Genomic DNA, 576716 nt, shown 5'->3' with positions numbered 1-576716 from the left:
ACTCATTGCAATGAATGGGAGGCAGTTTTCAAGTGCTTTACAGGCACTATTTCTAGCGCTAAAATGTCTGAAAACTGCCTCAGTGTGAAAGGGGTCTTAGGAGCTCTATGTACTCCTCATAAACAGAGCACAGCTCTCATATGTCATGATAATCTGATAATTACACAGGGAGAGCTGTGTTCTCTCTGTGTGATCTGCAGGACTGAGCTATCAATTTGACAGCTGGAGTTCTGCTTTATATGTATGTATAAATGAAAGCTACAATTATTATCAAAGTATATGTGAACCCCAACCTTGTTAAACAACCCATTTGGTTTAAAATAGAAATGAAAGGCAAAACATTTGTGTATACATATAAAATACATTTTGAATACTTTTCTTTCCTTCTTTTTCATAAGTGATCATAGACCATCTGTTCTCAGCTGCATAAGGATCTTAGAGAGCTGGGGGGAGGAGAAACAGTAGCACACTTATCATCCCAGTAAATAAAAAATAATGTCTGCATAGCTGCATATATTTCTATGAACTGGCTGAATACTAGTCACTGTCCATAAAAGTCCATGCAACTCAATTGCATTATTATGCTCAACAAAAACAGCCAAAATGCCATTGCACTGTAATTATGGCAACTGAAATGACATGTCTGGTCTGAAGTCTGTATTCTGTCTATATTGTAAGTGTTGGGGAGAACAAGATCATTTTTCTTTATAATCTCAGTTTCATGTAACACAGAATAATATTTAAACAACATTTTAACAAACAATTATGATTGCTTCTATACATAGTACAGATAACGGACGTGCTAACATGGCCACAGTTTCATGGTTTCAGCTATAGAAATCATTTCGCTTTATCTGAGTTTGACAAATCTGTGAATTATCAGCAATCTTGTGTCTCTTGAAGTCAGGCAGTTGCAGATATGCTGCCTTATAAACTGCTTGATCTCAAATACAGCCAAACTCCTGATTTCAATGTCATGTAATTGTCTACATTTTTTTAAAGTGTTTGTAAAGGAATATATATATATATATATATATATATATATATATATATATATATATATATATATATATATATATATATATATATATATATAAACCACTTTAACCACTTGACAACTGGGCACTTAAACCCCTTTCCTAACCAGACCAATTTTCAGCTTTCGGTGCTCTCACATTTTGAATGACAATTACTCAGTCGTGCAACACTGTACCTATATGAAATTGTTGTCCTTTTTTCACACAAATAGAGCTTTCTTTTGGTGGTATTTAATCACCACTGGGTTCTTTATTTTTTGCGCTATAAAAGAAAAAAGACAGAAAATTCTGTTAAAAAATGCATTTTTCTTCGTTTCTGTTATAAAATTTTGCTAATTAGTAATTTTTCTTCATAAATTTTGGCCAAAATTTATACTGCTACATTTCTTTGGTAAAAATAACCCAAATTGATGTATATTATTTGGTCTTTGTGAAAGTTATAGAATCCACAAGCTATGATGCCAATCTCTAAAAATTGACCACACCTGATGTACTGATGGACTATCTCATTTCTTGAGACCCTAACAAGCCAGGAAAGTACAAATACCCCCCAAATGACCCCTTTTGGGAAAGTAGACATTCCAAGGTATTTAGTAAGAAGCATGGTGAGTTTTTTGAAGTTGTAATTTTTCCCACAATTCTTTGCAAAGTTAAGATTTTTTTTTTCTTTTTTTTCACAAAATTGCTATATTAGCAGATTATTTCTCACACACAGCATATGCATAGCACAGATTACAGCCCAAAACACATTCTACTACTCCTCCTGAGTATGGTGATACCACATGTGTGAGACTTTTACACAGCGTTGCTACATACAGAGGCCCAACATGCAGGGAGCACCATCAGGCAATCTTGGAGCATAAATTACACATATTATTTCTTGACTACCTCTTCCAGCATTAGGACAATGGAAACGCCCCAAAGATGACCCCATTTTGGAAAGAAAACAACCCAATGTATAATCTATGAGGCATAATGAGTCTTTTGAACATGTCACTTTTTTCTACAAGTTTCTGGAAAATGTGTAAAGAAAATAAAAACATTTTTTTTTTTACACAAAGTTGTCCATTTATACAATATTTCTAACACATAGTATGTACATACCAAAAATTACACCCCAAAATAGATTCTCCTACTTTTCCTGAGTATGGCCATATCACATGTGGGAGACTTTTACACAGCCTGGCCACATAAATAGGCCCAACATGCAGGGAGCGCCATCAGGCGTTCTAGGGGTATAAATGTCATATCTAATTTGACTACCTATTACACTTTTGTGAGGCACTCTAGTGGCATGGATGTGGCATGGATGAGAACTGATGTGGCATGGATGAGCATGAATGGGAATGGATGAGCCGTGGATGGGGATGGCTGAGTATGGGTGGGATGACTGAGCATGAATGAGTATGGCTGAGTACGGCTGGGTACGGCTTAGTACTGCAGGGTACAGCTGAGTACTGCAGGGTACGGCTGAGTACGGCCGGGTACAGCTGGGTACGGCTGAGTATGGCCGGGTACGGCTGGATACGGCTGAGTACGGCTGGGTACGGCTGAGTATGGATGGGATGGCTGGGTACGGCTGAGTACGGCTGAGTACGGATGGGATGGCTGGGTACGGCTGGGTACGGATGGGATGGCTGAGTATGGCTGGCTATGGATGGGATGGCTGGGTACGGCTGAGTATGGCTGGGTATTGCTGGATATGGCTGAGTATGGGTGGGGGTGGATGGGATGGCTGAGCATGGATGGATGGATGAGTATTGCTGAGTATGGATGGATGGATGAGCATGGATGAGTATTGCTGATTAGGGATGGGTGGCTGAGCATGGATGAGTATTGCTGAGTATGGATGGCTGGCTGAGTATGGATGGATGGATGAGTATAGCTGAGTATGGATGGATGGCTGAGCATGGATGGATGGATGAGTATTGCTGAGTATGGATGGATGGCTGAACATGGATGAGTATTGCTGAGTATGGATGGCTGGCTGAGTATGTATGGCTGGCTGAGCATGGATGGATGGATGTCTGGCTGAGCATGGATGGATGGATGTCTGGCTGAGCATGGATGGATGGATGGATGGCTGGCTGAGTATGGATGGATGGATGGCTGGCTGAATGGCTGGAGTGAGCACAAATCAGCGCTGTGGGCACTACACATCCAGCCCACAGCGCTGCAGCAGCATCTGATCTCTCCCCTCTCTGTACCAATCTGTACAGACAGGGGAGAGAGGAACCGGACGTGAGACCTGGTTTGTTTACAAGTGATTGCTCCGTCATTTGACGGAGCGATCATGTGGTAAATGGCCGCTGTCAGCAGCCATTTACTGTGATCCATGATCCGGCGGTTGCGGACGTTCCTAGGTGCACGCCCAAGGGGGGCACGCGGGAGCAAGATTCTGCCACACTGTAGCCGTCGTTCAGCTATAGCACGATCATTAAGTAGTTAATATCAGGCACTTTCACTCCCTTCCTGCCCAGGCCAATTTTCAGCTTTCAGTGCTATCACACTTTGAATGACAATTGCGCGATCATACAACACTGTACCCATATGAAATTTTTATAATTTTTTATGAGACAGATAGAGCTTTCTTTTGGTGGTATTTAATCACCACTGTTTTTTTTTGCTAAATAAACGAAAAAAGACCAAAAATTATGAATTTTTTTTTCTTAATTTGGGTACTGATAGGTGGCACTGATGGACACTAATAGGTGGCACTGATGGTCACTGATAGGCAGGGCCGCTGTTAGGAATCAGGGGGCCCAGTACAGCCTACCTGATGGAACCCCCCCTTTCTATCCTAGCACAAATCTTCTCCCCCCAAATCCACCCTGCCAGCAAAAATCCCCCCTAATCCCTCCTTTTAGCTCTGAATTCTCTCACCCGCTCCTGGCACAAAATCCCCCCATTTCCCCTCCCAGCACAAATCTTCCTTCTACAACCCCCCTCCTAAGACAAATTCCTACAAATCCCTCCTCCTAACACAACCCCCTCTAAGTTACTCTTCCCAGCACAAATTCTTCCTCCCTACGGAAATCCACCCAGCACTAATTCCCCCTAGGACAAGCATCCCCTCTCCTGGTTCAACCCTCCACCCCCTACCTCCCCCCTCCTAGAACATATCCACCCTCCCTAAATCCCCATCACTTTTCCCAACATAGCTAGCCACCCATCCCCCTCCCCCAACTTACAGGGGGAAGCCACTAATAGTCAGCAGGAGGTGTGCTGTGTTCTGTCCTGTCCTGTCAGAAGAGCATTCACCTACTATATACAGGACATGGGACCGGATCTTACTGTAGATCGCATTGCACTGTATACACAGTGCCCCCTATCTCCTCCAAGGGCTGCTTTTCTCTCGGCAGCAGGAAATGTGGATAGGGGGCACTGTGTGTGTGTATACAGTGCAATGCAATCTACAGTAACAGCAATCCGCTGTCTCATGTGCTGTTTAGTGGAATGCTCTTCTGACAGGAAGGAGAGCACAATACAGCGCACCTCCTCCTGGATGTCTCCTCTCTGCTCCAGCCTCCCATCTCCTTGTCCCAGCTGTGAGTGCAGTCAGGGGAAAGAGCTCAGCGGTGGCCAGCCAGGCTCATCATCCCTCCTTGTCACCTAGAAGCTAAAAGCTAGCGGCAGGGAGAGGGGGAGAAACCTGGGTGAGAGACACGTAGGGCATTGTTCTCCACCAATCCTCCTACTGTCAGGGCCCCACTGTGTGCCAGGGCCCCCTACAGGAGGGCCGGTGGCCCCCCTATCAGCGGCCCTACTGATAGGCGGCACTGATGAAAAGGCCCTGATGGGCAGCAATGATGGGCACTGATAGGCTGCACCGATGGGCACTGACAGGCCTTGATAGTCACTGATGGGGCTGCACTGATAATCAGGGTACTAATGAACAGTGCCCTGATTATCTGTGTAAATGTCCCCTGTTACACTTGCCGGTTACTGGCTCTTCTCTCCTCATGCTGTGACAGTGTGTGAGAAAAGGAATGTCGATAACCGGCAAGTTTGTTTACATGTGATCAGCTCTGATTGGACACAGCTGATCACATGGTAAAGGGCTGCTGTGATTGGACCTTTACCATGATCTGTGATACAATGCATGAAGGTAAAACAAACTTCAGCCTTTAGAAACACTTTAAAGTGGAACTTCACTCAAAAGGGGAAGTTCTGCTTCCTTTTCAAACAAAAATTTGACTCTGGACTACATCATGACTGGCCCACTTTAATTTTGAGTGTCCCTAACAGCGTTCCCCTTACATCAGATTGTCCCCATCAGCACCCCCCTTCACATCAGAGTGTCCTCATCAGCAGCCCCTTATATCAGAGTGTCCCCCTTCTCCTCCCCCTGCCATGTGTACTCACAGTTTTGAAGGCAGCATCTTGTTCCTCTCTCCAGTCATGTGACAAGTGACAAGTGATAAGGAGAGAGAGGAAGGAATGTCTGCTGGCTGTCTATCTCCCTCTGCAGGCTGGAGGGAGCAGAAAGCCTAATCCTCACTCCAGCAAGTGTCAGCAGCTTCTCCTTGGTGACAGGAGTGAAATTGCGATCACTCACTGTCAGAGAGGAGCAGCTCCAGGACTGCGCCTGACCAGCCCACTGAGCCATCTACCCACCAGGAAACTCCCGGTAGTCCCAATGGCCAGTACATGTCTAGTGGTCAGGCAGATGACAGAGCAACAATTGACATGGTTCAAGTAACCTCTGTTCCACCAAGGTATTAGGCCTCACGCACACTGGACGTTTTTAGCATTTTTTTCCTTCCTCTTAACTCCCCTGCATGTTAGCCTATGTGTCCATGCACACATAAGCTTCTAGCAGCATTAATGGCAGGGGCTTTTAGAGGCAGAAAAAAACCCACTGCCAGTGTGTTCAGGAGCAGCAGAGTTTTGGCAGAAAAAACACTTCAGGCTTGTAAACGCATCTAAATGTGTCTAAATGCGTGTTAACACTAGTGTTCATTTATTTCAATGGCCAGAATAAATTATTATTCTGGCCAAAAGAAATGAATTTATGACCAAGTGTTTGACACCTGTTAACACTCCTAAATGCTTGTAAAAGTGTTATGCCCCGTACACAAGATCAGAAATTCCGCCAGAAAAGTCGGATGTGAGCTTTTGGTCAGAAATTCTGACCGTGTGTATGCTCCATCAGACTTTTGCTGGCAGAATTCCAGCCAGCAAAAGATTGAGAGCAGGTTCTCTATTTTTCCTATCCAAAAATGCGTTCATCTGTATGCAATTTGGATGCGCAAAACATCATGCATGCTCGGAAACAATTCGATGCATGCTCAGAAGCATTGAACTTCATTTTCTTGGTTCGTTGTAGTGTTGTACGTCACCGCGTTCTTGACGGTCGAAAGTTCAGAGAACTTTTGTGTGACCGTGTGTATGCAAGGCAAGCTTGAGCGGAATTCCGTCGGAAAAACCATCCAAGTTTTTTCTGACGGAATTTCCGATTGTGTGTATGGGGCATTAGACTCTTTTACAAGCATCAGGCATTTTTTTTGCCAAAACACTGCTGTAGGGAGGAAAGGCTTCTAGGAGAGCTTCCAAAATGTTCTCTGTGCATTAGGACTTATCTTCACACAAAGTAAGCAAAGCTAAATAAGGAGAAGAAAATACAAATATTTGAGGGCAGGAGGCGGAGCCTAGCAGAGCAGACATGCATTGTTAGAGCTCCACACCGCTGAGGAGAGAAGAGAAGGACAAAGCGGAGCCTGCAGGCTCAAAAGGTATCCATTTGAACCTTTTTGCCCCAGGGAACAAACTGTGAAAGTTTGGGCAGGAAATATGGTACTGGGAGGAAACCGTGGCAGAAATAAAAATCACCTCACAAAGAGCTCACAGGCACTCACTGCAGCTGAAGCAGCTCCAGTCACCTCACAAGATACAGCATCAGGGCGCTCTCACAGACAGAAAATGTCACAGCAAGACTCTCCATTTGAGTCAGATACGGAACAAATCCTCTCACAAACTTCTCCACAAGCCTCCTCAGTATCCCCAGTAATATTATTACAATTTGAAAAGATGCTTCATAAGGCTTTAAAACAAACCTCAGACCAAATAACAAAAAGCCTAACCAAAGAAATAAGAGAGCTGGGAAACCGCACCGCAGCCTTAGAAATAAAAATGGATGAAATTGAAATTACAACCCAAGAAAATATAACAGAATTGGAACAATTAAAAAAGGAGAATTTAATACTTCAAACTAAGCTCGAAGATTACGAAAATAGAGCCAGACGTTCAAACTTACGCATAAGGGGAATACCTGAAACTGTGACAGACCTGCAATCTACTATTACTGCTCTATTACAAGAACTAAAGCCAGATATCCCTATTGAACGTTTAGAACTGGACAGAGTACACAGAGCCCTCACAGCCAAAAAGAAAGATGGACCCCCACGTGATATAATCACAAAATTTCATTATTACAGAACGAAAGAACAAATACTAATTGCTGCAAGAGAAAAAAAGGAACTTAATTTTCAAGGACACAATTATCAAATTTTTGCTGACGTATCCCAACTTACTATTACTAAAAGACGATCCATGAAACCCCAACTAATGGAACTGCAACGCCACAACATTATGTATCAATGGGGCTTCCCCTTTTCAGTCAGATTTAACTACCAAGGTACAATTTACAGAAGCAGATCAGCAGATGAACTACAACAAACCCTTTTAAAATTAAATCTGACAGAACCCACAAGCAGCAACACTCCCACACGCAGAAGAATGGCATCATCTTCACCTTCAGGCAGCACCCAGAAAATTTCAGAACAAAATGGGAATCATCATTCTCACAAAAGAGGCCGTTATGCCACATCATCCATGGACCAAGAAGATTCAATGGACTGACATCCTAATTCCTGATATCTCTTCATTTATTATACTAAGAGATGGTTCTCTATAAAAAAACCTATATTTATAACTGAATGTAACTGCATTCTGATAGTCACACACTGTGTGGGATCATGTTACATTCCAGTTATATTTCTTATTACTTCTGATTCATATAGCCTTAGAATATATAAGTGAAATAAGGAAATTCTTGTTCAGTTATATATTATCAGGTAATAACAATAGATTTATTACTTTTTAGGACAAATATATTCAATAATCCAGAAGTAATGGAAGCTTTTTCTTTCTTTTCTTAAAACAAATATATTATTACCTAACTAGTTCCTAGAATTATGTTTTTGTTTATTCTAATCTAAAGCAATACAACCTCAATTTTATGAGTTAACATATCTAAACAGTTACGTATGAATAAAATATGTAATTGTTTACTCTAAAAGGGTTAAAATCCCAAAATAATTCAAACTATTTTCATCAATACCAAAATTATTAACAGTACCTTTCTAACTGAATTATTTAGCCTAGGGCAAGACTAACCATATACAACCACCCTGGAATAAATAATTTCAACAAAAACTATATTCTGCACTCCAATTAATGAAACATCATTTTGATGTCTTTTGACATAGCACTTCTCTCCTGTAAGCGGAAGATCCGTGTACCCCCATTAGCCCTCCTCATTCTCCCAACCATATTATGTGGGAGTGTGACGAAGGCACTTATTCCCCTGAGAGAGATATTTATTCTCTTTCACGGGTAAATTGTGATTACTTGCAAAAAATAATTTATACAATGTATCATCTAATCTCATATGTTTTTTGTTTACTCTTTACTCCAGAATTCACTGGTTTCTTTTCTATCTATTCATCTCTTCAGTCCACACAGGTTGATCTGCGCAGTCAGCTCTGCATAACAAAAAGTAAGTCAAAACTATTTGATCTATTGCCATGGCACCACTGAATATACTTTCCCTGAATGTTCAGGGAATAAATGTCCCTCAAAAAAGGACCAAAGCCTTCCGTACTTTCCATAACAAGAAGGCTCACATGGTATGCCTCCAAGAAACACACTTCACCAAAGAATCTACTCCAAAATATATTTCTCCTTTTTATCAACAAATTTACACGGCTTCTGCCTGTACCAAGCAAAGGGGAACTCTAATTGTATTTCACCGATCCACACCATTCACCTTATCATCAGAAATTAAAGACCCAGAAGGTAGATACCTGATACTCATGGGTTATATAATGGATACAGCAATCACTGTGATTTCCTACTACGCTCCTAACAAACAACCTACACCATTCCTCTCACATATATTACAAGTGATTAATACACACAAAATAGGAACAGTGATAATGTGTGGGGATTCGAACCAGGTCCTCCTCCCATTTCTAGATAAATCACCTTTTACACCATCCAAAATAACCTCTAGATTACCTTTTTCTCAACTTCTTTCCAAATACAATCTGGTAGATTCATGGAGAGAAAGTAACCCAATGAAAAAGAAATTCACTTATTTCTCGCACCCTCATCAAACCTTCACCAGAATAGATCATATTTTTCTAACAATAGGAATGATACCAGAAATTATTGCATCAGATATAATTCCGATTCCGTGGTCTGACCATAATGCAGTATACACTACTATAGCCTCAGCCATACCAAAAGCGCATGACCCAACGTGGTACTTACCGGACATAATGCTCAAACACCCACTACATCAGATGGCCATTGAACAAGCTTTAAAGGAATACATATCAATTAATAATACAACAGACATCTCCCCAATAACACTGTGGGAAGCTCATAAGCCTGTCTTGCGTGGTACAATACAAAGACAAATGGCACTATTTAAACGGGAACGCAAAAATCTAGCAAAAAAACTAGAACTCAATTTTAATGCAGCCTACATATCATTTTAAGATAATCCATCTCAGAGTACAAAATCTCATCTGGAAAAATCTAGATTGGAATACGATCTATTTCTCACTGAGTCAGTTGATAAATCCCTCAAACGCTCCAAACACAATTTCTACATGAATACAAACAAACCAGGTACATATTTGGCTCGGGCATTAAATTCAACTAACAAATCTTTCCTTGTCAAAAGAAGTTTATTGAGTATACAATGTTATAAAGATACATAAAGATACATAAAGTAAGTTTACAAGGATCTATAAAGTAAGCTCATTGTTTTACAGTAGGGTTTATATAGGTAAATATCATGAAATTTCAAATATTAAACATTGGGTTCACGTAAACCTAAATTAAAGATATATATCATTTCCTTAGTTACTTTTGTAGGTATTTAAATGATTTATACCTACTATACATATTGTTTACAAGTAGAGTGTATATAGGTCAAATAAATTCTGATAATGAGCTTTAATCGTAAGGTAGAGAAAAGGAAAGAGAAAGAAGAAAAAGGGTTGAAAGGTAGAGGTATGGTCCACAAGGTTGTCCCGCTCGTCAGTTTATTATTCTTTTTAGTTCTCTTTGAAGCCTTAGAATGGGTGTCTCTGTAAGTCATTTAATCTGTTACCATGGCAACAGGACAGAGTCATTGAAATTTGACAGGAACTGTTGTTTTATCCAAGGATGCCAAAGTTTTTCAAATTTTGGAATTTGATTTTGATCGATGGCTACCATCTTAGCATGGGACATTGTATTATTCATTCTGTGAATTGTTTCTGCTAGTACCAATGTAGGAGATTTCCATGCCTTGGCCACTGTTTGTTTTGCAGCCGTTATTAGTTGGATCATAAGTTTGAATTGAGAGAGTGTTAACCATTCCGGTTTTAGATTAAGTAAAGTTAAATATGGATCTGGTTGTATTATTTTTTTAAATATTTTAGATGCAATCATGAAGACTTCCTTCCAGAAGGTTTGGATTACTGGGCACGTCCACCATATGTGTAAATATGTGCCTATTTCTGGGCATCCTCGAAAACAAAGAGTTGAGGTATTAGGTGAATATTTTACCACTCTAGCGGGTACAAGGTACCAGCGAGTTAGGACTTTATAATTTGTCTCCAGTGCCAAGATGTTGGGTGAAGATGACTTAGATGTGAGCCATATATTAGACCAGTCCGTGTCTTCTAAAGTTCGTCCCAGGTCCTCCTCCCACCTCTGAACGTAAGAGGGTCTATTAAGATTTGCTACTCCATATAATTGATTATAAAGTGATGAAATTGTACCTTTAGCAAATGGATCTTTTGTACAGATTGATTCAAAAATGGATAATTGGGATAATGGTGTATCCCCTTTTAGGAATGGTGTATAGAAATTTTTGATTTGGAGATATCTAAATATCTCAGAGTTTGGTAGATCATATTTTTCTCTAAGCGATGGGAATGAAAGGAATGATTTAGATGCTATGAAGTTATTTAGTGTCTGAATGCCTGATGTTGTCCAAGCTTTAAAAGAATTTGGGTAGATCCATGCCGGATAAAAGGCCGGATTTCTGATAAAAGAAAGGAGAGGATTGTGTGGAGATTGTAACTGATATTTGGTTTTTAGTTTATCCCAGAGAGATAAGAAGTGTTTAGTTATGGGATTATGAATTTTAAAGCAGTCTTTAGGATCAAGCCATAATAAATTTGATATTAATAGAGGGTCATTTTCTGAAGCCTCTATAAATACCCATAATGGGATTTCCTGTTTTGCATGGTATTTGGACAGACTGGCCAAATGTGCTGCTCTGTAGTAGTTAGTAAAATTAGGGTATCCCAGGCCTCCTTTATTTTTGGGAAGATGTAGTGTGTGTATAGGTATACGTGGTTTAGAAGAGCCCCATATAAACGAAGTTGCTCTTTTTTGTACTATTCTCAAAAAATAGGAAGGAATTGGAATAGGGAGGACTCTGAATAGATAAAGCAATTTGGGTAGAATAGTCATTTTGATTGCATTAATCTTCCCTATCCAGGATAAAGGAAGTTGCAACCATTGTTTTATTAGATTTGTGATCTGTCTTAATACAGGAGGATAATTGGTTGAGAATAAGTCAGAATGAGATGCTGTTAAATGAATTCCAAGATATGGGATTGATTTTTCTGCCCATGTGAATGGGAGTGCAGCCCTAGCCGGGATCAATTCCATGTTTGTGAGTGAAATATTAAGCACTAGGCATTTCTTAGGATTAATCATAAGGCCGGATAGGGCTGCAAATCCATCAAGAGCTGGTATTAAGTTAGGACCAGAGACCTGTGGTGATGATAGAAAAAGTAATATATCGTCTGCAAATATACATAATTTGTGTGTAATACCTCCTACTTCAATGCCAGTTATAGTTTGGTTTGTTCTGATGTATTGGGCCATGGGTTCGAGTATAAGGGCAAATAATAAGGGAGATAATGGGCAACCCTGTCGGGTACCTCTTTCGATATTAAAGGCTTCAGATTTGTATCCAGCATATTTTATATAGGCTTTGGGTTTATTATATAATGCTTTGATCCATGTTAAAAAGTGGGGTCCAAAACCCCATTTTTGTAATGAATATTGCATATATTGCCAGGATACTGTGTCAAATGCCCTCTTAATATCGAGAGATAGAAAACATAAAGGGATTTTCCGTTTTTTAGCAATATGTGCCAATAACACTGCCCTGCGTATATTATCGCCTGCCTGTCTATTTGGCATGAAGCCTACTTGATCTCTATGTATTAATTTTCCTATAATGCTATTGAGGCGTTTTGCTATTATTTTTGCTAATAATTTAATATCGAGGTTTAACAGAGAGATAGGCCGATAATTCACACAGGAAGTATCATCAGAAAGGGGTTTTGGGATCATACAGACAATTGCCATTAGTGTTTCTTGCCGAAAAGAATGTCCATCTAGAAGTTTGTTAAAAGTTTCAGTGAGAATGGGAGAGAGTATTTCTGAGAATGTTTTATAGTATAAAGCCGAGTAGCCGTCTGGGCCTGGTCTTTTGTTAAGTTTTAGGTCTTTTATGGCGTTAGCAACTTCATCTATAGTTATAGGCTCATCCAAACTGCTTTTTTGATTCTGAGATAACTCAGGTAAGGTTATTTTTGAGAAGAAGGATTCAGCTTCTGTAGGATTAAATTCATTGTTTGTCTTGTATAAAGTTGCGAGATGTGAGTGAAATTTATGGACTATTTTAACTGGATTACAAGTGTAAACATTTTTTGATAATTTCAAACGTATTGGTTTGAAAGATTTGTTAGTTGAATTTAATGTCCGAGCCAAATATGTACCTGGTTTGTTTGTATTCATGTAGAAATTGTGTTTGGAGCGTTTGAGGGATTTATCAACTGACTCAGTGAGAAATAGATCGTATTCCAATCTAGATTTTTCCAGATGAGATTTTGTACTCTGAGATGGATTATCTTGAAATGATATGTAGGCTGCATTAAAATTGAGTTCTAGTTTTTTTGCTAGATTTTTGCGTTCCCGTTTAAATAGTGCCATTTGTCTTTGTATTGTACCACGCAAGACAGGCTTATGAGCTTCCCACAGTGTTATTGGGGAGATGTCTGTTGTATTATTAATTGATATGTATTCCTTTAAAGCTTGTTCAATAGCCATCTGATGTAGTGGGTGTTTGAGCATTATGTCTGGTAAGTACCACGTTGGGTCATGCGCTTTTGGTATGGCTGAGGCTATAGTAGTGTATACTGCATTATGGTCAGACCACGGAATCGGAATTATATCTGATGCAATAATTTCTGGTATCATTCCTATTGTTAGAAAAATATGATCTATTCTGGTGAAGGTTTGATGAGGGTGCGAGAAATAAGTGAATTTCTTTTTCATTGGGTTACTTTCTCTCCATGAATCTACCAGATTGTATTTGGAAAGAAGTTGAGAAAAAGGTAATCTAGAGGTTATTTTGGATGGTGTAAAAGGTGATTTATCTAGAAATGGGAGGAGGACCTGGTTCGAATCCCCACACATTATCACTGTTCCTATTTTGTGTGTATTAATCACTTGTAATATATGTGAGAGGAATGGTGTAGGTTGTTTGTTAGGAGCGTAGTAGGAAATCACCGTGATTGCTGTATCCATTATATAACCCATGAGTATCAGGTATCTACCTTCTGGGTCTTTAATTTCTGATGATAAGGTGAATGGTGTGGATCGGTGAAATGCAATTAGAGTTCCCCTTTGCTTGGTACAGGCAGAAGCCGTGTAAATTTGTTGATAAAAAGGAGAAATATATTTTGGAGTAGAATCTTTGGTGAAGTGTGTTTCTTGGAGGCATACTATGTGAGCCTTCTTGTTATGGAAAGTACGGAAGGCTTTGGTCCTTTTTTGAGGGACATTTATTCCCTGAACATTCAGGGAAAGTATATTCAGTGGTGCCATGGCAATAGATCAAATAGTTTTGACTTACTTTTTGTTATGCAGAGCTGACTGCGCAGATCAACCTGTGTGGACTGAAGAGATGAATAGATAGAAAAGAAACCAGTGAATTCTGGAGTAAAGAGTAAACAAAAAACATATGAGATTAGATGATACATTGTATAAATTATTTTTTGCAAGTAATCACAATTTACCCGTGAAAGAGAATAAATATCTCTCTCAGGGGAATAAGTGCCTTCGTCACACTCCCACATAATATGGTTGGGAGAATGAGGAGGGCTAATGGGGGTACACGGATCTTCCGCTTACAGGAGAGAAGTGCTATGTCAAAAGACATCAAAATGATGTTTCATTAATTGGAGTGCAGAATATAGTTTTTGTTGAAATTATTTATTCCAGGGTGGTTGTATATGGTTAGTCTTGCCCTAGGCTAAATAATTCAGTTAGAAAGGTACTGTTAATAACTTTGGTATTGATGAAGATAGTTTGAATTATTTTGGGATTTTAACCCTTTTAGAGTAAACAATTACATATTTTATTCATATGTAACTGTTTAGATATGTTAACTCATAAAATTGAGGTTGTATTGCTTCAGATTAGAATAAACAAAAACATAATTCTAGGAACTAGTTAGGTAATAATATATTTGTTTTAAGAAAAGAAAGAAAAAGCTTCCATTACTTCTGGATTATTGAACATATTTGTCCTAAAAAGTAATAAATCTATTGTTATTACCTGATAATATATAACTGAACAAGAATTTCCTTATTTCACTTATATATTCTAAGGCTATATGAATCAGAAGTAATAAGAAATATAACTGGAATGTAACATGATCCCACACAGTGTGTGACTATCAGAATGCAGTTACATTCAGTTATAAATATAGGTTTTTTATAGAGAACCATCTCTTAGTATAATAAATGAAGAGATATCAGGAATTAGGATGTCAGTCCATTGAATCTTCTTGGTCCATGGATGATGTGGCATAACGGCCTCTTTTGTGAGAATGATGATTCCCATTTTGTTCTGAAATTTTCTGGGTGCTGCCTGAAGGTGAAGATGACGCCATTCTTCTGAGTGTGGGAGTGTTGCTGCTTGTGGGTTCTGTCAGATTTAATTTTAAAAGGGTTTGTTGTAGTTCATCTGCTGATCTGCTTCTGTAAATTGTACCTTGGTAGTTAAATCTGACTGAAAAGGGGAAGCCCCATTGATACATAATGTTGTGGCGTTGCAGTTCCATTAGTTGGGGTTTCATGGATCGTCTTTTAGTAATAGTAAGTTGGGATAGGTCAGCAAAAATTTGATAATTGTGTCCTTGAAAATTAAGTTCCTTTTTTTCTCTTGCAGCAATTAGAATTTGTTCTTTCGTTCTGTAATAATGAAATTTTGTGATTATATCACGTGGGGGTCCATCTTTCTTTTTGGCAGTGAGGGCTCTGTGTACTCTGTCCAGTTCTAAACGTTCAATAGGGATATCTGGCTTTAGTTCTTGTAATAGAGCAGTAATAGTAGATTGCAGGTCTGTCACAGTTTCAGGTATTCCCCTTATGCGCAAGTTTGAACGTCTGGCTCTATTTTCGTAATCTTCGAGCTTAGTTTGAAGTATTAAATTCTCTTTTTTTAATTGTTCCAATTCTGTTATATTTTCTTGGGTTGTAATTTCAATTTCATCCATTTTTATTTCTAAGGCTGCGGTGCGGTTTCCCAGCTCTCTTATTTCTTTGGTTAGGCTTTTTGTTATTTGGTCTGAGGTTTGTTTTAAAGCCTTATGAAGCATCTTTTCAAATTGTAATAATATTACTGGGGATACTGAGGAGGCTTGTGGAGAAGTTTGTGAGAGGATTTGTTCTGTATCTGACTCAAATGGAGAGTCTTGCTGTGACATTTTCTGTCTGTGAGAGCGCCCTGATGCTGTATATTGTGAGGTGACTGGAGCTGCTTCAGCTGCAGTGAGTGCCTGTGAGCTCTTTGTGAGGTGATTTTTATTTCTGCCACGGTTTCCTCCCAGTACCATATTTCCTGCCCAAACTTTCACAGTTTGTTCCCTGGGGCAAAAAGGTTCAAATGGATACCTTTTGAGCCTGCAGGCTCCGCTTTGTCCTTCTCTTCTCTCCTCAGCGGTGTGGAGCTCTAACAATGCATGTCTGCTCTGACTAACAAATCTTTCAAACCAATACGTTTGAAATTATCAAAAAATGTTTACACTTGTAATCCAGTTAAAACAGTCCATAAATTTCACTCACATCTCGCAACTTTATACAAGACAAACAATGAATTTAATCCTACAGAGGCTGAATCCTTCTTCTCAAAAATAACCTTACCTGAGTTATCTCAGAATCAAAAAAGCAGTTTGGATGAGCCTATAACTATAGATGAAGTTGCTAACGCCATAAAAGACCTAAAACTTAACAAAAGACCAGGCCCAGATGGCTACTCGGCTTTATACTATAAAACATTCTCAGAAATACTCTCTCCCATTCTCACTGAAACTTTTAACAAACTTCTAGATGGACATTCTTTTCGGCAAGAAACACTAATGGCAATTGTTTGTATGATCCCAAAACCCCTTTCTGATGATACTTCCTGTGTGAATTATCGGCCTATCTCTCTGTTAAACCTCGATATTAAATTATTAGCAAAAATAATAGCAAAACGCCTCAATAGCATTATAGGAAAATTAATACATAGAGATCAAGTAGGCTTCATGCCAAATAGACAGGCAGGCGATAATATACGCAGGGCAGTGTTATTGGCACATATTGCTAAAAAACGGAAAATCCCTTTATGTTTTCTATCTCTCGATATTAAGAGGGCATTTGACACAGTATCCTGGCAATATATGCAATATTCATTACAAAAATGGGGTTTTGGACCCCACTTTTTAACATGGATCAAAGCATTATATAATAAACCCAAAGCCTATATAAAATATGCTGGATACAAATCTGAAGCCTTTAATATCGAAAGAGGTACCCGACAGGGTTGCCCATTATCTCCCTTATTATTTGCCCTTATACTCGAACCCATGGCCCAATACATCAGAACAAACCAAACTATAACTGGCATTGAAGTAGGAGGTATTACACACAAATTATGTATATTTGCAGACGATATATTACTTTTTCTATCATCACCACAGGTCTCTGGTCCTAACTTAATACCAGCTCTTGATGGGTTTGCAGCCCTATCCGGCCTTATGATTAATCCTAAGAAATGCCTAGTGCTTAATATTTCACTCACAAACATGGAATTGATCCCGGCTAGGGCTGCACTCCCATTCACATGGGCAGAAAAATCAATCCCATATCTTGGAATTCATTTAACAGCATCTCATTCTGACTTATTCTCAACCAATTATCCTCCTGTATTAAGACAGATCACAAATCTAATAAAACAATGGTCGCAACTTCCTTTATCCTGGATAGGGAAGATTAATGCAATCAAAATGACTATTCTACCCAAATTGCTTTATCTATTCAGAGTCCTCCCTATTCCAATTCCTTCCTATTTTTTGAGAATAGTACAAAAAAGAGCAACTTCGTTTATATGGGGCTCTTCTAAACCACGTATACCTATACACACACTACATCTTCCCAAAAATAAAGGAGGCCTGGGATACCCTAATTTTACTAACTACTACAGAGCAGCACATTTGGCCAGTCTGTCCAAATACCATGCAAAACAGGAAATCCCATTATGGGTATTTATAGAGGCTTCAGAAAATGACCCTCTATTAATATCAAATTTATTATGGCTTGATCCTAAAGACCGCTTTAAAATTCATAATCCCATAACTAAACACTTCTTATCTCTCTGGGATAAACTAAAAACCAAATATCAGTTACAATCTCCACACAATCCTCTCCTTTCTTTTATCAGAAATCCGGCCTTTTATCCGGCATGGATCTACCCAAATTCTTTTAAAGCTTGGACAACATCAGGCATTCAGACACTAAATGACTTCATAGCATCTAAATCATTCCTTTCATTCCCATCGCTTAGAGAAAAATATGATCTACCAAACTCTGAGATATTTAGATATCTCCAAATCAAAAATTTCTATACACCATTCCTAAAGGGGGATACACCATTATCCCAATTATCCATTTTTGAATCAATCTGTACAAAAGATCCATTTGCTAAAGGTACAATTTCATCACTTTATAATCAATTATATGGAGTAGCAAATCTTAATAGACCCTCTTACGTTCAGAGGTGGGAGGAGGACCTGGGACGAACTTTAGAAGACACGGACTGGTCTAACATATGGCTCACATCTAAGTCATCTTCACCCAACATCTTAGCACTGGAGACAAATTATAAAGTCCTAACTCGCTGGTACCTTGTACCCGCTAGAGTGGCAAAATATTCACCTAATACCTCAGCTCTTTGTTTTCGAGGATGCCCAGAAATAGGCACATATTTACACATATGGTGGACATGCCCAGTAATCCAAACCTTCTGGAAGGAAGTCTTCGTGATTGTATCTAAAATATTTAAAAAAATAATACAACCAGATCCATATTTAACTTTACTTAATCTAAAACCGGAATGGTTAACACTCTCTCAATTCAAACTTATGATCCAACTAATAACGGCTGCAAAACAAACAGTGGCCAAGGCATGGAAATCTCCTACATTGGTACTAGCAGAAACAATTCACAGAATGAATAATACAATGTCCCATGCTAAGATGGTAGCCATCGATCAAAATCAAATTCCAAAATTTGAAAAACTTTGGCATCCTTGGATAAAACAACAGTTCCTGTCAAATTTCAATGACTCTGCCCTGTTGCCATGGTAACAGATTAAATGACTTACAGAGACACCCATTCTAAGGCTTCAAAGAGAACTAAAAAGAATAATAAACTGACGAGCGGGACAACCTTGTGGACCATACCTCTACCTTTCAACCCTTTTTCTTCTTTCTCTTTCCTTTTCTCCACCTTACGATTAAAGCTCATTATCAGAATTTATTTGACCTATATACACTCTACTTGTAAACAATATGTATAGTAGGTATAAATCATTTAAATACCTACAAAAGTAACTAAGGAAATGATATATATCTTTAATTTAGGTTTACGTGAACCCAATGTTTAATATTTGAAATTTCATGATATTTACCTATATAAACCCTACTGTAAAACAATGAGCTTACTTTATAGATCCTTGTAAACTTACTTTATGTATCTTTATAACATTGTATACTCAATAAACTTCTTTTGACAAGGAAAATACAAATATTTTGTAATGAAGCCTGCACATTTATAATAATTTAAGACAGAACACTATCTAGATGTGAATGGTTCCCTTGAGGACTTTGGGTGTACGATAAACCCCCCTAAAAACATTAACAAACTAATTTAGGTGTATGTGCCACTATTGTCAGCAAATCCCGACTGTCAAAATGACACGTGGCACTTGCTCTATATCACATGCTGTAGCATCTGCTGTGTAAAACAAGGCTTCTGAACAGCATTCAACAGCTTGTCTGTCAACAACCTAAGTAAAAAAATGTTTTTTTTTGCTTTTAACCTTTCTTTTAATCCTTTTCTTTTAATCCTTGTATTAACCAAAATCAGTAATAATTAAAGTATTACACCCAAAAAACTACAATTTCATATATTGCAGCTGACAAAGTTCACCTTTTCCAAAAAATAACTTATGCCGTCAATGGGACACAGGAGTAATAAAAAACTAAGCAACTTTGTAAAATATTCAATAATTTTATTTTCATACCTGTAGGCCCTTCCCTAAGAAGCCTGGCTGAAAAACTCCCAGTTAGTAATTCCATTTCCTTCCTTGTTGCTAGGACATGAAAACCATTAGGCCAGTGGCTCTCCATTCCTGTCCTCAGGACCCACTAACAGGCCAGGAAGTATTACCTTGGGGAGATGCAGACTAGAATACTGCAATCGCTGAGCAGCAAATTATATAACTTGTGATGTATTTCAGTTAGCTTGCAAACCTGTTAATGGGTCCTGAGGACAGGTGTTGAGAAACACTGTGTTAGGCGGTCAACCTTACAGAAGCCAAAACCAATGGTTTTCATGTCTCAGCAAAAAGGCAGGATGTGGAGACTGTTAATTGCGAGTTTTTCGGTCAGGTTTACAAGATAGCATACAGGTAAAAAAATAAGGGTAATGGACATTTTACAAAGCTACACAGTTTTTAATACTTACTGGAGACCCTTGAATGCATAGGCTATTTTTTTTGGAAAAGGTGACCTTAGGCTTTGGGGCACAGCCCCCATCAATTTATTTAGGCTTATAGCAGAAATGTTAAAATGTGAAAATGTTAAAATTGCCCTGTTCAATAAGTTGTATACACGTTTGAAAGCTGAACTAGTTAAAATTATACCATTTGTTCGTTAACTTGATAGATTGAAAAGGCAAACATTTCTTCATCAGACATATTATAGAATATGGAATCTGGAAATCACGCATTTATACACAAGGAATGAACAAATACAAATATTATCTTACTGAGATACAGTAGCTGACAGTAGCTGTCGTAAAATTTGGGAAACAGAGCTATTATCAGGAGCATTAATGAGGAATTGACATGTGATCTGGAGTTAAGGAGTTCGGATACACTTCACACCTAAGTATAAGGTGACAGCAGTGAAAATCTTTTGAAATATCTATACAACTTTGATCATGGTCTTGAAAGGGAATAGACTTTCTTAGCAGCAGTAACAATTCAATGTAATTAAAATCATAGTGGCACATAACGTTTTCATATTTGTTTAGACCACGGTCCAGAGTTTTGAAATTCTGTATTGGACCCATTACCACTACAATCTCTTTTTTTTTTTTATTTGAATTTATTTATTTATTTGAATTTTCTTAACATTGTGACTTTGAAATCATTAGTGTAATGCTGTTTTTTTTTTATTTTCCCTGCACCTGATTGGGTATTCTTTCCAAAATGAAGCTTCACCACATTACATTTACAAAGGAAAACACTTTCAATGTGCACAGTCTATTTCCTTTGGTAAATTTATCTCTTAACACATCACAGGAAGCACCCTCATGGCTAACAGAGGATAGAATTAGAAATACACTTCAAAAACATGACATTAATAAGTCACAGAGACGAGATGGCTTGCACCTGAGGGTACTTAGGGAACTCAGTCAAGTAATTGCCAGACCATTGTTCCTAATTTTTACGAACAGTCTACTGACCGGAATGGTACCAGCAGATTGCAGAAGAGCCAATGTAGTACCAATATAAAAAAAAAATGGCCAAGATACATCCCTGGGAATTACAGACCAGTTAGCCTAACATCAATAGTATGCAAGCTCTTGGAGGGGATGATAAGGGACTATATACAACATTTTAGCAATAAAAATTGTATCATTAGCAGTATTCAGCATGGATCCATGAAGAATCATTCTTGCCAAACCAATCTATTAACCTTCTATGAGGAGGTGAGCTGTCATCTAGATAAAGGAAGGCCCGTAGACGTGGTGTATCTGTATTTTTCAAAGGCATTAGATACAGTTCCCCCATAAACATTTACTGTACAAACTAAGGTCTGTCAGCATGGACCAAAGGGTGAGTACATGGATTGAAAACTGGCTACAGGGGCGAGTTCAGAGGGTGGTGATAAATGGGAAGTACTCAGAATGGTCCGGTGTGGAAAGTGGGATCCCCCAGGGTCCTGTCTTGGGACCAATCCTATTTAATTTATTCATAAATGACCTGGAGGATGGGATAAACAGCTCAATCTCAGTATTTGCAGACAATACTAAGCTAAGCAGGGCAATAATTTCTCCACAGGATGTGGAAACCTTTCAAGAAGATCTGAAAAAATGAATGTGTAGGACAACTACATGGCAAATGAGGTGTAATGTAGAAAAATGTAAAAAAAATGCATTTGGGTGGCAAAAATATGAATGCAATCTACTCACTAGGGGGAGAACCTCTGAGGGAATCTAGGATGGAAAAGGACCTGGGGGTCCCAGTAGATGACAGGCTCAGCAATATCATGAAATGCCAAGCTGCTGCAAGCAAAGTCAACATAATATTGGCATGCATTAAAAAGGGGAATAATTCCAGAGACAAAGTGATAATTCTCCCGCTCTACAAGACTCTGGTTCGGCTGCACCTGATTATGCCATCCAGTTCTGGGCACCAGTCCTCAGGAAGGATGTGCTGGAACTGGAGAGAGATCAGAGAAGGGCAACAAAGCTAATAAAGGGACTGGAGGACCTTAGTTATGAGGAAAGATTATGAGCACTGAACTTATTCTCTCTGGAGAAGAGACGCTTGAGAGGGGATATGATTTCATCATACAAACACCGTACTGGTGACCCCACAATAGGGATAAAACTTTTCTGCAAAAGGGAATTTAAAAAGACACAGGACCATTCACTAAAATTAGAAGAGAAGCAGTTTAACCTTAAACTGTATAGAGGGTTCTTTACTGTAAGGATGTGGAATTCTCTTCCACAGGCAGTGGTTTCAGCGGGGAGCATCGATAAATTCAATAAACTATTAGATAGGCACCTGAACAACCACAACATACAGGGATATACAATGTAAAACTGACATAAAAGCACACACACAGGTAAGACTTGATGGACTTGTGTCTTTTTTCAACCTCACCAACTATGTAACTATGTAACTATGTAACCCCACTGAATATACCTTGTATAACACATCACTTAAAAAAACAGAGGAAATTGACATGCTAAGGAATCATGGTTTGCCAAATTTTGATACTATGAAGCAGTGGCAGCCTGTAATGCCACCCCCCTAATCCATGCGTCCGGCCCCCTAATGTACATGCAGGGCACCAGATGCATGGATTTCAATGGGGTTTTTTTTTTGAAGCACAGGATTAGAGTCTGAGGCTTCAAAAAAGGATGGGCTCAGGGGGAAAGAGCACTGTGCCCTGAACCCACCCAGTTGTGTGACAATAGTGAATTAATATTCACTTTTGTCTTCCTGATTCTGCTCATGGGCCAATCAGGAAGCGGGTTCTGAGACCTGATTGGTCTTAAGACTCCTGACCAATCGGGTCTCAGGACCCACTTCCTGTTCCTGTTCAGCCTGTCCGGCTGGGAGGAGAAGCCCCAGCCCTACCCCTCAATCTCGATCCTCGTACGTAAGGTTTGCCACCCCCCCCCCAAATTCTGAGCACCAGTTATCACTGCTATGAAGCGGATTTACTAAAGGATTTCAGAAAATTGGCACAATAAATTGTTTGAATATTCGTCAAAAACAACCAGTCATATGCAGGTGGATAATTAAAGCGTATCTTCATGCATTTTATTGTGTAAAGATTCACACATCTTTTAGTGAATATGTAATTTTGACTCTCCTTGCCCTATATTCTGGAAGCTTCTTCCAGATGCAGGTGAGAGAAATATCCGGTAAGAAGTATCCATCCATTACCCTTTATTTGATGAATGTACATCTGTTACCTGATACCTGTTGGGTTACACAGTCATAATTACATTTTCTTCACTTCCACTTTGAGCCACAGAGGACATCAGCTCAGTCATTTGAGTGGGATTTCCATCCATGAACTTACTTAATTTTTGTTTGTGTTTCATAGGATTTGGACTTTATATGTCACAGACACTATTTATTATGGTTCCTTCACAGTTTATTTTCCTTTATATTAGTTAATATAACAATACAATAACAATATAACAATTTATTATAGTTCACTGTCACAGCGATCTACATTCTCTAGCGCTACACTTATTTTTATTTTTAATTGTTAGAGAATGAATGTTAAGGAAGAATGAGAGTTCAATCCAGGATACTAAGAACAAGTACTAAGAGTAAAAAGTTGGTAGAACTGACATTTTGTCAGTAGTAATTGTTATGTTAGGCAAAACTGGGTTGGAGGGAGGAAAGAGCAACAAAAGGTTTTATCCACTTTAACCACTTAAGGACCGCCTCATGCCGATTTACGTCGGCAGAATGGCACGGGCAGGCAGAATCACGTACATATACGTGATCTGCCTCCCGCAGGCAGGGGGTCCGATCGGATCCCCCCCGGTGCCCGAGGCGGTCCGCTTCTGACCAGCGGCGATCAGAGATGAGGGGGAGACCATCCGTTCGTGGCCCCCCCTCGCGATCGCCGCCGGCCAATCAAATCATTCCTTTGCTGCTGTATGCTAAACAGCAGCAAAGGAAATGATGTCATCTCTCCTCGGCTCGGTATTTTCCGTTCCGGCGCCGAGGAGAGAAGACTTCAATGTGAGTGCACAAACACAGACACATACAGTAGAACATGCTAGGCACACAAAACACCCCCCTTTACCCCCCGATCCCCCCCCCGATCACCCCCTAATCACCCCTCCCCCCCTGTCACACTGACACCAAGCAGTTTTTTTATTTATTAAATTTTTTTTTCTGATTACTGCATGGTGTCAGTTTGTGACAGTTACTGTGTTAGGGAAGTTACTGTTAGCCCCCTTTAGGTCTAGGATACCCCCCTAACCCACCCTAATAAAGTTTTAACCCCTTGATCACCCCCCGTCACCAGTGTCGCTAAGCGATCATTTTTCTGATCGCTGTATTAGTGTCGCTGGTGACGCTAGTTAGGGATGTAAATATTTAGGTTCGCCATCAGCGTTTTATAGCGACAGGGACCCCCATATACTACCTAATAAATGTTTTAACCCCTTGATTGCCCCTAGTTTACCCTTTCACCACTGATCACCGTATAACCGTTACGGGTGACGCTGGTTAGTTCATTTATTTTTTATAGTGTCAGGGCACCCGCCGTTTATTACCGAATAAAGGTTTAGCCCCCTGATCGCCCGGCGGTGATATGCGTCGCCCCAGGCAGCGTCAGATTAGTGCCAGTACCGCTAACACCCACGCACGCAGCATACGCCTCCCTTAGTGGTATAGTATCTGAACGGACAAAAATCTGATCTGATCAGATCTATACTAGCGTCCCCAGCAGTTTAGGGTTCCCAAAAACGCAGTGTTAGCGGGATCAGCCCAGATACCTGCTAGCACCTGCGTTTTGCCCCTCCGCCCGGCCCAGCTCAGCCCACTCAAGTGCAGTATCGATCGATCACTGTCACTTACAAAACACTAAACCCATAACTGCAGCGTTCGCAGAGTCAGGCCTGATCCCTGCGATCGCTAACAGTTTTTTTTTGTAGCATTTTGGTGAACTGGCAAGCACCAGCCCCAGGCAGCGTCAGGTTAGCGCCAGTACCGCTAACACCCATGCACGCACCGTACACCTCCCTTAGTGGTATAGTATCTGATTGGATCAATATTTGATCTGATCAGATCTATACTAGCGTCCCCAGCAGTTTAGGGTTCCCAAAAACGCAGTGTTAGTGGGATCAGCCCAGATACCTGCTAGCACCTGCGTTTTGCCCCTCCGCCCAGCCCACCCAAGTGCAGTATCGATCGATCACTGTCACTTACAAAACACTAAACACATAACTGCAGCGTTCGCAGAGTCAGGCCTGATCCCTGCGATCGCTAACAGTTTTTTTGGTAGCGTTTTGGTGAACTGGCAAGCACCAGCCCCAGGCAGCGTCAGGTTAGCGCCAGTACCGCTAACACCCACTCACGCACCGTACGCCTCCCTTAGTGGTATAGTATCTGAACGGATCAATATCTGATCCGATCAGATCTATACTAGTGTCCCCAGCAGTTTAGGGTTCCCAAAAACGCAGTGTTAGCGGGATCAGCCCAGATACCTGCTAGCACCTGCGTTTTGCCCCTCCGCCCGGCCCAGCCCAGCCCAGCCCACCCAAATGCAGTATCGATCGATCACTGTCACTTACAAAACACTAAACGCATAACTGCAGCGTTCGCAGAGTCAGGCCTGATCCCTGCGATCGCTAACAGTTTTTTTGGTAGCGTTTTGGTGAACTGGCAAGCACCAGTGGCCTAGTACACCCCGGTCATAGTCAAACCAGCACTGCAGTAATACTTGGTGACATGGCGAGTCCCATAAGTGCAGTTCAAGCTGGTGAGGTGGCAAGGATAAGTAGTGTCCCGCTGCCACCAAGAAGACAAACACAGGCCCGTCGTGCCTATAATGCCCTTCCTGCTGCATTCGCCAATCCTAATTGGGAACCCAACACTTCTGCAGCGCCCGTACTTCTCCCATTCACATCCCCAACCAAATGCAGTTGGCTGCATGAGAGGCATTTTCTCTAGGTCCTCCCGAGTACCCCTACCCAACGAACCCCCCAAAAAAGATGTTGTGTCTGCAGCAAGCGCGGATATAAGCGTGACACCCGCTATTATTGTCCCTCCTGTCCTGACAATCCTGGTCTTTGCATTGGTGAATGTTTTGAACGCTACTATTCACTAGTTGAGTATTAGCGTAGGGTACAGAATTGCACAGACTAGGACACACTTTCACAGGGTCTCCCAAGATGCCATCGCATTTTGAGAGACCCGAACCTGGAACCGGTTACAGTTATAAAAGTTAGTTACAAAAAAAAGTGTAAAAAAAAAAATATATATATATATATATATATATATATACAATAAAAAAAAATAGTTGTTTTATTGTTCTCTCTCTCTATTCTCTCTCTATTGTTCTGCTCTTTTTTACTGTATTCTATTCTGCAATGTTTTGTTGTTATTATGTTTTATCATGTTTGCTTTTCAGGTATGCAATTTTTTATACTTTACCGTTTACTGTGTTTTATTATTAACCATTTTTTTTGTCTTCAGGTACGCCATTCACGATTTTGAGTGGTTATACCAGAATGATGCCTGCAGATTTAGGTATCATCTTGGTATCATTCTTTTCAGCCAGCGGTCGGCTTTCATGTAAATGCAATCCTAGCAGCTAATTAGCCTCTAGACTGCTTTTACAAGCCGTGGGAGGGAATGCCCCCCCCACCGTCTTCCGTGTTTTTCTCTGGCCCTCCTGTCTCAACAGGGAACCTGAGAATGCAGCCGGTGATTCAGCCAGCTGACCATAGAGCTGATCAGAGACCAGAGTGGTTCCAAACATCTCTATGGCCTAAGAAACCGGAAGCTACGAGCATTTCATGACTTCGCCGGATGTAAACAGCGCCATTAGGAAATTGGGAAAACATTACATCACACCGATCTTGGTGTGGTCAGATGCTTTGGGGGCAGGGGAGAGATCTAGGGTCTAATAGACCCCAATTTTTTCAAAAAAGAGTACCTGTCACTACCTATTGCTATCATAGGGGATATTTACATTCCCTGAGATAACAATAAAAATGATTTAAAAAAAAATGAAAGGAACAGTTTAAAAATAAGATAAAAAAGCAAAAAAATAATAAAAAAAAAAAAAAGCCCCCCTGTCGCCCCCTGCTCTCGCGCTAAGGCGAACGCAAGCGGCGGTCTGTCGTCAAACGTAAACAGCAATTGCACCATGCATGTGAGGTATCACCGCGAAGGTCAGATCAAGGGCAGTAATTTTAGCAGTAGACCTCCTCTGTAAATCTAAAGTGGTAACCTGTAAAGGCTTTTAAAGGCTTTTAAAAATGTATTTATTTTGTTGCCACTGCACGTTTGTGCGCAATTGTAAAGCATGTCATGTTTGGTATCCATGTACTCGGCCTAAGATCATCTTTTTTATTTCATAAAACATTTGGGCAATATAGTGTGTTTTAATGCATTAAAATTTAAAAAAGTGTGTTTTTTCCCAAAAAAATGCGTTTGAAAAATCGCTGCGCAAATACTGTGTGGGGAAAAAAAAATGAAACACCCACCATTTTAATCTGTAGGGCATTTGCTTTAAAAAAATATATAATGTTTGGGGGTTCAAAGTAATTTTCTTGCAAAAAAAAAATAATTTTTTCATGTAAACAAAAAGTGTCAGAAAGGGCTTTGTCTTCAAGTGGTTAGAAGAGTGGGTGATGTGTGACAGTTCAAACCCCCCCCAAATGACCCCATTTTGGAAATTAGACACCCCAAAGCTATTTGCTGAGAGTCATGTCAAGTCCATGGAATATTTTATATTGTGACACAAGTTGCGGGAAAGAGACAAATTTTTTTTTTTTTTTCACAAAGTTGTCACTAAATGATATATTGCTCAAACATGCCATGGGAATATGTGAAATTACACCCCAAAATACATTCTGCTACTTCTCCTGAGTACGGGGATACCACATGTGTGAGACTTTTTGGGAGCCTAGCCGCGTACGGGACCCCGAAAACCAAGCACTGCCTTCAGGCTTTCTAAGGGCGTAAATTTTTGATTTCACTCTTCACTGCCTATCACAGTTTCGGAGGCCATGGAATGCCCATTTTGGAAAGTAGACACCCCAAGCTATTTGCTGAGAGGTATAGCGAGTATTTTGCAGACCTCACTTTTTGTCACAAAGTTTTGAAAATTGAAAAAAGACAAAAAAAAAAGAGTTTTCTTGTCTTTCTTCATTTTCAAAAACAAATGAGAGCTGCAAAATACTCACCATGCCTCTCAGCAAATAGCTTGGGGTGTCTACTTTCCAAAATGGGGTCATTTGGGGGGGTTTGTGCCACCTGGGCATTCCATGGCCTCCGAAACTGTGATAGGCAGTGAAGAGTGAAATCAAAAATTTACACCCTTAGAAATCCTGAAAACGGTGATTGGTTTTCGGGGCCCCGTACGCAGCTAGGCTCCCAAAAAGTCCCACACATGTGGTATCCCCATACTCAGGAGAAGCAGCTAAATGTATTTTGGGGTGCAATTCCACATATGCCCATGGCCTGTGTGAGCAATATATCATTTAGTGACAACTTTGTGCAAAAAAAAAAAAAAATGTGTCACTTTTCCGCAACTTGTGTCAAAATATAAAATATTCCATGGACTCAACATGCCTCTCAGCAAATAGCTTGGGGTGTCTACTTTCCAAAATTGGGTCATTTGGGGGGGTTTTGTGCCATCTGGGCATTTTATGGCCTTCAAAACTGTGATAGGTAGTGAGGAGTGAAATCAAAAATTTACGCCCTTAGAAATCCTGAAGGCGGTGATTGGTTTTCGGGGCCCCGTATGTGGCTAGGCTCCCAAAAAGTCCCACACATGTGGTATCCCCGTACTCAGGAGAAGCAGCTGAATGTATTTTGGGGTGCAATTCCACATAGGCCCATGGTCTGTGTGAGCAATATATCATTTAGTGACAACTTTTTGTAATTTTTTTTTTTGTCATTATTCAATCACTTGGACAAAAAAAAAAAAAATATTCAATGGGTTCAACATGCCTCTCAGCAATTTCCTTGGGGTGTCTACTTTCCAAAATGGGTTTATTTGGGGGGGTTTTGTACTGCCCTGCCATTTTAGCACCTCAAGAAATGACATAGGCATTCATAAACTAAAAGCTGTGTAAATTCCAGAAAATGTACCCTAGTTTGTAGACGCTATAACTTTTGCGCAAACCAATAAATATACGCTTATTGACATTTTTTTTACCAAAGACATGTGGCTGAATACATTTTGGCCTAAATGTATGACTAAAATTGAGTTTATTGGATTTTTTTTAGAACAAAAAGTAGAAAATATAATTTTTTTTCAAAATTTTCAGTCTTTTTCCGTTTATAGCGCAAAAAATAAAAATGGCAGAGGTGATCAAATACCATCAAAAGAAAACTCTATTTTTGGGAAGAAAAGGACGCAAATTTCGTTTGGGTACAGCATTGCATGACCGTGCAATTAGCAGTTAAAGCGACGCAGTGCCAAATTGGAAAAAGTCCTCTGGTCCTTATGCAGCATAATGCTCTGGGGCTAAAGTGGTTAAAGCAAAACTGTCTGCTTTGCCAAGTAACTAAAGCAATAGTGCTATCTAATAGCTAATACCATAAGCTGCTAGTGGATACCATTCCATCCTGTACAGCCTGTGGATGCTCAGAGATCTCTCCTCTTCTGTGTGTCCTGGAAATAAGAAATGCCCCTGCCCCATACCACAATACAGTGCCCTGGGGCAGATTGACTTGTTGGCAGGCCCACACATTGTCAGGTAAAGATTAGGAAGAGGTGTAAGGCGCCAGTGCATAGGCAAATAGTGACCTTCAAAAGTCACAATTTAGATTATGGATTTGTTAGGACTCTGGACAGTGTTGGGAAGAAAAGCCAGATGAAAAGGTGCCTGATAGCTTATTCTAATAAAGTATATAACATGAAATCTGGTGTATTTTGTTTTTAATCCAGATGTGATTTTTCACAAGAGTAAGGATATAGGAAAACATGGAATGCTGCAAGCAAAATAGTTTACAGTTTAGTAATAACTCCACCTAGTGATCTAACCCAAATTCCAAGGCACTAAGCAGGTGTAACGACCATTCTATACCAATGGTGTGAGGCAAATGATGAAATTGCCTCTTAACTGTAATGGTAAAACTATTCTCTTTATATCTTATTCAAAGCCCCAGCTGGGATGTGTTGGGTGTGAGTCTGAACATATTATTTTACAGGTGCTTTATACCCAGTAGCCTTCCAAAGAATCGTTCAAGGCATTTATATGGAGCTGATTTAACTTAAATCATTAGTGATCTTTCACTCTCATCATGATGCGGTAGTTGCCATTCAAATAAGACAATAGGATCTCAGATGCTTCAAGACATCTCCATTGTGAAGAGTCTATTAAGACAGGGAATTGCTCAGTACCCAGCTGCCTTGTCCCTCTCTCATTCCACTTGAATTGCTAAGTGTTTTATTTTTTTAATTTACTTTTTTTTTCTATCATTCATTATGTTTTGTACATTTGATCTGTGCTGTAAAAGAAAGAAATATCTATACTGTTGACTTTTTAACAACAAAAAAGAGGGGAAAATCATTACAATAAATAAATAAAGGTAATATGACTGTACTTGAAAGAAAAAGAGTCAAGTGATCCATTAAAAATGGAATTAAACAGGAAATTAACTGGTATCTTAAATTCAGTATGTAACAAAGAAGTCAACGCACAGGTTGAAATTGGTCGTAAAATTCTGAATTGCCATAAAAATGTACAATAACATGGCTTCTAGTTTAGTAAAATTTACCATACAAATAGCCATTGAATACAAAAAAACATCAAATACATGAATTTAATCTGCAATGTGAAGAATATAATAACAGATTTGACATTTTAGTTTTTTCCTGATACTATTATTTTATTAATGATATCTGATAGTGTTAGTTGAACACTGAGCTAAAATATTACCTATTTGGAACCAATGTAACAATTGTACATAATTCGGTACAATAAAGAGACACTGAAACCTTTTCTATTCAGGACAGAGTAACACTGTCTTTTTTTTTAATCAGAAAGGTTTTTATTGTTCAAAAAAAAACAAAAAACAGACAGTACATTCAAACATGAAACACAGTACACTTTGTCCAAATCTTGGATTATCCGACCTACAATCCATGGTTACATTTGTCAATATTTTAAGTCAGCTTCTGTTCATAGTACCCTCTTGTATGAACCTTTAAGTTTATTACAATCTATGCCACACTGCTACCCTCTGCCTTCTACTCCATGCCACCTATACCCCTGTCCTTATCCCAGAATGTAGTTAATCGTCCATCTGAATGTCTCGCTCATTATTCTTTGTACCTATACACCTCTCATCAGTCTCATCTGTACCAACTCCATGGGGCTTATTTCTGGTGTGTCAAGCCAAGCGTCCCATAGTTTGTCAAAATTTTCAGGGTTTCCCCTGTGCTGGTATATATATTTCTCCATTATGAGTGTTTTACCCATATGTTATATCCATGTTTTAGTCTTTGGCGGTACAGCTGATTTCCAGCTCATAAGGATTGTTTTCCTAGCCTGGAACAGTGCTCTGGTGAAGGCAACTCTTGTCACCTCCTCTGCTATCGCCCCCCAGAACTCCCAGCAGGCAGCTTAATGGGCCAAGGGGAACATTGGTCTGGAACACCTGATTCAGTGTAGCCAGGACCTCCGTCCAGTATCTATGGAGCTTTGGACAACACCAGAGGAGGTGAATCAAATCCCCAGGCACCGGTCTGCACCTACCGCATAGTGGGTCAGGTATTTTGCCCATTCTGTATAGCTTTACAGGGGTATAGTGTACTCTCAGTAGTATGTATATATTATCTATTGGGACACTTCCTGTAGCATATGAAAGACCATAGTGGAGGACTGAATCCATTCCATAGCTTCCCCCTGTGCCCTAACAGCATGTTGTAATTGTAAATAGTAAAATAGCATGTTGGGAGGTAGTGCGTATTTAGATTGTAGGTCCTTGAAAGAGAGCAAGGTCCCATTATGAAAAATATGTCTCAGGTGCGCTATACCCATGGGGCGCCACTTGGGTCCCTGTTGAAACTTGGCTAATTACTACATACGTTTTATTTCCCCATATTGGGCCGTAAGCTGTGAACCCCGTTACGTTTTGTAATTGTTTAGTCTTGTTCCACACCTTCTGAAGGAGTGTATACTTGGGCATTAGTTTGTTGGGCCTTTGAAATTGCTGGGCTTCTAGTCCCTCGGGTATAGATTCCACCCCCGAGCCAATCAGCATGAGTCCAATGAGCCCGCCGGTGAGGGGGCCATGGCCCCTATCAGGTGCTGTAGCTGTGCAGCCAGGTAGTATATCCAAGGGCTGGGTATTTCAGTTGCTCTAATTTAATTCTAGGGGGTTTGGTGTGCCATAGTAGCAGCCTGAATAGGGAGTTAACCACTCTGAATATCTTCAGTGTGATGACTACCGGTGTGTTGAGTAGTATATATAGGAACTGCGGCATCAGAATCATCTTGATAAGATTTCTCTTTCCTGCCAGTGACATTTTAAGTTTGTTCCATATGTTTATTTTATCTCTAAAACGAGTTAGCAGGGGGTATATGTTTAATTTACAAAATTCCATTGGTTTAGGGGAAATGTGTATACCTAGGTATTTGAAGGTGGTCACTATGGGTACAGGCCAAGAGGGCCCCCTGCCAGGCTCGGGTGTCCCATCTATAAACATTAAGGCTGATTTGGACCAGTTGATGGTAAGGCCGGAAAAATGGCCGAACTCTGTGATAAGGGACACCTTACCTTACTCAGTGAGTCATCTACATCTTCCATGAAAAGAAGCATGTCGTCAGCGTAAAGCATGATTTTTTCATGCAGTTCGCCATAGCGGAATCCCTTGATCTGTGGACAATTCCTCACCTGAGCTGCGAGGGGCTCGATGGCCAGAGCAAAGAGCAGGGGGGACAGGGGGCATCGCTGCCTGGTCCCCCTGCCTAGTGCAAAAGCATGTGACAACAATCTGACATGCGTATGGCAGCCTGTGGTGTGTCATAAAGCAGTCTCACCCATCTGATAAACCTGGGTCCAAACCCGAACTTGGCCAATACAGCCCACAGACTGTCGACACTGTCAAATGCCTTGTTGGCATCAAGAGACAACAGTGCTCTGTGGCCGGCTGAATCCGAGGGAGTCTGCATGTTCAAGTACAGTCCTCTGAGACTGGTTGCAGTAGACGTTCGTGGCATGAACCCTGCCTGGTTCGAGTGGACAATGGATCAGATTATCTTATTGACCCTCATGGCTAGCACCTTGGCTAGTATTTTTACGTCGCTCTTTAGCAATGATATATGCATGTAAGAGCTAGGATCCAACGGTCTTTACCTGCTTTGAGTAGTAGTATAATGTTAACCCTTGTCATGGTAGTAGGTAGCTTTCCTGATTTAAATGAAGAGTTAAAGACCTCAAGTAGTTTGGGTAGAATCACTTCTCCATATTGGGTATAGACCTCCATTGGGATCCAGTCATCCCCCGGGGCCTTGCAGGTAGGGAAGGAGGCAGCCGCCTCCTTCAGCTCATCCAGTGTAAATGGTACCTCCATCTCCACCCGTTCTAGGCGGGTCAGAGTTGGAAGAGTCATTTCTCCCATATAGTTTTGCAGTTCCTTGTCAGTGTAATTGTCACATGGTTTGTATAAATTGACATGAAAAGATGTTAGTTCAGCTATTATTTGCTCAGGGTCATTCACCACCCGTTCCAGAGAGCTGCGTATCACTCCTATTGCAGGGGATGACTGCTGAGATCTGGCAATTCTAGCTAATAATCTGCCAGTTTTTTCCCCTTCCTCATAAAATGCTTGTTTAGTAAAGAACCTTTTACGTTCCACTGCTGAAGATCTCACCCGGGCCAGGGAGTCCTGAGCCGAGATCCATGCCTCCCTCGCGGAATCTGATGGATCTAAAACATATGCAAGCTCCAGCTGTCTCACCTGGTCTTCCACCCTCTCCAGTAAGGCAGATGAGTTACGTTTGATGACTGCAATTTCAGCTATGAACGTACCCCTCAAACATGCTTAGATTGCTGTGTAATCGGTTGTCAAAAAAGTATTGTTCTATCTGTTTCACCGCATGCTCATGTGAGGTGAAAAATTTTAGCCAAAAGGCGTTCAGCTTCCACGGTGCCCTGGGCAAGGTGGCCGATGGCCGGGTTGCAAGGTGTGTGGCCAGTGGGGAGTGGTCAGATACCCCCCTAGGGAGATACTCTACCCTGGTGATCATGGTCACAAGTTGCGAGGACCCCACGCAGAGGTCAATGCGAGATTGTGACCTATGCCTTTTGGAGAAGCATAAAAACTGTTTGGTTGTTGGGTGTTTTGCCCTTCATACATCTGTCCAGCCCACCTCCAGCAACAGTCGGCTCAAAATGGTGCCTCTGCCCCATGATGGAGGCTGGGCTGGAGGATGCCTATCCAGTCTAAGATCCAGGTACCTGTTAAAGTCACCCATGATCAGCGTAGGGACATCAGGCTTATCGACCAAGTAAGACAGGAGAAGCTGCAGTATTTCTCTAGAGAATGGGGGGGGGGGTATGTACTCAAAGGCAAATATCACAGTTACGGTAAACACTTTACAATACAAAGATACATATCTACCCAGAGGGTCTGTAATTACGTCCAGTTCCTGGTAGGCCAAGGATTTGTGTGCCAGTACACTCACTCCGCGTGAATATGCAGTGTGGGTGGAGTGGTATGCCGGGTATGACGGGTATGCCAGGAATGTTGCAAGAAGCCAACCGTGTCTTTTGTGAGGTGAGTCTCCTGGAGGCTCACTATGGCAGGATGGAACTTTTTCAAACGTGTGCTTATCATAGTGCGTTTCAGTGGGTCATGAACGCCACTGACGTTCCAGGTCACAATCGGGGTGGTAGCCATGTTGGGTGTGGTAAAGTATTGTATCCAGGGTCTAGGGGCCCTATCACCCCAGTCCTGGGCAACAGTATGGCAGCAATCATGCTATGGGTACACAGTTCTGTCAAGCGGTGGTTGGCTTTGATTTGACATGGTAATATGTTTCGTCGGCAGTCGCAGAGGGATGAGAGATTCAGAGCACAGTGTGTCTGTGTGACCAGTAGGAGTACAAAGAACAGTTCTGAACTGGTCTGTCGGGTACAGTCAGCATACCCGCATGAGGCAAGGGCAAACTCCCTCTTTTCAACCTCACGCCAAGAGTCGTTCAGTTAACTTGTGCCAACAGGGCACCAAATAACCCGCCCCCTTAACTGGGGCACAGTGTAATTTCGTGAGTCTCCGTGGGCATATCCTCCCAGCATTGACTCAGGTTTTGGCTTGGTAAACGCTAGCTTTGAAAAAGTGAACATTGTCCCGCACTATGAGTGGTAGACTTGAAAATGTCTGCATGTTACATACTGACCCTGTAACTTTACATGACGGACATCAGTCTCCTCTGTTGGCCTCTCGTGTCTCCTGAGGTCCTGTTCATTGCGGTCCAGCCATGCGGATGCATTTGAGGCAGATTCAAGGAAAGTGGACTGCCCTCTAGCAGTAATGCGTAGTTTGGCCGGGTACAGCATTGCATATGTAACTTGGATCCTCTGCAGGCGTTTCTTCACCTCAGCAAACACCTCCGCAAGCCTTTTTGCGTTGCACCTCTGCTGAGAAGTCAGGGTAGAATGATACTTTAGTACCATTGTAGTGTACTGCACTTCTCTCTCTTTCCAATCTGAGTATGATCTTTCTATCTTTAGTTCAAGAGCCTGGCCAGCATGGATCTTGGTGGGTTCCCAGGGGGAAGGGGTCACGGCGGCGTGCAGTGTGCCCTTTCCACCGCAAACAGTGTGGTGAAAGCTTCTTTTCCAAATATGTCCTGGAGCCATGCTTCTCTAAAGGCTGTGGGATCCCTGCCGAGTGACACTGTCTGAGTACAGCCTATCCCCTGACCAGTCACCAGTCTATAGCACTGTTCCACCATTTCTTCCTCTGTTGCAGCCTCTTCCAATACCCACTGTCAGCTGGTGTCATAGCCATCATGTGACAGTGCTTGGGCTTAGATGTTGGCTAATAGGTCATATTACTATTGATAGGGAGCTGGTCACATACTCTTCCATACCTGGAAGCACTAGGTATTGTGCACTGGCTGCCACAGATGAACTGCCAAGAGAGGGCTGAAAAGGTGTACAAAGTGGTCAAGGGGTGGGCTTTACAGAGACACTGTATTCCCTTCATCAGAGGACATAATCCCTGAATTCATCTAGTAAGTTGCACAGTGATGTTTAATTCATTGCAGTATGGTCTTTGTTTCTATGCTTGTTGAACATCCAGATAACGCTGCTTTTGTGACTTCTGTTCTGAGGTGATGTACCAAGGAATGCACACGGCAATAATTTACTTAATAATAGAAAACTAGCACTAGCAGTGAGCAGCTCAATAAGCAAGGAAATGTGTTGGTCCCAAAAATACTCATATGCTTTGCTTTTGGATAACAAAATGAAGGCTTTTAACACTGGAAACATGTTTAGAGGCACCAACATTATGTACATGCAATGGTTGTGACCACAGCAGACATATACCTGCTGCCTATGGTGGATAAATAAGCAGGTAACCCCTCCCTAGTGAATTGGTTTTAGCAAACCGTCTAACCAATTCACTGTTGTGTGTAGGTATGCATGTTAAATATCATTTAACATATCATAGCTGTTTAAAAAATCTTTTCATAAATCAAATTTAACTAATATAATAGCAAATGTTACCTTGTCCTTGCTGCTCAAAATCTGGGGAAGGAGTTCCCTGTGAAGTCATTATCTATGTTTGGTAGGACAACCCCAACACCCCCCCTCCCCCACCCAGAAAATATACCAAAATGGTTGTCACCAAAACAGGAGGTGGAAGGAAATCTTCCAATGGGAACAAGTGTTCCAGTGACAGCTAGGGCAGATTTCCGTTCTTTTTGTAGAGATGACCTGTTTCTTACTGTTCTATCTCTCAGATCGGGAGTGAAGAGAAGCCCCTTTAACAGCAAATAAAAAAGAAACTATCATGGGTTCCAACTCTCTGATACCTTGGCTACACAAAAACTCACATCCATACATACTTATACTAGGGCCAGTTTAGACAGGAGCCAGGTAACTTAAATTGGCCCTAGTATATAAATGAATGTGAGTTAGGGACCTTAGTATTTAAGCTACTTGAGAGTGGGGACTGGTCTGAATGTACAATATATATGTAAAGCGATGCGTAAATTGATTGCGCTATATAAGTACCTGTGATAAATAAGCAAATAAATACATTCTCCTAGTTCAATAAAATATAAATAATTTTGTCATACCCAGTTACAAAAGGCATTACTATTACAGGAAGTGATGAAAAATCTCTGCCCAGAGGGGACATAAATAGCTCCTAGAGGGGTTCTAACCCCTCATCATGCTTTACGAAGCTAAAAAAAAATTGACTGGTATTGTAGTTATTATTATTATTATTACTATTAATATCAAAGATGCCTATGCCAGAGTTATTTAGAGTTTTAATATGTGTACTGTACATTATGCAAAGTGAAACCTTTCCAAGTGTTGAATGAATGATTCAGTGAAAAGAAGCTGTTGAAGGGTTGACAATGTATGGGTGAGAAAAAACAAACAAAAAGAAAACCAAACAAATGCAGTACATTTCTGAATTACATGCACATTTCCCCATGTTTTATCCCTTAAGAAATGCTGCGGTTGGAGAAAAATACCCCGTGTTCCTGCCAGCAGTCCAATGTGCTTCCAACTTCCTATTTGAACTGACAACACAATGATTAAGCTCTATTGAAATCCCAATGACTGCTAGACTACAGAACCCCCCCCCCCCACCAAGTACTCCACTTCATATGCATATATTGATTAATTTTCCAGCAAAACAATGCTGTTGCTTTAAGTCTTGAGGGCCTTCCCATATACTTTCTGTAGTGATACCCTGAATACCCCTGCAGGAATTTTAAAAGCTTTACAATGATGTCAAAGGGAGTAATACCTATTTTTTTTATTGCTGCAGTTAATAAGGTAAGATAAAAAAAGAATGCTTGGACATGTTCTAGAGTCATGTACCCAGTGTCTTTCATCCCAGGAGGCTGAGGACATATTATGGATGCAGGGCACCATGGCCCTACCCTCTGAGGGACGTCACTGTATCATCCTTAATTCATAATCTATTGATGCAGACTGATTCATTGACCTGCTCCCTGCCTCTCAGGGAAGTGTCCACCGCTGGAGTAGAACTAGAGGGGAAAAGATACTGGCCTGTCATGTAAACAGTCAGAAGATATAAAAAAAATTGTACATAATAAAAAAAAGCAAACAATACACTCTGGAAAAAACTTTCAGAGGAGGGGGGAGGGGGGAGGGGGGAACATGGAGCCCAGAGTTGGTCTTTAAAGGCTAAGTTCACCTTTTTTTTTCTTTAAATGTTAGCCCGCCATGTACCAATATAGCATCAATGTACTTATTTTGCAAAAATAAAACAGCTTTCCATTTATTCTATACACACTTACCTCACTCTCTTCATAGCTGTTTAAAAACACTGTTCGATTACTTCTGCCTTATTTCCCGAATGGACTTTAGGTCATGACACAGGAAGGAGTTGTCCGGCTAGGGGTAGATGATGCAGGGTATGTGTGCTAATTAGATCAGCTGGTCAACTCCTTCCTGTGTCATGACCTAAAGTAGGTTCAGGAAGTAAGGCAGAAGTAATGGAGCAGTGTTTTTAAACAGCTATGAAGAGAGTGAGGTAAGCGTGTGTAGAATAAATGGAAAGTTGTTTAATTTTTGCAAAAGAAGTACACTATTGCTATATTGGTACATAGGGGGCTTGGAATTTAGAAAAAAAAAAGTGAACTTAGCCTTTAAGTATCAGCAAGAATATACTTCAAAAGGCATATATACTAATTAGCTGTTAAAAAACTCACTGGATATCTACATTTGTGTGACTCATCTCTGCTAATGCTTTATGAAGAAATAGGTCTCATTTGATTTTATACCTGTTTTAGAGTAGGGGAAGGTGAAAGTTGCCAGAGTGTGAACAATGAGTTTCATAATAGCCACCCTAAAATGGGGCTATAAAGTTCCTTTCTTGGGTAAGATATATTGATGCTATAATGCCATTATTCCACTCCATCACTTTTAAACATTACTCCAATTATGTGCAAGTTAAATATAGCCCTGTGTAAAAACAGGAAGGACAGCACGAAGTTGTCCAATTTAACAACTCACACTTAAAGCATAATAAAACACTTGTTACTGTATTTTATGGTACGGAAATTCCAAATGTAAAGATATATTAAAGGAATATCTCAGAGTTATTAGAGAAGGGTATTTACATTTACAGATTGCTCTATATTATGCCTTTATGAACAGCTCAAGACGTAAAATAGCCCTCACCTGCAAGGATTGAAGAGGAAGGTAATTTTGCTTAATACGGGTGATAAAATTAATCTGATTGAAATCGCCTGCGATTATTCTGTAGAATATTCAGTGCCGGTACAATCATTTACACTTTTTTTTTATATTTTTAGTCAAGCCTCGTGCAGATGAAAGCTAATTACAAAGTAGTGATGTGAAACGTTAAGGAAATAGTTTGTATAGCACAGAGCAGGCTCGGCTAATTGGGATTTGTGATTACACGGATTGTTGTTAGGAGAATTAACTATCAGCAACCTCTCCAGCAAAGCCCCTTCATCAAGAGAAAAGCAAAAATAGACGCCAGGCCTGTTATTTATCTAATTACACTGGGAACATTTTTTTCCGAGTAGGTTAAAAAATAAGCTTTCATAGCTTTTATAATACACACTTTCTTTTATTTATTTTTTTCATTCTCTCAGGAGACAGAGGGCTAGATAAAATATGCTTGTTGTTGTCATTTTGTAATCAGTGGAGTGAACTTGTAGAAAGAGGGGGTAGTGTATAATCTAGAAAGTGAATGTCATTAGAACAGAATTATTCAATTCACAGTAGACAACTATCATAAACTAATGGAGTAGAACATGTAACTAGTGTACCCATTTAGCACTGCCAATATATGGCATATGACAAGTGACACTGTGCCATGTGAATCTCTCTAACAACCTGTGTTTTAACTTAGTTAGTCATGTTAAAGAAATCAACAAGAAGCTTGATGCCTATAGGCCAAAACTTGACTTCAATTATAATATATTTTCTTTCTAGGGGAACAGCTTAGGTTTACCAACCACTATTTTATTACTGTGCAATAAATGATTTGATAAGAAACATGTGCAGAGACCTACCAATCATAAAGTCAGTCACAGATTCCACACCCTGATGAAGTAAAGGATGAAACGCGTTGCACACAAGCAAACACTGCAGTGTATGAGCTGTATTCATAATTCAGAATGAAAGAGAGGCTTACTTAAAAGCTTATGGGTCATTAAGACATAGCAGAAATGCAGGGCTTCTTATTTAATTAGACCATGTTGATATCAAAATAATAAACACAGTGCCATGCTGGAAACTAACATATTTAATACTGCCAATTCATGGCTTGGGCTGCAATCAAGTGAAATTATGTTTCAAAGACAGGCTTTATAGCAGTAATGATTTAAACAGAAGATTGACATTCCACAATGTATTTATGAGGGGATGTGTAATGAGACAACATTGTTTTTTTTAAGATGGTGGTGTGTATAATTTGGCTTTGTAGGAAGAATATTTATTAAAAATAAAATAGTTTGTCACTTTATATTCCAGAGGTCCAGTTATACCAATCTTGTAATTTTTCTGATTAAGTTAGTAGTTTTGTGGTCTGCACTATTAATAGGTAGCAGATGCAGATAACATAGTATAGTAAGTGTTAATTTGTTTTTTAAGGGCTCTTTAAAAGTATTTTGGAACAAAGTCTTCACTAAAACAACATGCATTGAGAATGTACAGTACACCCTATTAAAGCTATATCAGGCAAGTCTATCTTTTTAAACAGTGTCGGACAAGTTACTTGTGAATGCTAAAGCGTTGCCAGTAAGCAATCTGCAGCTGCAGTTTGCCCTGTCCCACTTTTTCATCCATTGCACAGTTTCTCTGAGGAACATCTCTTCCTGTTCCTGAATTCACCCCTATCAATGAAATCAGGTAATCAAAAGCTGGAGTAAGTGAGGTATGCCTAGCAACCGCCTGACATGCTTTTGGGAGTTAAAAATATTTAAGGGTGTACAGGCACTGTCACATGTGAGAAGGTTCTCTGCTGCTTCTGTTCAGGAATGATGCACAAAAATGTTTAAATGTACAAAAGTGTGCAAAGCGCAAAGTGCTAAGTAATAAAATGTATGTAAACCTAAGAATAATAATGTAATATACTGCAGGTTGCCAGGCCTTCGATGTAGTGGCATGCCTTTTTTCCCTTTACTTTTACCTGGGGATCCAACTAAAAACACACTTCCTGCTAAAGGGTGTATGGAGAACCACCATTGTCTCCCCAAGACAGGACTACAGAAACCTTCTTTTCTCCTCCTGTGTTGGGATTTGTTTGCCTAATAACCAGTTCCTACTCTTTCTTGACATAGCAATTTTCACTTGCCAATTGCTTTCTTTTTTTCAAACAAAAAGTTATTTTTACTTTTTACATTTACTTTTTAGTTTATTTTTTACAAAGCATACAAAATTGAAAATACTTTTATTTAATTTGTAACATTCCATGCATTTTACTAGCAACATACTAATAGAGTTGTAATAAATGGGACATGTCCAAAAAAGTTTTACATGGTATCTACAGTACTAGCTATTTAAAATGTTAACACTAGAAAAAAGCATGCATTTTCTCCTTAAATTTCATATAAATTTAGGAGGTCAATAACAGCTATTATTGAAAAACTCAAATTCTATAAAAGGTACACAACAACCAGTCCTGAAATTGTTTATATTATTAATATAGAGTAAGCTGAATATACCTTGCCCTAGTACTAGCAGGTAAGAAGCTAGTAAAATTATGGGAATAATTTAAAGAGTTATAGAAGTATTCGGTGTCGGCACAATGTCAAATTAATTCCCAATTAATTGAATGTTGTTGCATCCTTTTCAGCAAGAGGAAGACAAGGGGGCATGAGAGAGGCCACACGCACTTTAAAAAGGCATAAAACCAAAGGAATTAAGAGTTATGCTGCGTACACACGATCAGACATTCCGACAACAAAATCCTGGATTTATTTCCGATGGATGTTGGCTCAAACTTGTCTTGCATACACACGGTCGCACAAATGTTGTCGGAAATTCCGAACGTTAAGAACGCGGTGACGTATAACACATACAACGAGCCGAGAAAAATGAAGTTCAATAGCCAGTGCGGCTCTTCTGCTTGATTCCGAGCATGCGTGGAATTTTGTGCATTGGAATTCTGTACAAACTTTTGGAATTTCCAACAACGGATTTTGTTGCAAAGAACAAAGAGAAGCACACCGTTCCAGCCAAAATCAGGTGCAGGATGGATCACAGCTGCAGACCTCGGCTCACCACCATGGAAGATGAACAAAACAAGGAATTGGTCGCACACTGGATCTCCAAATTATCTCAATGTCATCTTTATTGTCAAAAGGGTCAGACAGATACAGGCAATGGTAAACGTTTCACAAGCAATAGCTTGCTTGTTCACAACCCAACCCTTGTGAAAAATGTAGCAACAGAACCTGATACTGCAAAAAAAAAAAAGTATAATTAAAAAAAAAGATGGGATCAGTGGTGACACACCTACACTTCAGTAGCACCACAACACTGTATTATTCACACTGCACTGTATTATACACACTTAACTACACTGTGTTATTCACACCACACTACACTGTAGTGTCTACTGTATTATATACTCTGCACTGCACTATATACTCTGCACTGCACTATATTCTCTGCACTGCACTGCACTGTAATATATACTCGGCACTGCTCTATATACATGCTACATTATTAGTACCCCTCTTCTGTGTCACAGGTGTTATTCCTTCTGCGTCGGCACAGCAGTGGTATACTTTTGATTTTTGAATGTTTTTTTTTTCGGTGGCACAGCAGCTCTAAGAATATTTTGGGCATAATAGCTGTTACCCCTTCTGCGTCACAGGTGTTTCTCTTTCTGCGTCAGCAGTGGTTCCCTTTTTTTTTGAGCTTTTTGAATTTGCAGAATGAGCTATACCACAGTGGTAGGTTCCAAAAAGAAATGTATTTTCACGTAAGGCCATTCCAGCTCTGTACCGCCATGTGGAAGGTAATGTTGTGGCCTCGTTGGAAAGGGCAGTCAGCAGCATGGTTCACCTTGCTGCTGACTCATGGACCAGCAGGTATGGTCAGGGACATTACATTTCCTTCACGGCACACTGGGTAACGGTTGGCAGCTGGGAAGAATGCAGGCCAGGGTTCAGTGCTGGAGCTTGTTCTGCCACCATGCCTCCAAAAAGCTGGTGGTGATTCTGCCACATCCCTCTGCTCCACCCCCTCCTCTTCTTCCTCTATGGCCTCTTCTGCTGATTTGGCCTCTGAACCAGCAGTGCTCCCTAAGCGTTCAAGGGGCTACGCGAACACACAGGCTAAAAGATGCATGCCGTGATTCAGATGGTCTGTCTAGGGGACAGGAGTCACACTGGGGCAGAGATTCTATCAGCTCTGCAGGGGCAGGCTCAAAGGTGGTTGATGCCATGGCAGCTTGAGCCAGGAATGGTTGTATGCGGCAATGGCACCAACCTTCTCTCCTCCCTCCGACAGGGACACTTGACACATGTTCCATGCTTGGCACACATCCTGAATTTGGTGGTGCAGCATTTCTTGAACAAGTACCCAGGCTTATAAGATCTTCTGAGGCAGGTCATAAATGTCTGTGGCCATTTCCAGCGGCCATACAATACCAGTGCTCGGCTGGCTGACATTCAGCAAGAATTTAACCTGCCCATCAACCGCCTCATTTGTGACATGCCCAACAGGTGAAACTCAACATTGGCAATGCTGTAGCAGCTGCACACGCAGCAGAGGGCCATGCCAGGTGGCTACTGATAAATGATGAATGCACTGTCCTGTCACCATTTAAGGAGGTCACAAGGATGGTGAGCCGCGACAATGCATGCATCAGTGACACTGCCCCTCTAGTCTTTCTGCTAGAGCACACGCTTCTTGAAATTACTGTCCCAGTCATCCACATGCTCAGCATCTAAATGATAGCTTGGCCAAATTGCTAGCACTACAACTGCTGTCTTTTCATCTGGTAGACTCTGCCCCCTTTCGTGAAATTTGCAGAATGTGCTATACCACAGTGGCAGGTTCCAAAAAGAAATTCATGGTCCAGCAGGCATGGTCAGGGATATTACATTTCCTTCAGGGTGCACTGGGTAACTCTGCTGGCAGATGGGAAGGATGCAGGACAGGGTTCTGTGCTAGAGCCAGTTTTTGACAATTCCTTTATTAACCACTTCCAGCCAAATGACATTATATGACATCCTTGACTTTCAGTGTAAATATCCTCTTTTTCAGCTGGTGATTCTGCGCACCGTAAGAATGATCATAGCGGCAGTTCAGACGCTAGATCGTCCTTACAGGTGATGGGAGGGGACGTTATGAGGTCACGTCCATGGTCGCGCTTGTAAACAAAGCAGCGACCGCGGCCAGAAAGCATGGGATTGTGAATTTTTTTATCTCATGCTTTCCAGCCTGGAGGAGAGATGTGGGGTCCTATTGACCCCTTAACTCTCCATAAAGAGGACCTGTCACACACCATTCCTATTACAAGGGACGTTTACATTCCTTGTAAAAATGTAAAATTGTAAAAATGTAAAAAATGTAAAATTATATATTCATCTCTATGTTGTATTTCAATTATTTCTAGCCTAATTTTATTAATCTGGATCATCTTGATGTTGGTAAACTTACTTCATGAAGATCCCCACACATTTACTTTCTTGAATTCTGTGACCTGTATTCACTACGTCCTGTGAATAGGCACTGCAGTGAATTTACTGAGCCTGACTTCAAAATGTTAGAGGTGCTGAGAGGAAGAGTTTCAGGAGGCAGAGTCAGTACAAGAATCACTGCTTACAGGCAAGGTACCATGGGATATGTAGTTCTTAGAAATTGAAAGTAAACAGCAGAGGAGAAGCTGCAATACATGCAGCAAATTCAGGAAAGAGTTGGACAAATTTTTTTTTTTTTTTTTGAGGGGAGAGGGGGGTGACCGTCGAAAACATTTAATGTATATATATATTTTTTGGAAGGTACTATGAGATTGATTCATGAATTATGTTGAATATATATATATATATATATATATATATATATATATATATATATATATATATATATATATATATATATATATATATATATATATATATATATATATATATGTATGTTAAGCATGTTTATATATAAGGTTGTGAAATGAAATGATATGAAATTTTTTTTGTGAAAAATATCTTAGTAAAAATAATTGAAAACAATACTCTAAAACTCATCTCCTTTTTGATATTTATTGGATGTGGTGCCACATCAATGGTTTATGCTCCACTTTGTACTGCTGGTATTACAATGCTAATGTTATAAAATGAAAATGAAAATGTATACTGTAGGCATAGATTTCTTTTGAGCATAGTGATCCTTACTGAACTCTGCCTGTCTTTGCTAATGGACCTCCTGATATGAACTTTGTCTCTGAATATGCTGCTGTTCAACCCTTCTGACTGACAAGTAGGTTTAAACTTTGGCCTTCTTTTTCTGACCCCTCTTGCTTAGTCTGAATTTCCATTACTGTCTTTGGTCTTTTCAGACGTTCTCTGTCTAGTCTGTGTTTGGATACCCAGATATGGTGACACTGTGTTGGTACTTCAGGTGGTAAGTGCTGAAGCATCATTATTCCTAAACAGGTAGCTGACCTTTATATTATCAACAATATAATTTAAGAAAAAACTGTCAATGAAATACATTTTTTATTATTTTCATGTGTCCCACATTTTCAGAAACATTTGAAGAGTTGATCCTGTAGGTACTACTACCTCCTCATCAATGTGTCATGGTAAAGGTCTAAACCATGAAAGAAAACTTTTCTGCCAGAAAACTATACAAGCTTTTAGCACTTTTCCATGCAGAAACTATACTGTCAGCATGTCGTAGTGAAGGGGGTAGGAACAGACATATAATTATCAAGTGTATCAGGGGCTAAGCTGCAAATTAGCTAATCTTTAATTGTATGAAAAAAGGCATCAATATGATTTATACTTACCAATTTTCAACAGTTTCTCATTTTAATCCAGTATTCTGCTCTTTAATTAGCCTGCATTTTTTTTAACTGTGATAATTGATCAATGTTAATTCTAAAGCTTAAAATTAATAGGTTATTTATGTATATAAATCACCTTACTTTATACAACAAATCTAGTCTTTTTAGAAATGGAAAGTATTTCCAAGTTCCATTTCTGCTGCAATAACTGTCACAGCCACTAATCCCTCATCTATCTGTTATCATTCATAGTTCACCTTGGCATAGCTTTTCCAAAAAAAGAATAAATCCCAGCGTCTATGTAAAGACAGTCACCTAATTGTACAGCCAAGCAGAAGAAAGCCTTGCAAATGGTATACAATTTTCAAAGTGTTCCAAGCCTTAGGCAAAAGTCTTTCAACTGTGTCTAAAACTGAATGATAAAATATGTTGTACAAATTATCTGTGAACAGGAAACATGTGGAAATGGCAGGGGACTGAAATGTAACACTTGTAAAGAAATGGGAACTGCCAGTCATAGAAACCCCTCATACTTTTGTCTCTCTTGCAAGCTCCTTTTTTTCCCCCTCCATTCTCCCCAGAGTCTGATAACCAGATTTATCAGGCTGCTTTCTGCGGCCTTTCATTTCCAATTACATCTAAATGCGGTTACAAAATAAATAAATAATCCATGCAAATCAAATATATATTCGTCTTTGGGAGTTTGTTTAGTGTTTTGTATTGTTGGCAATAATTACAAATATTGTTTACCGTAGGGTGGCAATAGTAACATGTGATGACCGCAATATATATTGAAGATAATGTGGTGGTCCTAGTCGAAGAACAAAGATTATAAAAGACAACAAAGCAATAAATATATTACTTTCAAAAGTTAGGCAATTATTTATTCTTTTGCAAAGAAAAGGAAAAAGTGTTCTTAAACTAATTATGCAGAATGAACAACTTGCTTAATGTCATCAATACTTTTGTATGCTTCTTTGCTCATCTTTCATTATTCTTTTTAATGCTATAAAGACTTTGTTTACACGAGTAGGGATTCAGCTGCCTGTGAGACTTCTAATCACTTAGTTGTATGAAATAAATCCTTTGCTGCTAACAGCGCCTTGTTGCAAACATTGCCAACAAGGAGTAATGTCAGGCAACGATTCAGTTAAAAATCTCACATGTAGTTGATTACTGCACATATGAGATTTAGAACAAAATGAGTAGGCTTTTTCAGAGTGATGGTGCACAAGAGTAAAGCTGGCCATACATTGTACGATTTTCTTATTCACTTTCCTTTAGATTTATCTTCAACTATTTAGTGCAAGGGTCCTGACTGATTACATACAAATTGAAAATGTTTGGGTCTGACCTTGTAATATATGGTTTTGGTTAATCTAAAGGAAAGTTGTACAATAATATTGTATAATGTATGGCCAGCCTTAAACTGAAATAAAGTAACGTGCAGTAACCCATGGCAATCATTTTCACCTTCAGCAGTTGTCTTTCTTGTTTTCTGTCTGATCTTTTCAGTCCCTTTTATAACTGTCTTATTTTTATAGGCTCAAATCACAAGGCTTCAGCACCAGCCAAAGCAACGTGATTGTAATTTTCTCATTAAATTGGACTCAACTGACAATCACTTTTTTTTTTTTTTAAATAAGGATACTTATTCTTGTGTGATAAGTGTGAGGACTGAGCTCACATGGCTTTCCTCACCTAATTTGATTGCCATATATTACTTCCTAATCTATATGTAAAGACATACAGGGGGAGATTTAACAACTGGAGCATGCACAATCTAGTGCAGTTCTGCATAGAAACCAACCAGCTTCCAGGATGTGTTGTCAAAGCCAAATTAAACAAGTTGAAGTTACAAGCTGATTGGAGAACATGCACAGATAAACCGGATTGCACCAGTTTTAGTAACCCCCCAGAGCATATTATCATAACTTTAGCTGCAAGCCCATAGATCGAGTATACCATATGGCCTCTTTAACATGACCATTCTGATCAGTCCTGTCTTTTTCAGAGGGACCTGATAGGTCAATCCATTCATCCTTATGGACCGGTGGGTGTGAAACAGACTTGTGTCTGTTTACACCCACCTACCTTCAATATGATTCGGTCTGATTTAAAAAAAAAAATGGAAGGGGGTCTGTCCTCCTCCGCCTAAGCAGATCAGTAGGAGGGCAGTTGGGTGTAAATGGACAGTGGAGTCCATTTACTTCCGGCCTCTCATAGGGCAAAGCGGGCTCTGTCTTTGTCCGCTCTGCAGAAACTGAGCAGACATGGGAAACAAAAAAAATCAGGCGCCTGCTAAGGAAACCTATACAAGGGGATTAGTGTCAATCCTGTAGTTCTTAGCTGCTGGGAATAACTCCTGGAAAGGAGAATCATGAGAGAGCTGCAACAGAAAAATCTATAAAGCGCTTGAACTCAGGTGTATTTTCCGATGTAGATATAGCGGAAAGCAAAAAATTCTCTCATATTACATGTAGATGACAGCCTCTAAGAATTCAGTAGTTAAAAATTGTTTATTGAAAACATAATTTTTTAAACTTACATGAAATCTGCCAACCTGGACAACCAGTACCTGTCCACAAGTACCAATGGCTAAGAAACCATGCCTGTTCTCAGATGGAAGTGTCCTGGGTGTGTCTTTTCACTTGCCAATGGTGCCGTTGGTTGGTATTGGTGGCTTGTTGGATCCCGAGGCAGTGTCTAATGACTTTACACAAAAGACTATGCAGGCTTCATATGCAATAACTTTTAATAATGTTGTGAAATGATGTTCCCATTTTAAGACCTGCATGTATTTAATGAACAAACAATGGTAGTTCTTCCTTGTTCAGAACATTAGAAATTGAATTATTAAATTAATTATTAGCTAAAGTAAAAAACCCTACAGCTTTAGTCACATCACTTACCTGTAATGAAGTCCCTTGTTGTGCAGGCAGCTGGATCCTGGTGAAAACCACAGAGATGACCGTCCTCTTTTTGTCTCTGAACGTCCAGTGCGGCAATAGTTAATAGTTTTGGGTCTTCAGGCAGAACAGTAGTACAGATGGTCCAACAGGGACATGCCACAATTTTCCTTCTTCTCCATTGAGAACATTCCAATCATTGATTACACTGCATGTAACAAGATCTGTGAATTGGGGAGTCTGATCACTCACATGATCAGTAATATCTGGAGACATAACAGGAAGTGAGTGGAAATACTCTCTTTGACAGTTTTCAATGGAGCAGGTGTCCCCATTGAAAGATTTACTCCCACCTTCTGCTCCAGAAGCAATTTCAAAATGTATGATTTACCATCAATATTTGCCCGGGTAACAATGAGGACAGGGTAAAAAGAGAGGGTAATTATTCTTTGCAGGAACACAAACAATAAAAACCTGGCAGATGTTTTAAACCTTCTTTACTTTCTTGAAAACAATTTTTTTTTTATTCACCAAAATTTAAACATTAAAAAGGCAAAGAGAGCAGCGCCATCTAAGTGCAATATGAAGTAAAAAAACTGCCCATTAATAAAATGACGTACTCAGCAATGCAGACAGTGCGGTCATATTGATGCTTCCTCAAGCCTCAGAAAAACTGCTGTCCTCCTGTCCTCCTGGTGATGCTTGGCTTGTCCTCCTGCCCATTGTCCCGGAGCTCCAGACACCACTGGCGCGGCTGGCAATGTGGGACGCTGCAGACACAGCATAGCTGATCATTACATGCTGTTTACCTTTTATATCTTGTGAGTACATCATTGTATTAAACATGACTCTTTTACTTCATACTGCACTTAGATTGGCGCTGCTCTCTTTGCCTTTTCTATACCTATAGAGCCGCTTCTAACTCTGACAGCCGGTTGCCTATCTGTTAAAGTGCCCCATCTTTGGATTATCCATATCAAATGGACTCTATTGCAGACTGATTACCTTGTATCTATATCTATCTATCTATCTATCTATCTATCTATCTATCTATCTATCTATCTATCTATCTATATATATATATATATATATATATATATATATATATATATATAGAGATATCTCTATATATAGAGATATCTCTATATCTATCTATCTATCTATCTATCTATCTATCTATCTATCTATCTATCTATCTATCTATCTATCTATCTATCTATCTATCTATCTATCTATCTATATATATCTATATATAGATATATATATAGGTATATATATATACCTATATACAGTATCTCACAAACGTGAGTAGTACACCCCTCACATTTTAGTAAATATTTTATTATAGCTTTTCATGTGACAACTGAAGAAATGACACTTTGCTATAATGTAAAGTAGTGAGTGTACAGCTTGTATAACAGTGTACATTTTCTGTCCCCTCAAAATAACTCAACACACAGTTATTAATGTCTAAACCGCTGGCAACAAAAGTGAGTACACCCCTAAGTTAAAATGTCCAAATTGGGCCCAAAGTGTCAATATTTTGTGTGGCCACCATTATTTTCTAGCACTGCCTTAACCCTCTTGGGCATGGAGTTCCCCAGAGCTTCACAGGTTACCACTGGAGTCCTTTTCCACTCCTCCATGACAACATCACGGAGCTGTTGGATGTTAGAGACCTTGCACTCCTCCACCGTCTGTTTGAGGATGCACCACAGATGCTCAATAGGGTTTAGGTCTGGAGACATGCTTGGCCAGTCCATCACATTTACCCTCAGCTTTTTTAGCAAGGCAGTGGTCATCTTGGAGGTCTGTTTAGGGTCGTTATCATGTTGGAATACTGCCCTGCGGCCCAGTCTCTGGAGGGAGGGGATCATGCTCTGCTTCAGTATGTCACAGTACATGTTGGCATTCATGGCTCCCTCAATGAAATGTAGTTCCTCAGTGCCGGCAGCACTCATGCAGCCCCAGATCATGAAACTCCCACCACCATGCTTGACTGTAGGCAAGACACACTTGTCTTTGTACTCCTCATCTGGTTTCTGCCACACACGCTTGACACCATCTGAACCAAATAAGTTTACCTTGGTCTCATCAGACCACAGGACATGGTTCCAGTAATCCATGTCCTTAGTCTGCTTGTCTTCAGCAAACTGTTTGCGGTCTTTCTTCTGCATCATCTTTAGAAGAGGCTTCCTTCTGGGATGACAGCCGTTTGATGCAGTGTGTGGCGTATGGTCTGAGCACTGACAGGCTGACCCCCCACCCCTTCAACCTCTGCAGCAATGCTGGCAGCACTCATACGTCTATTTTCCAAAGACATCCTCTGGATATGACGCTGAGCACGTGCACTCAACTTCTTTGGTGGACCATGGCGAGGCCTGTTCTGAGTGGAACCTGTCCTGTTAAACCGCTGTATGGTCTTGACCACCGTGCTGCAGCTCAGTTTCAGGATCTTGGCAATCTTCTTATAGTCTAGGCCATCTTTATGTAGAGCAACAATTCTTTTTTTCAGATCCTCAGGGAGTTCTTTGCCATGAGGTGCCATGTTGAACTTCCAGTAACCAGTATGAAAGAGTGAGAGTGATAACACCAAATTTAACATACCTGCTCCCCATTCACACCGGAGACCTTGTAACACTAACAAGTCACATGACACCGGGGAGGGAAAATGGCTAATTGGGCCCAATTTGGACATTTTCACTTAGGGGTGTACTCAATTTTGTTGCCAGCAGTTTAGACATCAATGGCTGTTTGTTGAGTTATTTTGAGGGGACAGCAAATTTACACTGTTATACAAGCTGTACACTCACTACTTTACATTGTAGCAAAGTGTCATTTCTTCAGTGTTGTCACATGAAAAGATATAATAAAATATTTACAAAAATGTGAGGGGGTGTACTCACTTTTGTGAGTTACTGTATATACATCTAATTATTTATTTACAGCCTTGTGTCACCCACTTGCAGCTTACCCTCTACAGCACTCATCATATCCACTACCTAAATTTAAACATTAGTTCTGATCTTTGTGAAAATTAAAACACAGGGTCTTTTCCATCCATTTCCATCTTTCTAGAAATGAAAAACAGAAATTTAGAATTCCTCTGTGTTGGTTTTTATTTTTATTGTGATATTGTAGCTCTAATATTAAAACATTAAAATAGGCTAGATGAATGAAATTATAGCTACATAAATCTAAACAACAGTAAGGGTCCAGCGGAACAACCTAGAGATGCAGAATGAGTTCCCACTGTGTCACTAAAGGAGGAGACCTAGATATTGTGAAATTCTTTTAACCAATAATGCTAAACCCTTTGCCAGTGCTATTAAATATTTAATTGAATAAATTACAAGAAATTGTGGAAAATATAATGCCAATGCACTGTGCTTTACAGCACATTATAATCTGACAGTTCAAGCTAATATTACTCTAAAGAATACATTCTTCATGTACAGCACTACAGCCACAAACTTAATCAAAGCTAAAACAATAGACATTTTAGGCAGAACCTGAAGCAGTATTTCAATTACATTTATTTTGTTAATAAAGGGTACATTGTTGTAACCTCAGAAAGTTGGTTCTTTACAGAAATAAAAGACTAGTTAATAGAAACACGAATATAAAAAGGCACTTTTATGCACACATTATTTTTGTCCTTTTTTTGTAAGGATATTTGAGCTGTATAGAGTCTCCCTTAGAAGATTACTTATGACTACATTTCAAAGCTACAGGTGGTCTTCAAGTGGTTTACTTCAAAGGCAGTTTTGATTAAATGAAACACAATGTTTGTGTAATTTTGATCTCAAATCTTTGAAACATTTTTTTCAGCACAATTCATTCTGCAAAGGTTCAATTAGAGGTGATCAGGAGACTTGATGTGAGGTTTCTAGTCATCTATAACTGTGTGCCATTCTTTTATATAAAACAAAGGAGACTGATAGGGAATACACAAAATAAATGAGTCTTTATTTGCAGTTATTAAAAAGCCATACGTTTTCTTCTGCCTTTCAGTAGATCTGTCATGTAAAACATGAAATAAATATTTAGTCTGTCACGCTATTAAAAAGCTAACTCAACCAATTGTACATAAGATCAGTGTATAGCTCATACACTATTTATACCTGCTGCCCGATTGATCACTTAACTGTTTGGTTGCTGATTATTTGGTTGTCATTTACTAAGTATTTGCCAGGCCAGCCAACCCGTGTTTGCACATTAAGGCATTTGTACATCAGAAGAAGGCACTTGGTGCACTTTGCTCACTTCACATACCTATCCACTCTAGTGATCTCTGAAGGCTTCTGTTACAAACCTAGTGAAAAAAATTGTGCTATCTATCTATCTATCTATCTATCTATCTATCTATCTATCTATCTATCTATCTAGTATAGCTATCGCTGATAGATGATTGAAAAATGGGAAGATAAGTTCACATAGTTATAAACCCAATCAATAAAATCTCATAGAACCTATCATATGGTAGTGCAGTTTCAAAAGTTATGTTCAACCTTTTTAAAACTACAGATTTCATTAAATATTGCCTGGTAATGCTACCATTAAGTTCCTTTTTCTGGCACATAACATTATGGGGTAATGATGCTTTGTCCCTCTCTTCCAACTACTCCCAGGTAGACACACTGTTAAATTAATTTCTGGTGGGGACTATAGGTGGCTGTGCTGTGTGGTCACCATGATAAAACCCACCCCACAGATAATAAGCAGCACTGAATTGTAAAACAGGATAAAAAATTACACAAACAGTATTTTCTAACAAAATAAAAAAATGACAGTCGGTTATCATATAGTACACTAGCAAACCAACCGTCATCCAGTTAAAAGTTATATTTGTTTTAAGAGAAAAAAAAAATTCTATCCTGATTAAATATTTCAAATAATCAGATAGTTTACTTCAAACCTGTTTACACATTTTAGCAAATAAGCCTCAAAAAAGACCCCTTAGAGGTTTCAATAGTATTTAAAGTGGGGTAAAAATGAATGGGCACATTTTTGAATAAATATCAGTAAATTTAGTGTGGCGTTTGAACAAAAGGATGAAGGATTTAGCTACCTGAGTTTATGTGGTTTATTTCCATACATTTAAGATTAAGATTTTATGATTGAACTGTACAAATCAAGGTTCACCCTTATTGGATCAACAGAGAGCTAAAGTCAAATATGTTAGTTTTAATACATTTTGAATGCACATTTTTCCGTGAAGCACTGATGATTATAAGTCAGATTGCTGAATGCAATTCTGCTTCGTTATTAAAACCTAACACTATTCTGTAGACATGCTTAGATTTTTCATGGAACTGAACCTCACCTTAGTGTATCTTGTGGCTTTCGCCTTTTGTGAAATAAAAACTGATCATAACAGCTTTTTAAACTTGTTAATTCAAACCATATGTTAGCAAACCAGGCTCCATATGGTGTGACACCAGCTCTTATTCATACAGTGCTGATTTCCTAAACATTCTTCTGAAGGCTATATTTGCCCTTTGCTTAAAATGCGGGATACTCCTCTTTCAACAGTGTCAACAATCTGGCACTTGTGCTGGTGCAGGAAAACGACACTGATTACCAGGAAACAATTATAGCCTTTTTTGCTGCACTGGATGTGCAAATCTAGCAGAGAAAATGATGAGAATACCTTGCAGACATGATCGTATCCACAGCTCTGAGGAGCAAAATAAGGATACTTAGGCTCAGGAAACAGAACCTGGAATAAAAACTTGAGATTATTATAATGCAATATGGTTACATTACTATTTGTTGTGGCAATGTGTGCAAAAAGAGCAATCACACAGCACAAAGGGATGAAAAAATAAGATATGTTGATATATGACAAGTATAATAAACTTTAATTTGACAAGTAATGTGTAATATATTAGGGGCCAGATGTTGTAATTTTTTAAAAAAACTTAAATTTTTTTTTTTTTTGTGTATTATAAACATGCAGTGTTGGATTAACATATCAGCATGGAAATAAAGACTTGCCATGTGTTGTGCAATCATGTTTAGTAAAGTTAGTGTACAATGTATACATTGAATATATAACAAGCAGGATGATACAAAATATGTAATTCAAATAATCATGTGGCTATTCTTATCTGGATAAACAATGAGGAGATTGTAAGAAGAGTAGCACCGGGTTTATATCTATTGTGATATTTGCAAATAGTTGATTGGTACACATCTGTAGTTTAATTGAAATTGAGGAAGAAGTTTATTAAAAGAATGCACAATTCCAGAGCAGACCAGCCATGAAAATCTCATAACATGACAGTTCACAGTGCTTGACAATCATACTTTGAAGCATACAGACACTAAGTGGCACAGTGACACAGTGGTAAACAAACATATGGTTTGCAGTACATCAAAGTAGCCTTTGCAACACTAGATCGATATGGGAAAAACCCAGGTTGTTTATCCATCCCTCCCATACCTTTTCAAATTTGGTATGGCAGCCCATGTGGGTTTAATTGACATGGAGTTAGGTGTGGGTAATTACTGAACAAGAACGCATTTAGAATCTGTGAGCTAACAGTACCATTTTTCTAGAATGCTTCCCATTTACCACTAAGGGCTGCAAAAAAGGGCACATGGAAGCCTGTTCTTTAATAAGGCAAACATGATTGCTGAGAGTAGGGCTTCCTTGTTGTTTCTATTCTTTGGAGCCTGTTTGATGTAATAACAGTATAGGACAAGGAAGCCCCGTGGTCAGTGATCACTTCCTATATGAAAAAGTCCAAGTATTGTTTGTGTCTCTGTGTTGATAGATGTTAATGTGGAGATGAAATGGAACACTTGTTCTGGAAGAAAGTGATTTTGTGACATTTCCAAAAAAGATGGTATAAGCTACCTGTATGGCCACATTCCTTCTAGGGGGAATGAGTAGGGATGACACTAGAGAGCTTTTGGGGAGTGTAATACCATCCATGCAAAAGTTTCAATAATGATTCCCAGTGGCTAATACAGTTCAATAGGTACTGAGCCCAGTAGTAGGTCTTCTTCCAATAAAAGTAGTTGCAAAAAGAATCTTATTCCCATTGCATTATACCTGTTGATTTTTGAGTTGCTGAGGAAGATGTAAGAAGAGGATTAAAAGTTGCAATGCCATAAATGGTATTGTAAAGTCTTGTTCTTTTTAATTAAAAATAAAAAATATGTCATACTTACCTCCTCTGTTGCAGTGGATTTGCACAGAGCAGCCCGGATCCTCCTCATCTTGGGTCCCTCTTCAGCTCACCTGTTGGGTGCCCCCACAGCAAGCAGCTTGCTATGGGGGCACCCAAGCCGAGTCACGGCTCCCTGTGTTCATTCAGACAAGGCTCTGCGGCCAGGCCCCGCCCCCTCTCTATTCTCATTGACTCACTGACTTTGATTGACAGCAGTGGGAGCCAATGGCGCCGCGTTGCTGTCTCAGCCAATGAGGAGGGGAGACCTGGACGGCCTAGACATTCCTACAACATTGCTGGAGCTAGAGGGACTTCAGGTAAGTATTGGGGGGGCTGAGGGGGGCTGCTACACACAGAAGGCTTTTTATCTTAATGCATAGAATGAAGACGTCTACTAAGAAAAGAGGATGCAGAGCAGGGAAGAGAAAACAAATGCAAAAGAGAATAGTGCACCACTGACACAGGATGAGTTATTGGTACTCGATAAGGATTTAAAATATGCACCAGTAAAAAATCTAGACAAGTTTCAAACTTACATTAGAGTCCAAAAATATGTAAGAAAATAAAACATTAAGAAGTATCTGTTAGGCAACCCAATAAATGTTAGATTACAGCAGGACGATGGAGAAGTGGTACATAGCAACTTGAGAAATAAATCCATCTTCAACCCCAAATCAAACGATAATAGATTGTAGATTGTAGATCTTCTAGATTGTAAGCTCTAAGGAGCAGGGCCTTCTGATCCCTTCTGTATTGATTTGTATTGTAAGTGTACTGTCTACCCTCATGTTGTAAAGCGCTGCACAAACTGTTGGCGCTATATACATCCTGAATAATAATAATAATAAAAATAATAAACACATTGAAGTATTTAGAAGTTTGGTAACGGAATACATCAAGAACCTGAAAGAAAAGGAAAGAGCCAAAATCAATAAAAATTGGGATACAAAAATTAATTAAAAGAAAAAAATCTCGTTATTAGACCTTCAGACAAAGGAGGGGGTATTGTTGTTCAGTCAGTGGAGCAATATCATAATGGCATGCTAAAATTGTTGGAAGATACAGACACGTAGTGCACCCTACCAAGCAATCCCATATTTAAATGGAGAAAAGAATTAGAAAACGTTGTCCATTTAGGACTAAAGAAAAGCATTCTTAATAAAAAAAGAAGCAAAATATCTGATACCCGAAGCATTCAGGATCCCTATTATCTATGCATTGCCAAAAATACACAAAGACAAATCTCTAACAGCCAGAATAGGCCAGTATATAGATCGATACTTTCAACCAGCAGTACAGAAGACCAGAGCGTACCTCAAAGATACCAAACAAATACTATTGGAAGAAAGAACAGATACTGGACCCTTGCTGATGGTGGCAGCAGACGTTTCGTCTTTGTACACCATTATTCTTCACTATCAGGCATGCAAAGCCACTAAATGAGGGCTTAGGAAATTTACAAAACTCCCCTGTATGCAAAGAAAATTCCTTGTCAAATGTCTTGATTTCTGCCTTAAACATAGTTATTTCTGGTACCGTCACCAATACTACCAACAAAAAACCGTTGCAGGATTATTCATGGCCCAATGGGAAGAAGAAAGTATTTTTACTGATCCACCTGAAGAACTAATTTTCTACAGAAGATATATCGACGACGTGTTTGGACAGATTGTGTGACTTAGATGCAATTGTATTGAAGTAGGGGACTTCCTTATACAGGCCAATAAGATTGGTGATAGATTTATACAAAAAGGCTATGACAAGGAATTTATTAAAGGGAAAATCCTGGAAGTAACACACATACATAGGGGAGATTTAATTAAAGACAAAATACTTGATTGCCAACAAAGTGAAGGGGGTTTGGGGGTAGGGACTTTCAGGAAGCTATGGCCTGGTAAGGTCAAGTTTTTCCATCCCTAGGGACTTTAAATGACATCATGGCCTGGTAAGGTCATAGATATCCATCCCATTAACATATAGAGGAAGGGGTTAATTAACAAGAAGTTAATTAACAAGGAGTATGGGACTTTGTATGAAGCATGTAGCTGCAAGGAAGGTAAGTGAGTGAACATAGGAAGATCATTTGTTAATAATAGTTTATTAAAGGCTGAATAACCATACATGATTAAGGTCATAAAAATATAAGATAACATACATGATGCATCTTGGCACATAGCACAATACATATATACATACATGTGACACTAGTAACAATGGTAACAGTAGGTAAGGTGATAGCAATAAAAATTGGTTTCTCATGGAATAACCACACAAAATATCTTAGTTCACCACATGGGAAATTGATAAAAAATGATTTGTATATATTGCCTGCAGGACCTACGGTCTCACTAGACCTGTGGGGGTTCATAATATATAAGCTTAGATAATCTGGTAAATTGAATAAGGACACGGCAACCAGTAGCTCTACGCGTTTCGTGGCTTAAAGTGCCACTCGTCAGGAGCAGGCACGTGTTGGATCTGTAAATATATGGTAATGGAAGTGAGCAAAAAGGTAAAAAAAGGGTAAAAAAAAGTAAAACTTTTTTTAGGATTGGAGGTAAAATGTAGGACCTCCTAAACCAAGGCTTACTTGTGGAGGTTAATTGTGTCAATGGTGTAGTGGCAATGCACCACAAGCGGTCCAGGCGGTTCTCCAGCTGGGAGTTGAGGCAGACAGCCCCGCGGGGATACAAGAGGCGATATCCAGGGCGGGCACGGCAGTGGGGACCTTCGAATTGATGAGTGAACAGTTAGTGAGTGAAAAAGGTGGAGGGAAGGAGAAAGAAGAAAAGAGGAAGGGAGAAAGGGTAAGGAAATAGAAAGAAAGGGGGAGAGGATAGAAACGGAAGGGGAGGGGAAGGGAGAAAAGGGAAAAAAAAAAGGGGGGGGGAAAGTGAATGGGAGAGAGATGACGGGGACAGTGGGGAAAAATAAAGAGGGAAATAGAAGAAAGGAAGGGGGAGGAAAGAGAAAGGGGGGAAGAGAAAGGGGTGGAGAGCAGAGGGTCTGTGAAGATGAAAATACAAAAACCAGGCAGCAAGCCAGAGAGTAGCCTGAGTTAAGGTGGAAAGAGAGAGTGAAAATAGTGGGAATGGTGGAAAGCATAGTGACAGGAGTGAGAGTGGAGGGAAAGTGAAGTAGGAAGTGAAACCGTGAGTGGTGGGAGTGATAAAACAAATTGGGGGTGAATTACAAATAACTATACCTCGTGAGATTGAAAAACCCAAACATGGGTAGCAAGTGGTGAAATCCGTGGTGAGCTATGTGTAAAGAGTCCCGAATGTCGGACCCCCCGTGGGCACCCCCTATATAGGCCAAACGAGGGAAGGTCCACAAATGGCATGCCGTAAGACAAAGGGAGGGACGCTGCGTGCTGGACAGCCGAAGCTCCGGCCATCAGACAAACAGCTGATCCCCTGTTGTCTACGAGTGTGGAGTACACAGCTTGTGCGTGATGGCGTCAGGATGACGCTGCATGCACAGCATGATGTACATGACATTGACGTGTGTTGACGGCGCCTCCATCCTCCCAGGCAACAGAGGAGGCGGGGGAGGCCCGCAAGGCACGTCACAGCTCCCGGAGTGAGAGAAGCAGCCAGAAGTTAATTAACTTCTTGTTAATTAACCCCTTCCTCTTGATTGCCAACAAGACAGTACCCATAGTGTTGGACTACAATGTCCAACACATGAAAATAGAAAAAAAATAACACAACGCCATTAGCATATCTTAAAGTCGGACAGACTCCTTCAAGACTTATTACCCAAGAGACCTAGGTTCATACATAGGAGAGCCCCCACACTTCATGATCAATTAGTTAAGAGTGTGATTGACCCTCCAAAAAAGAGTTTCACATTCTTCACTGGCAAAGGTTTCTATCCTTATAAAAGGTGTTATGCATGCACCCGAAGGAAATGTCCCAACAAAAAAGAAATTACAGTTCCAATCCACCAGCAATAGTACCTCTTACGATATTAAGGAATTAATCGGGTGCAATACCGTAGGAACTGTGTACACTTTAGAATGTAGTTGCGGCCTACAGTATATTGGCCGCACTAAAAGACTGTTGAGAATCCGTTTGAAGCAACACGTACAAAATATTGTAAATGGCTATGACAAACATAGTGTGTCTAGACATTTTGCTAAATGTCACAATAAAAATCCCGCCCATTTAAAATTTTGGGGGATTGTACCTTATACACGACCATAGCGAGGGGGTCACAAGGTGAGAACCCTCAGCCAACTCGAATCTAAATGGATCTTCCAGATGGATACTTTTGCACCTAATGGGCTTAACATCGAATTAGATTTAAACTGTTTTATCAGTGATTTTTAGTTGCTCATTACATATCTCTCCTTTCTACTACTTTATATACTCTTGCATTTCCTACTCCTAGACCTGATATTTTCCATTTCCTTTGTTCTGTGTGTTAGGACTGGTACATTTTTTTTATACCCAGTCTGTAATTGGTATTTTTATTTATTGTATCATTTATTTCTATGTCATTCCTGGTATCCCTGTGGCTCCTTATATTAATATTTTCATGTTATCTTTATTTACATATTAAATATTTTTATTTTTATTTAAATGTTTTACCTCAGACTATTATAGCATGTCTCCATTGTTAGTCTATTTGATGTCCGTTCCAGACATTTTATATGTTCTTTCCTTATCCTCGTTTTTTGGGGATTTTTAAATTATTTAACATACTATTTAGCTGTTTGACTACACTGGCCTATGCTATTCCACCTGTTCCGTCTGGTGTGAGTCTACATTGTGTTCAGTGCTGTTAATGTTAATACTTGCAGAAACCAATGGAAAATGGTCGCCATAATGTTTTCTATGGGAGACTAAGGCAAAATGGCCAACACCATTTATTTCAATGGTGAGCTTCGCGAAAATGGCCACTGGCCATCCAATTTAATACACTATTTAAAGACAGAACACACAGCCTATTGTTAACCGCTGATGAAGTCACGTGATGTAATAATACGCGGATTGGAGCAATAGGCATTACCAGGACCTGACGGAAACACACGAGCTTGGTGCTCGTGGATTGCCGCTGTTTTTTTTTAAAAATTTTTTTTAAAAATCACTAGTGAAGGGATCTGAACATCATACACCACCAGGATTGGGCAGAAACATACAAGCTTGGGGCTCGTGGATTGTTACCATTTGTTACTTTTAAAAAAGTGAGTTTGTTTATCTTTGTTTGTTGCAACAAATCCTACTATATGGGATCCTGCTATGGGCTGTTTTCTCTCTTATATATAAACCCCGCATATTGAGACCACGATTGAAAGAAGGTTCATTCATTTGACCAAGAGGGAACATTTGAAGACTGCTACCTGTGATTTAATTCATACTGTATACCTTACGCCAGTAAGGTGAGGGGCTTGCACACACAGAGGTGCCACTAATTGAAGATTGGACAGGCACTGGTTGTTTGGCTGTATCATGGTGGAGGGATTTATTATCTGTGTGGAAAATCGTTTAGACTGTCATAATATAATATTTTTTGGATCACATCGTTCAATCCTTGGATTATTATCATTTATGTCGCTTGCAGCCTTTTCACTGTTTATTTGGTTGTGCACACTGGACTTTCATCACTTTGTTTCACCTGCTTTATATTGGCTTGATTTATAGTATATTTTTTTATAATCAGTCATTATTTTAATCACTTTCTTCAATCGTTTGTTCTGAGCAAGTTTTGCCTATGTTATTTTCACTTGTTATTTTAATTAGTTCTCTGGCACACATTTGTACTTACACAGTGCAACACTATCATTTATATATTTTTAGTCTATAATTTATGCATGATCTGTAAGGTAGAGAAATAAATAATGTTGTCATTTTATATACATAAGGCTAATTAAGGCTTAGCAACACAAAAGAGATAGAGCTAACACTAACATACTCTAAAATAAGTCATTCTTTTTAGAAAATACCAGAATTGCCAGTTTTCCAGTTCAGGTCTGGAGAGGAGGGACCTGGTGGCATGTCATCAGGGAGACGGCTGTAGGAACCAGAAAGAGACAACTGGCTCCTGATAACTTAAAACATAATTAGGGTCAGAGTATAAAATCATATATTACTTTCCACATTGTATTTCAATTATTTATAGCCTACTCCAATTAATTTTACATTTGGAAACTTACTTTATAGAGATCTCCATACATTTAATTCCTTGAATTACCGTATGTGACATATACTCACCATGACATGTGAGTAGGCATTGCTATGTCACAGAATTCACAGAGCCTGCCTTCTGATGTAATCCTTAGAAATTTGAAGTAAATAGCAAAAGAGAAGCTGCAAAAGTATGCACGGAATCCAGGAAATTGTAGAAAGAGATGGCCAGCAGACAGGCAACACTCGCAACATGAAAGGAGGTTTTTTAGGTAAACCTATATTGGATTGTCAAAAATAATCAATTATGTATTGTTATTATAAGGCTAATGTTATAGAATGAAATTGTATGCTATGACACAGATTTTTCCTTTAACCGCTTCCCGACGAGCCGCCACAGTTATACTCTGGCAGGTTGGCTCCCCTGGGCGAGTTGTCGTAGCTGTACGTCAGCTCATTAAGACGCTGTAGCAGGCGTTTGCAGTGTGTTCCCAGGGCCGATGCGTGTGCCTGGCAGGCGCGATGACCACCGGGCACCCGCGATTGCTTGTGACAGAGCGAGAACCGGGATCTGTGTGTGTAAACACACAAATCCCGGTTCTGTCAGGGAAGAGGAGACAGGTCGTGTGTTCCTACTAAGTAGGAACAACCATCTCTCTCCTACTCTAGTCAGCCATATTCCCCCACAGTTAGAAACACACATAGGGAACACAGTTAACCCCTTGATCACCCTCTAGTGTTAACCCCTTCCCTGCCAGTGAAATGTATACAGTAATCAGTAGCTATTTTTAGCTCTGATCGCTGTATAAATGTCACTGGTCCCAAAAAGGTGTCAAAAGTGTCTGATGCGTTCGTTGCAATGTTGCAGTCCTGATAAAAATTGCAGATCACCGCTATTACTAGTAAAAAAAAAAAAAAAAGTAAGAATAAAAATGCCATAAATCTATCCCCTATTTTGTAGATGCTATAACTTTTGCACAAACCAATCAATAAACGCTTATTGCGATTTTTTTTGCACCATAAATATGTAGAAGAATACATATCGGCCTAAACTGATGAAGAAATTCATTTTTTTTTAGCTTTTTTGGATATTTATTATAGCAAAAACTATAAAATATTGTGTTTTTTTTCAAAATTGTCACACTTTTTTTGTTTATAGCGCAAAAAATAAAAATCTCAAAGGTGATCAAATACCACCAAAAGAAAGCTCTATTTGTGGGGAAAAAAAGAACATAAATTTTGTTTAGGGTACAACATCGCACGACCGCTCAATTGTCAGTTAAAGCGACGCAGTGCCGTATCGCAAAAAATGGTCTGGTCAGGAAGGGAGAAAATCCTTCTGGGGCTGAAGTGGTTTAGTAAGAATAATGGTGGCGTGGAACCCTGTGTTTGGCAAGTGGTGGATTACAGCAGGACAACACTGGATTTGCTAGGCACGTGAGTATGTATGTTGTGGAGAACCCCTGCACAAAAAGGTAGGGAATAAAAATAATAAAACACAAATGGGCAAATTTCCTCTTCAATGATGCCTTGGGTGAATTACAGCAAACCACTAAATAAACAGTTGAATCACATATATTGAAACTATTTTACTTGCCAAAAGATTTGTAATTTAGTCTAGCAAGTCTTAGTTAAGGCACTCTGGCCGTTCAGCACAACCAAGTGACGCAGTCCCTGAGATATTTCTTCAGACTGCATTTTTGGTTTTTCTCTAGGAACTGCCCTAGACTGGGATTGGACAGTGAAAGGTCAGCAGCACACTGATAAAATAATCTCTCTGTTCCCTTCTTCCCTCAAACGTATGCAGACTATACAAGTAACAACACAAGCATACTATAGACATGTCATTACATTACATTACAAGTATCATATCTTTCAAAAAGCAATTGCAGCAGACAAGAGATTGGCCAAATATAAGGCAGTTTCATTGAAAATGAAGCTATTGGCCTTGCCACACTCTGCTAGAATAAAACCTTTTTGCATATTGAATGAAAATTTACAGGTAAAAGACTGAATGGTAAAATTTAGAATCAGCTATGTAGTTAAGTATTGTAGTAGAGACTAGGGATGGGCCGAACACCCCCCAGGTTCGGTTATTATCCAGAACATGTGAACAGGCAAAAAATTTGTTTGAACACGCGAACATCATTAAAATCTATGTGACTTGAACGTGAAAAATCAAATGTGCTAATTTTAAAGGCTAATATGCAAGTTATTGTCATAAAAAGTGTTTGGGGACCTGGATCCTGCCCCAGGGGACATGTATCAATGCAAAAAAAAGGTTTAAAAACAGCCATTTTTTCAGGAGCAGTGATTTTAATAATGCTTAAAGTGAAACAATAAAAGTGAAATATTCCTTTAAATTTCGTACCTGGGGGGTGTCTATAGTATGCCTGTAAAGTAGCGAATGTTTCCCGTGTTTAGAAAAGTCCCTGCACAAAATGTCATTTCTAAAGGAAAAAGTCATTTAAAACTACTCGCGGCTATTAATGAATTGTCAGGTCCCGCAATACAGATGAAAGTCATTGAATAAAACGGCATGGGATTGCTCCCAGTCCATTACCAGGCCCTTTGGGTCTGGTATGAATATTAAGGGGAACCCTGAACCAAAAAAAAAAAAAAATTGCATGGGGTCCCCCCAAATTCCATTACCAGGCCCTTCAGGTCTGGTATGGATATTAAGGAGAACCCTGCACCATTTTTTTTTTTTAAATGGCGTAGGGGTCCCCCTCAAAATCCATACCAGACCCTTATCCGAGCATGCAACCTGGCAGGCCGCAGAAAAAGAGGGGGAGAACAAGAAAGCCCCCCCCCTCCTGAACCGTACCAGGCCACATGGGTGACCCCGCCCCCCTCTGACACAAGGGGAAATGCCGGGGTTACCCAGTGACATGTACAGCTGACCCCGCCCCCTCTGATGCAACGGTGGTTTCTCATGATGCGTTAGAGGGGGCGGGGTCACCCGTACATGTCACTGGTTAACCCCGGCATTTCCCCTTCCGTCAGAGGGGGGCGGGGTCACCCATCCACATCACGGGTGGCCCCGCTTTCGGTTATTTAAGAACTGTCTTTCAAGTCGTGCACTATTCTGCCAGGCGCCTCCTATGGAGGAGGCTGTATCGTTCGTGGATCGTAGAAGGATTACATCACTGGAATTTTTTTTTTTTATTAAAGGACTTGTGCCAAGCTGTGTGTATTTTTTTTACCTTTTTTGTCACTTTTTTGGGTGAAATGGTAGGAGTACAATTACCATTTCACATGGGGGGCCGGCATCTTGGAATCCCTTTTGTTAAAGGGGGCTTCCAGATTCCGATAAGCCCCCCACTCACAGACCCCCACAACCACCGGGCAAGGGTTGTGGGGATGAGGCCCATCTCCCCATCAACATGGGGACAAGGTGCTATGGGGGGCTACCCCAAAGCACCCTCCCAATGTTGAGGGCATGTGGCCTGGTACGGTTCAGAAGGGGGGGCGCTCTCTCGTCCCCCCTCTTTTCCTGCAGCCTGCCAGATTGCGTGCTCGGATAAGGGTCTGGTATGAATTTTTGGGGGGAACCCCACGCCATTCTTTTAAATTGTGGTGCGCGGTTCCCCTTAAAACCATACCAGACCTGAATGGTCTGGTATGGATTTTGAGGGGGACCCCTACGTCATTTAAAAAAAAAATATTGGCGCAGGGTTCCCCTTAATATCCATACCAGACCTGAAGGGCCTGGTAATTGAATTTGGGGGAACCCCACGCAAATTTTTTTTAAATTTTGGTTCAGGGTTCCCCTTAATATTCATACCAGACCCAAAGGGCTTGGTAATGGACTGGGAGGAATCCCATGCCGTTTTTTTCAATGACTTTCATCTGTATTGCGGGACCCGACAATTCATTAATAGCCACGAGTAGATTTAAATAATTTTTTTCCTTTAGAAATGACATTTTGTGCAGGGACTTATCTAAACACGGGAAACATGCGCTACTTTACAGGCATACTATAGACACCCCCCAGGTATGACATTTAAAGGAATATTTCACTTTTATTGTTTCACTTTATGCATTATTAAAATCACTGCTCCCGAAAAAATGGCAGTTTTTAAACCTTTTGTTTGCATTGATACATGTCCCCTGGGGCAGGACCCGGGTCCCCAAATACTTTTTATGACAATAACTTGCATATTAGCCTTTAAAATTAGCACTTTTGATTTCTCCCATAGACTTTTAAAGGGTGTTCCGCGGCTTTCGAATTTGCAGCAAACACCCCAAATTGTTCGCTATTCGGCGAACGAGCGAACAGCCAATGTTCAAGTCAAACTCATGTTCGACTCAAACAGACAGCCCATCCCTAGTAGAGACTGATTTGCTTATGCTGCTGTTCCTCCCTTTCCTAGTTTTGCCCTGCAGAGGGTTACAGTTGACTGATATTTAGGTAGTATTATCATCTGTATAGCAAAATACATGAATAACTTAATGCGTGAGTAACATGGATGCTTTTATATCTACCAGAGATCAGCTTTAAGAAATAAGTGAATCATTCACAGTACACTTTTTCTGGAGTCAAATTTAAATGGACGTACCTTTCCTGTAATACTTTTTCTATCAGCATTTACGGTTACAGGTATTCCATGGAGGGGTGCCTGACTGGAATATAAGTATCTTTTTCCGCTTCACATTTAAGATTAAGCATGCAGGAAAGGTAGGAGTCAAATGGATTAAATAAGAGGGATTGAAGATGATTTGTGGTAAAAAAACAGAATCCTGTGAATGCCGTTCAAGAGATCGAAGGTAAGTTAAAGACACAGCATATTGGATTTCCTATCACTCCTTGTCCTGCTGAAAGAGGTCACCTAGAACAAACAAAGTGGGTGAATCTCCCCACTGAGAAAACAAAAATCTGACAGGGGTCTAACCTGACCCCTCTCTATCCAAAATACTTAGTGAGGCATAGGGTCATTATCAGCACCTATGGGAAACTGCAAAAAGTTGGAGTCTGGAATAAGTGCACTAAAGTCCAAGGTAAGTGATACTTTTAGGATGGTGACTTGCAGTAGAAAATGGATGTACATCTTACTGCTGGTGCCTCGGTAGTAAGTGAGCTGTTGGTAGCATAAACACATCAGCACTGATTATAAATGTCCTTTAATTAGTATTTAAACCCAAGAACAAAAAAACTTTAATATATTGCAGCTTACCAGAGCTTAGATGTGGTAGCTGCATTTTTTTCCCCTTTCCTTTATTTTCCCCAGGTGATCCTGCATGTAACACATTTCTTGCCCTAGGGTTACAATGCTCACCTTTTGTACTGCACTTTTTTTACCCCAGGCTGCTTCCTCCTGATTTAGACTACAGAGCACCTCCCTTTCACCTCATTTCCATACACAAGAATAGGGATGTTCTCTAGTTCAAAGAGATAAACTGGGCAGTGCTGATAGAACTTAGAAGTTATTTTTGTTTACATTTATCAAGCGGATAAAACAATACTCAAATCAGATCAAATAAGAGATGTTCTACGTTTGGATTTACATATATTTTAATACGTCAATGTAGGGAGTGCAGTTGGCCCCAAATCTATTTCAACTGTAAATTTTCCATTAAAGTTCAGCTATGGGCAAAATCTATTTTTTCACTCTTCCATTCTGCCCCCTTTAACCCATCCTGACAGGTGTTGAAGTGATATATACAGTATCTCACAAAAGTGAGCACACCCCTCACATTTTTGTAAATATTTTATTATATCTTTTCATGTGACGACACTGAAGAAATGACACTTTGCTACAATGTAATGTAGTGAGTGTACAGCTCACGTGAAAAGTGAAAATGTCCAAATTGGGCCCAATTAGCCATTTTCGCTCCCTGGTGTCATGTGACTTGTTAGTGTTACAAGGTCTCAGGTGTGAATGGGGAGCAGGTGTGTTAAATTTGGTGTTATCGCTCTCACTCGCTCATACCGGTCACTGGAAGTTCAACATGGCACCTCATGGCAAAGAACTCTCTGAGGATCTGAAAAAAATAATTTTTGCTGTACATAAAGATGGCCTAGGCTATAAAAAGATTGCCAAGACCCTGAAACTGAGCTGCAGCACAGTGGCCAAGACCATAAAGAGGTTTAACAGGACAGGTTCCATTTAGAACAGGCCTCGCCATGGTCCACCAAAGAAGTTGAGTGTACATGCTCAGTGTCATATCTAGAGGTCGTCTTTGGGAAATAGAGGTATGAGTGCTGCCAGCATTGCTGCAGAGGTTGAAGGGGTGGGGGGGTTAGCCTGTCAGTGCTTAGACCATATGCTGCACACTGCATCTAATTGGTCTGCATGGCTGTCATCCCAGAAGGTAGCCTCTTCTAAAGATGATGCACAAGAAGCCTGCAAACAGTTTGCTGAAGACAAGCAGACTAAGGATATAGATTATTGGAACCATGTCCTGTGGTCTGATGAGACCAAGATAAACTTATTTGGTTCAGATGGTGTCAAGCGTATGTGGCGGCAACCAGGTGAGGAGTACAAAGACAAGTGTGTCTTGCCTACAGTCTAGCATGGTGGTGGGAGTGTCATGGCCTGGGGCTGCATGAGTGCTGCCGGCACTGGGGAGGTACAGTTTATTGAGGGAACCATGAATGACAACATATACTGTGACATTTTGAAGCAGGGCATGATCCCCTCCCTTTGGAGACTGGGCCGCAGGGCAGTATACCAGCATGATAACGACCCCAAACACACCTCCAAGACGACCACTGCCTTGCTAAAGAAGCTGAGGGTAAAGGTGAAGGACTGGCCAGACCTAATCCCTATTGAGCATCTGTGGGGCATCCTCAAACAGAAGGTGGAGAAGCGCAAAGTCTCTAATATCCACCAGCTCCGTGATGTAGTCATGGAGGAGTGGAAGAGGACTCCAGTGGCAACATTTGCAGCTCTGGCCCAAGAGGGTTAAGGCAGTGCTGGAAAATAATTGTGGCCACACAAAATATTGACACTTTGGGCCCACTTTGGACATTTTCACTTAGGGGTGTACTCACTTTTGTTGCCAGCAGTTTAGACAATAATGGCTGTGTGTTGAGTTATTTTGAGGGTACAGCAAATTTACACTGTTATACAAGCTGTACACTCACTAATTCACATTATAGCAAAGTGTCATTTCTCCAGTGTTGTCACATGAAAAGCTATAATAAAATATTTACAAAAATATGAGGGGTGTACTCACTTTTGTGAGATACTGTATATACCGTATTTATAGGTGTATAACAAACACTTTTTTCCCCTTAAAATCAGGGGAAAATCGTGGGTGCGTGTTATATGCCGATCCCCGCTGTCTCTGAGGGGAAGAGGAGCGCCGCCGAAATAGACCGAGCCGAGTGTACTGTGTACTCGTCTAGGCTTGGCTCCGCTCGCAGTCATGCCCAGTCCCGCCTCCTAGCCTTTACGTCCCGCCAATGGACCGGTGTTATGTCCATCATAGGAACTGGGCCAAGGGGCTGGATGGGGCAGGACTGCGAGAGGAGCCGAGAAGAGCCAAATACACAGGACATCCGGCTATGTGTATCTCGGCGGAGCTAAATTTAAAAACCCATCATGCTGCAATTTTGGGCAAGGCTGCAGATGGACACTGGGGAAGGCTGCAGATGGACACTAGGCAAGGCTGCAGATGTACACTGTGCAAGGCTGCAGATGGACACTTGGCAAGGCTGCAGATGGACACTAATAAGGCTGCATTGATGGGCATTTAAAATGTGTTATACGTGATGAATACGGTATATATATATATATATATATATATATTTATTTATGTATTTATTTTTTCTAAATGAGCTGCTAATAGCAGAATTTACATGCTCTTGCTGTTGTTTTTATCATTTTTCCGTCAGAGCTTCCTCTTGCCTACCTCCTGGTTGCACTGCCCGGCTCTGAGTTTGTGCCTGCTGCTAGCTATGTCATTCCGCTGGAGTCCCCACTGCATGCCCACTACTGTTTAGAACTACAACCCTACATGCAGCCATTCCCAAGAGGGTCCCAGAGCCACACTGACTCAGGAGCTGCTGTCAATCACAAATGTGGAGGAAGAGAAATGTGGCTTTGGCTCTTTGGCCCTGTCGTTCTGTACGTGTGTTCGGTGCTGGGAACAGCTGCAGGTAAGATTGTAGTTCTAAAATAGACTGAGTACATATTAGGGACTTCAATGAGACTCCAAAGGTCCTGGCAGCCAGGCATTTTTTCCAACTGTGGGGACTGCTAGTCCAGTATCACATGTTAACCCTCACAGCTGGAACCCTTCACTCCCATGATCCCATGTTGGTCCTCTGAGATCCTGAAAGGACTCCTCGACTGGCCAGTCAATTGGTGTAGTCCACATTACACAGGCAGTGACATGGACACCAGGAAGAAGGTTCCATAAGGGAAATAAACAGAGAAAAGAAGGACCCAATGCTGGATGACCAGCTGATTGTGGCTTAAGGTAAAGGAAGACAGGGATTTGAAACCTTTTTTTTTTTATTATTAACACCACAGCTATTAGAAAGGAGGGTGAGAGGGAGTCTTTGGAGGAGGGTTACATTTACACTGTAGATGGGCTTTAATGTATTTCATTGCTACAATATAAGTCATTCTATCATGAACTGAGGGTTTCTTTGTTCTACTCTCTGTTTATGATTTTCCTTAATAGAAATAGTGATATTTCTAACTGCTAAATAACAAGGTTGAAGTCAGCAACTCTTCCATTGAAGTAACAATAATTGCTGCTGAAATGCAGACTGCACTTCTTCTCAGTCAAATGCTTAAGACAATCCCTTTGGTTTTAATTACAATTTTAATCCTCTCAATTGAAGCTTAAGATTAATCATTTGCAATGTGTTCAGATATATACGTTTTTATTTCTGCCTCTTTCATTTTCCTTGTATTTTAAAAGTAGAAATGGAGAAATGCATCTGAAATGGATATAATGAGACTTTACAACCTGTCCAAAGTAGCAGTGTATGTTTGCTTAACTTACCTCAGCTATTGTATTTAGAGCTGTATGTAGAAATCACATTAACATGTGCATGTATAAATATTGCCTGATTTTTCATGGGTATACCTTAAAAGAGAAGTGTGAGTTTTAAAAAATAAAGATTTAAACTCACCTCTGATGCTTCATCTGCCCCCCACAGGCTCTAAGACCAAAAATGGAATTCTTGGTCTACAGGTTGTAGGGAGCTGGTGAATGTCAGTCAATGACTCTCTACTCTGCCCCTCTAGTGCTCTCTAGAGTGCTGGGCTACAGAGGGGGCGGGAGAAGCTGGCTCGGGCTCTCGGTGGCTCACTGAGAGGCTGAGCCAGCTGCTGCTCTAGGTACCTGGGTACATTCTGACCATATAGTAGCCTAGCTCTGAGGAAGGGGATGTGCCCCCAAAACGCGTCAGCTGTACACCCTGTGTTGATATATGGAACATCTATGTCCCTTCTGTTTAGCACTCTGTTTTTATGGCCCATGTCTATTTGCCATCTTATTAGTAGTCATTTTTATCGATTTTATTTTTTGATTAAAAATTTTTTGTAATGCACTAGGTGTGTGCGCTTTCTGTTTTTTTCTGTTTTCGTAAGATCTTTTCAGAGCCTGGACCATCTTTGTGAAGTTACAGATTCACTGGCTGCCCCCACTTCTATCTGCATTATTTTTGAGGCTGCAACTATAGGGCCCAATACTGCTGCAAAAAGGATTTTTGAGGAAGATCCAAGATATGAAATTGCCTTTGTTTATCCAAGATCTGAAATTGCCTTGTGTATCCTGCAACCTTATTCCTCCTTCCTGCACTTTTCTCAAGCTACAATAAAAGGTAAACTGACCCCTAGACTGAGCCTGAATTTGGCAAAAAATATGAAAATGGCAGAAAATATGACAGGGGCTTTAACCATTCTTTACTTTATCCAAAACTGAAAAAAGCTTTTGACTTTAGATATACTTTAATTATTTTGCCCACATATGGATATTCACATATGTGAAAGATGTTTTTTGATTATAACAATAGGTTGCTTTACTTTGAAAAACTGCTTTATCAACAAGCTTATTAAAAATGCTTGATGGTGTATTGATAACCTAAAAGAAACATGGAATAACATCACTTGTATCTGGATCTACTCCAGACGCTGCGGATTGCCAGCTGATAAAGGGCCATATGGATATCAGTGGACTGTATCTCTGCAGTTTGGCTCCACAAATGCATGTTTGTTTCATTATGCGTAACATGCTCATAACGCTTGAAAAGTAAAAAGTAAAAAAGTAAAAGTCATTTGTTTCAGTGATTGTCACAAATTTCATAATCCAGTTAAAGAACACCCACCAAACACTCATAAAATAATATAATTTAACACTCATTTGTAATTAAATTCATGCAATGACCCAGATGACCAAGATCCAAACAACCACCAGGGAATGCTGAAGATTACCAGACTGGGGATATGAGGAACAAATTTTTTGCATAAACAACAGTATTGAAAAATCTCCTGGCTTGGTGACTACATTACACATCTAAAATACTAGTTGAAAACATATTTAAAATATCACCATATTGCCATATTGTATAGCATCAAACAAAATGATGAAGACTTAATGGACCATTGGGTCTTTTTTCTACCGTCACTTTTCTATGTTTCTAGAGGCATATCCATATATGTAAAATCAAAACCTTCATTACACCAAACAGGTCACTAAAACACAAAAAAAAAAAACTCTAACTCCCCTATCCCAGCACATACAGTACCTGACTAATATACAATATAACATATACATAACATCATGTTTTTAAATTAAATTTACTTTAAACTTGAAATTTAGTTTAGAGGAACCAAGTATAGACAATCAGACCTTTCATTAGGTGGCTCTCTGTCTAATTGATGGGATTTCATTCAGAAGGATTAAATGGTCTTTATAATGGTAGTGAACCACCAGAAAAATAAATAGCAATGCCCCCCCTGCAGGTTTAAGTCATAATGTACTAGTATGCGCCGCATACTTACTTGCACACAAAGCCCTCCAGCGCAAAGCTGTCACTGCTCAGCGACGCTGCCATCTTCACCCGGGTTCGTGGACCCCAGCTGTATGAGTGACCAGAGCCATGATGACGTCACTTCCACGCATTCACATGGGAGTCCTCGGCTCCAGCACAGAGCTCTACAGGTCGAGCACAGCATGCCATCCCTTGCGCTTGTGACGTCACTGGCTGCATGTTGTGTGACTATCTAATCAGTGCAAGTTTAGGAGATATTTACTGTAGCTACAGGTAAGCCTTATTATAGGTTTACCTGTAGGTAAAAGTTCAAAAGTAAAGATTAATTCCACTTTAAGATGCTCACTTGAATTATTCAATGAAAGAAAAATGAACAAAGGAAATGAGGAATCCCCAGAGTTAATGGGAGCAACATATTAAACAGGCTTTTCCTAAAGAATACAGAAAAAAATTGAAAAAATTCCCAACATAGACACACCCCAGAGTGGAATTATTTATCAATCTGGTGTCCAAACAAATAGAATCCTTTACATCAGGACTGAAACAGAATAAACTATCCCAAAAACAACTAGCAGGCCTTGAATCTTTACAGACACAAACAAATGTAGTTATCGAACCGTCTGGTAAAGGCAGGTATATTGTCATTATGATTGATGAGTAATACAGTACCATGTGCAATAAAATTTTAAAAAAATCAAACATGATACCGTAAAGATTCATCCTCAGTGATAACAGATTTTCAGAAACAGTTGTTTGATTTGATAGACTGGGCCTGTTGTAAACAGGTAATTACAAAAACACTAGGAAGTCCAGATAGACCTATCATATCAGGAATAAATAGTCTCATACAAAATGCTAGTGGGCTTATTAACCGCTTACCGACCAGCCGTCGCAGTTTTACTGCAGCAGAATGGCACGGCTGGGCGAAACGACGTTACCTTATGTCGCTTCGCCTCTTGACCACTCGGAGGGCATGCGCGCGCACCCGCAGCGTGTGCACGGAGCCGATGCAAGTGCCCGGCGGGTGTGATGACCGTTGGGCTCCCGCAATTGCTTGTGACAGAGCAAGAACCGGGATCTGTGTGTGTAAACACACAGATCCCGGTTCTTTCAGAGGAGAGGAGACAGATCGTGTGTTCATACAATGTATGAACACCGATCTCTCTCTCCTCCTAGACAGCCCCATTCCCCCACAGTTAGAAACACACATAGGGAACACAGTTAACCCCTTGATCGCCCCCTAGTGTTAACCCCTTCCCTGCCAGTAACATTTACACAGTAATCAGTGCATTTTTCTAGCACTGATCGCTGTATAATTGTCAGTGGTTACAAAAATGTGTCAAAAGTGTCCTATGTGTCCGCCATAATGTTGCAGTCCTGATGAAAATCGTAGATCGCCGCCATTACTATTAAAAAAAAAAAATAATAATAAAAATGCCATAAATCTACCCCTATTTTGTAGACAATATATTTTTAGCGCAAACCAATCAATATACGCTTATTGCGATTTTTTTTTTACCAAAAATATGTAGAAGAATACATATCGGCCTAAACTGAGGAAAAACGTGTTTTTTTTATAAAAAAATGTGGAATATTTATTATAGCAAAAAGCAAAAGATATTGTGTTATTTTTCAAAATTGTCGCTCTTCTTTTGTTTATAGCGCAAACCGCAGAGGTGATAAAATACCACCAAAAGAAAGCTCTATTTGTGGGAAAAAAAGGACGTCAATTTTGTTTGGGTACAGCATCGCAAGCCACGCAATTGTCAGTTAAATTGCCGAATCGCAAAAAATGGCCTGGTCATTAAGCAGGCAAATCTTTCGGGGCTGAAGCGGTTAATGACTACCTTCGGGGTCACATTAAAGGGTTACCATCATATCTTAAAGACAAAATTCACTTACTTACGATTTTAGACAATCTATTTGTGAAATCCAGTACAATCCTAGTATCCATCAATACTCATATACACAAGTATACCACATGAGAAGGTTTTGAATAATATTGCTGGATTTTTAAGTGAAAAAAGTTTGCTATTTGAAGAATATAATCATTTATATTTTATGTTTTATTTTGACACGCAATGTTTTTCTCTTTGATGGTTCCAATGACCTCCAGGTAGCGGGGTGGCAATGGGGATGACATGTGCCCCATCGTATGCCAACCTGTACCTAGGGAGTTGGGAGTGTACTATTTTCACCTCCGAGGGGTGGTCCAATACCTGCAGTATGTAGATATGTGGTGCAGGTATATTGAGGATAATTTAAATTTTTTGGACTGATACCAGAGAGCTGTTGTGTGAATTAATTGAAGTGCGTAACCACAATTACTTCAACTTAACTTTGACTTTAAATTTTCATGAGACCTTGTTTGGATTTATATAATAATAAGGAGAAGGATGGTAGGATTAAAACTCAGTTATTTCGGAAACCCAAAGCAGGAAATGCGTTGCTTCATAATAATGTGAAGAACAGCGGCGCTCATCTGAGTGCAGTATATTAAAACGATTAATGATGAGTTTAATAAAATACAAATTAAAATAAGAATTAACTCACAGGGTAAGGGTTTAAAAGGCTAGTCACAAGGGGGGGCTCTCTGTGTAGTCCTGATCCAGATAGCTGGTGGTGTTGGGTGCTGCTGGTGTCTCGCTAGCTGCAGGGGTTTCCAAGGCTCTGAGTCAAGCTGGCAGTCATCTCCCCGTCGGCTGTGACGTCACTAGATGTGGGACACAGGGCCGGCAGGCTGCTTCATAATAACAGCACGCATCTGCATTACATTAAAAAAGCCATGATTGCCCCAGTGGCAGGCCTATTGGTCGAAATGCGTCGGGCGCTTTCAGCATCCTCCTTGTTGCCCACTTGTTTTTTAAAAAATATTTTTGTGATCACAGTTTTATTGTAATCAGGCTTTTTAGCAATAAAAAACCCACCGTTTTCATCTACACTATGTGGAGGCTTCTCATTTTTTCTCCACATAACATCTGAGAGAAAACCCACTTCAAGTTCATGTGAGAGGCCTCATGTAATGTACCTGGTAGTTGAGCCTGACTGGTAGAAGGAGACCTCTCTTAAGCGCTGGTTCAGGAGCCGCTGGAAGTGGGAACAGTGGTCTCCTGAGCACAGTGGGTAGGAGGGCCTGATGCAGGTTCCAGCAGAAGCAGACACCAGAACTGGAAGGATGTCCCTCAGGGATGGCTGAGCTGCGGATGCAGGTAACTGGTGCAGACCGGTAGGCAGGCAGACAGAGGCAGGCAGGCAGATTCGAAGACAGCAGCTGGATGCAAAACAAGCAGGCTGGGAGCAGCGTCACAGGACACAGGCAAACAGGGTTAGACAGTCCGTTTTGGCAGGAGATCAGGCAGGTATAAACAGGAGGGATGATCCAAGGGTAGTCAGACAGGCAGGAGTTCGGCAACAGGTAGCAGAGTAAGCAAGGTCAGGCAAGCCGGGTCGGATTGGAGACTGGAGAGTGGTCAGACGTAGCCGGGTCAATAGCAAACAACAGACAGGCAGATACAGGAACTTTCAGGTGCAGAGCTGCAGACGAACAGCACCTGACATGAGCACCTGTCACTCTTTTAAAGGGCCCTTGGTGCCAAACAGCGCTAGTGCGAACGGGCGCGCGCACCCGCGAACGCGCGAACGCGCGTACGGGCACACGCGGGAGCGCGCCGGCACCCCCTGGTGGGGAATTTAGCTGAATTCGCCTAGAAACATTCCTTGTGGACCTACGTGCACGCAGATTCACCCGACGACTGCTGACATGCCCCTGACACCTCACTTCCTCCGATCCTGCTCCTTGGCTATCCTCCGTGAGGATCCCCCCGGTGAATCCAGGACATCCATGCAGAGTTGGACCCAGAAGGTTCCAGAGTTGGGATATCCGTTCCACAGCCCCAAGGGGCACCCTGCTTTAGTGATTTCCTGTCACTGACAATGGAATCCAATCCATCCGGTAAGAGTTTTCTACACACTATTTCTATCAGGATTCATACAGCTGACGGATGTGTCTTCGCTGGGAGATTTAAAGAGTTGCCCATGTTTGAACATCTGCTGTTTGATATATTCACTCACGTTTATCAGTGGGACACTTTATAATCACATTTGTTCACTTATTTTGGACTTTATTTGTTTGTGTTGAGAGACTTACGTTTATTTATTGCATTGATGGTGTCATTATTCATTAATACACCCCCCCTTCATTTGTGGTTTTTCCACAGTTTATGCGCTACATTTCTTTCTTTTTACAGTATTTTATGGTTTTTGTCACTCCGTATGTAGCTGCTTTATTTCCTTTTAGTATTTATTGTCCAGCGCAGCGTATACCCACTTTAACCACTATTTGCTCAGTTCGCACCTGCCCTGGTGTGGTGGCCAGGCACTATAGCATTGTGTATAAGTCCTGGGGGCAACCAAGTACCGGTAGGCTGCTTGCTTTAAGGGAAAGAGGGCTGTAGGGGCAGCATACAGTAGCTAGCTATAGTGTCTGACCACGTGCGTTGGGGCAGATGTGACACTCTAATGCAGGAGATAGGGCCTGATGCATTCCTTGCCAGGAATGCGGATCCTTGATGCAGACTTGATGTCAGGTAGTCCTGGTGCATCACTACGCTTGAGTTTAGGTGCACAGTGGCATTTCGTGGATGGCTTATGGGAGGTTTGGGTGCGACCCCCCCTCCTATTTTGGATGATGCCTCACCTATGGTGGTTGTGCTCATTCTTGGGGAAGGGGGCAGATCTTTGGGATACTGGCAGAGAACCATTACAAACGCTCGTTTCCGTGCGCCAGCCAGACGTGCGGCACGAACGTGTGAACCCCGGACCAGGCACGCACGTTAGTACTCTCATACGAATGAGTGCACGTTGGCGTGGGCACGTCCGCACGCCAACGAATCACAGCACAGGGCGCCCTATTTAAAGGATCAGCATACTAGTATCAGTGATGGATTGTCTCAGCTAGTTCCTGTATCCTTGATTGCTGTTTGATTGAACCTTGATCCTGAAACCTTGGCCTTCCTGACTACTCTTTCGGATTATCCCTGCAACTCTGCTTACTTCTGCTTCCTGTATCGAACCCGGCTTGAACTTCTGACCACGGCTCTGTCTTCCGATCTTGTACCTCTCTGCCAGCCCATTGCCAACCTCCGCTAGCCCCTGACTATGAACCTGCCTATCGATTGTGTACCTTCCTGCCAGCACGTTGCCGACTCCTGCTTGTTCCCGACCTTGCAAGTTCTCCTGTTAGGCTTTCCTGAACCAATCTAGGATCAACATCTCACCAGCACCTCTAAGGCTCCGGTGTTCCTGATCCTGCCAACAGGCACCTGCACCCTTCCGTTGCCCTAGCAGCCCTGTCTCCACCTCCAGGGGTGTTAGGACCGGAACCGTGCAAGAGGCCACCCTTGTCATATCAGACTCCACAGTAAGGTACGTGACAGTACAATCCAGCCAAATGGAGCTATGGATGCTATGTGCCAGCAGATTGCAAACCTCACTTCAAGCAGTCCAGGGCCTGCAGGATGGCTATCAGCGACTTGAGCAACGAGTGGAGTCTCTCTCTCCAAGCACCTCGGCACGCCAGACAGCCGCAGCACCTGCATCGTCGATCTCAACTTCTACTCCCACAGTAGTGGTGCCACCCCCAGAGCCATGAGTTCCTGCTCCAGAAAGATTCATGGGAGACCGCAGTAAATTCCGCGCTTTCAGAAACGCTTGCCATCTGTATTTCCTACTTCAGCCTCGCACCTTCTCTTTGGAAAGTACCAAGGTGGGATTCATCATCTCATTGCTACAGGGAGAACCCCAGACCTGGGCTCACCATCTATTAGAACAAGCTAGTCCCTTGCTAGGCACCATGGACTCTTTTTTGGATGAAATGGCTAAGCTTTATGATGACCCTCAGCGCACCACTACAGCTGAGGCCAGTCTCTATGCCCTCCAGCAAGGCCGTAGGCCTGTGGAGGACTATGTCACAGACTTTAGACGGTGGAGTTCCAACAAACAGTGGAACGACGCCGCTCTCCGTTTTCAGTTCCACTCAGGACTGTCAGAGGCATTGAAAGATGAACTAGCTCAGGCGGGGGTCCCCAATTCTCTTGAAGAACTGATTCAGCTATCTATTCAGATCGATCGCCGGCTGAGGGAGCGAAGATCTGAAAGAACCAGCCAATACCGGCCCATGTGGATGTTACCTAGGGTACCCAGCCACCCACCTACTCCTGCAACCCCACTATCTGCTCCAGTCACTGAAGCTCCCGAGCCAATGCAATTAGGCCTGCTTCATGCCCCATTGACACCAGAAGAGAAGCAGCGCCGTCGTATGAATAATCTCTGCCTTTACTATGGAGGAGCCGGTCATTACACCAACATGTGTCCTAACAAGACTCGTAAGTGTGTCTCTCCTTCTCTTAAACCTTGTGCTTTGGCTCTATCAAGATCAACTCACATTGCTGTTCCTGTCTCCCTACAGCTTCCGGAAGGGGCACTCCAGGTCCAGGCCATCGTTGACTCAGGCGCCTGTAGTTGCTTCGTCGACCATGCCTTCGCCCTGCAACACAAGATTCCTCTACGTCCCAAGCAACACAAATTGTCCATACGACTAGCTGATGGGTCCAACATCAAATCTGGGCCCATCATTCAAGAAACTCAACCTCTGCCCGCTGATATCTCACCCAACCACCAAGAACTGTTGTGCCTAGACGTGATATCCTCACCGCTCTTCCCAATCATCCTGGGAATGCCATGGTTGCAAGCACACAACCCACAGATCGATTGGACAACCGGCAAGGTGGTCTTTCAGTCTGCCTATTGCCTCCATAACTGCTTCCAAACCCTCCACCACTCGGTACCAGTTGTTGGCTGTCTCAAACCCACATCCGAATCTCAAGATCTTGTTCCACCCATATACCACGATTTCCTGGATGTCTTTGATAAACAAAAAGCAGACACCCTTCCTCCCCACCGGGCCTACGATTGCCCGATTGAACTTTTACCAGGGGCAGAAATCCCCTTTGGCCGAATTTTCCCCCTCTCGGAACCTGAACTCTTGGACTACGTCAACGAGAACCTCAATAAGGGGTTCATCCGACACTCTACTTCTCCAGCCGGAGCAGGAATATTCTTTGTTGAAAAGAAGGACCACTCACTCCGGCCATGTGTGGATTACAGGGAACTAAATAGGATTACCGTTAAAAATCGCTACCCCCCTGCCTCTAATTCCAGAATTGCTCCAGAGACTCCGCTCTGCGACGATTTTCACCAAGTTGGATTTACGAGGTGCTTACAACTTGATCAGGATCAGAAAGGGTGATGAGTGGAAAACGGCATTCTGGATGCGGTTTAGCCATTTTGAGTACCTCGTTATGCCCTTTGGGTTATGTAACGCACCAGCAACCTTCCAGCATTTCGTAAATAATATTTTCAGAGACTTCCTAGACCTATTCATGATCGTTTATCTAGACGACATTCTGATTTTCTCGGTTTCCCTGGAACTACATCGTGACCATGTAAAACAGGTCCTTCTTAGGTTTAGACAAAATGGACTCTATGCCAAGGCCGAGAAATGTGAATTCGAACGGCAGACCATTCACTTTCTCGGACTAATAATCTCTACAGGAGGGATGGCAATGGATCCTCAAAAGGTCGCAGCCATAATGTCCTGGCCGCCTCCCGTTGACAAGAAAGGGGTACAACGGTTTATTGGTTTCTCCAATTTTTACAGGAAATTTATTAAAAACTTTTTGGGTATCATCATGCCCATCACTCAGCTCACCAAAAAACAGAACCGCTTTCAGTGGACAGAGGTAGCTCAAGCTGCTTTTGACGAATTAAAGAGACTATTCACCTCTGCCCCGGTATTGAAGCACCCTGATCCTGCCCTTCCATACATACTGGAAGTAGATGCTTCAGAGAGCGCTGTAGGGGCCATCCTGTCTCAGCGCCAAGGACCTAAAGCTTTAATGAACCCTGTGGCCTTTTCTTGAAGAAATTATGACCTTCAGAAAGGAACTACAATGTGGGGGACCGGGAACTGTTGGCAATCAAATCGGCTCTGGAAGAGTGGCGGTACCTCTTGGAGGGAGCAACACACCCAATACTGATCTTCACAGATCACAAAAATTTAGAGTATCTCAGGACTGCTAAACGTCTCAGACCCAGACAAGCAAGATGGGCTCTTTTTTTTTCTCGCTTCAGTTTCCATATAACCTACCGGCCCGGATCCAAGAATGTGAAACCAGACGCGTTGTTGCGTATGTTCACGGAAATCGAGGTTCCACCTCAAACGGATACCATATTACAGGCTGGGAATTTTTTGCTCACACAAAACGATGTAATGACACAGATACATCAAGCATCCAGGGGAATCTCTCTGCCTCCAGATATGAACCTTCAAGAAGACGATGGGCTCTATTGGCAGGGGAATAAAATTTTCGTACCACAGAATCTGCATACTACTATTTTACAAGTGTGCCATGACTACCCGCTGGCCGGCCATTTCGGGGGACACAAGACCATAGATTTGGTCCAGAGACATTTTTGGTGGCCCAGCTTAGCAAGGGACTGCAGGAAATATGTTGGCTCGTGCTCAATTTGTCTCAGAAACAAGAACAGCAAAAGCAAAGCATGGGGATTATTAAGACCACTACCCATTCCTGAAAGACCCTGGGATAAGATTGCGATGGATTTTATTGTAGAGCTCCCTCCATCGGAAGGATTTTCATCCATCTTTATAGTGGTGGACCGCCTCTCCAGGATGTCACATTTTGTCCCCATGAAAGGGACCCCATCAGCAACAGAAACTGCTGAAGTTTTTATTAAAGAAGTGGTGAGATTGCATGGAATCCCCAAGTGACATTGTTTTAGATCGTGGAGTGCACTTTACTTCAAGATTTTGGAAAACACTGTGCGAAGCACTGGGCATCAAACTAAATTTCTCCTCAGCTTACCATCCCCAGTCCAATGGGCAGACTGAGCGTACCAACCAAACGCTAGAACAATACCTGCGATGCTTTACCTCTTTTTTCCCAGGAAGATTGGGCCTCACTACTGCCCTTGGCGGAATTCACATTTAACAACTCTGCCCATACAGCTACCAACCAATCTCCCTTCTTCTCTAATTATGGGTTTCATCCCTCTTTCTTGCCAACGCTAATTCCAGACTCTCCGTTACCAGCTGTTCAGGACAGACTAAATTTCCTTGCTACTAATAACCAGGTGCTGAGAGAGACCATTGCCAGGACACAGGAGGTTAATAAAAGATTCTTTGACAGAAAGAGGAGAGGAGAACTGGATTTGAAAGTTGGTGACCGTGTGTGGCTTTCGACAAACAATCTGAAACTGGCCTGCCCGTCCAGGAAATTGGGATCTAAATATCTGGGACCTTTCCCAGTCAAGAGAAAGATCAATCCAGTGGCGTATGAACTTGAACTTTCCAACACATTCAAGATACATCCTGTGTTTCATACTTCCTTGTTGAAATATGACGTGGTTAATCCCTTTCCAGGACGTGAAGTGGGGCCCCCAGAGGCCATAATGGTGGATGGAGAGGAGGAGTTTGAGATCGAGACCATTGTGGACTGCAGAAAAAGGCAAGGACATAATCAATATTTAATTAAATTGAAAGGTTTTGGCCCAGAAGAAAACTCCTGGGAACCGGAAGCAAACCTTCATGCTCCGAGGCTTATACAAGCCTTGCATCGCTCTCATCCAGAAAGAAGGATCCAGAGGGGCATCCGGAGGCTACCCGTAAGGAGGGGGCAATGTCAGAGGACCATTACAAATGTTCGTTTCCGTGCGCCAGCCAGACGTGCAGCATGAACGTGTGAACCCTGGACCAGGCACGCACGTTAGTACTCTCATACGAACGAGTGCACGTCGGCGTGGGCATGTCCGCACACCAACGAATCACAGCACAGGGCGCCCTATTTAAAGGATCAACATACTAGTATCAGTGCTGGATTGTCTCAGCTAGTTCCTGTATCCTTGATTGCTGTTTGAGTGAACCTTGATCCTGAAACCTTGGCCTTCCTGACTACTCTTTCGGATTATCCCTGCAACTCTGCTTACTTCTGCTTCCTGTACCGAACCAGGCTTGAACTTCTGACCACGGCTCTGTCTTCCGATCTTGTACCTCTCTGCCAGCCCATTGCCAACATCCGCTAGCCCCTGACTATGAACCTTCCTATCGATTGTGTACCTTCCTGCCAGCACGTTGCTGACTCCTGCTTGTTCCCGACCTTGCAAGTTCTCCTGTTGGACTTTCCTGAACCAATCCAGGATCAACATCTCACCAGCACCTCTAAGGCTCCGGTGTTCCTGATCCTGCCAACAGGCACCTGCACCCTTCCGTTGCCCTAGCAGCCCTGTCTCCACCTCCAGGTTGTTAGGACCGGAACCGTGCAAGAGGCCACCCTCGTCATTTCAGACTCCCCAGTAAGGTACGTGACAGATACACAGGGGCATATATAGGCAGAACAATGGCAGGGGATTATGTGAACCTCTGGCTGGACAGCACCCATGGGAAGCATATGCATGAATCAAAATATATTTCTTCTACTTTGCACATATGCCTCTGACTTGGTTGTGAGGGGTTTCCCTATACAGGACAATTTATTATTTGAATATATTTTTGTATTTTTTATTTATAGCACCTGATTACACATAACATCGGGACCATCTTTGCCCTGGGTGATACCCACCTATATGGATTCATGTTATCTTGCTGGATTGTTTGGGATCTTTTCCAATCTTCTGTGAGTTTTACTTTAATAGTTTTCGCTAATAACCCCTTTTCTTTTGGGTATTATTAAGTTATTATTAAGGATGTAATGTTACACAAAATTGTCTATGTTTTTCTACCCTACGGGCCTTTTTGGGGTCTGCTTGCCTCCTCCTTCCCCCTTTTGGCATTTGTCAGGGGGCCATTTTAAGTGGGAATACTTCACCCAAGTTGTATTCTCGCATGGACTTGAACAACCTGTCATAGTAACCTCCACATGGTAATTAGGGTTGAGCTTCGAGTTCGAGTTGAACCCATGTTCGACTCGAACATCGCATGTTCGATCGTTCGTCGAATTTCGAATGTTATGGGCTGTTCGCGCCAAATTCGAGTGGCGCGTCATGGCCCATAATTCACTGTGGTATCGCAGTGCATTGCTGGCTGAGGATTGGCCAAGCATGCACTATGACCTGCATGCTTGGCCAATCACAGCGCCGTCTGTACAGAGAGCTGTAATTGGCCAAAGCCAGGGTGGCTTTGGACAATTATGGCTCAGGGGGTTTAGTACATGCCCCACACTATATAAGGTGGCCTTGTGTAGTGTGTTGTGGCGGCGGCGGAGAGATAGACAGAGAGACAGTGTCATTTGATTTAAGTTAGATAGAGTAGGCAGGCGAGTCAGTTAGCTGCACTTCTGCACTTACAGTGTATTGTGTATATATATGCATCCTAGGTGTTGTATATAGCTACAGCTACCTGAAGAAAGCTAAAGCTACCTGAAGAAAATTGGTAGTGTTCTTCTGATTCTATTAGTACCGCAGGCAGCTGCAGTATTTACAGTTAGTGTAGTGCGTCTTCTGCACAGTGTGCACCTAAAGCTACCTGAAGAAAATTGGTGGTGTTCTGATCCTATTAGTACCGCAGGCAGCTGCAGTATTTACAGTTAGTGTAGTGCATCCTCTGCACAGTGTGCACCTAAAGCTACATGAAGAAAATTGGTGTTGTTCTTCTGATCCTATTAGTACCGCAGGCAGCTGCAGTATTTACAGTTAGTGTAGTGCGTCCTCTGCACAGTGTGCACCTAAAGCTACCTGAAGAAAATTGGTGGTGTTCTTCTAATCCTATTAGTACCACAGGCAGCTGCAGTATTTACAGTTAGTGTAGTGCGTCCTCTGCACAGTGTGCACCTAAAGCTACCTGAAGAAAATTGGTGGTGTTCTTCTGATCCTATTAGTACCGCAGGCAGCTGCAGTATTTACAGTTAGTGTAGTGCGTCCTCTGCACAATGTGCACCTAAATCTACCTGAAGAAAATTGGTGGTGTTCTTCTGATCCTTTTAGTACCGCAGGCAGCTGCAGTATTTACAGTTAGTGTAGTGCGTCCTCTGCACAGTGTGCACCTAAAGCTACTTGAAGAAAATTGGTGGTGTTCTTCTGATCTTATTAGTGCCGCAGGCAGCTGCAGTATTTACAGTTAGTGTAGTGCGTCCTCTGCAAAGTGTGCACCTAAAGCTACCTGAAGAAAATTGGTGGTGTTCTTCTGATTCTATTAGTACTGCAGGCAGCTGCAGAATTTAAAGTTAGTGTAGTGCGTCCTCTGCACAATGTGCACCTAAAGCTACCTGAAGAAAATTGGTGGTGTTCTTCTGATTCTATTAGTACCGCAGGCAGCTGCAGTATTTACAGTTAGTGTAGTGCGTCTTCTGCACAGTGTGCACCTAAAGCTACCTGAAGAAAATTGGTGGTGTTCTGATCCTATTAGTACTGCAGGCAGCTGCAGTATTTACAGTTAGTGTACTGCTTGTTTTGCACAGTGTGCACCTAAAGCTACCTGAAGAAAATTGGTGGTGTTCTTCTGATCCTATTAGTACCGCAGGCAGCTGCAGTATTTACAGTTAGTGTAGTGCATCCTCTGCAGAGTGTGCACCTAAAGCTACTTGAAGAAAATTGGTGGTGTTCTTCTGATCCTATTAGTACTGCAGGCAGCTGCAGTATTTAAAGTTAGTGTAGTGCGTCCTCTGCACAGTGTGCACCTAAAGCTACCTGAAGAAAATTGGTGGTGTTCTTCTGATTCTATTAGTACCACAGGCAGCTGCAGTATTTACAGTTAGTGTACTGTGTCCTCTGCACAGTGTGCACCTAAAGCTACCTGAAGAAAATTGGTGGTGTACTTCTGATCCTATTAGTACCGCAGGCAGCTGCAGTATTTACAGTTAGTGTAGTGCGTCCTCTGCACAGTGTGCACCTAAAGATACTTGAAGAAAATTGGTGGTGTTCTTCTGATCCTATTAGTACCGCAGGCAGCTGCAGTATTTACAGTTAGTGTAGTGCGTCCTCTGCACAGTGTGCACCTAAAGCTACCTGAAGAAAATTGGTGGTGTTCTTCTGATCCTATTAGTACCACAGGCAGCTGCAGTATTTACAGTTAGTGTAGTGCGTCCTCTGCACAGTGTGCACCTAAAGCTACCTGAAGAAAATTGGTGGTGTTCTTCTGATCCTATTAGTACCGCAGGCAGCTGCAGTATTTACAGTTAGTGTACTGCGTCCTCTGCACAGTGTGCACCTAAAGCTACCTGAAGAAAATTGGTGGTGTTCTTCTGATCCTATTAGTACCACAGGCAGCTGCAGTATTTACAGTTAGTGTAGTGCATCCTCTGCACAGTGTGCACCTAAAGCTACTTGAAGAAAATTGGTGGTGTTCTTCTGATCCTATTAGTACCGCAGGCAGCTGCAGTATTTAAAGTTAGTGTACTGCGTCCTCTGCACAGTGTGCACCTAAAGCTACCTGAAGAAAATTGGTGGTGTTCTACTGATTCTATTAGTACCGCAGGCAGCTGCAGTATTTACAGTTAGTGTACTGCGTGTTCTGCACAGTGTGCCCCTAAAGCTACCTGAAGAAAATTGGTGGTGTTCTTCTGATCCTATTAGTACCGCAGGCAGCTGCAGTATTTACAGTTAGTGTAGTGCATCCTCTGCACAGTGTGCACCTAAAGCTACTTTAAGAAAATTGGTGGTGTTCTTCTGATCCTATTAGTACCGCAGGCAGCTGCAGTATTTAAAGTTAGTGTAGTGCCTCCTCTGCACAGTGTGCACCTAAAGGTACCTGAGGAAAATTGGTGGTGTTCTTCTGATTCTATTAGTACCACAGGCAGCTGCAGTATTTACAGTTAGTGTACTGTGTCCTCTGCACAGTGTGCACCTAAAGCTACCTGAAGAAAATTGGTGGTGTTCTTCTGATCCTATTAGTACCACAGGCAGCTGCAGTATTTACAGTTAGTGTAGTGCATCCTCTGCACAGTGTGCACCTAAAGCTACCTGAAGAAAATTGGTGGTGTTCTTCTGATCCTATTAGTACCGCAGGCAGCTGCAGTATTTACAGTTAGTGTACTGCGTCCTCTGCACAGTGTGCACCTAAAGCTACCTGAAGAAAATTGGTGGTGTTCTTCTGATCCTATTAGTACCACAGGCAGCTGCAGTATTTACAGTTAGTGTAGTGCGTCCTCTGCACAGTGTGAACCTAAAGCTACATGAAGAAAATTGGTGGTGTTCTTCTGATCCTATTAGTACTGCAGGCAGCTGCAGTATTTACAGTTAGAGTTGTGCGTCCTCTGCACAGTGTGCACCTAAAGCTACCTGAAGAAAATTGGTGGTGTTCTTCTGATCCTATTAGTATCACAGGCAGGCAACTGCAGTATTTACAGTTAGTGTACTGCATCCTCTGCACAGTGTGCATCTAAAGCTACCTGAAAAAAAATGCTGGTGTTCTTCTGATCCTATTAGTACCACAGGCAGGCAGCTGCAGTATTTACAGTTAGTGTAGTGCGTCCTCTGCACAGTGTGCACCTAAAGCTACCTGAAGAAAATTGGTGGTGTTCTTCTGATCCTATTAGTATGGCAAGCAGCTGCAGTATTTAAAGTTAGTGTAGTGCGTCCTCTGCACAGTGTGCACCTAAAGCTACCTGAAGAAAATTGGTGGTGTTCTTCTGATTCTATTAGTACCACAGGCAGCTGCAGTATTTACAGTTAGTGTAGTGCGTCCCCTGCACAGTGTGCACCTAAAGCTACCTGAAGAAAATTGGTGGTGTTCTTCTGATCCTATTAGTACCGCAGGCAGCTGCAGTATTTACAGTTAGTGTAGTGCGTCCTCTGCACTGTGTGCACCTAAAGCTACTTGAAGAAAATTGGTGGTGTTCTTCTGATCCTATTAGTACCGCAGGCAGCTGCAGTATTTACAGTTAGTGTAGTGTTTCCTCTGCACAATGTGCACCTAAAGCTACCTGAAGAAAATTGGTGGTGTTGTTCTGGTCTTATTAGTACCGCAGGCAGCTGCAGTATTTACAGTTAGTGTAGTGCGTCCTCTGCACAGTGTGCACCTAAAGCTACCTGAAGAAAATTGGTGGTGTTCTTCTGATCCTATTAGTACTGCAGGCAGCTGCAGTATTTACAGTTAGTGTAGTGCATCCTCTGCACAGTGTGCACCTAAAGCTACCTGAAGAAAATTGGTGGTGTTCTTCTGATCCTATTAGTACCGCAGGCAGCTGCAGTATTTAGAGTTAGAGTCGTGCATCCTCTGCACAGTGTGCACCTAAAGCTACCTGAATTAAATTGGTGATGTTCTTCTGATCCTACTAGTATCACAGGCAGGCAGCTGCAGTATTTACAGTTAGTGTACTGTGTCCTCTGCACAGTGTGCACCTAAAGCTACCTGAAAAAAATTGCTGGTGTTCTTCTGATCCTATTAGTACCACAGGCAGGCAGCTGCAGTATTTACAGTTAGTGTACTGCGTCCTCTGCACAGTGTGCACCTAAAGCTACCTGAAGACAATTGCTGTTGTTCTGATCCTATTAATACCACAGGCAGGCAGCTACAGTATTTACAGTTAGTGTACTGTGTCCTCTGCACAGTGTGCACCTAAAGCTACCTGAAGACAATTGCTGGTGTTCTCATACTAATAATACTACAGGCAGGCAGTTGATTCTGCTAGCTGCAGTATCAGTATATATATATATATATATATATATATATATATATATATATATATATATACATCCCAGCTTTGTGCAGCTACATCTCACTGTAGGCCATTAGTATGTCTGGAAAGCCAACAAGGAGAGGCAGACAGTCACAAGCCAATAAAAGAGGGCAAGCAGACTCTGTGTCTAGAGGCAACAGTGCTGGTTGTGGAGATGGTGCATCCTCATTAGCACGTGGCCGTGGGACATGCTTGTCCTTTTTTTCGGCAGCTGGCCGTGTTGAGCCGCAACATGCGGAATACTTGGTAGAGTGGATGACCAAGCCGTCCTCATCCTACTCATCCTCTCTCACCCAGGCTCAGGGTAGTTTGTCTGGCAAAGCAGCTGCCAATGCGGCCTCTTCCCTCGGCTCAATGGCATCAGTCACTCCTTCCCTAGCCCCACCATGTCCTCCTGAGGAGTCCCCCGAACTGTTTGACCACAGTGTTGGGTACATGCTCCAGGAGGATTCCCAGCATTTTGAAGGCTCCGATGATAGTACCCAGCTAGAGGAAGGCAGTAACGCGAGCCCAGAGAGAGGGGGTGCCCAAGAAGGACAGCAGTCTGGCAGTCATGTTCCCCCAGCTGCAGCATACTGCCAGCTTTGCTCCAGTGATGAGGAGGGAGGGGATGATGAGGTCACTGACTCCACGTGGGTGCCTGATAGGAGAGAGGAGGAGGAGGCACATCTCCAACGAGGCAGGATGCCCTCCAGGGCCAGCTTAAGGGCAGCACACCAACTGCATCACATCGCAGAGTTCCGCATGTGCACGGCGCTGCTGTCTCTGAGCGTTATTCCAAAAGTTCTTTGGTGTGTGCTTTTTTGAGATGATCCCACAACTGCTATTTGCAACATATGTCTCAAGTGTATCTCGCGTGGCCAAAACATCACTCGCTTGGGCACCACAAGCTTGACCAGACATATGTCGACCTGCCATGCAGTTCGTTGGCAAGCGTACCTAAAAGACCCACACCAAAGAACAAAGCAGACCTCTCCTTGCTCCTCATCAGCTGGGATCTCCAACCCCACTATACCTTCAGTCCTCTCTGAAACCTGCACTGAGAGGAATGAAGGTGTAGAATTAGGTGTGTCACAGCCAAGTACTTGTGGGCAATCTGCTATCGGTACACCGACGTCAGATTGTACCAGGCAAATCTCCCTGCCCCAGCTGCTGCACCGCCGAAAGAAGTTCGCTCCCAGCCATCCACATGCCCAGCGGTTGAATGCTAGCTTGGCTAAATTGCTAGCACTTCAACTGCTGCCTTTTCAGTTGGGAGACTCTGCCCCTTCCGTGAGTTTGTGGCATGTGCGGTTCCTCAGTGGCAGGTTCTCAAACACCACTTTTTCTCACTGAAGGCTATTCTGGCTCTCTACTGGCATGTGGAAGGCAATGTCTTGGCCTCGCTAGACAGGGCGGTCAGTGGTAAGGTGCATATTACCACTGCCTCATGGTCCAGCAGGCATGGACAGGGACGTTAGCTATCTTTCACTGCGCACTGGGTGACTCTTCTGGCAGCTGGGAAGGATGCAGGACAGGGTGCAGTAGTTTTGGAGGTTGTTCCGCCACCACACCTCCAAAATTCTACTAGTGGTGATTCTGCCACACCTCTCTCCTCCCCTCCACCCCTCCTCTTCTTCTTCCTCCATTGCCTCTTCCTATGCTGATTTGTCCTCGCAACCAGCGGTGCTCCATAGGCGTTCAAGGGGCTTCGCAAGCACGCAGGCAAAAAGATGCCATGTGGTGCTTGAGCTGGTGTGCTTGGGGGACAGGAGCCACACTGGGGCAGAGATTCTGTCAGCTTTGCAGGGGCAGGTTCAGAGGTGGTTGACGCCATGCCCGGTAGGTATGGTGGTTTGCGACAATGGCACTAACCTCCTCTCCGCCCTCTGACAGGGACAACTGACCCATGTGCCCTGTTTGGCTCACATACTTAACTTGGTGGTGCAGCGGTTCTTGGGCAGGTACCCGGGCTTACAGGATGTCCTGAGGCAGGCCAGGAAAGTCTGTGTGCATTTCTGCAGGTCATATAATGCCAGTGTTCGGCTGGCTGACCTCCAAAAGGAATTTAACCTGCCCAAGAACCGCCTAATCTGTGACATGCCCACCAGGTGGAACTCAACGTTGGCCATGCTGCAGCGGCTGCACTCGTAGAAGAGGGCCTTCAATGAGTACCTATGCGACTATGGCACCAGGACAGGGTCAGGGGACCTTGTTTTTTTTTCCCACGGCAGTGGGCTATGATCAGGGATGCATGCACTGTCCTGTCACCATTTGAGGAGGCCACGAGGATGGTGAGCAGTGACAGTGCATGCATCAGTGACACTGTCCTTGTCTACCTGTTGGAGCACACGTTGCGTGGAATAATGGACAGGGCACTTGAGGCAGAACAGAGGGAGGAAGAGGAGGACTTCCTTACCTCTCAAGGCCCCCTTTATCCAGACAGTGTTCCTGCGTGCCCGCCGATCACACGGGAAGAGGAGGAGGAGGAGGAGGAGGAGGATTGTGTCAGCATGGAGGTGGAGCCTGGCACTCAGCATTAGCAGCAGTCTTCAAGGGATCATTTACAGTCCGAAAAAACCCATGGACTTGTACATGGCTGGGAGGAGGTGGCTGCAGATCATGTCATTCTTAGTGACCCAGAGGACTCTGGACTGAATGCCTCAGCAAACCTATGCTGCATGGCCTCCCTTATCCTGCAAAGCCTGCGGAAGGATCCTCGTGGTATCAAGGGGAGGGATGATTACTGGCTGGCAATCCTCCTTGATCCACGTTACAAGGGTAAGGTTGCGGACCTTATCTTGCCGTCGCAGAGGATGAAACATCTTCGGGAGGCCTTGCAGAAAGGTTTGTGCAACACGTTTCCAGAGCCTGGGAGGTCACAATTTCCTGGTCCTCCTGGACAACGTGTTGCTGAGGCTTTGGTCAGTCACAGAAGGAGCGGTGGAGAAGGTGGCTGTCTGACCGATGCGTTCAGACAATTTTTTAGTCCGCAGCCCCAAGGTCTGATCGGTTCCAGCAACCATTGCCAGCGTCTGATTCACATGGTGCAGGATTACCCAGGGGCAAGATCAGACTTGCACACCTTTCCCACCGAAAATCCTCTGGGTTACTGGGTCTTGAGGATGGATCACTGGCTAGAGCTTGCACAGTATGCAATTGAGCTACTGGCCTGTCTTGCATCCAGCGTTCTTTCAGAATGCACATTCAGTGCTGCTGGAGGCTTTGTAACCGATCACAGGGTGCGCCTGTCCACCGAATCGGTCGATCGGCTGTCCTTCATAAAAATGAATCAGTCTTGGATCACCAGCTACCAAGCACCTGATGCTGATGTAACTGATTGATTTTTTTTTTTAATGTGAGATCCCTTCAAGACTGCCTATGCTGATGCTGAGTGACTATCTTGTTATGCTGAGTCACAATCCTCTTCCTCCTCAATTTTCATGCTGATAGCTTGTAAGAACATTTTTGGTTCTGGGCACCGCCACCAGTAGCCAAGGCCCAATTTTTCTGCCCCTGTTTACCAGGGGCGTATAATTACAATTTTTGATGCAATACTTTGCAGCAGGGCTCATTCCTGCGCTCCAACTATAGTATCTGTGAGGGGTTGCAGTGTTGTGGCCCCAGCACCAGTGCCCAAGACCCAATTTTTCAGCCCCTGTTTAACAGGGGGGTATAATTACAATTTTTGATGCAATACTTTGCAGCAGGGCTCATTCCTGCACTCCAACTATAGCATCTGTGAGGGGTTGCAGTGTTGTGGCACCAGTGCCTAAGGCCCAATTTTTCTGCCCCTGTTCAACAGGGACATGTAATTACAATTCTTGTTCTTGTTCTTCTTCTAATATTTCACAGCAGGGCCCATTCCTCATTGGCTTATCCCCTCTTCAGTCTATCATGAATGCTGCTGCCAGACTTATCCACCTTTCCAACTGCTCAGTGTCTGCCAACCCTCTACTCCAATCCCTACACTGGCTCCCAATCACCCAGCGAATTAAATTCAAAATACTAACCACAACATACAAAGCCATTCACAACTCTGCCCCGAGCTACATCACTAATCTTGTCTCCAAATATCACCCAAATCGACCTTTCCGCTCTTCTCAAGACCTCCTGCTTTCAAGCTCTCTCATCTCCTCCTCCCATGCTCGTCTCCAGGATTTCTCCAGAGCCTCTCCCATACTCTGGAACTCGCTACCTCCACCTATCCGGCTATCCCCTACTCTTGCTACCTTCAGGCGATCCCTGAAAACTCATCTCTTCAGGAAAGCCTATTATGTCTCCAACTAATCTCCTACCACTTCCACCAGCTCATTCCCCACAGTTACAACCTTTTGTACCACCTACCCCACCCTATTAGATTGTAAGCTCTTCTGAGCAGGGCCCTCTTAATCCTCTTGTATTTTATTGTATTATAACTGTATTGTCTCCCTTTTATTTTGTAAAGCGCTGCGTACACTGTTGGCGCTATATAAATCCTGTATAATAATAATAATAATAATTTCTGCGCCCACCAAGACTAACTGTGAGGGCTTACAGTGTTGTGGCAACACCACCACTACCACTACCACCAAAGGCCCAATTTTTCTGCCCCTGTTCAACAGGTGCATGTAACTACAATTCTTGATATAATATTTCACAGCAGGGCCCGTTCCAGCGCCCACCAGGAGTAACTGTGAGGACTTACAGTGTTGTGGCACCAGCACCACCACCACCACCAAAGGCCCAATTTTTCTACCACTGTTCAACAATGGCATGTAATTACAATTCTTGATCTAATATTTCACAGCAGGGCCCGTTCTTGCGCCCACCAAGAGTAACTGTGAGGGCTTACAGTGTTGTGGCAACACCAACACCTAAGGCCCCAATTTCTACAGAGTATTTAGGGCAGGCTCCTACTTTCAAACATCCAACTTACAAACGACTCCTACTTGCAAACGGAAGGAGACAACAGGAAGTGGATGAAATCTACCCCTAGGAAGGGAAATTCTCTCCTGTAAGAGTTAATATGGGAAAAACGTGTCTCCTGATGCTTTATCACCAATCCTTGTTTCACTAAAACCCCCAAATTTTCAAAAAACATTTGTCATTGGGACAGAAAGTGAGGTGAAATCTTCTGAAGAGGTGCACAGACAACAAAACAAATGTTACATGTGATAACCCTTCCCTATGTTTTCCAAAAAGCTTAAAAATAGATTTTTTGGCTGGAGCTACACTTTAAAAATGTACCAGTTCAAAATTACAAACAAACCTACAGTCCCTGTCTTGTTTGCACCACCTGTATACTGCTGTTCAGAGTATCTAGACCCAAAGGGACTGGTAATGGACTGTGGGGGGGGGGGTACCCATGCCGCTTGTCTCACTGATTTTCATCCATATTGCCGGGACCCAACATTACATTAATGCCGCAAGCAGTTTTAAATTACTTTTATTCCTTTAAAAATGTCATTTTATGCAGGGACTGTTCTAAGCACGGGAAACACACACCACTTTACAGGCATACTATAGACACCCCCCAGGTACGATATTTAAAGGAATATTCACTTTTTTTCACTTTAAGCATCATTAAAATCACTGCTCCCGAAAAAACGGCCGTTTTTAAAACGTTTTTTCGCATGGGGCAGGACCCAAACCCTTTTTAGGACAATAACTTGCATATTAGCCTTTAAAATTAGCACTTTTGATTTTGACCGTTCGAGTCCCATAGACTTTAATGAAGTTTGTGCAAATTTTCGGTCCGTTCGCAGGTTCTGGTGCGAACCGAACCGGGGGGTGTTCGGCTCATCCCTAATGGTAATACAATACTTGAGATTACTTGATAGATATTACTAAAAGTTGTATGATTATATCATGATATCTGTAACAAGTAATCGTGTTGGTTTTACCTGATGTGTACTCAATTTGAAATGATGTTATGCTCAAATGTGTTATATATTTTTGTAAGCCGATACAATCTGGTTACAATTAAAAACATTTGTTTCTGTACCCTGGCCCAGAAGAAGTGGGATATCCACAAATATATACCTTATTTATCAGTAAATAACATGCACCCTAATTTTAAGAGGAAAATTTCAGTAAAAAAAACTTCCCACAGCCCCTTTTACGTTCCAAAGCCCCCCCCCTGCACATTACACAGACCAAAGCCCCCCCCCTGCTCATTACACAGACAAAATCCCTCCTGCACATTGCACGGACCCCTTTACATTACACAGATGCCCCTGCACGTTACACAGACCCTCCCGCACAATACGTAGCCCCCTATACTTTGCACAGCTTCTTTACATTGCACAGCCTCCTCCCCTGCACAGTACACAGCTCCTTTACATTTCACAGCCCCCTTGCATTCCCAGGAGACCCCTCCAGTCTCCTGGGACAGCACTGCCAGCGTACTCTAAAGTTTAAAGAAAAATCACTGCCAGTCCCTGCTGCTCAAAGATTCTTCCTAAACTGTGTCACTGTCATTGTAAACCAAAGCCTGCAAATACCTCATTAGCTGCATTCTTTTTGGCTGGTCACATGATCGCTCTCCTCTGATGTTTCACATGACCGCTCTCCTCCAATCTTAAGCTACACTCGGAGGAGGAGCGGAAGGAGGAAGGAGGAGCGGAAGGAGAATAGTGGCCAGAAAGAATGGGGAGAATGAGGTATTTGCGAGCTTCGGTTTACTAAGATACTTACACAGTGTTCAAAGGATCTATGTGAAGGGACTGGCAGTGATTTTTTTTTGTCCCAGGGCCAGGAGAAGCGGGCTGCAGACACTGTTTGTCCTCTATTTTCAGGGGAAAAAAGTGCGTATTATACACCGATAAATACGGTATATATTGTCAAATATAGGACTTTTTAAATGTATGTGCTTATCAAGGCTCAAAATTTGAGCTACTAGCCAGGCCTTAAGGGTTACTCACCACCAGTTGCCCCACCCAACCCCTACCCTGCAATGCCCCTAATTCCGACCCTAAACACGCCCTCACAAATGATCTCATGAAATTAAACCTAAATGTTTCATGCAGCATTAAGTTACAAAAATAAATATTAACAACAACTTTATCAGTACCCATCAGTGCAACCTCACCTGTGCTCATCAATGCAGCCTTACCTGTGCCCAACAATGCAGCCTACCTGTGTCCATCAATGCTGCAGCGGCGCTTTCCCGGCGGTATAGCAGCGCTGCCCCATTGTTTCCAGTGGGGAGGAGCGGTGTATTTACCGCTCCTACACCGCTGCAAAGAAGCTGCTGGCAGGACTTTTTGTGACGCCCTGCCAGCACAGCGCCCCACTCGTGCTTTCACACTGGGTTTGCAGCTGAGGCTTTTTTCCAGGGCTTTACAGGTGCTATTTTTAGTGCTGTAGCACCTGAAAAACACCTCAGCATGAAAGGGGTCTTAGAGAAATGATTTCTATTTGCGAGCCCAAAATAAATGTTCAGTAATATGAACTATAGTGAAGTGCAGGTCCTTTGTGTGACCACATCAAAAAAGAGACTACAAAACAACAGAGCGGAAAAAAGGACTTTAAAGATGGCCACGTTTTAACCCCAGGTAAGAGAAGTGAGTACACAAAATATTAGTACAAAATTACAAAGGTTTATTCATAATATATTTCCATAAAATGGTATAAAACCGTAGTAATGTGTATGACCTGTAATCCTCAATAGGACTAAAGCTTGGTTAACCCATCATAATCCAGCCCATGTACATCACGCATGTATCCAGATAAAGTAATTATAAACATCAATAAACATAGATGTATCTGGCTGGTATATTGAATGTATTGATCTTGATATCTACACGTTTCACCAGTTATCAGCTTCTTTAGGAGCTCATACAAACAATCAGATGCACTGAGCTTGAAGTCCAAATAGTCAGATTCAGGTCCACCTAGCAACTAGGGGCAACACACCGGGGGCACTATAGTGGTTAGAAAGGCCCAGAAGGGCAGTCTGTCACTTGAATAGATAAAGTTGGTTGAATATGGCTGATACAGAAAAGGTAACCAGATAAGATGTTTCACATCTGTAAAATATGAAAAAATTCAGCCTGGATGGATCACATCAAGCCTGCCTTACCAGTTCTGGTATAAATCTTCATGGCCCCCACAAGAAAAGATTGCTGCCCAATGTTCAGTCATGTATCACATTAATGTGATAAAAGCACTGTGCCTGGTTAATACCCAAAATCAGGAATAAAGCTAGATTTGTAATGCTTTTTACAGACCCAAGCAGCCTAAATTTTTTTAGGTTGTCTGTAAATTTCTTGTTGGCAACCTTGCTGCTAAACTTCCCTATTAATTCCTAGCATTAATTTCTTTCATGTTACAGACCATTTCATACTGCTGTTCCTCCACATTCGATATGAGAAAATGTTGGAAAACGAATCAATACACAATACACAATACAAAATACATATGCATAAATCTGGAGAGAAACAAGACTTTCCAAATTCTCTGTAACACGGTATAATGGAATACTCACCAAATGGCAAGATGGCAAACAGGGCATTCCGCTTGCCTAAATCAAGCTGTGACTTTTTTACAGCATAAAGGTTTTCCAAATATAATTTTTATTATCAACTTCCAAGAAAGGGCAATGCCCAGATATTACAACGGCAACATTCAGTTAATGAGGTCGCAGCCTCAGAACATAATAACATATTAAACAAAACAACACATTGGTTAGGGGGTGCACAATATTGCAGATGTTACATATGTGTGGGATTCCTCAAATAAATTCTCGGTCATCCCATATTTGTTTTGTTTCCCCTTTATTTTAGGTAACTCATGTAGGTAACTTATGTATGATTGTTATCAAATAAGAGAGATAGGGCTGCCCATTCCTGGTTTCCATTTTTTCAAGGCTTACATTTAAATATGAACGGGGTGAGGTAAAGTGGGTTATCCAGAAAAGAGATAAAGGAGGAGGGGGATCGGAGAGGGGGAGGGTAGGTGGGCGGAGGGGGAAGGGTAGTTAATGGTGCAGGTGTTATTGATGTTATTCAGGGATTCAGGTCACAAGGAGGGTTTTCCCTTCATCCGAGAATATGAATATATTCCAGAGACTCCAGGTTTTTGTGTAGGTCTCTCGTCTGTCTTGTGCTGTCAGAATCAGATCCTCCATTTTATTTATATATTCTTCTTTTTTTAGCCAAGTCGAAGTGGTCGGTGTGTGTTGTTTCCAGAGCATAGTAATGCAGGATTTATCAGCGTTTAGCAGATGGGGGGGCAGAGAGGGGGAGGGTAGGTGGGCGGAGGGGGAAGGGTAGTTAATGGTGGGGGTATAGGTCCAGCTTTGGCTCTGGTCAGCATCATTTAAATACTTAATGTTATTCAGGGATTCAGGTCACAAGGAGGGCTTTCCCTTCATCCGAGAATATGAATATATTCCAGAAACTCCAGGTTTTTGTGTAGGTCTCTCGTCTGTCTTGTGCTGTCAGAATCAGATCCTCCATTTTATTTATATCTTCTACTTTTTTTAGCCAAGGCGAAGTGGTCGGTGGGTGTTGTTGTTTCCAGAGCATAGGAATGCAGGATTTTGCACTGTTTAGCAGATGACATAAGATAGATTTTTTATAAATTCTAGTGGGGATAGCTGAGAAATGTAACAAGAAAAATGCTGGGTCATGGGGGATTTGGAAGTCAGTAAATTTTTGAGAGATAGATCGGACAGTTGTCCAGAATTCGGTCAATTTAGGGCAAGTCCAGAAAATGTGTAAGATTGTCCCGATGTCCCTTTGACATCACCAGCATTGCTCTGGGGTGTCGGGGAAAATGACATGTAATCGACTGGGTGTTAGGTACCATCTTCTTAATATTTTGAAGTTAGTCTCCTGTATTTTAGTGCATAGCGAAGATTTAAGTGAAAATCTGATCATATTTTGCTTTTGGGATGCAGTAAAGGTATGGTGTAGGTCTGTTTCCCATTTCATTAGGTAAGGTAGTTGTGGTTGTTCCGAGGGTGTATTCAGAAGTGCATATGTTTTGGAGAGGACTTGGGGTAGCGGATCGTCTCTCGAGCAGTATTCCTTAAAAAGTGGTCAACTGACGAATGAAGTTGGTAGGGTTGGGAATAGAATGGATGAAGTGGTGTATCTGCTCTGCGTTCCAGAATTTAAGTTGTAAGGGGCCGACTGGGTCCATCAGTTCTGGTATAGTAGGCCATTTTCCCTTAACTACAAATTTGCATGCGTGCTTACAATTGGAATCTCGTAGTGAGAGCCCCAGGGAGAATGTCTGTGGCCTATGATCGGGGTCAGTGGTTAAAAGACATCCGTCTCTGCTCTTCAGTTTTATATAATTTGAAGGTATCCCTTGCGGAGTGGATATGTAAAAAAAAAAAAAAAAACAATATATTACGGCACCATGGATATGCATTTTTCTTTAAAGACATGAGATTGAAGTGACATTTGCGTTTCCCCCCCAACCTCATGCAACCGTCCACTCCTCCGTCAGTCCGACAATCCGTCAGGCCCCCTCCGGAGAGACACGGATGGCTGTGGTTACCGAAAAGAGATTCCTAGCTCCAGTCCTCTCTAGGTGTAATATCTATATCCCTTAGGCACATCAGCTCCCTGGTAGCCCCCTCCATACTATAGAAGACCTTAGTCCCATCTCCTCCGGCATATCGCTGGATGAGAGGGGGATTCGCGCTCCCCCACCAGAAAAGCCACCAGACCCAGCACACCCCAATACATAGAACTGAGCACATTACTGGATACACTAAAAGTGACTCCTTGAGGTGTTTAACCTACTGGGCTTCTTGTCGGTTTTGAGGATCCTCGGGGAAGATAGGAGGGGGAGAAGGGGGGCAAGGCACACCAGGATCGCAGAGATTCCAAGGTGGAATTATGGAGTAGGGGGGTGAATACAGTATGGATTCCAGGGATTGCTGCAAATGTCAGGATTGGAGAAGGCTCCTCTGTTGTCTCAGTGGATAATTTTCTCTGCACGTGGATGTGTTCATACGTCCAGACAGTTTCGGCAGGAGGGCGAGCCAATTTGGGACCGCGATCGGTTCCGCTTCTAGGAAGGCAAAGAGGGCTGGTAGGGAGTCTGGGCACATAGGGTGAAGGACCTCTGGTTCCTGCGAAAGGTGACCGATAGGGGTATCCCCATCAGTATGTAGCAACCCTCCTTCTAGCGAGCTCCAGAAGCGGCCTGAGTATGGCCCGGCGGTGCAGAGTGGCTCGAGTTAGATCCGGGAGATCTTGATGGCAGCTCCATCGAATTCCGATTCCCCTGCTTCCCAGGCCTTGCGTACAATGTGCTCCTTATGCATATAGTGATGCAGCCAGCAGATCACATTGTGGGGTCACGAGGGGTCACTCGGTCTGGGGCCCAGTGCCTGTGGATCCAGTCCAAATCCACTCGTTCAGGTAAGTCAGTGCCTGCCACATTATGAAATATGGCAATCGCTGTGGCAGCCAGGTCTTCTGTTCCAGTGGCTCCTGGAAGGCCCCAGAGCCGCAGACTATTTCTGTGACTCTGGACCTCCATATCTTCAAGGTGCAGCTGTTCGGATACTAGCGTCTCTGTATGTGAGGATTGAGTGTCTTCTAACGTGGACACCCGGTCTTCCAAGGTAGTCAGCATCGATTCTCCTTTGGTTAATCTCGTGGAAAGCGCTAACACGTCTAATTTCAATGCCCGTTCTTTTCTGTGAGCCTCCTGTACTCTCCCAATGAGGGCCTCAATGTCAGCCTTAGTAAGTAGTGCTTGCAGGAGGGATCGCAGTGTCGGCCCGGTATATAAGGGACGGGGATTGGGACGGTCCCCCCGAGCCTGAGTGGAAGGCTGGTGGGATGCCAAGGCAGGTTTTGGAACCTGAGGACGCTGCAGGCGAAGCTGGTAAGTTGTGGATAGTCTGGGTTCTCATCTGGTCCACACGTGCATCCGCCATCTCGAGCTCCGGGGAGTTCAGTTGTGATAGCTGAAATAAAGACTGGATTTCCCTCGCTGGTGGAGCTGTAGGTGAGGATTTGGTAGGCTTATTATTTTTCTTTGTCATCCTCTTTCTTGAAGAGTGCATAATTTGTGATTTCTAGCCGAAAATGCCGGGGTGGAGGAGAGATGGTCTGGAGCCCAGCAAAACACGTATCCAGCCATGTCCAGGCCACGCCCCCGCATAAAGGTTTTCAAATTATATTTTCTAAATATATTTTTTTTATTTTAATAGAGTGGGGAAGGTCAGAACCCCTGTCATAGGTTTGCTATGTCCCTGGTAGTGATATTCACCTTCTCCATTTGCCCTGTGACCACTTGAGAGGTTCCAAATTATACAATTATTCTTAGGGCAGAACGTACTGGGAAAATATTCCAATTAGGAACAAAACTATTTCCCTTTGGGATTAATAAAGTATTCTGAGGTTACCTGTTTCCCTCATTTTGGAGAAATGTTCTGTCTGTTATCTTGTATCTCTAGGAAATGAATGAATAAAGAAAGAAAATCTCCCCAATGGGATGCAGAAAGCAACCAAAAATGCTCACATAGGTTTTAAAACTTCCCACCTCTATTTAAGATAAACAAATGTTTTGGCTATACATAACCCTAAAAACAAATGTGTTTTGAATTTTTAAGAGAGGTACAGGACATCAGTTTGTCCTGACATCTTCCTTTGCTGTGACTTCCCTGAAACTATCTGACTTCCTTATCTCATAGTGTTGGATCATTGGATTCCAAGAGGAAAGATGCTGAACAAGTTCAGTAAAGTTGCAGCTAAAGTTACTAATCAGGACAATCCACTATCATAATCTGCTTTCACTGGCTGTTAGCGGTCTTGATATTTAGCGAGTTAGTACTTCATGAACATTTTGTTTGTGAGGATTTGACAGAACTTTTTGATCAGCTTTATTTGTTTGCTGGATCTTCTGGTGAAATAAACATTAACTCCTTCAATACTTCAACTTCTGTTGTACCAAATTTACTGCAATTTATTGATATACATAAAGAAAACTGCACGAAAAAAACATTTTAATGAAAATGTATATGTTACTTTAACTATTTTTAACAAGCAGCAGAAAAGAAAATCACTTATACTTCTTTAATAGGCAACCTTTTACATGCATTGGCACATTATAAAACATAATTCAGATTAACAAATGAGATAATTCAGTTAATTTCTATTGCTATTCATAAAAAATATGGCAATGCAAAAGTCCACCTGGTTTATTATTACATTACATTATTCTCATCATAGGTTTGTCTAGCCTATAGCATCAGGGTGTGCACCCCAAAGCTCAAACACACATGTGTGTGCGTCTATATATATGGCTCTGGCACATTGATCTCCCTGCCGACACAGTAAAAGAAAAGTGCGTAAGCACTTCTCTTACGGCAGAGACGGTAAGAGGTAGATTTTTCCCATCTCCCCACTGCTACACAGAGCGATAATGTTAATGAACACTAGGTGATTAGGATATGCCCAGGCACATCTGGGACACCCTGTGCGCACGCCTATGATTCTCATATTTACATAAATGTATCTCTCTGTGGTGTCTGGTGTTTCCAGACAGCTGCTTCGTGGCTTCTTAGACATAACTCGAAGAATACTAGTTGTCTTTCTATCTCTGAATTCAATTGTTTCTCAGTTAGTAGTTAGGATGAGCAAATGTGTAGTGTTGTTAAATCTCATGTGAAGTATAAAGCATTTGCACCTAAAATCAAACCCCTGGAAGTCTATTGGGTGAGGGCAATTTTGATAATCAACTCTGGCCTCTTTCAAGGCTGACATGCAAGGGATTGTCAAAAAAGGGCATGGGACTACCTGTCCTGGGTTTATAGAAAATCTATACTTTGCATGTGGCAGTGTTTCCCACTTTCACCAATTTCGTTTAGCCTGACCCTGGAGTCCCAAGTTACTGTCATTCAGAATTGCTGGGACATCTCAAAAGTCTCTTATGTTGGCCATGATTTCAAAATTAGCCTTTTTACTGATAAAGCTCTGATAACCCTCACCAAGGCTCAAACATCTCTTGCTAATTTTCGTTGCATTCTCAACATGTTTTCCAAATTCTCTGGTCTCCTATTAGCCACACCAAGTCTACAGCACTCAACGTTAACTTGTCTCCAGGTGAGATATCTCACATTTATTTGACTTTGCACTTAAGGAGAGAAGAGGGCATAATCTAAATATAGTAAATAACATATTTATTATGGGCAAAGGCAATTGGCAACTCCCATGTAACAGTTTAAAACACTTACTCATCAAAATGGCAGGGCCTCTGGTGCAGAATCTCAGCAGTGTGAGTGCACTCCTAAGTGAAAATGTCCAAATTGGGCCCAAAGTGTCAAAATTTTGTGTGGCCACCATTATTTTCCAGCACTGCCTTAACCCTCTTGGCCATGGAGTTCACCAGAGCGTCACAGGTTGCCACTGGAGTCCTCCTCCACTTCTCCATGACAGAGCTGGTGGATGTTAGAGACCTTGTGCTCCTCCACCTTCCTTTAATGTGGCAGCGCACTGCGTCTGACACGCGGGGTGTTGCCATGGAGAGGCAAATGCTTCGAGCCATTTACATATCCCAACGTGAGGGGCGGGATACCACTCTCACGATACGGCTCTCCCAATACCAATACAGAATCCAAGCTAAGCGTTGCTACGGTGACACAAAGCTAATTAATTCCTAGCCACGCCCATATCCCTTTATTAGGACGCCAGGGACGGCTCATGGCAGCATTCTCAACTTGGCTTTGTACTGAGAGGTACTCTCCAGCTGGGGCTCACCACTACAGACGCTTGTGAACTTTTCTAAAGACCCTTACTCAACTACATCATCTGAAGGTAACCCTGCTAAGCTTATCACCTAAGTTCCTGAGAATAATTTTTTCTCTGAAAAACATGGAATACTCTTCAATCACTATTTAAAAATCCTCTCTATTTTGTTTTCCATAGCAAACTTCACTGGCTGCCTACTATTGGTTTTCTTACAAAATATACCATGCCATCCTGTAGAGGATACTGGAATGTGTGGGCAATGATTATCAAAACCCCCCTATAGTACTGGGAATGCAATTTTCTGCATCTACACAGAAAACGTAAGTCGCTCAACCCAAGCGATTAATAAAACACATGCAATACATATATTGTAAATAACACTGTTATTCTCAAAACTTTAGAACGTGATGCAATCTTTCCTTGAGGAAGACTTTTTGCTATAAAGTTGAAACGCATTGGAAAATTGCTACTTGACGCCATTGCATCATCATAGGCGGTCTTCGTATCTTGTAACAAGATGCATCACGATGCAGGAGCTTTGACTCTTTGGTCACTTTACTCCATTTTCTGATGGTTTTCTAACTGTGCTATCATGGATTATGTCCTTTGTATTTTTTGTATTTTTGTATATTGTTTAAATATCAATTTTTGTGTATCAATAAATTATTTTATATTTTAATACAATCCTCTGTCTACTGCATTGCCCTTAAAATCCCATATTGAGGTATACATCTGTTTTCAGTCTACAAAGGAATGATGGCAATGACACATCCAACCCTCTGAGTCACCCCCTGTTTCATGGAGTTCACCAGAGCTTCCCAGATTGCCACTGCAGTCCTCTTCCACTCCTCCATGATGACATCATGGAGCTGGTGGATATTAGAGACCTTGCGCTCCTCCACCTTCCGTTTGAGGATGCCCCACAGATGCTCAATAGGGTTTAGGTCTGGAGACATGCCTGGCCAGTCTATCACCTTTACCCTCAGCTTCTTTAGCAAGGCAGCAAGGCAGTGGTCATCTTGGAGGTGTGTTTGGGGTTGTTATCATGTTGGAATACTGCCCTGCAGCCCAGTCTACAAATGGAGAGGATCATGCTGTTCTTTAGTATGCCACCAGTACATGTTGGCATTCAGGGTTCCCTCAATGAACTGTAGCTCCCCAGTGACGGCAGCACTCATGCACCTCATGCCATGGCCCTTTTTTTCAGATCCTCAGAGAGTTCTTTGCCATGAAGTGCCATGTTGAACTTCCAGTGCCCAGCGTGAGAGAGTGAGAGCAATAACACCAAATCTAACCCACCTGCTTCCCATTCACACCTGAGACCTTGTAACACTAACGAGTCACATGACACCGGGGAAGGAAAATGGCTAATTGGGCCCAATTTGAACATTTTCACTTATGGGTATACTCACTTTTGTTGCCAGCGGTTTAGACAATAATGGCTATATGCTAAGTTATTTTGAGGGGACAACAAATGTATACTGTTATACAAGCTGTACACTCACTACATTGTAGAAAAGTGCAATTTCTTCAGTGTTGTCACATGAAATATTTACAAAAAGGGAGAAGTGTACTCACTTTTGTGAGATACTGTATGTTGGCATATGGGATCAAAACTTCAAGCACCCAATTCCCCTTGAGGATTGGAGCAAATCTTGGTCTAGCATAGCCAACATACATCTATACTGGGATCAGCTTACATGGTACTCTTCAGGTGGTACTAGGTACCCATGCAGATTGTAAGGCTTCCCCACCCCATAGAGATAGATGTTTCAGAGACTGTGGTCATAGGGGTGATGTAGTTTATACTTGGTGGTCCTGCCTGAAAGTAACCTCTTTTTTGGTCTACAATTTTTGCCCTTTCAACCATTCAGTTCCAGCAGTTCCAGGCCTCACTAATTCCCAACAAGACCTTGCTACTTTTTCCTTTTATAGCAGCTAAACAAGCCATAGTCAAAGCTTGGATGAATACAAAGTCGACGTGCTGGAAGTTAAACACAAATGAAGTCCTTGCTTGTTAAAGCGGAGTTTCACCCAAAAATGGAACTTCCGCTTTAAGTGAAGGCGACCCCCTGACATGCCACATTTGGCATGTCATTTTCTTGGGGGCGGAGCGGATACCTTATTTTTAGGGGCATCCAGCTCCCACTTCTTCCTCTGGCTCCGCAGAGCCGTAAGGAAGTTCACCTCTCCCCCCTCCCTCAGTGCAGTCTTCTGGGACACGTCCCAGAAGATTGCCCGGCCAATCACAGCACGCGGCACGGCTCACACATGCGCAATGTGTACCCAGCTGTGAAGCCACAGCCGGGCGCCCACAGTCACAATGCCGGCACCGAGGAGAGGATGGGGAGAGGAGCAGGGCTTCGTTCGCCTGCATCGCTGGACCGTGGGACAGGTGAGTGTCTAATTATTAACCTCCCTGCGGTTTTCCCGAGTGTGGCTGGGGGTTAAAATTCAGGACCATTAGCAGTAACCCCGAGCCACACTCGGGATTACATCGCAGGATCCTGGTGTGGCTTTACTTACCCTGTCCCCGGGATCCTGCGATGTCCCCCGCTTTGTCTGCGGGCTCTGTCTCCTCCTTAGCCTCTCCGTGCCAGGCTCCGTTTCCTGCGAGTGGCGCGACGCACGGGGGCGGAGCCTGCTGGCAAATTCAAAAAAATTGTAAAAACATAACACATACAGTACTGTAATTTTACAGATTACAGTACTGTATGAAATTATTTCACATCCCTTTTGTCCCCAGTGCTTTGTCCAATGCCCTGCATGCAGTTTTATATGATATATACTGTTCTTTCTGCCTGGAAACTGGAGATTGTCCATAGCAACCAAAAAGTGTCCCTTTATGTCAAAAGTGGCTTTAGATCAGCTAGAAAACAGCGATAGTAAATTAGAACACTTGCAGAATTGAGCGATAGTGAATCGTGGGGAAATTTATTTTATTTTTATTATTATTTTTTTTATTATTATTTATTTTTATTTATTATATTATAATTTATGTTTTTGTGTTTCAAACTTTATCATACCCGGGATATCTAATAGACTCTTGTTTGGACAGATTTAAGTGTGTTATTGTTAAGAATTACAGACCTGCAATATAAAACGTCAAATTTCCATGCAAAATAATTGTACCGCTTTCAGCACCTAAAATCCTAAATAATCATACCGCCAGGGAGGTTAAAAGTCAGCAGCAACACTTTTTGTAGCTGCTGACTTTTATGTAGGTGGAACTCATTTGTGGCTTTTTAAATCAGAATTGGTGTTTGTGTATAAATAGTCAATGAGTTTGTTAGCTCTCACATGGATACACTAAGCAGGCCAGACACTGAGCCATGAGGAGGTATAAAAGAACAGTCAAAAGACCTGGGTAACAAGATAATGAAACTTTACAAAGATGGAAAAGGATATAAAAAGATATTCAAAGCCTTGAATATACCAGTCAGTACTGTTCAATCACTTAACCTCCCTGGCGGTATGATTATTTCAGATTTTAGGTGCTGAAAGCGGTACCATTATTTTGCACAGAAATTTGGCGTTTTATATTGTAGGCCTGTAATTCTTAGGAATAGTTCACTTAAATGTGTCCAAACAAGAGTCTAGTAGACATCCCGGGTATGATAAAGTTTGAAAAACGAAATAAAAAATTATAATATAATAAATAACTATAAATAATTAAAACACATAATAATATAATAATAATAAAAATTATCTAATAATGTAATCAAATCAAAAACACTGAAATTTGCTCAGTTCCAGAATTTTAGCTTTTATTACTTTTAGTGTTTGATGACGGATCTCCCCACAAATCACTATCGCTCAATTCTGCAAGTGATTATAATTTATTATCGCTTTTTTCTAGCTGGTCTAAAACCACTTTTGATGTAAAGGGACGGTTTTGGTTGCTATGGACAATCTCCAGTTTCCAGGCAGAAAGAACAGTTTTATATATATAAAACTGCATGCAGGACACTGGGCAGACCACTAGGGACAAAGGGGATTTGTAATTATTTGATACAGTACTGTAATCTGTAAGATTACAGTATGCTGTATCTATACTGTGTGTTTCACTTTTGAATTTACCGCCAAACTCCGTCCCCGTGCGTCGCAACGCTCGCAGGGAACGGAGCTCGGCACTGTGAATCGAGCGAGACACAGCGGCTCGCCGATCACAGCGGGGAGACATCGCAGGAACCAGGGGACAAGGTAAGTAATCTCTTCCTGGATCCTGCGATGCAAGCCCGAGTCTGGCTCGGGGATACCGCTTTTGGTATGTAAAATCCACCCCGAGCCAGACTCGGGAATACCGCCAGGGTGGTTAATAAGGAGTGGAAAATTTGGGGATCTCTTGATACTAAGCCAAGGTCAGCTAGATCAAGAAAGATTTCAACCACAACTGCCACAGGAACTGTTCGGGATACAAAGAAAAACCCACAGGTAACCTCAGGAGAAATACAGGCTGCTCTGGAAAAGATGGTATACAGTAACCGAAGGAGAAATACAGGCTGCTCTCCACAAAGATGGTGTGGTTGTTTTTAAGGAGCACAATACGATGATACTTGAACAAAAAGGAGCTGCATGGTCAAGTTGCCAGAAAGAAGCCTTTAATGTATAAGTTCCACAAAAAAGTTCCACAATGTGCCCAACAACACCTTAACATGCTTATTGGCTTTTTTTCTGGCATTGGTGCAGTAAAGGCTTCCTTGAGACAGCTCAACCATGCAGCTCTTTTTTGTTCAAGTATCATTGAATTGTGCTCCTTAAAAACAACCACACCGTCTTTGTGGAGAGCAGCCTGTATTTCTCCTTCGGTTACCTGTGGGTTTTTCTTTGTATCCTGAGCAATTCTACCGCAAGTTGTGGCTGCAATCTTTCTTGGTCTACCTGACCTTGGCTTGGTATCAAAAGAGCCCCTAATTTTCCACTTCTTAATAAATTATTAAACAGTACTGACTGGCATATTCAAGGCTTTGGATATCTTTTTATATCCTTTTCCATCTTTGTAAAGTTTCATTACCTTGTTATGCAGGTCTTTTGACTGTTCTTTTCTACCTCCTCATGACTCAGTGTCTAGCCTGCTTAGTGCATCCATGTGAGAGCTAACAAACTCATTGACTATTTATATACAGACTAATTGTGATTTAAAAAGCCACAAATGTGGAAAATTAACTTTTAATTGCCATTTTAACCTGTGTGTGCCACCTTCTGTGTCTGTACCAAGGCCAAACATTCCAGGGTATGTAAACTTTTTATCAAGGCCATTTGGGTGATTTCTGTTATCATTATGATTTAAAAATGATCCAAAAAATATGTGATAATAAATGGCTTCATATGATTGCTATCCTTAAATAATAGTTTTTTGGCATGATCAGTCATATTTTAAATATTAATGCCAAAATCTCACAATTTCTGTCAGGGTATGTAAACTTTTGAGCATGACTGTATATAAAAAAACCCTCACACAATGCATTTAATATGTTTCTAAAACAGAGGGTATACAAGTAATTAATATGTTACTTTCCAGCCACAAGGGGATAGATGCAGGAGGGAGGGGGGAGAGGCAGAGAGGAGAAGAGATCGGCTCTGAGCACAGACTACAGAAATGACAGAGGGAGGGGGAGAAGGGGTGATGTAGAGACTCTGAACACACAGCGGGGCAATGGAGGGACTTAAACTGACCGTGCTATCATAGATCAGCAGCCATGATAAGCATGGTCAGATTACAGAGTGGAACACAGGAACAGGCAGGATCAACCAGGTATTGTAGAACATGTATTGAGACAAATGACACAGAAAAAGCACTATGCTATATAAAGCATTCTTTAATGGAACAGGAGTATTACAACCACTTTAAGGGCTAGTTCACACTAGTGGTTTGGGGGAGGGGAGTAAAGCCTTCTGGTTGAGTCACCTTTTTACTGCCCCAACTGCTACCCCCTTTAAATGCAGAGGCAGCACAAGGCAATGTGCACTTTGGCAAAGCATTGTGTGTTTATCCACTAAACACAACTGTAGCACCCCCTAGCGTGGCTACAGTGCTAATGTTAGGATTTTTGTTAGTATAGGTAAATTCAGGCTTGGCTGGCAGCCAAGCCTGTGTTTTTTTCTGGGTCAGGGTTGAGTAACTCAGGCACTCTGGATGACTCGGCAGCAGCATCTCTGATGACTCCCCCTGCTTGCTGGAAACTTGGAGAAGATTCCAGAAGTAGTTGGGAGGAGTCTAGGAGGAGCTTCCTGGATTGTTCTGAGGGCTCTTACCAATCCCCAACAGATGGGTTGGCAGGGGGCAGGCCCCCTCAAATACTCAGGGTCAGCCCAGCTGGGGCAGTGGAGTTCGGGGTGGAAGATGGAGTGTTAGGCTGTCGGAGGCCTTTGGGAGTAGACCCCAGTCGAGGGGGTGAACTCAGGCCTGGGCTTGGGTGTGGAAGGGACCCTTTCTCATGACACATGGAGGGATCCTGACCAGGAGGCACTGAAGCAAGTAGAGGATAGCAAGAGGACACTGCCGGGCAAATCTCCAGGGAGGAAGACAGCCATGTGGGCTGGTGGGTGTTGTAGTCAGACGACTGAGAGGCATGCCTGAAGGGACTGGGTGCAAGCAATCTGGTATGGATGCAGAGTCAGTGTGGGAGGACCGTGGTGAAGTAGCCAGGAGGGCTCGTAAAAGGGGCAGCTGCAGCCAGGCGGGCGGGCAGTGCCTGAAGAGGTGGTACTGGGAGCAGTAGCCACAGGAATAGGACAGCTAAGCACTAAAGACCTCTCTTTTTGCTACACTACCAAAGGAACCCACGGTCCCTGCCTGCAAAGGGCATTTACTCTGGATCTGACTGAGTCAGTGTTGGATCAACTTGTCAGTGCTAACTGGTCCTGGGAGATGTAGTTCTACAAGCAAGTTTGTGCTGGAGGTAGAAGAGAAATGTGTATACACTGGATGTATATAGTTTGTGTCCCTGAAGACTTCTTTGCTGATCAAGTGGGCATTCCATAAGAACCCTTACCCCATCCAAGTTTAATCCCCCTGATAAATAAAAAAAAACAAAACAAAGCTGCAAGGATTCTTGTCTCAAGAGTGAGTGGAAAATTCATGTGCCTGACTGTGCAGGGTGGGAGATACCCAAATTCACCAGTGGCTCCTGTGGAAGTAGCACTACACAACCTACTCAAGTTAATAGGGCTGCTCTGGAAGTGCCCCACAACCATGTGCAACGCATGCAGTTTTGGTGCACTAGTGGGGAGATCATGGGGTTAAAGCAGGTTGTGAGAAGGAAACTCAACGCCTTCTCAATGCTGGTCAAATGCTGTCTGAACAGTGATCAGAATACATATCACTCTTCAGAGACCAAAGCACATGTGAAGAAGCCCTAAGAACTATTAAAAAGGTCCATTAATACATATGAGCAATCACATCCACAGTGCTCAAAGCCTCAGCTGAGTACAGTAGCATATAATTGCACTGTACCTGTACTCTAAAAACACTTCAGTATTCTTAGATCTGTCCTGGTCTAGTTCTGGCATCTTCTACAAGTTTCTGTCCCAGCCCACTGACTACCAGACCTGCACCACAGAGCCAAGGGAAGTGTTCCAACACCCCCCTCAGCTCTGTGCTACAGGTGGTGCACAGGCTGGTGGACACAGATGCCAGAAGAAGGTGGCAGCATCAGGGCAAAGTCTATGCCTGTCAATAAAGTGCAGAAGAAGCCCAAAGCACCCAGTGTGCCCTCCGTCAATGCTGCGCCCAGGGCACGTGGCCTTTCTGCCCCCCGCTTCCTTGCCCCAACCCAAAAACCACATATGACAAAGCAGCGTAAAACTGGCTCTACTACAAGAATTTAGATACTGCAGAGGAAATGGCAATGTAAAAGTTGTCAGCAGCAAGACATTTTTAATGGGGGATAATAGACCTAACTGTTTTATGCCAATATTTTATTTTATCCTACTGAACCATTTTGGTCCTTTTAGGCCATGTGACCAAAGTTTAAAGGCCATGAACCGTAATTGTAGTTGATTGCAAAGGCCATGAAGTTACGCTAAAGTTTGCAAGCCTAATGCTTGACCCAAACCTGAACCCAGTTCCTAGGGGGTTATTTACTAAAGGCAAATACACTTTGCACTACAAGTGCACTTCAAGTCTTTTTAGCTTGTACATGATTGGATGATAAAATCAGCAGAGCTTCCCCTCATTTCAGATCTTCCACTCAGATCTAAAGTGACTGCACTTCCAAGTGCACTTGAAGTGCACTTGTATTGCAAGGTGGATTTGCCTTTAGTAAATCAACCCCCTAGTTAGTAACACAAACCAAACATGCAGATTAGAAGGTCACTATACCTCTTTCAGGCCAGTATTTTAGAAAGAATTAAAACTATTAGATCAGCATAATATCCAAGCTATTGCCATTTTAGAAGATGTCAAAAATGACAGCCCCCATATTCTCTCAGGAAATGTTTCCTTTAACCACTTGCCGACCGCCACACGCCAATGTATGTCCAAAGTTTGGTGGCGGATATCGTTGTTATGGCAGCAGCTAGCTGTCATAACCCCGGTATCCTCGTTTTCGTGCGGCGGTCGGCTTTCAGATAAAAGTGGTCTCTGCGGCGGATTCACCGCAAGATCACTTTTATCAGTGGCGGGAGAGGGCCCCCCTCCTGCCGCGATCTGGTGCCCTCCACCGCTTACCGGAGCCGTCGGTAGCGGCGGAGGCGATTGCGTCTGTCTACGGTGCCTGGAGACAAGTGAGGCTAAGATGGCACCCACTCGTCTCCATGACACTGCTGGGCGGAAGCGACGTCAAAACGTCACTTCCGCCCATACGTCTTAAAGGCACATTTTTTTCAATGTCATTTTTTAAAATTACTTTTTTTTTTTTTTATTGCATTTTAGTGTAAATATGAGATCTGAGGTCTTTTTGACCCCAGATTTCATATTTAAGAGGTCCCGTCATGCTTTTTTTCTATTACAAGGGATTTTTACATTCCTTGTAATAGGAATAAAAGTGACACATTTTTTTTTTTTAAAAACAGTGTGTAAATAAATAAAATCATGTAAAATAAATAATAAAAATAAACAATTTTTTTCTTTAAAAAACCCCCATCCCGATGAGCTCGCGCACAGAAGTGAACGCATACGTGAGTAGCGTCCGCATATGAAAACAGTGGTCAAACCACACATGTGAGGTATTGCCGCGACCAGTAGAGCGAGAGCAATAATTCTAGCCTTAGACCTCCTCTGTAACGTAAAACATGCAACCTGTAGAATTTTTTAAACATCGCCTATGGAGATTTTTGAGGGTAAAAGTTTGACGCCATTCCACGAGCGAGCGCAATTTTGAAGCGTGACATGTTGGGTATCAATTTACTTGGCGTAACATTATATTTCAAAATATAAAAAAAATTGGGCTAACTTTACTGTTTTTTTATTCAAAAAAGTGATTTTTTTCCAAAAAAGTGCGCTTATAAGACTGCTGCGCAAATACGGTGCAAAAAAAATTATTGTATTGACTGCCATTTTATTCTCTAGGGTGTTAGAAAAAAAGCAATATATAATGTTTGGGGGTTCTAAGTAATTTTCTAGCCAAAAAACCTATTTTAAACATGTAAACACCTACAATCCAAAACGAGGCTGGTCCTTGAGGCTGGATTCACATCTATGCATTTTTAGTGCTTTTTGCATTTTGCAGATTTGCACTACAGTCCATTTAACATGGTTTCCTATGGAACACGTTCTGTAGAGCAAATCTGAAAAATGCAAAAAGCACTAAAAATGCATAGGTGTGAATCAAGCCTCAGTGGTTAAACAGAGTACTACAGCTCTACCTACAATAAAAAAGCAGAAGTGTTGAGCTGGTAGGCTGTGTCCCTCTGTACATTCCCAGGCTTAATTTTCAATTTAGTCTGCAGTGAAAAATTAAAGGCAATCTGTAACCAAGAAAGAGCTATTTGTGTCAGTTCACTAATTAGATCAAGCAACATGTTTTGTCTGAGTTTTCAGGAGTATAGGTTAATATTACCATATGCTAATCAATTCATTGTGGCCTCAACAATCGTAACTAATTATCTGCAATGTCCAGTATGTCAAGAGCTTAACCACTTGCTTACTGGGCACTTAAACCCCCTTCCTATCCAGACCAATTTTCAGCTTTCAGCGCTGACGCACTTTGAATGATAATTGCGCGGTCATACAACACTGTACCCAAATGAAATTTTTATCATTTTTTCCCCACAAATAGAGCTTTCTTTTGGTGGTATTTGATCATCTCTGCCGTTTTTATTTTTTGTTAAAAAAAATGTAAAAAGACTGAATTAAAAAAAAAAAAAAAGTTTAATATTTTGTTATAAAATATTTAAAACAGGTAATTTTTCCCCTTCATTGATGTACGCTGATGAGGCAGCACTGATGGGCACTGATAGGAGGCAGTGATGGGCACTGATGGGTGGCAGTGATGGGCACTGATGGGTGGCAATAATGGGCACTGATCAGTTACACTGATAGGCAGCACTGCTAGGTGGCACTGATTGGCACTACTGGTGGGCATTGATAGCTGGCACTTGTGGGCATTGATAGGTGGCACTCGTGGGCACTGTTAGGTGGCACTGTAGGCACTGTTAGGTGGCACTTGTGGGCACTGTTAGGTGGCACTGTTAGGAAGCACAGATGAGGCAGATGTGCCTCTTCCACTTCAGGACCTTTGTCCCTTGCATCTGAGCCGGCGATCGGCTTCTTTTTCTACTCACGCTATTAGCATGAGCAGAAAAAAAAACGATTACCAATCTTTTGTTTACATCATGTGATCAGATGTCATTGGCTGACAGCTGATCACATGATAAGGGGCCGGGACCGTCAGTGACTCGGTGATCACAGCGTGCTTGGCGCGCTCCCTGCAGGGCGCGTGCATAGGGGAGGCCATCATGTGACAGCCTCCTGGGAATTCAGGTCCGCACTGTGGCTGTCATTCGGCCATAGCACAGATGTCAAGTGGTTAAAGCCTCGTACACACGATCAAATTTTCAGACGGGAAATGTGTGATGACAGGCTGTTGGCAGAAAATCCCACCGTTTGTACAATCCATCAGACAATTGTTGTTGGATTTTCCGCGGACAAATGTTGAATGGCAGGCCTTTGTTGTCGGATTTTCCGAGCGTGTGTACACAAGTCCGTCGGACAAAAGTCCAAAGTACAAACACGCATGCTCAGAAGCAAGGACGAGCCAGAAGCAGTCGGTCTTGTAAACTAGCATTAGTAATGGAGAATTAACATTCGTGATGCGGCAAATTATGAAATCTCGAAATGCATAGCATATTCTCATCTTCTTTAATCGGATAATAATAAAGCTGCTTTGCTGATGATACTGATGGAGTTATTGAAAACTAATTTTCAAAGGCCTTTTTTTTCTAGTGATATCAAGAATAATAATATAATGAAAAGCGGGAATCAACACTCACAAAACTTCTACTAACACGAAATTAACAGAAGGATCCCAAAGGGTGGCGCTAAAGAACTGAAAAACCACGTAGTATGTCACTACGTTCGTGTTTGTTCGCCGTCAATTCCTTGCCGTTACGAGGCTTTACACTACACACATCTACAGAGGAGAAATTTTAATAAGAGTCTTAAAATCTGCTAATTTCCTGCTGCTGATTACGCTGCACTGACAATATGAATGTAAAAGGTAAAGGAGGTTTCTATATGGTTTTATATTAGGCAGGTCATACATTACACATTTTTTTAGTTCAACAATTTAATGAAAAAAAATGTGCCTATTCCTCCATTCACACATTCAATGTGGATGGGGGAAACCCTCCTGCTGTGGTATTGTGTGCTCCCCGTAGTGAGAACACAATGATTAGTGTTGCCAGCTATAGCTGGCAGCACTGATCAAGCAAAAAAAAAAATGTAAAAAATCGATTGAGAGATCAACTTCTGTACAACCAGCCTACGCTTAGATGGATTGAAATCCAGCCCTGCTGTACCAAACACATTTCTATCCATCTATGGCCAGCTGTAGTATACAATTCAATTATCTAATCTTAACACTATACAGGTTGTCTTTATGGCTAGAATTTAAGTAAAGGGACTATTACTTTGGATACATTTGACATGAATAATTTGCCAAAGTTGGTATAACCTTGCCATTATAGGTATTAATTAAACTTATAAAAAACAGTTTTTAGAGTGCTGTTCATGTATATGAAATATCACAAGGAAAGCTAATAACACAATATTTGATTTGTCAATTATGCAGCTGGCTATGAACACACACATTTTGAGCCACATCTCTGGCACAATCATACTAGTGGCATTATAGTAACCTGTCATGAGAAAAACATAGAGGGTGCCATTGCTGACCCCTTTCTGAAAATACCGGTTGATAGGCTGTCAATCCTGTGTCCTAGCTTTGACACTTAGATAAGTTACTGACTTGTAACTAGTATGCAGATCAGGATGATTTAGAATAAGAACTTCCCTGTCTGCATACTTGTTCAGGATCAGTGATTTTAACATGAACTCAAGGCTGATTTAAAATACACAAATAAATGCAACTCTGTATTTGTAAGAAACGATTTAAAAGTGTTTTTGTAATTCTTGTAATTATCAAAATTATCAAAATTTGACTTGATATCAGCCAGGGGTAAGGCTGGTAGACAGTCGGGTATGTTGCATGCAAATGAGGTGACAAGGAATATGCTAATATTGGGGGAGAGCAGAGGGAGCAGAGGAATAGGTTTTCAGCCTGCTACTGTTTTTTCACTGTTCAGCCCACCAGCTGCAATTGTGGAGATGACACCACTGTGTTTATAAAAGTATATGTAAAGGCAAAACTGTTATTGCAGTTTTGGATAGAGTGTGAAAGGGCTTATCCCTGTTCCAATTTTACATTGCAATCTGTGTACCTTCTGGGCAGGTTTACCACTCTATTGGTCCTGGTCACCAGTTTCATCAGGCAGTGGTGTATCACCAATCAAGCAGCCAGCCATCACAAGGGATGAGAAGACTGATGTGGGGATAAGCTCAGACCTGCTGTATGGAGGTATATAACCTCCGGCATCTTCAGCTCTCACACCCGCTCTCACAGAGCTAGCAAGAGACCGAAATCAGGATGGGGTGGACCCCAACACGTTTCTGAGACCCCGCCTCTTTCTTATTTGCCTGAAGAAAAAGGAGGCGCCTCGGAAATGCGTTGCAGCCCGCCCTGTTCTTGTTTTGGTCTCTTGCTAGCTCTGTGAGAGTGGGTGTGAGAGCTGAAGATGGCACCAGTTATATACCTCCATACAGCGGGTCCGAACTTATCCCCACATTGGTCTTCTCATCCCTCGTGATGGCTGTCTGTTTCATTGGTGATATACCACTGCCTGATGAAACTGATGAAATGATTTAAAAGACTTTACAGGTTACCTCTTTACATTTACAGAGGAGGGCTGGTGTTAGAATTACTGCCCATGATCTGACATTTGCGGTAATACCTCACATGTGTGGGATGATCACTGTTTGTGTGTGAGTACGAGGGGGGGGCACTTACATTTTTTTAAATTATTATTAATTTATTGATTTTTTTTTTTTTTTTTACACTGTTGCTTTCATTTTTTTTTATCACTTTTATTGCTGACACAATTAATGTTAACATCATTGTGACAGCAATAGGCATGTGACAGGTGCTTTTAATGGAGAGATCTGTGGTCTAAAAGACTCCTCTGCACTCAAAAGCATTCAAAACACCAAGATCAGTGTTTTGAATGCTGTAGATTTTTTAAAACTGGCACCGATGGAAGTCATGTCATGTAAAATCTGATCTTGGCTTTTCTTGGCTGTCCGACCAGCTAGCGGACACACTAACTGGTCGCTCGGTCCTCACGGTGGGATGGGAGAGCTCAAAAGAGCAGCGGAAGGCTGCAGGAGGGGGGGAATCCCTTCCCACTGCTTGTAATAGCAATCAAGCCGCCCTGATTGCTATTACAAGAGAGCCGACTGCAGGCATCATCCCGTACAAGCGCCGCCACCCTGAAAAATGTGTGTTGTGTTGACACCCCTGTCATGAGGACAGAAATTGAGGGAGAAACCAAAATATTAGCGCTACCACCAGAGTAGTTTTTTTTTAATGACAGGTTTCTTTACCATATAAAGTCCACATTTTTTTTCATGCTACACTAACCACTAGGTTATAATAGATTTTATACAGTGTGTTTTATGGCATGAAAATGTCAATTGGAAAAGCATAATCAATATTTTATTGTACTAAAAGGAAAATGTTCGTAGGAAATATTCCTCGTAGACCAGTTCTTTCAGGAGATCTGAACACCCTGTTGGATTTTGAGAGTAGGCAACGTCATCAGTTCAATTTTGTCACATAATCTTAATATAGCACATTTATCCTTTAATAATGTGACACTAACCTTCTTCTAATGTGCCAGTTATGACTGTTAATTTGCATATGATTAACTTATTCAATAATCTGCTACTGTTTTAGGTAACATCTTGCAGTTTTCTGTGATTTTTATGATGTTTAATAAAAATGATCCTGTTGCAATTAAATGCAATTTGGACCTAAATTACCCTTTCTTGTCTCTATTGTAAAGTTTGTAATAATGCCATCTAGTGGCAAAAAAAGAATAAAATAGTCATAAATAGTCATAACTTGTTCTAGCAGTCAGGATAAAAGGAATCAAGATATTTCTTTTTTGCCAAAGCTAATAATGACCAAAAACTACAATATTTTCAGAGAATAATATGGTACGCATATTGTCTTCTAGTACATAGCAGGAAACAAAAATAGTTATTGATAATCCTAGCACCAGGCCAACTTGGTAAACTAATTGACAGAGGTGCAATAGAAAAAAAATCTGGGAAACTCATCTGTGTAAAACCAAAACATTAAACTAATTTTTTTTGAGTGGAGATTTTGCATAATATATTACTTAAAATACAGTGAAATGGTGTACACCATGAAGCACACTAATAACGCACCTTGGACACCATAGATAATGGGATAAATCTAAACACCCAACCTGCATGGTTTGGCAAAATCAATACTAGCAATTCTTTGACCACTGTATAGAGATATTGTATTTGTCAACTTGCAAGCATGCCCCAGTTTTCTTTTTACTATGTTACTCTAGTTTTCCCTCAACTTTCTGTTTGAAGAGTTCTGTGACTGGGCTGATCCTTTGTAGGACCAATATGGTTCCATAGTTGGTAAAGCGGTTATTATCCCTTGCTTGTTGACATGCATGCTCATTCTCTGGCTCTGTTGCCTAAATACATGCTCATATAATCAGTCTACTTATGCTTATTCGTACATGTATTCCCCATGTTCTAGTGTTTATATACATATACTACTTGGGGTCTGCTTTAGTCAATATAGCACCTAGGTTCTAATGCTCATTCGCCTTGAGCATTATAGGTTATCTAAATAGATAGGACAGCAATAGCTGTTTGCTTCTAGCCATCTGCATCTAATTTATAGTCTGTGTAGAGCTGCTGAGAGAAATGGAGAAGTGTCACTCTAACTAATTTAGTTGTGTGTTTGTAATTTGAGCTTGAGCTACTGATCTCTGTAAACATTTTTTTTATAAGGTTCAGTCTAGCATGGTAAACAGCTTAGAGCTCAAACTGCTGGCTGGAATAATAAGTGTACTGTAAACTATTCAAATGCAATGTTTTATTTTTATATTTACCTGAGTAAAAATGTTAAAGTAATTTAAACAAATATTTTTTAGCCCTAAGTGTAATAAATTAAAGAAGTTGTAAAGTAGGGATGAGCCGAACACCCCCCTGTTCGGTTCGCACCAGAACATGCGAACAGGAAAAAAGTTTGTTCGAACACGCGAACACCGTTAAAGTCTATGGGACACGAACTTGAATAATCAAAAGTGCTAATTTTAAAGGCTTATATGCATGGTATTGTCATAAAAAGTGTTTGGGGACCTGGGTCCTGCCCCAGGGGACATGGATCAATGCAAAAAAAAGTTTTAAAAATGGCTGTTTTTTCAGGCAGTGATTTTAATAATGCTTAAAGTCAAACAATAAAAGTGTAATATCCCTTTAAATTTCGTAGCTGTTGGGTGTCTATAGTATGCCTGTAAAGGGGCGCATATTTCCTGTGTTTAGAACAGTCTGACAGCAAAATTACATTTCGAAGGAAAAAAGCCATTTAAAACTACTTGCGGCTATTGCATTGCCGGTCTGACAATACACATAGAAGTTCATTGATAAAAACGGCATGGGAATTCCCCACAGGGGAACCCCGAACCAAAATTTAAAAAAAAAATGACGTGGAGGTCCCCCTAAATTCCATACCAGGCCCTTCGGGTCTGGTATGGATATTAAGGGGAACCCCGGCCAAATTTTTTTAAAAAAGTAACGTGGGGGTCCCCCTAAATTCCATACCAGACCCTTCTGGTCTGGTACGGATTTTAAGGGGAACCCCGCGCCAAAAAAAAAAAAAAAAAAGCGTGGGGTCCGCCCAAAAATCCATACCAGACCCTTATCCGAGCACGCAACCTGGCAGGCCGCAGGAAAAGAGGGGGGGACGAGAGAGCGACCCCCCCCTCCTGAACCGTACCAGGCCACATGCCATCAACATTGGGAGGGTGCTTTGGGGTAGCCCCCCAAAACACCTTGTCCCCATGTTGATAAGGACAAGGGCCTCATCCCCACAACCCTGGCTGGTGGTTGTGGGGGTCTGCGGGCGGGGGGCTTATCGGAATCTGGAAGCCCCCTTTAACAAGTGGACCCCCAGATCCCGCCCCCCCCTGTGAAATGGTAAGGGGGTACAAAAGTACCCCTACCATTTCACTAAAAAACTGTCAAAAATGTTAAAAATGACAAGAGACAGTTTTTGACAATTCCTTTATTTAAATGCTTCTTCTTTCTTCTATCTTCCTTCAACTTCTTCTTCTTCTGGTTCTTCTGGTTCTTCCTCCGGCGTTCTTGTCCAGCATCTCCTCCACGGCGTCTTCTATCTTCTTCTCCTCGGGCCGCTCCGCACCCATGGCATGGGGGGAGGCTCCCGCTCTTCTCTTCATCTTCTTCTCTTCTTCATCTTCTTCTTCATCTTCTTCTTTTCTTCTTCTCTTCTTCTCTTCTTCATTTTCTTCTCCGGGCCGCTCCGCATCCATGCTGGCATGGAGGGAGGCTCCCGCTGTGTGACGGCGTCTCCTCGTCTGACGGTTCTTAAATAACGGGGGGCGGGGCCACCCGGTGACTTGACGGGACTTCCCTGTGACATCACGGGGAATGCCACAGGGAAGTCCCGTCATGTCCCATGCGTCAGAGGGGGCGGGGTCAGCGGGTGGCCCCGCCCCCCGTTATTTAAGAACCGTCAGACGAGGAGACACCTTCACACAGCAGGAGCCTCCCTCCATGCCAGCATGAGTGCGGAGTGGCCCGGAGAAGAAAATGAAGAAGAGAAGAAGAGAAGAAAAGAAGAAGAAAAAGATGAAGAAGAGAACCAGAAGAGCCAGAAGAACCAGAAGAAGAAGAAGATGAAGGAAGATAGAAAAAAGAAGAAAGAAGAAGCATTTAAATAAAGGAATTGTCAAAAACTGTCTCTTGTCATTTTTAACATTTTTGACAGTTTTTTAGTGAAATGGTAGGGGTACTACCCCCTTACCATTTCACACAGGGGGGGGAGGGATCTGGGGGTCCCCTTGTTAAAGGGGGCTTCCAGATTCCGATAAGCCCCCCGCCCGCAGACCCCCACAACCACCGGCCAGGGTTGTGGGGATGAGGCCCTTGTCCTCATCAACATGGGGACAAGGTGTTTTGGGGGGCTACCCTAAAGCACCCTCCCAATGTTGAGGGCATGTGGCCTGGTACGGTTCAGGAGGGGGGGGCACTCTCTCGTCTCCCCCTCTTTTGCTGCGGCCTGCCAGGTTGCGTGCTCGGATAAGGGGGCTGGTATGGATTTTTGGGGGGACCCCACGCCATTTTTTTTTTTGAATTTTGGCAGGGGTTCCCCTTAATATCCATACCAGACCTGAAGGGCCTGGTATGGAATTTAGGGGGACCCCCACGTCATTTTTTTTTTATTTTGGTTCGGGGTTTCCCTGTGGGGAATTCCCATGCCGTTTTTATCAATGAACTTCTATGTGTTTTGTCGGACCGGCAATGCAATAGCCGCGAGTAGTTTTAAATGGCTTTTTTCCTTCGAAATGTCATTTTGCTGTCAGACTGTTCTAAACACGGGAAACATGCGCCCCTTTACAGGCATACTATAGACACCCCCCAGCTACAAAATTTAAAGGGATATTACACTTTTATTGTTCGACTTTAAGCATTATTAAAATCACTGCTCCTGAAAAAATGGCCGTTTTTAAAACTTTTTTTGCATTGATCCATGTCCCCTGGGGCAGGACCCAGGTCCCCAAACACTTTTTATGACAATAACTTGCATATAAGCCTTTAAAATTAGCACTTTTGATTTCTCCCATAGACTTTTAAAGGGTGTTCCGCGGCATTCGAATTTGCCGCGAACACCCCAAATTGTTCGCTTTTCGGCGAACTTGCGAACAGCCAATGTTCGAGTCGAACATGAGTTCGACTCGAACTCGAAGCTCATCCCTATTGTAAAGTCTCAAGGTCTTTCACCTTAATGCATTCTATGCATTAAGGTGAAAAACCTTCTGTGCTGCAGCTGCCCCCCAGAGCCCCTCTTTTTCTTACCTGAACCCAATCGTTCCAGCGATGGGAACAAGCCCAGCAGCACCAGCCGCTGTCTCGGGTCCTCATTGGATAGATTGATAGCAGCGGTCAATCAAATCCAGTGACACGGGAGCCAGGGGGCAGGGCAAAGTCCCGTTGTCTGTGTCAATGGACTCAGCAGCTGGACTTGGTAGCGTGCCCGCACCAGTGCCCCCATTGAAAGCGGCTCTCCGTGGGGGCACTCGATGAAGAGGAGGACCCCAGAAAAGGAGGATTGGGGCCGCTCTGTGCAAAACCCTTGCACAGAGCAGATAAGTATGACATGTTTGTTATTTAAAAAACAAAAAGAAAAAACCTTTACAATCACTTTAAGAAAATAGTTACAATAAACTTGCACACTAACTTTTCCAGTTGTTGGAGAAAATTAGAAGGGGGGAGGCTAAAATGGACTTTAATGGTACTGTAGAAAATTGAGATAAACAGTCTCAATATAGTAAAATATTTATAAATTTTATTACAAAAAAGTTAAAATACACAGTATTAAAACAGGCTATGACAATCCCCTTGTTGCTGGCTCCTGCTGACCCATTCAGGGGCTCTGGAAGACTAGAGGCAGTGATGGAGTTCCCAATTATATGATCACTGTGATTAGCACTTATAACTGTCACATGATTAGGAGCCTGCCCACCGCTATCGATTGTAAACTGTGATTTGGAGTTGTTGTTGACAGTTCAGTCACTGTGCTGAGAGTATGCAGTGAGCACTCTCTCAGCATGAAATAGTGGAGGTGGGTGATGCAAATATGTGTACAGCCAGTCTTAAGTCCCACCTGCTGTGTCGACGCACATGTATGTTAGCTGGTCATAAGAAGTTAAGTACACTCAAAGTTAATGTACTTCTATGCACTACTGTAATATGCATATTGTTAGTGTTATGTTTTAAAGTTTTAAAGTGTAGATATAGCTAAAACTTTTTAATATTTAAATAGAGTACAAGAGGGTTCCAACCCCTGTCAAGTTTTTATTACATCTGTGACCTTGTTGGGGTCTGTTTGTCCTAGTGATCATTGTCACTGAATGAGAAGATGAGATGAAACTCAATATTTAAAAGTTGTTACCAGAAGAAAAGGTCAGATTATATTATCCAGTGGGAATAATACCTGTTGCAGTGATAACCGCCTAAGATGAGAATACTTGTTTTGTAGAGACCTCCTATCATTTTCTGTTGTGTCTTCAGGAAACTTCCCTGCTGGAACATAGAGAACAAAAACTCAAAGACAGCAAAAATTTAAAGAAAAGTTTCAAAGTAAAGTTTTGGCTATACAGACTCAAAAAAACTTAACTCAGATATTGCATGTCTCTTCTGCAATAAAGAGCCTGCCTGTTGGCAAAAAAACAAAACATTATTCTAAGTAGGGTGCTATTGACATTGATCAGGTACCCCCTGTGGCATTTTCAACCAGGAAAAACTGACATCAGGTGTATAGGAGGAGACTTCAGAATCATTGTTGCTAGTCACAGATCTCCTTTGCAAACTGTGCAGTAAGGAGATTTTTTTTAGTTATCAGAGTAGTGTTGGTTTATTGCCTCTAGTCATCCTTGTCAGCAATGAAATAATCCTGTATCCCTAATACAGTCTTCCTCAGGCTGTAAAATAGCAGATTGTCTTCTCAGCTAAAAACTGAAAGTAGTTTGTAGTTCTGCAAATAACCCACGGTGTAAAGTTAAGGCTTGTATTATGGTTATATAGGTTATAGGGTCACAGATTAATTGTATGCAACACTAACAATTATGTCATAATATAAAATAATATGTTGGTTATTATTATTGCTACTACTGCACCTCCTGCAGCACTTGTTTGCTACTGCAGTAGAAGGGGCAGCAGGACATTTGCACTGAAGCCCTGAGATTTCAGATGCTGAAAAGGCTGTTTAGCTACAAAGTACAAAGTGGTATGCTGAAAATTAATGTTAAAAGGTAATACTCTTAACTGAGGTTCACCTCTTCCCTAAGAAATTCTGTCCACAGCATTGATCCCTAGGGACCATGGGGTCCCATCAAAATTTGCTATAGGGCCCAAAGCTCTGTAGTTATGTTCCTGGCTATGTGTACCATAAGACACGAATGGACCTTAGCAGTAGTCCGAGAGGGAGAAGCAAAATACAATAATTTTAGATTGTACATTTTCAACTTTCAGTTTTGGCTTCTCTGTACACCTTTTCCTACAGTTCCAAGTAAATCCAGCAGCAAGACTGGAATAGAAGGTCATTTAGCAAAGCCCTACCTCTTTTTTGCAGCTTAATTGATGCAACATTTGTACAATAAGCCTAATATGTTTTTATCCGCTTTTTATATCTGCAGCTTCCACTTTTTATTCTGTGCATACTATATAGTCTATCTGGAGCTCAGTATATACAGTAAGACAATATTCTGTTTTAATTATACATTCTAGTTTATTATTCAAATAATAAATACATAACATGGATGGTGACAAAGGGGTAGGAACATAAACAGTTTTCATCTTTCATATAGCACAAGAGGACTCTGCAAAAATAACCTTATATGTCTTATGCCCCGTACACACGGTTGGATTTTCCAATGGAAAATGTCCGATCGGAGCGTGTTGTCGGAAATTCCGACCGTGTGTGGGCTCCATCGGACATTTTCCATCGGATTTTCCAACACACAAAGTTGGAGAGCAGGAGATAAAATTTTCCGACAACAAAATCCGATCGCATCAATTCCGACCGCGTGTGGCCTGTTCTGACGCACAAAGTGCCACGCATGCTCAGAAGAAATTCCGACACGGAACAGCTCGGTCTGGTAAACTTAGCGTTCGCAATGGATACAGCACTTTCGTCATGTTAAAAATGGTTTAATACAGCGCACTCTCTTCTTCTTTATAATGTGACAAGAATGAAGTCGTTTTGCTGCTCATATTCACACAGACTTCTCACAAACTTATTTCGTTACTATTTATCGGGATTCCCTCAATATATTTTGATTTCTCACATCTGACAACATTATTTTGGTGTATTTTTTTTTTTTTTTTTTGTCTTTAATGTAGATTTTTTTTTGTGTTTGTATTTTTTTGAAGGGTGTTTTTTTTTTTTATTGGATTTTTATTTGTACTCCCGAAAATGTTTGTGTGTTTTTTGTGTCAAGTTACCACAACACCATTGATATGTTGTTCTATTTAATCTGTAGGAGATTGTTTGGTGTTGTTGTCCCTTGTTAATTTCACATTTTATGTTAGAAATGTACCTGAATCGTCACCAACAAACTGTCCTTTTTTTGATTAAAACACACAGGAGAATATAATTTCCCTAAAAAATGTTTTATTAAGGGCTCACAACTAAACAAAGAGGGAGGCAACGCTGGAGAAACTGCAGAAATTGGCGAAGCCTTGGACCCCCAGGGCAGACATCAATTATTTTAAAGCAAAATTGGTGGCCTGAGGAGTCCTTATCTAAGGGAGTGCAGTCTGGTCCAGAAGTCCCAGAGATCCGGAAAGCAGCAGATGACATCTATGTCCCCAGGCTGTGGTCATACGAGAGACTGCAGCTTTTGTCAGACCAGACTGAACCCAGGTCATTACTCTCTGGTCTTCCTTCCACACTTCCTTCCATGCTGTGGCTGTGGTGGTGGAGTTGTGGCAGTAGGAGGAGGAGGAGGATGGTCCAACTCAATCACGTCGGTCTTGGGTGTTAGTTCCCCACTCACCCCCTTACTTAGGACTTTATAAAGCAGGTCCTCACATAGTTTGCGTTGACCCTCCTGCATGCCCTGCAGTTTGGTGGCAGCCATGCAGGCAAAGGCCTCTTCAGGTGTGGGGAAGGCTCGGAGGGACGCAGAAGCCTCCTGAATGAGCCTGAGCACAGAATCCTGCACGGGAGTCGTCTTCCTCGCTCTTTTATTATATGGAAGGCGGAGGGGAGGAACCTGCGATTCAGTCAGGCTGTGACTGGTCCCAGGCTTCTCTTGGCTGACACTTAGCCCTGCCTCCTCCTGGCTGCAACTTAGCCCCTCCTCCTCCTGACTGCCACATTCCACAACCTCCTCCTGGCTGAGGTCTTCCTGTGTATGAAAAAGGGACATAGTTTTAGTTTTTTATTCATCAATCACACACAATTTTCACCTCAATGTTGCAAATTGAATGTTAACAAATATAACAGACTAACATTCTGAGCCCAGCATTTTTGTTTCTTTTACCAATTTTGGGTGCCCACTACTGTCTATTAATATGTAAAAAACTTTTTTTCAATCACCAATTAGTGATCAATAATAACATCTATAGTAAACATCATTTATTTATTGACCAGAAATCTGTAGAAGAATGCTATACCTGACTCCAGCTGGGCTCCTCCACTTCTTCCTGGCTGGAAGGCCCAGGGTGGACATCGGAAGCTTCAGCAGGAAGAGTGGAAGGAAGAGTAGAGAGGGATTCCCTGACTTCAGTGTGGTCTGACAGAAATCGCAGTCTCTCATAGTACCACAGCCTGGGGACATAAACGTCATCTGCTGCAGCTCCGGATCTCTGGGAATCCGTGACCTTCTTGCGCTCCCTAAGATAAGTGCTCCTCAGGCCACCAATTTCGGTTTTTAAATAAGGGATGGTTGCTGTGGGGACCACCGGCTTCACCAACTCCAGCAGTTTCTCCAGCGCTGTCTGCCTCTTTTGTTTATTGTTGTAATGAGGATGTCTTACTTGCCACAGACAGGGCAGCTCCCTGTACTTGTCTATGAACAGGGGGAGGAAATTGTGGTCGTTGAACCCATCCATTTTCTCTGCAAGACACAACACAAGACAAACCCTAAGGTCAGGCCAAACTCCCCTAATCTTGTTAAAATATAGGCTTCCATTTCGAAGCAGTATAGGCGCAAGTTTAGATCTTACCTTCGTTATCACGATCGGCGCCTCCGATGCTCCTTCCTCCGCTCACAGATCGTACGTAAGACGCACGCGTGTTACGCTTTATACACACTGCGCATGCGCGTAACTCCGCCTGCCCCTGACGTTCTTTCTAGTCTATTCCCCGCCCCTTTTCGTTCTGCGCAGTGGGGGGAAGAGCACATGATGGATACACAGCAGGATCGTGATAATTAGCAGCAACGAGGAGGAGGAGGAGGAGGAGGAGGAAAGCCCGGATCCTGAAACGTCCCAATCCAGAAGGAGATTTAAGGCCGCAAATATGTCCTTTGGGGAGATGTTGGAGATGGTGGACATCCTGAAGAGGGCCGACTATGATGGAAAGTATGGACCTTACCCCAACCCCAATGTCAGAAAGGCCAAGATCAGTGCAAAAGTAGTCAAGAGTCTGCACCGGAAATTCGGGGAACGACGATCGAAAGATCAGCTCGGGAAGCGGTGGTCGGACCTCAAATTCAGAGAACATGAGCAGTACAGAAAGATCTGGAGAGTGCTGCAAAAAAGTAAGTAGTTGTGCTGTGTTCCTATTCTTTTGATGTTTATTACGTTCGTGCTGCTCCATGTGCTTTTAGAAACTGTTGTACAGTTTAAAATAGCAATTTTCATGTTCATGGGCACATTATTCGTTCGTATCAAACATTTTTCTTTCGGACTATAAAATACCATTGTTTAGGCCATGTGCATTTGGCCACATTTTTTAGGGCCTACTTGTATGAAACTAATTTGGTTGTGTAGATGGCTTTGTTACTAGAATGAAATGCAAACTAGATTCTGTGTAAGGAGAGGACACTCAGCAGCTGTTTTCACATCTGGACACTGGAGCACTAGTGTGGGACACAAGAACACCATTTTTATTAGGGTGCCACACAGATGCTCCAGTGTATACTATAGGGGGGGCTACATTTGTGAAGCTTGTACCAAACAGGTAAAGTATTGAAGCTTGACAAAGGACACTGAAAATGCTACATTTTGGAACTCTGCTAAAATTGCCAATTGTACCCCACTTCCAAGCAATGTTTACTATTTCTAGTTCTGCCATCAAATATCTGTGTGCTAAGTATACCTTTTTTTTTTTACATAGGGGAGAAAGGACTCGGAGGACACCCCTCATCCGAGGAGACCAGAGCCCACCCCCCTCTGGAAGAAGGGAAAATCCCCCCAACACAAGCTGAGCAGGAGGAAGAAGACGTGGTGGAACTAGTCACCACAACAGGTGAGTGTCTGCAACCACAGGCTTATGTAAGAGATGGATGGCGGCATATTTTTAAGACCTAATTTTTTGGGGGGTTCCTCTCTTTTTAGGTGATCGTGATGTTGTGGATCCAGATCCTTTCACATCTGAAGGTGCCCAGATCCTGATTGGGAAGATCATGGGGTGTAATTTACAATTGGAAAACCTCAAGAAAAACATCAATGATGTTATTCAAAAACAAAAAAACATCATTGATGTTTTGGGGCGAGTTTAAAGCCCCTCCAAAACCATTTGTTTTTTGGTGTGCTACAATGTGCAAAATGTTTTTGAGATTTTTCACAAAGCCAAAATTTGGAGGATGCACACAGTGTGTCAACATGTGCTATCTGCCATCACGGGAGATCAATGGACGCGTTTTGGGGGTGCAACACCTTCCTCAATAATAAAGTAGCGGTGAGGAAGGTGTTTCTCATCCCAAACACGTCCCTTGATCCCCCGTGATGGCAGGTTGCACATGTTGACATTCGTAAATTGGTGTGCATGTTCCAAATTTGGCTTTTCCTGGGGTGACTTCTTCCCATCTAAACGCAATATCAAACACAGTTCATAAATACTCATGTCTGATATTGCCTTCAAATTCTAGCAAATGTGAACTTTGTAAGTTCAAGATTTGTGTTTTTCTTGTTGGTTTTACACAGGCCTGTTTTATCTTAAATGGACATTTCTATTTTTGATAATGCTACCCCAAAAATTGTTATACACCAAACATGTTGGTTTGTTTGAAAAACCTTTGGTAAATGCACATGTGATTGTGCAGGTATAAAAAAGTTTGTTAATCAAGAATGTGTGGATTATTGTCTCAACGCTCCTTTTGGGGTGATGTCATTGCTGTTTTCAGAAAAAATGGGGGTTATTTCCTAAGGGCAAATCCTCTTGGCACTACAAGTGCAGTTTCAGTGCAGTTGCAAGTGCACTTGTAGTGAAAAGTGTCTTTGCATTTAGTCAATAACACCCAACAGTGCTTTGTATAAGGTTACACAATCACGCCATTTTCAGGACTCCCCACATTTCTGTCAGGGTCAGCTAAAACAAACACAAGCAGTAAATGTCCACAAAGATTTTCTTTTGTTTGCTTTTTTATTATAAAAAGGCTTCACATATTTGCTGGCATATTGATGGCCCCCCTACCCGCAAAGAACTCCAGGTATCGTAACCGGACATCACGGGCACTCAGGGAGGGCAAGCCAGGACGTCCGCTTTCAAGCACCGTCAGTGTTGTTTCAGGTATCACTCCGGCCTCAGGCCCAACAGAGCCAGCATAGTTGGCCAAATGTTTCCTTAAAAAGTTATGGAGAATACAGCACGCCATGATGATATGATTAAGTTTATACTTCGCCATATGGATAGGTGTCAGAAATAGGCGGAACCAGCTGGCCAGGATTCCAAATGTGTTCTCCACCACTCTTCAGGCTCTGGCCAGCCGGTAATTAAAAACCCTCTGTTCCGGGGTGAGGGTCCTCATAGGAAATGGCCGCAAAAGATGGTCCCCCAGCGCAAACGCTTCATCAGCAACGAACACAAATGGGAGTCCTTCCACATTGACCTCTGGAGCTGGCAAGTCCAAGCTGCCATTCTGGAGACGCCTGTAGAACTCTGTCTGGGCGATGACTCCACCATCGGACATCCGGCCATTCTTCCCCACGTCCACATACAAGAAGTCGTAATTAGCCGACACCACCGCCAACATCACCATACTATTGAACCCCTTATAGTTGAAATAGTACGACCCCGAGTTGGGTGGTGGGATGATGTGGACTTGTTGCCCATCAATTGCCCCTCCGCAGTTAGGAAAGTCCCACCGCTGGGCAAAGTGGGAGGCCACAGTCTGCCATTCCTGTGGCGTGGAAAGAAACTGTAGAGGAAAAAAAAAATTACTATTTTGGCACATAAACATGGCAAGCAGATTAGACACAAACATTCTTGGCCAACCTCCAGATAGCATTTAGTAAGGGGAATTTAACAACGCCAAAGTATAAGGTACACCTATCATATCCCCCCCCCCATGGGCCATTTCTAACATTATGGGGTGTGTGGAAATCTTGGACAGGTAACCCTCTTCACTTCATTGAGAGATGAATGCCTAAATACAGGGTATTACTTGGAACAGGCCCTCCTTAGTTACACTATTGGCAGCCCACTGGACAGGTAAGAAGTGTCCGAATACAAAGATAGAAATACACACTGTACACATTTGGACATTCTGCTATTACCTGTCAAGATAATAATAGGATACAAAAACTTTTAACAGTACCTTTTGAAAGTATTCAGGCAGGCCCTTGCACTACATGCTTTGGGGAATTCATCCATAAATCAGAGCACAAAAGAGATGGGTATAGTGTGTATGGGTTTGGCAAAGTCAGCAGATAGATGATTGAGGATAGAGAATTGGGATCAGCTGACTTAGCAGTTGGGGGAGGGAGGGTTACTAAAAATGATTTGGGGACACCACAAAAAATAAGCCTCTGCCACTCTGCCAGAATTTAAAGGTAAAATAACATTTCAAAACATTTTAGGGGGTGTTTGGGGTAAAGCACTACTATGGAGCTGATAAAATACATTGTTAAGTGACTACATGAAGTGAATATAGGGCCAGGAGAGACCATGCTGGGGAGGTTAGTGAAGGACAATCTGTATGAAGGCCCTAAAAAATTAATTACATAAAAATCCAGCATGCATGAGGACAAAGGGGACATTCACAGCATATTACAATCATGGTAATTAGGGAATGAGGAAAGAAATACAATATATTATCACACATTAAATACAATGAAATGTGATATTAAAGGATAAAAATCTTACCTTCATATACTCCTTCTGCAGGACCTGGATGATGGCAAAACAGGTCTCTGGGATGAAGATACCCAGAGCCTGGGGGGAGATGCCTGTCGAGAACTTCAAGTCCTGCAGGCTTCTCCCTGTCGCCAAATACCGCAGGGTAGCGACCAACCTCTGCTCCGGAGTGATGGCTTGCCTCATGCAGGTATCCTGCCTGCTGATATAGGGGGTCAGCGAAGCCAACAAACGGTGAAACACGGGGTCCGTCATCCTGAGAAAGTTCCTGAAATCATCAGGATTATTCTCACGGATCTCACGGAGCAAAGGCATATGAGAGAACTGGTCACGCTGAAGCAACCAATTCTTGGTCCATGAACTCCTCCCCACCCTGTTCATGGACTGGACTTGTGTCAAGGTCAGGACCCCAACACCAAGCCCCCGCACAGCATGAACTCTACGAGGAGTACGCATACGCAACATGGCTAGAAAGCGGTCGGCTGCTCAGAACGAAGTAACAGAACGCACTGAAGAACAGCAAGGCCTGTGAAGAGCGACCTGAAAAACAGTAACGAACGAACAAGAATACAATGACTAAAAGTCACGCGGAACTTGCTTGCACGCACTGAAGAGCAGATACAAACCCACAAGCACAAACTGAAAACGATCTGAAAACCACGAGTCTGAAAAAGCGCGAATAGTCTCTCACCAAACTTTTACTAACACGAGATTAGCAAAAGGAGCCCAAAGGGTGACGCGCTTGGTTCTGAACTGGCCTTTTCTAGTCTCATCGTACGTGCTTGACGTCACCGCGTTGTTGGCGATCGGAAATTCCGACAACTTTGTGCGACCGTGTGTACGCAAAACAAGTTTGAGCCAACATCTGTCGGAAAAAATCCTAGGATGTTGTTGTCGGAATGTCCGAACAAAGTCCGACCATGTGTACGGGGCATTAGAATGTGTCAGAGTCATCTGCTTTAGTGAACATCAAATTTCTTTATTTCATCAATAAGTGCAATAAAGATAGTTGATGTTCTCTAAAGCAGGTGACTTTAACCCATTCTTAGACATGTAGTTTTGCCAATCAACCAATGGGTTATGTTTGTACCTACTAATTCCATACACCTAGAGAAGGGAGATTGAGTACAGCGCTGCGCTAAAAAGGGGAAGAATAGCAGCCAACCCCAGATGACGGCTCCTTAGCTGAAACATGTCGGGTGGACCCCTCACGATTACCGCTATTTGATACTTGAGCTGTTTATGATCTTCTAACATGTGAGTCTATTTTATATTATTTTAATAAACCAGTGTTTAAACATTATCACGCTATGTGAGTTTTTTTACTCCTCGCATGGCATATGAACACTCGTATGGCTTTCATTGGAATGTTTATGGATTTGGAAGTCGTATTGCCATTTTTCCTTCTGCTACATACTGAGGACATCTGAAGAGACGTATCATCCAGACCGGTTGGTCACTAAGCCTTTCTGACTTGTATGATGTATGTCTTTTCAAGTCATCAAGTTCCGGTAAGCCTCTTGATGTCTCCAGTAATGGCCCCTGCACCACTTTAGATCTTTTGTCCACACGTGGTTTTTCTACAGCTCACTCACCTGCCAGATCCAGTTGATTCTCTCTATTTGAAAATCTGGGGAGCTATTGATCTACCATTTTTAGTGTTGAACCTCCATAGACCCCTGGTGGTGGTTTTCCCTTCACTTTTTTTTCTACAATCAACATTGTGGACTTTTATGTTTCAGAACATCATCATTTACAAACTTTTATGGTGTTAGACCTATTGGACCTTTATGGTCTTCCAATTATATTTTATTAATATTCACATTGATAATTAATATTTATCACCAGTGTTTCATTTTACATTGTTTTGATTTATTAGCACATTGTTACTTTTATGGTTTATTTTGTATTCTATGGTTACACTTTAAGGTGGTGACATATTTTCACATATTGTTCACATATGCATATTGTGTGTTGTCCTGATTTATAGCACTATAAAACATATTAGTTTTGACACATTTTCAACTTATTTTGGGGTCTATAGCGCTACACTTTTTCGTTTTATAATTCCATACACCTGCCTGAGAACCCCGCAGAGGATGGGAACCTCTGAGGCATAGAGAGCAACTTATCCTGTGTGGAGGCAAATTTTCTCCACCCGTGTACTTGGCAGTTTTACTCCTTGTTCTCACTCCTCCAGATGTAAGTCATTTTTTATTTTCTCTTTTCCTATTGTGGAATCACGCTTCAAGTCATTTATAATTTTTGAAGAAATGTATCCTTTTTTAAGCAATTTGCTACACTGTAAGTTCTCTCCTGCCCCCTTCTTTTCATTTTAAGAGACCATTGGCTAGCTCTTCAGGACTGAATCCTTGAGGCCACAGCTGACCACCTGATTCTCATCTTTTATATGTTTCTAGGACTGCATGATCTCCAAATATGGTCCTGCTCATTTGTGTGTTTGGTGGATGCATATTTTTGGTCCCTGTAAATGATTCTTGACCACTCATAAGTAAATCCAGCACCAGATCAAGTGGGGAAGCAGCTAAGAGGATTCATAAGATGTGCATCTCAAGTAACATGCAGCTGCCTTCCTTTGTTTCTGCAAGCTTCCAGTTTATGTATTCTACAGTCCTCTTGACACTCTCCATATAAAGCAAGTGAGCTCTCTTTCATCACATAACTTAGCTGATAACAGAAAGGGTGAAACCTTACAATATGGCATAATCGTTTAGGTGCGTTTAGGGCAGCATGTTTGCTATATGAAGCACTGTCTGTGTCTATTTGGGAGGTATACACATATTTTTGTTGCTTTGTTTATTCTTTTTAACTAAAGGGACAGAGAAAGAATACCCATATGGTAAATAGCTTCAAATTAGGGTTACCTGTTTGTTTTAAACTAAAGAATATATGTTGCAATTATTCTTAAGAAAATTTAAAAAAAAATGTTTAAATCATCTCTTTTAAAGCATTTTTAAGCAATTCCATCATAGAGGGAAATTAGAACAAATTGGTCAATCGATATCATTACACTGATTATCTGTTCAAATAAGGAAATGGTATGACTTTGGTTGTCTTCTCTGCAAGATAAGAATCGCATACCTGGGCTCCTGGTAAGTTCTGCTTTCTTCATTCATGACTATTAGGGAACAAGTATTCCATTGTTGTATATCATGCAAGAAGGAGGTTGAAAATGGCAAGTTGCACAGAAAACAAAGATGGGGAATCATTTAGTGCAACCCTACACTTAGACAGGTGCCATTCTTGGATGCTTAATTGACTTCATTTGTTACTTATACCTGCAAATCACACTGTTATCATCATTAAACAAGCAATAGAAACCAGAGTTTTGTCACTGCCTCAGATAACACAGCAAGATCCCAAATGTTCCAGCCATATTGGCTTACTGGTTTCATTTCATTTCATTACATTGAATTGAAATCAAATACCTGTAGAAAACAAATTACATTGCAGTACCCTTGTTTGTTCCTACACTCTGTGCTAGGAAGTACATTTGAAGACTATACAGCTAGTATCCCATAACATAAGACAATTTAAAGGGTCACCTCTGCCAGGATTACATCCTCATCACAAGAACCTCCATTGATGTATCTACATTTTTGAATTGCTATTTTCCCTGTTACTCTTATCATGTGAAAATGTTTTTGTAATTCATGGGAAAATATATATCTATAGATATATCTATCTATATATATATTTTATTAACCAGACAAAACATTTTCAGTTATTGCTATGTAAATATTATACAGTGCCTAAAAAAATTATAATTTTTCATATGCATGATCTGGTGTGAGTATCTAGTGCAACAGATTTTCTGGCATCAAGGAGATACACGTGTGAAATTATCTGCCAATGGCTAGATCCCCTACCATGCTATCTTTCTGAATTTATAGTAAGAAAGGTAAGTGCTGACTACAATCCACTGTACTAGTAAATTCATCTCTGTGGAAATATTCACTAGAATCACCTACACCAACTCACAGATTTTACAGCAACATAATAAAATGCACAGATACAATCTGACATATTTTAGACTATTAACCGCGTCTATAACAGTGGTTCTCAACTCCTGTCCTCAGGACCCACCAAAAGGCCAGGTTTGCAAGATAACTGAAATACATCACAGGTGATATCATTTGTTGCTCAGTGATTGCAGTATTCTAGTCTGCATCTCCCCAAGGTAATACTTAAAATCTGGCCTGTTAGTGGGTCCTGAGGACAGGAGTTGAGAACCACTGGTCTATAAATAAAGTGAGATAATAAGGATTGTTTTCTTGAATGTGTTTCAAATGATTGCAGCTTTATTGCGTTTGGTAGTGAAGAACACTAGATAAAATTTGTAGTGTTAACATGTGGTCACACCCCTTTAGCACCTGATAGATTATATACAGTACATGTACAAGCTAATGGGATTTGAGCACAGGTATGCTGTGTATTGTTTCTGTTGCACTGCAGGTCAGTGGCCAGACCTGAACCTAGTAGCTCATCCCCACTTTGTGTCTGTTTGCCCCAGGTTGGCATTGTGTCCACAGTAGCATTTGCATTTTCAATGCAGAGTAGGACTGGCCATAGAGGGATTACTTAGAGGCAGTTGGCCAGCTTAAACATGTATTGCAATATGTGTGAATTAAAAATCCCTTTTATTGAGAAATTTGTTAGAAAGAGTATATAGCAGTGTGCAGAGGGTTCATCCAGAATCCCCCTTCGATCCAGTCCCAGTGACAGGCACCGCAGCAGCAAGCCTTTGAGGCTCTGAAAGAAAACCTGACATTCGCACCTCTCTTGGCCCTCGCTGATTACTTGAAAACCTTCCGAGTGGACAGGTATGGGAGTTTACAGGGCCTGGCTGGCCGTCTTGGTCCAGGAGCAGAATGGACACGAAAGGGTGAAAACCTGTGCAAGCTGCAGTCTGTGTGCCACCGAGTGAAACCCCCACAATAACAGCTTCTTTAAACTGGAATTATTAGCTCCAGTGTGGGCCATCAATGAAAAGTTTGCAGATTACCTCATGTTCCCACTGAACAGATTCACATTCACAACAGAACATATTCTAAAATTGTGGTCCCCAATCTCTTATTCTGCAGGTCTGTCAAGTGCTACATGCCTCTAGTGGACATTTTGGGACAGATCACACTAAAGCCATGATTAGCAGATATTTCTTCTGCCCACAACTAGTGGAGTGGGTGCAATGAACTTGCCGTGAGTGTGCAGTCTGCACCATGCACAGAGCTCCCACAGAAAGGACCACCCTAATGACTATCTCCACCTCGGAACCCTTCGAGCTAGTGATGATGGACTTCCTTACAGTTTCCAGCTCGTGTTCTAGGTTTCGCTATGCCTCGGTCTTCAAAGATCATTTTACTAAGTTCGCTTTGGTAGTATCCACAAAGGACCAGACAGCCACAACCGCAGCTAAACTGTTTTGGGAACATGGGGTTCAACCATATGGTTGCCTCAGATGCTTACACTTGTACCAGGGCCCAAATTTCGAGTCATAGTTACTGTCTGAGCTTTGCCGCCTGAGAGGAATTCAGAAGTCCCAAACCACGCCTTATCACCCTCAGAGTAAACTGCACCCTTCTGGGAATATTTAAGACTTTAGAGCAGGGTCACAGAGATTGCTGGAACCAGGATGTGAAGGCAGTGGTCTGGGTCTACAATAACACAGAGCTACAGGTCATACACCACTCTTCTTGATGTACAGATGCTATGTCTGGCTGCCCATGGACCTCCTGTTGGACTCCTCAAAATGCTGCACTTCCCACATACCCAGTGAGTGGGCGCATGAACAGTGGGGCCAGTTAGGGAAAGCTAAACAAATAGTCCTGGACAGACATAAGGACTTGGCAGAATATAGTGTCTTGGATGAACAACTGCTGTGACCAGGGGCCCAGGTGTTGATAAAGAACCCGAAATGTGAAAAAGATAGCAAGTTGGAGCCCAAGTAGGAACATACCCCCATATCGGGTGGATAAACAACCTTTCCCACCGACCCCGGTGTTCGGCATGGTTTTAGAAGGCTTTGAGCTTATTAAAAGACATCTCCACTGCATGGTTTTAGAAGGCTTTGAGCCTATTAAAAGACATCTCCACTGCAATCTGCTGGGACCCTGAATCCTCAGTGGGGACTGTTCTGCCAAACTTGCCACAGACAGAAGGGACAACCACCCTGATGATATAACTGCTTATCCAGGAAGTCCCTTTCAAGTAGTATCTACCTCCCATTGAACCTGAGCATCTATCCCCAGCTGACCACGAGGAGGAGAGCACCACCGACACACCTACAGACAGTCCCAAGGTTCTGTTTCTGGAGACTGGCAGTCCTGCTGATTCTCTGGCCTCTTCCGAGGGTGCAGCCTTCAGCTCAGGTGAAAGGGTGTAACTGGCCCTGTTGACCCCTAGCCACGAGGCCCCTGGGTGCATATCAGGAAACTACAGCTAAAGGTGACCCCACGGAGGACAGTGCAGTTCGCTCCCTCATGTGAACCAACCATGGTCAGCTCCCTGCAAAGTACTATGATTATGTTGTTTGAAATGCTACTGTTATTGCCATAATTATGTTTCATGCAGTTTTGTGTTGTTCTTTATAGTGTTGCGATGCTGAGAACAGCACCTGCCAAAGAGAGGGGGAGTGTAGGCAGGTGCAGTCTGTACTTCCCACTGTAGGTGGCGTTTGACAGAAGCAGCAATACAGAAGGGGAAGGAAGCATCCCCTTTGGATGTGGACCGGCCAGGCTGCATTCCGCTCCTCGTTACAAATGCTGTCGCTATATTTCAAGTCCTCAGACCAATGTTACAGTTCATAAGTGGCTCTGGATGGCTGTGCCTACCGCTGGGCCTAGCTGTATTGTGCTGGACCTTTCTACAATATATTGCTATTAAATAACTTGGACTCTGTGGGGTTGATTTACTAAAACTGGAAAGTGCAAAATCTGATGCAGTTTTTTTTCCTCAAAGCTTAAATGAACAAGTGTAAGTTGAACCCCTCTGTGTTTTTATTGCCCATTTTACCACACTGCATCCTGCTTACACTTTGGTTATGATTGAGAGCCCAACAGTCTGAAACACATCACTCTGTATCTGTGGCATTTCACTGGAGGATGCTGGTGTTAGCATTTGTGCTGCTTATTCTTTTGTTAGACTTTCACATCTTACCTTATCCATGAAATGAGCTAGCTTGTAAAAAGTGTGAGTAAGTTGTATGTTCCAAATACCCTTGTAATATATAGACTGTGGGCAGTAATGTATAGACATTGAAATTATCAACTGTTGTAATGTGGAATTCAAATACTAGATACAAAAAAAAATCTTGGAAATTTTATTACTACTGTGTTAATCTATTACAGTAGTTGTTATAGATTTGTGCTATTTGAAAATATACAATTCGTTTATACAAAATTTGCTGCCAACAGAGTTTGTATTTGGCAGATGCAGAGTGTGCATATAAAAATGTATTTGATTTATTAGACTGCATTCTTATCCAAGTAGCTCCCAACAGTGCAACAAAATCAGCAACTGCACGGAAACCTCAGTAAACATAGGACTGTCATAGAAGGTAATCAGGCCCATTGATATCTCTGTACTGCTAGGCAATATGCATTTAGTTATTGAAAATGCAGCCTGTATAAAGTTTATTGAATCCTTATGATTTTTACAGCCCAAACAGACTAATGATAACAAAAACACACAAATATCACACAAAACATTACAAATATCTCACAACACAATAACTATATTGCGCAAATAAATAAATAAATAAATAAATAAATAAATAAATATATATATATATATATATATAAAAAACTGTATGCATTTTACATTGCAAAGTGTGAATTCAGAGTTAATGTACTATTGCTATCAGGGAAAGAGATTGCATTGTTTATCTCCATGGGTAAGAGTAATGCCCCATACACACGATCGGACTTTCCGGCAACAAAACTGTGGATTTTTGTTCGAAGGGTGTTGGCTCCAACTTGTCTTGCATACACACGGTCACACAAATGTTGGGCAACAATTACGAAGGTAGTGACGTACAAGACAGTGATATCTCCATTACGAACGCTAGTTTTACATGACAGAGCGTTTCCGGCTCGTACTTGATTCTGTGCATGCGTGGACTTTTGTGCGATGGACTTGTGTACACACGATCGGAAAGTCCGATAACAAACATTTGTTGGTGGAAAATTTGAGAACCTGCTAGCCAACATTTGTTGGCGGAAAGTCTGACAACAAATGTCCGATGGAGCATACACATGGTCAGACTTACCGCCAACAGGCTCACATCCAACATTTCCCGTCTGAAAATCTGATCGTATGTACGTTGCATTACACCTCAACTCTTTGTAGTTTTAATTTACAATCATTTCTATGGTGGTATCAAGATAGGTTAAACACTTTAGCATAGGCAAACAATTTTAAAGGATTGCAGAAAACAGTGACATTCTTTAATGACATTTCTGCTTTACCTTTACTTATATATCTTACTTACTTTATAAAATCCCAAATTAGTTCCACTGGTTTGTCTGATTGTTGCTGCATATTGTTTTAGCATTAGAAGAGCAAATTATAAGCCAAGGCTGCTTACACTCCTGACTCAATCTTCTTTCAAAGAAACGTGATAGCTCTTAGATACCCGAGACACATAACTTTTATTGCTACTGATCTCACAGTCCAGTAATCAATCAATATGCTGGTCAGGAGGTATATCTATTATAAGGTATAGCATTGGCACCTTAAGGCTGGGTTCACACTCTTGCGAATTGGATGCAGGTATCCCTGCATCCAATTCGTATAGCAGGAGATTGTGACCGGCTCTCTACTATGGAGCTGGTTCACACATCTGCGGAGCGGCTCCAGTGCGAATTGCACAGGAGTCCTGTGCGTCTTTTGGTCTGTTTTAGGTCAGAATTCAGCCAAAAATTTGGGATGAAATCGAACCTGAACCAGTGACCGGAGACGCACCGGACCCCCTGCCATGAGCCGCTCCGTGCTCTAGTGAGAACCTAGCCTCAAATAGATTTATACAAGTCATGTGATTGATACCAGTCCAGAAGATAAGGTTTTTTGTGCTTTTTATGATAGTGGGCAAAGCAATGTAAATCATTCAATTGTACCCTTGGGGCCAACAGTACATTTGGGACTACCAGTGTAGAGCACATACACAGTTTACATTTACAAAGTCATTTATTCCAACCTGCAAACACCTATCTTAGTCTTCTTCCCCCTTAACAACCAGTATGGAATAGGGCTTGGGAAGTAATGTATGATGTATGTATGTATGATAAAGCAGCCCATAGATGAGTATTTTTTTTTTATTTGTTCAACCTGTTGGTTGACTTGATTCCCCAATCCACACAGTCAGGATGGGTTGGGGAATCCTCCCCGCTGAGGTATTGTATTCTGACAGTGGTGAGACTTCCCCGCCATCAGGACCGGTACATGGATTTTGGTCTACTTAGGCAAAAGTACATTTTGCCACATCCGCCGTTCATCCTGAACCCCCTCACCACACCATCCTCCCGCCATACCCACTTTTGTGACAGGAGGGCAGTGTGACAGCAGAGGGGTATCTGGCTAGTGTGACAGAAGCAGGGCTGTGGGACAAGAGGGGGCAGTGGGACAATTGGGGGAGAAGTGACACTAGGAGGCAGTGGGACAAGAGGGAGGCAGTGGGACAGGTGGGGGAAGTGTGGCAAGTGGAGGGCAGCATCACAGGAAGGGGGCAACATCACAGGAAGTGGGCAGCAGCACAGGAGGGGGCAGCGTCACAGGAAGGGGTAGCATCACAGGAGGTGGGCAGCAGCATAGGAGGGGGGCAGCATCAAAAGAAGGGATAGCATCACAGGAGGATAGCAGCGGGACAGGAGGGGGCAGCAGGACAGGAGGTGGGTAGCATCACAGGAGCGGGGCAATGTCACAGGAGGGGGCAATGTCACAGAAGGGGGCAGCAGCACAGGAGGGGGGCAGTGTCACAGGAGGGGGCAGCGGGACAGAAAGGGGGTAGCATCACAGGAGGGGGCAGCAGGACGAGAGGGGGGCAGCATCACAGGAGGGAGGCAGCAGGACAGGAGGGGAGCAGCTTCACAGAAGGGGGACAGTATCACAGGAGGAGGCAGCGGGACAGGAGGGGGGCAGTGTCAAAGGAGGGGGTCAGCAGGACAGGAGGGGGCAGTGTCACAGCAGGGGGGTAGCGGGACAGGACAGGGGCCAGTGTCATAGGAGGGGGAGCGGGACAAGGGGGGGCACCAGTCCTCCCAGATCTCACCTGTATATATATATATATATATATATATATATATATATATATATAACTGTATGCATTTTACAATGCAAAGTGTGAATCCAGAGTTAATGTACTAGTGCTATCAGGGAAAGAGATTGCATTGTTTATCTCCATGGGTAAGAGTAGGGATGAGCCGAACACCCCCCGGTTTGGTTCGCATCCAGAACATCCAAATACCGTTAAAGTCTATGGGACTCGAACGTGAGAAATCAAAAGTGAGAATTTTAAAGACTAATATGCAAGTTATTGTCCTAAAAAGGGTTTGGGCACCGGGGTCCTGCCCCAGGGGACATGTATCAATGCAAAAGAAAGTTTTAAAAACGTCCTTTTTTTGGGAGCAGTGATTTTAATGATGCTTAAAGTGAAAAAATAAAAGTGAAATATTCCTTTAAATATTGTACCTGGGGGGTGTCTGTAATATGCCTGTAAAGTGGCGTGTCTTATCCGTGTTTAGAACAGTTCCTGCACAAAATGATATTTCTAAAGGAATAAAAGTCTTTAAAAACTGCTCGCGGCTGTAATGTAATGTCAGGTCCCGGCAATATGGATGAAAATTATTGAGAAAAATGGCATGGGTAGCTCCCCCAGCCCATTACCAGGCCATTTGGGTCTTGTATGGATGTTAAGGGGAACCCTGCACCCAAATTAAAAAAAGAAAAGGTGTGCGGCCCCCAGGCCCTATATACTCTGAACAGCGGTATACAGGCAGTCCCCGGGTTACAAACAAGATAGGGATTGTAGGTTTGTTCTTAAGTTGAATCTGTTTGTAATTTCGAACAGGTAAATTTTTTAAGTGTAGCTCCAGCCCAAAAAAATCTATTTTTAAGCTTTTTGGATAACATAGGGAAGGGTTATCATCACCCCTGTAACATTTGTTTTTCTGTCTGTGCCCCTGTTCAGAAGATTTCACCTCACTTTCTGTTCCAATGACAATTGGATTTTGAAAATTTGGGGTTTTATGGGAAACAAGGATTGGTGATAAAGCATCAGTAGAGACAACTTTTTCCCATATTAACTCTTAGGCCTTAGGCCTTAGGCCTTAGATGTTGGTGGTACCAGAACACTGTAAGCCCCCACAGTTACTCTTGGTGGGCGCTGCAAAGGGCCCTGCTGTGAAATATTATATCAAGAATTGTAATTACATGCCCCTGTTGAACAGGGGAAGAAAAATTGAGCCTTTGGTGGTGGCGTGGTGGTGTTGCCACAACACTGTAAGCCCTCACAGTTAGTCTTGGTGGGCGCAGGAGCGGCCCTGTTGTGAAATATTAGATCAAAAATTGTAATTACACGCCACTGTTAAACAGGGGCAGAAAAATTGGGTCTTAGGCAGTGGTGGTGGTGCCACAACACTACAACCCCTCACAGATACTCTAGTTGAGCGCAGGAATGAGCCCTGCTGCAAAATATTACAGCAAAAATTGTAATTACATGCCCCTGTTAGACAGGGGCAGAAAAATTGGGCTTTAGGCACTGGTGCTGGTGCCCAGAACCAAAAATGTTCTTAGAAGCTATCAACATGAACATTGAGTAGGAATGGGATAGTCACTCAGCATAACAGGATAGTCACTCAGCATTAACATAGGCAGTCTTCAAGGGATCTCACATTCATAAAAAAATTAATCGGTTACATCAGCATCAGGTGCTTGGTAGCTGGCGATCCAAGACTGATTCATTTTTATGAAGGTGAGCCTATCAACCGAGTCTGTGGACAGGCACACTCTGTGATTGGTTACAAAGCCTCCAGCAGCACTGAATGTGTGTTCAGATAGAAAGCTGGATGCAGGACAGGCCAGTAGCTTAATTGCATACTGTGCAAGCTCTGGCCAGTGATCCATCCCCAAGACCCAGTAACCCAGTGGATTTTCGGTTGGAAAGATCTCCAAGTCTGATCTTGCCCCAAGATATTCCTGCACCATGTAAATGAGATGCTGGCGATGGTTGCTGGAACCGATCAGACTTTGGGGCTGCGGACTAAAAAAATTGTCTGAACGCATTGGTCAGACAGCCACCTTCTCCACCGCTCCTTCTGTGACTGACCGAAGCCTAAGCAACACGTTGTCCAGGAAGACCAGGAAATTGCAATCTCCCAGGCTCTGGAAACATATTGCACAAACCTTTCTGTAATGCCTCCCAAAGATGTTTCATCCTCTGCTCCCTCTGCGAAGGCTGAATAAGTTCCACAACCTTACCCTTGTAACGTGGATCAAGAAGGGCTGCCAGCCAATACTGATCCCTCTCCTTGATACCACGAATCCGAGGGTCTTTTCGCAGGATTTGCAGGATCAGGGAGGCCATGCAGCATAGGTTTGCTGAGGCATTCGGTCTGGAGTCCTCTGGGTCACTAAGGATGACATGATCCGCAGCCACCTCCTCCAAGCCACGTACAAGTCCATGGGCTTCTGAGGACAGAAAACGATCCCTTGAAGACTGCTGCTGATGCTGAGTGCCAGGCTCCACCTCCATGCTGACACAATCCTCCTCCTCCTCCTCCTCTTCCTGTGTGATAGGCGGGCCTGCAGGAATACTGTCTGGATAAAGGGGGCCTTGAGAGGTAAGGAAGTCCTCCTCTTCCTCCCTCTGTTATGCCTCAAGTGCCCTGTCCATTATTCCAAGCAGCGTGTGCTCCAACAGGAAGACAAGATGGACAGCATGCACTGTCACTGCTCACCATCCTTGTGGCCTCCTCAAATGGTGACAGGACAGTGCATGCATCCTTGATCATTAGCAACTGGTGTGGCAAAAACAGCCAAGCTCCCCTGACCCTGTCCTGGTGCCATACTCACACAGGTACTCATTGATGGCCCTCTGCTGTGTGTGCAGCCGCTGCAGCATTGCCAACGTTGAGTTCCACCTGGTGGGCATGTCACAGGTGAGGCGGTTCTTGGGCAGGTTGCATTCCTTTTGAAGGTCAGCCAGCCCAGCACTGGCATTATATGACCGGCGGAAATGCCCACAGACTTTCCTGGCCTGCCTCAGGAGATCCTGTAAGCCTGGGTACCTGCACAGGAACCGCTGCACCACCAAATTAAGGATGTGAGCCTAACAGGGAACATGGGTCAAGTGTCCTTGTCAGAGGGCGGAGAGGAGGTTGGTGCCATTGTCGCAAACCACCATTCCTGCCTGAAGCTGGCGTGGCATCAACCACCTCTGAACCTGCTCCTGCAGAGCTGCCAGAATCTCTGCCCCAGTGTGGCTCCTGTCCCCTAAGCAGACCAACTCAAGCACCGCATTGCATCTTTTTGCCTGAGTGCTTGCGTAGCCCCTAGAATGCCTACAGAGCACCGCTGGTTCCAAGGACAAATCTGCACAGGAAGAAGCCATAGAGGAAGAAGAAGAGGTGGGGTGGAGGAGAGAGGTGTGGCAGATTCACCACTACCAGCATTTTGGAGGCGTGTTGGTGGAACAAGCTCCAACATTACTGCACTGTGTCCTGCATCCTTCCCAGCTGCCAGCAGGGTTACCCAGTGCACCATGAAAGAAAGGTAATGTCTCTGTCCATGCCTGCTGGACCATGATTCAGCGGTAATATGCACCTTACCGCTGACCGCCCTGTCCAACGAGGCCAAGACATTGCCTTCCACATGCAGGTAGAGAGCCAGAATGGCCTTCCAAGAAAAAAAATGACGTTTAGGAACCTGCCACTGAGGTACCACACATTCCACAAATTCTTGAAAGGGAGCAGAGTCTACCAGCTGAAAAGGCAGCAGTTGGAGTGCTAGTAATTTAGCCAAACTAGCATTCAGCCGCTGAGCATGTGGATGGCTGGGACCAAATTTCTTTCGACTGGTTAGCAACTGGGGTAGGGAAATTTGCCTGCTACAATCGGATTTAGGTATACCGCTAGCAGATTGCCTGCAAGTGCTTGGGACACCTAATTCTACACCTTCATTCCTCTCAGTTCAGGTCTCTGAGAGGACTGAAGGTATAGTGGGGTTGGAGATCCCAGCTGATGAGGAGCAAGGAGGGGTCCGTCTTGTTCTTTGGTGTGGGTCTTTTAAGTACTGTTGCCAACCGACTGCATGGGAGCTCGACATATGTCTGGTCAAGCATGTGGTGCCCAAGCGGCTGCTGTTTTGGCCACGCTTTATACACTTTAGACATATGTTGCAAACAGCAATGGTGCGATCTGCTGCATGCATCTCAAAAAAGGCCCACACCAAAGAACTTTTGAAAAAACACGCGGAGTCAGCAGCGCCCTGCACATGCCGAGCTCTGCAGTGTGATGCAGTCGGTTGGCTGTCCTTAAGCTGGCCCCTGGAGGGCATCCTGCCTCGTTGGAGATGTGCCGCTTTCTCCTCCTCCTCCTCTCTTCCATTAGGCACCCACGTTGAGTCAGTGACCTCATCATCCCCTCCCTCCTCGCCACTGGAGCAAACCTGGCAGTATGCTGCAGCTGGGGGAACATGACTGCCAGTTTCTTGTCCTTCTTGGGCACCCCCTCTCTCTGAGCTCACAAAACTGCCTTCATCCTCAACCTGGGTACCATCATCAGAGCCTTCAAAATGCTGCTCATCCTCCTGCAGCATGTACCCGACACTGTGGTCGAACAGTTCAGGGGACTCCTCAGGACATGATGGTGGGGCTAGGGAAGGAGTGACTGATGCTATTGGGCCGATGGAATAGGCCGCTTTGGCAGCTGCATTGGAAGCCAAACTTCTCTTAGCCTGGGTGACAGAGGATGTGGAGGAGGAGGACGTCTTAGTTATCCACTCTACCAACTCTTCTGCATGTTGTGGCTCAACACGGCAAGCGTGCACCACGGCCATGTGCTGAGGATGCACCGTGTCCATGACCAGCACTGTTGGCTGTAGACACAGAGCCTGCTTGCCCTCTTTTAGTGGCCTGTGAGTGTCTGCCTTTCCTTGGTGGCCTTCGAGACATGCTGTAAAATTGGATTAGCAAAACACCACCTGAAGTTTACTAGAAAAATTACACCAGTAATGGCCTGGAGTCAGGTATAGGCTTGGCTAGACTAGAATGCAGTGGATCTATATGTAGGAGACTCTATATATCTCTTTATGCACTACAGATCACTGAATCACCTGCCTGCCTGCCTGAAAGTGTCATTGAAAACATATACAAAGGAAAGGCCTATAGTCAGGTATAGGCTTGGCTAGGCTAGAATGCAGTGGATATATATGTAGCAGACTGTATATATATATCTTTATGCACTGCAGATCACTGAATCACCTGCCTGCCTGACTGAAAGTGTTGTTGAAAACGTACACAAGGAATGGCCTGTGGTCAGGTATAGGCTTGGCTAGACTAGAATGCAGTGGATATATATGTAGGAGACTGTATATATATGTTTATGCACTGCAGATCACTGAAGCACCTGCCTGGTCTGCCTGCCTGAAAGTGTCTTTGAATACATACACCAGGAATGGCCTATAGTCAGGTATAGGTTTGGCTAGACTCGAATACAGTGGATATATATGTAGGAGACAGTATATATATATTTTATGCACTGCAGATCACTGAATCGCCTGCCTGCCTGAAAGTGTATTTGAAAACGTACACCAGCAATGGCCTGCAGTCAGATATAGGCTTGGCTAGACTGTAATGCAGTGGATATATATATATGTAGGAGACTGTATATATTTTTATGCACTGCAGATCACTGAATCACCTGCCTGCCTGAAAGTGTATTTGAAAACGTACACCAGGAATTACATGCGGTCAGATATAGGCTTGGCTAGACTGGAATGCAGTGGATATATATATGTAGGAGACTGTATATCTATTTTATGCACTGCAGATCACGGAATCACCTGCCTGCCTGCCTGAAAGTGTATGTAAAAACGTACACCAGGAACTACCTGTAGTCAGATATAGGCTTGGCTAAACTGGACTGCAGTGGATATATGTGTAGGAGACAGTATATATATATTTTATGCACCGCAGATCACTGAATAACCTTCCTGGCCTGCCTGCCTGAAAGTGTATTTGAATACATACACCAGGAACGGTCTACAGTGAGATCTAGCTAAACTGGATACAGTGTATATATATATATATATATATATATATATATATATATATATATATATATATATACCTTAAAAAATGCAGCACATAATATATGTGTAGGTAAATAGAAACAAGTGAATTATTTCAAATAAGTGCTTCAAAGAAGAAAACAAAAATAATTGAAGAAAAATCAGCCTGATGCTAAACATAAAGTCAATAATAAATGAACAATAGTGTCCCACAACTCTGGGAAGTGAAGAGACTCCAAAGCTTGGTGTTGTTCAGATGGTTGTCCCAAATAAAACTTCAGGAAAATCAGATCAAGATAAAGGGATGAGGCAATGGTAAAAGGATGGTAGAAAGGATGGTATGTAGGAAAACTCTTACTCAACTTGTCCAAAACCGAGCTTATAATATTTCCTCCCCCACGTTCCTCTTCCCCCGACTTCTCTGTCAAGAGCAATGGCAAAACCATCCACATGTCAGGGTACTAGGTGTTATCCTGGATTCTGAACTCTCCTTTCAGCCCCACATCCAATCACTTTCCAAAGCTTGCCGCCTCAACCTCCGCAACATCTCTAAACTACGCCCCTTCCTAACCAATGAAACCACAAAGCTCCTGATTCACTCCCTGGTTATCTCTCACCTTGACTACTGCAACTCACTCCTCATTGGCTTACCTTTAAATAGACTATCCCCCCTTCAGTCCATCATGAATGCTGCTGCCAGACTCATCCACCTTACAAACCGCTCAGTGTCTGCTACCCCTCTCTGCCAATCCCTCCATTGGCTACCACTCGCCCAACGAATTAAATTCAAAATACTAACAATAAGTTACAAAGCCATCCACAACTCTGCCCCCAGCTACATCACTAACCTAGTCTCAAAATACCAACCTAATCGCCCTCTCCGTTCCTCCCAAGATCTCCTGCTCTCTAGCTCCCTCATCACCTCCTCCCATATCCGCCTCCAGGACTTCACCCGAGCCTCGCCCATCCTCTGGAATTCCCTACCCCAATCTGTCAGACTGTCTCCAACTTTATCCACTTTTAGGCGATCCCTGAAAACTTTCCTCTTCAGAGAAGCCTATCCTGCCTCCATCTAACAACTGTATTATTTTCTCCATTAGCTCATCCCCCACAGCTATTACCCTTTGTATAACTTGACCCTCCCTCCTAGATTGTAAGCTCTAACGAGCAGGGCCCTCTGATTCCTCCTGTATTGAATTGAATTGTATTGTACTTGTACTGTCTGCCCTAATGTTGTAAAGCGCTGCGTAAACTGTCTGCGCTATAGAAATCCTGTATAATAATAATAATAATAATAATACCAGATCCTGTTGATTCCCATGTCAGCGACAGGGAATTGCATGAGTGATATGCCACTCAGGACATGGAAAGCGACATCTCCTCACTGGAATCCTCCAGGCTTGAATCTGCTTGGAACTCCGGGGGCCGCCTGGAAAGTCCTCACAGCAAGACCAGGATGCAAATCAGGTAGACGGAGACGTCACTTAAAAGCTCAAGTGAACACTTGGCTTATTGAAAGGATATGTGGAAAGAAAAAACATGCCTCCACATAGTGCAGGTAAAAAACGGGGAGTATTTTTATTTCTAAAAAAACACCATTTAACAATAAAAAAACGTGATCACGATACATTAAAATAAATGGGCAACATGGAGGGTGGTGTAGAGACCAACGCGTTTCGACCTAGGGGTCTTCAACAGGGGCATAAAACATCCACTCCAGGTTGCCAATATTTATAGCTAAAAATATCTAACAAGGACCAATTACATTAGGTGAAAACAAAGCCTTTTCATAGGATAAATGTAGTCACCTGATCAACTAAAGGTAGCAGGAAGTAATAACAATCATATTAAACCTATATGTATATTACAAACATAGTGAAAATGAATAGGAGCAAGTTACAAAGGAGCTCTGAGTGAGTAATGAGTTTATAATACAATAAAATTGACTGATACTAAATTCGTAGTGCAGCAGAAGTGTCATGTCAAAAGGACACCACTGCTGACAGTACATAGCACCTTCTACCATTGGCACTGTGAAGAGCCAATGGGCTTTGAGATTGATTTGATGGGCGGAATGAACCGCCAATCAAAGAGCTGGCTATAGTTCCGCTCCGACGTGCATCCTGAGGCACATCGGGCGGACGGAAGTGACGTCACGCACGAAGTGTCAGGCGTGCGTCTATCAGTAGATACAGCGGCCCGAACTCATATTACACAGACCGCCGATCCACGTGTAAAGCTAAAGGAAGTGACGTGGCGCTTAAAGTGCGCCAAACGTCAGACATTCATCACGTGATCAGCTACAAAGGCCTGGCCAGACCAAACGGGAACTAAATTCTAGGATGTGCTAACAGTAATCCCTAGATTCACTGTGCACGTGAACAGAAAAGTTGACATCAGCATTATCTGTCTAACATGTCGCAATAGGGGAAATGGCTTAATTTTTATCTGAGTATTAAAACGGAAAATGGCTTAATTTTATCTAAGTATTACAGCGGTATGCACCACATCAAAAATCTAAAAATATAAAGTTAAAATAAAGTGAAAAAATGCAAAGAAAGAAATAAAAATACAATAAAATAAGAGTAAAAATAAAAATAAAAATAAAATAAAAAATAAACAATAAAAAATAAAAAATAGATGGGTAAAAATAAAAATAAAAATGAATGTAAATGAATGAGAAAAAAAAATGAAAAAAAAAAAATGAAATGAATGAGAAAAAAAAATGAAAATGAAAATAAAAATAAAAATAAATATAAATAATAAATATAAATAATGAAAATAAAAATAAAAAATAAATAAAAAACAAATAAAAAACACAGAAATAGAAATGTTGGGTATTCAAGACTGGTTAATAAATGGGTTGAGGTCCCACTCCACGTTCAACCCAAACGGGAAGTAGGACCTCAACTCATATATCCAGTAAGTTTTGAGGCGGAAGACACCCCAAAGTCGTGACTCCCCCCTCCAATGAGGGACAAACCGGTCAATAACTTGAAACAAAGTCCCAGTGGGGTCTCTATTGTGGCACTCTGAATAGTGCCGAGGTACTGTGTGTTTACTTTTGCCCTTCTTGATGCCAGCAACATGCTCGTTGACCCGGGTCCAGAAGGTCCTGATGGTGCGACCCACATATTGTTTACGGCAGGGGCAAGTTACTAGGTAAAGGATATATTGTGAAGAACAAGTGGTGAAATGTTTCATGTGATATAAACGGGAAGTAACAGTGGATGTAAAAGTGGTACTTTTACGTCTCCCTCCAATGTTATGGCAACACACTTTACATCTACGGCAAGGGTAATAACCCTTGCTTTCCTGAAAGAAGGAAACTTTCTTGGGTGGGTCAATTATATTTGGAGCAATTTGTCCCTGGATAGACCGTGCCCCTCTAAAAACTATAGCCGCCTGCTCAGGCAAAACAGGATTGAGAAGCCTATCGTTTAAAAGTACTTTCCAATGTTTCTTTAAAATAGCCTTAATCTGTTTAGATTGAGTAGAATGGGTAGTAAAAAACGACCATTTGTACTTGGATTTGGATGTACTTTTAGGGCGTTCTATTAGAGTGGAGCTTCTTTCAGTGGATAAGGCTCTGTTAAGTTCTCCGTCCAATAAATCTGGGTCATAACCTTTTTCTAGGAAACGATCCTTGAGGACCTGTGACTGAGCTAAAAAATCCGAGGTTGTAGTACAGTTACGCCGCAGTCTCAAGAATTGACTGCGGGGAACCGACCTAAGCCACTGTTCTTGATGACAGCTATCGACTGGAATAAAACCGTTCCAGTCGGTAGCTTTAAAGTATGTACGGAATTCTAAATGTTGTTCCACTACAAAAATTTCTAGATCCAAAAAATGTATCTTAGTGGAACTAGCCTCATAGCTCAGAGATATCCCCCTATCATTGTTATTTAATGCGGCCATGAAGACATCCAATGATGTACGGTCCCCATCCCATAGGAAGAGGATGTCATCTATGTATCTGGCCCAGAGAATCAGCTCAGGTCTCTGTGCGGCATAGACGACATCCTCTTCCCACTGGGCCATGAAGAGGTTGGCGAGGCTAGGGGCAAATTTGGCCCCCATAGCCACGCCTGTCTTCTGCAAAAAGAACTGGTTTTGGAACCAGAAATAATTATGCCCCGTGGCGAATTTTAGCAACTGCATAATGAATTTGCGTTGCAACGAGGGAAGTTTGTTGTCTCTAGAGAGGTGCCTTTCAACCGCATCAAAGCCCAAGCGATGCGGTATGCACGTATACAGTGCCGCCACATCTGCCGTGACGAGAAGCATCCCATCCAGAAATTGAACTGGCTCCAATAATTTGATGGTGTCCCTAGTATCCTTTAAGAAAGAAGGGGTGGCTCGAACCAACGGCTGTAAATAGAAGTCCACATATCCACAATCCCGCTAACGATGGGTCAACCGGGGAGATTAACTGGATCCTTGTGGACTTTAGGGAGATAGTGTATGGCGGGAATGCGTGGAACCTGGGGTACCAAGAAACTTTTTACTTTTTTGGTTAGAAACCCCAGGGCAAATCCTTCATCGATTAATTCCACTAGAGCCTTTTTGAAAAGCCTAGTGGGGTTTGTAGGAATGGGGATATATGTATTTGTGTCGCTAAGTATTCTGTTAATTTCCTTGAGGTAGTCTACTTTGTCTAAGACTACAATGCCCCCGCCCTTATCCGCAGGGCAGATTATGAGATTCTTTTTTTCACATAATGATTTCAACCCAGTTTTTATATCTGGTTTAACATATAGGAATTTCCTGCGTTCAGTTAATTTGTCCAGATCATCCAAAACAAGGTTTTTGAAGACCTGGATGGAGGGTGCCAGAGTGCCTGGAGGATTAAATAAAGAGGGATTAGATAATCCTGAATGAACCACCTTTATGTCTGAGGGGGCTACCCCTGGAAAGTGGGAAACCATATTAAGATTTGGGGATGGAAGGGGGGAAGGGACTCTTAAAGAAGAGATCCCCTGGTTGATGTGGGGCATGGGAGGTTTGGTTAAAAAGTGCCTTTGTATACTAAGTTTACGTGTAAATTTCAGAACATCAATAAATGTAGAAAATTTATTGAGTGGTTTTGGGGGGACAAACTTAAGTCCTCTATCTAAAATTGATTTCTCAGCTTCTGTCAATATAGTAGAACTCAAGCTGAAAATCCCTGTCCCTTTTATATCCTTTTTCTTTTGGCACTGGACCTTCCTCCCCCCTCTGGTCTTTCTTTTCTTTCTAAATATCCTGCGTGTCCCTCTGGGGCTCTCTGAAACTCCAAGGATTGACTGGGACCCGGCCAATTCTGATTATAATTAAATGGTGATCTATGGTAGTAGTCATTCTCTCTCTCAGATTGGAAATATGCATCTCGATGAGTATCATAGGGAGCACCATCTCTGAGAGGAGAAAAACGATTACTAACACGTATCGGGGTATGATAACCATATTCTGAATTCTGATGTTGTGACACTCGGTGGCCGTGAAAAGAACCTGAGTTGGAGGAGGAACCTCTGGAATTCCCTCTCTGTTGAGAACCAGTAGGATATCCTCTCGGTGGACCTCTCCACCCTGAAGCGCCTCCCCTTGGACCTCGAAAGGGGGGGCCCCAGGGGGGTCGAGGAGGTCCCTGTTCAGGGCCTTGTTTTTTAGGTATGGCATCTCTAGATCCTGGTTTGAGAGGTGGTTGATAAACTGCTGTTCTATCTGGATTAACCATCGAAGGGCCTGAGGTTTCCATGGATATAGGTTCTCCACTGGAAGAAGAAGATGTATTGAGTTTCTTCTGCCAGTTGAAAACTGAGTGTGTATTATAATCCGTATAATCCCTATTATACTTTTTTTGTTTTTTGTTTCGTTGGTCCTTCTCTTCTTTTTCTAAAACATTCCTTAAATTGTTAGATAGTGAAATATATTTAGCGGAGTATTTATGAGGAATCAACTTGTCTCTCAACTCCCTGATTTCAATGTCGATGAGGGACAATTTGATCTTTTTCTTTTCTATTAGAAATCCAAGTAGTTTCAAACCTACTTCATTGAAATATTTGAACCTCGATTCTCCATCCTGTTCATCTTGTTGAGGATGAATGTCCCATCTGAGACCTCGGGGGACCATCTGTTCCTTGATGTATTGTTCAAGGAACGCTGTGTCCCACTGAAGGTGGAGTTCACTGGTCATCAGGTTTTTCAATCTGACGAACAAACCATCTATTTCTGAGTCTGGATTTGTGCTGATGAATACACCTTCTGTATTAAGGGACCTAGAGGTCCTGTAATCAAACACATCCATGTGCACGGTTTAAAGTGCAGAGTAATGAAAAGCTGCAGCGTATATGAAGTCAAATAACAAGGAAAATATATATATATATATACAAAGCCGGGATGTATATATATACTAAATACGCTGCAGCTAACTGAATCAACTGCCTTCCTGAAGTATATTAGAAACAGTACAGCAGGAATGGTCTGGAGTGAGATCTAGCTAACTGAATAAACTGCCTGCTCAAAGTAAATGAAATGACACTCTCTCTCTCTTTATCTCTCTCTCTGCTAGCAACACACTACAGAAGGCCGACTTGCAGGCGGCCTTATATAGTGTGGGGTGTGGACTTAACCCCCTGAGCCATAATTGGCCAAAGGCACCCTGCCTTTGGCCAATTATGGCTTTCTTTGCTGATGGCGCTGTGATTAGCCAAAGCATGCGGGTCATAGTGCATGCTTGGCCAATCATCAGCCAGCAATGCACTGCGATGATGCATTGCATTATGGGGCATGACGCACCGCTCGAATTTGGCACGAACGCCCCATAATGTTCGATCTTCATCGAACAGCCGATGTTCAAGTCGAACTCATGTTCGACTCGAACTCGAAGCTCATCCCTAGGTAAGAGTAACCCCATCATCCCTTTGTAGTTTTAATTTACAATAATTTATATGGTGGTATCAAGATAGGTTAAACACTTTAGCATAGACAAACAATTTTAAAGGATTGCAGAAAACAGTGACATTCTTTAATGAAGTTTCTGCTTTACCTTTACTTATATAACTTACTTACTTTATAAAATCCCAAATGAATTCCACTGGTTTGTCTGTTTTTTTCTGCATATTGTTTTAGCATTAGAAGAGCAAATTATAAGCCAGAGCTGCTTACACTCCTGACTCAATCTTCTTTCAAAGAAACGTGATAGCTCTTAGATACCCGAGATACATAACTTGCTGCATCACAGGTGGGGGCAGCAGGACAAGAGGGGGTAGCATCACAGGTAGGAGGCAGCAGGACAGGAGAGGGGCAGTGTCACAGGAGGGGGTCAGCAGGACAGGAGGGGGCAGTGTCACAGAAGGGGGATAGCGGGACAGGACAGGGGCCAGTGTCATAGGAGGGGGAGCGGGACAGGAGATGGGTACCAGTCCTCCTAGATCTCACCTGTCCTGCACTGGCTCCTTCAGAGTGTCAGTGTGTATCTGGTGCCAGGAAGAGTAGCTGTGCACCAGCCATGCAGTAGATCTCTGGTGGCAGCTGCAGCACAGAGAGGGCTCTTTCACTCCGACCTCCTCTTCTTTCTTCTACTCCATGAGCCCTCCATTGGCACCCCCTTGCTTGACCTCCCTGCACAGCCATTCCTCATTGGAGCAGGAGCTGGAGCCTGCATGACAGTGGGCCCCGACTGCTCCCAGCACATCTGCATCCGCCCACTGCTCTGCCCTCCTGAAGACTGCCCGCCAGCCTAATTCTCTCTTCTTGCTCTGCCAGCAGCTTAGTAAACAGCAGGCAAACCAAAACTTCCACGCTGCGCCCTCTCTCCTACCGGGAGCAGCGTAGAAGATTTAGTTTGCCTGCTGCAGGGCACAGAATATGTAAAAATATGAATCCCCAGCAAGTAGCTGGGGATAAGGATTTTACTGCCCACAGATCAGCGCCCTAAGGCGGCTGCCCATGCAGCCTATGCCAGTCCTGCCCACCATCAGAATACACCGATCAGGGCTGTGGGCTATAGTCGGTGGCACTGATCGAGCAGGGAGAACCTTATGGAATCATTGTACAGAAGTCAATCAGATTACGTCAGAGCATGGGGGTGACACTATTTTTCTCATGTTCTGATTGGTGGTTCATGTACATATATTCTGCTTTGCCACCATTACACTTTATCACATGCCTGACGAAGGGGTCCTACAGGACTTTGAAACATTGCACTTGTCTTTGTGATATGATCTCTCTGCAATAAAAACCTTTGGACGGTGATTGTAGATCCTTGGCGCGCAGGAAAATATATACACAATAAGGAATAAGACGATTTCCCATTAGCTTTAAAAATCACCACGTGCTGATTTTTATTAAAACACTTGGTTGTGGTGTTGGAAACAGTTTTCATTGTTCCATGTTTTTGTCATGAACATATAAATTACATTTCATCATATTATTTTACGTTTCTTATTTAAAAGCAGTTATATTCTCATATTTGTTAAACTAGGCAGATCAATATTAAAAAAAGCAACAGTTGTTTTCTCAGCCTGGTATTTTTTTTCCAACAAATCAATAAATCTGTACAAGCTTTCCTATAAATGTCACCAGGGCGGTATTTTAAGTCTTGTATCTGAGTAGCAGCATGTTCCCATATGCATGTTACCATGACAGATGAAGACAATTCTGCATATGGGTGATTTGTCTATCCCCGCGGTTTGTGATGCCTGGTGTGTGCATTTTACCAGTTGATTTGTAAATCTCAAATACATCACTTCACCATATTAATCTCATTCATCATCAACTAATCTGCCTGGAAATAAAGATAGTGCCGATTATTAATCAAGGCCTCTGGCACCCGCTTCTGTACAGGACAACATGTTTCAACTGTCAGGTGTCATCCATCCTGGACTCTCTTCCCCAGAAATAAAGAAAATGAAATTGGACTAATAGGAAGCTCATTTCTGCCTTGATTAAAGGCCTGTGCTTTCTTTAGGCATTGCCTGTACAAGTCCTGACTTGTGAGATATTCAGTGTTCTTGTAATGTCATTCGGACAGAGTGCGGCTGTCTCCTTAGGTCATTCTTCTTCAGATTCACTTGTTTAACATGGAGTATAGGCTAGAAAATCCAGACTTCCTTTGGGGTGTTAATTAAGAGGAGCATCCAAAATTAATCAGCAAATTCACCAGGGCGAAGGGGAGCTGTCTGATGGCCTCCATATAAAAATGTGCTCCAAATGCGGAGAAATAAGCCTTCGGCTATGGTAAGACAAAACAAGTGCACAGACGGCAGCATGACACAAAAATTCATATACATATACATTTTTACATTCATTTTTTTGTCAGCCTGTCACCTTCAATTATGAAGGATGATTTGTTATTTGGCAGATTTGAAAATTGTAAACGCTTGGCCATTTGAAATTCATCATATGCTCAATGTCTCCAAAAAAGACTGACACAAGGATGTGGAGAAAGAGAAAGCAAGAATGAATGGAACTAAGTTAATGCAACGTCATATATTGATTAGCTAGCAAAATCAGACTATGTTATTGGCTATAAAATTTATTATTATTATTTGTTTAATAATAACACTGCCTTAATAATGCTGAAACTACATTTTGGCAAATAGTCCCAATTTTGTATTTTGTTTGGTTTTCATAATATCATTTTTTAATTGTTGTCCTTTTTCTTATTGATTCTATTTATGACGTAGAGTAAGTCATTTGCATATACCTTTGGGCTAAAAATTACCTTTTTTTTTTTTTTAAGCTAGAGCAACCGCTGTGTTTATCCTAGCAAATAAACACAACCAATCTCTTCCATGCCTTCACCTACACAAATGGTCATCCTATTTTTTTGGTATTGCTTAAATATGATGCTTAAGTTTGTTTTACAGTGTTTCAGCTTTGAATCCTTGCCCAAAAAGTTTAAGTGCATAAACAATTAAATATCTTACCAGTGGCTTCTTTCAAGTAGTTCTTATGTTTGATGCTTTGAAAAAGTTGGACTGAATTTTAGTTTGCCTTTTTGCTTCATAGTAAGTTTGGAGAGTTTAGGGGGACCATGTTTTTGGTTGATTTTCGTAAAAGTAGTCTATGCAGTGTTGTTAATCTATGAACAGCTGTATTCTTCACAGTTCAAAGAGTCATAATGCGTGTTTAATTCATAGATTTAAATAGAAAAATGCCAGAAGAAAAACTGTTTAAATTCACTTACAAACAGTTTATGAGGCAGTTTAGGCACAGCTCTGTATGCTTTCTACAAAATAGTAGAGACTGTCTGTTAAGCACCAGCTTAAAAGAAGAGTGCAGAATGTGTAAAATCAAATATGAACTAAGCTTAAACAATGTTGTAAAGTTTATGGTTATAATGAATTGCTGATTGAATTTGTAGCACCCTAGTGTATTTGTGAAAAAGATTTTGGGCAAAACATGTGGCAAACATTTTTTCCGACACCACCATCTGATCTTTCTAGGGAGAAATCATTGACTGGCTTTTATGACTGATCACTTTGGTTTCCCCATTTCTGGGAGTAATGTTTATGTACATTTTTGAAAGTGTGGATTAGGAAATTCTCAGCAGTTTGATTGTATATCGGTGTCTAATTGCTATTTAAAGTGGTTGCAAAGCTTAGATTTTTTTGTTTTCCTAAAGTAATAAACATTGTTATACATACCTGCTGTGTGCAATGGTGTTGCCCAGTGTCCCCTTACCTCCTCTTCTGGTATTCGCCAGTGGTGCTCTAGGCTCCTCCTCTTCTGTATTCAAATTTAAAACAAGTCCCTTGCTATGGGAGCGCATGTGCAGGCTCGCTCCTGAGCCGCAGTGTGTGTGTCTATGGACATACATCCCCATCTCTTGCTCTCTCCTCACAGGCTTTGACTGACAGCAGCAGGAACCAATGGCTCCCACTACTGGCAAGTCTCCTGTAAGAAGATGGGCACAGTATTGGATTAGGTAGGTATTTGGGGTGGGGGCTTGGGGGGAACAGCTATTGAAAGTTTTTTATAATCTTAATGCAGAGAATACATTAAGATAAAAAACATTTTGCCTTTGTAACCATTTTAATGTCTATGGCCAGCTTATTGATAAGTGGACTTAAAAAAAAAAACCTTCCCCCTTTTCATCTGGGGTCCAGTAATTGTTCTAATATGGTATACCTCATATAGGCAAAAAGTCTGTTTTCACATCCTGATCATCCCTGGGTGCTGCAGTCTTTACTTTTGTGGTGCTGATTTTTCATCCTGCAGACTCAGTAGGAGAAATCCGCATAAAAAATAGTGGCAGACTCCTCTGGACCTTGGCACATGCACCATGCAGAATACCATTATTTTGCACATTCAGTGTTGTTGGGTGATAAAATAAACACAGAGGGAATTTATAAAGGCTGCACTGGACCTGGACACACCACCAACTATCTATTTATTGCTTGCCATCCTGACTCTGGAGCAACATTGGGGAATGAAATTCAGGTTTGTTTTTACCTGTACCTTATGATTTATGGCTTTCCTTGATCATATGTATGCAGTATATAGGGCATGTGTGATTCCGCAGGTGATAGGTGTTTGTTCAATTGTGGATGTGTGTGTATATATATATATATATATATATATATATATATATATATATATATATATTGTATATGTTCATAATGGGATTTGTCTGCCTTGGCAAAAGGGTCCTGCATTGCTCTGAAACATTGGTCATTTTTTGCATTTTGACCCCCCTTTTAAAGCATTGAGGTTACTGGCAGCGTGCTGGCTGTTTTTTTTATATGAGCTATAATATGGTACCATCATTAGTTGAGCATCCCTCATCTTGTGGCAAAAAGGGTATGGTCCACCATGCGTGATCATCCGTGCCACATCAGTGCTCATCCATGCCACATCAGTGCTCATCTGTGCTTCATCCATGCCACATCAGTGCTCATCCATGCCACATCCATGCCACATCAGTGCTCATCCATGCCACATCCATGCCACATCAGTACTCATCCCTGCCATATCAATGCCACATCAGTGCTCATCCATGCCACATCCATGCCGCATCAATGCTCATCCATGCCCCATCCATGCCACATCAATGCGCATCCGTCCCACATCCATGCCACATCAGTGCTCATCCGTGCCACATCCATGCCACATCAGTGCTCATCTGTGCCATATCTTTGCCACATCAGTGCCTATCCGTGTCACATCCATGCCACATCAGTACTCATCAGTGCCCCATCCATGCCACATCGTGCTCATCCGTGCCACATCAGTGCTCCCCAGTGCCACATCAGTGCTCATCTGTGCTTCATCCATGCCACATCAGTACTCATCCGTGCCACATCCATGCCATATCAGTGCTCATCTGTGCCACATCAGTACACATCCGTGCCACATCCGTGCCACATCAGTACTCATCCGTGTCACATCCATGCCACATCAGTGCTTATCCGTGCCACACTAATGTCACATCAGTACCGATCCATGCCACATCCATGCCATATCAATGCTCATCTGTGCCACATCAGTACTTATCTGTGCCACATCCATGCCACATCAGTACTCATCCATGCCACATCCATGCCACATCAGTGCTCATCTGTGCCACATCCATGCCACGTCAGTACTCATCTGTGCCACATCCATGCCACATCAGTGCTCATCCGTGCCACATCCATGCCACAACAATGAGAGAGGGGTAGAGAAGGAAGCGCCACCTGAGTGTAGTATTAACAAATGATGTTTAATGACACCAGGTAAAACACACTTACAGGATAAAAACATATAAAAGGCTCATCTGTATAGGTATGTGGTCCTCTGTGTTCCCTCTGATACTGTGGTGGTGACGCTGCAGGGGTGCTGGGCTGCAGAAGGTGGATTACCAGCCAGGAGCTCCTTCTGTGGCCATCAGGAAGAGACTAAGGGCCGGTGTGGAGCGCAGGTGCGTGACATCACAGGTTGTCCGTCTGCTTCCGAGTTCAGTATCCAGGGGAGGGATTGTCCAGGGAGGAGGGCTTGCAGGGAGGCTGAGAGAAGGCTATGCACTCGGAGCCACTGCTCCTTCAATAGGCCTATTGAAATGAATGAATTGAAAATGAATTGAATGTCTGAATGCCATAATCCCCACTAGGTCTGAATGTGGTTTTGTCTTACAAGCCTTTTTTGTGAACAAAGTTCATATATAACCCTATTGCATTTCGAATAGTAATCTGGGTTGATTTCTCCTTGTTAGCCCAGAACGTATGATGTATTATTGAACTATTCTGATTAGAACTGTGTAAAAAAAAAAAAGGTTCCCATTTATAAGTCTTCCTGTTAGTCTGTTCAATGGTTTCATACCATGTTAAATGCCTTGCGCTGACAAAGTCTTTATGGTTTTGTATATATGTGCTAAATAGTTTTGATGATTATGTAGCAATATTTCTTTCCACTGTGCAGTGGTGTTGAACAGCTTTGTCCAGGGGAGTGTGCATCCTCTTGGCATGGGTGGAGGAGTTGAGGAAGGAGGAGTCCCAATGCAAGTGTGGCCTCCCCCCCCTTGGAGTCCAGCCCTTGTTGTGTTGTGGGTTCGGATATATGGCTGACCTTGGTATGTTACACTGTGCATGCGTGCTTTTACGCCTGCGCAGTAAGAGGTTGGGCCAGATGATGTCACACGCCGGCTCATGTAACGGCGTATAGATCTTCCAGTTGGAGGGGGGCAACGCCATGCTGATGATCTCTGGACTTACTGGGTGTTGAAGATGATTCTGGTTTATTGGTATGCACATGTAAGCTCTTTGCAACTAATGGTGACCTTTGATGGTCAGCGGAAAACATGTTCTCTGCTGATCATCTCAGTTACATAAACTGATAATGATTTGAGATGAGCTGCGATCATCAGTTTCATAAATAGACACCTATGCTGCTGTTCACAGTTGTCTCCATTCCTTCTCCAGTGGAGTAGTGACACGCTAAGAGAGGAAATGTGTTACTGGCCAGATGTTCAGGTCCAAATAAACAAACAAAAAAAAGGCAAACAAAACAAATGCACCCTCCAAATGTAAGGATTGGTAAGCTGCAGTATATAAAATGTTTGTTTAGAGTTTAATTAGTTTTCTTTTTTTAATTCTTTATTTATTTATTTTTAACATAGTTCCTTGGCATACCACAAAATACATCAATTCCTTAGACATTCGCATCTTAGTCAAAATGTTCCATATGTTAAAAGACATTTCATGACTTGAAACAATTTCATTAACATAATAACAACTACTTCATCGCTATCATACCTATAAAGGATATAAGAAACCAAAGGGCCTCATGGAGCCCCCTGCACATTTGCCAAGTTAGCCATAGTATATATATCTGGTCTTTCAAATACTTGAACATATATCATCATTTCAACAGACTAAATTGCAAACTTAATGTATCTTATGTTCTCTATACTTATAACACCCAAAATTGTGGCTGTATTTCACTACATAATAAAGAAGACAAAAAAAAAACAAAAACAAAAGAGAGAAAGATAAAGAGGAAAAAAGAAGAGGAGAAGAAAAGAAAAAAGAAGAAGAAGAAAAAAAAAAGGGATGGGAAGGGGGGGGGGGAAAGAAAAATAAGGTAAGTTGAACGGGGTCTCAATATCATGATCATTATCGTAGTTACTTAATTCCCTGATATCACAGACTCTGCTACCTCCTGTAGGTACGCATTTGTTCCCATGAAATACCTCCATGGCCTCCATTTGTTCTGTATTAATTCCTCTGTATTATGGAGGGTGGCGGTCAATTCCTCCATACGGAGTATACATTGAATTTTAGAATACCACAGGATCCTCGTTGGCGGCTGGGATTGCCGCCAGAGTGCGGGAACGCATGCTCTTGCTGCATTAAGAAGCTGTATTGTCAAGGTCTTTTTATATTTCCGAATGGGTCTCTCTGTCACATGTAAAAGGCACGCAGCCGGATTGACTTTCAGATCCACAGTTGTCAAGCTTCTAGTTGTAGTTGTTACCTCCTTCTAGAATGGCCTCAGTAATGGACAGGTCCAGAAAATATGCATGATCCTGCCAATATCTGCTTTGCACCTCCAGCACCTATCCGAAGTGGCTCCATCTATCTTGTGAAGTATATAGGGGACTCTATACCATCGGGACACAATTTTGTATCCAATTTCTTGGTATTGATTTGCAATAGAGGACTTATGTGCCAAAGTCAACATTTTATCTACTTGCTGTGGTGAAAACTGAATCCCTAAATCCCTTTCCCATTGAGAAACAAATGACGGGGCTGGCTCTTCAGTCTGGTTAGTCAGGTAACTATATATCATAGAGAGAGTATGTCGTATGGGTTCCCCCGTTTTACATAGCAATTCAAAGGGGGTAGGGTCTCTAGGGACATATGATGCCTTCTGAAGGGACTGTAAGAAGTGGCGCAGTTGATAAGAGCTGAAACTATCTAACGGTGGATCTATGAGACTAGAAATGGTCGCTAGTGAGGGGAGCTCATCTATTGGGCGGTATCTCCCTGATAGTGTTAGTTGTCTAATCTTTCTACTTGTGAGACCCGGTATGAAATCCGGATTACCTATCACCGGTGTCATGGGAGAGGGTAGTACAAGGCCCGTACTGCGAAACGTTAATCTAGCCACCCTAAGAGTGGCACTTACCAAGGGATGGTCCCCTATGTCTTCTGGAAGAGAGCAGAGCCATGGGGAGGTCAACAGCGGAATAGAAACATCCTCATTCTCCATTCTCAAAAAAGGAAAAAAAAGAAAAAAAAATGTATTTAAAGAAGAAAAGAATATCCAAAAAGTGTTAAGTAGTTAATAAAAGGACCCACTTTATTGGGAACGAATTCTAAAATGAATAACAGCAAAAATTGCTAATACGCTCTCCAGTCTTACACTGGAAAAATGAGCGCTAACCTACAAGGGGGTATAGTCAGAGAAAACCGGGAGGGTGCTCCCCTCCTCCCCCCGACCCCCACCACTGTAATTATTTTACACATTGAGTTCACAATTCTACTTATTTTAAACAATACATAATATTATCAAGAAACATACAGTTGTACAAAACCATACACATATAGCGCGCGTTTTATCACCTACTCCTACCTAAATTTGGGAAGGAAGAAAAATTACCTTTGATTCATCTTCTTCCTAACCCCCTTTTAAACTATCTTCTCCCCTCTGTACTAGGGGTATTCTATCAAATTCCACTTTTCCCCCCAAGACACCCCAACCAACCCCCCTCCCATACTCTCAGGTGCTGAGATCAACCCTATGGACAAAACTGCAGCACTGCTGCCTACCTCTTCCGAACCCAAGATCAAATTCTACCTATAAGTAATTGTAATTAGCAAATGATATATCTGGGGGGCAAGGGGGGAAGAAAAAAAGGGGGGAAGTGCTAAAGTGCTAAATTTAAAAATGTGTAACTAAAGATCAAACACACCGCTTGAACCCTGAGAAATATGTGATAATAAGATGCATGACGTATAAGGTCATGCAATAAATATTAGTGAAAAGAAAAAAAAAAAAACCCACAACAAAAGAAAAGCTCCCCAACACCCCCAAACCTCTCTTAATAGTGACACCCCCAAACCTCTCTTAATCCCCCCAGTGAATATATATACTCCGATTAATACACCCCAACTTGAATTTCCCGGTATATTGGGCTGACACTGTTCCCAAAAATAAAATACACGAAATTAGTGTTATATTCCAATATAAAGTGTCTCTATTTAGTGTCAGACAATACTAATTACACCTACCCTTCCCCTATTCAACAATAGTGATCACAGGTGTCTTGTGTTAATGCAAAAGAAAAAAAGAAAAAAAAAAAAAACACACAACACCCCCCCCCAAATTCTTATTAAGTCATAACACCCTATTTCCTGCGGGTGTTATGGTTCCCCCACCCCACCTTCCCTTCACCCCACCTCCCGTGGCCCACCAAATTCATATTTTAAAGGATACCCATGTACCCTCAGTGCCCCAAAAAAACCCCAAAAAAAGAACAAAACAAAAAAAAAAGGGAAGGGGGGGCAACAAGGGGGGGGGACACTACCATAAGGTGCATCATAAAATTTGTTGTTACCCGTTAATGTAACCATTCCGCAACTGATGATATTAATCTTGAGTATAGTGAAATTTTGACAGTTTCTTAGACATTAATCATAACCCACTTGACCCGTCTGCCTATGATGTTCAAGATCTCCCTCTGGGTCTTTGTACTTGAACAGGCTGGTTGTTCTGAATAGGGGCCTGGCCCGACCAGCCCGTCGATCTAGGCATATTTTGAAGCCAATTGCGCACTTGTACTGGTTCTGCTCCCAAAAAAGTGCAAAAGGCTGTAAGATCCGCTGGGGAATGTAGAATAAAAGACGCCTGCGCTTTCTGGAATCTGACAGTTAGTGGGTAACCCCATCTGTAAGTACAATCATGGCGCTTTGCTAGATCCAATATTGGTCGTAGTATGGCTCGCCTTTGCAAAGTGGCTCTTGAAATGTCTGGGAGGATCTTCACCGACCTTCCCTCAATCTCTGCATCTCCATGTTCCCATGCTTTACGGAGAATAATCTCCTTCTGTTGGTAGCGATGTAACCTGCAGAGGACATCTCGGGGCCTGTCCAGGTCAGAAGACCTGGGTCCAGGGATTCTATGCACCCTATCCAGTTCCAGGGAGGGCGGTGGGGTCTTCAGTACCTTATGAAAGAGAGCTATCACCGTTGCTTCCAATCCCTCTGGTCCTATAGTCTCCGGGATACCCGGCAGGCGCAAATTATTGCAACGACTACGGTCTTCCAATTCCTCCAAATGGAGTTGCATATTGCTAGCTGTAGCCTCCTGTGAAGACTGAGAGAGTTCTAAGGCTAACACTCTGTTCTCCAGGGAAGAAACAGAGGCCTCCCCAGCTTCCACCTGCCCGGTAAGGGATTGTATCTCCGCTCTTACCTCCTGGATGTCCCTGCTGTGAGCTTCCTCAATGCGGGTAATCAGGGCTTCTATGTCCGCTCTCGTAGGGAGGGCTTGCAGCAGAGACCTAAGTTCTTCGTCCAGTCTGCTCTGTTGTCGTGCGGGACTTACTATATCCGCCTGGGAGGCTGCCGCCATCCCCGGGAGTGGAGCAGAAGCCTGAGAGGGGGCGCATGGTGCCCTGGTGCTGCTGAAACTGCTCTGTCGCCCATAACAGTTACTCGTGGAGCCGCCATTGTGTCTTCCGGCATCGGATGCTGTGGTTCACGGAGGAACCTTCGGATTCCGCTCTGTGGTGTCGCAGGTCTGCTCCCCCTGGTGGCTGATCTGGTTCTATACCTTCTGTGTATTGTCATACCGTCTTCTCATGTCAGACAGTCGGCTTGCAAGTGGTAACAGTCTGGGGGAAGGCAGGAGCTTCACAGATGCATGTCCTCACCTGATCATCTCCAGGCCACCGTTTAATCAGCTTTAACTACCAACAAAAATTAAGAAAACTTTAACTAAATACACTGTACCAATTGATTTCTAAATGTCAGGCCTCATACAGACGAATGTTTTTCAGCTGCGTTTTTGAGCTTTTTTTGCAGCTTAAAAACACCAAGTATTATTATTTATTGAGCTCATACACACCATGGTGTTTTTGAGCTGTAACAGGAATTTGCGTTTTTAAGCTCCAAAAAAACCCCCCAGGACCAGCACGTTCTGAGGCTCCAGCTCTAGAGCTGTAAAAATGCCAGATGCCGGTAAAGGGTGTTAAACATGGTTTAACGAGGCTTAACGCTGTATACACAGAGTTAAGCCTTGTCCGGCCTTTCTCTGCCTCTACTCAAAATCAATAGTTCCCTATGGGCGCCCATTGATTTGAATAGAGGTCGCACCAGAAGTCGGATCAAGATGGCATGGTCCAGGAGGGGGGGGGCGCTTGCCCCCCCCATTTTCCCGACCTGCCGGGCTGCGTGCTTGGATAAGGGTCTGGTATGGATCTTGGGGGGACCCCCATGGCCTTGGAGTTCTCCTTAAGATCCATACCAGACCCTTTCGGTCTTGGGGGGAACCTCACGCAGCTCTTTTTTTAAAACGTCCATGTATTTGAGGCCTTAAAGTGACAATAGTATAGTTATCTTTAAAATCCATGCTATCTCAGATTCACTTCCAAAATGTTTTGCTTCATGGCTTGTTTCACGGATCAAAATAGATTTCTAAAGTTTTTTTCTTTTCATTTTGTATGTCTGCCATTCATTTCCATCCAGGTTTGTATTAAATGGTTTGTTGAGTATTTGAATGTTTATTAAGCAGAATAAAACGTTTAGTTTAAAACCTTAAAGTGGACACATGCTCTGTTTATTAGCTTTATTAAAAAGTAGCTTGCTAGTGTTAAATGTCCCTGTTCATTGGATGTCAGACTGTATGTGCTGTATATTTTCATAAGAATTAACAAAGCTAAGTAAACATTTACACAAAAGAAGCATTGGCACAGAATACAATAGTTTCTATAAAATTGGAAAAAAATAAATAAAACAGTAAAATAATGTTCATATGTGTACATAAAAGGCAGTTTTGTGAGTTTAAAGGCAAATAATTGTAGAGTATGTGCTATTTAGGCAGCTCTGGAATGCAAATATCTCATAGTATAGGTTAAAATTAATGTTTAACCTCCATCTGTCACTGTCTTGACACTGTTAAAAAATATAATGCTAGCAAAACATAAACATAAGGATGACGAATTGTCACACATGATTAATGAGTTTCTTAAAGTCTACTTCATGTGTGTATATTTTTACAACATGTATTTTTAGGTCATATGTAAGCAGCTGGGAGTAAACTCGCTAAATTCATTTGTGGCAAAGTTTTTGCTGTACAGAAAAATACTGCCGTATGTATAGCGAATAGGTGCTCTACAATATATAGTAGAGATCATCATCAAACGGAGAATACTCAAGGAGTCACACAAAGGTGCATTTCAGGACTCCCAGCCCACTTTTATTTGGCAATGAAGCAGGTATATAACAGAAGATGTTTACACAGAGGGGATATTTTAACATGATACAACAAGAACAAATTTCCAGTCCCTAGGGCTATTTGCCACACAGTTATCTCTTCACTCTTAACCAGAGAAAACTGCTCCCGTCCATGTCAAACTGATTCTCCTAGTTTGTTGCTCATACTTCCAGTCTTTATAGACAGTTGCTCAAGGTCTGATTCACTATTTTGTCCAATCCAGGCACAGACAGGCTTGGACATGCACTTCCATCTTGTCCTCCTCAAATGCTGCTGTAGCAACAGTGGCTTACACAGGAGCCATAATTTAGTGCAGCCTCCTCTATTTCTGGGCCAATCCCTGTCCTTAATTAGCTTCATCACATTTTGCTACTTGTTCTGAGCTGTTAGAAACATTTTCCCTGCCAAAACTGCCAAAACTCTTCTAGTGGCACTTATTATATTTACTTTGAGACAGCCAGTGATTAAACTGACATTAAACACTGATTTAAAAAAAAGAAATCTATTGAATTATTTTTAACTCAGAAAAGTAAAAAAAAAATCTATTCATGTATTCTTAAAAGAGAAGTATGTTTTTTTTGATTCATACTTACCTATGTGGAGCTGTCCCCCGGCATCTCTGCACTGAGAACCAAGCCACCGAACATCGCAGATTGCTCGGTTTTCACAGATCCCTGAGAGGAGAGCTGCTGACTGTCAGTCAGTCAGTGTCTCTCCTCTCTGCTCCTCCATGCTCACTGGAGCGCTGAGCTGTGGAGGGGCGGGGGATGGCTGCTTCAGCGGCTCAGCAGCTCGCTGAGACTGCCATCAATCAAGGCAGCTGGCGGATCCAGACTTGGGAAGTTGGGATGACGCGCTGCCTCGACTGATGGCAGTGATGCCAGCAGAGAGCGGATATCAGACCACTCTCCGCTGAAAATGGGTCACAGAAGTGCAAAATGAATTGCACTTCTGTGACCCAGAGGAGAAGCCTGGCCTAAAAAGCTCAGGCTGGACTTCTCCTTTAATTCAGAAACATACCTTGTATTGCTATAAACCTCGTCCTGGTCTCCAAATCCCTTTTTTTTTTTACTGGTGCTTTGATGTAACTTTCTGTTTGAGGGTGAATATGTTTGTTCTCCATGGTTCCACTGCATATAGGAACATAGCCACCCTCTCTTGCTCACTCCTGAGATGGACTAGGGATGGGGAAAAGGAGAAGTTTGGGAGCTAATGCAGGACATTTATGTAGTATTAAACCCTCTGTGCTTTTTAGTCTAACACATTAAGCACAATAAAATAAACATTCACCAGCAAACTAAAATGCATATCCCAGCACATGCAGTTTACATAGTTCAATGCTGCTGACTCCTGCTCTTTCAGTGGTGCTTCCATGAAGTTCTGATTCACACAGGAGAGCATTAACAGTGGACAGTGCAATATTTAGCCAGTTTATTAGCTTGGAGACATGAGGGGAGCAGGGGAGTTCCTTGCCATCCTAGGGTACGGGCTGTGTGTTTCTTGTGATGCACACAGGGTAGGGAGGCATAACTCTAGTTCCATGCAAAGGTGGCTCCATAGGACACTGCAAGACAAAGGAGCCACCCTAAAACAGGAAACCTAGGACAGCAGTCATGGTACCAGCTTAATCTGGAACATAGGCAAGGATTAAGAGATAAAGAAACTGCATGCTCAGTAACTGATTACATCATTTGCTGAAAGTGCTTAAAAAACTGAGGGTCTAATATCACTTTAAGGATGCAGAAGGCTGACAGAAGGTTTGTTAAACTGGTATTAACAAATAGGCAGATGGCCTTGGCCCAATTCAGATCTGCAGTCACAACGCAATTTACATGTAGATCAGTTAATTACTTGCTTGAAGCAGGTATTTGACCAAGGTCACATTGCAGTATTTATCTCTAATACTAAACCATTGGAAAGGATAGATGACCTAGTGTAGGGTGCAAATGAATTAAACAACAGAGTGCCAAAAAAGTGTACATTTTGCTTCTGTTTCAGACTAGTGACCAAAAACGAAATGATCAGAGAAGATGATAAGAGCAGGCTGACCTATCAGTAATTTTAATATGTCATACATTGATTAGGTTTGGAATGATGGTTTGTAAAGACTTTGGTTTGGAGACCCTTGGCCATGGTGAATTTTTTTTACAGTAAACCAGAACTACACCCAGACGAATATACAAAATTACATAGATGTTTATATGAAACAAGTATGAAATTAGATCATTTAGACTATTACCAAATATGAAATTGTAACTAGTGATGTCACAAGGAACCTTGGGGAGACACCTTCCTGGACTTTCAAGCATGCATAAAATTACTGTAGTGTCAGTCAGAATCTGTGCTCCCTCTTCTGGGATTCATGTAGAGGAGTAAGCCTGCCAGGGATTATTTTTTGATGCTTTGAAACTGGAAGGTAATTATTAGTTAAATTTACAGCCCTAAAAAGTGTTTTTTAAAATGTCTGGTTTGTTTGCAGATAGGTGGCACATGCATTCCCCTTACTGGCACTCTCAATTGGGCACAGTGGGTGCTTAATAACCTGGTGCAATTTAGCATCAGGCACCTTTTGTTTTTGGAAACCTTTCTCAAAGCACCCCCAATTGATGAATGGCATGTGAGGTAGTTTCAACATGGCAGGGAGCTGCTTGGGATTGGGGACAGGAATTCACGCCAGCATGCCTGCATTCTTTTGCTGGTTATTTGTGGAAGGTATAATATGCTGTTTTTTCTTTCTTTTTTTACATAAAAAAACAATAAATTCCAATAGTGCTGAAATCATCATCATTACATAGCTAATCTGGTTGAAAAAAAGACACAAGTCCATCCAGTTCAAGCAACACAGCATTTCAGCACTATGGAGAGCTCATGACAACACATTGGGGCACCTATTAAAAGTTTAAAGGTCTACTTTTGCAGTCAAATGAGAAAACCTCACCATATGTTTACGTGTTCCCATTCACATAGCGTGCCTTTTTTAATATGTCTTACCTTTAGATACTTCTTTGGAGCAGGCCTTTGGGCAGACTGGTTGCTACTCTGAACAATTTTAAGGTGAGTCTGTCCCCAGACAAAGACTGCCTCCAGACAAAATGTACAACTGATAATGAGATCTGCCAGCACAGTACAGACAGGATAAGTTATGGTAAAACTCCTGGTGAGTGGACATTAACACAATCCACGAAATGCATTGCGTTCCACAGATGCTACAGAATTTGTTGTTTCATACATCATCATATATTTTATTATGACATCCCATGAAAATGCCTTGCTATACTATACATGCATTTTCTATACTGTGTATGTATTTTTTATGTTTTTATTGTGGATGGATGTATAATTATTTTTTTTGCAATGCATTTCTGCCTATTTTTGAAAGTCATAATAAAATGATCAATTTACCCTGTGACCCACCTCATTTAAAGTCCCATGACCACTTTTCTGTTTTTATTTAGTTATGGTAAAAATTAACTCCCGAGTCATCAATAACATTTCATAGCAGAGGAAACAATCTTAGAGTTTTTTCATAACAGAGGAGGAGAGCAAATAGAATGCAAGCTGTCGTTTTTAAATATATTTTTTTTAAGTAATGCTATGCAAATGAAACATGTAACAAATGTAAAGTATGTATAATCCCAATCTGGCTGCAAAAGTAGAGAAATACACTTTAAAGCATTTTTTACAGTTGGTTGTTTACCAGTTATCATATTCACCTGGTGCACATTGACCCTATTAAAATAGGATGAATATGATTATGGAATGTCAGATAAAAGTATGCAAAATGGCATAATGTCCAAAAAGATTTAATGCTCAGCAAATCCTTTATAAAAATACCCCTTGCTGACTATAGTTGAATTCAGTCTAAATTTCTGTGCTCCCAGGCTGAGTGTTCAACAAACAAGATACAGGCCACAATCAGAAATATTTCTAATAGCAGTCATTTGGGTATACTGTATGAACAGCTTTTGTGACCTATTTATAAAAATTAAGGATCACTAATTGATAGTAAATATAATGAAAGTAAATAGTTAACGTACAGCACAAACGTTTCTAGGTGAATCCGAGATAAATGTGCAGTGAATTTCAATAAATAACACAGGTATAATTCACAAAGAATACTTTTTGTTTATTGTTTTTCATCTACCAAAGTGTATGAGGGGAATGAGTAAATACCCCTATGTAAGATGTTCACATTTCTATTGATGATGGGAATTATATGAACAGCTGATTACTATGAAGGCAAGAAACACTCTTTGCCTCTGCTACCTATAGGAATAAGCCTACTAAAACTAATGTTCCTCTGTTTTCTAACACAGCTCTTCTGCATGCAACCTAGATTTGATAGGCCGTTCATTATTAAAAGATACAATTTGTTATGATATAATTTGCTATCAATTTACATAGTATATTTACTTACAGTATATTATTGTTTTATCATCTGTCTTCTTTGTGTATTTAGTGTCTTCCTTTGAAAAGCCTTAAGTACTTACAAGCAGATGCACTGATATCAGTATGTCAATTAAATACAAACTTGTGAACACATGACATTATCTACACTTCATTGCAACAATGATAGAAATCATTTCAACTGATGTATGTGCGTACATGGCCAGCAGCTTGTGGTGTGGCGACAGAATTATAATTAGCTAACCTATGCAAGATATTTTTGTCTTATAATTTCAGTGCATATAAAAGGTCTACACACCCCTGTTAAAGTGTCAGGTTTCTGTGATGTAAAAAAATGAGACAAAGATAAAATATTTCAGAACTTTTTTCACCTTTAGGGCACTTTAACACTGGGACGGGTGGGCGTATTTTTAGCAGCGATTAATTGTCGTTTTTGCAGCGCTTTTTGGCCGCTAGCGGGCACTTTTTACCCCCGCTAACGGCCAAAAAAGGGTTAAAAACGCAGGCAAAGTGCCGCTGCAGCGACACTTTCCCAGTGCTACAGAGTCGCTGCCCATACACCGCTCCTAAAGCACCTCAAAGATGCTGCTTGCAGGACTTTTTTTAGCGTCCTGCCAGCGCAGTGCTCCAGTGTGAAAGCACTTGGGCTTTCACACTGGAGTGACAGGAGAGGTGCTTTACAGGCGCTATTTTTAGCGCTATAGCGCCTCAGTGTGAAAGTAGCCTTAATGTGACCTATAAACTGTACAACTCAGTTGAAATCTTTTAGGTGGAGGGAAGTAAAAATACAAAAAATAAAATAATATGGTTGCATAAGTGTGCACACCCTTAAACTAATACTTTGTTGAAGCACCTTTTGATTTTTATTACAGCACTCTTTTTGGGTATGAGTCTATCAGCATGGCACATCTTGCAATATTTGTTCACTCTTCTTTGCAAAAACATTCCAAATCTGTCAGATTGCAAGGGCATCTCCTATGCACAGCCCTCTTTAGATCACCCCACAGATTTTCAATAGGATTCAGGTCTGGGCTCTGGTTGGGCCATTCCAAAACTCAAAAATCTTCTTATGCTGAAGCCATTCCTTTGTTGAGTTGGATGTATGCTGTGGGTTGCTGTCATGTAGGGATGAGCTTCGAGTTCGAGTCGAACTCATGTTCGACTAGAACATCGGCTGTTCGCCAGTTCGCCGAACAGCGAACAATTTGGGGTGTTCGCGGCAAATTCGAAAGCCACGGAACACCCTTTAAAAGTCTATGGGAGAAATCAAAAGTGCTAATTTTAAAGGCTTATATGCATGGTATTGTCATAAAAAGTGTTTGGGGACCAGAGGACATGGATCAATGCAAAAAAAGTTTTAAAAACGGACGTTTTTTCGGGAGCAGTGATTTTAATAATGCTTAAAGTGAAACAATACAAGTGTAATATTCCTTTAAATTTCGTACCTGGGGGGTGTCTATAGTATGCCTGTAAAGGGGCGGATGTTTCCCGTGTTTAGAACAGTCTGACAACAAAATGACATTTCAAAGGAAAAAAAGTCATTTAAAACTACTCGTGGCTATTAATGAATTGCCGGTCCGACAATACACATAAAAGTTAATTGATAAAAACGGCGTGGGAATTCCCCTCGAGGAACCACGAACCAAAATAATTTAAAAAAATGACGTGGGGGTCCCCCTAAATGCCATACCAGGCCCTTCAGGTCTGGTATGGATATTAAGGAGAACCCTGGCCAAAATTTTTTTTTTAAATGGCGTGGGATCCCCCTCAAAATCTTTACCAGACCCTTATCCAAGCACGCAACCTGGCAGGCTGCAGGAAAAGAGGGGGGGACGAGAGAGCGCCCCCCCTCCTGAACTGTACCAGGACACATGCCCTCAACATTTGGGAGGGTGCTTTGGGGTAGCCCCCCAAAACACCTTGTCCCCATGTTGATGGGGACAAGGGCCTCATCCCGACAACCCTTGCCCGGTGGTTGTGGGGGTCTGCGGGCAGGGGGCTTATCAGAATCTGGAAGCCCCCTTTAACAAGGGGACCCCCAGATCCTGGCCCTCCCCCTGTGTGAAATGGTAAGGGGGTACTTTCCCTACCATTTCACAAAAAAACTGTCAAAAATGTTAAAAACGACAAGAGACAGTTTTTGACAATTCCTTTATTTAAATGCTTCTTCTTTCTTCTGTCTTCTATTTTCTTTTTTCTTCTATTTTCTTTCTTCTATCTTCCTTCGGTTACTTCCTCCATCTTCTTCTGGTTCTTCTGGTTTTTCCTCCGATGTTCTCGTCTGGCATCTTCCTCCGCGGCGTCTTCTTCCCTTCTTCTCCTCGGGCCGCTCCGCATCCATGATGGCATGGAGGGAGGCTCCCGCTGTGTAACGCTTCTCCTCTTCTGACGGTTCTTAAATAACGGAGGACGGAGCTACCCGGTGACCCCGCCCCCCACTGACGCACGGGAACTTGACGGAGACTTCCCTGTGGCATTCCCCATGATGTCAGAAGGGGGCGGGGTTACGTAACGATTGACCCCGCCCCCTCTGACGTCACAGGGAATTCCACAGGGAAGTCCCCGTCAAGTCCCCATGCTTTAGAGGGGGGCGGGGTCACCGGGTGGCCCCGCCCCCCATTATTTAAGAAATGTCAGAAGAGGAGAAGCGTCACACAGCGAGAGCCTCCCTCCATGCCATCATGGATGCAGAGCGGCCCGAGGAGAAGAAGGGAAGAAGATGCCGCGGAGGAAGATGCCGGACGAGAACACCAGAGGAAGAACCAGAAGAACCAGAAGAAGAAGAAGATGGAGGAAGAAACCGAAGGAAGATTGAAGATAGAAGATAGAAGAAAGAAGATAGAAGAAAGAAGAAAGAAGAAGCATTTAAATAAAGGAATTGTCAAAAACTGTCTCTTGTCATTTTTAACATTTTTGAGTTTTTTGTGAAATGGTAGGGGTACAAAATTTCACACAGGGGGAGGGCAGGGATCTGGGGGTCCCCTTGTTAAAGGGGGCTTCCAGATTCCGATAAGCCCCCCGCCCGCAGACCCCCACAACCACTGGGCAAGGGTTGTGGGGATGAGGCCCTTGTCCCCATCAACATGGGGATAAGGTGTTTTGGGGGGCTACCCCAAAGCACCCTCCCAATGTTGAGGGCATGTGGCCTGGTACGGTTCAGGGGGGGCACTCCCTCGTCCCCCCTCTTTTCCTGTGGTCTGCCAGGTTGTGTGCTCGGATAAGGGTCTGGTATGGATTTTTGGGGGGACCCCACACCATTGTATAAACATTTTGGCACGGGGTTCCCCTTAAAATCCATACCAGACCTGAAGGTCTGGTATAGATTTTGAGGGGGACCCCACGCCATTTAAAAAAAAATTTTGGCCAGGGTTCCCCTTAATATCCATACCAGACCTGAAGGGCCTGGTATGGAATTTAGGGGGACCCCCCACGTCATTTATTTTTAAATTTTGGTTCGGGGTTCCCTGTGGGGAATGCCCATGCCGTTTTTATCAATGAACTTTTATGTGTATTGTCAGACCGGCAATTCATTAATAGCCACGAGTAGTTTTAAATGACTTTTTTGCTTTGAAATGTCATTTTGCTGTCAGACTGATCTAAACACGGGAAACATGCGCCCCTTTACAGGCATACTATAGACATCTCCCAGGTATGAAATTTAAAGGAATATTACACTTTTATTGTTTTACTTTAAGCATTATTAAAATCACTGCTCCCGAAAAAACAGCAGTTTTTAAAACTTTTTTTTGCATTGATCCATGTCCCCTGGGGCAGGACCCAGGTCCCCAAACACTTTTTATGACAATAACTTGCATATAAGCCTTTAATATTAGCACTTTTGATTATTCATGTTCGTGTCCCATAGACTTTAACGGTGTTTGCGTGTTCAAACAAATTTTTTGCCTGTTCGTAAGTTCTGGTGTGAACCGAACAAGGGGGTGTTCGGTTCATCCCTACTGTCATGCTGAAAGATAAAGTTCCTCTTCATGTTCAGCTTTCTAGCAGAAGCCTGAAGGTTTTGTGCCAATATTGACTGATATTTGGAACTGTTCATAATTCCCTCTACCTTGACTAAGGCCCCTGTTCCACCTGAAGAAAAACAACACCAAAGCATGATGCTGCTACCACCATGCTTCACTGTGGGTATGGTGATCTTTTGGTGATGTGCAGTGTTGTTTTTGCTCCAAACCTATCTTTTGGAATTATGGCCAAAAAGTTCAAACTCGGTTTCATCAGACCATAACACATTTTCTCACATGGTTTTAGGAGACTTTAGATGTGTTTTTGCTAAATTTAGCTGGGCTTGGATGTTTTTATTCATAAGAAAAGGCTTCCGTCTTGCCACTCTACCCCATAGCCCAGTGAAAAATATGGGAGATTGTTGTCACATATACCACACAGCCAGTACTTGCCAGATATTCCTGCAGCTCCTTTAATATTGCTGTAGGCCTCCTGGCAGCCTCCCTGACCAATTTTCTTCTCGTCTTTTGATCAATTTTGGAGGGATGTCCAGTTCTTTGTAATGTCACTGTTGCGCCATATTTTCTCCACTTGATGATGACTGTCTTCACTGTGTTCCATGGTATATCTAATGCCTTGGCACTCTGCAGAGCGCTGTAGCAGGCTATCCGGGGGGGCGGGGGGGTGACACCATGTTTTACAGTACCAGGTGACCCCAACCCTAGTGACGCCACTGATTCATACTGATTCAAAGGCCTCACATCTTTATTTTAAGTAACTTAAGGAGTTCAGGATCTTTACACTGTAAATTATATGAATATTCACTCAGTTATCCAAAAATAGAAAAAAAAGACAAAAAAAAAAGTGTCACAGAGTGCGTCAGCAGTACTGATATTGCCAAAACCACACTGTTGTAGAAGAATTTTAGAGAAATGTATGTTAATAATGAATTAAAGCCAATTGTGGTCAAAACTACTCATCTCTGTACTAAAGTAATGAACCTTGTGAAAATGATAGCATTACTTAAAACAATATCTCACTACAATTTACCATTAAGATCCTTCTTATGCCACTGAATAAAAAATGGTTTATATAACTGTTATTCCCTTTGAATATCCAATATGGATGATGGATACATTTATCAACAAAGCCATCACCATTTCAGTGCTGACATGGTAATTACGTGGCTTTGTTTAGAAAATTAAGCATTAGGGTTAACATGAAAGATGTCCTGTCACCCCCCAAAAAATTCAGCAGCTACAAATACTGTAGTTGCTGACTTTTAATATAAGGACACTTATCTGTACAGGAATCTGATGTCCTCACCCAAGCCGATTCTTCAATCAGCTTTGGGTGCAGGCCTCGGCATCTTAGATAAGGGAAACCGTCAGTAAGGCCTTCCGGCTTCACAGCCAGTTTCCTACTGCACATGAGTGGCTCTCAGTGTTGCCAACCTACCAGATTGAAATTTACTGACACAACACCCAAAATTTACTGGCACAGCCACGTTTTTACTGACATTTTCAAAAGTTACAAAACTACAGTTTTAAGTGCAAATGAGAGTATTTAGGCTACAAACAAATACAATATGCAATTAGCAATATGATTTATAGTAGATAAGGCAAAAAACATATTTCTTATTTTATTTTTGATATAGTAAGTAAGTAGCTCAGGGACAGGACTCAGGAGGGCAAGAAATTAGAATGGGCGACACACACATAAAATTCACTCTCACAGTGACAGCAGTGTGCAGCAGCACAGATGATTATGAGACCTCACTGACACAACATGTCCCCTCCTGAGTCACAGTGACAGTCTCTCTCCAAGCCAAGCACTCCCTCCAGTCTAAACAGCACTGACGGTCCCGTTCCCAGCCTGCCTTGCTTCCATACCGCAGACCCGCACACGAGGCTCTGGCCACTCTGGCTCCATTGCACCATGACATCACACGACACGCTCAGGCACCGCCTCCGCCAGAGCCACCCGATCATAGCCAACTCTGGACCAAGCCGAGAGTCACAGCCATATTTTTTACTGGCAACCTTTTACTTTTACTGGCATTTACTGGCAGGAGAAAATTGCCTGTTTTTTACTGGCTGCCAGTAAAAATACTGACGGTTGGCAACACTGGTGGCTCTGTGCTTTGCGAATGGATCTGCAGTCTTCTGGAATCTGTGATGTGTCCCAGAGGGCTTCGGGGGAAAGGAGGATGGGCTGAATATCGCTACGACAATCTGTCAAAACCAGGTACCTTCTACCCCCAAAAAGTGCTAAATGTGGCAGTGGATGGGGGGGGCAGAGATGCTTCCCCTTGTGGGGAAAGTTCCACTTTAAGATTAATGATAGATTTGCCTTTCTTTATTAAAAAAGCTTTGTGTTTTTTTATTAAATTTTCTCTAAGCAGTCCACATGGCAAAATTTAAGACAAAATTTAGACAAATTTTATGAAAAGGTAATTTTAGTAATTTTTCTACAAAATCAAGATTTGCAAAACCAATCCCCTCATCCCTATTCACTAACTTCTGTGTTAGTGACCCAAAACACATACAGTGATGACAGAAAGTATTCAGACCCCCTTAAATTTTTCACTCTTTGTTATATTGCAGCCATTTGCTAAAATCGTTTAAGTTCATTTTTTTTCCTCATTAATGTACTCACCCCATATTAACAGAAAAACACAGAATTGTTGACATTTTTGCAGATTTATTAAAAAAGAAAAACTGAAATATCACATGGTCCTAAGTATTCAGACTCTTTGCTCAGTATTTAGTAGAAGCACCCTTTCGATCTAATACAGCCATGAGTCTTTTTGGGAAAGATGCAACAAGTTTTTCACACCTGGATTTGGGATCCTCTGCCATTCCTCCTTGCAGATCCTCTCCAGTTCTGTCAGGTTGGATGGTAAACGTTGGTGGACAGCCATTTTTAGGTCTCTCCAGAGATGCTCAATTGGGTTTAAGTCAGGGCTCTGGCTGGGCCATTCAAGAACAGTCACGGAGTTGTTGTGAAGCCACTCCTTCGTTATTTTAGCTGTGCGCTTAGGGTCATTGTCTTGTTGGAAGGTAAACCTTCGGCCCAGCCTGAGGTCCTGAGCACCCTGGAGAAGGTTTTCATCCAGGATATCCCTGTACTTGGCCTCATTCATCTTTCTCTCGATTGCAACCAGTCGTCCTGTCCCTGCAGCTGAAAAACACCCCCACAGCATGATGCTGCCACCACCATGCTTCACTGTTGGGACTGTATTGGACAGGTGATGAGCAGTGCCTGGTTTTCTCCACACATGCCGCTTAGAATTAAGGCCAAAAAGTTCTATCTTGGTCCCATCAGACCAAAGAATCTTATTTCTCACCATCTTGGAGTCCTTCAGGTGTTTTTTAGCAAACTCCATGCGGGCTTTCACTGAGGAGAGGCCTCCGTCGGGCCACTCTGCCATAAAGCCCCGACTGGTGGAGGGCTGCAATGATGGTTGACTTTCTACAACTTTCTCCCATCTCCCGACTGCATCTCTGGAGCTCATCCACAGTGATCTTTGGGTTCTTCTTTACCTCTCTCACCAAGGCTCTTCTCCCCCGATAGCTCAGTTTGGCCAGACAGCCAGCTCTAGGAAGGGTTCTGGTCATCCCAAACGTCTTCTATTTAAGGATTATGGAGGCCACTGTGCTCTTAGGAACATTAAGTGCAGCAGAAGTTTTTTTGTAACCTTGGCCAGATCTGTGCCTTGCCACAATTCTTTCTCTGAGCTCTTCAGGCAGTTCCTTTGACCTCATGATTCTCATTTGCTCTGACATGCACTGTGAGCTGTAAGGTCTTATATAGACAGGTATGTGGCTTTCCTAATCAAGTCCAATCAGTATAATCAAACACAGGTGGACTCAAATAAAGGTGTAGAACCATCTGAAGGATGATCAGAAGAAATGGACAGCACCTGAGTTAAATATATGAGTGTCACAGCAAAGGGTCTGAATACTTAGGACCATGTGATATTTCAGTTTTTCTTTTTTAATAAATCTGCAAAAATGTCAACAATTCTGTGTTTTTCTGTCAATATGGGGTGCTGTGTGTACATTAATGAGGAAAAAAATGAACTTAAATGATTTTAGCAAATGGCTGCAATATAACAAAGAGTGAAAAATTTAGGGGGTCTGAATACTTTCCGTCCCCACTGTATATGGATCAGAAGCTTTTACTTTACTTTAATTTGAATAGCTGCATGCCAGCCCAAGTACAGTGATTTAAGTGAAACCAGAAGCATTGACAAACTTTACATCTTATGTGTAATGCATAAAAAAAATTGGATTATAAAGTGATTAAGTTATCAGAACCATTCTAAGTAAAAATTATTTTTATACTAACTACTAGAAACTGATGGACCTATCCTTGCTGACTAAATTCTTCACTGGGAATACCATTTTTACCGCACTGCAGATTTCATAATATACCTGACAATATATTTTGGATTTTTTTTTTAAGCAGGTATATGAAAAAGCAACAGTAAAAACACATAAACCACTGCAGCGAAGTGCTAATTTACTCATCATTCTCAGATGCAGGTGCAGGCCCCCTCAACACCTTTTCCCATAACTCTCTGTGTTCTTGGAAATGCCCAGGGAAGATGCTTCCCTTTATCAGCAGCTCAGAAAGGCCACACCTGATGAGGCAGAGGTAACTGAGCAAGTGATCTGTAGCCAGGTGAGAGGCCCTCCTCTGTCAGAGTCAGCTGAGGTGATGAGAGAGCTTTCCTTGCGGCTGAGGGCAGAGCACCCCTGAAGGTGGAGACAGAGAGTGCTGAGCCCAAAGAAGCACAGGTTGGCAGCTTTAGAGTTGCCTGTGGATCAGAGTAGATGAGGCACTAGAAGGAGAGTTGACCTTGCAATGGTGTCTGCAAGGCAGAAGACACTTTAGATGAGCAGGTGAAGTCTTGACCGTGCAGAGATACCAGTAAGACAGGTGTCACTCTAGATGAACAGTAAAAACCCTCAGCACAACCAGAGAGTCGCTGAATACTCTAATATCCCTTAAAGTCTGTCAGGAGAGAGTCTGTACACTTGGCCAGGCTGCAGCTCTTCTATAGAGAATATTGTGTACTGAAAATTAAAGAAGAAGGCGCGGCCATATAAGTGTATAAATTTCTTTTTAGGTTGTAAAATAAAATAAAAGGAATGCACTCACAAGATGTGGGGGTAACACAGGCACATCATGTATCCCAGCTGTCTGGCTCCCAAGGCATTTTGGAGGTCCAGTGGAAGCAGAGAGGAGAGTCTGAGGCTATCACCGGTACCGGCAATGTCCAGATGTCCCGATGGAAGTGGAGAGGGGTGGAAGGAAGAGCTCCCATCTGTGGTTCCGTGGGGTGTATGGAACAAGCGGGGGCTGCTGTGGAATCAGCCCATAACCACACTGGATGCACTGGCAGATCTTGACAGATAAGTGGAACAGGAAGTGGATTCAGGAGCCAGAACCAGGGTCATACACAGGAGGTCAGTCAGGAAGCATGGCCAAGATCAAGCTAGGGTTATACACAGTAAGCAGGCAGTAAGCAAAGTCCGTGTGAACAAGCCAGGGTCAGAGCCAGGGGAATAGCTAAGACAGGTTCAGGGGCAAGCTGGGTCAGAAATATAAGAATACAGCAACACAGAAGCACAGGATACGGGGGGGGGGGGTAGGCTGACGATCATCCAGCAACTTGTAGACCAGACTTCTGACTTTAAATAGGCTACTGGGAGCCAGGATCTGTCACGCTTTGCATGTGCTGTGGCACACAGGTTTGTGCGTGTGTACACAACGTCTGCGTGCATTTTTGAGCATATTAGCGTGACCATGTTGAGTGTTGGCAAATATACCCGTTCTTCTCTGGTTCATCCTCTGACAGCCTGATCATTCTGCCGATCATTAGGGTACTCCACCACATACTAGAAGTTAATTACATACAGTTCTGTAAGGCTGAAGACATGTCACCACTTATTTAGTTCAAATAAGTGTCAGGAGCACACTGCAGCATTTTTACTAACAGCCACCTTAATCCCCTCACCATGCTGCCATCAAATGTTACATAAAGCTTGATAAGGCTTGTTGATAAGGCTGAATAAGGACACCAGCCCATCCAGTTCATACTGAGTGTGTGTGTGTACATTTATGTCACTACCATTTTCAATACTCTTGTACACTGTGTTTGCTAAGAAATAATGTACAAACTGTACAGTCTAAAAGTTATTTGAATTTGTCTACACTCCCTGCCGACACCATCAACTGTAGAAGGGGGTTTCAAATCCCTACTACTCTAACAGCAAAGAATCCTTTATATAATTTGAGATTAAACTGCGTCTCGTCCTGATTCATTGTGGCCCTGTGTCTTTTTTAGAGACCTAAGAATAAATACCATATTTATCGGCGTATAACACGCACAGGCGTATAACACGCACATTCATTTTAAGAGGGAAGTTTCAGGAAAAAAACTTAAATTTTAAATAAGGAATAAGGCGAGCAGGACAGATTACATACAGTGAGAATGTCCTATGATAGACAGAACAGTGGTCCAATGGCGGCCCAGGAGACGGGACTTCCTATTACAGAGGTAAACAGGAGATTCTCACTGTATGTAATCTGACGGCATTCGTCCCGCCCCCTCCCTGTCCCCTCCGAGGCAGCTAAAATGTAAGGGTTGGGCAAGCACATCCCTTCCTGAGGATTGGCGACCCAAACTGGATGGCATACTCAAGATGTGGCTGAATCAGAGTTTTGTACATTGGTAGAGTTATAGTTTTGTTTCTGTCATACCCTTTTTAATGCTTGCATTTTAATGCAGATTGCTGCAGCTTGGCATTGTATGCTTTTCAGAGTCTGTAATCTGCTAGGGCCCCTAAATTATTTTCCATGCTAGATTCCCCTAAGCTCCTCCCCCTTCCAACTAACTTGCATGCATATTTTTAGCTACCATGTGCATTACTTTACATTTTTCAATATTAAACCTCATATTCCATCTAGCTGCCTCTATTTTATTAAGGTCTATCCCTCTCATCCCTCTATTTTATTGAGGTCAATATATAAGGGAGATCATGATTGTCTCTAAAATCATGTTGTTCTTTTTTGCTAATGTGATCACCATGGTGGCTTGAAGTCTGGGACAAGTGTCTTTGAGTTACTTGACTGAATCAGGTGTAATTTGTGTAAAATCGCTAGGATAAAGATGTTAAAAGAGTATTTTATGTGGGTAACAGGTGATGAAAAAATGCCCCATCCCTCAATAGAGTCTGAGGGCCTTTGACACCACCTGTCACACACATGTAAGGCTGTTTTGGGAGAACAAAGAAAGGGGAAGTGCAGGCCATAGCCCAGTTAATATCTTAAATGGTAGTTAATAATAAGGCATATCAGCAAGGGCCAATAAGCTGAGATCACCCCCAGGATGGATTGGCATCCCACATGCATCTGAATCATCTCTGGATGTAAGAGAGCTGGTGCTCCCATACTTGTCAATTTCTCCTCCATTACAGGAAAATACCAAGTGCACTGTGTGGCCTCTGCTACAGCTGACTGGTGGAACTTCAGTGAGCCAAGCATCAGTCCGCACAGTCTGGCCGTGAGAGAGATAGCCCACCACACTCATCATTATAGGTACACACAGGCAGTTATCGACAGAAGAGAGAGAACTGTTGACCATCCCAATGAATATCTTAATGCCCTTCTGTTCCCATAAAAATGCATTTTGGGGGCATGTCCCCTTTTTCGAGCGACTTTTCTAGACAGAATGATGAATGAATAAATGAATGAATATGAGTAAAATAGTTCAATGGAGTTTTCACAGGTCTTTAAGCATAAGAAAAAAGACAACAACAAATCTGCATAATTTTTAAGTACACAATGTTTGATTTCACAAAAGCAAAACACAATAATGAACAAATTATTTAGTCAATGTAGATGATGGTAAAGATGGTTCTATCCCTATACACTGCAATTGTAGGATGCTAAGGCTCATTTATTAAAGAAGTTGAAAACCTTTACTCCCAAAAAGAGTGAAGTTCCACTTCAGTTATCCAATCATGTGAAAACTTAATTGCTGTTTATTGAACCTACACATGATTGGATAACTGTAGTGAATCTTCACTCTTTTTTAGAGTGAAGATTTTTAACTCCTTTAATAAATCAGCCTAATGCCGCATACACACAAGCAGAATTTCCGACAGAAAGAGTCCGATGGGAGCTTTTCATCGTATATTCGACCGTGTGTATGCTCCATCGGACTTTTTCTGTCGAAAATTCAGACGGGCTTAGATAGAGAACATGTTCTATATTTTTCCGACAGAACAAATCACTATTGGAAAAAACGCTCGTCTGTATGCTGTTCCGACGCACCAAAAACGACGCATGCTCTGAAGCAAGTACGAGACGGAAGCTATTGGCTACTGGCTATTGAACTTCCATTTTCTAGTCCCGAGGAACATGTTGTATGTCACCGCGCTCTGGACAGTCGGAATTTGGTGTGACCGTGTGTATGCAAGACAGCTTGAGCGGAATTCCGTCGCAACTCCGTTGGAAAAACCTTCAGAGTTTATTCCGACGGCAAAACCGGTCGTGTGTACAGGGCAACAGTGTTTCTGAGCAAATGTGCTATTACAAAACTTGCACTGACCACCTGCTACTAGCCATAAACTTCCAGCCAAATTGAACAATGCTTATGATTATGGTGCAAGGATCGGGCCCTATGGGACTTACCTCGGAGGCAACAGCCAGTCACTATGACTGCTTGAAATGTTCATTATTGTCTACAGAGAACTAATAGGTAGTCTGATAATCTGTGTGTGAGCAAAACCCAATGTTTCCTGACTTTAATTGTGAAAATACTCTGTTTTGTGAAATTATCTAATCCAGAAAAACTTTGTAATAAAGAAAAAAAAAACACATAATAAAAGTGCTTGAAAAATAAGATGCTTTTTTCAGACTTTGCACTAGTGGGCTTTAGCTTTTATGTGTACATTTGTTCATGAATAATTCATTCATTCACAATCTGTAAGTCACATTTTGTGTTCATTGTTCCTGTTAATGAATAGGAGTGCAAAGGAATTTTCACTGATGAGAACTTTTACTGTCCTGTCTAAAAACAATCAATTACTGTGGAAATATAAGCAATAGGGGACATGGAAATTTCAGATTACTGTTGAAGCGATAAGGGCCAATACGGGATTTTTGAAAAGGAACCAAATCTAGAACCCAAGAAGCTTTTGTTTTATACTTTTTTACATATCCTAAAAAAGAAAATCTTCATGAAGAAAATCATAAATTGCAAAGGAAGTTAATCAACAAAACACAGCCATGTACAACTTTAAACTTGTAAGATAACAATATACAGTAGCTTTGCAAAATGCAGTTTTAAGTGGGAGATATCTTTGCATAGTGTCCATATTCTGTTTAATAATAAATGTCTACCTATGTAAAGTGATGAATAATATTTGGAAACAACAATAATGTTCTACTTAACACAAGCAAATATTTTATTTAGGCATCTCATTAATTTTAACAGTAATATTTCACCTATAAAAAGTGAGGATAATAAGTCTGTGTTCACAGTAAGGCGTTAATTAATGAAAGACAAACCATGGAAAAATTTTTGACACTTTTTCTTCAATCTTATTATCTGATGTATAGCTAATGATCAAGTATAATGGATTAAAAATATCCATGTAGCTTAAAATAATTTATTTAATTTGTCCTTTTTTCATCTCAGTGGGGTATATGTATAGTATTTCACTGCCACATTGTATCCTATGCTAGCAGAGTGACTTTAGAAGCTTGGACTGGGAACAGACCTTTTCACGCCTCAGTAGACACCAGTGCAAACCCACACTTGCCTTGTATTATTCCTGACACTACAGGGCCATACCCTAATTATCTCTGAATGCGGGTTTTATTGAAACCATCATCTGTAATATGGTAAAACAGAATGTGACAGAAGATAAAAAGAGTAACCCTTTATTTAGTTCGTGGTCAGGCTTACTTTTTGTTAAAGCTCATTAGACACAATTAACGAATAACAAATGTTCTCATCAATTTCCTCTTTTACAGCCTTAATGTGATATTACTTTGTCCTATTTTAGACTGCTACCAGTTTTATAAATCGTTTAGCCACTATGTCTAGTTATGAAATTTTTTTTTAAAAAAACAAAAACAACACATACATCTTTAAAAATATTTAAAAATTGCTATCAGTGAGTTTTTTTCTTGTAATCAAGTTATATTTTTACAAGACCATAGAAAACTTTTATTCACTGCAAAACCCGTTAGGTAAGGATTCTTTAAAAAAATGTATTTTCTATGAACCGGAATAGGTTTTTTAAAAGGAAGCCATTTTTTTTAAACTTTATTTAATCATTGTCTTATACATTACTTAAAATGTATTTTAATCCTTATTTGTAAACATATAAAAGGAATAAACTAAATTTAAATGTGTTTTCTCAGGTAATTGTCTTTGTTGTTACTTGCCATGGTTGTGTCAAAAACTGTGGCTGCTTGCCACACTGGTTGTTTACAATGCGCTATCAGTTACAATATACATACCATACATGAACAGAACACCAATGTACGACTTACAGATTTTGACTGCCAAATCTCAAACAGCCAATCATTTATTTAATAAATTTGTATTTTTGTAATTCTCCTCAACTTGGCTGAGACACGTGTTTGGTGAAAAAGTAAATATTTAATATAGTAAGCTTGTGTTTCCCCTTTCATTTCATTCCCTATATCTATACTAGGCAAATATGCCATTGACAGGAATGCTGGTGGGGTTTATATCCAAATCTATTTGCAGTTTTTTTGGAGCAGCAGTGATGCTTACATCTTCTGAATAATTAAAATGCAAAAAAATGGCTCAATGTTTGGTATTCTAAACCTTACGGTATTGTTTAAAATAGCAATACAAGACCTTTTAACGCTCTGTATTATGTTATTCTGTTTGACAAAATGCACTTTTTCACTATATATTTTGATATATAGATCTATGAAAAAGATATATAAATATATATACACATATATATCTCTATAGATATATCTATAGATATATCTATAGAGATATATATGTGTATATACTGTGTGACTGCTTAAAAATATCGGTATAAATTTAAAAAAGTAAGAATAATTTCTGAACTGGGCCAGATATATTTTAATATAGATAAAATCATCCTCTGTATAAATATACAAGTAATGTGTATACCAAACAAAAATGTTGTTCATTACACAGGTGGAAAACTAAGTGTATTGTGCTGACTTACTTCACAAACATTTTATTTTTTTATTTATGAAAGACAAACATAGTGAAGAAAACCAATAGCAAGTAGTTTTATGACTACCGTATTGTAACCAATAGTACTTTTTTTTATGGTAATTAGAGGGCAAAACATAATAAGTATACCTGATGTCCCTTATAATTGCTTATTACTGTTTTTGAGATATTTGAAACTGCTTCTGATTTTAACGCTTAAATGGCATTATGTATATCATCCCCTAACTCAATATTATAATATGTAATTATGCATTTAGTTGTATATATAACCCTTTCCAGTTTGTTGTTTCTTATTATTAAAGTATGGCACTAATTATTGATATAGCTTAAGTTATATAACAGTCCTAGGATTTGATTGAAACATATATTTAACAAATACTGTAATACTATGGCCCCATTGAACTGCCCTTAGGAGACTTTAGGTCATTTTTAATGACCTAATGGTAATTTCTTATGCTCCGCACCTTGAACACAGGTTAATGTATTATTGGGTTAACTTTAGTATCTTTTGGGGTTTGAATTTAAAGTCTGGGACTTAGATTACACTGCATGAAACTGTTAAAGGAAATGACTGATGCAAATGCATGAAAAGGAAATACATTGTCCTTAATGCATATTCTATTTCAATCCTATTAAAAACAAACTGTATACCACATGTTCTTGTAGGAGCTTTCCTTGTGTGCACATTGCAGACTACAATGTAATCATGTTCCTGGCAAGGGCAGCATGAATTACAAGGAAATAATATTTCCAATATATTTGTTTATTCAGATTGCTGGATCAAGGAGTCAGCTCTCTGTTTGCTAATCAACCCACAGCTCTGTTGGCATCCCAATACTGAAGCATTTGAGGATGTAAACATATTAAACAATGTGCCTGTTTTAGCAAAACATTCTTTAAGAAAGTCTACATGTGCTTTTAATCAATTCCATGCTGAGTAAAATACAATTGTAAACTATGTGCTAAAAGATTTACTGAAAGTTACTCTGCACTATCTACTGAATCCTAATTCACTGCTTCCCATTTGTTTAAGTCATATCATATGTAATCTTCTAACAGCATTCAGCAGAAAAGTCTGCTGTGGATTTACACTAGTGGAGCTACATTACAATGGGTAGATTAAGGAATTATGAAATGAGTTTTTTTGGATTTGTTACAAAGGTATGAAACCCCTAAGACACAGACAGATAGGGGTTTCAACATATGGCAACCACTCTTATTATAAAACAAAACACTGTTAAGTCAAAGTACCTGATTACTATTCGGTGGAGCTATGTGCCTCTGATAGCTTGGCTTATATTTAATACCCCCAGAAACAATATCATTTATTTTCTGCCTGCTGTTATCCCTTAGTTATTGGGTTTGTAGGCTTTAGAACCTTAAGCAAAATGATAAATTACAAATTACAAAAAGCATCTGAGTAAAATCAAATTATATTCCTCTCTATACTTAAGCCATCCAACCTTTTTTTCTTTAGAACAATTGTCTGTACCAGTTGGTTATAGTGCAATGATGAGAAGCCCTTCTTAATTATAATTAGCAATCTTCTGGGAATAGCTGTGCAACAGCAGTTCTTGCATTAAAGTAATGGTATGCATAAGTTAATTTACAGTTAAAAAAAAAAAAACATTTCATGCAATATTGAATCTGAAGAGACTGACACGACTCGAATTATGTCACACAATTCTTGTTTGTGAAATGATAAATCTAGCATCTTATACTTTTATATTTTACAAACCAGATCAGACCAGCATTGTCTATGAAAATGTCACAATGCACAAATGCTCAATGTTAAAAAATGGATTAACATTTGTAAATACTATAATAAGGGATTCATTTTGCAAAGTTAACAACCTTTATTTCAGCCCCAGAAGTATGCACTTTTGCCTATCATCAAGCATATCAAAGGATAATTAAAAGTACAACTTTCTTTTAACCTGATTGGCTGTTAGAAGTGAACACAAGATGGCAAAAAATAATTAAAGCTCTTGGATTCTAATATATGATCTCCTAAACCATTTCTTGATCAATAGATGTAATGTCTACGATCCTATAAATGCAATTCTGAATAATGAATATGTTAAAAAAATTGATTGTTACAATTGGTATGCAACTGTTTTTTTTATTTTTATTAAACAACAAGTGTCAATGAAAGAAACAACAGCAAATGAACTGTATTTGAAACCTTGTGTTTGAGCCTTATTTGCCTGTTTGCTTGCACACTATTCTATTGTGCAATTTACATTCTCAGACTGATAGCGCCATGTTCTAGATTAGATAAATAATTTCTGCTCCATCTTCAAACTTAGTGCACTGTTGGACATTGGGCAGAATAAACTCTTCACTGTTTTATTGTGTCAGAAATAGTAGAGCATGCTACAACCAGTCCTTCACTAAAACTCTACCCCATCAAACCAGCTTAATTAGCAATTCAGCTCCTTATTTTTGTTTTGGATTTCCCTCTGGCTACTAATTAAAGCTTAATCGAAACTGCTGAACTGAGGTTGCAAGGAATTCATTAATATTAAAATTAGCCCCAACAATTTTTGGGCTGGTGTAATTTGTATCTGTTACTGTCAAGGGTTTAAAACTCAGTTAAATTGTTAAGAAAGCTGTACCATAAATTTATTCTATATTTTTTTTTTTCAAAAGGCAAACATTGTGTCAGGATTAAGGCTTCTCATAGTTTTCTAAGAAATGTAATGATATGACTGCATGTTTTTTTTTTTTTTTTTTTAATAAAATCAGACAAAATATTAGCATTACAACCAGTGTCATGTACAATTATGTTTTAACTGGTATATATATATAAACATGAACAGAAGGTGTTAAAAACAAGATATTCTTGGTATTAAAACACAAATGTAATCTATGACAGAGAAGGGAAATAATTTAGAATCCTGTTCTTCTCCATAAAGCCATGTGGTTTCTTGGGTATTCAAGAGAAAATATGCATAACGTGTCATGTAGGTGCAACTTACTGTACTTATTGAATCAGTGACATTGACATAAAACAAAGTAAACTAGGTTAGCTACTTTCTGTAACTATTTGTTTTTCTTTCCTTTTGCAAATATATGAAAATGTTCTATGTAAATGCTAATCTTTGCCTTTTCACAGAAGTACTTTTCATAATTCTGAATTCGGGTTACATTTAAATTATTTTAATTTTAATAATTGTATCAGTGCATGTATATGGATTTTACCCTACAGTTATTCTGTAAGTAGTCCTTTAAAGGAAATAAACTTATTTGTAGTAAAATATACAACAACAAGTACTTGTTAGCATATTTTATGAAATATAACACACTTTAATATATTTATGTGATGCAAAATTTTACAAAAATATACATGAACTATTATTTATGGATCTAGGCTTCATTTAAATAACATTTCTGACAAAACAATCATGCACACACTTAAAAATGAACATGTCCATTTCTTATTCACTGACTAGATCAACAATGGCATCCGAGGCACACAATTTCAAATCTTGGTGACAATTTCCGTGAAGTTATTCAAATACAATTTGACTTCTGACAAGGGGATGTAATTTATAAAACAGAACATGCCTATCAGTAGAACCCACATTTGCATAATGAGGATAGTTTCATTTCTGCAAGCACAGTTTCTGACATGCCAACTTGAAACACTGAAAGAATGTAGTGAAAAGAAAAGAAAAATGTCAATACAAATAACCATAAAAAATGATGAGTATGATATTCGTAACATTTGCCCCTTCTGAATAAACAAAATACATTTAATTTTCAAGACAGCCTTCTTGTTCAACTTCCAACAAAGTATTCATATAGGGTGTAACAGGGAAACAGTGCCTTCAGCACCTGTCATCTCTGTGAACTTAAAATTTGTCAACTGATGACACACTGAGCAAATTTCTGAACTAATATGCATTTTCATTAGATTCTAACATAGCTTAATTTTTACATTAAAAAAAAAAAACATTTTGTAAATAGATATGTTAACATGAATGCATGTGTCCAAGTAAGCTTAGCTTAGACAAGCAGTTTAGTTTAGGAGCCTCTGATAGAATTGACACTTACAAGGAGGCTATGATGTTTCATTTATGCTAAAAAGTGCCTTAACATTTTTTATAAATGTGTTTTTTAAAATAAAAACTATATTGATTCATGGTATGATATTCGTGAAACACACATATGCTTGTTTATCGCATAAAGACAAAAGTAAGGCCAATGCTAGCATAATAAACTCAGAAAGTACACAACATATTAGCATGTGTGATTTGGACATATGAGATTGGGATTGATTTACTACTGGAGTATAGCATTTTTACTTTGAAAGTGAATGCTCGCTTTGAGAATGAGTGGCATCTATGTTTACATCAAATGTCCAATCATTCCCAATCAAAATTCCATTTTTAAAAAACAATCTCTTGCACATGATTGGTCATTTAAAGTCATCGAAGGGTAATCTTTATTCATTCAGCCATTCATTCAGCTAGCAGAAAAGCAAACAGATTCCTCCATCCACACAAACAAAGTGAATGGGTGAAATCCCCTTCCCTGCCAGACATTGTATTTTGACAGCAGGACTTTTCCATTGACCTTTTCAACAAAAGTTTTCCAGGTTGTCCATTCAACAAAAGTCTATCTAAAGATTGACTTTTGCCAAAAGGGGACAGCCACACATGGATCAAAATTTAGGCAGTCCCTGCTTAACCAGTCTAATTTCTATCCATCTATGGCTAATTTAACCACTGAATAAAAATAATAATAATAATAATAGTATTCATGTGTCTCATTTAATATGCATATGTATGTATAGCCACAACTTTTTTGTTGTTGTTTTAAAAAGAATATGGAAGAGTTAAACCCCTATTAGGTTATTTTTTTGCTGGCTCTTTCCTGCTGGGGGAATTTCCATTTCAGGTCCTGGAGGTGCAACAGGAAATGAAATGAAATCTCCCAAAAGGGAGGGTATTTTCCATCCTACAGAGATATCACTCATTATCATCATTGTCCTAACTGGATGATTTACCCTCACCTCTTTCTCTGGTGACAACTCAGAAAATGTAGAATTTCCCCTCACTTCCTGTCCTAATTTGTAAAGCAATATATTAGACCATTTATTGAGTTAGGATTTTACTCCTTTAGTAAACCAGCCTCAATGCATCTACTTTTCAAAACTGGTATACTAAAAAATGCACTATGGCCCCATGCAAACTGGGCTTAAAATGCTCGTATAGAGCATTTTTTGTACAGTTTAGACATGCTTAGGAGAGGTGTATGTTTTTTCTGCTAGTAAGCTCCAATCAGAAACGTGAACCAGAAGGGTTTTTTTCCTGCCTCTGAACATTGAGCTTAAAATATGCCTGTAATTGTCCTAATGTGCATGGACACATAGGATAACATTGAGTAGCTTCTACAGGCAGAACACAAAACTCCTGCAAAAGCAACGTTTTTTTAAGCCAATGTGCATGGAGCCTAAAAGATTATTCACTTACGCTCAGTGAAGCTCTTTTTTTTGATCATCCAAGCATACACAAAGTCGAGTCATAATTTAGCTATGCATTTTTTTGTTCCTAGTAACCATTCAGCACTATTTTGATTCGTTTTGGGTATGAAAATATACACATTTTTGATTAACAAATGAGTTTGACAATGATTTCTCTGTGTCATCATAGTGGAGAAATTTAATTTTGTAACACTAGCTATAGCTATAATGCAATAAAATACAATATTTGAGGAAAGACGATTTTGAAGCAAAACATAGTATTTTAATGGGAAAAAACACACACACACACTTCTTAATTAACTGTACATTCAAGATTTTGTAGTTTTTGTTATTGTAAAAGTGTAAGGCCCCTTTCACACTTGTGCGACTTCAAAGTTGCGTGATTTTACAGCTGCGATTTTGCCGTGATTTGGGAGCAGTACTACTTTGTACGACTTTGCCACAACTTTGGCATTAACCATTCTCAGCTTGTGCTTACAAAGTCGTACTGAAATTGTGTCTCTATTACTCAGGTATGATTTGCATGCTACTTGAGGGTTTAGCTTTGAGGTCTATGGACATCAACTCGTATGAAAGTTGGACCAAAGTAGTGCAGGGACTACTTTGAAGTCGGCACGACTTAAAGTCGTGCCAATATGAATGGCAGTCATTGAAAATCATGGAGAATGACTTGTCATACGATTTTGCAGTACAAAATCGTGGGACAAATCGTATAAGTGTGAAAGGGGCCTAAAACAGTAGTTTTAAAATATCACATTGTTCTTTGACTAATAGTTTATCAAAGAAGCATTTATTCACTGGGATGAAAAAGTATTGTTTATTTCACCCAATCAAAACAACACAGATCTGCCAGAACCTGTACAAATATAACTCATATAATTCTCACCTTTAATTGTTAATGGGTAAAATCAATTTACACTTTCATTCACATAAGAAAACTTCAATGGTACCACAAATCTGCACAAGCATTTTTACCAACAGAATGCTATCTAAAACCCCATCAGAGAATGTCTTGCTCTGAAAGAAAATGATAATTTTCCTTTGCCTTTTCTCAGATGCTGCTGACTTCAGTGCCACTTGATATATGTGCAAAGGTTTATTCCAAAAGAATGCCATTAAAAAACTTTGTCAAAAGAATCTTGTGCATCTAGTATGTTTAAATGAACGTGATATGGATACAATTCATTCCAATATGTCATATATTGCAGGATTTAAAATGTGGGTGGCCCAGAACTACCTATAATTTATCATTTGATGACCCTCGAATGGGTACTAAGCAACTCCCAAAAATCCAAGGTTATGGGGGAATGGCACTTTATTTAGGGATGCCATTTGATGGTTGAAAATTGTTATACAGTTCTACAACATACAATTTTTGATAAACTAATATAACTGCCCCAGATCTTGGATATTACAAATTCTCTATACATAATTACCTGTATATTTGTTCACCGATACTATCTAAAGGCTAAATGTACAATTATTGATCAATCATATAAACAAATATAATGTGCTCCTAATTTAATTGTGTTTCTAGCAATCACACATTCACTGGGCTTGCAAATATATACTAAATAAACTATGTCCTGAAAATGCAAATCATATTTAGATTTAAATGATTATTATTCATTTATATTAGTAATACCTTCATTGATCAAACCAAACATAAACCTTTTTACATTCTTTCAGTCTGTCTGTCCTTGTTTTTTTATTCTCCATGGGAACATTGTCCAAAAATGTGGTGAGTTGAAAAACAGAGCGACTTAGGGTGTAGTAGGTAAGTAAATGAAAGAAGGCTAATTACATTGTAAATATATTTGAATTTGTTTAGATGACTGCTGTGTAAGGGGCAGCCCCACAAGAGGTGTGTGAAGACTACTGCTCTCTCCATGCAGATAGTTAACTGTCCAGTCATTTTCAAAGCTGAAAAAAATCTTTTTCTGGTTCACTGACCAGTACCTAGGCATATGAAAGATAATCTGAAGATAATACTTTGTAAATAGCAACATTTTTTCATGCAATACACTTACTTTGACTGGAATGCACTTATGGAATGATTGTTCAAATAGAGATCAATAACAAATTCTTTTTGAAGCTCAGTAAAAAAAGTTTATCATGATTTTTATGATGGTAAGGACCAGGACCATTTTTAGACTTACAAGATTAATGCTAGTTACAGAGTGTTAAAATCAACTCATTTCACCATTAATGCTTGTAGACACCCTAATATATGGCCTGAGAGCTGGATAAGGGCAAAGTTGTTATATAATATGTTCTTACAAGCTAATAATGGTATACTGCCTTGTGTAAAAAAGTGATGTGATAAATGTCAACAGTTACAGTATAGTACAGTTCGGTGAGAAAAAATCATTTTTCTCACCGAAGTGCTGTTACTATGTTCAAATATATGGCATATGTATTGTGCAACAAAAAGCAAGAGACACCCTCAGCATTCCAGATTTACAAGGAATACAACAACAAAGGGAAGGAAGCAATTAGGGAGGCTAAAATATAAAAGAAGAAATAAATTGCTAAAGCAAATAAACAATTCCAAAAATTAAATTCAAATATAGCAATAGTACAAAGGTTATGAAAGAACAGATAAGCCCATAATAGATGAGCATGGTATGTTGGTCACAAATGACAGGGAAAAGGCAGATGTATTAAATCATTTTTTATCTACAACTTTTACAAATGTAAAAAAGACGGGTTTGATAGTCATATCAGTAATACTAATTACATTTTACTGAAGGTACCTCTTTGGTTGACAGAAAATCACGTACAAAAGAGAATAGAAAAACGTAATATGAACAATTTACTAGGTCTAGATGTCTTACACCTGCAATTTCTTGGAGAACTTACTCTGGTTATAGCCATGCTGCTATTTATAGTCTTTAAAAACACCTTACTGATGGGATGGTACTGACTGATTGAGGTGGGGCAAATCTGGTACCAATTTACAGAAAAGGATTGAAATATATACCAAGAAACTACAGGCCAGTTAGCTTAACATCGATAGTATGTAAGTTTTTGAGGGAATGGAGAGGGACTCTATACAGAATTTTGTCTTCCATAAAGGATAAGCGACAACCATCATATTTGAAGGATATATGAAAGACCATTCTTGGCAGACTTAGGCAGGCAATACATTAAAATTGTAGTAAAAAACGCAAAGGGCGGGGTCCTGATGACCAGTATCGTTGGTCAATTCAGGTAACAGGTTACCGGATCACCTAATAGGGTGGTGTTCCTTGTCAGAACAGGAGAAGTAGTCAAAATAAAAGAGGAGTGGGAATAGGACCCAAGGTGTCCTTACCTTCAGTGAAGGAAAAGGAATAAACTGCGATTTAACCTGATATATCTTTATTAGAACCATTAGTAGAAAAACATTTTAATCATTGGATGGAAAGCATAAACAATCGGAGATTGCATAAGGTAAAAACTGACAACGTTGTCACTTAAAAACGCATGCCCATGAGCTCAGCCATATCCCAGTCATCCACACATGTCAATCATCTCAAGTCATTAAGTGTGACCTAATATATAATGCTTACATGTGTTTAGGTGAGGTGAGTTCCGGGAAACCTTGGTAGCACAAGTCGGTACCCGTATTGTGCTTAGCCATGGACCTCCAGACTCCCTTCATGCCTATAGAGCTGCTGCATTAAGTCTTTACAATATTGTAAAGACTTAATGCAGCAGCTCTATGGGCATGCGTTTTTAAGTGACAACGTTGTCAGTTTTTACCTTATGCAATCTCCTATTGTTTATGCTTTCCTTTCAATGATTAAAATGTTTTTGTACTAATTGTTCTAATAAAGATATATCAGGTTAAACCGTAGTTTGTTCCTCTTCCTTCACTGAAGGTAAGGACACCTTGGGTCCTATTCCCACTCCCCTTTTATTTAGGCAATACATTAAAGTGGTAGCAAAGTTACTTTTAGAAAATTATTGATAGGTAGGGTATTTATGACAGAAGAGATGTGTAGGTTTTATTGACCTCCTATTTTGCTTGCTACAGGTGAATTGCATTCTTTGGTAAGCAATCATGGTGCTTGTCACAATTTTTTCCATTTCACAAGCATTCCTTCTGTCTAAATGCTTAAAAAAGGTGCACATGGTGCCTATTTCTTTTATAGAATCTATCTGGAGGCACCCTGTTAGTCAAGAACTGTCATAAATTTAGTTGAGCAGATATTTTGTTTGTTTTATGCCATATACTTGCTGTCTTGCTGAATAACAATGCAGGACAAACCTGTCTGGACTCTTCTTAGGTGTACCTGTCTGCATATTTACCTCCGCCACTACCAGTTGAGCCTGTGATATGAGACCAAGAATCAAACTAGTTTAAAGAACAGAGTAAAGGATTCCACAACAAGAAACTAAAACCTGAAAGAATCAGGAGCCTCAACGAACAATGTGAAGGGCAACCAATCTGCAGTGTGCAGAGAACAATTGTCAACAAATTCCCTTGAAGATGGAAAAAGCTCCTACATATTGTCAGTGGGGGGCTTAGACTCTGCAGTTGCTTTGCATCCTCATAAAGGATGTTTTTGGTGCCACAGGTCCTATGCCTGGACCTTGAAGTAATCCCTTAGTTGCAGAGTAGAGCGTAGTGCATCAGAGGATCGATCATTTTTTGCAAAGCTGAGTCATATAGGATCTTCTGAAAAACATGATTTTTAAACCATGGCTATGAAGGCTTTGAAACTGAATAAGAGATAGTAATAGAAACCTCAGGCCAACCTACGGTTTCAGGTACAGTAAGAGGTGCAGTGGTAAGATACACCAGAGTGCATTTAGATCCATTGCTAGGTTGTTGAATTAATTGTGCACAGGCCAGTACTAATTCTGTGGTGGATAGTAAAGCTTATGTGTAAGCTTGCAAGGCCCTTATTCAAAAAGCTAATTAAGACTCAGAGGAGGATGACACTTCCCACTGGAAAAAAACAGGAAATCACTGCTAATAATGATACAGTAATGTGGCTGAGGTCAACCATTGCAGTAGAACTGTCCTTTGCGTTTCTTTGTGCTGCATAGGGAACAACAACCCAGCCTAAAGTGAGGCAAAGCCTTTTAACCTCACAGAATCAATCACCTTTTGCCATTGAGGGTAGTAGCCAGCAGGGGGTGACAGTGCTCCTTTCAGGCAAAAAGGCTAAAAAAACACAGCGTGCACATGCATAAAACTCTCCCTTTAAAGATTACATCAGTACTGCAGTGCTTCAGCCTGAACAGTCATTGAGCCATCTGGCAATACATTAAAAATGTTAAAAGTGAACAACTGAGGTACTTTCTAGTGTTTCACAAAGACCAGCCTCACTGACTTAAAGTGATACTAAAGTCTCGCTTTTTTTCTTCCCCTTATTGGCTATTTGACGTTGACTGACAGCGGGAGCCAATGGTGCTGCTGCTGTGTCTTAGCCAATCAGGACTAAGAGTCCCGGATAACTAAGACCCTTGTGCACATCGCTGGATCGAGATGGGGCTCAGGTAAGTATTAAGGGCTGAGGGGGGCTGCTGTACACTGAAGGTTTTTTATTTTAATGCATAGAATGCATTAAGATAAAAAACCTTCTGCATTTACAACCACTTTACAACCACTTTAAGTTCTTAGAAACTGTACACATCAGTTGCTGTTCAATGGTTCTGAACTTTGGAAAGCTTTGTACCTGAGACAACACAGGCAGATTTTGAGCAGTGTCACAAACAAAGGATTATGCACATAGGTCACATCTCAAACAAATCTCTACAGCTGACAGCACAAAGGAGTATGGAAACAGCCATGTAAATGCAGGTTAGATGGCCCCTTTCACTAAAGGAGTCTGAAGAGACACAGCAAAAAGCTTTAGAATAGGAAAGCATCCTGCATTTTAGGGGAAGTACACTTTTGTGGGGAAAAATATAGCAAATAAAAAAAATAAAATATAACATACTGTATACAATTGCTACAGAATTCATATTGTAATGTAATGTTATTAAAAATTACCTTTTCTTTTCAATTTACAGTTGCTGTATTTTTCTATAAATTCAGTTCAATATGGCAACATGGAGGCATTCTGTTGTAAGCTACGTCAAATTTTTAAGTCAAATTTTCAGCATTCTCCTCTGTAACAAGATTGTTATTTTTGGTGACATACTCCCTAAGGGTTATTCACTTCTAAAGGGATGCAAACACTGCAACATTTCTCATCAGAACCCTGAAAGTGTATTGCCCAGTACACACGGTCGGACATTGATCGGACATTCCGACAACAAAATCCTGGATTTTTTCCGACGGATGTTGGCTCAAACTTGTCTTGCATACACACGGTCACACAAAGTTGTCGGAAAATCCAATCGTTCTGGACGCGGTGACGTAAAAGACGTATGTCAGGACTATAAACGGGGCAGTAGCCAATAGCTTTTGTCTCTTAATTTATTCTGAGTATGCATAGCACTTTGTGTGTCAGATTTGTGTACACACGATCGGAATTTCCGACAACGGATTTTGTTGTCGGAAAATTTTATTGAAGCTCTCAAACTTTGTGTGTCGGAAATTCCGACAACTGATTTTGTTGTCGGAAAATTTTATAGCAAGCTCTCAAACTTTGTGTGTCAGAAATTCCGATGGAAAAATGTGTGATGGAGCCCACACACGGTCGGAATTTCCGACAACAAGGTCCTATCACACATTTTCCGTCGGAAAATCCGACCGTGTGTACAGGACATAAGAGCAGCTTATAATGAATTAGTCATTTCCATTCGGAATCAGTCCTGCTCCAACAAAGTGCTCTTCCTTTAGAGCAGAAACAGGTACGAATCTGCAACAAAGTTTGTTAATGCAGAGTTCCAGTCATTTGTTTGTTTATTAAAAGTCACCAGCTACAAAAGCTGTAGCTGCTGACTTTTAATAAACAGCCACTTACCTGTCCCGCGATCGAGCGGTGCATTCACCACAACCGTGTTCTCCCTGTGTCCTCCTTCAGTGATTCTGGCATCTCCACTATATGCACCTGGCTGTGACAGCTTGCAGCTTCACAGCCAGATGTCCACTGCGCATGCACGAGCGGCGCTGCGCTCAGTGACTGGTCCCGAAGTGTTCTAGGACCTGTCATGTGTCCCAGAAGACTTTGGGAAGGAGAACTTCTGCTTCCGATCGCCTAAGGCGATCGGAAGTGGGAGCAGGTACCTGTTAAAATCGGTTTCAAAACAGGAGCCGGGGAGGAGGCCTTAAAGCGGAAGTTCCACTTTTTGGTGGAACTCCACTTTAAAATCCTTTCTTGCAATTTACTTTGATCACCAGGGGGGGATGTTTTTTCTCAACAAAAGTGGAGTTGATTTTAAAACTAACTCAATACACCGAAGTCTGAAAAGTGCTAGAAAGCAGAGTCTTATGAGAGAAAGTCACAAAATAGACTAAATCACAAAGCACTATCTCTTGCCCTTTTTATGGAAGAAACTCGATACATATTTTGATGGGATCCTAAGAGATACACCTTTTATAAATAATTTTATAATACACCTCTTATATATCCTACGAGATACACCTTTTATGTTTGTGTATTTATGTTGTGTCATGTTATGTTAGACTATTGGAAGAATACTGTATTGGCTTTTTTAAAGTAATATTTTAAGTTTTGTAATTGTTTTCTCTTAAACTGAATAAAAAGAATTTAAATAAATCACAAAGCACCTGATAAAAGATGTGTGAATAGAGTTTTCAAAGTAATACTGAGGAAACACAGCTTCAGTCAGATCACTTTATTGACAATGAGAGAGAATAGAGACTGGGTCACCCAAGTTGTTGTGCCACTGCTCTAGATGTGGATAAAAATACTCTGTGGCTAACTGACACAGTGCACAACAATCTGGACAGTGCCACAATGCAGAACTCAATGCCCAAAGGTGGTAAACTATGTTAAGCTTCTTCTTGGCCATAGGCTTTTTCATAATGTAATCCCTGGAGAAGAGATGCTTGAGAGGAGATATTATAGCAGTATACAAATATCTCAATGGTGATCCCAGCATAGGAAGGAAACTTTTCAGTCCCATGGGGCATAAGAAGACACGGGGCCACACAATGAGATTGGAGGAGAAGCGGGTTAAACTTTTTTCACTGTCAGGGCGATACGGATGTGGAACTCTCTTCCACAATTGGTGGTGTCAGCAGGGAGTATTGATATTTTTTAAAGACTCTTGGTTGTGCATCTTAGTGAAGACAATATACAGGGATATGGGAAATTATTATTCTCGTCCAGCATCTCCTCCGTGGCGTTTTCTATCTTCTTCTCCACGGGCCGCTCCGCACCCATGGCATGGGGGGAGGCTCCCGCTCTTCTCTTCATCTTCTTCTTCATCCTCTTCTCTTCTTCCTTCTTCTCTTCTTCTCTTCTTCATTTACTTCTCCGGGCTGCTCCGCATCCATGCTGGCATGGAGGGAGGCTCCCGCTGTGTGACGGCATCTCCTCGTCTGACGGTTCTTAAATAACGCGGGGCGGGGCCACCCGGTGACCCCGCCCCCCTCTGACGCACGGTGACTTGACGGGACTTCCCTGTGACGTCACGGGGAATGCCACAGGGAAGTCCCGTCATGTCCCGTGCGTCAGAGGGGGCGGGGTCACCGGGTGGCCCCGCCCCCCGTTATTTAAGAACCGTCAGACGAGGAGACGCCGTCACACAGCGGGAGCCTCCCTCCATGCCAGCATGGATGCGGAGCGGCCCGGAGAAGAAAATGAAGAAGAGAAGACGAGAAGAAAGAAGAAGAGAAGAGGATGAAGAAGAAGATGAAGAGAAGAGCGGGAGCCTCCCCCCATGCCATGGGTGCGGAGCGGCCCGAGGAGAAGAAGATAGAAGATGCAGCGGAGGAGATGCTGGACGAGAACGCCGGAGGAAGAACCAGAAGAGCCAGAAGAACCAGAAGAAGAAGAAGATGAAGGAAGATAGAAGAAGCATTTAAATAAAGGAATTGTCAAAAACTGTCTCTTGTCATTTTTAACATTTTTGACAGTTTTTTAGTGAAATGGTAGGAGTAAGTACCCCCTTACCATTTCACACAGGGGGGGGGCCAGGATCTGGGGGTCCCCTTGTTAAAGGGGGCTTCCAGATTCCGATAAGCAGACCCCCACAACCACCGGCCAGGGTTGTGGGGATGAGGCCCTTGTCCTCATCAACATGGGGACAAGGTGTTTTGGGGGGCTACCCCAAAGCACCCTCCCAATGTTGAGGGCATGTGGCCTGGTACGGTTCAGGAGGGGGGGGCGCACTCTCGTCCCCCCCTCTTTTCCTGCGGCCTGCCAGGTTGCATGCTCAGATAAGGGTCTGGTATGGATTTTTGGGGGGACCCCACGCCGTTTTTTTGTTTTTCTTTTGGCGCGGGGTTCCCCTTAAAATCCATACCAGACCTGAAGGGCCTGGTATGGAATTTAGGGGGACTCCCACGTCATTTTTTTTTTTAAATTTTGGTTCGGGGTTTCCCTGTGTTGAATTCCCATGCCGTTTTTATCAATGAACTTCTATGTGTATTGTCGGCAATGCAATAGCCGCGGGTAGTTTTAAATGGGTTTTTTCCTTCCAAATGTCATTTTGCTGTCAGACTGTTCTAAACACGGGAAACATGCGCCCCTTTACAGGCATACTATAGACACCCCCCAGGTACAAAATTTAAAGGGATATTACACTTTTATTGTTTGACTGTAAGCATTATTAAAATCACTGCTCCTGAAAAAACGGACGTTTTTAAAACTTTTTTTGCATTGATCCATGTCCCCTGGGGCAGGACCCGGGTCCCCAAACACTTTTTATGACAATAACTTGCATATAAGCCTTTAAAATTAGCACTTTTGATTTCTCCCATAGACTTTTAAAGGGTGTTCTGCGGCATTCGAATTTGCCGCGAACACCTCAAATTGTTCGCTGTTCGGCGAACTTAAGAACAGCTATGTTCGAGTTGAACTCATCCCTATTCAGGACACACAATGGGGAATCAGCAAGGAGTAGGCCTCACTGCAAAATAGAGAATCTTTATATATAAAAAGATTGTGTTCTCTTACATATATTTTACAAGCAGTGACACATAACACTTGAAATGCATTGAATGTAATATACACCATAAAGAATTATATACAGTATCTCACAAAAGTGAGTACACCCCTCACATTTTTGTAAATATTTTATTTTTGTTCATAAATTTGGGCCAACATTTATACTGCTACATATCTTTGGTAAAAAATAACCCAAATAAGTGTATATTATTTGGTCTGTGTGAAAGTTATAGAGTCTACAAGCTATGGTACCAATCTTTGAAAATTGATCACACCTGATGTACTTAAGGCCTATTTCATTTCTTGAGGGTCTGAAATGTCAGGAAAGTACAAATAACATCCAAATGACCCTTTTTTAAAAAGTAGACAGTCCAGAGTAAGAGGCATTGCAAGTTTTTTGAAAATGTAATTTTTTCCCACAATTCTTGGTAAAATTAAGAAATTATTTATTTTTTATTTTTTTGCACACAATTGTCATAATAAAAAGTTATTTCTTATACACAGCATATGCATACTTACAATTACACCCCAAAATACATTCTGCTACTCCTCCCGAGTATGGAGATACCACATGTGTGTGACTTTTTTACAGCCTGTCCAAATAGAGAGGTCCAACATGCAGGGAGCACCATCAGGCATTCTAGGAGCATCTAATTTCCTAAAGACCTATTACACTTTTGAAGGCCCTGGAGCACCAGGACAATGGAATTACCCACAAAATTTCCCCATTTTGGAAAGCAAACACCCCAACGTATATTCTATGAGGCATTATGAGTCATTTTTTTCCATAAGTCCTCGAAAAATGTGGAAGGAAAATAAAAATGTATTTTCTTTTACACATAGTGGTCAATTTATAATATATTTCTAACACATAGCATGTACTTAGCAAAAATGACACCCCAAAATATATTCTGCTACTTGTCCCGAGTATAATGATACCACATGTGTGAGACTTTTACACAGCCTGGCTACATAGAGAGGTCCAACATGCAGGGAGCATCATAAGGCGTTTTAGGAGCATAATTTACACATAAAATGACCTATTACACTTTTGAAGGCCCTGGAGCACCAGGACAGTAGAATTAATTAATAACCAATTTTGGAAAGCAAACACCCCAAGGTATATTGTATGAGGCATGGGCTGTAGATAGGTACTCAGGTACTCTGATGGGCTGCAGATAGGTACTCGGGTACTCTGATGAGATGGTGACAGGTACTCGGGTACTCTGATGGACTGCAGATAGGTACTCGGGTACTCTGATGAGATGGTGACAGGTACTTGGTTACTCTGAAAAAGTGAGTAAGATTCAGCTGTTTTTATCTAATAAATTGTACCAAACTATATTACACTATTTTGGAACTCCTTTCTTGTTACATACTATATTGGAGAAGCTCAGGAAGGACCCCCAGTGTATACCATCTTTATAGAAGCTTTGTAATATCTACCTTGTGGAGCCATCTAATCTAGGAGATAAGGATAACCAGAGGGAGCCATAGTCTATCATTTGATATAATCATCAGTCGGGAGGCTCACCAGGATTCTTTGCTTATGCTGTTACCTTACAGCAGTAAGGTGAGAGGCCAATTAGCACAGAGGTGTCACAGCACTGAAAGATGAGACACCAGTCACATAGGCATAGGCGTGTGCACAGGGTGTGCCAGGTGTGCCTGGGCACACCCTAATCGCCTTGTGTGGTGTATATTCCCCCCTGTTTAGACCAGTGATATTTCCTCCCAAAAAAAAAATGTTATAAAATAAAATATTTTTTTTTTTAAATCTAATAAAACTACTGACACTGTCCACTGCCCTACTGACACCATCTGTACATATACACATGCATATGTATTTGAGCTTTGGGGTGCACACCCTAATGCAAGAGGCTGCGCACACCTATGCACATAGGGTTGTGTGTTCCTGCACGTTTGATCACACAACATTTATATTGGACATAGTATATGATTTATCATGTGTTTACTCACTTTCACCAGCACTTATAATGTATTCATTTTTGGGGGTGAAAAATAATGGTGGCCACACAAAATATTGACACTTTGGTCCCAATTTGGACATTTTCACTTAGGGGTGTACTCTCTTTTGTTGCCAACGGTTTAGACATTCATGGCTGTGTATTGAGTTATTTTGAGGGGACAGCAAATTTACACTGTTATACAAGCTGTACTCTCACTACTTTACATTGTAACAAAGCGTCAATTCTTCAGTGTTCTCACATAAAAAGATATAATAAAATATTTACAAAAATGTAAGAGGTGTACTCACTTTTGTGAGATACTGTGTATACAGTATATATATATATATATATATATATATATATATATATATATATATATATATATTCACCTATGACCCCCTGTGATATGCGCTGCATCAGCTACATGGTAAGGATTGTACAGCTGCATATTGTATCCTTGTTTAATGGACTAATGCAGCTTATCTATGTATCCATTGATATTATGCCTGTTGTTTTTAGACCTTAGAGGACTGGATAACCAAATCCTTCAGCTGACAGCCTGAATTTTTGCTTTGTTTTCACTCCTTGCCACGGAGGCCTATATACTTGCTGCGCATGCATGGTGGCCCCCTATGACCAATATTTGGTAGACATGTGTGCCGTCCATAAATTAGTTTCGTTCCGTTTCGTATTGGGATTAATTTGTATTTCGTAATTCGTGTCTGAAATTTCGTACGAAATACGAATTTTCGTTAGGTTCGTTAACTTTTCGTAACAATTACGAATGTTCGTTATGATGAATTTATCATTATGAGGGGCTCCCACCATCCCTGTGCTGTGCTGACTTCCTGAATTTTGAACTTTTAGGTTTGTTAACAATTACGAATGTTCGTTAGGAATTTGGATCTGAAATTCGTAAACGAAATTTCGTATTTCATACAAAATTCATAAGCATAGCAATTCGTATTTTGGATCCCCCCGAATGTATGAATTTACGCGAAATTCATACGAATTTTTGAGTCGTACGAAACTAATCGCACATGTCTAATATTTGGTGGATTCCTCATATTATCCCTCACCTTATCAGGATCTTATGGCTGTTTCCTAGTAAAGGGGAATTTTCTATCGTTATCCTTCTTTTTTGCTAATACCAAGTAAGTCCTTCTTAAATGGTGCTACTATACAGAGTCTATGCTACCACTCTAGACACTATAGCTATTAGATGATTAATTGTATATTGAGACTTATGCACCCCTCCTTTTATTTAGAAGTTTATTTAGACCCACTTATATATATATATGCATATATATATATATATATATACAGTATCTCACAAACTGCTGTCTAAACTGCTGGCAACAAAAGTGAGTATACCCCTAAGTGAAAATTTCCAGATTGGGCCCGAAGTGTCAATATTTTGTGTGGCCACCATTATTTTCCAGCACTGCCTTAACCCTCTTGAGCATGGAGTTCACCAGAGCTTCACAGGTAGCCACTGGAGTCCTCTTCCACTCCTTCATGACAACATCACAGAGCTGGTGGATGTTAGAGACCTTGCGCTCCTCCACCTTCCATTTGAGGATGCCCCACAGATACTCAATAGGGTTTAGGTCTGGAGACATGCTTGGCCAGTCCATCACCTTTACCCTCAGCTTCTTTAGCAAGGCAGTGGTCATCTTGGAGGTGTTTTTGGGATCGTTATCATGTTGGAATACTGCCCTGTGGCCCAGTCTTAGTTATATAGTTACATAGTTACATAGTTGGTAAGGTTGAAAAAAGACACAAGTCCATCAAGTCCAACCTGTGTGTGTGCGCTTTTATGACAATATTACATTGTATATCCCTGTATGTTATGGTCATTTAGGTGCCTATCTAATATTTTTTTGAAATTATCCATGCTCCCTGCTGAAACCACTGCTTGTGGACGAGAATTCCACATTCTTAACGCTCTTACCTCAAAGAAACCTCTACGCAGTTTCCAGTTAAATAGATTTTTCCTCCAATTTTAATGAATGGCCACAAGTCTTTTTAAATGTCCTCTCGCGGAAAAGTTTTATCCCTATTGTGGAGTCACCAGTAGGGATGAGCTTCGAGCTTGAATCGAACTCATGTTTGACTCGAACGTCAGCTGTTCGCCCGTTTGCCGAACAGCGAACAATTTGGGGTGTTCGCGCAAATTCGAAAGCCGCGGAACACCCTTTAAAAGTCTATGGGAGAAATCAAAAGTGCTAATTTTAAAGGCTTATATGCATGGTATTGTCATAAAAAGTGTTTGGGGACCTGGGTCCTGCCCCAGGGGACATGGATCAATGCAAAAAAAAGTTTTAAAAACAGCTGTTTTTTTGCGAGCAGTGATTTTAATAATGCTTGAAGTGAAACATAAAAAGTGTAATATTCCTTTAAATTTCGTACCTGGGGGTGTCTATAGTATGCCTGTAAAAGGGCACATGTTTCCTGTGTTTATAACAGTCTGACAGCAAAATGACATTTCAAAATCCATAGCAGACCCTTCAGTTAACCAGGTGACTCCGCCCCCTCTGACTTCACGGGGAAACCCATAGGGAAGTTCCCGTCAAGTCCCCGTGCGTCAGAGGGGGGCGGGGTCACCAGGTGTCAGAAGACGAGAAGCGTCACACAGCGGGAGCCTCCCGTCATGGATGCGGAGCGGCCCGAGAACGAAGAAGGAAAGAAGACGCCGCGGAGGAAAATGCCGGACTAGAACACCGGAGCAAGAAGAACCAGAGGAAGAAGAACATGGAGGAAGAAACCGAAGGAAGATAGAAGAAAGAAGATAGAAGAAAGAAGATGGAAAGAAGAAGACTTTAAATAAAGGAATTGTCAAAAACTGTCTCTTGTAATTTTTAACATTTTTGACACTTTTTTTGTGAAATGATAGGGGTACTTTTGTACCCCCTTACCATTTCATGTAGGGGGGCCGGGATCTGGGGGTCCCCTTGTTAGAGGGGGCTTCCAGATTCTGATAAGCCCCCTGCCCGCAGACCCCCACAACCACCAGGCAAGGGTTGCGGGGATGAGACCCTTGTCCCCATCAACATGGGGACAAGGTGCTTTGGGGGGACCCCAAAGCACCCTCCCAATGTTGAGGGCATGTGGCCTGGTACAGTTCAGGAGGAGTGGTGCTCTCTCGTCCCCCCTCTTTTCCTGCGGCCTGCCAGGTTGCGTGCTCGGATAAGGGCCTGGTATGGATTTTTGGGGGGAACCCACACCATTTTTTTTATTTTGGCACGGGGTTCCCCTTAAAAACCATACCAGACCTGAAGGGCCTGGTATAGAATTTAGGGGGACCCCCATGCCATTTTTAAAAAAATTTTGGTTCGGGGTTACCCTGTGGTGAAATCCCATGCCATTTTTATCAATGAACTTTTAGGTGTATTTTCGGACCGACAATTCATTAATAGCCACGAGTAGTTTTAAATGACTTTTTTTTCCTTTGAAATGTCATTTTGCTGTCAGACTGTTCTAAACACGGGAAACATGCGCTCCTTTACAGGCATACTATAGACACCCCCCAGGTACAAAATTTAAAGGAATATTACACTTTTATTGTTTCACTTTAAGCATTATGCTCCCGAAAAAACAGCCATTTTTTTAAAACTTTTTTTTGCATTGATCCATGTCCCCTGGGGCAGGACCCAGGTCCCCAAACACTTTTTATGACAATAACTTGCATATAAGCCTTTAAAATTAGCACTTTTGATTATTCATGTTCGAGTCCCATAGACTTTAATGGTGTTCACGTGTTCGAACAAATTTTTTGCCTGTTCGCATGTTCTGGTGCGAATCGAACAGGGGGGTGTTCTGCTCATCCCTAGTCACCAGTAAGGTATTTGTACATTGAAATCATATCCCCTCTCAAGCATATCTTCTCCAGAGGGAATAAGTTCAGTGCTTGTAATCTTTCCTCATAACTAAGATCCTCCAGTCCCTTTATTAGCTTTGTCTCCCTTCTCTGTACTCTCTCCATTTCCAGCACCTCCTTCCTGAGGACTGGGCCCAGAAGTGGAAGGACAGCCGGACCATAGTCTTGTAGCGTGGGAGAATTATTGTTTTATCTCTGGAGTTAATTCTCTTTCTAATGCATGCCAATATTCTATTGGCTTTGCTTGCAGCAGCTTGGCATTGCATGCCATTGCTGAGCCTGTCATCTACTAGGATGTCCAAGTCCTTTTCCGTCCTAGATTCCCCCAGAGGTTCTCCCCCTAGTGAATAAATTGCATTCATGTTTTTGCCACCTAAATGCATTATTTTACATTTTTTCTACATTAAACCTAATTTGCCATGTGGTGGCCCACCCCATTAATTTATTCAGATCTTCTTGCAAGATTTCCACATCCTGGGGAGAAGCTATTGCCCTGCTTAGCTTAGTATCGTCTGTAAATACTGAAATTGAGCTGTTTATCCCTTCCTCCAGATCATTTATGAATACACTGAATAGGATTGGTCCCAGGACAGAACCCTGAAGCACCCCACTTTCCACATTGGACCATTCCGAGTACTCCCCATTTATCACTACCCTCTGAACTTGCCCTGGTAGCCAGTTTTCAATCCATGTATTCACCCTTTGGTCCACACCCACAGACCTTAGCATGTATAGTAAACGTTTGTGGGGAACTGTATCAAATGCCTTCGCAAAATTCAGATACATTACATCTACGGGCCTTCCTTTATCTAAATGGCAGCTCACCTCCTCATAGAAGGTTAATAGATTTGTTTGGAAAGAACGATTTTTCATGAATCTATGCTGATTACTGCTAATGATTCTGTTTTCATTACTAAAATCTTGTATATAGCTCCTTATCATCCCCTCCAAGAGCTTGCATACTAGATGATGTTAGGCTAACTGGTCTGTAGTTCCCAGGGATATATCTTGGTCCTTTTTTAAATATTGGTGCTACATTGGCTTTTCTCCAATAAACTGGTACCATACCAGTAGTCAGTAGACTGCTCGTAAAAATTAGGAACAACGGTCTGGTAATTACTTGACTCAGTTCCTTAAGGATCCTCGGGTGCAAGCCATCTGGTCCCGGGAGTTATTTATGTTAAGTTTTTCAAGTCTGTTTCTAATATTATCCTCTGGTAACCATGGGGGTGTTTCCGATGACGTATCCTGAGGATAAACATTGCAGTTTTGGTTACTGAAGCCCCCCATTTCCCTTGTGAAAACTGAGGAGAAGAATACATTCAAAACCCTCGCCTCGCATCCTTTGTAACCAGAATTCCTTCATCATTCTTTATGGGGCCAATATGATCTGCCCTACCTATTTTACTATGTATGTACTTAAAGAATTTCTTGGATTTTTCTTCTCTCCTCCACTATGTGCCTTTCGTGTTCTATCTTAGCCGCCCTGATTACACCCTTACATATCATATTGCATTCTTTGTACAGTTGGAATGCTGATGATGATCCCTCAGCCTTGTATTTTTTGAATGCCTTCTCCTTTGCTTTTACAGCTGTATGCAAAAGTTTAGGAACCCCTGACAATTTCCATGATTGTCATTTATAAATATTTGGGTGTTTGGATCAGAAATTTCATTTTGATCTATCAAATAACTGAAGGACACAGTAATATTTCAGTAGTGAAATGAGGTTTATTGGATGAACAGAAAATGTGCAATATGCATCAAAACAAAGTTAGACAGGTGCATAACAGACAGTTAGACAGGTGCATAAATTTGGGCACCCTTGTCATTTTGTTGATTTGAATACCTGTAACTACTTAGCACTGATTAATTGGAACACAAAATTGGTTTGGTGAGCTCATTAAGCCTTGAACTTCATAGACAGGTGCATGCAATCATGAGAAAGGGTATTTAAGGTGGCCAATTGCAATTTATTGTTCTCTTTGACTGTCCTCCGAAGAGTGGCAACATGGGGGCCTCAGATGTGGCAGGCCACATAAAATATTGGAAAAGCAAAGGTGAAGGATGGTGAGAATGGTCAAAAACAGCCCACGAACCACCTCCAAAGACCTACAACATCAACTTGCTGCAGATGGTATCACTGTGCATCCTTCAACAATTCAGCACACTTTGCACAGGGAGAAGATGTATGGGAGAGTGATGCGAAAGAAGCCTTTTCTGCACACACGCCACAAACGGAGTCGCTTGAGGTATGCAAATGCACATTTGAACAAGTCAGCTTAATTTTGGAATAAGGTGCTGTGGACTGATAAAACAAAGATTGAGTTATTTGGTCATAACAAGGGGCATTATGCATGGCGGCAAAAAAACACAGCATTCCAAGAAAAACACTTGCTACCCACAGTAAAATTTGGTGGAGGTTCCATCATGCTGTGGGGCTGTGTGACCAGTGCCGGTACTGGGAATCTGGTTAAAGTTGAGGGTCGCATGGATTCCACTCAATATCAGCAGATTCTTGAGAATAATGTTGAGGAATCAGTCACAAAGTTGAAGTTACACCGGGGCTGGATATTTCAACAAGACAACGACCCAAAACACTGCTTAAAATCTACTCGGGCATTTATGCAGAGGAACATGTACAATGTTCTTGAATGGTCATCCCAGTCCCCAGACCTGAATATCATTGAACATCTGTGGGGTGATTTGAAGCGGGCTGTTCATGCTCGGCAACCATCAAACCTAACTGAACTGGAGATGTTTTGTAAGGAGGAATGGTCCAAAATACATTCATCCAGAATTGAGACACTCATTACAGGCTATAGGAAGCATCTTGAGGCTATTATTTCTGCTAAAGGAGGCTCTACTAAATATTGATGTGCTTTTTCTGTTGGGGTGCCCAAATTTATGTACCTGTCTAATTTTGTTTTGATGCATATTGCGCATTTTATTTTAATCCAATAAACCTCATTTCACTACTGAAATATTACTGTGTCCTTCAGTTATTTGATAGATCAAAATTAAATTGCTGATCCAAACACCCAAATATTTATAAATGACAATCATGAAAATTGTCAGGGGTTCGTAAACTTTTGCATACAACTGTATATGAATTTTCATGTTGGCGTTAAGCCACCCAGGGCTTTTATTAGCTCTTTTAAATTAATTACCCTTTGGGATGAGCTGGCTAATACCCTTATTTAGTATGTTCTTAAAGCACACCCATTGTTCCTAGGATTTTATCCCATTTAATATCTTCCAGCAAGGAGCGTAGTTTCTGGAAGTTGGCTCTTTTGAAATTCAGTGACTTTGTATTCCCCTTATGTTTCTTATTTGTGAGATTAATGCCAAAACTAAATGACCTGTAATCGCTGTTTCCTAAGTTGCCCTGTATTTCTACATCCGTGATCAAGTCTATTGTTAGTAATCAGTAGGTCTAATAACGCATTGTTTCGCGGTTCCTTCCTCCCAGTCTATATCTGGATAATTAACCACTTGACCACTGGGCACTTAAACCCCCTTCCTAACCAGACCAATTTTCAGCTTTCGGTGCTCTCACACTTTGAATGACAATTACTCAGTCATACAATACTGTACCCATATGAAATTTTTGTCCTTTTTTTCACACAAATAGAGCTTTCTTTTGGTGGTATTTAATCACCGTTGGGTTTTTCATTTTTTGCGCTATAAAAGAAAAAAGACTGAAAATTTGGTAAAAAAATTAATTTTTTTTGTTTCTGTTATAAAATTTAGCAAATTAGTAATTTTTCTTTGTAAATTTTGGCCAAAATTTATACTGCTACATATCTTTGGTAAAAATAAGTACAACTTGGTGTATATTATTTGGTCTTTGTGAATGTTAGAGAGTCCAAATGCTATGGTGCCAATATCTGAAAATTGATCACACCTGAAGTACTGACGGCCTATCTAATTTCTTGAGACCCTAACATGCCAGAAAAGTACAAATACCCCCCAAATGACCCCTATTTGGAAAGAAGACATTCCAAGGTATTTAGAAAGATGCATGGTGATTTTTTTTTAAATTGTCATCTTTTCCCACAATTCTTTGCAAAATCAAGATTTTTTTTTTCTTTTTTTTTTTTTCACAAAATTGTCATATTAGAAGGTTATTTCTCACACACAGCATATGCATACCACAGATTACACCCCAAAACACATTCTGCTATTACTCCTGAGTATGGCGATACCACATATGTGAGACTTTTACACAGCGTGGCCACATACAGAGACCCAACATGCACGGAGCACCTTCAGGCGTTCTGGAGCACCCAGGCCAATTCTTATATTTCTCTCCTACATGTAAAAATAATCATTTATTTGCTAGAAAATTACATAGAACCCCAAAACATTATATATATTTTTTTAGCAAAGACCCTAGAGAATACAATGGCGGTTGTTACAACTTTTTATCTCGCACGGTATTTGCGCAGCAATTTTTCGAAAGCGTTTTTTTTGGAAAAAAAACAGTTTTGTAAAACAAAACAGTAAAGTTAGCCCAATGTTTTCCCATAATGTAAAAGATGAAGTTACGCCGAGTAAATAGATACCTAACATGTCACCCTTCAAAATTGCACACTCTCGTGGAATGGTGCCAAACGTCGCTACTTAAAAATCTCCATAGGTGACGCTTTAAAATTTTTTACTGGTTACATGTTTTGAGTTACAGAGGAGGTCTAGGGCCAAAATTATTGCTCTCGCTCCAACGTTCGCAGTGATATCTCACGTGTGTGGTTTGAATACCGTTTTCATATGTGGGCGGGACTTATGTATGTGTTTGCTTCTGCATGCGAGCACACGGACATGGGCGCTTTAAACATTTTTTTTTTATTTTTTATTGTTTATTTTACTTTATTTATTTTAGTTTGACACTTTTTCCCCCCCAAAAAAATTTTTGATCACTTTTATTTCTATTACAAGGAATGTAAACATCCTTGTAATAGGAATATGGCATGACAGGTCCTCTTTACAGTGACATATGGGGTCAATAAGACCTCACATCTCACCTCTAGGCTGGGAAGCCTGAAATAAAAAAAAAAAAAAAATCGATCTTGGCTTCGATCGTAGCGGTGAGTCGGTAGAAGCACCGGAGGGTGGCGGGAAGGGGGGGCGTCCCCTCCCGCCTCCCGTAAGAACGATCAAGCAGTGTAACAGCCACTATGATCATTCTTATGGTGTAGGAAATCGCCGGCTGAAAAAGCTGATATCTGAATGATGCCTGTAGCTGCACCCATCATTCAGATATCCCCGCTCAAAGTCAAGGACGTCATATGACTGTGGGCGGGAACTGGTTAAAAATTGCGGGGTATTGCAGAGTATTGCGGAGTAGTGCAGGGTATATTGCAGAGTATTGCTGGGCATATTGCAGAGTATTGTGGGGTATATTGCAGAGTAGTGCCGTGTATATTGCAGAGTAGTGCCGTGTATAATGCAGAGTATTGCGGGGTATAATGCAGAGTATTGCAGGGTATAATGCAGAGTATTGCGGGATATAATGCAGAGTATTGCAGGGTATTATGCAGAGTATTGCAGGGTATTATGCAGAGTATTTCGGGGTATTATGCAGAGTATTTCGGGGTATAATGCAGAGTATTGCGGGGTATTATGCAGAGTATTTCAGGGTATTATGTAGAGTATTAGGCAGAGTATTTCGGGGTATTATGCAGAGTATTGCGGGGTATTATGCAGAGTATTTCGGGGTATTATGCAGAGTATTGCAGGGTATTATGCAGAGTATTATGCAGAGTATTTCGGGATATTATGCAGAGTATTGCAGGGTATTATGCAGAGTATTGCGGGGTATTATGCAGAGTATTTCGGGGTATTATGCAGAGTATTGCAGGGTATTATGCAGAGTATTATGCAGAGTATTTCGGGATATTATGCAGCGTATTGCAGGGTATTATGCAGAGTATTGCGGGGTATTATGCAGAGTATTTCGGGGTATTATGCAGAGTATTGCACGGTATTATGCAGAGTATTATGCAGAGTATTTCGGGATATTATGCAGAGTATTGCGGGGTATTATGCAGAGTATTGCAGAGTATTATGCAGAGTATTGCAGGGTATTATGCAGAGTATTGCAGAGTATTATGCAGAGTATTGCGGGGTATTATGCAGAGTATTGCAGGGATGGCTGAGCATGGAGGGATGGATGGATGTGACTGCAATTGTCACTGAGCACCGCTGTGGGCACTACACATGCAGCCCACAGCGGTGCTGCCATCCGATCCCTCCCCCTCTCCCCTCGCACTGTACCGATCGGTACAGAGAGGGGCGGGAGGAACCGGCGTCATAACATGACGCCGGTCTGTTGACATGTGATCGCTCCGTCATTTGACGGAGCGATCACATGGTAAACGGCCGCGATCAGCGGCCGTTTACCGTGATCCGTGATGCGCCGGGTCCTCTGGACCCGGCGGTCACGGAAGTTCTCGGGTGCGCGCCCCAGGGGGCGCGCGAGAGCAGTATTCTGGGAGGACGTCCCACGGATGTCCACCCAGAACTAGCCGACTGCGCTGCAGCCGTCTTTCGGCTATGGCCCGGTCGGCAAGCGTTTAAAATCCCCCATTATAATGACACTTCCCATCCTTACCACCATTCCAAACTGTGATAGGAGGTCTGTCTCCCTCTCCTCCCTCAGGTTGGAGGGACTATAGCATAGTCCCAGTATAACTTTCTCCTTGGTTTTCTCCCTTTGTAACTCTACCCATAAGGATTCCACCTCTTCCCTTGCTCCAATAGTGATGTTGTCCCTCACATTCACCTTTATATCATTTTTGATATACAGGCATACCCCTCACCCTTTTTTACCCTCCCTGTCCCTACGATATATATAGGGAATACCTTTGAATGGTCAGCAGCCAATCTTGAAAACTATTGAACCAGGTCTCTGAAATTCTCACAAGATCGAATTCCTCCTCATACAACAGCAGCTTTAGTTCTCCCATCTTGTCCGCCAGACTCCTGGCATTAGTAAACATGCCTCGTAGTTTTGTCCGGACGCAAAGGGAGGGGATCATTCTCTGCTTCAGTATGTCACAGTGTATGTTGGCATTCATGGTTCCCTCAATGAACTGTAGTTCCCAAGTGATGGCAGCACTCATGCAGCCCCAGACCATAATACTCCCACCACCATGCATTACAGTAGGCAAGACAAACTTGTCTTTGTACTCCTCACCTGGTTACGGCCACACACGCTTGACACCATCTTATCCAAATAAGTTTATCTTGGTCTCATCAGACCACAGGACATGGTTCCAGTAATCCATGTCCTTAGTCTGCTTGTCTTCAGAAAACTGTTTGCGGGCCTTCTTGTAGACATGTGCATTAGTTTTCGTCCGAATGCATTTTCTTCCGAATTTCGGGTATTTTCGTTATCGTTTTAACAAACGATAACGAACATGCAGAATCCGAAAACCGAAAGATCCGACATAAACAAATGCTTAATTTTCATTTTCTGTGTGACAACAGTTCGATACAGATAGGAGATTCGACACGACGCTGACAATAGCAATCTGTGTCCATCGATCCTTTGGTCGAATGTGCCTAACCTTAGCTCTATTAGTCCAAGATTATTCTACATAGAGAGAAAAGATTCGACATAGAGAGAAAAGATTTGACATAGAGAGAAAAGATTCAACATTATAGAGACAATAGCAAAAAAGGTAGAATGTGCCTAACCTAACTCTATTAGTCCAAGATTATTCGACATAAAGAGAAAAGATTCGACATGAAGATTCGACGAAGCAGTCACCGCAAGTGGACATATATGGTCAAATAGACTATAGAAGAATTTTAATGTTGGTTAACTAGTAATAATAATTAATAAATATAATTATTACTAGTGTCATACAACATTAGAATTCTACTATAGCTTTTAGGCGAAACATTTGACCGGAAATGTATGATTGCGGCGTTGTACAGTTTAGCTGCTCCGTCAAATCTTCTTAGAACATTCGACAGACACCAAAAGCCTTCAATGACAGATTCGACCTTAATTATTTCGGATTTTCAGACGAATGCATTTTTTAACGAAACGAAATAAATAAAAACGAATTTCGGGAGTAACTAAATACAATTATTTTTTGGACGAAAACGAAATTCCGAAACTAAATATTTCAGTGTGCACATGTCTTCTTTCTTGTGCATCATCTTTAAAAGAGGCTTCCTTCTGGGATGACAGCCATGCAGACCAATTTAATGGAGTGTGTGGTGTATGGTCTGAGCACTGACAGGCTGACCCCCCACCCCTTCAACCTCTGTAGCAATGCTGACAGCACTCATACGTCTACTTACCAAAGACAAGCTCTGGCTATGATGCTGAGCATGTGAACTTAACTTCTTTGGTCAACCATGATGAGGCCTGTTCTGAGAGGAACCTGTCCTGTTAAACTGCAGTATGGTCTTGGCCACTGTAATGCAGCTCAGTTTCAGGGTCTTGGCAATCTTCTTATAGCCTAGGTCATCTTTATGTAGAGCAACAATTCTTTTTTTCAGATCGTCAGAGAGTTCTTTGCCATAAGGTGCCATGTTGAACTTCCAGTGACCAGTATGAGTAAGTGAGAGCAATAACACCACATTGAACACACCTGCTCTCCATTCACACCTGATACCTTGTAACACTAATGAGTCACATGACACCGGGGAGGAAAAATGGCTAAATGGGCCCAATTTGGACATTTTCACTTAGGGGTGTACTCACTTTTGTTGCCAGTGGTTTAGACATAAATGACTGTGATTAATGACCGTTCTCCATTGACAACGCCTGCTAATGATAAACCGCATCTGGAGGAAGGCACATAGTGACGTCACCACGTGATCAGAGTAGGAGGACGGGCTCCGTTTTGTTTAAGCCGGCCGGCATTCTTTTATGCAATGCGAACTTCTTTTAACTGTAAATGCATTACTATATTTTAATAAACCATGTTCAGATGATATTACACTATGGCCAGTTTTTTCTTATCTTGAGTACCTAATTGAGTGAACGAACACTATAGCGGGACAGAGAGAGCGATCTGCACCATTTGAATCACCATCCCTATTGTAGTCATCTGCAAGCTTATAGGCCTAGGCTGGGTTATAGCTATCTGCCTTTTAAGCTTGCCGTCTGGTAAGCAGAATCTACAGCTATGGTGGTCGGGCACTTTTTACATTTGTGTGTGAGCACTGCGGTGATATAAAAGATACAAACATTTTAAAGGATCTTTCTTGTTCCCATATCATTTTTGTGAACATATACAGCCAATTTCCTAGCGCAGCTTTTTTTTATTGGACTTTCTGTGTTATCGCACTGTATGCTGCTGCTTGTCTATAAGTCTATCCATTTAATTGGTTTCCTCCTTTGCAAGGAGTGTGTGTTGAGTTATTTTGAGGGGACAACAAATGTACACTGTTATATAAGCTGTACATTTACTACTTTACATTGTAGCAAAGTGTCACTCCTTCAGTGTTGTCACATGAAAAGATATAATAAAATATTTACAAAAATGTGAGGGGTGAACTAATTTTTGTGTGATACTATAAATATATATATATATATATATATATATATATATATATATATATAGAGAGAGAGAGAGAGAGAGAGAGAGAGAGAGAGAGAGAGAGAGAGAGAGAGAGAGAGAGAGAGAGATGATAAATATATGTGCTAGCTGTGATATACACATCTGTGCATTTATAACATACCATCCTCTATATTGTGAAGCTGTATTTACCAGTTGGGTCCTACTGGTATTTTAACACAGGAGTTAGCTTTATGATAGAATATACCCACCATTGTCATTGTACTAGCCACTGCCATTTCTTTATATTTCATTCTACAGTTTTTAAACATCACATCCATGGGTTATACCTGGCTTGGTTTTCCTATGTGCTCCAGTGCCCGCCCAGGGAAACTCCTATGCATGCAGGTTCATATGCTAGGCAAGGTGTATATATATATATATATATATATATATATATATATATATATATATATATATATATATATATAATTTCTCTATTTTTACAGTGAGACCTACTCCTTGCTGTTTCCCCATTGTGTGTCCTGAAGAAGCAGACCAGTAAAATGCGTTGGTGCACAGGGGCTCACATACCTCTAATCATGTAACTACCACAACCTTTGTAAAGCATTGGGTCCTGAATAACCCTATTGTGTGATATATATGAGCACATGTTTTTAGCTGATACTTTTCTATGTACATTTCTTGATTTTATACTTTTGTTTACAAATAAAATATGGATTTTATATAAACTCTGTAGTCCACCTTGCCTTTAAAGTCTGGCCTAGTGTTTTTTTTCTTTTTCTTTGTTTCAAAGTATATTTACGGATTTGGCAAAGGAGTGTCTCTAGTAATTGTAGGAAACTTAGTTGCATGCTAGTAGTCAAACTTTATTTTATAAATTCAAATTATTGCTAGTAAACCCACATAAGAGATATTACAAAAATCCAGTGAAAAGCTATTAAAAGCTTTTTTAAAAAAATCTGCTTTCCAATGAATTTACATGCATGTAAAAGTGCAAACATGCCAGCCCAGGAAACAGATATTGCTGTCAAATAAACAATGTTAAACAATTGATCAAATATTATTATTCCTTTTACCCTCCCAAAATATAATGACCCTGATTTATGAAAAGAGTAGAGCATTTTTACATGCAAGGGAATTTTCACTTACCTTAGTGAATGTGGTTAAATAAACTGAACATTCACTTTGCAAACAATACCCAACAATACCCAATCACATGCAAGGAAAATAAAAAAAAAACAGGATTTTTGCTCACAGGCTTAAACACTTGGCCACCGCGCTATAGCTGAATGACGGCTACAGCATGGCCAGCCAGTTCTGGGAGCCCGCCATATGACATCCTAACGTGATCATGCCCGCCGTGTGCTCTGTGATCGCAGTGTCCTCCAGATACTACTGATCACAGATTGAGGTAAAGAGCCAATCAGCAGCTTTTTACCATGTGTCCAATCACAGCTGATCACGATGTAAACAGAAGCCGGTTATTGGCATTCCTTTCCTCAGCGTGAGGAAGGGAGAAGAGAGCCAATAGCCTGCTTCTGTAAAAGGGACATGTACACTGATAATTAGGGCACTAGTTATTGGTTGTCAGTACAGTCCCAACAGTGCTCACCAGTGATGCCTATCAGTGCCCATCAGTGCCACCTATCGTTGCCCATCAGTGCAACCCATTACTACCCATTAGTGCCCATCAGTGCTGCCTCATCAGTGCCACCTCATCAGTGCCCATCAATGCCCATCAGTGCTGTCTTTCAGTGCCCATCAGTGCAGCCTCATCAGTGCACATCAGTGAAGGAGAAAAATTACCTCAGTCTTTTTTTAGTTTATTTAGCAAAAAAATAATTTAATTGAGTACAGCATTGCATTAACATGCAATTGTCATTCAAAGTGCAGCAGCCCTGAAAGCTGAAAATTGGCATGGGTAGAAAGGGGGTAAACGTGCCCAGTAGGCAAGTGGTTAAGCTTAGTAAATAAGGTAGTTCAGTTGTGCTGACTTCAGTCATCCAATCATGTAAAAAACACAAATGCTGTTGTTTTAATTTATCTGGCACATGATTGGATATTCAATGTAAGTCAAGAAGAAACAGCTCCCTCCCAGCAGAAACACTACAAATTTCAATTTGAAATATGATTATGAAAATATGACATGGCAACAGGAAAAGTTTGAGTGAAACATTATGGCAAATGTTACAATAATCATTCAGACAAAGTTTACACATTGACGGTTCATACCTTTAAACTGAAGGGGTGCATTTGATGAACATACAGTAGTTTCCCTATCACCCTGTTGTCTGCCTACTTTAGGAAGCACATAGTCTTTTTTTGCACTTTCTGCCTATGATATGTTTTGGACTGATTTAAGAGTGCTGAGACCCTAAAATTCAACTGGAAGCTTGCTACCACAAAAGTTTTCCACACCTACTACATCCACTTGAAAAATAAATACATCAAAACAATTGAGTAGCACTCATCTTATCCAACTGTCTCTTAATCAATCAAATTATAGTGAAAAAAAATTATTACATCACCAACATAGTATTAATCAATAATGATAATAAATTTAAAGTTTTGCCATTCAAACTTTGCCATGGTGAAATTCCTCCACCACACCGGAACTCTCTGAGTGGTGCAGGAATTTCAGTAGATGCCTATTGTTTTATGCGTACAATATTCACATTCCATTTCATACATTGTATAATGCAAAGTCAGCTGGCTTTGGCAATACAGAGGAGAGAGTGCATCATTGTGAAGTGCGATAGGGGAACCATTGTTCATTGCTGTGGTTTCTGGTGGTGATTCGATGTTTCCCTAAGCTGGTTATTTCTGACTTCCAATAGCTTAAGAGGTCCATGTGTGAGGGTAAGCATCCAATGATCTGGAGTGTTCTAGGTGGGAGCGGGCATCCCCCTGTCAGAACACAATAGTTCAGCAGGGGAGGTCGCTGTATTAATGTTGGATTGTAAATAATTAATCTTCACACTACAGTTGCATTGCCTATCTAGCCATAATACAGGTCTTCAAACACACTGACAGAAATGTTATGTTTCTGGTGTAAAGTATAACATTTCGCAAGATGGAGGCTGATTTTGCTAAAGAACATTGAAACTTCACTCAATTCACTTCAAATATCCAATTTTGTGAAAACCCAGTTCCTGTTTATTTTTTTTTTATCTGCATGAGATGGGTATGGGAATTCAATGTAAAATATACAGCTAAAATTTATTGTGTGAATATTCTCAACTCCTTTACTTAATCAGCCCAAGTTACCTTCAAAGGAAAACTAAATTGTAAGTAACTAAAACGAAAATGTACTTTTTACTATATAAATATTTACAAAAGAAGGGCCTGGCAGTCATTATGCAGTTTAAACTGATTGAACTACAGACAAACAACTTAATACATTGTAAGGGAGCTTTTTTATTTGCCGAAGGATATGTATTTCTGTTCACCAAGTCTTAACTTTATGCAGCTCCGTCTTAACTTTATGAAGCTCTTCCCCTGCCCCACAGGGGGCAGGGGAAGAGATCTGATTTTTCTCTATTGCAGTTCAGTAACACTTACAGGTCTGCTCCCCTCCCCTAGCATTTGCCTGGACAATGAAGAAAGAAGCCATAGACTGATTAGTTCATCTCTCTGTCACTCCTTGTCCTTGTACTGCAGTACAACTGATTGGCCTCCTATGATGCTTCTCACTATTACAGTCTGACTTCTGTTGTGCAGGGTGTGCAAGGGGCTAGTGCCAACTTAAATTCTGGTACTCAACCTGCTTGCAATACCTTTAGTGATATGTCAATGAATATGGAGTTGCATTCATTTGTGGCTTTTCTTTTTTGCCTGGGGTTAAGCATCCAAACCATTTGACATTTTCAGGAAACTGGAGTGAAAGCTTTGCAAGGAATGTCTAAATACAGCACTATATCTGACTTCAACTGGTGCTTGTATGTACCTAAAGAATAAGAAATTCACCATTTCTCTGCACATAATAGATAAAGAAGTCTTAGAGCCATGCATATATTTACCTCTAATACAGTCCACATAAATCCTTAAAAACCCACTGTTAAAAAATGCTGCCATCCTTCATAAAAAAAATCATGTTTTTAAGGTATTTGTGAGTACAACCAACACCAATTACTTGTATAGATACAGTTCTAACTTATAAGAAGCCAATAACTAAACACTGTCAGATTGGGTCACTGGGGTTCATGATAATAGAGATAAAATGTTGAGCAGTTTTTTTAAGGTATGTTATATAAGCAGTGAAATTATGATCCTGATCTCGCAGTAAAAAAAGCTTTGTCAGTCTGCTGAATAACAGAGAGCTGAACTCATAGGTCCTAATTCATAGGTTCTACCTGAAGTGTAACTGCATGCTGTATCACTCTATAAGTAAAGAATAACATTTTTACCATTTTGCCAGACATGGTAGAGTAGAGAAAAAAAACAAGGGGAAAAACTAAAAAAATCCCCTCAAATAATCACGGATAAAATATGTTTGCATATGTATTTAAACAATGGAGAAAGTTAGGTAATTCCCTCCATATACTGCAAGAGGTGATACTAACTGCAACCAGTAATTCACTTCCTACTGAATGTAACAGAAAAGATGTGCTGCACAAGCATAAGTCCTCCAAATCTTAATCTTATTTTAACAGCACTAGAACAAAGCAATCCTAATTCACTAGCTACTCCGTTGAAAATTAAATTAAATCAAATACAACAGTCATATTATGGTAACTAGCTGATAAGCATAATAAACTAGACAATTACCTTATTGTTCTTTAAGGATGAACAAAATTTAGGATATTAATTTCCCTGAAAGTTCAGAGAAAACTATAAGATTTCAGTGAAACTTTGTCCTTTTGGCAACATGCACTGACGTTGATGGGGAAGGTGAAATCATGGTGGGTTTTGGTGGTTTTCAGGGGTGCAGTCAGTTTTAAATTGCCCCTGAGAGTTACAGAAGCTCTTTGTAACTATCATTGACCTGTTCTTGTGCCAAAATCAGTAGCTACCTTGTTTTACAGAATAAAACACCAAGAACAATAAATGCAAAGAACACAAAATAAAATGAACAAAGCCAGTATTTTTCACCTAGGAGTTCTTCAGTGGCACCTTAGCAAATTGCCTAAAAAATGTCTACAAGCTGGCAGGTGGACCGAGCCTGAGTTTTCTGAAGTTGGAATTTTTGTCACTTTTTTTGGAAAACGAAGACATTTAAAAAAATATATATTTTTTTTAACCATTTTGTTTACATACTGTCACCAGTGCAGTACAGAGTTATCATATAACTGGTTTGGCAGTGATCAGGGACACTGACCAGTTTACAGTATGTAAAAACATTTATATATATATATATATATATGTGTTATTACTTTTTTCCTTTTTTTTTTACAATTTTTTGCACCACAGTATGACCAGAGTAATACATTGTTACCATAGTAACACTGTACTACTCTGGGGAAGTGATCAGGATTTTTTAAAACATTATTAATGCTTATACTAGTGAATTTCACTGGTATAAGCAACCATTTTTACTGAATAAACAAAAACCCACACTCAACGCTACCCTTGTCTGTACACAAATATAGTATTCACAAATTACAAAAAGAGCACATATTCCAATGTACTCAGCTAATAGGAGGCTGAAGAAGGAGTTGTGGCTTGCCTCTGAAATGCTTCCCAATTGGACACAAAGCTCGTTGGGTTGACAGGTCATTCTTCAAGCTTGACAGCTCCCTCTCTGTGGCGTCCACTGACAAGATTGTCTGGACGCCACAATTGTCCAGATTTCCCTGGATTATTCCTGACAGAACACACCTTCCACCATGTTGCCTGCCTGTTGCCCAAGAATTTATTGTGAGTGTAATTCACTTGTGAGTCTATGTTTTAACAATACATCATGCTACACCAGCAGCTACTTGGCGCCTCCCTTTCCCTCCCCATTTTTACTGAATTAAACAAATTTTGTGTTTACTATTGTACATGGTACAGATGGGCTGTGATTGGCCCTGTCTGTACCACGTCATCACTGTGGCCAATTACAGCTAGCAACCCAATTGTACACAATAAATGGCATGAAAAGAGGCATAGATTGTGTACAATTGGCATGTGATCTGCTGTGATTGGTAAGTGATCACATGGTACTGGCAGCAGGCCAGTACACTGATCAGTCATCAACTGTGTCCGGTGGACACAGTCGGTGACAGATCGCACCAGAGCACAGCCCAAGGGGAGGGAAGTGGTTAAACTGTTTACATTTAAATCAATACATTTTTAACTGTCAAACTAAATTATTTTTAAAGTGGTACTTTAGTCAGAGAATGAAGTCCTGCTAGATCACTTCAGGTTTGCCCCTTTTGCTGTTATAGCTATGTAAAACCAGGGGTGTAGATAAGGGAGGTTCAGGGGGGTCCAACCCCCCCAAAGCTTCTGACAATGTCACAGCAGATAGGCTAGTCTAGCCTTTCAGCTGTGTGAGCCATCACTCTAACTAAATCTTCATCCCGTGAGCTTCCTCCTCCCAGTGCGGTGACTAGTGACACAGAGGTGCTCTTCTTCATATTTAGGGCTGAGCTGTTGGCTAATTGGGGTGTCCGAACTGTGTACGGACAGAGCTGCTTTGCCTCTGTGTGTCACCAGGCTTTGCTGCTACTTCCAGGTCGCATTCCTCATGCCTTACCCAGTTTTGTACACAGCACTCTCTGCTGCAGTCCTCTCTCTACACCCAGCTTCTCCTGTACTGCAGGCCACTTGCTCCCCAGTCTCTGATAGCTCTATCTGCATGCTCCTGCTTGTGGGTCCCATCAATAACTTCTACTTTCTCAACCTGCCCCCCTTCACTTTCTCCTTGCTGGTGGGCAGGGCCAAATCAGGCCACCCAGAGGAGAATTATGAGGCACTGCATGGATGTGGTAAAACAGTGGGAGGGGGTTAAAGCTTGAATACAGAGTATAGGGAACTGAAGTATGTTATGTACAGAGTGCAGGTGTCATGTGTATGTAATATACAGTGTGCAGCTGTCAGGTGTATGTACAGAGTGCAGGGCTCACGAGTGAGTAATTCACAGAGATCTGTAATGTACAAAGTGCTGAGGTCAGGATGACTGTTTAACGCAGAGAGTGCAGAGGTCAGGAATATGTAATATATGAAGCGTAGGCGTCTTTCACATGGTTGGCTCAGAGGACTGTAAAAATATGCGTCTGAGCCCCAGTTTTGCTGCCCCTTGGCCATACACTTTAAGTCTTAAATACAGCTTGAGAAGTGTACTCACATGTCGTGGCTGTGACAATTTGCTTCACGGCCAATGAAAATTTGACACAGCACATTGAGTTGACTATTAGGGATGAGTTTTCTGTTCGGTCGAACATGAGTTCAACTTGAACATTGGCTGTTCGCCCATTTGTCGAAAACCAAACATTATGGACCGTTCGTGCCAAATTCGAGCGGCGTGCAATGGCCCATAATGCACTGCGGGAGTGCAGTGCATTGCTGTATGATGATTGGCCAGAGCATGCATCATGACCTGCATGCTTTGGCCAATCACAGCGCCCTCAGCCAAAGGCAGGGTACCTTTCGCCAATCATGGCTCAGGGGGACTAAGTCCATGCCCATGCTATATAAGGCTGACTGCACGTTGGCCTCGTGTAGTGTGTCGTTGCCGGCATGGACAGGCATTTAGATTGAGCCGGCAGGCAGGCAGGCAGATTATTCATGTAGCTGCAGTGTATTTCATATATATATATATATATATATATATATATATATATATACAGTCAGTCTAGTATATATATATATATATATATATATATATATATATATATATATATATATATATCCACTGCATACAGTTTAGCTAGATCTCACTGCGGTCCGTTCCAGGTGTACTGTTTCTACTATACTTCTGGCAGGCAGGGGATTCGGTTAGCTGCAGTGTGTTTCATATATATATATACCGTATTTATCGGCGTATAACACGCACAGGCCTATAACACGCACATTCATTTTAAGAAGGAAGTTTCAGGAAAAAAAGTTTAATTTTAAATAATGAACTTTGGGTCAGTGCCTATCTGCAGCCTCACCATTGCCATCAATGCAGCCTGATCAATGCCCATCTGCAGCCTCACAAGAGCCATCAATGCAGCCTCATCAGTCCACATCAATGCAGCAGCCTCACCATTGCCATCAATGCAGCAACTTCACCGTTGCCATCAATACAGCAGCCTCACCATTGCCATCAATGCAGCAGCATCACCATTGCCTTCAATGCAGCAGCATCACCATTGCCATCAATGCAGCAGACTCACCATTGTCATCAGTGCAGCAGCCTCACCATTGCCATCACTGCAGCCTGATCGATGCCCATCTGCAGCAATGGTGGCCCAGGAGAGGGGGCTTCCTATTACAGAGGCCTCCAAGTAAACAGGAGATTCTCACTGTATGTAATCTGATGGTGCTCCCCCTCCCCCCTCCCCTCCGAGGCAGCTAAAATTGAAGTATTGGCGTATAACACGCACATGCTATTTGCACCTGATTTTCATGGTGAAAAAGTGAGTGTTATACGCCAATAAATACAGTATATATATATATATATATATATATATATATATATATATATATATATAAATAAAAAAGCCACGCTTAAAAATTAAATAAATTCAAAAATGAATCTCTATAAAGTGAAAAAGATTGGTGATTCTAAAAAGTCCAGGTTAATAGTCCCAACTTCTGGAAATTAACCCTCTGTGAAAGGGTAAAGCGAAATGTATCCCCAACTGATAAATGGTATGCTTACCAGACTGTAAGCCAATCAGGCAGGTGGCTGTAACCCCGCCTGGGCCTTGATGTAAACCGGTCACAGTAGGGTCTAACGACTTACACTCACGATGGATGTGCGTTAAATCCACGAAAAATTATCCCAAAGAAATATAAATGGCAACATAGCGTAATACTGACACATAAATTATTGTGACATATGTAAATAAAAGTGGCACTCACATTGTGAAAAAAAAAATGTTTTTTTCCATAAATTATACACCCAGTGTTTAAATTGATAACCGCAAACAAAACACAAAGGGGCTCCTTACCAAATAGCAAATATTGAGTGCAAATCATATAGGTATGTGAACCATCAACCAGTGTAGAAATCAATAAGTGCAGCACACCACATGGAGAACCTGCTTACCAGATGGTAAATTAGCAAGTGCGATTCTGCAGATGTATGGGACATCAGCTTAACCTCTACCAGTGAAGGGATTAGTAAGTGCACCAACGCCACACAAAGAGCCTGCTTACCAGATGCTATACTCAAAAAGGCAATTTATTAAACCACCAGATGGAAATCCAGCTAGATAGGTGGAGGTTGTGAATGATCCATCCCCGCAGCCTCATCCGAAGGCTCCGCGACTCACATATGGTAATTAGGACCAATCAAACAAACTTGTAAATGAGCGATATAGAGGAAAAATCGAAGCCAGCCGGCAACAAACAAACTCCCGTCCTCCTCAATGGGGCGACGTGGTGACGTCAGCACGTACCTCCCAGATGCATTTCGTCATAGGTTGACCTTTTCAATGGGGAACGGGCAGCGTGCTGAACATCACCATTTATATGCACACCAAGCCTCGCTTTGAGTCCCGCAAGGAGAGTTCCAAAGCGCCATCTTAAGTGTGGGCGCAACCATTAATTGCCATTACAAAATTAAAAAGAATAGAAGAGATACATCTCCATTCTAATAAATTAAAAATATATTCTATTAAAAATATATTAAACTTTAAATTTGCATAGAGGGATCAAATTAGTTTAATCACGACCAAAAAAATATAAATATATATATATATATATATATATATATATATAAAATTAATAATAAATGAAAAAATGTATTTTAAACGGTCACTGAAAATCCTAAATGGCTGCTAACATCGAATATCAAACTGATATGAAGATATTATAATAAATTCACAATATTATAGAGGCCTAAAACTTCAATATGACATTAGCCTAAAATAATTATGCCAATAGGAAAAGATATTTGACATGTCAGATAAATTTGGTGGAAAGAATATATTTTGGCTGGTAGAGTGACAATAATCAAATTATAAACTACCAGTACAAAGATAGGTTTGACATGTCTAATAAAAAATTATAAAAAATTATAAATAAACCAGTAAAAATATTTTTATTTTTTGATAATAAATTGGCTGGAAAAAAAGGAAGAATCCTTTAATATTAAATGATAAAAGCCCAACCAAAAAAAGGGGAGCCACCAAAAAATATTTAAAACCCTCTGCTGGGCTCAAAGCGAATACAGGATGTTAGGAATTGTCTATAAAAGCATTAACGTTCACGTCGACATTCAATCCATAGGGTACATATGTCCTGATCTTATGGATCCAAGACATTTCAAGCTTGGAAATTTCTTGCACCATAGAGCTCCCCCGCCAATGAGGACTATATTTATCAATCCCTAAAAAAAGGGTATTGGAGGGGTCTCTATTGTGCACTAAACAATGTTTTGAAACCGAGTAGTTTCTGAACCCAGATAAAATATTGGTAATATGCTCATTGAGCCTGAAGAGGTCCGCCCAATATATTGCAAGCCACATGGGCATTGCAACAAATATACCACACCCAAAGTGGAACAAGTGATAAATGGGGTGATAGTGTGCATCTTACCATTACTTGTGGATTCAAAAATCTGGGTTCTTCTATGTGTGCAATTATTTAAAGAACAAACCCGACATTTCCTACATTGATAAAAACCTGTTAGCTGGCCAAAAAAGGTGGTTCTTTTCACTGGAGGATCTAAAATATTGGGGGCCACTCTATTCCTAAGTGAGGGAGCCCCTCTAAACACTATCTTTGGTCTAGGTGGCAAAACTTTATTAAACATTTTATCATTATTGACAATATGCCAGTGGTTAGAGACTATCTGTTTTACTTTTTTTATGCTGAAGAGAATATGTGGTGATAAAGGGTACTCCTAAATCTTGGCTTGGATTACCATTCCGAGGTCTATCTTGGAGTAGTGAATCCCTATCCATTCCCTGCACTTCATTCAACACAGTTAACCATGTATCCATGATATATCCTTTTTCAAGAAACCTATCAGTAAGTGTGTTACTCTGTGTTAAAAATACCCGTGAGTCAGAGCAATTCCTACGCAATCTCATGTATTGGCTCTTAGGTATTGAATTAAGCCATGGACGATGATGACAACTATCTAATGAGATGTAGGAATTGCGATCGGTATTTTTAAAAAAGTGGATGTGGATAATACGTCACCCTCAATAGTCAGGGTCAGATCTAAAAAATGTATCTGAGTCTGACTCATCTCAAAATTAAGGTGAATGCCCCAATCATTTAAATTAAGGGAAGACATGAACTCATTAAGTTCCTGGCCATCACCATCCCATAGGAGGAGGATGTCATCAGTATACCTAGCCCACAGGATAAGATGGGAACTCCTGTGGGCATAGATGAAATCCTCCTCCCACTTGGCCATGAACAAATTAGCCAAGCTGGGGGCATATTTAGCCCCCATAGCAACTCCACGACTTTGGCGATAACATTTATTAGAAAACCAAAAATAAATATGGGAAGCTGCACATTCAAGAAGCTCCATACTAAAAGAAACTTGCCGCATAGGGAGTCCTGAATCTCTAACAAGAGCACCCCTTACAGCATCTAAACCCAAATTATGGGGAATTATGATATATAAGGAGGTGACATCAGTCGTCACCATCCATAAACCTGATTTAATATTAATCCCTGAAAGAAGATTGATCACCTGTCGTGTGTCTTTTATATATGACGGCGTCTTTTGGACTAAGGGCTGGAGGTAAAAATCAATATATCTGCCCACCCGGGATGTAACTGAATCTATGCCACTCACAATGGGGTGTCCCGGGGGCAGATAGGGTTCTTATGAACCTTAGGCAAGTAGTAGATGGTTGGTGTCCTGGGAGCCCTAGGAACCAAATATAAACTTTCCTTTTCATTCAAAATGCCCAATGAAGAATCCTTGGAGATAATCTTTTTCAAATCTCTGAGATAGCTGTTCTTGGGGTCCGAGGGGAGAGGGGTATAGGTATCAACATCACTAAGGATCCTATCCATCTCTGCCATGTAATCCCTACGATCAAGTACCACAATCCCACCCCCCTTATCGGCAGGACGGATAACCAGATCTCTGTTTTTACACAGAGAGTCTAGACCTTCCTGAATGATTTTGGAATTTCTAGCTCGTTTAATTTCTAATGATTCAAGATCCCTTAAAATAACGTCCCTAAAAACCTTCAATGAAGGAGCAAGGACACCAAGGGGATTAAATAAAGACACATTGGACAAACCTGAATGAACAAATTCGCCAGAATTTCAATAATTTCTAATGATGGGATTACCAATCACAATAATTTATGTGTCAGTATTACGCTATGTTGCCATTTATATTTTTTTGGGATAATTTTTCGTGGATTTAACTCACATCCATCGTGAGTGTAAGTCGTTAGACCCTACTGTGACCGGTTTACATCAAGGCCCAGGCGGGGTTACAGCCACCTGCTTGATTGGCTTACAATCTGTTAAGCATACCATCTATCAGTTGGGGATACATTTCGCTTTACCCTATCACAGAGGGTTAATTTCCGGAAGTTGGGACTATTAATCTGGACTTTTTAGAATCACTAATTTTTTTCACTTTATAGAGATTAATTTTTGAATTTTTGAATTTATTTAATTTTTAAGTGCGGCTTTTTTATTTTCATTTGTATGTTGTGTTTACCTCACTGATTGCTGCTGCTTTATATATTTAATTTTCTAGCGCAGTTTTTCTTTCTTTTTTTGTATTTCCATTGGTATTATCACTGCAGCTGGAGTGTTGATTTAGAGTAAGCTCTAAGGCAATATGGATATTTTTGAATTCAGAGCCCAAAAGGTAGTCAATACTGACGGGGTCTTTGAACTGTATAAAGAGGATGAAAATGATTTGGGGGGCTATTCATGAGGTTGACAAACCTTATGGTTTCTGAAACCCATATGCAATGGAATATAGCCTATTTGGGTACCTATATCAAAAATTCCATGGTCCCTAGAAGTTTAAGATGGGAAATTTATCCCCAAAAAGGTGAGACCGAATTAGAAGAATGGTTTAAATACTTCAATCAAGCAGGTTTATCTCTTTTACAATTTTTGATAGATAGAAAGTCTGCAAAATTGACCAAATTAGATACTGAGATTAAGGTTATTAAAGAAAAACTTGGTCCTAGGAAGGACAGCGACGAGTATAGGGAAAGATCTCAGAACCTATTAAAGGTTTTTGAGAAAGAGGACAGAGACCAAAAGTTTAAGAAAAAGAAAAAGTACAATCATGATCTGAATGATTACTGTAACAACATTGTTTTTGACTGGCAGAAAAAATTGATGAAAGAGTCGGCTGGTCAGGCCAATATTGAGATGGAGGTGTCCACCCAGGGCCATGGGGAAACCTCAGGTGGAATTTTTAGACCATCCCAACAGTCCAAAACAAGTAAAAAAGGTCCTTTTAATAAATTACAGAAAGGGTTGGGCCCCCAGAGTTATCAATCCCCCCTATCAGGGGTTAATAAATTTAATAATGTTCTACCTAACCATTCTCAAAATTTTGGGCCACCCAGGTCGATTTATGTTCAGGGTGGTGGTGGGTTGCGTCAGACACAACCTCCCCCTTGGAGAGGTGTATACTATTCAGCGCCAAGAGGGAGGGGTCACCAAAATGCCATTAGAGGTCGTGGTCAAAATGGAGGTTATCCTGAATGGTGGAGGTCTAATCAAAATTATGACTCTTTTCAGAGACCACCCTATCAAGACCCTTATGATGCCAGTTGGGAGTATAATGTACCTACGCACAACAAATTTTTTCCATTAAGTGATAGAAACCCTTTTGATGAAAGTCATGATTTAGCTGGTGTACATGAACACCAACATAGTGAATATGGCCCCCCTTTATCATACCAACCACATAGTGTGAATACACCTAATTACACTACTCTGGCCCCCAGTAATGGACAAGGGACTTGGGGTTTTTCCAGACCCAGTCAGGGAATAAAAAGGCCGGTAGAAAGAAGCGAAGATTTAGAGGGGGGAGGCGCTTGCGATCAGCAAAAAAGAGCCAGAGTATAATTGGTCAAGGCATCTTTAATCTGAGTACACAGATACTTACTGACTCAGAAAAGGTTGTCTTGGACAAGGGCCTCAAGTCTGCCCCCCCTAGGAGCCTAGATAAGTTTCAAACTTATATGAATGTACATAAATTTGTGCGCAAGCTGAACATTAGAAGATATATGATTGGTAATCCCATCATTAGAAATTATTCAAATTCTGGCAAATTTGTTCATTCAGGTTTGGCCAATGCGTCTTTATTTAATCCCCCTGACGTCCTTGCTCCTTCATTGAAGGTTTTTGAGGGATGTTATTTTAAGGGATCTTGAATCATTAGAAATTAAACGAGCTAGAAATTCCAAAATCATTCAGGAAGGTCTAGACTCTCTGTGTAAAAACAGAGATCTGGTTATCCGTCCTGCCAATAAGGGGGGTGGGATTGTGGTACATGATCGTAGGGATTACATGGCAGAGATGGATAGGATCCTTAGTGATGTTGATACCTATACCCCTGTCCCCTCGGACCCTGAGAACAGCTATCTCAGAGATTTGAAAAAGATTATCTCCAAGGGTTCTTCATTGGGCATTTTGAATGAAAAGGAGAGTTTATATTTGGTTCCTAGGGCTCCCAGGACACCAACCATCTACTACTTGCTTAAGGTTCATAAGAACCCTATCTGCCCCCGGGACGCCCCATTGTGAGTGGCATAGATTCAGTTACATCCCGGGTGGGCAAATATATTGATTTTTACCTCCAGCCCTTAGTCCAAATGATGCCATCATATATAAAAGACACATGACAGGTGATCAATCTTCTTTCAGGGATTAATACTAAATCAAGTTTATGGATTGTGACGGTTGATGTCGCCTCCTTATATACCATAATTCCCCATAATTTGGGTGTAGATGCTGTAAGGGGTGCTTTTGTTAAAGATTCAGGACTCCCTATGCGCCAAGTTTCTTTTATTATGGAGCTTCTTGAATATGCAGCTTCCCATAATTATTTTTGGTTTTCTAATAAATTTTATCGCCAAAGTCGTGGAGTTGCTATGGGGGCTAAATATGCCCCCAGCTTGGCTATTTTGTTCATGGCCAAGTGGGAGGAGGATGTCATCTATGCCCACAGGAGTTCCCATCTTATCCTGTGGGCTAGGTATATTTATGACATCCTCCTCCTATGGGATGGTGATGGCCAGGAACTTAATGAGTTCATGTCCTCCCTTAATTTAAATGATCGGGCATTCACCTTAATTTTGAGATGAGTCAGACTCTGATACATTTTTTAGATCTGACCCTGACTATTGAGGGTGATGTATTATCCACATCCACTTTTTTAAAAAAAACCATTGCAATTCCTACATCTCATTAGATAGTTGTCATCATCGTCCATGGCTTAATTCAATACCTAAGAGCCAATACATGAGATTGCGTAGGAATTGCTCTGGGTCATGGGTATTTTTAACATAGAGTAACACACTTACTGATAGGTTTCTTGAAAAAGGATATACCATGGATACATTGTTACCTGTGTTGAATGAAATGCAGGGAATGGATAGGGATTCACTACTCCAAGATAGACCTCGGAATAGTAATCCAAGCCAAGATTTAGGAGTACCCTTTATCACCACATATTCTCTTCAGCATAACAAAGTAAAACAGTCTCTAAACACTGGCATATTGTCATTGAAATGTCTTGGATCCATAAGATCAGGACATATGTACCCTATGGATTGAATGTCGACGTGGATGTTAATGCTTTTATAGACAATTCCTAACATCCTGTGTTCGCTTTGAGCCCAGCAGATGGTTTTAAGTATTTCTTGGTGGCTCTCCTTTTTTTGGTTGGGCTTTTATCATTTAATATTAAAGGATTCTTCCTTTTTTTCCAGCTGATTTATTATTAAAAAATAAAAATATTTTTACTGGTTTATTTATAATTTTTTATAATTTTTTATTAGACATGTCAAACCTATCTTCGTACTGGTAGTTTAAAATTTGATTATTGTCACTCTACCAGCCAAAATATATTTTTTCCACCAAATTTATCTGACATGTTAAATATCTTTTCCTATTGGCATAATTCATTTAGGCTAATGTCATATTGTAGTTTTAGGCCTCTATAATATTGTGAATTTATTATAATATTTTCATATCGTCTGATATTCAATGTTAGCAGCCATTTAGGATTTTGAGTGACCGTTTAAAATACATTTTTTCATTTATTATTATTATTATTATATAAATATAACTATATATAAATATATAAATATTAAACTTTAAATTTGCATAGAGGGATCAAATTAGTTTAATCACGACCAAAAACTATAAAATTATATATATATATATATATATATATATATATATATATATATATAATTTTATATTTTTTGGTTGTGATTAAACTAATTTGATCCCTCTATGCAAATTTAAAGTTTAATATATTTTTAATAGAATATATTTTTTAATTTATTAGAATGGAGATGTATCTCTTCTATTCTTTTTAATTTCGTAATGGCAATTAATGGTTGCGCCCACACTTAAGATGGCGCTTTGGAACTCTCCTTGTGGGACTCAAAGCGAGGATTGGTGTGCATATAAATGGTGGGGTTCAGCACGCTGCCCATTCCCCATTGAAAACGTCAACCTATGACGAAACGCATCTGGAAGGTACGTGCTGACGTCACCACGTTGCCCCATTGAGGAGGACGGGAGTTTGTTGCCGGCCGGCTTCGATTTTTCCTCTGTATCGCTCGTTTACAAGTTTGTTTGATTGGTCCTAATTATCATATGTGAGTCGCGGAGCCTTCAGATGAGGCTGCGGGGATGGATCATCCACAACCTCCACCTATCTAGCTGGATTTCCATCTGGTGGTTTAATCAATTGCCTTTTTGAATCTAGCATCTGGTAAGCAGGCTCTTTGTGTGGCGTTGGTGCACTTACTAATCCCTTCACTGGTAGAGGTTAAGCTGATGTCCCATACATCTGCAGAATCACACTTGCTAATTTACCATCTGGTAAGCAGGTTCTCCGTGTGGTGTGCTGCACTTATTGATTTCTACACTGGTTGAAGGTTCACATACCTATATGATTTGCACTCAATATTTGCTATTTGGTAAGGAGCCCCTTTGTGTGGTGTTTGTGGTTATCAATTTAAACACTGGGTGTATAATTTATGGGAAAAAAAATTGACTTTTTAGAATCACTAATCTTTTTCACTTTATAGAGATTCATTTTTGAATTTTTGAATTTATTTAATTTTTAAGCGCAGCTTTTTTATTTTCATTTGTATGTTGTGTTTACCTCACTGATTGCTGCTGCTTTATATATCTAGTTTTCTAGCGCAGTTTTTCTTTCTTTTATATATATATATATATATATATATATATATATGAAATACACTGCAGCTAACTGAATCACCTGCCTGCCAGAAGTATAGTAGAAACAGTACACCACCAGTACACTATATATATATATATATATATATATATATATATATATATATATATATACAGTCAGTCTAGTATAGTGGCATAAAGTTTAGCTAGATCTCACTGCAGTCCGTTCCTGGTGTACTGTATCCAATATACTTCTGGAAGGCAGGTGATTCAGTGATCTGCAGTGCATTAAATATATATACAGTCTCCTATATATATATCCACTGCATTCTAGTCTAGCCAAGCCTATATCTGATGGCAGGTAGTTCCTGGTGTACGTTTTCAAATACACTTTCAGGCAGGCAGGCAGGTGATTCAGTGTTCTGCAGTGCATAAAATATATATATACAGTCTCCTACATATATATATCTACTGCATTCTAGTCTAGCCAAGCCTATATCTGACTGCAGGCCATTCCTGGTGTACATTTTCAAATACACTTTTAAGCAGGCAAGTGATTCAATGATCTACAGTGCATAAAATATATACACGGTCTCCTACATATATATATCTACTGCATTCTAGTCTAGCCAAGCCTATATCTGACTGCAGGCCGTTCCTGGTGTACGTTTTCAAATACACTTTCAGGCAGGCAGGTGATTCAGTGATCTACAGCGCATAAAATATATATACAGTCTCCTACATATGTATATATCCACTGCATTCTAGTCTAGCCAAGCCTATATCTCACTGCAGGCCAATCCTGGTGTACGTTTTCAAATACATTTTCAGGCAGGCAGGTGATTCAGTGATCTGCAGTGCATAAAATATATATACAGTCTCCTACATATATATATCCACTGCCTTTTAGTCTAGCCAAGCCTATATCTGACTGCAGGCTGTTCCTGGTGTACGTTTTCAAATACACTTTCAGGCAGGCGATTCAGTGATCTGCAGTGCATAAAATATATATACAGTCTCCTACATATATATATATCCACTGCATTCTAGTCTAGCCAAGCCTATATCTGACTGCAGGCCACTCCTGGTGTACGTTTTTAAATACACTTTCAGGCAGCCGATTCAGTGATCTGCAGTGCATAAAATATATATACAGTCTCCTACATATATATATATCCACTGCATTTTAGTCTAGCCAAGCCTATATCTGACTGCAGGCTGTTCCTGGTGTACGTTTTCAAATACACTTTCAGGCAGGCAGGTGATTCAGTGATCTGCAGTGCAAAAAATATATATACAGTCTCCTACATATATACTGTATATCCACTGCATTCTAGTCTAGCCAAGCCTATATCTGACTGCAGGCCGTTCCTGGTGTACGTTTTCAAATACACTTTCAGGCAGGCAGGCAGGTGATTCAGTGATGTGCAGTGCATAAAATATATATACAGTCTCCTACATATATATATCCACTGCATTCTAGTCTAGCCAAGCCTTTATCTGGCTGCAGGCCGTTCCGGGTGTACGTTTTCAAATACACGTTCAGGCAGGCAGGTGATTCAGTGATCTACAGTGCATAAAATATATATACTGTTTCCTACATATTTATATATCCACTGTATTCTAGTCTAGCCAAGCCTATATCTGACTGCAGGCCATTCCTGGTGTACGTTTTCAAATACACCTTCAGGCAGGCAGGTGATTCAGTGATCTGCAGTGCATAAAGTATATTTACAGTCTCCTACATATATATCCACTGCATTCTAGTCTAGCCAAGCCTATATCTGACTGCAGGCTATTCCTGGTGTACTTTTTCTAGTAACTTTCAGGTGATGTTTTGCTAATAAAATTTTACAGCATGTCTGGAAGGCCACCAAGGAGAGGCAGATGCTCACAGGCCACTAAAAAGAGGGCAAGCAGGCTCTGTGTCTACAGCCAACAGTGCTCGTCATGGACACAGTAAATCCTCAGCATGTGGCCGTGGGGCACGCTTGTCCTTTTTTCGGCAGCTGGCCGTGTTGATCCACAACATGCAGAAGAGTTGGTAGAGTAGATAACTAAGCCGTCCTCATCCTCCTCATTCTCTGTCACCCAGGCTCAGAGTAGTTTGCCTGCCAATGCAGCTGCCAAAGCGGCCTATTCCATCGGCTCAATGTCATCAGTCACTCCTTCCCTAGCCCCACCATCATGCACGGATGAGTCCCCCGAACTGTTCGACCACAGTGTTGGGTACATGCTGCAGGGGGATGCACAGCATTTTGAAGGCTCTGATGATGGTACCCAGGTTGAGGAAGGTAGTAATGTGAGCCCAGAGAGAGGTGGTGCCCAAGAAGGACAAGAAACTGGCAGTCATGTTCCCCCAGCTGCAGCATACTGCCAGGTTTGCTCCAGTGATGAGGAGGGAGGGGATGATGAGGTCACTGACTCTACCTGGGTGCCTGATAGAAGAGAGGAGGAGGAGGAGGAGGATGAGGAAGAGGCACATCTCCAATGAGGCAGGATGCCCTCCAGGAGCCAGCTTAAGGGCAGCCACCCAGTTGCATCACAACGCAGAGCTCCGCAGTGCAGGGCGCTGCTGACTCCCCGCATATTTTGAAAAGTTCTTTGGTGTGGGCCGTTTTTGATACGTGTACAGCAGATCGCACCATTGCTGTTTGCAACATATGTCTGAAGCATATCAAGCGTGGCCAAAACAGCAGCCGCTTGGGCACCACATGCTTGACCAGACATATGAGGACCTCCAATGCATGTTGTTGGCAACAGTACTTAAAAGACCCACACCAAAGAACAAGGTGGACCTCTCCTTGCTCCTCATCAGCTGGGATCTCCAACCCCACTATACCTTCAGTCCTCTCAGATACCTTCAGTCCTCTCAGAAACCTGCACTGAGAGGAATTAAAGTGTAGAATTAGGTGTGCCAAGTACTTGCAGGCAATCTGCAATTGCTACACCAGCATCCGATTGTAGCAGGATGTACCAGTTGCTAAACCGTCAAAAGAAATTCAGTCCCAGCCATCCACATGCTCAGTGGCTGAATGTTAGCTTGGCTAAATTGCTAGCACTCCAACTGCTGCCTTTTCAGCTGGTAGACTTTGCCCCCTTTTGTGAATTTGTGGAATGTGCAGTACCTCAGCGGCAGGTTCCCAAACGCCATTTCTTTTCACGGAAGGCCATTCTGGCTCTCTACCAGCATGTGGAAGGCAATGTCTTGGCCTCGTTGGACAGGGCGATCAGCGGTAAGGTGCATATTACTGCTGACTCCTGGTCCAGCAGGCATGGACAGGGACGTTTCCTTTCTTTCACGGCACACTGAGTAAGTCTGCTGGCAGCTGGGAAGGATGCAGGACGGGGTGCAGTATTGTTGGAGCTTGTTCCACCACCACACCTCCAAAATGCTAGTAGTGGTGATTCTGCCACACCTCTCTCCTCCACCCCCTCCTCTTCTTCTTCCTCTATGGTCTCTTCCTCTGCAGATTTCTCCTCTATACCAGCAGTGCTCTGTAGGCATTCAAGGGGCTACACAAGCACTCAGGCAAAAAGATGCCATGCGGTGCTTGAGTTGGTCTGCTTAGGGGACAGGAGCCACACGGGGCAGAGATTCTGCCAACTCTGCAGGTGCAGACTCAGAGGTGGTTGACGCCACGCTAGCTTCAGGCAGGAATGGTGGTTTGTGACAATGGCACCAACCTCCTCTCCGCCCTCCGAGAGGGACACTTGACCCATGTTCCCTGTTTGGCTCATGTCCTTAATTTGGTGGTGCAGCAGTTCTTGTGCAGGAACCCGGGCTTACAGGATCTCCTGAGGCAGGCCAGGAAAGTTTGTGGGCATTTCCGCTGGTCATATAATGCCAGTGCTCGGCTGGCTGACCTTCAAAAGGAATGCAACCTGCCCAAGAACTGCCTCATTTGTGATATGCCCACCAGGTGGAACTCAACGCTGGCAATGCTGCAGCGGCTGCACACGCAGCAGAGGGCCATCAATACCTGTGTGAGTATGGCACCAGGACAGGGTCAGGGGAGCTTGGCTTTTTTTCGCCACGCCAGTGGCTACTGATCAAGGATGCATGCACTGTCCTGTTTATCAGATAAAAGGTTTCCACACATGTGCCTCAAGATACATTGTTTATTTGCTAACATGCCCATGTGGGAAGCAATACATTGGGCGCACTACTCACACCTCCTCACCTTAGAGTAGGGGAACATATCGCCAAAATAAAGTGTGGAGACATTAAACATATGGTCCCAAGACACTACAGGGAACATCATAACTGTAACCCTGAAGGTACCAGTTTTTTGCTGATTGACAGCTATATTCCCCCATGAAGAGGAGGAGGTTTGACCAAAAGGGTCTCACTTGAAACATATTAGATATACGGACTCCAATCTTACCAGCCCTGGGGAATTAACGTAGAATGGGATATAAACGCCTTTTTGAATAAAGCCTAGTCCCCATATGTAAGATTATACAATATGTCTGGTGGTAGTAAGTTATTCAGGTGTTTGGGTGTGCCTAATGAATTTCTAGGTTTTATGTATCCGAATATTATGAGTTTCAACTCTAACAACTAAGTCCTACATTTCCAAATATTGTGGTTATTATTTTTTATTTATCTATTTTTATCTTTTGTTCGTTAGTTATGGGGTGGATCTCTTTGTATGTTAATTCTATATTTATGTATATGTTTATGTATTTTCTGTTTTTGATCCCCGTGTGGGGACCAGCTCTGTACCATTTGTGAAGTCTGGGTTATCATGCGTTAACTATTTAATATAGTACTATATGTCTTAATCCGGGATACATATGGGCAATTATACATATACCACAAAATGATATTTATATCCATTTCATTCTTGATATTAAGTGATTCTGGGTTTCAGATGGTTGGTGATTCTGTTGTCATTTTGATGACTGGCTCACTTCCGGGTGTTTCCGTTGTTATTTTGACGATCGGTTCACTTCCTGGTAATTCACCATCTCTGATTTGTATCAATAGAGACCAGAAAGAGGCATGGATCTTTCTTGTTTGGTATCGCTGCCATTTTCTTGGTGATGCCCAATAGAGGACTTTGCTTGCTGCCTCGGGCGCCATTTTGTTGGTGTCCTATGGTACAAGCGCTCAGTTCCGTTCTCTTGCTGTATTATAGTTTAGATTTTTTATATAGTGATCATCAAGTTATAGTGAGCAACAAGTTTCATTATCATATAACGGCACTTGGCCTATCCATTTTTATTTTATCTAATTCATACATTCGGATGCTCTCTGCTTAACATAGCAATGAACGGTCCAGAGTGTACAGTTCCGGTCACACCCATATCGAGGCTTGAGTTACACATCATAGTGAGGCTTGGATTGCAAGCCATGGGCACCATCTTTACCAACCAGGAGTGGTTTGTTTATGATTTTTTGGCGGTCATGAAGCTGGCTCTCATTTGGGGTGATCATTTATCCTATAAATACACAGTGGCTGCAGTGGACCAGCACCCAAGAGGATGCCTTATTAGGACAAAACGTCGGGACAGGCTCTGCTGATGCCACTGCATTAATTGATTTTATCTCTGTGCTTTTTATGTCTTCTCAAATGTGAGTGACCATTTTATCATTTTTTTAATAAATGTTTTACAATGAAAACGGAATCACACTATGTGGCCCAATTTTTCTCCTTTTGCCATATGTTAGATTGAGAGGAACTGCTCATGAATTTTGGTCACTATACCTATGGAGGATACCCACTGATGTCAATATTGTAACGGATCACTACCGGATTGGTTTTTATTGGAAGTCATGGTTGCTGTACCTCTCCTTGGGTGTGTTACACCAAAAGCTCGGTTGACCCATCAGGCATAGGTCTAGTTGGGTTCAACCTGTCTGGTAAGCCTCTTTCCTTACAGTGGTGGATTATCTACAGACAACCAGTTCACACAGATTCACAGTCACATTATTCATTGTCATATTATATGGACTATATGCACTTTATACGCACTAACACTGTTGGTTTATGTAATTATATTACCATTGTCGTGTAACTTTTTTTTGTTGTGTATATATGATTTGCACATTTGTATACTACATTAATTTGTGATTGTAATATTTCATAGTTTATTTCACTTTTATTAGCGCTGCACTATACCACTTTATTCATTTATGCATGCACTGTCCTGTCACCATTTGAGGAGGCCACGAGGATGGTGAGCAGTGACAGTGCATGCATCAATGATACTGTCCCTCTTGTCTTCCTGTTGGAGCACACGCTTCATGGAATAATGGACAGGGCACTTGAGGCAGAACAGAGGGAGGAAGAGGAGGACTTCCTTTACTCTCAAGGCCCCCTTTATCATGACAGTATTCCTGCAGGCCCGCCAATCACACAGGAAGAGGAGGAGGAGGAGGATGAGGATTGTGTCAGCATGGAGGTGAAACCTAGCACTCAGCATCAGCAGCAGTCTTCAAGGGATCGTTTTCAGTCCCCAGAAACCCATGGACTTGTACGTGGTTGGGAGGAGGTGTCTGTGGATGTCATCCTTAGTGACCCAAAGGACTGCGGATCGAATGCCTCAGCAAACCTTCGCTGCATGGCCTCCCTGATCCTGCAAAGCCTGCAAAAGGTCCCTCGGATTCATGGTTTCAAGGAGAGGGATCATTACTTGGCTGGAAACCCATCTTGATCCACATTACAAGGGTAAGGCTGCGGAACTTATCCAGCCTTCGCAGAGGGAGTAGAGGATGAAACATCTTGGCCTTGCAGAAAGGTTTGTGCAATGCGTTTCCAGAGCCTGGGAGGTTACAATTTCCTGGACCTCCTGGACAACGTGTTGCTGAGGCTTCGGTCAGTCACAGAAGGAGCAGTGGAGAAGGTTGCCATCTGACCGATGCGTTCAGACAATTATTTAGTCCACAGCCCCAAGGTCTGATCAGTTCTAGCAACCATTGCCAGCATCTGATTTACATGGTGCAGGAATACTTAGGAGCAAGATCAGACTTGGAGACCTTTCCAACCGAAAATCCACTGGGTTACTGGGTCTTGAGGATGGATCACTGGCCAGAACTTGCACAATATGCAACTGAGCTACTGGCCTGTCCTGCATCCAGCGTTCTTTCTGAATGCACATTCAGTGCTGCTGGAGTGCGCCTGTCCACAGACTCAGTGGATCGGCTCACCTTCATAAAAATGAATCAGTCTTGGATCACCAGCTACCAAGCACCTGATGCTGATGTAACCAATTAATTTTTCTATGAATGTGAGATCCCTTGAAGACTGTCTATGCTGAGTGACTATCCTATTCCTACTCAATGTTTATGTTGATAGCTTCTAAGAACATTTTTGTTTCAGGGCAACACCATCAGTGCCTAAGGCCCTATTTTATTGCCCCTGTTTAACAGGGGCATATAATTATAATTTTTGCTGTAATATTTCGCAGCAGGGCTCATTCTTGCGCTCAACTAGAGTATCTGTGAGGGGTTGCAGTGTTGTGGCACCACCACCAGTGCCGAAGGCACAATTTTTCTGCCCCCGTTTAACAGGGGTGTGTAATTCCAATTTTTGCTGTAATATTTCGCAGCAGGGCTTGTTCTTGCGCTCAACAAGAGTATCTGTGAGGGGTTGCAGTGTTGTGGCACCAATACCAGTGCCTAAAGCCCATTTTTCTGCCCCTATTTAACAGGGGCATGTAATTACAATATTTGCTCTAATATTTCACAGCAGGACTCATTCCTGCGCTCAACAACAGAATCTGTGAGGGGTTATAGTGTTGTGGCACCACCACCACTGCCTAAGACCCAATTTTTCTGCCCCTGTTTAACAGGGGCGTGTAATTACAATTTTTGATCTAATATTTCACAGCAGGGCCCGTTGCTCCGCCTAACGAGAGTATCTGTGAGGGGTTACAGTGTTGTGCCACCACCACCACCGCCTAAGGCCCAATTTTTATGCCCCTGTTTAACAGGGGCGCGTAATGAAAGCTTTTGATCTAATATTTCACAGCAGGGCCTGTTCCTGCACTCAACAAGAGTATCTGAGAGGCTTTACAGTGTTGTGCCACCACCACCGCCTAAGGGCCAATATTTCTGCCCCTATTTAACAGGGGCATGAAATTACAATTATTGATATAATATTTTACAGCAGGGCCCGTTACAGCGCCCACCAAGAGTAACTGTGAGGGCTTACAGTGTTCTGGTACCACCAACACCTAAGGCCCAATTTTCCGCAGAGTGTATAGGGCAGGCTGTATAGTATATACAGGCGGTCCTCTATTTTCAAAGATCGAAAATTACAAACGAATCCTACTTACAAACAGAGGGAGACAACAGGAAGTGAGAGGAAATCTACCCCTAGGAAGGGAAATTATACAGGGGTGGGGTTACAGGGGTGATGATAACCCTTCCCTATGTTATCCAAAAAGCTTTTAAATAGATTTTTTTGGCTGGAGCTACACTTAGAAAATGTACCTGTTCCAAATTACAATCAGATTCAACTTAAGAACAAACCTACAGTCCCTATCTTGTTTGTAACCCGAGGACCGCCTCTATACTGCTGCTGTTCAGAGTATATAGGGCCCAGGGGCCCCATGACTTTTTTTTTAAATTTGGGTGTGGGGTTCACCTTAATATCCATACCAGACCCAAAGGGCCCATTAATGGGCTGGGGGGGGGGGTGGGCAACATTACATTACAGCCGCAAGCTGTTTTAAATTACTTTTTTTCCTTTAGAAATGTCATTTTGTGCAGGGACTGTTCTAAACACGGGAAACACGTGCCACTTTACAGACATACTATAGACACCCCCCAGGTACAATATTTAAAGGAATATTTCAATTTTATTTTTTCACTTTAAGCATTATTAAAATCACTGCTCCCGAAAAAACGTCCATTTTTAAAACTTTTTTTTGCATTGGTACATGTCCCCTGGGGCTGGACAGGGGTCCCCAAACACTTTTTAGGACAATAACTTGCATATTAGCCTTTAGAATTCGCACTTTTGATTTTTCACGTTAGAGTCCCATAGACTTTAACAGGGTTTGCACAAATTTTTGGTCTGTTCGTATGTTCTGCCACGAACCGAACCGGGGGGGGTGTTCAGCTCATTCCTATTGACTATCAAACTTGGCCATTCAAGTCAACGGGGTCATGCTATAACTGGATCACCTCCCAACACCTGTTAGCAGCCGCTTAGCCAGACATTGAAGATTAACCCCATGTTTACTATTCTCTTTACTAACAGATGTGCCTGCTGGGAGCACTATATATGCAGTATATACACCTAAAATTTGTCACAATGTGGCAGGCGTGCATCTAGTTTTTGTCCTTTTAGGTACCCAAGGCTGAACCCCCCAGGAAAAAAAAAATATCTACGGCCCTATGTAAAACATTAAAAATAAGTCATACTAGTTGTGTCTGATTAGTGGTTAAACACCCAAAGAAGATTGGCACCTCATCCCAGAAGATAAAACAAATCAGATGGGAAGGAAGAAGGGATTTAAACGGTGTACTAGCAAATAATGATGAGAAAGATATATCTTAAATACATTTTAATGAGTATAAAGTTAAAAAACATGAGCAGGGACAATTTATCCGTAAGTATACAGCGTTTCACAAAATAAGTGGTCATACAAACAAGTGTACAGTTACAGCGAGAGTTTCAGATTCGTATCCTGACATGCTTCGCCTGGTATCTTCATCCAGGGATATATGAATTGATAGTAAAATTCATGAAACACGCTGTATAGTCCACCAAATTTAACCACTGTCACAACTCGGAACAGACAAAGTCCCACAGAGGAGGAAGTCCTGCGTGGTCACAGAGGACACACAGTGACCAGGTTTAAGAACTATGTATGCAGAGCATGGGGTGGAGGCAACTTAGGTTACAAAATGAGTGAAGAGCTGTTAAGGCGTCACTCATCAGTATTTTTGCACAGTATACAAGTGACCCTCCGGCTCTGGCCAATTAAAAATAAGTGCCTATACTGTTTAAAATCCAGTAATACACTATTTCACCCTGCTCTGCACATGCTCAGTTGCACTCAGTTTTTAAGCATTTTTTCAGGCACTGCCGAGTTTGTAGAGGCCAATCTGCTGACAGCCTAAAAGTAGAATTAAATCCTCCTATACTTTACAGCCATGGAAGCTGATTCTGTTTGATATGCAACTGCCATGGTGCTGCATATGGGATCAGTTATGACACCAGCTATTGGATGGTTTAACAGTTTGGTTGAGGACACAAGCAAATGTGACAGTTAGCAATCCCAGAAATCCAGAAATGTAACTGTTTTTCCAAACTGTTAAATAGATGGGTTTGGTTCCACTTTATGATTTATTGCTGTTCAGGGGCTCTGGGCTTTAGCAAAAAGGCAGCCTCCAGCAAGAAGAAACAGGAGCAATGTTGGAGGCAATTTACAGCACACACCACTTTTGGTAGCATAATTATTAATGTAGAATGTATGTTCCTGGCTACAGAACATTATTTTTATCAAGTTGTTATGGGTAAAGTTCCACTTTAACTAGTTGCCGCCCAGCCACCGTCAAATGACGGCAGGGCGGTGTGGCTCTCGTTCTGGGATGCTGTCTGGGATATGCACCCGTGGGGGGGCAATCTCAGCCGTCCTGTGTTGCTAGGGCACGGCGCAACCCCGATCTCTGTAAAGAGCCGCGTCCGTGCTGGCCAGTCCGTGCTGGCTATCAGTCCCACCTATCAGTGCTGCCCATCAATGCCCATCACTGCTGTCCATGAATTGCCATCAGTGTCGTCCATCAGTGCCCATCAGTACCGCCTATCCGTGCCCCCCTATCAGTGCCCACCAGTGCCGCCTATCAGTGCCCACCAGTGCCACCTATTAGTGCCCATCAGTGCCAAATAACAGTGCCCATCAATGCCACCTATCTGTGCTCATCAGTGCCACCTATCAGTGCCCATAAGTGCAGCATATTAGTGCCTCCTCATTAGTGCTAACTAATCAGTGTCCATAAGTGCCGCCTCATCAGTGCCCATAAGTGCCTCCTCATCAATGCCCACCAGTTCAGCCTATCAGTGCCCATCAGTGCTGCCTCATCAGCGCACATCGGTGAAGGAGAAGAATTACTTAATTACTAAATTTACTGACAGAAACTAAGTAAAGAAATATTTTTTTTTGGTCTTTTTTTGGTAAAATATAAAAAACCCAGCAGTGATTAAATACCACCAAAAGAACGCTCTATTTGTGTGAAGAAAATGATAAAACTTTAATCTGGGTACAGTGTAGCATGACCACGCAATTGTCATTCAAAGTGCAAGAGCGCTGAAAGCTGAAAAATGTCCTGGGCAGGAAGGGGGTTAAGTGCCCTGTAGGCAAGTGGTTAAACACTGTTTGTAAACATACTTACAGTGATTAGCATGACTGCTGGTTGTCATGGCAGTTGGAAATTATGCTGATTTTTAGTTCTGCTCTGCTCATCTGCCCCACCAATGTACCCCCTTTCTCATCTGCCCCACCACTGTACCTCCTTGCACATCTGCTCCAATGCCATATTCCCATGGTCTTCTGTCCCACCGCTGAATCACCTTCTCATCTGTCCTAACGCTGAACCCATCTGCTCATCTGCCCAACCACTGTAACCCTCTTTCTCATCTACCCCACCACTGTACCTTCTGAACATCTGTCTCACCTCTATATCTCCCTGCTTTTCTGCCCCATCACGGTAAACCCCTGTTCATCTGTTCCACCAATGTACCTCCTTTCTCCTCTGTCCCGCCACTGTACCCACCTGCACATCTGCCCCACCTCTGTATCCACCTGCTCTTCTGCACCATCACTGTATCCCCTGCTCTTCTGTCTCACAGGTGAACCCCCATCTCATCTCTTCCACCACTGTACCCCCTTGCACATCTGCTTCACCGCTGTAACTTCCTGCTTTTCTGTCCCACTGCTAAACCCCCTTGCTTATCTGCCCCACCGCTGTACCCTCTTCTCATATAGGATATGTGCGATATGCAGCATGGTCAGGCCCGGACTGGGACAAAAAATAGGCCCAGGCATTTTAGACTGAGCAGCCAATTTTCCATGGATCGGGGGGGATGTCGGTCCTCCACACTGTAATGTGCAGGTACACTGATATAAATATAAAGGGGACTGCACTGTAATGTTTACAGTGCCCCTTTACAGTGCAGTCCCCTTTATGTTACAGTGTCCTTGCAATCATGCCCCCCCTTTTACTCTCTACTCACTGTGCAGATCTCCAGCTCCTCCCGCCCCCTGCTTCCTTACATCAGAGTCCTCACAGACCTCCCTTACATCAGAGTTTGCACAGAGGTCCCTTACATCAGATTCCGCACAGAGGTCCCTTATATCAGAGTCTGCACAGAGGTCCCCCTTACATCAGAGTCCGCACAGAGGTCCCCCTTACATCAGAGTCCACACTAAGCCCCCACTTACTGTAAGGAGGAGCTCTGTGGACTCTAATGTAAAGGGGAATGCTGATTTAAGGGGGTCTCTGCTCACCAAAGCCCCGCTCTTGCATCAGAGTCCACAGAACACCCCTTAAATTAGTTTTATATATATATACACTGTACTAGAAGGCATGAGAGAGGGTGAGCTTACTCACCCCAGGATGAGGCTCAGGAGCAGGCTGCCTGCAGCTTTTAATCTTGAGTTAAATCTTCCTTCACATCTCCCTGGGGATGTGTGGGTGGGGCAGATGCAGGGGCGTTGGCGGGGCAAACACAGGGGGTGTGGACGCGGCAGACAGGAGTAGAGGGGTGGGAAGAGAAGGAGCAGTGTCCAAGCAGGCAGTGGAACTGTCAGCGTTGGCTGAGCTGTGTGTGAGAGAGACACACAGCTCAGCCGCTCAGCCAATCAGCCGCTAACGTAGTTGCGCCGGAGCCTGGGGAGGACACAGGCATGGCCGCATAGCGGTGGGTGAACGACCACGGCCTGTGTTAACCCTGTCCAGGCCGCAGGCACCGCTTATCTCCCGCTGTGCGGCCTGATTATCAACAGGTCACAGAGTGGGCAGATCCGGCCCACCGGGCAAATGCCCGGTCTGCCCTATGGCCAGTCCGGGCCTGAGCGTGGTGCAAAGAAACAGAGCTGAGACACATCCACCTCTCCTGCACACTCATCCCACTGATCTGCCTCTCGCATCCAGCCCACATGCTTGTATGTGATGTCACATACAAACATCTGGAATAGGTGCTCAATGATGAGCTCAGGTCAGGGGCATTTTCTGAAAACAGTGAGCCTGTGTGCAAGATCATAAGTTAGGCTCCCGCAGCTGAGAAAAAGTGTGGCGTGGAGCTCCGCAGCCAAAGTTGGGTGTGATTTTCATTGCGCTGAATACTGTCTGTGGCTTAAAGGGACACAGAGTGCAGGAGTTCAGTAGTAAGTGATGCAAAGATTCAGGAACAAGTGATGCAAAGTTCAGGGGACAGGTGTAAGTGACACAGAGTTCGGAGGTTGGGATTGAGTGATGCAGAGGCTGGCAGAGCTGAGGGGTCAGTAGTGACACACACACATCATTTTATATATATATATATATATATATATATATATATATATATATATATATATATATATTTCAACAAATTTCCCAGAAGCTCAACAGTAATTCCACAAACTTTCACCTGATTGTAGTTTTCACAGTGAAATCCCTTCTTTCTGAGATTAGTAGTGGCAACCATGCAAGTCATCTTCTTCTAGATGGTGGGCAGGGCTAGCAGGACTGTGATTGGCTTTAGCAGTGGCCAATCACAGTCTTCCTCCTCCTGCAAACAAGTACTGCCCCCCGCATAGCAGACCCGCACCCAATCTGTTCGCCATCAGCTACAGCAAAGTTAGGGAACTAAACAATGTTTCCCATCTTTTATGTGTGGGGGCACAGTGCCTCCCCCTTAGTGCAGGTGCGGTGTGGGGTATTCTGAGATTGGAATGCTATAGTGAGGCAGAAGCTATGTCTCACTGACACTTCCCTGCATTGCCCTGCTCTGCAGATTGGAAGGGAGTTGAGTGCCAGCAAAAGAGGCTTCGTGTGCCGTGGGGTTACCTACCCCTGTTCTAACATGTAAAATAATCTTTTATGACCTCTAAAGTCAATCAGATAACTTCCTGGATCATCATTATGCTATGTATTTCCTACAAATATGAACCAAACCATTTTATAAACAATCTACTGAATATGCCACAACCAGTTCCATATGTTCCATGTGCTCTATTTATCTTTTGTGATGACCCCAAAGTGATAGTTTTCCACTGAATGTTCTATATGGATCATTTAAATATTAATGTCAAGTAATCATTTCCTACCTTAATCACTTCATCTCAAGAGTGAATAAATTCAGACCAGTATAACATTATATTTGTCTGGTTCAACAACTTTTTTGCATTCAAGTACATCGTTTTTATGACTTGGAACTGAAAATTAAACTGGATAACTAAGATATGTTTGTACTAAAGCTTCGTATTGGGGCACAAACTAATGTTTTAATCTCTCAAGTCTACACTTCTGTTAGTACAAGAAAATATCTTGCCAGATTGAGAAGATTGGTATTGCACGCTGTTGTTAAATCTGTTGTTAAATCTATTATCTACATGGACATCAAGATCTTCCTTCATAATTGATTTACCCAGTGCCCCCTCCTCCAACAAGTACATGAATTTACAATTATGCAGAGTGAACAACATTTGCCATGTAGCTGCCTAATTAACCAGTGTGTCAAAGTTATATTGTACACTGGTGACATTTTTTCACTACATAGCTTTGTGTCTTCTGCAAAAACTGAGACAGTACTTTTAAAACCCAAGCTATGTATTACAATTAATTTGTATAAGCAAATAAAGAACAAAAATCTAAATCGACTTTTGAGGCACACTGCATACAGCATAAGACCACTTGGAATATGAACCACTGATCTTGTCATTATGAAAGTTTACTATCCCTTTATATTTTCTTAAGACCTTTCACAGTAGTTTTCTATAATATATTCACATTTATTTTGTCAGATTTTTCAGAGCCATATTAACATTAAGTAACTGTGTGCCGCTGTGGCATCTCGACCCCTGGTGTCCCACAGAGATAACATGTTGATGGCGACAGTAGAAGTTCCTGGTTTTTAATATGGCGACTATGTTTCCTTTTATATCTTTTATTGATGGGTCAGTACTTAAATCATTTTATTATTATACTATATCTTCTCTATATCATGATTATTGTTTGTAGCATGTAATTGTGTACATATGAAGCATATACATATATACTTTATTTATATGCTTATATTTTAGTCTGCTTTCTGTTATACCAAGACACCTCTGAAGAAGAATCCTTAAAAAGTGGTGTCCCAATCCCCATTGGTTGTTGTACATCTAATCCCCATTTGTATTTCATATCGTGAGATTTGGCAATTTTACCCTTTAAGCCATGTTGCCCTTTTGTATATTCTTTTTTTTTATATCTATGTATAAATAGAATGTGTTTACTTTTATAAAAACATTTATCTTCAATGTCTGTGCCTGCATTGTCCCACAAAAAGAGTTTTTCTGTTCCAAATTTGACTTCAGAAGGCATGCATCCTTGTTGATCATGAACTACTTTTTAAAAAATCCTCAAAAAGTTCTCAACCTATCCAGATCAAATCTCTCACATTATCATTGCTAAATATAACCTGTATTTACAAGACATTTGAAAACACACCTCTTTTTTGGCATTCCAGTGGGGAGTTAAGATGTTAACTGCTGTATAAACCTGAACACACTTAATCCAATGGAAAAGCTGAGAGTTTGATTCACACTACCATGTACAGTATATTGTTTTTCAATAAGTCATTCAACACATATTTTGATCCGCATGTAGCACTTTTTCTTGTACGGAATAACAATTCTCTATCTATGGAATACATACATTTCATGTACAAATGTCACCCCTGTTCAACTAATAAAGAAAGTGTTCGACAGATTCCTGAAGATACAAGGAATATGAAGACATAACTACAACCGTAGTCAAAGATCTGTCAATTTCTGTCCAAAAAACAGGGCAAGAATTCAAATAATAGTTGAAAAACAGAAGTAGTAATAGTCTACACTAGAGCCACAGTCATACTGTGACAGGAAGATCACATTTGAGAAGAAATATGTGATAAGACATATCTGTTTCCATTGTGGAAGAGAATTTACAGTATATATTCTAGAAGGTCTAAACAGGGCATTTAGTTCACATTTGGTTGAGTAAAGGATTAATACAGAGACCTTAATTTTCCTTACCAGATTTATAGCAGAGCATTCTTAGTGAAAGACCCCTGTTAAGTTTTAGAAATGTGTGCTGTCTTCATCATTGTCAGAGGTGATTTGAAACTGTCTTGTTAAAGCAGCGGTCCCCAACCTTTTTGGCACTGGGGACCGGTGTAGTGGAAGAAAATTTTGCCGTGAGCGATTTGTTGGGGCAATGGCTGGTGCTTCAATCATCAAGGCACCATGGTTGATAGGGTGTCAGAATGATTGAAGCGCATTATTTCTATTATTACTTTTTAATATAAAATTAAATAGTTTGACTCAGCATAATGCAGAATCAGTGGGAGCCCTGAGTGTGTCACTTGCCACTGTCGCCTGCCACCAGATGCAGCATGTCACTTGCCACTGTGACCTGCCTTCAGATGCATCGCATCACTTGCCACCGTCACTTGCCACCAGATGTCACTTACCACCGTCTCCTGCTTTCAGATGCATCGTGTCACTTGCCACCATTGCCTGCCACCTGATGCAGCATGTCACCTGCCACTGTTGCTTGCCACCAGATGCACCGTGTTACTTGCCACCATTGCTTGCCACCAGATGCAGCGTGTCACTTGCCACCATTGTTTGCCACCAGATGCAAAGTGTCACTTGCCACCGTTGCCTGTCACCAGATGCAACATGTCACTTGCCACTGTCACCTGTCACCAGATGCAGCACATCACTTGCTTCCAGATGCAGTGTGTCACTTGCCACCAAATGCAGCATGTCGCTTGCCACTGTCGCTTGCCACTAGATGAAGCTTGTCACTTGCCACCATCGCTTGCCACCAGATGCAGCATGTCACTTGCCACTAGATGCAGCGTGTCACTTGCCACTGTAGCTTGCCACCAGATGCAGCTTGTTGCTTGCCGCCGTTGCTTGCCACCAGATGCAGCATGTCACTTGCCAATGTCGCTGCTCGTCATTATCCTGCCACCAGATTCAGCTTCCCACTGTAGCCTGCCAGCACAAAGACCAGATGCAGCTTGTCACTCTAAGGCCAATTTTTAAAGGTTTTCTGCATTGAAAACACTTACATGTATCCCTTTCCTTGCAGCGTCTCCCCAGCAGTATGGCATCTGGAGCATCCCATATTCAAGACCGGCACATGCGCAGTAGATATACTGCTGTCCTATGACAGTCAAAAGGCAGAGCAGCTGTGATGCGAGGTGGGCGGGCAGAGAAGATGTAATTTCTCTGCTCACCCACCAAACCTCTGCCAGTGCAGCCATTGTGGCCCAGCTGCAAACAGGGCCCGGACCAGTACTGGTCCACGCCCCGGGGGTTGGGGACTCCTGTGTTAAAGTACAATATAAAATCCTTATGTGCTTTACTTTTCTAATATGGGAGATGCCCTAAACTTTTTTACCTTTAAAGCTAATTTCTATGTTTCCTGTCACTTTAGTGACCAAGCTGAGCCAAACCAACTACTTCTATCACTAACTGCTGCGGTGTCTTTAAGTGCTGTATGAACTGAATGCAGCTTCAGCTACATACTATATACAGTGCTGGGTTCCAGCTGTGAGAAAGAGACTTCTGCCAGTGCAGCCATTGCGGCCCAGCTGCAAACAGGGCCCGGACCAGTACCGGCCCGCGCCCCGGGGGTTGGGGACCCCTGTGTTAAAGTACAATATAAAATCCTTATGTGCTTTACTTTTCTAATATGGGAGATGCTCTAAACTTTTTTACCTTTAAAGCTAATTTCTATGTTTCCTGTCACTTTAGTGACCAAGCTGAGCCAAACCAACTACTTCTATCACTAACTGCTGCAGTGTCTTTAAGTGCTGTATGAACTGAATGCAGCTTCAGCTACATACTATATACAGTGCTGGCAGGCATGTACTGGCCATTGGGACTACAGGGAGTTTCCCGGTGGGCCGATGGCTCAGTGGGCCGATTTCAGTGACAGTGGACCGCTGCCTCCCTCCGGTCCTCTGTCCCCCCCCCCCGCAGTGCTCACCTCCTCTCCCTGGCTAGTTATGCAGCGCGCCTGAATACAGACATGATGCTCAGGAGTCAACACTGAGAAGCTCATCATACGATCTGGAAGGAGGGCGGCCTCACTTTCCTGCCTAATCTTGTCCCATTGGGGGGGGGCGCCAAACTGATTCTTTGCCCCAGGTGAAATAATGTCTAGCTTCCCCACTGGTACTGCCTATAAGAGAAATAATGTAGAACGGCTAATGGCTAGTGGGGGGGGGGCTTGGGTGGCAAGCCGGCATGGGAGAGACCTGTCAAAGTGGGCCAGTCTGGATGAAGTCCAAGGCCAAATTTTTGTCCCAGTCCAGCCCTGAGTGCTGGGTTCCAGCTGTGAGAAAGAGACTTCTTGTGTCACACCTGGAACAATGCAGAGTTGGTGTGAACGGCGCTCAGCCATTCATAGGCAGCTGTGTATTCTGTATATGAATACAAAGCTTCCTCTGATTGGCTGAGTCAGAGGGGTGGGCTGATGTCACACTGTGATTCATTCACAGAATACAAATCTGCCTATGACTGGCTAAGCACTGCTCAGACTCTGCTTTGTTCCAGGTGTGAGACGGGATGTCTCTGTCTCACAGCTAGGGATGAGCCGGTTTGGTTCGCACCAGAACATTCAAACAGGCAAAACGTTTGAGCAAACATGCTAACCCTATTAAAGTCTATGGGACACAAACATGAAAAATCAAAAGTGCTAATTTTAAAGGCTTATATGCAAGTTATTGCCATCAAAAGTGTATGGGAACCCGGGTACTGCCCCAGGGGACAAGTATCAATGCTAAAGAAAGTTTTTAAAACAACCCTTTTTTTCAGGAGCAGTTATTTTAATAATGCTTAAACTGAAACAATACAAATGAAATATTCCTTTAAATATCATGCCTGGGGGGGGTCCCCTTATTCTGCCTGTAAAGTGGTGCATCTGTGCAATGTGCAATGTGTGCAATGTCTTCGTTCCTCTCAAGACTTCCTGCTCTCTAGCTCCCTCATCACCTCCTCCCATATCCTCCTCCAGGACTTCTCCTGAGCCTCACCCACCCTCTGGAATTCACCACCCCAATCTGTCAGAAGGTCTCCAAAATTTATCCACCTTTAGGCGATCTTCAAAGAAGCCTATCCAGCCTCCATCTAACAACTGCACTATTTTCTCCATTAGCTCATCCCCCACAGCTATTACTCTTTTGTATAGCTTGACCCTCCCTCCTAGATTGTAAGCTCTAACAAGCAGGGCTCTGATCCCCCCCTGTATTGAATTGTATTGTAATTGTACTGTCTGCCCTAATGTTGTAAAGTGATACGTAAACTGTCGACGCTATATAAATCCTATACAATAATAATAACAGTGCGGCAGCAAAATTACATTTCTATAGGAAAAAATGTACTCTAAACGGCTGTAATGTATTGCTGGCTCCCAGCAATATAGATAAAAAATCAATGAAAAAATCAGCGTGGTTTCCCCCCCAGTCCATACCAGGCCCTTTGGGTCTGGCATGTATTGTAAGTGAAACCATGCCAAAATAAAAATAAAAACAGCATGGGGTCCCTCCCAAAATCCATACCAGGCCCTTTCGGTCCGACATAGATTTTAAGGGGAGCTCCACACCAAAATTAAAAAAAAAAATTGGGGTCCCCCCTAGGGTTGCCACCTTTTCTTCAGGCAAAACCCAAACACATTAGCAGCGCACAGCAAATATTTTTTTTGTAGTATATTAAATTCATTACCTCTGTTCAATGCAATGAACGGAAATTTTTTATGTAGTATACACTATACATATAGTTTTGTGATTTAATAACATTTCTGGAGGGTATGATGGGGGGCAGTATGTACAGGAGAGGAGTGTGGAGGGTATGATGGAGGGCAGAATGTGCAGGAGAGGAGTGCGGAGGGTATGATGGGGGGCAGTTTGTGCAGGAGAGGAGTGTGGAGGGTATGATGGGGGCAGTATGTGCAGGAGAGGAGTGTGGAGGGTATGATGGGGGCAGTATGTGCAGGAGAGAGGTGCGGAGGGTATGATGGGGCAGTATGTACAGGAGAGGAGTGCGGAGGGTATGATGGAGGCAGAATGGGGAGGGGTTTCTTGCAGTGTCTGTGGGGTGACCATGGAATGATGTTCCTCAGCTGGGGGGTAGGAAGCAGCTCAGAGTGATGTCTGTCAGCTGGATGTATGAAGTGGTCTGGGGGTGATGTAAGCTGGGCGGAGTTGGGGGCCGAGAAGTGGTCAGATAGTGATGTCTATAATAAAAAAAAAAGCTATTATGCTCTATTAATATAGACAATAATAAATCATAAAACAATACTACTCAATAAAAACAATCTCCTGTTATAAGACGCCAGCCCCCAGCACTCGGTATGTACAGATGATGTAAAGGTAATGTATGACCATTCATATAACCCTGTGTTATACAAGCTCTGAGTCTGTACAATCAGTGGTGTAGACTCACCACATATACACAGGGTTAAGTGGATGGTCATAAATGAACTTCACATTGTTTGGACAGAGGATGGGGGATGTTTGTATAGATAGATAAGTGTGCTACTTGGGAGATACTGTGAGTCAGCTGTGATCGGGCTACAGAGTCCCCCTCCCCACACACACACACTCGCTTGCTGTCTCTTCCGATTCTCCCCTATCTTAACCTTTCAATGCAATAGGTGCAAAACAAATCCTCCTGAAACTTTCCACACTAGGAAACTTTCCCTAGAAAAATAAAAACTCAGCTCACCTCCTCCCCGCATGTAGTGAGCAGCAGCCAGCCCGACAGTAACTACAGTGAGCTCTTTAGCTCCGCCTCCCCATTCTCTCAGAACACGGCACTAGTGATTGGGGGGATTCAGAGATCACAGAGGCTCTGCAGGAGCCTGGAGGGGGGAGACAGAAGGGAGCGTCAGATTCCAAACACACACACCAGCACAGTGTGCGTATTTATTGAGAAGCAATGACACTGCTGCTGTGACTGTCTCCACAGTGGCAAGTATGCTAATGAAGCTCCCCCTGCCTGAATGGTCTGTCCGGGTGTCTAAAAACCAGATGATTCAGACCGGGTGCACAGTGTACATATATATATATATATATACTAGACTGCCTGCACTGCAGATCGTACTGTGATTGGCCAAAGCATGCAGGTCAGGTGCATGCTTTGGCCAATCAGAAGCTGTCAGGAAAGGTTCCCTCCGCTGGTAATATCTATCATTTGGCGTGCAGTATTGAGGTTCTGGGCCGCAGTACTGGCATCCACCAGCGGATGGATCCTGGCAGTGTGGAGCAGGCATTACCTTCTGCAATTAGGCATCACCTGACTTTAATAGCAGCTATAGTATAAATACAAGCAAGTGCACACACACCTTGCCCTGATATTGTCCTTGTACCCTGACCTGCAGCCTGTTTATCTGTGATCCTGATCCTGGACCTGAACCTGAACCCTGATTCCTGTATCCTGTATCCTGAATCCTGAACCTGTTTGTTTCTGTTCCTGTATCCCTGGATCCTTGCCCTGCAGCCTGATTCCTTCCATCTAGTTCCCTGTCTGTTACTCCTGGCCCCCCATCTGCTGATCTCCTGTTTATGACTCTGGCCTGGCTTGACTATGATTCTGGTACTCCCTTTTGCTATATATATAGTGCCTTGCAAAAAGTATTCACCCCCTTGGCTTTTTACCTATTTTGTTACATTACAGCCTTTAGTTCAATATTTTTTTCATTTGAATTATATGTGATGGATCAGAACACAATATTCTAAGTTGGGGAAGTAAAATTAGAAAAATATATACATAAAACAATTTTTCAGAAATAAAAAAATGATAATTGGCATGTGCGTATTTATTCACCTCCTTTGTTATGAAGCCCATAAAAAGCTCTGGTGCAACCAATTACCTTCAGAAGTCACATAATTAGTGAAATTATGTCCACCTGTGTGCAATCTAAGTGTCACAATATCTGTCATTACATACACAATCCTTTTTTAAAGGCCCCAAAGGCTGCAACACCTAATCAAGAGGCACCACTAACCAAACACTGCCATGAAGACCAAGGAACTCTCCAAACAAGTAAGGGACAATGTTGTTGAGAAGTACAAGTCAGGGTTAGGTTATAAAAAAAATATCCAAATCTTTGATAAACCATAGGAGCACCATCAAATCTATCATAACCAAAGGGAAAGAACATGGCACAACAGCAAACCTGCCAAGAGATGGCCGCACACCAAAACTCATGGACCAGGCAAGGAGGGCAATAATCAGAGAGGCAGCACAGAGGCCTAAGGTAACCCTGGAGGGGCTGCAGAGTTCCACAGCAGCGACTGTGTAGCAGAGACACATGTAAATGTGTTGGAATGGCCTAGTGCAAGACCAGACCTCAATCCAATAGAAAATCTGTGGTCAGACTTAAAGATTGCTGTTCACAAGCGCAAACCATCCAACTTGAAGGAGCTGGAGCAGTTTTGCAAGGAGGAATGGGCAAAAATCCCAGTGGTAAGATGTGGCAAGCTCATAGAGACTTATTCAAAGCTGTGATAGCTGCAAAAGGTGGCTCTACAAAGTATTGACTTTAGAGGGTGAATAGTTATGCACATTGACTTTTTCTGTTATTTTGTCCTATTTGTTGTTTGCTTCATGTTTTGTAAATGAAATGATGCAAATCCTCAAACAATCCATGTTAATTCCAGGTTGTGAGGCAACAAAACACGAAAAATGCCAAGGGGGGTGAATACTTTTGCAAGGCACTGTATACTGGTTGGTTTATTATCACTGTTTGTATTGGTGGTGTGTTCACATTTATATGCATTTACTTTAATTAACTTATTTACCTTCACCTGTTTATGTCTGGTTCACTCTGTCGCAGTCACACAGTTCTGGTCACATCTGGTTTATGACAGCAGCCGTCAATGCACTGCGATCTCGGGGCGCTCTGTGCTGCTCGAATTTGCCATGAATGCCCCATATATTTGGTTTGATTCTAACATCGGGACCATCTCTACTCACAGCCAGAATCCATCACTGTGTTCTGTATGTAGCAGAAGCTACATACAGTTCATACAGTGCTTATAGACAGAAAATAGTTAATTTGGACAAGCTTGGCCCAAACAAACTATTTAACTACTTGCCGACCAGCCGCCGTCATAATACAGCGGCAGGTTGGTTCCCCTGAGCAAATCGCCGTAGCTGTACGCTTAAAGGGGTATAGGGGGCGCACGCGCCTGCCGCGTGACGTAGGAGCTGATGCACATGCCCGTGATGTCCGCCAGGCACCCACTATCGCTCCTGACAGAGACAGAACTGAGATCTGTCAATGTAAACAGACAGATCTCCATTCTGTCAGGAGAGAGGCGACAGATCTGTTGTTCCTACTGATTAGGATCCTCCTTCAGGCAGTCCCATCCCCCCCACAGTTAGAAACACTCCCTAGGATACACATTTTAACCCCCCTAAACCCCCCAATTTAACCCCCCTTAACCCCTTCCCTGCCAATGACATTTATACAGTAATCAGTGTTTTTTTTAGCTCTGATCTCTGTATAAATGTCAATGGTCCCAAAAAAGTGTCAAAAGTGTCCAATCTGTCCGTCGCAATGTCTCAGTCCTGCTAAAAATCGCAGATCGCCGCCATTACTAGTAAAAAAAAATAGCAAAAATAAAAATGCCATAAATCTATCCCCTATTTTGTAGATGCTATAACTTTTGCGCAAACCAATCAATATACTCTTATTGTGTTTTTTTTTTTTTTTTACCAGAAATATGTAGAAGAATACATATTGGGCTAAACTGATGAAGAAATTTGTTTTTTTTCCATTTTTTTGGACATTTATTATAGCAGAAAATAAAAAATATTGTGCTTTTTTTAAAATTGTCGCTCTTTTTTTTGTTTATAGCGCAAAAAATAAAAACCACAGAGGTAATCAAATACCACCAAAAGAAAGTTCTATTTGTGGGAAAAAAAAGGACATAAATTTTGTTTGGGTACGGCATCGCACGACCGCGCGATTGTCAGTTAAAGCGATGCAATGCTGTATCCCAAAAAATGGCCTGGTCAGGAAGGGGGTAAATCCTTCTGGGGCTGAAGTTATTAAAGTGACAGGAAACAAGCCCTTTATCTTGTGTTAATAAACATACAGTTTAATATCTGTTTTACGGCAAATTATTGATTTTTATATTGCAATTGCAGTCTTGGCCAACTGGGATCTACATCATGTCAAACCTGTAATAAGGTGCTACAAAGGGCTTCATGCCTCTGCTTCTTGTGCATAAAAGTCAGATCATTTGGGATGGGGAAGCTTTTTGGGCTTGGTACACTTTTGGTGTTCTTCTAGCAGTGGGTAGTGGGTACTGAAGCAGATCATACATACACTAGCCGTACATGAAGCAGTAAATTTCTATAAGGGCCTGTCTGTTGCCCTACACATTACATCTGTTGCCCTTATTGATTTTCCTTTGTCGTATTCTTTCTGTGTCTAATGTTATAGCAATGCATCCCCTGTAACAAATTAAGTAAATTAGGTAAACAAGTTAAATTGTTTTACTGATTTTTTTTAAACTTTATGTAAGTTTCAATAACACTACAGCACTAAGCACTTATATATACATAATAATATTAATACCAACAGTTTGTTTGTGTATATTACTGGGTACTGCTTACTGATTTCTCATTTAATCATGTGCTTGATTAACACTGTTTCTTGTTATTGTGTTAATGAAGTTGTTTATTTATCAGATTTTAAGGTGTAGCATTATAATTATTGTCTGTTGCTTTTTTTCTCTTGATGTTTTATTGTACTCAATTTAATTATAGTGAAATCAGTGCAAAATAACTATTTGGTTATACAGACCAGAGTCTGCATTGATTTGAAGATTCCATATATCCTAATAATGGGAAGATATTTATGTGTTCTCCTATATGTGTGCTGAAATATTTTTTTTCTTTTTGTTTGGATTAGCACTGATTTATAATTATATTGCAGTGCTTTTTCTTTAAAGTGATTGTAAAGGCTCGTTTTTTTTTTAAAATAACAAACATGTCATACTTACTTCCACTGTGTAGCTCATTTTGCACAAAGTGGCCCCGATCCTTGACTTCTGGGTCCCTTGGTGGCTTTCGAGGCTCCTCCTCACTTCAGATAACCCCCTAGGAGAAGCGCTTTCACGGGGGGTTACCTTGTGGGCACGCTCGCGAGTCCAGCATTTACATCCATAGACACGAATGTCGGACTCGGCCCCCGCCCCCCAGCAACCACGTCATTTGATTTGATTGACAGCAGCGGTAGCCAATGGCTGCGCTGCTATCAATCTATCCAATCAAGAGCCAGGAATGCATGCAGAGAGGGACAGCGCATCTCTGGTGTGGGGATTACGGGGCTCAGGTAAGTAAAACGTGGGGGCTGGGGGGCCGGTGACTGCCAGAAGTTTTTTCACCTTAATGCATAGGATGCATTAAGGTGAAAAAACATGAAAGTTTACAACCCCTTTCATTCCCTAATGGGTCTGCTTTTAAAGTTGATGCCCTCTGTTTGCTACATGACTCTATAATTGTATTTTTTTTTTCAATCATTACATTAGTTTGCCAAATTCTGCTCTCCATACCTTTGTATGTTTTTAACAGCACGATTGAGTACTTTACGTGATAGTTTTCATTAGCACTAACAGTTCATTTTTTTAACACAAGCTTTTGGGAAATAAGGGGAAAAGTTCGAAAAAGTTTATCCTAAAAAAATTAACCCTTAGGGATTAGATTTACTAAGGGCAAATATAGATTTACTAAGGGCAAATATCCTGTTCACTTTACAAGAGAAGTTTGACTTTGCAAGATCATTTTCTCCAAAGCTTAGTAAATGGGGTAAAGCTCTACTGACTACCATCAACCAATCCTGTTCAAGCAAAAATGCTGTTTTTTATTGTCCTTGCGTGTGATTAGGTATTCTTTGCAAAGTGAAATTTCACCACATTTACTAAGCTCAGGGGAAAAGTACCATGTAAAATGCTAATTCTCTCGCAAAGTGGATAGCCTATTTGACTTTAGTAAATGAATCCCTTAGTAAAAATAAACAAGTATCATATGCAGCATTTAACTGTGCCGTCACAAGTGTGTTATTATGGCTACTATCACCTTGTGTGGGTGTCTCAAACAATCAGAGGACGTTTTAGTTTTCCTAGAAATCCCCTTTTGGGCTAGTACATTTTAACCTTGTTAATTGGGAGCCAAACTATGTGTTAGCATTGTGAAAGCCACTTCAATAATCACTAAGAAAAGAATCTATAAATGGGATGCTGTGTTGAAAAAATGAAGGTAAAAATAAAAAAAATCTATGTTGATTTTATCAAGCCTATTTTTGCCTATAGATTAATGCTTACATGCTCAAATGACAACAGGCGGTAAATCATGTTAAAATATGTGTTTAAAGAGTCAATAGGCAATCTTTTCACAATGTATACAAGTCAATTTGTTCCCTTCAGCTTCAGTTTAGCATTTACATGAGGAAGGATTATGTTACTCACATTACCAAAACAGCGTGTTGTAATGGATTTGTTAGCAAGTGGGATATCAATGGCAGTTAAATATTCAATAACTAATCATTAGTTGTGATTGTAGGAAAATCAACTGAAGCACTCAGGCACTCATACTTCTGATGTCATTATACATACACAAGGCAACACGCAGTTCTCAATGGCAGCCATTATTTTCTGAGATTAAATCTTTTATGTGTTTGAGACAATTAGCACTCTAAGCTTACTGGCATGAAAACAGTTAAAGCTGTAGCTCTCCATTATTAGATCGAATGCAGTCATATACAGTGAATCAGAATTTATGGCAATGGCCAGATGTCAGTAAACTTAATCAGGCCACAAAATTATAAAATGCAGGAACTTTACTCTTTATAGAAAACCAGGCACCATCAAGCTGAAAAACCTTGTGCTTTCGCTTATTTTTACCTGCACTAAATATGTAAAGAATATTCTAGATTTCGTTTTCAGAGGAAGCTTTGTGCTATGTTTATTGTTGCACACGCCAAGACTTCTGGGAAAAACTTGAAGATTAGCATGAGATATGGGAAATAAGTGGTGCAGATTCCAAACAGTGCCTCATAGAGTGATGGTTATTTTCATTCTTTCAGCCATCATGCCTTAATTGATTTTGTCTTGTCTCTAGCTTCAATTTGACAATTGGCCATCTAGAAAACACAGCTGCAGTGATAGTAGGTGCACAGCACATCTGCACAGATTACCATTGCATGTACCCAATAGTTACATTAGTTCATACAAAAGCTTTACAGAAAATTAGCTATGCATCTGTATGACTTTTATATATAAATGCAAAAAAAAGTTCTCCTAAAAGTGTGAACTGCACCCTAATTTTTTGGTAAAGCAACACTTATAAAATTGTATCTATTGCCATTGACTGCAGTCCTTAAATAGGACAATGAGGTTGCTATACAACGTTGCTAAGCAAATGTTAACACAGTTTGATTCTTTCTAGATATTTGTATCTATATACATGCCTTACTGTTTTTATAACTACCCCTGTAAGCAATATACACCTTACAATGTATAAAAGTGGTAGTCTAACGCTCCATATTACCAATCACTAAATGAGAATATGTTCCATTTAGAACCATATACTATTTTGATATTACTTTTTCTACCCACACAATAAAACATGACTCTGTAACCAAGAGCTGATATACTTGTCAATTGCACAACACAGATGGACAGATGCGCACAGTTGGGTAGTGGTCCAAACTATTGAATAATGAATTCTCACATAATAGCAATAAAGAACAATGGGGTATAGTTACTGAAACTGGAGAGTGCAAAATCTGGTGCAGCTCTGCATGGTAGCCAATCAGTTTCTAACTTCAGCTTCATCAATTAATCTTTGACACAAAAAAAAATGGAAGCTGATTGGTTTCTATGCCGAGCTTTAACAGATTTTACACTCTCCAGTTTTAGTAAATCAACCCAATAGTATATTTGGAAAAAGGACATCACTGGATTCTAACAATACCTTTAAATTCCTTAACAAGGACACTACTTGTAATCTATAAAGATTCAAATTGCTTACCTGCTATACTCAGCCTCTTGATAGTGCATAATTTACAAGTATTTACCTGATATATGCTTTTATGGCTTATACAAGACTAAGCTAGTGCATAGGGTACCTGCCTGATGATTTGGAATTGTTGATTCCAAAAATCTTTTGAATGGGTAAGTTGCAGTAGCTCCCCCTTGCTAATGTATGCATCCTTCAATTTTCAGTAACTTTATATTGAAACCAAGCCTGGAACATACTTATGAAAGAACACTTTTTTTAATGACTTAAAGCTGATTAGCACATTCATAGTCCTAGATGGTTTCTATTTAGTAACTGTATAGTCGGTGAATGTGGTCTATTGTAACATATTGCCATATAGTAATACAACAACATTAAAGGAGGAAAGGAAAAAACTTAACACAACATTACTCTATTTGACTAAGCATACCATCTGGATTTAATTCTCCGTTTTATACATATTTAGATGATTTCTTGGGAAACTTGAATCACATAATGAGTGTTCTGGCATTTTTTTTAACTTCACATAGACTATAGACTTAAATAGTACATATTTTTATATACCATGTTTTAATAAACACAAAACTCACAGTGAACCTAATACACAGATATATAGATAGATAGATAGATCGATAGATAGATAGATAGATAGATAGATAGATAGATAGATAGATAGATAGATAGATAGATAGATAGATAGATAGATAGATAGATAGATAGATAGATAGATAGAAAGATAGATAGATAGATAGATAGATAGATAGATAGATAGATAGATAGATAGATAGATAGATAGATAGATAGATAGATAGATAGATAGATAGATAGATAGATAGATAGATAGATAGATAGATAGATAGATAGATAGATAGATAGATAGATAGATAGATAGATAGATAGATAGATAGATAGATAGATAGATAGATAGATAGATAGATAGATAGATAGATAGATTGATTTTCTGAACAATATACATTTCAAAGTCTCTGTGACCTTATGCATATTCCAGTGAATCTAAAAAGGTAAAAATCAAATCCTATAGTACACTTCATGCTTGTATTACATACTGGATTGCACATGTGTTGTTTATTTAAAAGACATACAGATCCATTTTTCTTTTAGCTAATACACAGTTGCGCAGTTATTTATTATATTAACAGAATGTAGTAAACTTTGAAAGTTGATATTATGTTGAACATTCCAACAGGAGACATAAAATCATATATATATATATATATATATATATATATATATATATATATATATATATATATATATATATATATATATATATATATCAATATATATCTCAAAATTCAGTAAAAAAAAAAGAAAAACTATAATGATTTTGAATTTTGAGCCATTTTTACATTTCAGCTATGGCCCTGTTAATTTGGCAAAACCTTTTTTTTATGATACAGAAACATGACATATATCGTTTAGACTTTGTTTTCATTTGTTTTTCAAGAGTTATATAACACTTTAAAAGCAGAAACAAAAGACAACTAGCATCTTTATAGTTATAAAGCACTCATTTTATTCTGCAATTTGTCTTGGAATCAAAATTATGATGCTATTACAAAGTGTAACAGTGTGGTAAAATTACTTAGAAAAATAATTAAGGATACATTTTGTATGTGTTTTTAACACAATGAAGAGAATTAGAAAAAGAATTGTACAAACAGTACTCAAATGGTAAAAAACATGGGTGACAAAAACTGGCTAGGAGAGCAGGCAGAGGGAAAAAATTATTAGGGCCAGTAAGGGGTTAAATGGGAAAGACTTATTAAAAGAATTCTCCTACTGTCAGGTTTGCTTCAAAAACTGCAATTAGTTACTTGCAAAAGCTGTAGCTAATATAATTGGGTTGATTTACTAAAAGATGTTCATTTAGCTTCGTAAATAGGATGGCAATATTTTCACTTTGAATTTCCTAATCATGTGCAAGGGAAATAAAAAAAAACGATATATAACAGAATTACTGAAATACACATTATTATTACTATTATTATTTAACAAATTATTACCTTATTTAATAAATCTATTTGCTTTGTAAATTGACTATACCCCTCGGTAAGTAAGCATTCACTTTGTTAATTCAATAGACTTTGTTTCTTTAGCATATGAACCCTAATGTATCAAAGTTCTATTCCATTATAATTATTCCATTATAACACCTGTTTCTGCTTATGAGTGCTGAAAGAGCTGTTGTCAGCAGCTCTGCTACACAAATTTGGACATTGGCTGTCAAACTGACAGCAAGTTACAGCAGCTGTAAGCATGGACGTGGGCCCAGCAGGGAAAGACTCAAGATTATACTAATGGCCTGTACACACGATCTGAAAATTGGACGACAGATCGTCTGTTGTTTTCGCATGCTAGTCGCATATCGAAAATGGAGAGGTTACTAAAGTGACGAAAATTCTTGTACGACAGAATAAAAAATCAGAAGTGATGTCATGGGTTGAAGTGTATTTCTATTGTATTTTCGGACGAGAACTGTATTGATTAAATGAAAATTGTACAAACTGGTATCATACGAGAAATTTTTTTGTGTTTTTCCGATCCAATAATATCGGATGAACTGTTGTGATCGGCTCTCGAAAGCTCTGTACTAATGATCCGATTAACATATGATTGCTTTGAAAGCGTTATTTTTCGTCCGATTTTCGGATCGTGTGTATGGGCCATAAGTATGCCCTAAAACCTAAAAAGTTTAAAATCACTCTAGGGATAGCTCGGTCAGCATGCCAGCAATGTATTACATGCTTCCACATAACTTTGCTGCACATGCACGAGTGCACAGTCCTTTTCCATATTAAACATGTTGTCTATATTTATTAACAATGGTAAAAATTGTTAAAAAACGTTGAAGTGTTTAAGCTACATTGTTTACAAGGTCCAAAGTGAATCACAAAGCCTTACTGCTGGATTCACTTATTCAGTCCCACAAGGTGTTTCAAACTGCACACAGTAAATTGATCCCATTTGCAACTATTCTTTTTCACTAGTAGCTGTTTTTTTCAAGAATATTTTCTAGAAATGTGACTGTCATTAATGACAAGTTTGCTGCTCATAGATGATTGTGACTGCATGTAAACCCATACATACACATATCCAGTTGACACAAGACTAAAACTGATCAGACACTTATGAATTAACATGTGATGTAGGTACACAAATGTTCAACCCTAACTGTGTGCTGGGATTCTTCATACATGGAAAGCATGGCATCATTAGTGGTGATAAACACACTGGAATTGGTTTGCTAATGGAGCAAAGAATTTCTCCTTACTAAGATAAATTTTCAATTAGCCTAGCGAGTAACCTAAAACTATGTCCACTTTGAATACCCAATCACGAGCAAGGGAAATTTAAAACAAATGGATTTTCATGCACATGATTAGATAACTAAAATGTTTCATCCTATTAACTAAGGTAAGTGTATAAATTAAAATATCAGCACCTATGTTTAATTAAATGTTTATCACAAACAAACAAGATTTCCCAGCACACTTACATAAATCTTTATACTTTAGGGTCTTATTACAAAAAAGAAACAGTATAAAACGATTTGTATGTGAAATATATTGCACAACACCAAGAGTATATTTTTAAGTGCCATATGCACTCCAAAACCTATAAATAAAAAAAGTATTAACTAGTTTAAGGTTAAAGAAACTGAAATACACTATTTTAATATTTACAAAAAATTGTTCTAAGAAATGGCTGTAAAACACAGTAAAAATATTCAGAAACCTTTATAAACCTAAAAAAACTGTAAATAATTAAAACAAAGCATTTGTAAACATTGTCAATGTCAAGTAGACAAATAAATCTAGTTCCAACTAGAAACACGCTTGTGTTTGAATTGTGTTTGAATTTCTTACCATTTCATTTAGTGCCAGGCTTTTTTAAAGATTGTGCATGTACTGTCCCAAGTGAGTGAGGTGTTTTTTTTATTTATTTACCAATATTGGTAAGGGTATCTTTGTAGTGTTATCAAAAGACAATAGCCTATTTATGAACCATTGACTTTGGAATGTCAGGTCCACATTTACACATTTAATTTACAAAAATCTGTAATTCAGTGGATATGTTAAATATTTAAACACATGCAGGGGCATTTTTCCATATCTGAAGCTTTCTTGCAAATGATTGGATAACTGAGGCAAACACATGTTTGACCGGCATTAAGATGACCATTTTGGTATGTCACCTCCTCAATTTTCTAGGGTAGGAGGATTATTAGGATTTCAAAGTTTTATTATAAAATAATAACATTTTAGTGTACCACATCCTTAATTTGATTGGGGTAGGAGATTTATTAGGATTACAAAGTTTTAAAATTAGTAAGAGGACAATATGCCTTTAACATTACACTACACACATGCCTTTAACATTACACTACACAATAATGATGAAAATCTTTTCTGACTTGTGAAAAAAGTGCACATTTCAGAGGATATCTTGGGATTAGGGATTTAAGTTTTGCTTTATTTCTTCCAACTAAAAGGAACAAAGAAGATATATTGTAGGCACCCTTTGCGTTATATACAGTATCTATGGCTTAAAATGGCTTAAAACAACAGTATAATGCCATAATTTATTACTGGTTTAAGCAATGTAAGTGTTACTGAATAATGGGGAGAGAAGAGGCTGTTTCAGTTTTGTTCGTCTTAATTACTTTGATTACTACAGATTTTTTAACTTAGTTGAACTGACAGAATATATTATGATATATTACTTTGCATATGAAAAGATAGAGCCAAGTGTTTGAAATTATTCTTGCACTAAGTATAAGGTCACAGTTACACACTGTGTCTGTACTTATTCCAAGTTTAATAGCTGGTGTAAACCAAATCCAGCTCTTATTAGGTATTATTTGGAGATGTTTTGCATTCTGCAGATGTACGCTTCAAGTGTATATATTTCAGTTGTTTATTGAAAGCCAGCTATTTATATGGCTATTTATTTGTGTATACTAATACACACACGTTTTTGTATGCATGATGAGAGGGATAGAGTTTGCAATACCTGAAATTATTAATAAAAACATTTATTAACAGATATACATCAGGTGTCAGGTTGAGAAAATGTGAGTTACACTAATAACAGAGAAACTGCAGATATAGAGACAGACAAACACATTATTGCAAAATAGATTGGGTACATTTGTAAAAACTCTGCAAACTTCAAATGCAAACTTTCCATTTATTTACTTTTTTGATATGCACATTTTCTTAATTGAATTTGATAACTTTATGTATTTTGCAAGAGAAAATATATACGTTTCATAAAGTGTAAAAAAAAGCATGATATTTATAAACAAGCATTTTCTTAACCTGTCATCAGAGATCAATTAAAAGTGCATGATTTCCAGTTTCTTTAGAGACTCACAAATTCAATTACTGAAAGTCATTTGTTACACCTGTTTGCTTTAATCTATAAATCTGGAAAAGGTGCAATGGTTCCTGGTGACCAGAACTCTAACATACAAAAAGCAAACAATGACTATATAACGGTGGTATACAACTTTAGTCTTTGGGAAACACAATGTTGACACGTTTTCAGTTTTTCTCTAATTAACAGTCACCAGAGAATTAAGTGAAATGGGTTTACAATGTAAAATGATTCTGTCTGTCCCAAAATCCTGGTCTATATGTGGTCCTGAAAGGCACCTCTTCTGTATGGTAATATAAATCAGAGTATATGGTTAAGAAATACTAATGAAATCTATTATTGCTGAAGCTCTAAACCAGTATTGTATATGCACAATGTTCAATCAATTTCAGCATATTACCAATAACTCGGGTGTGTTTTTCCTGTAGATGCATTTACTTAAATTATAAATATGGTCACTAGGTGGCGGTATAGGTTTAACAAGTGAGAGGCTGCACTTTCACAGTCATTTTGCTGTAAATACTGTAAAGGGACACTTTTATTTTATTTATGGGTAATATATTGCCTCCTGAAATGCCCAAAATGTGTGTGTTTATATATTATCTATATCTATATATAGATATATCTATACATATATCTATATATAGATATATATAGATATATGTATACAGAGATACATATATATATCTATATATATATATAGATATATATATATATATCTATATATATATATAGATATATATATATGTATAGATATATACATATCTATATCTATATATATATAGATAAATAGATGGATAGATAGATAGATAGATAGATAGATAGATAGATAGATAGATAGATAGATAGATAGATAGATAGATAGATAGATAGATAGATAGATAGATCTATATATATATATAGATATATATAGATATATATAGATATATCTATAGTTAGATAGATGAATGAATCACATAATGAGTGTTCTGGCATTTTTTTTTAACTTCACATAGGCTATAGACTTATATATTTTTATATACCATGTTTTAATAAACACAAAACTCACAGTGCACCCAATACACAGATAGATAGATAGATAGATAGATAGATAGATAGATAGATAGATAGATAGATAGATAGATAGATAGATAGATAGATAGATAGATAGATAGATAGATAGATAGTTTTATTGGCTTGTTTATTATCTATCTACATCTTTATTATGGATTTATTTCAGATACAAATCCTCACACAAATAACAAAGATTCCTTGCATACCATTCTTTTCTGCCTGGACATTCACATCTTTACATCTCCCCGCTGCAACTGATCACCTGTTCTAGTGAGTGAGATCTTGCTGTAGGTTTACAAGCAATCAGGCGTGCACTCAGCACACTGTTTAGATGGAGCTATAATAGCTTCAGTAACGTCTCACGCAAGGGGTGTGTAACTTAATTGTAAAAATTTCTAAAAAACATATTTAGTATATGACCTTCAGGTTTGGGTCAAACAAGAACCTATATTTAAATTCTTGCATAGGGACAAAATTATATTGAGTTCTAGTATTTGCTTTTTTTAAAAAAACAAGCTCCCAGGTTGCTTTGCTTTCCTTGCTTATATTTGCTTCTAGTGGGCAGGTGTTCCATCAGATTACCGCTACCGATCAGAATATGGAACCGAAGTGACATTCCGTCACGGCCATCTTGGGACCACCTAGCAACAGGCATTTAGAGTCTTTTGAGTTCTACATACTGGAAAGATCGGCATAGGTTGTGGGTGACCTGTTAATTTCCCAAATGCCTGGTGGGACCACTGTTATGGTGGTCATCTTGAGCTGGTAAGGAGCCTCATACCTCACTTGGGTGCAAGTCACTGTGGATGCTGGATTCACCTGTGTCACATCTCTTCAGAATTTATTTTGATCATCTACCCACATCACTTATGGACTTTTTTTTGGTATAATTTTTGGGATCACAATTTTTTTTATGCTTTATATTATTTAATTTTTTTTTCACATATGACATATGTTGTGACATTTGTCTCTATTTTCTATAGGAGACCTGTTGTGTTTCTCTTAATACATTGTGTGGTGGATTAATCACTTTTGTATGATTTTTAGCACATTTTATTAATTCATTTAGTTTTAGCGCTGCACATATTTTTTATTATACCATTCTTTTCTGCCTGGACATTCACATCTTTACATCTCCCCGCTGCAACTGATCACCTGTTCTAGTGAGTGAGATCTTGCTGTAGGTTTACAAGCAATCAGGCGTGCACTCAGCACACTGTTTAGATGGAGCTATAATAGCTTCAGTAACGTCTCACGCATGGGGTGTGTAACTTAATTGTAAAAATTTCTAAAAAACATATTTAGTATATGACCTTCAGGTTTGGGTCAAACAAGAACCTATATTTAAATTCTTGCATAGGGACAAAATTATATTGAGTTCTAGTATTTGCTTTTTTTAAAAAAACAAGCTCCCAGGTTGCTTTGCTTTCCTTGCTTATATTTGCTTCTAGTGGGCAGGTGTTCCATCAGATTACCGCTACCGATCAGAATATGGAACCAAAGTGACATTCCGTCACGGCCATCTTGGTACATCCGCACTCATCCGCAGTAAGCCTACAGTCCAGTGGCGGAACATTTAGGGGCGCAGCAGTCGCACTTGCGACTGGGCCCTGGCGTTCTGCCATTGTGGGGGGGCCCAAGACCCGGCATCTTCCACTGCACATCTGGCTGTCAGTTTGGGATGCAGTGGGGGGAGTGGGAGGCGGCGATCGGCAGCTGTATAGTGGTCGCGGGATCTCCCTGGGGCTTGTAGTTCTCTTCCTGAGTGTATACAGTGGAGAGGGGAGGGGCTGATATATATTCTTCTACATATTTTTGGTAAAAAAAAATTGCAATAGGTGTATATTGATTGGTTTGCGCAAAAGATATCGTGTCTACAAACTATGGGATAGATTTAGGGACTTTTATTTTTTAATTGTTTTTACTGGTACAATTTTTAGCGGGACTGCGACATTGCGGTGGACAAATCTGACCTCAAATTACACTTTTTGGGGACCAGTGACATTATTACATTGATCAGTGCTATAAAAATGCACTGATCAATGTATAAATGACATTGGCAGGGAAGGAGTTAACACTAGGGGGTGATCAAGAGGTTAACTGTGTTCCCTCAGCGTGTTCTAACTGTAGGGCTACCAGGGACATGACAGTGATCACTGTTCCTGATCAGTGGGAACAGAAGATCTCTGACATGTCTCCTGTCAGAACAGGGATCTGCCTTGTTTACAAAGGCAGATCTCCATTCTGCCTCTGTGTACAGCGATCTCGGGTCGCCGGCCAGACATCCAGTCCGCCGGACCCGCGGGCAAGCTCCAGTGGCATGCAGCTGGCGCGTCTGCTAGATCACATACAATGACGGCGATTCGCGCTATGCAGCCACCTTGCCGCAGTGCAACTGCGGCGAGTGGTTGGGAAGTAGTTAGGGTGACCACCCTGCTCCTACAGTACATTTGTTATACTAGGACAGGAAGTGTGTTCCTGAAAGAATGAAATTTAAGAAAAACAAAGTGTGAAAAAAGAAAAGAAATGCATCCACCCCATCTAATGAAAGGTAAGCTGCAATTCATTAAGTTTTTTGTTCCTAGGTTTAAATATGTTTTAAGGGAGAAGAAAAAAAAGACACATTAGCAGCAATTAAAAAGACTAGCTGCTGTGCACTGCATCAGTAGTCCATAAAAAATGGAGGACATGCACTCTTGAGTAGAAGGAGGAGAAATAGGGAACATTACCAGGCCAAAAATACAAGTCCATAGAAATATCTAATATGTGCACCTGGATGGTGGGGGGGGATGGGATTTTAGCAGCACCTCAAAGGTAGCTGTGATATGCCCTTGAGGAGGATGACTACATGCCGTTTCCTGCTGACATGTCTCATTGAGGTGCTGCTCCTCCTTGCTCCCCACAGAGTCATGTATTTCTCCATGCATGTGCACTTTGCTTTCATCATTTTACCTGTTTGTGTTGATTATTTTCAGTAAACCAAGGATATCACCCAGTAGTTTAGTTACATATTTACATAGTAGGCGAGGTTGAAAAAAGACACAAGTCCATGAAGTCCAACCTATGTGTGTGATTATATGTCAGTATTACATTGTATATCCCTGTATGTTGTGGTGGTTCAGGCGCTTATCTAATAGTTTTTTGAAACTATCGATGCTCACCGCTGAGACCACCGCGTGTGGAAGGGAATTCCACATCCTTACTGCTCTTACAGTAAAGAGCCCTCTACGTAGTTTAAGGTTAAACCTCTTTTCTTCTAATTTTAATGAGTGGTCACGTGTCTTGTTAAACTCCCTTCCGCAAAAAAGTTTTATCCCTATTGTGGGGTCACCAGTATGGTATTTGTAAATTTAAATCATATCCCCTCTCAAGCGTCTCTTCTCCAGAGAGAATAAGTTCAGTGCTCGCAACCTTTCCTCATAACTAACATCCTCCTTATTAGCTTTGTTGCCCTTCTTTGTACTCGCTCCATTTCCAGTACATCCTTCCTGAGGACTGGTGCCCAGAATTGGACAGCATACTCTAGGTGCGGTAATCCAGAGTCTTGTAGAGCGGGAGAATTATTGTTTTATCTCTGGAGTTGATCCCTTTTTAATGCAGGCCAATATTCTGTTTGCTTTGTTAGCAGCAGCTTGGCATTGCATACCATTGCTGAGTAGGGATGAGCTTCGAGTTCGAGTCAAACTCATGTACGACTCGAACATTGGCTGTTCGCAAGTTCGCCGAACAGCGAACAATTTGGGGTGTTCACAGCAAATTTGAATGCTGCGGAACACCCTTTAAAAGTGCTAATTTTAAAGGCTTATATGCAAGTTATTGTCATAAAAAGTGTTTGGGGACCTGGGTCCTGCCCCAGGGGACATGGATCAATGCAAAAAAAAGTTTTAAAAACGGCCGTTTTTTCAGGAGCAGTGATTTTAATAATGCTTAAAGTCAAACAATAAAAGTGTAATATCCCTTTAAATTTCGTAGCTGGGGGGTGTCTATAGTATGCCTGTAAAGGGGCGCATGTTTCCTGTGTTTAGAACAGTCTGACAGCAAAATGACATTTCAAAGGAAAAAAGTCATTTAAAACTACTCGGGGTTATTGCATTGCTGGTCCGACAATACACATAGAAGTTCATTGATAAAAACGGCATGGGAATTCCCCACAGGGGAACCCCGAACCAAAATTAAAAAAAAAATGATGTGGGGTCCCCCTAAATTCCATACCAGGCCCTTCAGGTCTGGTATGGATATTAAGGGGAACCCCGGCCAAAATGTAAAAAAAAATGACGTGGGAGTCTCCCTAAATTCCATACCAGACCCTTCAGGTCTGGTATGGATTTTAAGGGGAACCCCGCGGCAAAAAAAAAAAAAACGGCGTGGGGTCCCCCCAAAAATCCATACCAGACCCTTATCCGAGCACACAACCTGGCAGGCCGCAGGAAAAGAGGGGGGACGAGAGAGTGGCCCCCCCCTCCTGAACCGTACCAGGCCACATGCCCTCAACATTGGGAGGGTGCTTTGGGGTAGCCCCCAAAAACACCTTGTCCCCATGTTGATGAGGACAAGGGCCTCATCCCCACAACCCTGGCCAGTGGTTGTGGAGGTCTGTGGGCGGGGGGCTTATCGGAATCTGGAAGCCCCCTTTAACAAGGGGACCCCCAGATCCCGGCCCCCCCTGTGTGAAATGGTAAGGGCCTACCATTTCACTAAAAAACTGTCAAAAATGTTAATAATGACAAGAGACAGATTTTGACAATTCCTTTATTTAAATGCTTCTTCTTTCTTCTTTTTTCTATCTTCCTTCATCTTCTTCTTCTTCTTCTGGTTCTTCTGGCTCTTCTGGTTCTTCCTCCGGCGTTCTCGTCCAGCATCTCCTCTGTGGCATCTTCTATCTTCTTCTCCTCGGGCCGCTCCGCACCCATGGCATGGTGGGAGGCTCCCGCTCTTCTCTTCATCTTCTTCTCTTCTTCATCTTCTTCTTTTCTTCTCTTCTTCTCTTCTTCTCTTCTTCATCTTCTTCTCAGTGCCGCTCCGCATCCATGCTGGCATGGAGGGAGGCTCCCGCTGTGTGACGGCATCTCCTCGTCTGACGGTTCTTAAATAACGGGGGGTGGGGCCACCCGATGACCCCACCCCCCTCTGACGCACGGGACATGACGGGACTTCCCTGTGGCATTCCCCGTGACGTCACAGGGAAGTCCTGTCAAGTCACCGTGCGTCGGGGGGGCGGGGTCACCGGGTGGCCCAGCGCCCCGTTATTTAAGAACCGTCAGACGAGGAGATGCCATCACACAGCGGGAGCCTCCCTCCATGCCAGCATGGATGCGGAGCGGCCCGGAGAAGAAAATGAAGAAGAGAAGAAGAGAAGAAAAGAAGAAGATGAAGAAGAAGATGAAGAAGAGAAGAAGATGAAGAGAAGAGCGGGAGCCTCCCCCATGCCATGGGTGCGGAGCGGCCCGAGGAGAAGAAGATAGAAGACGCCGCGGAGGAGATGCTGGACGAGAACGCCGGAGGAAGAACCAGAAGAGCCAGAAGAACCAGAAGAAGAAGAAGAAGATGATGATGATGAAGCAAGATAGAAGAAAGAAGAAAGAAGAAGCATTTAAATAAAGGAATTGTCAAAAACTGTCTCTTGTAATTTTTAACATTTTTGACAGTTTTTTAGTGAAATGGTAGGGGTACTTTTGTACCCCCTTACCATTTCACACAGGGGGGGCGGGATCTGGGGGTCTCCTTGTTAAAGGGGGCTTCCAGATTCTGATAAGCCCCCCGCCCGCAGACCCCCACAACCACCAGCCAGGGTTGTGGGGATGAGGCCCTTGTCCTCATCAACATGGGGACAAGGTGTTTTGGGGGGCTACCCCAAAGCACCCTCCCAATGTTGAGGGCATGTGGCCTGGTACAGTTCAGGAGGGGGGGCCGCTCTCTTGTCCCCCCTCTTTTCCTGCGGCCTGCCAGGTTGTGTGCTCGGATAAGGGTCTGGTATGGATTTTTGGGGGGACCCCACGCCTTTTTTTTTAAAATTTTGGACGGGGTTCCCCTTAATATCCATACCAGACCTGAAGGGCCTGGTATGGAATTTAGGGGGACCCCCACGTCATTTTTTTTTAAATTTTGGTTCGGGGTTCCCCTGTGGGGAATTCCCAAGCTGTTTTTATCAATGAACCTTTATGTGTATTGTCGGACCGGCAATGCAATAGCCGCGAGTACTTTTAAATGGCTTTTTTCCTTCGAAATGTCATTTTGCTGTCAGACTGTTCTAAACACGGGAAACATGCGCCCCTTTACAGGCATACTATAGACACCCCCCAGCTACGAAATTTAAAGGAATATTACACTTTTATTGTTTGACTTTAAACATTATTAAAATCACTACTCCTGAAAAAACGGCTGTTTTTAAAACTTTTTTTTTGCATTGATCCATGTCCCCTGGGGCAGGACCCAGGTCCCCAAACACTTTTTATGACAATAACTTGCATATAAGCCTTTAAAATTAGCATTTTTGATTATTCATGTTCGTGTCCAATAGACTTTAACGGTGTTCGCGTGTTCGAACGAACTTTTTTCCTGTTCGCATTTTCTGGTGCGAACCGAACAGGGGGGTCTTCGGCTCATCCCTATTGCTGAGCCTATCATCTACTAGGACTCCCAGGTCCTTTTCCATCCTAGATTCCTCCAGAGGTTCTCCCCACAGTATATAGATTGCATTAATATTTTTCCCCCCCAAATGCATTATTTTACATTTTTCTACATTAAACCGCATTTGCCATGTAGTTGCCCACCCCATTAATTTGTTCAGATCATCTTGCAAGGTTTCCACATCCTGCAGAGAAGTTGTTGCCCTGCTTAGCTTAGTATCATCCGCAAATACAGAGATTGAACTGTTTACCTCATCCTACTTTATGAACAAAATAAAAAGAATTGGTCCCAGCACAGAACCCTGTGGGGCCCCACTACCCACCCCTGAACATTCCGAATACTCCCCATTTATCACCACCCTCTGAATTCACCCTTGTAGCCAGTTTTCAATCCATGTACTCACCCTATGGTCCATGCCAATGGACCTTATTTTTTACAATAAATGTTAATGGGAACTGTGTCAAATGCTTTTGCAAAATCCAGATACACCACGTCTACGGGCCTTCCTTTATCTAGATGGCAACTCACCCCCTCATAGAAGGTTAATAGTTGGTCTGGAAAGAAAGTAATTTGCTTATAGTATACAAGAATGCTACGTATACAAACTACTTACAGTTACAGGAATACAATACAAGACATATAGGGTGGAATTCAGTAAAGCTGAGACGCATTAAAATTCAAGAAGTATTTGCGACACTTTTGGTTCTGACAGTAACTTGTGAACCAAATTCAAATTCAGTTCTAAAATGCTCCACATGTACATTGTGTTGCATTAAATGTGCCAAATGTAAAAGTGGAGCTAGTTCAGACCAACTCTCTTTTGGTGTACAGAGAGAAAAACTGGATCAGACAGATTTTGTGGGAGAAATTTATTCTAAAAGTGGCACAGTGTGAGCCAAATTCAAGTACAAGTTCTAGACAGGTACATGAATGTGGCACATTCTTCAACACTTTTAAAATGTATGAAAGACACCTTCGCAAAATCTGCCTGCGCCAGTCTTTATGAATTCCAGGAATAGGGAGTCCTACATCTAAGGTTATGTCAAACATTCATGCACCATCTATCCTTTGCTAGCAAATGCAACAGTATATACAGTATGTGCAATAGGGATACACTAAAAGGTCACTTAGCTTCCATTAAAGCTTGTTCATGATTCTCTAGTAAGCAAATGCAGGCAGTTCCCCACAGTTTTGTAATATAGCTTATAGTGTTGTCTCTTGGCTCAGAGTCCTCCTCTGAGTTTAAATTGCAAGCCTTTTTATACCTTGGAAAGTTTGCAGTCCTTCACAAATGGACGTAGCCCTTTTCTACTTCCTTTTACATAAGTTTCTATGAGGGAAGCAGTTGTGCCTGCAAGCTCTAGATGGCAGCACAGTATTGCAAATGCCATAGCTCAAGCTTTGTTAAAAGGTCAAACATTTTTTGATTCTTTTCGACTTTGTCGATATTTGTTTGATCTTATAATGGCATTTAAAGGAGGTGTTCTCATTGTAAACTGTGTCTTAAAAAATCACCACAATGTGGTACCCAGATGGCTGGTTCTTTTACCATGGCTGATATGCTGCAGACCACAGGCCACAGAAGGTATGTTAAAAAGGCACACACTGCAGAGCTCTTTCTATTTGTAATTGCTGTCTATTCAAGTGCTCACGCACTGTACTGAAGCTGGCCATTTTCTAACCCACACATAACTCAAGTCTATATTTAGACTATTTTGCGAATACTCAGGGATATGAGAATAGGAAGAGGGTTTATCTAATATAGGGTTGTGGTTTTTGAAATGTTTTGACATGTCATGTTTCAAATGTAGCTTTATGCAACTGAACATACCTTCTAAGACCCAAACTATGCAGACAGTGTGGCAACTTGTTCACCTTGCAGAAAACCACAAGCAGCGTCAACTCACCAGAATGACTTTGAATGAAATCTACTGCAGTTTTTTCCTGTCTTTTGCAGGTTACAAGAATGTTTTATGAACATTTATTGAAGGTGTAAGTGTATGACAGAACAATAAGACTTAGGTGAGAGCTCTTTACTTCATGAGGGCACATACAAAAGTAAAAAGAGCACAGCAAAGCAGGGAGTGGCAATTAAGTGCTGGGCTAACTACTGAATAAACGGAGAAGAAACAGTTGAATGCACTACAGCACAAAAACATAACAATAAGCCATAACAAATAGGCTGATATACCAAAATGGATGTGTGCACAATTATGTCTACCCCCTGTAGAAAAAAATGAGCCTGCTAGCACTCAAAAAGTGATTCACACCTCTAAAAAATTATAAATACAAAATATGGATTGGCACTAATCAAAAATAACCCAATGTAAAATGTAAATATAGCCCCCCCACCCCCCAAATTACCCAATAAATACAGAAGAGTGAACAGAACAAAACAAAACAAGAATAATAATTCAATGTCTTCCAAACTGCAAAACGTAGTTCAACAAGTGGCTCGGACTGGCCATAGAGCAGACCGGGCATTTGCCTGGTGGGCCGGGGCTGCCCGCTCCATGGCATGTTGATGATCAGGCTGCACAGCGGGAGGTAAGCGGCGACCGCGGCCTGGACAGGGTTAACACAGGCCTCGTCCGCTGCTCGCCTACCGCTATGTAGCCATGCCTGTGTCTTCTCCGGCAGAACTAGCGGCTGCATGGGCTGAGCTGTGTATCTCTCTCACACACAGCTCAGCCTCAGAGCCGATGCTGACAGTTCCACTCTCCACTCCTATGGACTGCTCCTCCTCCTCCAGCCATGAGCGTCCGCATGGTGGGGCAAGGTGGGGAGAGCTGTGGGCCACTGTTAGGATGTTTCCCCCGCTCACCACCCCCCTTTCTCATGTCAGCAACATGGTAGAAGAGAACGCTTCCTGCCTGTTCTTCTTCCCTCCCCATTGACCACAGCGGAGGCCCAATCAGAAGAAACTAGGGGGGCATCATGGGAAATGTAGTCCCGGAGATTGGTGGCCCAATTGTTCTCAGCAGGGAGCCGGCTACAGTCCCCAGCATGTACTCTGTTGGGGGGAAAGAGAAAACCCAGAAACAAGCTGAGGAGTGCTACACTGCAGCAGCTACTATAGGAGACATGGAAAAAGAAAGAGAGGACTGTGCTGGGGGAACTAATAGCCCCAGCACCACCAGAGAGAGTCACGCTGTACCCACACCACTAGAAAGAGCCACACTGTACCCGCACCACCAGAGAGAGCCATGCTGTACCCACACCACTCGAAAGAGCCACACTGTACCCACACCACCAGAGAGAGCCATGCTGTACCCACAACACCAGAAGGAGCCACACTGTACCCGCACCACCAGAGAGAGAGCCACGCTATACCTGCACCACCAGATAGAGCCACACTGTACCTGCACCACCAGAGAGAGCCACATGAGCCACACTGTACCCACACTACCAGAGAAAGAGCCATGCTGTAACTTCACCACCAGAAAGAGCCACGCTGTACCCGCACCACCAGAGAGAGCCACAGGAGCCACGGTGTACCTGCACCACCAGAGAGAGAGAGCCATGCTGTACCCACACCGCCAGAGAAAGAGAGCCACGCTGTACCCACACCACCAGAGAGAGAGAGCCACACTGTACCCGCACCACCAGAGAGAGCCATGCTGTACCCGCACCACCAGAGAGAACCACACTGTACCCACACCACCAGAGAGAGCCACGCTGTACCACACCACCAGAGAGAGCCACGAGAGACATGCTGTACCCACACCACCAGGGAGCAGGAGCCACGCTGTACCTGCACCGCCAGAGAGAGCCACGCTGTACCGCACCACCAGAAAGAGAGCAACGCTGTCTAGCACCACCAGAGAAAGAGCAGGTCAGTATCAATGGGTAGTGTGGGCACAATAGGAGACAGACAGTACTAGCATTGTATGGCCACACTGTGGACACTGTAATATAAAGGGAACTGCACTGTAAAAGGGCACTGTAATCATTGCAGTGCCATTTACAGTGCAGTCCCCTTTATATCACATTGTCCCTGCACATTACAGTGTGGAGGACCGACACCAGGCACCCCTGCAAATGTCTACCGACACCCCCCTCCCTGGAAAAGTTGGCTGCTCAGTCTAAAATGCCCGGGCCTATTTTTTATTGCAGTCCGGACCTGGACATGTATATAAAATGATAATAAGAACATTTTCTGTGAAATAATCAATACATGTGTTCCCAAATAGCTTTCACCAAGCTCCATATGTCCATGTCTCCCAGTCTGCCTACCTTTAAATTCACACCTCTTAGGTGGCAGGAGGTCAATCCCACATTTGTTTATAAAAGGCCTCCACATCCACAGAGTTACTGGCTTGGAAAATCTATCCTCTTATTCCGTATGGCTCAGATTAAAAACAGAAATCATAGTGCTCACCGTGAACTACAAACCACACAACACATACATACAGAACACTCACGTGCTAGAGGAAATAGTGACCCAAAAATAACTGCGAGTGCACCAAAGCCCTTGCCAAGCATCTCCCTACGTGCTCTTCACAATGCTTGCCTCTAAGGGCTCATTCACTTGTGTGTTGATTATGAGGAATGAAGCAATGATCTATCACGTACCTGGTAGAGACTGGAATGTGATGGAGGCCTCCCTTGCTCCTCCCGCCTACACTCCTGGAGGTGGGAACAGAAAGTGTAAAGGCAAGGAGTGGCATGAGTGCCGAGTAGCTGGCTGGTAATGTCCCCTCTGAAGGTGGGTAGAGCTGGCAGTCATGATCCTTGGAGCAGGAAGCGGAAGCAGCTGGTCACCAGAGCGTGGACAGGGGCAGAACCAGGAGAAGAGCAGCAGTCAGCAACAACTGGGCAGGAGGGCACAGAATCAGCATGCAAAAGGAAGTCCAGAGGGCAGGCCAAGGTCGGGTAACAACCAGGCAAAGCGGTACCAAGTCAGCAGGCAGATCAAGTCCAATAAACAGGCTGAAGTCAGGATACCAGGTAACAAGTAAAGGAGCAAGCAGAGGGGAAGTCCAAAGACGAGCCGGGTCATACACAAATAAACAGGAACACAGGATCAGGACTTGGTAGTTCAGGAAGGAGCTGAAGATCATCCAGCACTTGTTTGCAGTAACAGAGCAGTTTAAATAGACCACTGAGTGCCAAGTGCTAATTGGTGTGTGCACGCGCGTGCACCCGCACGCTCATTCGCACACCAATGTGCGCACGCGCTCATACCCGTGCGTGATGAACTGGCATTGTGGGCATTCTGTTGGTCCTTTGCTCATGAATATTAGCACGGGTGCAATGTGTGCAAGCATGAGCAGGTATCTGCACTGGCCTTTTGGTGGTGGAGGTCCGGTTTACCTTACATGATCACTAAATGCTCATATGGCATTTAGGATGTGTATATGCCGTGTTTTCATTGCGTCTGTGAAACATTTTCTAGTGGGAAGTGCTTAAAGGGGAAGTGATGTAGAGGAAATTATTGAATTAGATATGTTAGTTTAGTATATATTATAATAATTATATAATATTAAAACAGCAGCCATGTCATCATATTTACTATTGCTCTCCTGCTCCCTGGACGACAGGTTTTCTCAGCCTAAGGATAATACCCGCTTGGTCACTTGTTGCCAGATTGTTTTTTGTTTTTTTTGTAAGCATCATAATAGCTCGGGATACTTGGGTTGTTTATAGTTTATTAAAAATAGCATGTAATATATATTCACATTAAAATTACAATATCTCTCTTTAGGAATGCACAGAACGGCCGGCAAACCTCCTCTCCTTCATAACAGTATAGCAGTTTCTTTCCTAGTGTTTCTGATATGCGTGATGATGGGCTCTACCTTACATGTTGCACCCTAGGTAGGGCTTCATCATGTATATTTTTGTTAAAACATATGTTGTTTTTAAAAAATATGTAAATATTACCCTTTAAAGCTCCAGATCCAGTGGCTAGTATGGCATTTTCCTCATTAGGCACAATAGGGCTCAGAGAGAAAACAAGCAAACCATAGTGTTCTTGTAACAAAATGTCCCACACTCTGCTTGAGTGCTTTTGTCATATACCGCTTACTTCCAATCTGAATATAGATATCAGATATTCCAAACCGCTGACAACCACAACTAAGACAATACTCGTTTGGTTGCTCACCATGAACTGTTTATTAGAACAAGAATACAGTCTTATATACATTTGGAGAGGATGTTCCCCCCTCCTGCTCATATTACTCTTATGCCCCGTACACACAGTCGGACATTGATCGGACAATTCGACAACAAAATCCATGGATTTTTTCCAACGGATGTTGGCTCAAACTTGTCTTGCATACACACGGTCACACAAAGTTGTCAGAAAATCAGATTGTTCTGAACGTGGTGACGTAAAACACGTACGTCGGGTCTATAAACGGGGCAGTAGCCAATAGCTTTCGTCTCTTAATTTATTCTGAGCATGCATGGCACTTTGTGTGTCGGATTTGTGTACATACGATCGGAATGTCCGACAACGGATTTTGTTATCGGAAAATTTTATAACCTGCTCTCAAACTTTGTTTGTCTAAAATTCAGATGGAAAATGTGTGATGGAGCCCACACACGGTAGATTTTCTGACAACAAGGTCCTATCACACATTTTCCGTTGGAAAATCCGACCGTGTGTACAGGGCATAACAATACACCTGTAACCAGAAACATAAATTAAAACAAGGTAATTCACTAATCCCTTACAGCAGCTGATGTGACTATGTGCCCACCTGGCCATTGTGATTAATCAGGATTTCACAACAGGTTAGACTTGTCACCGAGCTTCACACAGTAGATTATACATTAACATATGTATAAACACAGGACACCTTCTCACAATAGCAGGAGCTCCAGTAGGAGTTGACCCATCTCCTACATTGTACAGAGACCAATGTGATCAGCTCTTTCAATAAACATGTTGAGTTCGGAATCAAACAAGCAAGAATAGTCTTCATAAATATCCTGGGAGATATTGTGGATAAATATTATTGTCCCATTTTAAGTAATCCAAGCCATATTTTCTCAGTCACCCTGTGCCCCTAATGGACACAGGATGATTTAGGCATAGGGAGTGCATAGGGACATGAAACAAGGGCTTCCCAACCTTTCCAAGGGATTCTGGGCTCCACGGGCCCTCCCATCACAGTTCTCTTCCATGATTTGTTCACTTGCCCACAATATTAAAACCACTGATGTTGAACATAAAAAAAAATGCAAAATAACTTTTGGTAAATAAAGTAATGACAGTGCTCTATATAATTTTTATTGCTTTGCAAAGCACTCACTGTTAAACTCCTCACATACAATACGTGATGTCATTGAGTGCAGCCAAATTGAAGACAGTCTCACTGGCCACATCTATCTGTCCCTGCAAGGATAAGGAGACGGTTAGCATCAGATGAGTGGTCCCGACTAGTACCTGTCTGAATGTAGCAGCAAATTTTTATTAAACTTTTAAGACAATAGAGTGTGGTACTCCAAACCAAGCTCACAAGTGTAGCGCCCTGGGGTTTAGTCAGGGAGCTCCTTGCCAAATTCCTAGTCAGGAGAAGCTACTGTAGTTAATTACTAGGGATCCATTAACTTCTCCCTAAGTTTGGCCTGGTTGTACTTTCCTCTTCTACCACCAGGTGGCCGGGTACTTGGAGGTATTAGATTGAGAAGGACAACTCAAGGCCAGGTTATGGGTATATGGGGTATCTCAGCCAATGGGCAGGGATTTTGTTGAATCCCTTGACCTGCTGGGGGAGCCTATATATTCAGGTGAGGTCAGGTGATCCGGGTTCTTGTGTGTCACTCAGATCACTGTCTGGGTGGACGTGTGTCATCTGCCCCAGGCTGCTAGGCCAGAGATTGGGCCTATCCGGGGGCATCATTCTGCCAGGCTGTGTGAGGGTCTATCCAGAAGTAAGAGGGCAGAGCAGCGTTGGGACTGCGGCTTGCAGTCCAACCAAAAGTGACGGTTCTGCTGGCCAGAGAACCTGTCGTGGTCAGGGGTAGAAGGGAAGCTGTCGCCACTAAGGGACCAACCACCTTTACCAGGGACCACAGTGAGTAACTGAAGTAAGTACCGGAGCAGTACTTACTTCAGTTACTCACTGAAGTGAGTAACTTCAGGCATTGTGGAGAATCGGGAAACTTCAGGAGGTGATCACGTCAGGGACCCAACCAGCGGAGGTGACGCTTGCAGAGCAACCTTGTGTGTTAAGCAATGGACTGAGCCATTCAGCAGGGGTGAAGCTTGAAGTTATCCAAAGTGCCAAGCTAGGGACCCAGCAGGGAAGCATGGGTGACGCTTGAGGGAGATACCACTGTAAAAGCCTTGAGAAGCTCATGGGATTCAGAATCAGTGGATCAGAGGATCCAGTGAGAGACCAGGAGCTCAAGGGGCTGAAGAACTACAAGGAGAAGTTGTAGTACAGCTGAGAGAACTGTTACGTTGAGTTAGGAACTGTTTAAGTATTGTTGCCATAGGAGACAGCAATCCTGCATGTGCAGAAGTAGCACCTTGCTAGGGCCTTTTCCTATACGGCTGTCCTCCTGTTGAAGTCTCGGAGTCTGCCATTTGAAATTGCAACTACGGAAGGGTCTCCTGGCCCTAACCCTCTTTCCTTTGCAAAATATAAAAAGGACTGTCAAAGAAATATAACCTCTTTTACATCCAAGAAGTGTCTGGCGACCAATGACTTTTACCACCTTTGCACCGACTATGCCTCATAACCCACCACATATTGAAGGATGTCAGCTATCTTTGGCCTTGAAGGCTCTCCTTAGACTGGAAGAGGTCAGAGATTCTGCTTCACAAGCTATACTACATAACAAACCATACTATGAAACAATCTTGCCACTGCGCAAATGGTATGAAGTTGAGGGCTTCAACTTTAACTTTTCTATAACATTTATTTGTTCATTATCTGTCGTGGCTGCTACTTCCACCTATCAAATAAGGCATATTAGCGCTGGATAAAAAAACATGTTTCACGGCCAAAACTACCTAAAAAAGCATTTCCAAGTAAAAATTAATCAGTTTGGGGTCCTGCTGCTGTATTTGAGCCAACCAGTAATCTAAATCTGAACTAATCACTTACATATTCAAATTATAGGATGCCAAAATATGGTGTCACTGATGCTGTCTATGATAATTTTACTATTCAATAGCAGGACAGCTTGAAGGCATCGCTCAAATATATTATAAAAGAATAGATGTTATTCCAATGTCACCACAAAGTTGCATGAAAGGGAAGACCATTGTTATTTGCATTTTTTTTCCATTGCTGCATGCCTTCCCTAGCATTGTCCAACTCCCCCTGTTCTTCATTTGACAATCCCTTGCCAATTATACCTAAAAATATCCAGATTTGATTTTCATGTTTGCTCCCCCATAGACTTCAATAGGGTTCAGATGAAAGCTTGCAGATTTACGAACAATATGGTAGGTTTAACGAATGGCCTCAAAACCAAACCTAGGCACATTTGCTCATCCCCAATATTCAGCATTAGGAATGAGGTCCAGGATTTCTACCCCCAAGTTGAGTTTGTGGTGAATTATGGTTGTTTACATTTTGCCTTGACAGGAAATGTTTGGGTGAGCAACAAAAGGGAGACCCACACAGTTAATTTCATGAACTGTGAACTGTGGTCAGGGGGCAGAGTATGGCCAATAATGGAGCTTAAAAACCTGCCGGCCCCTCCCTATGTAGGTCAGCTCTCCCATCAGACTTTTTTCAGTATCTGTTGAAGTTAAAGTAGTGAGGGTAGCACATCTGTAAAGTGCTAGTGTACTACCTACAGAGATATACAGTACTATATACAGTGCTGTAAATTGCTATTACTACATTACAATGAATTGCAGTGTGCTGTACTACAGGGAGTGGCGTGTACCCTTCATGAACAAATTGTGCTCTTTGGTGCTCCATCACTGGGACTGCCAGTGTACTGCCCATTGTACTCGCACTGAATAAACCTAATTGTGCTTTTTAGAACTACCTTACTGTCTATGTCAGCAATAACTTTTGTTGCTGTTTAGCTGCTGCTGGCCCCCCTTTTCTAATATTTTTTGGAGAGTATTTTATTGAGGATGGGACTATCAAAGGGCCAAGCGTAGGCTTCAACCATGCTCAGTTTCTCTTAAACCCACCCTGCTGTCTCCTGCTACATCCTTGACCAGGCAGGTGTCTGTTCCCCAGTCACCTCCATGCCCAGCTTCTCAATTCTCACTTGACAGAATTTCTGGCTTTACAGCTGCTATGTTTCCAGCTAGTGAAGTCTGCTCCTTATGCTAGTTTGCAGTCTGTGCTGTACTACACTGATAGGCAGTGGCAGCTGGTGCTCAAAATGTTTTGTGGGGCGCAAACAAAATGAAAAAATGTTGAATAGAAAACATCAATTGCAGCCACTGTGCCATCAAAAGCAGCCACTGTGCCCATCAAATGCAGCCACTGTGCCATCAAATGCAGCCACAGTGCCATCAAATGCAGCCACTGTGCCCATTAAACGCAGCCACTGTGCCATCAAATGCAGCCACTGTGCCATCAAATGCAGCCTCTGTGCCAAACGCTGCCACTGTGCCCATCAAACGCTGCCACTGTGCCATCAAATGCAGCTTCTGTGCCAAATGCTGCCAGTGTGCCCATCAAACGCTGCCACTGTGCCATCAAAATGCTGCCACTGAGCCATCAAACGCAGCCACCTTGCCATCAAATGCAGCTACTGTGCCAAACGCTGCCACTGTGCCCATCAAACACTGTCACTGTGCCATCAAACGCAGCCACTGTGCCATCAAATACAGCTTCTGTGCCAAACGTTGCCACTGTGCCCATCAAACGCTGCCACTGTGCCATCAAATGCCGCCACTGTGCCATCAAACGCCACCACTGTGCCCATCAAGCGCTGCCACTGTGCCATCAAATGCAGCCACTGTGCCATCAAATGCAGCCACTGTACTATCAAACGCTGCCACTGTGCCATGAAACGCAGCCACTGTGCCATCAAGCGCTGCCACTGTGCCATCAAACACAGCCACAGTGCCATCAAACGCAGCCACTGTGCCATCAAATGCCGCTTCTGTGCCAAACACTGCCACTGTGCCCATCAAACGCTGCCACTGTGACAACAAACGCTACCACTGAGCCATCAAACGCAGCCACCTTGCCATCAAATGCAGCTACTGTGCCAAACGCTGCCACTGTGCCCATCAAACGCTGCCACTGTGCCATCAAATACAGTTTCTGTGCCAAATGTTGCCACTGTGCCCATCAAACGCTGCCACTGTGCCATCAAGTGCCGCCACTGTGCCATCAAATGAAGCCACTGTGCCATCAAACGCAGCCACTGTGCCATCAAACGCAGCCACTGTGCCATCAAATACAGCTACTGTGCCAAAGGCTGCCACTGTGTCCATCAAACGCAGCCACTGTGCCATCAAATGCAGCCACTGTGCCATCAAACGCAGCCACTGTACCATCAAACGCTGCCACTGTGCCATCAAACGCAGCCACTGTGCCATCAAGCGCTGCCACTGTGCCATCAAACACAGCCACTGTGCCATCAAATGCAGCCACTGTGCCAAACGCTGCCACTGTGCCATCAAACGCAGCCACTGTGCCATCAAACGCAGCCACTGTGCCATCAAACTCTGCCACTGTGCCATCAAATGCAGCTTCTGTGCCAAACGCTGCCACTGTGCCCATCAAACGCTGCCACTGTGCCATCAAATGCAGCCACTGTGCCATCAGACGCAGCCACCTTGCCATCAAATGCAGCTACTGTGCCAAACGCTGCCACTGTGCCATCAAACGCAGCCACTGTGCCATCAAATGCAGCTTCTGTGCCAAACGCTGCCACTATGCCCATCAAACGCTGCCACTGTGCCATCAAATTCTGCCACTGTCCCATCAAACGCAGCCACTGTGCCATCAAGAGCAGCCACTGTGCCATCAAATACAGCCACTGTACCATCAAACACTGCCACTGTGCCATCAAACGCAGCCACTGTGCCATCAAACGCTGCCACTGTGCCATCAAATGCAGCCACTGTACCATCAAACGCTGCCACTGTGCCATCAAACGCAGCCACTGTGCCATCAAACGCTACCACTGTGCCATCAAACGCAGCCACTGTGCCCATCAAAGGCTGCCACTGTGCCATCAAATGCAGCTACTGAGCCAAACGCTGCCACTGTGCCCATCAAACGCTGCCACTGTGCCATCAAACGCTGCCACTGTGCCCATCAAACGCAGCCACTGTGCCATCAAAGGCAGCCCCTGTGCCCATCAAACGCTGCCACTGTGCCATCAAATGCAGCCACTGTGCCATCAAGCACTGCCACTGTGCCATCAAACACAGCCACTGTGCCATCAAATGCAGCCACTGTGCCAAACGCTGCCACTGTGCCATCAAACGCAGCCACTGTGCCATCAAACGCAGCCACTGTGCCATCAAACTCTGCCACTGTGCCATCAAATGCAGCTTCTGTGCCCATCAAACACTGCCACTGTGCCCATCAAACGCTGCCACTGTGCCATCAGACGCAGCCACTGTGCCATCAGACGCAGCCACCTTGCCATCAAATGCAGCTACTGTGCCAAACGCTGCCACTGTGCCATCAAACGCAGCCACTGTGACATCAAATGCAGCTTCTGTGCCAAACGCTGCCACTATGCCCATCAAACGCTGCCACTGTGCCATCAAATTCTGCCACTGTCCCATCAAACGCAGCCACTGTGCCATCAAGCACAGCCACTGTGCCATCAAATACAGCCACTGTACCATCAAACTCTGCCACTGTGCCATCAAACGCAGCCACTGTGCCATCAAACGCTGCCACTGTGCCATCAAATGCAGCCACTGTACCATCAAACGCTGCCACTGTGCCATCAAACGCAGCCACTGTGCCATCAAACGCTGCCACTGTGCCATCAAACGCAGCCACTGGGCCATCAAAGGCTGCCACTGTGCCATCAAATGCAGCTACTGAGCCAAACGCTGCCACTGTGCCCATCAAACGCTGCCACTGTGCCATCAAACGCTGCCACTGTGCCCATCAAACGCAGCCACTGTACCATCAAAGGCAGCCCCTGTGCCCATCAAACACTGCCACTGTGTCATCAAATGCTGCCAGTGTGCCCACCAAATGCTGCCAGTGTGCCTATCATATGCTGCCAGTGTGCCCATCAAACACTGCTAGTTTGCCCAACTTCCTATCATATGCTGCCAGTGTACCCATCAAATGCTGCCAGTGTGCCCAACTGCCCATCATATGCTGCCAGTGTGCCCATCAAATACTGCCAGTGTGCCCATTAAATGCTGCCAGTGTGCCCCCGCCTGCTCGCCATCTGCCCGGCACTTACCCTGTGTCTGTGGGGCATCAGGTGACGGCGACGAGCGAGTTCCTTCATGCGTCTCCTCTCCTGCCTCATCTCCCTTCCTATCCTGCTGATAGGCGTCCAATAGGGGCGCCTGTGGTTTCAGCCAATCAGGTGACAGGTAACAGACCCGAGCACCTAATTGGCGAAGAGGCGGTTCAGTGTTAGGAAAGCCAATAGTCATCTGAGCTGATCTGAGCTGTTTGGGGAACAGGAACCACACTGAAACTCAGATTCTGTCAACAGTTTAGGGCCCTTTCAGACGTGTGGATCCGTATCCAGCCATCCACTTGCTCAGCAGGGATCGCTCCATTGATCCCCGCTGAGCCAGCGGATGACAAGTCCGTCTCTGCACACTGTGCAGGGACGGACCTGTCAGAGAGACTGCTCTCCTCTATGGGGGGATCGGATGATTACGGACCGCCTGTCTTCATCCGATCCAATCGGATCGAGGCGGATCGGATGTCAGCAGACATGTCACCGCTGACATCCGTCGCTCCATAGAGATGTATGGAGTGACCATTCAGATCCGCTGAAAAAAATGACAGGCGGATCTAAACTGTCCGCACGTGTGAAAGGGCCATTAAGGGAGGTGCCTGACTACATGCCATCTTGTGTGCCATAAAAGGTCTTATGTGTCAATGGCATCAACCGGTTGTCCAACTTTCAGCAAGAAAACATCATACATGGGCCTTGCCTGGTACACATCCTCAACCTGGTTGTGTAACATTTCCTTATTAGGACCCTGGCTTCCATGATGTCCTGCAGCTGGAATAATTAACACAGAGTGCTGGGTTCAGTAGTAAGTATTACAGAGTTTAGAGGTCAGTGTTGTGTAACATGGGGTATAGGGGTCACGAGTAACTAACACACATTTCTGTCCACAAGCATAAAAATCCCCAGCTCAGTACAAACATCTACCCCTTCCCTTTATAAACATCACTCATCAGACCTCAGAATGCAGCGATGCCCAGTAGAGTGAGGGAAGGCCTCCTAGGTCTCTCCTGTATCATTTTATTGCTGTCTATGCCTGTCTGTCCTGGAGACAACCACACCCCTATTGTACTGGCAAGACACAGGGACACGAAGTAAGGTACGATCTAACCAATGGGATTGAAGACAGAAAAAGACAACAACTAAAACTGACAAAAAAATAATTAGATACTTGTGATTATTATTATTATTATACTAAAGTGCAAAGACTTGTAATAAATACAATTAAATAAAAAAACAGTTATGACAGCACTGGTAAAAAAAAAACATTGTAGCAAGTATTCTTGTTAACTACAGGTGAAAAAGTGGTGTTAAGTACTGCAGTTATTGTAACACTGAACCAGACTTAGCACTGTTTTACAGTATTCTTTTAAGCAGGATTGATGAGCCTAAAATAAGACTTGCAAATGGTACATTTATTTTTATATGTGTCTTCATATCTTCATATGTGGAAAATGATGTCTATTTACAGTGCTATTTGAATGTTCATGTTTATGAATGTTTTAAAGAGCAAATCTACCCTGTTTTTAAAAATATTCCTTTAATACTATCCTCAAGATACAGTGCATTATATATACATATATACATAAATACGTATACAAACATTAATGGAGAGAGATTAGAATATTGGTTGGCTCAGTCCAGGATTTGAACAGGATCATGCTAATTATCAGTGATCAGATGCTCACTGCAAATTTTCCATCTGTCCAACCAAACTTATTTACTTTTGGACCCCATAAAAGTTCACTTATGCTGGCACACATTTACAGAACTCGGTCCTTCTTGTCCCTTACTTGCTGATTTACTGCTATAAGCCTTGCCGGAAGAACATAAGAATATGAAGAAAGAAGATCTACATCATTTGACTTGTGTTAACAAAACAATGTATGACCATAGCCTGGATCATATTTGGCATCTCACCTCAAGTCATTTAGAGAACTATTAACAATAATTTGTTTAAAGCAGCACTTTCAATGTGTGCCCTGGTGCAGTATTTACCTCAGCCACCAACCCAATGGAGAGAACAGTGGATGTGATATAATACATTTAAATGCCAGAGAGTTGCTGAGATCCAGTTCTGTTTGGATCAGTTTTGCTATAACAACCTATCCACAGAAGAACAAGAGAACGGAATACATGGTTGGTAAATTTAGAATGCCATACCTTGTCTGAAGCCATGTTTTGATGGGCTTTCAGATATAGCTGCAAATAGCATGCTCAAAGGTTCGGGTCTATATATTAAACATTTTAAAGTATATTACAACACTGTGTTAGGGTTAAAATTCAACAATTTTATTTTTACTAATACAAAGCCCATCTCAAAGAGTTTGTTAAAAGACCACAGAAGAAACACCTCAAAAGAAGAATCCATCTGCAAAATAAACAGTGGTGTGCCTGTATAGGGATCTATCAGACAAAAGAACAAACAGGGTCATGCCAGCAAATAAATGTGGGAAACCATGCAAAGTTGAGGATGGGCTTAGATGAATCAAACTGCAAAGTCCGAACTTAACTGTGCCTATTGCCACTGCTGCATCAACTCTGGGTGAAAACAATGGTTCCCTATGATGGAATGACACGTGCAAACACTAGACATGTGCACACTGAAATATTTCGTTTCGGAATTTCGTTTTCGTCTCAAAAATAAATTTATTTAGTTACTCCCGAAATTCGTTTTTATTTATTTCGTTTTTCGTTAAAAATTGCATTCGTCCGAAAATCCAAATTAAGGTCGAATCTGTCATTGAAGGCTTATGGTGTCTGTCGAATGTTCAAAGAAGATTCGACGGAGCAGCTAAACTGTACGAAGCCGTATAGTTTACCTGCTCCATCGAATCTTCTTAGAACTTTCAACAGACACCATAAGCCAAAGTACGTGTGTACTTAGTTCTAGCTATTTTACTGCTCCACCTCTTTGGCTACAATCAGCCAATAACATTCATCATCATCATTATTTTTATTTATCTTTCCTCCCCTACGTCGAATCTTTCCTCCCCTACGTCGAATCTTTTCTCCCCTACGTCGAATCTTTCCTCCCCTACGTCGAATCTTTTCTCTCTACGTCGAATCTTTTCTCTCTTTGTAGAATAATCTTGGACTAATAGAGTTAAGGTTAGGCACATTCGACCACAGGTTTGATGGACACAGATTGTTATTGTCATCATCATGTCGAATCTCCTATCTATATCGAACTGTTGTAGCAATGAAAACGAAAATAAAGCATTTGTTTATGTCAGATCTTTCGTTTTTCGGACTCTGCACTTTCGTTATCGTTTGTTAAAACGATAACGAAAATACCTGAAATTCAGACGAAAATGCATTCGGACGAAAACGAATGCACATGTCTAGCAAACACTGTGTCTTGGGCTGCCTCGATAAACCACCCAAGAGATACTGCTCTACTGCCACCCATGGTGGGTGGGATTTGCTCTTGGTGCCAAAAAACAGCACAACGTTAGTGTTTCCTACTCACCCAGCATATGCACCATTACTTGAATGTACACTGAACTGAATTACGTGTTGGCTTCATTGTGAGGGCACAATTTTGGTCACTTCTATATGATCAGTGCTAGTGCCACTGTGTGCACATGTGAGGCCATATGACACAATTGCATCAGTACACGGGCATCATTTTGGGACTTGTGCTTCACACTGAATCACACGCTCCAAAATGGCACCCACATGGATCCATAACACTAATTGCCATCTTAAACACTGACAGATTGGGGGACACTCTTACTTCCAGAGTCATGGCAGAAAGGGGAGAAAAGAAAAGAAGTAGACAAAGAAAAAAATAGATGCTATTTCCCAAAAGAAAAATGGAAAGGGGGAGAACATAGTGGAACCTGTTGTATGTACACTATAATAACATAATAAAATATATAAGAAACATACAGATGTATGTAAAAATAAATACCACAAGGGAAAAAACTTGGGGAGTTTTAATGGTCCCTAGTTCTAAAGTTTAAAAGAACACTTCTATAAACAAAACATTTGTTGGTCATTAAGTCCTGGTGCCTGTGTGGCTATAAGATTATAAGTCCATCTTTTCTCTGCTTTGTCAAAATTTTTTAGGTGGAATGGATCCTGCCCAGTGCTAAAAATGGTAATCCCTGTGAATAGTAAGTATGGAATTGTACAAAATGCCTTGCAATTGGAGTTTGGAGCTTTGCAGTGGGCATATCATGTACTGTATATGATTGCATTCTCTGCCAAAGTCTACATTTGGTTTTACCAGCATAAAAAGACTGAAACTTGCATTTAACCACTTGCCTAGTTGGCACTTAAACCCCCTTCCTACCCAGGCCAATTTTCAGCTTTCATCGTTGTTGCACTTTGAATGACAATTGCATGGTCATGCAACACTGTACCCAAATGAAATTTCTATCATTTTTTCACACAAATAGAACTTTCTTTTGTTGGTATTTTATCACTACTGGAGTTTTTATTTTTTGCTAAACAAACAAAAAAAAGACTGAAAATTTTGAAAAAAAAAAAAGTTTTCATAGTTTGTTATAAAATTTTGCAAACAGGTAATTTTTCTCCTTCATTGATGTGCGCCGATGAGGCTGCAATGATGGGCACTGATAGGCTGCACTGATGGGCACTGATAGGCTGCACTGATGGGCACTGATAGACTACACCGATAGGCACTGATAAGGGGGCACTGATGAGCACTGTTAGGTGGCATTGATAGGTGGCACTGATAGTTGGCACTGATGGGTGGCACTGATGGGCACAGATGGCTGGCACTGATAGGTGGCACTGTAGAGCACTAATAGGTCACACTAATAGGTAGCACTGATAGGTGGCACTGATGGGCACTGATAGGCACTGGTAGGTGACACTGATCGGCAGCACTGATGATGAGGCACTGATGGGCACTGATGGGTACTAATAGGTGGCACTTATGGGCATCGATAGGTGGCACTGTTGGGCAGTGGCACTGATAGGCAGCACTGATTTGCACTGATAGGTGGCACTGGTGGGCACAGATGAGACGGCAGCAGCTCTCCCTGTTCGAGACCGATGTCCCTCTGACAGAAGCCGGTGATTGTCTTTTTTCCCCCTAATGCTGTCAGCGCTGCAGCTCATGCACGTACATGGATGCCGTCCCAGCAATTTAGGTCTGTGCTGTAGCCGTATTTTGACTATATCGCGGACAGGAAGAGGTTAAGCAAGGAAATCACCCAAAATTCTGCTTTTGTAAGACTACTTTACATTCACTATTGATGCATTTACAGTATGAGCAAATACCACATTTAAAGTGTCTGTAAAGTCTCAAGGTTTTTTGCCTGCATGCATGCTGCAGGTAAAAAAACCTTCTGTGCGGAGCAGCCCCCCGGGCCCCCCTAATATTTATCGGAGACCCATATTGAACCAAAGATGTGCACGAGAGCAGCTACTATCCTGGGTCTCTTCCTCCTCATTGGCTGAGACAGCAGCAGGAGCCATTGGCTCTCACTATTGTCAATCATAGCCAGTAAGCCAATGAAGAGAGAGCGGGGGCGTGGCCAAGCCACTCTCCATGTGTGAAAGGACACACAGAGCAGCATCACGGAAGGGAGTTTGTTCGGGTGCCCCATAACAATCTGCTTGCTATGGGTGCAGTCAGCAGGAGGGAGGAGCCAGGAACACTGGTGGGGGACCCAAGAAGAGAAGGATCAGGGCTGCTCTGTGCAAAACCACTGCACAGAGCAGGTAAGTATAACATGTTTGTTATTTTAAAAAAAAACTGCCTTTATATCACTTTAATGCTGTAAAGACTTGCTTTTCCTAAATGTAACACTAGGCCAATATCAACAAAATGTTGGATAACCAAGTCTCCTATTACCACAAGCCAATGATTCTGTAACATATATTGTCCCCCCCCCCCCCCCCACGTCACGGTCTTAGGTGTAATCCTGAACTCTGAACTAACCTTTTGGCCCCATATCCTATCGCTGTACCAAAGCTTGCCGCCTCAACCTCTGCAACATCTCCAAGATACACCCCGTTCTAACCAATTTTACCACAAAGCTTCTAATCCACTCCCTGGCCATCTCTTGCCTCGACTACTGCAACTCCCTCCTCATTGGCTTACCCCTAAATAGGCTATCCCCCCTTCAGTCCATCATGAACGCTGTATGGGCATGTGTTTTTTTTCATCACTCCACTGACAGCCATCAGGAGGTGAAAGAAGAAGATTACAGCTCCCCAACAGCAGTGCTGCTGGCCCCATTAATAATCCCATTACCTGGTTGTGTAGCATGTGCTCTTCTCAGCTGAGTTATGTGAGTGCACTAATAATTAGAAGTTATGTATACTGCACAAATTGTTGCACTCTCTTTGTCTCTTTTTCAAATGATCGGGCATTCCTTGTGCTACTGTAACGAGAGGTGCATAATTCTTACTTTAAAGACCTAAGGAAAATTGTGTTAACCCTTTATTGGATTGTACTCACATTTATTGGCACAATGCAGACGTTGAATAAGTCATATTTTGTTCCCAGGTTCATATTTTGTGACATTATGAGGTTGATTTACTAAAGGGAAAAAGACTGTGCACTTTGCAAAGTGCAGTTGCCCTCTTCAAGAGCAGTTGCTCCAGAGCTTGGTAAATGAGCAGAAGCTCTGCTGACTTCTATCATCCAATCAAGTGCAAGCAAAAATGCAGTTTTTTAATTTTCCTTGCACGGGATTGGGTACTCTTTGCAAAGTGAAGCTTTACCTCATTTACTAAGCTCTGGAGCAATTGCACTTGCAGAGGGCAACTGCCCTCTGCAAAGTGCACAGTTTTTTTGCCTTTAGTAAATCAACCCATATGTGTTCACCCTTCCTGCTTTGCTGAATTCAGAATTAGGCACAGTTGTTCTGTATATAACCTAAGTGGGCCCATTTTAGAGCCAGGAAGTATTTTCCTGCCACCTCATACAAAGTAATTACAGACATACTGTGGCTTTAGGTCTTGCAACCCCTAAGTGGTATAGTGCCAGTATGGCATGGTTTCAAAGTATTATAGCCTATTTGTAGCAGCATTTCAAGAATAACTTATGTCAAAATTATTCAATACAGAGATCAGATCAGTGGCGTAGCGTGGGGGAGTGCAGGGGGTCCCGTGGCCCCGGGCGTGACATTTAGGGGGGCACCAGTATGTGTCACTGGCTGCCTCCTCCTAATTTTAAATTTCTGTGTCCCCGGGCTCCGGCCGCCATGTTCAGTGTCTGGCGCCCTGTGATTGTGCGTATGGGGGTCATGTGAGGCGTAGAGCTGGCCTGTCCGCAATCGCTCCTGAAGTCCCACCTCCGCACATGACCACCATATGCCCAATCACAGTGTGCTGCACCGGACACTGAATATGGCAGCTACAGCGCGGGGGACGAGGGGAGAGAAGCAATGTGAGCCGCCGCTGTCTTCTCCTCCTCCGGACTGATGCAGGCCAGCCAGACACAAAGGTGAGTGAGACTCCCTCGTGAGAGTTGTGTTACTGGTCTGGGAGGGAGAGAGAAAGTTAGTTAGCGTAGTGTGGTGGTTCAGTTAGTGTAGTATGGTGGTCAGTTAGTGTAGTATGGTGGGTCAGTTAGTGTAGTATGGTGGTCAGTTAGTGTAGTATGGTGGGTCAGTTAGTGTAGTATGGTGGTTCAGTTAGTGTAGTATGGTGGTCAGTTAGTGTAGTATGGTGGTTCAGTTAGTGCAGTATGGTGGGTCAGTTAGTGTAGTATGGTCGTCAGTTAGTGTAGTATGGTGGTTCAGTTAGTGTAGTATGGTGGGTCAGTTAGTGTAGTATGGTGGTCAGTTAGTGTAGTATGGTGGTCAGTTAGTGTAGTATGGTGGTTCATTTAGTGTAGTATGGTAGGTCAGTTAGTGTAGTATGGTAAGTCAGTTAGTGTAGTATGGTGGTCAGTTAGTGTAGTATGGTGGTCAGTTAGTGTAGTATGGTGGGTCAGTTAGTGTAGTATGGTGGTCAGTTAGTGTAGTACGGTGGTCAGTTAGTGTAGTATGGTGGGTCAGTTAGTGTAGTATGGTGGTCAGTTAGTGTAGTACGGTGGTCAGTTAGTGTAGTATGGTGGGTCAGTTAGTGTAGTATGGTGGGTCAGTTAGTGTAGTATGGTGGGTCAGTTAGTGTAGTATGGTGGTTCAGTTAGTGTAGTATAGTGGGTCAGTTAGTGTAGTATGGTGGTCAGTTAGTGTAGTATGGTGGTTCAGTTAGTTTAGTATGGTGGTCAGTTAGTGTAGTATGGTGGTCAGTTAGTGTAGTATGGTGGTCAGTTAGTGTAGTTTGGTGGGTCAGTTAGTGTAGTATGGTGGTTCAGTTAGTGTAGTATGGTGGTCAGTTAGTGTAGTATGGTGGTTCAGTTAGTGCAGTATGGTGGGTCAGTTAGTGTAGTATGGTCGTCAGTTAGTGTAGTATGGTGGTTCAGTTAGTGTAGTATGGTGGGTCAGTTAGTGTAGTATGGTGGTCAGTTAGTGTACTATGGTGGTCAGTTAGTGTAGTATGGTGGTCAGTTAGTGTAGTATGGTGGTTCATTTAGTGTAGTATGGTAGGTCAGTTAGTGTAGTATGGTAAGTCAGTTAGTGTAGTATGGTGGTCAGTTAGTGTAGTATGGTGGTCAGTTAGTGTAGTATGGTGGGTCAGTTAGTGTAGTACGGTGGTCAGTTAGTGTAGTATGGTGGGTCAGTTAGTGTAGTATGGTGGTCAGTTAGTGTAGTACGGTGGTCAGTTAGTGTAGTATGGTGGGTCAGTTAGTGTAGTATGGTGGGTCAGTTAGTGTAGTATGGTGGTTCAGTTAGTGTAGTATAGTGGGTCAGTTAGTGTAGTATGGTGGTCAGTTAGTGTAGTATGGTGGTTCAGTTAGTTTAGTATGGTGGTCAGTTAGTGTAGTATGGTGGTCAGTTAGTGTAGTATGGTGGTCAGTTAGTGTAGTTTGGTGGGTCAGTTAGTGTAGTATGGTGGGTCAGTTAGTGTAGTATGGTGGTCAGCTAGTGTAGTATGGTGGCTCAGTTAGTGTAGTATGGTGGTTCAGTTAGTGTAGTATGGTGGTTCAGTTAGTCTAGTATGGTGGGTCAGTTAGTTTAGTATGGTGGTCAGTTAGTGTAGTATGGTGGGTCAGTGAGTGTAGTATGGTGGGTCAGTTAGTGTAGTATGGTGGGTCAGTTAGTGTAGTATGGTGGGTCAGTTAGTGTAGTATGGTGGTTCAGCTAGTGTAGTGTGGTGGTTCAGTTAGTGTAGTATGGTGGGTCAGTTAGTGTAGTATGGTGGTCAGATAGTGTAGTATGGTGGTCAGTGTAGTGGACAGTGTAGTATAGTGGACAGTATAGTATGGTGGTCAGTGTAGTGGACAGTATAGTGGACAGTATAGTGGACAGTATAGTGGTCAGTGTAGTTCTCAGTGTAGTGGACAGTATAGTGGTCTGTCGTTCTCAGTGTAGTGGACAGTGTAGTGTAGTGGTCAGTGTAGTGGTCAGTATAGTGTAGTGGACAGTATAGTATGGTGGACAGTGTAGTGGACAGTGTAGTGTAGGCGACAGTGTAGTGGTCAGTATAGTGTAGTGGTCAGTATAGTGTAGTGGACAGTATAGTATGGTGGTCAGTGTAGTGGTCTGTATAGTGTAGTGGTCAGTATAGTGTAGTGGTCAGTATAGTGTAGTGGACAGTATAGTATGGTGGTCAGTGTAGTGGTCAGTATAGTGTAGTGGTCAGTATAGTGTAGTGGACAGTATAGTATGGTGGTCAGTGTAGTGGTCAGTATAGTGTAGTGGTCAGTATAGTGTAGTGGACAGTATAGTGTAGTGGTCAGTATAGTGTAGTGGACAATATAGTGTGGTGGTCAGTGTAGTGGTCAGTATAGTGTAGTGGACAGTATAGTGTAGTGGACAGTATAGTATGGTGGTCACTGTAGTGGTCAGTATAGTGTAGTGGACAGTATAGTATGGTGGTCAGTGTAGTGGTCAGTATAGTGTAGAGGACAGTATAGTATGGTGGTCAGTGTAGTGGTCAGTATAGTGTAGTGGACAGTATAGTGTGGTGGTCAGTGTAGTGGTCAGTATAGTGTAGTGGACAGTATAGTATGGTGGTCAGTGTAGTATGGTGGACAGTATAGTGCTCAGTGTAGTTGTCAATGTAGTGGACAGTATAGTGTAGTGGACAGTATAGTGTAGTGGACAGTATAGTATGGTGGTCAGTGTAGTGGTCAGTATAGTGTAGTGTTGGTGGCGTTTCATCGATGACATTTTTATTGTATGGTCGGGGTCCTTAGAGAGCCTTAATACCTTCGTGGAAAGACTGAACTACAATATATTTAATTTGAAATTTACAGTATGTAGTGATTACTCCACCATCACATTCCTGGACCTCACCATTCGCAAGGATGATGAAGGCCGGCTGACCACTTCCCTATTTCGTAAAGCTACAGCGGGCAATACCCTGCTGCATGCAGAAAGTGCTCACCCAGATGCCCTCATACGCAGTATACCCTATGCGCAGTACTTAAGACTCCGCAGAAACTGCACACTCACGGAAGACTTTAAGCTACAAGCCAATATACTCCGTGACCGAATGAGGGCCAGGGGCTATAGCAAATCGCTTCTTCGCCGTGCTTTTAACAAAGCACTGCGTCAACCACGGAATTCCCTTTTATATCAGAATAAAATTTCTAAATCAAACTCGATAGTAAGATACACCACCAGATATTCTCAACACCATTCAGAATTACGTAACATTCTAACTTCGCATTGGTCTCTTTTACGTGAGGATCCAATCCTGGCCAAATATGTAACTCCCACTCCAGCTATTACATTTCGGAAATGTAGATCTCTCAGAGATAAACTCACATCTAGTCATTTTTGCAATGATCCTCCTTTACAACCTAGCCCTAAGGGAATCACTAGATGCGGGCGATGCTCGTTTTGCCCCTGGATCCGTGTAGGTACCTGCTTCAAACTCCCCAATGGAGAGATATTCACCCCCCATTTCCACGCTAATTGCGAAACTCAGGGCATAGTTTACTTAATGACATGCAAGTGTCGAGCCTTTTATGTTGGAAAGACTATTAGACAATTTTGTTTACGCATCAAGGACCACATATACTACTCTGGGGGTGGGAAAATGATCACATCAGTTAGCAGGCACCTGGACCTTTATCACAGGTTCGACACCTCGGTGGTCTCCTTTATCGCCCTTGCGGTAATTCCAAGGGGCCCCCGAGGTGGCGATTGGGACAAAGAAATTTTAAAACAAGAAACACTCTGGATAGAACGTTTGAATGCGACTCGTGCCCCTGGCATAAATGAATCACAGTCCTACAAACCCTTCCTCTGACAATACTTAGACTAGTTTGATGACCGGTTGTGGCCATTTACTCTTATCCTAGTGACAACTTTCTTCTCCTTTTCCTGTTCTCGCCTGTTTCCTCTCTCTTGTAATGATACCTATTCTTTCTGTACATTTTCATATATATATATATACATGATCTTTATTGTGCTGTTGTTTCTGAAGTCCATGTGTGTATACGCTTTTTTCAAAAAATTCCTTTTAATTTAATTTTGTTAATGTGATGCTTAGGCGTACACAGAAGATCTGTATATGGATGTATACATTGATAAAATTAAGGCCCTACATGAGCCCTATCTTTGAAAGCAAACATGTCTTTTTTATATAAATACTATGGATTCTGAGGTATGTACATGTCTGGGAAATAGGATGTTCCCAGGTGTGTCTGAGGTTTGTTCTCTTTTCTAATAATATATAAAAACCTTATCCATTATACAGGTCATTTATGATGTTGTTGCTGGTTTTGTGCTGGACACTGGTGTGTTGGCGCCACCTGGTGGGGGGTGTTTGGCTGCTATGCGGCCGCCCAGCGTCACATCCGGTTCTTCCTGTTGTGGCGCTTACACTGGCAGGTATACCTATACCTGCTGGTGTAGCTCACAGTGGGCAGGCGTTGCTTTCCTCACGGAGAGCGCCGTTGTTATGCACGGCGCTTCTGTCTGGACGGCGCGCATGCGCACTGGGAGCATTCGGCCGGTCCGGATGACGTCACGTCGGCGGCGCCGATTGGCTGACGACGGACGGGACGTACACACAAATAGGACGGCGTCCTATCATTATGTGCACTCCGCTCCAGCCCTAGGAGGATACCGCACGTCGCAGGTCTTTTTTCCACTACACTCAGGTACCTTTATTCTACGTTGCTAGTATTAGTTACTAGAAATCTACTTTTGATGGCTACCTATATTATAATCTAGTTACCCATTCTCATTCCCGCTCCCCCTTCTTTTTCTCCTTCCTGTTTTTTGCTCCCCTGTGTATATTATAGGACATTTTACTGGCTTACCATCTTTAATATAACTTGGCCGATGGCACCCCCAATCTAGAGTTACCTTAGCCCTCTGTGGAACCTAGGGATACACAGAAGAGGCATTAAATACGGATAATACTTATAAGAAATAAATAATACGGGTAAGTGTCATATAGTATGGTATAGTTGAGGTCAGTACACATCTTTTTATACATATATACACATACTCTAAAATCACTGTTTCTTTTGTAGGAATAGGCTTATGTATTAAGCTATATTAGCCCACAATTATCCTGATGTGTATAGTTGTACCAACTTAGTTGGTTTTCTCTGACCGCAGAGGGCGTGCGGAGCACTACTTCTTTGGTGATTTTATACATAGTTGACAATGTAAGTATCCATGTGATCTACATTCTTTCTTTTCCCCATCAATATCTTCTCCTTTCCTGTCTCTCCTCCCCCTTCCCTTTCCCCTTCCCCTCCTCCCCCTTTCCCCCCCCCCCTCTCCCTTCTCTCCCCCCCCCCCCCTCTCCCCCTCCCTCTCCCTTTCCACATCCTCCCTCCCTCCTTCCTTACCTATTACTGTGACATATCCTTTAAAAACTACATTGGATTATGTTGTGTACGCCCCCATGGTAGCCCTTTAGCGCCCCTATGGGTTGCGCACCCACCCGTGCTCAGCCGGAACCAGCATATACATTCTTCAAATACAAATGTATGTGGCGTCACTTTAGATGCCTGTTTTTGAATAAAAGTTTATATTTATATCTATTAATTATTGTGTTCTACTATGTCATATATTTTGATAGCTACAACATATCCTGCATCGCTCTTGAAGAAGCGTAATGATACGCGAAACATGTCGAGCATTATAGAGCTATGTGTTATGAATTGACTACAGACTTGCTACCGAACCATCATTTCGGATTGATCTATAGATGTGAGATGTGTATCCAGACGTCCGAAAAACTAGACATGACAGATGGTGTTGTATAGCGAGTACTTTAACGCATATATATGTTGTGTTTTTTAAAACAATGTCCATTTTTTCTGTTTTGTACTTTTCAAGATAATAAAATAGTGTTTTTTATATAATGAATTTGTTGTAGTCGTGCCTAAAAAGTCCAAAAGTCCCTCTTGTTCGTTTTTCACATAGTGTAGTGGACAGTGTAGTATGGTGGTCAGTGTAGTATGGTGGACAGTATAGTGGACAGTATAGTGGACAGTGTAGTGGACAGTGTAGTGGACAGTGTAGTGGACAGTATAGTGTAGTGGACAGTATAGTTTAGTGGACAGTATAGTATGGTGGTCAGTGTAGTATGGTGGACAGTATAGTGGACAGTATAGTGGACAGTGTAGTTGTCAGTGTAGTTGTCAGTGTAGTTCTAAGTGTAGTGGACAGTATAGTGTAGTGGACAGTATAGTATGGTGGTCAGTGTAGTGGACAGTATAGTGCACAGTGTAGTGGTCAATGTAGTTTTCAGTGTAGTGGACAGTTTAGTATAGTGGTCAGTGTAGTTCTCAGTGTAGTGGACAGTATAGTATAGTGGTCAGTGTAGTTCTCAGTGTAGTGGACAGTATAGTGGTCAGTGTAGTTCTCAGTGTAGTGGACAGTATAGTATAGTGGTCGGTGTAGTGTGTACTGGTCAGTAAAGGAATCAGGTTGGTCAGTATTGAAATCAAGTAGGTTAGTGTAGTGGTCAGTATAGGAATCAGGTTGGTCAGTACTATTGTATCTGAAGGGACTCGGGGAGTGCTAAAAGTCTGCAGGTTAGGGGGCACAAATTATTTGCTTTGCCCCGGGTGCTGACAACCCACCCTATGCCACTGGATCAGATATCTATCAGATTACTAGATAACCAATTAGTATGTCATGGGATTACTTATTATTTTTAAAAGCCAACTATATTTCTAGTATTATCGCCTTTAAAGGATATATAAACCTAAGAACATAAAATGTATAGTGTACAGTGCCTTGAAAAAGTATTCATACCCCTTGAAATTTTCCACATTTTTCATGTTACAACTAAAAACATGAATGTATTTTATTGGGATTTTATGTGATAGACCAATACAAAGTGGCACATAATTGTGAAATGGAAGGAAAATTATAATGTTTTCAAAATTAATAATTAACAAATAAATATGTGAAAAGTGTGGCATGCTTTTGTATTCAGCCCCCCTGAGTCAACACTTTGTAGAACCACTTTTCGCTGCAGTTGCAGCTGCAAGTCTTTTTTGGGGATGTCTCTACCAGCTTTGCACATCTAGAGAGAGTGAGATGTTTGCCCATTCTTCTTTGCAAAATAGCTCAAGCTCTGTCAGATTGGATGGAGAGTGTCTGTGAACAGCAATTTTCAAGTCTTGCCACAAATTCTCAATTGGATTTAGGTCTGGACTTTGACTGGGCCATTCTAACACATGAATATGCTTTGATCTAAACCATTCCATTGTAGCTCTGGCTGTATGTTTAGGGTCGTTGTCCTGCTGGAAGGTGAACCTCCACCCAAATCTCAAGCTTTTTGCAGACTCCAACAGGTTTTCTTCTAAGATTGCCCTGTATTTGACTCCATCCACCTTCCCATCAACTCTGACCAGCTTCCCTGTCCCTGCTGAAGAAAAACTTTCCCACAACATGATGCTGCCACCATCATTTTTTTACGGTGGGGATGGTGTGCTCAGAGTGATTTGCAGTGTTATGCCCCGTACACAAGGTCGGACATTGATCGGACATTCCGACAACAAAATCCATGGATTTTTTTCCGACGGATGTTGGCTCAAACTTGTCTTGCACACACACGGTCACACAAAGTTGTCGGAAAATCCGATCGTGACGTATAACACGTACGTTGGGACTATAAACGGGGCAGTAGCCAATAGCTTTCGTCTCTTAATTTATTCTGAGCATGCGTGGCACTTTGTGCGTCGGATTTGTGTACACACGATCGGAATTTCCGACAACCGATTTTGTTGTTGGAAAATTTTATAGCAAGCTTTCAAACTTTGTGTGTCGGAAATTCCTATGGAAAATGTGTGATGGAGCCTACACACGGTCGGAATTTCCGACAACAAGGTCCTATCACACATTTTCCATCGGAAAATCCGACCGTGTGTACGGGGCATTAGTTTTCCGCCACACATGGTTCAGACACACAGTGTTTTGCTTTAAGGCCAAAAAGTACAATTTTGGTGTCACCTGACCAGAGCACCTTCTTCCACATGTTTGCCGTGTCCCCCACATGGCTTCTCGCAAACTGAAAATGGTGGTATTCTTTTTTTTTTTTTTTTTTTTTTTTTTTTTTTTTTTTTTGAGTTTTAAAGAAGATTTATTGAATAACAGTACATTACACTTCATAGATTGAAAATGCTGTGGGGCGCAGCCCACATCTGTGTACAGGCTCAAATAATGAACATAAACAGAGAAGTTGATCAACAACGTAGGATAATACGAAGTGATAGGGAGAGAAAAAGAAAAAAAACAAAGAAATAGGCACCCTCAGGAATGGCAAGGCAAGACCTGGTGCTGGATGAGGACTCGACACCCCTAACGGGAACAAACTGTGTCGGGTACCGGGGAGTGGCCTTCGATAACCATAAGGTGAGTGGCCAATATGTTAAGGCCCGTCGCACTTTCCGGGAGATTAGATGTCCCAGACTGCGTGAGGGATCCTTCCCAAGCTCTCTCTGGCCAGAGGGCCAAAGGGGCTAGGGGAGCCATGGAGAAGTCCCGAGGGTTCCAGCTTGGAAGATCGATCCATGGGGAATGGATCGAGGTACCGTCTAAATACAAACAAGTGCATATAAGACTGGAAAGAACCGTGCAAAACCATATGTTAACAGTAAGAATTTACTAACAACTTCCTGAGATTTAAGAAGAAGGAGAGAAAGGAAAAGTGGGAAGAAAGACAGAGGAGAAGAGAGGATGGGGGTAGGGTGTGTTGACAGACTGCGAGAATACAATAGCGCCAGGTCATACTTCAACTCCCGGTGTAAGAGAGATACCTACATGCCGAGCCCAGGGTTCCCAAACCGCCAAAAAAGCTTTATTTGAGTCTGCTATGGTACTAACTAAATTTTCCTGAGACATGATCCATGAGATCTTTCTCTTGGCAGACGCCAGAGAGACCCCTGGTTGTTTCCAAGCCTTTGCTATGGAAATCTTGGCGCCTGTCAGAATAAAAGCGATAAGTTTAGCAGTTGTTTTGGAAATTTTGGGAATATTACCATTTAATAGAGCTATTTGGGGGGATTTTGGAATGGGAGTGTCCGTGATTTTCCTGATCAAGTGAAAGATACCGTTCCAGAACCCCCTGATTTTCGGACATTCCCACCAAATGTGTAACACGGTACCCTGGGCTTGGCAGTTTCTGAAACATAAAGGAGACGAGGAGGGGAACATCAGTGCAAGTTTGGAAGGAACCAGATACCATCTCGTAAGGACTTTCGTGTTAGCTTCTATTAGTGCAATATTAACCATACCTTTGTAGGCTCTTGTGTTCATTCTATTCCAGATCTCCAGGTCCCAAGACTCGCCCAAGTCCCTCTCCCATTCTGTCATGTATGTGAGTTTGGATGTGGGAGTTGATAGAGCTTCATAAATCAGGGATATGCCTCCTTTTTGTTCTGTTGCTTGTCCACACCATTGTTCATAAGGTGTGCACACTAGGGGGACTGATTTGACTTTCCAAATGGTGTGAAGGAAATGGGAGATTTGATGAAATCTAAATTTCTCGGAATCTGGAAGGTCTAGTTTATCAATGCACATTTTCAGGGAGATAGGACCGGAGGCGAGGAGGTAATGTCCGATACGGTACATTCCTTTATCAAGCCACCATTGAAAGGATTTGATGTCTAAGCCTGGCTTGAAGAGGGGGTTGCGAAAAATGTGTGAGAGAGGGCGGAGCTGTGAGGTCAGAGCTGAGTTTTGAATCAGGGAGTCCCAAAGTCTGAAGGAGTGTGAGAGTGTGGGTGCCATGATGGGCGGTCTAGAATTACTGGGGGTCCAGAGTAGATAGTCTAGAGTGTGGGAAGGGACCGCCTGGCGTTCTATTTGTATCCAGTCGGGTTTTTCGCCTCTAAAATATAAGGTGGAGAGTTGGGCCAGTCTGGCTGCTTGGTAGTATTTGAATAGTTCGGGGAGACCTAGTCCTCCCTTAGACTTTGGGGCATAAAGGGTGTTTCTCGAAAATCTATAACCTTTCCCCCCCCAGATAAATTTTATGATCTTCCCCTGGAAGCGTTTGAGGTGATTTCTGTTGATCGCGATTGGGAGGGCTCTAAATAAGTACAAAATTCTGGGGAATAGGGTCATTTTGATGGCATGGATTCTCCCCAGCCATGATAATTTGTGGAGAGACCAGGTTCGTATGTCTTCCTCCAATCTACGATACATAGGAGGGAAATTAGCTTGGTAGAGGGAGTCTATGCTGGGTGTGAGGTTTATACCTAGGTATCTGATTGAGGAGTCACTCCAGTTAAAATTAAAGGACAGTTTTAACCTCTCAACTAGGGCTGGATTAAGGGAGATGTTTAAAGCTTGAGATTTGGTCATGTTTACCCGAAGGCCTGAGACTTCGCCAAATGTCTGGAGTAGTCCATTAATGTTGGGGAGAGTGGTAATTGGAGATGTGATGAATAGAAGAAGGTCATCTGCGAAGAGGGCGCATTTATGGGTGTTCAAGCCACAGTTTACCCCTTTGATGTTTGGGTCTGACCTGATTGCAATAGCTAGAGTTTCTATTATTAGAGCGAAAATGAGTGGGGAGAGGGGACAGCCCTGTCTTGTGCCCCTAGCAATTTTGATTGGGGATGAGAGGAAGCCCTGTAGTTTGACTCTCGCTTCCGGTTCTGAATAAAGAGATTTGAGGATTCCGATAAAATGTTCTCCGAATCCCCAGAATCTAAGGGAGGCGAAAATAAAGGGCCAGGACACAGAATCGAAGGCCTTTTGAAGATCTAGGGAGAGGAAGAGACCCTCCTGCTTTGGGCCTCCGTCCCATCCCGAATGCAAAATTGAGGCTATGTCTATGGCTCTTCTGACCTGGTCAGGGCCCTGTCTGCCAGGGATAAATCCCACCTGATCCTTGTGGATATAAGTGTTGATGAATGTATTTAATCTATTGGCGTAAATTTTCGTTAGGATTTTTAGATCGTTATTTATAAGTGATATTGGTCTGTAATTTTCTACCTGATCCGGGTTTTTGTCGGGTTTAGGGATGACTGTAATGAAGGCAGCATTCATCTGGGGGTCTATGGGGTCTCCCTTTCGTTTGTAATTGAACATTTTAGTTAGATGTGGCGCTAAAGTCGCGGCAAAAGTCTTGTAGTAAAGATTGGAAAGACCATCTGGACCTGGGGCCGAGCCCCCTTTCAGGTTTTTTATGACCTCCAAGGTCTCCTCTACTGAGATCTGAGCCTCCATAATTTCTTTGTGGGATTTTTGTATAGTGGGGATGGGGAGGTGCTCTAAAAATGCTTCTATAGCTCGGGAGTCATTGGATTCATTTGCTTTGTAAAGTTGTGAGTAGAAGGCTTGGAAAGATTCCAGGATTCTATGTGGGTTTTGGGAAGACGTCCCATCCTGTAATTTTATTTTGGGGAGGGCGAAGAGACGGGACCTAGGGGATAACTTGGAGGCCAACATCGTGCTCATTTTATCCTGGTTCAGGTAAAATTTTACCCCATTCCAACGCAGAGAATCCTCAGCTTTAACCGTGAGCGCCAGGTTTAGTTTGATCCGGGCAGCATCCAGCTGGTCGGGTTGAACCAGGGATGGGTTAGCTTTATGGTTTTTGCGTAAGAGGAGGAAATCTCTCTCCAGTTTTGCAATGTCCATGGTTCTCTCCTTTTTAAGTTGGGAGGATATTTGGATCAGTTTGCCTCGAATCACGACTTTGTGGGCTGCCCAGAGGGTCTCGGCTGAGATGTTGTCTACATTGTTCAGGAGAAAATATTCATTTAGTGTCTTGGTAAGTTCCGAAATCTGGATGGGGTCTTTAATGATGTGTTCTTTAATACGCCAGATGGGGGATGAGGGTCTGAGAAGCGAACCTTGGATAGATAGGGAGATCATAGAGTGGTCGGAGAGGGGAGTATCCTTAATTTTAGCTGAGATAGCGGCGGGGATATGCATAGAGGAGATCAGGATATGGTCGATTCTAGAGTATACTTGGTGGGGTATTGAATAGTGGGAGTAGTCCCTTGAAGTGGGGTTGAGTTCTCTCCAAATGTCTGTAAGGCCCTGTTGGTGAATCAGTTTGGCAATTTTGGAGCTGATTTTTGTTGGCCTGGAGAGCTGTTTAGCCGGGGGTTTAGATTTATCTAGGCTCTGATCAAAGGCGACATTCGAGTCTCCCCCAAAGATTACCGTTCCTTCCAGAAGGGGGCCTAGTGTTTGGAAAAGCGAAGTAAAGAATACATTCTGTCCCTTGTTTGGGGCATAATAGGATATCAAAGAGAATGTTTGGTCTGCGATCTGACCTTTAACTAGTATGTACCTGCCTTCGGGGTCACAACGAGTCTGGCTCACTTTGAATTGGCAATCCTTAGAGAATAGGATCGCGACTCCCCTGGTTTTATCCTCAGCGTTTGCCAAATAAAACGAGGGGAAGCGCGCATGTAGGAATGAGGGGGAGAATCGAGAAGGGAAATGCGTTTCCTGAAGCATTAGTATCGAAGCCCTTTGTTTATAATATGATTGGAAAATTTTTCTTCTTTTAATTGGGGAATTGAAGCCTTGGACGTTGTGGGAAATAATTTTTATCTGGGGGCGAGATGGGGTGGTGTTAGGCATGTTTTTTGAGTGAGGAGTGTGCTATTGATGAAAGAACACTTACCCTGATCCAGTTGAAGAGGGGTGGGTAGGAGGCGACTGCGGAGCGAGGTCCGGAACCTGGAAATGCTGGACGAGAAGGATCTGCAGACAATCCGTCAACCCTGACATGAAGGGGTAAGGGAGAAAGAAGCACAGGTGGGTTAAAACAAAGAGACAGAAGGAAAAAGAGAATATGTACAAAATGACCTGAAAAAGGCCGGAGGCGGAGAGGGGGGAAGGTATTCCCCTTTCCGAACTCCAAAAACAGAAAAAGGTGGTCCTGGGATCGGACCACCAGTCCATCGAACGAGAATGAAAATTCCATTATCGTAGGATGGAAGGAGTCGCAGGGCAGCTACCGCAACCCAAGCCACCCTTGAAGCCTTGCATAGAAAAATAAGCTTTGTGACAATAAAGATAATAAGAAGCATACGGGGGACAATAAGGATTATCATAATCTGGAAAAAAAAAAAAAAAAAAAAAAAAAAAAAAAAAAAGAAAAAAAAAAAAAAAAAAAAAAAAAAATGTTTTTAACTTGGGACCCCTCTGGTCTGAAGTACAGGTCGAGTCTTCCTGGAAGACCTACTCGAATCCTCTGTGGGGGAGGAGAAGGAAGGAGGTATGGAAAATCCAAGTCCCACTGTGGATTTAGCCAGTCCGTTGTGAGGGGGTGGGGTTGTGGGGATGGACCAGAACTTCCTGCTGACACTGGTGGAGCCCAGATTGGCGATGAGGGAATGATGTACAATAACCGGTGAGGCCATTCTTGTGGAGATCAACGGGCTAGAACTTTAAACCTCCTTGAGGCGTAAGTGAGAGGTAGGTGCAATAGAAGTTCTTGGGAAACTGAATGCGTGGCCCCGCTGGGGCGTTGGGATGCAGACTTGAGAATTAGGGGTGAATGGAAAAATTTTCCCCTTACGGGAACAAGGCCTCTTTGTGGTGGATCCAAGGAAGGTGGAGAACATCTGGTATGAGATGGATTGGTAACAGTGGAACACAAAGAGGAAGAAAGGTGTTGCCGGTGTCTTGTATAAGACCTCCTCAGGTTGGTAATTGATCTTTCAGTCGCCTGCTTTTATTAGCTTTCCAGGCTGGAGAGATGGGGCTGTTGGGAGTTTGGCGTTTAGAGGAGCCCGCTTGAGTGTTGGTTATGTCCATTTCCGAATCTAGAGATATGAGCTTAAGTGAGAGGAGGATTTGTTCACCTTCAGTGAATGTGGTGAATGAGTGGGTTCTGCCTTTAAGGGAAAATTTTAGGGCGAAAGGGAATGCCCACCAATATTTGATCTCCTTCTGGGAGAGGACGAGCAGAAGGGGCTTGAGGGCTCTGCGTTTCTGAATGGTCATGGGGGAGATGTCTGCGAAAATTTGCACTTCCTGACCTTGAAAAAGGATGCGGGATTGCTGGCGTGAAATTTTCATTATTTCTTCCTTTACACTATAGAAGTGTGGCTTCACTACCACATCTCTGGGGGATCCGTCTTTTCTGGGGGGACCCAGGGACCTATGAGCCCTGTCCAGCTCCAACTTGATGGGGGGAAGCTCAGGGATGAGGGATTTGATTAAGTCCTGGATAGCTTTGGGGACGTCTGTGATTGATTCGGGGATACCTCTTACTCTGAAATTGTCCCTTCTCGACCTGTTCTCCAGGTCATCGATTCTGTTCAGTGCCACCTCTAGTTGCTCTTGGACCATATGAATGTGCTCAGTGTTCTGGTTAGCTCTAGACACTGTAATGTCTAATTTGTGTTCTATGGCTTCCATCCTTGCTCCCAAGTTTTGAAAGTCTGCTCTTATCTCGTTCGTGATTTTTGTGGCTGTGTTTGCTAAACCTCTGTCTAGTAAATCTGACAGTTTGAGGAATAAATCTCCTGTGTTGAGGGGTATGGCAGCCTCCGGATCTCCTATGGAAGTTCCAGCTCCCTGGTGTGGTGGTGTGGTGTTCGGTGGGGACAGGGAGTAATTTTCATAGGTGCGCTCTAGGAGGGATACTGTGGAGGCTGGGGATGGGGTCCCCATAGGCTGGTTGTGGGAAGCAGGTGAGGGTGTGTAGGCCAGAGTGGCTGGAGCAATCACTTGCCTGGTTTCTGTGTGTCCCCCTGCGTGCCGCTCCTTGAACTGAGTTGCGGCCGCCATCTTGGATAAGGCCCGGGAATCCTCTGCTGAGAACTGCGGTCCCAGGTCCCTGCGGACCGTGCTGTTTGGCATGGGTCGAAGCAGCGGGTGTTCCCGGGTCCGAATTCGCTAGTGGCGGGCGAAAAGGCGGCCTTAATCCAGCGTTCGGGTGGCTTGCTGGGCTGGGTAGAGCGGAGCTCCCGGCTTACGCGGCCATCTTGGGAGTCCCGCGCCTGCGCACTGAAAATGGTGGTATTCTATGGTATTCTTTCAACAATGGCTTTTTTTCTTGCCACTCTTCTATAAATGCCAGATTTGTGGAGTGCATAACTAATAGTTATAATGTAGACAGATTTTCCCACCTGGGCTGTTGATCTCTGCAGCTCCTCTAGAGTTACCATACTCTTGCCTGCTTCTCTGATTAATGCTCTCCGTGCCCGGTCTGTCAGTTTAGGTGGACAGCCATGTCTTGGTAGGTTTACATTTATGCCATACTCTTTTCATTTTCGGATGATGGATAGAACAGTGCTCTGAAAGCTGTTCAAAGCTCGGGATATTTTTTTTATAACCTAGCCGTGCTTTAATTTTCTCCACAACGTTATCCCTGACCTGTCTGGTGTGTTCCTTGGCCTTCATGATGCTGTTTGTTCACTAAGATTCTCATCTGTGTTTATACTGATATTAAAATACACACAGGTGGACTCTATTTACTAAATAGATGATTTCTGAAGGCAATTGGTTCCACTAAAATTTTAGTTAAGGGCTTCAGAGTAAAGGGGACAAAATACAAATGCATGCCATACTTTTCAGATATTTATTTGTAAAAAAGTTTAAAAACCATTTATAATTTTCCTTCCACTTCACAATTATTTGCCAATTTGTGTTGGTCTATCACATGCAATTCCAATAAAATACATTTACGTTTTTGGTTGTAACATGACAAAATGTGGAAAATATCAAGGAGTATGAATACTTTTCCAAGGCACCGTATATTGTAGCATGCCAGTCCTCATATGTGGTGATTCATTTTCTTTATTGGGGCTTTGTTTTTTGTTTTTCTTTTACTTGTACTATACAGTATTTATGGAGTAGCAGATTTGTCACAGTAAGACAAGACTACATAACCCTCTAATCTTTTCCATAACATGAGGGGTGTTCTGTAGTCTACAGAGATAGCTGGGAACAATGCTAACCAATAAGTATTCAGCATGAGCAGGTAGGACAAAAAGTTATCTGCTAACAAGAATTCTGGCAGTACCAGATATTCTTGTCTTTTATTAAATATACAGTGTATAACAAAATGCTTTCACTGGTATACTTAACAGACCAAAGAAGTTCATTGTTAGGGTTTACATACACTTCAAAAAGCCTTGCATCCCTATAACAATTTTCCTCCGATGTAAAGCAGGGAAGGAAACAGGAATCAATCAGCTCTGGTAAATGCAGAAAATGTATTCAGCATAAGTGAATGATTTTCACACTTGGTGTTTCTGATCAAATGTTGGCTCAGACACATTTTTCTGTGGGTGTAGTGTATTTTCATGTACTGAATAAAGTTTATTATATTACCCACTAACCACTTAAGGACCAGGTCTATCCAGGTCTATTTTTCAAACTTGTTGTTTATAAGTTAAAATCAGTTTTTTTTTGCTAGAAAATTACTTAGAACCCCCAAGCATTATATATATATATATATATATATATATATATATATATATAATGCTTGGGGGTTCTACGCAATTTTGAAGCATGACATGTTGGATATCAATTTACTCGGTATAACATTATCTTTCACAATATAAAAGAAATTGGGCTAACTATACTATATATTTTTTTCAAAACAAAAATTGCGGGGTGTGAGCAATAAATATATTTAAATATATATATATATATATATATATATATATATATATATATATATATATTTAAATATATTTATTGCTCAGACCCCGCAATTTTTGTTTTGAAAAAAAAATATAGTATAGTTAGCCCAATTTCTTTTATATTGTGAAAGATAATGTTATACCGAGTAAACTGATATCCAACATGTCATGCTTCAAAATTGCGTCCAATCGTGGAATGGCGAAAAACTTTGACATTTGAAATTTCCATAGGCGACGTTTTAAAATTTCTACAGGTTACCAGTTTTGAGTTACAGAGGAGGTCTTTTGCTCACATGTGTGGTTTGAACACCGTTTAGATATGCGGACGTGACTTACGCATGCGCTTGCTTCTGTGCGCGAGCACAGAGGGATCGGGTGCTTTAAATTCTTTTTTCTTATTCATTTTATTTTATTTTTTTTATTTTTACACTGTCCTTTAAAAAAAAAATTGGATCACTTTTTTTCCTATTACAAGGAATGTAAACATCCCTTGTAATAGAAAAAAAGCATGACGGGACCTCTTTAATTTGAGACCTCAGATCTCACATTTACCCTTAAATGCAATAAAAAAAATGCCTTTCTTTTTTTAATAAAAGAAAAGTCCCTTTAAGGGCGTTGGGCGGAAGTGACATTTGGCATCGCTTCCGTCATCCAAAGTCACTGAGTCGAGTTGGAGCCATCATTCCCTCACTCGACACAGTGCCTCAGAGGGGAAAGGATCGGATTGTCTCCTCCACTACCGACGGCTTCGGTAAGCGGCGGAGAAGACCAGAACCTCTCCTAAGTAGTCTTGTGGTGAATCCGCTGCAGAGACCACTTTTATCTGAAAGCGTCCCGCCTGCCGTTTAAGAATATACCAGGGTTGTGGCAGCTATCTGCTGCCATAAGCCCGGTATTTAACGTGAAAGTACCAGCGTATAACGACGGCGAGTGGTCCGGAAGTGATTATGGAACTAAATCTACATGAGCTTTTAGTTTCAAGTGGACTTGCATTTGAAGAATTTCATACCAAGTTTCAATATTTCCTACCAAGTATTAATAACAGCTCAATATTCATTTAGAAAGACTCCATGCATAGTCTAAGAAGCTCTAGCATGTTTACTCTCTGGATAAAAACTAGAAACAGTAAATAAATTAGGTTTATTTACACAGAGGTAAGTAGCAAAACTTTACAGCTTCTGCAACTGCTACATCCTATGCAGACAAAACAGATTGGCTTTCCTTTTTTGTTCAATCTGATTTTATTAGACATTTTACATAAGAAAAAACAAGACAAGGAGACAGTTATCTGTATTGAAACAAATATGTAAAGGACACAGAAATAACAAAAGTGACAAAAAGGAAAAGGTGAATTGTAAAGTAGGAGAATAAACATAATATTGAAGCTACAAAACATTAGTAAAAGTGGACATATCCCCCTCATAGGTATTCCACATTTGTAGGCAATGAAACCAAGGTTTCCCCTGTAAATAATAAAGATTGTTGTAGTATTTTATTCTAACCTTGTTAATCAGAAGTAGGTATCAAATTCCAAGGTAAGGAGACATAACCTGCCCTAGAGATGTGTGTAGAGTAGTAGAGTAAAAGAACCAGGGGCAGGGAAGTTAGTAGAGGAGTAGTATATAGAAATAAAGAAGGAAAGAACACAGAAGAAAAGAGTGAAGAAAGAGGAGAGATATAGTAGGAAAGGAGAAGGGAAGGAAAAGGTAATAGAAAAGGGAAAAATTAGGACACTGGAGAAGAAGAGGGGGCCAGGAAAATAAAGAAATAAAGGGCAAAGTGGGGATGGGATAACACTAAGGTATAAGGGGGTGGTGGTGGGGGGTTGTGGGTATTTTTCAGCTGGCCATCTATCAATGTGTAGCACCCTTTACTTAGGTAGGTGCTAAAGGTGAGATTTTTGGTGAGTGCAGGTAAAATTCCTAATATCAGCTTGTTACCTGTGTAGTCCAGGTGGATGGTTGTCTGGGTGGACATGTGTTGTATGGCCCGGGCTGCTAGGCCAGAGATTGGGCCTATCCCGGGTACATCTGGCTGCTAGGCTGTCTGAGGGCCTATCCAGAAGCAAGAGAGCAGCGCAGGGTTGGGACTGTGGCTTGCAGGCCAACCAGAAGTTATGGTTCTGCCGGCAGGAGAACTTGTCGTGGTCGGAGGTAGAAGGGAAGCTGTCACCACTAAGGGTCCAACCACCTTGTTACCAGGGACCACTGTGAGTAACTGAAGCAAGTACTGGAGCAGTATTCTCACCAACCGGGGACGGTGAAGGATCGGGAAACTTCAGTAGGTATCAAGTCAGGGACCCAGCCAGTGACAGTTACGTTTGCAGAGCAGCCTTGTGTGTCAAGCCAGGGACCGAGCAGGCCATGGAGTGAAGCTTGAGAAGTATCTTAAGTTCCAAGCTAGGGACCCAGCAAAGAAGCAGGGGTGACGCTTGAGGAAGATACTACCGTAAAGATTGTAGGAGCTCAAGGGATTCAGTGACAGTGAATCAGCGGGTCTAGTGAGAGACCGGGAGCTCAGTGGGCTGAAGAACTACAAGGAGTGATTGTAGTGGAATAGAAAGGAACTGTTAAGCTTTGTGTTAGGAACTGTTAAAGACTGTTGCCATAGGAGACAGCATTCCTGCACATGCAGACGTGGCATCTTGCTGGATGCCTTTCCCTGCATGGCTGTCCTCCTATCAAAGTCTCGGAGTCTGCCAATTGAACTTGCAACTACCTAAGGGTATCCTGGTCCTAACCCTCTTTCTCCCAAAAGTTTGTTAAGAGAAATAAACTCTCTTTTGCATTCAAGAAGTGTCTGGCGCCCAATGACTTTAATCATCTTGCACCCACCATGCTTCACAACCCACTATACACAGAAGGATGCCAGCTATCTCTGGCCCTGGAGGTTCTCATTAGACCGAAGGAGGCCTGGGACCTTGCTACACCTATATAAAAGACACCTGTCCACAGAAGCAATCAGTCAATCAGATTCCAATCTCTCACCATGGCCAAGACCAAATAGCTGTCCAAGGATGTCAGGGATAAGATTGTAGACCTACACAAGGCTAGAATGGACTACAACAGGGCTCAAAATTTCAAGTCCTGAGCTACTAGCCAGGCCTCAAGAGTTACTCGCCACCAGTTGCCCCGCCCAACCCCTACCTTGCCCCCCCTAATTCTGCCCCTAATCATGCCCTCATAAATTATCTCATGAAATAGCACTTAAATGTTTTATGCAGAATTAAGTTACAAAAATAAATATTAACAACGACTTTATCAGTTTCCCTCAGCACAGCCTCACCAGTGCCCATCAATGCAGGCTCACTTGTGCCCATCAATGCAGCATGACCTGTGCCCATCATTGCAGCCTCATCACTGTGCCCACCATTGCAGCCTCACCATGCCTACCATTGCAGCCTCACCGTGCCCACCATTGCAGCCTCACCGTGCCCCCGTTGCAGCCTCACCATGTCCCCTTTGCAGGCTCACTGTGCCCAAAATTGCAGCCTCACCATGCCCAACATTGCAGCCTCACTGTGCCCAACATTGCAGCCTCACTGTGCCCCCATTGCAGCCTCAGTGTGCCCAACATTGCAGCCTCACTGTGCCCCCATTGCAGCCTCACCATGCCCCCATTGCAGCCTCACTGTGCCCAACATTGCAGCCTCACTGTTCCCAATATAGAAGCCTCACTGTGCCCCCCATTGCAGCCTCACTATGCCCCCATTGCAGCCTCACTGTGCGCCCATTGCAGTCTCACCATGCCCAACATTGCAGCCCCACTGTGCTCAACATTGCAGCCTCACTGTGCCCCCATTGCAGCCTCACTCTGCCTAACATTGCAGCCTCACCGTGCCCCCATTGCAGCCTCACCGTGACCAACATTGCAGCCTTACCGTGCCCAGCATTGCAGCCTCACTGTGCCCAACATTGCAGCCTCACTGTGCCCCCATTGCAGCCTCACTGAGCTCAACATTGCAGCCTCACTCTGCCCAACATTGCAGCCTCACTCTGCCCCCATTGCAGCCTCACCGTGCCCCCATTGCAGCCTCATCGTGCCCCCATTGCAGCCTCACCATGCCCCCATTGCAGCCTCACTGTGCCAACATTGCAGCCTCACTGTGCCAACATTGCAGCCTCACCATGCCCCCATTGCAGACTCACTGTGCCCCGATTGCAGACTCACTGTGCCCAACATTGCAGTCTCGCCAGGGCGGAGGAAGAGAGAGGGTTGCCGGATCATGACTGGAGGAACAGGAGAGCTGCGGGATCACAGAGTGCGAATAGCAGGCTGTTACAGCTAACATGAAATTGCCTCTGCTCTGCTCGCCATCACACACAGCCCCACCTCCTCCTGACCCCATGCCTGTGATAGACAGGACACATCCCAGCATTGGACCCGCATTCTGTCTATCACAGGCGCAGGTCAGGAGGAGGCGGGGCTGTGTGTGACAGCAAGCAGAGCTGAGGCAATTTCAATGTAAGCTGTAACAGTGTGCTATACTGCTCAGTGACCCCGTGGCTCTACTCTTCCTCCATGCTCTCTTCCACGGGGGCGATCACTGGGAGAATGGCTCCAAATCAACCCCACCCACCGGCAGTGTTTGCCCCCCACTACCCGGCAGCCCAGCTAGCAAGCCCTCATTTTCCACACGCGCAATGCAAGTAGGCGAGTGGAAAATTTGAGGGTTGGACTACAAAACTGTTGCCAAGCAGCTTGGTTAGAGGGTGACAACAGTTGGTGTGATTATTCACAAATAGAAGAAACACAAAATAACTGTTAATCTCCCTTGTTCTGGGGCTCCATGCAAGATCTCACCTAGTGGAGTTTCAATGATCATGAGGATGGTAAGGAATCAGCCCAGAACTACACAGGAGAATCTTGTCAATGATCTCAAGGCAGCTGGGACCACACTCACCAAGAAAACAATTGGTAACGCACTATGCCATGAAGGACTGAAATCCTGCAGCACACACAAGTTCCCTCTGCTCAAGAAACCACATGTACAGGCCCCTCCAAAGTTTGCTATTGAACATCTGAATGATTCAGAGGAGAACTGGGTGAAAGTGTTGTGGTCATATGAGACCAAAATCGAGCTGGCCTAGCCAGTCTCCAGGACCTTAATCCCATAGAAAATATGTGGAGGGAGCCTGAAGGTTCGAGTTACCAAATGTCAGCCTCGAGACCTTAATGACTTGGAGAGGATCTGCAAAGAGGAGTGGGACAAAACCCCTTCCAAGATGTGTTCAAACCTGGTGGCCAACTACAAGAAACGTCTGACCTCTGTGATTGCCAACAAGGGTTTTGCCACCAAGTACTTATTCATGTTTTACGAAGGGGTCAAATACATTTTTCACTGAATAAAATGCAAATCAATTTATAACTTTTTTGAAATGTGTTTTTCTGGACATTTTTGTTGTTATTCTGTCTCTCACTGTTAAAATAAACCTACCATTAAAATTATAGACTGATTATTTCTTTGTCAGTGGGCAAACGTACAAAGTCAGCAGGGGATCAAATACTTTTTTTCCCTCACTGTATGGTTTTATCTGCCAATGGGTTTTCTGTGATAGGACAGTGAAAGATCAGCAGCAGCATAATGAATAGCTCATTCTGCTCTCTTCTCCCAGAATGTTTGAAATTGATGCTGCCCCTGCCTTTCCCAGTCTGAGTTCTTCTGTATAGAGCTTTACAAGAGACTGATGGCAAGTCAAAATCAGGTGTTTACGCTAACTTCCTTGAAAAGTACATTTATTATTTTCAATTAACATTTTTGTTTAATAGACAACAATCTCCTCTGGGGCACTCACATCAATTGCAAGAACTTCAGCAAGTTTTATTGCAGAGCTGAACCTGCTGCGGCTTTGCTGAAAGTAGCACCAAGATCCCAGGCAATTCCAGAGTGTGATAAGGTCTGCCTGCTACAATCAAATTCTTAACATCAAGCTCAAAACACAAGGTACAATTTGATTGTTCGATTTTCTTTAAACCTACCAACAACCTTTGTACAAAGATTGCATGGTTAGTTTGTAACGTGCATGATGACCTTCAGTATTCTAATAAGAGAAACCTTGTTGTATTGAGCCTATAGAATAAGCAGCAAATTGTATTTATGCTGTCATTGTTTCCATGATTACAATAAACAAAATTAGATTTTTATTAGCTATTTCAGAAAATCAGTTGGCTGGTAGTTAAACATCATCTGCTATCTGTGCAGGAGGTTTATTTCATTTTCCGTCCTAGACACAGAGAGGATTTTCCCTGCTCTAGAGAAAACTCAAAATTGTGATTTTTCCTTTTCTTACTATAATTTATGGTGACAATGGTCATGAGGACATACTAGGAAAGTGACACTACCCAAGCACGGACACAATAAAACGGATTCAATTTTTACAGACAGTCTATTGACTGGAATTGTACCAGCTGATTGGAGAAAAGCCAATGTAGCACCAATATTCAAAAAGGGCCCAAAATACATCCCTGGGAATTACACACCAGTTACCCTAACATCAATAGTATGTAAACTCTTGGAGGGGTTGATAAGGGACTATATACAACATTTTAGTAATGAGAACGGTATCATTAGCAGTAATCAGCATGGATTTATGAAGAATCGTTCTTGCCAAACCAATCTACTAACCTTCTATGAGGAGGTGAGTTGCCAGCTAGATAAAGGAAAGCCATAGACGTGGTGTATCTGGATTTTGCAAAAGCATTTGACACAGTTCCCCATAAATGTTTACTGTACAAAATAAGGTCCGTTGGCATGGACCATAGGGTGAGCACATGGATTGAAAACTGGCTACAAGGGCGAGTTCAGAGGTGATAAATGGGGAATACTCGGAATGGTCAGGGGTGGGTAGTGGGGTCCCCCAGGGTTCTGTGCTGGGACCAATCCTATTTAATTTGTTCATAAATGGCCTGGAGGATGGGATAAACAGTTCAATCTCTGTATTTGCAGATGATACTAAGCTAAGCAGGGCAATAACTTCTCCGCAGGATGTGGAAACCTTGCAAAAAGATCTGAACACATTAATGGGGTGGGCAACTACATGGCAAATGAGGTTCAATGTAGAAAAATGTAAAATAATGCATTTGGGTGGCAAAAATATGAATGCAATCTATACACTGGGGGGAGAACCTCTGTGGGAATCTAGGGTGGAAAAGGACCTGGGGGTCCTAGTAGATGATAGGCTCAGCAATGGCATGCAAAGCTGCTGCTAACAAAACAAACAGAATATTGGCATGCATTAAAAAGGGGATCAACTCCAGGGATAAAATGATAATTCTCCCACTCTACAATACTCTGGTCCGGCTACACCTAGAGTATGCTGTCCAGTTCTGGGCACCAGTCCTCAGGAAGGATGTACTGGAAATGGAGCGAGTACAAAGAATGGCAACAAAGCTAATAAAGGGTCTGGAGGATCTTAGTTATGAGGAAAGGTTGCGAGCACTGAACTTATTCTCCCTGGAGAAGAGACGCTTGAGAGGGGATATGATTTCAATATACAAATACCGTACTGGTGACCCCACAATAGAAATAAAACTTTTTTGCAGAAGAGAGTTTAACAAGACTCGTGGCCACTTATTAAAATTAGAAGAAAAGAGGTTTAACCTTTAACTACTAGGGTTCTTTACTGTAAGAGCGGCAAGGAGCTTCAAGAAACTATTAGATAAGCACCTGAATGACCGCAACATACAGGGATATACAATGTAATACTCACACATAGGTTGGACTTGATGGACTTGTGTCTTTTTTCAACCTCACCTACTATGTAACTATGTAACAAATGAAGACCAATCAATCCACAAAATAAATAAAGGTTTGACTTTGGATACAACTTTAGAAGTGTATTTAAAAAAATTGCGTATAGCAATTTGCCCTGTGAAAGTGCATGTACATTAATTCTGTGCGAGTAGGGCAAAAATGAATGTTATTAGGCAATTTCTTGTGCTGGAAGAATGTTTTTCATTGATTTAACATGGAAAATACCACATTTGGCCACTAGATGGCATTAATAGGAATATAGGAATGTTCTATGAATGGTACCTTCCCTTTTAAATCACAGAAAAACCATTCATCCAGCACAGAAAGAAACCTAATTACATTCGTGGGTTTTTTTTTTTTTGCCTTATTTTCACAAAGCAATGTACTTTCACTGGGTGAATTGTTATCTGAATTTTTTATAAATACCCCATTCGTTCTACTTACACCTGCAAGACAAAGGCATAATGAGCTAGTATGCATAGCATACTAGCTCAGTATGTAATACTCACCTGAGATCGAAGCCCTCGCTGCGGTGCCCGTACACAGCACCGGCCGACGACATCACTCCTGGGGGTTACTGCCGGGTATCGTGGCTCCGGCGCAGTGATTGGCCGGAGTCGCGATTTCATCACTGCCACGCATGCGCGCAGGAGCCGCCGGTAACAGCACACTCGCTGAAGCAAATGGCACGTATATCTATATAGATATAGATATAGATATATCTATATAGATATAGATACAGTATATACCCAAAACAGATAAATAAAAACAACAGTGTTTTATTGCTAACGTTTGATTGAGCTCAGTCCATCTTTCTCAAGACATTAAAACATTGAAGTGAACCTACAACCAACACACCCTATTGATGACATCACACAATGTAGAGGCAAATAGACAAAGACAGGGTAGAGGTCAAGTAAAGATCATAAAAGGATCGAATCACAATAGTGCATCAAAAAAAAGCAAAATACTGTACAGTAAAACCTTGGATTGCGAGCATAATTTGTTCCAGAAACATACTTGTATTCCAAAGCACTTGTATATCAAAGCAAATTTCACCATAAGAAATAATGGAAACTCAGATGATTCGTTCCACAACCATTTATTCATAAGTCCTTCAGTTTATAGTCTATATAAAAAGATTATAGCAATGTGATAGGTTGTGTAACCATAACATGTCCATCTACAAATGAAAGCCTCCACAAGGGAATTAGAAGCAAAATCCAGCAGGAGCTACAGAGTATAAAAGAGAAGAGAGTTGGATTCCTCCCCCCCTCCGGTGTCACATTTGGCACCTTTCAGGGGGGAGCAGATACCTGTATAATACAGGTATTTGCTCCCACTTCCGGGCATAGATCGCCGCAGTATCCGTGGCTATCTACGCCATGTCCAGCCCCTCCTCTGTCCACCCCGCTGTCTTCTAGGAGACACACAGGTCCCAGAAGACAGCAGGGACCAGTGAGCTCGCGCAGTGCGACTCGAGCATGTGCAGTAGGGAACCAGGCTGTAAAGCCTCAAGGCTTCACTTCCTGATTCCCTTACCGAAGACAGGGAGGGACAGATCAACTTCGGGTGAGGACATCGCGGGCGCCCTGGGCAGGTAAGTGTTCAGATATTAAAAGTCAGCAGCTACAGTATTTGTAGCTGCTGACTTTTAACCTCCCTGGCGGTATGATTATTTCAGATTTTAGGTGCTAAAAGCGGTACAATTATTTTGCATGGAAATTTGGCATTTTATATTGTAGGCCTGTAATTCTTAACAATAACACACCTAAATCTGTCCAAACAAGAGTCTAGTAGACATCCCGGGTATGATGAAGTTTGAAACACAAAATCATAAATTATAATATAATAAATAAATATAAATAATTTAAAAAAATTAATAATATAATAATAATAAAATAAATTTCCCCACGATTCACTATCGCTCAATTCTGCAAGTGTTCTAATTTACTATCGCTGTTTTCTAGCTGGTCTAAAGCCACTTTTGACGTAAAGGGACACTTTTTGGTTGCTATGGACAATCTCAAGTTTCCAGGCAGAAAGAACAGTATATATAATATAAAGCTGCATGCAGGGCACTGGACAAAGCAATGGGGACAAAAGGGATGTGAAATGATTTCATACAGTACTGTAATCTGTAAGATTACAGTACTGTATTTGTTATGATTTTTAAATTTTTTTAAATTTGCCACCAGGCTCTGCCCCCGTGCGTCGTGACACTCGCAAGGAACGGAGCCAGACACAGAGAGGCTTCGAAGGAGGACACAGCCCGCAGACACAGCGGGGGACATCGCAGGATCCTGGGGACAAGGTAAGTAACACTGCACCAGGATCCCGAGATGTAATCCCGAGTGTGGCTCGGGGTTACCACTAATGGTGCTGAAATTTAACCCCGAGCCACACTCGGGAATACCGTCAGGAAGGCTACAAAAAGATTTTGGCAGAACTCCGCTTTAAATAAAGCTATGTTTTTTGTTTTGTTTTTTAAACTCCAGAATAGTTTTGGGTGTGTTTTGTGTGTCAAGTTACCACAACACCATTATTATCTTGTATTATTTAATCTCAAGGAGATTGCTTGGTGTTGGTGTCTCTTGTTAATTTCACATTGTATTTTTGAAATGTACCTGCCTCCTCACAAACAAACTGTCCCTTTTGAAGGAAAACACACTTAGGCGAGTATAATAAAACAAACCAAAAATTTATTAAGGGGTCCTAACCAAAGAAAGAGGGAGGCAACGCTGGAGAAACAGCAGAAATTGGCGAAGCCTTTGGCGCCCAGGGCACATATCAATTATTTTACTGCAAAATTGGTGGCCTGAGGAGTCCATATATAAGGGAGTACAATCTGGTCCAAAAGTCCAAGAGATCATGAACAGCAGCAGATGACATGTATGTCCCCAGGCTGTGGTCATACAAGAGCCTGCATCTTTTGTCAGACCAGACTGAACCCAGGTCATCACTCTCTTGTCTTCCTTCCACGCTTCCTTCCACACTGTGTCTGTGGTGTTGGAGTTGTGGCAGGAGGAGGAGGATGAGGAGGATGATGCAACTCACACATGTGGGTATTGGGTGTGATTTCACCCCTCACCCCCTTAGTTAATGTTTCATAAAGGATGTCCTCACACATGAGGCATTGGCCTTCCTGCATGTCCTGCAGTTTTGTGGCAGCCATGCAGGCAAAGGCCTCTTCACGAGTGGGGGTGGCTCTGAGGGACGCAGAAGCCTCCAGAATCAGTCTGAGTGCTGAATCCTCCACGTTACTCCCCTTCCTGGGTCTTTTGTTTGGAAGGCGGAGGGGAGGGACCTGGGATTCTGTGAGGCTTCTACTGGGCCCGGCCTTCTCCTGGCTGCCACTTACCCCTGCCTCCTCCTGGCTGCCACTTACCCCCGCCTCCTCCTGGCTGCCACTAACCCCTGCCTCCTCCTGTGTGCCACATTCCACAGCCCCCTCCTGGCTGAGGTCTTCCTGTGTATGAAAAAGGGACATCGTTTTAGTTTTTTCTTCATCAATCCCACACAATTTTCATCTCATGACTGTTGCAAATTGAATATTAACAAATATAAAAGATTATCATTCTGACCCAAGCATTTTTCATTCTTGTCCCAATTATTTTTGCCCACTACTGTCTATTGATATGTAAACGCCTTTATTTAATCTGCAATTAGTGATCAATAATAACATCTAGTAAACATAATTTATTTATTGACCACAAATATGTAGAGGAATGCTATACCTGGCTCAAGCTGGGCTCCTCCACTTCTTCCTGGCTGGAAGTCCCAGGTTGGACATCGGAAGCCTCAGCTGGGGTGGAAGATAGGGTGGAAGGATGAGTGCAAGGAAGGGTTGAGAGGGTCTGACAGAAATCGCAGTCTCTCATAGTACCACAGCCTGGAGGCATAAACGTCAACTGCTGCAGGTCCGGATCTCTGGGAATCCTGGACCTTCTTGTGCTCCCTAAGATAAGTGATCCTCAGGCCACCAATTTTGGCTTTTAAATAGGGGATGGTTGCCGTGGGGACCATCGGCTTCACCAACTCCAGCAGTTTCTCCAGCGCTGCCTGCCTCTTTTGTTTATGATTATAATGCGGGTGTTTGACCTGCCACAGACAGGGCAGCTCCCTATATTTGTCTATGAACAGGGGGAGGAAGTTGTGGTTATTGAAGCCATCCATTTTATCTGCAATGCACAAGACAAACCCTAATGTCAGGCTAGTCTCCTAATCTTGTCCCAATATAGGCCTCAATCTCTAAGCAGTATAGGCCCAAGTTTAAATGTTACCTTTGTTATCACGATCGGCGCTTCCTATACTCCTTCCTCCGCTCACAGATCGTACGTACTAAGCACGTGTGTTACGCTTTATAAACACTGCGCATGTGTGAAACTCCGCCCGCCCCTGAAGTTCTTTCTAGTCTATTTCCTGCCCCTTCTCGTTCGGCGCGGTGGGGAAGAGCACATAGCGGAGACACAACAGGTGCGTGCTAATTACAGCAACGAGGAGGAGGAGGAAAGCCCGGAGCCAGAAATGTCACGATCCCGGAGGAGACAATTTAAGGCATCAAATATGTCTTTGTTGAGATGGTGGAGATGGTCGACATACTGAAAAGGGCCGACTATGACAGGAAATATGGACCTTACCCCAAACCCAATGTCAGAAAGTCCAAGATCATGGCGAAAGTTGTGAAGAGTCTGCACAGAAATTTTGGGGTATGTTGATCCAAGGATCAACTGAAGAAGCGGTGGTTGGACCTCAAATTAAGGGAGCACGATTAGTATAGAAGGATCAGGAGAGTGCTGCAAAAAAGTAAGTAGTTGTCCTGTGTTCCTATTCTTTATTTTTATTACTTTCGTGCTGCTCCATGTGCTATTCTTTACTGTTGTACAGTTTAAAATGGCAACTTTCATGTTCATGGACACATTATTCGTTCATAGGAAACATTGTTCGGGCAATAAAACACCATGTTTTGTGCAGATGCATTTCAATACATTTTTTCTGGCTGACTTCTCTTAAAATAAGTTTTTTGTCTAGATGGGTTTGTAACTAGAATGAAATGCAAACTAGATTCTGTGTAAGGAGAGGACACTCAGCAGCTGTTTACACATCTGGACGCTGGAGCACTAGTGTGGGACACCAGAACAAACTTTTTATTAGGGGGTCCCACACAGGTGCTCCAGTGGATACTATAGGGGTGACTCCATCTGTGAAGCTTGTACAAAACAGGTATGTATTCAAGCTTGATAAAGGAAAAAAAATATTTCTTCATCTTGCAACACTGCCAAAATAGACAATTGTACCCCACTTACAAGCAATTTTTCATATTCCTATTTCTGCCCTCAAATATCTGTGTGCTAAGTATACCTTTTTTTTTTTTTACATAGGGGAGAAAAGACTCGGAGGACACCACTCATCAGAGGAGACAACAGACCCCCCACCTCCGGAAGAAGTGGAAATCCCACAAACACAACAGGAGGAGGAGGAGGGAAACGTTGTGGAAATTGTCACCACAACAGGTGAGTGTCTGCGACCACAGCCTCACGTAAGAGATGGATGCTGGCATATTTATAATACATGGTTTTTTTTTATATATTTTTAGGTGATCGTGATGTTGTGGGTGAAGGTCATTTCACCAGTGAAAGTGCCCAGATCCTGATCGGGGAGATCATGGGGTGTAATGGGGACTTGGAAAACATCAAGCAAAACATCAATGATGTTCAAAACAAAATGAAGAACATCACTGATGTTTTAGGGAGAGTTTAAAACCCCTTGAAATCCCTAACTTATTTCTGCTTTGTTTTTCGGACAAATTTTTTAATATTTTTTGACATATTCTAGAAAAGCCAAATTTTGAAGATGCACACACTGTGTCAACATGTGCTATCTGCCATCACGGGATATCAATGTACGCGTTTTGGGGGTGCAACCCCTTCCTTAATAATAAAGTAGCTGAGAGGAAGGGGTTGCACCCACAAAACACGTCCATTGATCCCCCATGATGGCAGCTAGCACATGTTGACATTCAGCAATTTGTGTGCATCTTCAAAATTTGGCTTTTCCAGGGTGACATCACCCCATCTGCTGAACGCAATATCAAACACAGTTTTTAAAAAATACTCATGTCTGATATTGCTTTCAATTTCTACAAAAGTTGAACTTTGTAAGTTCCAGAGTTGTGTATTTCTTGTTGGTTTGAAACATGCCTGTTTTACCCTAAAAGAAAATTTGTACTTTTAATGTCACCTAAAAAATTGTTATACAACAAACATGTTGGTTTATTTTAAAAACCTTTTATATATGCACATGTGATTGTGCTTTGATTAAAATGATTGAGAATCAACAATGTGTGGCTTCTTCTTTCAATGCTTAAAAGCATTTTTTTGTTGTAAAGTTGGTGTTGTCAGTGACAATGGGGGTTATTTACTAAAGGCAAATCCACTTTGCACTACAAGTGCAGTTTCAGTGCAGTCTCAAGTGCACTTGTAGTGCAAAGTGTATTTGCCATTAGTAAATAACACCCAACAGTGCTTTCTAATTTTACACAATCACGCCATTTTCAGGACTCCCCAAATTTCAGTCAGGGTCAGCTAAAAGAAAGCCAAGCAGTACATCTGAGCAAATATTTGTTCAGTTTAAAATATTTTTTTATTTAAAAAATGTCTCAGACATTGTCTGGCATACCCGCAAAGTATTCCATGTATGTTAGACGGACCTCGCGGGCACTCTGGGGGGGCAAGCCAGGATGGCCAGCTTCAAGCGCCGTCAGGGTTGGTTCATTTAGATTAATTCCGGCTTCAGGCCCAACTGAGCCAGCATAGTTCACAAAATTTCTCCTTAAAAAGTTGTGGAGAACACAGCAAGCCAGGATGATGTGATTGAGTTTATATTCCGCCATGTGTATCGGTGTAAGAAATAGGCGGAACCGGCTGGCCATTATTCCAAACGTGTTCTCCACCACTCTTCTGGCTCTGGCCAGCCAGTAATTAAAAACCCTCTGGTCCGGGGTGAGGTTCCTCATAGGGAATGGCTGCATAAGATGGTCCCCCAGCGCAAATGCTTCATTCGCAATGAAGACGAATGGGAGTCCATCCGCATTGTCTTCTGGAGGTGGCAAGTCCAAGCTGCCATTCTGGAGATGCCTGTAGAACTCCGTGTGGGCAATGGCTCCACCATCTGACATCCGACCATTCTTCCCCACGTCCACATACAGGAACTCGTAAGTAGCCGACACCACCGCCAACATCACAATACTATTGAACCCCTTGTCGTTGTAATAGTATGACCCCGAGTTGGGTGGTGGGACAATGTGGACGTGTTTCCCATCAATTGCCCCTCCGCAGTTAGGAAAGTCCCACCGTTGGGCAAAGTGGGAGGCCACAGTCTGCCATTCATGTGGGTTGGAAGGAAACCGTGGAGTCAAACAAGAAAAATAAATTAATCATTTTGCACATAAACATTGGAAGCAGATTAGACACAAACATTCTTGGCCAACATCAGTATAACATTTATTTTAGGGAGTATTTAAAGACAAAGGTATAAGGTCCACCTATCAGATACCTCCCCCCTCTAATGGGACATTTTATAAATTTTAGGGGGGGGATGTTTTGGACGGGTAACCCTCTTCACTTCATTGAGAGATCAATGCCTAAATAATGGCATATTATGTGTATTACTTTGGCTAGCCCCTCCTTACTTTACACTATTGGCAGCCCACTGGACAAGTAAGAAGTGTCATAATACAAAAATAAAAATACACACTCTACGTATTTTAGCAAATTTTTACATTCTGATATTACCTATCAAGATAATAATAGGATACAAAAACTTTGAGCATTACCATTTCAAAGTATTCAGGCAGGCCCTTGCACTACATGCTTTGGGGAATTCATCCATAAATATGACCACAAAAGAGGTGGGTATAGTGTGTATGGGTTTGGCAAAGTCATCAGATAGAGGATTGAGGATAGATAGAGGATTGGTATCAGCTGAGTTAGCAGTTGGGGGAGGGAGGGTTCCAAATGATTTTGGCACCCTAAAAAAAAACCTCTGGCACTCAGCCAGAATTTCAAGCACAAATCACATTTTTACACATTTTAGGGGGTGTTTAGGGTAAAGCACTACTATGGAGCTGACAAAATACATTGTTAATTGAGTAGACGAGTTGGATATAGAACCCAGGAGAGCATGCTGGGGAGGTAAGTGAAGGCAAATGTATGTATGTATGAAGGACCAAAAAAAAATTCCTAAAAAATACAGCATGCATGTGGACAAAGGGGATATTCACAGCATATTACAATCATGGTAATTAGGGAATGAGGAAAGAAATACAATATATTAACAAACATTAAATACAATAACATGTGATGTTAAAGGATAAAAATCTTACCTTAATATACTCCTTCTGCAGGACCTGGATGATGGCAGAACAGGTCTCTGGGATAATGATCCCCAGAACCTGGGGGGAGAGGCCTGTCGAGAACTTGATGTCCTGCAGGCTTCTCCCCGTCACCAAGTACCGCAGGGTGGCGACTAACCTCTGCTCCAGAGTGATGGCTTGCCTCATGCAGGTATCCTGCCTGCTGATATAAGGGGTCAGCAAAGACAACAAACGGTGAAATATGGGGTCCGTCATCCGGAGAAAGTTCCTGAAATCGTCAGGATTATTCTCACAGATCTCACGGAGCAAAGGCATGTGACAGAATTGGTCATGTTGGAGCAACCAATTCTTGGTCCATGAACTCCTCCCCGCCCTGTTCATGGACTGGGCTTGTGTCAAAGTAAGGACCCCAACACCAAGCCCCCGCACGGCACGAACTCTACCATGAGTACGTACACGCAACATGGCTAGAAAACGGTCGGCTGTTCAGAATGAGGTAACAGAACGCACTGAAGAACAGCAAGGCCTGTGAAGAGCGACCTGAAAATCAGTAACGAACGGACAAGAACACAATGATAAATCAATGGTACTCGCTGCACGCACTGAAGACCAGATACAAACCCACAAGCACAAACTGAACAGCAGAAATACGATCTGAAAACCACGAGTCTGAAAATGCGCGAATTGTCTCTCACCAAACTTTTACTAACACGAGATTAGCAAAAGGAGCCCAAAGGGTGCCTCGCTTGGTACTGAACTGCCCTTTCATAGTCTCGTCGTACGTGGTGTACGTCACCGCGTTCTTGGCGTTCGGAAATTCCGACAACTTTGTGCGACTGTGTGTATGCAAGACAAGTTTGAGCCAACATCCGTCGGAGAAAATCCATGGATTTTGTTGTCGGAATGTCCGATCAATGTCCGACCATGTGTACAGGGCATAAGAGTGTGAATAGTACCCCTTCCCCTGCTCCCATGTCCCTGGATTTGAGTGACATCAGCAGGAGCCAATTGCTCCCGCTGCTATCGATCTGTCCAATGAGGAGAGAGACAGCGGCGGGAGATTGGATTGGATGGGCTTAGGTAAGGAAAAGAGGAGGTCTAGGGGGCAGCTGCAGCGTAGAAGGTTTTTCACTTTAATGCATAGAATGTATTAAGATGAAAAACCTTAAGGCTTTAAAATCACTTAAAAGCCCACCCTCTTTGCCACTGCATATTTTTAAAACATGGGCAGAGGTTAAATATTGATTGTTGGGGGCATCAATTTGGTTGGATTTGGATTTGGTTAAAAGTGGTCATGCTCAATAGGGTGTCCTCAGAGTTCATTCTGAAAATGTGATAACTTTATTATTGATAAAGAACATAGGTATCTTATAACATTTTCTAAATAGTATCTCTGCTACGGAAGTTTAATTCATTTTGGCTTTCAAATAGCAGTACTAATGTAAAAAAATAAATAAATAAAGTAAGAGTGGGTTAAAAGGAAAATCCTGTTTTACATGTTTGCCACAGTTTTCAAATGAACTGTATAAATGTCTAATGAAGCATTCGGAAAAATATAAAGTCTCAAAAAAAACAAAACCCATCTCTGCAGGGAAACCAAATATAAAGTCTAAAAGAACCCACCCATCTCTGCAGGAAAACAAAAAAGAGGTTAAAAAGAGGTTCAAAGTGCACTGCTCCTCTGTATTTTTCTGTGTTGTTATTGCCCTTCCTCTTCAGCCTCCTTGTTTTATATCCGCTTTGGTGCTGGGGTCTTGTCTGTTTTGGATGTATGATTGACATTTGCTCTGCCAAGGGGAAGGAGCTGGCAGCTATTGGCAGCACTGTCACGTTCATTTGCACACTTTATGAAGCAGCAGTGTGGCTACTGATACAAAAAAGGAATGTTCTAAGCAGCATGACATCTTTTGGAATGGAATATTTGTCTTTACAAATGATTGCACTGCTGCCAGTACTTGACATGGTGCTCGCAAACATGTGTAATTGTTGGAAGTATAATGATAATTATTTGCATATTTAATGCTCAAACATTACTTGAGAAGGATGCTAGATGAAACATTTTTATGTAAAGGTTTTTTTTTTTTCACTATGTTTAACATCGTTTCAACAAGTTGGACAATCCTATTATAATTTGATTGGGATCTTTTGCGAGAAGAGCATGTAAAACAAGCATGGTGTCTGTCTTATTTTAATATTATTAATGCTAGGATAATTTTTTGGCGGTATTCCAAAAATATCAGCTTCCTAAATCTGAAATACCAGAGGATTTTGTTGCCCTATTTTATTATCTATATTTAAATGTAATTGTTTAGTTGTATAACTGAGCTATATAAATGGTAATTACTGTACATATAGAATCAGATGCACCCTTTTTAAGATTGATACACAGAAAAGCAGATTTGTGTTTATTTTTTTTTAAATGGGGTTCTACTTTATATGTAGATCACTACAGTCCTGTTTTGAACCTCTTAATTAATAAAAGGTAATGCATCTAGCTACCGCTGCATGCAAGCGGACAGTATATTAGCTCCAGCTACTGTTTACATTGTTCTGCGTGTTGTTTGGCAGCCAGCTAAGGCAGTGTGGTTTCTGTGTTCATTCCTGTGAGATTCCCAGCAGAAACACCTCATTGATCATGATGTTATCTCTCACAGGCCAGCAATAAATCAGTATTGCTGATTCATTTGTGACATTTATAGCTATATAATCATGCTGAAAGGAGGATTGATCAGCTTCAAGACATCTAATAACAAAAACAAATGGATCCCCAGAGTGTAATTTTTCTTATATCTTCTTACAGTTTAATTTGTTTAACAACATATACATTACAGAGTGCTAGTTTTGGCACTTGTAGTGTTTAAGAACAATATTGTTTATACTGGAATATCCCTTTTATGGGAGGAAACACAGACTGACTGTTGGCGTTATGTAATATACAAAATGTCTATGAAAATATGTAATACATAAGATCAATTAAAGAAGAAAGATTGGCAGAAATAAAATAAAAAAACATGCCCCCAGGGGTTCTGATGCACATAGCACGTTCCCCCAATCAAATCTGTGCTGTGGGTTAGAAATAAAATTTTTCTGTCAGTGCTGGTTGTAGCTCCACCAGCCCTGAATCCTAAAATATAGCTGTTCCTATAGGGGAAGTACAACCAGCACTGAGACCTGTGCCCTTTCCATTCTACAGTGCGCCACCTTCTCATCTTACCTGTTTATTACAGAATGAGCCTGTATCCACCACCAGACATTCAGGGCACAGAGATTGAACTGTCAGTTTATGTTCTTGTGAATGATTGTGGGTGAACAGGGGCATTTTCATTTAAAAAACATTGACAATGTAGTATCTGGCTTGTGCTGTTAGCTTGTGTTTTTGTGAACTAAAGCAAGGCTCTCCACCCACACTCATTCACAACAGAAGCTGAGAGTTTTACTCTCAGTGCTCCTAAAAGCTGGTGGCGAGTACAGGCTCAGCCTGCAAAAAACAGGTAAGTTAAGAAGGCACAAGGCTTCATAACAGATCTCAGTCGGGCAGCTAAGGAGATGGAGAGGGCAAGGGCTGGGTGGGCTTTGTTTGCACTGTCCACCATGCCCCTGCTCCTCCTGTGCTGTCAGTCAAAACTCTTTCTTTGTTGTTTAGTGTTGTTGAATAATTGTGGTGGGAGGCAGGGCCAGCAACTTCTCCTCTGGAACCCCTGAACATTTAGACAGAGACCAGTACAATGCGTGCAGCTAGGAGTAAAGTGTTACTAAACCCTCAAGAGTAAAATCAGTCTGTATATGCAGTAAAGCATGCTTGTTATGCTCACTGTGGAACCTAAGGGGTTAATCCTCCACATTGTGTAAAAAGACTGTTTGATCCTGTCTTCTTTGATTCTCCCCTTCTTTTACTGTCCCCAATCCACCTCCTGATAATACAGAGCCCTAGGAGTCCCTCTGCACATGCTCAGTTTGGTGTGTATTGCTGGAGAGTTTTTTTTATGTCTTGGGAGGGTGCATGTGATCAGCATAGGGCCAATCAGCACTGTCCAGACAGAGAGTCAGAGGTCCTGCAGCTTCATAGGACAGACAGAGTAGAATGAAAATTACTCCTACAAGCTTTAACCAGACACTGATAGAAGTCATAAGACTGCTCTAACTGCTGATGAGAAAAGGTATTTAGCAGTTTATATTTACTAAAATATTTGCATTATCATGTTCTGTGTACGGTGTGAGAGCAAATATAGTGAATGCAGGGTCCTGGATTAAGTAACACTTTAAGGATTTCTTAGCCAAATTACGTTGGCATTCTTGTTGCTGCATATCACTGATTATTAATTAATCATGAAATGATTGGAAAAATCATAAAATAATCACAGCAGTAAACCTTACATGCACATTTGTGTGTATATTTAAATGTAACTACTGTAGATTTGCAAGAAGCAAGAATTTAAAAAAAAAGATTGTCCTTCTAAAAAGATCTCAAATGCTAATTACCTAAAATCTTACAAAATGACATGTTGACACAGTATAGTAGCTCCTCCTCATGATATATGAGATACTCAGCAATCCCTGTGATTTTGCCAGGATGGTGACATCACCCATTCCGTGGTGTAGCAGGCAGTAGCAGGGGCAAGGTAGGCAGATTAACTAACTTAGTTAAGTGAAAGTTAAAAAACTGTGAGTGGCGGGGAATTTGAAAAGGAAATAAATACCTCCATAATACATAATGCCAGTTTTGTAGCACAAAGGGTTCTTGTTTAGCCCAAGGCTGAAACACGCATGTGTTTATTACCTTACGGACAATGCCCTTCTCTGTTTTTCTCTCCAGAAGGACAGAGCCATCTTTGTATAGGCACTATCCAGGGTCAACATCTGCTTTCAGGATGTAGATATGCAGATGTGGTCTCAGATATAGATATGTATATATGGTCACAATTTTGGCTTGGCTGTGCTTACAAATGTTTGCTCCCGCCACAGCCTCTCACTTTATAACTGGCTACAAATTTACAGTGTTGCATTCTGATCATTGGGGAAGGAAAATGAGGAAAGGCTTTTTTTTCTGGCTGCAGCAGACTGATGACATCATCTAAGTCTGGGAAAAGTTACTTGACTGCAGATTAAATAGAACTTTTTAATGATAAAATATAGACATTTTATGAAATATGATACTGTGGTTATATAAAGTGACAGTCAGGAATTTATTTGTGCAGATTAGAAAAGTTACTGAAAAGCCCACTTTAACTCTGTGGGAGCGTGGAGGAGTGATTGGACGTTCGTGCCAACTGTGAAGAGTCATCGGCTGCCTTTTAGAGGTTTCATAAGGGCATCTGGTTTCTTGTTTTAATTTGGGAGATACCTGCAATGATTGGGTGAGGATTCTGACATTTGTTTGCACAGTTTGTGACTTGGTGTGGGCATGCACAGGATACCTTCAGCTGCCATTGTGCCCTTGCTGGGTGTCCCGTGCATCCCTATACCTTTAAAAAGGCATGAGATTCCTCCAGGCAAACCTGCCCTTAATCTATCCAACTGTTATAGTGAACAGTATATGTACTCCAATGTGCTTTTAACTATAGAGTTAGGACCGCAATAAACTGGGGTGTCTTGATGTGGCCAATGCGGCTTACACATATGTTTGCACGTGAACTGTTAGACAGGGTCAATTCGGTATTGTTGCAGGCTATCTGGTAAGTGAGCTGGGAATTTTTGTTTTTGAAGATTCTGCCATATAGGGCTTCCCTAGCGGATGAAAGCGGTCACCTCTGACTTTTAACGATGCTGATTGCATAACACAGAGAACTTGTAAGATAAAAGATCTCTGAATGAACAAGCTCTGAATGTTTTCTTTTCTCTATAGACCATTCTACAGCATGTACATCACATATACCTGTTGGCTGAGTCAAAGAATACAAAGCAGTGGGACCCAGTGGTACAGCATTAGTTTTAGATTACATTTACACTAAATGCAAATCTTTATTAGGGCACATGTTTTCTTTGTGCCTTGTTCACAACATAACACTGATATGATGTACAGTGTGTTGTGCAAAAATGCATACATGTTGCATTTTTCTGTGATGCACTAGATGGCACTACATGCCACTGCCCCACATGACCACACATCAAATTAAGTAAAAAAGAAAAAATACACTGAAATGCCCATTGCCTGAACTCATTCTGTATTTTACTGTGCAGGCCAGAGTGAACAAATCCTCACAGACATGCAGTTATCTTGTAGCCTGTTGTTCTTAGACATCTGACCATTTTTGGCTAGCCTAACTGTAGTAGAAATCCCAGTAAGTCCAAGTTCCCAACTGATTTTCACTACAAAAGTATTTCATCTCAACCTATTTCATTGCTAACATTCTATTACCTTTCCACAAATCCCCCACATGTCAACTAAGGGCTTGCCCAACAAACATTTGGTAAGGAATAACTGAAAAGTAAAAAAAGACTACCTTCAGGTACAAAAAGATCAGTACCTTACCTTTTAGGTTGTAGACTATAATAAGACAGGTTCCATAAATAATCTACGTACTTTACAAAAATAGAGATGGGGCATACAATTCTGCTATCTATCTTTTGTAGACTACTGTTATACAATTCCTAGTTAAATAGTCTTTACAAGAAAATCACAAGTACACAGAAATTTGAGGGGTTAACGGAGTCATGTTAAGAGATGGTCAAACAAAATGAATTGTTTTACACTCTTAAAGGCCACTGTTATTTTTTCAAAAGTTTGCATCAAGGACTTGCTTTATTTTACAATACAAGGCTGTGAGATTGCCCACTCAAGCATCGCATTGCTGAGACTTCAAAACTCACTTACAGTATAAACCTGCCTCCTGCTTGCCAGTGTCAGAGTTCAAGCAATAGTTTCTGCAGGTAATGGACACCATAGACCTGTGACCATGTCAAGATGAAGGATGAGAATAACTTGAGAGAAAACCAGTGCTACTGAAATAACTAGGGTCTTGGGATCTTTATATAAAAGAAACACTCAGCTAACAAAACACTGGGCCACAGAAGACGCTTCATCTGCTCTGACCAAATCCTTCCTTTCTTTGCCTCTTTTCTGTTCTAATAACAGCTGCCCTCTCACTCCCTGTTTCTTTGCAGCGAGGAACAAAACCCTGCTCTGACTATCTGTTTTTCTATTCTTCCCCAGAGTAGGTCTCATTACTGGTGATTAGCAGATGATTAAAACCAATTCAACTTTCCCCAGTAGATATTTTCTCCCTGTTTGTGACTAACGCGTCAGTCTTCAATGAACGTGCTCCTAAGCTTATTAACAGGCTCAGAGGATTAGCTGCCACAGAGTTTCATGGCTCTGGGATTGTGATGCAGCAAGTGACATGGAACCATTTACCGAGCTAGGATGGCACCACTGGGAATACAGTTACAAATCATAACATTATTTATTGTACCATGATATCCAATTACAATAAATATAAATAACCTCAATATTTACCATATAGCGTTTAGGTGGCTGAAAAAATGTTTTCTGTTGAATGCAAAAATATACATTTTTTTACCTCTTATAGCTAAACTAAACCATTTCTTTGTTCATTACTTGCCTTATTTAATTCAGTACAGTTTTTTTTTTATTGTGCCTGTGAATGCTTAATGCTCTTCAAACAATGCTGGAAAATGTTATTCAAACAAAGGTACTGTATGTATAAAGTGTTTATTCTGAATGATGCTGCCGACCTTGTGCAATATGCAAGGGGAAGGGCAGAAGAGGCGGTTGGCCTGGGCAATAGTTTATTGGGTGTAGAATCCTCCAAGCTTGCACATCATGAGGGGGGAGGGGGCACAGTTTGGCATCTTTTCATGTAATAAATGTAATAAATATAGGCAATTATATCATAGGTCTCTCTGACAGCCCAAACATCCTTCCTCACTGGCTCCCTGATCAGGAATAGTGATCGATGATACATAGCCATTAGCTTGAAGTAGCAGTAATCCTTCCTACTGCTATTTTTTAGGTCAATTAGCTTCACAGTATGCTGTTCAGAAGGATTTCAGAAAAACAGCTTTCTGACTATACATTCTTACATCACATGAGAAGCCTTAAGCCCCGTACACATGGGCCGAATGTCGGGAGGTTAAAAAAAAACCCAGTTGACATTTGACACGTGTGTATGCTACCCTATCTGTCAGCAGGCAGCTGTTTGGCTGGCTTCTGACAGATGAGCGTGCTGGAAAATCAGCAGTCGGACGATCAGAGTGTTCTGGCGGGGGTGGGCTGTCCCCCTACCAGAACACAACAGCTCAGCGGGGGGGGGGAGATTTCTGTACTAACCACATAGTTAGTACACAGGCTCTGACTGGAGCTGACAGTGGGTTGAACAAAAAAAAAAACTCATAGTGTGTACCAGGCTTTAAGCTGGCCATACACACATAGAGGTCAATATACTAAAGGCAATTATACTGTGTACTAGAAGTGCACTGCAAGTTCAGCTGCTCTAGATCTGAGGGAAAGCTCTAAGATAAGGAGAAGCTTTGCTGATTTCTATCATCCAATCATGTGCAAGCAAAATGCTGTTTTTTGTTTTCCTTGCATGTGATTGGGCATTCTTGATAGGCAGCTCTGAAGGGCACTGATAGGCAGCATTGATGAGCTCTGATGGGTGGCACTGATAGGCGGCATTAATGAGCACTGACAGGTGGCACTGATGGGCAGCACTAAAGGATGGCACTGAATGGCACTGATAGGTGGCACTGATAGGCGACACTGATAGGCGGCACTGATGGGCACTGATATTTAGCACTGATAGGCGGCACTGCTGGGCGCTGATAGGCAGCACTGATAGGCTACACTGATGGACACTTATAGATGGCCTTGATGAGCACTAATAGGTGGCACTGATAGGCGGCATTGATGAGCACTGATAGTTGGTACTGATAGGCAGCCCTGATGGGCACTGATAGGAGACATTGATGAGCATTGATAGGTGGCACTGATTGGCAGCACTGATAGGCAACACTGATTGGGCTGCACTGATAATCAGGGCACTGATGATCAGTGCCCTGATTATCAGTGTTAACAATGTACTGACATTCTTGCCGGTTAACAGCTCTCCTTTCATACACACACAGTGTGGAAGGAAAGGACTGCCAATAACCAGCAAGTCTGTTTACCTGTGATCAGCTGATCACATGGTAAAGGGCCATTGTGATTGGCCCTTTACTGTGAACTGTGATCAGCTGTGTCTGAAGGACACAGCAGTTGGGGAGGGTGCTGGATGCACACCCCAAGGGGCACACAAGAGAGAGGGTCCTGGGAGGATGTCCACGGATGCCCTCCCAGAACTGGAAGCCCGGGGTGGAAGCCAGAATGGAGGGGGAGGTCAGGGGGCCCTTCATGGTTTCTTGCACTGGGGCCCTGATGATTCTAGTTATGCCTCTGCAATGACAAACACTTCAGCCAAAAATGTTGCTGCACATGTTCCTTTAATGGTAAAGTATAACCTGTTTTTTTTTCATCTTTCAGTTAAATCACACAGGCATTCTTTTCCTAGGGTGACAATGCTTATTCAGTTTAGCTGAAGTGTTCTCACTCTTTCCAGAGTAATTAGAGTAATCCTGAGTTGGTTTATAAGCAGTTGTGGCAACATATAGTTCACTAGCACATTCCAATGTAGTCATTACAGTAAAACATGAACAAAGGAGGAAAACCTTTTTTTATTTTTTTAACAAAATGTGACCCTGCTTGACTTATGGGGGTTGATTTACTAAAGCTGGAAAATTCAAAATCTGGTGCAGCTGTGCATGGTAGCCAATCAGCTTATAACTTAGGCTTCTCCAATTAGGCTTTCTCCAGTTTTAGTAAATCAACCCCACAGTGTTTTACAAAACATTTTAATCCTTCTAACTGTAATTCCACTTTTAGTACAAAATTGATATATAATTGCTGCCCAAGCCATCCTGCAGTTTACTGTAATAAAAAAAATGCAGCCAGTAGGATATTTAAAATGTTAGGAAAATGTCCAAAAAATACTTCCTTGTAACCATTTTTTCTTATTACACACCGGGGCAAGGGCATGAATTATAGGCAGAGCCACAATTTCATAGCGAAGAAAACTTCAAAATTAGGATTCTTATTGAGTGTTTAAAGTTCTGAAATTGCCCCTACGATAGTTGTACCTCTAATAGCTACATACTGAGTACTTGGGGCATAGGAGAACTACTTTATGCAAGTTAGATAGGTATGTACATCTTTACATTCTAGCTTGTAACTCCTTTGGTCATGACTTTAAACATGCCAGATCTGCTATTGTAAAACGACATGGTTTCAAATAGTGTAACTGCATTCAGTTATCTAGGGATGGTTAATGCTCAGGCTTAAGCACTACCTGCAGAAATAAAGGACTTCTTGCTTCTTGAGAGATCTGTACATTAATGCAGGATTTGGAGGATTTAGATGTCCCCAGACTTCAGTGCATTCCCTATTGCATATCAATTATATGCAGAGAATGCTAAAGCAATGAATGCATTATAAGTACAAACTAGTAGCTACATTCAGGTATCTAAGGATGCACTGTACTTCTCTTGTAGCAACTAAAAAATGTATTGAGGGTTCTGCACAGATGTTGGATGAGGAGACTTCACGTGACTTCAAACGTCACTAAGTTTGCCAATGCAAAGTAATAAAGTGGAGAAGCTGCTAATGCAAATAGAGCTTCACAAGCAGAGATTTGCCATTCCTACACTATACCCATGCTGATCTTGTTGTTGTATTGTGAACAAAATAACCATCCTGGATTTTTTGCAACTAGCAGGGAGCAATCACAATTGTCAGAATTCAGTATTTGCACTACAATGGTTACAACTTTTTGTTTAGCCCTGTTTTTAGCCCTGTATTCAGCCTGCATATGCATGTTGAGGTCCCATTCTTTCTTTTGGGATAAAAATAAAAATATCAACTTGGGTTCTAGTATCTAGTCCTCATGCCAACTTACAACTGTAGTGTGGTCACTGTAATTACAATAGCATAAATGTCCAGTGTTCATTTATGCTATTATTTTGGGATGAGCCATACTCTGCAGTATAACTGAAGGCCACCTTGAGTACAGCTCCCCATATGAATGCATGGGTCCAGTGAGGATGTTTGCATAAGCAAGGAAGTGCAGCACCCTGTGTATCTTTACCTCAAAGACTGGTGAAGTAAGCGCAAAAGTTAGTAGTACCAGGTAGGCTGCACTGGGGGGCAATTACTGCAATTATTAAAGGACAACTTGTAACAAAGATACAGTTTTCCTTTAAAAATAATGTTTAATGACTGAGTTGCTGTAAAACTTTCAGGGCCCATAATTTGAAAAATATTGTGAATTGGCCCTCAGTGATAAAATGTTTCATGTGCTGCAGACACAGCTGGTATATTCCTTATTTTTTTTTTTTTTAACCTAGTGGCTAAGCAGGCGATGGCTGTGCTGGCATGCAAGTTTTTTTTTTCGTTTTTTTTGGATATAGCATGGTGAAACTAGTAGTTTCTGTCAGGTTTTTATTTCTGTTTGTGAGCACAATAAGGAGATAGCTCCCTGTGAGCTACTAAAAAATGGGGAATGCATTAATGATTGGCACAGTCAGCAATAAAACACAGTTGGAAGTTTTAAATCTGCCCCATTTTTCTAATGTGTGTGTTAGGGATACAGATCAAAAGGAAAAGCGTATAGAGGGTCTGGCCCTTCCCTTTTCTATCCAAAGCAAAAAACAAAAACGTTTTGGGTGGACCTTGGCTTTAAACTATTTTTATGTGCGATGTTTGTAAAGATAACTACAAACCAGGGATTTACCCTGCAGCCCTTTCATGAAATGCATCGAACATTAGAAAGCTGAGATATCAAACCAGGAATTAAGCAACAAGGTAGAAAAAAATATGGCAAATGAGTTTAGTCACATTTGAGCAGATAAAAAAAGCGCTTATAAAATGGACTGAAGATTTAATGCAGTGGCATCAGCAGGCTCGTCCCGACGCATTTCGTCTAAAGAGACATCATCAGATGTCTCTAATCAGATGATGTTTCTTTAGACGAAACGCGTCAGGGCTATTCTGCTGATGCCATTGCGTTAAATCTTCAGTCCATTTTATAAGCACTTTTTTTATCTGCTCAAATGTGAGTGTTCCTCAATTTTAATTAATATTCCTGGTAATGCGGATTCACACTATGTGGTACTTTTGTTTCATTTTTGGTTGCATCCTGTGAGCATATGGGAAGGATTTGACCAACCTCCCTCTGAGTTTTCCTTCTTTGCTGGTAGTCATCTGAGGGACTCTGTGATCATCATCTACCTGTGCCAACATCTGTAAACGTGGATGTCCCTGTCTACCGATGTGCTGTCACCATAAGCTTTGACGACTCATTGGGCATATGTCTTGTTGCGTTCAATAGCTCTGTTAAGACTTCCTTATGTTGGTGGTGGCTTCTCCCATTATCTTTTTTCCACACGTGTCCTTCTATTGATGTTTCAAGGTGGTCATTCACTTACCTGGACTAAGAACATCCCACAGTTTCCATCTGTGGATTATATTTATTTTCCATCACGCTGTGGACTATATTTCAGCTATTTAATTTGTTTGCACGTGTGTCATTCAGAGTGTATAATGTAATTTTTTTCTGTACCATACATGGTCTCACTCATTATGACCATTCTCATTTAGCGCTGTACATATATTCGTTATTTCCACTTGCAATTGTCTCTTGCTGTGCTGGCTGATTATTTATGTTTTAGGTGACAGCACGGCATCCTCCACTTTTCACATTTATAATCATCTTGGCGGCAGTGAAAATTTCCATGGTAGGATTTTTTTTTATCTGTTCAGAAAAAGCAACATTTCATTAAACCTTCCACTCAGTACTCAATATGTGTGACAGGGGTGTTTTCCTCCCAGCATATATGAACTTTTATCAAGCCTTCACCTAGTGCCCAGTTATGTTGAGCACTCCCATAGTAAATACTATAGACCACTGATTCAGACATACCCAGATGCGAAAGGCTCAGTGTGGTTGATTTACTAAAACTGGAGAGTGAAAAATCTGGTGCAACTGTGCATGGTAGCCAATTAATCAGCTTCTAACTTCAGCTTGTTCAATTAAAGTTTGATAACAAAAAAAATGGAATTTGTGGTAGATTTTGCACGCTCCAGTTTTAGTGAATCAACCCCTATGTGCCCAAAGCTCTGATGTTGTTTACATCCCATCAGCACTTTTCTAGCCCTCAATGGCTGTGCCTGTGCAGTAATCAGCCATAGAGTCGAATGGGACTATCTCTACCGTGTCCCCCAGTCTTGGTGGACAACTCAAGGCAATCCTCTGTGCTATACACACATGGGCAGTGGGTAAAGAAATGACTTGAAAGTGTGTACTTGTCTTGTACATGAATAAAGTGAGGAAATCAGATTTTGGACCCAGTCAGTGCATGTAGAAAAAAAACAAGGAGGGAAAGGAGTGTGTAAGTACAGAGGTAGTAGAGTACTTCCCAATGACAAAGAAATAAGACGGTGGGAAACAGAAGTCTTCTTTTATTTTGTTTAATATGATAATATATTGTTTATTGTAAATGCACACACTGGTCATTTGTCTATTATGAAGTCATTTATTTTTAAGAATGGCTTTATACATTTTCTCACTAGCTAATTGACTAGGTCAATAATAACTTATTGACAACTAAAAGCAAACTCTTCTATGCATTTTAAGGATATTATGCAGCATGCTGCTATGGAAATGCGTGGCTACGATGAAATGAAACAGGTGACATGGGTAAAGAGATCTATTTTCTTCTCAGCTACATTTTCACATTCAGTGTAAGACTTTCCACTCATCAGAATCTTGGAAAAGCTGCAAAAATGTCTACAGTTATGCCTTGATCTGCCATTTTCCAAATACTATTCATTCTCCTTTTAGATGTGAGCTTAAAGGCGTTTTAGTCATAAGAAATATCCATATTTTTAAGAATTCAGGGTAAATAATTCTTTGAATACATTACCACTGTCCTGAACATATGCAATATATTTTTGTCAGATTGAGCAGATTCAGCAAAATGAAATAAAATGAATAAAACAAGAACAAAATCATTTAGCTGATATGATTGAAAATACTGAGCATGATATATGACTTCTCGATGAATTGTGTTATGCTCTTGGTTGCGCTGAACAAAAGAGGTTGATAATACTATTGTTTCAGTGACTTTTGTGAAGTTATTCTCTATATTTGTATTTTACAGTAACTAGTCATGCCATTCTGCAGCACTTGCAAGTCACAGGTCTGACTGGCACACGACAAAAAATGTTTTTCTTGTTTGTGAACTTCTAAAACCCAATAATCTCAGTAGAATAAATATTGAGAGAACAAATTTGTTTTGTTTTTGCTGTAACAACCAAAAAATAAAGTAAGAGTTCTCTGTATTAAGCAAATTGCAATACATATACTTACAGAAAGCTATAATATTTTAAAAGTGTCTTTATCAAACATGGTCTTCCTTTTTTGCAGCAAAGTGGCAACCACTGATAAATCCTTATTGATTCAGCATTTTCATGTCTTATTTTAGATTACTTCTGCTGTATGTAATACTGGCCTCTGGGCCGCTGTGCCTGCTGCTTTCTGAGCCACGGGTCTCGTAACTTACCCAGTGTAGTTTTTTGAACACAGCAGGGTTGGCATTACGTCGCCGCTTGCAGGTAGTGAGTGGGACCTGAGCATCTCCTGGTCTGTCCCGCTGACCATTACATCATTACTAAATTGACAGTCCAGGAGGCACATTTCCAATCCATCATAAACCTGCCCATAATACTGCCCACATTCATGCTCATTATTTGCAATTTATCCTTCTGCAAGTGTATGTAGCTATCTGCACTTTTCCACTATTTTCCACTAAGCCGAATGCACTGAAGAGCATTAGAGTGAGGGGCCTCTAGGCAGAGTTTTTGACTGTTGTTATCCCTGGAATAAATCTTGATCTTTTGTACATCATTAGTGTGTGGCTGCCTTAGTTGTTTTTGTAATTTCCATTGCAGGATGGTAAGAGAATTGTAGTCCAAAACAGTGCTTCCTCCATCACCCTCCCAGTACCTGGGATTAGCTGGTTTGTAATTAGACATGGGCCGAACGACCCCCTGTTTGGTTTGCACCTGAACTCATGAACAGAGAACATAGGGACAATGTACTTTGGGGTGGGGAGGGCAGAGCCCCCCTGCCCAAAGCACCCACCCCCCCATGTTGAGGGCATGTGGCCTAGTATGGTTCAGGAGGGGGTGATCACTTGCCCCCCCTTTTCTGGCCTGCCAGGCTGCATGCTTGGATAAGGGTCTGGTATGGATTTTGGGGGTGACCCCACACCATTTTTTTTTAAATTGTGGTGTGGGGTTTCCCTTAAAATCCATACTAGAACCAAAGGGCCTAGCATGGATTGGGGTGCCCCACACTTTTTTTTTCACTTTTTTATTGCTGGCAATATTTTTTTTTTATTCAGCTGTCAGCGGGAAAGCCAACCGGTTGTTAAGGACGCCGCAGCCGGCTTGCCGTCTCTGCTCTTAACAACCAGTTATTCACTGTGCCCTAATTGGGCAAAACTTTGCCCAGTCAGAGCTTAGAATGCACTGTGCAGTGCAGTGAGATGTTTCATTAACGTTGTAACAAGAAGTATTTATTTATTTATTACAGGTACTTATATAGCACCACCAATTTACACAGTACTTTAAATATACTGTATATTGTAATTTCACATCAGTCCCTGCCCTCAAGGAGCTTACAATCTAAGGTCCCTAACTCACATTCTTACATAAACATACTAGGGACAATTTAGACAAAAGCTAATTAACCTACCAGCATGTCTTTGGAGTGTGGGGGGAAACCGGAGTACCCTCACAGGTAGTGTTATGGCTGGGATTTGAACTGACAACTCTAGTGTTGCCATAGCTAAGTGTTACTACTTGTTTTCATTTTATGTTGCCTTTTCTGATATGTTTACTGGTAAGCACTACAAATATAGTTGTTTTTTGGATTTTTAAGATAACATTCTTTGGGAGCTTTGTTATGATATATGGGGAATATTGTAATTCTTTATATATGTGCAGTATATCCCATACAACTTTTTGGGTGCTATATGAAGTGCTTACTGCTAAGTGTGTTATTTGGTCCAAATCCAGAAAAAAAGTGTAATAAAGGTAATGCGACCCCTTCTGCCAACCATTTATGTGAACTGATTAGTAAAGTTTTAGACAGTCCTATTATGAATTCTACAGTATAATGATTTGTTCTAGCTAATCTGCAAGTGTTCTTGCTTGCTAGTAAGAACACTTGCAAGGTCCTGCAGTTCTGCTTTATTATCTTTTTTATTATCTTTTATAGTAGCTGTAAATAACGCCTTGAGAACCAGGCCTTCTTCTGACACCTGTTAATGACATGTAAAAATCTGTATTTGTTGCTTAAAAGGTCATTAAAACCCCCAAATATTATATATATTTTTTAAAGCAGAGGCCCAAGTGAATAACATGGTGGGTACAACAATTTTTGTATGTCATGCGGTATTTGAGAAAGAATTTTTTGAGAAAAAATACACTTTGATGAATTTTAATGCACAAAAACAGAACGCAATACCCAAATGTTTTGTAAAATATAAAATATGATTTTATGCCAAGTAAGTAGATACCAAACATGTAATGCTTTAAAATTACGCATGACTGTGGAATGTGGCAGTATACTATATTACCCATAGGTGACGCTTTAAAAGCCTTTACACGCTACCACTTTAGATTTACACATTAGTGATACCTCACATGTGTGGTGCGATCGCTGTTTACGTACTGAAGCGGGACCGAGTTGTGTGTTTACCTTTGCAGCTGCAGGCATCATTCCGGTATAACCATGGAAAATGGGGTGACAGGTAGTTAAAATGATCTTTGACAGTAGTAACGGCCTGCTCACAAAAGAAGTTTGGGAAAGGCGCATTTCATACATGTTTCCCGCACCACGCTCAAAATGCACTGCAATCAGCTGCAGGTGCCAATATATTGTTAAATGCTGAATAGGTCATAAACGCAGGGCATTTGCAGGCACCATATTGCAAGGTACTGCAGTACCAGGAGACTTGCTGCAGTGCATTTTTAAAACATAGTGCATGCACTGCTTTTACTGCATTTCAGTGTCATTTGCGGCCCATATCAGGGGTAGGCAAGTTTGGCCATCCCAGCTGTGGTGAAACTACAAATCGCATCATGCCTCTACCTCTAGGAGTCATGCCTGTGATTGTCAGGGTCTTGCAATGTCTCATGGGACTTGTAGTTTCAAAACAGCTGGAGGGGCGAGGTTGCCTACCCCTGCTGCTAAATGAACAGGCTGCAAAATCACAAATGCATGGGACACTCAGGAATCACATAATCCTGTGCAATTTAGGTGTGAACTGGCCCTTATACTTTTTTCAGGCTGTTAACCACTAAACCTCTGGAAGATTTACCCTTTTTCATGACCAGGCCATTTTTTGCAATGCAGCACTGCGTTAATTTAACTGAAAATTGCTTGTTAATGCGACGCTGTACTCCTCAAATAAATTTATGTCCCTTTTTTCCCACAAATAGAGCTTTCTTTTGGTGGTATTTGATCACCTCTGCGTTTTTTGTTTTATTAAAAGACGGACAATTTTGGAAAAAAAAAACAAAATTTTTTATTTTCTGCTATAAAACATACCCAGTAAATAAATTGAAAAAAATTGAATTTCTTCATAAGTTTAGGCGTTTACAAACTATGGGAAATTTTTATTTATTTATTATTATTTTTTTACTAGTAATGGCGGCGATCAGCGACTTATAGCAAGACTGTGATATTGCGGCAGACATTCGCACACTAACTTACCCTTTTGACACCATGTGGGGACCAGTGACACTATTACAGTGATCAGTGCTAAAAAATATGGCCTGTCATTGTACTAATGGCTGGGAGGGGGTTAACATCAGGGGAGATCAAAGGTTTAACTGTGTTCCTAGTCTGTGTTTTTCTAAACTGTGGCACGTGATTTTACTAGGGGAAGACATGGATCCAAGTCCCTGCTTTGCAGAGACACAGGATCCATGCCTTCCCTCCTTTCAGAACGGAATTGTTTACATAGGCAGACTGCCGCCCTGCCTCTCTGTTGGATGATCGGCAGGTGCCAGTGGACATCGAGTCCGCGGTACCCGGTGCTGGGCTCCCGCATGTGCGCTCCCTACCCGAGAGAGCCAGGTCACGTATATATACGTGACCTGCCGCAGAGGTGCCACTTTGTAGCAGTAAAACTTTAAATAACAGAGATCTGCTAGGAATTTTTTTAAGAACATGTCCCGGAATAAAGGTGCCCGGGGCCCAGGACAGACCTGCAAAATGCAGGACTGTCCGGAGCAATCTGGGACACATGGTCACCCTACAAGCAAGCATGCTCCAGGATCACTAGATTAATAACTAAGGGGAGTGGGGTAGATTGGCACAATTACAAAGACCCCTAAGGGGAAAAAAAGGAATGAACATTTAGCTCATTGTACACAATACAGCAATAAAAAAAATGGAGGACACTGCACATATAGGCTTTGCTGTTTGTAAACTTTGCATATTTTTTTCATTTTGGCTGAAACATAACTTTAAAGGCATAGTTCACTTTTTTAAAAAAAATGTAGTACATGTCTCACATATTAATAAAATGGGAATTTATAAAATGTCTGCATTGAAGCCTGCAGAGATTTGTGACAATGATCAACAAGTGACCAGTGGAGGTAATGACTTATTGTTATGTGGCTAGAGTAGGTAAACAGGGGACTACAACTGTGCTGATGTCACTATCTGTGACTTCCCTGATGCTGTGGCTGCAATCTTCTCATTTGCAGATCCCTTTGGGTAGAGTAAAGGCTTGTACACACTAATGGTACACACGATTTGACGTTTTGATGTTAGTCATTGGCTGAGGGATTGAAGAATGCAAATAAGATAATTTCTCCAATATTCTAGTTAAAATTGCTTGATTCCCCCATCAACACATTCAGTGTTGTTGGGGGAATCCTTCCCATAGTGCTATTGTGTTCTGCTGGTGGTTTTACTGAATTGACAGGTTGGTTGTACTGAAGTTGATCGATTAATCAACTTCAGTTTAATCAGCCTTCCCATAGATGCTTGAAATCTAGGTCGGTCCCTGCTGAACTGGCCAAGATTCGATCCATCTATGGCTGTCTTAAGACAATAGAGAAACACACTGCCACTGTCTGTATAATAGCTCACCTCTAGAAAAATGATGTGCATTCAGGTTAACGTAACAATGTAATTGAACAGTGATCAGTGATTGTGTAGTTGATTTTAGATTAGAATTAAATGAAAGTACAGAAAAATGAATGGAATGTACCTGAAAGACAATAGTGAAACACACTACCGATGTCTATATACTCAAGCCAACAGTCCAACAATATCATAACAGTCAATTATTACAATTCAGCCCTATAAACAATTTACAGGGCTTATGAAACAGCAGAACATTCAGAGCATGGTAGACTAATTTTGATTTTAAGTAATAGTAAAATTACAGTATAGTGATTAGGGATGAGCTCCTGGTTCAATTTCAACTCAAACATGGACTAAATTTTGCTTGTTTGAGAGTTTGGTGAACACTCATTAATTTTGGCAGAGCAGAACCTCTTGCTACATATTAAAGTGAAAATGTTAGTGAGGCCCTAGCAAAGTACCTTGTTCCCTTCTGATGAGGACAAGGGCCTCTTCCCACCAACCTGGCAGGGATCTTCAGGCAGGGAGATTATTGGAATCTGGATGACCATTTTTAAAATAGATTCCCCCAAATATACAGCTCCTCTCCATGTGAATGAGTAAGGCCCCTTTCACACTGGGGCGGTTTGCAGGCGTTATTGTGTTAAAAATACCGCCTGCAAACCGCCCCAAAACAGCCTCCGCTGTTTGTTCAGTGTGAAAGCCCTCGAAGCGGTACGCTGGCAGGAGAAGAAAAAAATCTCCTGTCAACCGCATCTTTGGAGCGGTGAAGGATCGGTGTATTCACCACTCCTAAACCGCTCCTGCCCATTGAAATCAATGGGACAGTGCGGCTATACCGTGGTAATACCGTGGCTATAGCCGCGCTATACGAGTGGTTTTAACCCTTTTTCGGCCGCCAGCGGAGGGTTAAAACCGCACCGCTAGCGGCCGAATACCGCAGTAAAACATCGCTAAAAATAGCGCTGTTTTACCGCCGACGCCCCCTACCGCCCCAGTGTGAAAGGGGCCTAAGGGGTACATAGTACCCCTACTCATTCACAAAAAGAGTAAACAGTAATTAAACACACTGAGCTCCATTCACAAAAACAACTCGCATGCGTGTCTGGACACATTTTGCCTAAATATCGAAGTGCAATCCTGAAACTGTCAATTCATTATAACGTTTTGCAATATTGTGGATCAGTTCTCTCAACAGTAATACAAACCTAAATATGGAAATTATTAGGGGTTGATTTACTTAAAGAATAACTAAAGGATTTTTTTTTAACTTTTGGATTAGAACACTTGTCAGGATTTTATTGCTGTCCGTGCCCCCCTTAGGGAGATTCACCCTCTCTATTTGTCCTGTTTACCATTATCATTGAAAGTGAAATGAAAAGAAAATCCCAAATTTGGGGTTGTCCCCAGAAAAGTAATAGGGGGGACATCTTCCAATGGGGACACAGATGGCAAAAAAAAAAAAAACTGACATGAGTTCTAACCCTCCCTTACTCTATCCAAAATTAAAAAAAAAAAGTGTTGCCTATAGTTCTACTTTAAGGCAAATAGACTCTGCAATTTGCTCCTAGAGTTTAGTACATGAGGACAAGCTTCACTTTCCAAAGAATACCCAATTGCATGCAAGGAAAAAAAAAACAGCATTTTTGCTTGTACATGATAGGATGGTGGAAGTCAGCAGAGCTCACCCTCATTTACTAAGCTCTGGAGCAACTTCACTTACAAAGTGCTCAGTCAATGTGCTTTTAGTAAATCAACCCCATTCATTTTGAAAATCCACCCCATTACATGTAATTAAATATACTTATTTTCTCCTGTCATTTCACCAGATTTTTAGAGACTTTTTTTGTGAATATACAAACATATACATCATTGGATGCAAACCTCCCAATCACTCCAAACATAATGCAATGTACATGCATATCACAATGGTCTAATCTCTTGTTAGAACATACACTTTATTATCAAAAGTATTGGGAAGCCTGCCTTTACACGCACATGAACTCTAATGGCATCCCAGTCTTAGTCAGTAGGGTTCAAAATTGAGTTGGCCCACCCTTTGCAGTTATAACTGCTTCAACTCTTCTGGGAAGGCTGTTCCTAAGGTTTAGGAGTGTGTCTATGGGAATGTTTGACCGTTCTTCCAGTAGCGCATTTGTGAGGTCAGGCACTGATGCAGATGAGAAATCCTGGCTCGCAGTCTCCGCTCTAATTCAACCCAAAGGTGTTCTTTTGGGTTGAGGTCAGTACTCTGTGCAGGCCAGTCAAGTTTATCCACCCCAAACTCACTCATCCATGTCTGTATGAACCTTCCTTTGTGCACTGGTGCGCACTCATGTTGGAACAGCAAGGGGCCATCCCCAAACTGTTCCCACAAAGTTGGGAGCATCAAATTGTCCAAAATGTCTTGGTATGCTGTTGCCTTAAAAGTTCCCTTCACTGGGACTAAGGGCCCAAGCCCAACCCTTGAAAAGCAACCCACACCATAATCCCCCTTCAACAAATGATTTGGACCAGTGCTTTTTAAAAAAATGCTATGAGGTATTTTACCGCAAATGTTAAAGAGAAAAAAAATGCTTTGTGAATGGAGCCCACTGACCTTTTTGACATGTGTTTTTTTATTAACCACTTGCCGACCAGCCGCCTTCATTATACTGTGGCATGTCGGCACATTCCCACAAGCCGTCGTAGCTGTACAACGGCCCTTTAAGCGGGGATAGCACTGTGGGGGAGCTGATGCGCATGGCCGGCGGTCACGATGACCACCGGCCACGCGCAATTGCTGGCACGAGAGCCAGAACAGGGACGTGTGTGTGTGTAAACACACAAATCCCTGTTCTGTGAGGAGAGGAGAGACAGATTGTGTGTTCCTACTAGCTAGGAACAATGATCTGTCATCTCCTCTAGTCAGTTCCTTCCCCCCTACAGTTAGAACACACACAAGGGAACACATTTAACCCCTTGATCTCCCCCTAGTGTTAACCCCTTCCCTGCCAGTGACATTTACACAGTAATCAGTGCATTTTTATAGCACTGATCACTGTATAAATGTCAATGGTCCCAAAAATGTGTCAAAAGTGTCCGATCTGTCCGTCATAATGTCGTAGTCCTGATAAAAAATGCAGGTCACCGCCATTACTAGTAAAAAAAATAATAATAATAAAAATGCCATAAAAATGCTATAAATCTTTCCCATAGTTTGTAGACGCTATAACTTTTGTGTAAACCAATCAATATACACTTATTGTGATTTTTATTACCAAAAATATGTAGAAGAATACATATCGGCCTAAACTGAGGAAAAAATTTGCTTTTTAAAAAAAATTGGGGATATTTATTATAGCTAAAAGTACAAAATATTGTGTTTTCTTCAAAGCTGTGGCTTTTTTTTGTTTATAGCGTAAAAAAAACCCCAAAAACGTAGAGGTGATCAAATACCACCAAAAGAAAGTTCTATTTGTGGGAAAAAAAGGACGTGAATTTTATTTGGGTACAACGTCGCACGATCGCTCAATTGTCAGTTAAATCGATGCAGTGCAGTATCGCAAAAAATGGCCTGGTCATTAAGCAGGCAAATCTTCCAGGGCGGAAGTGGTTAAACAAGAAAGTCCTACTATCTACATTTATAAAAAATCGAGCGTTGCAGATCCTCCTCAATCATGATGAATGACATCCGCCAGCTTGTCAGATCCCATCTCTTACTTGCCGTAAATGACAGCTCATGGTCCTCACAGCAGGATGTAAATTAAGGAGCATGATCATGACCATATTTGATCAGTGGCATCATTGGAGGATCCCTGGTGACGTAATTGACCAAATATGGTCATGTATTTTGGCTGGTTGGTGGACTCCGTTCATCATGATGAATGAGGATCTGCTTTGCTGGATGATGCAGTTCATTAACCACTTCAGCCCCGGAAGAATTTACTCCCTTCCTGACCAGAGCACTTTTTGAGATTCGACACTGCGTCACTTTAACTGACAATTGCGTGGTCATGCAACGTTGTACCCAAACAAAATTGATGTCCTTTTTTTTTCCACAAATAGAGCTTTCTTTTGGTGGTATTTGATCGCCTCTGCGGTTTTTATTTTTTGCGTTATAAACAAAAAAAGAGTGACCATTTTGAAAAAATGCATTATTTTTTTACTTTTTGCTATAATAAATATCCCCCAAAAATATATAAAAAAATATATTTTTTTCCTCAGTTTAGGCCGATATGTATTCTTCTAGATATTTTTGGTAAAAAAATTGCAATAAGCGTATATTGATTGGTTTGCGCAAATGTTATAGCGTCTACAAAATAGGGGATAGATTTATAACATTTTTATTATCAGTTTTTTTTTTAATAGTAATAGAGTGATCTGCAATTTTTATCATGACTGCGACATTATGGCAGACACATCGGACAATTTTGACACATTTATGGTAACCCTTGGCATTAATACAGCGATCAGTGCGATTAAAAATGCATTGATTACTGTAAAAATGTCACTGGCAGTGAAGGGGTTAACACTAGAGGGCGGTGAAGGGGTTAACTGTGTTCCCTGAGAGGTGATTGTAACTGAAGGGGGAAAGACTAACTACAGCAAGTGACAGATCGTGGTTCCTAGCTAATAGGAACACACAATCTGTCACTCCTGTCAGAACAGAACAGGGAAGTGTGTGTTTACACACACTCATCCCTGTTCTGTGTCTCCAGCTCACGATCGCTCGTGGCCGCTCATAGTCATCGTGACCATCGGCCATGAGCATCGGCCCCCCCACTGTGCCTGCTATCCGGACCCCGCGAGCCAACATATAGTTACGTGGTTTCGCGCAGGGGAGCCAACCTGCCGCAGTAAAACTGCGGCGGCTGGTCCGAAAGCGGTTAAGAATTGTGGGATATTTTTCTAATAATGGACGTCTCAATATGTGTTAGTGTAATTGTTTACTGCTTGCTTTTTTGTAAATGAGAAGGAGTACTATAACAAATGACCCTCCCCCTGTTGAGGCCATGTGGCCTGGTATGGTTCAGGAGGGTGGGACATAGTCTTCCCTCCCTTCCCTCCCTTCCTGGCCTGTCAGGCTGCATGTTTGGATAAGGGTCTGAAATGAGGTGGGGGAAAATTGCAACCTTTTTTCTTTAGCTTTTTTTCTTTTTGCTTGTTTATATCTTGTCTGTCCATGCAGAAGGGGATGCACAAGCTTCAAAACATAAGGGAAGAAAGGGAAGTCAAAAACTCAAAACTTGAGAAAGGGGGACACGCCTTTAAAACGTGTCATCATGGACATCCAGGAAGCTTAATCAGGGAGTGGCCAACAATCCTACACATGCTGACAGTGTTCTGTGAGCTCTGCTGTGGAGAAGACCTCAGCTGGGAGTACATGTGATCCTTTCCTCTGTGTGCCTGCACAGCCTGCAGTAATGTAATGTGATCTATGTGGGATATTTAAAGGTGCATACCTAATCTGGTTAATGTGTGTGCATTTGATCTTTTATCTTTTCAGTTTATTAAAATCTTTTACTAGTTGCTAGTTGTGCGCTTCCCTTTGTTTCCTTACGTTTTGAAACTTCTTTACCAGACACTCATCTAGGATTAGGTCTGGTGTGTATTTTTAGGGGAAACCCCGTGCCTTTTTTTTTTTGGGTGCCCAATGAACATCTTATCAGACCCTCATTCTACACTAAGGTTTGGGTATAGCTACAGGGAATTTGTGGCCGCTTGTTTATAAACAGAAGGAAGAATCAGGGGCTATAATTCCCTATGCATGAAGGTATCCCAACCTATTCATGAAGGTAAAAAACCTTCTGTGTGCAGCAGCCTCCCAGCCCCCCTAATACTTACCTGAGCCCCCTCTCAATCCAGTGATGTCCAGGAGAGCCTTGCCTCTCTGGGGACTCGCACTCCTGATTGTCTTTTGGCAGCAGTGGGAGCCATTGGCTCCTGCTGCTGTCAATCACAGCCAATTAGGAGACAGAGGGGCGGGGCTGCGTCATGGCTCCATGTATGAATGGACATACAGAGCAACGACTCAGCTCAGCTCGGCCCCCATAGCAAGCTGCTTGCTGTGGAGGGCACCCGGCAGGATGGAGGGGCCAGCAGTGCTGACCTGGGACCTAGGACCTGAGAAGAGGAGGATCCGGCTACTCCTGTGCAAAACCACTACACAGAGCAGGTAAGTATGACATGTTTAAATAAAAAAACAAGACTTTAATATCACTTTAATTTGGAAAATTGCCATTACTGGTCTCTAAGATTTCGCTCTCATTGACTTCAACAAGGATCAGATTCAGCATTTAAACCTCAGCAAAATTCACTGAGTCCATCCCAAACCAAACCCAGGAAGGTTCAGTTCATTGCTAATGGTGATAAAATCATACATCACATGTGATTCAGGATTATTCATATACAGCAGCCATTTTAGAGTCTACATGTGGTGCTTAGCTTGTCTTTATTATAAAATTTACTCATGCAGTTTATGCTCTGACAACTCTTATAGAGGCTTATAGCTGCTGCATTACAAGATATACAGCATCTTATAATAAAAGAAAAACCTTTTTAAAACATAAAACTGAAATTTGTATAGAAAGAATTACATAATTTTATTATAATTTATATATAGTCCCAGCTCTGGAAAAACATCTCTATGCACTGAGGTGGATAAACCAAATTCCGAGCATGAAATGGTAGGTTGGTCTATTATAACATTACAATCTGCCAAAACATTTCTCAGTTTTGTTGTAAGAAATGAACAAAAAGAAGTTTGGTGTATGTAAGGCACCGTTCACACTTGAGAGACACTGATGTGTGGTGCGTTTTTGAAGCTGCACCGTTCATTTTGATTGGGCCTCCCTCCACTCCAAAAAACATGCCAAAGAAGATCATGTACCGAATTCTGGCACTGAGCTGGGCTTGTTTGGCATTGTGTATTTTGCTGCAATTTTTGTACGTTTTGTCGCACAACGATTGCGGCAAAATTGGACTGCGCTTGGGTTGCCATTAAGAAATAATGCCACCGCAACTGCGTTCTGCATTTTTCTGCAATTCTGGAATCGCAGACAGAATCATGCAATTCTGTCTGTGATTCCAATACACTCAGGTGTGAATGGGGCCTCAAGTAATTTATAACCTGTTTTGAATATATTCATGAAAACATTAACACTGAAAGCGTATATTATACCTGGTGAGTGAATTGGCACAGTCCCAGCTCATCTTTTTACTCAATGCAATCCAGAAAAATCTGGAAAATACTCATATACACAGTTTCATTGTACCACACTTAGTAGCCATAAGGGGCAGTAATGGCACTCTCATTTGATAGGGCTGAAGCAGTTAGTTGAGCATAGCCATGAAGTTTGGGCAAATCAGAACCCAGTAACAAAGTGAATCTAATCAAAGACCACAGAAGAGGTTGGCTATGAAAAACAATAGTGTTTGCTCTTATGTCTCAATACATGGTCACTGAGACCCATACAGCGTGAATGTTTTTTTTTTTTTTTAAATGCAGAGCTGCACATCCAAGTTTGACAAGTGTGCAGTTATGAGGACCCCAACCCAGACAGTTCTATAGCCTGACCACATGTGTACACTTTTCAATGGCAAAATCTGTTAATTTAGTATGTGTTGAGTTAATTTCCCCTATATGTGCATGGTTCTCATTAACATAGAATTTAAGCTAATAAAAAAAAACTCCGAAAGGTAAGATTTTAGACCCTATTGGTCTCTTCTGTCATAACTGCCTCTCCTTGCCAGTCAGCGTTATTGTACCCTGAGCTGAGCATGTACATTTATGGCACTGCAGTGTGCTGTGGTGATGTGACTCCCATGCACATGTGTGGGAATGACATCATCACAGCCAAACAGTTCGAACCTGGAAGGAAGAGTGGAAGAAGATGTAAGTGCCTATGACCAGTGGGAGGGGATTGCTTGCCAGATAAGTCTGCAACAATGTGCTATTATGATGTGCATGCTTGCACATTATGGCTAAGAGCTCCTGGGAGCCCATTTTTTTTTTTAATTGTGAAGTTTAATTCCATTTTAATTAGTCACACAGTGAAAAAGGAATTTGTTGTTTATGTGATGCTGATGGCATATTATTTACAACATTAAATGAAATGATAATTTCATTAAATAAACTGCTTATATTATTCTAACCTTTATGGAACAGTTGTCATTATGAGCTGGAATAAGGTAATGAGAAAACCAGCCTTCAATCCTTTGCATTGTGCTATGATATGTCTTGTTGTGGTTTAGCAGGAGTAACTGCAAAATAGTTGCATGTCATATAGGAAAAAAATAACCTCTACAATACATTTATTGGCCATTCCCATGGCTACAAAATGCAGCATAAAGTAGCCAAAGCAGTCTAAAACAATTAGTACATTACTTTTGCTTTAAAAAACTCCAAATTGTTTGCCTTAGTTTGCCTTAATATTTTTTTTTTCACTTTATTTCTTATGGCTTTAGTGTTTATTATTAAAGATAAATGTCCCCTCATTTCAGCCTTATCTTAAAATTATATTGGATTTACCACAACTTAGACATCATGAGAAATACCCCTACGCCCAAGCACACTTTAAACATTTATTACTAAAAAGCAAAAATGTGCATGTGTTTTTGCAGGTTGTATGGTCTGTTCCAGGAGCAATAGTTGTATAATCTATTGACTTTGTGTTTTATATCATAGTTCTCAATTTTTTTTAATATATTACACACAATATATTCCTAATTAATTATGAAACAAACATATAAAGTAAATCTGTTAGTATATTTTCAAACAACCAAGGCAGCCCTCAATCCTTCTGTTTTGTAAAAAAAAAAATCAAGATCAACAAATGTGTACATGGCACAAGGTCATGCGCACATTCTGCATAAAGAGGGAAAATAAAATCTAGAAGTGGAATATGGATTCAATGGGTTGGAAAGTCAAGGAACTTTGACAAACATCAACTTAACCAATCCAACTAGGAACTCTGAGCCCCATTTGAATTCACATCACACTACACCTGGTAAGAATTAGTCTAGCACAGCATCATCAATCATTGTGTGCTTGTCAGTTTTGACATCCTTTAGGTCTACGTTGTATGCTTAATGACTGCATTACAGGAAATGTAAACAGACACCAAATATACAGGTATGCTTCATATTTTTTCCCTTCTACAAAAAGACAAACAATTAGCTTTTAAAATGAGAGGAAAACAAACAGATCATAAAAAATGTGAAGCATGCAAGGAAATATATATTAAAAACATGTGCATATTAGTGATTTTTTGTTATTACAATAGGAAAGACATACTATAATGCTTATCTGGCTGATTTAAAGCATTTTAAATGTTTATTTTAATCTTAAGTTATGTAAGAGCTTTAAATGTGCATTTATTTAATTTACATATCTATGCTACAATGTGTTATCAAACGTATGCCAGGATATGTTATTAGCATGTGTTAAAACATGTATAATCACAATACAAAACTATGATTATTCAAACATTACATTGGGAATAGGTTAGGATTCAAGTGGCATAAGATTACAATGTTATATCAAATAATATGTTTTAAATTCAAAATCATTATATACGTAAGTGAACTTCTACATCAGAACTGGACCCTTGGGGTCCATTGGGCTCCTGCACACACAAACATGTGGAATAAGATTTATATGACACTTCATCCATGTCAATCACACTGCGTAATTCCACTCTGGCAGCCTCTGGTTGTTATAGTGGTGCTTGACTCCACAGTGCAAATCCAATGTTGGGGTACACTACCATCCCATTTTACACATTGTGATGCTGATGTACTAGAGGATTTGAGAATGTTTGCACAGTAAAATTCAATTCAGTTATGCAATCATATGAAAAGAAATTCACTGTTTATCTAGATCATCAGCACATGATTGGATAATTGAATTGAACACTGTTTGTGAACATTCTCAACTCCTTTAGTAAATCAGCCTTTATGACTAGCAAAGTTGTACTGTCATTTTTAAAAAATGAGAAAGTTCACACTGGTACATTTCCCATATGAGTGAAGGAGTGAATGTGCTATGATTGCTGTCCACATAAAATAGGTCTGGACTGTTACTTGTAGAGCTGCAGCACATACAGAGTGGAAGTACAGAATTTTCTGTCAATCAGTAACCCACAGTTTGGTTTTGGCACCTTTGATTTTAGCACGCAAGTCCATTAAAAGTGCTCAGCTGACAGTACAACTTGAAAGCCCATACGTTGTACCTGGCAGTGCCTGTATGTATTCTCACTTAACTTAATGAACACCTTGGGAGCCCTCAATCTCAGGGCTCTGTATTTTGATAATCCTAACTATTTACTGTGGTCAAGTTCGGACCTGCCCTTCCAAACTTTACTATTGGCCCATAAACAAAACGCGTTATTCCCTGATTTGATCACAAGAGGTGAGAGACATTTGCTTACCAGAACAACCTGACTTTCAGGCACTCTGCAAGGTATCCAGGTGTCTGCTTTCATTGTTTGATGCCCATTTAATACTTTTAAAATGACCTCAGTGATACTAAGTAACTGACACTTATGCAGAAAGCTGCAAAAAATCTACTGCACGTTTTATTGGCTAACACTGTTGTATACAGTATTTAGAGCAGGGGTGTCCAACCAGTGGCCCGCGGAGCCCTCTGATGTGGCCTGTGACCTCTTGCTCTGGGTTGGCAGGTCAGCAAGCCCAGAACACGGGTTCCCGACCCGCCATCCCAGAGCATCAATGTTTTGAATGAAGCTGGCAGTAGAGGAAGCAAGCGTCTGCAGAGCAGAGCCACATAAGCCGATGCTTCTCGTATAGTGCCAGCTCCTGTCATAGGCAGAGTCATACAAAATGCACTCTGCCTGGGACAGCAACAGCCGATGATACCTGAATGGAAGACTGTTATTAATCACTTCAATACCAGACACTTTGCACCCTTCCTGCCCAAGCCAATTTTCAGCTTTCAGCGCTGTCACTTTTTAAATGACAATTGCGTGGTCATGCTACACTGTACCAAAACAAAATTTTTATCAATTTGTTTCCACAAATAGAGCTTTCTTTTGGTGGTATTTGATAAGCTCTGCATTAGTTTGTTTTTTTGCTAAACAAATAAAAAAAACGAAAATTTTGAAAAAAAAAGTTTTTCTTTGTTTCTGTTATAAAATCTTGTAAATAAGTATGTTTTCTCCTTCACTGATGGACGCTGATGAGGCTGCACTGACGGGCACTGACAAGGCGGCACTGATAAGGTGGCACCAATGAGGTGGCACCGATGAGGTGGCACTGATGGGCACTGATGATGGGCATTCATAGGCAGCACTGATGGGCACTGATAGGCGGCACTGATATGCAGAACTGATGGCCATTGATAGGCGGCACTGATGGGCACTGATATGCAGCACTGATGGGCACTGATGGGTGGCACCAATGGACACTGATGGGTGGCATTGATGGAAACTGATAGATGGCACTGCCAGGCATCACTGACGGCTCTGGCACTGGCGGGCATTGCTGATGGGCACTGATTGGCATCTGTCTGGGCACTGATTGGCATCTGTCTGAGCACTGATAGGCATCTGCCTGGGCACTGGCTGGCATCCCTGGTTGTCCAGGGTGGCATACCTGGTGACCATCCATTGTGGGCATCCCTTGTGGTCCAGAGTGGGCATCCTTTGCTCGCGTCTGGCAGACGCGCGAGAGAGAAAGCCGATACACGTCTTTTTCTGTTTACATTGTGAGCAGCTGTGATTAGACATGACTGATCGCGTGCTAAAGAGCCTCCGTCAGACTCACACACCGCATCACCGGCCGCGCGGCGGCTGTTATCCTGAAAGATGTCATATGACATCCAGTCAGGATAACTGAACCACCGCCCGGCCGTCATTCTGCTGTAGGCTGGGCGGGAAGTGGTTAAAGGTAAGTTTATTACTAAAATCACAGTGTATATACTGTATGGGCAGATTTATTCTGCAGTGGTTACTAGGCTGCTTTTAAACTGATCCACAGGTGCAGCTCAGTGGACCTGCGGTTTACCTGCACTGAGCCATAAACTTCTGTTATTACCTGCAAGTTTGGTGTGCTTTCTGAAAGTGTACCACACCTGCAGGATATAATAGAAGTCTATGGCAAAGTTCAGCTAACCCACAGGAAAGCCACAGGTGCACTGTGCTGCACCCATGGTGCAGGTTAACCACAGTGCATCAGTGTGAAAGCAGCCTTAGGCCCCTTTCACACAATTGGTCTGACTCATCGAACCCTCCATTCACCTCTATGGAGCGGCAGATGTAAATGGACTTGTGTCTGTTTACACCCGCCTACCTCCAATCCGATCTACTGCAAAAAAATAGTAGAGTGGGCTCTATACAGTAGAGAGTGCCAAGTCTGTGTCCGCTCTGCATATGCAGAATGGACACAGACCTGCCATCCACCCACTCTGCTCATTGTGGCCCACGACCAGTTACCAAATCGCTCTTCAAGAGGTTGGGCACCCCTGATCTAGAGGTTAACACATAATGGATGCACTCCAAGTAAATGTATTATTATTTTTGTATCTTTAATGTAGACACTAGAGCTGGCCATGCCTGGCTCCGTTTTCTTTCCAGCCAGCCAGTTGAACAAAAAAAACTGAACTGATTTCCAAATCCACATTCAAGGTGGATGGGGAAATCCTCCCAGCTGTGTCATTGTATTATGAAAACAGGACTCCCCTGCTGTCAGATTACAATGATCAGTGCTGCAGCCCATTGGCTGCACGCGCTTAACGAGCAAAAATATACTGACAAGCCCGTTCATGAAAAGTCGATCAATTGATCAACTTCTCATGAGCAGGAATGGGCATACATGGATTGAAATGTGGCTGGTTCCTGCTGGATCAGTCATATTTGGATCCATGGATGGCCAGCTTAGCCCTGTTGCAGGTAAATATAATCACACTCAATCAGTTTGAGGGAGTGTGAGCCAATGCAGGTTGTTGTTCTATATGATACCATTGTAGACTGAAATGTTATCTTTTTTTTTTACTTATGAGACTACCAAATTTCAATTTAATTGTATGAAAATATCTCTGTCTACTATATTTGTTTTCTTTTCAAATATTAGTCTCTAAAATGTTTTTCATATTTAATAATAACAAAATGATTTTTATAGGACAACTAAAAATCTAATAATCTGTTTTGTAGATCTATGTATGGTAATTATAAACTTTGTAATAATGGTATTGTTTTAAAGAATTAAATTAATCTTTTTGTCTGTGGATGTCTGCAAATAAAGCCTAGGGTAATGGCCATTTGACAACTTTTTAATTTTTTCCATGCAATGTAACAAAATTATATTTCATTTGTAAATACAGGAGTTCTAAAAAGAAGATACATGATATTCTCCTTATTATTGATACTCAGTTTTACTGCAAATAGAGATACACATGCCATGCAACAAATCTAGATTTCAGCAAAACTTCATATTTCCTTTTTACTTGAGTTATTATGTATGTTTATTAAATAAAAAATCTAAAGCTCTATATATTAGGCACGTGCTCTATCTTCTTTATGATCAAGTGTCTTGTACTTGTTATGCCTCCACAGGACGAATAAACAGATGACAAGAATTAGTAGAAGTGCACATTTTTATACAGGTAAAAGAATGCATGACCATTGAATTCAGACGTACATGCACTGCATTTTAATTATCATTTTAAGTTGAAAGTAGTTCATATAATGTATCAATATAGTGTATTTGAATGAAAAACTTGCTACCATACACTTTTAAGTGATCATAATGATTTCACTTTCATTGTAAAAAAATCAATAAAAAATGTTTGCATATGTGGCTTTCACAGAAGTAATTAATGAACAGAGTGATCAATTTCTGTAAATAATGTGATGATGAGATACCATGCTCTATTGTTTAGCCTATCTTTCTGAGATAATGCCATTCAAAGACCTCCAAAACATTTAATAAAAAACTATTGCAAATTATGCAATACTTTAGATTCTATGTGCCAAGCTGTACAGTCTTGTCTATACTGTGTACTGTATACCTATTTTTTTAAAGAATTAAATATTAAACTAAGGCACTATTGGTAGTTTGTGTTAATCTTTAAAAAAAATTAAATAAATGTATATATGCTTAAAAAAAATGAAAAGAGAGCCGATAACCAGCAACTCTGTTTACACTGTGATCAGCTGTGATCGGCTCTTTACCACAAAATGTGATCGTCTGTGTCTGAAGGATACAGGGATCACAGAGAGCGCCGGATGGGGGAGGTTCAACAGAGCTGTCATTCGGCTAAAGCGCGGTAAGGAGGTGGTTAAATTGTTCTTGAAATTGTACCTTAAAGGTAAATTGTAGCAAATTCTCAATATATGTTTTGAGTTATTATTATAATGTGAACTCTAAATAAATATGTCAAGATGTGCATATTTCTTTTGCTCTTTTAGTGCTTTATTTATTTGTAATTCCAATACAGATTTATAGCTATTTCTTCTGAAAACTACTGTATCGATCTATATATAATACAAGAATTTTTATCCAATTTGGCTGTTAAAATAAAACAGCTGCTTAGATAAGACTCAGTTACAGAAAAAGATTTATAAAGGTTCTATAGCGTGAGGAGATGAATAGACTTGCACTGAATGGAGGAACAGCAAAGTAAACTCACTGTGCAGGACTACCAAGCAAAAAGCACAACCTGCATTTATAAGTAGGAATATATATGTCCCCATGCACATATATAGTTAAAACTATATGCAAGCAGGATATTAGAGGATATTTAAACATTAACTCACTAGATAATAAGCTCACTAGGTGTACAGTACTCATTATCTAATTTGTCCTGAAGTCTTAAATAAATGGTACTCAGTGGGAAATAATCAAATTATTCTGTTCACTGGGTACAATGTCACATTAAAGACTTGTAGAGACACAAGGGGGGAATATATATAATCCTCTGCACTTGGGAAAAAGATATATAATACACATTTTGAAATTTTCCCTGCCATGTTAAATAACATTTATTAGAAAGGAACAAAGTTGGAGAATTTCTCATTAGTTATTAGAACTGGTTTAAAGAATAGTTGGTGGGTTTTTTTCCCAAATTTTGCATTTGTCAACAATCTAAAGTGGGTGTAAAGGCAAAACATTTTTTTACCTTAATGCATTCCTGGCATTCCCGGGAAAAGATGTCCCTGCAGTTGTATTGCCAACTCACCTCCCTAAATATTTCCCTGAGTCCTGTACTGATCCAGTGCTGTGCTTGTCTGTAGCAGTGCTGGTTCTCTCTCTCTCCCCTTACAGGCATAGAGACAGCAGTGGGAGGCATTGGCTCCTGCTGCTGTCAATCAAATCATGTGAGGAGGGAGTGGGGGAGGGGCCGAGTCACACTGTGTGTGTCTATGGATGCACCCAGCTCAGTTTGGGAGCAAGCCTTCAGGTGTGCCACCTCAGGAAGCTGCTTCCTATGGTAGCGCACATAGAAGAGGAGGAGTTGAGAGCGCTGACAGGAGAACTCAAAAGAGGAGGTTCAGGGCTGCTCTGTGCAATACCATTGCAGAGAGCATATAAGAATAACATGTCATTTTAATTTAAAAAATATAATATATATAAAATATACAGTATACAGTATATACCGTATTCTTACATAGAGAGGCATACATAATAATAATTTGGGTTCACCTAAATGTAAAGTAAACAAGCACTTAATCGCTCAGGAATAGCTGATCACATTGGATCATACCTGATTATCTGGCTAATCTATCAGCATTAATGAATAAACCAACCATAGGTGTGCACACAGAGTGTGCCAGGTGTGTCTGGGCATACCCTAATCACCTGGTATGGTGCATATTCCCCCTGTTTAGACCCCTGATATTTCACCAAAGCTCCCTAACGGGGCTTCTAAAAAAATACAAAAAATAAATAGATAAAAATAAAAAACAAATTGAAAAAAATAATAAAAAATAAAAAAACTACTGACACCGTCCACTGCTCTACTGACACTGTTAGTATATATACACATGCACACACGCATATGTGTTTGAGCTTTGGGGTGCACAGTCTACTGTGATTGACAGTCTTGCATTGTTACTTTGGTCCTTTACAGAGAAAACTTTCTTCATGGTTTATAAAGATTTTCCTGTGTTTGCACAGGTTTCCTCCATTTTCTCTGGTTTTCTTCCACAAACCAAAAACATACTGGTTGTTTAGCTGTCATCTGGCTGTGGAATGTATACACAGAATGTGTACAAGAGTCATCTTTTTAAGGCAAGGACTAATGTGATGGTTTCAATATTTTGTAAAGGTATTCTTTACATTTTGACAGTGGATTGACAATCTAAATACAGTAAATAACGCTAATTCTGAATGTACTGCGGTACAATATGAGTCTGCTTCATAGAATATCGTAGTTTTACATATAATCAAATAATGATGAGTAGAAATGGGATATTTTCTCATTTTTTTCCAAGTAATAATGATACACTAATTATGGTCCTGCAGTATTCACTTTTTTAAGAAATAAGTGCCCAATTAAAGGCACAGCTAAGCTGTAGCTCAGATATTGTCTTTTATATATGTATTGTGGATTTTTAGCATTAGTGTGAGGCTCTTCAGCTGACTGATGCCCAAAGGGGAACTAACAAATCGCTCAGCTGGTGGCTGACACTGGTCTTGAAAAAAGCTAGTAAGGAACACTTTGCAGTCTTTCAGAGCCTCTACACCAGCTGTCACCCAGCTATGGGTGCTGAAAAGCTCCTGTCACTTCATCCAAAGGGATTTACTTGGTCAGAAGGAAAATTTAAATACAAAGCATGCAGCTAAGAACCTAGTGAAAAGGATTATGAGTGCACAAGAGCACATGTGTATAAGACACTAATACATCTTTAGGAAATTTCAGATCCCTAAAGCCAGGATTAGTGCCAGAGGCAGGGTGGTATACATATGCAAGGACCTTTACTATTCTAGTTATTATCTCTACCACTATTCAACTTTATAGGTCTTGTATTGGGCAAGTTTAAAATTCGCCTCCTCCATGGGAAAGAAAATAAAATAAGATGTTCTTGCTCCAGATATATATTATGAACACATACATAAGCAAATATACAAATATGTGTAAATATATATATGCATATATATAAATTAAGAAAGGCACTTAATCACAGTGCTATATTATCCATATATGTTATACATATATATATTATTCATATAATTTATAAAATGAATACACATGTGTTTCTGGTAAGAAACCTAAAATTCTTACACTAGGATTGAAATTAAATGACTAAGACTGGTAATAATAAAATAAATCCAGAATATGCAAATTATGATAATCAGAAACATCTGTAAAAACTTGCATAGTACAGTTTGCAGATCTTATGTCATCTGCCTTTAGAGGTCACTAGAAGCTTACTGCACAGACTTTTCATAGAGAATGTGATAGCTGGATAGTTCCATATATTCTTTAACTGAGAGCGCCGTTTAAATGTCTTCACATGGCCTATCATGTATCCAGCCCAGCAAGCTGATTAGTGAAGCAGCTTGACTCTGACATACACTTTATGCCAACCAGAAGCTGCCATGCACAGCCACCTTATTCACTGTGGAGACAGGCCTGCAGCAAAATAGTAACACAACAAAATGCAAATGAGAAGAGCCTTACCATACTAAAATGAGATGAGTGTAATATGTAACAGCTTAATTTGCCCACAGACATGACTGATGGCTTCGTCTTATCTTTAAGAGCATAATTTTGAATTTACACTTTTTAAAATCACAAACTCTGCATTTTTTTTATGTTATATTTTGGTATTTTCTAGATCTTAACGGTTTCAAATGGCATATATGTCACTGCAATATTTATCGCTAAAAAATGAAAGGCAGTGTATTAGTTTATAATATATTTCAACTGTAAATGTTTTTATCTAATTTTGTTTATAGTTTGGCAAAATTTGGCATATTTGATTACCTACCAATCCACTAAATGTAATAGAGACGCCTAAGGTGGCAGCTACAGTATGGCTTCTGTTAAAACAACACTGCAGATAGCCCATGCCATATTACCTATTTTAAACCTATTTACTTCAACTTTATTGCATGCAGAGTCATTTTCAAACAAGCCACATCAAATGTAGAGACTTGATAGCAAAGCAAAGCTTCAGTGGCTTTGTTAACTGTTTGGAAGTGTCTAATAAAAAAATCTGGTGGGTAATTTCCAAACAATTGCTTGAATGCCTAACTGACACACCTTTAGAAAATTACCACAAATATTAATCCTTTGGACTCAAGATTGGGAAAATGCTCAGGTTTAGCTGCTTTCCATGTTTGCATGCCATGTTCTACCTTCTTAATTCTATATCACCCCTGTAGCAAGTATTATAAAAGTAGGTTAACGTAAGAATTTAGAGAACCTTACGCTTTGCTTGGCACTGTCAACCTACTTTAGATTCAGATTCTTTAAAGACATTATTCCATGCAAGAAACAAAATCAAACTGTTGGTACCAGCCAACATAGGGAGCCAATATAAGGAACTTGCTTGAGAACAACTCCTCATTAGTAATTGACATGCCAAAGTTAAGAAAGAAGAGCTTATGGTCACTCACAATGATTTTTCTATTTTGTTGAACAATCCTACCTACTTTTCAGTGAAGAGTAGGAAGGAAGGTGTTAACTATGCATGCATCACTTAGAAGACAGTACCACTACTTACTAGAGGCAGACGTCTTCCTTGATGCCCTTGATTGCAATTCTTAGGTAGACACCTGCCTAAGTCTCTCTTGCTGTCCAATGTCTTGCCAATCCATATTTGGTTTTAACAGAAATACTTATCCTTATATGGAAGTGTTTTGTTTTTGATACATTTTTGCCTTGCTTTCTGTGGGTTACCTATGTAGAACATTTTGTAGATTAATTGCTACAAAAGAAATTGCTTTATTCTGCTGTAATTTGTGACCTATTACTTCTCCCGGAATACCTTAATGTCATATAGCTATGTGATGTGGAAATGGTACTTGATGCTTTGTTATACAGTATTTCAACTGCCATTCCCCAAGACTTAACCAGAATTACCCTAATCATGCTAAGCATGCTAATCATGCTAAAATGGTTCCACCCCCTTTGCTGTTTTTAAGACTTTGTAACAGATGTTAATTCAAAATAGATATTTTTGCCAATGTGTTTTCCTAGGATCAGACCCATTTTTGGCCAGTTCTAAGAGAAACTCGTTTTTGTTGTTTGTCCGTTGTACAAATGCAGGCCCTAACACATTGAGATCTAAAACATAAAATTATATTAAAGAAATAGACTTTCTTTATAAGTCTGAATCAGTGCATTACTCCTTCTCAACTGAGGTACCCAATTTGGTATGTACATTAAAAAATAAGTATGGCCATACTTCTCTTGTGGGTCACAGGAGTGCACTTAATTTTGCACTTCTGTAGCCCAGAGTCAGCTTATAGTTGGCCATTACCTGTAGAATAAAAACATAGCTATTGCAATTTATTATGTTGCACAATATTTGCACAACTGTTTATTAAACACGTTTTCAGGACAAAATATAATAAAATGAATTTTAGTGCACACAAACACTATATAATACCCAGTTTGTTTAGAAAAATATAAAAGACAGGGTTGCGTCTAGTAAATAAATATCAAACATGCCAAATCTTAAAATTGTGTGCACCCGTTATATTATGAAAAACAATGGTACGCAAAAATCTCCATAAGCAACGCTTTAAAATCCTTTACAGCTCATCAGTTTAAAGTTAACTGTGCGCTCTGGTGCTAGAATTATTGATCTCACTTCAACATCCACAGTGATACCTCACATGTATGCTCCCAATTTTCTGCGATGGGAATGAGGGACACCTATTAGCAAAAGTATGTAGGTTTAGGACATGCCGCCTGCAAAGGAAAATTGTACAAAAAAATTACTGGTTAAACCCACAAGTGCTTTTTTACCACTACTATTCCTTTATACTGGCTCTTGAAATTTACAAATGCAGCAATTTAGAAATTGGATGAAAGGTTTAGCACTGAGATAGACTTTTTAATAGATAAGTTGTGCAATTTATATACAACTACATACCTCCCAACTTTTTAAGGTGGGAAAGAGGGACACCTATTAGAAAAAGAATGTAGGCATAGGACACACACCCTATCTTGCTCCCTTAAAGGAGAATTCTACAAAAAAAATGATTAGTTAAACCCACAAGTGCTTTTTTATACCACTACTATTTCTTTATACTGGCCTTTAAAATTTACAAATGCAGAAATTTAGAAATTGGATAAAAGGTTTAGCACTGGGAAACACTTTTTTTTAAAAAATGTGCATTTTATATACAACTATATAGATCAGACTAAAATGAGGGACAAATGAGGAGGGAAGAGGGACAGAGGGACTTTGTTCCAAATCGGGGACAGTCCCTCGAAATCAGGGACAATTGGGAGCAATGCGTCTGTTGTAATTGTGGTTTAAGTACATGTGAGCACCTTGGGCCATGTTTATATTTGTGTGAAGGGCAATGGGTGCTGCATTTAATTTTTTTTGGTTTTTAATATATTGTATTATAGTTTTATTTTTTTTAAAACATATTTATTTATTTTATTTAACTTTATTGCCATAACTAGGGGTTTTTCAAACACTGGGGGGGAGGGAGGGCTGAGGGGAACAACGCTGCCCACACTGTGCAGCCATCAGTTTGTGTTTAACTCTTCACTCTTTGGACTATATATGCACTAGAGCAAAGAGCTGAACTGGTTAAAGTGGAAGCCCATGCTAAAACTAAAATCCCTGCATCTGTAGACACCCATGATCTAACACTAACCTATCTGGCCCTGTAAATAAAAAATGAGTATAAATACCTTTTCTAATCAGACTCGATCCCACGCTAAGCTATCAGCAGCGGCTTCACTGTGCAGGCGGGTGCAGAGGAAACGTCAGACAATGGAATCCCCATAGTAAATCTATGGGTGACATGACTTCCCATTCATTTGTCTGCCGTGTTCTCTGCAGAGGTTCCGCCACTGGAGATTAGGTCATATCAGCTTTAGAAAAGATATGTATACTCATTTTTTCTTTACAGGTCTAGCTGGTTAGTGTTACATTGTGGATGTCTATAGATGCAGGGATTTTCGTTTTAGCATGGACTTCCACTCTAAGCTGAAATAACTGCAATGGTGGTAGACAGGGGTGTTTACATGTCACAGTTACTATACTCCGCGACCATGGCAAAAAATTATCCAACATGTTGTGATCGCCAAATGCGAATCTCTTCGAGTGAATGGAGAAGTGGCACAAATGCCCCACAACTGTTTATTCATCATTGTTGCCTCACCGCCTGTCAATTGCCTCTGAAGAGCGTTCCGAATGCAGATTGTTCTTCACAGTAGCATCAGATTTAGATTCAAGTTTAAATTTAGCCTCATGTTAAAGGTTCTCAAATCTGTCTTTCAGGTTTTGCAGATTTTGCTTTGGTACATGTTCCCCAAGACAGTGCTCACTGCCCCCATGCTATTTTTTTTACTGCCTTTCCCCCAGATTAAGCTCCAATTGATTTCAATGGGGTTTGGGTTTGGCATCTGAACTTATTTGAAGTTCACTGAACCCTGCTCAAAACTGAACTCTAACCTAATTGAAATCAATAGAAACAAAATCTATCAAATCAGTCCATTTTCTGGGCTTTCTGGTATTTTGTGAGGCCCCTGATGACCTTTCAAATCTGTACAAATTTACAGATTTTAAGCAGAATCCCATAAAAAAAATATCAGACCCTTAATCCAAGTATGCTGTTTGACTGGCCAGAAAGGGGGGGCAAGCATGCAGCATACCCCTCGTGAACCAGATCAGGCCACATGTCCTCAGCATGGGGAGGTACCTTGTTGATAAGGGCAAGAGCCACCATCCCACAACCCTGACCCAGTGGTTCTGGGGGTCTGCAGGTGGGGGCTTATCAGAATATGGAAGCACCCCTTAACAATAAGGGGGCACCCAGGGCCCCCCTATCTGAATGAGTATGGAGTACATTATACCTCCACTCATTCACAAAAAATTTAAACATTAACCACTTAAGGACCGGAAGGATTTACACCCTAATGACCAGGCCATTTTTTCAATACTGCACTGCGTCGCTTTAACTGACATGGTCATACGACGTTGTATCCAAACAAAATTTATTTCCTTTTTTTCCCACAAATAGAGCTTTCCTTTGGTAGTATTTAATCATCTCTGCGTTTTTATTTTTTGCGCTATAAAAAAAAAATGGCGTCAATTTTGAAAAATAAGCAATACATTTTGCTTTAATAAATATCCCCCAAAAAATTATTTCTTCCTCGGTTTAGGCTGATATATATTCTTCTACATATTTTTGGTAAAAAAAAAATCACATTAAGTGTATATTGATTGGTTTGCTCAAAAGTTATAGCGTTTACAAAATAGGGGATAGATTTATGGTATTTTTATTATTATTGTTTTTTCTTACTAGTAATGCAGGGATCAGCGATTTTTAGTGGGACTGCGACATTGCGGCGGACAGATCAGACACTTTTGACACTTTTTTGGAACCAGTGACATTATACAGTGATCAGTGCTATAAAAATTCACTGATTACTATTATAAATGATACTGACAGGGAAGGGGTTAACACTAGTGGTGATCAATGGGATAAATGTGCTCCCTGGGAGGTGTTTCTAACTGTGGGGGGAGTGTACTGACTGGAGGAGGAGAGATATCGCTGTTTCTGATTACTAGGAACAGACAATCTCTCTCTACTCCCCTGTCGGAATGGGGATCTGTTTGTTTACATTGACAAATCCCCATTCTGGCTCTCTGTGCAGCGATTGCGGGTGACCGGTCATGCGCTCCCACTATATTTATTGCACAAACCAACATACAGCTATGGTTAATAAAAAACATAGTTTTTGACAAATTCTTTAATAAAAAAAAAAACTAAAAAAAAGACAGACAATATGAATTCACCATCAATCTCTTCACCCAGTGATGTAGATCCACATCTATCACGACATCCAATGCCTATTGAACTGCCTAAATACAAAAAAGCCATGCCACGAAACACATCCGGTCTACTTGCTTGCTTCTTACTGAATGACAGGTCCGGCGGATGTCATGGACATGACCATATAGAGTCAATGATGTCACTGGGACCCATGACAAATCCACACCTTGAGCTCATTTCTTCTCTGTTTATATAGCATCTTTTCAGGGGTCCTGTGAGGGGATCCAAAAGGCCTAGCACTATTGGTAAGGCCTAAAGACAAATGTGAGAACCACTTCTTAAAATGGAACTTTAGTCAGAAAATCCTACTAGATCACTTCAGGCTGCCCCCCTTTGCGGGTATTGCTATGTAAAACATAACAAAAGTGCCTATACTGTTTAAAATCCAGTAATATACATCCCACTCTTCACATGCTCATTGCTCTCTACTTTTTGGCACTGTACAGAAAATCAGAGCCATAATAGGCTGATGTGCTGACAGTCTAAAGACTTACTGCTGTTCAGGGGTTCTGGGCTTCAGCAAAATGGCAGCCCCCAGAAAGAGGAAACAGGAGCAATGCTGGAGGCAATTTACAGCACACTCTAATTTTTGTCTCATGATTATTAACGTGGAATGTATGTGTCTTGCTAAAGAACATTATTTTTGAAGTTGTTATTGGTAAAGTTCAGTAGAAAAGACAAAAACTGGTCTACAAATGATGGTAGCCAACATTATGACTTCTATGTTTATGTTCATAAATTATAGTCAATACACTAAGTGAGTCATAAAATTCTCAGAGCCTCTGTAGCCTTCCAAAAGAGCCTTCTCCAGGTTACTCATCTTCCTGCCACTTAGTCTTTGAAGGTGTAGGGGAGGGACCTGGATATCAGGCAGCCTGCTTGGCCCGGCCACCTCCTGGCTGAGACTTCCCTGTGTATGAAAAAGGGACATGGTTTTAGTTTTTGCTTCATCAATCACAATCAGAAATTATTACTCCAAACTAACATCTAGTTAACATCATTGATGGGACAACCAGAAATATTTAGAGGAATGTTATACCTGGCTCAAGCTGGGCTCCTCCACATGTTGCTGCCTGGAAGGCCCAGTTTGGGCATCAGAAGCCTCAGCTGGGGGGAAAGGAAGCATGGAAGGAAGAGTGGAGAGTGCTGGTCTGGGTTCAGTCTGACCTGCCAGAAAATGCAGCCTGTCATAGTACCAGAGCCTGGGGACATAGATGTCATCTGCTGCTGCTGATCTCTGGGAATCCTGGACCTTCTTGTTTTCCTATAGATAAGTGCTCCTCAGGCCACCAATTAGGATATTCAAATAGGTGGTGTCTGCCGTGGGGATCACCGTCTTCACAAATTCCAACAAATTATCCAGTGCTGCCTTCCTCTTTGTTTGGTTCTTATATTCAGGGTGGTTTATCTGCCACAGACAGGGCAGCTCCCTGAACATATCAATGAAGATTGCCATAAAGTCCTCATCTTTCAAGATATCCATTTTCACTGCAAGACACAACACATTTTCACAACAAGACAAACCCTAATGTCAGCCTAAAGTCTTCTAAACTTGTGCAAATACAGGCCTCAATCTAGAAGCAGTATAGGCCCAATGTTAAATCTTACCTTCGTTATCACGATCGGCGCCTCCGTTACTCCTTCCTCCGCTCACAGATCGTACGTACTACGCACGCGTGTTACGCTTTATAGACACTGCGCATGCGTGAAACTCCGCCCGCCACTGACGTTCTTTCTAGTCTATTCCCCGCCCCTTCTCATTTGGCGAAGAGCACATGGCGGAAGTCAGAGCAGGTGTCTGATATTTACACCAACGAGGAGGAGGAAAGCCCAGAGCCAGAAACGTTCCGATCCAGAAGGAGACGATTTAAGGCATCAAGTATGTCCTTTGGGGAGATGTTGGAGATGGTCGACATAATGAAGAGGGCCGACTATGACAGAAAGTAGGGACCTTACCCCAACCCCAATGTCCGAAAGGCCAAGATAATGGCGAAAGTGGTCAAAAGTCTGCACCGGAATTTCGGGGTACGTTGATCGAAAGATCAGCTCAGGAAGCAGTGGTCGGACCTAAAATTAAGAGAGCATGAGCAGTACAGAAGGATCCGGAGAGTGCTGCAAAAAAGTAAGTAGTTGTGCTGTGTTCCTATTCTTTTTGTGTTTATTACGTTCATGCTGCTCCATGTGCTTTTCTTAACTGTTATCCAGTTTAAAATGTCAGCTTTCATGTTCATGGGCACATTCGTTCGTATCAAACATTTTTCTTTTGGCCTATAAAACACCATTGTTTTGGCCATATGCATTTGCCCACATTTTTTACAGCCTACTTGTCTTAAAATAATTTGGTTGTGTAGATGGGTTTGTTACTAGAATGAAATGCAAACTAGATTCAGTGTAAGGAGAGGACACTCATCAGTTTTCACATCTGGACTCTGGAGCACTAGTGTGGGACACAAGAACACCCTTTTTATTAGGGGGCCCACACAGGTGCTCCAGTGTATACTATAGGAGTGTCTCCATCTGTGAAGCTTGTACAAAACAGGTAAAGTATTGAAGCTTGACAAAGGACACAAAAAATTCTACATCTTGGAACTCTGCCAAAATAGACAATTGTACCCCACTTCCAAGCAATGTTTCATATTTATAGTTCTTCCCTCAAATATCTGTGTGCTAAGTATACCATTTTATTTTTTAAATAGGGGAGAAAAGACTCGGAGGACACCCCTCATCTGAGGAGACCAGAGACCCCCCACCTCTGGAAGAAGGGGAAATCAAACCAAGACAAGAAGAGCAGGAGGAGGAAGACGTGGTGGAAATTGACACCACAACAGGTGAGTGTCTGTGACCACAGGCTCAGGTAAGAGATGGATGCCGGCATATTTATAATACGTGGTTTTTTTTTGGTTTCTATCTTTTTAAGTGATGGTGATGTTGTGGATCCAGATCCTTTCACCTTGGAAAGTGCACAGATCCTGATCGGGGAAATCATGGGGTGTAATAGGTATTTGGAAAACATTAAGAAAAACATCAATGATGTTCTTCAAAAAAATAAGAACATCATTGATGTTTTGGGGAGAGTTTAAAACCCCTCCAAATCCCTTTGTTTTTTGGTGTGCTACAATTTTAAAATTTTTGTCAAATAGTAGAAAAGCCAAATTTTGAAGAGGCACACAGTGTGTCAACATGTGCTATCTGCCATCACGGGAGATCAATGGACGCGTTTTGGGGGTGAAACCCCTTCCTCAATAATAAATAGGGATGAGCTTCGTGTTCGAGTCGAACCCATGTTCGACTCGAACATCGGCTGTTCGATCGTTCGTCGAATTGCGAACGATATGGGTCTTCGCGCCAAATTCGTGTGGCGCGTCACGTCCCATAATTCACTGCGGCATCGCAGTGCATTGCTTGCTGATGATTGGCCAAGCATGCACTATGACCCGCATGCTTGGCCAATCACAGCGCCGCCTTAACAGAGAGCCGTAATTGGCCAAAGCCAAGGAGGCTTTGGCCAATTATGGCTCAGGGGATTTAGTACACGCCCCACACTATATAAGGCCGCCTGCACGGCGGCCCTGTGCAGTGTGTTCCGGTGTGCTGAGAAATAGAGAGAGAGAGAGACAGTGTCATTTCATTTGAGTTAGCTAGATTAGGCAGGACAGTCAGTCAGTTAGCTGCACTTAAAGTGTATTGTCTATATATATGCATCCCAGGTGTTGCATATATATATATGTACACTGTATTCAGTTTAGCTAGATCCGTTCCTGTTATCTTCTAGACTATTTACATTTAGTGCAGTGCGTCCTGCTCACAGTGTTCAGCTAGATCCGTTCCTGTTATCTTCTTACTGACAGGCAGGTTTGTCTTGTTACAGTATTTTGAAGAAAATTACTGGTGTTCTTTTGATCCTATTAGTACCACAGTCAGGCAGCTAGACTATTTACATTTAGTGCAGTGCGTCCTGCTCACAGTGTTCAGCTAGATCCGTTCCTGTTCTCTTCTTACTGACAGGCAGGCTTGTCTTGTTACAGTATATAAAGCTACCTGAAGAAAATTACTGGTGTTCTTTTGATCCTATTAGTACCACAGTCAGGCAGCTAGACTATTTACATTTAGTGCAGAGCGTCCTGCTCACAGTGTTCTGCTAAACCTACAAATTAGTGGGGTGCGTCCTGCTCACAGTGTTCAGCTAGATCCGTTTCTGTTATCTTCTTACTGACAGGCAGGCTTGTCTTGTTACAGTAAATACAGCTACCTGAAGAAAATTGCTTGTGTTCTTTTGATCCTATTAGTACCACAGTCAGGCAGCTAGACTATTTACAGTTAGTGCAGTGCGTCCTGCTCACAGTGTTCTGCTAAACCTACAAGTTAGTGGGGTGCGTCCTGCTCACAGTGTTCAGCTAAACCTACAAGTTAGTGGGGTGCGTCCACCTCACAGTGTTCAGCTAAACCTACAAGCTAGTGGGGTGCGTCCTGCTCACAGTGTTCAGCTAGATCCGTTTCTGTTATCTTCTTACTGACAGGCAGGCTTGTCTTGTTACAGTAAATACAGCTACCTGAAGAAAATTGCTGGTGTTCTTTTGATCCTATTAGTACCACAGTCAGGCAGCTAGACTATTTACAGTTAGTGCAGTGCGTCCTGCTCACAGTGTTCTGCTAAACCTACAAGTTAGTGGGGTGCGTCCTGCTCACAGTGTTCAGCTAAACCTACAAGTTAGTGGGGTGCGTCCACCTCACAGTGTTCAGCTAAACCTACAAGCTAGTGGGGTGCGTCCTGCTCACAGTGTTCAGCTAGATCCGTTTCTGTTATCTTCTTACTGACAGGCAGGCTTGTCTTGTTACAGTAAATACAGCTACCTGAAGAAAATTGCTGGTGTTCTTTTGATCCTATTAGTACCACAGTCAGGCAGCTAGACTATTTACAGTTAGTGCAGTGCATCCTGCTCACAGTGTTCTGCTAAACCTACAAGTTAGTGGGGTGCGTCCTGCTCACAGTGTTCAGCTAAACCTACAAGTTAGTGGGGTGCGTCCACCTCACAGTGTTCAGCTAAACCTACAAGCTAGTGGGGTGCGTCCTGCTCACAGTGTTCAGCTAGATCCGTTTCTGTTATCTTCTTACTGACAGGCAGGCTTGTCTTGTTACAGTAAATACAGCTACCTGAAGAAAATTGCTGGTGTTCTTTTGATCCTATTAGTACCACAGTCAGGCAGCTAGACTATTTACAGTTAGTGCAGTGCGTCCTGCTCACAGTGTTCTGCTAAACCTACAAGTTAGTGGGGTGCGTCCTGCTCACAGTGTTCAGCTAAACCTACAAGTTAGTGGGGTGCGTCCACCTCACAGTGTTCAGCTAAACCTACAAGCTAGTGGGGTGCGTCCTGCTCACAGTGTTCAGCTAGATCTGTTTCTGTTATCTTCTTACTGACAGGCAGGCTTGTCTTGTTACAGTAAATACAGCTACCTGAAGAAAATTGCTGGTGTTCTTTTGATCCTATTAGTACCACAGTCAGGCAGCTAGACTATTTACAGTTAGTGCAGTGCGTCCTGCTCACAGTGTTCAGCTAAACCTACAAGTTAGTGGGGTGCGTCCACCTCACAGTGTTCAGCTAAATCTACCTGTAGAAGGTTGGTGGTGTTCTCATACTACAGGCAGGCAGTTGATTTTGCTAGCTGCAGTATCAGTACATATATATATATATATATATATATATATATATATATATATATCCCAGCTTAGTGCAGCTACAGGCCATTAGTATGTCTGGAAGGCCAAGAAGGAGAGGCAGACAGTCACAAGCCAATAAGAGAGGGCAAGCAGGCTCTGTGTCTAGTGCTGGTCGTGGAGACGGTGCATCCTCATCAGCAAGGGGCCATGGGACACGCTTGGCCTTTTTTTCGGCAGCTGGCCATGTTGAGCCGCAACATGCGGAAGACTTGGTCGAGTGGATGACCAAGCCGTCCTCATCCTCCTCATCCTCTCTCACCCATGCCCAGGGTACTTTGTCTGGCAAAGCAGCGGCCTCTTCCCTCGGCTCAATGTCATCAGTGACTCCTTCCCTAGCCCCACCATGTCCTCCTGAGGAGTCCCTCGAACTGTTTGACCACAGTGTTGGGTACATGCTCCAGGAGGATGCCCAGCGTTTGGAAGGCTCTGATGATGATACTGAGCTCGATGAAGGCAGTAACATGAGCACGGACAGAGGGGGTGCCCAAGAAGGACAGCAATCTGGCAGTCATGCTCCCCCTGCTGCAGCATACTGCCAGGTTTGCTCCAGTGATGAGGAGGGAGGGGATGATGAGGTCACTGACTCAACGTGGGTGCCTGATAGGAGAGAGGAGGAGGAGGCGGCACATCACCAACGAGGCAGGATGCCCTCCAGGGGCCAGCCTAAGGGCAGCACATTGACTGCATCACACCCCAAAGCTCCACATGTGCAGGGCGCTGCAGTCTCTGCGCGTTATTCAAAAAGTTCTTTGGTGTGGGCCTTTTTTGAGACGAGTGCATCAGATTACACCGCTGCTATTTGCAACATATGTCTCAAGCGTATCTCGCGTGGCCAAAACATCTCCTGCTTGGGTACCACATGCTTGACCAGACATATGTTGACCTGCCATGCAGTTCGTTGGCAAGCGTATCTAAAAGACCCACACCAAAGAACAAAGAGGACCTCTCCTTGCTCCTCATTAGCTGAGATTTCCAACCCCACTAGACCTTCAGTCCTCTCTGAGACCTGCACTGAGAGGAATGAAGGTGTAGAATTAGGTGTGTCACAGCCAAGTACTTGTGGGCAATCTGATTTTGGTACACCGACGTCAGATTGTACCAGGCAAATTTCCCTGCCCCAGCTGCTGCACCGCCGAAAGAAGTTTGCTCCCAGCCATCCACATGCCCAGCGGTTGAATGCTAGCTTGGCAAAATTGCTAGCACTTCAACTGCTGCCTTTTCAGTTGGTAGACTCTGCCCCCTTCCGTGAGTTTGTGGAATGTGCGGTTCCTCAGTGGCAGGTACCCAAACGCCACTTTTTCTCACGGAAGGCGATTCCGGCTCTCTACCAGCATGTGGAAGGCAATGTCCATGCCTCGCTGGACAGGGCGGTCAGCGGTAAGGTGCATATTACCGCTGACTCATGGTCCAGCAGGCATGGACAGGGACGTTACCTAAGTTTCACGGCGCATTGGGTGACTGCTGGCAGCTGGGAAGGATGCAGGACAAGGTGCAGTAGTGTTGGAGGTTGTTCCGCCACCACGCCTCCAAAATGCTAATGATTGTGACACACCTCTCTCCTCCACCCCCTCCTCTTCTTCTTCCTCCATGGCCTCTTCCTCGGAACCAGCGGTGCTCCATAGTCGTTCAAGGGGCTACGCAAGTACGCAGGCCAAAAGATGCCATGCGGTGCTTGAGCTGGTGTGCTTGGGGGACAGGAGCCACACTGGGGCAGAGGTTCTGTCAGCTCTGCAGGGGCAGGTTCAGAGGTGGTTGACGCCACGCCAACTTAAGGCAGGAATGGTGGTTTGCGACAATGGCACCAACCTCCTCTCTGCCCTCCGACAGGGACAAATGACCCATGTGCCCTGTTTGGCTCACGTCCTTAACTTGGTGGTGCAGCGGTTCTTGGGCAGGTACCCGGGCTTACAGGATGTCCTGAGGCAGGCCAGGAAAGTCTGTGTGCATTTCCGACGGTCATATAATGCCAGTGCTCGGCTGACGGACCTCCAAAAGGAGTTTAAACTGCCCAAGAACCGCCTAATCTGTGACATGCCCACCAGGTGGAACTCAACGTTGGCCATGCTGCAGCAGCTGCACACGCAGCAGAGGGCCATCAATGAGTATCTGTGCGACTATGGCACCAGGACAGGGTCAGGGGAGCTTGTTTTTTTTTCCCCACGCCAGTGGGCCATGATCAGGGATGCATGCACTGTCCTGTCACCATTTGAGGAGGCCACGAGGATGGTGAGTAGTGACAGTGCATGCATCAGTGACACTGTCCCCCTTGTCCACCTGTTGGAGCACACGCTGCGTGGAATAATGGACAGGGCACTTGAGGCAGAACAGAGGCAGGAAGAGGAGGACTTCCTTAGCTCTCAAGGCCCCCTTTATCCAGACAGTGTTCCTGCGTGCCCGCCGATCACACAGGAAGAGGACGAGGAGGAGGAGGAGGAGGAGGAAGATTGTGTCAGTATGGAGGTGGAGCCTGGCACTCAGCATTAGCAGCAGTCTTTAAGGGATCAGTCCCAAGAAACACATGGACTTGTACGTGGCTGGGAGGAGGTGGCTGCGGACCATGTCGTCCTTAGTGACCCAGAGGACTCCGGACCGAATGCCTCAGCAAACCTACGCTGCATGGCCTCCCTGATCCTGCAAAGCCTGCGTAAAGATCCTCGTATTCGTGGTATCAAGGAGAAGGACCAATACTGGCTGGCAACCCTCCTTGATCCACGTTACAAGGGTAAGGTTGCGGACCTTATCTTGCCATCGCAGAGGGAGCAGAGGATGAAACATCTTCGGGAGGCCTTGCAGAAAGGTCTGTGCAACGCGTTCCCAGAGACTGGGAGGTTACAAACTCCTGTTTCTGGACAACGTGTTGCTGAGGCTTCGGTCAGTCAAAGAAGGAGCGGTGGAGAAGGTGGCCGTCTGACCGATGCGTTCAGACAATTTTTTGGTCCGCAGCCCCAAGGTATGATCGGTTCCAGCAACCATCGCCAGCGTCTGTTTTACATGGTGCAGGAATACCTAGGGGCAAGATCAGACTTGGACACCTTTCCCACCGAAAATCCTCTGGGTTACTGGGTCTTGAGGATGGATCACTGGCCAGAGCTTGCACAGTATGCAATTGAGCTACTGGCCTGTCCTGCATCCAGCGTTCTTTCGGAACGCACATTCAGTGCTTCTGGAGGCGTGGTAACCGATCACAGGGTGCGTCTGTCCACTGACTTGGTCGATCGACTGACCTTCATAAAAATGAATGAGTCTTGGATCACCACCAGCTACCAAGCACCTGATGCTGATGTAACCGAATAATTTTTTTTGAAATCTCAGATCCCTTCAAAGACTGCCTATGCTGATGCTGAGTGACTATCCCTGAGTAATTATCCTCTTCCTCCTCAATCATCACGCTGATAGCTTGTAAGAACATTTTTGGTTCTGGGCGCCACCACCAGTGCCTAAGGCACAATTTTTCAGCCCCTGTTTAACAGGGGTGTGTAATTACAATTTTTGATGTAATACTTTGCAGCAGGGCTCGTTCCTGCATTCCAACTAGAGTGTCTGTGAGGGGTTGCAGTGTTGTGGCACCAGCACCAGTGCCTAAGGCCCATTTTTTCTGCCCCTGTTTAACAGGGGCGTGTAATTACAATTTTTGATGCAATACTTTGCAGCAGGGCTCATTCCTGCGTTCCAACTAGAGTGTCTGTGAGGGGTTGCAGTGTTGTGGCACCAGCACCAGTGCCTAAGGCCCATTTTTTCTGCCCCTGTTTAACAGGGGCGTGTAATTACATTTTTTGATGCAATACTTTGCAGCAGGGCTCGTTCCTGCGTTCCAACTAGAGTGTCTGTGAGGGGTTGCAGTGTTGTGGCACCAGCACCAGTGCCTAAGGCCCAATTTTTCAGCCCTTGTTTAACAGGGGCGTGTAATTACAATTTTTGATGCATTACTTTGCAGCAGGGCTCGTTCCTGCGTTCCAACTAGAGTGTCTGTGAGGGGTTGCAGTGTTGTGGCACCAGCACCAGTGCCTAAGGCCTAATTTTTCAGCTCCTGTTCAACAGGGGCATGTAATTACAATTCTTGATCTAATATTTCACAGCAGGGCCCTGTAAGGGCTTACAGTGTTGTGGCCACAGCAACACCTAAGGCCCTAATTTCTGCTGAGTATGTAGGGCAGGACCCTACTTTCAAACAACTAACTTACAAACGACTCCTACTTGCAAACGGAAGGAGACAACAGGAAGTGAGATGAAATCTACCCCTAGGAAGGGAAATTCTCTCCTGTAAGAGTTAATATGGGAAAAACATTTCTCCTTTCCACTGATGCTTTCCAATCCATTGGGACAAAAAGTGAGGTGAAATCTTCTGAAGAGGAGGAAAGACAGCAAAACAAATGTCACAGGGGTGATAACCCTTCCCTATGTTTTCCAAAAAGCTTAAAAAAGATTTTTTGGCTGGAGCTAAACACGTTAAAAATGTACCCGTTCAAAATTACAAAGAGATTCTACTTAACAACAAACCTACAGTCCCTGTCTTGTTTGCACCGCCTGTATACTGCTGTTCAGAAACACCTTTCCTTATTTTAATTTGGGTGTGGGGTTCCCCTTAATATCCATACAAGACCCAAAGGGCCTGGTAATGGACTGGGGGGTACCCATGCCGTTTGTCTCACTGATTTTCATCCATATTGCCAGGACCCGACATTACATTAAACCTGCAAGCAGTTTTAAATGAGATTTTTTCCTTTAAAAATGACATTTGGTGCAGGGACTCTTCTAAACACGGGAAACACGCGTCACTTTACAGGCATACTATAGACACCCCTCAGGTACGATATTTAAAGGAATATTTCACTTTTTTTTTTTTTTACTTTAAGCATCATTAAAATCACTGCTCCCGAAAAAATGGCCGTTTTTAAAAGTTTTTTTTGCATTGATACATGTCCCCTGGGGTAGGACCCGGGTCCCCAAACCCTTTTTAGGACAATACCATGCAAATTAGTTTTTAAAATGAGCACTTTTGATTTCGAACGTTCGAGTCCCATAGACGTCAATGGGGTTCTAACGTTCGTGCGAACTTTCGGTACGTTCATAGGTTCTGGTGCGAACCGAACCGGGGGGTGTTCGGCTCATCCCTAATAATAAAGTAGCTGAGAGGAAAGGGTTGCTCCCCCAAAACATGTCCCTTGATCCCCGGTGATGGCAGGTAGCACATGTTGACATTCGGCTATTTGTGTGCATCTTAAAAATTTGGCTTTTCCGGGGGGTGACTTCACCCCATCTGAACGCAATATCAAACCCAGTTTGTAAATACTCATGTCTGATATTGCCTTCAAGTTCTACCAAATGTGAAATTTGTAAGTTCAAGATTTGTGTCTTTCTTGTTGGTTTTAAACATGCCTGTTTTATCTTAAATGGACATTTCTACTTTTTCTAATGCGACCCCAAAAATTGTTATACAACAAACATGTTGGTTTGTTTTAAAAAACCTTTTCTAAATGCACATGTGATTGTGCAGGTATTAAAAAGATTGATAATCAACAATGTGTGGATTATTGTCTCAACGCTACAACACTTTTGTGGTGCTCTAATTGCTGTTTTCCGTGACAATGGGTGTTATTTCCTAAGGGCAAATCCACTTTGCACTACAAGTGCAGTTTCAAGTGCACTTGTAGTGCAAAGTGTCTTTGCCTTTAGTAAATAACACCCAACAGTGCTTTGTAAGGTTACCCAATCACGCCATTTTCAGGACTCAACACATTTCTGTCAGGGTCAGCTAAAACAAACGCAAGCAGTAAATGTCACCAAAGATTTGCTTTTTTTTTTTAAATTAAAAAAGGTTTCACACATTGTCTGGCATATTGATAGCCCCCCAACCCGCAAAGAATTCAAGGTATCTTAGCCGGACATCACGGGCACTCAGGGAGGGCAAGCCAGGACGGCCACTCTCAAGCGCCGTCAGGGTTGGTTCATTTTGAATTCCGGCCTCAGGCCCAACTGATCTAGCATAGTTGGCAGAATGTTTCCGTAAAAAGTTGTGTAGAACACAGCACGCCAGGATAATATGATTCAGTTTATACTCCGCCATATGTATGGGTGTAAGAAATAGACGGAACCGGCTGGCCATGATTCCAAAGGTGTTCTCCACCACTCTTCTGGCTCTGGCCAGCCGGTAATTAAAAACCCTCTGGTCCGGGGTGAGGGTCCTCATCGGGAATGGCCGCATAAGATGGTCCCCCAGTGCAAAGGCTTCATCAGCAACGAAGACGAATGGGAGTCCTTCCACATTGTCTTCTGGAGGTGGCAGGTCCAAGCTGCCATTCTGGAGATGCCTGTAGAACTCTGTCTGGGCGATGACTCCACCATCGGACATCCGGCTATTCTTCCCCATGTCCACATACAGAAATTCATAAGTAGCCGACACCACTGCCAACATCACAATACTATTGAACCCCTTATAATTATAATAGTACAACCCCGAGTTGGGTGGTGGGATGATGTGGACGTGTTTCCCATCAATTGCCCCTCCGCAGTTAGGAAAGTCCCACCGCTGGGCAAAGTGGGAGGCCACAGTCTGCCATTCCTGTGGCGTGGAAGGAAACTGTGGAGTAAAACAAAAAAAAATTGTCTTTTTGCACATAAACATGGAAAGCAGATTAGACACAAACATTCTTGGCCAACATCAAGATAACATTTATTTATGGGAATTCTTAAAGACCAAAGTATAGGGTACACCGATCATATCCCCCCCCCCCCTCCTGGGCCATTTCTAACATAATAGGGGGGAAACTCTGGGACAGGTAACCCTCTCCACTTCACTGAGAGATGAATGCCTAAATAATGGGTATTACTTTGAACAGCCCCTCCTTAGTTACACTATTGGCAGCCCACTGAACAGGTAAGAAGTGTCATAATACAAAGATATAAATACACACTGTGCACATTTGAGCACTTTTGGAAATTCTGCTATTACCTATGAAGATAATAATAGTATACAAAAACTTGAAACAGTACCATTTAAAAGTATTCAGACAGGCCCTTGCACTACATGCTTTGGGGAATTCATCCATAAATATGACCACAAAAGAGGTAGGTATAGTGTGTATGGGTTTGGCAAAGTCAGCAGATAGATGATTGAGGATAGATAGAGAATTGGTATCAGCTGACTTAGCAGTGTGGGGGAGGGAGGGTTCCAAATGATTTGGGGACCCCCAAAAAAAGCCTCTGGCACTTTGCCAGAATTTTAAGCACCAATCGCATTTTAAAACATTTTAGGGGTGTTTGGGGTAAAGCACTACTATGGAGCTGATAAAATACATTGTTAAGTGACTACATGAGGTGAATATGGGGCCAGGAGAGCATGCTGGGGAGGTAAGTGAAGGCAAATATGTATGAAGGAGCAAAAAAATAATTACATAAAAATCCAGCATGCATGATGATAAAGGGGACATTCACAGCATATTACAATCATGGTAATTAGGGAATGAGGAAAGAAATACAATATATTATCAAACATTAAATACAATAAAATGTGATATTAAAGGATAAAAATCTTACCTTAATATACTCCTTCTGCAGGACCTGTATGATGGCAGAACAGGTCTCTGGGATAATGATCCCCAGAGCCTGGGGGGAGATGCCTGTCGAGAACTTCAAGTCCTGCAGGCTTCTCCCCGTCACCAAGTACCGCAGGGTGGCGACTAGCCTCTGCTCCGGAGTGATGGCTTGCCTCATGCAGGTATCCTGCCTGCTAATATAAGGGGTCAGCAAAGCCAACAAACAGTGAAATACGGGGTTCGTCATCCAGAGAAAGTTCCTGAAATCATCAGGATTATTCTCACGGATCTCATGGAGCAAAGGCATATGACAGAACTGGTCATGCTGCAGCAACCAATTCTTGGTCCATGAACTCCTCCCCACCCTGTTCATGGACTGGACTTGTGTCAAGGTCAGGACCCCAACACCAAGCTCCCGCACAGCACGAACTCTACGAGGAGTACGTATATGTAACATGGCTAGAAAACGGTCGGCTGCTCAGAACGAAGTAACAGAACGCACGGAAGAACAGCAAGGCCTGTGAAGAGCGACCTGAGAAACAGTAACGAACAAACAAGAACACAATGACAAGTCAGTGGTACTCGCTGCACGCACTGAAGAGCAGATACAAACCCACAAGCCAAAACTGAACAGCAGAAAACGATCTGAAAACCACGAATCTGAAAAAGCGCGAATTGTCTCTCACCAAACTTTTACTAACACGAGATTAGCAAGAGGAGCCCAAAGGGTGCCGCGCTTGGTTCTGAACTGGCCTTTTCGAGTCTCGTCGTACGTGGTGTACGTCACCGCGTTCTTGGCAATCGGAAATTCCAACAACTTTGTGCGACCGTGTGTACACAAAACAAGTTTGAGTCAACATCCGTTGGAAAAAATCCATGGATTTTGTTGTCGGAATGTCCGATCAATGTCCGATCGTGTGTACGGGGCATAACAGGATAACAGGAACGGATCTAGCTAAACTGAATACAGTGTGTATATATATATATATATATATATACACACTGTATTCAGTTTATATATATATATATATATATATATATATATATATATATATATATATATATATATATAACACCTAGGATGCATATATATACACAATACACTGTAAGTGCAGCTAACTGACTTGTCTGCCTACTCTATCTAACTTAAATCAAATGACACTGTCTCTCTGTCTGTCTATCTCTCTCTCTGCTGCAACACACTGCACAAGGCCACCACGTACTAAACCCCCTGAGCCATAATTGGCCAAAGCCACCCTGTGCAGATGGCGCTGTGATATGGCTCTCTGTACAGATGGAGCTGTGATTGGCAAAGCATGCGGGTCAATGCTTGCCAATCATCATCCAGCAATGCAATGCGATGCCGCAGTGAATTATGTGCCATGACGCGCCACTCGAATTTGGCGCAATTGGCCCATAACGTTCGAATTCGACGAACGGTCGAACAGGCGATGTTCGAGTCGAACATGGGTTCGACTCGAGCTCGAAGCTCATCCCTACTCCTAATCCAGGGTCTTTGCCACACCAACCCCTTTCTAGTCCAGAGCCCCCTCTGCTACCCTCACTCAAGCGCCTCCGCTGCACCCCCCCACTCCAGCACCTCCACTGCACACCCCCACTCCAGCACCTCCTCTGCACCCCCATCAAATCAATCAAATAAGAGGAAGACCGCGCAGGCTCACTAGCACTGAATCACTCCGCTCCTCCCACCTGGCTGTCCTATAGAAAAGCATTCCAGAGCAACACTGCAACTACTGCTGCTTAGCAGCTGTAGCTGAAGTTTCGCTCTTGAATGCCTTTCTACAGTGAGGATGGGCAGGAGGAGCAGAGTGATTCAGCGATAGTGCACCTGTGCAGTCTCCCTTCTATTTCTCCAGTAATTGGCAAACTATGCAGCGGTGCCTGTCCATTACACTTGATGGAGTGGCAGTGACACTCTTAGAGCAGCGGTTTCCAGTGCGGGTGGGCGCAGCACCTCTGGTGGCATCTCCCTAGATGCGTCACCCGGGGCATGTGTCCCCCCTGCCCCCTAGTTTTGACCCTGGACCACGCTAAAGTTTTGGAGACATTTAATTCCTCTGGAATGAGACTCAGCCACTTTTTCCACACTAACCAATCTTTGACCTTGAGTATTTGCAGCTGAAATAGAAAATATGGTGACCTCTGATCACTCATCTGTGGTAGAAACTATGGTAGGTTTGGGAATGTGGAAGCCTCCAACAACTTGAAATTTCCTACTTGTTTAGCTGCAGGTGAGCCATTTATTTCCTATCTGAAACTGTGGTGGTATGAATATGCAGGCTGCAATGCTGTACATTTGAATGATCCTATTCTTTATTGGGAAGCTATAAAAGCAGCCCTTTTGGGGCAACATTCTTAATAATGTTACTTCCTGAAAGAAAATGACTATTTCAAGATATGTGGAGACTTGTGATAAGGTTAGGCATATTTTATGTTTAGCCACTTGTATACCAGCCTGCAATACCCCTTCAATACCAGGCAATTTTTCAGTTTTCAGCACTGTGATATAAAAATCACAAATGTCTAGTGAGAATAATGAAATATGTTTGAACAGAGACTGTGCAAAAAACATATAAAACAAAAAGAAAATCACATGAAATTAATATGTAAAAAGTGTTAAACATTATATGAGTGAAAAATCACAAAATCGTATGAATGTCCTTAATGACATAAATATAAATCACATTCTCATTAAAATAGTCCATAGACAACTTAATAGTAGTGATCAAAAAGGTGAATGAAATATATGATAAAAATGTGACTTTGGTGAAAGAATTGATAGAAGATCCACCACCTTGTATTCTTAAAGGCTTACCAGAAAGATTGGACACAGATGGGTATACACCCACTGGGTCAATCTGGCTTGAATAGTAAAGAGCCCAAAAGGCAGCTGCCACAGAAGACACGAACTCCAAGGGACCAGCAAAACGTCCGATAATATGTTAGAGGAGTATGCCCAAACACGTCAAATGTGTGTAAAGGAAGAAAGGAACAGGAGAGCACATAGCGTAATTCCGTAAAAACTCGTAACTTGTTTATTAAAAATGAAAGAATAACACTCACATTTCTGGTAGTTAAAAAGCACTTATGATAAAAACAACGGCTGCACACCCCATTTAAGTTATCGAAAAAGGAGGCTGTCCCCCAGAGGGGTTTTCTAGGCAGCAATGAATAAAAATTGTGTCAAAGAATTAGGTATAAATTGAAATTCTTTATTTGGTTCTCAAAGGGTATCAAAACGACAATTAGTTAAAAAGTGTATCATCAAAACATGAGCTGTGGTACATGTATAAAAGGCAGTGTCATCAACATGACAATGTACAATGAAAATGCATCATGGTCAAACATCCTAGATAGAAGTATTGTATATAGCTTGTATTGGAAATCCTGACGCGTTTTGACCCCAACGGGTCTACTTCAGAGGATTATATGGACTGTAAAAACGTTAACATATATTGTAGTGTTAAATTAATGAAAAAATGGAGAGAAAATAAACAAGCAATAATAAGTATTTTCATACATTTACCAATCAGGATGTGTTAGATCATATTCAATGCTCTCTGCCTGAAAAGAACCCCTTCAGCATTTCTCAGTGGTTGGCACGGTCAGTAAAAACAGGGAGAAAAAAGGATACACCACCGGTGCGCGCCTTGCGAGGGGTCACACCATAGGAAATCCCTGGTGATTGGGGAGGCTCAAGGAGCGGAACAAGTATGGCCTGTGGTTAAGGTATTGTATATAAGAAAGCATTAGTTGTGCAGCTCAAGGGGATGGTGAGAAAATGTAATTAAGTGTGTTTACACATTGAATTCTAGTTTTATAATGATTGTTATGACTCGGGTGGTCCGTGTGGAAATCAGAGAGTGAGGACAGGATGGGGTGGGGAATGAGGCAGAAGGGAGAAAAATGGATGTGAGACGGGGGGAGAAAAGCATGGGGAGTGGAAAAAAAAAGGGGGGGGGAAGGGATGGAGTGAGGGATAAAGGGGAAGGATAGAATGAGTGGAAAGAAGCACGGGCCAAAACCGGTGGCAACAAAATGGATAAGTTAAGAAATGAGTAATAAATTAATTACAAATTAGGTGCAAGTAAATGCCCAAGTGATTATATGCCCAAAGGAGTATACGGGCGAATAAAAGAACTTGTGACTGTGAAATATGGTGCAGAAATGTGAGAGTGGGGGTGAAATGGGAGTGAAGTGCCAAAGAAAAAGTGTACCAATATACAGCACAGTAGTGCCAAACCAGACTAGCAGGAAACAAAATGCAAAAAACAAACCAAAAGCAGTGAGCCTAAAGTAACTGCTCGATACTCTAGGGCAGGGAGAAGAAAAAGGTGCATATGGGAAAGAAAAGGAAAATGTGGCGGTGCAAGGTGCAATGTTACATAAGGGTAATATGTCCCCAAACAATTTACCTTGTTTTCAGTGTGACTTTGGATGCCGGTTAAAGGGGGAAGGGAACACCCATAGGTGTACCACTTAAGTATCTATGCAGTAAGTGAGAATTATCTGTGAATGTCAAAAAGCTAGATTGTAAATACCTGGCTCTGAACAGCAATAAAGGTAAGAGAGCATGAGATGTAGTGTGATAAAGTAATATGGGTAACCTCACCAGTCCTCATTTGCCGCTGCAGACATGTGCCTATCCGGATGGAGCATATGGGGTGTCAGCAGGTCCCCATAGTGTCTAATCACCTTATATAGGTGAGCCTTTCAGGATGCCGTATTACCTGGATTGGATACCAGTGACGCTGCTCCACCTCCCGAAAGCCCCCCGTTCACCCGGGAAAATGGCGCTAAGCGTCACTTTCAGTGTGGCTCCCCCGGCGTTCTAGGGGAGAATAGAAGAATAGAAGTAGGTCTGAAACTAGATGTAAATATAGAGTGGGGCCGCCTACACTGGTGACCTCATATTTGTCCCATTAAAGGAGTATGGAGACCTCCAGAAGCTGCTATGTTAGGGTACTAAAGAGGAAAACCCTGTATGAAAAACCTCCGAAAACTACTGTATTTAAATGTTTGAACACAGGAACCTAACCTAAGTCTATGTTCTCTATTTATGGCTGAAGAGAGAAGAGAAGCATATGAAATACCAGATGGAGTGCTGGGGGGTCAGGGATGATGTCGAATAGTGAATATACTATTACATTGGTTTAAGCGGCGCGTCCACTCCCAGGCAACCATTCTCGAGTATGGGGGTGCCAGGTCGTGCATGCGTCACCTTCAATGTGTTTTCCCTGAAGAGAAACCTTGTAGAAAATGGGCAAATGAAATGGATTCGTTAAGGCCTGGAAATGATGTGGTCTGTAACCGAAATATCCATTTTTGCTCCCTTTGTAATAAGATCTTATTCCAATCACCCCCTCTATCTGGTATATGCATTCTATAAAGGGCAGTAAACGTTACTTTGGGTACTATGTAACCGTGTGTGGAGACAACATGTCTCTCAACTGGGAGGTATGGGTTGTCTATTTGCATACTATACATATGCTTGGATATACATCTCCAAAATTCCTGTTTTGTTTTGCCTTTATAATAGGCGCCACATTCACACTCCATGAAGTATACCACACCACGGGTCTGGCAGTTCATGAAGTGTGTGGGCCTAAAAACTTCTCCATTCGGTAAGTGAAAAGTCTTATCTTTTCTTATTAGTGGGCAGTAGGAACAATGTCCACATGGGAAGGATCCACATGGGAAAGAACGCTTCAGGCATGATCGACTGTATCCGCGTGCTAGCAGCCGGTTTTGGAGGATGCCAGCCTCTCTGACGAATAGGCTGTCACTGGAACAGTTGTGACGTAGTCGCAAATACTGTCCATAAGGAATAGAGTTCTTAAGAGGTAAAGGGTGGAAACTATTCACGTGGAGTACCGTGTTGCCTACGGTGCTCTTGCGGAAAAGAGTACTGGATATTTTCCCTTCGGGGGTGATTGAAAGCAAGACATCCAGAAACGTGATACTGTCGTGGTTGTAAGACATGGTGAATTTCAAATTATGATCATTGATATTAAAACCGGCTGCTAGCACGCGGATACAGTCGATCATGCCTGAAGAAGGCATACAATCAAACCATAAAATAAACCCGACTTAATCTATTGTTCAAACCAAAACCCCCCATGAGAGCTGATTCCAATCCCACTTGTATTGTGATGCGCTACTCACGCCAACATGTGGCCATCAAAAACATTCTACAACGACATTGGAGCATTCTTACCAATGACCCCAAACTCAGGCAGTTTATTCTCAATCAACCTGCCATAACCTACAAACGAACAAGCTCAATAAAGGACAAACTTGTCCAAAGCGAATATAAAAATGAACAAAAAGATCCAAACATTGCTCCATAGCTGGATCCTTCCCATGTGGACATTGTTCCTACTGCCCACTAATAAGAAAAGATAAGACTTTTCACTTACCGAATGGAGAAGTTTTTAGGCCCACACACTTCGTGAACTGCCAGACCCGTGGTGTGGTATACTTCATGGAGTGTGAATGTGGCGCCTATTATTTAGGCAAAACAAAACAGGAATTTTGGAGACGTATATCCAAGCATATGTATAGTATGCAAATAGGCAACCCATACCTCCCAGTTGGGAGACCTTATTACAAAGGGAGCAATAATGGATATTCCGGTTACAGGCCACATCATTTCCAGGCAAATATGAGGTCACCAGTGTAGGCGGCCCCACTCTATATTTACATCTAGTTTCATACCTACTTCTATTCTTCTATTCATTTTTTTCTCATAATTGTATGTTTATTTATCTGTAATTTCACCAACCTCTAATATACATATAATTATTTTTTATATATATATATATATATATATATATATATATATATATATATATATATATATATATATACACTGCAGTACATCATATAGCTCACAGCTTCAAATCCAGATTTAGGTTGTGTTTTTCTTCAATAATTGTGCTGTGTGTATTATTTATTACTGGTGGTGCATGTGTGGCACATTAACGTGCTATGTACTGATGATCATGCAATAGATGTCAGGCACTGACGTTTATTTATTTATTGACTTTTTACATTTTATCTTTATTTTTATTCGTTTATAATGTGTTAATTTCAATTAACCTCTTTTTTTTCCCCAATCAGCAATAATATCTCTCCCTGGTTTGCCGGTTTAGTGGGAGCAAGATCCCCGCTGCAGTGCTCCTTCCTGGCAGGGTGGGGAGACACTAGGGCCCTGTGTCTCCCTATGCATTCTTCGGGTGGCAGCACCCGGGGTGCAGTTTTTTACCTGCCAGCGGCATTCCGGACTACGTCCGTGCGCTGTGGCCGTGCCCGCGCACGCGCAAACCTACTGCGTGCGCACGTGACGTCACAGCACACACGCAGCTGTGACGGACGTAGCGGCAGAGCCAAGGGCATCCCTTCCGGAACGCCAGGGGAGTCACACTGAAAGTGACACTTAGCACCATTTTCGCGGGCGAACGGGGGGCTTTCGGGAGGTGGAGCAGCGGCACCGGTATCCAATCCAGGTAATACGGCATCCTGATAGGCTCACCTATATAAGGTGATTAGACACTATGGGGACCTGCTGACACCCCATATGCTCCATCCGGATAGGCACATGTCTGCAGCGGCAAATGAGGACTGGTGAGTTTACCCATATTACTTTATCACACTACATATCATGCTCTCTTACCTTTATTGCTGTTCAGAGCCAGGTATTTACAATCTAACTTTTTGACATTCACAGATAATTCTCACTTACTGCATAGATACTTAAATGGTACACCTATGGGTGTTCCCTTCCCCCTTTAACCGGCATCCAAAGTTACACTGAAAACAAGGTAAATTGTTTGGGGACATATTACCCTTATGTAACATTGCACCTTGCACCGCCACATTTTCCTTTTCTTTCCCATATGCACCTTTTTTTTCTCCTTGCCCTAGAGTATTGAGCAGTTACTTTAGGCTCACTGCTTTTGGTTTGTTTTTTGCATTTTGTTTCCTGCTAGTCTGGTTTGGCACTACTGCACTGTATATTGGTACACTTTTTCTTTGGCACTTCACTCCCATTTCACCCCCACTCTCACATTTCTGCACCATATTTTACAGTCACGACTTCTTTTATTCGCCCGTATACTCCTTTGGGCATATAATCACTTTGGCATTTACTTGCACCTAATTTGTAATTAATTTATTACTCATTTCTTAACTTATCCATTTTGTTGCCACCGGTTTTGGCCCGTGTTTCTTTCCACTCATTCTATCCTTCCCCTTTATCCCTCACTCCATCCCCCCCTCCCCCCCCCTTTTTTTTTCCACTCCCCATCCTATTCTCCCCCTGTCTCACATCCATATTTCTCCCTTCTGACTCATTCCCCACTCCATCCTGTCCTCACTTTATGATTTCCACACGGACCACCCGAGTCGTAACAATAAAACTAAAATTCAATGTGTAGACACACTTAATTACATTTTCTCACCATCCCCTTGAGCTGCACAACTAATGCTTTCTTATATACAATACCTTAACCACAGGCAATACTTGTTCCTTTCCTTGAGCCTCCCCAATCGCCAGGGATTTCCTATGGTGTCACTCCTCGCAAAGCGCGCATCGGCGGTGTATCCTTTTTTCTCCCTGTTTTTACTGACCGTGCCAACCACTGAGAAACGCTGAAGGGGTTCTTTTCAGGCAGAGAGCATTGAATATGATCTAACACACCCTGATTGGTAAATGTATGAAAATACTTATTATTGCTTGTTTATTTTCTCACTCATTTTTTCATTAATTTAACACTACAATATATGTTAACGTTTTTACAGTCCATATAATCCTCTGAAGAAGACCCGTTGGGGTCGAAACGCATCAGGATTCCAATACAAGCTATATACAATACTTCTATCTAGGATGTTTGACCATGATGCATTTTCATTGTACATTGTCATGTTGATGACACTGACTTTTATACATGTACCACAGCTCATGTTTTGATGATACACTTTTTAACTAATTATCGTTTTGATACCCTTTGAGAACCAAATAAAGAATTTCAATTTATACCAAATTCTTTGATACAATTTTTATTCATTGCTGCCTAGAAAACCCCTCTGGGGGACAGCCTCCTTTTTCGATAGGACATCATCTTGACCTCCTCTGACAACACGGGGAAAGCCACAGGGAAGTCCCGTGAATTCCCTGTGCGTCAGAGGAGGACGGGGTCATCGGGTGGCCCCGCCCTCCATTATATAAGAAGTGTCAGAAGAAGCCAAGAGTCACATGGCTGAAGACTCCCACTGAGGCAGATCATGCGGACGGAGCGGAGAAGAAGCCTGGAGGAAGATGTGGGACGAGAAGAGCGGAAGAAGAAGAAAATGGAGAAGCAGAAGATGAAGAAGAAGATGGAGGAAGAAGAACACCGAAAGAACACCAGAAGAAAGAAGATGGAAGAAGAAGCCGAAACTTTTTGACACTTTTTTGTGAAATGGTAGGGGTACATTTGTACCCCATTACCAATTCACACAGGGGGGAGCCGGGATCTGGGGGTCCCCTTGTTAAAGGGGGCTTCCAGATTCCGTTAAGCCCCCCGCCCGCAGACCCCCACAACCACCGGCAAGGGTTGTGGGGATGAGGCCCTTCTCCCCATCATCATGGGGACAAGGTGCTTTGGGGGATACCTCAAAGCACCCTCCCAATGTTGAGGGCATGTGGCCTGGTACGGTTCAGGAGGGGGGCGCTATCTCGTCCCCCGCCTCTTTTCCTGCAGCTTGCCAGGTTGCATGCTCGGATAAGGGTCTGGTATGGATTATTTAGGGGACCCCACGCCATTTTTTAAAAATTTTTGGCGCGGGGTTCTCCTTAAAATCCATACCAGACTCTGGTATGGATTTTGAGGGGCACCCCCGCGCTATTTTTTTATTTTGGCGCGGGGTTCCCCTTAATATCCATACCAGACCTGAAGGGCCTGGTATGGAATTTAGGGGGACCCAACGCAATTTTTTTTCATTTTGGGTCGGGGTCCGACAATTCATTAATAGCCGCGAGTAGTTAATGCCCTGTACACACGATAGGATTTTCCGACAACAAAATCCATGGGATTTTTTACGACGGATGTTGGCTAAAACTTGTCTTGCATACACACACATATACACGGTCACACAAAGTTGGTCAGAAATTCTGAACGTCAAGAACACGGTGACGTACAACACGTACGACAAGCCGAGAAAAATGAAATTCAATAGCCAGTGCTGCTCTTCTGCTTGATTCCGAGCATGCGTGGCACTTTGTGCGTCGGAATTGTGTACACACGATCGGAATTTCCGACAACTAATTTTGTTGTTGGAAAATTTTATAGATGGCTCTCAAGCTTTGTGTGTCAGAAATTCCTATGGAAAATGTGTGATGGAGCCTACACAGGGTCGGAATTTCCGACAACAAGGTCCTATCACATATTTTCCATTGGAAAATCCTATTGTGTGTACATGGCATTAAATTATTTTTTTTTCCTTTGAAATATCATTTTGCTGTCAGACTGTTCTAAGCACGGGAAACATGCACCCCTTTACAGGCATACTATAGACATCCCCAGGTTCGAAATTTAAAGGAATATTACACTTTTATTGTTTCACTTTAAGCATTATTAAAATCACTGCTCCCGAAAAAACAGCCATTTTTAAAAATTCTTTTTGCATTGATACATGTCCTTTGGGGCAGGACCCGGGTCCCCAAACATTTTTTATAACAATAAATTGCATATAGGCCTTTAAAATTAGCACTTTTGATTATTCATGTTTGTGTCCCGTAGACTTTAACGGTGTTCGCGTGTTCATACAAAGTTTTTGCCTGTTCGCAAGTTCTGCTGTGAACCGAACCGGGGGGGGGGGGGGGGTTTGGCTCATCCCTAGTGATCAGTACACATCTAACAATTATAGAAGCAGTCCATCTTTTCATTTACATTCAGGCTTGCTCACGCTTTTTTGGGGAAATCTTTTTTTGGGGAAATCTTTGTGTACAACATGAAGAGAGGCATTCGCCCCTAGGTTAACAGAAATGGCCTGATCATCACAAGAAATGCTTGCAATTGGGAGTACTGTTAGCTTTTTTAAAACCATTTGTAGATGGTAGGATAACCTTGAATGGCTTACCCCATATGGCACAAGGCTCCAAGAACAGATACTGTGTTGTGCTTCTATAACAGAAGGAATAAGTGTAACTTGCAGTTATGGGACACCATTTTTTTAAATCACAATAAGACAATATACATTTATAAGGAAATATAGTGAACACAAAATGGTAAAGATTCTGGACTGTCTTCTTTTTCTTTTATTTGCTGTATGGTAGGCCAGTGAACAAGTTTACGTTTGTGGTTTGTTTATAATGTGCAATGTATGCAATTTTTTTTTGTAAATGTGAAAGTTTATGGTAGTTATTAGAGTTGGAAACACCTGGCTGCACATTTTAATGGCTCATTAATTGCAGTTACCAGAATACCAGAGTGTTGGCTTCAATACAGTTTTAGGCCTGGGTGAAAAAAAGAAATCTGATCGGCAGCAATATTTAACTAGCTGTGAGCGTGCTACACTTGTTTAAAGAAATACATAAAAATGCACAGAGCGTGTGTAGCACACCCAGTCCCTCTCCCTTGCTGCTGCCCCCCAACACATGCACATATATTTGCTGGAAATTCCCATCTATTAAAATGAAGCTGAGCTACTTTCCATCCAGAAAAGAAGTCACTTCTTTAACCGTTTCAGCCCCAGAAGAATTTACCCCCTTCCTGACCAGAGCACTTTTAGCGATTCGGCACTGCGTCGCTTTAACTGACAATTGCGCGGTCCTGCGACGTGGCTCCCAAACAAAATTGACTTCCTTTTTTTCCCACAAATAGAGCTTTCTTTTGGTGGTATTTGATCGCCTCTGCAGTTTTTATTTTTTGCGCTATAAACAAAAAAATAGCGACAATTTTGAAAAAAAACGCATTATTTTTAACTTTTTGCTATAATATCCCCAAAAAATATTTAGAAAACCATTTTTTTCCCTCAGTTTAGGCCAATACGTATTCTTCTACATATTTTTGGTAAAAAAAAAATTGCAATAAGTGTTTATTGATTGGTTTGCGCAAAAGTTATAGCGTTTAAAAAATAGGGGATAGTTTTATGGCATTTTTATTATTAATTTTTTTTTACTAGTAATGGCGGCGATCAGCGATTTTTATCATGACTGCGACATTATGGCGGACACATCGGACATTTTTGACACATTTTTGGGACCATTGTCATTTATACAGCAATCAGTGTTATACAAATGCACTGATTCCTGTGTAAATGACACTGGCAGTGAAGGGGTTAACCACTAGGGGGCTAGGGAGGGGTTAAGTATGTCCTGGGGAGTGTTACTAACTGTGGAGGGCGTGGCTACGTGTGACAGGTCACTGATCTCTGCTCCCGATCACAGGGAGCAGAGATCATTGACACTGTCACTAGGCAGAACAGGGAGATGCTTGTTTACATTAGCATCTCCCCATTCGTCCTCTCCGCCGGAGCGCACCCAATGGCACGGCAGCAAATTCAAAGGGACGTACGGGTATGCCCATTTGCCCAGCTGTGCTATTCTGTCAACGTACATTGGTGTGTGCCGGTCGGGAAGTGGTTAACCACCTCAATACAGGGCACTTACACCCCCTTCCTGCCCAGACCAATTTTTAGCTTTCAGCACTCTCACACTTTGCATGACAATTACTCAGTCATGCAACACTGTACCCATATGTCACACAAATAAAGCTTTCTTTTGGTGGTATTTAATCACTAGTGGGTTTTTTATTTTTTGTGCTATAAATAGAAAAAGACAGTAAATTTTGTGAAAAAAATGCCGTTTTCTTTGTTTCTGTCATAAAATTTTGCAAATTAGTAGTTTTTCTTCATAAATTTTGGCCAAAATTTATACTGCTACATAGCTTTGGTAAAAATAACCCAAATTAGTGTATATTATTTGGTCTTTGTGAAAGTTATAGAGTCTACAAACTATGGTGCCAATCACTGAAAATTGATCACATCTGATCAGGCCTTCAGTACATCAGGTGTATCTCATTTCTAACATTTCTAACAAGTCAGGAAAGTACAAATACTCCCCAAATTACCCATTTAGTAGACATTCCAAGTTATTAAGTAAGTAGCATGGTGAGTTTTTTTAAGGTTTTTTCCCCACAATTCTTTGCAAAATGAAGATTTCTTTTTTTTTACAAAATTGTCATATTATTAGGTTATTTCTCACACACAGCATATGCATACAACAAATTACACCCCAAAATACATTTTGCTACTCTTCCTGAGTATGGCGATACCACATGTGTGAGACTTTTACACAGCCTGGCCACATACAAAGGCCCAACAATGAAGTAGCACCTTCACGCGTTCTACAAGCATAAATGAGACATCTCATTTCTCAACCACCTATTACACTTTTGAAGGCCAATGGAATTGCCCACAAAATGACCCAATTTTGGAAAGCAAAACCCCAACGTATAATCTATGAGGCATGATGAGTCTTTTGAACGGTTCATTTTTTTCCAGAAGTTTTTGGAAAATGTGCAAAAAAATGAAACAAAATGACACAAAGTTGTCAATTTATAAGATATTTCTAACACATAGCATGTATATAGCAAAAATTACACCCAAAATACATTCTGCTACTCTTCCCGAGTATGGCGATACCACATGTGTGAGACTTTTACACAGCCTGGCCACATACAGAGGCCCAACATTGAAGTAGTACCTTCAGGCGTTCTAGGAGCATAAATTACACATCATATTTCATTCCTACCTATCACACTTTTGAAGGTCCTTGAGCACCAGGACAGTGGAATTACCCCCAAAATGAACCCATTTTGGAAAGCAAACACCCCAACGTATATTCTATGAGGCATGGGCTGCAGATAGGTACTCGGGTACTCTAATGGGCTGCAGATAGGTACTCGGGTAACTTGATGAGCTGCAGACATGTACTCGGGTACTCTGATGGCCTGGTGACAGGTACTGGGGTACGCTGATGGGCTACAGATAGGTACCTGGGGACTCTGATGGGCTGGTGACTGGTATTCAGGTACTCTGAAGGGCGGTGACAGGTACTCGGTACTCATCTGAACTGTGAGAGGTACTCAGGTACTCATGGACTGTGACAGGTACTCGGGTACTCAGATGAACTGTGACAGGTACTCGGGTACATAGATGAACTGTGACAGGTACTCGGGTACTCAGATGGACTGTGACAGGTACTCTGGTACTTATATGGACTGTGACAGGTACTCATATGGACTTGACAGGTACTCAGGTACTCAGATGGACTGTGACAGGTACTCGGGTACTCAGATGGACTGTGACAGGTACTCGGGTACTCGGATGAACTGTGACAGGTACTCAGATGGACTTTGTGTGACAGGTACTCAGATGAACTGTGACAGGTACTTTGATGGGTGGGGACAGGTACTTTGATTGGTGATGACATGTCCTCTTTATTGAGGGGGACAATCAGTGTGTGTTGGTGTACACTGTAAGTGGTAATGAGATGTTACCACAATCTCCTTCTCACACACGATCGGTGTGTGAGGAGGAAAACCCGGTAACATCTCGTTACCGCTCTAGGTTTACATTTAGTAATCGGCTGTGAAAGGATCACAGCCGATCATGTGGTAAACAGCCACCGGCCAATGGCTGTTTACCAGTGTCAGTGACGAGTAGTGTTCCCAGAACATGCCACCACCGACGTGCAGCACACTCACGGTTGCGCGAATGCGCCGTGCAAAGTGGGGCGGTACCAACTGTGATCGGCCGTGACTTCATCACGGCTGATCACGTGGTAAATAGCCATGCCCAATGGCTGTTCACCCCTCTCGATGGCGAGCGGTGTCTCCATGACATGCCGCCACCAAAGTTACAGGGCTTCACGCACACGATCGCGCGCATGCCATGTTTAAATGGACGGACGTCATATGACGCCTGCCCAGAACAAGAGTCACACTACCTGGCAGTCATATGACGGCCGGCGGGCAGCAAGTGGTTAAACATTGCATGTTTAACACTGTCAGGTATTTATTACCTCTCAAAAAAGTCTTACAGTACTCTTTCTGACAATACCTTCAACTTTCTTCCCTTCTTCCTTTCTTCCTTCATGGAAGGCTGGAAGCATATACCTTGGGTATAGAAAAGAATCACCTCCCTTTACAGAAAATAGCATTTTGTTGCTTTGCAGCCTGAAATGAAGACAGTTACAGTTTTTGTTTTACCCAGCGATATTTACTAGTGCAATTTATAATATGCAAGTGAAAGATATAACACCAACATGTAAGAAAAAAAAAAAAAAAAAAAACAGAATCACTGAGCTGGAAAAAGATCCCCCCTCTTTATGTCAGTATTTTGTTGAACCACCTTTTGCTTTAATTACAGGCTTTAGTCTGTTGGGATATGCCTCTACTAACTTTGCACATCTGGACCTTGCGATATTTTCCCACTCTTTTTTTCAGAACTATTCGAGTTCATTTAAAATTAATGGTGACTAGGGATGAGCCGAACACCCCCCCGGTTTGGTTCGCAGCAGAACCTGCCAACGGACCGAAAATTTGCACGAACGTTAGAACTCCATTGACGTCTATGGGACTTGAACGTTTGAAATCAAAAGTGCTCATTTTAAAGGCTAATTTTCATGGTATTGTCCTAAAAAGGGTTTGGGGACCTGGGTCCTGCCCCAGGGGACATGTATCAATGCAAAAAAAACTTTTAAAAACGGCCGTTTTTTCGGGAGCAGTGATTTTAATGATGCTTAAAGTAAAAAAAAGTGACATATTCCTTTAAATATCTTACCTGGGGGGTGTCTATAGTATGCCTGTAAAGTAGCACGTGTTTCCCGTGCTTAGAACAGTCCCTGCACAAAATGACATTTTGAAAGGAAAAAAAGTCATTTAAAACTGCTTGCGGCTTTAATGTAATGTCATGTCCTGGAAATATGGATGAAAATCAGTGAGACAAACGGCATGGGTACCCCCAAGTCCATTACCATGCCCTTTGGGTCTTTTATGGATATTAAGGGGAACTCCACACCCAAATTAAAAAAGGAAAGGTGTGGGGACCCCAGGCCCTATATACTCTGAACAGCAGTATACAGGCAGTGCAAACAAGACAGGGACTGTAGGTTTGTTGTTAAGTAGAATCTGTTTGTAATTTTGAACTGGTGCATTTTCAAAGTGTAGGTCCAGCCAAAAAATCTGTTTTTAAGCTTTTTGGAAAACATAGGGAAGGGTTATCACCCCTGTGACATTTGATTTGCTGTCTGTGCTCCTCTTCAGAAGATTTCACCTAACTTTTTGTTCCAATGACAAATGTTTTTTGAAAATTTGGGGTTTTTAGTGAAACAAGGATTGGTTATAAAGCATCAGTGTAAAGGAAAAAACGTTTTTCCCATATTAACTCTTACAGGAGAGAATTCCCCTTCCTATGGGGTAGATTTCATCTCACTTCCTGTTGTCTCCTTACGTTTGCAAATAGGAGTCGTTTGTAAGTTGGATGTTTGAAAGTAGGGGCCTGCCCTATATACTCAGCAGAAATTTGGGCCTTAGGTGTTGTTGTGGCCACAACACTGTAAGCCCTCACAGGGCCCTGCTGTGAAAATATTAGATCAAGAATTGTAATTACATGCCCCTATTGAACAGGGTCAGAAAAATTGGGCTTTTGGTGATGGTGGTGGTGCCGCTGGTGCCACTACACTGTAAATCCTCACAGTTACACTTGGTGGGCGCAGAAACAGGTCCTGCTGTGAAATATTAGATCAAGAATTGTAATTACATGCCCCTGTTGAACAGGGGCTGAAAAATTGGGCCTTAGGCACTGGTGCTGTTGCCACAACACTGCAACCCCTCACAGATACTCTAGTTGGAACGCAGGAACGAGCCCTGCTGCAAAGTATTTGTCAGGGTAGCCACCAGGGCCGAGATGCTGAGAGCGGCTCCCCTTGCAGCTGTGTGCGCTATACCCCTGAAGGTGGCACAGAGGGTATCGGGCACAGAGAGGCACGGGTCGACAGGCACTAGTAGGAGCTTGCGTGTTGAACTTCCGTCTGGTAGTAAGTCTGTGCGGGGTACACCCGGATGATCAGCAGAGGAAGCAGACTGGGGCTCCAACACCTTGGTCCTGAAGTAGACAACTGGAACAAAGTATATAGAGAAGCCAGGGGGTCAAACACAGCAAGCCAGTAGGAAGGAAGTCCGTTTAAACAAGCCAAGGTCATACACAGGAATCAATCAAATGGGAGAGTCCAAGACAGGCCGGGGTCAAACACTGGAGCAGGCAGTAGCGAAGTCTTTAAAGAGAAGCCGGGGGTCAAACACTGGAGCAGACAGAAGAGGAATCCGTTAAGCAAGCCGAGGTTAAGGTGCATGAGAAGTTCAAGGGTAGTCAAGGCAATCCAGGTCACAATAGGCAGGAGTCAATAGCAGAACAAAGGCACAAGAACACAGGAGCTGAAATGACAAACCAGCAATAAGCCAGAGAGCTGGGCTGCCTTTTATAGGGCCGCCAGGGGAACTCACGTGTGCGGCTAAGATGCGTACGTGCTTACGCCGTTTCGCCGTGTCGCGGCCCGCTGACTTGCACATCTGTGTGTGCCATTGCGCCGTGATGCGGTCCGCTACATCGCGTACCCGCATGCGCCGATTCGCCATTCTGCCACGCAGGCGTACAGGGAAATGCCGGTATTGGCAAACAAAGTTTCTGTTATTTCTCTGACAGTGCCCCCCCCCGAGGGGCAGCCTCCGGATGCCCAACCTGGCTAATATCCCTGGGTGTCGCCTGTGGAAATTCTGAACCAAACGAGGTGCATGTATATTACTGGCAGGTTCCCAGGAGTTATCTTCCGGTGGGTACCCTTTCCATTTCACCAGATACTGAGTCTGCCTACCCCTCTTTCTACAGTACATAATTGCTTCCACCTAAAATTCTTCTTCACCCTCTACCTCCACTGGTAGAGGTGGAGGTTCCTCTCTTCCTGAGAAAGAATTGGGAACTACTGGTTTTAGTAGGGATGCTTGGAACACCGGATGGATTCTAAGAGTACTGGGTAAGGTTAGTTCGAAGGCCACAGGATTAATTACCCTCTTTACTTCAAAAGGACCAATGAATTTTGGGCCAAGTTTGCGTGAGGGGCAGGGTAATCTAAGATCGACAGCAGATAGCCAAACCTTATCTCCAATCTTAAATTCTGGATTGTTTCTTCTCCCTTTGTTGTAATATTCCTTATAGCTGTCTTGAGCTTCCTTCATGGCCTTTTGGATCTGTAAAAAATTAGATTGGATGAGGTTTACTCAATCTTGAACTGCGGGGGTTGTGACTTCTGGGATGGAGTCTGGCAGAAAAGATGGGTGGAACCCATAGTTTGCCCAAAAAGGCGTCTGATTGGTGGCAGAATGTGTAGCATTATTATAGGCGAACTCTGCACAGGGGAGAAGAGTTGACCAATTATCCTGAGAGCTAGAGCAGAAACAACGGAGATATTGCTCCAAGGTCTGATTTGTCCTTTCTGTTTGGCCGTTGCTTTGGGTATGGTATGCTGAAGAAAAGGAGGTTTTGAGTTCCAGGGATTTACAAAGGTCTTTCCAGAATCTTGAGGTAAATTGAATTCCTCTATCAGAGGTGATGTTGTGGGGAACACCATGGAGTCTTATTATTTCTTTAACCACTTCCCGCCCGCCCTATGGTGGATTGACATCCAGGAAGTGGTTCTGTTATCCTGACTGGACGTCATATGACGTCCAGCAGGATAACATGCCGCAGCGCGCCCCCGGGGGCGCGCATCGCGGCGATCAGTGGAGAGGTGTGTCAGTCTGACACACCGCTACACCGATCTTGGTAAAGAGCCTCCGGCGGAGGCTCTTTACCACGTGATCAGCCGTGTCCAATCACGGCTGATCACGCTGTCAATAGGAAGAGCCATTGATCGGCTCTTCCTCACTCGCGTCTGACAGATGCGAGTAGAGGAGAGCCGATCGGTGGCTCTCCTGGCAGGGGGGTCTGCGCTGATTGGTCCACACTGGACCACCAGGGATCACCACTAGGACCACCAGGGAAGGGGCAACATGTGGATGGCCAGGTATGTACCCCATGGCCATCCACGTGTGCCCAGTGTGCCAAATCTGTGCCAATCAGTGCCCACAAATGGGCACTGATTGGCACCATTATGTTGCAGTGATGCCCAGCAATGCCACCCTTAGGGGCATCACTGCAAACAAGCAGTGCCATCAGTGCCACCCATCAGTGTCCATTCATGACACCTGTCAGTGCCCATCCATGCCCATCAGTGCCCATCTATCAGTGCCCATCCATGCCCATCTGTGCCAACTATCAGTGCCACCCATAAGTAACCATCAATGCCACCTACGAGTGCCCATCAATGCCACCTACGAGTGCCCATCAGTGCCGCCTATAAGTGCCCATCCGTGCCACCTATGAGTGCCCATCAGTGCCACATAGCAGTGCCACCTATCAGTGCCCATCAGTGCCACCTATCAGTGCCCATCAGTGCCGCCTATCAGTGCCCATCATCAGTGCCCGTCAGTGCCACCTCATCAGTGCCACCTCATTGGTGCCACCTCATCGGTGCCCATCAGTGCCACCGTATCAGTGCCCGTCAGTGCAGCCATATCAGTGCCCGTCATTGAAGAAGAAAACGTACTTATTTACAAAAGTTTTAACAGAAACAAAGAAAAACTTGTTTTTTTTCAAAATTTTCAGTCTTTTTTTATTTGTTGCGCAAAAAATAAAAACCGCAGAGGTGATCAAATACCACCAAAAGAAAGCTCTATTTGTGGGAACAAAATGATAAAAAATTTGCTTGGGTACAGTGTAGCATGACCGCGCAATTGTCATTCAAATTGCGACAGTGCTGAAAGCTGAAAATTGACCTGGGCAGGAAGGTGTCTAAGTGCCTGGTATTGAAGTGGTTAATAAAAACATTTGCTGTAACCAAAGCAGAAGGAGTACCAATCATGGGCAGAAAGGGTGCCATCTTTGAGAGGCGGTCAACCACTACTAAAATGGTGGAAAAATTTTCAGAGGGAGGTAGATCAACAATGAAGTCCAAAGAAACCTCACTCCAAGGTCTTTCAGGGATAGATAGGGGTCTAAGGAGGCCCCAAGCTTTAGTGTTTGACCCATTCTGTGTTGGCAGGTAATGCAGGATTGAACGTACTTTTTACAGTCCTGCCTCCAACCGGGCCACCAGAAAGAGCGGTGAACTAATTCAGAAGTCTTCCGTACTCCGAAATGTCCTGCCATTTTGTGGTTATGGAAAGTCTGTAAAATTCTAAGCCTTACAGAGGAGGGGACGAACACCTTGTCCTGGGCCCACAGCAAACCATCTCTTTTCTCTAAGGAGGATATCTCAGATTCCGTGCATTGACTAGAGGCCTGTTCAATAGCAGATTGAAGGTTAGGTTGAATGAGATGAAGAAAATTGTGAGAGGATAGGATGGTTTCAGGTTCTGTTGAATCATTGGCCTCTGGAAACATACCGGAGAGTGCGTCCGCCTTCCCATTTTTTGAACCAGGTCGATAGGAGATATGGAAATTGAACCTGGAGAAGAATAATGCCCATCGGGCTTGTCGGGGCCTAAGAAGTTTGGCTGTTCGGAGATACTCCGGGTTCTTGTGGTCCGTGAAGATCATGATGGGCTGGGACGCACCCTCCAGTAAGTATCTCCATTCCTCAAGGGCAGTCTTTAAGGCTAATAATTCCCGATCACCAACATTATAATTTTTCTCTGGAGGACTTAGTTTGCGGGAGGCAAAGGCTACTGGATGGAGAAGTGCTTTAATACCACTTCTCTGAGACAAGATGGCTCCTGTGGCGGATTCCGAGGCATCAACTTCAAGTACATAAGGTAGAGTGGGATCCGGATGCTGAAGTATGGGAGCTGACGTGAATAAATTCTTTAGTTTGGCAAAGGCATCTTGAGCTTCCTGGGAACATCGGAATTTGATTTGTTGGTGGGTTAATTGAGTGATGGGAAAGATAATTGAGGAGAACCCCCTAATAAACCTGCGATAAAAATTGGCAAAGCCAATAAATCGCTGGACTCCTTTTTTGTCTGAGGGGGCCGGCCACTCCTGAATGGCTTTAACTTTTTGTGGATCCATGGCTACCCCTTCAGTAGTGATGATGAAGCCAAGGAACTGGATGGTAGTCTTTTCAAATTCACACTTTTCTCCCTTTAAGAACAGGCCGTGCTTTCTGAGAACTGAGAGGACTTTCTTGACATGGTCTCGATGTAATTCTATAGTGGTAAAGAAAATTAAAATATCATCAAGATAGACAATGACAAAGTTATCTAGAAATTCCCGGAAAATATCATTGACTAGATGCTGGAACGTAGCTGGGGCATTACAGAGCCCAAAAGGCATCACCAGATACTCAAAGTGACCGAATCTGGACCTGAAAGCTGTCTTCCATTCGTCCCCGGCACGTATCCAAACAAGATTGTATGCCCCTCGTAAATCCAATTTGGTAAATATTTGGGCAGATCGAAACGGCTGAAACAGTTCAGGAATAAGGGGAAGTGGGTATCGATTTTTGATGGTGATTTTATTAAGCTCTCTATAGTCTATGCATGGCCTGAGAGATTCATCCTTTTTCTCAACGAAAAAGATACCAGCCCCGGCTGGGGAGGAAGAAGGAGGAATGAATCCCTTTTCAAGGTTTTCATCAATGTAGAGGCGGAGAGCTTCCAACTCGGTCTCCGACAAGGGGAAAATTCGGCCAAACGGGATCTCGGAGCCGGGCAACAGATCAATGGGGCAATCATAATGCCGATGAGGTGCTAAAGGAATTCGTGATATGCTGCAGGGACATGTGTAAGCGTATCTGGCACTGGTTGTATGGTCAAACAGGGGACAGTCTTATTGGAGGTTGGCACAAAACAATTCTGGGAGCAGTATGCTGAAGAGAAGAGAATTTCTTTTTTACTCCAAAGGATCTGAGGGTCGTGTGCCATTAGCCACAGGAACCCCAAGATAATGGGAAACATGGGTGAGTTGATGATGTTGAAGCAAATAAATTCCTGATGACCAGAGTCTGTGGAGACAAGGATGGACTTGGTTTCTTGAGTGATAGGTCCTGAGTTGGGTAGAGAGCCATCTGCCAGGTAGATCTGAAGGAGCTGTTTCTTATCTTGAAGAGGGATGTGCAGACTTTGGGCAAGCGATGCATCCAGGAAACAGCTGCATGCTCCGGAGTCAGCGATAGCCAGCAGCCGAATTTCCTCTTCCGCCACCTGTAATGAGACCGTTAGGATAAGGTGAGTTTGGATTGAATCAGCAACTTGAAAGTTCGTAGCGTGCCGTAAGCGGTACTTACTGGGTCTCACAGGGCAGTTACGTAGGAAAGGGCCAGCTTCTCCGCAGTAGAGGCAAAGATTGGCTTGACGCTATCGCAATTTCTCATCAAGACTGAGTGGGGACCGGACCAGTCCCAGTTGCATGGGCTCACTGTCAGCAGAAGCTGAGGGACCCGCGACAGGCACAGGAACCAGAGGAACCCGGGGTAACATCCAGGTAGGCCGGGAAGACTGGAAGCGTTCAGAACGACGCTCCCGCGGGCGTCTGTCGAGCTTAGTGGCGAGCTGAATCAGATATTCCAGAGAGTCTGGGGTATCCACTTGTGCCAATTTGTCTTTAAGTGTCTCGGAGAGACCCTGACGGTACTAGTATTTAAGGGCGGCCTCATTCCAGGTGGTGTCTCCAGACCATTTACGAAATTCCACGGTGTAATCCTCTACTGGTCTTTTTCCTTGGGTAAGGGTGTGCAGAATGGATTCAGCAGTAGCTGTGCATTGCGGGTCATCATATAACTGAGCCATAGCGGTAAAGAAAGTTTCAACTGAGTCTAATAAAGAACTCTTCTGTTCAAGAAGATTATGAACTCAAGATTGTGGTTCTTCAGATAATAGAGAAATAACGAATCCCACTTTTACAGATTCTGAATGGAAAGTCCTGGGTTGAAGAGCTAGATACAATAGACAAGCATTTTTGAAAGCTCTAAATTTCTTCTGGTTTCCAGAAAATCGTTCCGGAGTGGGAACTCTGGGTTCAGGGAGAGCCATTACAACTGAAGGTGCTGGGGTGACTTGACCTTGGGGAGAGGCCACCCCGCTGGCTGAGGCTGTATCCGAAGGAGCTGGAGCAGACATCAGGTGCTGGAAACGGCCCCCAATTTGGAAGTAGCCATCTTGGAGTCTTTGGACAGCCTGAGTAAGAGCTGTCACCTGCTGGCAGAGTGCCTCAAGGGGAGAACCAGCTCTGTCGGCCTCTGACATGGCTGGTTTGTACTGTCAGGGTACTCACCAGGGCCAAGATGCTGAGAGCAGCTCCCCTTGCAGCTGAGTGCGCTATACCCCTGGAGGTGGCACAGAGGGTATCGGGCACAGAGAGGCACGGGTCACCAGGCACTAGTAGGAGCTTGCGTGTTGAACTTCCGTCTGGTAGTAAGTCTGTGTGGGGTACACGCGGACGGTGATCAGCAGAGGAAGCAGACCGGGGCTCCAACACCTTGGTCCTGAAGTAGACAACTGGAACAAAGTATGTAGAGAAGCCAGGGGGTCAAACACAGCAAGCCAGTAGGAAGAAAGTCCGTTTAAACAAGCCAAGGTCATACACAGGAATCAATCAAATGAGAGAGTCCAAGACAGGCCGGGGTCAAACACTGGAGCAGGCAGTAGCGAAATCTTTAAAGAGAAGCCGGGGGTCAAACACTGGAGCAGACAGAAGAGGAATCCGTTAAGCAAGCCGAGGTCAAGGTGCAGGAGAAGTTCAAGGGTGGTCAAGACAATCCGGGTCACAATAGGCAGGAGTCAATAGCTGAACAAAGGCACAGGAACACAGGAGCTGAAATGACAAACCAGCAATAAGCCAGAGAGCTGGGCTGCCTTTTATAGGGCCGCCAGGGGAACTCACGTGTGCGGCTAAGATGCGTACGTGCTTACGCTGTTTCGCCGTGTCACGGCCCGCTGACTCGCACGTCTATGTGTGCCATTGCGCCGTGACGCGGTCCGCTAAATCGCGAACCCGCATGCGCAGATTCGCCATTCTGCCACGCAAGCGTACAGCGAAATGCCGGTATTGGCAAACAAAGTTTCTGTTATTTCTCTGACAGTATTGCATCAAAAATTGTAATTACACGCCCCTGTTAAACAGGCACTGAAAAATTGGGCCTTAGGCACTGGTGCTGTTGCCACAACACTGCAACCCCTCACAGATACTCTAGTTGGAACGCAGGAACGAGCCCTGCTGCAAAGTATTCCACCAAAAATTGTAATTACATGCCCCTGCTAAACAGGGGCTGAAAAATTGGGCATTAGGCACTGGTGCTGGTGTCACAACACTGCAACCACTCACAGATAATCTAGTTGGAGCGCAGGAACTAGCCCTGCTGCAAAAAATTGCATCAAAAATTGTAATTACATGCCCCTGTTAAACAGGGGCTTAAAATTTGGGCCTTAGGCACTGGTGGCGGCGCTCAGAACCAAAATTGTCCTTATAAGCTATCAGCATGATCATTGAGGAGGAAGAGGATAATTACTCAGCATAACAGGATAGTCACTCAGCATCAGCATAGGCAGTCTTTGAAGGGATCTGACATTTCCGAAAAAAATTATTCGGTTACATCAGAATCAGGTGCTTGGTATCTGGTGGTGATCCAAGACTGATTCATTTTTATAAAGGTCAGTCGATCGACCGAGTCGGTGGACAGACGCACCCTGTGATCGGTTACAAAGCCTCCAGCAGCACTGAGTGTGCATTCCGAAAGAACGCTGGATGCAGGACAGGCCAGTAGCTCAATTGCATACTGTGCAAGCTCTGGCCAGTGATCCATCCTCAAGACCCAGTAACCCAGAGGATTTTTGGTGGGAAAGGTGTCCAAGTCAGATCTTGCCCCTAGGTATTCCTGCACCATGTAAAACAGACGCTGGCGATGGTTGCTGGAACCGATCATACCTTGGGGCTGCGGACTAAAAAATTGTCTGAACGCATCGGTCAGACAGCCACCTTCTCCACCGCTCCTTCTTTGACTGACCGAAGCCTCAGCAACACGTTGTCCAGAAACAGGAGTTTGTAACCTCCCAGTCTCTGGGAACGTATTGCACAGACCTCTCTGCAAGGCCTACCGAAGATATTTCATCCTCTGCTCCCTCTGCGACGGCAAGATAAGGTCTGCAACCTTACCCTTGTAACGTGGATCATGGAGGGTTGCCAGCCAGTATTGGTCCTTCTCCTTGATACCACGAATACGAGGATCCTTCCGCAGGCTTTGCAGGATCAGGGAGGCCATGCAGCGTAGGTTTGCTGAGGCATTCGGTCCTCTGGGTCACTAAGGATGACATGATCCGCAGCCACCTCCTCCCAGCCACATACAAGTCCATGTGTTTCTTGGGACTATAAATGATCCCTTAAAGACTGCTGCTGATGCTGAGTGCCAGGCTCCACCTCCACACTGACACAATCCTCCTCCTCCTCCTCCTTCTCGTCCTCTTCCTGTGTGATCGGCGGCACGCAGGAACACTGTCTGGATAAAGGGGGCCTTGAGAGCTAAGGAAGTCTTCCTCTTACTGCCTCTGTTCTGCCTCAAGTGCCCTGTCCATTATTCCACGGAGTGTGTGCTCCAACAGGTGGACAAGGGGGACAGTGTCACTGATGCATGCACTGTCACTGCTCACCATCCTCGTGGCCTCCTCAAATGGTGACAGGACAGTGCATGCATCCCTGATCATGGCCCACTGGTGTGGGGAAAAAAAACAAGCTCCCCTGACCCTGTCCTGGTGCCATAGTCACACAGGTACTCATTGATGGCCCTCTGCTGAGTGTGCAGCCACTGCAGCATGGCCAACGTTGAGTTACACCTGGTGGGCATGTCACAGATTAGGCGGTTCTTGGGCAGGTTAAATTCCTTTTGGAGGTCTGCCAGCCGAGCACTGGCATTATATGACCGGCGGAAATGCACACAGACTTTCCTGGCCTGCCTCAGGACATCCTGTAAGCCCGGGTACCTGCCCAAGAAACGCTGCACCACCAAGTTAAGGACGTGAGCCAAACAGGGCACATGGGTCATTTGTCCCTGTCGGAGGGCGGAGAGGAGGTTGGTGCCATTGGTGCCAAGTTGGCATGGCGTCAACCATCTCTGAACCTGCCCCAACAGAGCTGACAGAACCTTTGCCCCAGTGTGGCTCCTGTCCCCCAAGCACACCAGCTCAAGCACCGCATGGCATCTTTTGGCCTGCGTACTTGCGTAGCCCCTTGAATGGCTATGGAGCACCGCTGGTTCCGAGGACAAAGCACAGGAAGAGGCCATGGAGGAAGAAGAAGAGGAGGGGGTGGAGGAGAGAGGTGTGTCACAATCATTAGTAGTGGCATTTTGGAGGCGTGGTGGTGGAACAACCTCCAACACTACTGCACCTTGTCCTGCATCCTTCCCAGCTGCCAGCAGAGTGACCCAATGTGCCGTGAAACTTAGGTAACATCCCTGTCCATGCCTGCTGGACCATGAGTCAGCGGTAATATGCACCTTACCACTGACCGCCCTGTCCAGCGAGGCCAAGACATTGCCTTCCACATGCCGGTAGAGAGCCGGAATCGCCTTCCGTGAGAAAAAGTGGCGTTTGGGTACCTGCCACTGAGGAACCGCACATTCCACAAACTCACGGCAGGGGGCAGAGTCTACCAACTGAAAAGGTAGCAGTTGAAGTGCTAGCAATTTTGCCAAGCTAGCATTCAACCGCTGGGCATGTGGATGGCTGGGAGCGAACTTCTTTGGGCGGTGCAGCAGCTGGGGCAGGGAAAATTGCCTGGTACAATCTGACGTCGGTGTACCGAAAGCAGATTGCTCACAAGTACTTGGATGTGACACACCTAATTCTACACCTTCATTCCTCTCAGTGCAGGTCTCAGAGAGGACTGAAGGTATAGTGGGGTTGGAGATCTCAACTGATGAGGAGCAAGGAGAGGTCCTCTTTGTTCTTTGGTGTGGGTCTTTTAGATATGCTTGTCAACGAACTGCATGGCAGGTTAACATATGTCTGGTCAAGCATGTGGTGCCCAAGTGGGAGATGTTTTGGCCACGCAAGATACACTTGAGACATATGTTGCAAATAGCAGCGGTGCGATCTGATGCACTTGTCTCAAAAAAGGCCCACACCAAAGAACTTTTGGAATAACGCGCAGAGACAGCAGCGCCCTGCACATGCGGAGCTTTGCGGTGTGATGCAGTCAGTGTGCTGCCCTTAGGCTGGCCCCTGGAGGACATCCTGCCTCGTTGGTGATGTGCCTTCTCCTCCTCCTCCTCCTCTCTCCTATCAGGCACCCATGTTGAGTCAGTGACCTCATCATCCCCTCCCTCCTCATCACTGGAGCAAACCTGGCAGTATGCTGCAGCAGGGGGAGCATGACTGCCAGATTGCTGTCCTTGGAAAACACCGCCAACCTTCTACAGGTAGCTTTAGCTGAACACTGTGCAGAGGTCGCACTACACTAACGTGTGAATATTTTAGCTGCCTGCAGTAGTGATATGATCAGGAAAACACCACCAACCTTCTACAGGTAGCTTTAGCTGAACACTGTGCAGAGGTTGCACTACACTAAAATGTAAATAATTTAGCTGCCTGCGGTAGTGATAGGATGAGGAAAACACCACCAACCTTCTACAGGTAGCTTTAGTTCAACACTGTGCAGAGGTCGCACTACACTAACGTGTAAATACTTTAGCTGCCTGCGGTAGTGATAGGATCAGGAAAACACCACCAACCTTCTACAGGCAGCTTTAGCTGAACACTGTGCAGAGGTCACACTACACTAACGTGTAAATACTTTAGCTGCCTGCGGTAGTGATAGGATCAGGAAAACACCACCAACCTTCTACAGGTAGCTTTAGCTGAACACTGTTCAGAGGATGCACTACACTAACTTGTAGCTTTAGCTGCACACTGTGCAGAGGTCCCACTAAACTAACTTGTAGCTTTAGCTGAACACTGTGCAGAGGTTGCACTACACTAACTTGTAGTTTTAGCTGAACACTGTGAGGAGGACGCACTACACTAACTTGTAGCTTTAGATGAACACTGTTCAGAGGACGCACTACACTAACTTGTAGCTTTAGCTGAACACTGTGAGGAGGACGCACTACACTAACTTATAGCTTTAGATGAACACTGTGCAGAGGTCGCACTACACTAACTTGCAGCTTTAGCTGAACACTGTGCAGAGGTCGCACTAAACTAACTTGTAGCTTTAGCTGAACACTGTACAGAGGTCACACTAAACTAACTTGTAGCTTTAGCTGAACACTGTGAGGAGGACGCACTACACTAACTGTAAATAGTCTAGCTGCCTGACTGTGGTACTAATAGGATCAAAAGAACACCAGCAATTTTCTTCAGGTATAGTAGCTGTAAATACTGTAACAAGACAAGCCTGCCTGTCAGTAGGAAGATAACAGGAACAGATCTAGCTAAACTGAATACAGTGTGTATATATATATATATATATATATATATATATATATATATATATATATATATAAAATTACATATATATATATATATATATATATATATATATATATATATATATATATATATATATATATATATATATATATATATATATATTGTAATGGTGAGAGTCCCTGTCACTATGAAAATGGGGTTAAAGTGGACACAGAATATGCACATTTGCTTGGTGCAAGGCTGCAGAGCATAAATGTGGACTGGAGAAAACTGCTTTCGCAGCTTTCTCCAGATTTTGAGATCCACCAGCATATTGACTGGTCAGGTGTGTGTTGGGCTATTTGTAGACACCTGACCATAGTTCTGGGCTCCACCCTCCCGAGGAGTCTAGGCAAGCAAGGGAGAAGTGTGCATGTCTGCACAGGTCTGTCAGAGTAGACAGAGGGTCCAAGCCTGTGGGCTGGAAAAGGAAGCTGAAAAAGAGTGCTGAGGTACTGGGTGTACAGGAACTCTGTTATAGAGCCGAGAGGGCTGAAGCATAAGTCTGAGCAGCAGTGCTGCTAAAGAGAGCCAGGTGGCTTGGTATTTTTGATTGAACTTACATTGTTGCTGTGGAAAGCTGAAACCCCTGTGTGGGCAACTCTTCTGTTATCGGACATTTTCTTTCTTTAATAAAAGTGGGCCTGCAAGCCCTTAAAACTGCATATCTGGCGTGGACTCAGCTCACTGGTAAGCTCTACCTTTAAGCTAAACCAACCCCCGATGTTCACAAGTGGTGTTCGAATGCGGGCAACAGACGGTGAAATCCGGGTCCTTGCTCCACAGTGAGTTCAAGTCAGTAACTATTGGCTGTGTGTGGAAGTACAGCCAGGCAAAAGGCATTGCGTGTTGCAGGTGGTGTACCTGTGAATGAAAAGTCAAAATTTTTTTTTTCTCTGCTATGAACTATGTTTGTGTGCATGAGACAGCACAATCTGTGTGTGCACTGTGCAGGTGAGGAAAGCTTGCATGAAGTGAAAAGCAACTTGCTTTAAAGTGACAGTGCTTCATTTTTTTGCTGGAGGCCGCAAAAGTGCAGTGGAGTGACTGCGAATATGGAAAGTCCACCAGTGTTTGAATCGGCTGTGGACTGGTGCAAGCGGCACCTGGCAGCGCTGAACCAAGCTACAGAGGAAAGAAAGCCAACCCTCAGTGTAAGGGGAGAGCGGCTGGATGTTCATAACTGGAAGAGGGGTGTTGTTGCCCCTGGCAACGCTCGTGCATGTATGCCAGAACGCTGTTTGCAGTCCAGCGAGTGGGGGCATGCTGTCTCCAAGTGCCCTTTGTCACAGCTTCCAGTACAAAGTGGCATGGCCAGACAAAGGTCTGCAACAGTGTTTGGGAAGCCGATACATCATGTTGGAGAGAGCCAGCAAAGTTCTGCTGGGAGAGTGCGATCTCCCATGGCGACGAGAGTGAAAGTGGTGCCGGACAGGAGGAGCTGCAGAGGAGATTTGGCTCAGCGTCCCCGCAAAGAGGCTTGTGCGTTCCAGCCAGCTGGGAATCACCAGGAGAGAAGCGCTCTGGGAAAAAGTGGTAAAGTACCATGCCTGGAATGTGGCCAGCTGGGGCGTGGCATATTTTCTTGTCCTAGGTTCTGGAATTCAGCTGGAGATAATATTGCTGAGAAAAAGTCTTTATCTGCGGGCCCAGATTCCTGTGAAAATATGTTTGCAGTCACCCCTAGCAACAAGAAGGAGTTTCCTGTTGTGTCGGCAGGTGGTGCTAAACAGTGGGAGATGCCTGCTGTAGTTTCATCCCGTGGCCACCGGGGGAACCAAATAAGGGTGAGCGCACAGCAGAGACATTATCCGTGACCCACAAACCTAAGGTTGACATGGAGTGTCAAAGTGACGTTGTCACTGGTAATGTTCTGGAGCAGTTCACTGATACTGAGCCTGAGAAGTTGGGTATGAGTCCAGCACCTGGCAGCGCTCTGGGTGAGCACCAGGCTGTGGTTACCTCCAGCTGGGAGGATGTTTGTTTGACAATTGCAACTTCTCATGTCTCAGCAAATAAGTCTGTCTGCATTCCCAATGTAATGAAAGTCCCCAGAAAGGACTTGGGTCTGGGATCAAGGGGCTGGTCTGTAACCAAAGCATTAAAGGAGATGCTTAAACTTTGGGATGTACAGCCAATCTATATTGGGGTGTCTCCTCCACAGTCAGACGGCCTGGTACTGTGGATTACCACTAGGTGGAGCACTAAATGGCAGGCTGTACAGAACAAAGGAGAACAAGACAGGAATGGTTTATTCTTGAATGTATTACTCTTGTTAAAAGTTGCTTCTGGGTATGCTGCTGAGTTAATTCCTGAAAAAATGGCATATGGGAGATGCTTTGGAGAAACTAAAAATGAGTCAATGTCTGAGGTTTCACCTCCTAACAGCCCGATGGGAAGCATTTCTGCGGCTATGGTCCAGGGTGGTGCTGGTCAGTTGTCGGTGAAGGGCGCGTATACTGCACCGGTGGACAAACCACGTGAGATGGAAGGGCCGAGCATGGACCAGAAAACAGCAGAAATCCTGACCGTGGCTCAGACAGAGGTGGTTAAAGAGACTGGGGTCACCAGTCCAATAATAGGTTTATGTGACAAACCTGATATGGTCCCTGAGACAGGGAAATGGGTAAAAAGTGCAATAAGGTTGGTACGCGGATCAGACGAGAGCTCGCCTGTTCCGGTTTTGGATAGAAATCCAGGTGGTAGTAAAGGTCAAGTGGTAGGACAGCTGTCTGCAGAGTGGGTGAACCCAGGGGAGGTGACATCCTGTGAGGTTCCCGTGGGTGATGGCGGCCCTCCGGTATGTGTGCTCTCTGCAGACTCTGCCCTAGCAAATGCTGAAAAAAAAGGCATTGGTGACATGTGCAACATTGAGAGGTGTAATGTTGGTTTGAAAATGTCTGTCAATGATGAACCAAGTAATGTGTTAGTGGTACATTATAATGGGGTGTCCAAAGGTACAGGTAAACCTGGTAAACAATTAGTGACTGCTGAGTCAGGTACCAGAAATAAGAGGAGGGGTCCCGTTATAAACACCATAGAAATAGGCCCTCTACAGTCTCAGAACAGTAATGCTGAGAGAGGTTTTGGGAAACCAGGAAACTTGAAGCGTGGAGGCAAAAGAGTTGGTAAACCCAAGAGACCTATTGTGATGGGGAAAACGGGTACCAGTGAGGGAAAAGGTGGTTACTCATCAGGCGTAGTGTCTGGAGCAGGTTCTCTTCAGAATCAGGAAACTGAGTTGGAAGGAAGTAGCAGGAAAGGCAGGGGGCCAACAGAAAATAAATGTGAGCTCAGGAACCCCAAGGACAGAGGGAGTAGGCTGAGTATAGGGAAATGTAGGACCCTGTTAAGATCCAGGGTGGGACGTACCTGGAAGCGCACCCGAAAAAAAGGTTGGGCCTACGTGGCTGACAGCCAGCACAGAGGTGTCCCAACCATGACGGGTGCTGGTGTTCCTCCCTCCGGATCGAAACAAAGGGGGGGGATATGTAATGGTGAGAGTGCCTGTCACTATGAAAATGGGGTTAAAGTGGACACAGAATATGCACATTTGCTTGGTGCAAGGCTGCAGAGCATAAATGTGGACTGGAGAAAACTGCTTTCGCAGCTTTCTCCAGATTTTGAGATCCACCAGCATATTGACTGGTCAGGTGTGTGTTGGGCTATTTGTAGACACCTGACCATAGTTCTGGGCTCCACCCTCCCGAGGAGTCCAGGCAAGCAAGGGAGAAGTGTGCATGTCTGCACAGGTCTGTCAGAGTAGACAGAGGGTCCAAGCCTGTGGGCTGGAAAAGGAAGCTGAAAGAGTGCTGAGGTACTGGGTGCACAGGAACTCTGTTATAGAGCCAAAAGGGCTGAAGCATAAGTCTGAGCAGCAGTGCTGCTAAAGAGAGCCAGGTGGCTTGGTATTTTTGATTGAACTTACATTGTTGCTGTGGAAAGCTGAAACCCCTGTGTGGGCAACTCTTCTGTTATCGGACATTTTCTTTCTTTAATAAAAGTGGGCCTACAAGCCCTTAAAACTGCATATCTGGCGTGGACTCAGCTCACTGGTAAGCTCTACCTTTAAGCTAAACCAACCCCCGATGTTACTATATATATATATATATATATATATATATATACACAACACCTGGGATGCATATATATATACACAATACACTGTAAGTGCAGTTAACTGACTGATGGTCCTGCCTAATCTAGCTAACTCAAATGAAATGACACTGTCTCTCTCTCTAAACACTAAAGGGGAACTCAGTTCCCCTTTAGTGTTTTAGGTGCATTGGAATAGATGCTTCCGTTTTTACATTTCACTCCGAGGGGTCATATCCGGATTGATTTCCGGGTTTGCGTGAGGTTGATCATGCGGCGTTCAGCGTTGTCATGGTTACTCACCTAGTATATAGCACAGGTGCCCACGTCGTGTCCTCATCTGCTGATGAAGTCCCCGCCCATTGGGACGCAACGCGTCCAGAACGAGGACAACGTCGTGACGTCACCCGCGGCCACTGCGCATCTGCATCATTGTCCGGAAGATCTCCTTCGCTTCGGATTGTTTACATGCACTTGTCAAGTGCTTTTCATGTGAGTGTGATCAGTTTGTATATTAATAAAGAGTCATTCAATACGGAGAGCACTATTTTTCTGCTGTTCTTTTTCATATATTGCCAAATCGGAGCACCTTATGCCGAGCCCCAGACGGATGTCTCTGCATGCTGTTTACCTTTTGGGTTTATGAAAAGGCTCTTTTTGACCCTCTGTAGTTAAAGGGTCCACACCATCAGGTGAGAGGCCATCTTACACCTTGGTGGTGGGATTTCTGTTTATCACCCCTTTGCTAAGCAAGTGTTCTGCTCGGATATGAAGATGATATCAGGATTATACCCATGGACTCATTGATTTTACACTGTGGTGGATTTTATTTTTATTTTTAGTTTATTTGTTTTTTGGTTTTAGCGCTGCACTGTCTGTTCTATTGATTTTATTGAGGGATTTGAATTTTGACCCTAGTGTTCAGCTGCTTCATTACGTTATTTACCACTTCGCGCTGATTTATTTTTCTTTGTTTGTTATCGGTGATATTGACACCTGCGAGCCCCGTCGAGCGCCAAGCTGACTCGCTCATCGGGAAAGGAAAAATGTTTTTTTTCCTTTCCTGATGAGCGAAAAGCATTGCTGACGTGTTTGGTATGAATCATGAGGGGGAACTCCACGCCAAATTTTAAATAAAAAACCGGCATGGGTCTGGGGTTGATGTCACCCGGTGACCCCGCCCCTTATGTCATCACAGTCCCATCATGCCTTGGGTGGTGAAGTCATATGGGGCGGGGTCACCGGGTGACATCACCCGGTGACCACGCCCCATGCCTATATAAGTCGTTGCACACTGCGCACACGGCATTACAGCGGGAGAGAGCTTTGTGTCAACATCCGAAGAAGAGAAGAGGGAAGAAGACAACAGAGAAGACCGGGCCAACACTAGCAAAAGAGCAGAAGATAGCGGAGGAGCCCGGCAGAAGAACCGGAGAGCGGGAGAAGAACCGGAGACCAGAGAAGAGGCCGGAGATCTGGAGAAGAGGACGTAGAGAGCGGAGGAGTCAGAAGAGACCCCCGAAGTTGCAAGGGACCCCCGGAGCTGCCTGATAAATTACTTGAAAAACTTGTCTAGTGTGTTTTTATTGACACTTTTTCCCCCAGGTGAATGGGTAGGGGTATGATGTACCCCCATACTCATTCACATAGGGTGGGGTGCCGGGATCTGTGGGGGCTCCCGGATTCTGATAAGCCCCCCCGCCCGCAGACCCCGACAACCAACAGCCAGGGTTGTCGGGAAGAGGCCCTTGTCCTCATCAACATGGGGACAAGTTGTTTCGGGGTGGGAGAGCTGCAGGGCTCACCCCAAAGCACCCACCCCCATGTTGAGGGCATGCGGCCTGGTACGGTTCAGGAAGGCAGGGGCGCTCACTCGTCCCCACCCCCTTTCCTGACCGGCCATGCTGCCTGCGCGGATAAGGATCTGGTATGGATTTTGGGGTGGACCCCCACATCGTTTTTTTGGCGTAGGGGGTTCCCCTTAAAATCCATACAAGACATAAGGGCCTGGTATGCTCTTGGAGGGGAATTCCCTCTCGCGCTTGTTGCAATAGGAAAATGTGTTGTGCCGATCACGCTGGAAACACATTCTCGCGGGCAGGTACTGTATGTGTGTGATTATATGTCAGTATTACATTGTATATCCCTGTATGTTGTGGTCATTCAGGTGTTTATCTAATAGTTTTTTGAAACTATTGATGCTCCTCACTGATACCACCGCCTGTGGAAGGTAATTCCACATCCTTGCTCCTCTTATGCCGCGTACACACAATCAGACTTTTTGCCAACAAAACTGTGGATTTTTGTCCGAAGGATGTTGGCTCAAACTTGTCTTGCATGCACACGGTCAAACAAATGTCGGCCTAAAATTCTGAACCTGAGAACACGGTAACATACAACACGTATGACGGGACTATAAAAAGGGGGTTCAATAGCTAGTGTGCCACCCCTTCGGCTCCTTCTGCTAATCTCGTGTTTATCTTGTGTTAGTAGAAGTTTGGTGAAAGACGATTCACGCTTTTCAGCCTCGTGCTTTTCAGTTCATTTCTGCTTGTCATTTTGTGCTTGTGGGTTTGTATCTGTTCTTCAGTGCGTGTTGTCAGTTCATTCCTGTCTTTCAGTGTGTTCTATTTATAGTTTGCTTCTGTTTTTCAGTGCATTCTTGTCCGCTCATTTCTGATTTTCAGCTCGTTCTTCTCAGGTCCTTTCTGATTTTCAGTGTGTTCAGTTGGTTCTGACCAGCCAACCGTTTTTTAGCCATGTTGCAGTTACAATCACATTGCAGAGCTCGTGCCGTTGTTGGGCTTGGTGTTGGAGTTCTTGCTTTGACCCAAGTCCAGTCCATGAACAGGGGGAGGAGGAGTTCATGGACCAAGAATTGGTTGCTCCAGTGTGACCAAATCTCTCACATGCCTTTGCTGCGGGATACCCAGGAGAATAATCCTGATGATTTCAGGAATTATCCCTGGATGACGGACCCCATTTTTCACCGTCTGTTGGCTTTGCTTACCCCTTATATCACGAAGCAGGACACCTGCATGCGGCAAGCCATCACTCCTGAGCAAAGGCTCATTGCCACCTTGCGGTACTTGGCGATTGGGGAGAAGTCTCCAGGATATTAAGTTCATGACTGGGATCTCCCCCCAGGCTCTGGGAATCATTATTCCAGAGACCTGTTCTGCCATAATTCAGGTCCTGCAGAAGGACTATATTAAGGTAAGTTTTATCCTTTAACATTACATTCTATGTATTTAATGTTTGCTAATGTATTGTATTTATTTCATCATTCCCTAATTGCCATGATTGTAATATGCTGTGAATGTCCTCTTTGTCCTCATGCATGCTGTAAGCTTTTAATGCTCCTTTTTTGTCCTTCATGCATATTTTCCTTCACTAACCTCCCCAGCATGCTATCCTGGGCCCATACACACCCAGCCTAGTCACTTAACAATGTATTTTATCAGCTCCATTGTAGTGCTTACCCTAAACACCCATAAAATGTGTACAAATGTTAGTTCTGTCCTTAAATTCAGACAGAGTGCAAGAGGCTTTTTTTGGGGGCCAAAACTCATTTGGTAGCCTCTCTCCCCCCCAACCGCTAAGTCAACCTATACCAATACTCCATCTGCTGACTTTGCCAAACCCATACACACTATACCTACCTCTTTTGTGTTCATATTTATGGATGAATTCACCAAAGCATGTAGTGCAAGGGCCTGCCTGAATACTTTCAAATGGTACTGATTCAAGTTTTGTCCTCCTATTATCTTGATAGGTAATTGCAGAATGTAAAAATGTGCTTCAATTTGGACAGTGTGTATTCATATTTTTGGATTATGAAGCTTCTTGCCTGTCCAGTGGGCTGCCAATAGGGTAAGTAAGGAAGGGCTGGCCAAAGTAATACACATTATTTATGCATCCAGCTCTCAATGAAGTGGTGAGGGTTACCTGTCCAAAACATCCCCCTCCCCCACCATAACATTTTTACAATGGACCATCAGAGGGGGTGAGGAATCTGATAAGTGTACCTTATACTTTTGACTTTAAATACTCATTTCAATAAATGTTATACTTATGTTGGCCAAGAATGTTTGTGTCTAATCTGCTTGCAATGGTATGTGCAAAAGTACTAATTTTTTTTTTTCTTGTTTGATTCGACAGTTTCCTTCCAACCCACATGAATTGTAGACTGTGGCCTCCCAGTTTGCCCAGCAGTGGGACTTTTCCAACTGCGGTGGGGCAATAGGTGGGAAACACGTCCGCATCGTCCCACCCCCCCAACTTGGAGTCATACTATTATAACTATAAGGGGTATAGTAGTATTGTGTTGTCGGCGGTGGTGTCTGCGACTTACAAATTCCTCTATGTGGACGTGGGGAAGAATGGCCGGATGTCGGATGGTGGAGTCATTGCCCAGATGGAATTCTACAGACGGCTCCAGAATGACAGCTTGGGCTTGCCACCTCCAGAAGACAACATGGCGGGCCACCCATTTGTGTTTGTAGCAGATGAAGCATTTGCGCTGGGGGAAAATCTTATGCGGCCATTCCCTATGAGGACCCTCACCCCATACCAGAGGATTTTTAACTACCGGCTGGCCAGAGCCAGAAGAGTGGTTAAAAATGCCTTTGGCATAATGGCCAGCCGGTTCCGCCTATTCCTTACTGCAATAAATATGGCAGAATATAAACTAAACCACATTATTCTTTGCTGCTGCATTTTGCACAATTTTTTAAGAAAAAATGCAGCCACCTATTTGGCCTCAGTTGTGACTGAGGCCGGCTCACCGGACCAAAACATGAGGGCACTTGAACCTGGCCATCCCGGCTTGCCCCCCACAAAGCACCCACAAAGTACGGCAAAGCTATCTGGAGTACTTCACAGGTAGGGGGGCAATTGATATGCCAGATAATGATTTAAACCTTTTTAAAATAAATTTGTTGGTAAAAACTGAACTCATATTTCATTTGATTTACTGCTTGTGTTTCTTTTATCTGTCTCCTAGGTTCTCCAATGGCCTTTTATTTTTGGCCATTTTCTTCAAAAGTGCAAACATAACTTATTTGATACATGAGGTGACAATCTCTTCTTCAGCTAACTATTATGTTGTGCTGTGGGTCTGATGAGCACTGATGTGGCATGGATGTGGCACAGATGAATACTGATGTGGCATGAATGTGGCACGGATGAGCACTGATTTGGCATAGATATGGCACGGATGAGTACTGATATGGCATGGATGAGCACTGATATGGCACGGATGAGCACTGATATGGCACAGATGTGGCATACATGTGGCATAGATGAGAACTGATGTGGCATGGATGTAGCACAGATGAGCCATGGATAAGCTTGAATAAGCTATGGGTGAGCATGAATGTGTCATGGATGGGGATGGATGAGTCATGGATGGGGATGGATGAGTCGTGGATGAGCATGAATGAGCCATGGTTGGGGATGGATGAGCCATGGATGAGCATGAATGAGCCATGGATGGGTCTGGAAGATCCAACGGTCATTGACATTCCTAGGTGCATGCCCCAAGGGGGCGCGTGGGAGCATGATTCTGGAAGGATATCATTGTATGCCCTCCCAGCGTTATCCGACCGCACTGTAGCCGTCATTCGGCTATGGCCTGGTCGGTAAGTTCTTAATACTTAATATCTATATTCCATCTACCCTAAAAATTGACATTATATGACAAAATCACGCAACACCACATGGATTGCCAAATGGTTCCCTTGGACTTGTCGGGGAGAATAGATTAATTAATGTATGGAAATGGAGTTATCTAGAGACTGGTATTTACTCATGTCATTCAGACTCTCACAATGCTCTATATCAAACTAGCTTTCTCCACTGATACCTTGGTTCCCCATGAAAGCAAAGTGACATATGGTAAAAAAAATGTTCTTATCATGGCCAGTGTACTCTCTTCAGTCCATCTACTTAAATTTCAAAAATTGTAACCAATCATTGTTCTCGAGCCATCACAGATTACTAGATAGACAACTCCAAATTAGAGGTTTTAAGGCCACCCTCCAAGGCTCATTTATGTCTGTTCACAGTACATTTAAAATAATGAAAAAAAGGCACTTCTGAAAAAGCGATGACCCAATTAAAAATCCAATACACTACCCCAAATAATTACCAAAACTGGCTTCAAAAAAGGAAACATTAACTTTTTCTACTACAACAAAGAAAATAATGTTCCATTCTAACCAAAAAATATTTGATTGTGGCAAAAAAGCTGGGAGGTTACTAGTTTATTTTCCAGACTCAAAGTTAGCCCAACATCCATACTTAGGATCATAAACCCCCTAAGGCATTAATACACCAAAACACCATAGATCATGGATGTCTACAAATTCTTTAACTGCAACTACATACCTCTACTGCTCTGTTTACCTTAGAGAAGCTACCATCCTATCTCCAAACTATTCCATTCCCAATCCTGTCCCTAGATGCTAGGGAGGACCTAGAGGCCCCAATTTCCAAGTGGGAAATCAAGCTTACTATTTCTGAATGCTCACCAACAAAACACCTGGCTTAGGTGGGTTTTCAGTAAACTGATATAGTGAGGGAAATCTATCTACAAAGACTGAACTGACAGAAATTGGAGCAGATGTCCACTGCAACCAATCAGCTTTGATTTTTCTAGCTTTTATTGGCAAAGCTTAATTGAACAAGCTGATGTTAAAAGCCAATTGGTTACTATGTGCAGCTGCTCCCAATTCTGTCTGCTGCAGTTTTAGTAAATTCCCCTCAGTGTGTTTAAAATGTAAACTTCAATTGATTGAATATTAGATAACTTAAATGCAAGCCTCAAAATAATATCCCCATCACACAATGTGTGAGGCCCTCTTAGTGCCTATATCAAAGCCTAATAAAGATCTCTGTGAATTCTACCATCCAATTTCTCTAATATGGACACTAAAAAAAAAAAAACTGTGGACTGTGCGAGTGCACATAGGTCTGTGAGTGCACGTAGGTCTGTGAGTACACGTAGGTCTGCGAGTGGTCTGCGAATGCACGTAGGTCTGCGAGTGCAGGTAGGTCTGCAAGTGGCCTGCGAGTGCACGTAGATCTGTGAGTGCACGTAGGTCTGCGAGTGCACATAGGTCTGCGAGTGGCCGGCGAGTGCACATAGGTCTGCGAGTGCACGTAGGTCTGCGAGTGTTCTGCGAGTGCACGTAGGTCTGCGAGTGCACGTAGGTCTGCGACTGTTCTGCGAGTGCACGTAGGTCTGTGAGTACCTGTGTATTGTCTTGTTGTGTACCTGTGTATTGTCTTGAGTATTAGTGCCAGGAAGCTAGCTGTTAGGTAATTTGGACAGGGTAAAATCCCCAATCCTCACTAAATTTAATAGGTACGATGCCCGGCGGGTGTAGAGAGGCGACTCTTTGTACATTTTGCTCCATTTATGCGTTCCTTGATCATCCGATCGAGGGTGAATACTGCTGTGCAAAATGTAAGCACATTGTTTCCCTGGAAGCCCAGGTTCTGAATCTGGGGAAGCAACTGTCAACACTGAGAAGTCCCTCCATACTAAAGGGGAGCCAGGAACGTACACGGCAGGTACATGCAGGGGCCAGCACAGGGGCTGGTGGAGACAAAGAGGTGCAGGCACTAGCAAAGAGTAGATGGGTGACAGTCAGGAAGGGTAGAGGAGGAAGTGCCAGAGAGGCCAATCCAGGACTGGAGCATCCCAATAAGTACGCTCCATTGAGTGACATTGGTGAAACCAGTCAGGGACCAGCACTGCTGGAGCTGAGGGACTCTCCTAGCTGCCGGGGGAAGAACTCCTCCAGTGAGAGTGAGGGGGCAGCGAAGGAAAAGGAAAGACAGATTCTGGTGGTAGGGGACTCAATTCTTAGAAGGACAGAGAGGGCAATCTGTAATCAGACCTGAAGCGCCGAACAGTATGTTGTCTACCTTGCGCTCAGGTTCGGCACATCACGGATCTTGTGGACAGATTACTGGGAGGGGATGGGGAAGACCCAGCTGTCATGGTGCACGTTGGCACCAATGACCAGGTCAGAGGCAGATGGAGTGTCCTAAAGAACAAATTTAGGGACTTAGGAGCTAAATTGAGGAAAAGAACCTCCAAAGTAGTATTCTCAGGAATACTACCGGTACATTGAGCCACACCAGAAAGGCAGAGGGAGATTAGGGAAGTAAACAAGTGGCTGAAGAGCTGGTGTAGTAAGGAGGGGTTTGGGTTTCTGGAGGACTGGGCCGACTTCTCAGTCGATAACAGGTACTATAGAAGGGACGGACTGCACCTAAATGAGGAGGGTGCAGATCTGCTGGGAATGAAGATGGCCAAAAAGTTAGAGGAGTTTTTAAACTAGGTGATGGGGGGGAGGGTCCAGAGGTAGAGATAGTCAGCGTGGAAAATATTCCAGAGGGTAGTATTGGGGGCATTAGTGGTAGGTTGACCAAAGCACAAAAACACAAGGTAAGTATAGTAGCAAGTCCTAGTTGCAATCTCGAAACACCCAATAGGAGGACAATATGCGACTGGTCTAAACTAAGTGGCATGTTCACCAATGCCAGGAGCATGGCAGACAAGATGGGTGAACTAGAGATACTGTTGTACGAGGAGGATTTGGATTTTGTGGGAATTTCAGAGACCTAGTTCAACAGCTCCCATGATTGGCTGGCAAATTCAAGGGTATACCCTTTACCGCAAGGATAGAAAGGGTAAAAAAGGGGGAGGATTATGCCTATATATCAAGAATAATGTACAAGTGAATGTGAGAGATGACATCACTGAGGGAGCTAGGGAGGAGGTGGAATCCTTATGGGTAGAGCTCCAAAGGGATGAAGATAAGGGGAAAATAATACTGGGAGTATGCTATAGGCACCCTAACCTGAGGGAGGAAGTGGAGACAGATCTCCTATCACAATTTGGACTAGGAACAAGGATGGGAAGTGTTATCATAATGGGGGATTTTAATTATCCAGACATAGACTGGGCGGAGGGAACCGCACATTCATTTAAGGCTCGCCAGTTCCTCAATGTCTTGCAGGACAATTTTATGGGTCAGATGGTAGACGCATCAACTAGAAATAAAACATTACTGGATCTACTGATTACCAACAATACAGACCTGATCACGGATGTGGAAATATGGGGTAATTTAGATAACAGCGATCACAGGTCAATTAGTTTCAGTATAAATCACACAAATAGGAAACATAAAGGGAATACAAAGACACTGAATTTCAAAAGAGCCAACTTCCCTTAACTACAAACCTTGCTAAAAGGCATAAATTGGGATAAAATATTAGGAACAAAGAATACGGAGGAGAGATGGGTTTGCTTTAAGAGCATATTAAATAAGGGCATTAGCCAATGTATCCCATTGGGTAATACATTTAAAAGAGCGAACAAAAGTCCTGGATGGCTTAACTCCAATGTAAAAATGCATATAAAAGCAAAGGAGAAGGCCTTCAAAAATACAAGGTTGAGGGATCATCCTCAGCATTCAGTCTTTATAAAGAATGCAACAAGAAATGTTGCATTCAGAGAGAACTTATTCTCTCTGGAGAAGAAATGCTTGAGAGGGGATATGATTTCAATATACAAATACTGTACTGGTGACCCTACAATAGAAATAAAACTTTTTTGCAGAAGAGAGTTTAACAAGACTCGTGGCCACTCATTCAAATTAGAAGAAAAGAGGTTTAACCTTAAACTACGTAGAGGGTTCTTTACTGTAAGAGTGGCAAGGATGTGGAATTCCCTTCATCTATAGCTTCAAGAAACTATTAGATAAGCACCTGAATGACCACAACACACAGGGATATGCAATGTAATACTGACACATAATCACACATAGGTTGGACTTGATGGACTTGTGTCTTTTTTCAACCTCACTTACTATGTAACTATGTAACTAAAACGATCCTGGCCATTCAGATTATTAAATACGTTACCATGTTGATCAACAGTGATCAGACAGGCTTTATCCCAAGTAGGGCAACTCACATTGATAAGGATATGCCGTTTACACATGGCAATGCTGGATACCATGTAGTGGTCTGCTTGATAGAGTAGGGGCGCTATCTTTTGGATATTCCCTGCTTCTATGGGTTTGGTCCTAGCCTAATCAACTGTGTAAGGCTTCTCTAGCCTGATCCTCTGGTAAGAATGAGAGTTAACCATACAGTCTTAAAACCATTCACCCCCTTTAAAGGTACTAAACAGGGCTGCCTCCTGTTCCCCTAATTTTCACTTTGGGAGTGGAACCCCTTGCCATTTTAGTTCACATTTCCCTTAGGATAGAATGTCTAGGCATAGACTCCCTAGATAAATGTATCTCATTATATGTAGATAATGATTTGCCATAATTAGCAGATTGAGTAAAAACTCAGTTTGCAATGTCTTAGATATTTTCTGAGAATTTGGGACCTTCTCAAGACTGAAAGTAATTTGGGAGAAGTCTACTCTCTACTCCCTACCCCCTAGAGTCCTCAACTTCATACCAACTGACAATTGATAAACAATTATCTTCAAAAAATACGCTAAAATGATCAGTAGGTCCAAAAGTATAAGCATTTAAATGATACATAATGCTCACATTTCTGGTAAAAGAAATATGGTACCTGGCCCTTCTATCTTGTGAACCTCCCTATCAGTCAGTAAAGCTGTCCATTACATTAAAGCTGTAGTAAACTCCCCTTTTTACATGTACCTATAGGTAAGCCTATAATAAGGCTTACCTATAGCAACAATGAATATCTTCTAAACTGAGTGTGCTGTCAATTCAGAGTACTGTGCCACAGGCGTAACTCCCTGTGATGGGAGTGATGTAATTGTGGCTCAACCATTTAAACAGGCAGAGAGAGCAAACCTGGAAAGAAGGAAGACTGGATACAGATGAAAGTGACAACATTGGTGGCAGAGCTCCACTGGAGGGCTTCATTTTACAGATAAGTCTGTCATAGGCTGTGCATACTAGCACACTATGACATGAACCTGAAGGGGGACCATTTTTCTTTTAAACAACAGAGTTTACTACCGCTTTATAGGACTAATAGGCAGACTCAGGGGGCAGAAGGGGTGGAGCAAATCATAATTTTTTTTTGCCTAGTCTGAACGTTTACACATTTGATCATATGTTATGTTAGATGTTAGATATAGTTGTATAGGCCTTTGCCAAGTTTACGTTAAAGCTTAACTCCAGTTTTACTATCACTTTAAGATGTTCATTTGGGCCAGGTTGACCCAAAACATTTAAAGTAAAGGGGGTAAAGGGGAAACCTTTTTGTTTTCATTTTTATTAGAGTAAGGGAGGGTTTTAAACCCTATCAGATTTCTCCTCTATTACTTTTCTGACGGACAGCCCAAAATTTGTGATTTTCTTTTATTTTCACTTTCAGTGATAATGGTAAACAGGATAAATAGAGAGGGGGGGGTCTCACTAATGGGGTCACAGAAAGCAATAAAAACCTAATAAGTGTTCTAATCCATCTCCACTCTATCCAAAATAAAAAAGTTTTGCCTTTAGTTATACTTTAAAGTAAAAATAAAGCTGGAGTTAGGCTTTAATGTTGCATAGATAGTTATAAGCATAAACATTTTACCTGCTTGTGTTCTTTAGTTATTTACACTGTAGGACTGCAGGTCTTTTGTTAAACTATAATTGTTTGTAAGATCCAACACACACTTAAGTTTCATTAGTAACACACAATTTATGCTCAATGACACTGAAAATATTTCATAATACAGTCAACACATACTTTGTGAAGTAAAAGAGGACTATAAAGGATCTGCTTTCCTTATTTGCCACCCAACCTTATTCCTTTACAGATCCTTTTTAGTGACTTCAAAGGATCCCTTTTTTTATTTTAATCTGATGCTACAAGGATTTTAGTTCAAAGAGAACACTCCTTAAAACCACTTCTGGAACTTCAACCTAAACTTATTTCCTTACCACAAAGTAGCAATTGCATCTCTGTTGCACAGTGATTGGGTTTTAGACGATCAGCTCAAGCTATTAATTAATCTCACAAAAGGGATTCATTTTGAGGCATTCAGTTTGACAAGAGACCAAGAAACAGAGAGTCTTTTGAAAGAAGATTCAGTTAACCAGAGGAAGAGGTAAGAGAGAAAAGAGCTACACAACATTTAAGGTGGGATAGGGCACAGTTAATAAAGCTTGCCCTTCCTCTGACTGAATGGTTTCCTAAGAAGTGCACAGGCTCAGGCACAAGTAAACCTAGCACAAATATTGCAACACACATACTTCTAGCCAGCTTTCAATTTTATTCTACTAATAAACACACTTGCTTTGTATTACAATGAACTTCACATAGAAATTGTTCATCTTATAAATAAAATAAAGTCTGTAAAAGAATGGGGTATGAAATGACGCAAAAAAGCAGAATAGCAGAATTGCAGACAAGAGATTAAAGCTTTTTATTGAGTATCTCTTTCGTATTTAAATTGTGCTAAGGGCTCTGTGAAAGTTAGATGCAAGCTCGTTCAGGAGAGCTTCTAAAGTGTGTACACGGATTTCATGGGAATAAAACAGAAGCCACAGACTGGATAATGAAAGAGAGATAAGATGTCTCGTATAAAATAACTCAAGAGTGGTTCAATTTCCTCAGCAAACCATCAAGGCAAGCTTTGAAGATATAAGGAAATACTGTAAAAAAAAAATGAAAATAAGAATAAAACGACATATAAAAACTGCGGATGCAGATCCTGTGCCAATAATTGTACACAACACGATTGAGCAAAGTTCTGTTTACCATGTGACAGTTTCTCGGTAAGTAGTGTTTACAAAATGGTATTTGCCTTTCTATTCCTGGACATTTGCTGTTAAATACTGTACATTTTCAGTGTTTCCAATGACAGGTAACAATTTGTTGTAAAAAAGTACAATACAGTATGTTGTTGTTTTAGTGAAACAAGCCTAACAGATTTATCTTTTTTAACCCTACTATTTTAGGAAATAATTGTTCTTGTTTGTTCTGTACAGTTATTAATATATGTTCATTATATTCAGATGATCAATATGAAATGTTTGTTGGAAATCATTTAAACCCATTTTCAGTACACAGAAGTTCATATTTTTTCTTATAACTCAAAACTGTTAACTCCATAATATTAAGGATATTCTTTGACAAATCAACACAAAACAAACAGTAACACTGGAAGTATGTGAGGACAATAATGGAAAACAAAAAGCCTAATATACAGTATAAACTAGGACAAAAAAGTGGTGCTTTAGTGTATACTGACCAATCAAATTTAAGCTCTAAATGTTCCAATATCATTTTGTAAAAGAAAGCAAACAGTTGTTTCTTTGTTCTGATTTTCATACAATCCTCAAAAGTATAAAGGTGTAACAATTGCTAAATGAAACAGTAATCCATGAAACAAACTATCCCAACAGGCTTGACATTAATAAACTTGTTATGCTACCTAAAGGTTTGGATATTTTAATCTTTAAATTGTTTTATATTATGTAATCCTAGCCTATATAATTATAATTACAGTTATAAACTCTAAACTGCCAGGAAAAGATTATGTTGTCAGTGCTTTTAATGTACTTATTTTAAGAACAGTTACCTGACATGTACTAAATACTTCTCCAACTGGCACTAAATGATAACATGCATCTAGGTGTCACATCATTTTTCTCCATATTAGGCAGCAGCTCATGCTTATAATGGCTACAGTGTATTGTATATGTTTCTGGAGAGATGTAGGAGTAATTATGCAATTATATGATGATTTACAAAGCCATTGCCCTATAATAGATGACCAAAGTTAATATTTGCATTTTACTGGAGCTGTCATCCCTTGGATTTTACAGGTCTTCTGGACCTTGGTGATTCTCAACACCCCCCCACCACCCCTGGGGGAGTTTTCCTATTAGCAGTCCACTACAGCAGTGGTCATCAACCCTGTCCTCAGGGCCCATTAACAGGCCAGGTTTTCAAGATAACTGAAATACATCACAGGTGATATCATTTGCTGCTCAGTGATTGCAGTATTCTAGTCTGCATCTCCCCAAGGTAATACATAAAACCTAGCCTGTTAGTAGCCCTTGAGGACAGGGTTGATGACCACTGCACTACAGGATACAGTTGTGTCTGTATGATACAGGCAAATGAATGCCAGTGAGAGAGTGCCTCTTGCTACATTAATAAAAACCCACATGAGCATCAACACTAAAGGAAAAGTCTGGGATTGGTAAAAAATAAACATACATACTCACCTCTATGCTGCAGCATTGGTGTGATGCAGCAGCTATCCTGCAACATCTCCAACCCCCGAGAACAGAGCAATCACAATACTGCTGTTTGCTCAGTTCTTGGTCTGCTCAGAGCAGAGAGCAGTGACTGTCAGTTACCGCTCTGCTCTGCTCCTGTAGCACTCACTGGAGCACTATGCTGGGGAGGGGGCAGGAGCAGATGGCTATGGCTCTCAGCCATATGCTGAAAGGTGGAGCCATCTGTCAATCAGAGCTCAGGGTTGGACCCAACAATATTGTTTGGATCCTTCCAGAGTCTGAAACAGCTCCATCAAGTCAGCTGATAGCAGGCAATAGCCCACTATTGGCTTATTCTTGGTCACAGGAAAGCAAAAGTAAGTACACTCCACTGACCCACATAAGATAAATGGCCTAAAAACTTTGGTCATGCTTCTTTTTTGAGTAAATATTTTAAGAGGGGCCTTTTTAAGTTCAGAGCTGTTGGGCTAGTTTTGTGATGTCAGCCCAAATCCCTGATGTACTAATATCTTTGAAGAGGGAAGGGGGATATACTGTACATTTTTAAAAGGTGAACTGCAGACAGTTAAAAAAGACACAAATTAATACTGCTCTGTATTCATTAACCGCTTGCTGACCAGCCGCCGCAGTTGTACTGCGGCAACATGGCTTGGCTACGCGAATCATGTTATGTTGCTTTCTTTCTTGGCCACTAGGGGCGCGCATGCGCCCGCTGCTCGCCCGCTGCTCGCCCGCGGAGCCGATGCAAGTGCCCAGGGGTCACGATGACTGCTGGACTCCCGCGATCGCTCGTGACACGGCGAGAACCGGGATCACTGTGTGTAAACACAGTGATCCCGGTTCTCTGAGGGGAGAAGAGACTGATCGTGTGTTCATACAAAGTATGAACACCGATCTATCTCTTCCCCCAGCAAGTCCCACCCCCCCTTCAGTTAGAACACACACAGGGAACACAGTTAACCCCTTGATCGCCCCCTAGTGTTAACCCCTTCACTGCCAGTGACATTTTTACAGTATGCATTTTTATAGCACTGATCACTGTATAAATGCCAATGGTCCCAAAAATGTCTCAGAATTGTCCGATGTGTCCGCCATAATGTCGAAGTCACAATAAAAATCACGGATCACCACCATTACTAATAAAAAGAAAAAAATAATAATAAAAATGCTATAAATCTATCCCCTATTTTGTAGGCGCAATAACTTTTGCGCAAACCAATCAATATCAATTATTGCAATTTTTATTACCAAAAATATGTAGAAGAATACATATCGGCCTAAACTGAGAAAAAAAATTGCTTTTAAAAAGAAAAAATGGGGATATTTATTAAACCAAAAACTACAAAACATTGTGTTTTTTTCAAAATTGTTGCTCTTTTTTTGTTTATAGCCCAAAAATAAAAACCACAGAGATGATTAAATACCACCAAAAGAAGCTCTATTTGTGTGAAAAAAAGGACGTCAATTTTGTTTGGGTACAGTGTCACATGACTGTGCAATTGTCAGTTACCGACGCAGTACAGCATCGCAAAAAATGGCCTGGTCATTCAGCAGTCAAATCTTCCGGGGCTGAAGTGGTTAATAAATCATTGAACTTATTTTTTTTATGCAAATTGAGGTAGATTCTAAATTCTACTTGATATTAGTCTCTTGCTGTCCCCTATACAGCAGCACTCAGACTAGAAGAGGAGGGGCAGGGGTGGGAGGAAATTAGATGTGCTGTATGCAAATGTATTGTTTTGTGATCTATGGGGCAATTTAGGAAACAGCAATCACAGGTCAATTAGTTTCAACATAAATCACACAAATAGGAAACATAAGGGTAATACAAAGATATTGCATTTCAAAAGAGCCAACTTCCCTAAACTTCACTCCTTGCTAGAAGATATTAAATGGGATAAAATCCAAGGAACAAAGAACACGGAGGAAAAAATTGGAGTGCTTTAAGAGCATATTAAATAAATGTATTGGCCAGTGCATGCCAATGGGAAATACATGTAAAATAAAAGTCCTGGGTGGCTTAACTGCAACGTAAAAATGCATATAAAAGCAAAGGAGAAGGCCTTTAAACAATGCAAGGCTGAGGGGTCATCATCACCATACCAACTTTACAAAGAATGTAATAAGAAATGTAAGGGTGTAATCAGGGCGGCTAAGATAGAACACGAAAGGCATGTAATGGGGGAGAGTAAAAACAAAAAATTCTTTAAGTATATGAATAGTAGGAAAGGGAGGTCAGAACATATTTGCCCCATAAAGAATGATGAAGGCAATCTGGTTACAAAAGATGGAGAGATGGCGAAGATTTTGCATTTTTTTTCTTCTCCTCAGTCTTTATGAGGGAAAAGGGGGGGGGGATTCAGTAACCAAGACTGTAATGTTTATCCTCATGACACGTCACAGGAAGCACCCTCATGGCTAACAGAGGATAGAATTAGAAATAGACTTGAAAAACGTAACCTTAATAAGTCACCGGGACCAGATGGCTTACTGAAGAATAAAAATAATATCTAATATTCTTGTATCTCAAGGGTCTTTCTGGATGAATAGCATTGATAGTCAGACTGACTTAAAAACAAAGTGTGAGTTTATTGTCACACAATTGGCATCATAAATACAATGAAAAAAAGTATAGCAGTTCAGTTCAGTGTAGGTAAAAATATATGAAATAGAATAAACAGTTATAAAGTTGTAATAAGCTTATGAAAGCATGTGTGCTTCATGGCTGCTGCCTTCTGTCTCCATGCTGTCTTGTGTAACCAAAAAGAATCAGGAAATTACATTCTTAGACTTCTGGGAGAATTCAACTGTTCCAACTTGTTAAAGTGTCTTTGTGTAAATATGTCTGTGTCATCTCTCCTAGTGGGTGTGTGTGTGTCTGTCTTACCTTCAATATTGAAGAGTTGGCTTTATATGTTACATGTGAATGCCATATTTGGAAAAAAGAAAAGAAAAAAAACATGCTGTCTTAAAGTGATAAATAATAGCTGCCAGCACAACTGAAATCTGTGAATATGTAAACAAATGGGAAAGTGGTAAAGTGCAGCGCTAAAAGTGAAGGTGAAAGTGAGATTCCCATGACGGGATCAAACTAGTAACAAACCATTACTGATGTGCATAAACCATGATAAAATACATACAATATTACTCTGATATACAAACAACAATAATGATGATGTTTACATAAACCAACAGTGCATTTATATATTAGAATGAAAGTCCCTAAAGTGACTCCAATATATAAAGTGACTTGTGAGATAAATCTGTGAACTAGCTGTCTGTTGATAATCCACCACCAAAAGGAAAGAGGCTTACCAGAAAAGTTGAACCCAACTAGGGATACGCCTGTTGAGTCAACAGAGCTTGTGGTGTAACACACCCAGGGAAGAAAATCAGCATACACGGTTTCCAGTGTAGACCAAACAGGCAGGGGTCCGTCACAATGTATAATATCAATGGGAACAGTGACCAAAGATCAAGAACGGATCCTCCCAGTATTATATAGTGTGATTCGATTTACAATAAAAGGGATTTTATTGAAATAAGTAAAATGGTCACTCACATTTGAGAAGGCATTAAAAGGCATGTAAGTAAAATCCAATATCACAGTGGCATCAGCAGAGCCCGTCCCCTTGGGATATACAACCTCACCAACTATGTTACTATGTTACTAACAACAGATTCAAAATGTAGATAAGCTAACTCCACCAATATTTGACCAAATATGTAAATAAAATTCAACACTTTAAATCATATACAAAATGATGTATACACATTTGTGAGTGAAGCAAGTCTCCTCCAACCTGTTCACAGCTACTTTACTTAAAAAAAAAAAATCTTATAAGTCCCCATAAATCTATTGGCTTATGTGATGCATTCTCCTGTTAAACCATCTGATGGTGCACAGTAAAATTCAGTTCAACTTATATGGGTGATCCTTCCTGGACAGCTTGTTGCTCAGGATCCTATTACATGATGTGGGTAAGCTTATAAAAAGCCTCTGTAGGACGTCCCTGCCATTTCCACATTCCCCCACAGACGCAAGTGTGCGAAACATCAGGGTGGAGTCCAGGCAGTGTGACGTTATCGTGCATAGCCGCAGTCCGGAGTGGTGTGCACCATTTGATTGTGTATATTTATTCACATGTAAGTGTGCAATTTGTCATATAACCGCTTGCCCCCAGAATATTTACACCCCTTCGGCCATTTTTTGCCATATGGCACTGCATTACTTTGACAATTGCGTGGTCATACAATGCTTTAATAAAAGCATTGAAGTAGCTGCTAAGAGGTGGCAGTTGATCAGCACTGATATTTATATTTGGAACTTTTAGAATTTGACAACTTTGATTAATTGCACAAGTCACTTTTATGGTGATTGAAGTGGAAGTAGTGGTGAAAGGGTTGTGTCAAATCTGCTACCTTTCACATTGATTCATTTTTAGTAATAATTTTGCACTTTATGTTATATATTTTGCACAATATAGAGGATAGAGTTGTAGTTGTTATTTTTGCACGTTTATATCCAAAGTTTTTTTTTTTTAAGTAAAGTAGCAGGTTGGAGGAGACTATCTTCACTCACAAAGGTGTATACATAATTTTATATATAATTTAGTGTGTTGAATTGTATTTACAGATTTGGTTAAATATTGATGGAGTTAGCACATCTACATTTTTAATCTGTTGTTCTATTGCTGGCACAGATTGGGCACATGTGGATGGCCATGGGGTACATACCTGGCCATCCACGTTGCCCCTTCCCTGGTGGTCCTAGTGGCATCCCTGGTAGTCCAGTGGGGTGATCTGAGGGGGGGCTGCGCTGATAAACAATCAGCGCAGACCCCCCCTGCCAGGAGAGCCGCCGATCGGCTCTCCTCTACTTGCGTCTGTCAGACGCGAGTGAGGAAGAGCCGATCAACGGCTCTTCCTATTGACAGCGTGATCAGCCGTGATTGGACACGGCTGATCGCGTGGTAAAGAGCCTCCGCCGGAGGCTTTTTACCAAGATCAGTGTAGCGGTGTGTCAGACTGACACACCGCTCCACCGATCGCCGCGATGCGTGCCCCCGGGGGCGCGCTGTGGCATGTTATCCTGCTGGACGTCATATGACGTCCAGTCAGGATAACACAACCACTTCCCGGACGTCAATCCGCTATAGGGCGGGCGGGAAGTGGTTAAATTCATTGTTTGTCTTGTATAAAGTTGCGAGATGTGAGTGAAATTTATGGACTATTTTAACTGGATTACAAGTGTAAACATTTTTTGATAATTTCAAACGTATTGGTTTGAAAGATTTGTTAGTTGAATTTAATGCCCGAGCCAAATATGTACCTGGTTTGTTTGTATTCATGTAGAAATTGTGTTTGGAGCGTTTGAGGGATTTATCAACTGACTCAGTGAGAAATAAATCGTATTCCAATCTAAATTTTTCCAGATGAGATTTTGTACTCTGAGATGGATTATCTTGAAATGATATGTAGGCTGCATTAAAATTGAGTTCTAGTTTTTTTGCTAGATTTTTGCGTTCCCGTTTAAATAGTGCCATTTGTCTTTGTATTGTACCACGCAAGACAGGCTTATGAGCTTCCCACAGTGTTATTGGGGAGATGTCTGTTGTATTATTAATTGATATGTATTCTTTTAAAGCTTGTTCAATGGCCATCTGATGTAGTGGGTGTTTGAGCATTATGTCCGGTAAGTACCACGTTGGGTCATGCGCTTTTGGTATAGCTGAGTCTATAGTAGTGTATACTGCATTATGGTCAGACCACGGAATCGGAATTATATCTGATGCAATAATTTCTGGTATCATTCCTATTGTTAGAAAAATATGATCTATTCTGGTGAAGGTTTGATGAGGGTGCGAGAAATAAGTGAATTTCTTTTTCATTGGGTTACTTTCTCTCCATGAATCTACCAGATTGTATTTGGAAAGAAGTTGAGAAAAAGGTAATCTAGAGGTTATTTTGGATGGTGTAAAAGGTGATTTATCTAGAAATGGGAGGAGGACCCGGTTCGAATCCCCACACATTATTACTGTTCCTATTTTGTGTGTATTAATCACTTGTAATATATGTGAGAGGAATGGTGTAGGTTGTTTGTTAGGAGCGTAGTAGGAAATCACTGTGATTGCTGTATCCATTATATAAACCATGAGTATCAGGTATCTACCTTCTGGGTCTTTAATTTCTGATGATAAGGTGAATGGTGTGGATCGGTGAAATGCAATTAGAGTTCCCCTTTGCTTGGTACAGGCAGAAGCCGTGTAAATTTGTTGATAAAAAGGAGAAATATATTTTGGAGTAGAATCTTTGGTGAAGTGTGTTTCTTGGAGGCATACTATGTGAGCCTTCTTGTTATGGAAAGTACGGAAGGCTTTGGTCCTTTTTTGAGGGACATTTATTCCCTGAACATTCAGGGAAAGTATATTCAGTGGTGCCATGGCAACAGATCAAATAGTTTTGACTTACTTTTTGTTATGCAGAGCTGACTGTGCAGATCAACCTGTGTGGACTGAAGAGATGAATAGATAGAAAAGAAACCAGTGAATTCTGGAGTAAAGAGTAAACAAAAAACATATGAGATTAGATGATACATTGTATAAATTATTTTTTGCAAGTAATCACAATTTACCCGTGAAAGAGAATAAATATCTCTCTCAGGGGAATAAGTGCCTTCGTCACACTCCCACATAATATGGTTGGGAGAATGAGGAGGATTAATGGGGGTACACGGATCTTCCGCTTACAGGAGAGAAGTGCTATGTCAAAAGACATCAAAATGATGTTTCATTAATTGGAGTGCAGAATATAGTTTTTGTTGAAATTATTTATTCCAGGGTGGTTGTATATGGTTAGTCTTGCCCTAGGCTAAATAATTCAGTTAGAAAGGTACTGTTAATAACTTTGGTATTGATGAAGATAGTTTGAATTATTTTGGGATTTTAACCCTTTTAGAGTAAACAATTACATATTTTATTCATATGTAACTGTTTAGATATGTTAACTCATAAAATTGAGGTTGTATTGCTTCAGATTAGAATAAACAAAAACATAATTCTAGGAACTAGTTAGGTAATAATATATTTGTTTTAAGAAAAGAAAGAAAAAGCTTCCATTACTTCTGGATTATTGAACATATTTGTCCTAAAAAGTAATAAATCTATTGTTATTACCTGATAATATATAACTGAACAAGAATTTCCTTATTTCACTTATATATTCTAAGGCTATATGAATCAGAAGTAATAAGAAATATAACTGGAATGTAACATGATCCCACACAGTGTGTGACTATCAGAATGCAGTTACATTCAGTTATAAATATAGGTTTTTTATAGAGAACCATCTCTTAGTATAATAAATGAAGAGATATCAGGAATTAGGATGTCAGTCCATTGAATCTTCTTGGTCTATGGATGATGTGGCATAACAGCCTCTTTTGTGAGAATGATGATTCCCATTTTGTTCTGAAATTTTCTGGGTGCTGCCTGAAGGTGAAGATAATGCCATTCTTCTGCGTGTGGGAGTGTTGCTGCTTGTGGGTTCTGTCAGATTTAATTTTAAAAGGGTTTGTTGTAGTTCATCTGCTGATCTGCTTCTGTAAATTGTACCTTGGTAGTTAAATCTGACTGAAAAGGGGAAGCCCCATTGATACATAATGTTGTGGCATTGCAGTTCCATTAGTTGGGGTTTCATGGATCGTCTTTTAGTAATAGTAAGTTGGGATAGGTCAGCAAAAATTTGATAATTGTGTCCTTGAAAATTAAGTTCCTTTTTTTCTCTTGCAGCAATTAGTATTTGTTCTTTCGTTCTGTAATAATGAAATTTTGTGATTATATCACGTGGGGGTCCATCTTTCTTTTTGGCTGTGAGGGCTCTGTGTACTCTGTCCAGTTCTAAACGTTCAATAGGGATATCTGGCTTTAGTTCTTGTAATAGAGCAGTAATAGTAGATTGCAGGTCTGTCACAGTTTCAGGTATTCCCCTTATGCGCAAGTTTGAACGTCTGGCTCTATTTTCGTAATCTTCGAGCTTAGTTTGAAGTATTAAATTCTCTTTTTTTAATTGTTCCAATTCTGTTATATTTTCTTGGGTTGTAATTTTAATTTCATCCATTTTTATTTCTAAGGCTGCGGTGCGGTTTCCCAGCTCTCTTATTTCTTTGGTTAGGCTTTTTGTTATTTGGTCTGAGGTTTTAAAGCCTTATGAAGCATCTTTTCAAATTGTAATAATATTACTGGGGATGCTGAGGAGGCTTGTGGAGAAGTTTGTGAGAGGATTTGTTCTGTATCTGACTCAAATGGAGAGTCTTGCTGTGACAATTTCTGTCTGTGAGAGCTCCCTGATGCTGTATCTTGTGAGGTGACTGGAGCTGCTTCAGCTGCAGTGAGTGCCTGTGAGCTCTTTGTGAGGTGATTTTTATTTCTGCCATGGTTTCCTCCCAGTACCATATTTCCTGCCCAAACTTTCACAGTTTGTTCCCAGGGGCAAAAAGGTTCAAATGGATACCTTTTGAGCCTGCAGGCTCCGCTTTGTCCTTCTCTTCTCTCCTCAGCGGTGTGGAGCTCTAACAATGCATGTCTGCTCAGCTAGGCTCCGCCTCCTGCCCCCCGGTGGAGAATAATTTCATGCTCACCTTATTGTGTTTCTGTTTACACCGTGGTTGGTTCCAGCTGTTTCCCTGAACAAGGACTCTGTTTTAACACTATGGACCCTTACTTTATAATTTTATGTTTTTAGCACTGCATACATTCATCCTTTATGATTTTTATTGTTACCATACAATTTATGCCATCTGCTTTATTAATGTTAGCGCAGTGATTAATCTTGAATTTATAATTGGTATATACTCTTTAGGATCGTGGGCTTAACAACATTTTAACAACATTTTAAGAGAGATGCAATGGGGTAGATTCAGTGGCATAGCGTGGGGGGTGCGGGGGGGTGCCGTGGCCCCGGGCGTGACATTTAGGGGGGGCGCAATTTCGTGCCAGTAGTGTCACTACTGGCTGCCTCCTCCTAATTTTAATTTCCTGTGTCCCCAATGCTCCGGCCGCCATGTTCTGTGTTTGGCGCCCTGTAATTGGGCGTATGGGGGTCATGTGCGGCGTGGGGCTGGCCTATCCGCGATCACAGTTGCTCCTGAAGTCCCGCCTCCGCACATGACCCCCCATACGCCCAATCACAGTGCGCCGGGAAACAATGAACATGGCGGCCGGAGCGCGGGGGAGACAAGCACTAGAAAGTGTGAGCCGCCGGGGCTGCTGTCTTCTCCTCCTCCTATCCTCCGGACCGATGCAGGACAAGAAGGTGAGGAATGGATAAACATGGGGGGGGGAAGAGAGAGGCTCCATATATGTAGTGTCAGTATAGGAAGACTGTAGGCAGGACAGTATAGTGGACAGTGTAGTGGACAGTATAGAATAGTGGTCAGTGTAGTTGTCAGTATAGTATAGTGGTCAGTGTAGTATAGAGGTCAGTATAGTATAGTGGTCAGTGTAGTGTAGTGGACAGTATAGTGTAGTGGTCAGTGTAGTGGACAGTATAGTATAGTGGTCAGTGTAGTTCTCAGTATAGTATAGTGGTCAGTGTAGTATAGTGGTCAGTATAGTATAGTGGTCAGTGTAGTTCTCAGTATAGTGTAGTGGTCAGTGTAGTATAATGGTCAGTATAGTATAGTGGTCAGTGTAGTGTAGTGAACAGTATAGTATAGTGGTCAGTGTAGTTCTCAGTATAGTATAGTGGTCAGTGTAGTATAGTGGTCAGTATAGTATAGTGGTCAGTGTAGTGGACAATATAGTATAGTGGTCAGTGTAGTATAGTGGTCAGTATAGTATAGTGGTCAGTGTAGCATAGTGGACAGTATAGTATAGTGGTTAGTATAGTGTAGTGGACAGTATTGTGGTCAGTGTAGTGTAGTTCTCAGTGCAGTATAGTGATCAGTGTAGTATAGTGGTCAGTATAGTATAGTGGTCAGTGTAGTGTAGTGGACAGTATAGTATAGTGGTCAGTGTAGTTCTCAGTATAGTATAGTGGTCAGTGTAGTATAGTGGTCAGTATAGTATAGTGGTCAGTGTAGCGTAGTGGACAGTATAGTGGCCAGTGTAGTGTAGTTCTCAGTGTAGTATAGTGGACAGTGTAGTGGACAGTATAGTGGACAGTATAGTATAATGGTCAGTGTAGTGTAGTGGTCAGTGTAGTGTAGTGGACAGTATAGTATAGTGGACAGTATATTGGTCAGTGTATTATAGTGGACAGTATAGTATAGTAGTCAGTGTAGTGGACAGTGTAGTATAGTGGTCAGTGTAGCATAGTGAACAGTATAGTATAGTGGTCAGTATAGTGTAGTGGACAGTATAGTGGTCAGTGTAGTGGACAGTATAGTATAGTGGTTAGTATAGTGTAGTGGACAGTACAGCGGTCAGTGTAGTGTAGTTCTCAGTGCAGTATAGTGGTCAGTGTAGTGTAGTGGACAGTATATTGGTCAGTGTAGTGTAGTGGACAGTGTAGTATAGTGGTCAGTGTAGTGTAGTGGACAGTATATTATAGTGGTTAGTATAGTGTAATGGACAGTATAGTGTTCAGTGTAGTGTAGTTCTCAGTGTAGTATAGTGGACAGTATAGTACAGTAGTCAGTGTAGTGGACAGTGTAGTATAATGGTCAGTGTAGCATAGTGAACAATATAGTGTAGTGGACAGTATAGTGGTCAGTGTAGTGTAGTGGACGGTATAGTATAGTGGTTAGTATAGTGTAATGGACAGTATAGTGGTCAGTGTAGAGTAGTTCTCAGTGTAGTATAGTGGTCAGTGTAGTGTAGTGGACAGTATATTGATCAGTGTAGTATAGTGGACAGTATAGTATGGTAGTCAGTGTAGTGGACAGTGTAGTATAGTGGTCAGTGTAGTGTAGTGGACAGTGTAGTATAGTGGTCAGTGTAGCGTAGTGGACAGTGTAGTATAGTGGTCAGTGTAGTGTAGTGGACAGTGTAGTATAGTGGTCAGTGTAGCATAGTGGACAGTGTAGTATAGTGGTCAGTGTAGCGTAGTGGACAGTATAGTATAGTGGTCAGTATAGTGTAGTAGACAGTATAGTGGTCAGTGTAGTGTAGTGGACAGTATAGTGGTCAGTGTAGTTCTTAGTGTAGTGGACAGTATAGTATAGTGGTCAGTGTAGTGTGTAATGGTCAGTAAAGGAATCAGGTTGGTCAGTGTTAAAATCAAGTAGGTTAGTGTAGTGGTCAGTATAGGAATCAGGTAGATCAGTACTATTGTATTTGAAGGGACTCGGGGAGTGCTAAAAGTCTGCAGGTTAGGGGGCGCAAATTACTTGCCTTGCCCCGGGTGCTGGCAACCCACGCTACGCCGCTGGGTAGATTTACTAAAACTGGTGCATTTAGAATCTGATGCAGCTTTGCAGTGCATAGTAGCCAATCAACTTCTAACCTCAATTTGTTCAATTAAGCTTTGGCAAAAAAACCTGGAAGCTGATTTCTATTGAGAGTTGCACCAGATTTTGCACCCTCCAGCTTTAGTAAATAACCCCCAATGATGAAAGCAAATATTGCTCTCTCCTAAGGGTTTAGACAGACTGTGTGGTAAATAGATGTTAATTATGAATTATCAATGTAACTAATACATATCATGGGGGCGCGCATAGCGGCGATCGGTGGTACAGTGTGAAAGTCTGACACACCGCTACACCGATCTCAGTAAAGAGTCTCCGGCGGAGGCTCTTTACCACGTGATCAGCCGTGTCCAATCACGGCTGACCACGATGTAAACAGGAAGAGCCGGTGATCGGCTTTTCCTTACTCACGTCTGACAGACACCAGTGGAGGAGAGCGGATCGGCGGCTCTCCTGACAGGGGGGGGTCTGCACTGATTGTTTATCAGCGCAGCCCCCCCTTGGATGCCCACACTGGACCACCAGGAAAGCCGCCAGGAGCACCAGGGAAGCCCTCAGCATGTGGATGGCCAGGTACATCCCCCATGGCCATTCACATGTGAAAATTGATGCCAAACATATGCCAATCAGTGCCCACAAATGGGCACTGACTGGCACCTCTGTGGAACAATAAAAAACAGTGATGCCCAGCAATTCCACCCATCAGTGTCATCAGTGCCACCCATCAGTGTCCATCAGTGCCCCCTATCAGTGCCCATCCGTGCCCACCTATCAGTGCCCATCAGAACCTATCAGTGCCACCCATCAGTGCCACCCATAAGTACCCATCAGTGCTGCCTATGAGTGCCCATCAGTGCCACCTATGAGTGCCCATCAGTGCTGCATACCAGTGCCACCTATCAGTGCCCATGAGTGCCACCTATCAGTGCCCATCATCAGTGCCCATCAGTGCCACCTCATCAGTTCCACCTCATAGGTGCCCATCAGTGCCGCCTTATCAGTGCCCATCAGTGCAGCCATATGAGTACCCATCATTGAAGAAGAAAACTTACTTATTTACAAAAATTTTTAACAGAAACAAAGAAAAACTTTTTTTTTTCAAAATTTTCGGTCTTTTATAATTTGTTGCGCAAAAAATAAAAATCGCAGAGGTGATCAAATACCACCAAGAGAAAGCTCAATTTGTGGGAACAAAATGATAAAAAAATTTGTTTGTGTACAGTGTAGCATGACCGAGTAATTGTCATTCAATTTGCGACAGCGCTGAAAGCTAAAAATTGGCTTGGGCAGGAAGGTGTATAAGTGCCTGGTATTGAAGTGGTTAAAAGACTGGGAGAGACTTGACAACCACTACAAACAGACATGAAAATGTGGAAACCTATTATTTCAAACTAAATTAAAATATGTACTGTATATAAATATATTGTACTACATATTGCTAGGTAACCAGCGGTCACCGAGGGGACACTTTGAAGTGACTTAAACCCTGTTGAGCTCACTGCCATGTAAGCAGATGATTGAAAAATCTATGTAATGAAACAGATAATAATTTATCTTATTTATTTTATAATTTATTTTATAGAATGCTTCAGTTGTGTTCCTGATGAAATAGGATATAAAATACGTGAAACAAATTGAAGATCAAACAAACACAAAAAAAACACAAAAAAATCTCTCCTGCGCTCAGGTGTCCAGGAACTGAACATGTGGTGCGACCACCTATAACAAGGTATTGCCTAGCGTCTTGCAGCCCTCCTCTGAACAATGGGTATTCAAGCTAGAAAAAACAGAAAAAGAAGGAGGGCGCACTAACCTAGTGCATTACCACTGATAAACTTTATTGCAGCATAAAAACAGCAAAAATTATACTCACAAACGAGCTATCAAAACCAGCTTTGAAAAGGGCGCAAATGCGCTGTTCTGTGGATCGACACACCAGGACCTATTGCCAAGAGGGTCAGACCGGTGCATGGCCATTGGCCATTTGCACTGGTCTGACCCTCTTGGCAATAGGTCCTGGTGTGTCGATCCACAGAACAGCGCATTTGCGCCCTTTTCAAAGCTGGTTTTGATAGCTCGTTTGTGAGTATAATTTTTGCTGTTTTTATGCTGCAATAAAGTTTATCAGTGGTAATGCACTAGGTTAGTGCGCCCTCCTTCTTTTTCTGTTTCTACAAATTGAAGATCTTCATTCCATGGCCTCATTAGTATTGAAATGTGTTAAAATGTATAGTACCCTGGCATGCTCAGGGGGTTTGCCAGGTGTGCTTGGACACACCCTAATCACCACGTGTGGTGCAAACTCCTCCTATTGCCTGGACTCCCCCCCCCCGTGTTGGCCCCCTGCCCTGCAGTGCTGCTGACTTCCCTCCTTTCCTCCCCCCCAGCTGCTGCAGAAGATGTTTCAGGATGGAGAGTGGGGGAAGGGGCCAGTAAATATGTAATTTACTGGCGCTTTCCTTTTCTAAATAAACACAGTGAACACACTGACTTACTGTGTTTATTCATAACTGAAGCACAGTAAACTGCATTTACTATGCTTCAGCTTGTGAATGAACAGAAAGCCACTCAGCACAGAGGATCTCCCATTCATTCCCTGTCCAGTGCAGCTGAGGCTGCAGAGAAAGGCATGTGTGTGTGAGATTTGGGGTGCACACCCTAATGCAATAGGCTTTGCACACCTATGGTATAGTATGTACTAGTATCTGACTGAAGGATTAAATGTATGATTTTATTGATATCTAAAGGGGATTGGAAATGGATATCCATACAACCGAGATACAAATTGATGGCAAGCGAGTTTTAATGTATTTTAATATGTTATTAATTAAAAAAAAAATGTATGATTTGCGTATAAGTTATTTGGGAGTACCTGAAAAGTTCTTCACTTTCAAGAAAATTTCTAGATCTGCTATTGAAAATGGAGACAATTAAGACCAACTTTAGGTTAGTGTACAGAGACAGGCAGAGTGCCTGTCTCTGTACGCAGTGTAGCAGGGCAGCCTCCACTACCCTGTGCCTCCCCACCTGTCACTAGTTGTCAAGGACACTGTGTCAGCTTCACAGCTATCATTTTGAAATAAAATCACATTGTTATCCCTGTCAGCTCTGTGCTATAGCTTGAATCCTGGCTGAATCTCAAAATATGGGCGTTCCCATGGGTATTTTTTATTTGTATGGAAACTTCTTAAATATACAAAAATTAATACTCAATTCATTCTTCTCAAATTTTGTTTCTATTTCATAAATCAATGTTATCACCAGCTAAAAGAAAAGAGCATTGCCTATGCCAACAGTCCAATGTCAGCTTGTGATATCAGTGATATCTACTCTGTAATAGAAATCAACTTCACTTGTTCTTATTTTATCTGTTTGATACCGATAGATGATATTTGACACATATGTGATTATTAGCAATCTATTGTCATCAAGTTGTCCTATCTCAGACTATCCATCCTATCCTGAAGTTTAAGTTGCATCAGCATTGTAATCTGAACTAAATGAAAATATGATAATGTGTTTAGATTTGCACATAATGCATTTAGGAGTTTTAGTATATTTATCTTAAAAGTGCAATTTGGGTACAAAGTTAGTAAAGGTTAATAAAAGTGGTTTATACACACAGTAAAAAAAAAAATCAGAGCCAAGAGCCTGTAATCTGTACAGGTATAGAAAATGTTTATGGTCACCAACTAATTTGTGGGAAAATGAGTTTTGCTGAGTTTAGGTAGAAGAAGGCTCAAACCTCTTTTTTGTAGATGAATACAACGTAAATTGAAAAGAAACCTACTCCTTTTTCCAATTGTAAAATTAGAAGAATGGATTCTATGGCCAGAAGCTGAGAGACTGTAGAAAGGATTGCTCTCTTTTTGTGTGGTTTCCTGATTAACATCTGCTTGATTGAACCATTATGAACTGGGAACTGACTCAATTTTTAGTGAGCAGTCTCACTGTTTGGTTTTTAAAAAGGTGGTGACAATAACGTTAATCTGTCTTCTCAAATCCTGAACTCGAGGGAGTAATGCAATTCTGTTTCTATAATTTTCTCTAGGTTAGATATGGCAAGAAAAAGTACTGTACTGAGTAAAGAAACAGGTAAATAATACAAATAAATACAATGCAATTATTAAATCAAGAAACAGGAAATCACCAATATCCCCATCTTGTAATACATTTTTTCAATGAATAATTCAAGCTAGCCTTATATAATACTATGTCATATATAATAATAGGTATTGGGGTTGATTTACTAAAATTGGAGAGTGCAAAATCAGGTGTACCTCTGCATAGAAACCAATCAGCTTCCAGTTTTTTTTTAGCTGACATTAGAAGCTGATTGGCTACCATGCACCAGATTTTGCACTCTCCAGTTTTAGTATGTTGGAAAACAGAGTTTTATACCTTATACAGAAATGTCCATTAAATAGTTATCTGTATTTGCCTGTAGAATTATTAATGAATTTGGTACACTGCATTAGTGAGTGCACAAAGCTGATTAGCAAATTGTGAGTTGGTGTGTTCACTAGACATGAACATGCCAGAAAAGTTTTTTAATAGGGCACTTTCACAATTGCCTGTTTCATTATGATGCATTGAACACTTATTGGGGTGGATTTACTAAATGAAAATAGACTGTGCACTTTGCAAGTGCTGCTGCATCCATTTGCAATGCATATGTGCTGGAAAGGTGATTTGGAGTGTCATTTAGCATGAATATAACTACACTGTACCATTACTTTTAAATGCAGTGCAGTAGTGTGAACAGAATGGGTTATAATGCATATCATGTTATAATACCTAATCATAAGATATACTGTACAAATGGCACCAATCCTTCTTGTACTGAGGTACTGCTATTAGCAATGTCTTTTAGCTGTTTAAAACTGTTTTGCCTTTAATTACCAATGGAAAATAATTTATCATTTAATAAATCACAGGTGAATAATGGACACAATAGGAAATTCACACTGAATTTAAACTATTAAAGTGGAAAACAATGGAAAGTATTCTGACCATCAGAAATCATTTCAAGGTGGGTTCAGTGAACATTACTGAAGCTCAGGTGCTGAATCTGCACCCTATTGAAGTCAATAGGAGCAGAATATTGAAAAACAATAATGGCAATTTCATATGCCAATATATATATATGGGATTGTCAAACAAATGGCATGGAGAGCTTGGCAATGCTGTTACCTGGCTATGCATGTGAGGGAGAACCCAAAAATCCAGCAGATATATATATGTCCATATATATATCCATATATATATATATATATATATATATATATATATATATATATATATATATATATATATATATATATTGTATAGTAATTTCCTTAGCCATCAAGCTAATCAATGATTATTGAGAGAATGTGAAGCATACATAGTGCCGATTTCTGACTTTACAATAACTTTCCAAACTGTATGCTTGTTATTGGTCAATGACATAGAATGTGTAGATGCCAGGTACAGTCGGAAAACAAGCTTTCTTGAAAGGAAGTTAGGAGTGGCAGCACACACTTAAAGGTACATAGAAAGGTCTATTAAGGTTGATAAAAGACACAAATGTATTAGTAAGATGTAAAAGACACAGATGTATTATGTGTCAGTTTAAGTTTTCTGTTCTAGAGTAGATACAGTATATCCCTGTACAGTATACTGTGGTTATCGAGGAAGACATCTAGAAGATGTTTAAACTTGTCAATACTTCCAGCTAGTAGTACTTCCTGTGAAAGGGAGTTCCACAATTTTGCTTATCTGACTGTGAAGAACCCCCTCCACAATTTCAGATTTTAAACCTCCTTTTCTCTAACATTTTGCCAAAATGTCCTTGTCAGTGACCTAAGATTAATCAAATCTCCTCTTAAGCAACATCTCTCTAAGGTAAATAAGCTTCATTTGCTTAATCATTTCTGGTAGCTGAGATCATCTAGCCCCATTCTTCATTTAGTTGATCTTAGTTAGACTATTTCTTGTTCTAGAACAGTATTTCTGTTGATCACAACTTAATAGCATATTCAAGATGAGGCCGAACCAATGTTGTGTAAGGGGTTAAAAGTATTGTTTTGTCCCTCAAATTAATACCCTTTTTAATGAAAGTGAATATACTTCAAGCCCTGCTAGTGATGCTTTAGCATTACATGCTTTGCTAAGTTTGTGTTCCACTAGGACCCCCATTTCTTCTTTCATCACTAATTTACCCATTGTTACCACTCCTATTAAATACAGTATCTTGTCCGCCAATTCTTAGCACCCAAATGCATAAGTTTGCATTTTTCAACATTGAACCTCACCTGCTGAATCTCTGCCCATCCTCCTATCTTATCCATGACCTTCCTGTAATAGTTCTACATACTGTGCTGAAGTTATTTCACTGCAATTTTGTATTGTTTCAAAAGACAAAATCCTGAAGCACACCCCCTGCAACCTTAGCCCACTGTGAGTCATTTACTATTACCCTCTGCACCTATTTCTGATTCAGCTTTCTATCCATGTACATACACTTGCCTCCACTCTGACAGACCCTATTTTATAAATTAGGCATTTGTGGGGCATGGGGCCAAATGCTTTTGAAAAATCTATAAAAATTATGTCTCTTTTTTTACCCAACTTACAGCTCACTTATACGTATTACTTATAATACCATTTTTTTCTAACAAATTCTTCAATAAACTCCCTTAGCATTTCCTCAAACACCTTGTTCATTATCGATTATAGGTCTGTAGTTGCTTATTATCATCTAGACCTTTTTTACAAATCAGGTGGTACCATTCCAGTCATTAAAGTGATAATAAAGTCTTTTTTTTTTTGTTAAAAATAACAAACGTGTTATACTTACCTTCTCTGTGCAGTGGTTTTGCACAGAGCAGCCCAGATCCTTCTCTTCTCAACTCCCTCACTGGCGCTCCTGGCCTCTTCCTCCTGCCGAGTGCCCCCACAGTAAGCAGCTTGCTAGGGGGGAACCTGTGCCGAGCCACTGCTCTGTGTGTCCATTCAGACACGGAGCCACACTTCGGCCCTGCCCCTCTCTCTCCTCATTGGCTCACTGACTTTGATTGACTGCAGCGGGAAGCAATGGCATCCGCTGCTGTGTCTCAGCCAATCAGGAGGGAGAGTCCCGGGCAGCCAAGGTTCTCATGTGACATCACTGGATCAAGATGGGGCTCAGGTAAGTATTAGGGGGGCTGCGGGGGGCTGCGGGGGGCTGCTTCACAATGAAAGTTTTTTTACATTAATGCGTAGAATGCATTAAGATAAAAAAAAACTTCAGTGGCTTGGCTAATCTCTGAGCCCAGCTCCTTGAAGACTTCCAGGTGTAAGTTGTCATGCCCTTGTGGCTTTTTTTAGTCTGTTTTGGACCCTATTTTCTGACTACAACAAGGGTGCTTCCCCTATTACACTGGTATTAGAATTATTATTCCTTCCAGGTTATTCTTACTTTCTGAAGCAATGTGTTTCCCATTAAACATTTTGGCAGCTTTGGATGTCCCTTTGCAATTCTTACTGCATTCCTTACAACTTTTAAATGCTGAAGCTGTCTCTCTATTGTGTATATTTTCAAGGCCAGGTTTTTCCTACATAATTTGCTTTTAAGACTAGCATTGTGCCACATATGTTTAACTTTTTTCCCTTTTACTTGGAGCACAACGTAAATGTTATTATTTATTAAGCCCTGACTCTTCTCTGTGTTCTTTATTAAAATATTTGGTCCCATATATATGACATAATATCACATAGCAACACTGATTCTTACTGAAGTTGTTTTTTTTTTTTTTTTTTTTAATATGAGCTTTAGCGGTACCTACATGTCTCTCTTTCTTATAACTTACGTCAAATGTAATTACATTATAGTAACTATTGCATACATTTTCCCTTTCTTGCAGATCAGAAATGTGTCCTACTACATAGTTACATAGTAGGTAAGTTTGAATAAAGACATTAGTCCATCCAGTTCAACCAGTGTTGGTGTGTGTGTTTGTGTAGACACTCATTTCGCATATCCCTGTATATTGTGTTCACTAAGATGCACATCTAAGTGTCTTTTAAATCTATCAATACTTCCTGCTGACACCACAGATTGTGGAAGAGAGTTCCACGTCCTTACTGCCCAGACAGTGAAGAACCTACTAAACAGCTTATGGTTAAACCAATTCTCTTCCAGTTTCAATGTATGGCACAATGTCTTCTTACACTTCCTGGGACTGAAAAGTTTCAAACTTACGCTGGAATCACCATTGAAATATTTGTATGTCACTATCATACAGTATCGCCTCTAAAGCGTTTCTTCTCCAGGTAGAATAAATTTAGTGCTTGTAGTCGTTCCTCATAATTGAGGTCCTCCAGTCCCCATATTAATTTTGTTGCCCTTCTCTGGACTCTTTCCAGCTCCAGCACAACCTTTCGGAGGATTGGTGACAAGAACTGGATGGAATACTCCAGATGCGGCAGAACCAGAGTTTTATAAAGTGGCAGGATAATCGTTTTGTCTCTGGAGTAAGTCTCCTTTTTGATGCATGCTAATATTCTTCTGGCTTTGTTTGCTGCAGCTTAGCATTGCATGCTATTGCTCAGTCTGTCTTCTACTAGGACCCCCAAATCCTTCTCCATTCTGGAATCCCCCAGGGGTTTTCCCCCTAATGAATAACTTGCGTTCATATTTTTAACCCCCAAGTGCATTACCTTACATTTTTCAATGTTAAACCTCATTTATCATCTAGTTGCCTACTCCATTCATTTATTCAGGTCCTCTTGTAAGGTTTCTATATCCTAAATTATTTGTATTCTATGCAGCTTTCTATGCCAGCAAAGCAATTCTGTTAAAATGGAATGAGCCTCTCCCTCCGACAGTCCATCAGTGGAAAACCTTGGTGAACTCAGCCCTACCTCTATATAAACTGACTTATATGGGACGTAATTGCCCAAAAAAGTTTGATAAGGTATGGGAGGCGTAGGTTCGTGAGAGGCAGCTGACTCTGGAGTAGGGTTCAGAATCCAGTATCCTGGTGGTAGTATAAATATGACTTGACTACACCTGAGCCTTTCAGGGAACTATCCCCTAAGCGTTTATACTGTCTTTTTCCTTTCCTGCTGAATATGCCCTCTCCCCCCACCCCCTCCTTTTTTGCTACTTTCTACATGGGACTGATTGCCCACTGTCCTCGCAGAGGGCTGTGCCCCCCCCTCTATCTCTATTATATTTTATTTCTATCTATACTTCTATCCCCATACGTAGGTATATAAATATCTATCTCTAAATTGAAATTCGAAATGTCACTCCCAAATAATTAATATTGCAATACTGTCTCTTGACGATGGCTTCTTTTTCTATGCATTACTTAAAGTAATTTAGTTTTTTATTTTGTTGATATTTAAATAAACTTTACGTTAAAAAAAAAAAGGTTTCTATATCCTGCTGTGATGCTAGTGTCGTCAGCAAACACTAAGATTAGAAATGACCAGATCTATGAGGGTATTGTTCTACTTGGGTAGGTATGAGCCGAACACCCCCCCGGTTCAGTTCGCACCAGAACCTGCGAACGGACCGAAAATTCGCACAAACCTTAGAACTCCATTGACTTCTATGGGACTCGAACGTTCAAAATCAAAAGTGCTCATTTTAAAGGCTAATTTGCATGGTATTGTCCTAAAAAGGGTTTTGGGACTGGGTCCTGCCCCAGGGGACATGTATCAATGCAAAAAAAAAGTTTTAAAAACTGCCGTTTTTTCAGAAGCAGTGATGATTTTAATGATGCTTAAAGTAAAAAAAAGTGAGATATTCCTTTAAATATCCTACCTGGGGGGTGTCTATAGAATGCCTGTAAAGTGGCGCGTGTTTCCCGTGCTTAGAACAGTCCCTGCACAAAATGTCATTTTTAAAGGAAAAAAAGTCATTTAAAACTGCTTGTGGCTTTAATGTAATGTCGGGTCCTGGCAATATGGATGAAAATCAGTGAGACAAACGGCATGGGTACCCCCCCCAGTCCATTACCAGGCCCTTTGGGTCTTGTATGGATATTAAGGGGAACCCCGCACCCAAATTAAAAAAGGAAAGGTGTGTGGCCCCCAGGCCCTATATACTCTGAACAGCAGTATACAGGCGGTGCAAACAAGACAGGGACTGTAGGTTTGTTGTTAAGTAGAATCTGTTTGTAATTTTGAATTGGTACATTTTTAACGTGTTTACCTCCAGCTAAAAAATCTCTTTTAAGCTTTTTGGAAAACATAGGGAATGGTTATCACCCCTGTGACATTTGTTTTGCTGTCTGTGCTCCTCTTCAGAAGATTTCACCTCACTTATTGTCACAATGACAAATGTTTTTTGAAAATTTGGGTTTTTTTGTGAAACAAGGGTTGGTGATAAAGCATCAGTGGAAAGGAGAAAAGTTTTTCCCATATTAACTCTTACAGGAGAGAATTTCCCTTCCTAGGGGTAGATTTCATCTCACTTCCTGTTGTCTCCTTCCGTTTGCAAGTAGGAGCCGTTTGTAAGTTGGATGTTTGAAAGTAGGGGCCTGCCCTATATACTCAGCAGAAATTTGGGCCTTAGGTGTTGTTGTGGCCACAACACTGTAAGCCCTCACAGGGCCCTGCTGTGAAATATTATATGAAGAATTGTAATTACATGCCCCTGTTGAACAGGGGCAGAAAAATTGGGCCTTTGGTGGTGGTGGTGGTGCTGGTGCCACAACACTGTAAGTCCTCACAGATACTCTTGGTGGGTGCAGAAACGGGCCCTGCTGTGAAATATTAGATCAAGAATTGCAATTACATGTCCCTGTTGAACAGGGGCTGAAAAATTGGGCCTTAGGCACTATTGCTGGTGCCACAACACTGGAACCACTAACAGATGCTCTAGTTGGAGTGCTGGAACTAGCCCTGCTGCAAAGAATTGCATGAAAAATTGTAATGACATGCCCCTGTTAAACAGGGGCTGAAAAATTGGGCCTTAGGCACTGGTGGCGGGACTGGCGGCGCCCAGAACCAAAAATGTTCTTACAAGCTATCATCATGATCATTGAGGAGGAAGAGGATAATTACTCAGTATTACAGGATAGTCACTCAGCATCAGCATAGACAGTCTTTTGAAGGGATCTGACATTTCAAAAAAATTTATTCAGTTACATCAGCATCAGGTGCTTGGTAGCTGGTGGTGATCCAAGACTGATTCATTTTTATTAAGGTCAGTCAATCGACCAAGTCGGTGGACAGACGCACCCTGTGATTGGTTACAAAGCCTCCAGCAGCACTGAATGTGCGTTCTGAAAGAACGCTGGATGCAGGACAGGCCAGTAGCTCAATTGCATACTGTGCAAGCTCTGGCCAGTGATCCATCCTCAAGACCCAGTAACCTAGAGGATTTTCGGTGGGAAAGGGAAAGTCAGATCTTGCCCCTAGGTATTCCTGCACCATGTAAAACAGACGCTGGCGATGGTTGCTGGAACCGATCATACCTTGGGGCTGCGGACTAAAAAATTGTCTGAACGCATCGGTCAGACGGCCACCTTCTCCACCACTCCTTCTTTGACTGACCGAAGCCTCAGCAACACATTGTCCAGAAACAGGAGTTTGTAACCTCCCAGTCTCTGGGAACACGTTGCACAGACCTTTCTGCAAGGCCTCCCGAAGATGTTTCATCCTCTGCTCCCTCTGCGATGGCAAGATAAGGTCCACAACCTTACCCTTGTAACGTGGATCAAGGAGGGTTGCCAGCCAGTATTGTTCCTTCTCCTTCATACCACGAATACAAGGATCCTTCCGCAGGCTTTGCAGAATCAGGGAGGCCATGCAGCGTAGGTTTGCTGAGGCATTCAGTCTGGAGTCCTCTGGGTCACTAAGGATGACATGATCTGCAGCCACCTCCTCCCAGCCACGTACAAGTCCATGTGTTTCTTGGGACTGTAAATGATTCCTTAAAGACTGCTGCTGATGCTGAGTGCCAGGCTCCACCTCCATACTGACACAATCCTCCTCCTCATCGTCCTCTTCCTGTGTGATCGGCGGGCATGCAGGAACACTGTCTGGATAAAGGGGGCCTTGAGAGCTAAGGAAGTCCTCCTCTTCCTGCCTCTGTTCTGCCTCAAGTGCCCTGTCCATTATTCCATGCAGCGTGTGCTCCAACAGGTGGACAAGGGGGACAGTGTCACTGATGCATGCACTGTCACTGCTCACCATCCTCGTGGCCTCCTCAAATGGTGACAGGACAGTGCATGCATCCCCGATCACAGCCCACTGGCGTTGGGGAAAAAAAAAACAAGCTCCCCTGACCCTGTCCTGGTGCCATAGTCGCACAGGTACTCATTGATGGCCCTCTGCTGAGTGTGCAGCCGCTGCAGCATGGCCAACGTTGAGTTCCACCTGGTGGACATGTCACAGATTAGGCGGTTCTTGGGCAGGTTAAATTCCTTCTGGAGGTCTGCCAGCCGAGCACTGGCATTATATGACCGTCGGAAATGCACACAGACTTTCCTGGCCTGTCTCAGGACATCCTGTTAGCCCGGGTACCTGCCCAAGAACCACTGCACCATCAAGTTAAGGACGTGTGCCAAACAGGGCACATGGGTCATTTGTCCCTGTCGGAGGGCGGAGAGGAGGTTGGTGCCATTGTCGCAAACCACCATTCCTGCCTTAAGTTGGCGTGGCGTCAACCACGTCTGAACCTGCCCCTGCAGAGCTGACAGAACCTCTGCCCCAGTGTGGCTCCTGTCCCCCAAGCACACCAGCTCAAGCACCGCATGGCATCTTTTGGCCTGCATACTTGCGTAGCCCCTTGAACGCCTACGGAGCACCGCTGGTTCCAAGAACAAAGCACAGGAAGAGGCCATGGAGGAAGAAGAAGAGGAGGGGGTGGAGGAGAGAGGTGTGTCAGAATCATTAGTAGTGGCATTTTGGAGGCGTGGTGGTGGAACAACCTCCAACACTACTGCACCTTGTCCTGCATCCTTCCCAGCTGCCAGCAGAGTCACCCAATGAAACTTAGGTAATGTCCCTGTCCATGCCTGCTGGACCATGAGTCAGCAGTAATATGCACCTTACGCTGACCGCCCTGTCCAACGAGGCATGGACATTGCCTTCCACATGCCTGTAGAGAGCTGAAATCACCTTCCGAGAGAAAAAGTGGCGTTTGGGTACCTGCCACTGAGGAACTGCACATTCCACAAACTCACGGAAGGGGGCAGAGTCTACCAACTGGAAAGGTAGTAGTTGAAGTGCTAGCAATTTTGCCAAGCTAGCATTCAACCGCTGGGCATGTGGATGGCTGGGAGCGAACTTCTTTCGGCGGTGCAGCAGCTGGGGCAGGAAAATTTGCCTGGTACAATCTGACGTCGGTGTACCGAAAGCAGATTGCCCACAAGTATTGGCTGTGACACACCTAATTCTACACCTTCATTCCTCTCAGTGCAGGTCTCAGAGAGGACTGAAGGTATAGTGGGGTTGGAGATCTCAGCTGATGAGGAGCAAGGAGAGGGCCTCTTTTTTCTTTGGTGTGGGTCTTTTAGATACGCTTGCCAACGAACTGCATGGCAGGTCAACATATGTCTGGTCAAGCAGACCGGAGATGTTTTGGCCACGCGAGATACACTTGAGACATATGTTGCAAATAGCAGTGGTGCGATCTAATGCACTCGTCTCAAAAAAGGCCCACACCAAAGAACTTTTGGAATAACACGCAGAGACAGCAGCACCCTGCACATGCAGAGCTTTGCGGTGTGATGCAGTCAGTGTGCTTCCCTTAGGCTGGCCACTGAAGGGCATCCTGCCTCGTTGGTGATGTGCCTCCTCCTCCTCCTCTCTCCTATCAGACACCCACGTTGAGTCAGTGGCCTCATCATCCCCCTCCCTCCTCGTCACTGGAGCAAACCTGGCAGTATGCTGCAGCAGGGGGAGCATGACTGCCAGATTGCTGTCCTTCTTGGGCACCCCCTCTGTCCATGCTCACGTTACTGCCTTCATCTAGCTCAGTATCATCATCAGAGCCTTCTAAACGCTGGGCTTTCTCCTGGAGCATGTACTCAACACTGTGGTCAAACAGTTCGAGGGACTCCTCAGGAGAACATGGTGGGGCTAGGGAAGGAGTCACTGATGCCATTGAGCCGAGGGAAGAGGCCGCATTGGCAGCTGCTTTGCCAGACAAAGTACCCTGAGCATGGGTGAGAGAGGATGAGGAGGATGAGGACGGCTTGGTCATACACTCGACCAAGTCTTCCGCATTCTGCGGCTCAACACGGCCAGCTGCCGAAAAAAAGGCCAAGCATGTCCCACGGGCACGTGCTGATGAGGATGCACCGTCTCCACGACCAGCACTGTTGCCTCTAGACACAGAGCCTGCTTGCCCTCTTTTATTGGCTTGTGACTGTCTGCCTGTAGTATGAGAACACCACCAATCTTCTACAGGTAGCTTTAGCTGAACACTGTGCAGAGGACGCACTACACCATCGTTAAAATAATGTAGCTGCCTGAAGTAGTGATAGGATCAGGAAAACACCACCAACCTTCTACAGGTAGCTTTAGCTGAACACTGTGCAGAGGTCGCACTAGACTAACGTGTAAATAATGTAGCTGCCTGCGGTAGTGATAGGATCAGGAAAACATCATCAACCTTCTACAGGTAGCTTTAGCTGAACACTGTGCAGAGGTCGCACTACACTAACGTATACATAATGTAGCTGCCTGCGGTAGTGATAGGATCAGGAAAACACCACCAACCTTCTACAGGTAGCTTTAGCTGAACACTGTGCAGAGGTCGCACTACACTAACTTGTTGCTTTAGCTGAACACTGTTCAGAGGATGCACTACTCTAACTTGTAGCTTTAGCTGAACACTGTGAGGAGGACGCACTACACTAACTTGTAGCTTTAGCTGAACACTGTGCAGTACACTAACCTGTACCTTTAGCTGAACACTGTTCAGAGGACGCACTACACTAAATTATAGCTTTAGCTGAACACTGTGCAGAGGTCACACTACACTAACGTGTAAATAATGTAGCTGCCTGCGGTAGTGATAGGATCAGGAAAACACCACCAACCTTCTACAGTTAGCTTTAGCTGAACACTGTGTGGAGGTCACACTACACTAACTTGTAGCTTTAGCTGAACACTGTTCAGAGGACGCACTACACTAACTTGTAGCTTTAGATGAACACTGTTCAGAGGACGCACTACACTAACTTGTAGCTTTAGCTGAACACTGTTCAGAGGACACACTACACTAACTTGTAGCTTTAGCTGAACACTGTGCACTACACTTACTTGTAGTTTTAGCTGAAAACTGTTCAGAGGACACACTACACTAACTTGTAGCTTTAGCTGAACACTGTGCACTACACTTACTTGTAGTTTTAGCTGAACACTGTGAGGAGGACGCACTACACTAACTTGTAGCTTTAGCTGAACACTGTGCAGTACACTAACCTGTACCTTTAGCTGAACACTGTTCAGAGGACGCACTACACTAAATTATAGCTTTAGCTGAACACTGTGCAGAGGTCACACTACACTAACGTGTAAATAATGTAGCTGCCTGCGGTAGTGATAGGATCAGGAAAACACCACCAACCTTCTACAGTTAGCTTTAGCTGAACACTGTGTGGAGGTCACACTACACTAACTTGTAGCTTTAGCTGAACACTGTTCAGAGGACGCACTACACTAACTTGTAGCTTTAGATGAACACTGTTCAGAGGACGCACTACACTAACTTGTAGCTTTAGCTGAACACTGTTCAGAGGACACACTACACTAACTTGTAGCTTTAGCTGAACACTGTGCACTACACTTACTTGTAGTTTTAGCTGAAAACTGTTCAGAGGACACACTACACTAACTTGTAGCTTTAGCTGAACACTGTGCACTACACTAACTTGTAGCTTTAGCTTAACACTGTTCAGAGGACGCACTACACTAACTTGTAGCTTTAGCTGAACACTGTGCAGAGGTCACACTACACTAACTTGTAGCTTTAGCTGAACACTGTGAGGAGGACGCACCACACTAACTTGTAGCTTTAGCTGAACACTGTGAGGAGGACACACTACACTAACTTGTAGCTTTAGCTGAACACTGTGCAGAGGTCGCACTACACTAACTTGTAGCTTTAGCTGAACACTGTGCACAGGTCACACTAAACTAACTTGTAACTTTAGCTGAACACTGTGAGGAGAACGCACTACACTAACTGTAAATAGTCTAGCTGCCTGACTGTGGTACTAATAGGATCAGAAGAACACCAGCAATTTTCTTCAGGTAGCTGTAAATACTGTAACAACACAAGGCTGCCTGTCAGTATTGTCAGTAGGAAGATAATAACAGGAACGGATCTAGCTAAACTGAATACAGTGTATATATATATATATATATATATATATACAACACCTGGGATTAATATATATATATGCACACAATACACTGTAAGTGCAGCTAACTGACTGACTGTCCTGCCCAATCTATCTAACTTAAATCAAATGACACTGTCTCTCTGTCTCTCAACGCCAGAACACACTACACAGGGCCGCCATGCAGGCGGCCTTATATAGTGTGGGGCGTGTACTAAACCCCCTGAGCCATAATTGGCCAAAGCCACCTTGGCTTTGGCCAGTTACAGCTCTCTCTACAGACGGCGCTGTGATTGGCCAAGCATGCGGGTCATAGTGCATGCTTGGCCAATCATCGGCCAGCAATGCACTGTGATGCCGCAGTGAATTATGGGCCGTGACGCACCACACGAATTTGGCGAGAACGGCCCATATCGTTCGCAATTCTGAGAACGGGCAAACAGACGATGTTCGAGTCAAACATGGGTTCGACTCGAACACGAAGCTCATCCCTTTAGTTGGGAGTTCTACAATTTGTTCCATATTATGATCATGTAGTGTGTTCAGGAACTGTAATACCTTATTTGTGTTTGCAGCATCATCTGCCTAATCAATGCCTGGCTTAGGCTTAAGCCTGGCATACCTTGGTTTAATTCGTAGGTGCAACGTATTTGAACCCCATTGAATTCAATGGGAGCCAAATCTGTCAAATAAACGTTCTCAATTTTTTTGTAGCTAATAGCCAAGAAAAAAAGTGCAAGGGGGGTGAGCACTGTCCCAGGGCAAAAAAAGTTGAAAAAATACTATTTTGCAGGGAGAAGTGAATTTAATCATTCTGAAAGTGCAACACCATAAATGTACTATCCATTTAAAAAAAAAAAAACTGTCTAAGGGGTTCTCTAAACCTTCATGGGAAGTGGCACATCTCTACCATATAAATAAAGTTAAATAGCAAACGTTGAAAGCAAAATGTAATTTAGAATTCAGAGACAGCTTGGTATTCTGGCTTTTCTCACAGAATACAAAGCTGCATATGAATGGCTGAGTGCTGCTGAGGCTAACTCTGTTTTGTTCCGGGTGTTTGATGGGAAGTCTCTGTCTCACAGCCGAGACTCAGCACTGTGTACTCTATGTAGCTGAAGCTACATACAGTTCATACAGCACTTAGAGTCAATGCAGCTTGGTCCAAACCAACTATTTAAAGTGACAGGAAACCTGGAGATCGGTTTTAAGTTCATCCGTAGTCTGGATAACTGAAGCTCCCCTATAATAATAACATTACCCTTTTCCCCATTTAATTCTAATTGTGAGGAAGAGATAAATATACTCTCACCAATACCTCAGCACAGGCAGAGTGAACTTCCCATGGCACAATACACAATCATGGATCAGATATGCTCACCTTGTCCTTCCTAAATCTAAAGGTGGTATAGGGCTCCTTGATCTCAAAAACTACTATTGGGCCTTCCATCTCACTAGGATAGTTGACTGGAATGTGCACATGCCCAAGAGAGATTGTTTCCCAGGGAACACCTGGGAAAAAGACTTAGCCTTAGACTTAACTGAGGAGGCCTGGGAACACATCCATACTACCATCCACGGAGGCTCAATCAGGAAAATAGCTACAAGTGTCATGTACTTGGTGATAACTGGAATGTTGTGGAGGCCTTTCTTGCACCTCCTCTCCAACCCTCCTGAAGGTGGAGAGAGGGTGTGAGAGCATGGAGTATTAATGTTTTTACTAAACAGAAAAGATGCACATACAACTGCATGACACACAATTCATAGCATACAAAATATTACAAATTATGCCTGCAACATGCACAAGCTACCTATCCTTTCTAGCAAATAAGCATGTATAATGTATGTGATAGGCATAAGTATACTAATTAGCTACTTAACTTGGGCTTCCTGGTGATGGAATCTTCTCATGGCTTCTTGCTGTATACAGTGCTGGGATGGGAAAGGAAGGTCTGCCAAGTGACCTGCCAGGGGTGATCACTGTCCTCTGATTCTCCAGCAGTGATTCCTGTCCTCTGATGTAAGGAGGAACTCTGGGGACTCAAAATTCTTAAGCCACTTTGAGTATCTTGGCATGCGGTGGGTGTATATGCATGCACAGTGGAAGCGGCAGGTGGTATTGGGGAGGGCCCAGGTCAACTTTTGCATCAGGGCACAAAAGCTTCAAGCTATGCCTCTGCTGGAGACTATACTCAATTGATGGGCAAGACTCCCTGAAGAACTTCCTTTGGGACATGCGACTCTTATGCCGCGTACACACGAGCAGACTTTACGGCATACTTGGTCCGGCGATCTTTCCGACGGACTTTGTAGCGTAGGTGCGCCGGACTTACAAACGGATGGACTTGGACACACACGATCACTCCAAAAGTCAGATGGTTTTGAACGCGGTGATGTACAGCACGTACGACGGGACTAGAAAAAGGAAGCTCAAGCCCCACTACGCCACCCTTTGGGCTCCTTCTGCTAATCTCGTGTTTATCTCATGTTAGTAGAAGGTTGGTTAGAGACTATTCGCGCTTTTCACACTTCAGCTCATTTTGATCGTTTTTGATTTTTTTCTGCAGTTCAGTTTGTGCTTGTGAGGTTTGTATCTGCTTTTCAGTGCGTGTTGGTCAGTTCGTAACCTGCCTAGCAGGCCGTTCTGGTCCGCTCGTTCCTGATCTTCAGGTCGCTCTTCATAGGCCTTGCTGTTCTTCAGTGCATTTGTTCTAAGTTTGTTTGTTTGACCAGCCGACTGTTTTGAAGCCATGTTGCGTGGACATACTCGTTCTCGAGTTCGTGCTGCATGGGGACTTGGTGTTGGGGTTAATACTTTGACCCGAGTCCAGTCCATAAACAGGGCGAGGAGGAGTTCATGGACGAAGAATTGGTTGCGCCAGTGTGACCAATTCTCGCACATGCCTTTGCTCCGTGAGATCTGTGAGAATAATCCTGAGGATTTCAGGAATTATCTCTGGATGACGGACCCCGTCTTTGAACGTCTGCTGGCTATGCTGACCCCTTATATCTGCAGGCAGGATACCTGCATGAGGCAAGCCATCACTGCGGAGCAGAGGCTAGTTGCCACTTTACGTTACTTGGCGACTGGAAGAAGTCTTCAGGACTTGAAGTTCTCGAAAGGCATCTGCCCCCAGGCTCTGGGGATCATAATCCCAGAGACCTGTTCTGCTATAATTCAGGTCCTGCAGAAGGACTATATGAAGGTAAGTTTTATCCTTTAACATTACATGATATGTATTTAATGTTTGCTAATGTATTGTCTAAATGTCCTTGTTACCTAATTACCATGCTTGGAATATGCTGTTAATGTCCTCTTTATCTTCATGCATGCCTGTTTTTTTACATTAATTATTTTTGGCCTACATGCATATTTACCTTCAAGAACCTCCCCATCATACAATCCTGGGTCCATTTATACCTCTAGCCTATAGTCCCTAGAACAATGTATATTGTCAGCTCCATTGTACTGTTTTACCCTCGCCCACCCCCTCAAATGTTTCCAACTGTCAGGTGTGTTTTTGTCACAAATTAGAACCCCTCCCCCACCCCCTCAAATGTTTCCAACTGTCAGGTGTGTTCTTGGCCCAAATTAGAACCCCTCCCCCCACATACAAATTGATCAATGGTTCATCAGAGGGGTTGAGTAATCTTATTATAAGTGGGCCTTATGTTTTTTTTTGTTGTTTTAAAAAAATAATACATATTAAAAACGTTCGACTGCTGTTGTTCAAGAATGTTTTTTTGTAATCTGCTAGCAAATTTATGTTTAAAAGTACTTTTTTTTTTTCTTGTTTGACTGCACAGTTTCCTTCAAACACACAGGAATGGCAGACTGTGGCCTCCCAGTTCACTGACCGTTGGGACTTTCCCAGCTGTGTCGGGGCGATTGATGGGAAGCATGTCCGCATTGTGCCACCACCCCATTCGGGGTCTTACTACTATAACTATAAGGGGTTTCATAGTGTAGTTTTGATGGTGGTGGTCTCGGCACAATTGGATTTTCTGTTCGTGGACATGGGGAAGAACAGCCAGATGTCTGATGGAGGAATCTTTTCACAGACCGAGCTGTGCCAGCGTCTCCAGACTGGTGGCCTGGGATTGCCACCTGATGACCAGAATGTGGATGGACTCCCCTGAGTTTTCATCGCTGACGAAGCGTTTGCTCTTGGCGAACACTTGATGAGGCCGTTCCCCCAAAGGGTCCTCACCCCTGAGAGGAGGGTATTTAATTACCGGCTGGCCAGAGCAAGAAGAGTTGTGGAGAATGCCTTTGGGGCCAGTCGGTTCTGTTTGTTCCTCTCAGTCATAAATCTTGCCGAATACAAGATAAATTATGTCATAATGGCTTGCTGCATTCTACATAATTATTTGAGATAACATTCATCGACATATCTTACCTCAGTTGGGCCTGAGGCCGGACTTAGTGGTGAAGATCCACTCACAGGCCTGGATACTGGCCGTACTGGCTTGGCCCCCCAAACTGTCAAGTGCGTGACAGATATGTCAATTATTTAATGGTCGGGGGGCCATTGGCAAAAATCTCTTGTTTTCATTCTTGTTTGCATTTAGTTTTGTCTGTCTCCTAGTGCACTTGTAGTGGCAAGTGCATTTCCTGTTAGTTAATAAGGCCCTTTGTCACTGTAACCACACAAAAAAATAATAAACTGTTATTGATAAATAATAAGCCACACACATTGTAGTAGTAAAAACATTGTGTGCACTGTGTGCACTGTGTGCACATTGAAAGGTGCATTTCGTTTGAACGTGGTTTTTTTTTTTTTTTTTTTTTTTTTTTTTTTAGGAACAATACTTTTTTTTTTTTTTTAGTTTAGGCATATTTATAAAAAATATACATTGTTTACAAAATTTGGCTTGACAACAGGGTTTTTAAAAACATAATACCAAAAAATAAGAGGAACTTAAAAAGTTCAACATGTCCAAAATGGTGCTGGTGATGTCACCCATCTAAAAAAAACAAAAAACAGATGCTCACAAATTGGGAGTAAAAAAGGTTCAAGTCAACATGTGCTATCTCCCATCATGGGGGAGCAATGGGCGTTTTTGTGTGTGCAATCCCTTTGTTCCTCTCACAAACTAACATTATTCTGATGAAGGGGTTGCAAACACAAAACAAGTACATTGATATACCCTGATGGAAGATAGCACATGATGACACACCGTGTGCATCTGCTAAATTTTTATATTAGTATTTAACAACTTATAAACTTTTCAACCAAAAAAAATTGACAATGAAATGAAGAACATAATTGATGTTTTTAGGCAAAAAGTTATTAGATTCTACCCAAAACATCAATCATGTTCTTCATTTCCTGTTGCATGCTGTCCAGCCGATTTCTCATGCTGTCAATTTGGTCACGCATTCTATCAATTTGGCCATTCCACACCATTATCTGCCCAATCAGTCTTTGTGCACTGTCTGTGCTAAATGGCTCCGCTGCTTGGCCTTCCACAACCAGAACATCACCTAAAATGTGTGGATAAAAACATTTTTAAAAATATGCACGCCTAAAAAGATTAACTTAAGCTGGGGTGTCTGTCACTCACTTGGTGGGGTGCAAATATTGCACACTTCCTCCACCTCTCCTTCCTCCAGCTCGTCGGGTGGGTGTGATCTTGGGCTGGGGCTTGGGGTAATTCCTGCTTCAGGCTGGTGACTTGGGGGGGGTCCTGGGATCCTTGGACTGTTGTCTGAGTCTTTTCTCCCCTATGAAAATTAAACAAAAGGTATAGTTAAAACACAGTCATGAAAAAGGAATATGAAACTTTGGTTAGAAGTTGGGGACAATTGTCATTTGATTTCACAAAAAGTTTGGAAGACAGGATTAAAATTTACTCTGACCAAAAATGCAACACAATACACATTTTCATGCAAGTTTCACAGATGCAGAAACCTCAAGTATCCCCTGGAGCCCCTATGTGTATTACCCTAAAAAATTTTCTCTCGTGTCACATAGTACACTAGTGCTCGTGAGTTCACATGTGGAAACAGCTGCTGTGTCCAGTCCTTGCATTACACTGAATAATTTTTGAAGAAGCATTCTAGTTTCAAACACATCTACACAACATCCCCACATTTTTGGAATACGACAAATTATCAAGACCTAAATGTATGTCCAACCCTGTACCATTGTATTTGGCGAAAAGAAAAGCCATTTTATTATTATCATATGTATTTTCAAAAGAACGGTCTTTACGTAAGATGCTGTATAAACAAAAAGCATATGGATCAGCATGCAAGTTAAGTATCTCAATAGGAACACACAAGTACTTACTTTTTTTAAGCAGCTTCTTGATTCACCAACATTGTTCAGGCTCCCTAGTTTTGAGGTCAGACCACCGCTCCCTTGATTGTTCTTTAGCCCGTTTAATGCCAAATTTTTGTTCAAGTGCGGTGATTATTTTTTTTTGTGCCATTATTTTGTCCTTCCGCATATTGGGTCGGGTGTACGGTCCTTTTTTGTCATCATAGTCCTCCCTTCTCAATATGGACACCATCTCTACCATCTCTTCAAAGGCTATGTTGGTGGCCTTATATCTCCACCTGGATCTGGATGGTTGTGGCTCCGGGCTTTCCTCCGCGCTAGTTCCAGATAATCTCTCCGCCATCTTTCTCTATATACTGCCACTGCGCAACGAAGAGTGATGAAGGGGCGGGGACAAATCGTACTAAAGAACGCCACACATGCGCAGTGTATATAAAGCTATTACGCTGGCTTACGTATGTCCGAGCGGAAGTAGCGAGTGTCAGAAACGAAGGTAAGATTAAAAAACGTGGGTGTGTGTTTGGTGAATGTGTTTGGTGTGTGTGTGTATATGTGTACCCTAGATTCAGAAAAAAATAATACTGGGAGCTTGGACTGACATTACAGTTTTTATCTTGTGTCTTGTCTTTCAGCAAAAATGAATCCCTTTTAGGAGGCTGAATTTTTGTCGCATTTTATTGATCTCTATCAAGAAAACAGAAATGTGTGGGAGGTCAAGCACCCATTGTATTCTAATCGAGATGTAAGGAAGGCAACACTGGGCACACTTTTGGAATTTGTGAAGACTCAAGTCCCCCAGGCAGACCTTAAGTTTCTGGACAATAAAATTGGTATCTTGCGCAATATGTACAGGCGGGAACACAATAAGATCCAGGAATCCCACAGATCAGGAGCAGCAGCAGACCAGGTTTATGTTCCCAAGCTGTGGTACTACCAAAAACTGCGATTTCTGGATGACCAGACAGAAGCCAGGCAATCACTTTCGACCCTTCCCTCCACCCTTCCCTCCAGCCTTCCCTCCACCTCCACCCTTCCCTCCACCCCAGCTGAGGCGTCCCAGGAAGAACTGGGCCCTTTGATCCTTGATGAAGTGGATGCGCCCAGCTTCAGCCAGGTATACTATTTTTGTGCATTTGGGATTGTGTAAATATTAATTATGTGAACTTAAAAATTTTTTAATTGCTTCACAAAAAATGACTTCATCACAATTATTAATATGTATACATATCACTAGACAGTAGTGGCCAAAAATATACTTCAAATATTGGTGAGCAGCTATAATAATGGTGGGGTCAAAAAGATAGCTTTTACTATTTGGTTAGAATTATATTTGCAAGTCATGAGCTGAAAATTGTGTGTGATTGCGTAACCAAAAATGTGAAATATGTCCCTTTTTTTTACCCAGGATGAGCTCAGCCAGGAGGAGGCCGTGCCCAGAGGTATAGAGGAGGATGCCTTGCCCAGTGGGAGAGAGGAGGAGGCCATGGCTGGGCCAGTAGAAGCCTCACGGAATGTCAGGTTCCCCCCCTCCGCATTACCACCAAAAGGCCCAGGAAGATGACCTGAACAGAGGAGGAATCACTAGCCCTCATTCGCGAAGCCAGCCAAATCCTGAGCACACCACCCAATGCTGAAGAGGCCTATGGAACGTATATGGCTACCAGGTTGCTGGAACTTGAAAAAGGGGCAACGCCTCCTCTGTGAGGGTCTTATTTTTCAGGCATATCAGAAGGGCTTGAGAAGGGAGCTTATGCCAACAACCTATATAGCAGATGAAGCCACTCCTCCTGCTACTCCTCCTCCTGCCCCAAGTACACCACCAGAGGCACAGCCTCCAAGGAAGGCTGAAGAGAATCGTGGAGGGAAGGCTGCAGGGAAGAGTCGAAGGTGATTGCCTGGCTTCTGTCTGGTCTGACTTCTGACTGTGCTCCCTGTGCTCCCTAGTCACAAAATAACAATTTTATTTTTAAAGAACTTGATGTGTGTCCTGGGAGACAAAAGGCTTCACACATTACAAAAGTGTCTCCAGTGTTGCCTTCCTCATTTCTTTTTTTCCAAAACTAAATGGATATTTTCTTTACCTTACATTATTGACTATGTGTTTTGATTCAAAAAGGACATTTGGTTTGTGATTAGGCAGGTACATGTCCAAAAGACTAGGTGGGTTATTTACAAAAGGCTAAATCATTTTGCAATTCAAGTGCAAAGTATTAGTGAAAGTGCACTTTATAAATTGCACTGCAAGTGCACTTGTTAGAAGTGCAATCGCTGTAAATCTGAGGGGAAGATCTGAAATGAGGGTAAGCTCTGCTGATTTTAGCATACAATCATGTGCAAGAGAAATGTTTTTTTGGGGGTTTCCTTGCATGTGCCCCTCGGATCCACAGTGAATGCACTCCCAAATGCTCTTTCAGTGCAATTTCAAGTAAACTTTGCACTTGTAGTGAAAAATGAATTAGCCTTTTCAAAATAACCCCCCTATGTCTAATTAACAAGGGACACCAACCTCATTACGGTTCATTAAAACAAAAACAATTACAAAATATTAAGGTTATTGTGGTAACTTGAAACTCCAAAAAAAGAATACATAAATAAACAGTTTTGCGAATTTAGCACACATTGTAAAATAGATATTGATTAAATATAAAAATAATAAAGATGAGTCCAAAAAATAATTTAATACATTATTTCGGGAGATCTGGCTTTTAAAAACTATAATATTAGTCATGGCATGAGGATAAATCATGAAGAAAGTAGTTTGTGAGAACTCTGTGTGAATATAAGCAGCAAAACAACTTAATTCCTCTCGCATTATAAAGAAAAAAAGAATGTGCTGCATTAAAAGATCACAGAAGAGGAATGTGCTAGCTTCAATACAAAGGCTAGTTTTACAAGACAGAGTGCTTCCGTCTTGTACTTGCTTCAGAGCATGCGTCAGTTTTGGTCCGTCGGACTAGCACGCAGATGACCGGTTTGTACGCTAGAAAGCAGAGTCCGTCGGACAGATTTGAAACATGTTTCATTTCTAGGTCCATAAAACTTTTGAGAAAAAAAAGTCAGCTGGAGCCCACACACGATCGAATTGTCTGATGGACTCCGGTACGCTGGACCAAGTATGCCGTAAAGTCTGCTCGTGTGTAAGCGGCATAACTCACATCACACCAACATACTTATCTGGGTGCTTGCTGTACTTACCACATTCGTAGGGAAGGGAGGTGAAGATGGATACCTGCACTATATAAGGGTGCTCTCTCCCCTGCTTATCTATGATTCCACTTCCCCTTCTCAATCCTCTCCCCCTCCCCCCTTTTTTTGTTTAAACCTCTTCTCCCTCCTCCCCTTCATTCCCTTCCCTTGACAGTAGCACAGTCCTGGCTGATTTCCTTTACACAAACTATCCCATTTGAAGTTTACTACTTCCCCTGTAGCATATGGTCTTCGACTCACTACACACTGGGGGTTATTTACAAAAGGCAAATCCACTGAAAGTGCACTTGGAAGTGCAGTCGCTCTAAATCTAAGGGGTAGATCTGAAATGAGTGGAGGCTCTGCTGATTTTATCATCCAATCATGTGCAACCTAAAATGCTGTTTTTTATTTTCCTTGCATGTCCCCCTCGGATCTACAGCGACTTTACTTCTAAATGCACTGCAAGTGCACTTTCAAGTGCACTTGCAGTGCAAAGTGGATTTTCCTTTAGTAAATAACCCCCTCTGCCTGTCATTTTTGGAAAGAAATCCTCCCACTTAGTGACATATCTACTGTTTGTAACTCATCTTCCTTCTTGTGCCTCAAATAAGCGGACTTGAATGTGTGTCTCCTATTGATGACTTGCTATCACAATCTGTACCTTATATATTCATTTATTCTTTGCAATGTTTGCTATGGTCCTTAGGGCCCTTTTTGGTATCTTATTTCAAGAAAGTATTTGTGGAACTAAACTTTTTTAAGGATGTATCAAACAGAAAACTTCATGTCTTATAAAACAGCATTTTTCTATTACCTTAAACCTAAATCTGGGCTAGAGAAAAAGTTAATCTTGTAGTGTAGAAGAGGAGGTCTCACACTTGTTTTGCCAAGTTTTATCTAAGAAGATAGAAATAAGATGAAATACTTACCTAATTCCTCACTTCCACATGCTTTCTCCTTTTTCATCAGGCCGGTGTTCTGAAGCTGCTCCTCCTGCCTGACTAGTGACCCCCAAACATTATATATTTTTTTTCTAACACCATAGAGAATAAAATGGCGGTCGTTGTAATACTTTCTGTCACATCGTATTTGCGCAGCCGTCTTACAAGCGCACTTTTTTTGGAAAAAATACACTTTTTTTAATTAAAAAATAAGACAACAGTAAAGTTAGCCCATTTTTTTTTACATTGTGAAAGATAATGTTATGCCGATTAAAATGACACCCCACATGTCACGCTTCAAAATTGTGCCTCCTCGTGGAATGGCACCAAACTTTTACCCTTAAGAATCTCCATAGGCGATGTTTAAAAAATTCTACAGGTTGCATATTTTCAGTTACAGAGTAAGTCTAGGACTAGAATTATTGCTCTCACTCTAACGACCATGGTGATACCTCATATGTGTAGTTTGAACACTGTTTTCATATGCGGGCGCTACTCACGCACTTATTTTACTTTTTTTTTCACTGTTCTTTTAAAAAAAAAAAAAATGGTGTTACTTTTTTCCTATTACAAGTAATGTAAACATCCCTTGTAATATAAAAAAAGCATGACAGGACCTCTTAAGTATGAGATCTGGGGTCAAAAAGACCTCAGATCTCATATTTACACTAAAATGCAATAAAAAAAAAATTAATGAAAAAAAAAAAATCTTCTTTAGGAGCTATGGGCGGAAGTGACGTTTGACGCCGCTTCCACACTCCCATGCCATGGAGCCAAGCAGGGACCATCTTCCCCTCAGTCGGCAGCCAGGCAACCATAGGAGAGGACGCGATTGTCTCCATCGCTACTGGCGGGTTCAGTAAGTGGCAGAGGTGACCGGAGCATGGCAGGAGGGGGTGGGCAACTCTCCCGCCACCGATAAAAGTGATCTTGTGGTGAATCCACCACGGAGACCACTTTTAGCTTAAAGAGAAACGCACTGCGTTTCCATAAATTCTGGGGTTATGGCAGCTAGCTGCTGCCATAACCCCAGTATTTAGCGTCAAAGTACAGATGTACGGGTATGTTGTTTTGCGTGAAGTGGTTAAAAAGTGTAGAAGAGCATCAGCTGCCAAAATAACAAAGAGTAAGGTACATATTGTGCTTATTCCTATTATTTAGTAAAATGAGCAATTAATCTTTGAAGTGCAAGGGGACCTGGTCACCCCACTGCAAGGGTAACTTTTTCTCCAGTCCAGAGTTAAGCTTTAACAGTAAAAATGGTGATATCACTAATTACAAACCTGACAGCAAGACTAAACTCAAGAATAGAAAAATGTAATATACATTAGACTACCCCACAGTGCTGTACATTATCTATGCATTAAGTATAATTGGGGCCCTAATTAAATAATATTGAACATTACAATTATACCTCCCTTTGTGTTATATGCAACTGCAGTGTTTAACTTTGTTCTCTTTCAACTGTATATATCACACTCTTACAAGTAATCTTGTGCCTCCTGGAGTCTGCATAAACAAAAACATCTGTAACAGTCAACAGGAATCGTTTTCTAGCAAAAGACGTTTTGTTTATGCATTAAATGAAGCAGTGCTTCTGCATAATACAGCATATTGTTTTTGTTCATATAAATTTCCCTGACTGGTCCCTATGAAATATACGCTTTAACGGTGCTGATTAAAGCATACCACGACAAGGTGAACAGAACTGATAATAATAAATTAACCCAAGAGGTCCCTTAATCAGAATCCCTGTGCAAGAATCCGCTTGCCAACTGTCGTTCTTTTTCCCATTGGTTTAGTTAAGGGTTGAAGTTCTTCTTGAAGTTTCTTTTTTAATCATTATATCCCGACCTTACAGTTTTCTCTGACTACTTTTCCTTCAGGCTGTCTTTGCTCCTGTCAATTTAGGATTTCTGGGGAATTATTCTCCTTTGAAATGCATATTCTAGGCTTGAAATGCTGGCATATGTACACTGTAGAGTAATTGTGGAGGCCAAATGTTTAATTACTCATGACAGCTGGAGCTGCAGGAGTCTGAAGCATGCTTAAAAAAGAAGAAAAGATTATACACACAGTCCATGACTATGAAGATAGAAAGAGTTAGATAGATAGATAGATAGATAGATAGATAGATAGATAGATAGATAGATAGATAGATAGATAGATAGATAGATAGATAGCAAATACATTTTTTGTGCCATATTCAAAACATCAGAGAACAAGTGTTGTGATTAATATGGTATTAGCAAACTAAGAATTAACCAATTAGTTGCTTCCCATTACTAGTCATCAAGGTTAACTAATGAAGAATTATTGATATTTAACATAATAAAATGCAGAATAGTCTGAATCACATGCATAATGTAGTGACAGCATACAAAATGACACCTACTTGTTCCTCCTAAAAGACATATGTGTTTTGTGTTTCTTGAAGGATCAGGTAAATACTAAATGAAGTGCAGAGGAATATAAACATGCTCATACATGGGACAAAGGCCAAGCAGTTTGGGTTCCTGTAGGCCCAAAGTGCTGGTAATCTTCCTATCTTCCTGGGTATAGAGAAATAAACAAATCCCTAGCTGATCAATTAATGTGTGACTATTAAACAGTTAGGTTGGATAATTTAGCTGCCTGACTACAGAAATTGTCAGCATATATGATCACAGTACAACTCGCTGTATAATACTCCAATAAATAATTGGTAGGTGGTAATCAACAAAAATCAGAGGTCATAAATTTATATCCAACATTGATGTGGGTATATGATACAGAATTGAACAGATACAGTCAGGACCAAACTGTGAAAAAACATTATTTATATTTCAAGCAAATCATTTATTTTTGAAGAGTACCCTTAAGGCCGTGTATACACTATTCATTTTTTTTGTGCAACCTGACGGTTGTCAGCTCCTATCAGAGCCGCTGTACTAACCATGCTAGATTAGTTCAGCGATCTCCCCCACTGAGCTGTTGTGTTCTGACAGGGTGGTGGCCCCCCCACCAGAACACTCCAATCGGAACTCTCTGCTATTGGCTGAGAGCACTGATCGGGAGTTGGTCGGATGCTGGTTTTCCAGCCATGTACATCCGTCAGAAGCTGGCCAAACAAACAGATCGACATACACACTGACCGAATGTCAGACTTTTTTTTAACCTGCCAATGTCATGCACGGGTTTAAGTATTAGACATGTGTACTGCCGAAAAATTAGTTACATTTCGCTTCATTTGTATTTTGTTTTTTTCATTTTACAGTTCATACGTTATGATTGCAATTCGTAAATTCGTAAATGAAAAAATCCATAAATTCGTAAATTCATAAATTCGAAAATTCGAAAATTTGAAAATTCAAAAATCCTGAAATAAGAAAGAAAATCCGAAAATTCGAAAGAGTAGCTTATTATTATTATTATTATTTATTAGTTATTCATTCCAGTCCACTTGTTTAGATGAGCCAATACCTATAATTTAATAGTTAGTAATAGTTAAGTTGTTGTTTTAGATTTTCGAAATTTCGGGTTTTCGGACTTTGAATTTACAAATTTCCGATTTTTCCGACTCTTCGAATTTATGAATTTACGAATTTTTGAATATTCAAATTTACGAAGCGGGTTTTCGTTAATTCGGTTATTTCCGAATTAATGAATTTGTTGAAATTCGTTAAAAAACTAAACTAATTGCAAATGTCTATTAAGAATGAACTTCTCCTTTTTCCATCCTTTTGGTCTGTCAAATATACCCTTGAAAGTATTTTGGAATATCTGTTTGATAAGTGTATAACAATACTTGTTGACCCTGACAAAATCTCAGTAGCTGATAGCTAGCCTTTGTTCCCTACCTCTGCTTCACTGTTATCAGCATTGTTTCCAGCTCTCTCTGTGGGCTACAAAGCCTCCTCCCTATGTTATGTAGAAAATAATGGATTCAATAGTCCTGTCCTAGGGTGAAACCACTGGTCCTGCATAAATGCATTAAGTGAGCATTGTCGCCCCAGGACAGGAAAGGTGTTATTGGCAGGATTATCAGGTAAAAATAAAGGATAAATGGAAACGCAATGCAGCCACCATATCTTAGGAAAGTTATAATACATTAAATTTTTATTCTTGGATTTAGATACACTATAGGGTTAACTGAATTCTTGTACATATCTACATTTTTCCTTCCCATGCAGGCTTTCAAAAAAACACATTACGATGGGGTACTACAAGCTGTAAAAATAAACAATTGGATAAATCTATGTGCTGAAATTAACAGCATGTTTCACAAATTGTGACCTTCCTGACTTTCTCTTTAGATGCCATCCTTAGAAGCCATTTCTTGTTACCACTGGAGGGCACTCTTTGGAGAAGAAAGTTGATTTACTCATTCAGCCCAAAGACTCAATCTCCAACTAGTGTATATTAGTACCAATTATGAGTAGCATCCTCCACATCAAAACAGCATGAATGAGAAAAAAAAATTAGACAACCCTTAAGCCCTGTGCACACGATCAGAAAATCTGAAAAAAATGAAAAATACAGATTTCGGCGAGATCATACGATAATCTGATCATTAGTACAGAGCTTTCGAGAGCCGATCAGGACAGTTCATCCAATATTATTTGATCTGACATGCACAAAAAAAAATTCCTACGATGCCAGATCGTACAATTTTCGTTTAATCAGTAGAGTTGTCACCTGAAAATGCAATACAAATACACCACAACACACCATGACATCACTTCCGAATTTTTATTCTGTTGTAGGAGAATTTTTGTGACTTTAGTACACTCTTCGGGTTTGATCTGAGATTAGCATGAAAAACAGACGATCATTCGTCCGATAATCTCATCGTGTGTACCAGGCATTAGTGATATTAGACAATACGTCACAGCTGGGAATCTGAGAAGAGCTTTTGATAGCTGGGTGTGGACATATCGTATTCATTAGAAAATCTAATGTGCATTTTATCAGCAACTTCAGGTGACTGGCACCTCCCTTTTATACTATCATTGCATTGTCTATATTGTGCAATTTTGTAACCACACACAATTTTCAGAAATAAATATCAATTTAAAATATCAGAGATATGACACATCAAGGATAAGGAAGAACATGCCATTATTGTTATTTATAATTCAATGCACATAATCCATTATTTTGGAAACAAAGAAACAGCAGGAGAAATGAAGGGAGATCACCACAGGAATCTCACTGAGCTACATGTAAACAGAATCATGATTGCAAAAATTTGTAGAACTTTACAGAAATGTTCCCATCATTTCCATCTAATAAAAGCTAATAAATTAGGGTGGAGAATACATTCTTTAATTACACAGTCAAGAAAGATCCCAAACACTTTGAAAACGAGCTATCTTATGCTACAGGGTTAAAGGAAACTTTATATTGGATTTAGAGTTTACATTTTTTTACAGAAAGCATGGAAGACACATTAAATAATTTAAAGAGACTTTGTTCCAAATGAAAAATATAAATCAGAAGCCGCTTTATATTGCAGTGAAGTGATGCCCCGGCACCTTATGGTGAAAAAACACTATAAGGTGCCTGGGCATCACTTCACTGCAACATTGCCTTTTAAATAACATTTAACAATGACAATGTCAACGCTTTTTAAATTCTGTTTAAAATTACAATTTAATTTATTTTAAAATTACAAAATGATTCTATTTATTCAATATTTGATACATACAAGAACTACTTGAATATTAACTCTGAAGCAAGAGAGAATCTTTTAACACAAACTGCAGAACAATATAAAAACTCTATAGACCTAACAGTTTAACTAATTTTAGTTAATTTGGTACAGACCTAGAAAGACAAACCATGACCTGTGATCTCTCCAAATGTTTAGGATACCACACAGGAAGTAGTGACAAAAAAGAAAGCTGAAACACCTGTACAGGTCAGCATCGTCAACTCAAATGCAGTGACCTTAAACATTGATTCCCACAATGTAAAGAGGATATATATGTTACATCAGATAAATGCTACACCTGCTTTCAATTAATGAAGCCAGTTTAGCTTCCTTATCTGATGAGTTAAGTGTATAAACAGTTGCTTTATTATTGGATCAACAATGCACTCTATTAACAAATTTCAGTAAACCAAGTCATTAAAATGGCTAAAAATCTCAAATAACATTGCTATTTGCAGCTGTGAATGAAATGTAATATGATTTATTTTAATGCTAGGACTTTTTATTCACTCACTAACCTTGACTCAGATTTACAAATTTTTGGTATTTATACTGGTATTCTGCTTTTTTTTCAGATCATCATTAGGTCATTTCTGGTTTGAATCTGCAGGATTTATGTATGCCTAATTTTAGTTGCAGCAAATCTGCGCTACTTTAATTTCTAATGATCTTAGCTGGGTTTTTTACATTTTTATTATCTAAATGGGAGAGAAATATAGTTACATAGTTAAATAGTTATATAGTAACTATGTAACTATATTTCTCTCCCATTTAGATAATAAAAATAAAAAGCTCAGCTAAAATGTGTGCTTAATTTTAGTTGCAATAGTTAGGTGCCACTTTATTTGCTAATAATTTAAATTTATTATTTTTATTTTTTAATTATCTAAATGGGAAAGAAATATATTTCTCTGTTTATTTGAGTTTCAACAAAGTTGTATTACACATATGTATTTAACAAACAACAATCAACATTTTACATTCTCATATCTTTATTGAACAAATGGTGTAACTAGAAATGACAGTTTTGTCCAAGATAAAATAGTGCAATTTCTAAAAAGCCATGTTGGAATCTAATGTGATTAAAAATTGAACTTTACATTTTATTGACCTACAAGAGGCTTGTAAGTCGTGCATGAGCTCCTCTTGCATTTCTACACTACTCCTTGGAGTGGTGAAGCGACAAAAACTTATATTGAGCCTTTTTGTTTTCCAGCCTAATGCATAATGTATGTTTGGCTTCATACATACAGTTTTCTTAAGCAAATAATATTTAGAAAATCTGTTGAAAAGTTTCTCACTTGTAGATCCTGCCGGTAACAACACTTCTTGTTTCAGACAGACAATGCTATGACACTGCCTTGTGGTTAGAAGCAACATTATAGTCTCCTGTGTGCATGCCTGTATTTGTCCATTTGGCTGCCAATACAGTCTGCAAAAGGTATGCACAGACCTGATAGGCAGCCCAATGTCAAGCTGAAAGAGTGTGCATGGTTTGCGGAGGAGAACACCGCTGTTAATTGAAAGCATCAGGTTAGCATTGCACCACATCACAAAGCTTCAAGAGGTACATAAAAAAGAGTGTGGTGTAAGACTGGTATAAGACTATGAAGATATAAATCCTTTTACAATGTCAAAACAACAGCCAAGAATTTGGATGGTCTTAGGCCTGAGTACTAGTATTAATGGACAGGTTCACCTTGAAAAAAAAAATAAATGCACATCTTTTTGTAAATAAAAAAACTAGCATTTACTATTTTTTTTACACTGCAGCCTGTAAAGTGTTGCATCCACAATCTGCATATTGCAGGTGTACTGCAGACTCCAGTACAATCAGACAGTTACTAAAGAGCAGGAAGAATCAATGAACTACAAGATCATTCACAAGTGCCCTTGCAGTTCATTAAGAACTAAAAGTTGCCTGATGCAGCAGCCGATAGTATTTGTAGTCCATTCATTAACTTTGAATGAATTATGTAACTTTAAATGCATGATGTGGCTGTGAGGGTGAAGTCTCACACATTTACTCTGTTTTCAAAACGTGACAGCGGGTGTGGGGAGAAGATCCCCTGCTCGCTGTCACAGAGCAGGAAGTGCTGGTGGCAAGAGGTGAGTATCTAGGAGCATGTTACATGTTACACCATAAATATAGGTGTAACATGCTTCTAAAAGTGAGCTTATCTTTTTCCGGCTATAGAAGTTAACTAAAAAACAACACTACACTACCTACTACTTCCATCACTCACATTTCATAGTTTGGCAGGTGATACCAATAATTTTTTTTTATTGTGTCACCTTCCTGATCATTGGACAAGCAATCAACAGTACAATGATGTACACAGTGGGGTTGATTTACTTAAAGCAAATAGGCTGTTCACTTTGCGAGGGAAGCCGTGCTTTGCAAGTGAATTTGCCCCAGAGCTTAGTGAATGAGGTTAAGATTTGCTGACTTACAAAAGTCCCTTTACTTTAAGGGTTGGCAAACCCCAACATTCTCTTGGATACCAAAGGTTATAATGAGGCCATTGTCCCATGGAGACAAAGTATCTTGCAATGGGGGAAGGATTTACACCCCTTTGCATGTGGTACCTTTCAATGTGAAGGCATGTGTTCTGATATGGTTTGATGCCCTTGCTTTTCTGGTCACCCTGGCTACATGTGCAAGGTATGGTTGTGGGGGAAGACTTATTAGAATTTGGAAGCCATCTTTTTAATAAGGGGGCCTCCAGATTTTTTTCTCCCCCAAGGGGAATGAGTATGGGGTACAATAGTAGCAATAATGTCATGATGGTCTAGTGTGGCCATATGCAAGCAACATGTGTGATGCAATGGTGTCACAATGTGGGCAGGAGCCTGTGATTGGCATGAAAGGATTCATTCAGTGGGGGGGGGGATAAGAACAGAGGCAGAGTCCAGGATGGTTGATATGCAGCAGAGGCCAAAGAACAAAGTAGCAGCACCACTCAAGAAGTTAATATGTAAATCCATTGATCCTAAATAAATGGTAAGAGGGGATATTGTGGTAGTGAGTAGGGATGAGCTGAACACCCTCCTGTTCGGTTCGCAGCAGAACTTGCGAACAGGCAAAAAATTTGGCAGAACACACAAATACCGTTAAAGTCTCTGGGACTTGAACATGAATATTTGGAAGTGCTAATTTTAAAGGCTTATGTGCATTTATTGTCATAAAAAGTGTTTGGGGACCTGGGACCTGTCCCAGGGGACATGTATCAATGCAAATTTTTTTTTTTAAAACGGCTGTTTTTTCGATAGCAGTGATTTTTTTAATGCTTAAAGTGAAACAATAAAAATGAAAAATTCCTTTACATATTGTGCCTGGGGGGTGTCTATAGTATGCCTGTAAAATGGCACATGTTTCCTGTGTTTAGAACAGTACCACAGCAAAATTATATTTCTAAAGGAAAAATTGGCATTTGGCATTGGCGGCTGTAATGAATTGTCGGGTCTCGGCAATATAGATAAAACTTATTGAAAAAAAGGGCATGAGATCCCCCCAGTTCATTACCAGGCCCTTTGGGTCTGGTATGAATATTAAGGGGGGAACCCCGAATCAAAATTTAAAAAAAAATGGCGCAGGGGTCCCCCCAAAATCCATACCAGATCCTTATCTAAGCATGCAACCTGGCAGGCTGCAGGAAAAGAGGGAGGGACGAGAGAGCGGCCCCCTCCTCCTGAACCATACCAGGCCACATGTCCTCAACATGGGGAGGGTGCTTTGGGGTGGCCCCCCAAAGCACCTTGTCCCCATGTTGATGGGGACAAGGGCATCATCCCCACAACCCTTGCCCGGTGGTTGTGGGGGACTTTAGCAAGGGGACTATAAAAAAAAAAAATCATACAAATGTTTTTGCAAAGAAGCCCCTGCATATTCTACCCGGGAGAGAGAACCATATTGCTCATAATGAAAAAAAAGCTCCCTTTTGTGCACTTTTTTGATATTACCACAAAGGACTAGTCACTCAGATGGTCACTTTTATTGCAAAAGCATGCATATCATTTTCATCCATTATTTATTTTTTTCCATCATTTGACTTGACTTCCTTATTTTTATACTTTTATTTATTTATTTCTATATAATTCTTAAACATATTATATAAACACAATTGTTAGCTGCTAATTTGAGGAATGACCAACAGAACATAATCCGGAATTTACAAATAATCAGTTTTAATATTCATGAACAAAAGGCAAAAAAGTAAGTTCAGTTAAATCACTTTTTTTGTACAATGTCACATTTTTACACCCCTGATGAAGCTTTTTAGGCAAAATATGTTGGGTTGATGTTGGGTTGGGTTTGTACATCCTTTACTATTTGGTTTATATTTTTCGGTGAGTGCAGGAAAACCTGGATTTAAGAAATATATTTTAGTGAGATGAGAAGGATTACTTCAGACCCTCTGGTCCTTCTGAAACAATAGCAAAGTTGAATGCTCAAGATGGTCTTAGTGGTCCTCCTTCATACATTATTCTTTGCTATACACTGTAGGTAAATATTCTAAGTTCAGTTAAATCATTATTTTATTTATTTTTTTGTGTTGATATGATAAAAGCTACGTTTTAAGGATCCAGTGGAATTGATGTGTGGTGAGAGAGCACATCACCACTGAAGTGAAAGTCAGCTGAGAGAGTAGTCCTCCCTCTCACTGTATCCTCTGGGGCGCCTTGTCTAAAATGGTTTCGGATTGTTGGGCTTCCTGCACTGTGTACCACTTTGGGGATGTTATTTTTATGTCAAGGGTTGGGTCAAGCACAAAAGGCCAAATGTAAGTTGAGTTTTAAAATGTTGAAAAGATCTGAACTATATATTGAAATGTGCCACTAATTGCTGAATATTGGACATAATATTGATCTGCATCTTCCTGTAGAAGTTAACTGATGTTCATGAAAATTGTAGAGAATTCTCCCCCACAGCTTCCCCACACCTGGCATAGGCCTTGTTCTAGGCCCACCTACGGCTTACCCTCACCACCCATCCCAACCTGCAGCACTCTTTGGCTCTTTGTTTCACCCTTAGCCTGGAGTACCAAACAGCCGCCTCACCCCCTTTTTTTCTTTTGAACTCTCTCCTCTCTGTTATTAACATATTTATCGGCGTATAGCATGCACCTTTTCCCCTGAAAACAGAGGACAAACCATGCCTGTATGTTATACGCCGAAATTTCCTTTTTTTACCAATGGGGGGGGGTGGGGATTGGTCGGTTCGCCCCGGGCACCACACATTGAGGGGGTTTTATGCTGGCCGCCCGCCTCTCCTGGCCCTGGGACAGCCCCCTCGAGATATTATAAAGATAAAAAAAATCACTGCCATTCCCTTTACATAGACCCTTTGTACACTGTGTAAGTGTCATAGTAAACAGAAGCCTGCAAATACTGCATTCTCGCTGTTCTTTCCAGCCGCTCTCCTCCTTCTGCTCCTTCTCTGAGTGTAGCTTTGGATTGGAGGAGGAGAGCGGTCACGTGAAACATCAGAGGAGAGCGATCATGTGATCAGCCGGAAAGAATGGAGCTAATAAGGTATTTGCATGCTTTGGTTCACAGTGACAGTGACACAGTGTAGGAAAAATCTATGAGAAGGGACTAGCAGTGACTGGGCAGCGCTGTTCCAGGAGACTGAGGGTCTCCTGGGAGTGCAGGGGGGGATGTGCAATGTGCGGGGGTCTGCATGGTGTAATTGCAGGGGTCTGTGTAATGTAAAGGGGGTCTGTGTAATGTAAAGGGTTCTGTGTAATGTGCAGGGGGGGCTTTGGAATGTAAAAGGATTTGTGTAATGTGCAGGAGGGCTTTGGAATGTAAAGGGGTCTGTGTAATGCACAGGGGGGCTTTGGAATGTAAATGGTCCGTGGAAAGTTTTTGTCCTGAAACTTCCCTCTTAAAATTAGGGTGCGTGTTATACGCCTGTGCATGTTATATGCCGATAAATATGGTATATACCATTTTATTAGTTTATACTTATCCTTGTATACCTGTTTGGAGGATAATCCTCCCACACCAGTTGCTCTGTCCCTTGCATGGTTGATCCATGCTCCAGCTTTGTTGAGTTATAACTCATTCAATTTATGTATCAATTGGACTATTGTCTGTACATTTCTATTGAATCCTCTTTTCAATAAAATATTTGAACAAGGGAAATTGTAGAGAAACTCCAGTCCCAATAACAGAAAACCATGTACAAAATGAGAGAAAAACATAATGATTATTATTGTTATAGCTTTTGGGGTCTAGAGGCGAAAGTTGTTTATTATTGGATGTATAGCAATATGTTTAGGCCCTATTTTTATACAAGCAGCAATATTGTTTTAACTATATTTGATAAATGGTATACTTTTTAGCAAAGGATGGGATGTACAGACTTTTTCTTGGTACTGTGATAGTTCCATTGTATGAGGAATGAGGAATGAGGAAATTAATTCTAAATATGTAATAGGTAATATAGTATTAGCAAAGTAAACGTGTAAAAAGAAAAGTACATTTGCCTAAAAGATGGCTGTGAAAAAGAAACCCTGATAGCCCTAAAAACTGTAGAAATGTAAAGAAAACTCCTTGGGGTGAACTGGTGCTGGACACAGGGTAGGCTATATAATAGAGTTGATTTACTAAAGGCAAATAGACACTTTTCAAGGGAAGTTGCACTTTGCAGGGATTTTTTTTCACAGAGCTTACTGAATGATGTGAGGCTCTGCTGACATCCATCATCCAATCATGTGCAAGCAAAACATTTTTTTTTTTTTCCTTACATGTGCTTGAGTATTCTTTACATAGGTAAAATTCACCACATTCAAGCTCTGGGAAAGTGCCATTTCTTTTTCAAGTGAACAGCCTATTTGCCTTTGGTATATCAACCCCCATATCCCCTGAAAACTGAAACGTGGAAATCACCTTGGGAGAAGAGAAGGATCTATATCACACCCATATACTAGTGTGGGATCAAAAGAGGTTTCACTTTCATTGCAAAACTGAAAGCTCAGAATCCCTTCTGGTCAAAGAATAGTCCCCCCAAAAAAAGGCAAGCTTATGGGATTAACCACAAAAATTATCCACTTGGGTTCAAAAGGTGTTTGCAACACTAATACTGTGTAAACACGACCGGACTTTGGACGGACTGAATCACGTCGGACTTTTCGACGGACTTTTGACGGACTTTTCGACGGACTTCTGTCGAATCAGACTTGTCTACACACAATCACACCAAGGTCCAATGGATTCGACCATAATGACGTACGACCGGACTAGAATAAGGAAGTTCATAGCCAGTAGCCAATAGCTGCCCTAGCGTCGGTTTTCGTCTGTAGGACTAGCATACAGACGAACAGATTTTTTGACTGAACTCGAGTCAGTCGGAAAGATTTGAAACAGGTTCTAAATCTAAAGTCCGTCACATTTTCTACAGAAAAGGTTCGCTGCATGTCCAATGAAGCCCACACACGGTCGAATTGTCCGACGGATTCATTCCGGCGGACAAGTTTGGTCGAAAAGTCCGTCCGTGTGTACATGGCATAACAGTACTATATATTTAAACCCCACCTATATTCCACATGTATATATGTATATGTAAAGATGTGTGAGATGTGTTCTGACTGATCTGAGGAAGGGCGCGAACAAATCAGCCCGAAACATTTGATGGAATAAAGCAACAATTTTTAAGTGCAGCAACCTCTGGAACTTTATTCTTATGTATATGTAAATGTACATGCAATATAAATGTAGCAGAGGATCCAGTGTGTGAATAATAATTAATAAGGTATGAATCAGCAAATAAATAGCAAAAGAGCAAAGAAAAAGCACAGACAGTGTGAAACACCTGGCCTTGATGGTTTTAAGGGTCAGGAGCTGTTTTTTTACCTCCAACTGGATGTAAGAAAGAACACAGACCACTGAAAAGTACATGAAAAAATCTTTAGAGACTCATGCTAATGAACATAATCTTCCCTTTCAAAGATAAATCCAGTGGAAGAAGATTTATGAACATTATAACATTGCCAGGATTATAAAATCTTAACCACTTGCTGAACGGGCATCTGCCTATATAAACCAGGTGGATCCCTGTTCTGACAGGGGATAATACTGAGATCTGCTGTTCCTAGTAATCAGGAACAGCAATCTCTGTGTTGTCCCAGTAAGCCCATCCCCCACACAGTTAGAACACACCCAGAGAACACAGTTAACCCCTTGATCACCCCCTATTGTTAACCCCTTCCCTACCAGTGTCATTTATACATTGATCAGTGCATTTTTTTTAGCACTGATCACTGTAATAATGTCACTGGTCCCTAAAAGTGTAACTTGGGGTCAGATTTGTCCGCCGCAATGTCACAATCCCGTTAAAAATTGCAGATCACCGCCATTACCAGTAAAAACAATAAAAATAAATAAAAGTCCGCAAATCAATCCCATAGTTTGTAGATGCTATAACTTTTTTGCAAACCAATCAATATACACTTATTGCAATTTTTTTACCAAAAATATGTACAATAATACATATTGGCCTAAACTGATGAATACATTTGTTCTTTATATTTTTTAATTTTTATTTGTAGCAGAAATGAAAAAATATTGTTTTTTTTTTTCAAAATTGTCAGTCTTTTTTTGTTTATATAGCAAAACGTAAAAACCACAGAGGTGATCAAATACCATCAAAAGAAAGCTCAATTTGTGGGAAAAAATTACTTTTGTTTGGGTACAAAGCCGCACTACCTGGCAATTGTCAGTTAAAGCGACACAGTGCCGTATTGCAAAAAATGGCCTGGTCATTAAGGGGGTAAATCCTTCCAGGGCTGAAGTGATTGAGAGCCAGAAGTGAGGATCAGACCTTGATGTAAAGAAATAGATTTAGCCTCTCTGGTAGAGGCCATGGAGAGCCAACAGATAAGGATCTAGGATAGGCATCTGATAAGGATTATAGGGGGGACTCTGTCTCTTGTCTGAGTTAACCCTCAAAATCCACATCAATCTCTTATACAGGCATGCAGCGGTAGTGGCTGGAAATGGAGAGGGCAGTCTCCATACCAGACCCATATCCTATATGAAAGGGAAAAGTCAAAGCAAACCTACATGGTGTAGTAAACAAGTTGAACAATATTTATTAATGATTAAAAACACACTCACAAAAGAGGAGCTTGTGCAAAGCGGTAAACGTCAAAGCTGCTGCCTCTGTAGCCCAGAAACCCTCTGGCATTCCCCTGCTTCGACCATGAACAGTGGGAGAAGAGCACAGGCAGGAGGGAGCTGCTGCTGCAGAGATTGAAGCCAGAGCCCAGATGGAGAAGATGCCTGACACCACTGGGAGTGGCCTGGGAGATAGGAACGTGTTTCAAAGCATGTTGCTTCTTCTTCAGCCTCTGTATAGGATAGCCATATACTTTATAGGGGTCTGGTATGAATTTTAAGGGGGACCCCGTGCTAAAAAAAAATGGCATGGGGCTCCTCTAAAAATTCATAACAGACTATCTTACAGGCATGCAGCCTGGCTGGCCAGTTATGCCTGGATAAAAAGCAGAAACCCTAGAAAGGTGAGCACGACTTTCTGTATGCATTGCAAGACTCAGTTTCGATTGAAATGTCCCTTTTGAGGTTAATGGTCTTTTTTGGTCTTTCTTTTAAAATGATGAAATCTTCATTTAAAATGTTTGCCAGATACAAGTGTTTTATTAGATTAGTCAATTCTTAACAGTAAGATATGAAAAATGGAACAGTGCTGCCTGTCAAGTTCATATAATCCCTCCCAGATACACAGACCAACAATGACCTTGACACAGGTACATACTGCCTTTTAGTCTTAATAAAAATAAAGACAATGTGTTAATCACTTTTGAATGCAAGCAAGCACTTAGTGCAAGTAAAATAATTGATCTGAATTAAATAAATGTAAAAGTTGCTATAAGAAAATGAAATAAATGTTAAATCACCACGACTTTCACTTAAGCCTTTGTCAGGCAGCTGGCCAGACCCATCACATTATCTGTTTGACTTACTGAGTCACTCTAGCTAATAGAATTTTGCCCCATGTTTGTTGTTGCTATGGCAATACAGTATTATCAGGCATGTCATGTTCACAGATCAGTAGCAGCAGCACTGCTGCAGACATACAACAGCTTCCAGCCTTTGACCGCAAACAGGCATTCTCTACATAGTCAATCTACCAGAAGGAAATTCAAGAAACTCAGTTGCAGAGAATCACAAATGTGCTTAGTTTTGCTTTTGTTTTGCTTTATTTTTAAACAACTTTTTGACTGTTACACATTCCTCATTGCCAGTACAAAAATGCACAACTATTTAGAAAAAAGTTCCAAAAATAAGGAAAGTTGTTTATAATAGGAGAACAGCTTCTAGCATTTAGGTAATGTATAAGTATGTGTATGTATGTGAAAAAGTACATATCAGTTTAGCCACATATCAATTCAGCAGGGTCTGGTCAAATTTTGCTCCATGTATGAGCAGGTTCATATATGGGGATTCGTCCTGTCAGATTTGTAATGCTTGGTCAGCGCTGCAGGCTAATTGCACCCTTTATGAGCACCAGCACCGTCACTGATAACATTTTTCCATATAACTACTTATCTGAAACAAATCCATTCCCCATTTTTCACTGCTACAGCCTACTCATTGTCATTGATCCCACAATCTTGGCTGAAGCAACAAATATTGAGATGAAAGAGGTTTCCCTGGCTGTAGGAAGACCACACCTTTGTATAAACAGGGCCCACACAGGTGAGTACCTCTGTTTAGTTATCTTGTACAGTGAACCTATACTCAAAAAGTTATTAATTCTTATTAATTGCTATCTTTTAGAACACACTGTATATATAATTTATCCTGAAGTAGTACCCTAAAAAATCTGCATTTTGCTTTGAATTTCCCCTGAAAGATATCAGTGTACTCCCTGACATGTGTCTGTGTGTAGGCACTTCCATTTTGTACCTTCATAGCTGTAGGTCTGCAGTATGAGATCATGTAAGGTATTGCGGAGGTATCCGGCGGAGGCTCTTTACCACGTGATCAGAAGTGTCCAATCACAACGGATCATGATGTCAATAGGAAAAGCTGTTGTTCGGCTTTTCCTCACTCGCATCTGACAGACGCGAGTAGAAGAGAGACAATCAGTGGCTCTCCTGACAGGGGGGTCTGCGCTGATTGGTTATCAGCGCAGCCCCCCCTCGGATGCCCGCAATAGACCACCAGGGAAGCTGCCAGGACCACCAGGGAAGGGGGCAACATGTGGATGGCCAGGTATGTACCCCATGGGCATCCACATGTGCCCAATGTGCCCAGTCTGTGCCCAATCTGTGCCAATCAGTGCCCACAAATGGGCACTGACTGGCACCATTATATTTCAGTGATGCCCAGCAATGCCACCCATTAGTGTCATTAGTGCCACCAATCAGTATCATCAGTGCCACCCATCAGTGTCCATCGGTGCCACCTGTCAGTGCCCATCTGTGCCCATCAGTGCCACCTATCAGTGCCCATCAGTGCCCATCCATGCCACCTATCAGTGCCACCCATAAGTATCCATCATTGCCACCGTATCAAGTGCCCGTCAGTGCAGCCATATCAGTGCCCATCATTGAAGAAGAAAAGGTACTTACAAAAATTTTTAACAGAAACAAACTTTTTTTATTTGTTGCGCAAAAAATAAAAACCACAGAGGTGATCAAATACCACTAAAAGAAAGCTCTATTAGTGTGAACAAAATTATAAAAAAATTGTTTGGGTACAGTATTGCATGACCATTCATTATCATTCAAATTGCGACAGCGCTGAAAGCTGAAAATTGGCCTGGGCAGGAAGGTGTCTAAGTGCCTGGTATTGAAGTGGTTAAAGTCAATGGGATCCGAATGTCAAAAATCAAAAGTGCCCATTTTGGAGGCTTATATGCAAGTTATTGGGCATACAATGGTTATAGGGGTCCGGGTCCTGCCCTGGGGGATATGTATCAATAAAATAAAAAATTCCTTCCAATATAGTGCCTGGGGGGGTCCACTTAGTCTACCTGTAAAGTGGCAGATCTGTACCATGTCTAGAATCTGCTGCAGCAATAATTGCATTTATAAAGTAAAAAAAATGACATTTTGCTTGCAAGCTGCCTTTATTTTGCTCAGCAACAGCTGGGGAGCCAGTGTGTATGATGAGGCCACAATGTAGTGCACTGGAAACAAGATTAAATATTTTTTGGATACATTCTGGTGTCACTTTGACTTTGGATAAAAGTAACGGGTTTTTGGGTGTCGGTGGTGCCTTCCCACCCTAACCCTTTAGAGGTAATCTTGATGAAAGCAAGAATTGGCCTTGCTGCAATGATATACACCTGTCAAACAGGTGTAGAAAAAGTGGTCTTTGGGTGTCGGGAGGGGCTTTCGCACCATAACCCTATAGAGGTACTCTTGATGAAAGCAAGAATTGGCCTTGCTCTAAAAATTTCAATGATATGCAATTGTCAAACGGGTGCAGAAAAATTATTCTTTGGGTGACGGGGGTGCCTTCTCACGTAACCCTATAGAAGTACTCTTGATGAAAGCAAGAATTGGCCTTGCTGTAAAAAATTGCAATGATATGCACCTGTCAAACTGGTGCAGAAAATTGGTCTTTGGGTGTTAATTGGGCCCATGAAACCTATACCAAAAACATTCTTCCAGATGAAATGATTGAACACCCTCAAAGCTAGGCAGCCTTGAAGTCCTGCAGAGATTCCACATCCCAAAAAGAGTTAATCAGTGACATCGGCATCAGGGGTTTCATAGCTGGTAATCCAGGACTGATTCATTTTTATAAAAGTCAAACGGTCCACGGAGTCTGTGGACAGACGTGTTCTATGATCAGTAATGATACCTCCTGCAGCACTGAATGCCCGTTCTGAAAGCACGCTGGATGCAGGGCAGCCCAACAATGCAATAGCATACTGGGCAAGTTCTGGTCAGTGGTCTATTTTCATGACCCAGTAAGTCAGTGGACCGTCAGCTGGAAAGCTATCCATCTCTGCTTTGGCCCTGAGGTAATCATCCACCATGTGATGCAGATGCTGCCGATTGGATGTGGAAGCTGACAGCCCAGGGTGGCGAGGACTAAAAATATTCTGAAATGCCTCACTTAGGTTGATGCCTTCTCCAACGCTCCTCTCTTGACCAACAGAAGACTCAAAACTATCTTTTCCACGACACTGTAACTTACTAGAGTCAGGAAAAACTTTCAATAAAATCCTCTTTAACGTGTCCTCAAGAGATTTTATCTTCTGCACTCTCTATGGGGACGGGATGAGTTTTGAGACCTTCCCCTTATAACGGTAGTCAAGGAAGGTTGCCAACCAGTAATCATCCTTCTCCTTTATGCCATGAATTCTTGGGGTCTTTCGCAGGCTTTGAAGCATGAGGTTGCCCATGCGCCTCAATTTTGCCGAAGCTTGAGAAGCAGACTCCTTGGGGTCACTCAGTATGACAGCATCTGGAACTTCCTCCTCCCAGCCACGTACTACTCCCAAGGTTCCTGGGGATGGAAAGCCATCACTTACAGATTGATGCATTTCTTCCTCTTCTTCAAAGCCTATGAAAGTGCTAGAATCCTCCTCCTCATCCTCCTCCCCTCTCTCCTCCTGTGTGTTCTGTGACATAGGAATGATGGTGTCTGGATAAAGTGGGCCTTGAGAGGAAAGGAAGTCCTCCTCTTCCTCCTACTGCTCTGCCTCCAGTGCCCTGTCCATAATGCCACGCAGAGTCTGCTCCAGCAGGAAAACAACAGGGACTGTGTCACTGATGCATGCACTGTCACTGCTCACCATCCTTGTGGCCTCCTCAAATGGTGACAATACAGTGTATGCATCCTTAATGATTAGCCATTGGCGTGGGGAAAAAAATCTGAGGCAGCCTGAGCCTGTTGTCATGCTGTACTGGCACAGGTACTCATTGACGGCCCTCTGCTGCATGTATAGCTGCTGCAGCATTCTCACCCAGTGGGCATGTCACAAATCAGGCGGTTTACGGGCAGGTGGAATTCACGTTGAATTTCAGCCAACCGAGCACTGGCTGTGTATGACCGCCTGAAATGGCTACAGACTCTTCTGGCCTGCTTTAGTACATCTTGTAACCCTGGGTACGTACTTAGGAAACACTGCACCACCAAATTAGGGAAATGTGCCAGGCTTGGCACATGTGTCAACTTTCCCTGTCTAAGGGCAGACAGAAGGTTTGAGCCATTATCGGACACCACCATTCTGGGCTTTAGCTGGTGCAGTGTGAACCACCTCTGGGCCTGTCCCTGCAGAGCTACAAGAATCTCTGCTCCGGAGTGGCTCCTGCACCCTAAACACACCAGCTGAAGCACTGCATGGCACCTTTTAGCCTGACTCTGGGAACAGACCTTTGAATGCTTAGGGGGTACCTGATGTTCATAGGACAATTCTGCAGAGGAGGGCATGGAGGTGGTGGAGGAGGAGGGGGTAGAGCTCACAGATCTGGCATCATCACCACTAGCTGTATGGAGACATGGGAGCACAACAAGCTGCAGCACCGAGCCCTGTCCTGCATCTTTTTGAGTTGCAGGCATCGTTACCCAGTGTGCTGTGAACGAAATATATCGTCCCTGTCCATGCTTGCTGGACCACGTGTCAGCAGTTAGGTGGATTTTACGGCTGACTGCTTTGCCCAACGATGCCAGAACATTCCCTTCCACTTGATGGTAGTGAGATGGAATGGTCTTATATGAAAAGTAGTAGCGACTGGGAACCTGCCATTGTGGTACAGCACATTGTGTGAATTCACGGAAGGGGCAAAATCCACCAGGCTGAAAGGCAAAAGTTGGAGAACCAACAGCTTTGACAAGCTTGCATTCAGACGCTGGGCATGTGGGTGGCAGGGACTGTATTTTTTTTTCCGCTGCAGCAGATGGGGCGGAGAAATTTGTCGGCTACAGTCTACAGCTGGTGGTGTGCTGCTGGCAGATATACTGCTAGGACCTGGGACATCCTGTGCTATACCAACATCCCTGTCAGTGGAGGCTGTCAAAAGGTGAAGACTAAGTATTGCAGGGACAGACTGAGGAGGGTAAGGAGGAGGAGGAGGGACAGATTTGTGCCCCCTTTGTGTGGCTTTTGGGTGCTCTTGCGGGCTGAGTGGTTGGACATTAAATGCCTTGTTAAGCATGTGGTACCCAAATGGTTGGTGTTTTTGCCACGTTTGATGTGTCTGAGACACAGTTTGCAGATTTATAACAGTGCGATCTACTGCAGAAAAAGGCCCAGACAGCTGAGCTTTGGGGAGTGGGTCGGGAGATAACAGCTGCACAATATGATGGAATAGGGTGGCTGCTCTCTACACTTTCTTGATGTCGGCCTTCTTGGGGTTGTGCCTCACCTTCAGTTTCCTCCTCTGCTCTATGTGGCACACACGTCACATCAGTGACCTCATCATCATCATCTCCATCTCCTCCATCTTCATCATTACCACTGGAGACAACTTGGCAATACGCTGCAGCTTGGGGAACGTGAATGCCAATTTGTCTACCAGTGTTCCTCTCTCTAGGCTCATATTCCTGTCATCCTCAACCTCAGAACCAACATCTGAATCCAGTAATGGCTGGGCATCATCAAAGAGCAAGTGGCTGACGCTGTGGTCAAATAACTCAGCTGACTCCTCAATGGCTGATGTTGAGGCTATGGCAGGAATACATGTAGACAAGGAGGCAGGTTTGTCCACTCTGGCAACTGCAGGGGACTGCACATTTGTCTCTGTTTGCGTGACAGAGGATTAGAAGGATGAGGTAGGTTTAGTAAGCCAGTCCACCACCTCCTTTGTATGCTGTGGCTGGATAGCATGGGCAAACTCACTAAACAGAGGAAATGATACCCTGCCTGAGGACTGACCACCACGTCCACCTTTGCCACATTTGTTGTTGGTCCCCTTATATCGCATTAAACTGGCAGTAACTCACACAGAACTCTATGGCGTTAAACTGGCAGTAACGCACACAGAACTATATGGCGTTAAACTGGCAGTAACAAACGTAAAATGTAAAACTATATGGCGTTAAACTGGCAGTAACGCACACAAAACGATATGATGTTAAACTGGCAGTAACTCTCAGAGAACTATATGGTATTAAACTGGCAGTAACGCACGCAAAACTATATGGTGTTAAACTGGCAGTAACGCACACAAAACAATATGGCATTAAACTGGCAGTAACGCATACAAAATGATATGGCGTTAAACGGGCAGTAATGCACACAGAACTATATGGCGTTAGACTGGCAGTAACGCACACAGAACTATATAGCATTAAACTGGCACTAACGCACACAAAACTATATGGCGTTAAACTGGCAGTAACGCACACAAAGCAATATGGCGTTAAACTGGCAGTAACACTCACAGAACTATATGGCGTTAAACTGGCAGTAACAAACACAAAACTATATGGCGTTAAAATTGCAGCAACGCACACAAAACTATATGGCGTTAAAATTGCAGCAACGCACACAAAACTATATGGCGTTAAACTGGCAGTAACGCACACAAAACGATATGGTGTTAAACTGGCAGTAATGCATGAAAAACGATATGGCATTAAACTGGCAGTAGCGCACACAGAACTATATGGCATTAAACTGGCAGTAACACACACAGAACTATATGGCGTTAAACTGGCAGTAACGCACCCAAAACTATATAGCGTTAAACTGACAGTGATGCACACAAAACGATATGGCGTTAAACTGGCAGTAACGCACGCAAAACTATATGGCGTTAAACTGGCAATAATGCACACAAAACGATATGGTGTTAAACTGGCAGTAACGCACACAGAACTATATGGCGTTAAACTGGCAGTAACGCACGCAAAACTATGTGGCATTAAACTGGTGGTAACGCACACAGAACTATATGGTGTTAAACTGGCAGTAACACATGCAAAACTATATGGCGTTAAACTGGCAGTAATGCACACAGAAGTAAATGGCATTTGTCACGGAACGTCCCACACTCCGCTTAAGTGCTTCCGTCAGTATACCGCTTCCTAAGTTCTGGAACATGAGTCCAATGGATCTGGCTATAGGAACCCCCAAGAACTAGACAACACCAGTCTTGGAGTACATCAGGACTAACTCTTTATTTGAGATCTCACACAAATTTATACAGCAGGATGACTCAAAGCTAACCTAATTAACATGAGCTAATTTACTAAAAAATTTACCCAGACCAGATGACTCAGAGACATGACCTGTAGGACACAGACTTGTGGGCACCGAGCTTCACACAGTAGTATAAACACAATAGCAGGAGCTAATTACAATTAACAATACAAACAACAATCTCCCCCCCTCCTCAGCCTAGTCATCAACAGTTCGTCTCCTAGCCAGTCCTGGAGGCTAATGTGATCAGCTCACTCAATTAACAGGTTGAGTTCAGAATCAAACAAACCAATTAGAGTCTCTACATACATCCTGGGAGATATTGTGGACAAATATTACTGTCCCATTTTAAGTAGTCCAAGATATATTTTCTCACTCACCCTGTGCCAGGATAGCACATGGTGACTTAGACATAAGAGGTATATGGGAGCTGAAACAAGGACATCCCCTACTTTCCAAGGGATTCTGAGTTCCACGGGTCCTCCCGTCACATCTCTCCCCTTTTGGCAGAAGACTAACACAGGAGGAGACCCCAGACGGGTTGACTCCGAAGTTAGTAAGTAGTTCCAGTCCTCTAATGCCTGTACCCACACAGTACCCCAAATAAATTGTTCCAAACAAAGCATTACTCACCCAGCCAACCTCTGCCTCTCTCAGAGAACATATCTGCCGCTGAGGAGAGGCCTGGACTGGCCCTTCTCCCTGAAGTCCTTTCTGCCGCTGGAGAGAAGACAGGGTGACTGGGCTCACTCTGTCATGCTGTTGGGGATCTGGGCCAACTGCCCAGCATCCCTGGGGTATACAGGTGGAGACTGAAGTCCCATCCACCTTCACAGGAATTCCATCCTCTGTTAGTTGAGGGCAGAGTCCAGCAGTCCTCGGCCCTGTTGCCAGCCCTTCTGCTGGAAACCCCACACCATCTACTCCGGTTAACTGTTGGGGAGGGAGGCCGACTGCCCCACCTCCCTGGAACTCTGTAGTTGTTGCCGGTGCTGGGCAGAGGTTGGTAACACTCTGCCCTGTTGCCAGCACTTCTGCTGGGGACTCCGCATCCTCCGCTCCGGCTAACCGTTGAGGCAGGAGGCTGGCTTCCTCCACTCCCAAATTGTGTAGCTGCCATTGGGGAGGTGAGCCGGCTGCTTCCTTTTCCATCCCCTCATCTGGTTGCTTGGACGACATGTCTATGGTACTGTCTCCCAGATGCACTGATCTTTGCTGGGAGGGAAGGCCGCTTCCTCCACCCTGGCCAACTGTTAGGGAGGGACAACACACACCTCCTCTCTCTTCTCCCCCTGTATCTGCTGCTGGGAAGTGATTGCCACCTTCTCACCCTGGGCCTCTGAAACTGCCACAGGTGTGGGGCAGAGGTCTTGGACCCTCTGTTCAGTTACCAGATCTTCAGCTGGAGAAGTTTTTTGTAACTCCACAGATACTGCTGTTGATGCTGGGCAGAGCACAGTGAAGTTTGGCCCTAATACCAGTTCTTCTGCTGGAGGTTCATCAGGTTGTTCTTCCTCAGCAGAAAAGTCAATTAAATCCCCTATCTCTATAACTGGTGTCTGGGGATAGAGGTTCACCATCTCCTGTCCATGGAACCCAGAAGATGTTATCAGTGCTGGACAGAGGTTAGCAGAGCTCTGCCCTGTGGTCAGCACTTCAGGTTTGGGGACGGCAATCTTCAGATTTTCCACTGCCGATTCTCTGGCATGCTGCTGAATGTGTTCTAGCAGTTTCCTGTATGCCCTTTTCAGATGCTGTTCCTTCCTTAGCAAATGGTCCAGATCAGGTTTGAGCTCTTGGTCCCCTGCAAGACCGAGCATAGCCTCTCTATATTCTTGCAGGTCCTCAAGGTCAGGCTCCCCTTCATCGCCAAACATAAAATGACCTGTAAGGCTCTCCCACAGCAATCCAGGGCCTCCAAAGTCATATCCCTCCGGAGAGCATTCTGTTGTCTCCCCTAAATATCCCTCCTCTGCGTTCCAATGCAGAGCCTGATAATGATTGTCCAGCTCTATCTCCTGCTGCTGTCCAACTCAGTCACCCATTGCTCCTGGGGCCGCTCTCCCAGGAATGCCATCCGCAAAGCCCGTTGGTCACTGGCCCGTTGCTCTTGGGTTGGAAAGCATTTGCCCTGTTTTATACCAGCGAGCTGGAGGGCTCCAATCCAGAGCTCCACCCGAATTTGCTGCCTAAGCTCCAGGTATTCATCCTCAGACACAGTCCTGGTGTATGTTGAAAGGATGATCCGCAGCAGCCCCGGGAACTCTGATGCCAGGTCCATATCTCCGCTGGGGTGACTGAAGTCTGCTATCCTGATCTTGGATCCAGGTGGAGGTTTAGATTTCCCAGACTGCCAGGAGCTTCCTGCTGCTTGCCACCAGTGTCACGGAACGTCCCACACTCCGCTTAAGTGCTTCCGTCAGTATACCGCTTCCTAAGTTCTGGAACACGAGTCCAATGGATCTGGCTATAGGAACCCCCAAGAACTAGACAACACCAGTCTTGGAGTACATCAGGACTAACTCTTTATTTGAGATCTCACACAAATTTATACAGCAGGATGACTCAAAGCTAACCTAATTAACATGAGCTAATTTACTAAAAAATTTACTCAGACCAGATGACTCAGAGACATTACCTGTAGGACACAGACTTGTGGGCACCGAGCTTCACACAGTAGTATAAACACAATAGCAGGAGCTAATTACAATTACCAATACAAACAACAATCTCCCCCCTCCTCAGCCTAGTCATCAACAGTTCGTCTCCTAGCCAGTCCTGGAGGCTAATGTGATCAGCTCACTCAATTAACAGGTTGAGTTCAGAATCAAACAAACCAATAATAGTCTCTACATACATCCTGGGAGATATTGTGGACAAATATTACTGTCCTATTTTAAGTAGTCCAAGATATATTTTCTCACTCACCCTGTGCCAGGATAGCACAGGGTGACCTAAACATAAGAGGTACAAGGGGTTTCAAATAGACGGTGTTCAACCGTCACTACACTGACGCTATCTGAACTGTCCCTACTCTAGCTATACACTAATGTCAAGATCACTGACATGGTCTCACTACACTGAAACTATATGAGCTGTCCCTACTCTACACTAATGTATCTATGAATGACATGGTCTCACTACACTACAGTGAAACTATCTGAGTTGTCCCTACTCTAACTGCACACTATGCAAAGCTGAATGATGATACTCCTCACTACACTTGCACTATCCCTAGACTGACACTAAACTAATATTCCACACTGACAATTGAAGCAAAATAGCATAGAATAGCACACAAACTAACTAATAGCAATGAACAGAGCCTTGTTCTTTCTCTCTCCATGCCGAAATCACACTGAAAATGGCTGCCATTGAAAGAATACTTTTATACCATGGGGCAGGAATGAGCCATGATTGGATGAGGTCATGATGACAGTGTTCAATCATGACTCTGAGAGTGCTCTGTGCCCTGATTGGCTGAAGCTTTCACTGCTTCAGCCAATCAGGGCTTGCAATGCACTGTTCAGTGCCGCAATGCATTGTGGTAGGTTCTGGGGGGCGAACAAATGGTCGAACGACCCATTTGTTCAGCTGTTCTGAACAATATAGTTTTGCGTGTTACTGCCAATTATGCTCGGGCCGAACCGTTTGCCCATCCCTGGGGATTATAGGGGACCTTGCAAGTTCTTTATTTTTTTATGCTACATTTTTATTGTGTACTTCAGCAAGACAGGAAATCTTACAAGAAGGAAATAATGGTACAAAACTCAGAGGTGCATCCAATAACACAGAACAATCAGAGCAGAACGAATCACAGTGTATTGCAAGTACAGAAACGATAAATGAAGACAAAGCTTATCCAGCATTTAATAAAAGGGTGGCAACTAGACCAACAATATCTATCTGGGGAAACCCTTAATATAAAAGCTTGCTGTAGTTGTGTGCTGTGTAGACATGAGCTTGAGATACCGCTTAAGCAGGGTCTTGCGTGCGTACTTAGTATTTTCCAAGATAGAACGTAAAAGAAAGAAAACCCAACTGAAAACACAAGTCAGTAGGACTGCAATAGTGCCTCAAATTACTAGCAGGCTATTTGACAACTGTCACACATCAAGTAGCATGTCCTATAATATATGTGTAAACCTTAGTCAGTAGGAAAAACAGGATAGAGGAAGAGAGTAAGGAAAAAAAAAGGGGGGGGGGAATTGTATGGGGAGGAGAGGAATGGAGGGAAGATGGAAATAATAATACAGCTGGGACACCAATGGCTGGACTATCATGTCGCAACCTGCACAATCCAGTCCAGCATCTCTATTTACTTGTTCTCTGGTAGAATGAGCTAAGGAGGACACATGGCTGTTGGAGTCGCTGAAATATTGAAAATTGCGCCAATAATACCATGTTTCGTGGTGCTGCTCCTCCAACCTTGCAAGTTTAACAAGGCATACAGTATAGTGGGGGAGATTTACTAAAACTGGTGCACACAGAATCTAATGCAGCTGTGCGTGGTAGCCAATCAGCTTCTAACTTCAGCTTGTTCAGTTAAGCTTTGACAATAAAATCTGGAAGCTGATTAGTTTCTATGCAGAGTTGCACCAGCTTTTGCACTCTCAAGTTATAGTAAATCTCCCCCAGTGATCCAGGAGAATGAAGGCAAATATGTTCAAAAACAGTTTTCTGCAATGGAAAATCCAAATGTTTATGCAAAGACAAAATCCAATACTGGATTTGGAGATATCGGTAGTGCTCCTGGTCAGGGGTATGGTAGTGCTCCTAAAAACAAAATCTAGCAGGGGAAGATGTGGGAGGTCAAAAAAAGATGAACATGTGTGAATCTCTGAAAAGTCCAAACTCCTGTGCCTGGTCCCATTCCTGTGGAAACAGAGGGAGCCAGTGAAGGGCCAAGATCAGAATGGAGTTGCAATTCAGGAGTCCTAGGAATACCCAGACTTCATCACATTCTACATTCACCAGTTTTAGTAAATCTCCCTCTATGTGTGTAAAGAGTGGAGCAGGAGGCCTGAGTTTGTTTTCAGGTCCAGTTGAAAGAAATTCTATGTTTCTGCAATAGCCTCAAATAGAAGGTAGGGACCCACATCAGTAGAGTTCGGAAGTAGTATGGAAGCTTTGGAAGGATGGGCATTTTAATTGCATTGATGCAGCTGATCCAGGAGAGTGAGGGGAAGTGCCAACTTGCATTGAAAAGGTGACAGTACCACTATCGGCGGCCGTGGCTTGCGGCCAGTGCATCCCTGTTCACTGTTTCTGGTCCAGGTTGGATCTGAACTTTTGCCTGAATTTGGACCTGGGGCAGAACCAGGGACGCACGGGACCCTTCTGATGTGCGCTCCACGGCCACCCCGGAGATTTATGAACACTCTCCTGTCATGCGAATTGGATGCGGAGAAAACCCAACCTTATGTAGCGCACTACTCCCTTGGGAGCTGCAAAGATGTTCATTTTCCCACTGGCCATCCCAGACCCTCGGGGCTACCCTTACTCCTGACATTTCGGGTTCCATCCTTGAAATAACACAAACTTACTGTTTTATAAGTAAATATTAGATTATGTTTACTGAAGAATATAAAACATAAACACAAGGATTTTACTAGCACAAGTGTAACAGTAATTACTATAACTGTATCGCTACATAAATGTAATGCTGCAAGGCAAAGAATATTCACAATAATCTGTATGTATGAAGTTGTTTTGGAAGACCCCTGAGCGTGCGTCTCCAAGTGGGACTAATGCTCAGAGTGACAACACCTCAACTCTGGGCACCTTCCCACTTCCAGCACACCTATGCAACCACAGAAATGCAGAGGCATCAATACAGTGCAATACAATCTCTAGGGAGCTCACCCTACTTTATGATGCAGTCCTTCTTAATATCAATTGGATGCAAGGTCTTGCAATGAGAGATGCAGTCTTTCCTTTCTTCTGTCTTCTGCTAGTTATTTGTGTTGTATAAATTGTAATCCAATGGTTAAACAAACCAGGGTTAAAGTAAAGTGGAAGTTGAAAACTATTCTTGTAGTGCAGCAGCCTGCAACTGTCTCCGATGCAATTGACTTTGTGTAACACAGTGTCAGTAGTATAGTGAAGGGTAGGCTTGAGGCCTGTCTGAACTCAGTCTTTAGTTCCTTAAGATCTCCTCTGCAGGACTACAGGTCCCAGCAACACTGTGTTACAGAATCAGGTGTATAAAAGTGCGTTAAGAAAACTTTGGGCAGCAGCCCTCTCACCCAACCAGGTCGGTAGAGTAAAGCAGCTCCGCTCCGGTGCACTCAGTCTTGCTCCTTCCCAGCCAGCGCTGTTACAGCGCTCCGCTCAGCAAGATGTACCGGGACCTTCAGATGGCTCCGACGGGTATCTCTGGATCTTTCCCAGTTCTGCCACACTGTCTCTCCAGCTCACTGGCACAAAGCAAAGTCGCTGACTGGGGCTACATTACATCTCCTATACCTGAGCATGAGGGAAGGGTGGGGGAGGTAGGGTTTGAAGATGCCAGCAGTTCTGTCAGGAAAGAGAGGTTTATAAGGTAGGTTATAGTAAAGATGGAAAACTGGAAAAGAAGACAAAACTGGAAATTACAGTTGACAGTGGGTTGCGAAGGGCAAAACATCCACTACTTCTATAATTCTTTTTTTTTTTTTTAGAATAACCCAGAAATCAGTAGGGTGCGACTGAAACTTAAATTAGCCATAGATTAATTGAAATTGAGCCCGTTCAGCAAATTTCCACCCATGTGTGGCCATTCCTGCTTGACAGAAGTTGATCTAATGATTGAAATTTGTTGAATGGGTTTATTGGAAAAGTTTCAATCAGTGTGCAGCCAATGGGAGACCAAAAATAAATAAATTGTAAGTAATGACTTTTGTAAACAACCTGTGGTAATCTTAGATTGAGTTTTTGGAAGGTAACGTGTACGTGTAGGTCATTATTTCTGTCCATAAGGTGATGAATAAAGAGAACTTGTTACCAGTAAAGGCATCTACTATGTGAACTGTTCAGCTTACCGATTTATCAAAGCTCTATCTAATTGCTAAGAATTGGTTCCTAACCTATGGATATGCACCATTATGTTTTTGCCATTCCAGAATATACATGTGGGTCAAAAGTGCACATTAAAATATTTTCTGTTAAAAAAAAAAAAGGTGACAGTACATGAAAGAGGATAATAGCTAAAAATAGGGAGTCATATCAGGGGGTCAACTGGAAGCCTAGGTAGTCAAACTGAACTCAATCATCGGTATGTAAATTGAGGACAGATGTAAATGACAGTCTCTGCCAGGAGTGAAATGTTAAGGACAGTGGTTTTCGATTAATTGATACAGAGTCCTGAGATGTCTGTGAAGTCTGAAAGCGTTAATGGAGGTTTGGGAGGATGTTGATGGGGTTGGCAAGCACTAGAAGTGCATTGTCCGTGAATAAATTAATATTGTAGTGCAGTCTAGCATTCTGTACACCAGTGAAGTTGGGGTTATCCCTAATGGCATGAGCGAGGGGGTTTGATACCTAAGATATAGAACAGGGGAGAGGAGCAACCCTGTCATGTTCCACAGAGGATATTGAAGTAAGGAGAATGATACCTGGCATATTGGACTGTGGCAGTTGGGGATGACTAAAGGGATGGGATTCAAGAGAGTATCAGGTTTCCAAAACCCCGTTGTTGCAAAACATAGCATGGATAGTCCCATGAGAGAGAATCAAAATATATTGAGGAAGAAAAGGAAACCTGGGGTCTTATGCTAATGTAAGAACTATGTTAAGTGGACCACCTTGTGTATATTGTCTTTAGCTTGACAGCCTGGGTACAAAACTCACCTGATCCCTATAAATGAGGAAGCAAAGGTATTGTTTATTTTGAAACTCAACACCTTTCCCAGCAGTTTCTTAGGGATCATAAACATTACCTTGCCTTTTCAAACTGCCGCATTGCCATTTCCTGTGAAATATGGCAACTTGAAGGCTTCTTTACATAGTTAGTGTTCAGAACACTCTCAGAAATGCCATTTCCTGCTTGGGTGAAGAACTTTACATTAACCACTTGCCGCCCGCCATATAGCAGAATGACGGCGGCAAAGTGGTTTCAATATCCTGATTGGACGTCATATGATGGACGTCAGGATATTGAGCTGCTGCGTGCCCCCGGGGGCGCGCATCGTGGCGATCGTTGCTGTGGGGTGTCAGTCTGACACCCCGCAACACCGATCTAGGTAAAGTGTCTCTGATGGAGACTCTTTACCACGTGATCAGCCGTGTCCAATCACGGCTGATCATGATGCGTCTGGCAGACGCGAGTAGAGGAGAGCAGATCGGCTGCTCTCCTGACAGGGGGGGTCTGTGCTGATTGTTTATCAGCACAGCCCCCCCTCAGATCCTACGCAGGACCACCAGGGAAGCCGCCCAGGACCACCAGGGAAGCCGCCCAGGACCACCAGTGAAACCAGCCACACTGGACCACCAGGTATGCCCCCTAGAGGGAAATACTAATCAGTGCAAAGGCAGCTGCCAATCAGTGCCCACGCCAATGCCTACCACTGCCAGTGCCACCAGGGATGCCTATCAGTGCCTCATATCAGTGCCGCGTATCAGTGCCACGTACCAGTGCCCATCAGTGCCCATCAGTGCCATGTATCCGTGCCCATCGGTGCCGCCTATCAGTGCCCAGCAGTGCCGCCTATCAGTGCCCATCAGTGCCACCCATAAGAACCCATCTTTGCAGCCTTTCAGTGCCCATCAGTGTCGCCTATCAGTGCCCATCAGTGCCCACCAGTGCCACCCAGTGCCACCCATAAGTGCCCATCAGTGCCGCCTGTCAATGCCCATCAGTGCTGCATATCAGTGCCACCCATCAGTGCCGCCTACCAGTGCCCATCAGTGCCGCATATCAGTGCCCATCGTCAGTGCCCGCTCATTGGTGCCACCTCATCGCTGCCGCCTTATCAGTGCCCGTCAGTGCCACCTTATCAGTGCCCATCAGAGAAAGAGAAAAATTACTTATTTACAAAATTTTTAAACAAAAACAAAAGCAAAATTTTTATTTTTTTCAAAATTTTCGATCTTTTTTTATCTGTTTCACAAAAAATAAAAACCGCAGAGGTGATCAAATACCACCAAAAGAAAGTTCTATTTGTGGGAACAAAATGATAAAAATTTAGTTTCGGTACAGTGTTGTATGACCGCACAATTGTCATTCAAACTGCAACAGCGCAGAAAGCTGAAAATTGGTCTGGGCAGGAAGTGCCCTGTATTGAAGTGATTAAGGTACAAGGCAGGCTTTAGACTTCAGTGCCCATCAGTGCAGCCTCATCAGCGCACATCAGTGAAGGAGAAAAATTACCTGTGCAAAATTTTATAACAAACTATGAAAATTTTTAATTTTTTTTTCCAAAATTTTTGGTCTTAGTTGTTTCTTTTGCAAAAAATAAGAAACCCAGTGGTGATTAAATACCACCAAAAGAAAGCTGTATTTGTGTGAACAAAATGCTAAAAATGTTGTTTGGTTACAGTGTTGCATGACCACGCAATTGTCATTCAAGGTGCGACAGCACTGAAAGCTGAAAATTGGGTTGGGACAGGAAGGGGATATAAGTGCCCAGTGAGCAAGTGGTTAAAAATCAAGGACACAAAGTGGAAGAAACAGCTTTTTTAAGTGCAGAAACAGGTAGGATTCTTCAACAACATTTGTTAAAATGTGTCCAATGTACATTATTTAGTAGACGTAGAAGGAATTTTTCTCAACAAAATTTCACATTTAGTACTTTATTTAACCACTTCAGCCCGGAAGGATTTGCCCCCTTAATTTAACTGACAATTGCACAGTCATTCGACTCTGTACCCAAACAAAACTGACATCCTTTTTTTCTTACAAATATAGCTTTCTTTTGGTGGTATTTGATCACCTCTTTTATTTTTTGCGCTATAAACAAACAAAAAGCTTCAATTTTGATAAAAAAATATTTTTTTTTAATTTTTGCTATAATACATATCCAAAAAAAAAAAAAATAAAATAAAAAAAAAACACATTTATTCATAAGTTTAGGCCGATATATATTCTTCTACATATTTTTGGTAAAAAAAAAAAAAAAAATGCAAAAGGTGTATATTGATTGGTTTGTGCAAAAAATTATCACTTCTATAAACTATGGGATGGATTTAGGGACTTTTATTTTTTTTTATTGTTTTTACTAGTAATGGTGGCGATCTGCGATTTTTAGCGGGACTGCGACATTGCGGCGGACAAATACGACCCCAAATGCCACTTTTTGGGGACCAGTGACATTGTTACATTGATCAGTGCTAAAAATATGCACTGATCAATGTAAAAATTACACTGGCAGGGAAGGGGGTAACACTAGGGGGAGATCAATGGGTTAAGTGTGTTCCCTAGGTATGTTCTAACTGTAGGGGGGATGGGACTGACTAGTGAAGGAGAGAGATTGGTGTTCACTGGGACATGACAGAGATCACTGTTCCCGATCACTGGGAACAGAAGATCTCTGACTTGTCCCCTGTCAGAATGGGGAATCACCTTGTTTACATAGGCAGTTCCCCATTCTGCCTCTGTACCAGCAATCGTGGGCCGCCAGTGGACATCAAGTCCGCCTGACCCGCAGGCACTCTCCCGCAGCGTGCAGTGGGAGCAAGAGTGCGCTGGCACGTACCCGCCCACAACTGTGCCTGCCCGTGCCGCCGTACTGGTATGTTGATTCATGCAGGAGAGCCGACCTGCTGCCTTATAACAACGGCGGATGGTCAGCAAGTGGTTAAAACACACACATTCCTAGAATGTGTATCTTATTGAGTTGTATAAATTTGTTTTCTAAAAGATATAGTTTTTACAATCCCTTTGTTTACTATTTTTAAGGAAATTGCAACGTAGTTACAAATGATGGTCTCTATTGTCTGCAGGTTCCCAGGCCCTTACGATAAATATGATATATGGCCAATAACATGTAACCTAATACATGAACAATACTAAATTATTTGTTTTTTTTATTTAATTTTAATACAACAAAAACTGAAATATGTTTTTTTAAGCTAGATAAAGATTGCAAAAGCAAAGGTCTGCTAATCTCGTGTTAGTAGAAGTTTGGTGAGAGATGATTTGCGCTTTTCAGCCTAGTGCTTTTCAGATAGTTACTGCTCTTCAGTTTGTGCTTGTGGGTTCGTATCTGGTTTTCAGTGCGTGTAGTAAATTTTTATAGTAAGTATTTGATTTTCAGTGCGTTCTTGTCCATTTGTTTCTGATTTTCAGCTCGCTCTTCTCAGGCCTTTCTGATTTTCAGTGCGTTCTGTTATGCAGCGTACACACGGTCGGACTTTTCGACCGGACTGTTCCGACGGACGCCGACGGACCCAATCCGGCGGACAATCCGATCGTGTGTGGGCTTCACCGGACCTTCAGAGGACTTTTCCAGTCGCAAATCTGATGGACTTTAGATTTGGAACATGCTTCAAATCTTTACGTCGTAACTCCACCTGACCCAGAAATCTGCTCGTCTGTATGCTAGTCCGAGAGACAAAAACCAACGCTAGGGCAGCTATTGGCTATCAACTTCCTTATTTTAGTCCGGTGTACGTCATCACATACGAATCCATCGGACTTTGGTGTAATTGTGTGTAGGCAAGTCCATTGAAAGTCCGTCAAAAGTCTGTCGAAAGTCCGCTGGAAAGCCTGTCGGACCAGTCCGGTCAAAAAGTCTGACCGTGTGTACGCGGCCTTAGTTCATTCTGACGAGCCGACCGGTTTGAAGCCATGTTGCGGGTAAGTACTCATTGTAGAGTTCGTGCTGTACAGGGGCTTGGTGTTGGGGTTCTTACTTTGACCCAAACCCAGTCCATGGACAGGGCGGGGAGGAGTTCATGGACGAAGAATTGGTTACTTCAGCGTGACCAATTCTCTCATATGCCTTTGTTGTGGGAGATCCGGGAGAATAATCCTGATGATTTCATGAATTATCTCCGGATGATGGGCCCCGTTTTTCACCATTTGTTGGCTTTGCTGTCCCCTTATATTATGAAGCAGGACACCTGCATGCAGCAAGCCATCACTCCCGAGCAGAGGCTAGTCGCCACGTTGCAGTACTTGGCGAGGGGGAGAAGTTTGAAGGACATCAAGTTCTCGACAGGCATCTTCCCCCAGGCTCTAGGGTTCATTATTTCAGAGACCTGTTCTGCCATCATTCTGCAGGTCCTGCAGGAGGACTATATTAAGGTAAGTTTTATCCTTTAACATTACATTCTATGTATTTAATGTTTGCTAATGTATTGTATTGTATTTCTTTCATCATTCCCTAATTGCGATGATTGTAATATGCTGTGAATGTCCTCTTTATCCTCATGCATTCTGGAAGTTTTTAAAGTTCTTTTTTTGTCCTTCATGCATATTTGCCTTCACTAACCTTCCCAGCATGCTATCCTGGGCCCATACACACCTAGCCTAGTCACTTAATAATGTATTTTGTCAGCTCCATAGTAGTGCTTTACCCTAAACACCCCCTAAAATGTGTACAAATGTTATTTGTGTCCTTAAATTCATGCAGAGACCCAGAGGCTTTTTTTGGGGTCACAAAATCATTTGGAACCCTCCCCCCCCCCAACCTCTAAGTCAACCGATACCAATCCTCTATCTGCTGACTTTGCCAAACCCATACACACTATACCTACCTCTTTTGTGGTCATATTTATGGATGAATTCACCAAAGCATGTAGTGAAAGGGCCTGTCTAAATACTTTCAAATGGTACTGTTTAAAGTTTTGTTCTCCTATTATCTTGATAGGTAATTGCAGAATGTAAAAAAGTGCTTCAATTTGTACAGTGTGTATTAATATTTTTGTATTATGACACTTCTTACCTGTCCAGTGGGCTGCCAATAGTGTAAGTAAGGAGGGGCTGGCCAAAGTAAAACACATTATTTATGCATTCAGCTCTCATTGAAGTGGAGAGCGTTACCTTTCCAAAACATCTCCCCCCTATAATTTTTATACTGGGCCATCAGAGAGGGTGAGGAATCTGATAAGTGGACCTTAGATTTTTGTCTTGAAATACTCCTTCAAATAAATGTTATACTGATGTTGGCCAAGAATGTTTGTGTCTAATCTGCTTGCAATGTTATGTGCAAAATGCAAAAGTACTAATTACTATTTTTTTTCTTGTTTGACGCCACAATTTCCTTCAACGCCACAGGAATGGCAGACTGTGGCTTCCCAATTTGCCCAGCGGCGGGACTTTCCCAACTGTGGTGGGGCAATTGATGGGAAACACGTCCCAACTCGGGATCATACTATTACAACTATAAGGGGTTTAATAGTATAGTGATGTTGGTGGTGGTGTCGGCGACATACAAGTTTCTCTATGTGGACGTGGGGAAGAATGGCCGGATGTCGGATGGTGGAGTCATTGCCCAGACTGAGTTCTATGGATGGCTCCAGAGTGGTGGCTTGGGATTGCCACCTCTGGAAGACAACGTGGCTGGTTTGCTGTTCGTCTTTGTTGCTGATGAAGCGTTTGGGCTGGGTGATCATCTGATGCGGCCGTTCCCCATGAGGACCCTCACCCCGGAGCAGAGGGTTTTTAACTACCGGCTTGCCAGAGCCAGAAGAGTGGTGGAGAATGCTTTTGGAATAATGGCCAGCTGGTTCCGCCTATTTCTGATGCCAATCAACATGGTGGAATATAAACTTAACCATATAAAACTTGCATGCTGCATTCTACACAACATTTTAAGGAGAAATTCTATGATCTATGTGGCCTCAGTTGGGCGTGTGGCCGGATTTCAAGAACAAACCCTGACCGCGCTTGAAAGCTGGTCATCCTGGCTCGCCCCCCCCAAAGTGCCCACAAGGTCCGTCTAAAATATATGGAGTACTTTGCGGGTAGGGGGGCCATTGATATGCCAGAAAATGTTTAAGAAACATTTTTTAAATACTTTTTTAATTCAAACTGAAATAATATTTCCTTTGATTTACTGCTTGTGTTTCTTTTAGCTGGCACCTAGGTTATCCAATGGGCTTTTCTTTTTGGCCATTTTCTTCAATAGTTCAAAGGTAATTTCTTTGATACATGAGGTGACAATCTCTTCTTCGGCTAACTATTATGTTGTGGGTCTGCTACACACACACCTTGTTTTTGTTGTTAATGTATGTAATGCATTACTGATAAAAATATTCAACATTTTCAGCACCATGAATTAATTTTTTTGAGTCAAGAAAATGGCCTGATTGTGGCAAATTTTAAAGCACTGTGGGTGTTATTTACTAAAGGAAAACCCACTTTGCACTACAAGTGCACTGCAAAAGTGCACTTGAAACTGCACTGAAAGTGCACTTGTAGTGCAAAGTGGATTTGCCTTTAGTAAATAACCCCCATTGCCACTGTAAAACCAACTTACTTCAAAAACTGGTATTGAGCAGTGAAAGAAGAAGCCACACATTGTTGAGTAGAAAACTTTTTACTCTGTGCACATTCACATGTGCGTTAGAAAAGGGTTTTTGAACAAACCAACATATTTTTTGAATAACATTTTTTGTTTGACAGTAGAAATATCCTTTTTTTGGGGTAAACAGGCATGTTTAAAACCATATAACAATACACAACTCAGTAACTTACAAAGTTCAACTTTGATAAATTGAAGGCAATATCAGACATTAGTATGTCCATGTGTTGATCTTGCCTTCATCAAATGGGGTGATGTCACCCCTGTGAAAGCCAAATTTTGAAGATGCACACAAATTGAGAGTCAAAACAGGGATTTCCCTCCTGATCCCATGCATAATGTCAACATGTGCTAGCTCCCATCATGGGGGATCAATGGACGTGTTTCGGGAGTGCGACCCCTTCATCTCAGCTACTTTAGGGGTTGCACCCACAAAACACTTACATTTATATCCCGTGATGGCAGATAGCGCATGTTGACACACTGTGTATTTTCAAAATTTGGCTTTCAATATACTTGAAAAAAGTTAGAAAAACAATACAACTATAAACAAATTGACTAATTTTGGTGTGTTTTAGATTCTGCCTAAAACATCAATGATGTTTTTGAGTCTTTTTTCAACATCATTGATGTCTTCCTTGATCTTCTGTAAATCCCGATTGTACACCATGATCTCCCCGATAAGGATCTGTGCACTTGCACTTGTGAAATGAGATTCTTCTTCCACAATAGGGATGAGACGAACACCCCCTGGTTTGGTTCGCAGCAGAACATGCGAACAGGCAAAAATTTTGTTCAAACACACAAACACCGTTAAAGTCTATGGGAGACGAACATGAATAATCAAAAGTGCTCACTTTAAAGGCTTATATGCAAGTTATTGTCAAAAAAGTATGTAAAAAGTATTTGGGGACCTGGGTCCTGTCCCAGGGGACATGTATCAATGCAAAAAAAGTCTTAAAAACGGCCATTTTTTTCGGGAGCAGTGATTTTAATAATGCTTAAAGTGAAACTATAAAAGTGAAGTATTCCTTTAAATTTTGTACCTGGGGGGTGTCTATAGTATGCCTGTAAAGTGGCGCATGTTTCCCGTGCTCAGTCTGAGAGCAAAATTACATTTCTAAAGGAAAAAAGTAATTTAAAACTACTCGCGGCTATAATGAATTGTCGATCCCATGCTGTTCTTTTCCCTCATTGAAAAAAACAGCATGGCATCTCCCCAGTTCATTACCAGCCCCTTTGGGTCTGGTATGAATATTAAGGGGAACCCCGAACCAAAATTTAAAAAAAAATTGCGTGAGGGTCCCCCCCAAAATTTTTTAATAAAGGACTTGTCCCAAGCTGTGTCTTGTAATTTTTACCATTTTGACACTTTTTTTGTGAAATGGTACCCCATTACCATTTCACACAGGGGGGGAGGCCGGGATCTTGGGGTCCCCTTGTTAAAGGGGGCTTCCAGATTCTGATAAGCACCCCTTCTGGTCTGGTATGGATTTTATGGATAGATTTTAAGGCGAACCCCGTGCCAAAATTAAAAAATTTGGGTCCCCCCAAAAATCCATACCAAACCCTTATCTGAACACGCAACCTGGCAGGCCACAGGAAAAGAGGGGGGACGAGAGAGCCCCCCCTCCTGAACCATACCAGGCCACATGCCCTCAACATGGGGAGGGTGCTTTGGGCTAGTCCTTTATTAAATAATAAAAAAAATTAAAATGTCCCACAAAGTCTTCTTCTTCTCTTGCTCCACCGATGGACTGAAAAAAACAAAAAAGCAACGGACCCGCCTCCATGGGAAGCTCCCGCCGTATAACGCATCTTCGCTTTGATAGTTCTTTTATAACTGAGGGCGGGGCCACACCGTGATGTTCCCAGGTGACCCCGCCCCCCTCTGATGCACGGGGACTTCCCTATGACTTTCCCGGGGTGTCAGAGGGGGCGGAGCTACTCGTTTACGTAGCTGGGTGGCCCCACCCCCTCTGACACTCCGGAAAAGCCATAGGGAAGTCCCAATGCATCAGAGGGGGACGGGGTCACCCATGAACATCACGGTGTGGCCCCACCCTTAGTTATAAATGAACTGTCAAAGCGAAGACACGTCATTCTTTTTCAGTCCATTGGCAGAGCAAGTGAAGAAGAAGAAGACTTTGTGGGACATTTTTATTTTTTAATAAAGGACTTGTACCAAGCTATGTCTTGTCATTTTTACCATTTTGACACTTTTTTGTGAAATGGTACCCCGTTACCATTTCACACAGGGGGAGGCCAGGATCCGGGGGTCCCCTTATTAATGGGGGCTTCCAGATTCCGATAAGCCCCCTTGCGACAGACCCCCACAACCACCGGGCAAGGGTTGTGGGGATGAGGCCCTTGTCCCTATTGATAAGGAGACAAGGTGCTTTGGGGGGCTACCCCAAAGCACCCTCCCCATGTTGAGGGCATGTGGCCTGGTATGGTTCAGGAGGGGGGCGCTCTCTCACCCCCCTCTTTTCCTGCAGCCTGCCAGGTTGCGTGCTCGGATAAGGGTCTGGTATGGATTTTTGGGGGGACCCCCACACCATTTATTTTAAATTTTGGCACAGGGTTCCCCTTAAAACCCATGCCAAACCTGAAGGGTCTGGTATGGATTTTGATGGGGACCCCCACGCCATTTTTTTAAATTCTTGTGCGGGACGCCCCTTAATATCCATACCAGACCTGCAGGGCCTGGTATGGAATTTGAGGGGACCCCACGCAATTTTTTTAAAATTTTGGTTCGGGGTTCCCCTTAATATTCATACAAGACCCAAAGGGACTGGTAATGGACTGGGGGATCCCATGCCTTTTTTTTCAATTACTTCTTTTATCTGTATTGCCGGGACCGACAATTCATTATAGCTGCGAGTATTTTTAAATGACTTTTTTCCTTTAGAAATGTCATTTTGCTCTCGGACTGTTCTAAACATGGGAAACATGCGCCACTTTACAGGCATGCTATAGACACCCCAGGTACAAAATTTAAAGGAATATTTCACTTTTATTGTTTCACTTTAAGCATTATTAAAATCACTGCTTCCAAAAAAACGGCCATTTTTAAAACTTTTTTTTGCATTGATACATGTCCCCTGGGGCAGGACCCAGGTCCCCAAACATTTTTTATGACAATACCATGCATATAAGCTTTTAAAATTAGCACTTTTGATTTCTCCCATAGACTTTTAAAGGGTGTTTTCCGCGGCTTTTGAATTTGCCGCAGACACCCCAAATTGTTCGCTATTCGGCGAACACCCGATGTTCGAGTTGAACTTACGTTTGACTCGAACATCGGGCTCATCCCTATTCCACAACAACCACATCACTTAAAATTAAAAAAACACACCATGCATTATAAATATTCAGGCATACATCTATTACTTTGCCCAATTCGTAAACCTCTCCAACCTCCACATCCTCTGGTTGTGGTGTGGTGACTTCCCCTTCTTTAGGAGGTTGTGGGTCCCTGGTGTCCTCTGATGTCCTAAGTCTTTTCTCCCCTATGTGAATAAAAAAAGGTATACTTAGCACACAGATATTTGAGGCCAGAAATAGTAATATGAAACATTGCTTGGAAGTGTCATACAATTGTCTTTTTTGGCAGAGTTCCAAGCTGAAGACATTTTTTATTTCTCTTTCTAAAGCTGCAATACTTACCTGTTTTTGTCAGGTTTCACACATGGAGACACCCCTAGTATCCACTGGAGCACCTGTGTGGGACACCCTAAAAAATTTGTTCTGGTGTCCCACACTAGTGCTCCTGCATCCAGATGTGTAAACAGCTGCTGAGTGTCCTCTTCTTACACTGAATCAAGTTTCCATTTCATTCTAGTTACAAACCCATCTAGACAACAATGTACTAAACGTTTTTTAATATAAATAGGCATAACCAAATGTAGTTAACCAGCATCTGCCAAAAACATCGTATTAGTGGGCGAACGAACGCTGTTTACTACGAACGATTATTGTGCCCACGAACCTGAAACTTGCCATTTTAAACAGTACAACAGTAAAGAAAAGCACATGGAGCAGCACTAAAGTAATAATAATAATAGGAACACATGACAAATACTTACTTTTTTGCAGAACTCTCTTGATCCTTCTGTACTGATCGTGCTCCCTCAATTTCAGGTCTGACCAGCATTTCCTCAATCGATCCTTGGATAGTCGTACCCCAAAATTCCTGTGCAGACTTCTCAGAACTTTAGTCATGATCTCGGCCTTTCTCACATTTGGGTTTGGGTAAGGTCCATGCTCCCCATCATAGTCGGCCCTCTTCAAGATGTCCACCATCTCCACCATCTCTAGAAAGGCCATATTTGAGGCCGTAAATCTCCTCTGGTAACAGGACGTTCGTGGCTCTGGGCTTTCGTCGTTGCTGCTGCTGTCTGCATGCACTTGTTCTTTCTCCGCCATGTGCGCCGAAAGAGAAGGGTCGGGGAATAGACTACAAAGAAGGTCAGGGGCGGGCGGAGTTTAACGCATGGGCAGTTTATTTAAAGCGGAACACGCGTGCGTCGTATGTACAATCTGTGATAACAAAGGTACAATTTTAACTTGGGGCATCAGTAGCCTATACTGCTTAGAGATTGAGGCCTATATTGGAACAATATTCTGCGAGTTTAGCTTGACATTAGGGTTTGTCTTGTGTTGTGTCTTGCATACAAAATTGATTGATTCAACGATCACGACTTCCTCCCCCAATTCATTGATATGTACAGAGAGCTGCCCTGTCTTTGGCAGATGAAACACCCTTTTTATACTAATAGAATAAAGAGGAAGGCAGCACTGGATAAATTGTGAGAATTTGTGAAGCCGCAGATCCCCACGGCAGACATCAACTATTTGAAGTGCAAAATTGGTGGCCTGAGGATCACTTATAATAGGGAGCGCAATAAGGTCCAGGATTCCATGAGATCAGGAGCAGCAGCAGATGACATTTATGTACCCAGGCTGTGTTACTATGACAGACTGCAGTTTCTGTCAGACCAGACTGAAATCAAGCCATTACTCTCAACCCTTCCTTCCACTCTTCCTTCCACCCCAGCTGAGGCTTCCGATGTCCAACCTGGGCCTTCCACCCAGGAAGATGTGAAGGAGCCCAGCTTGAGTCAGGTATAGCATTGTTCAACATATTTCTCAAAATTGTGTGTGATTGATGAACAATAAACTAAAACTATGTCCCTTTTTCATACACAGGAAAGCCTCAGCCAGGAGGAGGCTGTGGAAAGTAGCAGCCAGGAGATGGCAAGGGAAAGTGACAGCCAGGAAGTGGCGGGGTAAGTGGAAGCCAGGAGGTGGCGGGGGTAAGTGGCAGCCAGGCGAAGGGGAGGGACCAAATCCCAGGTCCCTCACCCTTCGCCTTCAACCAAAAAGGCCCAGGAAGGGGAGGAACGTGGAGGAGTCAGCACTTGGGTTAATTCGTCAGGCTTCTGCGGCCCTCAGAACCCCCAGTCTTCTTGAGACCTATGCCTCATGGCTGCCAACAAAATGCAGGAAATGGAGGTGGGCCAATGCCTCTTTTGTAAGAAAGTGATATATATGGCCCTAAATAAGGGGTTGAGGGGCGAACTCACAAGCAAAACCCACATGTGTGAGTTGGACCATCTTCATCCTTCTCCATCACCTCCACCTCCTGCCACAACTCCAACAGCAGAGCCACAGCCTGTAAGCAAGCATGGAAGGAAGCGTGGAAGGAAGCGTGGAGGGAAGACAAAAGAGTGATGGCCTGGGTTCAGTCTGGTCTGCCAAAAGACGCAGGCTGTGTAAGCCACAGCCTGGAGACATATATGTCATCTGCTGCTGTTCCTGATCTGTCGGAGTCCTGGATCGGAATGTGCTCCCTATTAAATGGACTCCTCAGACTACCAATTTTGCCTGTCAAATAGTTGATGTGTGCCATGGGGTACAAAGGCTTCGCTAATTTCACCAGTTTATCCAGCGTTGCCTTCCTCTTTATTTTGTTATGACCCCTTAATAAATGTCTATTTTTTTGAACAAATCATTGGCTATGTGTTTTAATTAAAAAAGGATAGTGTGTTTGTGAGTAGGCAGGTACATTTCAAAAATACAATGTCTAATTAACAAGGGACAGCAACACCAACCAACCTCCTTGAGGTTAAAAAATACAAGATATTAATGGTGTTGTGGTAACTTGACACACAAAATGACAAAAAATATTATGGAGATCACTACAAAAAAAGAAATCAGGAGATCTTGATTTAAAAAAAAAAAGGAGATCACTGTAAACAAAAATTATAAACATTATTCTTGAGATCTGGTGAAAAAAATATAAATGATTATTCATGAGATCACGAGAAATAATAAAGAAATCAGTTTATGAGAACTCTGTGTGAATATCAGCAGCAAAACAACTTCATTATTCTAGCATTATAAAGAAGACGAGAATGCGTTGCATTAAACGATTACAAAATTTGCAGCGTGACGAATGTGCTATCTCCATTATGAACACTAGTTTTACCAGACCGAGCGCTTTCGTCTCGTACTTGTTCAGAGCATGCATGGAATGTGGTGCGTCGGAAATGTCTACACATGCTCGGAATTTCCGACAACGGATTCCGACAACCAGCTCTCAAATTTTGGTTGTCGGAAATTCCGACAAAAAATGTCAGATGGAGCCTACACACAGTCGGAATTTCCGACAACGAGCTCACATCGAACATTTGTTGTCAAAAATTCCGACCATGTGTTCGCAGCATTAGTATTAAACTGCGTTAAAAAAATAGTATGCTACTATAGCGCAAAAACAACAGAAAAATTATTAAGATTGGAAAAACGAAAATTAAATTAAAGAAAAATCTAAATGGTTATAATACCAGAGGGGAGAACAATCTAAATAACAGAAGAAATCACTAATAGGTATATTCAAATAAGCAATGAATCATGAAAAGATCAAGGTTTTATAATTACCCTTTTAGAATGGCTGCTGGCTTACAATGGTCATTACCAGAGTTCCCTAAAATGGCTGCCTTTCCCAAAATGGCATTTTGCTAGGTTTTAGATGATGAGGCATGATGATGAATGTCTCTCTGGGTGGATGGGTGTGTTTTGGATGAAGTTCAGAAGTGTGATGAAGGAAGAATCTTGAAGTGTGAGAAGTGTGAATGTGTCAAAGTCTGTGAAGTGTGTCAAGTGTCTGTCCTCATGGCTTCCTATCCTTGTCCTATATACCATTCTGAACATTAGGCTCATAAAAAATTTTAATAAGCCTAGCCCAGAAAGTGGAACTTCTTTTCAATGGTTCATGTGTCTAAATATTAATTAATTGTTTGTTCAAGCATTGCCTCTCTTAGCCACCAAGTCACACTCTAGGAGAAGGAATGTTTGTTCTAAATTAATCTTATAAATATTCTGTTCAGGATTGTTCACTTTCCCGTGAGACAGGTGTGGCCATGTGATTTTTCAAATATATATGTAATGTTTAGGAGGTAACGCGTAACGCAAACATATGAGCGTATATTTCTGATATAGCACGATCATATTGATTACGAAAAGGTGTTTAATATATATATATATTTTAGTTATACATTACATCCAGGTAATATACATACATCTAGTTAAAAGAAACAAACTATATATATATATATATATATATATATATATATATATATATATATATATATATATATATCTAAACACAATAATTTGTATACTACATGTAGGATAATTCTAATCAGATAAATACATACTACATCATGAGATTATTATTATTATGTCAGCAGAGACAACAAAATCATGGCTGAACCCATTTGGGGAGGTATGATAAATTAGGTCATAGTCACATCATTATACAATCAGACAGTATCCTACAAAAGTGAGTACACCCCTCACATTTTTGTAAATATTTAATTATATCTTTTCATGTGACAACACTGAAGAAATGACACTTTGCTACAAGGTAAAGTAGTGAGTGTTCTGCTTGTATAACAGTGTAAATCTGCTGTCCCCTCAAAATAACTCAACACACAGCCATTAACCACTTCAGCCCCGGAAGGATTTACCCCCTTCCTGACCAGAGCACTTTTTACAATTTGGCACTGCGTCGCTTTAACTGCTAATTGCGCGGTCACGCAATGCTGTACCCAAATGAAATTTGCGTCCTTTTTTTCCCACAAGGAGAGCTTTCTTTTGATGGTATTTGATCACCTCTGCCTATTTTTTGCGCTATAAATGGAAAAAGACCGAAAATTTTGAAAAAAAAATGATATTTTCTACATTTTGTTATAAAAAAAATCCAATAAACTCAATTTTAGTCATACATTTAGGCCAAAATGTATTCAGCCACATGTCTTTGGTAAAAAATAATGTCAATAAGCGTATATTTATTGGTTTGCGCAAAAGTTATAGCGTCTACAAACTAGGGTACATTTCTGGAATTTACACAGCTTTTAGTTTATGACAGCCTATGTCATTTCTTGAGGTGCTAAAATGACGGGGCAGTATAAACCCCCCCAAAATTACCCCATTTTTGAAAGTAGACACCCCAAGGAAATTGCTGAGAGGCATGTTGAGCCCATTAAATATTATTTTTTTTTTATCCCAAGTGATTGAAAAATGATAAAAAAAAATGTTTTTACAAAAAGTTGTCACTAAATGATATATTGCTCACACATGCCATGGTTATATGTGAAATTGCGCCTCAAAATACATTTAGCTGCTTCTCCTGAGTATGGGGATACCACATGTGTGGGACTTTTTGGGAGCCTAGCCGCGTACGGGGCCCTGAAATCCAAGCACCGCCTTCTAAGGGCGTCAATTTTTGATTTCACTACTCAGTACCTATCACAGCTTTGAAGGCCATAAAATGCCAAGATGGCACAACCCCCTCCCCCAAATGACTCCATTTTGGAAAGTAGACTCCCCAAGCTATTTGTTGAGAGGCATGTTAAGTCCATGGAATATTTTATATTTTGAAACAAGTTGCAGGAAAATGACAAACTTTTTTTTTTTTTTGCACAAAGTTGTCACTAAATTATATATTGCTCACACAGGCCATGGGCATATGTGGAATTGCAACACAAAATACATTCTGCTGCTTCTCCTGAGTACGGGGATACCACATGTGTGGGACTTTTCGGGAGTCTAGCTGCGTACGGGGCCCCGAAACCAAGCACCACCTTCAGGATTTCTAAGGGCGTAAATTTTTTATGTCACTCCTGAATACCTATCACAATTTTGAAGGCCATAAAATGCCCAGATGGCACAAACCCCCCCCAAATGAACCAATTTTGGAAAGTAGACACCCCAAGCTATTTGCTGAGAGGCATGGTGAGTATTTTGCAGCTCTCATTTGTTTTTGAATGAAGAAAGACAAGAAAAATTTATATATTTTTCTTTTTTCAATTTTCAAAACTTTGTGACAAAAAGTGAGGTCTGCAAAATACTCACTATACCTCTCAGAAAATAGCTTGGGGTGTCTACTTTCCAAAATGGGTTCATTTGGGGGGGGGTTGAACTGTCCTGGCATTTTATGCACAACATTTAGAAGCTTATGTAACACATCACCCGCTCTTCTAACCACTTGAAGACAAAGCCCTTTCTGACACTTTTTGTTTACATGAAAAAAATATTTTTTTTGCAAGAAAATTACTTTGAACCCCCAAACATATATACAGTTTAAAATAGTGGGTGTTTCATTTTTTTTCACACAGTATTTGCGCAGCGATTTTTCAAGCGCTTTTTTTGGGAAAAAACACACTTTTTAAAATTTTAATGCACTAAAACACACTATATTGCCCAAATGTTTGATGGAATAAAAAAGATGATCTTACGCTGAGTACATGGATATCAAACATGACATGCTTTAAAATTGCGCACAAACGTGCAGTGGCAACAAACTAAATAAATTTTTAAAAGCCTTTAAAAGCCTTTACAGGTTGCCACTTTAGATTTAAAGAGGAGGTCTACTGCTAAAATGACTGCCCTTGATCTGACCTTCGCGGCGATACCTCACATGCATGGTGCAATTGCTGTTTACATTTGACGCCAGACCGACGCTTGCATTCGCCTTTGCGAGAGAGCAGGGGGGGACAGTAGTGCTTTTTTTGTTATATTTTTTTTGCTTTTTTATCTTATTTTTAAACTGTTCCTTTCATGTTTGTTTTGCAATCAGGTAGGCCCTTGTACTACATAGTTGAAGGTAAATCTAAAGAAAATTGAACAGGAAAATTGTATGGTGTATGGCCAGCTTTAGTCATAAAATGCTCGTAGCTTCTGGTTTCTTAGGCCATAGAGATGTTTGAAGCCATTCTGGTCACTGATCAGCTCTATGGTCAGCTGGCTGAATCACCGGCTGCATTCTCAGGTTATAAACAAAAAAGTCAGTGTTACTACCCATACATCACATCGAAAGCAGAGATCCCAGGTGCTCGATCCACAGTCGCTGGCTGAGTAGGTAAATGAGGAAAAGATGATCCGCACTCTGGTGATTGCTCTTAAGAAGTATAATATTTATTGACAAGCCACAGTGACCAAACGCAAATAAGAACAGTTTTCCACAGTTCCATTCTCAGGTTTCCTTTTGGGACAGGAGAGCCAGAGAAAAACATGGAAGACGGTGGGGGGGCATTCCCTCCCACTGCTTGTAAAAGCAGTCTAGAGGCCAATTAGCTGCTAGGATTGCTTTTACATGAAAGCCAACCGCTGGCTGAAAAGAATGATACCAAGATGATACCTAAACCTGCAGGCATCATTCTGGTATAACCATTCAAAGTCCAGCAACATACCAGTACGTTGCTGGTCCTTGTTGGGCATATATTGTAAACTTTTTTTTCATGTAGCCAGTGGGCTGAACGAAAAAAAAGAGATTGATCGGTGGGTATGCCCACCATTAGAATACTTCCCTTCATCCACCCACTTCTAATGATAGGCATACATGCACCGTTTATATATGCCGAAGCATGGGGGCATCCGCACCAAAAGGTAGGAGCAAATCGCTCCTCCGCCCCTGCTGCCCCCATGCTTCGGCATATATGCTCTTTTTTTTAACTGTGGTGGTGAAATCACCTCTTACAGCGCTGGAGTCATGGCTTTATGTATCGTGGGAGCAAACGCTGTTGCTGTCAAGATAAATAAATTTGCTCTGCAACTGAATGGCGTACCTGCTAAGCAAATGATGCATAACAATAAAACAAAGTAACATTACAGTATAACAGTAAGACTTACCATACCTGCAAAGCAAATACGAAAAAAACATAGTAAAAAATAAAATATTTTTTAGCGCAACCTGTGCCTAAAATATATATATGCCGAAGCATGGGAGCATCCACCCAGCGCCTGGCCTTACGGGCAATTAGGTAGGGTGCCAACAACTGGTCGTTGAGGTCCACCCCTCCCATATTTTGGTTATATTCGTGGACACAGAGGGGTTTCTCCACAACACCAGTCACCGTAGTAATTTGGACCGTCGTGTCTGCACGAAGGGAGGTGAGAACAAATACATTCTTATTATCCCTCCACTTCTTAGCGAGCAAGTTATTACACTTGAAGCAGACTCTCTCCTCCAGCCTAAGATGGGAATCTACAAGCCCCAGCGATTAGGTCGCACAGTGCCACATGCTCCAATCTGCTGATCAAACAAGTGACTAAAAAGTGGCACGCTCGTGTAATAATTGTCCACATATAAGTGGTACCCCTTTCCGAATAAGGGTGACACCAAGTCCCACACAATTTTGCCAGCACTTCCTATGTAGTCAAGGCAGTTTGTCAGCTCTATGTGGCTATCTTTTCCTTCGTAAACCATAAAACTACATGTATAGCCTGTGGCCCTGTCACAGAGCTTATACATCTTGACCCCGTATCTGGCACGCTTGCTGGGAAGGTGCTGTTTGAATGACAAGCGGCCAGAAAACTTAATCAGGGACTCATCAACGCAGACAACTTGATGGGGAGTAAACAAGTCTGCAAAACGTTGGTTGAAATGGTTTACGAGGGAGCTGATCGTATCCAGGGTCTCCACGAGGACGACAGAGTTCATTGTCGTTGAAGTGCATTATTGCTATGGTCATGGAGGCAGAGAACAAAGGAATATGGTGAATTGGGTCAGTGGACCAATATGACCACAACTCACTCTTTTTAGTCATGCCCATGTTGAGGGAAAGGCCCAGAAAGAGCTTAAATTCAGAAACCGTAATTGGTCTCCAATCACTGGCAAGGGAGTACTGGGGAATAGTGGCTATGTGTTGACCAGCATACAAATTGCTTTGGTCCACAATAGATCTATAGAGATCTTCGGTGAAAAACAGCGAATAAAAATCAAGTGATATAAAATCAACTGTTTCCACCTGAATGCCGGGTTGGCCAGTGAATGGGGGAAGTACGGGTGCTGCAGAAGTGGTGGGTTCCCAGTTAGGATTGGTAAATACAGCAGGAAGGGCACTATGGGCATGATGGGCCTGTGTTCGTCTTCTTGGTGGCAGCGTGACACGACTTGTGCTTGCCACCTCACCAGCTTGAACTGCGCTTATGGAACTTGCCACATCACCACGTGATACTGCAGTGCTGGATTGACTATGACCAGGGTGTACTAGGACGCTGGTGCTTGCCAGTTCACCAGAAGGAATAGCGGCGCTAGTACTGCTCTGCTCCATACGAGGGTTCTGCGGTTCTTGCATATCAACGACAGAAGAAGTTCGGGGTCTGGTACGCCTGACCTTGGTAGGGACCACAACTCCGTCATCAGAGCTATCTGTCATGGAGCCGCTGTCCTCTACAGGATCATATTCTGAGCATGAATCTGACAGATGAGTGACTTCCTCTTCACTATCTGTCATGCTCAGAAACATGTAGGCCTCTTCACTAGTGTACCTTCGATTTGCCATTTTGGGCTCTAAATTTTGTGGTACACTAGTGAGACTCACAGGTAAAAAAGCTCCTGACTGTTAGCTACTGTATCAAAACACTACCAAAAAAACTATTAATGATCGTAGGGATCAGGCCTGACTCTGCGTATGCTGCAGTTATGTGTGTTTAGTGTTTTGTAAGTGACAGTGATTGATCAATACTGCACTTGGGTGGGCTGGGCTGGGCGGAGGGGCAAAACCCAGGTGCTAGCAGGTATCTGGGCTGATCCTGCTAACACTGCATTTTTGGGAACCATAAACTGTTGGGGACGCTAGTATAGATCTGATCAGATCAGATATTGATCCGTTCAGATACTATACCACTAAGGGAGGTGTATGCTGCGTGCGCGGGTGTTAGCGGTACTGGCAATAACCTGACGCTGCCTGGGGCGACCCTATCTGACCCTAAAACTTAACCTATATCACCGCCGGGTGATCAGGGGGTTAAACCTTTATTAGGTAATAAATGGCGGGTGCCCTGAAACTATAAAAAACAAACTAACTAACCAGCGTCACCCGTAACAGTTATATGGTGATCATTGGTGAAAGGGTTAACTAGGGAGCAATCAGGGGGTTAAAACCTTTTATTAGGTAGTATATGGGGGTCCCTGATGCTATAAAACACTGACGGCGAACCTAAATACTTACCTCCCTAACTAGCGTCACCTGTGACACTAATACAGCGATCAGAAAAATGATCATTTAGTGACACTGGCGAAGGGGGTGATCAAGGGGTTAAAACTTTATTAGGGGGGGTTAGGGGGGTACCCTAGACCTAAAGGGGCCTACCACTAACTGCTGTACCACCTATAACTGTAACAAATGACACCAATGCAATAATCAGAAAAAAAAACTGCTATTGGTGTCACTGTGACAGGGGGTGCAAGGGGGTGATCGGGGAGTGATTGGGGGGTGACTGGGGGGTGAAATGTGTGCCTAGAGTGTTCTACTGTTAGTGTAGTGTTGGTGCACTTACTTGGATGTCTTCTCTCCTCGGCGCCGGAACGAAAAGACCGACGCGAGGAGAGATAACATCACTTTATCTACCACTGTTTACATTACAGAGGCAGAGGAAGATTGTCATTCGTTGGGAGTGATCGCGAGGGGTGGCCATGAATGAGTGGCCTCCCCCTCAGCACAGATCACTCCCCTTACAATGCTGACTGCCTCCGGCACCAGGGGGCAGGGCGCGCCCCCCGCCCGCGGGAGGCAAATCACGTACCAGGTACGTGATTTTGGCTGCCCATGCCATTCTGCCGCAGTATATCTGCGTTAGGCGGTCAGCAAGTGGTTAATGTCTAAACCACTGGCAACAAAATAAAAATAAAAAATGTCCAAATTGGGCCCAAAGTGTCAATATTTTGTGTGGCCACCATTATTTTCCAGCACTGCCTTAACCCTCTTGGGCATGGAGTTCACCAGAGCTTCACAGGTTGCCACTGGAGTTCTCTTCCACTCCTTCATGATGACATCACGGAGTTGGTGAATGTTAGAGACCTTGCGCTCCTCCACCTTCTATTTGAGGATGCCCCACAGCTGCTCAATAGGGTTTAGGTCTGGAGACATGCTTGGCTAGTCCATCACCTTTACCCTCAGCTTCTTTAGCAAGGCAATAGTCATCTTGGAGATGTGTTTGGGGTTGTCATGTTGAAATACTGCCCTGCGGCCCAGTCTCTGAAGGATGAGCACATACTCTGCTTCATTATGTCACAGTACATGTTAACATTCATGGTTCCCTCAATGAACTGTAGCTCCCCAGTGCAGGCAGCACTCATGAAACCCCAGAACAAGACACTCCCACCACCAAGGTCTGTTCTGAGTGGAACCTGTTCTGTTAAACCGCTGTATGGTCTTGGCCACCGTGCTTCAGTTTCAGGGTCTTGGCAATCTTCTTATAGCCTAGGCCATCTTTATGTAGAGCAACAATTATTTTTTTCCAGATCCTCAAAGAGTTTTTTGCCATGAGGTGCAATGTTGAACTTCCAGTAATCAGTATGAGAGAGTGAGAGCGATAGCACCCAATTTAACACACCTGCTCCCCATTCACACCTGAGACCTTGTAACACTAATGAGTCACATGACTCCGGGGAGGGAAAATGGCTAATTGGGCCCAATTTGGACATTTTCATTTAGGGTTTTATTCACTTTTGTTGCCAGTGGTTTAGACATTAATGGCTGTGTGTTGCGTTATTTTGAGGGGACAGCAAATGTACACTGTTATACAAGCTGTACACTCACTACTTTACACTGTAGCAAAGTGTCACTTCTTCAGTGTTGTCACATGAAAAGATATAATAAAATATTTACAAAAATGTGAGGGGTGTACTCACTTTTATGAGATACTGTATATGTGGAAATGGTTCTTATTCGAATATTCTCATCAATACATGAATAAAAACTCTACTACTGTAGTTTCATGTTAATATGGATTATAGAGGTTGTACATCAATAAACATTCTAATATTCCTACTTGGATGTCCGTTGTTTAGTGTCCACAAATTTTAAATTATGTTTGATATATATATATATATATATATATATATATATATATATATATATATATATATATATATATATATATATATATACACACACATTATATTTATATATATCTATATCTATATATATAGGTATATATATCTATATATATAGATATAGATATATATATATATTCTTTTTCTTTTCATATTCAGAGGTTGAGATATTTTAGATGTAAATTCAGGTTTTAAACTGGCCTGAGTATGTTGACCCTTATCCCTGTCTGTGTATGTAGGAACAGTGCCTTGCAAAAGTATTCACCCCCTTGGCATTTTTAGTGTTTTGTTGCCTCGCAATCTGGAACATGCCCACAACTTTGAAGATTTTTTTTTTATTGTGAAGCAAACAACAAATAGGCCAAAATAACAGAAAAAGTCAATGTACATAACTATTCATCCCCCTAAAGTCAATATTTTGTAGAGCCACCTTTTGCGGCTATCACAGCTCCAAGTCACTTTGTATAAGTCTCTATGAGCTTGCCACATCTTACCACTGGGATTTTTGCTCATTCCTCCTTGCAAAACTGCTCCAGCTCCTTCAATTTTGATAGTTTGCGCTTGTGAACAGCAATCTGACCACAGATTTTCTATTGGATTGGGGTTTGAACTTTGACTAGGCCATTCCAACACATTTACTTGTTTCCCCTTAAACCACTCAAGTGTTGCTTTAGCAGTGTGTTTGGGGTCATTGTCCTGCTGGAAGGTGAACCTCTGTCCTAGCCTCAAATCACACACAGAGTGGTACAGGTTTTGCTAAAGAATATCCCTGTATTTAGCACCATTTATCTTTCCCTCAACTCTGACCAGTTTCTCAGTTTCAACTGCTGAAAAACATCCCCACAGCATGATGCTGCTACTACCATGTTTCACTGTGGGGATGGTGTTCTTTGGGTGATGTCATGTGTTGGGTTTGCTCCAGACATAGCATTTTCTTTGATGGACAAAAAGTTCAATTTTAGTCTCATCAGACCAGAGCACCTTCCTCCATACATTTTGGGAGTCTCCCACATGCCTTTTTGCAAACTAAAAATGTGCCATTTTGTTTTTTGCTGAAAGTAATAATGGCTTTCTTCTAACCACTCTTCCATAAAGCCCAACTCTATGGAGCGTACGGCTTATCGTCGTCCTATGTACAGATACTCCAGTCTCTGCTGTGGAACTCTGCAGCTCCTCCAGGGTTACCTTAGGTCTCTGTGCTGCCTCTCTGATTTATGCCCTCCTTGCCCAGTCCATGAGTTTTGGTGTGCGGCAGTCTCTTAGCACGTTTGCTGTTGTTCCTTGTTCTTTCCATTTGGTTATGATAGATTTGGTGGTGCTTCTAGGGATCATCAAATATTTGGATATTTGCTTTAACCTAACCCTGACTTGTACTTCTCAACAACATTGTCCCTTACTTGTTTGGAGAGTTCCTTGGTCTGCATGGCAGTGTTTGGTTAGTGGTGCCTCTTGCTTAAGTGCTGCAGCCTCTGGGGCCTTTCAAAAAGGTGTGTATATGTAATGACAGATCATGTGACACTTAGATTGCACACAGGTGGACATCATTTCACTAATTATGTGACTTCTGAAGGTAATTGGTTGCACCAGAGCTTTTTATGGGCTTCATAACAAAGGGGATAAATACATACGCACATGCCAATTATCAGTTTTTTTATTTCTGAAAAATAGTTTTATGTATATATTTTCCTAATTTTACTTCACCAACTTAGACTATTGTGTTCTGACCCATCACATATAATTCAGATTAAAAAAAAATTGAACTAAAGGCTGTAATGTAACAAAAAAGGGTAAAAAGCCAAGGGGGGTGAATACAGTACTTTTGCAAGGCACTGTATATTGGAGGTTTTTCAGTTTGGTAAACATCACCCAAGGTCTCTCCTTTATACTCTGTTTGGATAACTGTATTCTTGCCTTGGAAAGTCAGTTGATCTTAACTGTTTTAGGATTTATTACCCTAGTCTTATTAGGGAAGAATGAAACAACTTTTTTCTAGGCTCCAGTTGGGAAAAAAAGGTGCACACTCATTGCTCTAGCAACTAGTTCTTCAAACAGGCTTGTTTACAGACCTCCATCAGAGTGAGGAAAAAAAACAATGTCTTAGCTTGAAAGACTGGCATGACTGTGTCCCTTTCTCTGGGGCTTATTCAGTCTTAAAGATACACATTTCCAACATTGAAGTGATGAAAATATATCTATTTCTTTACAACGCTTCTAACAAAATAACATAAAAAATATTAGCAACTTGACACCTAGTGCTACTGCACTAAAAACCTGTGACCCTTCTGCTGTTTATGTTCTTGTCTTGTCCTAAGATTTTTCATTGTGCTTAGATACTGTATACAATGTATAAATCATTACTGTTACTACTGTGTGACTATGGCAGCTGCATTCGCACCACTTCCATACACAGAGCTTTGTATTCTTTAAACTTTAATAAAAATTATTGTTCTAAAAAAATATTAGAAACTTAAAAAGACATCCACAGCTTTTCTATGAGCTATGAGCTACATCACCAACCTCAATCCATAGACTCCGCTCCTCTGATTTTCTGCTGCTTTCTGGCTCCCTTGTCACCTCCTCTCATGCTTGCATAAAGGACTTTTCCCACGCCTCTCTAGTCCTCTGAAACTCAATACCCCAACCTGTAGAACTGTCTCCTACTCTGTCTACCTTTAGGTCACCCCTGAAACTCATATCTTTAGGCAAGCCTTTCCTAATTGTACTTTCTTGATCAATGCAGCTACTGGTATTTGTATTACTCCCTTTAGGTTGTTAGCTCTCATGAGCAGGGCACTCTAACCCTCTTGTCTTGAATTGTATTGTAACTGTACTATCTCCCGTTAATTTGTAAAGCACTGTGCAAATATGTTACTGGAATCTTGGCCAAAAGCAAATTTTTACATTTGTTCTTGGATTGCACTTTAGTTGCAATATAATGCGCTTATAACATGAAAATGTTTTTCATAAAACATATATAATATGTATTTAACTTTTTATCATTTGAAGACATTTTTAAAATGAATATTTTTGACCTGCTGATTATCTTAAAGTGGATGTAAACCCTCCCATATACCCAGTGAAGTGAACAGCCGCAGATGATACACAGGGATGAAACAAATCTCCCTACATAGGTTTTACATGCATATCTGCTGTCTTTCGCTTTATATATTCTTTAGAAAGCTCAGATCCTGTTAGGAGATTTCCTCTTCATGTTCAGCACTGCAGTGAAGCCTGGGCATACAGCCAAGACAGCTGATTAGAGGAAAGGCACACACCCCCTCTCCTCTCCATAGTTAGAGACTTTCAGATCTGTTCATTGAATAGTTCAGGGCTCTGCTAATCTATTTATAGCATTCTCCCCATTACAAAACTCCAGCTGCTTTTATCTCAGTTGATGGAGAACTTGTCAGACGTTATCAGGCTGATAACAGAAGAAAGGAGCAGGAGACAGTCATGAGACATAGTGCTTTGAAGAGAGATAAGAAAACACTGCAGATATATGTACCCAGCTCAAATTTCATGAATCGGGATTATATTCACTTTAACAATAATGTCAATGCACTAAATGAGAATGCATTTATTCATTTCAAGTGTGTGGTCTGTGAAATTTTAGAATAAAAATGATAGTTTAATTGTATATATTTTTTTATAACTTAGGTCAGGATTATTTTTATTTGTTCTTTCTTTTTTTGCAGTATCAATTTTTGTGATATATTTTTGTAAAACAAAATCTACCAAAGAAATTAAATGGATTTTCACTCCTTAAAACATCACTAATTTCTAACTAAAATTATTTGTTGGGTCCCATAAGTTGTTTATGAGGAGTGCAGAAAATACAGTGGATGCCATCTAAAATGGAAGTAACATAATATTTTATAAGAAAAAAAAATGTTAAGTAATTCAAATGACACACAAATTAAAAAATTGTTAAATAATTTACATGTCATAGTTAAAGTGGTTGCAAAGGCTAAAGATGTTTCTATGCATTTCATTCTATGCATGAAGGTAAACATCCTTCTGGGTGCTGCTGCCCCCACAACCCCCAGCAAGCACAAGCAAGCGAGCGAGCAAGAGCTTTCAATGGAGGCATTCAGCAGGGAGGGTTCTAATATTTTCAAGACATCCTTTTCCATATGATAAGGGTAGCAGTGAGGGTGGTGGGACACTCAAAGCTCACTGATCCCTAAGATTAGCATTTAATGGACCCTTCAAGTTTATCTGTATTGTGATCTGTGTTGTCTCATTGGCAGTGCAGATGACAAATGTGCCCTTTTGAATGTAACAAAATATTTTACAGCGCACACATACAAGAATGACATTTCCTGCAAGGCTAGTTAAAAACACCTGAACATATTCAAAAAATACGGGGGTTTGGTCACACTATATGGTCATATAGTGCTAAGCCCAGTTACTGCGACAAAGTACCCAGAATTAGTGGGTCCTACTCTAGTAATAGAATGGAAGATCCTTTGTCTCAACCATGGGAGCTAAACTCCTCTATGTGGGAGGACTGAAGGGGATACATCCTATAAACTGGTGGCCACTAAATAAGAGGTAATGAGGAGGGGGAGGGGTGCTCCAGCCCAAAAAAACCTGGTTAGGGTCTATTCCATTATACAAGTATATATTTGGGGTTGAGACAAAGGATCTTCCATTCTATTACTAGAGTAGGACCCACTAATTCGGGGTACTTTGTCGCAGTAAGTGGGCTTAGCACTATATGACCATATAGTGTGACCAAACCCCCGTATTTTTTTAATATGTTCAGGTGTTTTTACTAGCCTTGCAGGAAATGTCATTCTTGTATGTGTGCGCTGTAAAATATTTTGTACTGTTTGTAGGTCTTATAGCAACACCATCTTGAATTTAAACGCATTGTAGGGTGTGCCCCCAAATATGTACTTGTATATTGGAATAGACCCTAACCAGGTTTTTTTGGGCTGGAGCACCCCTCCTCATTACCTCTTATTTAGTGGCCACCAGTGTATAGGATGTATCCCCTTCAGTTCTCCCACATAGAGGAGTTTAGCTCCCATGGTTGAGACAAAGGATCTTCCATTCTATTACTAGAGTAGGACCCACTAATTCGGGGTACTTTGTCGCAGTAAGTGGGCTTAGTACTATATGACCATATAGTGTGACCAAACCCTCGTATTTTTTGAATATGTTCTGGTGTTTTTAACTAGCCTTGCAGGAAATGTCATTCTTATATGTGTGCGCTGTAAAATATTTTGTACTGTTTGTAGGTCTTATAGCAGCACCATCTTGAATTTAAACGCATTGTAAGGTGTGCCCCCCAAATATGTACTTGTACTTTTGAATGTAACGGCACCTATGTGGAATTGTTATCCAGAAACCAGAAAATATCTTGCAATTGCAATGGAGTATGCAGGGCAAAATGGGTTCTATCCTTTTGAGCCAATAAGTGCAAATGGTGGCACCACCAGTAAGTGGCACCCTTCTGGTTTGTTATCTTAAGCAGACGCCTCAATGTTTCCTCATGGCAAGCATCAGGTGAGACACGTCTGATAGAAGATGAATAGAGGCCTTGTCAAAATCGACATCATGCCCTTTTCATGACTTCCTCCTGGACCTTAAAGAAATGGACCCTGCAGAGGACATTCTGTGGGCAGTCAGTGATCCCTTTTCTGGGAAAAAGTGTTGGTAACTGTAAGCGCAAATACACAGGTGCATACAATACATGAGATGTAAATGGCTAAGCAATTTAGTCCATAAAAATCAGACCAGAAGTTCAAGAGTTAAGCAAGTGTCTGGCAGTTCAAGGGTATAGGCAAGTATAGTAGTGGATCAAAAAGGTGGCTGCTGTCCTCAGAGAGCTGGCTCTGTAGTGGGCAAGATAAGGGTAGAAAAGGAAGCACCAACTGAGTGTAGTATTATAGGATGCTTTTAATGACACAAAGTAAGGTAACACTTTCAGGATAAATACGTAAAAAAGGCTCATCTGTGTACATGTGGTCCTTAGTGTTTTCCTCCGGTCCTGATCTGGTGAAGCTGCAGGGATGCAGGGTTACAGATTGTAGATTATCGGCCGAGAGCTCCTACTGTGGCCATCAGGAAGAGGCTGGGGCAGGCGTGGAATGCACGTGGAGCGCGCGTGACGTCACGGGTCGTCCGATCGCTTCCGGGAGCACTTCCGGGGGAGGGCTTCACCCAAGGAGGAAGGCTGTGGATAGACTATGCGCTCTGAGCCACTGCTCCTTCAATAGGCCTTGAAGATGTATGGGTTTCAGGTTCCCCTTAATATTCATACCAGACCCAAATGGCCTGGTAATGGACTGGGGGGAGACCCATGCTGTTTTTTTTCAATGTGTTTTATAGTTTTATCCATATTGCCAAGACCCAACAATTCATGACAGCCGCGACCAGTTTTTATTTGACTTTTTTTCTTCCTAAATGTAATTTTGCTGTAGTACTGTTCTAAACACGGGAAAACTGCGTCACTTTACAGACATACTATGGACACCCCCCAGGCACAATATTTAAAGGAATATTTCATTTTTATTGTTTCACTTTAAGCATTATTAAAATCACTGCTCCCGAAAAAACAGATATTTTTAAAACTTTTTTTGCATTGATACATGTGCCCTGCGGCAGGACCTGGGTCCCCAAACACTTTATGACAATAACTTGCATATAAGCCTTTCAAATGAGCACTTTTGATTTTCCATGTTCGTGTCCCATATACTTTAATGGTGTTTATGTGTTCTTCCAAATGTTTTGCCTGTTCGGATGTTCCGATGCGAACCAAACCCGAGGGTGTTCGGCTCATCCTTAATCGCAGTACCGCTATAAGTCACTGATCACTGCCATTACTAGTAAAATTAATACATAAATAAATAAAAATATCCCACAGTTTGTAGACCCTATAACTTTTACGCAAATCAATCAATATACGCTTATTGGGATTTTTTTTACCAAAAATATGTAGCAGAATACATATTGGCCTAAAGTGATGAAGAAATTAGTTTTTTTACATTTTTCTATTGAGTATGTTTTATAGCAGAAAGTGAAAAATTATTTTTTTTTCTAAATTATCAGTCTTTTTTTCTTTATATCACAAAAAAAAAAAACTGCAGAGGTGATCAAATACCACCAAACTAATTCTCTATATGCGGGAAAAAATTTAAAAAATGTATTTGGGTACAGTGTCGCACAACCGCGCAATTGTCAAAGTAACACAGTGCCGCATCGCAAAAAATGGCTGGTCATGAAGGGGGGTAAATCTTCCGGAGGTCAAGTAGTTATGTAAGCTGTGTTGATGTGGGGTCTTGGATGTTCTCTGTGATTTCTAATCATCAGCAAAAGTGACTAGTCAGTCAAATGGTTCATTATATGACTTAACGATTGCCAAAGCAGCCTGTAACTCTATACTGTGCAGCCACTCTCTTCCATGGCCAGCCAAACCCCTCCATATTTGGCTTCTACTCCTAAAGTATCAGTAAACTTAAGAACACAATTGTTATAGTATAGTGCAGTTTACCAGTCCCATGATGTGATAGCAACATTTAAAATCTTTTTTTTACAGGTAAATATTTAAAAATCAACAAACAGAATTCTCAGCGCTACCCTTCTCTGTAGGGTATCAAATAGACCAAAAGGTATAGATCATGAGTTAAAAGTACTGTGTAGTTAAGTGTCCTTAAGAAAGTCCAGGAACTAAATGGCTGAAATTAGCCTGAAGGGTTAAAACACAGTGACTAACTTCAAGGAAGATGCAAGGCTGCTATAATCCACACGGGCTGGGAAACCAACGCTGCAAAACAAGAGTGAGAGGGGGGAGAAGTGGCAAGCCAGCTCTTGGTGTAGTACCGCTTTAATGAATAAAAAGCCATTGGCTGAGGAAGGAGGCATAGCTTGCCTCCAAAATACTTCCAATTGGCTATTCCCCCCCGGTTGACAGACCAAGCTCCTGGTTCTGACAGCTCACTTCCCAGTGTCCTCCAATATCCACCTACTTTGGAGCCACCACTGCGGCATGGACTGACAGCCCCTCGCGTGCAGGACATTACCGTTTAGAGCCTTAAACTTGCCCTGTACCTCTGTGGCTATTTTTATATGTTTGCTTTTTATTCATTAAAACGGTACTACACCAAGAGCTGGCTTGCTGCTCTCTCCCCTCTCCCTCAAATATATAAAAATACCTGTTGATCAAGTGTAAATGTAACTTCTTGTGCACAGTGCCTCTACTGCACTAAAATTCCAAGCAGTGCTATGCTAAGGTCCCCTCTGTGAATTACAATTCCCCCTACTGTATGTTATGGAGCGGGCAATTTTTTGGAGCCTATATCAAGCAGCCTAGAGTGACTATACTGCTCATTCATAGGTACAGTACAGTGAGTGAGCATTGTCACCCAGAATAAAAAAGTGTGTTACTGGTAGGATCACCTGGTGAAAAAAAAGGAAATAAATAGTAACAAAAAAAATAGTAACAAAAAATACTGTAGCTGCTGACTTTTAAAAAAGGGACCCTTACCTGTCCAAGGATCCAATGCCACCCTCACCCAAGCCGATTCTATACTAGTCTTCGGATCCCTGGCATCTTTAGTGTGGGAAGCTGACAGTGACTCCTCATGGCTTCACAGGTAGCTTCCAACTGTGCATGCGCTAGCCATGCCATGCTTTATGAATGGCCACGCAGCCTTCTGGGACCTGTGACATGTCCCAGAAGGCTGCAGGAATGGAGGGGACTTCTACTCAGATTGCCTAGGTGGTCACAACTGGGTACTGGCTCTCCTCCCCCCAAAAAAAGAGAGGGGGAGGTCATAAAAGTGGAACTTCCCCTTTTGGGTGACATTCAGCTTTAAGTTAGAAGCTGTTAGAAGCTGACAGCCCCATAACATTTTACTATTACGTACAATGTTATATGTTGGTATCGTACAGCATATTACAACAGGGATGTTTTAATAATGTTAATGTCATGTCTTATTTTCTGTCGCAGTGAAGTCATAAAATTTGCCAATAAAATGCATAGTTCCTTTATTCAGCATCAGCAAATATTCAAAAATGACTAGCAGTCTATTATTCATATTATAAATGTATTAGTACAATATAATTTGAAAGTGTAAAGTATATGTTTATTATTTATTAAAATAAAACTATCATTAGTAAATACACAGTATACATTTTTACTCAGAATCGCTTGATTTAAAAAAAAAAGCATTATTGCCTAAAAAATGTATTAAAATATATTTACTTGTAGATTGTTTGCAGATGAGACACATATCAGTAATGTTTTATTTTATCATTCAACCTTCTAAACAAAAAGCTTACTTGGAATCATAACTAACAGATTTTACTTGTCTACCTTTTATTAAATGTTTTTAAACTGCTCTTAATCAAATTTTCTTTTTTCTTATAGAATAGCAGGTTTAAACAAATGTGTGTTTCACTATACTGTGATCTGATTCTAAAGCTATGTAATATTCCATCAGATTAATTCTTCCTTTAGATGTTTTAGATATATACATCTTTCTGAAGAGAATTAGACATATGGCTGGTTAGCTACACCGGTTGGCACACTTTGTCTTAAGCTTATCTGTCCTATTGCACCTCCCATGCTAATTTTGGAAATATTGAAGCAGTCATTAGGAAAAGGGGTGCCTCTTGAACAAAAGTCGCGGTCAGGAATCTGGCGGCTACTTTTCAGTGCCTTAATACCACTCTACTTCCTCCAGAGCAGTCAGGCCAGTTAGTTCCCCAACAGTTAGCAATGACCATTCCACTATCTCTTCCGAGCCAGGCCTGCACTTCTAACTAGAGTTGGTGGTGTCAGGGATGTATGGGTTTCAGGTACAACCTGGAGTCACAGGTGACAGCCAGGGATAGTGTACAGTCACCAAGTGCTGAGAAGACAGTAATGGTACATTCTCTGGCCCAAAAGAAAAGATTCAACACTCGTTGAAGCCTCCTCTGGTTTCATAAACAGGAAAACTGCATCAACTGGCCATCAGGGCTGGACTGGGCCAAAAATTTGGCCCTGGACTTCATCCAGACCGGCCCGCTTTAATTTTGCAAACACGCACAAAAACAGTATATAAACTATACCCAATTGCGCAAAAAAACATAAGTAAAAACATTCCACTGCAAGTATAAACGGCTTCTGTTTTTTTTTTTTTTAACTCTTTATTTAGAGAAAAAGATACATTCCAACATTACAGACGCCTTTAGAATGACATGTGTAAGTTACACTCCGTTCAATGGCTATAGGTAAATGTCAGAGATGGAAATTTACTTCCACTTTAACATAAATGTTTACATACATTGGGAGACATCACACTCGAGTGTACCAAACCGAAAATCAATTGCTAAAATCTCCACATATCAGAGTAATACATCCTCGGAGCAAACTGATAACTACAACTCAAATGTTGAAGATTTGCAGTTTTCCTTTCTAATTGTATAAAAGGTATTGGGCATAGGACAGAACATATATCTGTCCTCCAAGTTTTACAACATTTATTTTTCTGTAACACTGCCCCTTGAGGACTGCTAAAAATTACCTGCTCATCTGCATGGCCATGACCAAGTGAACCTTTCAACTCACCTGACACTCTAGGTTCAGACATCCAAAATGTTTTACTTGAAGCAAATAGGAAAAGTTATTGTGCAAAGCAAGGACTGAATCCGCTGAGCTGTGATAACAGCTCCAACTCAGCAAACAGACTCCTCTCAAACACAACAATGGTTATATACACAAAATTACACTATATTCAGATCCTAGGTCACCTCCTAGTGGATGTTTCAGTTAACTACACTTGTGGCCACACTGAGATAAATGTAATTTAAACAGCCTATGCTATATTCATGGGAGAGCTAATCTCCCACTAGTGTCGCATATATATATATATATATATATATATATATATATATATATATATATATATACAGGCTTCCTACAAGTTAAGGCAGTAGAGTTCCATGTGGTAGATCTGTTGTTCTTCGCTAGCTAGTTGGAGCTCGTTAATTGTAATCCATTTGGTGGCAGATGAAACAATAGATTCCAAGTAGTGTAGGCCTAAGGCTTCTGAGTGCAGTGTTCCAGCAATTCAAGTAAAGTGTTCTTGGGTAAAGATGTGCGCACTGTGTTCTGTAATGATGATAGTGGATAGATAAAGGTTGAGCAGCTTGCTCTCACACCAACGACCCAAATTGTTTCGCCTTCTTCTGGACAGGAACATGGATGGTGACCCTCTGGCAGCAGCTCCTTTGTCTCGGTCTTCTGTAGCGACTTTCCCCACATGTCCGCACCGATGGGTAGGCACTGCAGATCAGGGATCCTCAAACTACGGCCCTCCAGCTGTTGCAGAACTACACATCCCATGAGGCATTGTAAAACTCTGACATTCACAGACATGACTAGGCATGATGGGAATTGTAGTTCCTGAACACCTGGAGGGCCGCAGTTTGAAGACCCCTGCTGTAGATGATGCTAGTCACAGGATGTCTGTCAGTGGGTAACAGGCCTCGGCCTCTCAGGCCTTGTGGTGAAAGTAATGTTCTATGTGGTAGGCCGCAGCCTCTCTCTCTGTGACACAGAGAGGTCCCTCTTACATCAGGCCCAGGAGGAAGAGATCATGTCTGGCCTCCCAAGCACCTTTTATCATCCCTCCCAGCAACCTTCAGGCCACTGTAAAGATCCCTGGGATTTGTAGTCTTAGGGTGCGGGAATGTATAGCAGCAGGTTTCAGGAGGACTATACGCCCCATAACTCACTCCGCTGGCGCACAGGTATGAGGTCACTGGCTGTCGAATGATCACGGGGCAACAATATTCAAAACACTGGAAGGTATGAAACTTTCTGATTAGAGTTCACATCACTACATTTCTGTATGAAAGTGTGTTAACTGCAAATATACTCTAACTCCTCACTCACCTCTTATTATTTCACTTATTCTCCTCTGTATTTTTCTCTTCCTTCTCACATCACTGCGTGAAGTGGGAGGGCTAACGTCATGCAGGAACATTGCTACAGCCTCATTGGCTGGAATTTCAGAAAGTGGCATTGCTGCACAGCCATTGGCTGTCTTTCAGAAATGCAGCGGCGCTGAGGCTGAGCCGGGTTGCGCATTTTGAAGGGAGGTGACACATGACAGGTCTCTCCCATTCTGCCCAGAAGGACAAACCTGCCCCTTGGCCGTCCGGCCAACACCGATGGCCACCCAACCCCCCCGCCCCCTTCACTGGCCATTAGCCGTTCTACTTTATTTCTCTTGTAGGCAGTACAGCGGTGCTCAAATTTATGGCTGCACGAGCCATGCTGTCATTACTTTGACAGGCTGTCACTGAAACCGGCCCACTGAGCCATCGGCCCACCGGGAAACTACTGGTAGTCCTGATGGCCAGTACATGCCTGCTGGCCATTAACAGTGAGAGGATAATGCATCTGGCAAAATTGAGGAATTCTTCCCTACCGCTTCTTTCCTCATATTCCTCCCACAACATTTCTTTGTTAATCTTTTTACCCTTTCCAACTTCCGTCTACCCCTCTGGTTCACAAAAAGTTGTGCTTCTGTTGTCTATTCTCCCCACAGCTGCACAACAGAAGTCCAACCTGGGAAGGCACTTGGAGTGGGGTAAGGGGGTCAACAGATCTCTAATGCATTAAAGTAAAACATTTTGTTAAAAAAGTGTATTATTAACTACTTAAATACCGGGCACTTACACCCCCTTCCTGCCCAAGCCAATTTTCAGCTTTCAGCACTGTCGCTGTTTAAATGACAATTGCGCGGTCATGCTACACTATACCCAAACACAATTTTTATAATTTTGTTCCCACAAATAGAGCTTTCTTTTGGTGGTATTTGATCACCTCTGTGTTTTTTATTTTTTGCTAAAATTTTGAAAAAAAATGTTTTTCTTTTTTTTCTGTTATAAAATTTTGTAAATAAGTAAGTTTTCTCCTACACTGATGGGCACTGATAAGGCGGCACTGACAGGCACTGATAAGGTGGCACCAATGAGGTGGCACTGATGGCACTGATGATGGGCACTGATAGGCGGCACTGATGGGCACTGGTAGGTGGCACTGATGGGTGGCACTGATATGCAGCACTGATGGGCATTGATAGACGGCACTGATGGGCACTCATAGGTGGCACTGGTGGGCACTGATGGGCACTGATAGGAAACACTGATGGGCATTGAAAGGCTGCACTGATGGGTACTCATGGGTGGCACTGATAGGCGGCACTTCTGGTCACTGCTAGGCACTGATATGTGACACTGATGGGCACTGATATGCAGCACTGATAGATCACATTGATAGGCATCACTGATGGCACTGGCACTGGCAGGCATTGGGGATGGGAACAGATTGGCAGCTGCCTGGGCACTGGCATATCCCTGGTGGTCTAGGGCGGCATACCTGGTGATCCAGTGTGCTGGCAATCCCTGGTGGTCCTGGCGGCATCCTAGTGGTCCTGGATGGGCATCCAAGGGGGGCTGCGCTGATAAACAATCAGAACAACCCCCCTGTCAGGAAAACAGCTGATTGGCTCTCCTCTACTCGCGTCTGTTAGACGTGAGTCAGGAAAAGCCGGTCAACGGCTCTTCCTGTTTACATCGTGATCAGCCGTGATTGGCACGGCTGATCATGTGGTAAAGAGCCTCCATCAGAGGCTCTTTACCGAGATCGGTGTAGCAATGTGTCAAACTGACACACCACTGAACGCCGCGATGCACTCCCCCACAGGCGTACGAGAGCGGTCATTCTGGAGGGCCATCATATGACATCCATCCAGGACGAGAGCCGCACCGCCCCACCGTCATTTGACAGTTGGCGGGTGGCAAGTGGTTAAAATCATATCACATGTCATTGATCTAATAAACATCTCCAAGAGCTCTATATTTTGTTACAATATGTGAACAATAAAAAGCCCACTTTTGTCAACAAGAAAACTCCTATTTGGAGTCATCTATGAATATTGCAAAGATTTTACCAAATTTTGTTGCAGCTTCCTACCTGTTTCTGCTCTAAAAAATATTGCTGTTTGTTTGAACCTGGTCTTTGAATACAAATGGGAGAGTATGTGTTAATTAAACTCAGCTGGTGCATGTTCAGCATTCTGATGCTCCTCCGGCTTTCCTCCTTTCACCACATCACTTTCCTTTTGGCTCTCTTGTCCAACCCAACCCGCACCAGGTAACACTGTCTTCACCTTTCAATTCCTAATATCCATTTCCAGTTTCCCCTTCTTTCACCCCCCTCTTCCATTCCCTGTGCACCACATCCACCAGCCCTCTTTCTTCCTGCAGGTCCCCCCCTTTTTTTCTGGGACCTCTCAGTTCATGTCTTTTCCTCCTTCTCACCCACACCCCGTCCTCACTTCTCCACTTGTACCATTTAGGGATGTTGTCGCTGCTGGTTTATGCTGCCTGGACTGGTCCCCTCAGCTCCGGGACTGACAATATTGGCCGGGTTGACTTGCGCGGCTGTGCTCTCCCCTCTGCACAATCACATGCATGTAAGTAGTAAGGACAAATGTATGGATGTGTGAGGGGGTGTTTCACATTCCCTGCATTTGCCCACTCATTTCTCAGATTATCATAATGTCCCTATTATTATTTTTAGATCTTTTTAGATGATTATTATGGTCTTGCTCCTGACGAGTGACTTAAAGGTCCCGAAACGCGTAGAGCTAACAACTACCGTTACAACCACCCATTTATGAACTCACTATAGCCGCTCCTCTTCACCAAGTATAAGTTCTCCTTTTTTCCTAATGTGATGCTTTAATGCATCCTTTTTCTGGTTTCATTATTATCTACACTGCAATTAATCACGCCCTTATGTGACCCGTGCAACTGTAAAATACTGTCTTTACATTTTCTATTAGAGTCTAGATGCAAGTTTTTAATATTATTTTTCCTACTTATCTTATCGTAACTAATATTTCTATCGACGCTTTAATGCGCAAGCTACTTTTATGAGTATTCCTACAATACAATCAATCATGTTATTACGTGACCTGTGTATCTGTAAAATACTGTTTTATAATTAGATATGATATTGCACCTATATGCGATGATCTATCTTGAAACAATGACATACTATTTGTAATGTACTCTCAACTTATGTTCTAAAAAATTGACTCAATTAATAAACCACTTCTTAATTCATTTCTTTACTGCATCCGTGTGCTTCACTCAAAGTCCCGCCCTATCAAAAACCTTTTTTTATAACATTAAACGGGATGGAGGATGGGAGATATTTGGCCCCCCATCCTCACGCAAAGTCCCACTTTTTCCATTCCTTTTTTCAACTTACAGGGATGGAAGCACACGGCTGCACTAACCTTACTATTTCAGCATTGGCTATGGCTGCTCCACAGCCGTTCATGATAATTCCCTATCCACTTTTAATTTTCCTGTGCAATGGGTGCGTCCTACTGCACACACCATTCGCACCACCAATTCCATAGCTTTATTTCTCATTTATTCCCTTTATATTTACATCCAACTAATGTTGTTTTTTGAGCAAAGTGACTGTGCACAGGGGTCACCGGCCACTGCTTTCCTCTTCCTGTGCCACCCTTGTCATGTCCTGGAGCTGTGACATGCACTGGAGGCTTCCCCTCCGCCCCCTCCCACATGGGGTGGGCGGGGTTTCCCCCACTGCCCGTCAGCGTCATGCCTCATTGTCAGCTGGTTGGCGCCCTTGAGACGCCTACAAATCAGCCGGCATGTTTTCCATCTGAGCAGCGGGGATACCTGGTGGGAGCCCATGGCTGGTTACGCTGGGTTGGCGGCCAGGCATTTGGTGTGTTTCCCGCTCCCCATCCTGCTAAACTGCATGACATTGTAGGCTGGTCTTGGACGGCTCTCCCCGCTGGGGCTTCCCCTCTTACTGTGACCTGCACTTGCTCCTCCGGCTTTCCTCCTTTCACCACATCACTTTCCTTTTGGCTCTCTTGTCCAACCCAACCCGCACCAGGTAACACTGTCTTCACCTTTCAATTCCTAATATCCATTTCCAGTTTCCCCTTCTTTCACCCCCCCTCTATTTTTTCCCCCTTTGCTTCCTTTCTTTTCCCCACCTTTATTTATTTTTTCTCTGCTCCTTTCCAGCACTTCACCCCTCCACTCCACTCTGTTCCCCACTTGTTCTATTCTTTGCCTCACTTCACTTATCACGCATACCCTCTTCCATTCCCTGTGCACCACATCCACCAGCCCTCTTTCTTCCTGCAGGTCCCCTCCTTTTTTTCTGGGACCTCTCAGTTCATGTCTTTTCCTCCTTCTCACCCACATCCCGTCCTCACTTCTCCACTTGTACCATTTAGGGATGTTGTCGCTGCTGGTTTATGCTGCCTGGACTGGTCCCCTCAGCTCCGGGACTGACAATATTGGCCGGGTTGACTTGCGCGGCTGTGCTCTCCCCTCTGCACAATCACAGGCATGTAAGTAGTAAGGACAAATGTATGGATGTGTGAGGGGGTGTTTCACATTCCCTGCATTTGCCCACTCATTTCTCCCTATTATTATTTTTATATCTTTTTAGATGATCTTTACGGTCTTGCTCCTGACGAGTGACGTAAAGGTCCCGAAACGCGTAGAGCTAACAACTACCGTTACAACCACCCATTTATGAACTCACTATAGCCGCTCCTCTTCACCAAGTATAAGTTCTCCTTTTTTCCTAATGTGATGCTTTAATGCATCCTTTTTCTGGTTTCAGTATTATCTACACTGCAATTAATCACGCCCTTATGTGACCCGTGCAACTGTAAAATACTGTCTTTACATTTTCTATTAGAGTCTAGATGCAAGTTTTTAATATTATTTTTCCTACTTATCTTATCGTAACTAATATTTCTATTGACGCTTTAATGCGCAAGCTACTTTTATGCGTATTCCTACAATACAATCAATCATGTTATTACGTGACCTGTGTATCTGTAAAATACTGTTTTATAATTAGATATGATATTGTACCTATATGCGATGATCTATCTTGAAACAATGACATACTATATGTAATGTACTCTCAACTTATGTTCTAAAAAATTGACTCAATTAATAAACCACTTCTTAATTCATTTCTTTACTGCATCCGTGTGCTACACTCAAAGTCCCACCCTATCAAAAACCTTTTTTTATGTCATTGATCTAATAAACATCTCCAACAGCTCTATATTTTGTTACAACATGTGAACAATAAAAAGTCCACTTTTGTCAACAAGAAAACTCCTATTTGGAGTCATCTATGAATATTGCAAAGATTTTACCAAATTTTGTTGCAGATTCCTACCTGTTTCTGCTCTAAAAAATATTGCTGTTTGTTTGAACCTGGTCTTTGAATACAAATGAGAGAGTATGTGTTAATTAAACTCAGCTGGTGCATGTTCAGCATTCTGATGAGAAAAGTTGCAAGTCTTTAGAAGTAATTACTCTTAGGGAGTATTTCACCAAAAATGACATTTCTATCGCAAAGGATTCCAAAAATGTCTTTGTACTAGATTTTTATTCAAAGATTTAACAAAATTATTAGAATTCAGACAGTATCAAACAAATATGAAAAGATGAATGCACCCTCAAATGTGATCAATGGTTAGATTATTGTAGGCATAATACAAAAAAACAAGTTTAAAAAGTTGATCCTACCTTATGCCCAGGGCATAAGCAAGTAAATGTAATCACTCTATAACAAAAATAAAGCAAAGACATGACTTTGGAGAACATTACTTCAACAGACGGTGAAGTGGTAATGCAGTAGCATGAAAAGATGTGGGAACAATTATAGCCAAAGTTTTTCTAGCACCTCAAGGCATGATACCTTGCTCCCATATTGATATTGAAGTAGGAGAGGCTCTAAGGACTCTCCATTTGCATCCATATAACTCAAACCACACATCATAAGAAGAGAAAGGAAAAGAAGAAGAAAAAAGAAGGAAATAAAAATAACAAGAATTGTTTCCATTGATCCAGGCCATTGTTAATATTATTATTTTTTTTTTGCTTTATTTTTTTCCAAAAACATTGAGTTACCCTTTTAGGCCTATTTAAACTTAAAGAAGCCCTAAATGGGTAGAGAAGAAACCTGAGTGGATGGCAATGTTTTTAATGGACTATAATAGTTAGAAAACATGCAACATGCCTCAAGTTGTCCTTCCGATGGATGGTACTTGATTTCCCAATTTAATCAACAATATCTCCTTCACACTGGACTATACGAACACCTTCTGGCTTACATAAGTCAAAGTTTTGTGGCATCCCTAATCTCTTCTGTTCATGAATGGAAACAACTTTGCTAATAATAAATATACTGTAGCTTTGAAAAATTTGTGATGGCGTTTAAAGTGAAGTACACATAATATCCAATATCCAGTGAGATTGCAGGTAACCAACATCTGTAATATGCGTTAAAGATACCTATATATGCACTATAAAGGGACTGTGGAACTATGAAAGCTTGAAGATTTTTCTTTTGTTAGCTATGAGAATGTGTTGTCACCTTCTAAAATACATTTGTTTTTTGAGCTTAAGTTTTAGAACATTATCTTTCTAGCAATTTATCATCTCAATTCACTAGGCTATAACACATTTGTTCCTCACAGTCACATGGCTGTTATTTTTAGCTATTATTCAGTGTCATCATTGTAATGATTGTTGCTATCAGAATAAACAATTGTCAAGGCTTCTAGAATTGTCTACTTAAAAAAAAAAAATATTATTAAAACAAAAAATTATCTATTGCAAATTACAACTTACCCATTCTTTTCCTCAGACTGGACTTCACCATGTCTGCCTTTGTTTATCTCCACTAACAAAGGGTTGAGGGGATTAGTAGTTTACAAAATAAAGATAACATTGTTTTCTTCTCTTTTCAGCTTACAGGAGGTAGCAATGACACATTTCTGGTAAGATCAAAAGGTATTTTCTGTACATGCTAATACATTTTCTTAGGCTGAAAAAGGAATGCACACTTTTATATAATCAATTATATTTCAATGAATACTTTTAATGTATTTCAAAAGAGCATAAGTTCTTTAACAGGGTTTTAGATTCTCTTCAAAAGTCTCACAAAATCAAAACTTGGTAGTTGATTTGAATAAATACTAAAGATAAATGGAATGCAAAACTGCTAGAAAAACAGCAAAACACATTTAATTCAGCATAAATTAGTTATCAATACGTTGTTTCAAGACAAGAACTGTTAAACTTATTGATTTTATTTATGTAGAAAACTGCAGTGTACTAAAAAAACTGTTTTGCATTCTTCATTACTGAAGATTTACAGAGGAAAGTGCTATCACAACTACATATGATAATTGTATCATATTTAACTCATGGGAAGTAGTACTAGTAACACATACATATTGACAGATGGAGGCCCAGAAGGTAACTCAAAGTTGAAACACAGAACAAAACATTGAAACGCTACTGATTTAATTTATGAAATTAGATTATGTTTATTGAAAATGTCATTCTGGCACTCATTTCTCTTATATTCACTTAAAGTGAAAATAGTTTATTTGCAGCTCCATAACCAGTTAGTTAACCTTTGTTCTGTGTTTGTGCACTGAGCTGTTATAAGGGTGGCAGCTTTATGACCTTCAGCACCACCAGTTCTTTGTAACTTTGAAACTTTAAATGATCCCTAATATAGAGTTTGAAGAATGACCAAATAATGCAACTGTAAATATCCTTGAGAGGCACACAGTCAATTATAACAAATAAGCTTTAATCAAATGTATTGCATACGCTGTTTAAAGTATAGCATATAAACACATTAACTGCTGTTTTTATATTTTAAGCAATACTTTTTTTTTAAATATTGAATTTGCCTTCTAAGGTCCAAGCAGTATTGATCAGTAATGCTTGGACCTTAAAAGAAGAGGGACGACTCTTGAAAGCTTGTCCTGAAATTGTAACTGTTAGTGCAAATATATAAAAAGTATTATGGACAGTACTCAACTGTATTGTTGCAAGTGCACTTATCCAACTAAAACCAACTTAAGCATGATTGGAGAGACTTACCAGCAGAAAGGTAATAAAATGCTACAGGGGAGACTTAGAGAAACAAGGACAGATGTGTTAAAGTTATGCTAAAGCCTCTTTTTTTTTAATATGACAAACATGTTATACTTACCTGTTCTGTGCAATGGTTTTGCACAATTAGCACAGATCCTCCTCTTCTCACATCCCACGCTGGCACTCCTGGCTCCTCCCTCCTTCCGGGTCCCCTAACAGGAATGCTCCAGATACACGGCTCTGTGTGTCCACTTACACATGGAGCTGCAGCTTGGTCCCGCCCTCCACCTCCTGATTGGCTCATTGGCTGTGATTGACACAGCCAGGCTGCTACCAAAAGCCAGTCAGGAGGGCGAGTCCCTGGAAAGGCAAGGCTCCCATGTACATCGCTGGATCAAGAGTGGGCTCAGGTAAGTATTAGGGGTAAAAATTCCTGTGTCTTTACAACCACTTTAAAGTTAAATAGTATATTATGTGTAATCATGAAAAAAAAAAAACACTAATGTATTCCATTTGAACTTGGTTATATTGGAGGGTGTGACAATACCAAGATCTTATGAACCCCCCAAACTGAGTGAGGAGATTTAGGTGTTGCATTTAATGCATATAAGTCCAACTACATCAACCAGGTTAAAAAAAGCAGTATGGCCTAAGCCTTGTTGCTTATACTTCTGTTGTAGATCACAAGAGTGCACTTACTTTTGCTCTCCTTTGACTCAGCCAATATTGGGATAAAGTCTGCTGTCAGTTGACATCAAAAAGTCGCTTTAGGCTCTGGAAGGGTTGGGTTCCCTCCAGCTCCTTGATTGATAACTGGCTCTGGTTGTTCAGCATGGAGGTGAGTACGTATATTTGTTTTTTTTTAGTACTCCAGACTTCTACGTGAAGGAGATCAAGTTGGATAACTGCTACTTAGCAGGATCTGTAGAATCTCAAAAGATTTCCTATTAGGCACCATCATAAAATTGCCATGTCATAATTGCAGGTAGTAAACCTCTATTAACCACTTGCCGACCGCCGCGCGCCGATGTACGCTATAACTTTGCTGGCGGATATCGTTGTTATGGCAGCAGCTAGCTGCCATAACCCCAGTATCTCCGTTTTCGTGCGGCGGTCGGCTACAAGATAAAAGTGGTCTCTGCGGCGGATTCGCCGCAAGATCATTTTTATTGGTGGCGGGAGAGGGCCCCCCTTGGAGGCAATCGCGTCTGTCCTCTAGCTGTGCCTGGAGACGAGTGAAGGGAAGATGGCGCCCACTCGTCTCCATGATACTGCAGGGCAGAAGCAACGTCAAAATATCACTTCCGCCCATACGTCTTAAAGGCATTTTTTTTCAATATCATTTTTTTAAATGACTTTTTTCATTGCATTTTAGTGTAAATATGAGATCTGAGGTATTTTTGACCCCAGATTTCATATTTAAGCGGACCTTCATACTTTTTTCTATTACAAGGTATGTTTACATTCCTTGTAATAGGAATAAAAGTGACACAATTTTTTTTTTTTAAACAGTGTAAAAATAAATAAAATCATATAAAATAAATAAGAAACATAAAAAAAAAACTTTTTAAACGCCCCGTTCCGGCGAGCTCGTGTGCAGGCGCGAACGCATACGTGAGTAGCGCCTGCATATGAAAATGGTGTTCAAACCACACATGTGAGGTATCGCCATGATTGGTAGAGCGAGAGCAATAATTCTAGCCCTAGACCTCCTCTGTAACGCTAAACATGCAACCTGTAGAATTTTTTAAACGTCGCCTATGGAGATTTTTGAGGGTAAAAGTTTGACGCCATTCCATGAGCGGGCGCAATTTTGAAGCGTGACATGTTGGGTATCAATTTACTTGGCGTAACATTATCTTTCACAATATAAAAAAAATTGGGCTAACTTTACTGTTGTCCTATTTTTTTATTCAAAAAAGTGAATTTTTTCCAAAAAAAGTGTGCTTGTAAGACCGCTGCACAAATACGATATGAAAAAAAGTATTGCAATGACCGCCATTTTATTCTCTAGGGTATTAGAAAATAGACAATATATAATGTTTGGGGGTTCTGAGTAGTTTTCTAGCAAAAAAAACTGTTGTAAACACCTAAATTCCAAAACGAGGCTGGTCCTTAAGTGGTTAAGCTAAGATCTGTTAACCACTTGCCGACCGCCGCACGACGATGTACGTTGGCAGAATGGCATGGGCAGGCAAAAGGACTTACAGGTACGCCTGCGGCGGTCGGATTCTCGTCAGGAGCGATGAGAGGTGAGGGGGAGGCCACTCATTCGTGGCTCCCCCCTCACGATCGCTCCTGGCGAATGACAGGCTTCCTCGGCTTCTGCATAGTAAACAGAAGCGGAGGAAGTGATGTCATCTCTCCTCGGCTCTGTATTTTCCGTGCCGACGCCGAGGAGAGAAGACATCGCTATGTGTGCACAAACACTACACACACAGTAGAACATGCCAGGCACACATTACACCCCCCTTTACCCTCCGAACCCCCCGATCACCCCCTAATCACCCCTCCCCCCTGTCACACTGACACCATTTTCTGATTACTGCATTGGTGTCAGTTTGTGACAGTTAGTGTGGTAGGGCAGTTCGTGTTAGCCCCCTTTAGGTCTAGGGTACCCCCCTAATAAAGTTTTAACCCCTTGATCACCCCCCGTCGCCAGTGTCACTAAGCGATCATTTTTCTGATCGCTGTATTAGTGTCACTGGTGACGCTAGTTAGGGAGGTAAATATTTCGGTTCGCCGTCAGTGTTTTATAGCATCAGGGACCCCCATATACTACCTAATAAAGGTTTTAACCCCTTGATTTCCCCCTAGTTAACCCTTTCACCAGTGATCACCGTATAACTGTTACGGGTGACGCTGGTTTGTTCGTTTATTTTTTATAGTGTCAGGGCACCCGCCGTTTATTACCGAATAAAGGTTTAGCCCCCTGATCGCCCCCTGATTAGGGTCAGATAAGGTCTGCATCGCCCCAGGCAACGTCAGGTTAGCGCCAGTACCACTAACACCCACGCACGCAGCATACGCCTCCCTTACTAGTATAGTATCTGAACGGATCAATATCTGATCCAATCAGATCTATACTAGCGTCCCCAGCAGTTTAGGGTTCCCAAAAACGCAGTGTTAGTGGCATCAGCCCAGATACCTGCTAGCACCTGCGTTTTGCCCCTCCGCCCAGCCCAGCCCAGCCCAGCCCAGCCCAGCCCAGTCCACCCAAGTGCAGTATCGATCGATCACTGTCACTTACAAAACACTAAACGCATAACTGCAGCGTTCGCAGAGTCAGGCCTGATCCCTGCGATCGCTAATAGTTTTTTTGGTAGCGTTTTGGTGAACTGGCAAGCACCAGCCCCAGGCAGCGTCAGGTTAGCGCCAGTACCACTAACACCCACACACAGACCGTACACCTCCCTTAGTGGTATAGTATCTGAACAGATCAATATCTGATCAGATCTATACTAGCGTCCCCAGCAGTTTAGGGTTCCCAAAAATGCAGTGTTAGTGGGATCAGCCCAGATACCTGCTAGCACCTGCATTTTGCCCCTCCACCCAGCCCAGCCCACCCAAGTGCAGTATCGATCGATCACTGTCACTTACAAAACACTAAACGCATAACTGCAGTGTTCGCAGAGTCAGGCCTGATCCCTGCGATTGCTAACAGTTTTTTTGGTAGCGTTTTGGGGAACTGGCAAACACCAGCGGCCTAGTACACCTCGGTCATAGTCAAACCAGCACTGCAGTAATACTTGGTGATGTGGCGAGTCCCATAAGTGCAGTTTAAGCTGGTGAGGTGGCAAGCACAAGTAGTGTCCCACTGCCACCAAGAAGAAGACAAACACAGGCCCATCGTGCCCATAATGCCCTTCCTGCTGCATTCGCCAATCCTAATTGGGAACCACTTCTGCAGCGCCCGTACTTCCCCCATTCACATCCCCAACCAAATGCAGTCGGCTGCATGAGAGGCATTTTCTTTATGTCCTCCCGAGTACCCCTACCCAATGAACCCCCCCAAAAAAGATGTTGTGTCTGCAGCAAGCACGGATATGGGCGTGACACCCGCTATTATTGTCCCTCCTGTCCTGACAATCCTGGTCTTTGCATTGGTGAATGTTTTGAACGCTACCATACACTAGTTGAGTATTAGCGTAGGGTACAGCATTGCACAGACTAGGCACACTTTCACAGGGTCTCTCAAGATGGCATCGCATTTTGAGAGACCCGAACCTGGAACCAGTTACAGTTACAAAAGTGGGAAAAATATTGACTCGCGCTCAAAACAAAAACTAACATGTGTATGACTGGAAAAGAGTACTCAGCCGATATTTAAATAAATGTTGTGAAAACGTATGATAAATGTGGCAAACTGAATATTAGATTGGAAAATTGACCCCACTTCCCCTTAAAGGAAATATATTCAATAGCAAATCAAATTCGTACATAAAAACCATGAATGATTGCAGTATATATAAAAGGGTAATATCTTAATTTAAAGAAAATATTTAAAAAAGAGGGAAAGTCCATATACAAAAAACACCCTACAAGTGCTGTGGTAATGCAAAAAAAGTCCAATTTAAATGTAATCCCAGATGTGTGGGTCCACCACCATAAATGAAGTGCCTGGCCGCTTACCGGAACCCCATGACCCCCCGTTACAGAGGGTCTAAATGGGCATTGGAGTCATGCTGCTCGGACAGCTCGGGAACCAGAATGATGACCGGATTGGAACCTCTGAAACTGTATTGCTGTAAAGGCTGTATAGCGAATGGATCCATAGGGAAAAAGCAACACTTAGCCCTCAGTGGAGTGTAGACATCATATAGGGGAAACAGAAGAAGGCTCCCATAGTATAAAATCAATTGGTATTTTATTAAAAAAACATAGTAAACACTCACATATAAAAAGCAAATATCCTCTGATGAGAGGCAGTCTGTGACACCGGCCGGATGTTCACAGGCCGCCCGTCCTACTGGAGTACAACGATAGAGGAAGGTGACGCGATGACACCGCTCAGCCCTACGCTGCGTTTTGCAAAAGAATTGTGTCTTCTAGGGGCATGGGCGGTGCATCGCGTCACCTTCCTTAAATAATGACAATAAATGAAGAGAGAGCCTCGCTCTGGGTTCCGTTGGAACCAGATATCCGCATTCGTGTGGAGCGCAGAGGGTTAGACACAAGGGCGCATGCGCGCCCTGCATCGCAGCTCCAATCACGTGATGCAGCGTCAGGTCGTGCGTAAGGGAAGCCCATGGCGGAGTGAAAGCCAAAAAAAAAGTTCCAATGCGCCTGCGCGCTTTGAATCTTAGATTATATGACATGGCACTAGGTTAGGTAAACGGCTGAATCGCCTTACTGCACATAGGCAGCAGAGACCAGACACAGAAGGGGGGGGGGAGGGGGAAGAGTGGCTTGGACGGGAAAAAGCCAACATTCACATATGCACATTGGGTTCTCGCGCCAAGCCCCACCAAAAAAGAGAATGCGCAGCCCAGAGAGGGCCCACCATCCACCATACCAGCGTGCGTCCACACTGAGGTGGACAAGCCACTTCATACCACCCCATATTAGAAAGCATATGAGTGGTGACACACATACAAAAATTGAAAATGAGGTCTCTGGGGACATGACAAAAAGGGGGGACCTCTAGTGGCCAACCTAAATATTGCATACAGAATGCAATATTTAGGAATGTATTCCTGAATACATGTATGCATCATGTATAAATAAAGAATATATAAAAAAATTCTTAAATATAAAAAAAGGGACAAATAATAATAATAAAAAATATATAAAAATATAAAAATATATATATATAAAAAAGGAAAACTGTGGAGTTAATCCGTGGGTCAAGTATGTGCTGAAATTATGTATACTGAAAATATGTAAAGGGGGGGGGGCATCCAACTGGGCCAAAAACCCCGAAATATTATCAAAGTCCTCGTCCACAGACAATGACAAAAATTGGGGTCAATTTTCCAATCTAATATTCAGTTTGCCACATTTATCATACGTTTTCACAACATTTATTTAAATATCGGCTGAGTACTCTTTTCCAGTCATACACATGTTAGTTTTTGTTTTGAGCGCGAGTCAATATTTTTCCCACTTGATTTCTGTGTGTTTGTGTCACATATAGGACTCTGCAGCATAGATGGTTAACATTATTTATTTTTGATGCACAGTTATTTTTTTTTTTTTTCTCGCTCACGTATTACACATTAGTTTAACTGCAGCACGGCACATTGGGTCCAACCAATATGGATGTCTTTGAGTTTCGAGCCAAGAGAGTGGTAGATACATCTGGTGTCTTTGATTCCACTCCCATGGTCACAGACTCAGGGATTAGCGGCCTTTTTATGAGGTTAAAAAATCTAACCACTTCTGAGACGCACACCCAGTGGGACATTGCCTTCCTCGAAACTTACATCAGGGAGGCCATGGTCCCAAGGAGTCTGCGCTGGGATGTTCCCCCACAGAAGGGGGATCCGGACCTGGAGGGGTGGTTTAAACACTTCAATGATGCAGGTATCAGTCTACTACGCTTCTTGGTTCAGAGAAAGACTGACAAACTTGTCCGCTTAGACGGGGAAATTAAAGGCATTAAGGACCAGTTAGTCCCACATGTTAACAGCGAGGACTATAAAGAGCAATCTAGGGGTCTGCTAAAAATCCTAGAGAAGGAGGATAAGGATCAGAAAGCTAAAAAGAAAAAGAAATACAATAGAGATAAGCAAGATTATCAGTCAGGTTTTGTTTTCACCTGGCAAAATAAACTGGCTGAACAGAATGAGGAGGAGGGGAGAATGGATACCCAGCCCCAAGGAGCTATCCCGGGCAATACCGAATCCGCTCCCTCTCAAACAAAACACCCCTTACCCAAAAGGGATGTGCCCCCTAAAAATACTAACCCTAAATCTAGGGGTTCTGGGCCTGGACCTATTATGGTTCCAGGGGAGGTCCATCTGGATTCCCTAGGCAGGACTATCACCAGTCTCCACGCCCCAATCAATACCAACGCTCTTATAACACCCCTCCCCCACAAACATGGGAGAATCCACCATGGAGACGAAATCCTCAGGGTTATAACGAGGGGCCGATTCAACATTATTCACCACCCGAGGGTACAGGAAATCCGGTTCCTACATACATAAGGTTTTACCCTTTGTCAGACCTAGATACTCCTGGACATCGAGGCACTAACACTGAAGGATATAGACAGACTTATCCTGAAAGGAATCAGGGTACTCAGTACCCAGGTCCGCCCCATCCCTATGGCCCCCCAGGAGGGAACAGTAACCAACATTGGGGTTTTCCCAGGGACGCCCGGCCATCCAAACGTCCCGGGGAATGAAAAGAGGAACCAGAGGGGGGAGGCAGGTCCAGACACTCAAAAAGAAGAAGGACCTAGGTTCAGGAATTTTTAATCTGTCCAAACAAACACTTAATGAGGCCGAGAAGTGACTTTTAGATAAGGGTTTGAAGTTTGCCCCACCCAGGAATTTAAGTAAGTTTCAAACTTACATGGATGTGCATAAGTTCACGCGCAGACTAAACATTAAACGGTACATGTTGTTTAACCCCATCAATAGGGCAGACAACATGGTTAACCAATATCAGCACACGAATTTGTCAAATGCTTCCCTTTTTAATCCCCCGCGTTCCCTTGCTCCAGCCATCCGTGTTTTTAGGGATGTAGTTTTACGGGACCTTGAGCAGATCAAGGTTAGGAAGGTGAAACTGCATAGAGACCTCCAGGTTGGATTGGAATCCCTTTGTAATAATAAATCCCTGGTCATTAGGCCAGCAGACAAGGGTGGGGGGATAGTGGTGTTGGATCGTCATGATTATTATAAAGAAATGCACCGTATTGTAGATGACACTGATACATACACAGTGTTAAATAGAGACCCTTTGAACAAATACAAAAAGGAACTGGAATCTATTGTTGATAGGGGTCTTCGGAGAGGTATTTTGAATGACAAAGAACAACGGTTCTTGGTTCCGATCGCCCCTCGAACCCCAGTAATTTACTACCTCCCGAAGATACATAAGGATTTGATTTGCCCCCCGGGACGTCCCATAGTAAGTGGGATCGATTCAATCACGTCCCGGGTGGGCAAATATATTGATTATTTCCTACAATCGTTGGTGGGAAGGATACCATCATACATTAAGGACACCAAACAGGTGATTAACACACTCTCTAACATCACTCCCAGGGAGGGTCTCTGGATGGTGACCGCGGATGTTTCATCCCTCTACACCATCATCCCCCACCAACTGGGTCTAGAGGCGGTTGAACTGTTCCTGAACTGAGATTCTGGTTTACCCCCTATACAAATTCAATTCATCATGGAACTTTTGCGATATGCTGCCAGCCATAGCTACTTCTGGTTTGAACACCAATTTTATCGGCAGGACCGTGGAGTAGCTATGGGGGCCAAGTACGCTCCTAGCTTGGCCAACATTTTCATGGCCAAGTGGGAGGAGGACGTCGTCGACGCCCCCAGGAGACCTGAAGTGCTCCTGTGGGCTAGATATATTGACGACGTCCTCCTCCTATGGGATGGATGCGAGGCCGAACTCTATGACTTTATGAATACCCTGAATGCCAATAATCGAGGCATCAAGTTTAATTTTGAGGCCAGCCAGGATGCCATCCACTTCCTGGACTTGAATATCCAGATCGTGGATGGACAGTTCGTGACATCCACATATTTCAAGACAACGGACAGAAATGCCTACATTTCTGTAGAAAGTTGCCACCATGAACCCTGGATTAAGGCCATCCCTCTAGGACAATTTTTGCGCCTCAGACGCAATTGTTCAGATATAGCTACCTTTGACCATCAAGCATCTATTCTGACCAAAAGATTCCTAGAGAAGGGATACGACCAGCTCTCCCTCTCTCAGGCAGTTAAATCAGCAAGGGATAGGGACAGGGCTGATCTACTGTCTGATGTTTCTAGACCTAGGATGGAGGTCTCAGACACTGTCCCATTCATCACTACTTTCTCAGTGCAACACCGTGAGATCAAGCAACTGATACGTAAGCACTGGCACGTTCTTGGTAGTGATGCAGCTCTTAAGACCATTCTACCATCCAACCCTAGAGTGATATTCAAGGGAGCAGCATCCTTGGGAAATAGGGTAGCACCCACAGTTCAAGACCCCCCACAAGAAACTAGATCTTTTCTTCAAAATCTGATGGGGTTTTATAAGTGTGGAAAATGCCAAGTGTGTTCTCTCAACATCAATAAATCTAGACATATCACAACATTTACATCTACCAGCACAGGGCGTTCACATGATATTGAACCATTTATTACGTGCAGTTCTGAAGGGGTGGTCTATCTCCTACAATGTCCCTGTGGGCTTCAATATATAGGGAGGACCAAAAGGGCCCTACGTGTTCGCTTGAATGAACACATAGGGAATATAAGAAGAGGTTATGATAAACACCCTGTCTCCAGGCATTACGATCAGGTCCACAGTAGAGACCCCTCTAAAACATTTTTTGTAGGAATTGACAAGTATAAACCCCATTGGCGAGGCAGTTCACTCATTAGGGAGATCTCTAAGTTAGAGATGTCCTGGATATACAAAGTCAAAAGTTACGTGCCATTCGGCATGAACGTCGATACCGACGTAAATGCCTTCATCAATAACGCCTAATTCATTGTGGGCTTTTCTCTTGTTCCCTCATTTTCAATTTTTGTATGTGTGTCACCACTCATATGCTTTCTAATATGGGGTGGTATGAAGTGGCTTGTCCACCTCAGTGTGGACGCACGCTGGTATGGTGGATGGTGGGCCCTCTCTGGGCTGCGCATTCCCTTTTTTGGTGGGGCTTGGCGCGAGAACCCAATGTGCATATGTGAATGTTGGCTTTTTCCCGTCCAAGCCCCTCTTCCCCCTCCCCCCCTTCTGTGTCTGGTCTCTGCTGCCTATGTGCAGTAAGGCGATTCAGCCGTTTACCTAACCTAGTGCCATGTCATATTATCTAAGATTATCTAAGATTCAAAGCGCGCAGGCGCATTGGAACTTTTTTTTTTTGGCTTTCACTCCGCCATGGGCTTCCCTTACTTACGACCTGACGCCGCATCACGTGATCGGAGCTGCGATGCAGGGCGCGCATGCGCCCTTGTGTCTAACCCTCTGCGCTCCACATGAATGCGGATATCCGGTTCCAACGGAACCCAGAGCAAGGCTCTCTCTTCATTTATTGTCATTATTTAAGGAAGGTGACGCGATGCACCGCCCGTGCCCCTGGAAGACGCAATTCTTTTGCGAAATGCAACGTAGGGCTGAGCGGTGTCATCGCGTCACCTTCCTCTATCGTTGTACTCCAGTAGGACAGGTGTCACAGACTGCCTCTCATCAGAGGATATTTGCTTTTTATATGTGAGTGTTTACTATGTTTTTTTAATAAAATACCAATTGATTTTATACTATGGGAGCCTTCTTCTGTTTCCCCTATATGATGTCTACACTCCACTGAGGGCTGAGTGTTGCCTTTTCCCTGTGGATCCATTCGCTATACAGCCTTTACAGCAATACAGTTTCAGAGGTTCCAATCCGGTCATCATTCTGGTTCCCGAGCTGTCCGAGCAGCATGACTCCAATGCCCATTTAGACCCTCTGTAACGGGGGGTCATGGGGTTCCGGTAAGCGGCCAGGCACTTCATTTATGGTGGTGGACCCACACATCTGGGATTACATTTAAATTGGACTTTTTTTGCATTACCACAGCACTTGTAGGGTGTTTTTTGTATATGGACTTTCCCCCTTTTTTAAATATTTTCTTTGAATTAAGATATTACCCTTTTATATATACTGCAATCCTTCATGGTTTTTATGTACGAATTTGATTTGCTATTGAATATATTTCCTTTAAGGGGAAGTGGGGTCAATTTTCCAATCTAATATTCAGTTTGCCACATTTATCATACGTTTTCACAACATTTATTTAAATATTGGCTGAGTACTCTTTTCCAGTCATACACATGTTAGTTTTTGTTTTGAGCGCGAGTCAATATTTTTCCCACTTGATTTCTGTGTGTTTATGTCACATATAGGACTCTGCAGCATAGATGGTTAACATTATTTATTTTTGATGCGCAGTTATTTATTTATTTTTTCTCACAGTTACAAAAGTTACAGTTACAAAAAAAAAAACACAAAGAAATATAAAATAAAAACAAAAATAGTTGTCGTTTTATTGTTCTCTCTCTCTATTCTCTCTCTATTGTTCTGCTCTTTTTTACTGTATTCTATTCTGCAATGTTTTATTGTTATTATGTTTTATCATATTTGCTTTTCAGGTATGCAATTTTTTATACTTTACCGTTTACTGTGTTTTATTGTTAACCATTTTTTTGTCTTCAGGTACACCATTCAGCTGCAGCGCGGATTTATTTATCTTGACAGCAACAGTGTTTGCTCCCATGATTATATAAAGCCGAGACTCCAGCAGAGGTGATATATGCCGAAGCATGGGGGCAGCAGTGGGTGGATGAGCGATTTGCTCCTACCTTTTGCGGGAGGATGCCCCCATGCTTCGGCATATATAAACGGTGCATGTGTGCCCATCATTAGCAGTGGGTGGATGAAGGGAGGTATTCTAATGGTGGGCATACCCACCGATCAAGCTGCATGAAAAAAAAAAAATTACAATATATGCCCAACAAGGACCAGCAACATACTGGTATGTTGCTGGACTTTGAGTGGTTATACCAGAATGATGCCTGCAGGTTTAGGTATCATCTTGGTATCATTCTTTTCAGCCAGCGGTCGGCTTTCATGTAAAAGCAATCCTAGCAGCTAATTAGCCTCTAGACTAGCTTTACAAGCAGTGGGAAGGAATGCCCCCCCCACCGTCTTCCATGTTTTGCTCTGGCTCCCCTGTCCCAACAGGGAACCTGAGAATGCAGCTGGTGATTCAGCCAGCTGACCATAGAGCTGATCAGAGACTAGAGTGGCTCCAAACATCTCTATGGCCTAAGAAACCGGAAGCTAAGAGCATTTCATGACTTAGATTTCGCCAGATGTAAACAGCGCCATTGGGAAATTAGGAAAGCATTTTATCACACCGATCTTGGTGTGGTCAGATGCTTTGAGGGCAGAGGAGAGATCTAGGGTCTAATTGGACCCAATTTTTTCAAAAAAGAGTACCTGTTACTACCTATTGCTATCATAGGGGATATTTACATTGCCTGAGATAACAATAAAAATGATTAAAAAAAATGAAAGGAACAGTTTAAAAATAAGATAAAAAAGAAAAAACAAAAGAAAAAATAAAAAAGCACCCCTGTCCCCCCCCCCGCTCTTGCGCAAAGGCGAACGCAAGCATCGGTCTGGCGTCAAATGTAAACAGCAATTGCACTGTGCATGTGAGGTATCACCGCGAAGGTCAGATCGAGGGCAGTAATTTTATCAGTAGACCTCCTCTGTGAATCTAAAGTGGTAACCTGTAAAGGCTTTTAAAGGCTTTTAAAAATGTATTTAGTTTGTCGCCACTGCACGTTTGTGTGCAATTTTAAAGCATGTCATGTTTGGTATCCATGTACTCGGCCTAAGATCATCTTTTTTATTTCATCAACACCCACCATTTTATTCTGTAGGGCATTTGCTTTAAAAAAATATATAATGTTTGGGGGTTCACAGTAAAAAAAAAATGTTTTCATGTAAACAAAAAGTGTCAGAAAGGGCTTTGTCTTCAAGTGGTTAGAAGAGTGGGTGATGTGTGACATAAGCTTCTAAATGTTGTGCATAAAATGCCAGGACAGCTCAAACCCCCCAAAATGACCCCATTTTGGAAAGTAGACACCCCAAGCCATTTGCTGAGAGGCATGTCGAGTCCATGGAATATTTTATATTGTGACACAAGTTGTCACTAAATGATATATTGCTCAAACATGCCATGAGAATATGTGACATTACACCCCAAAATACATTCTGTTGCTTCTCCTGAGTACGGGTATACCACATGTGTGAGACTTTTTGGGAGCCTAGCCGCGTACAGGACCCCGAAAACCAAGCACGGCCTTCAGGCTTTCTAAGGGCGTAAATTTTTTATTTCATTCTTCACTGCCTATCACAGTTTCGGAGGCCATGGAATGCCCAGGTGGCACAAAAAAAACCCAAATGACCCTATTTTGGAAAGTAGACACCCCAAGCTATTTGCTGAGAGGTATAGTGAGTATTTTGCAGACCTCACTTTTTGTCACAAAGTTTTGAAAATTGAAAAAAAAAAAAAAATTTTTTTTCTTGTCTTTCTTTATTTTCAAAAACAAATGAGAGCTGCAAAATACTCACCATGCCTCTCAGCAAATAGCTTGGGATGTCTACTTTCCAAAATGGGGTCATTTGGGGGGGTTTGTGCCATCTGGGCATTCCATGGCCTCCGAAAACTGTGATAGGCAGTGAAGAGTGAAATCAAAAATTTACGCCCTTAGAAAACCTGAAGGCGGTGATTGGTTTTCGGAGCCCCATACGCGGCTAGGCTCCCAAAAAGTCCCACACATGTGGTATCCCCGTACTCAGGAGAAGCAGCTAAATGTATTTTGGGGTGCAATTCCACATATGCCCATGGCCTGTGTGAGCAATATATCATTTAGTGACAACTTTGTGCAAAAAAAAAAAAAATTGTCACTTTCCCGCAACTTGTGTCAAAATATAAAATATTCCATGGACTCAACAAGCCTCTCAGCAAATAGCTTGGGGTGTCTACTTTCCAAAATGGGGTCATTTGGGGGGGGTTGTGCCATCTGAGCATTTTATGGCCTTCAAAACTGTGATAGGTAGTGAGGAGTGATACCACACATGTGGTATCCCCGTAGTCAGGAAAAGCAGCTGAATGTATTTTGGGGTGCAATTCCACATATGCCCATGGCCTGTTTGAGCAATATATCATTTAGTGACAACTTTTTGTAATTTTTATTTTTTTTGTCATTATTCAATCACTTGGGACAGAAAAAAAATAATATTCAATGGGCTCAACATGCCTCTCAGCAATTTCCTTGGGGTGTCTACTTTCCAAAATGGGGTCATTTGGGGGGGGGGTGTACTGCCCTGCCATTTTAGCACCTCAAGAAATGACATAGGCAGTCATAAATTAAAGGCTGTGTAAATTCCAGAAAAAGTACCCTAGTTTGTAGGCGCTATAACTTTTGCGCAAACCAATAAATATACACTTATTGACATTTTTTTACCAAAGACATGTGGCCGAATACATTTTGGCCTAAATGTATGACTAAAATTGAGTTTATTGGATTTTTTTATAACAAAAAGTTGAAAATATAATTTTTTTTCAAAATTTTTGGTCTTTTTCCGTCTATAGCGCAAAAAATAAAAACGGCAGAGGTGATCAAATACCATCAAAAGAAAGCTCTGTTTGTGGGAAGAAGAGGACGCAAATTTTGTTTGGGTACAGCATTGCATGACCGCGCAATTAGCAGTTAAAGCGACGCAGTGCCAAATTGTAAAAAGTGCTCTGGTCAGGAAGGGGGTAAATTCTTCCGGGGCTGAAGTGGTTAATAGCTATCATAAATAGCCTAGCAGAACAGTTTAAAACAGTAGACATTTATTATTCTATTCATATTTTATATTTTAATGGAATTACAATCAGTTCAATAAAACACATACCTACTGTATAATGTCATGATGTCTATCAAATCATGATTTCATGCTTTGCAACAATACTTTAGGTGTCAGATTGTAAAACTGCATTATCTGACAATTTTGACACAGTTAGAAAAATATATTTGAGGGAGGGTCTGCTGAACTATGATAAAACACTTCAAAACCCCATTAGCACACTCCTCAGAGTTTTTTATTGGTCATTTCATGTCATTTCATGTCATTTCTGTTTTCTATTTTTTTTTTCCTTTCAAACAATACACAAATGCTAAGAATCATCTCTGAGGGCCATTAACGGTCAGATTCAGATTTACATTGCAGTGGATTGGACTTTTCTAGAAACAAAGACCAGGTGAACTTTGTGAAGTACTTTACATTTTTAATACTATTTATTTTACTGCTGCTTTTTGTATTTTTTTTTTCATTTCTTTCATTAACCACTTTAGCCCCGGCAGGTTTCACCCCCTTCATGACCAGGCAAATTTTTGCGATACGGCACTGCGTTGCTTTAACCAACAATTGCACGTTCATACAACACTGTACCCAAACAAAATGTATGCTCTTTTTTTCCTACAAGCTTTCTTTTGATGGTATATGATCACCTCTATGGTTTTTATTCTTTATGCTATAAACAAAAAAACTATATTTTTTACTTTCTGCTAAAAAATATATACAGTAAAAAAAATGTAAAAAATCTAATGCAATCTTATCACAATAAGCATATATTGATCGATTTGTGCAAGAGTTATTGTGTCTACAAACTATGGGATATTTTTATTGCATGTTTATTTTTATGTTTACTAGTAATGGCAGCGATCAGCAATTTTTAGCGGGACTGCGACATTGCGGCAGACAAATCGGACACTAAGTGACACTTTTTGGGGACCAGTGACACTAACACAGTGATCAGTGCTAAAAAAATACACTCTCACTTTACTAATGATGCTGACAGGGAAGGGGTTAACATCAGGGGCGATCAAAGGGTTAAGTGTGCTCCTAGGGAGTGATTTCTAACTGTGTTGGGGATGGCTTAACTGGAGGAAAACAGAGATCCATGTTTCTGCTTAGCAGAAACACAAAATCATGTTTTCCTCTGTGAGAGAATGGCAGTCTGCCTTGTTTACATAGGCAGACTGCCGTTCTGCCTCTCCAGTCAATAATTGCGTCTGCCGGACCCTCTGATTGTCCAGTGGGAGCGTGTTCCTGGTCGCGCGTGCGGGCGCCCCAGACCCAGGAGAAGAGACAATGTACAGTTACTTTAATTCCCACAGCTGGGCCGCCTTGCTGCAGTAAATTTGAGGTGGGCGGTCCAGAAGTGGTTAAAACAATATGTTAAAAACTTTAAAAGCTTTACACTGATGCCCTAAATAAAGAAACTTAAAGAACCCCACCTCTTTAAAAAATGTTACCATATTTTTCATCCTTGTCGGATGTGGCAGTGGGTGTCAGACATTTCTTAATTCTTAAAGGTCAAAATTGCTATAACAGAGGTTTTGAACAATGATTGCTTCCATTTAAGCTATAGCTACTGTTTGTTTGTGCAAAGGGTTAAATGAAGAGTTACCTGACCCCAGGGATAAATAGTCTCAGTGCGATGGCACTTAGATTGCTTTCCTGCTAGCTGAAAAATCTCTGTTAATGGTGAGGCTGAGAGCTCAATCTTCACCTGTTGGTGGCAGTAGCAGGATCTGAGACTGCCATCATCACAGAGGAGATCTGCCTTTTTACATTTGAAAATGTGAAGGGCATTGACTGTGACTTTTTGAAGTCAACTGGATAATCTTTATAAGCTAGGCTGTTAGCTGCAGACGTTGATGAATGCTTTTGCTATCTTGACCATTATAGCATGTTAAACAGTAGAATTTTGATTATCTACACTAATACCTGCATACTTCTGTTCTATTCATTTAAAAAAGCTTAGCTACCTTATTTACACAAATCATGGGGATTGTGTACCTTGTAAACTTTCACAAACTTTTTAGCTCTGACACTGTCCAACTATCAGGTCTTCACCTTCATGCTTTTTACCGCTAACAGCTCTTTAGCATCCACACTTAAACCCTAAAGACTCTTTCTATCAAAAACTCCATCCAGCAACTCCTGTTCAGCAACTGCAGTCTGTCTCTTCAACAATTCATAAACTCCATAGGTATGTCCCTGATAAACTTCTCAGCTATTATACTGTCTACACCCAACAGCTCCTCGTCTTATAAATCTCCTCATACGTCTTCTGCCCTGAAAGTTTAGCTATTGTCAAACTTAAAAAAAAAACTTTAGATCAGAGCAAGGCTGTGTGCACACTTGAAACAGTTGTGTGTACTACTCCTAGAGGAAAGAACAAAACTGGATAAAGAAAAAGTCACATATCAAAGCCTTCTTTATTATTATAAAAATTTGAACTTACATGGACAACATAAGTACTTCTACTGATTGTGCTAACTTATATTTGTGGTCTGTCATGCTTTATTAGGCAATCTGCTTCAAGACCAGATCTGCCATCCAAAAGGATGTACTGCATCATCATTTATTTTTGTGGTATATAAAGCCACATTGTTATCATTGTTGACTATGGCATTCCCAAATGTGCATTTGTTCATTTCGCTGTAGTTAGAATCTTCAAAGATATCAACAGCATAAGACCTGGAGGCAGTATTACTGATATTGTTTGAAATGGCAGCACTGCAATCATCAGCATGAACAGCCTCTGTTGAGACAGATCTCCCACACAATACTGCGAGACCAACCTGTTCCACCCACCACATGCTGGCAAAGCCTACATCTTTGTTGATGAATGGGGTGAATCGTCTGCAGTTGGTATTATTCTATTCACTGTTCCCTCATATGATTAAAAAAATAATAAAAAAATACTAATTCTGCTTAAAATTCAAATTCTGAGCCAGTGTCTGTAAAACTCCTCTCATATATGTCAGGAATACTGCCAATATTTTTTCATGGGTGAAACTCTGATGACAGCAAATGATAATTGTAGATTGCTTTTATAAATATATATTAGGAGCAAGGGTTAAAAAATTCCAAATGCAGCTTTTTTTTAATTCTTATTGATAATGATCATATATACTGTATCATATATTATACCAAAACCTCTGCACATTATGACAATTTATCATTAGACTCATTCAGTATGCCAGTTCAGGGAACCTGGGATAATTTTACCCAATTAGCTTAAATAACATTTCCGTTCTTTTCACGCTGAACTGCAGGCAGCAATTATCCACTAAAAGCCTGTTCTCCTACCCTAATCAATAGTGAAGAAAATGATTTCTCATTACATTGCACATTTATGGAGATATTCTAATTTAAAATCCTGATGATGTCATCACAGGGTCTCCTTTAGAAGCACCCCTAGCTGGGGTCAGTTGGAGGGTCTATCAGGACACCCTACATGTCTTCCTGTACATGTAAAATGCTTACCAGAGCTAGTATGGGCAAGACTGTGGGTGCCTGCATGATCTGTGACAGGGGAGCAAGAAACTTCCATGTCATGAATGCTTGCACAACAAAGGAAAGCTGCAGTGTTATTCTAGTGTAATAACCACATCAAATAAGGACAATAAACACTGTGTCTGTCTCTAGCGGCTCTCCCAAATCTCACAGGCTTTGCTGAGGCAGCAGGAGTTGTTGGCTCCTGCTACTGTCAGTCAAATCCTGTGATGAGGGAGCAGGGGTAGGGCTAAACTGTGCTGTCTGTATATATGGACGCAGACAGCATGGCTGAATTGAGTCCGCAGATGTGCCACAATAAGAAGTGGCTTCCTATGATGGCACACTGAGAAGAGAGGAGACAGGAGCTCCTGTGAGGGACCCAAAAAGAGGAGGATCTAGGGCCACTCTAGGCATGTGGGTATAACATGTTTGTTTTTGTTTTTTTTAATATAATTTACAATTATTTTAAACAGTACTTTTCAGAAATATAATTTGAATACAGTCACAACAGTAGTGCAGTTTGTTTTATTTAATTTGTAAGTGTTAAAACCCATACACACGACAAAAAATACCACTTTTGAAGTGAACGATGATAATCTGATTGTTACTACACAGCTTTCGTCTGAAATTTTCAGAAAGGACAAACACGAAAATTTTTCTTGTATGATACCAGATCGTACGACTTTCGTTTAATCAGTACAGTTTTTGCCCAAAAATACAATACAAATACATTACATCACTTCCAAATTTTTATTCTGTCAAACAAGAATTTTCGTACTTTAATAACCTATTCCTTTTCAATATGGAGACTAGATTATCGTCCAATAATCTCATCGTGTGCACTAGGCTTTAGACAGAGTAAGGAATCAGAGTAAGGAATCTTATCTATTAATTGACTGAATTTGGGAGGGTATTGCAGTACTTTTATTGAAGGAAAGAGTCTTCACGTAATGCTACCTGAGTGAGAGGCAGGGCACAGAGGTGCAGGGCATTGCTGGGCAGGGAGAGGTAATATAAAGGCTCATTCATACTATGTGAGGTGACCTGAATTTTTCCACATTGGATGCTGGTAATCACTAAGATATATAGAAAACAGTTGTTTACTGTGTACCCTGTTCACACCACATTGCTGCTGTGATTTGCAGTGAGGTGCAGTGCTGAAAAATGCAGCATTTTAAAAGTGGAGCTAATTAAGACCAACTTTCTTTTGCCATACAGGAACTGATTTTGTGAACGTGCCTCACATGGGTTCTAAGATTGGTGCAGCATTTGCCAAAGTCAAGAACAAGTTCTTGACAGGTACATGAATCTGGTGCATGCTACATCACTTCTAGAATGCATGTGAGACACTTTCACAAAATCTGTCTGTACCAGTCTTTATGAAATCCAGGGGCTGTGTTTTACTATGCAAGCTAGTGTGAATATTGCCTAAACCCTGCCAGCACTAAAGATTTTACCCTGCTAGTTATCTAGCACATAGGAGCAGGCTGTGGAAATTGGTTGTATAAACAGGAAATAGGTGCCTTCTAACTGTCAGACCTACTTAGCTAGTTTAACCCTTTCGTGCCTAAGCCTTTTTCTGACATTTGTTGTTTACAAGTTAAAATTCATATTTTTGCTAGAAAATTACTTAGAACCCCCAAAAATTATATATGTTTTTTAGCAGAGGCCCTAGAAAATAAAATGGCGATTGTTGCAATATTTTATGCCACACTGTATTTGCACAGCTGTCTTTCAAACGCAATTTTTTTTGAAAAAATACACTTTCATGAATTAAAGAAAAACAAAACAATAAAGTTACACTGAGTAAATAGATACCTAACATGTCATGCTTTGAAATTACGCACACTCGTGTAATGGCGACAAACTACGGTACTTAAAAATCTCCATAGGTGACACTTCCTGCCTGTGCTTGTTTTTTTTTTTTTTGTTTTTTTTTTTTAATGGATTTTTGTTCACTTTAATAAAGCCATATTGCATTGTGTGGAAGTGCTGCAATCCAATCTTTTTGTTCGTACCTCACATGTGTGGTTTAAACACCGTTTACACTTGAGGGTGCAACTTACATATGCATTTGCTTCTGTGCATGAGCACGGAGGGACGGTGTGCTCTAATTTTTTTATTATTGTTTTTCACTTTTACACTGTCTCTTTAAAAATAGAAAAAATGTCTGATCATTTTTATTGCTGTCACAAGGAATGTAAAAATCCCTTGTGACAGTAATAGTCAGTGACAGGTACTCTTTATGGAGAGATCTGGGGTCTATAACAGTGGTTCTCAACCCTGTCCTCAAGTACCCCCAACAGGCCATGCTTTTGGAATTTCTCTAAAATAGTTGTCCAAAATACCAAGCCATTGACTCTGATTTAAAGCATCTGTGCAAGATAAAGAAAAACCTGCAAACATGGCCTGTTGGGGGTACTCGAGGACAGGGTTGGGAACCACTGGTCTATAAGACCACAAATCCCTCCTTTCCACTTAAATGCATTCAAAACACCAAGTTTGGTAGTTTTGAATGCTGTAATTTTTTAAATTTGGTGCTTTTAAGTCTTTAGTAAACCGGAAGTGATGTCCTAAAATTGCTTCTGGGTTACTAAATCCGAGACCCGATCGAGCTGATTCTGGCTTCGTTTGGGTCTTCGGCCAGCCAGAGGACATGACGGCTGGTCGCTCGGGCCTCCCGGCTGGACAGGAGAGCCCGAGCGAGCCCCAAAAGGTGGCGGGAGGGGGGACGTCCCCTCCAGCTCCTTGGGATAACAGCCAAGAAGCTGCTAGCTGCATTGGTTGTTATCCCAAGAAAGCAGATCGCCGACTCTAAAAAAATGGTAGGCATCACCCCGGTACAACCCCTTCAAGCCGAGGCCGCATATTTGTGTACGGTCAGCGTGAAGGGGTTTTTAAAGACTACCACAGACTAGAGAAGACAAAAGGATGGGCACATTTGTTAAAGATATGGGGACATCTAAACTTTTCTCAGATCTGTGTTGCTATTTGATGAGGAGGGTGGAGTTGGGGAGGCAGTATAGATTTGTGTGTTAAAAAAGTTACCCTTTAATATTACTTTACAATTCATATCTACTTAAAGACATGTTAAAGGGTTTCTTAGGCCTCATTCACATGGCTGTAAAAATGTTACTGATGTGATTTCTAGGACAGAAAAGTTCCTGCGTAATGACCAGTAAAATTTATTTTCACCCTTTGTTTAGACTTAATTTACAGGCCCACAAATGCGTATACATGTGTAAGCACGTAAAGCGCATGTTCTCACACACATATTTTTGGATTCTTTGTTTTGAATCTGAAAGCATCTCATGTTTACTCACCTGTGCGAATGGCTCTATTGAGAACAATGCAGCTGCCGTCAGATCCATAAATAAAAAAAACACTTGTATATACATTTTTTATGGCTGTGTAAATAAAGCCTAAAAAGCAGGGCAAGTAAAATAAATAAATATATCAATTGCTAATACTTCTAATAGTTGCTTAACATGGCTTATAATGTGTATATGTAAAAACAATTCTCTGATTTTTATATACTTTCATGGCAAATGTCAAAATCTGAATGTCATATACAAAGACCCTTTCAAGTTAAGTATTCCCTTTGTAAGTAAAAAAATAAACAATATAATGTATGTGTGCTTGATGCTAGTCCAATTAATAAAAAAAATATTTTTTTTATGCTTTGTTCTATGGAAGTTCCCCTTTTGAAAATAAAAATCAGAGCTTGAATAAGATAAAAGGTCTGTATTGTTTCCTTGCAAATTTTACAGTTTCATTTTTAATTTGTGTTTGGATGTGAGGATCTGGGTACAGATGGTGTGATAGTCCACAGTATGTTCTGAGAACCTGAAATGATAACAAAGATATGCAAATGAAGAACATTATTTGGATAAAAGCCAAGATATCCAATTTCACAATAGCTGAAAACAAATTGACGTGCCCGGCAAACTTCTCCGAGAACCACCAGGAAATGTAATATTGCCAAAGCAAATTATATTAATCACCTAAATGCTTTTTATTAATCTATTAACTAGTGCTTTTGTTTCCACTCATTTAAGACTGAAGAATTTACACATAACACATAGCTTGTTGGTGATAAAAGATATACATATGGACTCATCCACTTTTATGGGAAAGAAGAAATCTGTCTATTGCATTATTACTACAATTCCAAAAACAGAGTTCTCGAAAAAGATTTAGAAGGGATTGATAGCTGTTAACCCAAGCTTTTGTGTCAGTTGAAATGAATTAGATTTTTAGAACTTAAAAAAAAAACCTTTAGCCCGGGTTCACACCTATGCGAATTAGATGCGGCTTACAACGCATCCAATTCGCAGGACATTTTAAACTAGGTGTATTTGAATGAGGCTGGTTCACATATGTGCGATGCATTCGCATTGCACAAAAAACGTGTGCGTTTTCTGGTCATTGCAGTGCGAATTACAAGCCCGTTATCTTCTATGGGCACGCATCTGATTCGCAGCTGTGTTGCGGTGTGAACAGAAATGCTCTCCCCTCCTCCTACACCTCCCCCTCTTCCAGTTCCTCCCCTGTCTGTTTTGGTGTGTGGTGACCGGAGCAAGCATGGCAAAAAGGGGTAGAAAAGTTTCATGAAAGGCGAAGGAATCCGTGGATTGTGAGGAGCTGATCAGACTTGTGAGGGATAAACCGATGATTTATGACACCCGGCATCCTAAATATAAGGACAACGTTGTTAAAACACATGCATGGCTGGAAATTGCCAGAATCATCTTGCCAGAGTGGAGCATGTGCTCATCCCAAGTTCAGGCTGCCAAATGTAAGTTTTTTATTCCCTTTCACTACCTGTAGATGCTGTCCTATTGTTTAGTTATGTTGGCCATTTTTATTCTAATATTATAAAAAACAACAGCGTGTGTTTGCCCACAAATCCATACCAGGCCACATGCCCTCAACACTGTGCACATAACGGCGTCAGACAGTGACGGAGGGGTCCCTAAATTAATTAATAAGCTAAGATTCGCTTAGGCTAGCAAAAGAATATACAATGCAAATGTGAACAACATTATTTTTATTTAACTAAACCAAAATTATGAAAAAAAGCATTATTTGTTACAGCACATTTTTAACTTTGTCAAGGCCCTGATAATATAATGCAAAACAATACACACTTTTTCAGATTAGATAGAATTCATCTACCAAGGCACCTCCCCAGCTGGCGACATAAAGAAGTTTTGGAATTCACCACGAATATGTGTACCACTAGTGGTGCCCCTAGTAACATTCCACTGTGCCGCCTCCATGTTATGGCTCAGGGAATCCTCAAATAGATATCCGTCACCTTCACGCACATAGTTGTGCAGTGCACAGGCTGCTTTAACAGCACTGATAGCATGGTCAATACTGAGATTTATTGATGTATGCATGAATCTCCACTTATTGCATAGTATCCCAAATGCACATTCAACTACTCGTCTTGCCCTAGTGAGCCTATAATTGAACACTCTTTTTTCTGTTGTCAAAGAGCGACTAGAAAAAGGCCTTAGCATGTGCTCTGCAAGTGCAAATGCTTCATCTCCTACAAATACATGTGGGAGGGAAGGATCTGTTGTTCCGGGCAGGGGAGAATGACTGGGCAAGTCTAGTGTATTCTCACGCAGCATGCGGCCAAATGAGGAATGTGAAAATACACTAGAATCCGAGCTGCTGCCATAAGAACCCACATCAATATAAAGAAATTTATAATTTGCGTCTGCCACTGCCATTAATACCAACGAAAAATATTTCTTATAATTAATAATTAAAATATTGGCTACCACTAGCTGGAGGCTTGAGGATGCGGATGTGCTTCCCATCAATGGCTTCCAGACAGTTGGGGAAGTTGCAACACTGTCAGAATAGCTCCGCTACCTGCAACCATTCGTGTTTGTTTGGCTTCTTCATAACCAAATCCTTCAGTTCTTCCCATATGACTAGGCAGGTTTGATTAACAATGCCACTAATAGTTGATTTCCCTAACCTTAAATTCAAAGTGCAAACTTCCAAATGAATTTCCTGTTGCTAGGTACCTAAAAGCAGACATAAATAAAATGAATTTTATTTATTTGTTTTTCAGTGCATTACTTACAGACAAGGTGGCGCAGCATGCGTGATGCTTACCGCAAATATATACGCCATCTCAAAGAAGCAAGGAGTGGCTCGGGGGCAGCGCCTAGGGTACCCTATATGTTTGCCAAGGACTTAGATTTTCTGCAACCCATTGTGGAGATGAGGGAGTAAGTTTTCATCTATATCATCTATGTATCTGCAAACCTCTTAACTATGATTATGTCTAGTTAAGTTACACTTTTTTTGCTTAACAGGACAGAAGCTAGTTGGGAGGAACAAGATGTGATGGATGACCAACTGGAGGCACAACCGGAGGCCCAAGCCCAGATTAGTTTGGAAGAAGGCACAGAGGATTTGTCACAAATCCAAAGCTTCTCGAATCTGTGGGAAACCAACCCAGATGAGCAATCTGCAGTGGCAGAGGCTATCCCTGGGCCCTCCTCTGCTCCTGCACACATTGTTCTGCCAGCCAAAGTGCCACGGAGGCGACCACCTCTTTCGCAACCTGACATAAGTGAGCACCTACTTGAAATGTTGAAAAACATGTCTGAAAAGTGGATGCTTTTTTATGTCTGGATACTATACTGGCGCTCAGTTTTTTCCCTCTAATAAAGAAAGTCAAACCTGAGCGCTACTTTGAAATGCGAAGCACTATCGAACAAGTGCTGCACTCCTTCTCAGAGCCACGTGAAGAAGCTTCATTTCAAGTGCCATATGTGCCACCACCAAGACCTCCCCTGAACTACCCCAGATACGTCCACTACCCAGAACAACACCAACCTTACCCCTATAATCCCCCATCCTATCCCTCTAGCTTTGAAAAGCCAACCTCCATATATGAAGTTAGACACAGTAACATTCCCTATCCCATCCCATCCCCAATTCCTTCAATCAGCCCCCCCCAAATCCTGGTATGTACGTGACAAGTCAACATGGCGAGGCTAGGCCAGATCCCAGCACTGCCCGTGATGACCAAGCTTCCGCCAGTCACTACTCCACTGAGGCCCCTTTTAAAAAAACATATCAGAATCTGTGATTTCTGAGGTCTGTCCAAGGTTGAGGACCAAGAGGACACATGTTTTTAAAAATATGTTCAAGAGGCCTACTTGAGAGACATGTATATATTTTTTTTGTTGAATGTTAATTTATGTTGGCTACATGTGCCAATTTTATAATTTTTTTAAGTATACTTGATTAAATAATTATTAAGCCAACTTTTGTCGGGTTATATATTTAGAATGACACATGTTTGAAAAGTTCAAAATAAAAAATATTGCATTCTCCTACATTCACATGACAAAGGACATCAGTGGGGAAAAGTACCTTAATGTGATCAGTAATCTTTCAGCAGGCTGGATACTTGGTCTGTAGCACATGTTCATGAATCTCCAAGCGAGGGGAGATTAATCCAAGTAAATCATCATAGCTAATTCAAAAATTAGTCTTTTATTAGATTAGTGTATGAAACCAATTTTTACATACACTTTTCTAAATAATAAGGTAAGTGTTTAAGAACATTCTTATTTGTAAGAAGGCCTGTATCCTTTATCAAAAAAAAAATGTATGTTAAAGAAGTGGCATAACAAATAAGATATAACGTCATTTGCAGTTGTGTCATCATTTGGACAAATGTTTAGCCACTGGCAGCTGAATTTAACAATAACAATTGTCTGGTCACAAACTGGACAACAAAATGTTGTGGGATCCCCCACACAAAACACCTTGTCCTCATCAACTTGGGGGCAAGGTGTTTTTTGGGGGGTGGGGGGGGCACAAAACACACTACACATGTTAAGGGCATATGGCCTGGTTTGGTCCAGGAATCGGATGCTCACTCCCCCCTTTTCATGGTCTTTTAGGCTGCATGCTCTGATAATATTCTGGTATGGATTGCGGGGGGGGGGGGGGGGGGGGCGGGAACACCACGCTTTTTTAAATTATAACACTGACATAAAGTCACACACATAGGTTAGACTTGATGGACCAGTGTCTTTTTCAAACCTCCCCTACTATGGAAATATGTTTTTTAAATTATTGTTTGGCAAATAAATTACTCACCTAGTTATTGACATGCACGTGTAATTAAAAATGTTTCTTCATGCCCAGGGAGGTCTTCATACAGGATCATGAACTGGCCTCTCTCATCCCTATTTGCTAGTATGGGATGCACCAAGTATCTTCTTCTCCTCCTCCTTCTCCTCTTCTCTACTTCCAGCAAGATTGATGCTGTTACAGCAACAACTGTTGGCATTATCATAGGCAGAGCAGCACACATTTTGGTAACAAAAATAACCCACACAATACACAATACAGACTCCTGGACAACCAGGAAGTGTCCAGAAAAATCAAGCTTTTTATAAGCAGGCTCACAAATCGATAACAAGTGATTGGCCTGCTCTAAATTCGCATCTATAATTAGACACTCACGGGTTACTTCCGAATTCGCAGGTGATCCGCACCTAAAACGCTGATGAACCGCTGAACAACTGATTTTTCTCTGCGCAGTGAAACCGCAGCTTCAATTCGCACTGCACATGTGTGAAACCGGGCTAAACAGTAGTAAATGTCCGCCAGTGGAATTTTACTCACTCCTTTAACCCAGGGTGATCAGCTGAACTGGTTTGGATTTCAATGTTTGAAAATACTTTCAACATTTTCCAACTTAAAAGTTCATTGCCATCATAATAGCTTGATAGATGTTCACTTTTGGGGAGCCAACACGGGGTCTCATTGGTTCATGGATTGTACTTGTTTGTGGATGTATGTGAATGCATTTTGCTATTCATTACTCAAAGCCAAAGGACATTTTTAACTTTTTTACCACTAAACTTCTTTTACAATTAGTGTTTCCTTTTCTCATTTTGTATGTTTAATTTCTATGGCACTGATCTTTTAGATTCAGAAAAACATTTTGTGTTCAGAATAGACTTTTGACTAAAAAGAAAGTCTTTTTTGTGTTTAGTAAAAGAGCTAAGGAATTTGAATAGTGTAAATTAAAGCTACATACACACTTGCTTGCAGACAGTCAAGAGGTTAATTTTTTGCTTCAACAAACATTAGAATGGTAAAGATGTGTGATCTTAACAATTATGACCAGGACATGATTATAGGTGCCATACATGGTAGTTGCTGTGTTTACAAACGGCTAAAGCCCCTGGAATTTTTTGTACATTAGGTTCTAGAGTTTTAGAGAACATTTTGATAAATGAAAGACATGCAATGAGTGAAAGTCCAAAGGGCTAAAAAAATCTTATGCATAAGAGAGGTCAAAAGATAATGACCAGACTGAGTCAAACTCAGAGGAAGTCCATGGAAGGAAAACTCAGCAGCATGAGGAATTTTCTTAATGGATAGCTGAATATTAGGAGATAACTTTGTGGTCTCGGGAACCATAAGTACTATTGTGATGTGCAGATGGTGAGGTCAGAATTTGGCATACTCAGCTGCAATCCATGAGGATGAGGGAGAATGTAAACTTTGCGTATGAATGTGTTGCAGACCAATGTGTACAAACTGCATGATGATCTCAAGGTCTTGGAGCAAAACTAAAAAGTTCTCATTTTCCCCAAACCTCATTAAAAAACTATGGGGAATTCATTGAAATTTCAGCATTTTTGGTGAAATGTGTTGAAGTTGACAGGGAAAGCAAAACTGAGATGGTCGTTAGCTTTAAAGTCCTCGTTAGCCTCATAATATTTTTTCCAATGAAAGAAAAAAAGGGCAGAGAAAAAAAGTGATCTCTATATGTTAAAGTGACAGTACACAAAACAATGATTAAAGAATAAATCCAATTTTGTTGAGAAAAAAACATTCCCCTCTGGGTAATCAATGTACATTACAAGAATTTTTGGCAACCTTTTTTGCAGAATTCCTACCTTTTGTTATTCTGAAGAAATTACTGCGTGTTTGTGTCCATGTGGAAAGTGAATCTAATGTGAGTGGTTTCGTAATTATCGACCAGCTGCTGCACTTGCAGGGCTCTAATGAGGAAAATTGCAGGGTCTGCATCCCTTTAGATGTGATTCCTATTGGGAGTATCACACTAAAAATTAAATTTTTGTTGTAGGGGATGCCTGAAATCTGACTTGTATCTTGTGCAGACTTCTGGGAAAATCAGTGAGCCAATCACACAAGCAAAAAATTATGTTTCTGGGGGGCGTTCTGTACGCCATCTGTGTACAGAACTCCTCCAGGTCGCCATATTGCATTGCATTTTACAGAAAATGACAGATCTGCAGTTTGAAAAGGAATGGTAATTTTTAATAACATTCAATTACAATATGACTTGCGTCGCAATTGTATACGCTATATTATTTTTATTTATTTGATATTTTTTCCCCCCATGAAAGTGGAGTTACCCTTTAAATACACACAAAATAAGAAATCAATACTAATAAAAAAAAGTTAAATTAAATAATCTAAGCTACCCTAAACACACCAAAACAAAAAAGCACCATCTAAAAATTGTTTTTACCATCGTAATGTCATCTAAGCAGTTCAATGATAAAATCTAAGAAATAAATGGGGGGCGGGAATGTGGGGCTGGGCCAGCTCACCATGCAGTAGCACACTGACACAGCGTCTGCACCAGGCAGTCAGCTCTTTAAAAGCTAAAATGTCCACTACAATGAAGAAACAACACTGAAGACAAGATCCTAAGGGCTCCTTATCCCAAGGGCATCCTCCTCCATAATACAAAACCTTGAATTTTTTTTTTTTTGTCCTTATTAGCAGTAATTTTACACAGTGTCTTTTGTGAATAAAACAATCAGACACCAAGCTCCAAAATAAACATTAAAGAAGAACTATGGTCAAAATTAAAACATCAGTATGTGATGTAAATGTGTAATCTGTTAAATATGTCACTGGTTGTTTTTAAAATAACAGTAAGGATGTTCACATATTTACCTTTTCCCCCTGCAGCTGAAATCTCTCATGTTCATTTCCTGTAATCAGGAGACAACTCTGCTTCCTCTTTCTCTGAATCCTTCCATTGTCCCCTTTTGCGTGATGCTGCTCTGTATAGATTACAACGTGCCATCCTGACATCATTGGGGGAGTTGCTCTTTCATCTCAGGCAGCACAGAGGTTTCACCAAGGCTCCTCCCACTCCCCTGCACAACCGTTCCATTATGCCCCACCGATGGCTCACCCACTCCAACCCATGTCCTGCCTAAGCTCCACCCACTCCTTCCTATCTCTACTGAGCTTGTCACTTCAGATCGTTCTGACTCTGTTTTACATAACACACTCCCAGCTTTTGATTGACAGATGGGCGTGTGTTTTGGAAAAGTTACTGGGCATGATACAAGGCATAAGGACTCATGGGAACTGTAGTTCCCTGTGGGACATGCAGAAGGTAGCTCAGTGAAAGGAAATAACATGCTAGCTCTGCTGAACTTCTCCCACTATCACTAGCATTATCAAGCAGGAGGAATGATTAGAGAGATTAGAAACCACAATTGCATCTAAATGGTAGGAAAATCATAAACTCGTTTGTTATATTTATTACCTTGTGTAACTTTGACGTGATTATAGAAGGGTTTATTACAATGTGCATGCTGCCTTTAGTTGTACTTTAATCTTCTTAAAACAGATGCAACATAGCATATTCTTTGTGATCCTTTTGTGAACCCATCAACAAATAAATCAGTAAGTGCTCTCCCCACACATGTGCCAGGTCAGACTCACCTTAGTTATAGACTTTACTAGACTTTCAGGTAAAAAATGCTTTAAACAGAAGTTATTGTGTTTCCTTCTTCATATCTCCACTATACCTTCTCTCTTGTATCTCAAGGAGATGCAATTAAAATAAATAGGAATATCCACATAAGGTAAAACTGTTACAAATTCTAAATGTATTAATATCCATTAAACATAACACTCACATGTAATGCTGCAACAATCTGCACCAGATTTATTAACTTCAATATATAAACTCCATAGTACTGTTCATAGTCAGAGAGGAATGTGAAAGCAGGCATGTCTCACATGCTGGTCCCAATGTTAACTTTAAATCACACACAGCTCTCCACACCTCACCGCACCGACAAACTGTGACCTATATGTGCTAAGGTCCCTCCTTATAACATGTTTCATAAGCTTTGGACTTTCTCAAAAGATAGATAGTATTTGCCTTGTGAACCATGCTGATTATTTGTGAGGTTTTATGGGTAGCCCATCACACAGGCTCCATAAGATTTCAAATTATCTTAATGCGAGGCAATTTAACTTACATTCTATAGGAGCAACAAAAATATATTTCATGTTCAACAACTTGCCTGTTAGACTTATATGATGCAGCTGTTTTTTGACAACCTTGTATGATCCATGTGTTTGCCAACATGTAATACCCTTAAAGTAGAACTATGGGCAAAACTTTTTTTTTTTTTTGTTTGGATAGAGTGATGGAGGGATGGAGGGTTATAACTCCTGTCAGATTTTTTTTTCACCATCTGTGTCCTATTGTGGAGATTTCCCTTCACTTTCTGTCCCATAGCCAAACAGGAAATGAGAAATCCCTGCAAATTAAGGAAATTCCTTAGGGATCCCCAGTTCACCAGAATGAGTGTCCCCATTGGAAGATTTCCCCTCTATTACGTTTCTGGGGACAACCCAAAATGTGGGATTTTGTTTTACTTATACTCTTAATGATAATAGTAAATAGGACAAATAGAGAGGGTGAGTCTCCTTAATGGGGGCACAGACAGCCATAAAACCTGGAAATCATTCTAATCCATCTTCATTCTATCCAAAACTAAAAAAAAATATATATCTGTATGGATCAAAATCCCTTATGCCCCGTACACACGGTCGGACACTGATCGGACATTCCAACAACAAAATCCATGGATTTTTTCCGACGGATGTCGGCTCAAACTTGTCTTGCATACACACGGTCACACAAAGTTGTCGGAAAATCCGATCGTTCTGAACTTGGTGACGTAAAACACGTACATCGGGTCTATAAACGGGGCAGTAGCCAATAGCTTTCGTCTCAATTTATTCTGAGCATGCATGGCACTTTGTGCATCGGATTTGTGTACACACGATCGGAATTTCTGACAACGGATTTTGTTGTCGGAAAAATTTATAGCAAGTTCTCAAACTTTGTGTGTCAGAAATTCCGATGGAAAATGTGTGATGGAGCCCACACACGGTCGGATATTCCGACAACAAGGTCCTATCACACATTTTCCGTCGGAAAATCCAACCGTGTGTACAGGGCATTAGTGTTAGAAATTAATGCAAACAGTTGCCAGCTTTTTCAAAATATATATTAAGTTATTTTTTTAAGATGGAGATATGGGAGTTACCATTGCTGGTTTGTTTCTGAAGGGGCTATCTCTGGGGCAGTCATCATGATTCTGGCTTTATCACTTACTTAGTGACCATGATGAACATATGTGATTTACTGTCACTGACTACATAATCATAACAGGTCAGTGATGGCCTAGATAGCACAGCTAGGATCACAGTGATAGGCTTATAGCCTCTGCCTTTAGCAATAAATTAAGAATTGCAACTCTCATATTTCTGTCCTGCCAGGTTACTTTCAAATCCTCCCTGCTTTTACTGGAAATTAAATATTCACCTTGACAATGTGTCCTAGTTTAACAGGTATTGTCTATGGTGCTGCTTAGTGCTGCTTGGGTTCTCTGAAACGAGACAGATGTCATTGTTGACATCCCTCCTAAAAATGCTAGTTCCCTGTTTGTATCTGGCTTCAGTACTTTATGAGTCACGGACCTAGCACAAGCATGTAGCAAGTGAAGCCAGTGTGAAGTCTAAAACTTTGATTGGCATTTTTGTTCCAGGGCAGTGACTCAAAGCATTGGAGCCACTGGATCAGCATACCAGCCAAGTCACTAGCATTCTAGAGGGAGATAAGCAAATGCAGCTTTCATGCATAGATAACCTAGTTGTGAAAAAGCAGAAAAATACTGTTATTTTAACAAACCCTACAAATGCTACAAATCATACATATACAGTAAAAGATCCATTTCATTTGTTTTTCAAAACATGAATTGCTCTTATGTACATCAGCAAAATAAGAGTAAGTAAGAAACTACAGGATACCTTTACTCAGAAGCAAAATATATTATGTAACATCACAATTTAATAGTTAAAAGTAGATCTAGGCTGTGTTCTTGCAAAGGATCATGTGAAAAAAAAAAAAAAAATCGCCTTGTAGCTGTCCATCACCAGCACAGACAGACACAGCGATCTTAAGCTGGAAGCCAAACACGCTCTTCTCTGTCATGCATAATTCATACAAAATAGGTGAAATAGTATGTAAAGTGAATTTTAATTGGTTATAATTGTCATTTCATTTAGTAAACCATTGTCTAGAGACAATGATATCAATTATCACTCTATAGACTCTGTTCCTTATAAAATAAGCACACAGAGAGATGTGCTCCAGTGGTAGAGATATGTTAATTAA

This window comes from Aquarana catesbeiana, linkage group LG02, assembly GCF_042186555.1.
Source record: "Aquarana catesbeiana isolate 2022-GZ linkage group LG02, ASM4218655v1, whole genome shotgun sequence".
Lineage (NCBI taxonomy): Eukaryota > Metazoa > Chordata > Amphibia > Anura > Ranidae > Aquarana > Aquarana catesbeiana.
This window is presented reverse-complemented; position numbering follows the sequence as displayed.